Source organism: Bombus vosnesenskii, unplaced genomic scaffold (assembly GCF_011952255.1).
Source record: "Bombus vosnesenskii isolate JDL3184/JDL3185 unplaced genomic scaffold, Bvos_JDL3184-5_v1.1 scf7180000013302, whole genome shotgun sequence".
NCBI classification, from domain to species: Eukaryota; Metazoa; Arthropoda; class Insecta; order Hymenoptera; family Apidae; genus Bombus; species Bombus vosnesenskii.
Window position 1 is genome coordinate 89349 of NW_022882951.1, and position 494508 is coordinate 583856.

Sequence of the window (494508 nt, forward strand, 5' to 3'; positions counted from 1 at the left end):
CGTGCAAGAGAATCCTTGTGCAGCGATATGGTAGACAGTAATCTGGATGCATCGGCAAAGCGTGATGCGCGCGGCACAGTCGTAACGCGTCGAGGTGTGTTGGCCACGAACGGGCGCAGGCGTCGTGCCCAGGTACGTTCGTCAGTCGTCGGCCGAACTTGAAACGCACGGTTTCGTGTTCTCGTCGCGGAGCAATTACGACTGTCCTCGCGCCAAAACGTCGACACACCTACATACCTCTACCCTTTCACTATCTGGCGCTTCCGGGTGCATCGATCAATCGTTTACGATTCGCGTGTCATCGTACGGCATCCAAAGCGTCTTCGCTGAACTGTCTAATTTTCGCGTGTCTGTTACCTATCCGATCGGAAGTTCGTTTCTCGTTGGTCGTGATCGGTCTGTGTTTCGAATTTGCAGCAAATCTGTCGTACGTACGTACAAAGTTACCGTGCGCCACGACACGCGTAAATTAAAACAACGTGATTAGGGGTAACTCGTGTGAACTTCGGTATACGCTTGCAAATCGTGTCTGTGTCGTTATAATCTTTTATTTTTCTTTGTACACTTTTGTTCAATGTCCTTCGAGGACGACGCATACCATCCGATAATCTATTCAAGACCATCGGATTTCATCCTCGCATGCCCTTTTGCATACACGTATATCGTCACATAAATTTTTGTGCCCATTCGAAACTCAATCGAGAACAATGTCTGTAGGTCGAAAGAATTTCATTCCCTTTGCAATTTCATTGCTTTCACGATCCATTTGCCTCTTCCGATCCATCGACCAATCATTGCGTCAGAAAATATATGCGTTAAGCTATTTGACTGTTCGTGAAATAGTAGCATTTACGATGCTCGTATTTCAAAATTCCATTTCTAATCGTAGCAGATATACTGGAGCGAGGCTTTTCAAATGAATTTAGTTTACTACTACTGGATTCTATTCTCTTTACAATGGTCTTAAATACGACACGCGTTTCGTTGCTGCCTCGTAAATGCATTTATATCCGTAATCAGAGACTAATTGAATCTCTTGTACAGAGTGCAACCGAATCTGTATAGGCGTTGCTAGTTTCAGTGAAATTAATCGGATCATAACTATCGTACAACGCGCGGACACGCTTTCTCGTAGATAAGAAACGTTCTCGTTTTAATTCAATGCTGTTGCTTTCTTTTTGCTACATCTAAATTACTATACATCACAAACCTACGCTTATTTCTTTTCTTTCGTTCGTCCTGATTAATTTATTTGTGCATTCTTCTCTTCCCTTTCATGGTAGCGATAATTTTACGTTTCTAGAATCAAATGCAAGAAATATTCGATTATATTTGGAAAGCTAATAAGACGTTACATGTATAAAAGTTTCATACGGAATTTACTCCGACGAACGAAAAACACAAGTTGCAACACATGCGAAGAATGATGCTTGTTCGAAGTACGGCTCACGATTTCGTCGAACGATAAGTGGTAAGAACTTCTATCGGACATAGTCCAAAATTCATTGTATGTACAAACTTGCTTAACCGATTTTGCTCCATCGATTCCGTGTCTTTCGATTTCTGTTCTACGTCTCCTCTGTATACGCAGACTGACAAAATAAATCTACAATTTTCCCGTCAACGATCGAAAATTCGCCTTAGAAGATTATTACCAAGTCTAAAATCTTAAAGGATTGTTTTTAATCTAGAAAAAGGCGAATTTTTGGACCATAATTAGCTTCGAAATGCAGTCTCTCCAACACTCGAGTTACCGCATCGGCGGCTTTGCACCGCTAGTTACCTCCTTCGACATTATGACACCGCAATTACACGAACAGTAAACTTTATACCACAAATTACAACGACGCAGAGATAGACGAGACAACTTTGACGCCATAGCTGTGCAGCCGGAGATAACTAGGTACATAGAACGTTTATATCAATTTCTTCCCAAGGCGTACGTAATCCATAACGATTCGATCTCGCTGAATTGATCGTTTTCGCTGTAATCCATCGAACGATGCAATGGTAGTAATAATGGAATTTTAAACGATTTTAAATTATATTCGTTTTCGCAGTCTTGAATACACCAGTTTCAATTCACCTCGAATGAATCGAGATTTAAAATATAACTCGACGGATTTTACATTTTATCATTTTAACAGCGTTACACGGATAAATCGCAAATGACAAACAAAGGAAATATCACGTCCTACGATAACAAGCAACCGAACAATCCAACGCTCGAGAGAGCTCTACTAAAGAAAAATTAACGCGTGACTGTATTTTATTTTACTTAGTGTATAAAGCGAGCGTAAAATACGCCACATTTTCCGACACAAGAGTGTCGTATAATTTAATAACGCAGACCCAATGTTCCTTACGTGCCTGGATTTCTATTCTATATACATAAGTTCTCTCGACGACGAACGGTAAACTTCCGCCAGACAGCGAGTTCTACGACGAATAGTTCTACTCAACGTTTCATTATTTTAAAGACTGTTAAATTGATATACGTATATATATATAATTTGTGGTGGCGATGCAATCGCAATTCTTCGCGATGAAAAGTTTTCAATAGAGCTTTAGCGATGAAAAATCTATACAACGTGCGCCAAGTGGGATTCTTTTGTTAGAATGTATCGTTGAAATTCGGTTAAGATGTCATCGTTGCGTTTCGTGCATTATTTATTCCCTAATCCCATTGAATGTTTGACGTCCAAGATAAAAGCACGGGCAAAAACATCCAGCAAGCTCGACAGCTGCGTTTAGACCCGTGGCTTTGTTTCCTCCTGCTCGGAAAAAGAGGACGATCCTCTTCTAATCGCACCAAGCAAACCGTCCGTCATTCTCATGCTCGACTGAATTGCGGCCGGGGAAAAACTCAAAACCGAGGTTCGGCTCAAGAAAGGGAAACAAAACCGACCGTAATCTATGAAATCCCGAGGATCTTTGCCAACGTTGCGTTTTATTAGAATCGTTTACTTACGAGATCGCCAAGATTTAGTGGAAGAATACTTGCGATACTCGCAATCGCAATTGAATCGAAAAAGAGAAACGCTTTTCAATTCGCCTTTTAAATATTAAATAAAGAAAGCACGTGTTAATGTATAATAATGTCAAAAGGCAACCGTCCGAATAAGCAATCTTTTCCTCTTTTCCTTTAACGCACAATTCTTTCTTACTACATTTATTTATTTATTTATTTATTTAGTAGAAAATTTAAATAAATTGAAACTATTTGTCCGCGCTGTTCAACGAGCAAAGTACAATTATGTATTGTACTTTTCATATTGTTCTAACAGGGCTTTCCCTGAAAATGGAAGAATTGGAAATGAATCGTGCATTCGTGTTTCGTGCAACAATGCGTGATCGATTGTCGGAAAATAAGATAGCTTCGGATAGCGTCGAATTGAAACGCTCGACCGAACAGTTTCCGCGCGATTATCGTATCGCGTGGACCGTCAATTTCCCAAACTATACGAGACTACGTTCTCCGGTCGCGTTCAACAGAAAAATATGGAACGGATTCGATGTTTGGTTTCATTTCAGAGTGTTAATAAATCACCATGTAGAATCGCCTTTTCGCCATTTCTTTTCTCCAACGCAAGATGTAGGAACGAATAAAAGAAAATAAGGAATGATAAGAATTCGAAATAAAATACACGACTAAACCAAGACCGGTTTAAAACTTTATCGATCGTCCGTCATATCATTGAGTATTCGCGCTTCGATAGGCGCATATATAGCCTGATAATTGGCAGACCATAGGACGACAAAGCAACGCAAAGTCGGTGAACGAAACTCGCGGCGCGTTCTTTACGAGAGAAAGCAGAGGAAATTCGCGAAGAAACGAGAAAATGTTGAAATGAGCAGAAAACAAGTATACGTGACTGTAAAGGAACAAAAGCAGAGCACGATGCGACTGACTCCTCGTTGACGCCGCATTTTCGCCTGTATCGGCTAGCTAAAATGCAAAAGAGTGAACCTCGTAGAGAAAGAACAGGCAGGAAAAGCTCGAAGGAAGTGGATATTTCGCCTGGAGAAAATTTGAATAAAATCAGCGGGATAGTAGTTTCCTCTTTGGTCTTTCTCTTTCTTTCGTGCCTGTTCCGCCCACCACTACCGACTTCCTGTCTTCCTTCCACCTCCCTTTGCGCTCGCTAAAGAAATGCAAGTTTAGCGCTGAAAACTCGTAAAAAGCCTTGGCCAGGCCGAACTACCGCAAGCTCTTCGTTGTCACAGCACCTGCGGTCCGAATATCGACTCTCCTTCCCTTTTTCTTTGATATTCAACTGTTCACGCAGCCAGACTTTGCTTCTACTTTTTCTTCATTCCCACCATGGCAGCGCTTTGCAAATTCCGCTGATCATTCTGACCGCTGGACTGATCTAGAAACGGCTAAACAAAAACTTTTCGCAGTCGTGGTCGTGGTCGTCGTTTGCTGGAATCAGTGCCCAGTCCCTTGATTGAAATATTAATCACGATGCATTGTACGTACATGATACGTATGTATACGTCAACTTGATAATGAAATTGCAATTATCAAGTTCGTAACAACGTTTCCCAATTCAACTGTCAAAAGGAAGAAGAAGTTTCCTTATATAGTACTCGCTCGAATAGCCCAAGGGTTAGGTACATCGACTAACTGCGTAGGGCGAAATTCGCGTAGTTTCGGAGTACCCCTCCCCCTCCCCCTCCTCACTCCTCAAGCAACCAAAAACCTAAAGTAGATACTCACATACATATATACACAAGTTTATATTTTTCCAATGCATGTGCTTATGCCTGTATATTCACTCGTATTCTTCACTATACAATGGTACCGTATGTAAGACGATTTGATGCCAACTGTTTTTCTGAAATTGCTGCTGTATGCATCGAGCAGCAACGTCGAATTCAAACAATTGACAAACTATTTGAAAAAATAGAAGATTCGAATTCATTTGTTTTTACGCCTGCATACAATGAAACTGCGACTATGCAGCTCGCAGTGTCACCGTTTCTTGTACGCGCGGGCAATTTGCGAGGAATTAGTTCGCACGAAAGCATTTACATTCGTTCTTCTTAGTCTCTGCTATTCGCCATGGTAAAGTAAAGATATGTTAAATAAATTGATGCAAAATAAATGTAAAAAAAAAGAAATGAAATTTGTCAGCGAAAAGACCCGCATGTAATCGAAACCGCCTTGTTCTAGGGATCACTGTCTTTCCTATTTTAACCGAGAAACTGTAGTCGTAAGAGAAGAATTCGTGCGGAGCAAATATTTTCGCCTACTTCTAAAGCGAAGCCGTAGTCTCTGTTACGCACGTCCTCGCAAAATCAGTTTTTCCGCAATCGTTTCGTCTCATTTTTCCGGTATTCTTATTCCCTTTGATGTCAAACGTAGGACTTTCTTATCTATTTTCGATTTTCCGCTTTTTACTGTTTTCATGACATCCGATAGCGTTCTATGCACGAAACGAATCCTATTGTACAGGTGCATGTACATGAAAATGTTATCGTCTCCACGCGCGACTAAAAACACGACTAAACATGATGACACGAGGAAGGCAGGATATTAACAGCGAGCAAAGAGACAGAGATTGATTAACCTTCGAATTAAGCATTGTCGTTTAACAAGCTCGTACCACATTGCCAGTTTCGATTGTCGATTTTCTGGCTAATTCTGTACGGCACCGTACGAGAGTACATCGTACGAGGTAATTCCAGCCGAGGTGAGTAAAGACTTTTGGCCCTGCTCCTTCATTTGCGAAAACCTGCCAGAATTACGTAGTAGAACGACTACCTATCGTACAGTTTTCAACAGGCGCGTGCAACGATCATTTTCTCCGGAATATTCCTTATCTGTCCAATATCCAAGTGGAATATTTCATTTCCTTGGGTTTTGTACTTCCGTTCTCGATTCAGCTCAGCCATCGTTTAAGTCACCCTCTCGATAACCACGTATACGAGATCGTATTCTACACGCGGTCCGAATCATTCTCCAAGCACTTCTGTCCTCCGCACTCGCCATTCGGAGCAAGAAATCTGCAAAAAAATTGCTGCATTCTACCACGGATTTCGTTATTCGACCAAATGCACCTTACCAAAACGATCTTTGAAATAGGAAACTAGTTCTATCGAAAATCTTCTTCCCCCTACGATTTTTCTCTTCGCTGCGCAATCGCATTTACATATTTATCGCGAGCGACACGTTTCGAACCGATGTCAAAACATTTCAAAGGCACCGCTGTGTCTTCCATCGAAATCGCGACTGTAACACAATATCTGCGGGTGTAAACGCTATTCGACCATGTAACGCGATTAATTAAAACGAAATACAACACTGATATTAACAATAGTTCGAGCGATACGAAAGATCGGTCAACGTTATACGATCGCTTTAATTCTACTTGCTATAGTCAATACATTTTTCTACAACAAACATCGGGCGAGAATTAAAATATCTAAACGCTCGGTAGTTGTGCCGATCGATTCGATGGATCAGTCACAAGTAGAATAAAATCGAGTAGAGTCGAGTCGAGTCGAGTCGAGTCAATAGGTTCGCGTTTCCCCCTCGAACTCATCGATCTCGACTGCGAGATCCTTCCTTATCTCGCACGAACTCGTTAATAACGTCGGATCCGTATAAACGACATTAAAGCAAAGAATCCGTAGGAACGTATCAACCCCACCGATCTGGCGGTGCTGCCATTCCGAGGGATTGTACGTTCGGAGAGGGTCAGCTGGTATGCGTACGCAAAATTGCGCACAATCCGTTTTAACTCCGAGCAAGAGAGATCAGTATCTCGGTTCTATTATCGGAAATAGCATCTGCAATGGGAATCGGTGCTTCGATGGCCAGTCAGCTCACCTAAAACACGACAACGGAGCGGTGCATCGATAACAGGTAGTACATCGGTCTTAGGTGAAAAGATTTCATTTAAAGATAATGGCTATTGTTGACTGATATGTCTTATCAACCAGAAATCCTGCAGCTCGGAACAACGGACGTGTTTCGGAGCTTTTCAGAATTTTCACCAGCAAGGTGTTCACATGTTTCAAAAAAATCCCTGCTGGCTATAAACGGTACTCGCGAAAAAAAACAGATTTCTAAAATGGGTTTCGATGCAAGCGAAACGATCTAAATATTTCAGTTTCATTTTTCTCGACGATCCCGATCTTTAAAATCGTAAAACGCGTTACACGAAACTGACCATTACGTAAAGCCAAAGAGCACCGGCTGCTGCTACCAAAAAAAGGATTAGAAATAGAGAAAAATATTTTGTTTTATGATATCGATTTTCAGTTCGCGCGATGAGCTAAAAAAATAACAACTTGCAGCATCGCATTGCTTTCGCGTTTTTACGTCGACGGATGGTCTCGGCAAAGGGCGCTCAAACTCGCTCTACTGAAGTCCGATAAACGAGAAGTACCTTGTCGGCAGATGGTTGGACAGGGGAGCGCGATTCAGAGCGAAAAACAATAGACAAATTGAAACGTTTAATAAACCACGTGAAACCTCGGCCACTAACTTCGTTTACTGCAACCTGACACGAAACAATCTATGTATCTGTTACCTGTTACCAACAAGAATTTCACCACGATACTCCAACCAGTTTGAATCGTTCGTTTGAGTTCGTTCGATCGATTAAATTGATCATCCAGAAACTAAAACGTTTGATCAATTTCGTGGGCTTTTTGTCATTTGCAGAGTACGTATTAATAGCGTTAATGTTACCCTGTCAGAGAAAAACGGGAAATAAACATCTGCCAAATAGTAGCGTCATACCGATTATTCATAATTTGTTGTAACGAAAGCATGTTCGCGGTTTTTACAAAATTTCAAAAGAGGCCGAGCTATTAACGAGGCATTATCCGTCACACTGGAAATAATTTTGACGGGAATTAGACATTCTTGAACATCTCGTCGTTCGCATTTTACGTCACGTCGAATTTTCGTATAACAATGCTGCGCGAACATCGTCAGCCTGGTCCTCCGTTGCGGAAGTAACGTCAAAATGCAGATGACCGAATATCACGCCGCTAATTGCGCTCTTTTCACTGGCAAAATTCCGGTAGCGCATGGTTCGACGGAACGAAGGTGAAAATAACGATGGTCGAATGAAACGAACAACCGCGAATCCGGGCAATTATAATCGATGCATAGTGGTATGCCATAGCTCGCAACGATCGGTGAGTAGCGAACAGCTAGTAGTGGATTAATTGAATCGACCGTAAATTGCAATCGACGAAGTTGCAGGGAAATTTGCAGGGTGTGCGCGATATGTCACATATCCGCGTCTCGTAATACGCGCGCAACTACGTACGTGAAATACCACGACTCTATATTCGGAACTTATTCGAACGTAGACGTGGACAGATGCGTGCTTATCGAGTTGTCCACTGGATCATCGTATAATAACCAACCGCGTCAAGACAAATATGCGGTGAGCAAGTTTTGACGCGAGCTACTGCGCCCATATTTGTGTTCGATTTTACCTCCTGTTGTAACCGCAGACTTCCGCTTTTCACGTCGCACGTCCATATACCGATTGATCTATCAGCGTTACTATCCCATTACCGATGATCTATTTTTCTTTCCACTCCGAGAATCTGTTCCTTCTCGACTGCTATATACAATATACATATATATCTGATTGCAATAACGAGTTTAAAAGCCGATTTCTCATTCTCCTCGATTAAATACTGATCAGCCTAGCACCGAGAAATCATGATTTTCATTCAGCCTTCTCCTGTCCGGGTCGATTCGAACATACTTCTTTGAAGGCAGATAGCAGGCGAAGTCTGTTACTCATTGACAGTACCTGCTTCGAAGCTTTCTCTATTCGTTACGTCAAATGTGACGTCGTCCCTTAAATTATGTTCAATTGATCGTCTATTTCTAGTCGAACCATTGGTGTCGGCATAAAGTTTTCAGTAGCCAAAGACAAACAGGCAAAGCCCTGTGCAAGTCCAGTGGAACTCAACACCTGCCCCTAGCGACAAATTATCGTCCTCCGTTAGCGGAACGATTTAATACTCGATTTAGGGAAGGACCGTTACTTGGGCGCAACCCGCCATTAGCCCGACCGACCGTGGCCGAACTTTATGGTACCAACGACGATGAATAATGGCGCTGCAGAAAATCGTTAGCTTGCCATTAACGGACGTCTCGGTAGGAAATCCTGCTGGTAAACACTCGTAAACCAGACATTCGGGATCTTGATAATGGATATCGGATCGCGGACCCATCGAACATATGTAAAGTTCTCTGTCGAATCGTTTCGACGATCGTCTGATCTTATGGTCGATTACTACATATTCCGTTCGATTCGATAAATCGTGCGATCAAACACCAAGTTATACACATGCACATACATGCTACGTACCTACATTCATGGAGCATACGACGCTCTTAAATTATTCTGAATTCTGATACGAATACCCATTATATCAGCCATATATTTGATAGCGGCGAAAATAGCAACGATCACGAATACCGTACTGTCGACAAACTTTCATCAATAATCCGTAAACAACAGAAAAGGCAAAGTTCTGATAAAAAAGAAGAAGCTTTGAAAGAAAGCAACGATCACGTTCAACGGTGGAATTTTCGATATCGAAGGTAGAAAGTTTCGCACAGAGAGCAAACCGCAACAAGAAGGGGACAAAGCGAAGGCAAAAGGAAGAAAGGAATGAAAAAAACGGCAACGAAGAAAGCAATCGTCCCGTAAATCAGTTAGAAACGGTAGAAGAAAACGTCGGAACGCAGGTAGCTTCCTTCCGGCACGTGCGGCCGAGAAAAATTTTCAAGCGAGCTTTCGGCTTCGAACGATTCGTCGTAAGTTCAATCAAGAAAATTGCAACGAATCCAATTTGATGATTGGGGACCATTTTTATTGTTCTTATCTCGCTTACCTATATCACGTTCTAGCCAAGCGATTTCGCGATAAACCAAATTTATTCCTTTTGCCTTTCTCGACATACCTGAACGAATACGCAACGATAAAACTAACGTAAAGCAGAGAATTTAAACTATGTGGCTAGGGAAAACGAAATCTGAGGCGAGAGAAAATTCTAGTAAATACGAAACTTTCGAACAAACTAAGAATCATAGGTGCCGGTGAAACGCCAAAAAAAGAGTGTCGATTATCTTCTGAAATAAGAATAAACATTTTTTAATGGATTGGACTTTGCAATTTTTGAAAGAATAAGAAAATACAAATAAAAGAAGCGCAAGAGAAAGGAGATAACGAAACGAGATTAATCGATATACGTCGTAAACGATGTTTTTACTAACTTTATAATTTTAGAGAGATCAGTACGAATTTAACATTCTCATATTTTTAGCCATGTGCATCAAAATAAATATACGATTTATTATTCAACCTGTGCGCCGTACACGCAACTAGATCTCATTTTTCTGACTTTCATAAGAGACGGAAGCTTTATTCCTCGAAAATATGTTTAAACTGAAGCTTCGCAAAAATTTCACGACGTCATGCATACTTAAGAGCGATAATTTACCGAATGTACAAAAATATTGGCATTGTTGATATAATGCACGACAACCTAGTGTTTTTAATTTCGTATTAGACTCGCTACTACTGTAATAATTTTGCAGCGTGGTTTTACTTAATCATAATAAGCACGATGCGTTGCACTGCCAGCGGCAGAATTCCCGGGCCAATTTACGGCATGTTTCCTCCGAATAACCTGTATTTGTTGTGTCTTTTCTTCCTGTATGCCCTCCTCCCCCTCGCCCCTCTCTCTCTCTCGCTTTGTTTCGTTTTTCAAATCCGTTGTGCTTCCCGTGTTTTTTACTTTTTCGCAATAATTATGCTTCGCGAACCAACAATTTTTGCGTACTCCTAAACTCCGATACTTATCGAAAGATAAATACATCTTTCTTTCTTCCTCTTTCGATTTCAATTAAATTTCAATGATTATCAATCGCAGGTTGCGTTTTGAAGTTCAACAAATTCTGTCCACTCTTTGTACATTCACAAGTTCTCGTTCACAAGTATCGTTCCCTCGTTACGACAAGAATCACTAAAAATTCTCTTTTAAATAGGGTTCAAGATCTGAACAATCAACTTATCACTTTCTTGGCGTTATATGTTCACGTAACAGAATTACAGCGTATCTGCGAATACATACGAACCATTGAAAAATGAACGAAATGGTCGCGTGGTTTAAAGTTGAGAACAGCGCAACGACTATCGTCAGTACCATTATTGCGGCAAGAAAGAAACAGAGTTTAGCGGAGCATGCGTAAAAAGCGTAAAAATCAGTAGAAAACATTGGCAAATGATGGTAAGACTTGTCACGGAGGACTGGAACGCAAAGAGTCGTAGAGTTCAAGCGTTTACATGAGCGTTATCTTCATCGAGATTTATTGATCGATGCACTCTACTTCCGCGACCTATCCTACTCACATGGGATTTCAGCCATCTTTCTCCCTCTTCCTCTACTTTACTCTCTACCCTTATATCTACCCTCTTCGTATCTATTCGACTCTATCTCCTCTTCCTCCCTCGTACCTGTTTCTCTCGCGGGTCGGGTATTCGATTGGGGTCAGGCACTTGGATTTCACACGATCTATAATGCAGGCCTTTCGAATGGGATAGAGATAGAATACCGAAGAGGCTACAATGAGCACATGCTCGAAAAATGGCAATGGAATACGCGGCGTGAAGGAAACTACAGCCTGAAGTTCTAAAGCGTAGCATAAGGTCCGACGGGCACGAAAATCCAAGGGAAAGCGTCGGCGCGCCGCGCCACAGCCTATCAAACCGCTCGAAAGATTTCAAGTTCGCTTTCATACATAAATGTTTTACTTCGTCGTATAATCGAGAGACGACTCGTTAACTGAGAGTTTAGTTACCTGGTTAATGACTGCAAAAGCAACAAAAATGGATCGTCGTCGACAGAAGCTCGAAAAAGATATCGCGTAAAGAGCGTGTAGCAACGTGACTAAAGTCGAGCAATCGAGCCGATGATGTTTCACCTGTTTCGTTAACAAAATTAATACGATTCAATTTTGATTCCAGTTTCGATTCCAATCCAGCTATATATATGCAGATAGTTACGTTCTTACTTCCTTTTCAACGAATTCGACTTGCTTTTCTTTGGACCTGTTACGTCTACTATGAGCATTTTCTCCAAACTACGTGCTCAAGTATATACACTAATAGGAGGTTTTAATACGTTTAGGGGAGAGATACATCGTGCAATGTAACTTTGAAAATGTCGCACAGTTTAGAACGGGACCGAGTTTACCCCAGCTCCGTAATCCCAGCGGCCGTTCCCTAATACGTCGGTCGAAGCCGACCGCAACACCAGACGTCGAGTTTGGCATTACAAGCACTAAATCCCGTCAAACCTATCAGCTCTTGGTTCCACATTCTCCTCCATCCTCTAACTACGTTCCTATATCCGTGTCTTCTCTTTTGTTCATACGCACGTGAAATCCCTCCAATTCCAATATTTTTCGTGATCCTCTTTTTTTTATCCTCGACTCCAGCTAATATCCCTAATAGTAACCATCGCAAATATTTGACAGAAATATTAGAATTGCAAAGAAGTGATAAATAGTAAATCTGAATATTTCCATAGTTTCAAAATGGCTAACGTTCGACACCCATTAAAACCTAATAAATCGAATTGAATCGATTCGCGCGCACTAGGAGAACGTAGGAGTTTGATTAGCCAGTGGATAACGAACAAGGGGTTTCACGTCGGATTCTGTGCCATGATTCATCAGCCTTTCAAGAATGATGAAGAGAGGTACGCGCTCTACCCTACTCCCCTCTCTCGTTTCGAAGTCCCTTCTTCGATCGGACGAAAGAGCGGGCGAGAGAAAGGACACGGAAAAGGGAAAAGAGAATCAAGGAAAACACCGTACGCTCGGCTTAAGCCAAGAATTCGTCTCTTCTTTGGACGTCTTTCATTCTCTCGTCCATTCGTCGGTGCTGCAATCTCGAGAGCTCTCCTTACCACGTTTGACATTGATAGGGTACGCGTACAACCTTTCACTCTTCCATGTCCCAAGGAATTTCAGGAGAGAAAAAGTCGATGGAGCAGGGAAAAAGAATAGTAAGGAACGGCATCTTTCGCGTGGCATCGCTTGTCGAATAAAATGCTGCTTTTTTCCTAGGGCATATTGAAGCCCGACCAGATCTTACGCGAGTATGCAAGTGTTAAGAAACAAGTGGGAGGACTGGAAATAAATACGACTTTGCGAAAAGAAGAATAAATATGAGAGAAATGACGTATTTGGTAGCAAATTCGTCGATGGTTATGCTTCGCATATTTCTTCACACGCGTACAGATCGTTTGTTACTTTTTTAATCGTAGCATGTCCGATATTGGTATCGCCATATCATAATTTTTAATTAATCAACGTATATTTATATGTTCCGTAAATACGAAGTTGTGGATAAAAAATTGTGATAACGAGGAGTCCTTAGCGATGAAATAATTAACGATCGTAGCAAGGGCCGTATCCACGAAGCAATCCGGTTTCAATTGATCAGCATGTTCAATTCGATCGCCAAACTAATCTAGAACGTGCGCGATTCAAAAAATAAACGTCGATGATCAGGCATACGAAATGTCACTTGGTATACTTTACATACTACTTACAGATTGCATGGATGATCGTTGCAGTTCGTGAGTCCAATTAATTTCTTTTTCTTTTTTTTTTTTTTACAACTTTCGACCGAGTATACGAGCAAAAAAGCTCGCAGCATCGATTCTCCATGCGGAACTCGATTCTACCGACATCGGAAACGGTCAACGATTATTCGCCGATGTATTCAGCGATTTGAAAGTCGTCGAAGTTAAACTACTTCATTTTGTTACTTTTACTACATATTTCCCCAGTTCTCTGGTTTTGTTTTCATTTCACCATCTTCCTGTTTCGACAGTGTCTAATGCGTCCTTGCGCAAATGGAGGAGAACGAAGAGACAAAAAGAAACGATAAAACTTGAACGACCAAAGTTTTCTCAGTACAATACAATGCAATGCGATAGGATACGATACGGTACGATACGATACGATACGATACGGTATGATACGATACGATACGATACGATACGATACGGTACGGTACAATACGATAAGATGGAAAAATTAGAAGTGGAAGACTGCTCAAGTGGAAGTTAGCTCATATTGCTTTTCCAAAACGATACTGAACGAAAGTGAGTTATAAAAAATTTCAATCATTTCATAGCGTGATTACACTGGTATCGAAGGTAATGACAAATTATAGTGACCACGAATGAAGGATCAATAAAGTGCCTATGTACCAATTGTACATTTCGTCGAAATTGCTACGTGAATGCTGCTACTTGAATCATTCTATTCGTCAATACACCATGACGTACCGACCACAGTGCGCCTTCATAAGTACTATAAACTCAGTATTTGGGTCAAGAATCGAAGAAATGCTTGCACGTAGGAAAAAAGTCGATATCGACGAAAAAGATATCGAAACGATCGCTAAGTCGCGTACAAAGGAGTGAAGAAAACATGACAGAGGGAATAGAATCATCATTTTGAAACGATGGTCTGATAAAGATCCATTTACTATATACTTTTGCTATACAATATGGAGCACCACGTAACGGCAACGTCACGTACCGGTCGGTGGTGGATAGTGTGAACTGTCTCGTTTAAAACGCATGTTTCAATGTTCTGTTGGATATTTGGATAATTGGATATTTCTTCTTTGGCTGTGGGTATCTTGAGGTCGTGATGTATTGTTTCGTTGGTAATATATCAAGGTGCATCTATTAAGGATCTTAGACTTTTCGAATGGAAGACGTATTATGACCGTATACGTCATCGTGCCAGTTGTATTTCATTTATTGCATGATTGATTTCACAGACGTGGGAATCCACTTCAGTCAGATGGTCAGCATGTCTCCCCTGCTGCCCACGAACAAGACGGCATGGTTCGCCCTACTGGAGAAGCAATTCGAGGCATCGCAGATTTCGGACGACAACATAAGGTACGTGACGCTAGCCGAATGCCTCAATGATCAACAGCTACAGGACGTCGAAGACCTTAATATATGTTGTCGTCCGAAATCTACGCTGCCTAGAACTGTCTCGTCTAGAACCATGCCGTCTTGTTCGTGGGCAGCAGGGGAGACGTGCTGACCATCTGACTGGTTAAAGTTCCCTGATTGTTATTTTCCATTGCGAAACGCACTTACATTCGGTGATTGAAATGTCTATAGCACTATCACAGTCACCTCTTTTACTGTATATCACGTTAAATCACGTCGGGTGGTCACCAATTTGAGGCGTATGTGTTGTCCGTGATAATTGTAGCGCTGGCTGTAGATGTCGCTGATGGGGTACTGCTGATTTTCTTCCGTTTTTGATGCGTAGAAGAAAAATCGAACTCCGGTCGCCGGGATTTGAACCCGGGTCGCGAACGTTCGTAACCCAAAGCGCTAACCACTGCGCTGCCGTCGTCCGACAGTAGTTAGTGTCGAGTGGTGGTATTTGCTGTTGAGTGCCGCCACAGTACCCCCTTACCAATGATAACGTTTCTTCTATGTGTTGTAAAGCGTCAGCAGTTTTGTTGTCAAACCCGTGCAGATGATGCGCGAAGTCTTCGTGTGGCGGTGGATATCTGTCGCTACGGTCCGAGGCGTTCCGCGTACGGTCGTAGGCCTATGTTCCATTTTTTTAGTATGATGTGCTGGTGATAATACCCATGAACTTTGCAGTGGCTACATCACTCCTGGCTTGGTCGTCGTCTCGTATCCTGTCACCTGCTTTTGCGCGTCGATCGATGGTGAGGTGTCAAGGTTTGCTGAAGATGGAAGGGCCGTTCGCCGTAGCGGTAGGTCCGCATTGTCATAGTCTTAGATTCGCGATGATGGAAGTCTCGATAGCGCTATCAACGGTCACACCTCTTTTTGCTGTAGAGATCACGTCGGGGTCATCAATTTGAGGTGTATAGGTGTGATAGGTGCGGAAGCCTAGTGCTGGTGTGTGGAGGCCGAGATAGGTTCTGCTGCGGGTGTGCTGCCGTCGTCCAATCGTAGTTAGTGTCGAGTGGTGGTATTTGCTGTTGAGTGCTGCCACATATTATATTTGCATGACAGAGAAAGATGATGACTGTAACTTGATAGACAAATTATGTGGATGTATCGATTTGATTTATTTATGTTAAAAAATTACCTCTTGTACGTGAAATTGTCAGTTCCCTGCCATGTCACAGCTACAAAAACAATCATATTCCACAACCCATGCTCAGTGAATGAATCTGAACTTACTTTTGAGTATCCTATCTGTGAAATTATTTTTGAAAAATCAATACCTATGGCATTGAGAACGATATCACGCGAAATAAGTAAAAAGTAATCGAGCGAAGTTGGTGCACCTCTTACGTTTCGTAACAGGTGGTCATTTTTGGTTAACTAAAATTGTACATTTGTTGATAATCACTTATCGCAATCAATTAGCTTTTCAGTTCCCTAGTTCATATTATACTTCAAGTTTATTATTTTTACTAAGTTTCATTTAATGCAACGTAAATATGACATTGGCATTCAAGTTTCTTTTTACTAGCAGAATCGAATAGTAATTCGCTTGTGGATTTTTAACATTTAACCTGAGAATGCATACTTCACACAAAATGATACAGCACTGAGAAAAGTATCTTAGGGGCTTGATAAAAGTGTCTGTCGGTTGTATTTATGCTACATAGATACCTTGCATCTTTTAACTATTTCTTTGCGACAAAATATGTGAGAAAAAAGTTTGTTTTTTTTTTCAAGTAAAGTTTTAAATACAATAGATCGCATGAAACTTTTACTAAAATCTCAGTCTCCTGCAGATGGCCTTTGAAAAAATACCGATAAAATCATATATAGTTATTTATTTGTCCGTTTTTGTAAAAATGCCAACATGTCTTCTACCATACCCCAAACTTGTTACAATTCATAAATTAAGTAGAAAAGAGTGTGAACAGCAAAATCACTGGCAAATAATTCCCATTTCCATAGAATCGCTAATACGTAGAATCAAGGAAGCATTTAGTACGATTATATAATTGATTCGAGCGTCGTAACATTTAAATTGTTCAATCGCATAGTATATACATAATTCGTAAAGCGTATCTTGGTATTAACAAGGTTTACGTGGCATGAAATCATAGCAGAACCCTCCGTAACAACTCGTTGACACACGAAGGGTTCCGACCGACTAAATGAAGAGGTCTGAATCATGAATCGGAGGTGTGGCGAGGAAACATGGCGCGAACAAGCATCCTCTTTCGTTATGACGTGCCAATAAATTCTACGTGGCAAGGGTTGCCGTTCGTTCGTTGCCTTGACATCGACAGCTCGTTACACCGTCAAGACGGTTGGCTTACGGCGTTGTACGTATACATAATTCAGGTATCCCTATGTGCGGTTTCTCCGCCACGAGCAGACGTTTTCAGTCACAGGGGCTTCTCTCTGTGCAACTGCCACCCAAGAAAAGCCAATTTTCTCTTTACGTTTCTGCCTTGTTCATCTTGGGCCTTATCAACCTAACACCCTTATCCTTTTTAATTCTGAAATTGACTTTGTAGACTTTAACGATTATTTTTAGAGGAGCCCTGAGACATCGAACAAATCGCAGCAAAGCGAATGAAACGTCGTCGTTTTCGATCAGGTGCGTTATATGAAATTAAACGAGCGGTAAATGTGCTAAGATCGTTCGTAATCTGTCAAACTCTGATGGGTACGTATCTTCGACGCACGAGCGAAGGAAAGTTAAAAGAAGAAAAAAACCCTTCCACGCGTCAAGGTATGGCAACGAACGAAACGAAATAAAATGAAAAGGAGCGAAACGAAATGAAATTAAATGAAACGAAAGGAGAAGAAACGATGTCGAGTGTATGTGGAACATTATAGAATCCCGCATAGTACCAGCCATGGCTAGAACATATCGCCGTTAATATATCGATGGAAATTGCGATCGATAATTCGACTCGTTCGGTACAAATCACGATTCTACGTAAAGCCGCTTTTTTCACGAGAGAAATTGTGAAAGGTTAAATATTACATGGACGATACATCGTGTGCAACGAACCGAATCATAGTGTCTATCCGATTTACGCAAAGCCACGGGCTATGAACCTCCATTACACAGATTTTATTTGTCTTTGCTTTCCGTTAAGTTTATCGCGCAGCGAGGCAATTAAAAAGTCGATCACCGGTCTCCTCTGTTACTATTATGTTGTACTTGCAAGCAGACACAATTATTCGGACGAAAGAATTCAACTGGTTTCTCTATCTACATATTTCAACTCCTGGAAAATTTACATTACGTTTTCGACATCGGAGAAATGATATTGATTCGATATTCTGTACTTTCGCATGGAAAAACTGTAAACGTAAGCGTGCGATTAACTACAAAAAGGAAGATGGATCAATGAAATTCGCCAACAACTGTCCGACAAAGAATATTAATTACCCTAGCGTGATTGCTCCTTAGGGACCTTTACAACCACTTCAATCTTCTTCCTTACTTTATTCGTCCTTTACATTGGAGTTCTTCTCGTAGACGTAACGGCACGTTTCACCAAAAAGGCCACGTACCCCCTCGAACCTTTTTTTTTTTTGTCTCTACGCTAGCGACGAAAAGAGCGACAAACGCAAGAAAGAAAACTACGTGACCCGCGATGAAAGTGCCACATTTATATTTTCTTCTCTCGAGGATTTCGAGCTTCTGCTTTCTACGCTGACACTAATTTACCCGTTCCTCGTTTCTCTTGCTTCTTTCGAGCTCACCGTGAAACTCCCTCTTGTATAGCAATGCTGTTCAAAGAAACTGAGTGTTTCGCGTCCTCCCGTCTCTGACATTTTTCAAACCGATCAGGTATTCGATGAAATATAAAATATGATCCAAATCGAAGGAATTATGTCGTCATTAGCGTAACAAATAGCCGTAAATAATTAGAAAAATAGAAGACACGAATGTATCTCTGGTACAAAGCCCAAACTCTGTACAGTCTTGAATTGCTGTACACATCGTAGAAGGAGACGTTGATATAAGCGAGCCATCTTTGAAACTTACTTCTAACTTAAGTAAAGCTTATTTAAATGAAAGCGTGGCAGAGCCACTCTCGACCCATCTCCTCTTCCCCCTATTTATACCCGCAAACACCAACCGGTTGCTTTCATCTCGTAGATTACGCAATTGTATTCAACATAGCTGCAAGGTAAAGCACCGTCTAATTAAGTGGCAAAATTACGAGCTCGTGCGCGAACTTGCTAAACCAACTGGACGCACGTTGTACCGAGCCAGGTTCGATCGCGTGAAATCCGTACACATATTGCCATCACCTCGGAACGGTACGAAGAAAATTCATTTTACCTCTAGCATCGGAAACATCGAATCAATCATGTAGTAATGAACTCTTAATCGGTCGAAAACATCCATCCTGGACGTATCATCCGTATGCGTCTCGACACAGGCTGTCATCAGTATGAAACATTTTAATTACGCTCACCGTTCAAAGGGGCAGCGTACACGCGAACACAACATTACATCACGTTAATGTATGTATCTGTAGAAATAAATATTCATATGCGCGCGGGTCTACGCGAATTACAATCAGATCTCGTATGAAACGCGTAACGCAATTCTCATTGTCAGTTTTATTTTACGATTGTTTCGTTACCGATTTGCATCGAACACGGTTATGAATTCGTTAACCTGCAATTATCTGTACGCAATTGCTACTTCTGTAGATGAATTACAGATGAAACGTCCTAGAATCGATTCGCATTAGAGACACAATCTCCAGCCGTGATCGAAAAGCGGACAAAAAAAGAAGGCGGTCGATGGACGAACGTGGAGAAAACGAAGACGCATTGGCGTTCGATTAACAGTGCCACAGCGCGGCGGGAGGAAAGGGAAAATGATCGGTCGACTAGGTTCGCGATGTGTTTGGTACGTGGGCCATAGCGAAGCTTGGTCAAAACCTGTACACGTAGACGAGTAGCCAATGCTTCGTCCTTTACCTGGATTATTCGAGATACTCGATACATCGCCGCGAAATCCCGGACACATTTTCCGAACCAACGAGCTTTTGCCATGCTATAGGCTTCAACGATGAATGCGTGTATGGTAGATGTATGAGGATCGCAATCATCGATCGGCGTTAACAACGTACAGGTACTCTTGCCCGCGATAAGGCTTTACGATCCAGGCTACGCATATCGCGGATTAATTAGAAATTTCATTACAACATGTTCGTTCTATTGTTCTACTACAAAAACAGGCACTCATTACACCAAATACGTACACTTCGTTCGGCAATCTGAGAGACTGTTCTTTATTGTTAATTAACTGCCCGTCATCGTTGGAAAAGTCGAAAAGATGGATCGATGTCTCTCTTTTCTCGTTTTACCTATATATGCCTATTTACTCATTTTTCCATTGTAGGCGAACTCGTGGATGACCGCACGATGTACACATGAATGGAAACTATGATGGACGCGTTTCGATTGATCCTCCTGTTGCTAGCATCGTCGCGCTACTTCCTACATCCAATCGGTAAGTGAAGCTTTTGTTTGTACATTCGTCGATTCGAATGTTAAGCCGCACCGGTGTAGTATCGGTGTTGCTCTTTGGTCTGCTCTGGTCTAACTTAGTCACGACAATTCCTACAAGGAGAGGGTAAAAAAAGAGAAAAACGGTGACCATTACTAGCGGTTTCAACCGCGACGATTTTCCGTGTTTCCTTCCCTCTAGTTTCCCAGCGCTGCAACCCGTCTAAAGGAACAGGCCTTAATCACGAAGAAGAGGAACAGAGGAGCAGACTTGCCCTCAAAAGTGGTCGGCTATCTTCATCCAGAGGAAACACTGGCAGCGGTACCGGCGAACTTTCTCAATTAGTGCTCCAGCCCGATCGACCAGGACCTCATTCGTATTCACGATGAACCCGGGTCCACAGATATAGTAGACCGATAGCTTCGTTCTCTTCTACTCCTCCATCTTTCCGCCTCGACACTTTCTCTGTTTTTCTCTTCTTCGTTTTCCTCTACTTTCTCTTATCACGTATCTTTTTCGCTTAACGAAATTTCGAATTTTTAAACAGTCCTTTTCTCTGTGCCCACGTGCAGAATCTACAATTTCGAAACTTTTCACCGAAAAACCAAAATTCCAAGCTAACGAAGATTATCTCGTCGTTCTGTTAATTGGTCTCGTTCGCTGGCACATTGACAAACGAAATCCGTTAAACCTCCTTCGTGGAGGAGGATTCACTGAGCTTACACTTTTATCGCGCCATTACTCACACCTTTAATGTCTGTGAAAACTTTGATCAGTCTTGTCACGGATTTTTGATGTGCCACCGCTTACAAAGTGTCGCTTGCTTTGGTCGACGGCCGAAAGCAAGCATAAATGATAAAATATGTTTGTTCGACACCTTGAAACGTGTTTAACAAGAAATACGTTTAACGAAGATAAAGATATCGCTTGTGCCGAAACGAAAACGAGTTACTTCATCTCAGAAACGGGCTTATTCTTTGCCGTAATGATGTAGATAAATCTCACGAAATAATTTTGTGAGCACGACGTTAACGTGAAAACTTGTGTTCTTCTTTCGAAACGTGCGTCGTAAAACTAGGTGAAAGATAGGGTCGTGAGCCGTCAACGAATAATAAAGTAACAAAGCTTTTGGAAACACGCGAGAATCACCACGTTCTTGTACCGTCACGCAAACAAGGTAAAGTTTCTTTTTGACTTCGATTCTCATAGTTGGTGAGAAAAACTATATACCGTAAAATGGTCGCGAGCAATTCTACGGTTCGTAAGAAGAAAGAGCAGAGACTGAGGTAAAGTAAGCAACTGTCGGTTCTTTTAACCTGTTCGTACACAAAAAAAAAGCCAGCTGGAACTTTGCCTTAGCACGCTTTATTAAGCAACAAATTACAAAACCAAATTAAAGTACACACACATACTCGCATGAAAGAGAGAAAAAAGGAACGTCGAAACGAAAAACACATAAAAGGAGAGAGAACTCGACGAGCACATCTACCACGTGTTCGTACACTCGATCGACATCATGCTCGCACGCTACACGCTATTCAACTAACTCACTCGACAGTGTTGTCACACTAACATTACTCGGTGGAAACAATAGCACCACATTCAAACACCGTACCGTCACATAACGATAACGTAACCGGTAATCGTGAGCAAATTTAGTTTGCGAGTTCGCGAGACTAAATTACGTTCCTCTTATTGCGTTTCGCATTACTTCACTATCACTCGTCCTATGTACTTTGATATGTACCATGCAACAAAGAAGGTGCTTGAATCGCAGTTATTTTCGCCGAAGGAAAATTTTCATACGAGAAAAGGCTTGAAAAACGGAGAAAGAAATGTCGTTCCTCCTTGAAGATCTTCTTCGTAACACAGTGGCGAATTTTTTCGTTTCTCGAGGACCAAAAATTTCCTTTAATAAGAAACGACGAATCTACTTAGGAAAGAAAATATTCCTCTGCGCTCTTTACGACCTTATTCAATATGTGCAAGGCTAAAACTGAAACTAACCACGCCGACGGGTTTGCAAGGTCACGTAAAAATTGTACACCAGATAGAAATTTATTCAATCTGCCGATAATAAAGTTTCTCTCTGCTAAAAGTTACGCGACAGATAAACGTTTACGTCGGTTATATTTGAAAGAAGTAGATGATTGAAAAGAATCGAACGACTCTGTGCAAGGAATTCCTTGAGAAAAAATTAACGCTATGAAAAGTAAGCGATTACTCTTCTTTTATTCCTTATCGAAAAAAATAATTTCTTGTTTTTAGCCCCGAGGTCCACAAAAACTTGTTTGCATCGTTATTGGTTATTGGCTACTTTCTAGTACCAAAGCTAGAGATTTTTCCTCTACGTTGCAGAAATGACACAATTTTTCGTTATTTTCCTAAGACTCGAGTTTTTAGTCGGCTTCCAACCGATTCTTATATTAGCGACTATAAAAAAAAAATAATAGAAAAGATGGAACGTTTCGTTGCTTCAAAAATTTATTTAGAAACGTTTGATCCTCTCCTGAAAGCTGCCGTAAATTTGACGAACGTGGAAATCGATAAATGATCGAACAGATGAAATGAAACGCAAATTCGCGCTATTTGAAGCGAGTCAAAGGGGTCGACCAACAAACGTTCGATACCGGGATGTGGTGAAGAAAAATAGTCGTTTGCAACGTAGTATGTTTACCCGCGTCCATATTTGATCACCGGTTGTTGGTGTCGTTGACCGATCTCGTAAGCGTCGTGTCTTTCACGAAGTTCATGTAGATCTTTATCCCAAACTTTTTTTTACGCTACGCTACGAGAAAAACGATTGCTCGTCTCGATTTGTATTGATTCGTATATTAACGCGATCGACGAAAATAAAGAAAAGTAAACGGTTTCAACGATAGGTAAAAACGCTTTGCAGAAATATATAATTGATCGAACACTTCCATTCCTTCCAACTAAATACCACCGTTAATGTCGTTAGGAATTGTGTTAACCGGTTGACAAGTTTCACTACAATCGTCAACGATGACGTTGACGAGACGTGTCTGCAGGCGTTGTGGCTTCTTGATCCACAAGGTACATACATATGTATATCACACGTTAGCAAACTGCCTTGCGCAATGCAACCGTCAGAAAGAGCCGTACCTTCACGAATGCAAGACTCGCCATCGCGCCCGTCCCGTCACTTTAAGCTATTCCACCTATTATCAACGTTATTGCGCATGATACGTCGCTACGTGATGTTACGCTACATAATATTTTATTACGAAGATGCAAAGAATCGTAAAATTCAATGAGACGGAACACATCGATCGAGTAGTTGCGATCATAATTTTACGAAGATTTGAGACTGTGCAAAGGCATGAGATCTAAGACGGTCATCTTGAATCCATATTATTCGTCTGCGTGTTTATTCTCTTCGCAATAACTGTAAAGCAAGCCGTATTTTGCGGGATAGCGTAAAGAAATTACCTCGTTCGACCGACCATGCTACGCCGCATGGAATGATTTAAACGGTAGTTTCCTTGATTCTGCGCTGCGTGCTGCAGGAACAAACGTAGCTCGAATTTTGTTCGATATAGAATTTTACTCCGTTCTTCCAATCGTCCGATGATATAACGAAATTTCGGAGTCCCACGTTCTACGTTTGATTTGGTTGCGATTCACGAAATATGGAGACAAACTGTTGGACGTTCGCCATTTCAGATTCCTTCTTTCATGCAAGAAAGACTATATCGTAATTCCATCTTCTCGGAGTCAAAAAATCGTCGCTTTAATCAAGAGACAGAGGAGAAGAGTGGTTTGCAGCCCCTTTGCGAACGTTGCAGCTGAGCAGATAAGCCGAGCTAACCCCGAGTTACCAGCTTCCCTCTTTGCCGCTGCAAATTAGCAGGCACGGCCGAGACCGAGAGGAGCGTACAATTTTAAGGCACTCGCTCTAATAGGTAATGCAATTTAAGAAGCTCGTCAACCAGGATGGCAGCGGGATCGTAGGCAGATGGCCAGTGGGAGGGACGACCGAGATCTGGCCTTACACTGGTGTACGTAGAGTGAATCTTAAATTCTGTGGCTACTGCACCGCTTCGTTTCCGTCTGCATACCTGAGTGAATAACTTCGGTAATTACCATCGACCCAGTTGCAACTAACGCTCGAGTCAACGTTTCGAATTGCGTTTGATCGGGAAATTCGAAGCGACAACTTTTGATACCATCTCGCGTCAATTACAGCTTTCACCTTGGTGTTCGGCCTAACTCGAGCGTCAAGTCTTCGTATATGTTAGCGAAGAAATCTTGTGTACTCGTTCACAAGCCGTTGCATACCTTCTCTAAGCGTCGATCCGCACGGCAAAGGAGTAATTGAACGATAAAGGATAAACGATAGAGAGAAGTTTCTCGTAGAAGATCTCTAGTTTGGCACAGCTTTATGGCTCGTTCGATCAACATCCGGCGCAACGGCTTCCGCGGTCCTCGTGAACGCTGGACGATATTTTCAAGCAATGAAACGTCTTGAGTTTTCGGCTTGGCTCCAAGTCGTTATATGTACATTATTCGATAAGCAGACTTTCAACCCGTGAAAAATACCGTCGCTGCGAAAAAATAGCTGCGAAGGAGGTCGTGCGCTCAACGTGTAACTTTCGCAGCTATAATACGCTGCAACAGCATCGTTAGTCTTAAACCAGCGAGAAAGAAAAGAAGCTAGTGCGAATCGAGACATTATGATTTGAACAAAACTGTAAAAACGTGAAAAAATAAAGGGAAGATAAAAGTTTAACGACCAGAGTTTCACGTAGAGTGGAAGAAAAAGAGAAATATAGAAAGTTTTCGCTTCGATCTACGCAAAACTTTCTCAATATGACGTTACAAAATGTCGTTCCTTTGAAATTCATTTTCTCGATGAACGTTCGTTAAGCGTTGTTGAGTGTGCCGCTGGACGAGAGAGCGAGGGAAACGCGGCTTCTTTGTATTTGCGCGTCTTTCCATATCGACAAAACGTATCACACCAGTGTCCGTTGAAAAGGTAAAGTAGCTTCGACAAAGTAGTTATTTAGCTTGTACCTCGTCTCGGAATACGCAAAAGAGAAAACTTCCACAACTATACATATACGCAGATATACCTCTGCACGTATACGATATCGCTATGTTAATTTCCTCTGCCTGTTTTCCAGGCAACCCGGATCGAAATAACCGAGATATACGGTATAGAGTGATTTTCGATATTTCTAGATGGTGCTATACGGAGTGAGAAGCCAACCAACGAGGAAGAAAGGAATAACATCCCTTCTTCGGTACCTGTATCTGTCAAGGATGTCCTGGCGCAGACCGGCGGAAACGCTTTGCTTCCCTGTAGATTCACTAGTCCCGGAATAGTGAGTACACCACATATGTATACAAGCAAATATATGCGTTCTGGATGATGTATACAAGGAAGGTGGCTCGTGTAGGTACAAGTGGAATTGGCCGTGTATGCACAAGCTGCAAGCCGGCCTGTATGCAGGTATTATACATAGGTCGATGAACACCAAGGAAGTATGCGCAACGTACATAAGCATGCATGCCATTGTGTAAAGCGGGCACATCGATAAACAACGATGCTGCGGATTACACGCACGCTACACGAGACATTGCGCGTTCCGTGGAAACGTGCGACGCTTCGCGGTACCCGCTTACCAAAATATCGTACGCGTCTCCTTTCGTTTTGAACACCTTCGAATACCTCTTGCAACGAACCTACTACTACAAAAGGTATTAGCTAGCTTCGCGAAAGCACGAATAATGTTCGCTGTGATGTGGCCAAAAGACTTTCCCAGGGAAACTTTCAAACGCCGTTTGTTCGCGCCCTAAACATTTCACTCGTATAGAATTCGAAGTCGCGCGTAAACTCCGCCACCGAGTTTCACCGGTGAACATCAATTATTTATCGAAACACTGTGTAAAGCGACGAGCACGCTATTTTAAATTCGGTGCATTTCAGCACCGTAAACCCAATGCACGCGTACTCCTCTCGTTACACCGTCTTTCTCACGAGGTATGCTCGTTAATAAATGATCGGAGCAGCGTGCTGCCGTATGCAAGCCTCGGGCTGAGGTCACTCACTCACTCACTCGCTATAGTAAAGAGCGGAAAACGGGAAACGGGAAACGTCTCTCGAAGAGGAGGACAAAACCTGCTCGTTTGACGCAACGGGCAGAGCTGACTGCTCGTTGCGCGACCGAGCAACGCCGAAAGACCGGCAAACAGCCGGATGAAAAAGAGAACGTCCAACAGGATAGAAACCTGTCCCCTTCCACCTTGTAATTCTGCCGGTTTTAATGTTGCAAGGATCGACGCGCCAAGAACTACAGTTTCCTACCTATGCCCAGCTACGCTCCCTTGATTCGTACGCACTCACACGCGGACAAATTAGCCACGAAAATTTGTATTTCCCGCGAGTACCTACAACGAGAGCGTGATTAAAATTCATGTTGCATTATTCACGGTATAGATGCACGGCATCGCTCTACTGTGAAGTAATTTTCTTCTCGCTATAAAGAAATGCTTCATCAGCTCTTTGAGAAACTAGCTTTCAACAGAGGCAGCACTTTGAATAGCAACGTGTAACTTTCCTCCTTCCTTTCAAATTACGTACCAAACAATAGCCATTCGTCTATTTCCGCGTTTTTACATTTCCGAACCTATGTACAATACATGTGTTCGAAAAAAAAAAATACAGAAATATCTATAAATAAGTCGATGACAAGTTGAAAATGTTCAATGTTTTCATAATGCTTTCCTTCGCGCTTGAGAACACACTATGATTATCAGTGTTGGACTATTTCATTTCCGAGAGAAAATGTACCAGAAAATCGCATTTCCTTTGTCCTTTTAAGCTACCGGATGTCACGACTAAGCTTCGACCGTGTCGCGCGTGGACCATTACTATTTAGAAAAGACGGACAGGATTGATTCTCTGTTGTACGAGTAACGGAAGAGAATTCCTAAACTCACCAACGATATATTATCCTGAATACCGAGCTAGGAAATCGATACTCATTCCTAGCAAGTATTTGTTCTCCTTTTTCGATACGATTCTCGATTCCTCGTGGATAGCCGAGACACGCTCGAACGGGAATGGGACAAGCGACGAGAATGATCTAAAAGATAATAGATAGATAAGTGAATAGATAGAAAGGAAACGTACTAAATCCGCTTTTGACATAAGTTCTTATAAAGGTACGAGAGCAAAGACACAGACGTCAAAGAAACGGTATTACCTTTGGCATCGCGAGAAAGAAATATTGTTTTGGACATTTCTTAAAAAGTACCCTGTCGTGTTCGAATCCGGTCTGCACGAATCCAAGCTGTTGTAACTGGAAATGTATAGCGCGTGTTCGCCTACAAAAGGACACCTAACGTTGGCCAAAGATCGATTCGCACTCGACTAGAATTTCAATTCCAATCGCCAAGGAATGTCGTCGAATGCGAATACCGATGCGACACAAACAGCTAAAGAAACGCGATCGGGCGTGTCGCGCACAGTGCGGTGGATGCTACTGTGATTACGATTCAAAAACAAGATGTTACGAAATACTAAGTAATAAATAGATTTAACTTTTAGCCTACTGTACGATGGTATTCGAAATTTGCGATAAAGATAAAATCGTTGGGTCCCTTTTGATTCGGAAAGACAATAATGAAAATCGCTTGCAAAATAATAGCAATTAGTAGGTTGGTTTAAATTAAAAATTATTTTATTCGTCGACTAATCGATGATGCGATGTAAAATACTTTGGTTCGGGTATCGATACAGTCACATAAAAAGAACACTGTTGTTTGTGGTATCGACACGACTACTTACGCAGTGCGCGATAAGAAACATTAGTATATTCAACTACTGCGCCAAGTATAAATTCCACGATAGCCGAGAGCAATATGAATATTTAGGAAATCAGTACACGTGCGTTCGAAATCGAGAAGGAAATCCCACCGGGAGTCAGCAAGTTCTCCAATTTTCCGGTTCGAATATCGAATTGTCTCTAGAATGCAGTGGGAAGTTCGTCTTAGTAGTAGTGGCCACCGCATATTCCTTAAATTTTTTTTCTCCTCCGCATGCTAATCGATCGAGGGAGCAATTGGTAAATTTCTTCTGCGATTTCGCTAACGAAAAATCACCTGGGCAAGTATAATTTTCAATCGACTTGCGAGCGATAGACGATCAATTTAGGGGAGAGGAGGAAATATTAACGGGCATGGATTTGAATAATTACCAAGAAATTTATGAATTCCGCTCGACTGTGCGACGAACGATCGTTCGTTCAACGTGCTTCGTAATTATCTTTAATGGACGATAATTTTAGGTTGACGCGATGGGTGGGTCATTTCGAAATTTTTATCGCGTCATCTACCGGCGTATCGCGATTGAAGCTTACTTGTGACGGATATGAATTCTAACAACGATCTCGAATTGTAAAAAACAAACCGTTTTTACCATTTTCTCTTTTCACTTCAAAAAACAGACTTGTCGTAATATTTTTCGTAATACTAATCAACGTTAAAATGCAAATTAACGGAAACAAGATCGACCAACACACGGCCCTTGTATGATTCGATCACGGAAATAACGTCGGCGCGTTGATGGAAAGCGACGAATATATCCCGTTTGTCTTGTTATCCCGTGCTCGATACATGTGTACATGGTTTGATACGCAAATTAACGGATGATTCGAATATCAGCCTAATGTGCATAATTATTTCCTGAACAACAGCTCGTTATCCACGTTTCCAAATACGATGGATCGACACATACCGCGTATTTAACCTGCGTGTTATCGAGTCGACTTAAGAGGATTTCGTGTTAAAGAAGAAGAAAGAACAAACAATGAAAAGATACAATCGAATTTTTCGAAAAATGTCGGCAATATCGTTATCATCGAAGCATCCCGATAGAATTGTAAAGCATTTAAGTTCGATGAGAATATCGCGTATCGTGAAAATCCTGATTACGTGTATCGGGGAAAAAGGAAAAACGAGAGAAGAAGACAAGAACGATAGCTTCTACTTTCTCCAACCGATTCGAGACCGTACCAGATGGCGGCAATATGGTGGCGCACGGAATAGTACGGCTACCGATTTTCTCATAAACCGGCAAACTTTTGTACGAGTTTTTCGACGAAAGAAGAAAACAGATGCCGCTTCGTAAGGACCAAGCTGTCAAGGAAAAAGTTCGTAGGTTAAAAGTCCATTAAAAACGCAACTGTCTGGAGAAAGAGCGAAAAATTGCACTCGCCTTCGAAGTATCAAGCGTTGCAAAGACTTTTAATGAACAAAGGTAATGAAAGAACGACGAGCGTCCCTTTCGAGTATCGGCGACAAAAATTTTGTTTGTACAACTTTCGTTTTTACGTGTATTCTATCGACATTGTGCCAGACAAAATGAACCTTTCATTGTCTCGGTTTCTTGTTTTCTTTATGCCGTTGTTTACTCTTGTTTCATCGAAGAAAGCTCATTGAGAGAAATTACGTACACCTAGGTACGTTATGCGGCATAAATACAAAGAAATAAATGTATAATTAATTTGTTCCATTGCGATATAAATATTCGTTTACGAAGAAAAGGCGAACCGACAAAACGAATAGAAACACGGGAGAATATATAGATAGAAAATGCTGTATCGAATGTACACAATGCAATTAGGCGAAAGTCTATTTTTGTGGATTGTTTAACAATAAGCAATGCATTCGTATGTGTCGATTTTAACATCGTGTAGATATTAAGCGAAAAACGACTTGTTTTCCTCAGTGATTTCTTTTCTTATCTCGTATCTCAAGAAAAGCAACGTCTGTCCAAATAATCACTAAAATTGACGTATCAAAGAACATAAGTTACGGACGATCGTCACGACGGAATATTGCGAGAAATCATAAACTGGAAAAGCGGCAATCGATACGTCAACGAGTAAGCTGCTACCCAGCAGAAGCCCGATCCTTTCTTCAATCTTTTATTCATAACGCACAGGCGTCAAGCTACTTCATCTCTTGATACCCTTCTTTTTTCTTCCACGCTTCCAACTACGTATTTCCAAGCTTGTGTTTTTCTGCTCGGACGTGTTACTTTGCATGCACGAAGACCGGGCATGAAGATCGGCTAGCGTCCCTTATGCGGCATGACACGAATATCCTACATTTTATTCCATATAAACAGGCAGGTAAATTCCAGTAAATCTACTCGGTGCGAGATTAAACTACATACAATGAATAAGAAATCACGTAAAAATGCGTCTCACCTAAATTGTCCGTGCTATGCGCTCCACGTGTAATTCGTAAGAGGAATCTCAATACTTTTAATAATTTCTGAAATAACAAATCTTTTGATTTTAGTTAAAAGTTCCATTCGGTTTTCGCCAGTTGCAATAGGCAAATTATGGATGCTGTCGATCATCTACATGACAAATTGTAATTGCCTGCGATAAACGCACAAGTAATAGATGCATGTCCCGTATTAATTGCGTACAAATTATACTGTGCATAATCAGAGCTACTGATTCGTTCGACGAATAGGAAGAATTTATCACAAGTAGACGCTATCATGATGACCCGTAGTAAAGTTAATTCGTGGTTTTTGAAAAACTGAAATGCACTTGCAAGTTTCAACATCTTTGACCGCAAATCTTCGCTCACGTTTTAAGCATCTCGTTCCCAACAACTCTTAGAATTCCTTAAATCGCCGTTAAATTCTATGATCGTACAGGTTTACGAGACTTCTCGACTTTTACGATTTACGTAATACTTACGCGTGCTCGCCGCTTTACAACCCGGTTAATATGATACTTCGTATTAGTTAATTGCTATAGCCTAGACACGCTGGTTAATAATGTTCATGAGAAACGGGCAGCGTTCAGTTTATGTTTGGTGTACAAATATATCCTAAGGCTTTGCGACTGCTACGTTTCCTTTGTAACTAAAAGCAGCTACAACAGGAACTCTTGGCAAGCAGGTGGGTATTCATTTTAGTAGCAATAAACTTTCTCGAAACTCGAAAGCTGCTATATGTGTCTCATAAGATGAAATAGAATAGCGTCGTTCGGAACGGACGATACAATTACAAAACGATCCGCACGCTATCCTACATAAACGGAGCTTTCGCCTCTTTCGATTCATCTCATACGACTATTTCATTGTGTTGTAGGATCTTCTCTTTTTTAAAATCGTGGCAACGTAAGATGAATCGAGGATTTTGGTAAAGCAAGTAAACCGAGACGACAGCCGAAATTCAATAAATTTATCGCGATCACGAGACGTTCTTCCGAGGGGGACATTAATTAAACGACGCTGCCCGGCCCGGAGATGTTATCATACTACTGCGTCCACACGTGTGGAGAAAAGCCTGATTAATGGAACTTGGCTGACCGGAAAAATGATCGTTTCCTTTCTTTTTCTTTTTTTTTATCGCCAGCGTAAAACGAAGATTTGATTAAAACTGCGTTTCATATTTTATTGTCATACAGTCTATCTTTATCGACTGATCGAGAACCGATTACAATTATTATAAGGACGAGTACAAATGTAATCGAACAATGAATTTTTTCCAGAAATTTCTATGACAATTTTTAAGGAGCAAACTGTAGAATCATGGGACTAACGAGGAACGTAAAGACCAGACGTTGATTCGTAATACATCGCAGAAGTTCGTTATTCGACTCATTTATGCTCGAGTGTTCTTGTCGATCCTCACAGATTCGCATTAGAAAATCGTGAAATCTAGTTGCTGTGAACGTCGAGCATACTCGACGTAGGACAATTAAGGCACAAAACTGGCCAGCCTCTTCGCTGTCGGTTTACGTTGACTACGCAGTCAATTACGAGCTTCAGTAACTTCGAGAATTATCAGAAACCAATTTTGCTAAAATTCAATGGGAATTTGTCCGACTAACAGAATCCGCAACTCTATCGGCGAAACTATACGACTCTATCGTTCGAATCAACTCATCGTAATTACAATAACCCGTAAGGTCGTCGATTGGGCTTGCTTCGATCGTTGAATTACTCCAATAAGAGATGACACCTTAGCACGATAGCGTCTGTCGAACACATCGAGTGGAATATAAATGAATGTGAGATTGAAAATGCGCGACTTGGTGTACCGCAAATTGTATCGTTGGAATGAAATATTACGCTATTTTCTTACATTCGTCTACCATCCACTAGATTATTGTCAACGAAATTTCATACCCGACGTGCAATGCTCTCTCGGCGATATCTTCCTTTTTTATTTCACGTATTCCGCGACCTATTAAAAAATTCTCCACGGTATAACGAAATCGCAAAAGGGGTCGAATTTATACGTTCGTGGCGTCTTAGCAAATGACTTGACAAAAACACGATAAAATAAGAATTCGAAACCATGGTCAGTGGCGTATATCCTATTGTTAACCGTGATTCAGTCTCCGTTGAAAAAGATGGAATGTTACAGCGTACTGCAACTGTAACTGTTGAGGTGCATCGATCGGTGATTCTGTTTGATACTGTAATTTAAGACATCGCTATATCCTAAAGGCCATTGTATATTTCCGTAATATTCTTAGCACAGTTGCCGTTTGTGTGGAAGAACGACGTTCGTGCATTTTCTAAATCGTCTTTGCTATCAACGCAAGAATAACGGCTGTCACCAGACGAAAATAGCATTACGGATGGATAAGCTGGATGACGATGTTTCGTACTCACTGAGAAGAGGAAAGGATTTCTTATTAAAGCTACTTTTCTTCATTTTTGATGTGCCATTAATATCACAAAAGGAGCAGTCCCCTGAAATGAGTACTGTTATTTGTTAGCTGAAAAATGCAAAAGATCGAAAGCCCCATTAAAGATACAAAACTTTTTTTAACCGTTTGGAATCGTAAAAGAGTTAAACGCAGCACGATTGTTTATCTCCAACTTCCGAATATTTTTAACAAATATGCAAGTTATACAATGTGCTATAAAATTTATTTATTTATGCAAGTTATAAAATTGCACTTGCGAATTCGCAACTTGCGCATAATCGATTTGCATATTCGATTTGCATATTCGAAATTCAGGTGACTGGAAAATTTCTCATTTCAGGTAACTTGGATCAGGAGAAAAGACAGGCAATTATTGACGCTGGGTACAGACACTCATGTCATCGACACGCGATTCATGGTTATTTCAAACAGCCCAGACTGGACTCTGCTGATTAAAAACGTCCAACGCGAAGATGCTGGACTTTACGAGTGTCAGGTGGTAATTTAATATATAACGATATTTAAACGAATCGAAACAATTCGAAGCGTGTTTTATCGAGACAGATTCAAACGGAGCCGGTCCAACAACGATTCATTCGTCTAAGCATCACGGAGGCGTACTCCATGATTCCCGGAGGACCAGACCTTCACGTCAAACAAGGATCTAGTCTTCGACTGGAATGTCAGCTGATAGCATCGACGGAGGCGCCGAGTTTCATCTTTTGGTATCGCGAAGGTCGCATGATCAACTACGACGATGAACCAGGGGTTAAAGTGGAGGCTACGAAAAACGGTTCGATTCTCGTGGTTGACAAAGTGAAACTTTCTCATGGTGCTAATTACACTTGTTGGCCTAGCAATGCCAGGCCAGCATATATCATGATACACGTAATCGAAGGTTGGTTATCTATATTTTTTTCATTTCTCCATATTTCGTTTCTTTTCCTTTCGCGAATACAGGACTTATGTACCTATACATACGCATATAAGTCGTTTGCAAAATCTTTCGTTTCAAAAGTACTCCTCCTTCGGCTCGTTTAATTTTACTACGTTTAATTTTCGTCACAACTTATTCGCTTACTGTTTATTCTAGTCGAACAAGTGTTATTTTCTCATTCTTCCATTTCTGTTTATAGAAGAGGAAAAACCAGCAGCTATGCATGGCGGTGATCGGCGAAACGCTACATCGAAAGCGTCCATCAATGTCATGTTGATTTTTCTGACTTTCCTCGGTATACGCACCTCGAATCGACTTCATCCGCGGCAAACCTGTGTCACGTGACTAGCCTACCGTATCAACTTTGTCACCGAATTGATGCCTGCTGCGGAATTCCAAATAATTTCGATGCCATTTTCGTATATCTCTTCTTACTTTACACTTTACAACGTTACTCGTGCTTGACTTACATACATTTAACGTCGTCGGTAATTTGCTGAGCACGTGCAACGAAACTTGCTAATTTCATCTGACGCTCTCTAACATCCTAAAATGTTAACTTAAAATAACAATAACGCGATGCAGCAAATTCATCGTAAAATTTTGAAACAATACGAGCAAGTGCGCCGTCACTTGGCAAGATTTCCACTTGCATCGGTTAATCTACGGTTTAACTATAGTACAATACTCGAGACCGCTATGTCGACGGTTAAATTTTCGAAATTCGATATTCTTAAATCTCCGTTCCAATAAATGTTGAATGTTAAATGCGTAACGCATCTGCAACGCTGAGTATAAGATGCAACAATTTTCGTGAAATGTGTGACCAGACATAAACTCAAGCAATATTAAATCAAGTATTATATTCATTTGAATCACATCCTTTAAATATTTTTATCGTCATAAACGTACAAAGAATGATCTTCACCTCGACGCATTTACCATTTCTCTTTTCTTAAAACGAGCATGGACTTCTGTCCGAGTTTCTACTCGTACGCATAAAATAATAAACCATCGAGTCGAAAGAAATAGCTATCCTTTTTTTTCTTTTTTTAACTGCCTGCAAACAAACGAAGTTCGCCAGAAATTTCAGTAATGAAGAAAAAAACACGCGAAACGTTTTATCGATGTGAAATATGAATCCACAGATACAGGTATCGCATTTAACGCTCGTTTTCATTTCGCCGTATGTCGTGTGTTTTCTATCGTAATTAATGGTGAATAAAAATAAAAGCTATTTCGCGAATTGTCGTCGAATGGAAAAGTTCACATTCATTCGTGAAAGAGTCAATGTAATATGGCAGCGACACTCTGATAAACAGTTGAAAAGACATTTGCGAGTTCAGATAAATTTAATCCATTAAAAGTGTCGTGCAGTGTCGCTTTATACTGTTTGCCACTTGAACGCGCACAAAAGTGAACTTAATAAATTCTAAGGGCAAAGCCACGCTTTCACGTTTCACCAACAGTTTCGTGAATTAACAACGTTTAAACGAGCCAAATCACATACAGCTACGAATGTTCATCATGGTCTCAAATTCTTTTTAATGCTCTTTACGCTCGTGAATTCACAACGATTTTATCTTTTTTTCGAATAAACACGATCACACTGCGAAACCGCGTGAATAGTTCAATCTCGTTGCGTGTATAAAATTCCAATGAAACAGAAAGACATTTAAAGTTATTCAATACACGGTCAAACGAGGATTTCCTTGTCTTATTGTTGCCAATTTTATAGTCCGACACGATCTTCTTTAGAAAAGTATCGTTTGTCGGATGCTTCGTCGAAGGAAAAAGAGAAATCTATCCTATAGACATAGTCTAATACTCGTTATTATTTCCTGGTAACATTCGAAATAATCACTTGATGTATTAATATGTGATCAATGTACATACGCGTGTATGCCAACTACAATATCTACTCTAAATCGTGCACACACATGAGCCTGTGTATCAAGAACATTTTTCGCAAAATACAAGAATATTGCCATATCTTTTTACAGAGAACGAAGCATTACGCGTGTTTTATCGGATAGCAATGCCATGTACATTTTTATTCGCTGTTGTATGCTGAATGATTTATCAATGACTTCTCGTTGGAACGTTCAAGTTTTCCATTAGCTCCTTATACATAGGGTTATGGAACACGTTAATACCGTTTCCATGAGCGAAAACTTATTAATTAACGTTCATATACTTGATTCGTTTAACGATAGTAGATGATTTTAACATGGACGTTTGAGACTCTTTTTCGTCGACCTACCAGAGACATATGAATTGTAAAAGTAGACTCGCAAAATAAAACAAGACGTCAGATTTTCATCTCCACGATATTATAACATACAAAATAAATTGGACATTTTGATTCAATCGAGAAATGATTATTTTACGAAAGAAACGCACCTTTACCGATGGAGGTAAATTCAAACATAAATCGCTTTAATATCGTCACGAATTCCCCTTATCACTGTGATTCTATCTGCAGGAATTTTGCATCCAAGCCGTGGAATGTAATAATCCTCGTTGCACCCAGGGTAACGTATAGCAAAGATGTATGTATCTTCCGTCGAGAACACACTTAATCGGATATTACGAAGTAAGTACTTGCAAAATGTTTAATGGGGAAATTACCACCAATGAAAATATTAATCCTTCGAGACTGCCGATAGAAATTCGTACGTAACGTGGTTAGAGTTTCATTGTAACGATCCTTGCAACGATTATCTTCGTCGATCGCCAAATTGTCGAACATCGTGAAGCAAAGGTAAGTACTATGGCTTGGTACGTGTACAAAATTTGAAATTTCCAACGATCCGTTAGTCACGTTTCGAACATCTAATCGATTTGTGACTTTACCGAGCGAACGCCAATAACCGCAGCTGATTCCGTATAATATTAATCAAAACTCAACAGAGAATATGTACTCATATTATGTAATTTGGTAGTATTACGCAAGATATATAGAATGAATACGCATCACCAAATTGCACTATGAATGAACTCCGAGCAATAATATATTTCGAATATGTCAAACTTGTCCAAAATATATCGAGCGAATATGTATATGAACTCTCCGTTAGATTTTATTAAATTACGCTGCACTGACAAGAAATTTATTTCAATTCTAGGAAATGATATTCCTTTTATTTCTCGTTCTATGTTACCTTGAACTTCTTATATACAGGGTGGTTGGTAACTGGTGGTACAAGCGAAAAGGGGGTGATTCTACGCGAAAAAAGAAGTCGAAAATATAGAATAAAAATTTTTCGTTCGAGGCTTTGTTTTCGAGAAAATCGACTTTGAATTTTCGCTCGGTACGCCTGCACTTTATCGCGTCTCGTTATAACGGACCTCACTGTAGATCGTTGTCTCGATGGAAAAATTAAAAAAAAAAAAAATTTTTTATTCTATATTTTCGACTTTTTTTTTCGCGTAGAATCCCCCCTCCTTTCCGCTTGTACCACCAGTTACCAACCACCCTGTATATCTTATTGCTAAATTGAAGGTATCGGTTAGAACGTGTAAATTCACAACTGGAATAAAACAGACGAAATTTTCTGTATTTTTTCTTTCCAAGTTTTATACAGTGGGAAACTACCAAGTATTTTCATGATAATCAATATTTTCACTCGAATAAACCAAGAAACTGCGTCTGATCTTCATTTTGATCTGCACATGTTTTCGTGCGAAAAAAAGTTACAAAAAGATCAATATAGATGTAGGTCTCTCAATAGAGAAGATTCCTTTTCCTCTTCTATTTTCTACTGGGTTTTCTCATAATAGCATATTTGGCTTCCAAACTTCATTTCTAGTTTTCTTTATAGAAGAAAAGACAGAAAGAGTTTCCAGAATAACTTTAAATACACGTACAGAAAGAAACACGATAAGTTAACGCTTAGCTGCTGGTACGTTCGGTTACGTAGCATAGAAGTTTGAAGAACGGAAACGAAAAAACGGTGACGTTGAAGCATATTTTCTACCATGAAAAATACTGAAAGCGTAAGTAAAGTGAATGAATCGCGTACAGTTATTTTCTTCGTTGTCAGATTTCCAAGTTACTCGAATGGATCTTTTCATTTCACCAATTTCTTTGAAGATGAAAAATTACCTTTGATATAGTACGGAAAGAAAATGTGAAAATACATTTGTTTTACTTCAATTGCATCGTAATATCAATTCGGTTGCGATACATCTAAACAACAAGATGCTACGAAAAGACGTATTTATGACTTTGTTGGCTGCAGTTATTTGAACCGCAGAGTTTTAATTGAAACTACTATACGAATATAGTATAATGAAACGTACACGATCAAGCTAATTGAAAAGCCACACGATGACAAAATAGTTCGAAGCAACAAACCGTAATAAACGAACGCACGAGATTCGGGTTTTGCACTTGGCACAAGTGCACTTACAATGAAAACTAGATGAAATGTGGTGTTGCTATGAAGCAAATCTGCCACCGCCGTGCTTAATCCATTCTGCTTTCCATCGATCTCCTCTCCTCCCTTTTACATCGTCCATGACAATCGTGACCAAAACCAATTATATAACTAAAGAGAAAAAGAAAGTACGATGCTAGATAACCATAAAAACATGCTTAGTTGAAAATTTCCTCTGCTTTTGTAATATCCGAGTGGTCAAATTGATAGCTGTAAAAAAAAAGTAGATCCTATTAAAACCGTATCTATTAAGATAAAAGCAACCGACTTCGATAAATTAACGTTTTTCTCAAGATTTGATAAGAAACTCTAAAATTAATTACTGAAATGGAAGTATTTGAAAGTGTTGACGAAATATTGGTACGATAGGTCGATAGATGAAAATAAACTAATCGGTGAGCGACCTTTGGCAACGCTAGCATTGAATAAAGATACAAGAGAGAAGATACGGCTACGTACACGTTGGTACTCGAAGAGTAAGGGTCGTGAATATCGGTTTCCAATATAACGCCCGGGATGCCTATATTCGTAGGAGTTAATTCAAAATATCGTGAATAGTGTAGCATCTTGCAAGATTGGACATTCCATTCTATACATATACTTCAAGGGCATACGCCTAATCCATACGTCGTAGTGTTACGTTACCACCCGGTTGCCACAGTCGTCACCACAAATCCGTAAGATCCGTATAATCCTGCAAAAGCGAATGATAACGGCATCGCTACTATGTAAACCACCGATTGAATTCTGGATTATCGACAATTCGCAACACCTATCTTCCCGGCTTTTAACGTAATGCCAACCTTAAATAAAGATACGCACGATTGCAAAGAAAAACAAATTGAAACGTATAGCGAGGAGAATATACTTCTATCGACATCTGACATACTGAATCGACATACTAAATCATGTACATTCATATACTTTTATCGTGACAACTTTGAGAAGTCTCAAATATCAAAACCTTCCTATATCAATTACCAGCAAAATAAATATCTTAAAAACAGGAAAAAGTAAATTTCTACAGTAACCGACTGATAATCACTCATATCATTACATATGATGAAACACGCGAATCCAAGTTAGCTATCATAAATAAGTGATTCACTATAACGGTTGTAACTGATCAATGTGCACTAATAATATAATATTTCAATACGGTTAAAGGTGAATATAAAACATATGGCACGAGCCACACGTAACGACAACGTCACGATCAACGACCGATCGATAACGGATAAAATGTTGTAATTTGCAACAGGCGAAAAATTGTTGTCCAGTATCGATCAATTATTTAATTAGTAAAATTTTTGGTCTAAATGATTAATAATGTAAAAAAATATTTATTCAAATCCTATCTTTACATGTATCATAAATAAAATAATTAATATTTACTCGGTCTGTGCATCCAACGTGTGCCCAACCTTCACATTCGTCATTTTTGAAACATTGAAAACAACAACAGTCTGTCTTTGGACCATTTTATTTTTAAGAAGTAATTCCGGGCAATCACTTTTCTTCTAACTGTTTTGGAATTTCAGACCTTTCTGCGGCAAAACTTTGGAGAAAGATTACATAAATATCTCTTAATTAAATTTCAGTTCCCAACAGATTGAACTTAAAAAGATCAAAAATATTCTGCCTAGACTGGTCGATGGCGGATTGGATGGTAATGGACGACAGTTGGATGGCAGCAACAGGATAACAAATTATTAATTAATAACTAAATTTTTTATACCACAATTAAGTAAAGAAGTATTGAGAAATAATTGAATAGTAATTTGAAAGTTTTCTACCAAATCTAAACGTGCAAAATTAGGATGATTACATTGATAACTTGACTCAAATTAGACTAGACAAAACTTGATAAAATTAGATCGATAATTTTTCTCTTGAATTTTCATCTTGCTATTTGGAAATACCTACTTTACCATCGCATCCTAAGTTTTTAATATGCCGTGAGTAAAACAATGACACACATCAAAAGTATGAAGCTGCTCCAAAAGATGTTATTTCGGAACAGTAATATCGGTCAGACATCGCGCGACAAAAATGTATTATTTTCTAGGTATTATGGACATATGACACACAGAATAGAAGAGAATCTATAAAACTATAGACGAATCAAATAAAAATAATAGGAGAGATCTCATAAAATTATGAAACAAAAAGAAATTAAAAACAAGGGCTTTCCCATCTTACTTCGTACAATCGCGAACTGTGAAAATTTATTTTTACCGAAGTTCCAAACTTTCAATAAGAGGTGATTAAGACAATAAAAGTTAAAATAAATAAAAACTCAGACGTTGCAAAATACTGACAGCTAATAAACTGGGGAACACAAAATCGCAACCTTACCAGTGACACAAGTTTTGACAAGATTTTACCTATTCTACCTTATCCATAGAACGTGGAGTTTCATAACTGATCATCGGAAAGAACTTGGTCGCTCCGATGATACCAACCCTTACAATTTAATAAAGCTAACTACAATCGCGAGCCAATCAGCTCGTATTATTTCTTACATAATTAATAATTGTATTACGTACTGTAATGCGATTAGTAATCATATATGAAATAATACTGATTGCCCGAGTTTCACCGGCGTGGAGATTGCTGCGAGTGGAGACCCTCCCTTTACACGATCCCACCCACCCTCCTTTTACGCACAACAATTTATTCATTTAAAACACCAATTTATAAAAACAAAATTCTCCTCCTAGTGTACGTTTGTAAAACGACCAATCCCTTAATTGTTATGAGGAACAAACAACGAAAAGAGTTTTAAAGAAAACCGATGCGAAAAGCTAATCCTGAAAGTAAAAATAAATTAAATCTTAAAACAGCTGCGTAATTCAATATCAGACGCTATTTCTACCCATCTATTTTCTATTTATCCACCTTACTACATTTAATCCTCGATTGATATAATTGGATTGGAAGTGAATCAGAATAGATTAGAATAAAATTGTTTAATTTTGGAGAATTTTATTTCTATCTATATTCTGCATTTTACGTGATAAAGATGTTTTATTGTGTAAAATATGGTATACAAATAAGTGGTCAACATGTTAAATTGTTAGCGGTTAAATATGATTTTCACCAATTGAGGATTAATGATACATGCATTAAGTACTAGCACACTTATATAAATGAACACTAACAATACTTTTCTTTTTTACGTCGGGAAATCCTCATGGATACCCCACCGCTGTTCTGAGAGAATCGGCGAGGTAGTGTCGGACTCTTACCGACTAAAACCCTACGGTGGCCTACCTGACTACTAAGAGATGGTTATGTTCTAAACTTCGCCACTAAACAACAATGACCGCAAAGTTCAAAGGAGCTTCTGAGAAATCAGTAAACCTGAGAGCACAGAGATTCACCGAACGTGTGGTAACGGACAAGGTGATAGAGCGGCTTATGATGACAACATCCGAACTTGATCCGTGATTGACAAGGACATGCAAGATCGAAAACTGAAGAAAGAAATAGTCAACCTTGTCTGCGACGACAGCCTTCACATGTACACGAACGACGCGGAACTGACGTCCGCTTTCAATCCCAACATCATGATGATTTCTGAAACAAAATCAAAATATAAAAAATATAATAAAATTCTTGATATAAATAATCCCAGTAAACGAGGCTCAAAATGTAGATAAATATTTCGTAATACGTATTTACATCCTTCCATTTATTCATTTTATTTAATTAAGCCTCTGACGTACATGTATGAATTTTGACGATATTTCTTACAATCCAAGAACTCTGTAACAAACTTGTTTAATGAATTAGTACATAAAAAGTTGATGACAGGAAAAAAACACATTCTACACGAAAAGAGCAAATTATCAAAATATTGTTGTAAAAGTAAAACAATTTGAAGTTGGATTTAATCAGAAATTGAAATTTTGCTTTGGATACTAAGATGAAAGAAGAAGTGATTAAAATCACATAGCCCTTAAGAACTAAACAGTTATAGTGTCAAACTAAGCTTTTAATATATTCAATGACTCTACGTAATTTTAAGTATTCTCGGGTAATTTGAATGCCACTCAGACTAGTACTAAATATATATTAATACTATTATATTAATTATTATTTTATGTTATATATTAAATTATATATTGATACTACTATATTTTAATACTAGCAGAGGTATTTTAATACCTTAGAAGCAGATTTTTGTTAATCCTTTTGCTCTTTTCATTGGGCGTAATTTGTTTGTTTCAATTATTCATAGATTGCGTTGCAATTTTCTGAAGCAGAAGTATATAGAAGTATAAAATTCTATACTTCATTTGCGATTATAGAATATCTGTTCCTTATTCTATCTACATTTATTCTATATTTTATTAGTAATTTCATAGAAAACTTTAATTTTAATTCAAGCCGGTACTATATTGAATCGGTAACACCACATGTAACGTATTCCTATGTCCATGATTCATAGGTGATCTCCAAAAACATGGGATACGAAAAAGTATTGCATGTCACGTATATTTTGTATCTTGGCTAAGGTACGCATCACAGATGTGATATAGCCGTTTTTCGATATATTCGACCGAAAGACCGACGATACATCGTTGGGCCTGTCGGTGCTTCGACTTTCTCGCGACATTGTTTATAGTTCGCCCGATATCTCTTAGGCCTTTGTTCCACGATAATACATGTATGTAACACAAACGGACCTATACTTTCTCCGTGATGTAAGATTTATTCTGCACTACAGATTATGGTAAAGACGAGCTATATATTATACATATGTACATATTAATTATTTTTTTATTTATTTATTAAAATTTACAATCAATTCTCGCATTGAGAATTTTCAGTAATTTTTTCTAGCGTGGCGCAGTGACATGGCTAATTATTTATAATAAGTTACATATTAATTATGCTACACATTATAGACTTCCCTTACCACTTTAATGTCATTCCCAACATTACCGATGTAATATATAACTAATGTAATCAACCATTGATAACATATATTTTATAATCTTGCATTCATATCATGACGACAGATGGCACTTTAATAGTTTCGAACACCATTTCAGGCAGCAAGAAAATAATTTTGGCAAGTAGCTTTCATTGCTCAAACATACATTCGTCGTTTTTAAGATTTATATAACAAGCTTTTCTCAAAAAAGCATAGATTTTCTATATAAAAAAATAAATACAAATTATGTTTCTGTAAAATGTCAATTTTAAATCATATTTTGCATTTAAGGTATCTAACCCCTTTTTTGCCTATTTCAACAATTCAGCAACAATTTTTAAAAAATAGCTCACAACTAGTGACACAATTAAACATGAATGAAGCTATTTTACTTCACGAAGAGGGAAGCAAGAACTTTAAGATGTCGTTTCGTTACATCAATTCCGAGTTAAATGTCGATAGACAATTCAATTTCCAAAGACATGTGGACGAATCCATAAATAATTTTGTTCAAAGAATAAATAGGAATATTACTGTATACTTAAAGGAAAATATTTACCGAAGACTGAAAAAGCAGAACAAATGTGTAACACCCGTAGAAAGCTTAAAAAGTGACGTTGAAGATAATATAAAATTTTTAAGAAATGACTCTGTCCTGAATGGTGACCTCACATGTCAAACAATCTTAAACAATGTGTCGGATATAAAATTAGTCATTTTTGATAAGGAATATATATTAAGGCAAAATGTACCTTCCATTACTACACTAGAACTACCATCGAGCATTTTAATTGATTTTCCAGTTTATCCTTCTAAATTTGAAGGAACAAATATAGATAAATCAAAATCAATTTTTAACTGGTATAAAAATGAAAAAAATAAGTGGATACATGTAGGAGAAGGATTTTTATATGTTCCAAGATCTTCTGATTTAGGATGCAGATTGAAAATATCATGTATTCCAAAGAATAATGTAGAATCTGGACCTTTAACAGAAATTGCATCAAATAATATTGTAGAAATTGGACCTGGCTTATGTCTTTTTAATACCAGACATGCTTTTACTAAAGATAAATTGTCAGGTAAAAGGTAAGTTTTAAGTGGAAATATAATTTCCAATTTAGTTACATTCATTTAACATAATTGTTAAACTGAAATTTTAGTTTCAGAGTAACTTCGTACAATATATTAGCAAATGTATATTCAGAAACGTCTGTCTCTAAGGAAACTTTATATCCATATTGCCCATATTATGCCTTATCTATGGATTATAGAAAATTACTAATTCTTAAAGAATTAATAGGTATTTTTTTTTAACTGGATTATATCAATGTTTTAAATTGAAAATAAAAAAATATAAATGGTGTTGTTAAATTTCTACAGGATACAATAGTGACATAATATGTCTTCAAGAAGTAGATAGTTCAGTATATGAAAATGATTTGCAAATGTCTTTAAGTATACTAAACTATCGTAGTATATATAATTTAAAGAACGATTTACGGGAAGGTCTCGCAATATTTTATAATCAGGACAGGTTTGATCAATTGTCCTGTGATTATAAGGTTATTGCTCAAAACACAGATTTAGATGAATTTAATACTGTTTGGACGCAAATTCAGAACAGCCGTGTAAAGCAAACATTCTTAAACAGAAATACGATTATTCAGGTACTAGAATAATTATACTATTATTAAATATGATTTATTAATAATTATTTATGATATATATAATGCATTATAGACAATAACACTTCGATCTAAAGAAAATCCTGAAATTTTAATTGTTGGCAATACACATTTGTATTTCCGTGCAACAGCCGATCATATACGTTTGTTACAAGCATATTATGGTTTATCATATTTACGCACATTTGCCAAAAAAGTGAAAGAGGAGGTACTTGCAAAAACTTAATCGAATGAAAATTGAAATGTTTAATGTGATTAATGACGCATTATAAACTTACAGAATCCCGAATGCAACGTTAGTATTTTATACTGTGGTGACTTCAACAGTGTCCCAGAAAGTGGCGTTTATCAATTAATAACTCAAACTTACATACCAGAAGATCATGCTGATTGGAAATCTGGTTAGTTTTATGGTTTTTATATAATAATTTCTATAAACTTTGATTTATAACAGTCATATTCTATTATATCATAGATGCTGAAGAACATGTACAAAATGTGTCTATTAAACATGACATGAACTTGTCTAGTGCATGTGGTACTCCAGAATACACAAATTACACAGCTACCTTTTCTGGTTGTTTAGATTACATATTTTATCAAACGGATTATTTAACAGTTGAACAAGTTATACCATTGCCGAGTAAAGAAGAACTTAGTGCGTATACGGGTCTTCCATCTATAGTGTCACCAAGTGATCATATATCATTGTGTGTTGATTTAAAATGGTCAAAATAAAAATATATACATAGCACTCAATTGACATTCTTCAATTTATTTCAACAGTGTATCATTTTTTAATATTTTTGTTACTATCTCCTCTCAAGAGATCCAATCTGATTATATGTGATTCAAAATATAAAAATATGTAAATTTTCAGTTATTATTAATTTATTAAATAATTTCAACTTTTTGTAGAATTTTTATAAAACGTACACAATAAAATTACTTTTCAGTGTTTTTCAAAATAGTATTTGTAATTGAAGTTACGATACAGCGAATAGTTAAAAAATAATCTTTGTATTCTAATCTAAAATAAGAAATGAAAACCTTATGTATACTACAATCTACTTAAATTATTCCATATATAAATGAATAAAGTTAAAGAAATATTGTTTGCGCATTTACATTTGTATTCTAGAAGAGGATTTCACATCCATATGGTACTATCACATTAATTTTTTAATTTCTGATTACCAAAGTGTACATTCACATTTTAGTAATATGAAATAGCAGTAGTATCACTACATATATGAATGAACGGTGATAATTTACAAAATTTTTTACATAGATTATATTATAATGGATTTTTTAAACTAACAGAGGCCTGCAGGGTAAATAAAGTTTGTTTTTTTTATCGTCTATCTAATTACATATAACAGTTATCATAAACTTTGAAAAACAATTTTTTGATGCTCCATAAGTTTCACAATATTAAAATTCTATATCTAAATAGAACCTTTCATCTCATCTCATTGACTTAAAGTGATTTGACATAATATTAATTATTCATTCACAACGAAGAATACTAGTTTGTGATTTATTTCTTTAGATAGTACAACGTTAAAAATTCGGCTAACTATTAAGTTACTCTATGATTCGAAAGGTCATTATATATAATTAAATAGATATATGAAAAACTATTGTATAAATTAGTACCTCTATCTTTAATTTTGTGATCTTTTTATATTTTCAAAAATATTAGAAATAATGCTTATTGTACTATTGCTTTTAGTAACATATACCTGTTAAAGAAATTCATTACCTGCAGACTTCTGCCTAAAAAAACTTTTCTACTTGTTCCGTTAATATAACACCGCCTACTTGGTTTTGTATAAAGAACATGTGCTGTGCTCGTTTCAATGATCTTTTTAATGATCGGAAAATTTTAAAGAAAGGTGTGTGTGTGTGTATATATATATATATATATGTTTATATATGTATATATTACCACCTCCAACGCCTTTGCACTAAAATCACAATCTATTAATCTTTCCACTTTTTTCAAAATGTACTTAAAATTTAATTTTACTCTAACAGGTTAAGCGTCGAAAGTTGTTCAATTGTGTAGTTATTACAGGTAATAAAAAAGAATACTTAAATAAGGATCTATTACTTAACATATTTAACAAAGAAGGCAATGAAGTTTTTCGATATCTTGTTGCACTGAATTTGTTAAAATATAATTCGATACGTGAATGCACGTAAGTACTCATAAATCATTGTACACATATGATATTAATGAACTATTTAAAGGGTAATTTCACTCTCATACTCTAATAGAGTATCTAGAGATTTATTGAGAACAATTTTTCAGCGTGTACTAATTGGTCAAAATCCCTAATATCGAATGAGAGCTCTTTACAAAGGTAGTCATCTTTATGAACGTATGAAAGAGTCACGCAGGTGTGTTTTGTGATTGATAATAATACCTGTATGGCTTAAAACGACACTTAAACGGATCTGTTACAGTAACAAAAATTTCCTTTCGGTTACTAGTAAGAAAAGATGTAATACTAAAATTTACATATTTGTAATTAGCGTTTGCGCACTGCTTAAGATCACATTCCCCTTCGTGGAGCACTCGGAACTAGTAATTGCAAAGCCGTCATCGCGTCTGGGAACAGTGAGTGATAATTTACAACTGGCACGTAGGCAGCTGTAATTACTCGACCAGCAAACCATCTACCATGTAACGAATTGACAGCCGCAACTGCTGTCGCTATTGACGGGCACTTAACGTAAACGTTACCCTGAGGTGAGGCTTGGTCCACGTACACATGTAATACACCACCGTGTTTATTGCATTCCTCGATAACATCATCACGGATTTCTTTGGCCCAATTCGGATTTGTCTCACTGAAACGAAAAATCATTCTGTTTGAATTTAATCTTTGCATAATTATTAAACAATTTGTAGTTGTTTAATGTAGTGTTACGTTATCATTTCTGAACATACATATAATGATATGCATGGGAGATATTTTAAGATAACATAATTTATCTAGCATATACATTCCCCCAGTGAAAGAAGTAATCTAATACTAGGTCTACAGATATGCCTGTTACATGTTAAGAAAATTACGAGGACTTACTTTTGTGGGTCGAACATATTAGATAACATAAAGCACTGTGTCGCTATAGGAGGAGCAGCTTGTGGTGGTGGTTGTGGTGTTGACATAACTGGAGCCATATTTAGTGCATTTGCAGCTGCAGGGGGAATTTCAAGTCCAGTTCCCTCCGCTAATTTGAACATTAGCTGTAACCTAAATATTTTTAATATTAATTAGTAACTTATTAAAATACAAAAAGTGATCAATATAAGAATATTGTACCTTCCAGTAGCACCAAGATCTATACCACTTCGATCTAATTCGTCTGTGTCAAGAAGAGATGGACCCTGTATTAAGTCTGTACGTTCTGTAACATTACCCACTTTCATAGGTCTTCCAGCAAGTTCAAAGCCATTCAACTGTTCCAAAGCTTTTTTTGCATCATCAGCATTTCTAAACTGTAATAAAAATAAATATATTTTAAAGAAAATACTAATATTATGATTGAATAATCTATAATATATTTTAATATATATTTGATATATACAGTCAAGAATCCATAGCCTTTGCTTCGACCGGTTTCCGGATCCATGATCAGTTGAATGTTATCAATTTTTCCAAATGGTTCGAAAATACCACGAAGCATATCTTCTGTAATATTAAAATGTAGAGATCCAACATATAACCTCATAGGTCCGGTCTGACCTTTTGGCATTAGATTTGGCATGGAATTACCCATGCGATTCTTTTCAGCTTGAGTGTGCTGTACTACTATGGGAACACCGAGAAGCTTCTGACCCGACAAACCAAGTGCCTGCGAAAATAATGAAATAATTATAAGAATAAACATAATATCAAATATAAATTATATATTAACTCACCAATGTCACACTTTCAGGATCCTTGAACTCTACATATGCTATACCCTTAAATCTTCTTGTTTTGTTGCATGTGATAAGTCGGACATCTTGAACTTTGCCCACACTCGAGAAGAATTCTTCCAAATCTCGAGCACGTATACGCTGACTTAATTGCATACAGAACACCGTTCTGGCGTCCCGTTCCTCTGGTGTTAGCTCATCATTTCTGCTGAAATGAATATAAGATACAAAAAATTAAAAACATTGACATTTTAAAATTTATCACAAAAAATTATAGACGCAAAAGTGATGCAACCCTAAGTTTCATGCTTTAAAATATCTTGTGGAAAAGTTTTAAATTTTGAAATATGTTATTCTTATATTCTTAGGCTATTTGGCTATTTTGCATTTTCTACCAAATAATGAATTCATGCAAACTTACATGCCAAGGGGACTGACACCCTTTCCAAATGGTAGTCTTGCTCTGGGAAGTGTAATTGGTGTGAGGGATCGCTTCCTTCTTCTGTCTCGATCTCGGTCTCTATCCCGTCGATCCCTATCTCTATCGTTGTTATCCCTGTCTCTATCGCGGTCTCTCCGATCTCTTGATCTTGATCTACGTCGACGGTCACGATCACGATCACGTTCACGGTCTCTATCTCTGTCACGATCTCGATCTCTGTCTCGATCTCGGTCGCGGTCGCGACGATCTTTCTCCCGACGGTCCCGTGATCGAGAGCGGGAACGAGAACGATGCTTGCTCTTCCTGTAAAAAAACGAAACCAATAAAGTGTACTAAGAAGTTTTTTTAATAAAACCTATAAAACTAATTAGTATTCCATGATGTATGTACATGATATAGTAAATCTGAGTAAATAATAAACGGAACTTGATAATTTTAAGTTTAATTTGTACAATGTAATTTTTTAAATTGTAATATGTCCACTTATTAATCCGAACCCTTAGTGGTAAAAAAGTTTCTAAAATTAGCTTTTATTTCCACAGTACGACTTAACTGATATAAATAATCAAATAAGTAAATAATCCTAATATTAACCCTTTGCGGACTGCCGCCGCATATATGCGTTCTGCGTAAACCATCAATTTAGCCAAGGAACTAATATATGTATTTGGCCAAACAACTGATAGAACCGAAAGACTCATATATGTATCCCACGTAAATGTGTCGTTATGGTCGAGAAACTCATATATCTCATATATGCATATATATAAAAGACTCATATGTAGGTCATTTTATTTATCCTGTGGAGAATCTGTTCATGTACATATGTCTAGAATTTGACATCTTGGAGTGCTACGAACGAAAATCGCGTCTAAGCAAAAATGTGCGCTAGGGATTTTAAATGACTATCACGGCAGCAGCTCGGCCCCACGGTACGGTTGACTTCGAACCGCCCCGTCCGCAAAGGGTTAATAATTTTTCATTAAATTGTATAATTAAACACATGTGATAAAAATAACCCAATCAATATATTATAAAATATAACATCTGTACAAGTGTTATTGCATGTTTTAATCATCATATTCTATTTTGTTTAATGATCCTTTTTTTATTACATTTCAGATTTTTAACATAATCTGTAGCACAGATATTCTTCCTAAATACTTACCATCTTCAGGTCTAACCTTTGGAATTATGAAAATAACCAGCATTTACACTAATTGTATGGGGTCTATAACAAAGAGAATATAACTTCAAACAGTTATATGTATGTACCAAATGACTAATTTGAAATATTCACATACAATCGAATATGTATTTCAATCTATAAGGCTAAAGGTTCAGATAAAGTAGTTTATTTACAGACACATGTGTTTTATCATATTATAAATCATGCATTAAAATTCAATTTTAATGCTAATTTAAAAAATCTAATACTTCGATAAATTTTTTAACAACAGATATTTTTCTCGTAAAACAAGGATTTCAAAAAATTCAATCCATTTACTTCTTCATTCATGGTTTTTCACCAGATGTAATTTTTACTTAAATTTGTTCAATTAATAAAAACAACTATTATAATAGTACTATTTTAAAAAATGTATATAATAATATAACAAAAACGAAATAATTAAATTTATTTATTTTGCGCTCCTTACCATTTTTACTGAAATTATAATAATTTCTGGAGAAGTAATCAGGAAGCAAGACTTATTATTATCGGTTAACCAAGATAAACTACAATTTTTTATGAGATCCAAACGACGGATAGAACGATCAAATTACATTGGAAGATATGAAAAGATAACAAAACATTCAGGGTTTGCAACAAAAATCAGTGACAGTAATTATCACTTTCGTTTACCGCCATTCAGTAGCGTACGTTACTGGCACGTAGTCATTACCGTTACTTGTAGAAATAAAACATTTACTTATATATTTTAATAGATTTAATGGTTCAAATATTAATTCTAATAATAAGCACAAATTGTGTTTACAAATTGATTATAATAAGTGAAATATGCTTACCCAGATGATTTACGGCTAGACCCATTCTCCTTGGAGGATTTGTCTTTGGATGAGGAGTCCTGCTCCTACGAACAGCAAACAGTTGAATGCCATGCCAGCCAGCCGATGTGGCAGGGACGCGCGAACAAGGGGACAAAAAGCAAATCATAGAACGTTAGTAAATTTTATAAAGATAAACTATGTACATATTGTACAATTTAAATTTTGACAATAGTTTCAAAATAAAATATGTCTCAATAATGAAGTTCTGTCTTCTGTTAAAAAAAAATTTTTTGTAACCATGTAGATAACTCTCCTTTGAACACTGTTATCGAAGATCTATTGCTGCTGGATGGTGATGCACTCTCGTGCTCTTTCTCTTTTTCCAGGTAGATTATATTGGTCTGAGGGGGCTAAGATGAGGACACAGAGAAGAAAGAGAGAGAGAGACAGAGAGAAACGGGGCGAGCATAGTGTTGCGACGCCTCGCACACACCTGGCTCAAACTTACCAATCGTTTTATCGGGTTTTAGGAAAGCATTGCAATCTTGGGTTGAGCATGCCTTGGTCTTAAACTACCAATGGCCAACCACACATCCTTTTTCTTCTGCAAAAGAGAGCCCTCATCAAAGACAGTACGTTTTTAATGTAACACGAAATGTGAACCCTAATTGCTAACCTACAACCCCTGCATGTATAATTGATTTAACTATCTCATAATTAGGAACAAAACGATCAACGATCATTTGCAGCTTCCAGTAGATATACCACAAGATGATTTAGCTGTACAGAGAAAATGTTTCACATGATTAAAAGCGAACATACACATGGTATATGGCACTAATACAATGAAATGATGATAATGGTGTTACATGTATATGTTACGGATGTTATATCTTTTTATCTACCATGAATATAAAACTAATCCTGTAGTCAATTACCAATTCTTCAGTAATATTGATTGTACAATTTTAAAACATTTTCTCATTTGAACCATATAACTTATTTCCTGCTTGCCAATTTACCATGCATTTTGTTTGTGAAGTACTATATCAATGTACATTCAAATTTTAAATGAGACAAATAATGTTATGTTGATGGAAAATCTTAAATATTGCAAAAGATGAAAACACCATAAGCATCTTAGTGGACTACCATTAGTAATTGTAGTCATATAGTTAAAAACAAAGGTCTACCATATGATGAAAAAAGTAGACTTTAATAATATACATTTTTTGGAGTTTTGAATAACATACATAACACATTGAAAAAACATATTTAAATATTTAGCAATCTCAAATTGCTAAATAGATTAAATCTGATTATTACATCTGCCCTGTCTATAAAACATGTAGAACTTTCAATAAGAACTATTTTGTATCTCTTGTACTATACACATATACATTGTAATTTAATATCACAAATATTCACAAAATACAATTCTTCATTAATACCACTGTTCCCTTTAATTTTAGAGATCTTAAACAATTATAACAACATATGATTCCCTAAAAAAGGGAATCAATATATGATTATAAATAAGATGTATAAATAAAACTCCTATGAATTAAAAGAAAACACAGCCAATATGAAACTGCTTGAAATTTTAAAATCCGACAAATGCATTTCTTGTTCCTCCTAACAATGCCGAAGGTACATAGTAAAAATCAATAAATATTATGCCCTTCTACTGCAAAAAATACTACAGACAACAGTATTATTGATTCTACATATAAAAGCTATTCGATGCTTACACAAATAAGTTGATTCATTTTACCACATATAAATGTTATAAAGATAAATAGAATAGCATGGCACATGGCAGAACAGCACCTAACAAATCCATCTTTCATTTCTACATTTCTTTTTCTGTTTTGTTTTAAATAAATTAATATAAACAACCTTTATACTTTGCATGTGTATTTTCCTTTGTCTCTCTATAACCGTAAAATGGTGGCAGTAACAATTCTATCTACGTCGTAAAATAATAAACGTTACGATTTCTGAGAAAAAAATTAGAAAAAAAGATCAGAAATAGATAAAGAAAAAAGAATTAAGTAAAAATGATGTTAGTGATGGCTTTTCTTAATACCTCGTATTTCAAGTGCATTCTAGGAACTCGCTGCCGAACATCCTACGAGCGCGAGGGTACATGTTACGTACCATCTATAAGTACAGAAAACGGAGGTATTGATCAATAGTCGGTATGAGACAAGGGCGTACTTTGTTCTACATGTATATATGGGAAGGAAAGGACGATTCATATTTTTCTCGATCGCAACACGACAGAACATACCCGGAACGGTACGGCGCCGTATTTGTATTCTTGCGCGTCGAGATTAGGTAGACTTTATAGGACAAAAAAAGTCAGGATCTCGAAGGAGCAAACCGAGACAAACAAAGAAGTAGAGAAAAAAAAATTAAGCCTTACCCCCTTCTTGTATGGCGCCTCCAGCATTGCCTCGACATCCAAATCCTCCGCCATTGCGCGAGTTGGTGAGCTTTCTGAAATACCACGCATTAGCACTCGATAATCTAAAATACGGTGGTCGAATTGAAAACTCTATGAGGATATTGTGTATAACGTACAGACTAACGAATGCTCGCATACGATTTAAACGTTTAACAATTTACTGAAAACGCAAGATCGATAAAGAACGTTAAGGAACAAGAACGCAATCATATGCGACGATGACCAAAGAGAATGGAAGACCGGATGTGAATAAACGAACCAAGCGCCACCTTCACGGAAGTGTCGAATGCATTATTTTTGCAATTGAGTTTTCGAGTAACCATAACCGTACAACTATTTTTAAAATGTCCCTATAGATTCTTGATTGACTTTTTACTGATAGGTTTTATATTTTTTATTTGATAATTATATGTAGAGTATCGTCCGAAAATTGAGTCTTAACTAGTTACGAGAAATCAACATGGAAGACAAGAAGATCCTCGTTCTGCACATGCCTAACATGTTACAAATGTCTCAGACAGAGAGAAATATATTTTACTCATCTCTGTCTGTCTCGTAGGAACGAGGTCCTTGCTGACTTTCCATGTTGATTTTTCACAACCAGACACGACTCAATTTTCAGACGCTTGTCCCTAGCGAGTGTCGAGGACTGAATTATATGATCGTATTCCCGACATAACTTATTTAATAGAAAATAGATAAACTATAATAATTTAAAAAATTCACGAATAATTTTATATACGTATATATTTGTTATAAGTGTTTGTAAAATATTTATTTGAATTATTTATACTATTATATATTATATATGCATATAAATATATGAATTACATTTTTAATGTCAATTTGTATTTTATAGGTTATAAAAAAGAAAATGAGTCATATCATCAAACAGATTGACTATATTTTTTGTTAATAATAGAAAGATTTCTTGGTAAGAAATTCGATAGGCAAATTTTGAGCGAACTCTATCGGAGAAACATAGAAATATATTCTTCGCTCTAGAACACATAGCTCATCTCAGAATCAGTTTTAACGCTTTAACTGTCCTAGGTGTACATGACGTAACAGATTGGCGCAGTTTGCCTAGTGGCCATTTTGTTTTCAATTGCACGGCTGATTAAGGTATTTTATATAAAGATATTTCGTGTAATTGTAGGCTATTTAGGCGATTAAAGTAGTCAACGAAATATTTAAGAAAGTTTTAAAGGAATTTTACTTATATTCTCTACGACAACTATTTTATATGCTAATTGAAAATTCTATTTAGTTTTGGATAAGTTTTTTCTATCAAATTTCACGTTCTTTTATCTCTTTCTCTCTTTATCCCCTTTTATATTTTTGTTATTGCTGATCTTGGTAACCTTTATGAAATAATGATGTCGTACGACATATAGAATAAAGCTGTTTTCCATTTTGACCATTTCTTTTTCCAGAGTATCAGAAGAAAAATTTATATTTAAATTTATACATATTCGAGCATAATTTAACGTGATTAAATTTTTGGAAACTCTGATTAGCATCGGAAGTACACTGAACATTAATTTTTAAGACATCAGACGTTATCTCATACGTTATCTCATACGTTTACCTAAAAATGAGTATAAGTGTTGTATACTCTATAATATCGTACTATTTAGATTGATGATCATGTATAATGTAAATTATACTATTTTTAAAAGTATTATAATCATTTGTATTATAATATAACAAAGTATAAGAATTGTAGAATTATATAAGCACATAAAATTAAACTAATTTTAATCAATTGAAATAATTACTTATAATGAAATATAGAGATATAGATAAGGATACAATCAAAGCTGAATTTCTATAATATATATTGCATCGTAAAAAAAATAAATGGATGAAGTTCATATATATAAAAATTACTGAAGACAAAATCCTAGCTTTGATTGAATTTTGTTTATATTAATGGCAATTTAAATACATTTTGATCTCTCGCTATAAGTCTACTTGTCTCTTGCATACGCGTACATTTAAAACCAATCAGATAAAGGCTTGGTAAGACGAAATGAGCAGTGTACTCATAGAAGGCAGTTTCTATCCTTATAGGTGTCCATCTGTCCATTCAGCGTGGTGAGAGAGGCAACAATGGATTCAAAACGGCATGAACGCAGTTCCAAGTCCAATACAGATTCACCACCAGCTCCACCTTCGCCTCCTATGTATAGTGCAAGTTATACAACATATGATGGGTACAAAAACAGAATGTCGTCGCGCCGTTCACCTTCACCCTTGGAGTATAGAAGCAGTAGATCTTCCCGAAATGACTCGCCACAAGACAGACGTAGAAGAAGACGCAGTACTTCAAAATCTTCTCCAACTAGATCGTACAAACGATCTCGATCCCCCGATAGAGATAAAGATCGAGACAGAGATAGAGATCGATCGCGCAAATATTCCAGGAGAGATAGATCAAGGTCTAGGTCAAGAGGAAGATCGCGTTCCAGAGATAGGAGACGTAGTCGCAGTCGTAATAGGAGTAAAGATAGACATAGAGGTAGAGAAAGCCGCAGATACCATAGAGCACCATCGTACGAGTCAGATACAGCTGAAGATAATACAGAAACAACTGTATCTCATCCAGTTGTTCCTCCACAATCTAATGCTTTTAAGAATGATGGTAGTTTTATGGAAATGTTTAAAAAAATGCAGGAACAAATGCAACCTGCACAAAAACCGGCGACTTCTGTTTTGGAAGAAAAAACTGTTGTTCCTCCACCTTTGATGGTAGGAAAGAGGCGAGGAGGTAGAATTTTAAAAACTGGAATGGTTGCCAAACCAAAGACTGAACAAACTGTTGAACAACCCAAGGATGCTTGGTCACTCTATATGGCTGAAGTGAAAAAATACAGAGAAGTTTGCTGTCAGGAAGAAGATAACACAAGACCATTGGTTAAATAGCTGATTTTATTTTCAACCATTTTCCATTTTGTTACTTTGTTTTATCTACAATGAATGTGCTTTCAAAAGATGCTGTGTTCTCTTAATTACAACATGGTTGTATTTAAATATACAAGAATAGCTATTAACCAACTTTAAAAAAGAGCTCCATGTATACTAAAATTATTTAAAATTTATGAAAGCTTTGAATTAAAGCTTTTTATTATTTACCAAGAAAAACTTCTATAGAAATGTATGCAAATATGGGGAAGCTTTTTCTTTTCTCAATTACTAGATAGAATGTACAGTATATGTTATTAAAAAATTATAAATATATAGTATCCCAAATTCTTAAATATTTCGAGTTAAAGAACATTATTAATGTAATATGAGAGTAAAAACAAGGACTGCAGTGAGAAAGCAATTAATGTTTGTGATAGTGTACTATGTGATGCAAGAGACAAACTGACTAAAGCGAGAGACAAACATGTAAAGAGTTTGCCTTGTGGGAGAAAGGGAGGGTGACAGATTGTAGCACTTTTAATAAATATAATACATTGTAACTTGTTAAGCAGCATCAATATGGTTAAATATACAGAACTTGGAAATGCGGCAACATTAGAAACCCCCATCGATTTGAAACCAAACACAGCACCATATGACCCAAGATTCCCAAATCAAAACCAGACAAGGTAAACAAAACATAAATTGATGTATTTTAATTCTTATAAACTGTTAATGTATAAGATTGCTTATTCCTGTTTATTTTGAATACAGATATTGTTACACTAGTTTTGTGGATTTTCAACGTTGCAAAAAACGACATGGTGAGGATTATGATGCATGTAAATATTTCAAAAAAGTATACTCTGCAATGTGCCCAAATAGTTGGATAACAAATTGGAATGATCAAATTGAGAACGGAAATTTTCCAGGAAACTTATAATACATTAGAGGCATCACATTGTAACTGCCACTTTAGTAATGTTGTTTACACAGTAGCAGGAATTTACAGTTCTACCTTCCTGTTTGTAAAATAATATTGAATAAATTAATAATAGTTTAACTTCTATTGAATTCTGTTAATCAATATTGTTTTTATTTCATTATAATTACTGAATATAAATAAAAGTTATACAAAATTTAAGTATTTCACTATTTTATAATTTTTTGGATACAAATTAATATCTATAATAATACATAAACCTTTTTTATATTATTAAGCTCAAATCTAAAATTATTTACTATACATTGTTCACATATAATTTCAAGTACATAGGATATTGCATAAATTAGTATATGTATTTCACGTCTTACGCTAAATAGTTCACAAAAAATATTAAATTAAGTCTACCATAAAAAGTAATACATAATTTGTAAGAAGTTATGTAAAAGCTTTCCTTGATTATAACTGTATATGTAGATCAAACTTTACATCTATTTTATGTGCGTAATCACTTAATATTAAAGAAGTATTTATCATATATTTTCATAATCGTAAATCAAAACTTTCAGCTTAAAGGTTTCGGTTATAGTACTTGCCTATACTAGAAACATTCGATTTATTTGATTACATAGATGAATGTATAATAAAAATTTACTAACTCCTTCTATTGCTAATGTTTTCTCATTTATATAATAGAATTTCTCGTTCAAATAAGTGAATTCGATCAACAGCAATATACTTAATTGGACATTAACTAAAATTTTATTCAAATAAATGTAATTTCATTGTATAGATGAAAAACTTTCCAATCCCTAATCCCTACTATGGACAATAGTCTCGTAGAAATCATATATAGATTCGATAGAGTAATGAGGTAGGATTTTACTGTTTTAATGTTCTGTCCTATCCTGATATGCAAGTATATATCATCAGATATTATCATTATACAGAGAAGAAACTCTGCAAAAGTTCAATACATTCGATGTCAATTTTTCCTATTTCCTTAAATAAAAAGACGATATATACAAAAGTAATTATTGAAATTTGATCAGCACTTGAACGAATTTCTAATGATTTCATGTATAAAAATAGTATAACTAAGTAGAAATAAAATAAATTTTTATATATAAAAATGTTAAAAATTTTTCACTCATACTTTCTATTTTTAAAAGTTTCTTTGTTTAGTTTTTTCAGTACAGTACATACTGTTTACACCGAAGGATAGGATTTTTAAAAGTTTCATATTATTGAAATGAGAAGATCCTAAAGTACAAGAGTTTTATATAATGATTAATGCTAAATAAACATATTAAAATGTATAATCATAGAAAAAGAAAATACACTAAAACCATACATTTTAGCCATAGCAAAATATAGTACCTCTCTGAGTCATATTAGGTATCATTTTTCTAGGGAGATAGAGTTCTAGGGACCCCCAAATAATAAATGAAACAAATAACTGTCATAAAATATAGAGATCTTTATGTAGTAGGAATAGTGTTAGTTAATATTTAATTAATAATTAATATTACTGCATATGGATACTATTATAATTTCCTTAGTAGAAACGAATCTATGGTCAAATGATTCTAGTTGTTTCCGGACTAGTGCTACCCTTAGCGGCAAAGTGCTAAAGATGTTCCACGTTAGCCTATACAAGAACCCATTTAGTTCCATCGCAAATGAGGTATACTCACTGTGGCTTTACGTTACTACAGCATTTTATTGTACGGTTTTACGGAAAAATTCATATTTCTCTATCTGAGATAGACATGAGAATAACAAAAATCAAGCAATAATTAAGCTTAGTTGCCTGAGAAAGAGAAATTAATTGTTTATTACAATATTTTTTAGAGAAGAAAAGAAAATCTTTCGTTTTAAATGAATTATCAATTAGTGGTATGATGCAATAATTTTAATATATTCTTTATACACAATTTTTTAGATTTAATATTAAATTTACTTTTCTCGCGATAATATTTGTGTTATAATAAAACCTAAATTTCGTTTTAATGTAATTTCAATACTTGATAGAATCTGAATAATATTTCTGATGCATCTGCAGAAAAAGAATCTCTTGATATTTGTATGGTCGTCATCTCTATTACGGGGGGTTGAGATTCTCGGCGCACCGTAAAACTCGGTGGCTCACCGCGCTCAAACATTATAACATTTTTTTTTTATTATTTAGTTTGTATTTTACAATTTGTCCAGCTGGACATTCGGTAAATTTTTCTAGTTTGACTATTTTATTTCTTTAGTAAGGTCAGCGGGGTTTTTTCTTTTTAGTCTTCTTTCTATGAGAGTTTTGCTCGCTTCAGCAGCCAGCTGGTTTGGATGTGTTGCCGTCCTTTCCTTGTATTTTTTTGCGTACCCGCCGATTTTTTCTTTGACCGTTGGTAGTTTTAAGTCTTTGCGTATATCCTCGTAACAATTTAACATGATCCAATGTCAGACATCCTTGAGACAAAGTATGTAAATATAAATTCAAAAATAAAACTTCTTTATTTTTTACTTTTTCTAAATTAAACTTTTATTAACGTGTGTGTGAGATCTTCCTGAATAAAAGAAAACCAAATACGATATACTTTGAATTACATTTCCTGATTGATATGTATTTTTTTTTATTTATTTATTAAAATTACAATCAATTCTCGCGTTGAGAAAATGTATTCAATTTTTATTTATTAAGTAAGCAAATGTGCTCCAAATCATATGGTGTTTGGTTTTATTTTAATTAGAAAAATGTAACAAATATGGTGGTAAAAGTTTCATTCATCACTGTTTATTCCCTGTGGTTGATCGAATGTTGTGATTTTTCGAGGTTGGTTGGCGTTTGCACCGTTTTGTGTCGACTAATAAAACTAATTACTTACTGGGATAAAGAAACTGGTCGGTAGTAAACGGCGGCTTAATAACAGAGTGATTTTGCCAGCTCAAAATCTGGGATTACAAGAAAACGAAAACCGTTAGGCCCGTAGGCTAAGCCAATTAGGCTTTATAATATTTTGCTAGCAAGGAAATGAATAATGACCGATCCCTAACAAACGAATTTTCACTAAGTGACCCCTGTAAACTGTAGGCCGGCCTGCTAAGTAAATTAGCTGAATTGCGAACTAAACATAAAATGTTGTATCATAAATTTAGTCGCTTGCATTTCTTAACTATCACAAATAAGAAAAAGGAAAGATTGTTTAAGCTATGACTCAAAGATCTCAGTTTGTCTTTATATGTCTTTGGGCCTTTATATGTGTCGGAGAAGAGTGAGGAACAGGGTTGTGGGCGTTTGATAGACCTTTCTTGGAGTTGGCCAGTGTTGTGTTATAACGAAGATACGGCCTGATACAACGAGTATGAACACTACCGATTCGACAATCAACAGCGGCGATTAGGCACTCGCGACACTAGTGATAATGGTCTTAGGTTCGATAACGAATCCACGGTCAACGGGAGGGTAGGTATACTTGCTCTAACTCAAACGTGTACTACTCCCTTCGCCGATGAGATCTCGAGAAAGAATGAATTCTCGTCCCAATGACGCTACCGAGGCCAGCTATGGTAGGGTGTCTAAGTACAAGATCCTGGGATCGACGTCGCTGTCGATTGATCGATTTGAGACAAAAGCTGCCTGTCCGTTTGCACAAATCTTAATTGCCGAAAAACCCAGGTTTTATGACGGGTCCTCGGGCTAACCAGACTTGTGCTATGTACGTGCCTCAACATCAGGTATTCATTGTCCTAAGGAACCATTAGCATGTTTTACTGTCCGATACCTTTATGGGTAGATCCTTTAATGAGGGTCATAACACCGCTCCGCACCTTTGTTAGACGGAGCGCTCGTCCCGTTGACCGCGGCTACGTTCGGCGACTGATGGTCGCCTTGAGCCCAAGTTTATTATCACAAATCGCAAACAAGTACAATTGGGCAGAATGACAGCAAATTGTTTAGTTACAACTGTAAACTTTAATTACGATTTTACGGATTTTCCCGGAGTTCCAGGGGAAGGTCCGATGTCCTTCCATCTCCGACATATGTTTCCGAAAGTTTTGTCTTTCAACTCCCTCGGTCCCTCTATCTCTTTTATCCTCAATATCATTTTCTAAGTTCGGCATTTAAGATCTCAATTTTCAGAAATAGAGTCGTTTCTACATCTGTATAATTGCAAAACTTGTTTTTTTTTATTTTTAGTTTGTGTTTTACAATTTGTCCAGCTGGACATTCGGTAAACGTCCTCGAATATCAGAATTTGGCTGTTGATAGTTGTTGGCATGTTGGCCGTGTATAGTATATATAACATTGGTCCTAAGACGCTTCCTTGCGGCACCCCTTCCTTGAGGTCTTTAACTTCAGAGTAACCGTCCCTTATTTTTATTACCAAGGTTCCATTGCTTAGGTATGATTTGAATAAGTGGAAGATATGTTCCGGGAAATGTTTTTTGATTGTTTGTAAGAAGCTTTCATAGAAAAGTATTTCGTAGGAAAGTATTGAATTCTTAAAATTGCATTGAACGTTATTGTCATTAATCGTATTGCTTTTAGGGGAAGGTTTTTTAAGATTTTACCATTGATTAGGTCGATTCCTGGTGCTTGATTATGATTCTAATTTTTTGTGCTGTTGTACTAGGTATGGTGTAGTGCTTGTTAGTTGAGATGCTAGTATTTCCTGCGTCAACGTCTGTATGACACTTGGAGTTAGTGTTGTTAATATTATATGGAGTAAATGTGTCACAAAGGTGGCTGGACAATTTTTCAGCTCGCTCTTCGTTGCTTCCAGCCTGTGTGTTGTCTGTTTTTTTGATTGCTTTCCACAGGGAGTAGTTAGTATTCTCGTGCGCAAAACTTGTGTCCTGAAATTCTTGCAATTAATACAGTTTTCCGCATTCGTTATATATATAAGAATATGTTATTTGGAATCGTCACATATTAAAAAAAAATTACCATTGAAATCGAAGAGATTGAGTTCAATTTGTGCATTTGCTCAAACTTATTCTGTATCAACAGAATTACGAGTATAATACGTTTCCCAACTGAATGAAATAAAAAATACTGGGCAAATATGTAAGCGAATTCAAGGGAATATAATTTAGATATTATTATAAATGCATACCGATTTATTTGAAAAGCCACGTTTAACCAGGATGGTAGGATATGCGCAGGATAGTCTATTCCATTCACTCGCTTAATAATTCTACAAAGAATACCCGAATACGCTAGACATCGCAATTTCTAAATGTTGGGGTCTGTTTGCCTACGATGTCGTATGACCTCTGATATCCTTAGCAAGTTATACCGACCCAAGGACATTTGCTTCAATGTATTTATATCAATTCTATCAAATGTCTAAATCGGACAAATTGTGAATGTAAACAACTAAATAAAAAAAAAATGTATTTATATGTAACTGTTTTTATTGGCAGGCTAAACCGGCCCAGTCACGTGAAAAATGGTTCTATACAAATATCGTTACCTACATTTGTACCTGTACTTGTACCTACAAAAACCGTTCCCAATAAAACCCATTTGGGGAAAGCCCATTTGGCTCGAATTAGCAAGCAATTTACACTAGCACTTTACAAAGACCCGGCAAAACCTTTCCCTTTCCGTAATCCTAGTCCATAGCACCATCAGCTTATCGCCACGTTATTGTTTCTGCTTGTAAGTTGTCAGTTTATAAACTTATTCCAATTAGCAACCAAAATTTATTCGAATGACGAATAACAAAAAGAGAATAAACAATGAAAACATAATTAACATTAAACACTTAATATCATAATGATGAAAAAGTACACGTATTTAGTTGCTAATATTTGACAGAAATCCCAAATTTAATGATTTTATTTACGTGTTTCAACATTTCAAAAACAGTTTTTTTGTTTTTTGATTATTATTCAATCATCCGAAAAATAGGGGTGGTTACAATTGAATCAGTGATGCGAGTAATGTGACGAGGTAATGGTTTCTCTTTTAAGATTTATATTGCCTTCGTATCGGTGAGACAATATCAATACAATAATGTAATTTCTTTATCTTTGACTTTTTGTTAATAAAAATTCCATTAACATATTGGTAAGACTTCCTCGATTAAAATGAGACCAAACACGATATTGTTATAAAATTCGGCTATGTTGTGTTCATATTGTGTTTATGAATCTTTCTTGACTCTCTTAACTTGAAATAGACTCTTGTAACCTGGTATCACAGCGAGTGTACCTCATTTGTGGTAGGAGTAGATTCTAAGGGGGTAAGTAGGTTCTCGTATATGCTAGCATATACAACTTCAGCACTTGGCCGCATGGTGCAGCACCTGTACTGTGGAACAACTAGAACAATGGGCATGAGCAGATCACTGCCCCTCTACTATTTTTCATAAGGCATCCGTTCCTCAGTTTGTTTCCGTTTAGTTGGGAAGAGCTTCCTAAAGTTATAACATTTGGGGTAGAAAGTAGTTTAGTCAAGTTAAGTTGGAAATTAATTACAAACATTTAAGGTATGAAAAACATTATACTTTAAATATATTTTAATTTTTCATAATATACTGAATTTATTTGACTATAATTAAAGTGAATACGCGAAAAATAATTTATACAATTCTAAGGATTGTTTATACTTGTAGATAGGAAGAATATCTTAATAATGAACGTACAGCCGTATTGTAGCAGACCCAACGCAAGATACAATGAACGACCGAATAATTATCAACATAATACCTTTAGAAGAGGAGAGCGGTATCCAAATTTCCCTCGCAATAATTACAATGTACGATATGACCAATCTGTAATTCAAATCGGTACCGAAAAAGTTGGAAGACTTATTGGCAGAAGTGGAAGTAATATTAGAGATTTACAAGACAGAACAAATACGAGAATTCACGTAAGCATTTATTAAATATTATTTGATTTTCTCTAGTTTCATATAATATATAAATTTTAAATAATTTTGAAGCTCAAAATATAGTCTTATAAAAGATATCACTTAAATAATTTTTTATGTGAATTTTTAAAATATATTTTTTGTCTTCAATATTCAAAATAATATATATATTATATATATTAATAAATATATATATAAATATTAATAAATATATATATAATATGTATTTATAATAATTATAGTAATATGTATTTTGATATATATGTATATATCAGTAATACTTCATCAAAATACATATTATTGTTTGACATAATTAGTGATACTTTATGAACAACATTTTTATTTTGCAAGCTACATTGTAATTTTTTGACATGTACAGTTTCTAAGGAATAAAGTTTAATTCAATGTCAATAGGTTGAAAGATCAAGTACAAATGATACAACAGCTGTAACCATTATTGGAACTAAAGAAGCACAACAACAAGCAATATGCTTGATAGAAGAGTCATTAAGAGATATGAATGTTAGAACAACACAGCCAGTACGAATATTAGAAAATGGACAAAGAGAAAATGGACAAAGAGAAAATGGACAAAGAGAAAATGAGCAAAGGGAACATGCGCAAAGGGAATATGTGCAAAGGGGATATATGCAAAGGAAATATGTGCAAAGGGATTATGGGCAAAGGGATTATGAGCAAAAGGAAAACGAGCAAAAGGAAAATGAGCAAAAGGAAAATGAGCAAAAGGAAAATGAGCAAAAGGAAAATGAGCAAGGGGAAAATAAACAAGAGAAAGAGAATGAAAGATTTCTTGATCTTGATTGGCAACAAATAAGCAGGGATCATGTAAGTTTCTATGAAATTATAAAGTAAATTTAATTTCTTTGTATATGCATCATCTTTTTCTGATTAGGATGAATACCACAGACAAAAGTGGGCAAAGTGTACTCCTATTGTTAAAAATTTTTACAAAGAGGATCCAATAATTGCTAATTTGACATCAGAGCAAGTAGATGCCTTTCGAAAGGCAAACAATAATATAGAAGTGCACATTGTGCTTGATGATGAAGAAGATACTTCTGAAGTATTAAGTATACCCAACCCTATCGAAACATTTGAACAGGCCTTTCAAGTAAGTAAAAATATTTGAATAAATATTTATGAAAAATATAGACTACAATATAAATGTTATAGGATTACCCTGAAATACTTGAAGAAATTAGAAAACAAAAATTTGCTCAACCAAGCCCAATACAGTGTCAAGCATGGCCTATTCTTCTTAGTGGCAGAGACCTTATTGGCATTGCACAAACAGGGACAGGTATATTGTAATGTAGTTTTGTCTAATGAGTAGAATAAAGAAAAGAGTAGAAGGGAGAAAAAGAGTATAGAGGAAATTATTTTATTGATATTTAGGGAAAACTTTGGCATTTCTACTGCCTGCTTTGATCCATATCGAAGGCCAGATAACACCGAGATCAGAGCGGAAAGGACCAACTGTCCTTGTTCTAGCACCTACCAGAGAGTTAGCCTTGCAAATTGAGAAAGAAGTAAACAAATATTCCTATCATGGCATAAAGGCGTAAGTAAAATTTATTATATTTTCATTTTGAAACGTGCATGTACAAGGATATATTGATAAATAATTTATTATTAAAGGGTATGTATATATGGAGGCGGATGTCGTAAAAAACAAGTTACTGTGGTAACAGAAGGTGTAGAAATAGTTATTGCTACACCTGGTAGACTAAACGATCTTGTACGCACAGAGGTTTTAAATGTTTCTTCCGTTTCATACCTCGTCTTAGATGAAGCTGATCGTATGCTTGATATGGGATTTGAACCACAAATTAGAAAAGCTTTAATAGACGTAAGGCCAGATAGACAAACTGTTATGACGAGGTATATCAAATTTATTATTAATAAACAATTTTTTAAATATTTTCTATGTGATAACAAATAACAATAGAGCGCTTTTACATTTTAGCGCTACATGGCCGATGAGTGTCAGACGTTTGGCGAAATCGTATATGAAAAATCCAATCCAGGTATATGTTGGATCGTTGGACTTAGTTGCTGTACATACAGTGCTGCAGAAGATTTATATTATTGATGAAAATGATAAGACTGATATGGTTAATATAATGAAAAATTCTTTGAATCTTATTGAATCTTATACTAAAACACATATATTATCATTTTTTTTTTTTTTCAATAGATGCATCAATTCCTTCGCGACATGGCACCAAATGATAAAGTAATAATATTTTTTGCAAAGAAAGCTAAGGTAGATGATGTAGCGAGTGATTTAGCTTTGATGTCTGTTAATTGTTCAAGTATACATGGCGGAAGAGAACAAGCTGATAGAGAACAAGCATTAGAGGAATTAAAAACTGGAGAGGCTAGAATATTATTGGCGACAGATGTTGCCAGTAGAGGAATCGATATTGAAGATATTACGTACGTCTGATTTTATATTATTTAGAATCTGATCCAAACTTAAATTTTAGAAGAAACCTTTTAAAAAAACATTATTTTTAGGCATGTTTTAAATTTTGATTTTCCACGGGATATAGAAGAATATGTTCACCGTGTTGGACGTACCGGCCGCGCTGGTCGTACCGGTGAGAGTATTACTTACATGACCCGCAGCGACTGGTCTCATGCGAGGGAACTAATTAATATTTTAGAAGAGGCTAATCAAGTATATTTTAGTATATTTATATGTTTATATGAAAATTTGATTATATGTATATAAATTTACATATGTAAATCTTTGTCTTTGCAGGAAGTACCTGAAGAATTATATAACATGGCCGATAGATATGAAGCATGGAAGGAGAAGCGAGCTACCGAAAGACGCTCCGGCGGAAACAGAAGAGGAGGAGGAGGAGGAGGAGGTTGGAGAAGATGGTTTTAGTTTGAAAAGTTACCTGCATTTATAAAGTTCCTATTCACTCAGGTTAAGTTATACTTAAGTATATGTATGTAAGAAAAACAGAAATATATGCATTTTTTTTATGGAATGTAAATGTATTAAATCGATAATTATTATTTCAAGGTAATTTAAGGACACTTTTATAACATGCGTTATCGTATTGAAAAAGTGTATTAATATAATAATAAGTATATATATTTAACAAAAACGAATACAGAATGATATAAATTTTTTTTATTGAATGTAAATGTATTAAATCGATAATTATTTCGAAATTAAGGACACTTTTATAACATGCGGCTATTTTGCAGAAGTGTATTAATTGTTTATATTTTGGATATAAACTAAATAAAAATATAAATTACATACAAGATTATTATTATATTATATATGACAATAATGTTATATGTATGAAATATTGATATGTTATATTTTATTCTTTTCTTTTTACAAACGTGGAAGTGGTACTGGAAGTAAGAACTGTTACTTTAATAAAGTTATTATAGAGGTTAGATGTAAAACATAAAAATTTATGAACTTATTTTTCTGTTTGTCATGTTACACAGAAAATTACGTATTTAAATAAAAGAATTGTTACCTAATATTTATTTGCACATACATGCATATTTTAATTTTCACAGTAACAGAGTAGTAATCAATTCAAGCACACTAATGGCAATTCTAGAATAGCAATATTAAAATATTTAAAAATTTGTATACTTGGTCCAGAAATATTACGATTTGAATAAAAGAATTATTATTTAATATTTGCATATACATGCATATTTGAATTTTCACAGTAACAGAGTGGTAATCAATTCAAACACACTAGTAGCAATTCTAGAATAGCAATATCAAAATATTTAAAAACTTCGTTCAGAAATAATCAACATAAAAAGCAATTTTGTTAACAGAAAGATTTAAAAACAAAAGTGACAGGAATTTTGCAATTATTCATTTACTGAACGAAGAATAATTAAAATAATAAAAAAATAAATAAGTTCTCTGTAAATACCTATCAGTATAATAAGTTGTGTGACAACATTATTATTTGTACATAGACTTAGTAACAGATGAATGATAAATAGTACTATTACCATAAATTTTGATAGACTTTTTTTTTATCAAAAATAACATTTAACTATACACTTTGAAATTCCGTGTTTTGGTATATTTTTCAGCAAATATTTTTCCGCTCGGAGTTGGAATTGAAAACGCTATGTCATCTATAGGCATTACATAACCAAAATAAAAATGAGCTCTGAAATAGTTTATATTAAATATATTGATTAATTATGCAAATATTTTCGAAATTATTTATAAAAATAAAAATATTTACCTTAATATATCTATCAATTTTGTGGCTATCCCCTGTCTACGATGATTTAAATCCGTCCATACAACACTGATACCACATTTTGCAGGGCTACTTTCTGCTGTACAGCAGTCCAATTCTAGTAATTCAGGGATCATGCGATGTGCAGTCGTTATATGTTCCGCGACTAATACTCCTATAATAGCTTTGTCCCTAATGTATAAATACACCTAAAGAATAAATTGTATCAGAACAAAATCAAATTTATAGTACAAGGAAATTGCTTTCTGATATATTTTTCGACATTACTTTTTTCTCCTCGTAATCCGGTAATTTTGTGCAAGCTAATCCTAAATCTCTGTCAACATATTCTAAAACTTCTTTTACTTTCTTCCAACATATTTTCGAATCACTTGGTTCTACCAAGATTACTCGACTTAATGTAAATGGATCCTCCATAATTACACGTTCTGTTTTCCAACCCTAAAAATAATTTCTTAGGTGGAATGTCAAATACATTATTTACACAAACTACATGCATGTAATTTATACGTACGGAAAATTTTAAACTTTTTTTATTATTATGATAATTTAAATGAGCATTTTCATCTTCTGGATCCCCAATTTGATATACAATACCGCATTCAGCACATTGTGTTGCTCCAAAATTCTTTTGCCCTGCATCCAATTGATATTGATTGTCATCACCATTTAGTTTCATAGACAATTGCCAATTTGTAGTTTCTTTTGCATTAAATGTGGATTTTTTATTATTTCCACTAAAAGATCCATAATATTATGAAAGGTGATTCAGAAATTAATCCGTATTTTAAATATTTTACTTACCTCAAAATTTTATTGTGCGAGTAAGCTTTATTAAATAATGGATAATATTTCTCTTCTGATGTAACTTCATTATTGTCCAAAGAAATATTTTTGTGAACTGTTGGTGTACTAATGTCCTTAATATTCATAGTTGAAGTCATAGTACTAAGTTCACTTGCTGGTGACATAGTAACGTCATTCAATACTGCTACTGGCTTTAATGGTGAAATATGCTCATGCCTCTCATTAATTAGTACTTCCATAGTATCATAATCATCATTAGCCCAATCATTCTCCAAAATTTTTAATATATTACTTACTTTTTCTTTCTCTATGGCAGTTTCCAATTCTGGTTCATCTACTGACAAATCAGTTGCATCAAAAGAAGTATCTACATGTTTCAGTTGTCTATAAGCCTGTTTACTACTCTTTCGATTTAGTGCCATTTTACCATCTGATTGAATCTTTAATTTTACATTATTATTTATAGTTACTATAGCTGAAGAATTTCTCTTTGACGACCTTTTAATCTTGAAAAAGCGTTTATTAAGATCAATTTCTGGTGATAAAATTTCTTCTGGCGATGAGCTTACTAACTCTGTTCTTTGCTCTTCTTTTTTTGAAAAATGTTCTTGTATATTCGTATATTGTACATTAATCATCCCTGTACTATTATTATGTTTTATATCTAAATGTGTTTTCAGTTTTGGTTTCTTAATACCATGTGACACACCAGCATTAATTCCTGCTATTGTATGTTTTTTCATAGATCTTTTATAGTTGGATGCATGTTTTATAAAACTCACTCGTCGTTTTTGTTCTGCTAATTCAGAGATGATTTTACAGTCACGTTTGGTCTCAGAATTACTATAAAAATTTCTAGTACTGAGTGTTATATTCTTCAGTTTTGATTTATAATCTCTATCTTGAAATAAAGCTGCTCTAGCTTTTGGTATTAAATAATTTTCATCAGTTTTTAGCAATTTTGTAACTGTATTTTCTAATTCTTCAAATGCATGTCTCTTTAAGTTATTTTCTTTTTTCTCAGGTGAATTTTCAATGATACCAAGAATATTAAGTGATTTACGCCTATGAACTCTTGGTAAGGATATTTTACTATCTAAATTTAATGATGTTATTAATTTGTTTTTTGGACTTCTAGACTTATGTGGTGTTTCTATTATACTATTCTGCAGCTCTATGCCAAATTGTCTTTCTGATGTATCGAGTATTGTCTGATTCGGTGTCTGCTTATTAGAATTGTTGAATGGAGAGTTAGACAGAAATTTTGGTGAATCTAGTAATATTCCCTTTTGTGGAGAATGCTCCATAACATTCATAGGCCCCAAATCTGACTCTTCTCCAGATGAACTGTTTGAATAGTTCAAATCTCTTTGAATTCTACAGATCTTCTTTTTCTTTGAACTTTCACCTGATCCAAATAAACATTTTTGCACTCTACGTGGGGTGTATAATGATTCTTTTGGTAGATATACAGACATGTTCCAACAGCTTTTAATAAGTACTTCAAAAGCTGAAAGAGAGACAAGAATTATATAAAAATCATGAAAAAATAGAAACATTGTTTACTAATACAACTTTTTATAAAAGAACATGATTTTTTCAAACCGGTTATGATAATAATATAACAATGAATCTTTCCATTTATATTTATATTTTAATTAATATCAATAAAAGCTAGAGGAAAACAAATTCTGGAAAGTATAATAAATAAATAAACTAATCTCAATTAGCACGAAGAATAAATCATATGTTGTTAAAAATATTTTTATCTCTTCTCATTTTATTAATTTTCTAAATATCTCAAAACATATTTTATTACACGTCTATTAACATACCTATATATTTGTGTAATAACCTTAAATAATATTAATATCTGCTTTAAAACTAACCCATTCACATAACAACCGAAAATCTGAAACTGCTGTAAAGTTTCCGTTTTTGTACCATGTCTCCACACACATTCACTCTTCCTAAACTATATAGACGCTCCAGTCAAAAAATATGTCCGATGAGAATATATGATAACAGAGAGGAAATCAAAATGCCACGTGCATTGTTCTATTTGTCTCACAGTATAGGTGCTGCACCACGTAGCTAAATGTTGAAGATGTTCCATGATAGCATATACAAGAACCTATTTACAAGAGCCTATCCGAACTTCTATCCGAAATAGACAAGTATAAATAATATTATATTTTAAAATCATCAAATGTTTCAAAATAATAAAATTACACAATAATTAAACTTAGTTGTTTCAGAAAGAGAAATTAATTGTTTATTATAATCTTTTTAGAGAAGCAAAAAGATCTTTCCTTTCGAACGATGGTGGATCAGTGGAATGACGCAATAATTTTAATATATCTTTTATACACAAATCTACTTTCCTTGCGATAATGTTCTCGTTATAATGAAATCTGAATTTCGTTTTATTAATATAGAAATGATATAAAAATATTATTTGCAGCCAACTATTGAAATCAACTATTGAAATTACTGTTAAAATGAAATTTATATATTATTATAACAAAAACATTATCGAGAGAAAAATAAATTTAATGTTAAATCTAAAAAGTTATCGTAAATAAAGAGTATATTAGAATTATTGGGTCATTCGACTGATTCTTTATCGTTTGAAAGATTTTCTCTTCTTCAGTAAGAACAAATATAATAAACAATTAATTTTTCTTTTTGTCGTTTGTGATGGAACTAAATAGGTTTTTGTATATGCTAGCGTGGAATACCTTCAGCATTTATCCGCTATGGGCAGCACTGGTCTAGAAACAACCGAAAGCATAAACATGAGCACTCTCATTTCCTTGATAATAATAAAGGTGTGAAATATATCATGAAGAAATAGGTAATAAAAAATTAAAATCATAATTAAAATTGAAATTAAAATTAAAAGTTCCTGAATTACAATAATTTCAGTTAATGAGTATTTGATATATTTTAATTCGGTAACAAAGCAATAAAAAATAAAAAACTAATAAAAAGAACGTTGCTTTATTAGATACTTTTGATGTGCAGGTATTTAAATAATTTTAAATAATTTTATGCTCTAGAGATCTACTTCTCAGATAAAGAATAAATAAAATTTTATTATTATATTATTTTAAATTATATATTTATGCAACTGAAGATATTAAAAATATTAATGCATTAATGATAAATTTTTATTATCAATATTATTTCTTTCATTACATAAATATTACCAACAATAAGTTATTGATATTACATTACTTAAAAATGAGAACATTTTTATGTCTTTGTGAAATGCAGGACAAATGATATTTAGTTTTATATGAGAAGGGTAAGTTAAAAGGTAAATGCCATTTTATTAAAATGAATAACAAGTAATAGAGCTTAATTTGAATAGATCATGGCTAGATCATGAAGTACGACGTCTCCGGATATTTTAAGAGTATCGATGATAGTTGGTTGTAATCTATGTTTGAATTCACCAATCATTTTTTCGCCTAACCATATTGTATATGCTTCGATTTCGCACCGAATTCTATAAAAGGAAAATCATAAAAAATTGCAGTCAGAAAGTCAACAAGTTACTCGAATTTTTAAAAAGTAATTAGTAGTTATTTATAACAATATCTTCAATTAAACTTGACCTAGTTAGTTAAAGTTTCATGCATATCGTATTTTGTATTTTTTAAAGATGGAAAAACCTACGTTAGAAGAAAATCACGACCAGGCATCCAGGATAGATGACCTGAATGCCTTTCTTCGCGTCCCCAAGATCCATTTGACCAACAGTTCATAACGACATAGGGTGCGCTACTGCCATATAAAAAACGTGGATTTAAATGCAACGCAATTGTCGGATGTGGATAAACTGCTTTTCCCTTTTGTAAATTTACATAAAATCTGTTAGCAAATATAGAAACAAATTATTCTTTATTCTTTCTTTCCTCTTCTTTGCAAATTTATTTATTTCTCGAAAGATCATCAACACTCACGAATGAGGCAGAAGTTTCAGTCTTCCAGCAATGAAAAGCCTAGTTCCGGTTTTAAATTCATTTTCTATATCTACCGTAATTGGAATATCCTACATACAGAATATTTAATAATAATTGATATTTCAACTAGTAAAAAAAAAACAAGTTAGTAATTTAAAAAAGACTTACAAGAAATTCGACCAGTGGTCGATCAATTTTTAAACTTAAAACGTTACTTGGCCTGCATAACTTTGGATCAGGATAAACGAACAATTCAAATTGCCTAAACCGAGTGTCTTCCAATGATCCATTTATTTCAAGATACATTACATCTTCAAGAGGCGTTCTATACGCAAATGCGCAAAAATGTTCTGCATTGACAGCAATCTAGTAAAAGGAAAATTAATTTCGAATAAATATAAGTACTATAAAATTGATAGTTATGTTAAATAACTCTCATTTCTCACTTGATATTCATTGGCAGTACAAAATATCAAAATATGAACATAGGAGTTCCGGCGGAAGGCGGTATGCCCTGCAGGAGAACAGGTTTCCTCCTCTTCCCAACATCCCCTAAATTTCGAATTTCGAACCACATAACCCCTGTCTAATCGTGCGTTGAAATGTAATGCGATATTTCCGGTAGTTTTGCATAATAAGTTCACTGAAAATCTGTGGCAATTGTGTTTTAACGAATATTACAATTGTGATTTTACAACTTTATGATTGTAATTTTCCTGTTTAAAATTTTACTGTTTATTTTAATGACTTTTAAAATTAAAAAAATTTTGGTTATGAGATTTTTCTTACGATAAGATATCACCTCAAAGCATTGGGAGGAACATAGCCTGTAACCACTACAGCTGATGTTGGTTTCAAAGGTTGCAATGGAACTGGTTTTGAAGCATTCTGGAATAGAGTGCGTGCATACATTTATAGTTAAAGAAATATATATTACACAAAAAAGTATTTATATTAATACTTTATTACTATAAATTATATTTTCGAGATATCTTGTATATAAGACAAACTTTTAATGCAAATTAAATTAATCTACGCTTATGTATAATTATCAAAATATGACACGAATATGTTTTGTATTTCGAAATACCTTTGCGCTTTAAATTTGATAAGTTTAACTATATAATAACTTCTATATAACTTATATAACTTATATTATATAACTTATTAAGTTATTATATAGAACGCTTCAATTCTTTACTAGTCTTTGTTAGAATGTTCTGTAGTATAAACAAGACAAAAATGTTATATATTCACAAATCGTTTTAAACTTTATTAAAAGGTTATAATAAAAATAGGAAATATGGAGAGAACGTAACTTAGTTCTCCGGTATCATTTGATTTCATACTAGAACACTATATATGCTGGATATTCCAAGATAAAATATCGTAGTTAATAAAATAATCTTCGTTTATTAAGGACATGTAGTTTGAAAATAAAGATACAAGCGGAAAATTTAAAAAAGAATGGGATGGGATAAATGTTGGGAAACTATACATAAGCACAATATATATAAACTATTCGGAATCCGAATACGAATCTTCGACATTAGTCGCCATGAGAATCATTTTATTACATGTGCAAGTTTTCATCTTCATTTTCTTAGTACAAGATAATCATTCACAACTACTTGAATCTAAACAAGAAAAAAGATAAGATTAAAGAAACGCTTTTTTGAAATTTCTTAATACCTAATCTGAAGATATTTTCGTTTCATGATTTTAGTATAAATGCAATTCATTGTAAATTTACAGCATAACTTTTAAATGTATTTTTTCTGAAACAAAACTAGCGTTTTAATTAAAAGCTAAGACAGAAAATATTGAGTAAAAATTTACGTAGATGTTTGATTCAAACTTGTGTATATGTACTATACATACATATGTATGTACTGTATATATATGTAGTTTATTCAAGACTAACCATACTATAAATATGCAGTATTAATAGTATTATGTATACATTCATCAGTTATTGATCAATTTTATAGAATTTTTCGGTTGAAAATCTCGTCTTATAATTCTTTAGTGCTAAATATAATTGCCAAAGAGAGAGTAGATTATGATTAGACTGCAGATATTTGTGCGAATTCATATTATTACAGGTATAGATAAAGAATTGAAACTTAAATAAAACAGTTTTATTCTCTGCTTATTGTGACATATACTTTAGTCTTGATGTTTTATATATTTTTACATTCATGCATATGTATATTTTTGTATATATTTGTATATTTATACTTGTCACAAATGCATAAATGTCCGTAGTCAAGTCATATGTATCAGAATTATGTATATACAATGTTATATCATTATACTATCGTATATATATGTGTTCATTATGATTATGATGTATTTATATACCTCTAACCTAGTAAATCAAACTGATAAAGATCATTGACATATTAATCGAATAATTAGTTAATTATATTACTTAAAGCAATGCAAATTTAACTCGACTGAAGATTTAGTTATCAATGTAATAATCAAGTTCACATACTTAAGGTACTAAATAATGTAAATACATATAATATGTAGAATAGGTTAGATATTTGCAACTACATTTTAAATTGGAAAATCTACATTTATGTTATCTATGACTCAATTTTTTTATTACCGATCGATACTCACTAACGGCACTGTTTCTTCATCGACAAACGAAAATTCACGAAGAGCGTTTTCTTTTGTTTGCACGAAAATTTCAGTTTGATGTACAGACATGCTCTCTTTAATAAGTTCGAAAAATGATTTATTGGAACATTGCCATATTTCAAGCTGCGTTTTCGTGCACGCGATATCTTTCTTCTATTTACTTCTGATGCATTTACAAATATATTTGATTCGATTGAAGGCACATATTTAAAAAAACACTTTATACTTCATCGATTTCAATACAAAAAATTTAAGTTTCTTTAATATTTATTTTCTCTTAGAGTGTAATGTAACAATTGTTTTGATATAAAAAGTGGGCCCAAATATTTTTATAACACACGCTTTATTGAGTTAAATATATAGAGAAGAATTATTTTTCTTTCCCTTTTCAAATATAGTAATTCTCTCAAAACTTGACAATGAGCATTTTAAAATATTAGAAAACGGTAATTACTAGTAAATTTTCGCACGTTGTAAACATATAATTAAATATTAATAATAAGATCACATCACAAAGGAATCAAAATTTTAAATAAATAATGTATATTTTTCTTATCATCTTGTCTTAAAAATTTTTAATTATTTAACAGTTGATAGATTCATTATTATCTTTTATCTTTGTTGCAGGTATTTTATTTACAAGTAGAAAAATATGAATAAAATCATTTCTGATGCCACTATTATCTTTTTTGTAGACTAGATTGTATCTGTTGTGTTTGTTCAAGAGACATATCATAAAATATTTTGTGTTCGTCTAGAATATAAGACATGATAAATTTCTTTTTTATATCTTTGTTATGGTTGATCAATGATTAGTAGCTAATAAAATTTTTTAAGAAATTTCAGATATTACATACGTTTTCAAATAAAACGTAATTTACGTAATAAATAGTGATACTGCTCACGCTCGTTCGTGGAAGAATTTTATCCATTTGTTAAAAAGAAAAAGGATTAAAAAATGTTAATAATGTATGCAAGAAGTAACATCGTAAAATATCTAGGAAAGTTATAATTTAAATGTCCCGCGGCTCATGAGGCGCAGGAAGTCGTTGCCAAGATGGTTCAACGCCCCAAATTTCACGAGCATATTCGGCAATCGTTCTATCCGATGAAAATTTTCCCGAAGAAGCTATATTATTGATCGCCATCTCTACCCACTTACTTTCATCCTAAAACACAAAATGGAAATATATAAAACAATAATTAAAAAAATATATAAAAATTATCCTGAAAAAGATTCCGGTATGAACTTACCTGGTAAACTTTACTGACATGATCTTGCATCTTTATATAGCTCTCATAATCAGCAAACAAATAAAATCTGTCCCAGTTTAATAAAACATTGGTAATATCTTTAAATTCGTCTGGATTATTGGGGCTGAAGAAGCCACCCTGGATCTGATCAACACACTGTTTTAGTTCTGGGATTCTATTGTAATAATCATAAGCATTGTATCCCCTTTTCTTCAACTCTTCGACTTCATCAACAGTCATACCGAAAATGAATATATTATCTGTACCCATTTCTTCAGCCATCTCTACGTTAGCACCGTCTAATGTGCCAATTGTCAAGGCTCCATTTAACTAAAGTAATTTAAAACAGAATATTCATTTATTGTTATAAATCGCATATATAAATTGCATATTAAAGTATACTTACCATGAACTTCATATTTCCGGTACCCGAAGCTTCAGTACCTGCAGTAGAAATTTGTTCACTCAAATCTGCTGCTGGAATTATTTTCTCCGCTAACGTAACTCGATAATTCTCTAAGAAAATAAATTTCAATTTATCTCCAACAATAGGGTCGTTGTTTACAACGTTTCCTACACTGCAAATTAGCTTTATAATCTTTTTGGCTAAATGATAACCGGGAGCAGCTTTTCCTCCAATCATCACCGTTCGAGGAACGAATGGCGCGGTTGGATTTTTTTTTATTCTGTTGTATAATGTGATTACGTGTAAACAATTTAATAGTTGCCTCTTGTATTCATGTATTCGCTTCACCTATATTATGGTACCGCATATTAAATAATTATATAGAAATTAAATAATTTATTTGCATATAAACTTAATTACGTCAACTTAATACAGTTACCTGAATATCAAAGATAGAAGCAGGATTTATTTTAACTCCATAATCTTTCTCAAGCATTTGCGCTAATCTCAATTTATTTTCTTGTTTCACTTTCGTAATGCTGCGCTGGAAAACTGGATCCTTGGCCCATTGTTTCAGCTGAGCGAGCTGTTCTAAATGTACTGTCCAGTCGCTGCCAATTTTCTATAAGATAGTGAACAATAATTTTATATCAAAACGAAGATCGTAATTTATGAGTAATTTTTTAATAACACTTACTTCTTCGATTATATCTGAGAGATTTGGATTGCACAAAAGGAGCCATCTTCGTGGTGTAATACCATTAGTTTTATTCTGGAATTTCTCAGGCGTCATTTCATAGAAGTCTTTGAACCTAAAATATTGAGTAAATCGAAACTATAAAACTATCATTTATTACACAAGTTATCATTAATACAAACTTTAAGTTCTAAAAACACCCACACGCCACTTTTCAAAATTTCCGAATGAATTGCTGCGACACCGTTGATAGCGTGACTACCCACAATTGAAAGATGAGCCATGTTAACTCTCTTTTCACCTTCCTCCTCGATCAAAGACATACGACGAAGACGATCCATGTCTCCCGGATATTTAGCGGAAACTTCTTGCAAATGGAGGAAATTAATATGATAAATGATTTGTAAATGTCTAGGAAGAATGCTTTCTAACAGGCTTGTGGGCCATCTCTCTAAAGCTTCTGGAAGAACCGTGTGATTAGTATAAGCGCATGTTCTCTTTGTTATGTCCCAAGCTTTTTCCCAAGGAAGCCCTTCGACGTCGATAAGAATTCTCATAAGTTCAGGAATAGCCAAAGAAGGATGAGTATCGTTCAACTGAATGGCCACTTTGTCGGGGAATAAGTCAAAATCTGTTCTATGGTGTTCCTTTGAACCAAATTTGCTGGCTTTATACCTAGAAATATATATTGTAAGAATGTAATTTGTCAACGAAATATTATATCTACAACGCATTTGGATCTTGAAACTTTGTGAACAAAATAAATATGTAGCAACCTTCGTATGATATCTTGAAGAGTAGCCGCTACCATGAAGTATTCTTGCTTCAATCGCAATTCTTTACCCTCGAAGAAATTGTCGTTAGGATATAACACCCTAGTGATGTTCTCCGCCAAGGTGCGGTCAAACACAGCTTGGATATAATCACCGTCGTTGACTGAAAGAAAAACGATGATCTTCTACGATAATCTATTTTGATTGATGATATATAAAATGATATAGGTAATAAAAACTTGCTTACAAAATTTCAAATTAAATTCTATTGGCGACTTAGCAGACCATAATCTAAGAGTATTAACAAAGTTGTTTTTGTATCCAGGAACCGGATTATCATATGGCATCGCAAATACGACCTGATCAAAAGCAAGGTATGTAAATCCTTTATCAATAACTTTAACTTATTAACTGTACAGATTTATTTTATGTATACTAACTTGAGTATTAACCCATTTCTTCCCTTCAGGAGTATCAATCACCTGTCCATAGAAGTTTACAGGGAGCATGAATTCTGGCCTAGCCTTCTCCCACGGATTTCCATAACGTAACCAATCATCTGGTTCCTCCACCTGTTCTCCATTTTTTATTTTCTGCGCAAATATACCATATTCATATCGAATACCGTAACCATAAGCAGCCAGGCCAAGGGTAGCCATACTATCCAAGAAGCAAGCCGCTAATCTTCCTAAACCTCCATTTCCTAAACCTGCATCTTCTTCAAGTTCTTCGAGCTCTTCAATATCCAAGCCCATCTATAATACAATCCTTTCTTAATTTCTTTTTTTACGATTTTTATTATCGGTAGATGATTTGAGAAATTTTATTTGAAACAAACCTGATACATAGCTTCGTCACAAGCACCTTGGATGCCTAAGTTAATCATGGTGTTTTGAAGAGTCCTTCCCATGTAGTATTCCAGGGAAAGGTAGTAAACTCTCTAAAATAGTAGGATAAAAATATGTTACATAATACGGAAAATAAATTAGAACATTTCAGAAGGTACCAATTGTGTATTTATGTATTTTCAACGATAAAAGATTATTTGTTTAAAGATAAAAGGAAAAATATCAAGTTTTACAAATATCAAGTATTACAAGTATACTGTACATTTCCGTACGAACATTGAACCGTAGGAAACATTGAGCTTATGATTCTATGATGTAAAGGAGAAAAATAAAATTCAGTACTATTGTGTCTTCTGTGCTTCCGTTATGAAATCATAGTGTACATCTCGTATTACGCAGCGAATGGCCTAACTAATAAAAATAAATCGAGACGACAGTCTGAAACGAGAGAGCAAACGAAAGATAACGCTCAGTTAAAATTGATCTTTATTACGTTCAACGATTACTCCGAAATTTCGTTTAGTTCCTCCACGTGTTCGACGGTCGTTTATTTATAGCCGAGATGGCTGAAGATACTCCTCTAATAAAACTTGATATTATTTCTTCTCGTGAAAAAAATTGTACTATTTGTATAAACAAAAAAATTATAGGAAATAAAAAAGTGGAAAAGGTAATGAAAACAGATGTGTATTAATTTCTTTTATACGTATACGCAGAACAATGAAAATAATGCTTTCCTTTTCTCAAAAGTGTTACTACTTTTGCAAAAAGTTTGCAATATTTTTATTTTTGTATCTTTTCTTGGAAACAAATTTTTCAACTTTTTATTTCAACAATATGTAAGCATTATTATATAATATTTTCCTTTTTTAATGAAGCTTGTCATTATTGCCTAAAACCAACAACTCAATATCGTAATCGATATATCCTTGTACAATAGCTGTCAAAAGATTAAACAACAGAAACAGTATACATTTTCAGAACGTTTGCATAATGTAACGGGACCATATCCAAAAGTCTATCCGGTAGTAAATGTGTTAAACGTGACTTCTCGGCTTTTAATAGTTGTGTCACGTGATCTGTATTGTCCAACCAATTTCAGTAATTTGTTATGATTAACGTTCTCACAAAGGAAACCCTGCTTGTGACGACTTATTTTATGCTTATTCTCTTTTTATTTCTGTTACAAATGTACAAACTACATTACAAATTAATCATATACACATAAATATAGAATGTATATAGTAATTTGTAATTACTTTATTAACATACTGATTTGCTTTTTTATTCTCAATTTTCACAAGATTCTAATATTTATATTATGGTTACTAATGTGAGCAGAACGATAGCAATGCCCTTACCTAAAGATACTACCTACGCTTGTTTTATTCCTGTCTACCTATTCCTACAGCTTTATGGGTGAACACCACTTTCTACTTTTGTATTATCTCTTTTCTGTAATCCCTTTACCTGTTTCCTTTAATTCTCTTTACATACTTTCTCTTTCTTTCTCAACTGCTCTTTTCCTTTATGTTCGCATTTTCAACGCATGTCTTTGATTTATATACAACTATTCTAAATATACGGAAGGCGCAATTACCTAAAGAAATATTTCCAAGAAAATTTATATTTAATCAGATTTATGTTTCGTGGTCGTAAAAGTCAATCGTAAAAATTGGCCAATAATTCTTACTAACTATGCATAATATTTTTTTAAGTAAAATTTACGGGTGCGCTCTGGATAATTATTTTGCTTATATAAACGAAAAATGTATGACTAGTAATAGTTGATTATAGCTCAATGTTCAATATACATGATAATGTACTTTACAAACAATTCTTTGTAAACAATTATTATTAATCCATCGATATAGTTGGAATGTTTTCAGAGATTGACGACGGTCTTATCGCCATCATGACATTGCTTCGAAAAGAATGAAAACTGTTTGGCTTAAGACCTCAGGGTAAGGCGATTATAAGTCAAACTGAAAATAGACACTGCAACGTGTTGCATCTTACATTTCGAAGGTTCATTTCAATATAGCATCTGTTTATGTAAGTATAAATAGTATTCATACGTAAGTGGACGGATTATTTCATTACTAAATGCATAAAAATTTTACCGTTTCTTTTGTTTTGCTTAAGAATTTAAATACCTAACATTAGTGTATATTTTCTATTAGACAAAAACATTATTGTTTTACATTTGTTTATCTTGATCTAATTTTACTTAATATTAATGTTTACTTCAAAATAGTTTACTTATCAAACTAATTGCAGTTCCAACTAATCAAAATTATCTTTAATATGTTTTTACTTTGAAATTATTAACCGATGTGATCAACCCCTTAATCTACGATTTACATTCGAGAATTTTGGGCCAAAAACGTAAACAAGCTATTATATATTATATATTATATTTGGCCCGATCATCGTACTACGGACTATGCCCGTAGCTGTAGCTGTGTCATAGAAAATGCATACTTAAAGGCATCGTTAATCTGTTGTATTTTTTGAACCATTTTCAATTTAATTCTGTTTTTTCTTGCGTTAAAAAATTTAAATTTAAGGGAAACGTAGAAGAATCGTATTGATAACATGCTAATGTAGTTGTTTGTCGACTTAACTTTATGTTAAAATTTTTCTTATATTAAAAGTTGTATTAGAAAACTCTTCGCTTATTGGAATAAAAGTTTAACATGTATGTATTTCTACATGTATATATCACACAATCAAAACGATTATCAAAATACGCAATAAATTAATGTTTTAATAAATATTAGATATTATACTTACCGACAATCGTTAAACAAGAAATCAAATTTATTATAATCATAATTTTCATGCATGAAGGTTATGGAGTATACATAATAAGTTTAATAACTTGAAGAATTAAGTGATCAATGGTATACTTGCATACTTTTGGGTCTTTCTCGTAATAGTATTGTTGAGTGCGTATCCATCTAGAGACCAAGTTGTCCTTGACGCTGTGTGCCAAGGCCATGAAATAATCTCTACTCGTAGCCACATTACGATCTTTCACCAAAGTGTAATGAAGATGCCTATTGAATGTTTTCTTAAAATTTCCCACATTCTCCACATCAACAATTCCGCGCACAGAAATTTGTTTCCTCTTTTCGTGATCCATGTCTGATGCTGACATTTCTCTTTGTTTATTTTTCTTTTTCCTTACAATATAATGTTTATAAATGCAATACTATTTTACTTATAATTTGTATTTGCTTATTTTTGTTACACAAGATCAATTTCGTGCCCTAACACTATAGGTTTAATTCAACTTTCTCTCGTTTTTACGAGAATCAAATTCCCTTTATTCTATTAATTACTATTGTTACTACACAACGTTATATACAAATGTTGAATTAAATTCTGAAGTTGTACTCTCACAGATAAGGATACGTTACAAACGTAATACTTTTATTGATGATTCGGAAGATTGGCGAGAACAATGACCGGTTTTCACGACACATGAAAGAATACCGGTGGCACACAGATTCGCACTCGTATACTGCACACAGGCGAATGACATGAGTCCAAATCCTCGAAACGGTCACCTTGTATGAAGGTCGCGCAGGCGTATTGCAATGGATTACATCACATGATCTGCAATGATAATACCGACCAGGTTTGGAAAAATTAAGCATGCATTCCTGCCATCTATGATGATCTTCCGACACTGGTTTGAAAAATTCAGTAGCGTATCATTAACTGACCATGGCCCCGCTTTGTTAACTGGCTGTTGCTATCCCCACTACTTTTTGAAACTAAGAGATACATATGTACTGAAAATTTCCTAGTTCCTAGGTCCTAGAGCTGTTTCCTTCGGTAATTGGTCACATCCAAATCCACGATCAGTTAACGTGATCCTATTATGTTATCGGTCTAAATTCTACGACAAAAAAGAAAGGTCTATCCTATATTTCACGTACTAATAAACGAGATACGAATGTAATAGCTGCTTTATCGTATCGTCAAAAATATTATATAATAAAATGGCTACTTACTATTTTAGAATACTATATTAGTTGATTTGATCTAGATATTATGGAGGATATAAAGAAAGCAAATCGCGTAATTCAGTGTCTTATTTAATATAATTTATTTATAAATTAATCGTGCGGATGCAGATGCGATAATGAAAACGTCAATAAGCGATACGCGTATTACAATTTGCATTCTGATAAAGATTCTTCTTCCGTCTCTGTCTATTTTTCTCGCATTTCTTTCCCATCGTAGTTGTCTCATTTGCGGACGTTATATTTTGAAGTAAAGATTAACGGTGGTACCCGTTATTGAATTTCATCGAGACTCTGTCAAATCGTATCATCGTAAGGAATCATGCGAATGAACCTTTAATGCTTCACGATACATCGATCAACGATGCTACACGGTGAAAAAAAATTTGGATGAAATTTCCAGGTACCAGCGTCGATTTGCTTGGAACGATATTATAATAAAAATTCGCAATTCAGCCAACAATTTTCAATCGTAATGTTTAACTATATAATTACACTTAATAATGTGATAGCGATAATTGTATTGCTCGAAGAAAGGAATCTTCGAAAACGCCGAAGAAAAAACAGACGGCGCTATTTCTTTAAATCTCACATACTCACATACACACGCGCTCGTTCATCATTCTCACATGTGTGTGTTTTTCAAGAGTTATTAATGAATGATGACACAGAAATCGAGTGATATGCGGACCCACTAACGAGTATTAAAAAAATTGCTTTTTAAATTGTCTCTTGGTTAAAATAATATTACTGTAGAAAGAGTCACTATTTATGATGTCTTGCTATTGCAATAGTATTTCAATAATTTTAACAGTATTCAATCATCAAATACAAAAATAATCTCATTGAAAAAGCTGATTGTTTATCAGTATCGCAAAATAATTGAAAGATCATGATCGAAAAAGACGCATATTAAGTGCTATCTGTGTTGATAATATAGAATATTATAGCAACAAAAATTTCCGATTGGCCATTAATTGAAAACCATGGAACTATTGATTATATATTATCATTGATTATAAAACGATAGCGTATATTGTTGTATAAAGGCAAATTAATTACCAATTAACAATATAATTTACTAAAACAAACTGCTTTCTTAACAGCTCGTTGTAAAGTAATAAAAGTTACTTTATTTTTTAAAGAATAAATTTTCAAATATAATACAAATTATAATTAATCCTTCGTACAATTTAATTGAAAAGAACTGCTAAATTTCTACATGTAAACTTCATAGAAACTCGAAATCTTATGTATATTAAAAATCAATAGATTTTTAATTAAATAGTACCCATACATTATTTATAGTGTCATTTAAGAAACTAATTCAAGATATGCAACATTCGTAACACCATCAACAACAAATAACTTTCTAATTTATCTTTCTTTATTATCTCAGTCTATTTGTCCCTCTTTTTACATCCACTCATACATATGTAACGCATTCTTCCCCTGTATAAAAAAATGACTTTTTAAAGGCAATTAATTATATATAAAGTAGAAGTTTTAAGTTATTTTCTCAGGGTCATATTTGACTGTTACTGTTAACAATTATCCTTTCCTTTGTTTATTTTTTAAACGAAACATTTAACAATAGCAAAAAGAGCGAGAGGCTTTTGCTAAAACAATTGATAGAATTTTAAGATCTGTATTTACAATTATATAAACCTTATTTCTTGATGTATTAACTTATGCTGATGCGATATATCTGTAAATATGCGTATATATTGTAAGATATAAGTTGTAACGTGTTTTATACGCAGCTTAAAGAACATATTATAGACAACATAAATAAATCATTTTTGAAAATACCGGTTCACAGATGAAAACGGGAATAGTCGCCAATATATTTTATTAAAGAAACAAAATTAAAAACAGAAAAGTAGAATGTATATTTACATGCTTCTAAAAGCAAGTACGAATATTATGTTACAAATAAAAATCCAGGAAACTGATTTAAAGTCGCATACTGAAAAAAATAGTAGAAATCTTAGAAGGCTTTGTTTAAAATAAATATTAAAATGGATTTTAGATCAGTTTCTCATAACGAAATTATCTAGATCGTTGAAGATAAACAAAATTTATTGAAAACAAAAAGATTTTCCATATATCTTTAAGACACCTATATTATTTCATTCTTAACATTTGAATATAATCATGTAATATTAGTGTCATACGTTCCAATGCGTGCATTTATTATGTGATGTTAAAGAATAAAACAGCATTACATAAAATTTTCGTTATAAAATTCAAGTTTGTAAACAGTATTCGTTTGAATTTATTGTAAGACTACTAAAAATGAGAGACAGACCAATATTTTATTACAAAACAAATTACCAATTTCAGTCATCTTGATGAATATGTAATCAGAAAAAGAAAAAAGGTGAAAAGTACAAATTTCAAACGCTAATGGCTAAAAGAAGAAAAAGGAAAACACCCCTCTCGTCATCTTTGTGCCAAAGATATTTCTGAATAACTTCTATTATGAAATTAAAAAAATTTTTTCTAAGAACTAAATGATTAATCATGATTGATCTCAATGGGACCGCATATCATTCTATTTAAAGAAGAAAGGTCAGTTTAGACTGATGTGGGAGAGTGCGAGGAAAAAAACAAAAAAAAGGAAGAAAAACCGGGAACCCCCTAAGAGACACACGCATTGCACCGTTTATGGTTTTTGCATAGAGTACACCAAAGGGCTCTATTCGCCTCTCGCGTTGCAACAAATTAACATAATCGCTAAATGTTACTTCTTTCCATTTATTTCGATTAACAGGGACAGCTTGTATAGATCCAGAAAAGGAAAACTCGCATTACGACATCGTCGGACATTGAAATCCAGCTGCCGAACTTCCAAAACATTGAGAAAAGGCATTCTTTTCCTTATTACCTTGTAATCTTTTCTCGCTGTTCTTTTTTTCAAAGCAGTGTTTCTTTCATTGCGATTTTTCACATTTCCAACTCTTTGTTCTTCTGGAGATACCCATTCATTTTAGGTAATTTTATTTTTCCTTCTTCTTTTTTTTACATATACATATATTTTCAATAATCTTCCATTACAATTTCTTTGCAAGCCATGCTTCTATTGTAGCTACTTTTTTACGATTTTTTATTTTTTCATACATAGGAATTTCAGAATTTAAAAAAATTATCCAGTTACTTTAAATCTTACAATGCTAAGAACTTGATTTTTCTGTATCTTTCGTTTTCTTGGTATATTATTTATAATATATATATATATTATAATATAATATATAATATAATATAATATATAATATATATGTATTATATATATATATATATATATGTCTTCATTGTGCTCTTCTTTTTGACGCTGGTGTTACATTTCATCTTTTCTCCGTTGTTTAGTTTCTTTGAGTACTCTGCAATTTTTGTTAAATATTTCCCTTTCACCATTCTTCGTTCGATCTTCATATGTTTTGTTCTTTATTTCCTTTTTTAATTTCATTTTGTTCTTCTGCATTATCTTTTCGGTTCTCTCACGTGACCACTCTGTATTTCGTTCTTGCATGGATTCCGCAATTGTCCGACAAATTCGCTTAAGCTTCTTTTGCCCCCGCGTGATGATATATTCTCACATTTATTCTTCCTTCTTTGGCTCTTTCTTGCCAAACGGTATCGCAGCTTTCACTCTGAAACGACAATTAAAATATAGATGTTTTTAAAAAAATTTGAATTTATATTTGTATAAGAAATACCATTTTATTTTATTTTTTTAATGAAGATTAATATGCATCTTCTAATTTAGCAATATGAGTATATTTATACAAATTATATATGTAAATGTATAGCAAGTTAGAGAACAGAACTATTCCCATTTCCCTTTACACAGAGAACCAGTTCAAAATATCATTTTAACGAGTCCTGCACCGTGATGGACATCTACTATCAAAACGAAAATTGCCAGTTAGTAGTCGGAGGGAACCATCAGCAGCATTTCCACTCTATATTTGTCACGAAGCAACGTTAATATTTTATGCAACAAATGCTTGATTACAGGGAGAACATATGCTACTTTCAAAATATAATCTATTCGCAATGTAATACATCATCAGGTGATATTTTACTTTATTTACAATTATAGGAAAATACTTCCAAGAAAATATTGTTGTAATTAAATTATGTTATTGAAAGTGTTGAAATCAGATAATACGGGATAATACAGAATTATTTGAGAAAAAACTCTGTTTTGTTTTTATTTTAAAACGCGTGAAATACTGAAGATTATTTGATGAATTGTAACTTACTTAGTAGTGAGATCGTTGATTTTGCTTTGTACCAGTGCTAGATTCTGGTCAATTTGTGCCTTATTTGTCTCATAGACCTTCGGCAGTGTGAATAAGGCAACCACTCCTAAGAAAAGATCAATTGAATTGGTTATAGAACGCGCTAGATTTTTCAAAATTCATGCTTATATCGAACAATCACATAGTCTAGATAATATTAAGAGGGCTCTAACATTGCTCAACGAGAACAATGACCTCATTATACATTTCAGTGAGGGTGCGGATATGCCGTTAAACCGCAAATTTAGTCTCTTGACGCTGAATATTTCGTTAAGACGTCAGTTCTATTAATATTTCTAGATAAGTATACGTACAACTATTTCCTGACTGTAGAGACAGAGGAAAACTAAGAATGTCTCGATTAAACATATTTTCATAACATTCGATAAACCACAAACTCAGTGTGACTTGTATTAAAACAGAAAGTGGAATATTTGAGAAATTTACAAAATTTACCAATTATGACTAGAGTCATGCCATTGAACCAAGAACCCACGTAGGTGAGACACCAAAGAAGGACACCAAATTTTAAAGAGTCGACGAAATCCTCGACAAGGAAGAGCCTACGAAGTTCACTGACCGCTGCGTTTAAGTGTGCAACAGCCACGTCTGCCACTTCGTGCACCTTCTCCGCGGGCAATGTTAAATCCATTTCCAAAATGTTCCTAAAATTATAAGTAACTTGTCAGTATGTTATTGCTTAGATTTTAATCTTTTTCACAAATTTTTCTGAAATTACTTGATCTTCAAAAAGTTTCATATTTCTGGTGTTTTAAGGCAAATGAAAAATTCTTTCTTTAGGATAAGAAATTTCATTTTTACCGACTTTTATCTTTGAAATCAGGATACTTACTGGAAAGGATGCCCATCGGAAGTTTTCTGAATAGCTTGAAGAACGGTGTTGTGAATCCTAAAGGCAACGGTGCCTGTGAGGATAAGAAGTGACAAATAAGCAAGAACACTTATCAAGCTGAAGTAGGCCAGCGAGAGGAGCACGCCGAGTATACACCCGAACACGGGGCCTGATTTCTTTGGATCGCGCCAATAAATTAAAGCTGCCACTAAAACGAAACAAAAAATACACCGTTATTAGAATCTTCAAATTCGCAATTATTATACTTTCATTATACAATCTATTGCAATACATAGTGCTTTCACATTCTTATTAATTCACAAATATACGTAATAATAAAAAAAACATCATGTTTCGATATCCAGGAAATATGCAATAAGGATAGTATACAGAACAGATAGTGTACAGAAGGGGAGACCCTTATCGAAGTTGACCATTTTCTTAAAATCACAAATTCCACGTTCACATATCATCTTTCTCTTCTACATAAAATCTTTGAACGTCGAGACAAGTTCAATATAGGTATTATCCGAAACTGATCAAAATCATAACAGAAACATTATTAATATTACACCACTTATTAAGATTCTCAAGCTTATATTCAATACAGATCAAGTAAAATCCGTCCATCTCAATATTTTCGTACGAACACGTGCTCCTGAACCATATGTTAACAAATCTTGTCGAAGATCGATTTTTTCCTAGAGAAAAGACGAAGACTCACCGGTACCTCTGTTGGGAAGCTCCTCGATGGCTGTTCTTAAATTATTTTTTCGTACCATTTTCGACGAACGAGCAGAGGATATGGTATAAAAGAAGTCGAAAGCGAGGAAAGCTGAGCAAGAACTGCCAACTCTCTCCGCGGCTTCGTTTACACATGGAGCTCTCTATATGCCTCGTGATATTACAAAGATACGTGTGCATGAGGAGTAGGAGAGGGAAGCAGATACTAACGAGTTAGAATGGGAGAAAAACGAGGAAAGGGAACCGGTAGAGTAATCGCAAATAAAATAGTCACTGAAGTGGAAAGTGGGCAAGGAAAGGTAAATCGTTAGAAGAGTACTTCATTAATCACGATTGATGTACGAGTGTCATTAAGGAGGAAATGGCTGTAACTTTTACCTGACATTATCAAACTTCCTTAAAAATCGTGAGAATATCTTTGGTATCATTTGCTACATTTTTTCCTTAAACGGATCGTTCTGATATTCTATTCTTTTTATCTTGGTGTTATTTTAATGATATTTATATTTAATCTGATAGCTTTATAGATAAATTTTTTGGTAGTGGTACGTTCATTATATTACGCAATTGCTCGAGCTGTATCTAGAATTATAGAACTGTGTTTAATTAAATCACGAAGTTGTGAAACTGCCTTAAAAGTTATTTTTATAAATACGTTTAATTTTCATTCGACTGTAAGTCAGGATATGGATCAGTTTTCATGTTATGAAGCTCTCAATAGAGTACTCAATGATACTATTTTGGTATCATGAGAAGTATCTTACATTGCTTTTCTCTTGCTGTCTTCCTCGAGTCTTAATATACATATTTTGTATCTATTTGCGCTTCTGATTACATTGACAATAAAACTTAACGTACATTATAGATCTACAATCTAGAGTCAACACATCTTAGACAAACGATAAATATTGAAGTAATTAAACATACGAGGAATCATGATTAATGACAACAACCGATTGTCAACAGCCTTGAAGGTCCCCTAATAATAGAGACCTAGTGAATTCTTGAATTTTGCCATCGGCTTTGTCTCTAATCCAAAAAGGACGGTCTATTAAACTATTTCCAAGGCCTCTTCAACGTCGTGTAATTCTGCCAAATGAATTTATGTCATCTGTTCCAATTCCTGATCGAACAAGTTCTATTCCGTTGAAAATCCGATCCTCTTCAATCTAAAATTCACCAGCAATTTGAAGATTTAATCTTGTACTTTTATATTTAAAGCATTTGAAAGCTTTTAAAAGTGTCTTTGCTGTTATAGAATTTTTAAAGACAATATCAAGAGTGATTAGTCGCAATAGATACGCAGAAGAATGCGAAAATAAGCGAATATCATGATATTTTATCGTTTCTTTTGTGAATTTGATGCCTCCACGGCGACCGGTTGTAAAGAAACTATAACGGATGTGTAATATGTCAACTAGAAGACTCTGTATGGAAATCTATATGATATAATACGCCGTGGAAATATGCGTGCAAGCTCAGCCTGTCGTGTAACTGAGCATGAGCAGAATTAAATATTATATTCTGATCGTTTACTGCATTATAATCAAGCTGTTGCTTTAGTCAATTGGCATCAGTTTCTATTCGACATTTAGCAGGGTGGCTATGCTAAGATACTTAGAAAATGTTTAAAACAAAGATATTCGAGGGACAATATTTTTCAAAATTCTAAAGAACTATGAAAGTTTTAATTCTTTGTGAATTTAATTCTCTAGAATAATCCTCGACCATACTAAAATACGTATTAAATATTTAAAGGGCAATATTCTTTAAAACTGTAAAATATTCATATAGAAATTCTAGATATTATTATTTTAAAAGTGTTAAAAATATAGGCAAACGTATATTTTGAAATGTAATTCTCTAAACTCTAAGCTTTAATTTTCTAAATTAATCCCCTTTTATACTAAAATATCTATTAAATATTTCGAATATAATTTAGAACGTAGTCTGTGTCTTTTTCATTTCCACCCGTAGTATATATTTTAAACTATAAAAAATTATTATATAAAACTATTGAAATCATAAACTATAGAAAATCTTCGAATATCCTCTTCATGTTCTTTATCGAACAGTCCCTGTACGACCGATTCTAGAGGCTGCAACAATAAGATATTAACATTTATATAATTGTTTGCGTGATCCAGACGTATCGAACTCTTAAAGAGGTTTAATCAGAGTCGGAGTTGGGACAAATCCAGACGTGGACAGAATTTAATAGAGCGAGGAAGATAGAGATACGTCGTGCATAAGTATCACGTATCGAAGGAAAAGAGGGGAACGGTCGGGCGCGGTTTGGCGGTAGAAAATCAATAAGATGTCTCTGGTAGTGCGATGCCCGGCGTCGCAGTGTCGGCCGTTGCCTCGACGTCCCTTACTATCCCCAGAAATATTCCTTCCAACGGATATTTTACCCTCCACGAATTCACCCTTCATTTGCTTCTTTCCCCCATAGGAAATTATACACCATATACCTGACTCAGAATTACCATCTCTCTTTTCCTGCTATCATATTCCCGTTGTACACGCGAAGGTTTCTTAAATTACACATAAAACTAACGATCAACCCAGAAAAGTATTTCTGACGTAAAATTTTGTCAAAGTACGAAGAAAATATTTTTTACTATAATATGTGATGACTTGTGAGTTTCACTCTTGCAAGAAAATGAAGTCACTTTCTGCTATATTATTGGTTGCGTTAGAAAAATGAGAATCTCAGTTTTTTCCTATTTCCTATTCTTAAAATTTTGATACGCGAAGAAGAATATTATCCAGAGTATCGTGAAACGATTTGAGATTTTTTTAAAACGGTTTCGTATTCATCTTCCAGCGGAACTGTCGCAATGCGACAGTGGCTTCAGGCAGGATAAGTTTCACGAGACGGTATCGATTTTCTCGATGAGATTTGACAAAGAATTCGATTCTTTTGGCTGCTTTGGATCGCGTCCAAGCGCTAAAAGTAACAGTGTTTCAAAGCAAACAGTGCAATGCTCTGGTCTTTAAAAGTACTCAAAAAGAATTATTAACAAAAGATTCTCATAACAGCTACGCTTCTCTTTCTCCAATGTTTCGTCGAAATACCTTCAAATAAATATATCAATTATACTAGTCCTCTGAAAGGTTCCTTCCATTCACTAATCAAATTCACACATTCTCTCCAGACTATTTGATTCAGCCTTTAAATCATTTCATCCTTCATTAGAAGTCTAACTCTTGCAATTAGCACCAATTCAATCTTTAAACAATCGAAAAATTCGTGATCCTGATATTTTTGCTGAATTTCTAGTTTGATCCAAAGAACCCCGATTACCGGCATTATCAAAAGCTTTCGCTTTCGATCGACTTCAAACAATAAAATTCCTAGTTTTCTGATTGCAAACTCAATATCTAACCAACCAAACAATTACTACCTCCTATTCTTCTAAAATTCTTCGAAATTTCGATTTGTTATAGTTGAACCCTAAGATTTCAGTCCTGTTTTCAGCGGATCGCAAAAATCATTAACATTTCCAAAAAACCCCACCCCGAATCTCTGATGTAACCACGTCTGCGCAGTTTCTTTCTCAAACTGGCAACCTATCAACCTCCTCGGTGTATATACCTGCGTCTCTATCAATTCAGATTCGAACAACCCTTTGTGACACTCTTACTCACGTTCCTCCCTCGTGATTGCCATGTTTCCCTCCCTTGTCTCCGCTTCTTCCTCCCTCCTCTAGAGCTCGAGGGACACCTCGAAGAGAGAAGACACTGGCGGCGAGAGGATAAACGGATCGTACACGGCGATGAAGGAAACCTTGCTAGGAAAACCAACGTAGAAACGCGACACACACTCCGCGGTAGAGATAGACTGCGGGCTCGCCGAGCGGAAAGCGAGAGTTCCCTTCGAGATTTCTGGCAGAACACCAGCAGCCTCAAACCCGGCCGGATACTATATTTAAACCCGGCTACGGCCGCCAATCGTCTCCGGCTTTTTTGGATTCTAACCGCGACACGAATCTGTCCGACTGCATCGAAATTTCAATGAACGGGAACAAAAGGGACAGGATTCCTTTGTAAAAATGTAAAGGGCTCGTTTAAATGGTTTACAAGGCGACTGGAACATAGATCTTGCGTGTATATGTTTGATTAGGGGGATATCCGAGGAGATACGAGACAATATCAGTTGCTTGACCCAGACCTGAATTGGAAATACGATGGGCAATGTCTTGGTTGGTGATTGAAAAGGATGTTGTTTTGTTCCGAATAGATTAGAAGTGATACATTGATTGTATGTTTAGATATATGTTTTTGAATGTTCGATGTTTGATCGTTTTCATTTGAGGAAACTTCCTGAACGAGTACTTCTTTTTATATAATAAACATACCGTAACATACAGGATGTCCCACTTTTTCCCCGATAAAATGCGAAAGCTTAACCTATAGGCAAAACTAAGAAAAGGATGTTATATAAAGTTTGTGAGTAAACACTTTGTTACAGAGTTATAAACAAATATTGTATGCATGAAACAGGTAACAACGCATTTTCTATTCCAGCACACAAAAGTCAATCGTTTTATTTTGTCAGCGTAATTACATATTTTTTTATCGTGTAGTAACAATTCCATGTCGTAAAAATAGTTGTAGAATATAATAACAATAAGAAACGATTACCTTTACTGTATTTAATAGTTCAGTACTAACGGCTGGTAAAAATATTAGAATAAGCAAGGATGTTAGAGAGTCATAAAAAGCATGTAACTACGCAAATCAGATAAACACAGTTGACATTCTGTTTGCTATAATAGAAAATGCGTTGTTACCTGTTTCATGCATACCATATTTGTTTATAACACTGTAACAAAATATTTATTGACAAACTTTATATAACGCTTTTTACCTTATTTTTTCCTATAGGTTAAGTCATCACAGTTTGTAGGGAAAAGTCGCAACAGCCTGTATAATACATATTATAATAAGCAGAGCTATGTGAATAATCTCTAAATTATTTTGTACATTTTCAATTGAAGATTGAAAAAGAAAAACTGAAATTTAACGAAAATTAAAAAATAGCCTGCGTTGCTACGAGAATTAATATAGAAAATTTTGGGACAATATTCATCGGGTCTATCTAGTCTACTCAGATCACCTAGACCTAACATTGTCAAGTAACATTTGTGAATGACGCGATGGATAATTGGCAAGATCCTCTATTTCTCACGCGAGTTATCCAACACAAAATTTTCCAAGTCGCAAATCAAGACACGATAGTAACACAATCAACGGTTGTTATTAGCTTTATCCACAGTCGTTAAGGAAGTTAGCTGATCGTAACATAGAACTCAAGATTCGAGAAGCGGATCCAAACTGTCAGAGTAACATATTGCGCAATTACTAGATTGCAATCGACACTCTACGCGCTAGATTGAATTATCATGACGAAACACACAAACGATTGACGTCAGAGGAGTCTACAAAAATTCATAGCCAGGTCATCGAACCTCAGAGGATTAATATCATTCCAATATCATCCTAAATGCAAGCATCCAACAATAGTCACAACTCAGACTTCTTTGGTATGTACTCTTCACGAGGTACTTGACCCATACACACATACATAGATTGCTCTTGCCTCTGTAGTCTTCAAAGGGAAAATCAATACCACTGACACTCGAGGGAACAAAGGAACCAGATTCTAAGTACTATCCTCGTATATCTATAGAGCCACTGACGGAGTCGATTTTTCTGAAATTACAATAAGAAGTACGTCAATAATCACGTGCCATTTTGTGCTAATATCTTGAAGCAAAGATATGTTACCTATTATTAAATTGTGTAGTAAAAAGTAGTAATAGTTGATGATTTGTTAAAATATTTTTTTCAGCACTTTTTCCTTAGTCTGTTGTAGATTTAATTGGTAGATGTTTATACATTCATGGGAAATGTAAATTTGTATAAATATCCGCAGTCGAACTATTACGAACAATACATTCAAATGAGAAGTCATATTTATGTATAGACTTTCAAAGATTTGCCGAGGTTAATTAATTTCTTATTAATTCAAGAGAGATTTAATAAACAAATTTTGTGAATGCATGAAATTCCGTCCATCATTTTTATCAAGACAGAGATTAGATAGAAAGGTCATATAATGACCCCAAGCTTTCGAATGATAGTGCACTATGTTTAAAGTTACTCATAGAGATATATTGGAGTACAAAGAAACAAGAATCGTTAATGTCTTTAGAAGGAAGTTCGATAAAAGTAACCTATTGTACGACCAAAGTGGTGTCTTGATAACTCTTCTTGTACTTTGAATACTTATTACCAGACTTTGTAACGAAAATAACGTTTCACAAGTTGGCGACATGAATGACGTAGTGAATGTACAACTTTACTCGTGAAATAACGATTTCCAAGAGTCTTGCTGCATCTGCATTTTCATTGTCTGATGAATATGATTTACATGGTACAATTCTCTTGCATTCTTGTTTCCGTGGAATATATTGGAGTTATAGTGTTAAATTATCGGTCAACAATGAATTACACGTATGGAATAATACATACAGGAAAGAAAACACGATGCAGAAGTGTTTAGATAATAAATATGCAATCTCGTAGAGGGAATTATACAGCCAGTACAAAGGTCTTTCGTTCATATACATGGATATAAGTAATTGTTACAAGCTGTTTATTGTTCGATTTATCATTGAAAATTCTGCAATCTTTCGTATTTTAGCAAATTCGATGACAAATAAAATCTTTGCCTCAAAAGTGTATTATATGAATTATAGTATATTTCACCTAACAATGAACTTGTCTCAACGTGGCTTTACATCAATTTTCGGATAATTTCTCTGTATAAAAGTTATCTTAATCCTACTACGGTCTTTGAATTTGTAGGTACATTTCTCATTTCAATGTCACTATTGTTTCAACAAATACGAGCACAAAAATAACATTTTTCTTGTACTTTTCTCGAAGCTAGGACATTTTTAACGATAAAAGGGCATTGGACTGGTCGGGTTCATTATCAAAATCGAAAACGACACCAAAAGATACAACAGGATTAAACAATACCAAATGTAGAATATCATTTTTACTAAAAATTCTTTCTATTGAAACATTTATCAATTGTCCAGTTTCACTACATTAAAATTTGAACTGGATATAATCGACACGAAAATGATACCTTTTTTTCATTAAAGCTATATTTTATATTTATTATATTTATATATAGAAATACTTCTATAAGCTCCAAGTGGGTCATCCTATATACAATAAATAAATCACAAATAGCGTTCTCTCTCGCCTCCCCCCTTTTTTTGTCTTACGTCTACTCTACAGGTATTAGGAGCATAAAACACAAGTACACATTTAAAAAAAAAGACAAAAATTTGACAAAACATGTAACGATTATATAAATATACTGCTCAACACATAGAAGCGAACGAATGGACATCGACATCGAGTTTGGCGTCTTACCTTTTGGATTCAGTCTATCAGGATTAAACCATGCGTCTGTAAAGAACAGAATCGAATTATGTTAGTTTGTGTGATTGATATAGTTCTATATAATTACTTTACGATGATCTGTGAGAAATGGACGAATGGCAATAACAATAAAAAAAATATTCTCAATGCTGTATAATAATAATAAAGGTAGCGATGACATTTCTTTATAATGAACACTTTATCGTTATAATATTGGCTTGGCAATTAGGTGATCGCGGATTTTGTCATTAGGTGGTAACGAAAATAGTACGAAATTAGTCTTATCAGTAATAGTATTTTCTAAAAATGATGTGGGTTATAATAGGTGACTACAATTTGAGCTACATTTTCTGAGTTAAGTTACTTAATGTTACAGTAGCTATATAATTTCAATTTATCTCCTCTATCTTACACGATAAACACCGTTAATAGTATTTATCACGTAAAAAATAGAATATAAACTAAAATAGGTTACTCCAAAATTAATCTTTTTAAACTTATTAATTAGTTATGTGAGTAGTTATACATTTTAGTGAACTATGTCTTCCTTAAAGAAATATCAGTAGAAAGGCGTATTTCTATTGTACATAATAAATAAAAAATATTGTCCAAAGCTTATAAACAATTCTATTCTAAAAAGATTAATCAGCCGAATTCAAACAGTTATCATTTATTGTACAAAGAAACGATATCGATCGAGACGTAAATAATTCTGATCAATTTAATGAAAAATGTTATAAAAAAAGAAATTCGATAAATACGGGTATTTTATATCAATGATAAGTAAAAATATTTAGACTCATCTAAATCAATCTAGATCACCTATCAATCTAGATTCATTCAAGAACAGTTGCACGTGTTCACTCATTGTCGGTATCATTAGCATAAAATCAAACTCTCGTTCATTTCAATTTCCTAATGCTTTCCTACTATGTAATTTTTTCTCTCACAGTCGGTGATTTAACCCATCCCGTTAGTCAAATGTAACAATAAGAATTATTGATCGTACAATGGCTCGTTGCATAACGGAAATATGTATTATTATTATTATTATTATTCTTTTTTAAATTATTCTCTTAAAGATCTATCAACAATTTTAGTTTGTCATCTGAAAAAATTAAATTGGATTTTTTCTGCAAAGAAATTAGTACATATACATATATAAAAATATCAAAACTAATTATACAAATTTTCGTATAATTTTTGGAAATAATATATCAAAAGATTTCAGGAGTGGCAGTTAAATAGCACCTAATCGATTGGCAGCATTCATTGTCAGTGTAATTAGCACACTGCACGGTGTTGCGCAATCATTGACCTCGACTTCTATCTCGATATCTACGTACTTCGACCAAATGACTTGTCTTAAAATTTGCACATGTAATATCTAGTCCCTGGTAAATGATACAGTGAATTTGTCTAAATAAAATATTTCCTATCTTTTTTATAACTTTGTAATAAAAAATTAAAACGGTACGCCACCAGCGCAAGTCTCATAGATCCAGAAAACAAGATAAAGAAATAAAAAAAAGAAGAAAGAATTTTTTACTCCTCTATAATTTAAGACTAATTTATTTTAATTCTGTTTATTTCATTCGCTATTTGTATTTATTACTCATCATTAATCTATTTTATTTTAAAACACAAGGAAAAAGCCAACAGACCCTCTGAATTTTAGAGTTTGTTACGAGAGAATTTCTAATGAAAAGTCCTCTTTCAAAACCGTTATAAAAAAATGAACAAGGTTATTATTATTAATTTCACTGTAATTTATATAAAAATAGAATTTCGTATTTGTTTTTCGAATTAGAGATCCAACGAATTTTTTTTTTTTTATCAACGCGATTTTCGATAAACGAATACATAAATTAGATTTGTTAGCGTAAATATCCATTCCTTAATCTCATAACTGTTATCAAAAAACATTTCTAAAGACATGGAATATCTTGTATTATACATACGTAACGTTACTTCGAGTTATATATATGCTTATCTTATGTAACTCGTACTTTCAATAATCTAATCATGATCGTAGGTTGATTCCATGTAATTAGAGATAATTGCTGACCTGTTATATTTATTGATCATACCTGATGAAAAGTGATTTCTTTTTTAACGAAAAAACTCCTGAATATAGACACACAGACAAACACAATGACTATTTAAATTTCGAAGCAACATGAATTATCCCTAATTTCCACAATGTCAATTCAATTATACTTCCCGAGTGCCGATACTATTTTTGCATCCAACTACGACGATTATTGCTAATCAAATATGCAAACTTCAATTCATATGATAACGTAAAAAAATTCCATAATAATTTTGTGATAAGATATCGGGCACTTGAAAATCTCCAATTGTTTTTTTATATTATAACTATGCCCATCCGTTAATTACAAAATAATAATTAAAAGATATCTCTTAATAATATCTCTTAAACTAGAAGTATATCATTTCATGTATATCTTTTTTATATATGTATATGTCATGTATGAATGAAAATAAAAATTCGATCGATGTCCTTTTTTTATATTTTATTATCAAAAATTGCTATTTACAATATAAAGTGTGCAATATATTTATAAAAACCGATAGCCGACGATCAATAACCCACTTACAAATCGCGTTTCCACTGCGCATGTCAGACAGTCGATGCACCCGGAGCTATATAATTATCTAGTTTTTTCACTTTTCTCTTTTTCGCGCTTTCTCTTTGTTTTTATATTTAATAACGCATACGACATGCTATCTGAATGACTTACACGATAAACAACAAGTTCCCTGTGATAAACGCGGCTTTATCTCAGTATTAAAATTAGAGGACTTTGTCCTTTTTTATTATTTATTCCTCTATTGAGTAACATATCTTAAAAGAAATATAATTAGCAAAAGAATCATTATCTGACTAAAGTTGAGTTAAAAAAGAATTTTTTAATGAAACGATTGTAATAAGATACAAGACAAAGAAATTGTGCTGATTTTTCTGTACAAAGAAAGAAACAAATATTTGTTGAGAAATAAATGCATAATGATTTATGTAAGTTACTTTTGTAATTAATTAAGTTTCTAAGATCTCGAGGAAATTGCAACAATTGAAAATAGTAATAAACTAGATTGTATTAAATTACATATTTATATTGGAAAGCACAACGTGAATTTACGTTGGAAAGCACGATATGAATTTAGGATAAAAAAATATTTCAGTCTATGCATAAATATCAAACAATACTTGCGTGTTTCACTAATGAAAAACAGGTTATTAATAAATGATGGTGTAATTTCTGTAGCAATCAATATTTTCATAAAAAGAACAAAGAACTTTAACCATGTATCATGATAAATCAGCTCTTTAAAGAACATTAGGATCGCTTTTGCGTTAACTTCTCATGAAACCATACAACCCATTGGTAAACATTGCGGCCTTGAAAATTTATTATCTCCAATATCTCTCTAATATTTATCTCTAAGAACCACACATAGTATTGTATTTAAAAAAAACAGTAAACAATAAAAGAAATTTCAATATCTTAACAGTTTCAATAAAAAATCTCCTTCATCTAATGTACAAGTATTTAATCGCATTGTATAACGATGTCTATAATATTATACTACGACATAATTCTGTAACAGAATATTAAATAATATTAAATAAACGCAACTTTATATTTTCTTTATCTCTGTCATATACGTTCATTTTATATAATGTAGACGTAAAATAATTTATCAATTACATGATAAAGCTACTGTAACTAGTACGCGCCCTACTGCTGATAAATTGCACCTCGTTTCCGACGTCAAACCACTGAGCTACCTGTTTCGTATTATAGTATGAGCCAAGATGAAACGAGGCTATAGCGTAAAATCTGTTAGAAGTTAAAATGAACATATTTCTTTATCAAAACAAGCAAATTGAGAGAGATAGTAGCAAAAAAGTTCTGAGAGGTTCGTACAAAGAAATTGTAAACCTTTGGAAGCCGGACATTTCAGAAGCACGTCATAACAACACATAATATACATTATATGAGTTTTGTTATACGTATGCAATTATTTTCTCAAAACATTTTCAAGCAATACGTGATATATATCTACACGACACGATTGTTTATATCAGAACGATAAGAATACAAATATGTGTAGTACACTACAACACCAGGTCAAAATGATCTGGGTTCGGTATTTAGAGACAGTTACAGAAACAATCCATTTTACAAAGTATATCAAAATTAAATTTATACTACATATTACAATCTCTCTTTCTCAAATAAAACAGCGTTAATCATAAGATGTCGCTATTTTTTATTGTGCGGAACCCTAGAAATGCAATATACATTTGATTTTAAAATGAGCTGCGGCTATAAGGCCAGCCATAGGATCATCTATACCACTTCTCGATGGTTCAATTTGTGATCTCGCTATATATCTTGACTCATACTATACTTTGAATATGTTATATCTCCTAGTCGACGTCAAATGAGAAAAAAATGGAAAAATTAACATACATGGATGAAGAATATTCCAGAAGCAAGAATTGCCATTGGCGATGCATGATTCTTTGCAAACCACATCGGAATCTTCTTTCTCTTTTTCAGGAGACATAGGGCATGCTGGCTCCATTCTCATTATTCCCTAACCTTGTGTCTCAGTCGAACCAAGGACGACTCGCATTCGAGCACTACCCCAACAACCCACTCTGATAGTCGCAACGACGCACTTTCTGCTACTAGCTCTTTACTTTCCCCGTTTCTTCCACCCTTTTATTCTTTTTTCACTGACTCTACTCGCTTATTCGCATTCGAATAACTCGTTCCGACTTATTCTATCTGCCTTTGATACACGAAATGATTTTGGACAAATCTATCAGGGGAAAAATAATAGTTCGTGTAATATTGATGTTGCGATTCCCTAACGACACACTATGCTTTGAGGCGAGAACAGGACTGACGAGTATTATCGACCCGTGGACAGTTCCAGATATCCCCACCACCTCGACGCGCCATTGCTAGGTGCATAGGGAGACGATAAGGCTTCGGGTACGGTTCGGATGAAGTATAACTAGTTACTTTTGTTGATAGGAGATGGCGCCTTCAACACTGGTAGGGTCTAGTGAGTTTCAACGGAAAACATTAGATGACGCGGAATTCAAAATATAAATAGGCAATCCATTCGAGTAGAAACAGGTGTATCTACTAAAACAAATTGTTGCATGAAAATTTGAAATTTTTAGAAATGAATAAATCGATAATTTATGTTTGAAAGAAAATAAAAAATAAAGTATTATTATTTTTTTACGTTCCACAATTTCTTTTTAAGAACTTATAGTTCTTATTGACTACAGTAATCCTTATATTTTATAAAATTTATAAAATATCTGTGGTAACTATTAGTTTATGATCAGATATGGTGTTAAAATATTATTTTGTGGCGAGTATTCTGAAACAGTTGACAAGAAAAACGTGACATACTACAATAATGTACGGCGATCGGAAATAATTCATGAGTCAGGCGCCTGAAATTTTTCGTACTGAAATCATGAGTAAAAATATCTTCTTGAAGAACGAAAAAGCGGCTTCGGTTAAGAGCACGACGCATAAAGAATGATTTTCAATTAGTACTACAATTTTATCGATATAAATTTGAACAGCTTAATATTGAATATGTCGCCTATTATGTGCAAATTTTTAATTGTAAAATGCATCTTTATACAGACTATTTTCCCATGGGCTTGGCTGTTCCCATTGGTTCAATCAAAAGAGGTCGTAAGGTATCCCTGCTGCGGATCAATATGGTGAGAAGATACGGGTTACTTCGATCCAACGTAGAAACCATACACGCAAAATGAGTACATATCTCTTTTTTCATGGTGTAACCTAATATACTATACAAATACTAATATAAATAAAAAGATATAGAAACATGCTATTTCATTAAAGATATAAAACGTTTAATTCTCTCTTTTTCTAGTGATTTTTCAATGCGACATTGGAATTGTTTCATTTTTCAAATAAAAATTAAATGTCCAGATAAAAGTTATATTATTTGAAGAGTGCTATTGTTCGAAATGTTTAAGTGAAAGCAGTTGAAAATCGGTCACTCAAAGAATATCATACACTTACTCATTACATAGTTCCTTAATGGTACACACCTACATACGAATATATTTAAGAATCGATAATTTGTTACTTGGCTGTTGACATTTTATTCGAAACAAATCTATAGCACATATTATTAATAGCGAATCTATTGCACTATAATTTACTTAATACGCACTTAACCATTGCACGAGAGATTATAATCGTAAAATAAAGAATAATGTTAATCTAATAAGTTATTCGTAATAAGATGTTAATATAGGGAGAAGAACCATGAATATGCAAACTACATAGAAATTCAACCGCGAAATCTTTGGTTACCGTTATACTAAGTACATCATATATCATAAGTAACGGTATAAAGACGCCACTATCTTGGGGCACCACGATATGATTTGTATCATATTAAAATGATAAGCAAAATACCAATTATCTAAGTTTGCCGTAAATGGCGCAATCGTACACAATAAAGGGTATTAATAATGGCTAAGACTTCACGTAAAAGATTGACACATTCTCTCTTGTACAAAATGACGCAATACATGATTTCTTGTCTGGATTTTTACAATGCTTTTGTGAGTAGTCATTTCTCAGTATTGAATTGTTATGAAACATTTGTTTATTTTCTCGAGTATTTTATGAAACTGAGAAGAAATTTAACAATTAAAAAAAACTAATTATTAAAAATTCGGATTAAGATATTTCTTGCGGATTAATTTCTTATGAAGCTGATGAAAGAGTAAAGATGTCTTAAAGAGGTGTATGATGTGCTTGGAATAACTAATCACATCATTACAGCTCACAAACGCAATGACGCTGTAGCCAAGCGGAAGCATGGTTCACTTCGTGCAAAGATGCTAAATTAATTAACATTTCGTACTAATCGTTCATGCTTTCGAGACTTTGGAGGTCGTCATCTCAAGAACATTGACTATAAAATATTCTTCCTAGTAATATAAGATATTTTCATATATGATCGAAATAAAAGAAAGACTGTATATAAGACCTAACAAATTTTTACTTAACCTCATTAGATGACTTATACTATTTTATTCATATCGATATATATCACATAATATCAGTCTAATTATATTACTATTTCCTTTACAAACTATCGACTTAATTATTTATTAAAAATGTAAATGTACTCACCGATTCCCATGCTACTGAAAATCTCCTTTGGAGCAATTTCCACTTCTATCGGTTCTCGTCTTACTTCCTGCTTGATCGATTTGAAACTCTTTGCCGGTGATGCTTCGATTTCGGACTCAAATTCCGATTCCCCGGTTTCTGGTGCACTGATCCGTTCCTTTTTCTCTACATGCTCAACCACATACTCACTTACACTTTCTGCTTTTCTCTCTGGTTTCGAAATTGACTCCGAAACAGGTGGAGATTTTTCAATAACATTCCATGAATTATCCATTTTTTTCTCAGTAGAGGGAGGAATTTCTGGTTCGCGATCTGGAATTTTGGTTTCCTTAACTTCTTCCTTTTCGGCGATCTCTTGCTTCTCATCTGCCTGTTTAGTAACCGGATCGATTTTCATAACGTCCGATTGGTCCTCTATTTTGCCTGATAACAAGTCGAATTCCGGTTCCTTTGATCTAACCTCAAAATTACTTTCCTCAGCCGGTTTTCCTTTTTCTGACTCCAATAATAACATAGTCGCTTTTTTAGAATCTTCTGGTTCATTTAATGATTGATTCAAGGAAAAGTTGATCATATCTTGATCCATATCGAAATTATCCTTCGCACTTCTATCTACTTTCTCGGTATGAGTTTCAAGGTGGGTTGATTGCCCATCCTGGACGTGTTCGAGGTGCTCAAAATCGTCCATCGAATCGTGCTCTCTCCTGATTGGTTGCTCCTTCAACTCGGCCATCTTTGCTGCACGCGAGGAGTGTTATCCTGTCATAGAATTCAACTTTTCCTTTAGGACGTTACCGATATTTCTTCGTTAATTTTCTTTGTAATATCTCTTCGCGATATTTTTCTTTTTAAACTTAAAAATTCTCAAAATTATTAACAATTAGAACAGTCTCTAAAAACTGTTACCTGCAACGATAGTGTTGACGTTTCGTTACGTTTTGATCACCTTTCTTGTTACAATCTCACGTTCCTTGAATTTTTTAAAATCGAAGACTTTAACAGCTCTTATTTCGTTATAACTATTTTACTTATTATTAAGCGATGCACAATAATTTATTCAAACATTAACAATAAGCGGTAGACATTGAAAATGAAAAACTGTTTTAACGCTCACTCTTCCACGGGTGAATTCGATTCTGAAACATGTTCTCCGGCGGAGTATCTCACGGGGTGTGCGTAGTAAGAGGGTTTCCGCCCCACCTATTCCTGTCTGCATCAGGAATGTACACATATTGGGTGACGACTTTAATAAACTCAGAGAATGATTTTAAAATTTTTGAAAATTCTATACTCACTTATACATATCACACATTTCATTCATTTATGGTCCTTTAAATGATTCTTAGAATAAAAATATAAAATAATGTATCTTAATAACAAATTGCAAAACTATAGCGCTCTTTAATGCAAAATACATTACATATTGTCTGTTTTTATTAAATGTTAAGAAGATAACTTTTATGTATTAACAATCTTAAAAAGATAATATTGAGTCTGGGGTTCGATAAGTACCGTCCGTTCCTGACGTAGCCAATGAGAATTGATAGTTGTCCCCACCATATAGTTAGAAAGAAGGGACTGGAGGGGTCTTACAGTTTAGGACAATGGGTAATGAGTCACGTTGGAAGAATACATAAACGTGTATAATGATCCTAGATGTGTCATATTTGTAAAATATTAGTAAGAAATAACAAAAAATACTATAATTCATATAACACATTCGATCTCGAAAATTATTCAGAAGTTTATCTTTTTAATCGTTTAATTTAAATCTACTTTTAATATATAACGTTCCTTTTTTTATTTTTCATATCCTTTGATAGGGTAGGTCATCTTATTGTTTCAAGTATTTCTAATATCTACTAATAAAACAGAGTATATAAGCATATATGTCAAATGAAATTTTTTAGAATACACATTCAATATGATCTCAATATTTTTTATTGCAATAATATATGACAATTTAAGAATGAAGAAACTTATACTCTTTTATATGAGAGTTATTCTAACATTTCTATCCTTTATTAATATACGTCACATTTTTCAAATAGTAAAATACTAACAATTGTCCTACTCGTGTATAGACATTTCATTTATTACCTATAAGTTGTTGCAGGTTTAATCATATACATATGTGCATATGTATATATATATTGCATATGCGCGAAGCACTAGTACGCATGTGCACAACCGGTATTCTGCGTTAAAATCGCGGTTATACGTAAGTACATATAACGACGAATAATAATATTTTTAAACATATATTAAAGAGAAAATCAATTTTGTAAATATTTCATAAAAAATATTTTTCTTATAAAAGTCTAAACAACAAATATACATCATTGAAGTTTTAAATGCGGACATAAAACAGATAAGGAACTTTTTGCGATAATATTACAATAACCTTATATCAAATATTTATTTCTGTTTTCGCTGGAATTATACTCCCAATTCAGTATATGCGTCAGGTGCATCGTCTTTCCATAATTCTTGATTATAAATTAGAAACACATAAATATATATGTATGTTGTTTAGCTTTATGTTGTTTTAGTATATAGCTTTGCTCTTGACAACCGTGAAAAGAAGGTGAATTAATTTTAATCAACACGTACATTAGTTTAATTATTACTATTCTCAATTGTACTAATCTTAAAAGTAATTACCCTAATTCGTCCTGCCTGCGCATGCGCGTGTCCGTATATTTCTGCGTTATCTCTGTATTTCTGTATAAATCGCAGATATCGCGGTCACAGAGTCAGCCGACTCGGTACAATCAGTGCACATGCGCGATTAATATTGTGACGCATGGCTTGATCGTCAGTCTTTGCCTGTTCTCCGTACGGTGTTGACGTATTTACTCTCTCTGTTTTCCTCTTTTTCTCTTTCCTCTCACTCTGTACTCTTTCCGGTTTTACGACACTTAGTGAAAGATTCGCCCTTTGCAAAATGGCGACGGAGGCTATCACCAGGAGAAAGCTAAATGAACAGGAGCAGAAAATAAGCAGAAACGGCTTAACCTTTTACGAAGACATCTTATCCAACGGCCATGCTGGTTTACAAATCAATGGACGTGTACAGGTTAGATCTTCATCGAGACACGCGTATTAGTTTTACTTGATAATTCGGAGTATGCAACAAACTTTTCGACAATTAAAACTCGATTGGATATTAGTGCAATCTATGGAATAGTTGTTTTGTGCCAGGTATTTTAATTTTCAATCATTTGATTTGGTGCAATATAAATGAACTTTATGTTAAGGTTACTAGTCAATATTTGTCGATTGAATATTGAACATTATTATTAAAGTTAATAAAGAAAAGTACGTAAAAATTAAAACTGAGATTTGCTATAGAAACAAGCGAAACATGTTTTGATTGTGATTCGATTAGTTGCAATGTATATCAAGCAATTTTCAATTCAAGAAATTTCGATTTAAAACAGCCTCGTTTTTGTACGATATTAATACGTATTGTGGTTCACGTTGCAATTGTTATTGAACTCGCATTTGACTAATTTTCTTTATTTAAACTAAAAGACGTTTTACTTTTTTATTCAGATACATATCAAAATAATGTTTTCTTATGCTAGTGTTTATCCTCGACTACTCGCGTGATTCTTTTAGCATCGTAACTATAACATTAGGCGGGAATTGCATCAATTACATTCTAGGAAAACGAAACAACTTGACTGTTACTTTGTACCATTGCTTGGGTCAGCTATAATAAATTGCGATAAGAGAAGCTAGTTTTAACGCAAGATTAGTTTTTCGTTGAATAATAACTATTCATATGGTAAATTCTTTCTCACCTTTTTAAGATAGTAACTTTAACAATGCTATCTTATACCTTTCTTTTCGATCAGAAAGTAATAAATGAAATTTCATGAACTTTTGCAATATAATAATTTAAATTTTTTGTGCATTAGACACACTATATAGAATAATAAGCAAATCGCAGATGTTTTATATATTTTTGAGAAACATAAATGTACAAAAATGTACAGAGTACACAGTATATTACCACAGGATACGTAATAATGTTTAAAAAACGACAAATGTGTTCATAAAGATATGAATTAAAATAGAAATCCGCAATCTAGAGATAAATATTGTATGTAGATTACGACGATAATGATCGACAGGTTTCCTGAATATTTTGCTCCACATTTCCCAACGTAATTATTTCATTTAAAATATACATATAATTATTATTAACAATATAATTGACTTAACCATTGACGTGTTCGGCGTATTCCTAACCCAATTTTTGTTAAAAAATCGTAATATAGGAAACGAAATTACCAATACGAATTTCTCGCTGAATTGGAAATTTTCTACATTCCCGCAATGCTGGTAAAAGTTCATTTTGTTGCAGTGGTTACTCTCGAACGTTTGTAAATTATAATTATCGTGTAATGGCAATTGACATGGAAACATTTGCAATTATCAATTCGTGACCTTTAATTATACAAAACCTGAGTCATTGATAAATAAAGAAGTAGAAATATTAACTTTTTATCACATGTTTCATCGGTAAGCAAAATTTCTTCGAAACTAACCTCGAAATTCGAACGTTTAACAAGATAGCCTTTAAAAAATAACGATATTAATTGGTAAGATCAACAATTTGAAAATTTATGCCTATTTCATTAATTGAATTACTATTCTAGTAATTTTTAATGTTAATTGCTCCAATTCTTATAATTTTCCGAAAGAGATTTATATGCACGCATTATAAAAAATATATATTATGGAATGAGTAGACATGAAGCTCCATAAAATGCCAGATACAATCTAAAAGACTATATAACTGTCAAGTGTCATCTTAAATTTTCATTTCAATATGCACATGCGCAACTATTATGTACCTATTATCAGTGTCAATCTTTATAGCCTTGCAATTGAGGTGTTTTTCGAATTATGGGCGTTTCTCCAGATAGTTTCTTTTAGTAATTTTTATCTTAATATTTCTAAGTAAACATCTATTTTTTAAAATCTATCTTTTGCATTTTTAATAACATTGATAAGATTAATGTGTAATGCGTTGCGAATTCGTGTACAAAATCAATAACGCATTAGTTTTGTCTACATAACTTATAGATGTTTATGTGTACCAAGTTAACGCTATAAAGTTACAAAACATTATGGTAAATTAAATTTTAACACATAAAAAATAACTTTATAAATATCTTTCCCGTTATTGATGTAATTTGACATCAAATTAAGCTGCAAATGTAATCTTTTTTTCATATTTGTTTTCTATTTAATAAATGTATTGAAAAGCTTTTATATCTGTCTTTGTTGGTTTATATGTACTGAATTGTTCGTTTAATAAGATATCGTACACATATAGCATATACGTATATTTCAATGTAGCAATGTAGCGAAGAAACGTTATATTCGCAAAAAGAGCATACAGAAGCATTTCTTTTAATTTTTATCATTTTTTGCTGCAAGTAAAATAGTATTTAGTAAAATTTAAAATTTAAAATAGTAAAATTTAGTGTCATTTTATCGTACACTATGGATGAAGTTTACGTATTATTGATTTTATAGGTCCTCGTAAATATCGCAATTCTACATACAAAAGAAAGTTTCACCATTGAATATCATGATTGAAACATGATTTTAACGGATACACCCTTATCCCAAATAACTCCTCAATACTATTATTGAAAAGGAGTCATTAGTCCGAACATTAACGTAATTTTTAAGCCATCATTTCAAATTTCAATTCCAGCGTACACGATACTAATCTATATACATACGACTGTTCCTTAAACAGATTAATATAAGAAATTATTTTTTTTCAACTCTACAAGTGTTTTTCATTACGAAGAAAGCATGCTACTTATCCATCACCATTAATTATCTTACTTTTTTTCGGAATAGTTCAACTTGTCATGAAATCTCTCGAAATCATAAAATTTGCACTTTGCGGTTTGTATTTTCAAGTTCCTATTTCCAAGAATATAAAAAAAATAACGCAATCAGCGATATCTTTCCGAGAAATCGATTTATCTACCGCGACAACTTATCTGTAATAACCATGACAGCTTAAGGTTCGTTTATATTCTGTCTTTACTCGTCCATGTTACTTCCGAATGAATTTTACATAACACAAGATCGTTCGATATTGATAAACGATTAAACAGCAACACAATAAGTCAGCGTATAATGCTTAAAAAAGATATGAGAGTCGTTTTCTTTTTTGTAGAACGCAATTCAATCGTTACGCGTGTCAATTATAAATTAACGGACTGTTAATTGTAAATTGCGGATTTTTATGCATTTATGAGAATCAACATTTTCTTTTTATAGTATGATTAAATTTCTCCTTAATTTTGTTTTTAAAAGTACCGTGTATGCTTTCCATGTTTTTAATAATAGTCACAGTCTATATAATTTGTAGTACTTAGTGCTATTAATGCTTTAAAATACTTCATGATTGTTTCTCTTTCTCCCTTTCTCTCTCCCTCTCCCTCTCCCTCTCTCTCTCTCTAGTCATGCTCATAGAAACATGAATTTCCCATAAACATTCGCGGTCTAATTATCAATGAAAATGTATTGAAAACCGTATTTAGTTTCCAGAAAATAACACGAGGGCAGAGCCAGTGAAACCAAGATCAAAGGAGTCGTTCGAGAGGATACCGTTCATCACTGCTGTGTTAACGCACCTAGGGTTCTGTATCCTTATGTTTTTGGGTTTTATAAACCAATTGCTTTTCATCCCTAAAGTCGCACAAGAACACAATAGGAAGGTAAGACTACAATAACAAGTTTTAATAAAGTAAAAAATTTCCTCGCGTCATTAGGGATCACGCAGTGAAATAATTTATAAAAGTCGTGTAAGCGCAATGTTATTACAAAACATAAATGAAGTTGTTGTGTTGAATAAACAGTGTATTGGAATAATAGATATATTACAAAAATCCTTTAGAAAAATCGGAATCACAAAAACAATTTTTATAATACAAAAAAGAGAGTTTATTACAATTCAGTATATTCTTACATAATATAAAATACATTTTTTCTATAGTCCTGATCTACGACAATAATGATTACATATACAGGGTGGTTGGTAACTGGTAGTACAAACGGAAGGGGGGTGATTCTACGTGAAAAAAGAAGTCGAAAATATAGAATAAAAATTTTCTTTTTTTTTTTTAATTTTTCCATCGAGACAACGATCTACAGTGAGATCCGTTATAACGAGACGCGATAAAGTGCACGCGTACCGAGCGAAAATTCAAAGTCGATTTTCTCGAAAACAAAGCCTCGAACGAAAAATTTTTATTCTACATTTTCGACTTCTTTTTTCGCGTAGAATCGCCCCCTTTCCGCTTGTACCATCAGTTACCAACCACCCTGTATATGTGTGTGTGTATATATTTGACCTAGTTCGAGAGATGAAGTTAATGGACGAATGATTTTGTGATTTGAAAGTCTAAGATCAAGAAAAATGGATGCGAATAACCACATACAAGCAACAAGGACTCAATGGAAAAAAGAAGAAAAGAAACTAAAAAGTAATGATCGAGCCGAAAATGAAAGTAATCGAGAAAGAGGATCGCATGAAAGAGAAGTGGAATCGATTCCATTCGATTTGAATTACGATTGCTCGCTAAAGAGATTCGATTGATCGCAATGTAAAACAATCAGTAACCGCGGAACGTTCGTGCTCGTAATTTCTTTCAAATGGAACAGATAATCGAAATAATCATCCACGTTGTGTTACAGTTTCCTTTAAGCAATTTTTAATGCATGATATTCGTTTTATCACCGCAACATGAACGGGATTTTCGACGATGACAAAGTATTTTCTTAAAAGTAATCAAAAGCTTATAAAGCTTATATCTTAGTTGCGCGGCGCCAGTGAGGATTAACGAAAATAATTAATTAAAAACTCGATAAAAAGTATGAAAATTCTTTAATGTCATTAAAATTTTTTAAATAAACTATTTTATTTATCGAATCGAATTTTTCTGCGATATTTCAACAAATATTCGATAATCCTTTGATTAAGCTGAGGGGAGAGACTCGAAAATAAAATACAAGATTCGATATCTAATCTCGAGTTGAATCATAAATACACGTATATTTCATCGAAAGATCTGGGTCTAGTAAATTGATATTCTTCTATTTAGTATTAGATATTAATACAGCAGAAGATGGACAATTTGCTTTTTTTCTTTTTTACAGGAAAGATTTCTTCCTCTCTTTCCCTTATTATTTAAGAGAATTGTCGTAATTTATATATAAATCATAATTTCTAAATAGCATTCGAAGGATTATTTTTATTATTAAATATATTTATTAAGTATACTTTTACAAAGACTTGTATATTTTTATAAAGCCAAAGATCATTATACAACTTGTATAGGATGTTTCAAAAAAAAAAACGAAAAGAAAGAAAAGAAAAAGATAAGTGTGATCCATGGGAGACGTTTTAAATTGAAATTCATTCAAGTTACATTCATACAGATATGTTAAAATCTATTATTCTATTTTTCTCTGTTAAATCACTTATTTTGAGACATCCTGTAAATACTGTAGTGTACTACTTGCGAGAACAGTTCTGCGCAATGCTACACAGCCATATAAAGTATATTGTACAGCTGCCTGGCCAATAATGCATTGACCAGTCTTGAAATATTCAAAAGGATGAATTTGAAATTTCATCTCATGTTAGAAAGATTGTTTAAAACTATTATCACTTTGCACATTGTAATCTTTACGAAATAATTTATTTAATTCAGCTCGTAATTGAATCTTTGTACTTTACAGCTATAAATCTATTTTCTGTTTTAATAAAGATATTTTTTTATAGATGTATCTAAACCTTATAAAAAATTAGGCTGTCTCCACGTAAAATAAGTAATTCGTTTTACGTAAATATTCAAATCGTAGTAGCGTGCAATATGATTAAAAATAATATTTAAAAATTGTTCATTACATTAGAAGGTGTTATAATTTTCTTTCTGTTTCTTATTTTCTATTTTTTAATTTGCTTTTTTATAGAATTAATTTTTAAATAAGTCAGAGGTAAATAATTCTGATTTTCTCCGCAATTAAGATTATTCATTTGTCTATGGTGGATTAATTTCAATGAAGGAATAAGATTCCAAATGATTGAAAATCTTTTCTTTGTTTCAGGGTTATGCAGCACTGTACGAACATTTTGAAGAATTTTATCTTCGATATGTTTACAGAAGAGTGAGGGATTGTTGGAACAGGCCCATATGTTCTGTTCCAGGTGCGACCGTTACACTTAAGGATAGAATAACAAAAGATTATGGATGGACGTTTCAGTAAGTTAGCGAAAAGTCTAAAAATATTTCATCAGCTTTAATACAAAATTCTGTGATTGATATTTATTGAATCTGGCATTAAATGAGATTTCATTACGAATACAATCTGTAATTCGTACTGATATGAATCTTTTATGTATCAATTCTTATCTTAGTCATTTTTCTTGTTATTATACGTAAACTCTATTAATTTCAACGTGATTATTGTTAAATTTTGAAATGAATCTGAGGTAACATCAATGTGAAATGTACGGATTCGAAAATCGTAACTCGATTGGAGGTACAGGAAGGCAGACATTCGCCTTGATTAAATGTAATGAAGAACTCAAGGGGATTTGACGACTAGTGAGCGAGAAAGCAGATTTATAACTTGGAAATCAAATTCAATAGACTTTGATCAGCTTCATCGTTTTTTATTAATATCGTCTAATTTTCAAGATCATTTCCATTTCAGTCTTCTCCCATCTTTTATTTAGAAATTCTGTTTAATTCGATTCAATATAAATTTTTATCGAATGAATTCATTAAATATATGTATATATGTATATATATACGATATTTTCACGTTTTAGTTAAATAAAATAACAAAATGGCAAATAAAAAATTGTGGTTTCACTATATCTTAATATTGTATCTAGTATTAAGTCATATCATTATTTTATATTTGCCATTTTTTTTATTTAGGTTTACAGGAACGACATCAGAATGTATAAATTTAGGGTCGTATAATTACTTGGGCTTCGCGGAGGCAAATGGTAAATGTGCTGATCAAAGTATTGAAACTTTGAAGAAATTTGGCTGTGCTAGTTGCAGTAGTCGCCTCGAACTCGGTAATGAATTTTTCTCGGTTTAGTTATAAATTTTTACTATACAATAAAAATATATATATATTTTTGTATATTTAGGAAACATGCCAATCCACGAAGAATTAGAGCAACTGACGGCTAGATTTTTGGGCGTGGAGGACGCCATTGTTTTTGGAATGGGTTTTGCAACAAATGCTCTTAATTTGCCCTCGTTAGTAAGCAAAGGTTGTTTAGTACTAAGTGATGAAAAAAATCATGCTTCATTGATACTTGGGCTGAGACTGTCCGGTGCTATTGTAAGAGTGTTTAAGCATAATAGTAAGTTTGTAAAATAGTGAATAGACACCGGTGAAATCCGATATATTACTTGTCTAAAATGTTCAATTTTCATAGACATGAAGGATCTAGAAAAATGCTTAAAAACTGCAATAGTTTTTGGTCAACCAAATTCTGGAGAACCTTGGAAAAAAATAGTAATTGTAGTGGAAGGCGTTTATTCCATGGAAGGTTCTATTGTACATTTACCTGAGATTTTGCAACTCAAGAAGAAGTACAAAGTGCGTACATTTATTTATACATATGTAACTCCACTGCAATGTATCTAGAATATTAAAGTGTAATTGAATGTAACAGGCATATCTTTATTTGGACGAGGCTCATAGCACTGGTGCATTAGGTAAACGTGGAAGAGGAGTTTGCGATTATTATGAAATTGATCCAAGAGAGGTGGACATACTAATGGGTACTTTTACAAAAAGTTTTGGATCTGCTGGAGGTTATATTGCTGGAACAAAGGTGAACAGATTTTTGAGGAATATTCTCATAATTATGAATATAATGTCCTTTCTTGATATCAAAAATTGATGATAATAATGTTTCTATAATTCTAGTCATTAATAAACCATTTAAGGATATACAGTCACGCACATACTTACGCAGTAGCCATGTCACCGCCGATAGCACAGCAAATCATAACTTCGATGAAAATAATTACCGGTGAAGATGGTACAGACGATGGAAAGAGAAGAACGAAACAATTAGCAAGAAATACTAGGTACTTTAGGCGCAGACTTAATCAGATTGGAGTTATTATTTATGGGAACGAAGACTCGCCTGTTGTACCTATGTTAGTTTACCTGTTTTCTAAAATAGGGTATGTATCCAAGATTATAGTGTGAGGAGATGAAACAAATTGAAAATCAAATCGTAATTATGCTTCCAATTAACAGCGCAGTCGTGCGAACGTTAACTACGTATAACATAGCTGCAGTAGGTGTTGGATTTCCAGCAACTCCATTAATGGAAGGCAGAATACGATTTTGTCTTTCTGCTGCACACACTAAACAACAACTAGATTATGTAAGTATATACATTTTTTTGCTAGTCTATCTTCTCTTTTTACTCTTTCTTGAACACGAGTATTATTTCTAATTGAGATTTTCATTTTTCTTTTCTTCATCTAGGTATTGTCACATATTGAGAGTCTTGCAGATTCCTTGGGTTTAAGATATTCTCGTAAAGTTCGCGATCCAGCGCCTATTGAATATTATTCCGATGGAGAGACCGAATGACCTGCTATGTAGAAAATAGACTCTCTAGGATGTTCACTTTGCTCCAAAGAAGCCTCTCGTATTTCTATGGAGAAACACTGCCTTGAAAGAACTCTACACGCATTCTTTTATATGCTTTTCCATTGATGCCCACACTGTACCTCTTAATTGAATCGCAAATAACAAAAGAATACACACGTGTGTGTGTGTGCGCGCGCGCGCGCGCGTGTGTGTGTCTGTCTCTGTGTGTGTCTGTGTGTGTCGCGCTATCATTATGACATCATAAATTAATAATCCATTATTTTAGAAGAAACTGCTTCTTCTTCCTCTTTTTCGTATATCGTTGGAAATTTCACATGAACGAAGAAAGTGTCGAATATTTTTAAAGATTTTTCACACTATGTACAACGAATTACAAAATATTACGGAGAAGCCAAGAGTGCGTCAGAGTTCAATTGGCCCGTTATTTTACGTGCACGAAACTCGTAGAGGCATATGCACATATCGGTGGCTGTGATATGCCAGAAATCCTAGATTCACAAGGTAGTTCTAACAGAGGAAATTTACTCAAAGTAGTTCTTCCTTCCCGAGTAAAATAGAAAAGTTAGAAGTTCGATATTTTTCTAAAAGAAGGGAAAAGATCGAACCAAGATTTTACTGAAGATATTTGGAAGCTCTTTGATGAATTCTACACCGCACTACCGAAATTGCATTTACTTCATATCAAGCTTTTACATCAAAATTTAATCCCTATTGCTATGGCAAATACCTTAGTATTACGAGGTATGCAACAGCATAGAGCTTTGTAAATTTATTTACTTTCCATTATATGTTTAAGAAAGTTCACGCATACACGCAAATACATATATGCAACGAACAGTTAAGGTAAGTACTTGACATATTTAATGCAAAAGATACACATCTATGCGCAACAAATACCGGAAATAATACTTTGAATTTATCGCAAGTGATAAATTATCTCCGGTTATTACAGCAAGAGGGTTTAAATTTAAGATGACAAAATATAATGTTTTTTCTCACTTAAATATTATACAAATTTATACTACGATGCTACGATTAAAAATTTATTTTTTTTAATAACGTTTTAAATAGTTTTATAGCGTTCTTTCCAGTCTGCATTTCTTCTTTTAAGGCCAGCGTCATGTCCAAAAAAGAAAATAAAGCATTTTATACTTTATTTTCTGCAAAAGGCGCACGTTTTCAGAAGTGATAATTTCATATATTTTTTTTTATTTTTAGAACGATATAATATCATATGATTAAGCATTTGATTTTGTAAAGAATTGCACATTATCAGAATAGCTGCACAAACTTTTTAATATCATTTTTCTATTTAGATTATCAACTGAATTATATACGTTTTAAAAAGCAACAACATATATTTCGTTTCACCATAATTGCAAATAGTTTCTAAGAAATTGTCGTTTCGATCTAATTTATATTTAAAATCATGTTTTATATTTAAATTGAAAAGAATGCAACTTAATGATATAAATTTAAAATAACAGAAGAAATGAAATTAATATTATGTATGTATATTAAAATTGAATTCAATTGTAAATGAAACACTTTCATCTGCGATTGATTTATGTATATTAAGCGAAACTTTATTTTAGACGATATGATACGTGCGAAAAATAAAATATTTTATGGTAAAAAAAGAAATATAATTCAACTTAAAAAAAATAAAGCAATTTTTTAAATACAATTTGTATTATTCTTATTAATATAACACTATTATTTCATTAATTAATTAAAGAAGAGGTAAAATATTGTTAGGAGACGTTGGTACATCAAATTTGTATACGAGAAAGAAGATTTTGAATTCTTCCCAAGATAATGCTATTATCGCAAATGCAATCGGCGGGTTCATACGGTGGTTTTATTGAAAGTACATTTTCTATCGTTAAAATATCGTTCTGTTCTTTTACGGGGAATCTATTTTCTTGCAATAATTTTATTACAGCACTTTTTCGCTTCTCTACTGTTGATCGAAGAATACTTGTTGGCGCGTTCATAAACAATTGTGGTAATTCGCATAATTGGTTTGGAGAGATCTCTATATTTTTTATCGCATGGCCAAATACAATTTTTAAATTATTTTGTTGGCAGCCTTGTAGGAGTACAATACTGCAAAACAATTTGTAAATTATTTATAAAAATATATATGTAAATAATACCAAGGAGTTAAAATATTATATGAAAGATTTTCTAACCTTTCTGATACTGGATCAACCGTATAAACAATACCAGAAATCGTGTTATTATCTTCAGTTGAAATGTTCACTTCTTTACCAACGTAACTCTTAAATAATAAGGGATCATTTTTGTAAATTTTATGGGAAAAATGCGAATTCTCTTCCATGACTCAACGATTTGTCTTGCAAAGAGTAATGTATAATCTATTATACAAATTTAAAACTCGTTTAGATTTACAGACAATTGTGTATAACCACGTGTTCGTTGACACTATCTCTTATTTCTTATTGTCCATTTTATCACAAGACAAAAACTCAATATATATTGATTAATATAAAATTATAATTTGCGTACTAACTGTTATCAAATTATCTGTGATTAATATATGAGTTGTAAGCTATTTATGAACTGTCTAGTAATTTTCATGTGAAATCTAAGCTATTTACGAACGACTACTGGTTTTCATATGAAATCTAAGTAAAACATAACCTAGAAAGTACTTGATATTTGACAGTTGTATCATAAATAAACAGTTAATTGAAAACTATAAATAGATGAAGTTTAAAATTAGTAACTGAAAAGTGGGAATTAATTACATTGTAATTTGAAATAATATAATCATGGTTATTTATGGTGTTTATATCGTATCAAAATCGGGTGGACTAATATTTAATCACGATCACAACGTTCCACGAATTGAAAATGAAAGGACATTTAATTTTCCTCTTGATATAAAATTAAATTACGAAAATAAGAAGATTGTCGTCTCATTTGGGCAAAAAGATGGAATTAATGGTAAGACATCTCTCTCACTTCCAAAAAAATTTCTTTATATTTCACGATTGACTAATGTATTCGTTTCTTGCAGTGGGTCATGTTTTAACTGCAGTAAATGGTAGTCCCGTAATAGGTCGCGAATTGGAGAATGGGAAAGATGTGTTTGAATTGCTAGAACAACCAGAGAATTTTCCTATGTCGCTTAGATTTAGTCGAGCGAGGATGACAACCAATGAAAAAATTTTTTTAGCATCAATGTTTTATCCTCTATTTGCAATTGCTAGTCAATTAAGTCCAGAACCCCGCTGTTCTGGCATTGAAATTTTAGAAGCAGATACATTTAGATTACATTGCTACCAAACATTGACTGGAATTAAATTCATTGTGGTAGCAGAACCTACACAAAGTGGAATAGAAATTCTGTTGAAAAGAGTATATGAACTATATGCAGATTATGCTTTGAAAAATCCTTTTTATTCACTGGAAATGCCAATTAGATGTGAATTGTTTGAGACTAATTTACAAAGCTTATTAGAAAATGTTGAGAAGTCTGGTGCTAGCAACGTATAATCCATGATAAGGTAATTATCTTATAAATAATATTACACAAAACTTGTACAAAATCAATGTTGGTTAAGTCAGATGAAACTTGTTAACATTTTGTATGACTGGTATTGTAAAGTACAATGTATTAAACTGTAAATGATACTGAATGTAAATAATCAAGATTCTCGTTTATATTTAATATGAAACATGTACAATTTATTAAAGTAGTTTAAAAAATATATCATTACTTGTGCAAGAATGATTAAGAATTAAATTGAACTACAATTTATACAGATTTTGCCTTAAGTTCCTCAGTTTTTTTAACAAAACTGAAAATATCATCAGCTAGGAGTTTAGGTTCTTCAAAAGCTGCAAAGTGTCCACCACGTGGCATAATATTGTATTGAATTATGTTAGGATATCTTGATTTAAGCAAACTTTTAGGCTGAAGTAATAGTTCCTGTGGGAATGCTGCACAAGCTGTAGGTACATTTATGGGCAATCTGAAATAAAATGTATTTTTAAACATTCGGTATAGGTACAAAAAATTCATAAATTTATAGAATGAGATAAACTTACTGATCAACTTTTAAAGCTCTATATGCTGAATTAAAGTTCTCAGCATAAAGTCTAACACTTGTAGTAATGCTGTTACTGACCCAATATATCATTATATTGTCTAACAGCTCGTCTAATGTATATTTTTCTGTTAAACCACCATCATCTCGTTCTTTATATGCTTTATTTGTCCATGTGCTGAACTTTTCCAAAATATATGCCGCTAATGCATCAGGCGAGGCAGTTAATGCAGCGCCTGAGGAACAGTTTTATAAATTTTAAATCTTATAATTTATATATAATTTATATATGTACATTTAAACAATGTATATCATCAATAACTTTCAACAGAGGAAGCAAAAATACCTATAGTGTCTGGCTTTGTAGCCTGTATGTGTAAATAACCACTTTCTTCAACTAGGGCAGACAAAGCTGTACTGAAGGGATAATAGAGTGAATAATGTTCGTCTGCTCCTACTAAAGATGGGAAATAGCTACCAATAATTGACCAAGCGAAATTAGACGCTGACATCAGGACGACACACATGTTTGTGTGTAAGCCAGTTATTCTAAAAATCAAATGCATAACGTTTCATTTCTTTTAAAAATGTATATTACTATTATTACTAACTTTTCGGGGAATAGAGCAGCCATGTTAGCGGAAATAAGAGATCCCCAATCACCTCCTTGGACATAAAACTTTTCAAAGCCAAGTCTATGCATCAGATTCTTGAATACTACAGCCATCTGAGAAAAGAGTCAGTAGAAAATAACACGTACGTCAGTCATATTTTTGTGTAAATAAAAAAGAAAAGCGTTACCTGACTAGTGGCCATGCCCGGTCGTACCGCTCCTTCTGAGAAACCGTATCCCGGAAGTGACGGTGCAATAACTTCGAACACGAAGTTCTGATTAGGCCAAGGTTTTGTTAGTATGGGTATAATTTTTTGGAATTCCACAACTGATCCCGGCCATCCGTGTAGGATTAGCAGAGGCAGAACTTTTAAGTTCTTATCCTTTGGTAGATTTGTTGGTTTCACATGATAGAAATGTATATCCAAACCTAACATTTTTAAGTTCTTTACTTTTAACTTTGTTTAGGATTTTTTATTAATTAAAAAATATGCGAATTGTTCCATTACCTTGGATAGTTGTGATAAACTGAGGATATTTGTTTAGCAACGCCTGTCTTTCAGTCCAGTTATATTTATCTCTCCAATAATCAAGTACCGTATTGAGGTATTTAGTCGAAATACCGTAAGTCCACGCAACATCTTCCAATGGTTGAACGTACGTTCTTCTATGTGTCAAGCGATATTTTAAATCATCCAAGACCTTTGAACAGTTTAGGAATACTTTTTAAAATATAATCAGAAGATTAGAAGCAAAAAATAAATCTTATTTGGTTCTTTATTTACTTTTGCTGGTACATCGATCTTAAAGGGTCGTATTTCTGTAGACTCTTTTCCATTTTTCTTCGGTCCCCAGTTTGTCTCCGGTAACGTTGGAACCTTATGTTCTTCCGTGGAACTAAACGAATTATTGAATTTATTTATGTAATAAATGATAATTAGTCACAGGTAAAATAAGAGATCTTTGCGTTAAATAATTGTGAAAAAAGATTACAATATTTTAAATATTAAAATCTTATGTTGAAATGTAGTTAATTGATTGTATTTTTGGAAGTTTACACTCATGACCTCCGTAAATCGAAATCATGTTTTTTCAACTTGTAAGTAAGAGTGTTTTATCAAATATAACTTCGAAAACGATAAGATTTATTTTAAAAATATAATACCAATATCTTATAAATGACGAGTAATCAATCTTCGTTCTTAAGCTATGTACAGGCAGTACCAGGCATGCTTCGCGGTTCTGCTTTATAAAATATTCTATCGGTAAAAAATGTGCAATATAAAATTATTTTACAGTGTAATTTCATGATTTAATTCAAAACAATAATATTTTGATATTTTCTGATAATGGCGTTTTGTTAGAAAATCAATTTACATAGATAGAAGCGTAAGTATTTTGTGAATAATATTCAAGATGGATAGAAATGCAACAATAAGAACATTCCTACTAGCATTTTATTAGTATGCTCATTGTTAGAAATGTAGAAACAGATCTTGATTTTGTGATATTTGAAAGTCATGTAATTGTAACTGCTATGATGATTAGATAACACCACAGCTGGACATTCTATTCTTAAACTGTTGTAAGTAGCAACAGTAACTGGCAGTAATTCTACATCGTTATCAATGAATTTCGAATTATCTTATTACAAATAAGAAAATCTAATCTCAATAGATGTCAAAAGATGTTACGTTGCATAAATGGAAAATAATATTGTTTGCTTGTCTTATTTGATGTTTATGACTTTTTATATTGTAATGTAAACTACGTGTCGTATGTAGGTGATAGTTTAAAGTTAGTGATAAAGTACAAAAGTCAACATTATAATAGTATAGTGGTTTCTAATGAATCATAATTACTATTTTTGCTAGTCATCGCACGATATAGCGAATGCTATTAATAAAACAGTCATATATTAAATAATAGATTTATAACTTCTATCTCTTTTAATCAAATGAATTTTCTTTTCTTACTTTAATCTTACACCGAATTATAAATGATTTGAACGATGAATAAAATTAAGCATTTTATACCTCGATTAAACGACTACATTAGATTTGCAATTTTGTAAATATTACATTTATGCTTTAAAATATTAAGTATACGAAATAACGAAAGAAAAATACGTATATGATTCCATTTTATCAATGTCATTGTTCTTCTTATTCAGATGGATCAATTGTGAAAATATCTATACGCGATTAGATATACTTGATCGAGGGTTTTGTTGTATGGTAAAGACTGTACGCTATAATATATATGTACTTGAACATATAGAAGAGAATATATGTAAAATAAATGTGACCTTCATTCACCAATTAGTAATTCCTCCTAAATTCAACATGATGATATAATTCAATAGTAAATATTACTGATGCCAATATAGTTTAGTCAATTGATAGAAATGCTATTTTTAGTTTTATATATTTTTGTATTATTTATTTTCAAATGGAAAATCTAATTATATAAAAAATTACGCTAAAATTATAGATCAAATACTTGTTACTACGCTGTTACTAAATACTTGTTTATTCAATAACCGTCTATTATTATCGGTGTAACTAGCGTATAGTAATACGTTGTAAGTAGTAAGTTGTAACCGAATAATCGTAAGAATTAGTTGAATTTGTTTTTAAGCCATGGTATCTAAGAATTCAGAGACATTGATTTATTGATTTGTAGTACACTAATAAATGAACAAGGAAATTAATTTTACGGATGAATACGTATTACATAACATGTGACATAAAAAGTTTGTAACGGAAATGAAAAAAATCCTGTTTCCTCACAAAATATGCAAAACATACGTGCCGAAGTTTTTAATTTTCAATATTTTATAACTTAAAATACTCTGTTTGTTTTCTAAAATACTCATAAATATTCAAATATTCCTTTGTGATGAATATTAAGGTCTCCCTCTAAGTTTAAAATATGATGAATTATACAATTATTCACAAAATTATGTACAAATAAGATTTTCTTGTTTTAAAGCTAGTTTGTTTATAGATCAATCAGAGAATGAGAAGCCGACACAAACGGATCAAGCATAAACAATAACCGTTATGTACGGTTGTTGTTGTGGAGTATTGATGTTGTTAGTAATATAATTTACAATTTACTATCTTCTAATTATCTTATAACATCAATGAACTTACGATAAAAAGATAGCTATTCCAGTGGTGCAAAGCGCTATCACCGCTGCAATTTTCAACATTTTATACCGAACGTATTTTTCTCCAGTAATGGAATTATACAACTAGGTAACAAGACGTGCGATCGCGAGGCAAGCGAGACTTCAACAAACATTTATAGTAGAGATTTGTAGAGGAATATATTGTACATTGTACATCGTACATCATCAAAGTAAAAGAGAGGGAACTTGATTTTCAGCACCATCTGCTGGCTAATCGCAATCGTATATGTATGTACAACTGTATGTATGTAGTTATAGCTACATATTGGTACTAGAATAATTTGTTTCAAATCTTACGACAGACATTACGATTGAAATCGGTAAGAATATATCTAATTTTATACAAAATATAAGAATAACAGTATCATAATACCATCTACATTTTATTTTTCTGGATTATAAAAGAAATGATTGTAGTCAGAAAATAAAGAACTATGATTTTTTGATAAAAGGAGGAAACATTTGCGATGATTCAATAGATGTGTATCATGATTGCTATTTTTAATTTTAAATGAGTTCAATGCGTTGCATTGTTTTTGTAGTATTAAAAAATGCTTAAAATTACAATAGTGTTTTCAAATTAAACTCAACTCTTAACTAATTTTTACGTAAATTGATTTCAGTCTAAGGAATTTGAAATTTCAGCTGGAAATGATTACGTATGTATATCGTTATTTGAGCTTGTACGTAATATAATTTTACGATAAAATTGATTCGAATACAAGTATAATATTAAAACAAATAATTTTATTCAATAGATAATTAGGTCGAAAAATAATTACAGTTGCAATACATAAAGCTTATTAATAATTAAAGATCATATACCTAGTACTATCCTAATGAACATGAAAATTTATTTTTAAATATAACTATGATACTATTACAATTTAGTTCCTTGACAATCACTATTACATTTTCTTTGTATAATTATGCAAAAATCGCTTTTGTCTTTCCGAATCTAAATGTATCTAGAAACCACGTCTAAATAAAACTCAGTATGTATATTTCAATAAAAATCATTCAGAAGCAATCTTTGGCAACTCTGAAGAATTTGAACAAGTACTATTAGGAATATTTCTAATTGACTATTTAACATATAAATCTCATTACCATTTCATTTCCTATTATTTCGACCATTAATATTTAACATATTTAATTCATTTATACCTCAACCTTCCACAACGAGAGCGTTATTAAACATTTTCGAACACATTTTTTTACTTTTTGAATTGGATACAACAAAATAATACAAATTTTTTAAATAAATCTTTGTAAGATATATCGCTTTGTATAACGTCTACTGATGCATACAGTAATGATTATTTGCAAGAAAAAGCTAACATTTATTTTGATTTAAAAATCTTATTTTCAAAACAAATTATCTCGAGTTAAAACATGCCGCGTTATATTTTCGTATTCGAACACATTCATTTTGATTTATTGTATAAAACTCGCTAACGAACCAAGTTCCTAAAATTAGTTTAAGAGACGTGTTTTGGAAGTATTTTATGCGGATATTTTTTTCAATAATTATCATAAAGCACCATTAATACGCAAAGAACGTATCTTTAACGATTACTTACATAAGTAATTTACATATATGTTTATATAAAAACAATTTTTTATATTGAATTTAATGCACGTTTTTTTGGAAGAATAAACTTTTTGAGTCTTAGATAAGCGAAATTTTGTCTCAGTCAGATAAAAAAATTCATAAAAATGTAAAATCAAATATATAAAACTTTTTTTATCAACCAAAATTAAAACATTTTCATATGTAACAATAACAATGTTTGATTGTATATAGTATATTAGATATTAGATATCTAATTCTGTATAATCATAAGACAAAATTAGAGTGTTGCACTAGAAAACAGTAACAAAAAAATTGCTTCAACTGTACTACAATTTGGTACATTGTAAAAGATGATTCTCTAACTATAGCACACACCAAATATTCATAATTTCAAATATTTTTTATCACTTTAGTCATATGTTAATTATATGACATAATATATGTATAGTCTTAACAATATACATTTTTTTTTAAATATGCGCGCTAATTACCAGGTACTAGTTAATATTTGCAACAGAAGAGAATATTCTTTGAAATGAATATAATACAACTTTTTCTTTGAGGATAAACTGCGTACCTTTGGACAAAGTTTTTCACGAAATTTTGTAATATGCAAAGATCTATAAGTTACTGTATATATAAAGATGGTAATTATCATTGTATTCAATATGATATCACCCGTTTTTAGATCAGGGTTAAAAATACGAATTTTAATTATTTTATGTCATGTAACTCATTATTAAGCACGATAATAATTATATGCTTGTGTTTTTGATTTTTGGTAAATTATATATGGCATTTTTTAAAACTTCCACCAAAATTTGAGATATATATGCATTAAAGAAAAACACTGAAATAATTTCATTGCTTCAATGTTCTATGACACGTCTACCATTAAATTATGAATATACGCTAAAACATAAGTTTTTTTATGTAACTCTAGGATTTCATTTGTTATGTCCAAAGGTATGTGTACTTATATACATAGAATATACAAACAAAGATAATGTAAAAAGAGGATTTTAGAAGACATTTATACCTACAGTCTTTTTTAGACTACAACATTTACACTTTTTTCTTAAATGAACAGAGACAAAGGCCTGCATTTACCTGCTGCCATTATACGATTTGAGGAGAATAAAACAATAGCTGCTAATAAATTATAGAAATAACGAAGTCATCTCTTTTTACGTGCTGCGAGTAAATCGCTATAACTATAAAGCTTAAACTAAAAGCTAGTCACGCGTTATTAATAAGCGGAAAGTCAAAAGGCACCATGTTCCCAATATCTTAGAAATACTTGATTGCACTTTAAAACTGATTAAAACATATTTATGCTCGCTATAATAATAAAATAATATAAAATGAACTTTTCAGATCATTAAAGGAAAGTCTTCGATATTATGTTTGTGAATGAAATAAGATTCGATATTGTAGAAATTATAATCTCAATCGAAATGGTTCATAAATTGATTTGTATAAATCCCTCCTTCTATCTTAAACAATTCGAAGCGTTTCACGCTATGAGTAGAGGAATCTGAGAGCTTTCATATATTAAAACTTTAACACTTACTCTACAAAATCTCGATCAGTAGATAAAAAAGATCGAGGCTAGTTGGAACGATTAAAATTTTTAACAATCTACAGTTGATACTTGTAAATGAATAATAACAGATCCATGGCCTAATTTGTTATAGTTAAGACTAGAAAAAGTCCTTCATGGAGAGCGTTAAGACGATAGTGCGAGGCCCAAACGAGCAAATGCCATTTCCTTCCGTAATCGAGTAATTTCCCAATAAACATCGTGAACTATAACAATAATTAAATGTACCTACCAGAAATGTAAATCAGTATAATGAATATTTACCTGAGCTTTTAACAAGGCCACGTTCAATGTAACGTAAATAATTCAAAAAATCGCAGACCGCTATAATCTACAAAAATATATTTAACTTTATATTCAAATATTTAAAGATTCATAATAAATTATTTACGAAATTTAAAAACTTACTCGATTGCGACAAATTTGTGATATGCTGTACCACTGATTTTCTTGATCTCCGAATCTCATACGATAATAACATTGGCGTGGTGCTTCAAGCAATACACATTTTCTAAAGAAACAAAAAAAAAAGAAAAAACAAAAAAGAAAAGATGTTAATTTAGTATAATCAGAAAATTTCTAATATATCGCTATGGTATTAAAACACAAGATTTACTTTGGAAAAGTGAATTTAGTTTTGTCGCTGATCGCTTCGATAAAGATGATGCCATCGAGAACGGCTTGTTTAACTTTTGAACCCAATTCTTTGTTAGGGGAAATCAAGGCAAAGATCGATGTCTTCTGTAAAGATTCTACCAACAAAAGGATCACCTTTGTCTACACATGGATTAGCTTTCCATTTAAGAAACTCTGTATGTACTCTAGGATCAACTTCGAGGCCAAAATCTTTGCATTCTTTGTCTTTCTCCTTTTCTGAATCTTTTTTCCACTCTCTTTCTAGTGTCTCTCGATCCGAAGGTAAAGATGATCTTTGTTCTTTCAATGGGGAATCCGGTGGAGAACTCTCTCGACCGTATTTTAAATTGAAATGCGATGGTGATCTAGGTGCAAAAATATTTCGGATATAATTTAAATACCAACCTCCATTTATCGATATTCCTGATAACTAACAAAAGATATGATTAGAAGGCTTTTAATTGTAATGATAGTAAATGCAATTTTACCTTCGATGTTTCCTTAAAAGACCTTGCTGAGTATCTTCACTGTTTGGACGACTTTTCGTATCGATCTGCGGATGTAGATGGAAGTTTGGTTTAGCCGGCGTCGAAGTTAACACTAACGTTTTTAGAGCTGCTACTTCTGCAGCCAAAACTTCAGCTTTCATACGACTTTCCTCCAATAGGCGCTCTGCTGTAGCTTGACGTACATTTGCTTCTCGTACCATGTTATGTGCCTCCTATGTATACATAAAAATTTGCTCAATTTTTTATGCCTTTATGTTACATATTAACAATATAGTTCATGAGATTTACTTGAAAGAGGCTGGCAGTGAGTTCCTCCAATTCAGCTTCAACATCCTGTTTAATTCTTGAAAGTCTTGTGACTTCTTCATCTTTCAATTTTAATTCCTCATGTGCTCTCTTAAGTTCATCTTGTAATTTTGCTACAGCATGTTCCTTTACTTCTGCTATAGCTCTACCCCATTGTAGAGTGGTTGGTGAGGGTGGTTCTCTTTCCTGAGAGTTCTGAAAATAACACATAAGCAATATCATTACAGCAATATAAATAATTAATTGTAATATATATTGAATTACAAGAAATTACTTGAGAGTCCTTTATACATAATAATGGTTTTGAGGAGTTGTTACAATGGTTGAGTTTTGTTGAATCATTAATGGAATCTTTGTTGTTTATTATTTCGGCATCTTCTTCATTAAATGTAATAGGTAATGGCTTGATACAATGATTTTGATTTTCAAACAATTTATGTTCATTCTTGTTCAACCTTGCCAGAGTGTCACAGGATTTTGCAAGTTTTCTTTGTTCCATCGTTGGTGAATTTCAATATCGCAATTGAACATTGTGGAGCTTTCTGGTATACGTAAATACAGGAGTGATCTTGGTTGAACTGGAACTAAACAGATTATCTTGTAAAACACAGATGTTGCTTGGTTTAAAAATAAATTTCCTTAATGGCAACATTCTTTAAAAGTATAATCTCCTAAAATATTCTTGTAAGTGATGAGAAATGACCAAAATAAATATACAACTCTGTGTGTTACACAACTCTGTATGTATATATGTTGATTTCTAGATCTATAAAAAGAAATGCTGCATATGATTCTCTCCATACAAACTAAATTAAGACATTATTAGTTTTTAAATATTTATTTTAATACAATAATAAATTTATATATATAGATATTTATATATATGAAGAAAAGGAAAAAATAAACAAAGTACATTAATATTCCATATTTTATCAAATTAATAAAAAGGTTGAAATAAAAAAAAACAATGAATTTCTATTAATATATTTTATAATTATCATTCTAATCGCATAAAACACATAAGACAATTCTGTTGCGGATCTTTTATAACGGATACCTTAATTAATGGCAATTTATGTATCTCGGCAATTAAAAGGATGACGAGAGAATAATTCCGTTAGGCAAATGTCCTTTTTTATTTATATAAACAAGCTTTTTCGTTGTAATACGCAATAGAGTATTTGAAACATTATTTTAGCATGTCGTAACAAAGATTAGATTGAACAGCATCCAAAGATGAGAGTGAAAAACGGATTATCGATCCAATGCTTGGCAGCATTCTATAACTTACCCGTGAACCTTTCTTTACGCAACTCTCCTGCCATTAGTGGGTCTGGCGAAAATCATCAAACGATATCAGAGGGAAAAAAGCGGAACGGTATAAAGATTTTTTTCCGCAATATGTCAACTTGGTGTCAACGTGTAAAAAGAAACAGCACCCATCACCCTTACGCGACCCGCAACACGGCCCGACTGAAGTCACATAGACAAGAGTATAACAGTGAACTTTCAAGCGCCACAGGTTACCCACTGCTAAATGCTCGTACTACCTCGTACCAGGTCGTACTTATGCTCCGTAGATTATGAAGTCATTGAAGTTCACGCGCGTCTTGAATTAGGCGAAGAATTACGAAAGCGAACGTCGTAGCACGCGTACGAAAATTTTCACTGAAATAAAACTACGCTACGATAGGCTACGAGATTCGCTCATTGCCGCCTTTTTAACGTAATTAGAGTTAAAGCGATTTCAATTGTGCTCAATGCCGCTGGAATTTAATCTGTTATTGTTTTCTCACGGTTTCGTTTCACGTTATTTCAATTATACAGCTGCTGCTAGCTTTGGAAATACTTTAGAAATTTGTAAATATCATAGCTGATTGTATCAAATATTTTGGATGAAAATTTTTAGGTGCGACAGTACCTTATTTTTTTCAGCGATCGATGGTAATTTCGATGTCTAGTAACTTGATAATTTTGTCACGTTTCTCCATCAAAGGCACTTCATGCTCTATTCTTTACCGTTATGAGGCGTCTGCTGCAGTGTTTGATACTTTTCGTGCGTGACTATGCTTTCGGTTTGATGTTCCTCTTTGTGTTCGTGTGACGGCATAGTCGCATGAGGTCCGAATTCGAATCCACGAAGTTGAATATGAATCACTGATTACTGTGATAATTGATATTTGTAAATAATGGATATCGGAAGTGAGTGGTATTTTACTTGCTCTTTTCTATTTATTATTAATATTTATAAGAATATATTAATATTTATAAGAAGATTATAAATATGAATGTGATGTTACCGAAATTAATGTGTATAAAAAAATGTATGAAGACTAAGTTTCATTGTATAATGAGAGTTAGTAAATATGATTTCTCTAGTAAGTAACATAGTATGCTATGTATACAGAAATGTTGATTTGATAATAGGATTAATTAAAAAGAAGAAACGGGTCAAGCGTGATGGCAACCTTCAGCAATTGGCTGAAATTGTTAAAGAGCTTGGTGACGTATACTTTGAAAATGACAAGTATGAAGATGCTTTGCAGGAATATACAGAACAACTGGAAATTTGCAATATCTTAGGAGATAAATTAAATATAGCAGTTGCTCATAGAATGATTGGAGAAATACAAGCAAGTCTTGGCAACTACGAGGAAGCATTGAGCCATCAAAATCTTTATTTGGGTTTGTATTTAAAATATTCATTGTGTTAATATTTTTAATTTTTATAACACTATAATAAAAACATTTTTGTGTTAGGTAGAAGGGGCCAAGGAGATACAAAATTTATTAGAAGAACAACGAGCTTATGCAACATTAGGTAGAACATATTTTTGTTGGGCTGAAAGTCAGCCTGAAGAATCTGAAAGAAAACCTGATGCTCTTATAAGTGCAAGACAAGCGTACACGAAGAGTATACGTCTTTGCAATGAGTATTATATCTTATTTAATGTCAATAAATTTATATAATATAATATATATAAAATATATAATATAATATAATATAATATAATATAATATATAAAATATATATATATGATATTAATTTTCTAAGCGGTATGTTATAAAAAGTATATTTGTATTTTATTTAGATTGGGTGATACTAACATTGACCTAAAAGAATTAATGACAATGAGGGCACGATTGTTACTGAATTTGGGATTAGTACTAGAAGCTGAAAAAAAACACCAAGAGGCTGTTGATCTACTGGTAAAAGCTGCAGGTTTATGTAAGACACACAACTTACGGGAAGATTTCTATAGAACGCAAATTGCTCTCGGAGGAATTTACGAGCGGAATCGCGATTATGATCTGGCTTTAACACATTTCGAAACTGCCATTGAAGTTGATAATTCATCTTTGAAAGCGGAAGCACGATTTCTTCAAGCAGAATTGCTTTTAAAAATAGGAAAATGGACCGAATCACGAAAAATATTAGTGCTTCTTTACGTTACGGAAAACTTACCACAAAATCTGAAGCATCAAGTAGAAAAATGTCTCAGGATAGGTATGATTTAAGAGAATATAATTATTTTTATGGTTTTATTTGAAATATTTGTTTGAAAAATATTTTGTTTATAGTTGCAACATTACAAACAACTGAAGAAGCTTTAACTACAGAAAAAGATACCAGCATTAAGTTGAAATATTATGAGACATTAGGAGATGCGGCGGTGGCTGCACACTGTTTTGAGGAAGCTGTAGAATATTACAGAAAGATGCTCATGTGCGCTGAAGAAATACAAAGCGATCGCACAGGGGCAGCTTTATTAAGTTTAGCCCAAACATTGAAAGATGTCGGACGATATAACGAAGCATTGGACTTTGCTCGTAGAGAACTAGAACTATGCACAAATCCACGTGAAATATGTAGATCTGCTTTGTTCTTAGTAGATTTATTAATAACTATCAAAGCAAACAACAAAGAGATAGAAGAAATTTATAGTCTAGCCTTAAAAAATGCAAAAGCTTCCAATGATATTTCTTTAGAAACTAGTGTTTTAAGAGAACAATTGAATTATCTAACAAATACTAATAGAACAGAAGAGATAGAGCACTTTCGGAAAAGTTAGATACATTGGAAAAATTATGTAATGATACAGATAGCGAAAGCGAATCAGAAGAAAACAATATTGGCGCAAACATTTGCTTGGAAGATTTGTCGGATGTTGAAGCAGAATTAAAAGTTAGAGAAAATGTTAAAAATAGAAAACGAACGAGAAAGACGTCGGTTGCTATAAAAAGGAATGAAAAAGGAGAAACACAACTTCATGTAGCTTGTATACATGGGAATGTTGAAACTGTAGAAAAATTATTAGAATCTGGTCATTTAACGAATGTTAGAGACCATTTTGGCTGGACTCCTCTTCATGAAGCAGCTAATCATGGTCATGTTGAAATTGCAAAATTATTATTAGAATATGGTGCAGATGTAAATGATCCTGGAAGTTTGATGTGCCAAGGAGTTACTCCTCTTCATGATGCAGCTTCTTGCGGCAATTTTACCATGATGAGATTTTTAATCGAACATGGAGCAAATGTGGAACTTAAAACGAACGATGATGATACTGCACTAGATTGTCTAGAACAATGGAGGAATCGTGTTAATGTTTTATCTTCTGAAGATCAAATGGAGTATGATGAAATGCACAAATTATTGTCTGCTATGATACCAATGAGTAATAAGAGAATTTCGAAACGATCTCATACATCATCATGCAATTCAAAAACTCATATAGATGAAAATGTTGTTATAGAAAAGATCTCTGCAGGTGAAGATTATAAAAGAACTATAGCTAGCTTAAAACACAGGAATGATCCAATTGGAGCTTCTTTGTCCTCTATGAAACGAAATGTAAATCCACTTTTGAATAGTGAAGAGGTTCTTTTGGATGATTGGTTGGAAGATGATATCAATGAAAGTATAAATAATAGAAGGTGCTCTGATGAACATTCTTCCTCAATGACGAAGAGGAAATCAAGTAATGGAAATATCGATGTTGAGAAAAATTTAAAACGACAAAAATGAAATGATCAAGATCAAGTAATTGAAGATAATGAATGTGATGTAATAGAGGAGGATAGTAATGATAGTTGCAGTACTGAAATAAGACGGATTTCTACTGAACGTAAGATTCAGAAAAAAAAACAGCAAACGTCGTTGTTATCAATTGGATTTACTAAAGATTCTACTTCTCGAAGTTCCTCACCTGTAATTCCATTTAACACAGAATGTGAATTAACAGAAATCAATACTATAAGATCAGTTATTTTAAACATCCTTGTAGATGGAAAAATGTTTAAAACTCAAATAGAATTTTCGAATACAATAAGGCCATTAGTAAAAGAAATTGTAGCTGATATTGAAACTAAATTCTACAACGATACTGGATGTAAAGTAAAACTAGATCTAAAAACTATGGATGGTATTGCGATCAATTGCAATAATGTGTTCACGATATTAAATGAAGGGGATATTGTTAAAAATTTGGCATGCGAAATAATTGAGTTAGAAACTCCTTCTATTGTCGAGCGATATGGGGCGATTTGTAAAAATTACAATATAGGTAGATGTTTTATGAGTAAGTATACTTATTTCATAATTTTCAAAATAATCATTACTTTTAATATTTTTAGATGTTCGAGAATGCATATTAAAGTGTTTGAAGTCATGCGAGAACACGTTTACTTTCCGGTTAAAACAAGAAGATATTAGAAAAGAAGAATTTATATCTTTATTGAAAACTCTAGAATATCAAAAGAATGTTCAAATATTAGATTTATCCGGTGGTAACTTATATGAACTTGGAAAATCTTTAAATGATTGTATTTTAAGATTGTCAGCTTTGCAAGAATTGTGCCTTCAAGGATGTGATATAGATTGTAAGTGTTTAAGTAAATTAGAGAAACTACCTCCACAACTTAAGTTTCTTGATCTCAGCTATAATCCTCTTGGATCATCAAGTCAAGAAATCTTATTCAAACTTTTCACCCCTTTAACACAGCTACGGACATTGAATTTGCGATATTGTCAATTATGTAATTTTCGTTTTCTTTTAAACAACAATAGTCTAGTAAATTTAGATATTTCTTGGAACTGTTTCAGTGAAGATGAAGTCTGTGCCACTTTACAAAGACAATTACTTAATTTGAATTTATCGAATACTATTTGTTCTAGGGATTTTAATTTGGTTAAAAATATTTTTAATAAAACAGATTTTTCATTTGTTAATTTAGAATGTTTAGAGCTTGCTTCATGCGAATTATCGGATATTGATATTAGAAATATATTGTCACGTGTATCGAATCTTTCGAAGTTGGTGCTTAAAGGAAATAGAAAAGTGGGAGCACAATCGCTGAATTTATTATTGAAATACACACCAACACTAAGACATATCGATGTTAGTGGATGTGAGAATATTACTGAATTTCCTGATTCTGAAGTATTTATTGAAAAACCTGAGATTTGTACATTAATCGTGAGTATGTATCCAGAAGTGTGCGACTGTTGGGTTCATTTATGGCGAGGGAAGGGTGTAGTAAAGAAACTTCCGCATAATCTTACTATTTTTAAACCGGTACTTTAATATTTTTATACATATAATACTATGTGTGCATAGAATTGAAAAGAGTTACAAATTACAGAAAGCATTCATTTACTTTAAAACATATTTCATCATTTTCTCTCATTTGCAGTAGCTTAAAAAATATATTTTTATACAAATTTTGTAAATTGTAAATTATCTAAATATATCCATATTAGATCTCAATAGGTATTTCCTAAAAAGATAAATTTGAAATACCGGAAGTGTAGTAAATTTTACTGCACTTCCTGGCATCAAAGTGAATGGGAACATTTAATAAAGTCCAATTCAATGTATAACTGTTACCAAATTTTAGTTGTTTTATACTTTACAGTAACCTTTCCTTCAAACTGGTGTTCAATCGAATCACAAAAGCTATAAAAAATGCATATAGTTAAATAAAGGTAATATTTAAGTAACATGCTAAAAATGTTCTATAACAGAAAATATTGTAATATACATTGTAAATATTGTTAACAGGCAATAAACCTTTTGTTTACCTTTGCTCCGTTTTTTAATTACGAATGCTATCAACATTGCATAATAATGTAAGTGAACAATAATTCCAATCGTAACAATTTAAAATCGACTGAGTCATTATAGCATCAGTTTTCATATGCTGCAATCATTTCTTTCAGAAGCTGATTCAGTAAAGAATACAAAATAATTGACATTTATTAAATATTTACAAAATGTTTGTATACTTGAGTAAAAAAATAGCAATACCAAACAATTTTCGTCTGAATTGTATAGCATGGAACCAAAGGGAAGGTTATATAGCTGTTGGCGGAGGGATGGTCTTTTGAAAGTACTTAGAGTAGACTCCAATGTAAGTGGTTCTACCAGTGGTGGGAGGTCTAGAAACTTAACTGCTGCAAGTAATTTAAGTATGAATCAAACTCTAGAAGGTCACAATGGTCATGTGCAAGTAGTTACCTGGAACGAACAACACCAGAAACTAACTTCAAGTGATCAGAATGGTGTAATTATAGTTTGGATGTTGTATAAGGGCTCTTGGTACGATGAAATGATAAATAACTGCAATAAATCAATAGTTAAAGGGATGGCATGGAGTTTAGATGGTTTAAAAATTTGCATAGTTTATGAAGATGGAGCAGTTATTGTAGGTTCAGTTGATGGAAATAGAATCTGGGGCAAGGAATTAAAAAATACAGCTCTTGTTGCTGTACAATGGTCTCCAGATGGGAAACTATTATTGTTTGGCATAAAAATGGGAAGTTCATCTCTTTGATAATCAAGGCGTATTTTTAACAAAGTTAAATATGTACCACTTAATGGTGGTCAAGTTCAAACAATAGTTTCATTGCAATGGTATGATGGAAGGAATGGTTATATTGGCATAGATTGTCCAACTTTAGCTGTTTGCTACAGGAATGGTAAAATACAGCTCATGAAAGGCACTAATGACGATAATCCAGTTGTAATAGAAACTGGAATGACAGCAGCATGGTGTTGTTGGAATAGTTATGGGTCCATATTAGCTGTAACTGGGATGTTACCATTATTGGGCAATGGAGAAACAAAGGACACTAATGTCATTCAGTTTTATACTCCTTTTGGTAAACATATGAGGACCCTAAAAATACCTGGTAGAGAAGTCACCTGCTGTGCATGGGAAGGAGGATCTCTCAGAGTAGCTCTATCTGTTGATTCTCATATCTATTTTGCAAATATTCGTTTAGATTATAAATGGACTTACTTCAGTAATACAGTTGTGTATACAAATGAAAAGATTACCAAAGATGGCATTTGCATTATATTTTGGAATACAACGAATAATACATATTGTACTAAAAATGTAAGAGCATTGATCTCCATAGCTTCACATGGAGATCATTGTGCTTTGGCAATAAAAAATGACCTTGCTCAAGGATCAGAGCAATTTGCACTCTTAGTATGCAATACAATTGCTACTCCAATAGATACTAAGTTTATAGATTTAGAGCCACTATGGGTGACCATGACAAATAGCGTAATTGTTGCAGCATCCAAGAACAATTTCTTAGTTTGGAGTTATCGCACTCCTCGTAATTCCATGTTGCATGCAGGACGAATTAGAAGAGATAAAATTTACCATATTGACGAAACTCCGACCGGGGTGACGGAAGTTATTCAAGATTTAGACAAAGACAGATCTTTTGAGGCACCTATTAATACTAAAGCTACTATGGACCCAATTTGCTGTTTGTGCGCAACTGATAAGATTCTATTGATAGGCAGAGAGTCGGGAATGATTCAAAGATATTCTTTATCTCAGATAACTCTTACAAATAGATATAATACAACTTGTAAGCTTTACAAGATTGCAATCAATTGTGATTCATCTCGGGCGTCTATTATGGACACGAGTGGCGTTCTAACTATGTTAGATTTGGAGACTGATCTCAAGAAAAATACTTTGAAGGATGGAGAATCAGAGGGTGAAATAAATAAGTTCGAAAGAAAGGATGTGGGCCATGTGCTGGGCACAAGACAATCCCGCTCTATTAGCAATTATAGAAAAAACCAGAATGTACGTTTTAAGAGAATTCGATCCCGAAGAACCGATATCCTGTTCTGGATATATCTGTTCATTTCAAGATTTAGAAATACGTTGCGTTTTATTGGATGATCTCATGCAGAAACCAGAAGATACAAGAAATGACTTAATAGTGGATTTAGAAGTGAAATCACTGAGGGATACCAGGGAATTATTGATGAAAGTAGGGTTGAAAGAAGCAAACAATTTCATCCAGGACAATCCACATCCACGATTATGGCGCTTATTAGCAGAATCAGCTTTACAGAAACTAGATTTGGAGACTGCAGAAAATGCAAATGGTTCGTTGCACAGATTACTTAGGTATACAATTTATCAAACGTTTACAGAATGTGCACAACGATCACCTGAAGAAAGCCGAGGTGGCTGCGTTTCTTGGCAACTATGACGAAGCTGAAAAATTATATTTAAATATGGACAGAAGGGATCTTGCTATTTCCTTACGTCAAAAATTAGGAGATTATTTTCGGGTGGTACAGCTAATGAAAATGGGTATTGGCGGGTCTGATAAGCAAATGGAGTACGCTTACAATAAAATTGGCGAATATTATGCTGAAAGACAGAATTGGGAAGGTGCAAAAGAATATTATGGAAAGAGCAGGAATCTGGAGAAACTTATAGAATGCTATTATAAATTAGAAGATTTTGTTCAATTAGCAGGGACAGTGCAACAGTTACCAGATAAAAGTCCCCTTTTGAAGATGGTAGCAAGAATGTTAGGTTCTGTGGGTATGTGTTCCCAAGCAGTAGCAGCATATATAAAATATGGAGATGTGAAACTGGCCGTAGATACGTGCGTTCGTTTGAATCACTGGGACCAAGCAGTCGAATTAGCAAAGACCTATAAAATGGCCCAGATAGGCGAATTATTGAACAAGTATGCCAATCATCTTCTGTCTAATGGAAAGAGACTACAGGCTATAGAATTATACAAGAAGGCAAATCACAATTTAGGCAGCAAAGTTGCTGTTTCAATTAGCAGAAGAGCAAGCAAAAGACTAGGACGAATCCGCTACGCGTGAAGAAGATTTACGTTCTAGCAGCTCTGTTGGTCGAAGATCATATCAGTGCCGCACCAGCTGCTAAGGGTGGCCGTAGCAACGTTGTGATGGGCTTAACAGAAAACAACGAAGACACTCGGGTGATAGAGAACGCCTGGAAAGGGGCGGAGGCTTATCATTTTCTCTTATTAGCCAATAGGCAAATATATTCAGGGAATTTTGATGCAGCCATGAAAACAGCTCTGAGATTGAGAGAATACGAAGATATCTTGCAACCGGAAGATATTTACTGCTTGCTTGCTCTATCAAGCGCAGTCAATCACGCTTTTGCAGTCTGTTCCAAAGCGTTCATTAAATTAGAATCTCTAGAGATTATTTCAGAGGCGGTCAGAGAAGAATATGAGGATTTGGCTGTAGACATCTTCACCAAGCACAGTCCTCAAGATGTTCGTAATTCTAAGGCAGAATGTACAAATTGGTGAGAGTCTGGTACCCGACTGGTGTGTCGCCTGTCCTAACTGTATGACCAGGTTCCCTCCTTGTATTATCTCTGGCAAACCGTTGATGGATCTGAGCAATGCGTGGATCTGCACCGTTTGCAGACACCACGTGGCTACAGAACGAGATGTCGTTAATATTAATGCTTGTCCTTTGTGCCATAGCACGGTTACATATATGTAATTGGTGTGTGTGAGTATGTATTGGACATGCATTATCAGACAAATATGTTATGCTTGAGCTATAACAGACATGCCGGCGAGCTTTAAGCTTGCCATTGAAAAAGCATGTTTCATTTTTATAGTAGTATGCACCAGTTAGAATGTGCACTGCTTAAAAGTATTAATCCGTGTTACGATTTAGATAATGTGTTGATTATCTGGTTGATTTATTGAATTAATAAGATCAATCCGTAATTTTTTGACTATTTAGAATTTATGATTTAGAAACATGTGATAGTGTGATTAGTCAAATTTTCAATGTTACTTATCACCGAATAATTATATGGTTATTTTATTTTGAAAAATATTATTAGGGACACATGGATTAATAACAATTTTCGTAGTTTTAAAAATGAATAATTTCTGATCTCATTTATAAGTCTGGCATCATATTCTTGTGTAGTATTTTGTTATCTTTCTCAACTTAAATTATGAAGCTTCTCCGTTTTAAATATCTTTTTATATTCTACGCATTTAAGACAGTGTACTTATATAATTTAATTGCATAGTGATAATTTTTAATGCGAATTCCGTCCAATAACTGAAATATTAATACCGTCCATTATATATGTATAAATACATATGCTATATATTTATTAATTTTTACATTATCATAATCGCCTACATTAAACATATTTTAGACTATTTTATATGTTTTTTTAATGAATATTTCCTTAGAGCATGCTTTATTTAAAATTTAACTTATACAACAAAATTCAAAGGAATTACCGGTCTGCGCATGGCAACTGATTGGCGCGTAACTGGCCAAAAAATTTGAAATATTCTCTTCCACTCAGATGCCTTCGAGTATCGCGCATGCGTGTATCGTTGTCGGCACGCGTTCTTTCCACGAGTTGATCAGTGCGCGTCGAACCAGTAAGGAGGAGGTATTGCATCTGTTATCGTTTCTCTTCACGGATCACGGCGTTCTTTTCAAATTTTGTTTCCTCGATTACCGAAACCATCGTGGCGCTACCCATTTCGAATTGTCAAACGTGCTTGCCAAGCCCAGTCACGATTACGAAGTCATTTTCCCGCGAATGTACAGGCGTAAGTGTCGTATCCCGCGTATTTGTCGCGTCAGTTCGTGAGTGTATCGCGAGTGTCCGCCACGGGAATAATTATGAGTGGTATGCTGTCGATGTTATGTGTTATCCTGATCCTTAGCGTCACGACGACGACGGTACGCGCCGGATTGAAATGTGACGGCGTTAAACCTTACTTCGAGTCCCAAGGCTTTCCGGCCACTGACATTCCCAAGGAGGCGATTTCGTGTAAGTTTTTATTTTCATTTTTTTACTCTGAAATCGATTGAATTTACGTTTCGAGCATATTACATTGTAACTCGTTTCGAGCTAAGAATCGTTTGGATAAATGGCGCGAATTGCAGAAAATTTGAAATTTACGACGTGGTTTGAGACTCGTAACGGTTATGTCAGATTCCTTGAACGTTATTGGTGAAAATTAACAGTGAGGTTTTGATTCAAATTTTCCACTAATTAGAACCAAGAATTTCAACTTCGAACGTGTTACGTCGTAACGTGTTCTAATCCAACAATAATTTGTAAAAATGGCGCGAATTTCGGAAAATTTGTAAATTGTGACGTAATAATAATGTAAGATTATTACAATGTCATCGGTGGCATTAATAGTGAATTTTTATTTTACATTTTTATCAAGAATTTCATTTTGGAGCAGATTACGTCGTAACGCGTTTTAAACTAAAGAAATTTTGGGAACTTTGAAATTGTGACAGGTTAAATTTAAACATTCACAATGGTAATGTCAGACCTCTTGAATATTATGGGAGGAAATGGTTAAAGTTAAGATTCGTTCGATTATTTCGAACAGAATCGTGCATTCAGCAAGTTTTTATATTTCATTTCATACTTTTTTATCGCTTAATTAAATAGTGTCGTATATAGCGAAAAGGATAAAAAGTAGATTCTAAATGGAATTCCGATTTAGTTTGTGTTAACTTGTTGAAAAGTTTCCCAGAAGAGTGAGAAAGAAGAATATATGACGAACGGATGAAAAATAAACGCGGAGAAAATTAAAGCTCAGAATTAGAGTGGCCGGGCTCATAATTCACGGCCATTCATGATTTATCCTGCAGAATTTCGTTGAAGTGATTCGCAAAGAGGACACGTTCAACGAAATATTTATGGCCGATGAATTATGGGCTGTGTTTCCTCGCGAAGGGGCTGCACGTGGAGAAAAAACGAACGGAAGAAAAATTCCGAGAAGTTCTCACGTCTCGAAACTGGATACACAAATGTGCCTTAGCTTGCCTCGCCCGTATGTTTGCGTGATTAACTATCGAAGACTTAATGAACGAAATAAGCACTTTATATCGCAGTGCATTTGAACAACTCCCGAAACATTTACAAAGTGGAAATAAATTTTTGCAATACTGTGGCTAAAAATTTAATGAGAATAATTTAATGTTATTGTTAATAATTTACAGTGATTACGAAAGGTATTGCCACGCATCCTAATCTTTTTATCGCGTTCTATACGTTTCTTTTCCGATAGCATTAATTTTTTCTAGTCGTATGAAAGTAATATTAAATTTTGTAATATTAAAGTTTGATACACTTGGACCTATAATACCGATCGATCGAAAACAGCTCAAAGTCGTTTATAAAATAATGTAGTTGAAAATTTCATGTTTTATACGGATTATTCGTGTTGGTTCACACCCATATAGGGAGATACCTTGGTTTATCACTCGGCATGTACATACATCGTACGAGCACAAAGAACCTGTCTACTTTATCAGTTAGTGTAATCACAAATACGTTCAGCTTCGTATATTTACTTGCGCCGAATAGATAATAAAGGATCTTGCGTTCCGTTAGCGTGATCATACGGCTGACATTCTCTAGAAATGTTACTCTCGAAAATCATAAAATGGATATGGTCGTATCGAACTTTTAGGTTAAGTTTTTTTACTAGAAAATAAAAAACATATACAACTCTTGTATAGCACAAAGGATCGATTCCTAAATTACTTTCGTTACGGAGATTCAAACGGTGAACATCAGAAAGATAGAAAAAACGGGTATAGAAAGTATTATAGGGATAACGTTCTAAAACAATCTTCAGCCGCAATGATCGTTCATTTTAATAACGTATGAATCTAAAATTCGATGTCTTCGTCAAAATCGGAATAAAGGCAAGATTAACAAAAAGAAAACAGTTTCAAAACATATAGCTCGTTTCTCGCGTCACAGATTACTCAATCTGTGTGCACGAAGCATTAGACGCGCATTCCACTCAATCGCAGCCATTTCACCATCCACGAACACTTTTATTTCTGACTTGTTTTTGCATATAAACACAGTCGAGCTTATCGGTGAGATGAAAGGAGAGCCGTATGGGTTTCGCGGGGCAGATAAAGAACCGTGGAAGAGCGCCAAGTATTAACGGTATACGAAGTAGCGATACGCGAAGAACGAAATGGCAGAAGAAAAATAATTCGAGGCGTTTCGCGTTTTATCGCGTCGTTCGTGTCGAATGTGCACATTAACGCGTACGCGCATGCGCGACAGGAAGTTACAAGAGTTTTGACACGATTTACTTTCTATGGAGAGTAATTACGACCGATGATTGCTGGTTTGATTTTTCTGGAACAATCGCGACCGGAAGTAATGGCGATTCGGTGGAAGACAATGGGTGCGATAGGACGCGGTATTAGGGTGCGTTTAAAAGAATAATTAACGGTTTTGTGGCGTTACTTTTCACGGTTACTTACGTTTCACAATAATAATTTATTGGGTGGGAATAATTGATTATCGTGTATTAGCTAGAATTTAAAATAGATTTATTTTGTTCGTACATATTTGATATTTCACATTGATCGATTTAAACGTTTGATAATTTATCGAATGAAAGTAGCTACGATCCAGTTGTAGTTTAGGATAGATTTAGGTATAGATAGGATATTTCTTACAAATATAATTATCGTTATCATTACCAGATCGTTATCGTACATGGCTTAAATATTCTCGTACATCCCTATAGGTATATATATACATATTTCTTTTCGCCATTTATATTTTGTGTACTATATTGTGTACAGTCTATCTGATGATTTACTAGTTACTTTTTTTCAAGCGCCAAAATTTGTTACTCCATTATGTTTACATGTTAATTAATATTCCTTTACGTTATCCGGTCGAAGACCCTTCGCGAGGGCTGGTATCGATTCCTATCGTTAGATACTTGCTATTTGCCACAAACCTGATCGCGTTACTTCATCAAAACTCGAGACCAGCTACAAGAGGTTTCATCAGAAGCTAGAAACCGACTAAACTATGAACGTTGCTTAAACTGTAACGAGCATAATCTCTAATCAAAGGTGTTAATCGTCCGTCATTATCTTGCTTTTCGTTGAAGCCGACAAGCCGGTGGTGACATGTCCCAAACTGCGATCGGTTCGCTTCAACTGCACCACGAAAACTAATTTAAATCAATGAACACTTCCATTTAATCTGTCCCTCGATTTCATCGCGTTAACGCGATCGTAAAAACGCGTTTAACAAGTAGTTAGTAAGTGGACCGAGGATGGAAGCATCCGGGGACCATTACATCCTGGCCCTGAGTTTTTACTTTTACGATCTTCCTCTTTATCTCCTGTTCAAATTTCATTTTTCCTCTCGTGTCGTCTACCTGCTGCAAGATTCGACGAACAGCTGTCTCAGATCTCCGCTACCTGAATTTTCAGGCTTATTATCTCGACACGGGTACCATTTTAGCTTCTACGACGCTAGAAGCCGTCGCGATGCACGCCGACTAGCTTTTCTCTACTCGGTGCAATGTCGTATACGTTGATTCTTCGTCTTTAAAAGGTGAGTATTTTACCGATTGTTGGATCAAACGGACGGTAAATATTTGGTACATTTACTCTCACGTTAGTTACACTTGGCTGAATCTATATACGGGTGGCGTCATGAAAAGGATACATCGCAAATTAAATTTCGTAATTACGTAGTTGAAGGAGCTTGTCGTTCGTTGTATACTCGCGTCATTTTCCCTCTGAACGCAGGCGAATTACAAAATACCTTTGTCCATAATAATATTACAATGGTTACCGGATAGAGCTTTGTAATTTGTAATTTCAATGTACAGAGATAGTGGCCAGCAGGCTATCGATTGATAAAATATTACGATGATTCAAAATTTAACCGGATAAACGAAAAAGACATAGCGTTAATCTGCTTTTTCATAATTACAAAAGAGATATGAAGATTAATGACACGACGATTCGGTGTGTTTGATTAGAATTTTCGCCAGACAGGCGAAAAGAAGAAAAGAAGAAAATGTTTACTTCTTCAAAGTATAAAAGAAAATACAATCGAACGATACAAGAGACTTTAAAATTTCCTTGAACGAATTGTCAAAGAACGACGTATTTGATTTCATTTGGAAATTTTAGACGATTGAAATCAGTCAGTAGCTTGATGGTCGAGATGGACTTTGATAAGAATTTTGTCATAGGTGGATTAAGGATCAGATCTGTTCACGAAACGACGAGAGAATTAATCGCATCGAGTGCCTCGAGCAACAGTAGGATTTTGGATAATACCAAAGCCGGCTCGTACTCTCGTAGAATGCTCCTTCATAGCCTGTTCAACACGCCGGAACATTTGTTAGCGTCTACGGTGATCCTAAGTCCTGACAGAGCAGCCGGAGAAGCCGGTCGAATGGGATTTCTTGCCGGTCTTACGAACCGCGTCGATTCTATCCGGTGGATCCTTTACACTGTATGTACGACATACGTGAATAATGAAGAGGGAGCAGAAAAGGTTCCCAAGGAATATTTATATTGAAATGTTTTTTGTCCCGGTAATTCCCGTCTAATATTCTAACGCTTTTTCGCCTCTACTCAAACTTCATTCTACTTTCTCAGCAGCGATATCGTGTTCTTATAAAAAAATCTATTTACATCCAGCTTCCTTATCAGGCATCTATCATATTTCGACGTACAAATGTAAATAACAGCATCGTATATCACCGTACGATACGATATTTTCCTTTTAGGTGTGAAAATATAGCAGCGACGAATATTGATCCGAAATTTGCTGAAAATAAAAATGCCACGTCGCTAGCCACGAAAATACTTAATTGCTGCACTAACATCGAATATTTAATCGATCAATTAACACCGAATTAATGTCACAAAGAACAAAAATTACATTCTAGTGGAAGAATCAATAATTTTGTTCTAAATTGGCAAAGCGACGATGAAATAAAAAGTAGTACGATAAACCAGATATATCCGTTATAGCTGCCGAAGAACGGTTGCATGTAAGAACACTTCTTATGATAATCCATTTATAATCATCTATTCGACGACAAAATTTATTCCAGCTACCCTAACGTGAAAATACAACGTATCTTGAGCGACCTCCCACGGGTCTTCCGACTCGTTCATTATTCATTCAGTCGAATGTGAGAAAGAAGCGATCGAAGGAAGTTTTTATTCTTTGCTCAACTCGTTCTGGAGAAACAGAGGAACAATAGGACGAAATAGGTCAGAACTAGTCGTAAACGTGGTTGAAACAGGTGTTGTGAACCTATACTAAACGCTGTTTCCCCGAGGGTGTCCTCGAGAAGCATAGAATGGAGCTCGATGGTCGAGATCATCGAAGAAGCGAGCATTACGAGAGCTTTCTCAGGCTGTACGAAAAGTGGATTCTACCGATGAGTCGGCTGAAAATTTTCTACGATCATTCTTCTTTCTTTTCTTCAACCTGGCGAGAATTTTCTTCCTTGAAAGACCTACGGGATATAGCGACTTTAGTCGTACTTTGTATGTAAATTGTCCTTTGCGTCGTTCTGAAGCGAGCTAACGCTCTTTCTGCTTAATTATTCGTGGTTCTTTCGACGGGACTTTATTGTGTCGAGTTCTGCCTGTTTATCGCGAGGGTAATCGAGATTTTGAAGAAATGGTCGATCGGTCTGCTGTGTGGTTAAATTTCGAGAAATTTTGATTTCTTTTATTTGTTCGTGGAGACTGCAGGGGAAGAACGCGATGGCTCGTGTTTTCTATTTTTTACAGAGGAACAGTTTTAAAATTCAGTACGTTGCCGAAGCACCGCCACGTTACCAAAATTGTGTTCTATTTAGTTATAAAGCGGAACATCTGTTTTTTCACTCTTTTAAAAATATTTTTAAAATACTGTTCGCGTCATGATATTAAAATATCAAAGATATTAATTGCTCGTCCCATCAATTACATCTTCGGCTTTGGAATATTTTCGAAAGACTTACGCTTCTTTCGACCTACCAGGTTGTTCCCATTAACAGCTGTTTAAACATAACGTGACACTAAAATCAGAAAATCAACAAAAATATACTTATCGAGCTTTCCTCCTGTTATGTTCGTGCGAGTACAGCTGTTGCGTTGATATTTCACTTGCTTATTTACTTGCTTATTTATTTCACATTTGCTTATTCTATTCTTAATATTGCGTTAGGTCACGTTGAATATCCATCGTATCGTTCAGGTTTGAACAACCATTAATCATCGAAAATTTGATCGTCGACGATAGATTTCGCATTCGGTAGGCAAATAAAATTTCAGCACGGTTTATCTTTCGCTTTGCCGTGCTTTTCTGCTATCTTCAGTACATTGAAATAAACCGAAAACAAATTCTAGAATGAATCATCGTCAAAACTTCTTATTCCCAACGTTACAGTTTGCATTCGGAAAGACGAAGAAAATTTGATTCGAGTTATCTTTATTGACTTTTTCTGTTGATTTTCTTTCAAATCGAATCTTACTGTCGCCGATCTCGGAGATTAATTGGCGCTGTCCTTCGAAATCTGTTATTTTTTACTTTTTCCTGTTTGCAGAGCCACAAGAATATTTAGATCAGATTATAGATACATTGCAACTGTGAACAATCTTTTTCAGATCTGTCGTGGTTCTCGTCATTTTTACCGAATTTTACCAAATTTTCTATTCCAATTATTTTTAATCGCGCGTTACATACAAATTTCGTAGAATGCTTAGATAAAAGTGGAACAAGTTTTAGGAGAAAGAATTTCAACAGGTATCGATTAAAACACTTTCTCGATTACTTACAATGTAAAACGCGACGGTAGTCAGATTGTCAACTCAACTTGTTCGCGTACGTAAAGTGAAATTGATACTAGATGCTATTACGCTGTCCGAGCAATTGATTTATGGATCATGTTATACTGGATCGAGCCTGATAAACGATATGTTCCTTCATTAGAGGCGCAGGAACCGGCTACATTAATTGTTGTGCCTTTTAAGGACCAGGTAAGACAGCCACCTTCTACGATTCTTCTCTTCATATTTTCTTCTATCTCTTGATTGATCATCGATCGTTACGCGTATTGAATATCGTCGAGCCACGATAGTTTCTCCTATTTTAATTGCAGTACGTTTCAATAAAGCGTATTTGCATTCCGATTACGTTGTTACTTGCTTCGAGAGTTCTAAATCGAGATAACCTTCCCCGTGTTTCTTAATTTATAAACGCAGATAAACAACGTTGTATATATTTGCAAACGTTCGTTAAAAGCGTTCAATCTCCATTCGCTATATTTTGTAGAACTTTCGTTGGATTCGATCAGGGCCGGCGCAAGGCAGGTTCAGTTTGTTCGCCGGAACCCGGCCCCCTCGTTAATTAAAAAACTCGAATTTTGATTAACTTTTTACGGAATGACGATACCATTAACAGATGCAAGATATTATTTTAGTAAAGGAGTGAGAAAAATCACGAAAGTTCAGTGTAACTTCATAAAGTCCTCATATCCTGGAAACTACTTTAGATAAAAAAAGTCCAGGCGCTTTCAGAGAAATGTACTTTTTAGAGAAATTAAGTTACATCAATAGCTTTTTGCAAAGGTCATACATGATTACAGATTTTCTACTTTCATTGAATTTTTTGTCCCTTGAAAGCGAATTATGGACGCGAAAAAATATTACTTGGATCTGTTTAAAAAATTGCCTATAAAAAAGATATAATATGTAACAGCATTTGTAAATAAATAATTCTTCGTCGTAAAATTTAAGTGTAGGATTTGAACGTGTATTCGGGCTCCGTAGGAGGTCACGCCGGTCCTGGATTCGATATTCAAGTAGGAAACTGAATATCTTTATCGTAGATTCTTAACGAAAGACGAGATAAATGCGAGAAACGATGTATAAAATTGGTATTCACGATCAGAGGATGATGAATTTCAATGTTCTCTATATGATTACATACGAAGATTACAAAGAAAAGTCGCGTTGAATCCATCGCTGTTCGTTTTCCGATTTTTATGTCAAAGTGTAGCTAAAAGGGAATACTTTGATACGTCGTTGTTGAAAAGAAAGGCACAATGTATATTGTCTTTCGCTTTGCATGACAATACATACAAAGCAAACTGTACTCTTTACGTTTCACGAAAAGGAATAATCCTGCTACAGAGACGCAAGAGTCTCATTGACACACGCGTCGATAAGACGGATTCTTCGTCATCCTCTGTTCGTTACACGCTTTTGTATAAACATATGCAGATACTTTCTGGCGGCGAATCCTTTTCCAATGTCTTCTGGAATGGGAAAAGCATGAAAACACGGACCGAATGATTCCTTGGTTGTGAGAAATAGTTGCCTATAAAAGACTCTGTTACTCTTTCTTTAATTACCTTTCTTTATCTTTTTCCAAACCAAGTTCTCGCGCAAGGGTAAGAAAGTAGCCTGTAAATTTCCTAGCAATTCTGATAAATCGTACGAAACGGTACGATAGAAGGAGAAAGGAAGATGACGAAGGCAACAATGTAACGATCCTCGGTCGCACGAGTAAGTTGTGACAGTGAACAAGTTCTGGAAACTGGCTGAAACACGTCGTCAGCGACAGCAACAGGACCGACGTAGATGTAGAAGTAGCGACGAGACGCAGCGTGGAATGCAGAAAGGAGACTTTTCATAAAGAGATACGCAAGCCAGGCCTATGCTCGTCTATAGAGCCAGGCACCAGGCCACGCTTAATGGTCGCCGTTGTAACTTGTAATTTTTAAATAAGCAGTCCTCGCCGTGGTTCCGTCGGATATAGCCTGGAAAGCAGCTCACCTTGTTTGCGCTCGTGGTCGTGCGATCACTTTCCGCTCGATATGCGCTGGAACATCGTGCATGCATACACGACAACAATGCGTACACGAACTGGACATATTTGCACGATTCTCTATTATTTATGTTCCATTGCAACATATATACGTCCCCTCTCCTCTCGTTGTTAATGCAAGAATTTTGAAGCGTGGAACGTTTCATAGAAAGAATTTTAAATGGTTGACGACAGCAGGTCACGTCGATAATGAAACAGAATTATTTCATTAACGCATCGATCGCTGTCGATATAAACACGCGCGCTATGATACATTTTTAATATAAAAAGAATAAAAAGCAACCTGTCCTCTTCTATTATCAATTTCTCTTCTCTTTCGAGGATCAAAAATTTGAAAGACACGAAACTTGGCAAAAAGTTCTGCATCTTTGAATTAGAAATTCTGATATGGAGGGACGAGCACAGAGAGAGAGAGAGGGATGAAGGAAAATGCATATGCATCGATCGAAAAATGGGAAATGCGTTTTTTCCAAGTGGATATACACCGCCTGTGTGTGTCGGACGTTCTTTCATTTTGTATGCAAACTCGCCGTTAACAAAAGGGGACAATTTTTTTTCTCTTCCTTTGCTGAGCACGATGACGGAACGTAGAACTTCCTTGCCCGTTATTTTGGTCGGTGATCGGTGATACAGGCAGTAAAGTGTCGTCGCTCGACGTTCAAGGGTTTTCCACGTCGTGAACACGGCCTCGTGGCTCCCTGAAACCGCTACTTTCTCTCAAGGCCAGCCGCAGACCTCTCAGCGCGTTCCTTCTTTGTAGGTTTTCCGAAAAGCCAGTTTATTCGCGTTGGACAATCGGTTAACCTGAACGAATTGCCATTTTTCATTCGATTCTCGAGTTCGAAGGTCTTGAAGTTTCTTCCCTCTTTTTTTTTACAACACTTTGCAACGCCGTGCAACTTCAACCGTGGCTCATTGCAAATATAGCTTAGAGTTTAATCGAATAAGATGAAAACAAGAGGAGGACAACTTTGTATATTACACCGGAGTTGTCGCGATATCAATATCATATACACGCATGCACACAGCGATTAATAATTCCCAATTCCTAGGTCAAAACTGAGAAACTACGATCAATTAGGATTTCCTGTTTCACCAGTAGACTTGTTATAAATGGATATATGTACAGATATGTATTTTAATAAAAATAACGCGACAATTTCATACGTCTTCGACTCAGCTGCTACCTCGCGAATAACTTCTTGCTATCCACGATCGGTGCTGCACGCTAATTTTATCGAGACCAGCGAAATTCCACTGTAACAAGGAAAGAAAAAAAAGAAGAAGGAGAAAAGAAAAAAAGGAAAAGGAATATGCAGAGTTAACTCAGAAAATCCCCCAAAACGCGTCACTTCTGTTCGCGTGTAGAATACTTTATAATTTTGACCGAGTTTGTACCGTCTCTCCTCTCCCTGCCATAACTCTCTTTCTCTCTCTCTTTCTCTCTTTGGAGCATAAGCTTTCTCGAAGGGAAGCGATCCACGACGTGCTTCTGCTACTTTGCACACCGATATTACCTCGTTGTTAGAGCGTCGGTGTGCACCATAGTGCTGTGACGGGTATCGTCGCTTCCAGGCTACGCGACCGGGTGTCTTCCTCGACTAGACTATCGAGACTGCGTCATTATGCGACTTACATTTTACCCGAGATAGAGCTACGCGAGCACCGCGTTTATCCTCGATGCGTCCCTGTCTCTCCGTACTCGCTAAAAGCTGCTGGCCTAAGGACTCATTGTCGTTAGGGAGGACGTCATAGTAGGAAACACGCTTCTGTCCCTGGTGAAACGAAGTTTCGTCGCTGAAAGTTATCTATCTGGGCTATGGAGTGGAATTTCTGTCGGTTCCCGGATGGGGAAATTTCGTGGGGGGAAAGAATGGTGCAATTTGCATCGGGATTGCGTCCCAATTGCTTTCCGCCGGAAGCCCGAGTTTTACCGAGTACGATTTCGTTCTTTTATTTTCGAATTTGTTTTGCATCCCTTTGTATTTTTTCTTGCTTTTTTTCTTTCCCCTTTTAAATGTTTCACGAAACTAACTAATCTCCTTTGGGAAAGATTCGTTTGTCGAACAAGGAAACTTGAGATATATCGTAAAATGATAGAAAGAGCGGTGAAAATGTTAACAGGGTAAAGATCTGCATTGTAGGCTACAGTTCTTTAGGAAAACTGATCTCTCTTAATAAATGATCCGCTTGTTGTATGAGATTGACTGATAATTGAAATTAACCGGTCCTTTAATATCGTTCTCTATCTACTTATTTATTAATTCGTTCATTTTATCAATTTATTATTTCATAGAACGCGCTGATAAAGTTCGCCGGCGAAACGTACTGCGAATAATTTCTAACAAAAAGAAACTGGAACAAGAAACGAAGTATCGACGAAAGTAAAATGCTTAATCCTGTGCAATGATGCTATCAGTATTCTAATTGAGCAGTGTGTATAGCAAACGCGGAACCTAGAAATCCGTATCCCCTTGGGTTAATTAACTTTAATTAAGACGACAAGCCTCGGTATGCCAGTCATGTCAGGTAGCCGAGATGAAACCGGGCATAAATATGATATTCCGTTGCTCCTTTAAAGCTTCGGCTCTAATTAAATGGCGGATCAACCTGTGTTCGTTCGCGCGAAGCAGGTATAACGCGCGTTTAATCCACAGCCGACGACTGATCTCCGGTTATGGATTAGGATTCCTGCTGATCATTCATCGCTCTCTTTTTATGCCTCTTGACAGCTTCCTTTTTCAATTTATTCCTTTAAATCCTTTTTTCGGGTCCTTACGTCGCTACTGTTTGTACTACGTAAAGAGATTCTGAATTTCTACAGACTTTAGTTTTGCAAATCTTTGAATTTTCGAGTTTGTATATTTTCTCATTAGGAGGGTTCAGCGTTTACGAGATTCAAAAATTACCGCTGTTGCATTTTTCTTGCATTTAGTTGCACAACGATCGAATTCTAATCGTCGATTAACTTTCCTCTTTCCTTAACAGATTATTTTTCGAAGTTTCTTTGTCGAAGTAGAATCCTTCGCCGACATCTGGAAACTTTAATTCTTCGGATCTCTTTCTTGGCTATTTCTCAAGTCGATTTTCTCATCTCGAAGATTTCAGTCGATTTTACTTATTTTTATTTTCAGTCGCGCACACCATAAGCTTTTCAGTTTTATTATCTCGGTATCGAACGATCCATAAAACAGCGTATCGCAACGAAACGACAAAATTAATCGAAACGTAAATTTTCGAAGAAACAGTGTTCGAAACATATTTTTATTTACATCGATCGAGTTGATCGCTATGGCTTTTGAACGACTCCGTGTTCCATGGCAAACTGGACGACTAATCCTTCGCAGATTTACCCTTTACATATTCAGAACTTCTCTGAAAGTTTCCCATTGCAAACAGCAACCATGTGAATCTCGAAAATATTTTTAATCGATTAAAAAGAAGTTCGTCACGGTGTTTTGCCCGTGGAAACCCTCCTAACTGCGTTACTTTCCCAAAGCTTTCAATAACAATCGAGCTTTTACTCGAACGAATGAAATCCACAAACCCATTCGAATCGATCAAAAGCGCAAGATCTCGCTGAAAGCTCGCGGAAGGCAAAAAGGGAAAAAACGAGCGCGCGTCGCTCGAAATCGAGGAGTCAATCGTGGAACGTTGGCCCGGTGTGTAATGGAGCCGCGTGTGCAGGTGTAAAGAAGCGTATAGGGACGTATAATGGCGTCCTGTGGGGTGTACGGGAACGCGTAAAGAGAATTTTCCATGCGCGCTGATTAAAAGCCTGCACGACCACGCCGGCATTTACTACACGTTCCGTCTTCTTTCCGTTTTTTCCGCCGGGAAAAAAAAAGAATAAAAATGAAAAGGAAAAGGGTGGGGAAAAAAGAAAGGAGAAAGGAAAGCCTTTTTCGCGTCGCAGGTGGCGGCGCGGTCGATCGTCGATGCGAACTCGGAGCAGAAGGGCACACAAAACCGGAAAAGGTAGAAGGCTGCCGCGACTTTCGCGCCTCACCGCCGAGAAATAGAAATTGAACCTGACATTTCCATGCTAAACTCCCTCGAAGACAGAAAAATCAGCCTTTGTCCCACGACTCGATAGACCTGGCCGCGTGACCCTATTCTCTTTCTCTCTCTCTCTCTCTCTCTCTGTCTTTCTTTCTCTTGGTTCCACGCATTTCTAATCCGTTGGGACTGAAGATTTGTTTCCTTGCTGCAACTTCGAAGGCACATTTAAATTTCAGCCTTCACGTTCTTTTTCCTTGCGATCCTCGTGGAAGATTCGCGGTGGAATCTTCCTTTCATGAAGCGGAGAGAGGTTAGATGTTTGAATCGGAATGGATCATCAGGGATTTGAATGGAATTCCTAGGACTTTGTCGCGTCTCTCTTAAATTTCTGTAGACGATCGATGGTGTAGTTTTTCTTGTACCGTGCGTGCGGTTAGGTCGAAGGGTCGAATGGATCATCTGACGCGTGAATAGTCTAATTTCTAAAGGTTTCTTCTAAAACGTGTAATACGGGTCAACGTTGCGCTGGTTCTTCTAAATGGAATTTCTTTCGAACGAAAGTTGAAAAATTCTATTTTACGCATCTTATAGTCGGTTTTTTCATCTTACGACGAATTCGATTGTAAAACTTACAAACTAACTTCATGTTGCGGCGAAAGATCAAAAGTTGAAACCGGTCAATTTCCGATATGTCGTAAAGATGATTAAAGGAATTCGTACGAAGAAGACGATGGAAATGGCGATCGAAATGGAAGTGACGATCGATCGAATCGTGCCCGGTTCGCTTGCTGTTTCTCGCCGCGTTCAAATCACCGGATGGACGAGAGAGGTTCAGTTTTATAGTGGCTTCATCGTTCGAAGTCAATTACCGTAAACGTTCAGCCGTTCACCAAGTTTATCAGGGATATATCCGCCTTTACGACTTTCGTCGTACCAAGAATTTGCCTCGGGACGTATACACACCGGTTTCTACACGGCGTTATAAACATTTAATCGACCGGTAGAAACCTGAAACTTTTATAAATATTCATGTACGACACTGTTAATCAGTTTTCTATTTTTCCTACTTAGGCTCGATTCTGCTATTCCTCCTTATTTATAGGATTGTTACAGAACTGGTTGATAGAATTAACTCTTGTCACGATGTTACAGAATTACGCAGAAACGCTTTGCTACGGTGAAATTAGAAGTTCGTTCGTATTCGATTTTTCTTAGATTAACACTACGACTACCACACCAGTCAAATTGACTGGTTTTACAATTTCATTTGAAAATTCCTACTTCATGTTATATCTTTTTCCGCAATGATGTAATGACTTTCGCAACGATAATTGAAAGAATAATATAATGAATTTTATAATGTTTTTTGTGTATTCAAACTGAAAATAATTTTGTATCAAGGCTACTTATACCAATACCAGTGAAAATGACTGGTACTTGTCAAAGTGTAAAAAGGGTCCTGCAATCTGTTCATCGAACCCCAATTAACCAGTTTCCTCGATTTCTACAACTTGCCACGCGTTTTTCAAATTTTTACCGCGTATCATTCGATATGACGATATCAGTTATCAGGAAAATTCCAAATCGATCGCTAGATGCTAACACTAGAAATACCACAGCAGTCAAAATGACTAGTTCTACAATTTTATAAACGTGTCAACCCTCTTTTAGGGATCCCAGATGGATTAATAATGCCAAAAATCTACTACATAACATGGAATTGCTTCTGTAAGGAAGTAATAAATCAGTAAATATAAAAATATTCTATTATTACGTATTTTTTAAAGACCAGTCATTTTCGCTGGTTTTGGTAGAAATAGATTCGTGTTAACTATCGATAGTTCTAGTTCTAGTGTTCTGTGTAGTAAACCTGAGAAATAATCAGCGAGTTGTACAAATATCGAGGGACTATTAATAACATCTTCCAATTATTTAAATTCTAAATCAATTTCAATAGCTTGGACGCATAAATTCGAAATTTCTTCACGCGTTCGTTGGGGAATTTTCAAGCGGATTGACAGAACGGGCACGTCGAAGATCCGCTCGTCGCTGCCGTCACGAGTCTTTCGAGAAAATGAGTTTCTGCTCACCGATCCTTGCCGACTCTACAATTTCTTGCAGCTACGGGTGTCGGCAACTCTGTCTTCGCGTCGCAGATCTCCGTCCTTCTGAAAAGTCCTCTTATTTCTATATATAGGTATTCTTGCGTGGCCCTCATCGATTATCGATTTTCTAATTTTAAATCCTGTCTAGGCAATTATTCTTACGATATTTATCGGAAGAAAATAAAGCGAGAGTCGATAAAATGTCTATAAAATGCCGTCTTAAACAAAATGTCTGATAATCATATCGAAAAGCTGATTCTTTCCAACGTCGAATGCTTCTGATCGATTAGCGAAAATCTTTGTTTCTCAATTATTGAGAACACGATTTACATCTATATAGAGATTAAATTAATCGATATTTATTCTTCTAAATTAAACTAATCTAAAACGAGTGAAATAAAATTAACCGAACGAATGCCAGTATAGAAAACGAGAGATCTTCCGAAACTGTTTAGGACGTGTTAATGATAATTCTTGGCGAGTGTTTCACCGTTAGAATACCGCACCTTTAAGGGTACATTCCCTGCCACGTAATATGGCTTCCAGGGACCCTATCGTCATGCATCCAGTCTATTCTCGCACGCTTCTTTCCACCATTGTGTCTAGCCCTTGCGTTTGCCTTCCACGTTATTTTTCTCCTCTCGCTATCACACTCTCCGTGTGTCTATTTTAAACGCGAAAGAGTTAGAGACGGAACGGGTTGTCGATGGTTTTGTCAAGCTTTCGTTTAGTCGATACATTAATTTTTGTAAATTTCGTTTGTTCGAACAGTAAATCGTAAGAGTCTTTAGCCATTGGCTTGGCAACTAAGTGATTGCGGATTTTGTCATTAGGCGGTATTGACAAAAACCGCAATCACTTAGTTATCAACTCAATAGCATCGTAAAAGCTAATTTTACCTAAAAGATGTTTCTGTCTTCCGAAATCGAAGATTTCAAATGTGGAAAGAGCTTTAGCGATTGATTGCTGTTCCCGTCTATTCTCTAATTGTTCTCGCTAATGTCACGTAGAAGCGACCCACGATCTCCCAGAGGACTAGATTTCGTAGTTACAATCGGTTAATTAATTTCATTTCGTGGGATCCTGCGGCTTGAAGTGCGTGCCCTTGGTTTCGTGGCTCGAATAACAAGCGAACCAGAGCCACGATGAGAAACAGAAGGAAATCGCCTACTACCCCGCTGATTGATCCAGCTATTTTCAACGAAACTGGCTCTTCTAATTACGAAACTTTCTGTCGATTCCTAATAAACATTTATTTCGTTTCTAAGCTTTCTACCTTATCCTCTGTAACTCGCAATTCTCCTAGATATTTGAAATATCGTGGAGCTTGTGTTAATGGTTGTGTTTCTATTTTGTATTTTCGACCAATCGCGGGGAGACGCAATCGCGAGGGGAGACGTTCAACGGGAGTCGTAAATTTCCGTTACGATTATAATAATCGACGAGTTGATCGATCTCCTGATTTCTGTTAAGATAATAGGGGTATTTGAGAGGCTATAACTCTGCGATTATCAGGATTATAAAATTTATATTTTTAACAATTAAGTTACACCGTTGCTTGTGATATATATCGCCGACAATGATTTAGCGTATAGAGATGCGATACACTGGCACAATATTCGTTGGTGATCGAGCAAGGCTCTTAGAGTTTTGTTATAGTTGACGTCGCGATAAGGGAAAAGACAGAAAAAGACTCGGTACTGACATGTTGACTATTCTAACGTTGTAGAATCAGTAAGGTTGTTATAGTTGACTAACCCGTTACTCACATGTTGACTATTCTAGTCAACTAATTTGCTGTGTCGCCGGAAAGCTAGCGATGGGTGTGTCGATATTTAATTCGTATTAACAAACGTTACGTCGATTTTTATGCGAAAAACGTTCGCGTAATAAAAGCAAAAGTGTCGACGTTTGATTAAATAATCATCGTGCAATTGCAATTTTTCCGTAATTGAATAACGTGTGGTATTTTTCCATTTTCATGAGATATCGTCGGTGAAAGAAAATTATGAATTCGAGATCGATGGCGGAAAGAAAAAGAAGGTGGAAAATCAATGCAAATAATTAACAACAAGCAATGGAAGACCAGAGTGAAATATCATTTTGGGACAGTGTACGTGAAAGGGAAAAGGTGTCGAGCTCGTCTTGGGCGAGAAGGTCTGAACAAAAAACGACGTCGGTGCAATTTCGACGTAAAATGAAATCCGGTCCCTCTTCTCGAGCGGTAAATCTAATAATTCTTAATATGTCGAATCCTGTGGCGCAGAGGCGTGCTTTCGAGACGCAACGCGGGTGGTTTCCGCAAATGAAACATTACACGTGTCCAGCTCTCTACGTGTTTCAGCCTGAATTAATTAATAATCTCGAAAACTTGCGTGGACAAAACCACGATTCGGTTAAAATATAAAGATTTGAATATCGCTTTTGTAATTTTGAATTTTGTAATATCGTGCAAGAACGAAGAAACGCGCCAATAAAACGAAAAAAATCTCAAAATTTTGTAACTGGCAATATCTAGGAATTTGCGCCAACCAAATACATGTCCAGTCCCGTGTATCTTGTACGTTGAATCAATCGATAGATGAAAGAATATCTCGATTGGAATGAAAGAAATTTGTACATTGCTTGCATCTCTTAACACTTTACCGACCGCTAGCGGTTCAACAGTGTACGTACGTCCGATCGGCAGCTCAGGCACAGATTCTCCCTGACGCTCTGTTTCGGTTTAGACTCTCCAATATCATTCTTTTCGTTCATCGCGAGCGGTAAATTTTTCAAATTGGTATGAAACTGTGGGAGCTTACAAAGCAACGCAACTGATGCAACTAAGCAAGGTACGTTAGTACTAAATAACAAATTACTGTTCAAATAATGAGAAAGATTGTCGGCGACAAAAAACCGATTAATAATTAGTAAAGTGTTAATTACGAAAAGAAAAGACGTATGGATAATACGACAAAATCTCGGAAATATATATGTATATATACATACACGCATACTTCGTTTTACGGCTAAAGTAAAACCGATAAAAGCGAAGCGAAGACGGCTAGAATGTCGTAAAAGTTCAAATTATATTGCACGTGCATATGGAGAGGAAGATGATACTGTGTACTGGTGTAAATATCCGAGTTTTGTACCGTGTTCGCTCCAAGAACCGGAAAACTCGCCGAGGAATCCACTTAGCTCGGTAACAAGACGCTGCGAGATAGCGAGAGGGAAATTCGAAGGAACTGCGGGAACGCGAGAAGTAAGGAATATATAATACATATTCCTTTCCCTGTAAACGCGACATGCTTTTCAATATATTGAATGTCGGTAAATCTTGAAATTGATGTATTAAAAAATTGCATCTACCGTTTCGATAGCAATTGTTACCGCTATTAAAGTTCCCTGGACAAATATATTTTTCCGTGATCCTTGAAGAAAAATTGGGTAATCTAAATATTAGGAAAGCGTCTTTCTTTCGCCAACTTGTTTTTTCCAACAGTGCACCTTCATACAAACGTGAAACCAAGTCTGTGAAATGTCGCGGTGTTTATCTGAACACAATCAAATGGATCGTACGTAATTCGACAAAATAATATAAAACAAAAGAAGGTTGTGCGTCTATTATTTCCTTATAAAACGAAAGAAACTTTTTGGACCTAATATTATGCTTATTTCGCTGCTTTTACGCTTTTAAAAAATCTGAATAAATTCTAAAATGTGGATAAATAGTTAATTGAATTAGCAAGTTTGATCGAATTGCAGAGTTCGGGGTTAAATTTGAAAATGTCGAAGCTCAGGTAACTCGTTTAATACTTTGACTGCCACGGTGGTCATTGGTGACCGGGGCGTTTGAACTTCTTACAATTGTAAAAATTGAATGAAAATTGACAGTTAGGGCATTTTCAATATAACCGATAAATAGAAGATACTTTGAAATAAAAAGTGTCCCATTGAACGATTAAACATTTTTATTAGAACATCAATAATAAAAAAAGAGAACAAATCTTGCATCTAACGATGCACTGTGTTTGCATCCATATCTTTGAGGAGTAATCTACGAATATTATTATAAACACAGCTTAGAAAATAATCGTAAATGCTGCTTTATAATCGTATAATTGAAGTTAGAAGCGTGAACATACCTTACTATTATATATAGAACGAGCAAATACCGTTTACTAATATCCTCTACACGTTTCGACAATATATTCTGCACGTTTTGCTTACGACGAAACAACGAATGCGAATGGTTTGTTGAAATAAACGAAGCCTTGTTATAATATGTCGCTATCGACCGTTAGCAAGGCGCCACGGTGGTCACCCGTGACCACCAATAAGATAAACGGTCGATTGGGGAAGAACGTTGTCTTACATCGTCAATTTATTATTATTCTGCCATTATATGCTTTGAATAATAAAAATACTCCCGTGGCGTCCTCAGCGAAACGTGTGATTTCGGCGTGGCAGTCAAAGTGTTAACCTTACCATATCGGGAAAATCAATGTCTTGGGCTAATCTGTATCTTAGGATATCCTTTTACGAGAAGCTTTTACTTGGAGACAGAAGCGACGGGTTTGATCGCGAGGAATCTGCACGGATTCCGCTTCGCCATGGTCGTTTTTGTAGACGGGTTCGGAGGCGCGTGCATGCGTGCACTTTTGTCGTGACGCGTACAAAAACCGCACAGTAGAAGGAAATTCTCAGGGGACAATGCGTGCGTAGGGTGCCAACAGCGTCACCAGAGAGCCTCAGGAATATCCGGTTTCCTTCCAGAGGATGTGCATTCTGCGGCCAGTATTCACGCACACAATTGCGTGCACGCGTGAATTTCGCGAGACAGATTCGGAGGTAGACGTTGGTGAACTTCCATGGTTTCGGTTCCCATGCTTCGTCTTATCCTGGAATTGTGTCTATATTTTCGCAAGAAGTGGCTCCGATAAAAGCTCTTCCTCTTTTCAATTTCTTCTTCGATTTCATCTGGATTTTTAAAGGGGAAAATGTTTAACCGTTTGAGTCCGAGGGATCTTTGGAAAAACAGGGTCGGAAAATCTCGAACAGCGCTATAGCGCTTGTCTTAATCGATTGCGAAGAGAAACAAATGGCGCAATAGCGCTCGTTATATTTTCTATTTTTATGAAATACATCTATATTATTATATTTGCGTACTATTAGTGTATAAATAATTCAAGTTTTGTTCAGTAAAAATTATTGAGAAGATGACTCAAGAAAATGAATAAGAAGATGAATGAAGAAAAATTATTGACAATGAAATACAAAATACCGTCAGTTGTGTGTAGCGTTCAAATGTACTGGGACTTTTCGACACAAAATCTAAACAGCGCGATCGCGCTGCTTGCGACTCAAACGGTTAAGAGCGATAGGTATTAAGTTATATCATTTATGTTTCATAGGCAGCTATTCTCAAATATTTGTGTTTATAAAAGTGTTAAATATTGATAAAATATCCTAAAAAAATAATAACGTATTAATAATTCGTACATAGTCTTGTAACGAAAAATTTATAATATACCGCGAGCACCGTAAAATATTCAAAGATTTCAATTACTTTAATAAGAATAAATATCGGGTTGCTTATATTTTCCGACTTTATTTAGAACTTTATTTCTGTCTGTTATCGACAATGTGATAAGTACATAATTTACGAATTAAACAATTTCCTATCCTCTAAACATCGTGGTCTGAACACAGAAAAGGTTGAACTTTTGGGATCGCCATCAGGATCGTTTGTTCTTTCTTTTAACAGATTCGTACGCTTGTTTTTGTTGCTTACACGTAAGTACGGTTGCTTCTTAGCGATACAACGAGTTGATACACTCGAAGATCACAATTACCAAGTTGATCATCGACGAGTCGATCAAGCGGGTTTGTACCGATAATTACAAGCCAGGCCGGATGCGACGACCGATAGTTTGCATGCAGATCGCCAGTCGGAGCGTAATATTAATCAAGCAGTCTCGTTTCCCTGGTTGTCGTGAATGTTCTCTTTCCGAGACATTCACCGATTTATACTTTCTCGTTGCTTCATACGCGGCAGAAGCCACGATTCCAAGATCCCGAGGCCATGATAAACGTTTCGTTAAACCCTTTTGCTATTCGATTCTGCGTTTCCGTTATCCATCCTACCTTCGATACCACAAATCGTATCGAGATAACATTCCCGATTCTCAACAGTGTCTTAGTAATTGATCTAACCGGTCTTTGAATCATCTTCTCGCAACAACGGAGCTCATTGTGGATCGAGCTCCACGAATGGAATATCTTTGATTTCTCGAGCTTTTCATATATTCTTTCATTCGATATTACATTCTGTTTCTTAACCCTTTCGCTACGGGTGGCTTCTCCGCCGCGGCACTTCCGCTGAACGAGTCGCTGCGCCAAAAGAGTTGCACGGTACGCGAGAAAGATCGCCTCATTGCAAAGCGAGCTGCTTTGACGGTGTTTTTCGAAGAAAAAACTTTCCTCAAAACAGAGTATTTATAACTTTCTAACACACTCGCTTTTAATTACAATTTAGAAACAGATAACATTACTGTTGAAAATGGCAACGTGAGTTCGCGCTCGCTATCCATGCGCAGATGCGCTAGTTACAGTAAATAGTAACTAGAAGATAGTTCTAGATATAATCGATAGATTTATTCTTTTATTTTTATCCCTAGTCCATGTAAAAAAGCGCAATAAAGGTTTTCCGGCTCAGAACGATGTGATAGATTTATCCGAAGAATAAAATAATAGCTTTTGTGATCCTACCTCTAAATACAGAAATAACAACAATTACAAAATATAATAATACCATATAATATAATATAATTGTATGATACTAATAGCTTTTAATAATGGTATTGCGTGTGGTATTTTTCGAAATATGGTGTTACACATAGGCCAACATCGGAAATCTGGCACTGGTACCGCGATTCGCTTCACGGTTCTCGTTAATCGATTACGATCGACGACACACTTCGGTTTTTTAATTTAATTATGATTAATATTAATTTAAATTCTTCATTGTGGAAAGACGACAACCTATACACTGCCGTCTTGTTAAACCATTTTATTGTTAATAAAAGGCTTAAGGATGTACGATACTCGTCGTATGTACAGTACGCGGCATCTTACGCAGACCGACTGTAGTCGCCCGTAGTAGACTTGTAGAAGAGGATTCAGAATCTATGTTTTTCTATTTATTTCTTCAAGTATATGCTACAATCTTATAAAATCCAAAGAAATCGAAATATAAGTTCTGTTATTTCGATACGTTCTTTATCGTCGACGGAGCAACGCGTAAACCGATTCTTGCGCGTTTTTCAACAACGTAAACGTCTATTTTCCCCTGTTTACCCCTTAATGGGTTAATCGGCGGTAATTTTTCCAGCAACGTTCGCTCGACGTGGGTCCGCGGCAAAGTCTCGACCGCGTTTGTCGCGCTTCGATTAGAAATTGCCGGTCACGAACATCATTTGCAGAAGGCCGGTATTAATTAGACGTACGAGCGAAAACGAGTGGCGGCGTCATTAACGGAAACGATCGCGCGAAAATGAACGACCGTTGGCAAGAAAATCGATGTGACAGGGTGCAACGAACTTGATGGAAAGCTCACCGACATGACAGCGGGAGAAAGAGCGAGAATGAATGACGCGTTGTGGTCCGCTCTGACGTGTGCATGTGACACGCGTCAAACGCATTCCTCTTGCATTCTCTTTCTCCCTTTCTCTCCCTGTGGCTCACCGTTTCTATCGTCCCTGTGATCCTCCTTCCCTCGTGGCTTTGGTCACCGTCGCGTCAGCCTCCGGTTCATTTGCAAATCAAATAGAAGGTCATTACGCGGAAACTTTGATATATTCGCGAAACATCGCCTGGAGCACAGTGGTCTGGTTTCATTTCCTTATCATCCTTACGGACTGCTAGTTTCGACGCTATTAGGTACCGATGGACACGATAGGGATTTAACCGTTTCGCAACCACAGACCAGATATTTCACAACGCGATATTGTTGGTCGATGCCAGGAACGAATTATTCCACGGCATAATATCTCGTTTGTTAGGCAGTTTCCTATACAAGTTGTAATTTAAAAAAATATATGTAAAGATCGAAGACATATTGTTTTTGGGAAGAATTTTCTTTAGTTTTCCTGTACGTACAAGTAACACGTAAGTACATGCGAGTACTTCTAAATACAAAAAAATAGAGACTCGTCGGATGTCTTGCCTGTGGCATCGTGCTAACGATACTGCGTCACGAGATATCTCGTCTAAGTCTCATGCAGGTTGCGTAGCGGTTAACGTTTTTCTTATTCCGCGTACAGGACGCTGACAACCAGAGTTGATACGCGAGTTTGTTGCTTCTCTATTCGGTGTTGCATAACGATAGGAATTCAAGGAGTCGCAGAAAGAAGAGACTATCTTCGTTATTTAAATTGTACTTGTTAGAAGGAAAAGAAAGGTATAGGTTTTGTGTCGAAAAAGTTTATTACTACGAATATTAGTGCAAGAAGTGATAAAGCAGCGTGTACATGGTAGGGGTTTGTTAAGGTTTAAATTACCTTTGTAAAGCGAGATCGAATATTTTATCGAATTGTTCTCGTACATCTGGTACACTTGTAACTAACAGACTTGGCACAGCGTGACATGTGCGCGCATTCTTTCTGGGGGTTAGGTACTATATACATACTTTTCGAGTAGATTGGCCGCAATCTGTCAGAATCGTGCTTTTATTCGAGTTAATCGTTCCACACGGTCGGTTGGCTTAATCACGTCACTGGCTTCATTAACTTGCTCGTAGGAAACATCTTGCTGCGCCTATCCCCCTATATACATCGTTGCTCAAACTTCCATGGTATTTGCTGCGATCAGAAATTATAATTCGCTAACTCCGATCATTATCTCGGCTTTCATCGATATTTCTTATTGAGAACACAAAGCCGCTAATTTACCAAGAGTAGAGACTCTCGGCGATATTGAAAACAAGCGCCACGTAATCTGTCGTATCTATCGATAACGCGATATCCACGAAATCTAAAAAAAAACTTTTACAATCTAAAACAACTTTATACCAGGAACTTTGGAAAATGTTGAACTCAAAAATTCAAGAACTCAGGCACGAACAGCTACGCCCGTATACTTGCGCCTATACGATCTCCCTGCAATGCGTTGACCAACCTGTTTACAAGAGTACGACGTTCCTTAAAACCGACACTTAAAAACCACAACACGTTCGACAATCTCTATCCACGAGTGTTCTCCAGAAAAAAAAGAAACGTTGCAGCATGTGCATCACCAGAGCATAACATATATACAACGTGACTCACGAGCGTTCGACCCCTCGAAAAGCTAGCTAACCAATGCAGTGGTGACACCGAAGTCCTCTGCCGAGTGCCTGCCAGCTCGTTCCTTATCTATGCATCGCAAACGAACGCTAACTAGGCACTCGAGCGACACATGGTCGTGAAGGCATGAGCCACGAAGGTGTACAATACCATCGTTGGCCGAATAATGTCCCTAGAATGTGTCACAGTCGTAGCGTGCATCTAGTCGTCTTCTTATCCAGCCTCTCTCCTTCCTATCGTCTTCTAGATAAATACAGCAGCAGGCAGAAATAACATGGACGGCTGGCGATAGGGAAATACGAAGGGAGAGACTTGGCCCTTCATCGAACGCGTGTAAGTACACGCGTCACCCTTGCCCTTTTCCCGTGTACGCGTTCCAAGGCATAGGGAGCGATGTGTTGGAATCACGTGACGGCGCAACCGAGCAACGTCGTAGTGACCACGCTGTGACTCCGAGGCAGAGTTAATTTTCTTGGATTTCGAAGGTTCGGACGTGGTGCTGGAGACAATACATGGTCAGTTTTGGCGTGTAAGATACCCTGTAATTGGCGATGGAACCGGAAAGAGGCGATGTAACGTGGAAAGGAATTCAAAAATATGGAACGAAGTTGTTACGTGTGTTACACTTTGACTCGAAATATTTCTTAACTCTTTGCACTCGAGAAATTTTTCGGTCGGACGTACCAGCTAATCACCGGATGATTTAGCGTATTACGTGACGTGTGTCTTACAGCTAGCGTAAAATGATTTTATATACAAATTAACTTACAAAAACATATTTTAATAATTTATCTATGTTTATATCTTTGAAGATATGATTTTGTAATATTAATTTTTGTATTTTTTTGTATGATAATTTATAAAGCATTCACCAAGATGCATTCTTGAATATAATTGATCTTATTTTTCAGCAGTTCAAAATTAAGTTTATTTTCATTGCAGCTAATTTTACTTTCAAAAACCATTTTTTTAGGGTTTCTAAACTATAATACTTTCGTCATTATCGTCGAATCCGAACTAACGTTGCAGACGTTATTAGAACCATAGTTTCCGAGAGATATCAAATATCATAAATATTTTATATTCATTTTAAAGTATAACACTTTACACTTCCTAACAAAGAACATAAGGAGCTAAGAAACCAATTTACGAAACAATATTGCACTCACATCAATTGGAGATGTCGAAATCTAGCATAAACATGGACTGTCGCCTCTCGCTCATCACTGAAGCTGCAGTATGAAATGCCATGGCGACTGAGAGTCGCCTGTCGAGTGCAAAGGGTTAATACGCAGATACGTAGATTTTTTGACACTTCGAAAATGAATATTTTCGAACAGATCTCAGGCCTCTCAGTTACACGGGAATTCAATAGAAACAAATATTTTTCTTTGCTTCAAAGATTGGGAATAGAAAACTATTCTTTTAACTGTTTCGAAGATAAAAACAGGCAAAAGAATTTGAAAACATACCAGAGTCAAAAGTCGAATCGAGTTGGGAACTCTGATTGATCAATCGTTTGTCGAATACAACGGCGTGGGCTGTCGATCGAATCGTCATGTCAAAAGGTAGATAGAAAGGAGATCTAGATCTATACATCGATCAGCCAGTCTCATCCATCAAAAGATCCAGACGAATCGATCGATCGCTCGAATGCTCTATCTTTATCGTTCGTCTGCTCGAGACACCTCGACTCGTTTACCATAAACTCGGCATCTTGTTATATCGATGGACCTGTATCCTCTCACGCTATCTCAGACCGAGCAGATATAATTAGGATAATAGAGAACGATTTGAAAGGTTCGAAGACCTATTGGCTTTATTTTCTCAGGATACGACATTCTTCGACGATGAATCGACCTTCGAGACCACTTAGGATTCTGCACCGATGGTTTAGGCCAATTTGCCGATGATGAAGATGAAGATGCGATGTAAGAAAGAAGATACGAAGATGCCGAGGATCGATACTCGCGCTTGTTCGGATAACAGTCGCGTGTCGATTAATTAAAATAGTGACGAAAGAGTACAGCCAGTGGAATTAATTAATAGGGATGCTGGATGATTAATTTCTCATGTACAAGCGATCCAAAGGGACACGTGTCGCGAGTACGTTGGGCAAGCGTTCCACTTTTATTGACGATTGCCTAAGAGACTGATAATTGAAGAGCAAGGGAATGTTTTCGAACAGATAAATGGAATATTTTACAAAACTTCACGATCGTCTTTGTTTCCTTTTCGTTTCTAGAATAAAGAAAGAAAAAAGTCGGAAGATCCCTTTTGACACTCACCTTTGAAGAGCTTTACACGCGGAGCTTAGAAGAAACAAACGAAAGTTTCACAGTAGATCTATGAAAACATACTTCTTCCATTTTCCCAATATCATCTGGAAGGCCTTTGCTCCCAAAGGAATTTTGTATACAAAATATAAAAAAAGAAACTAACAAACAAATTTTCTAACGACCACTTTGAAGAACATAGTCCAAAAGTAGTATAACCAAAAGTTTTACAACAGATTCTTGAAGATGCGCTTCTCCCATTTTGTCCATATCACCCTCTTTACCGCAACCCTCTTTACTTTCGAAGGAATTTCGCACACAAAATATGACAAAAGTATGAGACAATCTTTTCTAACGTTCACCTTTAAAAACATGAAAAGCTTCGCTTAAAAGAAACTAAGCGGAAGCTCCGCCGCTTCCATAGCTAAACTCGCCTTCGCTGTCCGCTGGCCGACGACGTGTTCCGCTCTTTGCAACTAAACCACTTCGTCCGCCTGTGCTTTCCTGACGTTATCAGCCGCCTCTTTCCGTCCCTTCTCCCTTCGCCCTTTAAACGGCCGGACACTTTTCCGTCAGCCGACTAGCCTTTTCTCCCATCCCGTCGTTTTCAGGCCGACGTTCAGGCGAGCGTCGCGTTTTCATTATCTATAAACCGCGTTTCTGTTTAACCACGGCCCCTTTGGTAAACACTCGCGCGAGCTTTGCTTTTCTTCGCTGCCTCAGAGGCGGCCATCTTCCGAGCTGAACCACGCGAACTTGGAAAATTGGATAAAACGCTCGTTGCTTTCTCCCCTGTTCCTCCTCTCTAAATTGACGTTTCTTTCCGATTCGGAAACAAACGGCGGGTAAACTGTTGCGAACGTGTGACAAAGGCGAAATCCGCTGACAAGGTACAGGCTGTCGAGGCTGAGACTGAGGCGCGTTTCCGCTCGGGATTTACAGCCGTTTTGGGAGCTTTCTTCGAGAATGGTGAATCGCAATGAGTCTGGGGTTACGTTTAGACGTGACAAGATCCAATGGCAACTCTTTCGAGAGGTTGGCTTCAGGGATTTTTGTATTCTTCGTGTTATTCGAGGTTTCGATGCTTCTTGATGGAATACAACGATATTACACACATAGACACAAATAGTCTTAAACAGACACCTACACAGGCATTCGAACAGGACACTTACACAGGTCGTACTCACTACTGTATAGAGAGTGGGGTTCAAAATCTTTTAAGGGACCATGTGTCACTACGTACAGTCAGTCTGAGAGTAACTGGCCAACTGTCAACAATCCATGAATTCTTTACCTGCACACTTTGTTAATTATACCATATCACTGACTTATATTTTAAATGCATTTGGTTCTGTAATTCTGTTTAATAAATATCACCTAATATTATTTCAACATAAACATCGTGTCTTCCACAGATTATTTATCTTAACTCTAAGATTAAATTCTAACACTTCTTTTTTACTTTGACTCTTTTGGATAAAGTTTTATCGGAATTATACCTTATCTTAAATTTATCGTAATCTAGCAGCTTGATCGTAAATTTTTTCCTACTAGTTTTTTTTTAGTACTTGTCGCGTATCGTTAAAGTTATCAGCCGTTAACCCTTTCAGAATCGAATTCGTCTTTTAGTTCTTGAGAAAAATGCTTGTTATTCATCGTTTCTTCGGTTGATTTTGCAAAGAAGGCATAATTGACTAAAATTTGAAAACAGTTTTACGCGAAACAAATGCGTTTTCCGTCCAGTTAATCGACAACTCGTGAAAGTATAGTGTGACGCGAAAGAGTTAGCATGTACCTAAATGTATCCTGTATATATCACTACAAAATCGTATACCACGAACAAACAGGTTGTGCCTCGATAAAAATCAATATTATTTCTGACAGAAGTATTTCCATATTTATACGTCTGAGAATTTGAATGTTAAGCTAATTTACGAAGGATCGATACGTCAGATGTCTGAGAATCTGGTATATTCGATATACAATGTATCAAGTATTTTTATCGTGATGCTCGGTGGTGTAATTATGAAGTGATGTCCGAAGGAAGGACAAGTTTTTGCCTCGTCCATCGTAAAATAGCCTCATCCATCAGAAGAGAAACCCATTCGGATGGTTTTTCGATAGGAAGATCGTCATTCCCCCGATATTTCGAGAGCCACGCATCGATTGCAAGGAATCCGTGTAAAGGTCCGCTCGAATACGACCAGAGATTCGAAAACGCAACGCGTGTTCCATTTGTATTTCGAGCAAAAGCTCTCTTTTTCTCGTTTCCTCTTCTTCCTTTTATTTTCCGTCCTTGTTTTCCTTTTTTTTACATTTTCTTTTCTTTCTCTCGTTCCCTTGGTACGGACGATGGCTGGAACAAAATCCGGAGATCGAGATGGAATCGAAATTCACCGTTCGTTGCTGAAAATCGGAGGAACAGCGTCGATGTACGCGTTGTCTGTGACGAGTTTTGCGTGTTTGCTTTTCGCCGCCATTTTCCTACTGTTTTTCCATGGGGGACTTGGCCGATATTCCCCATCTGTCTCTATTTCGCAACATATCGGATCGTACTGCTTTTCAACATTTTTACGCGGTCGTTCGTTCTTTTTGCTTTTTTGCCATTTCGAATCGGACGGTACATCGAATTCGCCACTGTGATTTACGTAAACGTATGGTTCTAAGACCAAAAAAAGGCAGCTCCTATGAACGCTAATCACTGACGAGGCACACAAATTAGCGTTCTGTGTGATTTAATGCGTGCAATGATTAATCACACTGCGATGTGTAAACGTGACATACAAATATATCGAATAATACTAAATAAATAACGTAGAAACGATAATTAAAGCCTCCTTGATATATTCGCAAATTTTCACGTGAAGATCTTCATACGTAACGCAATTATTAACATTTATTTCCCGTCATCTTAAATCCTTCGTTCTGAATTCCTTGTCATTTTAATATACCGTCAAAGGATTAAAAAATTGACGCTTGTCGTACGAAATGTTCGTAAAATTAAATCTTTTTTTTTTTTTGGTACTAAAGAAGGTGCGAGAAACAGATAATATTTTTGTACGAAATAATCTTAATAAACTAGAACTTTTTATACTACTTTCCCTTTACTGTTTTATTCAATTTTTCGTTTATTCTTTATCGAACATCTTCCTCGATTCTGCCTTCTGAAGAGAACCTCGTTCTTTATACCATTCGTATGAAGTTCTTTCGAATCGCAATTTCTAATTTTATTCATTGCATCGTCGCGCCGTTTCCTTTGCATTAATTAAAACTGTCGCGTCGTTTCGTCTTTCCAGCTTCTTCTCGAAGGTTTCCGGTGGTAATCGGAAACGCGTATCACGAGGAATATTCTAGCAAGAAGTCTCGTCGATCGAACAGCACTCGAACGAGCAATAGATATTAGACGTTCGATCGTGCACTTAAATTCCGCTCTCGTGTTACGCGGAACTTTGAACGATCGTTGAACGCCTCGATTGGTTCGCAGATTAAAACGTTAAACGGCCGAACAGAATCTTGTTGAAAATACTCACTCAGATGTTATGTACAAGAAGAACCTTCCTTTGCTCGCATTCTTTTATACTTCATTCAAATCATTATCGTTTTGTACTTACGACTTCCTTTGCCTCGTTCCTTTATTGAATTTCCCTCATTTCATTTATCTTTGAAATCTGTTTAAGTCGTTCCTTTACGAGATCGCTGTGCATCTTACTTTTCGGTCTTTCATCGTTTCTCAGCTTTTCTTTCTCCCCTTACCGTATTCTTAATTTACCTTTCATTTATCAGTAGGTTATATTTATATTTAACTTGCAGATAAATTATAAACGATACGATACGAAAGAATTTTATTTTACACGGTATACCGTAAATATTTATGAAAAATGTCTATAATCATGCAATTAAAAGATCAAATCAATTTTAAACCTATCGACTTCGACATTTTTCAAATAAAAAGATATCCTAGAATTAATTTTCAGTCAGATTCAATCGATCCATTAAAACAAGCAAATTTCATATTTTGTCTAAGTTGATAGGAATCCACGTGAGACGAATTAACGGGTTCTCTCGGTTCAACGGGTTAAGTAGGATTTTACAGTGTAAAAAGGAAGTTTGTCTTCTTAATCGTGCAAATATACCGCGCAAATATACCGTCTCGATCTTCAATTAATCTCGTTTCAAACGATCTAAGCCTCGTAAGACTTCTCCACGGCCCTGTAACCGCGCTTCTCCCTTCCCCGGAATTCCTAGTACGTTCTACGAAACTCGACGGACCCTTTCACGCTCGAACTTAATTGCATTTTCGTGACGCACGCGTACATTCCTCGAACGAGGGTCGATCGACGGTCAGAACGCTACTTTTTTCGGCGGTATGCAGATTTTCATATTAACCGCGTACGTACGTGGGAACCGTTTCTCGAACATTTCCAAGAGAAGATCAAAGGTAATAGAATTAGGTTGTCCTAATTCTAGGAGTGTCTGTCTTTTACAACGACGCATCTTTCTACAAACACGAAACCTAATCTGTCGAACGTTGTGATCTTTATTTTGATAGAACAAAATGGATCGTACGTAATTCGATAAAATAATATTTTTTTTATTTTTATTTATTTGTTGAAATTACAATCAATTCTCGCGTTGAGAATTTTCAGTAATTTTTCTGGCGTGGCGCAGTGACATGGCTGATTATTTATAATAAGTTAATACTTATTATAGATAAGTATAATTTATAAGTAAGTATTATAAGTAAGTGAATATGCTTAATTTAGATAACTAAATGAATCTAGCGTTTAGGTCTAGCGGGTAGTGCCTCTTCAGCCTGCGAATCTGGTCCGTCGTATCAAGTAATCCAGTGATTAGGGGGTTTCGGTGTTTGTTCACTCTTTTGCTATATCTGTCGCTACGATAAAATAATATAAAACGGAAAATGTGCATTCATTATTTCCTTATGAAACGAAAGAAACTTTTCGGACGACCTAATACAAAGTGTTTCTAGAAAAGAGAGAGTACAACTGAAAAGATTCACGCTAGTTTCACATTTTAAAACCAATTAAGAATATAAGAAATAGAAAAATTACCTTTAGGGGAATTAAAGTGCAAAGTTTTTAACTCTGTTAAACTGTAATCACGTTTTACCGAACAGTTTTTATTATAATTCCGAAAACATAAGAAAAACGCGTAGATGGACGTATAGTCTTTCGACGAAATTAAATCAGGTGTCCAATTAAATATCTATGGACGACCATTTAAATAAAAGAATCGAGGGAAAAAATTGCTCTGCAAAAATCAACAGGCTAACGTAAAGGTATTAGACAAAATTTGTCCCGATATCTGCCAAAGGAACGAAAGCAAAAGCTTGCGAAAAGTAAGTAGAAAAATGTGAAAGTAAAAATCGACGGAATGACAATGGGCGGAAGTGAGCGAAAGGAGCGCTCGTTCCCTTCTTTCCAGGATATTCGTTCGCGTGAAACGCGTTCGGGTTCCGAAGTTGTTCGCGTACCTGCATGCTGACTCGGTGCCATGGCATTCCTGGAGTCTCGTTCGCTCGGTAATTATGAGATATTAGCCGGTAATTTATAGCCGTCTCAGGGTCCTTCTCAAAGGCAGCAGGCTCTCGTCGCGATCCTCTGCCTTCTTCCCTTTTTCTCGACTGCTCCCCTCCATATCGAAGAATGGCGTTCGAACCGGAGGAACGTTCCTCGCCTCCTTGAATCCTCCAGGGTCCAGAAGGTCACTCATTGCATTCATTCTTTTCCCTTCCCTTTCTTTTCTTCTTTTTTTTTTTTTTTTACTCCTCGTGTTCTTTCGTCTTTACCTTTCGCCTCTCGTTGCTCGTTTCTCTTTTTTGCACATCGTTGATTCGTGTCCCCGCGCGTCTCTGGTAATTATTTTTTTCTTTTTCTCGTTCGGGTCATCGTAGAGAATGAGAGTCGCGGAACAGACCACCTACGACCGGAAGTAACAAACGCAGGCACGCTTAGCATTCCTCGCGGATGAGTAATAAGGCTGGTAGATTAGTCGGGGAAGGTTTAGTCGAGAATCGATGATTAATCACGGGCTTCCGGACGATGATTTCGTATTCTGGTTGATTCGATGAGGCGGGTAAGGAAATGCGCGTACGACTTCGACGAATAACCCGGCGGAATTTCTATTTCGAAGAAGATATCGATTCTCAAATTAACAGACAGACCTACTTACGTTCCGTGCTTACGTTTCGTTTGATTTGGGTCTGCAGGAACGTGGAACGACGAAGGAAACTGACGAGATTGCAGAATCTTACGAAGCTTTCTTAATCTTCTTAACTGAGAAATTTTGAAGCCAGTTAGAATAAGGGCTGAATGTCTGAATGATTTGTTACATTTATAAAGAGATCATATGTCTCTTTAAACTTTAAACATCGGGAAAATTTTTGAATAAATGTTCTTTTTATAGAGCTTCTTGTTTTTCTCTCTCGAAATTAAGAAATAATTAATGACCTAAAGATGCTTGATTATTTAACATCGCTGCGATCCGTTACCAGATCTAAATTCTACCGCGACCGAGAACGTCGGAGCCTAGAAACAAGAATCGCACCATGATAATTCTTACGAATGTCGAATTCTTCGAATCGTAATAAACCTTCGCAAGATAATAGCGTTATCATCGCATGTTTCGAGATTCTAAAAGAATACACGCGAATTTCTAATGCGATTTTTCTGTTCGTTCTATAGCTACGTTAACACTACAACTACCACACCAGTCAAATTGACTGATTTTACAATTTCATTTGAAAATTCCTACTTCATGTTATATCTTTTTTCGCAATGATGTAATGACTTTCGCAACGATAACTGAAAGAATAATATAATGAATTTTATTTTGTTTTTTATGTATTCAAACTGAAAGTAATTTTGTATCAAGGCTACTTATACCAATACCTGTACCTGTCAAAGTGTAAAAGGGTCCTGCAATCTGTTTATCGAACCCCAATTAACCAGTTTCCTCGTTTTCTACAACTTGCCACGCGTTTTTCAAATTTTTATCGCGTATCATTCGATATGACGGTATCAGTTATCAGGAAAATTCCAAATCGATCGCTAGATGCTAACACTAGAAATACCACAGCAGTCAAAATGACTAGTTCTACAATTTTATAAACGTGTCAACCCTCTTTTAGGGATCCCAGATGGATTAATAATATCAAAAATCTACTACATAACGTGGAATTGCTTCTGTAAGAGAGTAATAAATAAATAAATATAAAAATATTCTATTATTACGTATTTTTTAAAAACCAGTCATTTTCATTGGGTTTGGTAGAAATAGCTTCGTGTTAACTGTCGGTAGTTCTACTGTTAATAATACGAATGTTTCTCTCTTTTCAGGTAAGTTTCCTAAGTAACTTTCTAAACTACGGGACATAATCGGCGATCTTTCCAGAAGGGAAGAAGATGGTCTCTGCGTAGGGTAAAAAGTTTGTATATTCTATGTTCTTTTCTATTTATCGAAGACTGTAGCTTTGAGAGGGAAAATAACGCCGATGATCACGGCAAACCGCAGGTAAGGATTCGCAAACATGATTTTCCATTCGCAAACAGGGAGATTCGTTCTTGTTGTCCCGCGTTACGCATTTACCGTAGTGTACCCCCTTTCGTTGTAGAAAGATTATCCGAGCTTATTTCTTTTGCTTTCGAACATTTCAGAGGAAGATCGTGGATTAGGAATACCTTATAGCTATAAGAAACAGGGGTTTAGTGTTCTGTTTTCAGAAAACAAAGAAGACCAAGCGAGTTAAATATTTGGGAATCGATGTTCAAAGATAGAAGTTTGCATTTGTACTTTGCGGTTTTCTGAACAGGACAGTGTAAAGGAACTCTGTTTGAAGTAATCATCCTTTCATCCAAAAAATTAATCTGCACTTTATGTCGTGTAGATAAAATCCTCACATAGGCACAGGCATCTTCAGGCAGATAATTATTCGAAGATAGAAGTTTGCATTTGTATTTTGTGGTTTTATGAACAGGACAGTGTAAAGGAACTCTGTTTGAAGTAATCGTCCTTTTATCCAAAAAATTAATCTGTAATTTACGTTGTGCAGATAAAATCCTCATATAGGCACAGGCATCTCCAGGCAGATACAATAAATGTTCGAAATATTCCGTGGTTTCGTGAACGAAAAAGATATTTGGAAGAAAAAATTGCATTCAAAAAGTTAGCTAGATATCTTTATGAAAAATTGAAATGTCTGTGGAATCTGGAAATTTTTCATAATTTTAGACTTAGAAACATTTTTAAATTGCTGAAATGGTTACTCGAGAAAACGTACTTATTTAAAGGACTCATAAGAAAGCCAATCAGTAACTCAGCGAATTATATAAGTCGAAGAAACGCTGAGATAAGCGACGAAACAACACGAAGGAACGATGAATCGAGAGATAGCGAGTCGTAGTGAACATTAAAAAGAAAAGAAAAGAAAGTGACTGTAATCTCCAGTTAATTACGTATATGCAAACTGTTCCGATTGAAAAGTGTCTCGGACCAATCAATCCGTAGAATTACGATTCTAAATATCATCGAATAGTTCATCGGGTCGAGAGGACAGACAAAAAGAATGATTCTGCACCCTCGACGCTCGAACGTATTCCTCCGAGCAATAAATCTGATAAGAGGCATCGAACTGGCGTGATTGTTTATCAGGCAGTTGTTTAAAGTATACGAGCCATTGTCCGATTAGGCTGCTAAGTGGACAAGGATTATTTGGAAGACAAACGCAATTTCGTAAAACGTACGTTTGGCGTATCGTGCGATATGTCTTTCGCGTTCGACCAAATATATATTTTCGCACTTTGGATGGATAATTCGAGTTCTTATCTTTTTTTTTAGGAAAATTCGAGAAGAAAGCGAGAATCGAAATAGGAAAAGAAGTTGAAGGAGAGACACGAAAAGAAGAGAAAAATTTTGCAAGCGTCACGCGAAATTGTTAGCTTGCTGTACGATTTGATTTATGTCGCGATGAAAGTATAAAATATAGCAATTGCATAACAGCTAATGTATACGCTGACTGGATTAACGCATTCACTTGCGAACTATACGTATACGAAGAGACACAAGGGAAATTTATAGGAATTTATATTTTTAGACTTTTACAACGTTGATTATTAGACAAGAGGTGTAATTGTTCGTAATTTAGAACTCTCACGAAATTCTATCCAGATTCACTGGAAATGCTATTAGCGTCAGAGTTAAAAGTGGAATGGTTTCCTGCTTCATGACATGACAGTTCGATCTTTTGGTCTTTTCGAATGAATATTACCCCTGCAATGACTTAGATGTTAATTGGACGTTAGATCGTTTTAAATTCTCTTGTATTCTCTACACTTCAACTTTGTCAATTTTAATTAATTTCAAGGATAACAACCCCAATCGTGCCTGGAGAATCCACGGATTTGAATGGTAAATCGGACAGAAGACACGTCTGAACGTTTCTGGATCATCGAAATGATTATTCACGTCCGGTTTTGCGATAAACAAGTTCGTCGAATCGAGACCGGAGACGGCGAATATCACGGATCGGAATTTTTGTCTCGATTACAGAGGATTTAATTATCGCGACAATAAATATCTCTCTCTCCCTCTCTCTCTCTCTCTCTCGATGCACGGCCGGTCGTGTAAATGCACGAAATACCCGGTTGCGTAAACGCTGTTAAATATTTACGGTGCGCGTATTTAATTAATTGCTACGCTCTCTGGCTCGTGATGGTTGCGTTTAAGCGCGCCGATTTAAATATCAACGATAAATTTTTTGTTTTTAATTCGTTCGAATGGATTTTCATCGCTCATAGGGACCACCGTGCCTGTCATATCTTTTTCAAATCAAAATATTTATTCGGATAATGACGGAAAAAGAAAATTCCCGGTTTATGTGGATGGGGAAAATTGATCGTGAAATAATGATACGATACTTTGGTTCGTGTCCGACGTATATACACTGCCGACCATATTACAACACCTACTCGTTATATTTATTGGGAAGCTCTAACAAATCTCACTTTATTTGGTATTTTATTACGAGATGCGTGTAATGCGAAAGCAGATTTATGATAAAACAGTTGGAAAGTAGAAGCGGCGAGAAACATTCAATTTATACCATAATTAAAGATTTAATTAATTATATAAAATATCGATAGATGCGATACTTATGGTTGCCAGTGCATACGACGATCTGTATCTTTGGGACGCGTGAATCGGCGAATTTAAGATTCCAATATTTCTGATGCATCGCCTTGTTTCGCGACACCCAGTCAATTTCATTTCGTTCAGTCACCGGTGCCACTCGTAAAAATATCCACCGATTAGGTTGTCCGGAAAGTATCTTTCTTTCGCAAACGTGTCTTTTCCAACAGTGTACCTTCATAGAAACGTGAAAGCAAGTCTGTGAAATGCCGCGGTGTTTATCTCAACGGAACAAAATGGATCGTACGTAATTCGACAAAATAATACAAAACGAAAAACCTTGTGCGTCTATTATTTCCTTATAAAACGAAAGAAGCTTTTCGGACAATCTAATACTATACTAAACTTCTTAACTTCGTCTATAACTTCATACGCATAAAATTAACGAACGTGGAACAGATATTCGCTGCTACTTCCGATTAAAGTGTCCTCCGTAATATTCGAGGAGAACGCGTTTCGTTTCGCGTTACTTTGCTACCGGTACGTAGGCTCCGCGACCTAATTAAAACATATCGAATTCACACGTGTAATTAAAACATAATACGACGCCGTGCGTGATGGTGGTCCTTGTTAATGAAAGAGCTTTGCCTGGTTGAACAAGGGTAATTAGCGAATTCGTTGCACCGGAGAGGGACAGGGTCTCGGGCAATAATATCGAGCCGAGGATCGAAACCGGCCGATGCATTGTAACGTTATCACTTAATTGAAGGGTTTTCGGAGACGTGCGAGGCCTCGTTAAATCAACGAGGGGGTTTATCGTGTACAGTGCCGCCGTCGAGCTGCTCCTTTTTCGTTACGTCTTTCGAGGCATCGGTAATTAGCCGATCTCCGGTTTCGATGGCGTAGACCCGAGAAATTTTCAAACTCCTTGTTTGTTGACGGACCCTTTGTCGAGATTAATTGCGCAAGTTAATCCATGGTTCTTATTATAATGAAATTAAAAGCTAACGTCTGACTGGAAAGAAGGGTGGTTAATTTAAAATTTTCGATCAAAGGTAAGTTCAAGCTGATAACCTATTGTTCTTTAATTCTCACTTGGATTATTTAATAATAGTAATGATAACTTCCTGTTCGTCGATCCACAATTTGTTCACACAGTTATCAGTCAGCGTTTTTCTCGTAAACGGTACGCGTACGAGAAATATGAAAGAACAAAAAAGTTTCATCTTTTCTTCTCACTAACGCAATACCGTTTATATAAACTTGCTGCGGTCGCAATATTTCCTGAGAAACGGGCAGGTACGCTTCTAATTCCTCGTTATCTGAGAAGAACGGATTATCTAAGGAGAACGGATTACCTGAGAATGCTGTGAAAATGGTGGCCGTATATTTGCTCGGCCAGAGTAGAAGCTTGATAGAAACGTTTACTGTATAAGCAATTGTATTTGCTTTCCTATCTTATATCTTTTCATTTCCGGTGTCAAATTGATCGAAATTAGATAAGATCGCGGCAGAGTCCTGTAAGTACTTTCTCGTATCTACTATGCCTGTTCTTCAATATCATTTTAATACGAGCAAGGGAACAATGGCCGAGAGTATCCCAAGTATTATGTAAATCCAGCGTCTTATAGCTTTTTTCTCTGGTCGGCTTTGCCCCGCAATTTTCGACCATTGTTCCAACTTCGGGCTATACCTTATTCGTCTTCCGCCTCCCTTCTCATCTCTTTATCCGGAATTTCTTACTCTCTTCTCTCTTTTTTTTTATTTTATTCTTCCTCTTCGTTTTCTTCCTCGTCTTCCGTATCTGTTTCAACGCGATCGTGCATCCGCTCAGGTCCCTTTCCTGCTTCGTTTCGTTTCCCGTTGATGCTCGTTTTTCTTTAATAACCATCGTCTACCAAGCAGCAAGGTAGCCGCGTTTCTTTATTTATTTCTTGCTAACGCTCCACCAGGGAAAGGTTTTCCTACTCTCGCCCACATTTCTAATTTATACATTCGCTTCCTGCGTTCCACCGACTGGATTATACTTTTATTCGAACGACTCGCGCCCTTTTCCATTTCCTTCCATCAATGTTTCATCGAAGAAGCTTCGACGATCATGTTGCTTCGCCTTTTTCACCGCATCTCTGTCCAGACGTATTATATTATACGTATAACGAAGAGAAAAGTAACAGACAAACGAATGAAAGGGTCAATTGCCACCGTCTTTCCATTGGACGCCGTGTGAGGATCGATGCGAGGCTCTCTGGCGGAAATAAAACATTTTGTCGGATCATCGAACAGATTCGGCTGGGAATCGAGTAGAAAACGAGAGTGGGACCGCTGAATGGCGGAAGTGGCGCTGCTTGTTTTTTCACGGAGCCAGCCGGCTGTCAGTTTTGTGGGGCCGAAATAACAATGAAACTAATGAATGGACTTCCTCCAACGCCGCAATTAATGTAACTCAGCCCTTCTGAATAGCCATTTAAATTGATCCGCCGGAGGTAGGTGCGAGGTGTATGCCGATGAAATTCGTTTCGTTTCATACGTATCTACTACGTGACGTTAAAAGCTTTGTCCGCCTTTCTAACTTGCCTTCTCTCCGTTCTTTTCCCGGGTCGATAAACGTTACCAGCTGATTCACGAGGGCGTAGGATTCCTCGCTGAAGATTATTCAAATTCTTTACGAACATTTTTATACCGTATCGAAATTTATTCCTCTGCGCATTGATGCTCTACTTCTTTAACAGGTTCGCCACGTCACCCATGTCTACGTGACGGGTATACTTCCGTGGGGCAACGTCACCCAAGTATGGATGACGTTCTTCTTGATCGAGTTAATTAAATATAGGATATTATATAAAGGATATACAACATATATCATACTTTTTATTGATTTATATTCTCGATAAAATATTACATTATGTTATATCGCATGGTAATTGTTAAAACATTCCAAACACACTTGGGCTGATTTTGGGCACTTCGACCAATAGTTGCAGACTTCGTCGTCACTACTCTCCTCACTTTCAAATATATTTTCACGCCGTTTACTGAACATTTTCAGCATGAAAAAATCACTGATGTACGCTTCACGAGTATGTTTCTCGACTAAATGAAAGATCTCAGATATCTGCCATGAGATCCCTCGGAATATTCTAGCTTATCGGTTTCTTCATTTCAGAACTAAATAATTTTTCCTTTGCAATGAATCGAAGGCGATAGACAATGAATTCCCGCTTGTCGCTTCATTTACGTTCTGCGAACCGGCGGTTGGATTTCGGCCCCGCAGGAAACTTAGCCGAATCACGCTGGGTGACGAACGTGTTAAGTTCGTTAAATTATTTATTATTACGCGGTTCATTTTTTCCGTATAAATAACGTTTCGAAAGCTTTCCAGCGATCGATTCGAAAGCGCGAAACGCAATGGGAAAGGAAGTGAAAAAAAAAAAGATGGAGAAAATTCCACATCTGGATCGAACGCATTTACAGATCGACGCGTCGCGACGCGGACGAAACTCGGCAAATCCGGGCCCCTGATTCGATTCGGAATTTCTTCCGGCTGTCGCACACGACGGCCGCATTTTCCCCGATTCGACGCTCGCATTCGTTTAGCACTCGAATTGTTCTCAATTAGTTTATGCACGCTCGCGATTCTGAGCAATTCCGCGCGCGTGCACGCGCTTTACGCTTACGATCGCTATCAGCGTTCCGTGCTTCGATTTTTTCCCTAGTTTCCTTTTTCAACGACCCAGCGGCAAACTGTTGAACTTTCAACATTCTTTTTCCTATCGTCAAAGGAATTAAGAATCTGCGCGCGTACGCACATAGGTGAAAATCAATACACGTTCCATGAAGAAATATTACGACTTGATTTAAGAATATCAAGAGTGGCGTTGATTTTTCCTTAATAAAGTTACGCGAATTATAACAAGTCGCTTTGTAATATTTTCACGTGGAACGTGTATCGATTTTCACCTGCGTACGTAAGCGCGAAAATTCTTAATTTCTTTGACGATATGAAAAAAAATGTGGGAAGTTCAACGGTTCTCCTTAGAATAGAAAGTACATTCTAGAGGATATCATAAATTTCCACGATTTATATTTCCACGATTAATCAAACGCGACGAAGATACTGATGCAAATTCATATTTCTATGCGTATCGTTAAAAAACTAGACGCATAATTGTTTCACTTGTTAAATATGGTAACGATATGGCTATTTTCTATATAATTACGTTCTGTGCATGTTTCCATTGAAAATTGCCCGCAAACGCATAAAAATCCGTGCTGTAATTACCATACTTATTCTCTTACTTACTCGCTAATCCACGATAATTCTCAATTGCAGATTCAAAATTTACTTGGAAACCTTATTCCGCCGACTTGTTCGTCGGAATCAATTTTCACAGACGTCTTAGCTGCCGGGACGTAGCTTCGTAGCCATGCTCGTGCAATTTAATGTATCGTTAGGCACGGTAATAAACGATAAACGTGGTAGAATATGCCGCCAGTTTACCAGCAGAGTGTTCCACCGGCATAGAATCGAGGTGATTATGTTCGGCTCCCGAGGGACGCGTCGCCTAAACGACCGCTTCGTGCCGCTATCGTTCTCTGCTATCCACGTCGTTTGCCTTTGATAACTCTTTTACAGTCTGACTTTATTATCCGAATAGGAAGCCGGTAAGATCGACGAGTAATTCGCGCGCATTTAGTTCGCCTCTTGTCACGGTGGGAAAAGAAGCGAATAAAAAAGAAAAGGAGGTACGAGACGACAAAAGGAGAGAAAGGGAGGAACAGAGGGGATTTATCGGAGATGGTAAAAACTAGGCTTCTCTGGTGGCGATGTTCAAATATTTGAGAGGAAAAATTTATGTCCCGGACCGCGGGTTTCCTTTTAAAGGCACCGCGACGACGAGAGTGGAAAGTTTAATTACACGGGAACACGTCTTCGTGGTGTTCCCTTTGCGGTGTTCGTGGCTTGAAAGTCGGCCGAGGACCAAGTTTAGGCTGTTCGCTGAACATTTTCTTTAAAAGTTACCGCTGGTAGCGATGCTTCAAGTTAGACGTAGCATTGGTCGATTGTTAGCGCATATCGTTGAAATCGTAGCTGTTTCTGCAAATCCATGTTATACAAGTAGATTATACCCATGTTGATCACAGACAAATTGAAACGTGAATTAAACATAAGTCTAGCGATCGTAGAATTAAGAAATGAATTTATTATTCAGATATCGGTCTCCTACGGCTGTCGTCTATACAATGGCATAATGTATAACGAACATGTGTAACGTTAGAGACGGTGAATAAATAATAAAAATATTATTAGATCATACAGATATGCTTATACGAGTACGTTTTAATATTCCAAAATTATAGATTCCACGGTAACTTTATTTGGATATTTTGAGGCTTTTGGAACGAGGAATTAATTCAAATATTTCATCTGCTAAGTTTCTCGTGTCTCTTACCTTTTAAATAAAGTTGTATTATATAGGCTGTTAGAAAATAGCGACTAAATATTTTCAATCGAATAAGAAGAAGCAAAGGTGGCGCAATGCAAATGATAAAACTTCGATTTTCTTCAATTTCGAGAAAATAAAACATTTGAATTGAAATGGTTAGAGAGATGGTAGAATTTAAGATGTAGAAACAGACAAATTTGCCATGTTAAATGTTATTTTCTGTTACCAACTCGTCGAATTAAACTATACTAAAACTTGAACAAAAGATTCATAGACGTCATTTGCTTCCTTTATCTTCATCTTGAGAACGAAACGGTACGATATTCTTCAGAAGAATTCAGAGACATCGTCCTACCAGAAACAAACGTCAGCAAGTTAAACGCAATGTTCAAGCGCCGCTTATTCACCGATGAATCCAACAGGAAGAGAATGGAGTGGAATTCACGAACGCTAACGTAGAAATAACCACGAGACGTTGGTCGACTTTAGCTTCGTAGCAAACTAGTTAGCGAACTTGAGGTTGTTCGACGATTGTTAAGGCGTACAAAACGTCTCGCACAACTTGAACGGTATAGCCTGACTGCTTCTCACTTGTTGAAATTCCAGAGGAACGCCAGTCGCCATAAACCTTCTCTCGAATACGTTATCCTTGATCCACGAAAGCGTTTTCACGATAAAACGTTTGATCTTCCGCCATGGAAGCTGTGGTATCACCTTTAACTGATCGATGCTGAAATTACCGCCGTGAATCCTTTTTTTCCACCATACTTCGCAACTTTGAAATCGCGTCGTGAAATTTAAATTTTGCTCCGTGTACTTGTTCGTCGAGTTGTTTGAATTGTGCAGATTTTTTCAATTATTTGTCCCGATTCGAGGAGCAACTGCGATAAATTTATCGACATTGTTGCGCTACAAAAATTTGTTACAAAGAAGAATGTATCGACTTTGGATTAATTTTTGTATTCTAAGAAGAACAATCGCTTAATTGGACATGGATTTTTACGAAACAATTGTCACCTGTATTTATGTTGTAAATAGTCGCTTGATTTATAACAGTCCGTGAAAACATATCTTTTGAATGAATTTTTTAGGCAGATGATTCTAAGGCAGTTTCATCGTACGACAGTGAAAAAGAGCAAACGAAAGATTTGTTAAACAACAGTTCGACGGTGACATTTTGCGTCGTTGAAGTTTTAAACGAAGACCAAAGATGAAACGTCTAACGAAACGCTTTAAAAGCCAACCATCCATTCATTCTGACGTTGAGGAAGAGGTATCTGGATGAAGAATAGGATCGTGGTGAGAGTAGAGCATTAAACGTGGCATTAAGCCAGCGATCGCTTCATCGGACAGAGCGAACAGGCTGCTACAGGCAGTATAATGAATCATTAATGTCCAGTTATCGCTGAAATCGATCGCGAGAACTGACGAATTCAACCAGCTAAAAACCAGCAATAAAGGTCAGTCTCCTTTCTCGAGTATGCAAATAAAAATAATAATTATAAAGATGATAGTACATTTTCTACTAACATAATATACCTATACTATAATAATTAATATCTCGAATAAATTACTTACGAGTATTCTTATAAAATCGTAGTTCTTCTTTTTCTTTCGTAAGATCTTTCGCCGGGAAAGTTTGTTATATTAAAAAAAAAATTTTATCGATACATTTAAATTATTGAAAATTGCTAAAGCATTATTTTAACACTAAACCAACAAATTTTGTCTTATTGCGAGGATAATTATACGAGGTAGTCGAAGTTTGTTAGATTAAACAAAATTTTTTACGGATACATTTAAATTATTGAAAATTGCTAAAGCGTTATTTTAATTAACTACTAAATTTAATTACTAAAACAACAAATTTTGTCCTATTGCGAGGATAATTATACGAGGTGGTCGAAGTTTGTTAGATTAAACAAAATTTTTTACGGATACATTTAAATTATTGAAAATTGTCAAAGCGTTATTTTAATACTAAACCAACAAATTTTGTCCTATTGCGAGGATAATTATAGGAGGTGGTCGAAGTTTGTCAATTAGCTAATGTTACTAGTTAGTGGCTAAATCATCGCGCAAGAGGATTCAAAAGTTTATTCTGCGCGGTATGTTTTGTTAATTAACAGCATAAGATTCCAAATCTCAGAGCAAACAACACGACGAAAAAATATCCCGAAAGAAGAAGTTGGAGTTTGTCATTCAACAGCAGTATCGTCGATGATTAATGCCCTTGAACATGTTCCCCCAAAACTAGACCAACCCTCCAGCCTTCGCTATGTCCTGGGTTCGAAAGTCAAAGCCGAAGGGAGACGTTGTGCCCAAGGAAACGAAGAAAAATGCGAGAAAAGCGAGGGACAGTGGGATATGTATGAGGTGGACGGTTAAAAGGAAGGGGAAAAGAAAGGGAGATCCATTATCGTCGTTGATGACGCGACTCGGTATGGAGGAGAAACGTAAAAGCTGGAAACGTTGGTTAAATTTGATTTAAAATAAAAATAAGGAATAACAGGTAGAAACGGTGAGCTGCGTAAGTTTCAATTAATTAATTATTTTTATTTGAAAAGTAATTTATGGAAGTAATTTCATTTTGTCGAGATCAATTCAATTTCTATTCTTAGGTGCAACGATTTTAAATAGAATAACGCAATTTAAAAATAGTTTAATTCGTTATAAACGCGTACGTCCCCTATGCTCCAATTATAAATAACAGAACAAGATCTTTATTCCTGGAACTAAACGGCATCTCCACTGTGGATTGTTATTTCAGTAAACATTTAAATATTAATAAACTCATTTTATAATTTTGTACGGCTCTGATATGGCTGACACGACGGTAAAAATAGAAATTATTATTTCATGAAACATGAATTTTAAATTAAAGAAACAGAATAAAAAGAGTTGTATCCAAATAATGAAACATCTCTAAGATAAACAACTCTCTTCTTAGAACAAACTACGTTGTAATTAATTTGAAATAATCACGAGCCAAATGACGTGTCATTTAAATAGTCATTTTCCAAATATTTTCTCTATTGACCACACAGGGATAACTGTGCGAGCTAGAGGGAGAAATGGGTAGAAGAACAGTGCGATTCGTCCCAGCAAAGCGGAAAAGAGAACGGTGGAAGAGGGTTGAGGGGTGAAAGGGAAGAAGGAAGGAAGGACAGAAAGACGCGGAGGAGACCGGATTCCTCTTTGGTCTCCGTTTTACCCTCCTCGTTGCCCCGGCTGCATTCCTCGGCCCGTTTCAACCTGCCTGCCGGCCGCCGCCAGTTTAACCTGCAGCCCAACACACTATTATGTCTGACCCGAGGCGCTCCCACATTTAACTACACGTTTCGTCTGACCGGGCTTCGCGTGTGGAGGCACGGAGGTGTTTGTGGAAGGGTGGCCAACGAAGGAACGCGGACCCCCGAAACGACGCGACGTAGGGCTGCCGACAATGACTCCGAGTCAATAGGAGCCCAGCTTTTGAACTCGCGACCGCGACTGCCTGGTTATGTTTTAATCGCCGACGTTTTTGCGATCAGACGATGGCCTCCTTTTCCTCTCTAGGGAGGCTTTGCTGCTGGGGTGGTTAGCTTTTATGGCTTTTTGATATACGTTCGTTTAGTGGTTTATTGCACCTTCGTTTAGGATTTCTTCCTTTTTTGTCTTTTTTCTTTTTTCGAAGAACGAAACTTAGGCTTTGAAAGTTTGGAAATTCTGAAGATTCTGGAGGTAATGACTTTTTTTTTTTTAAGAACGAAACTTAGGCTTTGAATGTTTGGAAATTTTGAAGGTCCTGGGCGTAATTAGCGGAATTGAATTTTTCTTCGCGATCTTTTACGAGCAAAGTTTAGGTAGATTTTTATTTGGTTCGAGGTTCGAGGATTTTAGATATTTTGCAGGTTCTGAAATGGTTTCTTCCAAGGTGGTAGATGTTAGCTCGAATACGTGTTTGGTTACGTGATACAAAAATAAAAATCAATCGGAGAAAAGATTTCGTTCTAATTTATCGTCGCAAGAGTAAACAGTTTAAGGCTCGCTTCTCGTTATTTTATTGGGTTAAGAAGCCCGGACTATCGTTATCTTATCCTTTACATACATATACATCCTCTTGATATCGCGAGTCCCGATTCACAATGGATCAGATTTCACCGACACTCAATACTCAACCACCTAATCGCCTAATTAGCTGGCTGCCTGTGGTCTAACTGGACCTAACGCGCTCAACCTTGCTTCTTTTCTTTTTATATCCAAATGCAGGGCATGGAACGTGTGAAACGGCGCCAAACACGTCCGCGACACTAATTACACGAGCAAGTCAACATACGCAGATAATAACTCGACGTGATTTTGCGCGAACGTGGCTCGATCGAGCAGATCGGTCGATGCAGATCGGATAAGCGATGGAAAAAGGGGGCCTTCGTGCGCGATTATGCGTAAACGATACGCGGTAGATATCGCTGTACGATAAATCTTACGCTCGCGATTTATACGTACAGTTGGCTCGAAAGCCCACCTCGTTTCTTCGTACAGGATTTCATTTGAAATTCAATGGGATACCAATATACCGGCGTGACAAGGTTTACGCGAGTTTGATGATGGAAAAATGAAAGGCTCATGAGTTCATTAGACGCGTAATATACTTGTAATCGAGGAGTTGAGACGGTAAACCATGTAAATGTACATTCTGCGCAGAGTAGAATTTGAAAGTACAGACGTTTAATAGTTACGAACTTCAGCTTTTCGAGATATCACAGGATGAAGCTGGAGTGGTCCACGAAAGTATTTTGGCTTGTGGAAACTTTTTCTGAATTTCTTTGCCAGTTTGATGAGGTGTTGAAAATTTCACACGAGTCTACATACGTATAGAAAAATTACGAAATATTTATTGCTGTCGTTCTCTTCGCAAAGATCTCCACAGTATTAGCACGCAATCGATTATACACTATACTAAGATATTTAACTATATACAGGGTGATTGGCAACCGGTGGTACAAGCGCAAAGGGGGTGATTCTACGCGAAAAAAGAAGTCGAAAATGTAGGATAAAAATTTTTTTTGTAATTTTTCCATCGAGACAACGATCTACAGTGAGATCCGTTATAACGGCACGCGATAAAGTGCACGCGTACCGAGCGAAAATTCAAAGTCGATTTTCTCGAATACAAAGCCTCGAACGAAAAATGTTTATTCTATATTTTCGACTTCTTTTTTCGCGTAGAATCACCCCCTTTCCGCTTGTACCACCAGTTACCAACCACCCTGTATAACTGATATATTTAAACGATCGACCGAACAAATTCCGTGTCGAGTATCTAAATAGTCTCCTTTAAAACGATAAAATGAAAGAACGAAAATAAGGAAGGCAAGAGAAGGAAATATTCATATTATCCAGTTATCGCGTCACATCCATTCTTCTCTTAATTATCCAAAAGGAATTCGCAAGAATCCGAGTCGTAGGGTCGCGCGAATCGGTTGGAGAGTTCGCCAGGGTCCCGAAACGTCCGCCTGAATTAATGCGTAACTTCGTGGGAGGGGTTGATAAAAAGAAAACAGAGAAATGGGGCGTAGGAAGGGTAGGGTGGAAACGGGCAGGGGGCAGCGATGGTAGAGGGGGCAGACGGTGCTGTCGACTCTGGAGAACGAAAGTAAAAGAACGGACAGAGGCCCCGAGGAACGTAGGTGTGCGTTAAATGAAAGAGACGGAGGAAGAGGAGCGTTTCAAGGCATGGGAGAGGAATGTGGTCAACGCATAAACTATACCACCGTGCATTCCTTGGGCCAAGGGTGCCTATAGTTCGCGAATCGTATAATATATACGTGCACTGCACACGCGTGCACCGTGGCCACCTGACCTGAGAACGGATCCAACAGAGAAGGATTCCTTACCTGTTCCACGCGTTCCTGTATGAACTTTAAGTAGTGTTCTTCACCGAATGGAACGTTTGTACATTGCCAAAAGTATGTTTTTGCGTTGCTCGTAAGTTAATTGCATATTTAGTTTATTCGTAAGTAGAAGATGAAGTTGATGTCTATTAATATTTTACGTGAAATCATTTGAACGAAACGAATTTACGCTGCTTTCAAGTATTTACAGACTTATATCGTGTGTAAATTGTCCAAAATTTGCTAGTGTTTGGCGATAAAATTTGTTGTTTCTTTTTACACTTTTTACGTCTTAAAACTATTTCACAGAATATACTTAGAAATCGTGAAAGTACGCAGAAACAGACTCTAAATTGAACTGAAATATTTATTAAAATTCCAAGAAAAATTATTTAAAAAAATTGACGCTACAACTTATATACAAGATACATAAAGTTGCGCAAATATACGTACATATTAATATTACGTCGTTTGTTGTTAACACAAACGTTTCTTACACGAATTTCATATTATCATCTTCCGTTATCTTCATATTTCTCTTTATCGTAAGAGATAAACTGGAACATTCGTGCAAGAATCCAACAAACATTCGAAACTTGAATGGAAATGGGAACTTTGATTGTTATTCGTTATGTATCTATATATATTAGACACATACGCATGTTTACGATATCTCGTTGGTCATTAACGCGAGAAATCAATTAGTCTCGCATCGGTCTCACATCCACCGGTCGTGAGAAAAAAACCTCCTTTCCCTTTAATGGCGTCTCTCGGTTGGACGCGGTATTTATGCTCGTATCCTCTCGTATATCGGTGATCACCTACGCGAACAATCCCTTCTCGATCGTCCATAACGCGGATCACAGATTTATTGGAGCCGTAATTTGCGTCGCGGAACGTTTGATCGGTCGAATGGCGAAATCATCGGGCCGCTTTGCAACGTATCATCCTCGTAATCTGTTAGAAATTTTTTTAAGGAACGTTCAAAAATTGCGTAACATGATGTCTGGCACAGCTTGTAGGAAGGAAGAAATAAAAACAGCGTAAAAAGGGTAAAAAGATGTTCTTTTTATCTTTTATTTTCTTTGTCCCTTCTCCTTTTTTTTCGTTTAATTCGATGTTAAAGGTGGTTGAGGAATTCCAGCCACGTAATAAAAATTCATCGAACTACCTCGTTCAGGAGTTTCGATATAGACGTCGATTAATTTTGCATGTGATTATGGATGCTATTATTCGAGAGCTATTAAGCAGATCGTTCAGTTGTACGGTGCCTCTATTCAATTTTTAACGCATTGTCGTCTAAGAATTTTCTATACGCTCGATCGACAATTTTAGTTCTTCTGTCCATGCGTAAAATGACTAAGCTGATCGAAGCTCGTCAAATTCTCAAATCCCTCGTTATTTTCCATTTTCATTTAGTTCTACGTTTATTTTTTGTCATTTCCATTTTTATTCGACACATCAATGGCGTATTCATTCTTTCGTTCCTTCTTCCATTTCCACTTCCTTCTTTCTCTTCCTCTCTCTCTCTCTCTTTCTCCCTCTCTCTCTCTCTGTTTTATTTTTCCTTTTTCCTTCCTCGAAAATGAACCGCAGTATACTTGTTCCGAGGCAACCGCGATCGCCAATACCGATACCAGTTTCTTCCCTTCCTCTCACCAAAGAAAAAGACACGGCAGGGCAAGTTCCTTTTTAAGGCCGGCCGCGGCTCGCAGTGTTCGATTAATCGACGCTTTCTTCATTCATCATCGGAGCAATTAACGTCAATGTCGTAGCGCGCGGGCCGCTTTGTGCGAATCGTTTACGCGAGATGCGTTTTGGCAGTGTGCCACGGCCACAACTCGTAGCCAACGCACACACGGCTGTACAAAGGATAGCGACGACGACGGTGCAGAAGGAAAGGAACGGCTCGATAATGAATTCGAGATGAGACACCGGCTAATTGAATACGGAATGTCGATGAAACTCGATTTATGTCGTGGCGGAGATCGATGGCCGAGTTGAATTACCCGGCAATTTTCTCTTGCGTTAAACCATTCTTTCTTGCATCTTTTACCTGCGCCGAAACTCGTGAATCAAACGAAAAGTTCGAATGAAATTTCATCTTCAATTAGAATTTCAGAATACGACAGATTTGATAAATATTTTAGAATGTGACGAATTTCGAAAGATCGATCGATGGGTACAGAAACGAGTGCGTTGCAAATGGGAGAGTCTTTTATTTGAACGAATCGTGGATAGAGTCGAAGCATGACGCGTAGCTTTAGCATAGAATTCGAACGGAATGCGAAATTGCGAAGATCGCAGCGTTCGAGTGCTTCGAGCAATTTTCGATAAATTTGTGGAAAGTTCGTTCATGAGATGCTGCAAAAACAATGGTAGGAAATAAGGAAATAAAGGAGGAAGTACGGTATCCAAAAATAGAGTAACGTCGGAATGAAAATCACAAAGAATAGCAGCCAAAGACTGTATACCAATATTAAATTCAGCGCATAGAAATTGCCGCGAGTTCGAAATTTAATATCCTGGAAAGGACAGTCCTCGAGGAAGTGAGCCACCGGTCGGCTAGAACAGTGGAAAACTCGAAGGCATTAACTCTCGCGACAAGCTGCATAATGAACCGCCGTGAGTCCTTCCTTTCCCGATCCTGCTTCCCGTCCATTGTCGAGACGAATCCAGAACGTTTTAACGTTATTGAAACTTTCAGATTTTCTCTTCGTCTCGGGCATTGTAGCTTCATGGAAAACGAGAACGCGAGACACGGGGCAAAAGCGGCCGACACAGACTCAGCCCCGCTCCTGTTCCCTTTTGCTCTCCGATTCTTTTCATAGCTGCAATCGAGGAGATCGTCGTTAATCTGGAGGAACGTAAGAGAAAAGAAGTTCGAGGAGTAATTAAAGCGCAGACGAGTGTCTGATACCGGCAGTTTCTCCGGTCAGACAGAGAGAAACAGGCAGAGGGAGGAGAGAAGAAGGAAAAGTCGAGGGAGAAGGCGGAAGAGAATACCGAGCCACGGGGCCGGTGAACATTTAGAGAAAAAGAGGATAATAAAGAGACGAGAAGCAGGATAACGAGGAAAGAGGAAAAAAGGCCACGCTGAAAAATAAAGGACGGCGAGTCTCGAGAATCCTTGGTTCCCCTTTCATCCTGGCAAATATTTTGTCTACGACCGCGACGATGTCCGCTCTTCTCTTTTCCCGACTGGCTGCGAATATGCCTGGATGCGAGTCAATGCCGAATTCATCGTTAATCGTCGGCAGGTTAAGTACCATAGATCGTCGAGTTGCAAATGGTACGTCATGTCGAGGAAGAGCAGCAAGAGGATTGCCTCGACCGAGTTGCGAGACGTCGCCTGTCTGATATTTTTGACGCTTTAGCGATATCTTTCTTTATTATATCGCCAGACTTTTTATGGTTCCATCGATGTGAAAGAGCGAACGTCGAAACGAAAGTTGGAGTAGTCCTAGAAACGTAGTGGCTGCGGTGAACACTTGTCGAGATATTTCAGAATTGAATGTTAATTCGTGCGCGACTTGTATCGTCGCTGGTAAGTTCGTATATAGTCGGCTTATGAAATCGGTCAGTCGAAGTTTCCACGTTTAATCAAAATTCTGTCGTTGCATTCGTAGCGAACGTACGGACAAATTGTTTCTTACGAAATATTCAATCCATGGGTACTTTTCATTTAGCGATCAGCAATATTCGAAGGTAGAAAAGTTTCCCTCGGTTTGTCAATCAAGTGTTTCACGGTTGTGCAAACACGTACGAGAGAACGTTAATGGTTCGAGTTGAAATAACACATCGCCTTCTTACCGACGCTGTCGTGTCTGAGAAAAAGCTTCGTACCAGCTTGAGAGCTGCCTTGTATGTTTTACATGTTAAGGCTACCCATCGGCCGTATGTTCTAGTACACGCTATATTATTAAGTTATTAACGAATATACCGTAACAAACGAGTATCGCGAACCTGTTTCTCATAAACGAGCACAGTGTCTGCGTCGTCGGAGTGTATGCGCAAAGAATTATGAAGCGGGCCTCGACAATGCTCGATTTTTCGACGAACAAGTAGAAATATGCGAATCGTCTTCTCGATTCTTCGTGTCTATTTCGTTATTCTTTTAATATCGTACGTGAAAAGACATTTATGATATCGTAAGAGAAATTTTTCTTTGGCGTAAAATTGGAAGGATTTAACAACGATCGGAAGCAACGGCGATTTTTCAAATATTTTTCAGAAGCGTAAAAAAGTTTTTAACGACAAAGAAAAACGGGATTAATTGGATCGAGGATCGAAGTGATGCTCAAATTGTTCGATAAAAAAATAGAAAGAGGACGGGATACAAATTGAACAACGTCGAAAGTTGTAAACTAAATTGGGAAAATAGAACGAAGGGTCGGGATGCGAATCGAACGTCGACGAATCGTCGTCGAGCAAATTGCGGACGAGGCTTTACGACGACGATCGAAAGGAAGACACGTGCTGTGGTTCACACCCATCAAGCTAAACACGTGTCAACGAGCGAGACGTCGACCAACGAACAAAGAGAGGATATGGAACGAACAGCGGTTAGCGTCGTTCGGTTAGCACAACCAGTTCCTCGTTAAGCGTGCGTAATTTCTAGCAGGGTTCCGGTGAACATTTCATGCGAACGCGCGTGTCAATGGCAAACAAATGCTGTTTGAGTTCCGTTTCTTGCTATACCATAGTGGGTGAGTATATCGTAGTCGGCGTTCTTTAAGAAGAACGTGTTTGCTTTTACAGGTGATCGTTGAGGAATTTCTATATCTTGGCAGAAATTTGAAAATTGGGAAACTGGAATCTCAGGAATATGTTACACGTACAAAGCTTGAGATATTTGAAATTTGAAAAGTTTACGGTCCAGCGTACAGGTATTTAAAGATTTGCAAGCTTAAAACATCCAATGTTTAGGGTATTCGAAAATTTGGATATAAAAAGCGTCAGTTTAAAAAAAGACACGTATATGTTGTAAATTTTATACCTACGCACGTTTCGTACATGCGTGTGAATAAAAAAAAAAAAAAAAAAAAAACCGATAAAAGAGTAACGTGGCAGGATGAGATTGAAATTTTTGGAATATACGACCAAGCTATCAAAATTGTATCTTTACCAGCTCGTCAAAGATTTATTGTTCTTCCTGTTGGATTTTTATATTTAGCCAGAGGAAATCTGTTTTCGATGGTGATTATTATGGTGTTTGGTCCAGAGCAATCTCGTACGGTGGGCGTGCGGTTCGCGAAAGGAGCGAGCTTTGGGATTCGGCTTTTCCCTTCCGTGAGGACGATTTGTTGTTTCAGGGTGTATCAACCCCCAGTTTTACGGCAGTCGTTAACTGAGAAAATTGTGTTAGCGGTGACGGTACACCGTTGTGGAACTATTTTCATCTTTTGGCTTCCCTTATCGTTTTCTTCTTTGTACGTGTTTAAAAGTAAATTTAAATATGGTTTTTCTTCAGGGACTTTTTCCTTCTATGCAACGAATTTTGTTATAAATGTAAAAAACGTTTGATTACTCGAAGTTTTTACTAAAAACGTGGTAATAATATTCGAAGTTACAAGAAGGTAATAGCAATCGATGGAGTCGAGGACGTTTTAATTGAAAAGCAAAACGACGCGACGAGGTAAAAAGGCAGAAGCCACACAATTACTGGCGAACACCTGGAGCCAGCCAGCAACACCGCGTAGAATTGCTGGTGCAACAATAACGACGAAGTTATTAGAAGCAATCAGGGCAAATCGAATCGGGGATTGTCGAGATTGCGAGCGCATTAAAACCCAATTCGATGAATAAACATGGAAACCCGAATTCTTTGAAATCCTTTAAAATACCATTTCACATCAGAATTTATCGTCGACGTAAAATTGTTACCTTTTTATATTTTCAACGTATTTTTCCTATACAGATACCAATTTCTATAGGTTTAATCAAATATTTATACACGGTAAAAAATATTTTGATTCATCTACCACTCTCTGCACCTACTACTTTATTCCCACAGATTTGAAAAAATAGAAGCTTAGATTGTCCAAAAGCTTTTCGTACGAAGCGAAAATTCGATGGAAAAAGATATCAATTCTTTCGTTACGCTACTCTTGAAACCGAAAGTACACGAATACACGTAACGCCGTAAAAATCAGCCTAAGAACATTAAAGTACTCTGTACGATCGATCAAAGCGGACGATTATTTATGGCAATACCGTGTAACGATATTATACCTTGAAACGAATATTGCCGTGTATAGAGTATTGACCTAATTGAAATCTGTGCCAAATCTGACGCAACATTGTCAGCCGAGATTTCGAAAAAGCTACTCTAACCAAATAAATTTCGTGAAATTTAGCGAAGAGTCGATAGAGACAATGCAAACGGACATCCTGCCACGTCCATCAAAAGTTATATCGTCGCGTTCGACAGGCTCGATAACCGTTTGATTCGATGTGTACGTCGCGACGGATACGCCTGAACCAGTTTGAAACGACGTGCATCGATTTGATGCGTTCATTGATCCGTCGACAGCGGAGCGTGCAGCTTTTAAAGCAAATTAATCGCTTTGAGAAAGCGTCGGACAAGTTAGCCGGTTATGAGGCCGCTATACGCGGCGTGACGCGAACGCTTCAACTAATTAACAGCGATCGGGACATTCCACGGTAGCTGATCTCCGTTTCAAATCGATGATCCTTGCCTCAAGATCGTATTGGCCGACAGTCGCGTTCCATTGCCTGTTTGTCGTTATCATTGCTCTCTGATCAAGTGGAATCCAGCTGCTTTTCCGCCAAAATCAGATCTCCTTGCGCATTTCTCTTTTTCATTGTTCACGACTGTTTTTGTCTGGCAGTTGTTCACAGAGAAATATTTGAGCTCTTCACAGACGGCTACGAATATTCGAACAGCTATTGGCTTCGTTTATTGGGAAACCTCGACAAGTTTTATTTTGTTTGAAATGACATTTATATTAATATAGCTGGAACATATATAGGCAATGGACGGAATTGGAAATCGGTGAGCCAGTTAATGAAGAAGAAGGTAAACTAATGAAAGAATAAATGTGAAACACGTTGATGCGATAAGAATCGTAGAACAGAGAAAACAATTTCTCCTCACTCTGTGATATTAATCGATCCATATAGGTTGTCACCCCCTGAATAAAATTGCGATTTTTGTTGGCTATTAAAAAAGCAAAAGTCAGCGACGTAAAAGTCGGTCGTCGATAAATTACTTTCCAAAATGTCTGGACCCTCCACTCGCGTAAATCTCGAGTATTTATATCGAGAGCCGGCTGCACGTGCGTTTCGTTCTCGAAACGTATGTCTCTGCCTGTTCCTAGATTCGCGATCCACCAAGATATCCGAATATGAAGAGAAATATAGAGTTCGAATTTGTGAAAATCCTTTCACGTTAAATTTCCTAACAAAGAGAAGATCGATCGCCAACTATTGTCGTCGAACGGTTCGAAAAGCTACTCTTTTGTCCATTTCAATTCCAAATTCCTTCGCTTTTGGACCATTTTTCGACCATCGAACGTGTGTTAGATCGTTCTTCCGGTGTTTCAGCCGCGTTATTTGGCGACGTTAACAGGATTAACGAGAAGAGGCAGCTACGTTGCAAGGATACGGAGAGCAAAAGCTTGTTAAAACGCGAAGTCGAGTCTGAAAGTGATACGGATGGCGCGTTTTTCCAAGTCGATGAGAATTAATGGTCTCTCTGCGTACCCGACGCACAGCGAAGAGGAAAGAAAAAAAAATCACCGGCACCCGAAATGTGTTTTTAGCCCAGTGAAACTTGCACTCGTCTCCTATTTAAAGTTGTAGCACCGCTAAATGCCTCGATTTTCGTGTTTTGTTCTTCGCGAGCCACGGATGAAATTGGCTTTTTGACGAAGCGACGACGCCGAATAAATCGGCAATGAACGAACGAGGGAAGCGAAGTGGCGCTACTCCAGAACACAGAGTAGTTTTGGGGGATTTATTAGCTTGTCCGGAAAGTGTCTTTCTTTTACAGACACGTCTTTTGCAACAACGCATCTTTATACAAACACGAAACCTAATCATACGTAATTCGATGAAATAATATAAAATGAGAAATTTTGTGCCTCTACTATTTCCTTATAAAACGAAAGAAACTTTTCGGACGACCTGATAGTTAGTTGACTGGTGGTTCACGATCTGGCTGTTGGTATTTCATAGATAAATCATAGTAAACGTTTACGGCGATACACGTTCGAATCATCGATCGAGGCTTTAAGCCGTGTTTGGAATACAAGCACAATTGGACGAGGTTTAAACTCGAGATACTCGATTAATAATTCCAGCAATGCAATTCCTGAAAGCCTCGAAACCCTCGGTGACATCTGACAAGAGAAATAATTATGTCAGCGATTTAAGCGATTTACGTTTGGTTGGTGCGAACTCTGGACGTTTTACTTAAATTAAGCGAAGGTTAGCAGATCGTAGTCGATAGAATGAACCGTATGGAATTGTTCTATTATCTGTATCTAATCACTTAGAGGTCGATAAGTAAAGTGGAAATCAGAGTTCTGCTGATTTCTTTAAGTTTGTAGTCAGATAGATATCGTTTTGTTAAACCTAACATTGAATCAGGGAAACGAGTAAGTGTGTGATTCAATCTGATTGAGTTCATCTTCGAATTCTAAGTTGTTAGTTCTACGGTTGAGAAAGTTCTATATGTATCAAAAATCATAACATTTAATTAATCACATCGTATCAAACTGTACGATCTTCGTGTCTACGTTGTATACTATCTCTGCTGCTACAAATCGAATGAAACACTTAGCCTGCCATAACACGGTGATACGCGTATACGGTACGCGTACGACGAGTAACGATTATACGTTGTTCATTACAGAATCATCGTACGAACGCTTCCATAATGAACAATGTTACCTCGGTATGCGTCGTACACGTATTATTTTTTTAAGCTTCCAATCAAAATAATTTCCTATTTTTATTATCGCGGCAAAGTATAGTCGAGCAGGCATTGTCCGTAATTGAAATTTATACGAAGAAATCACACTATTATTCTGACTATTCGTGATTACCAATAACGAGATTTTCGTACGTTTGTTTCATACGTATCTTTTTTTAACGTTGATTACACTTTAATTTAGAGGAAATCTCTTCTTCCTTAATGTGATTTGTAATATCGAGCGAATAAATTTAAACTTCGAAGAAACGATGCTTTACATGCAGGCAATCTAACGTTGCGTTAATTTCATTGATATCTCGTTCGAAGTATCTTTCAAAGAAAATGATATTCCGGATAAAGTAGCTGGAGCTTCGGATTCGTCGATTAAAATTTTCCAGCTTCTACGAAAAGATCAGAGTACAAGCTGTTCACCTTTCTTTATCGCCGGTTCGTGCGGTCGTGCCGAGGCGGATAGCAGATAAAAGATAGAGCTTAGGTACGCTCCGCGTTCCTTTCTCGGCGATCCCGTCACGTTAACTTCGCAGATACGACCTTAAAAGCGGAATCGCGCAAGCTCCGCAACACGTTGTCCGTTTTGCGGCGAATTATATCCTGCGGCTTGATCCTTATCAGTGGCTCGCTCCCAACCATGCAGTATCAACGTGAACAATGTTCTTAAATTTTCCTTTAAAATTCCATTTGCTCGTTTTTCGAAAGTTTAGAAATTGAATGCTGCTTCGATTCGAGACGAAAGAAACTTTTCTCTTAGAATCAGCCTGGTTTAGGAGAAATATATTTATGTTTATGAGTATGTATATATTTATGAGTTACACGCTCGTATATTTGAAGATAAATCTGAAACTATTGGCTTGACAACTAAGTGATTGCGGATTTTGTCATTGGATGGTATTGACAAAATCCGCGATCACATAGTTGCCAACCCAGTAATTTATCTTAAAGGTCGCCAATTAGAAAATAAGAATTTTATTTAGAAAATAAATCATTCATCAATCAACTCATTCTCGTTCATATCGAAGAGCATTTGTTTACTCGTACAGTACACGTTTAAACGATACAGTATCAGCTTGCTGAATGAAATGCCTAAAATGACGATAAAACGGAAATAAAATTAGATATCTTGTTATTCCTTGCATCTGATAGATTTTTGCACGTGGATCGTGGAATTCAATCGACTCTTCTTCGGTTTGGACGAAAAAAAAAGGAATTTCTTCCACAAAATATGGTGCGATTCAACGGTGCTTTAATTGAAGAAATACAGAAAGAAGAAGTATAGCGAACGGAGTGGTAATAATGTCAGGGAAGTACTCCTTAAAGAGTAGGCTCTCAAGATTAGTTCGTTTACTCGAGGAAAACGTGGCAGTGAACGTGAATCAGCAGCAACGTTCTCCGGCAGCGTTCGCACGGGACGTCAAGTGGCGTTGGCAAAAACGCGGCCCGCTGGAGTTAGGAGATTCTTATCGAGGTGCGGTCGGTTTTTGCGGCCCTTCCACCGGGGCAAATATAACGCCTGGCGTCACTGATTCACGATGCTCTTTTTCATCCACGGTTCACGCGATACGCAGACACAAAACGACATCCCCAGTTGCAAGTTGCAAGAGTGTCTCCAACGCGATGTGCAGCAGGGGATCTTGCTTTTTCAAGGTTTTTAAATCTTCGTCTTTGGTTGAAGAATATTTGATGGCGGCGTTACCTTCAGCTCAGTGTTTCCCAACTCTGTTCGAGTAGCGATTTTCTTGAATGATCTTTCGTGAATGAAGAATCGATTTGACGATTTCTCAGTGATTTTTTCTTATTATTTATTTTGTATTACTATTATCGCAGTGAACCTAGCGAATTTACCCTCGTTGAAATAAAAACTGATATCTTTGAACGGAGATTGTAAATATTTATACGATATAGAATGGAGATTGTTGGATTGATTTAGTATTTATCGCTGCACAGATATTCATGGAATGTTATACGAGCGTTCGAGAAATAACAAATTTGTTATGCCGGCGGTAATTTCCACAGACTCTAATCCAATTACGATCTGTATAAATTTAATATCTTGTTTTTATCTGGTGCTATCCGAATTTAGATTACAATAAATAATAACCTATTCCATGGTATCAGTACGATTATATGGAAATGAAATTTGCATAGAGCGTAATTTTATTCGTGATATTCGTTAAAGATTAACGGTAACTTCTCCTGTACTTTTATTTCTTCGACATCAGCCACTTTGCTTCTGCAGTTCATCCATTAAGATATATATCTATGTATTAAGAAAACAAGTTCGTTTACTTAAGCGTGGAAAATGTCTGCGAGAGACGCGGAACCGCGCTATCTGCAAACTTTTCGCCGGAGTTTCTCAGCTTCTCGTTCTCCGAGAACTATCTTTTGTAGTGAAAAGATTAGCAGACTCCGCCGTGACACGGGGTCAGAAAGATGCTCGACAATGGAAACGCATTAGTACCTCGAGACGTTGGCACAATGGACGCGTTTCCGCTCGACGACGCGTGCACGATTCTTCCAGTTGCACCATGACAGTCGCGTCGATCGTGTCCCCGTTCCGTGGACTATCGGCTGGAACTTTTTATTCGCCTTCTCGAGTCCATTGCTGGTCTTGGAGTGGCAACAAACCGTGTACCGGTGTGTCGAATGGCAGTGAAATAAAGTTGTTCTTTGAATTACGGAACCGCCGCGGCTATTAGAGTTCCATTCGTGCGCTCGTGTTTATGAGGTTAAAGCCCACTGCGTTGACCCATGTGGTAATCCAATCGCCTCGAACCATGGTGAACGGGAAATTAGATTAGAAAATGTTGAAGGGAAACGAAGAGGAGCTGGTTGCGGGGAATAGTAGAACATGTAGTAGAATGAAATCCACGTATGTTGGATGGAGGTTCGCTCGCGCGTACGTACTGTGAAAATTTCACGAATTCTTTCTCAAATTTGAGAATTTGACTGCCACGCCGAAATCACACGTTTCGCTGAGGACGCCACGGGAGTATTTTTATTATTCAAAGCATATAATGGCAAAATAATAATAAATTGACGATGTAAGACAACGTTCTTCCCCAATCGACCGTTTATCTTATTGGTGGTCACGGGTGACCACCGTGGCGCCTTGCTAACGGTCGATAGCGACATATTATAACAAGGCTTCGTTTATTTCAACAAACCATTCGCATTCGTTGTTTCGTCGTAAGCAAAACCTGCAGAATATATTGTCGAAACGTGTAGAAGATATTAGTAAACGGTATTTGCTCGTTCTATATATAATAGTAAGGTATGTTCACGCTTCTAACTTCAATTATACGATTATAAAGCAGCATTTACGATTATTTTCTAAGCTGTGTTTATAATAATATTCGTAGATTACTCCTCAAAGATATGGATGCAAACACAGTGCATCGTTAGATGCAAGATTTGTTCTCTTTTTTTATTATTGATGTTCTAATAAAAATGTTTAATCGTTCAATGGGACACTTTTTATTTCAAAGTATCTTCTATTTATCGGTTATATTGAAAATGCCCTAACTGTCAATTTTCATTCAATTTTTACAATCGTAAGAAGTCAAGCGCTCCGGTCACCAATGACCACGGTGACAGTCAAAGTGTTAAAAAGGGTGTACGAGTACCTTCTTACGGTGTGTTACTTGAACATTATGGAAACGTTTATCGACGAATTTGATGTTTAAACGATGTATCACGAATAACTGAAAGAAATAGAAGCTTGGTCCAGACCTTTGGAAACTGTTGATTCCTTGAATCTGCGACCATTTGCACATCGTAGAAAACATCTGCCAGAATGGCTATTATATCTCGCGGCTTACGATATAATAGCGAAAGAAACACTTTGAGGAAGAAAATACCAGAATAAAGACGGAAAATAAACGAATAATATTCGGAGATTCCTTTCACAGGTGCTTTTACTCCGTTCAAAATTCAGTTCGTTGCCAATTTCGAGGTTACGAAAACGAAACAGTCCCAAGACACGCAAAGTCAAACCTTAAGAAATCTTCGCTGTAATTTTCCGTAGTTTCGTGACATGCTCTATTCTTCCAATGCTAATTCTATTCTCTTGCATTTTCAAATTTATCCTAGATCGCATTTTTCGTGGAAAACAAGGTTCGAGAAGATGTCGGGTTGACCGCGAGCGAGCGGATACAATTGTTCGCTGGACATCGGATGAATTTTATTGCTTTCCAGTCGGTTAGACGCAGAAAATACATAAACGGTGTTGGATAGGTGTCTGAAAGTAAGCGGCCGTGAATGAACGACCATCTGGGCCGCGTGTTCGATACGATTCGTTGCCCTATTCGAACTTCGATTTCCATCCCATTGAGTCGTTCCTTCTCGGAGTCCTCTTTCCCCCTTCTTCGTTCCACGTAAATTCTTCTTTTCAGATATTTTTATCTCAGCTTGTTTTAATTAGCTGCTAGCTATCTTTATTAGACGCGTAAGTTGATTCAATATCCTTTCAGACTATAAACATTTTCTTGTCTTATGGCGAGGATTTAGAAGAATTTCCAGCACTCCTTGTTATTAACAGACTGATAAATTTAGCGAACGCATTTAACGATAATTTAAATTTCTTTGGCCACCTTTTCGTCATCTTTCAAATCCAATGTACAAATAGCTGTGTACCCCGCGGGGGGTAGCCACCCACATGATAATCTAACAGCTAAAAAATTCTACCAAATGTCCAAACTGGACAAATTGTGAATGTAAACAATTAAATAAAAAAAAATAAAAAAAAATAGCTGTGCGATGAGGATTAGATAATTAGGGGACTATTTGAAGTATAAATTACGTACCGCGATATTTCGTCTAAGAAAAGGGGCCAACCAGTTTAAATAAATAGACAAATGTAAAGAAATTTGATCTGTATTTATGTAATTTCGCGCAAATGTGATGAATAGCGAATATCATCGAGTTTATACTTGAAGATTATTTTATTCAAAAAGTTAAAGACAATTTCATTGAAAATAGACATCGGTATCTTCCATATACTAATATTATAACGAGCGATATTTTTAAGATTTCGTAAGAATAAAAAAGTCCTCTCGTATGAAAAATCACACGAATAGTTGTAAAACGAAATACGAGAACGATTATAATAATACGTGAATAGTCTTTGATCGTGATCGAATCAATTGCAATGAAATGGCTTGTGATGCCGTTGTAATCATTAAAACGATCAAAATTCCAATTAAAGCGAATAACTGTAATCAATTACCGATTCTCCCTATCACACAAAGAATTAACTTCGTCCCCTATCTCTTCACCGATCGCCTTTCTTTTTTTTTCCTTGCCAATCGACGAGACACACGCCGTGTTCTCCATCGCGCTTCAGTTAGCTCGAGCGAAGTTCGCGTTGATCGATCGCGAAACCAGCCGCGAAACGAACGAACGACGCGAGTAATCGGTCGAACAGATTGGTCGGGGCGAGCACGGCGAATCGCGGAGCGTTAAATCGCTTACTTATTCATACGGAGCCTGTGTTTCGCAGGCCATCGAGTGCGGATTACAGTACTTGAGACACGATACACCGCGGCCGTAGAAACGCCAGCAACTGATCGCAATCACTGACATTCAAATCCGACACCTTTCCACTTGGTTTCCCGCTTTTTGCCACGTCGATATGTATATTCATCTTGTTCATCGATTCGATAGACTATCCGTTTCATAAATATACATTGTCACTTAACCGTGCCACAATTGAACAATTGAGCAGTGTAGAAACTGTGTAGAAATATTGTCAGAGAAATGTGATCCTTTTAATTACGAAAGGATTAAATCATTTTCACCATTGAAAAAGTTTCAGAAAGCGAAAAGAAAAGTATTAGAAAGTTTATAGATCGAAGGATTAATAGATTCAGCGTTATTTTTATGATTACAGACTCTCTTTCGATCAGAGATTTTGGCAGTGGAAAATCACATTTCTCCGCGGCTAGAATAATCCAAATTCAATGCCGTATATTCAATGGAGTAAATTTAGTCATCTTTCTGATAAAAATTCCAATTAATCTCGCTTCGTTAATGTGGCGTCGATATTTCACGATTCCATCCAAAGTGAAAATAACTTAGATCTATCAAGGAGTCAGTTATTTTTCCATCCGGAGCGGATAATCCGTGCGTTTTACGAGGCTAAATACTATCGTGGGACGGCGCATACTTATGGAAACCTTTCTATCCCGTAACATATCCCTCCGAAGTGATCCACATTCCCGGCATGAAAAACACGGTATCACTTTCATCCTTGAAAGCTGATATTGTTCACGAACCCATCGACGAGCAAATGATGCAACGAACATGTTCAACCAGGAAGACCCTTCGCGCCGATCCACGTTCAAAGTACCGACGAAAATGTCGTCTTGCTTCCTCTTAGCGATTACCATATATAAAGAAAAAAAAAAAAAAGAAAGTAAAAAGAAAAAAGTCTTAAATACCTGTTTTAAAACTCCCAGCAAACTTTGTTCGACGAAATCAGCATCGAGGTCGAGAAGCAAACCATAACTCGCACGTGTTGTCCACGAACTAGCTTTCCTCCGTGGTTTCCCTTTCGTCCGACAATTTCTTCTTCTATCCAGCCTTCACGGAGATGGCCCAGGCCTGAAAAGCGGCGTAAAGTAAAGTACATAAGGTCAAGGAGTGGCAAGTGGCTCCGAGTTTCTCAAGTGTCGGTCGATTCAACCGTGCAGACCCCTTTTTCGCCTTTGCTTCTTTTTACAATTTCTTCGCTTCCTTCTCCCTCTCTCTCTCTCTCTCTCTCTCTTTCTTTCTTTTCACCGTGGTGTCCCGTTTCTCTTCTTCTCTTTCTCTCGAACATGACCTAAAACCTAACCTAAACCACGTGGACCAACTGCCCCTTTTCATCGTCGTTCCCATCCATCTTTCTCTGTCTTTCTTTCCACCTGGTGCCCCGTTACCAAGTTTACCTCTCTTTCATCCGGAAGGACATTCCGGTCCTTTTCACCGGCTAACTCCTTCGATTTTTATCTTTCCGAGGATTTTCTGGGTCAAGTGTGCCACGCTCCAGGGATTTTATAAATATTAAATCGCGCGAGGAGAGATTCGATGCCTGTGGCTCGTGTTCCTTGGGCTTGTTTTCTTCTTTGGGGTGGCTGCTTAGGCGAGACAGCTCTTTCATAGAGTTGTCAAGGTTTTGGGAACTAGAGTCGACTATTTTTACTCTTGATTTTAAATAGTTCTCCTTTTCGTTCGAGGAATACAGACGCATATGCTGGCGTTCACAAGCATAGAGACACCTCGGTTTTCTTACTTTATCCTTGTGTAGCGGCTTTTACAAATTATTCTAATTTTCGTCAGGATAAATTAGATTTATTCGTAATTTTGTTGTTAAAATATATCCTTTAGAAGATAAGTAAGTTCCCGTTTAATTAAAATACCATTCCATGAAGTGCTATTATAGCCATAGGCATTTGAAATTTATTTATTTTCTAACATTGTCTCGTTTTTAAAGTTTAAATGTATTTCTAAAAGAATGTAATTGTAAATTAGAAAATAACGATCATCCTCGATTTATTTGTAACTTTGTTGCTAAAATATATCCTTTAGAAAATAAGTAAGTTCCCATTGAATTAAAATACCATTCCATGAAGTGCCATTATAGCCATAGGCATTTGAAATTTATTTATTTTCTAACATTGTCTCGTTTTTAAAGTTTAAATGTATTTCTAAAAGAATGTAATTGTAAATTAGAAAATAACGATCATCCTCGATTTATTTGTAACTTTGTTGCTAAAATATATCCTTTAGAAAATAAGTAAGTTCCCATTGAATTAAAATACCATTCCATGAAGTGCCATTATAGCCATAGGCATTTGAAATTTATTTATTTTCTAACATTGTCTCGTTTTTAAAGTTTAAATGTATTTCTAAAAGAATGTAATCGTAAAGTAGAAAGTAACGATCATCCTCGAGTTTCAATAAATTCGTCATTGTCGAAAGAGGATATATATTTTATATATTTTGGGGGGAATGTCTGTTCATTTCAAGCGAATTGTAATATGCTCTTTTTTTTGTTTCAGGTGAGTACTTAGATGAAGTTACGGTATGAAGGATCTAAGTGCAAGTACTTGTAAGTTCCTTGGGTGGCGAGTGATTAAGGAACTTTCTTCCTATTCGAATTTTTCCTTTTGATAATAACGAAGTTAGAAAAAAGTTAATTAAAAATTTCATCGTAATCTTTTTATCAAACTGATATAAAATTATTACTTTGACGCAACGTTTAATATTTAAAAAACAGAGTGGAACAATGTAGAATATTAAATCGAAGCATATAACAAAAATTGGTAAAAACGGCCAGGAAAATTGGAAAAGCGACTAGCAAAGCTGTGAAATAACAATCTCTATAATTTAAAATTCTTCTCTACTTTCAAACATAATATGTCACGATTAAAATTTAATAATTTCCACCCAGGTTTATAGAATATTAACCATTCAAACTCTAGAATAATAATCTGCAAAAGCTCTAAAATTTTCCATTATTTCTAGATATTATAATTTCACGCGATTCAAAGAACTCTATCGCTCGAAACATTCGAAATTCTAAAGTAATAATTTCGAGAAACTAAAATTCTCTACTACTTTCAAATATAATTTTACACGATTTAAAGAAATCGAATAATTTTCCCAAAATCCCTTTCCCTCGCTATTTTCATTTTTCAATGGCCTCCATCTTCGAACAATCTTCGAACATTTCCAAACTTTCCAAGTATTCGATTCCAAGTACAAACTGGAATTTTTCTTCATTTCTGTAAAGTGTATCGAGGGAAAGATTTTATTATTCCGCCCGAACATTCCTCCTCGTTCGTGAACGTCGAAATCGGCGCATACCTTCTAATTTCAATTACTCGGGCCGATGGAAACCTCGTCTTGTCCCAAGTGTTTCCAACGCGATCCAACGTTGGATCGTGTCGACATTCTTGCATAATTTTGTCCAGAAGCCAGTTTCGATGGAACATCGAACGTCTGACGTCGCCAAAAGGGGATATCTTAATTCTTTTCTCGCTGGCTCGAGTACTTTGCATACCGATTTTTATGTGCTACCTCGAAATCACTTTCGTGTTCGTTCACCATACGCTTCGTTTGCTTTCTTTTTATGGCATCTTGGGTTGCAAACGTGTAAAGTGTTGGGTCTCGGCTATAGTTTTCTAAAATTACATACGTTGATTTACGTTCCCTTAGCCTGATGTCTGTTTATTTTTATTTTACGTTTCTGTATCATTTTAGCTTTCTACGTTACAAGCTTTCGATTAATATTTTCCAAAAATTATTTATCTTACTTAAGTTCCACGAACAATTTCCATTCGTTGATATTTTAAGTTTCTACATTATTTATCGTTGTAAACGCGAAAAGCGTTGGATCTCTTTCAATCTTTCCAAGATCGTTATTTATTATTATTTTCAGTTTACGTATCACATCGATAAAGAAAGATCGTAAGAGAAATTCTTAACTAAGAAAATTCGTATAAAAATTCTTGACGAGATTTACGAACAATCCATCGTTCTTTAATAATAAAAAATTTGAAGGTAAACCAACTGTACCATGGATGAAGCTTTCTTGGAAACCAAGATGAGAATATATTACTTCCTATTCCGAATAAAAGGATGGAACATGATGAACATGCTCAAACATTGGTTTAACTCGACCACTGGCATCGACCACGAAGATACACGCAAAAGTAGCAATAAAACAGATCTCGTGCGTTCGAAAGTAACCATCAATGGGAGGCTCCATCTTGTCAGACTTCCTTGCTTCCCTTTTCTTCCAAGGGCGAGCAAGTAATCATCCCGAACGAAACATTTCGCTCGACGTCTTTCTCAAAGTCTGCAGACCGAATGAAAAGAGGAAAGTAAAGAGTCTCTGGTAAGAGAATACCTGAGTCGAACACACAAGAGGGTAACTTTCCTCGAACCTGATTCACCATCATTCTTACTTCGTCCAGTTTTTATCGGTGCATCCGACAGAAATTAGCATCGTTAGGATAGAATTTTTCTTGAATTTTATTTGAATAGAACGTTTAAAAATTCCATTAAAATGGAACTTTTATTTTAGCGGAAAACTTAATAAAGCTTATTTATCGTAGAAGCTTCAAACTATGGTGTCTTAACTTGGAAATCCTTCGATCAGATTTTACTTAACTTAAGAAAGTTTTTGCTGATTCCTAGAATGGAAACGAAGTTTTGGAAATCGAATTAGAAAAAATAAACGCTCACTCTTGAAATCGTCAAAAAGATAGCGTTGGAATGTTAGAAATTTTCAAGTATTTTGTAGATAAATAGAAGCAAAATTCTAACTTTGGATATTTTAAGAGATAGGAGAAATTACGGAGAAATGGAATTCTAATTTCCGAGATTCTAAACGATAAGGTTTTAATTTTAGGAATTCCATTGTAGCGGAGCGTTCACTTCGTCGATACTTTTAATCGAATACGATATATCGATATTATTACCTCTGACGACTTGCTTGTTTCATTTTCCTTTACTTTGTACGGCGATGATATTGGAGATCCGGTTGAAAAATATGCAAAAGGCTCGTGGCCCAACGCGTGGAAATTTATTTGACGTTCCGACGTTCGTTGCATTCCGTACGGTCGAATTAACGGGCCTGGGCTGAAGTTTCACGGCGATTCGAATGAGAAAACCGGAGAGAGGTAGAGTCGCGCTAGCGTTAGAATTACCGCGGACAGTCTTGCCGCCAAATTTATTAGCAATAACTCAACGTACAGCGGTTCGTTGTTAATTGAGGAAAACAAACGGCTAAAGAAACACTTTGCTTTTACTCGTGTTTAATTCTCAGTTAAATTTCTAATCAAAACTGAAAAATACCTTTCTACATTTTCTTTCTACAACGCGTCAAACTATCAAACTATAAACTATAATAAGTCGCAGATCTTCTGGAACCTGATATTATCAATTTATGAATTTGTAAAACGTTACGAGCTATACATTTGCAACGGTCCTAATTTTATTCGGTTGTCCGAAAAGTGTCTTTCTTTTACAGACTCTTCTTTTACAACGATACGTCTCTATAGAAACGTGAAACCTAATCTGTCGACGGTTGTGATCTTTATTTTGATAGAACAAAATGGATCATACGTAATTCGATAAAACTATATAAAACGAAAAATCTTGTGCATCCATTATTTCCTTATAAAACGAAAGAAACTTTCCGGACGACCTAATAACTTGCCAGCTATAAGCTTTCCCCCAACGCTTTTATAGAAATTTCTATAGAATTCTTCGCAACGTTTCACCGCGTATGTTCCGTGAATCGAAATACGTTTCAGTGTCGTCTAAGAGAATTAAATATGGAAACGCGGCACCGAACAAATCACTGCTCTTCGTTCTCGTGTAAGAGATAAGGAAAGGAAACGGAAGAAGGTCTCTACGTGAAAATGCGAAGAGGGCAGAGTCCATTGGTAGGGTTAAAACTCGGAGACACCCGTTTCAACAGCGGCTAAATAGAAGAAAGGAACCGAGGTAGGAAAGGGAGAGACAACACGTTCTTTTCCAACGTGGTTCATGGATCTTTCAAACAGCTTTGTTTCTCGCGGAGGTGCTGCTTGCTGATTCGTTGGTTGCTTATCATTTTCACCTTTGACGCACGTAGATTGGTCTGGATGACGAGAGCCAGCCGACACCTTTCACCCTTTGCGTTCATCCTTTCTCCTTTTTCTTTTTTTTTTCTTTTTTTTTCGCTTCCTATTCCCGCCGCGTGTTCCCCCCTGCCCTCTATTTCCACTCTTTTCACGCACCCCCAGCCATTCAGAAAGTCGTCGCGGCTGTTTCTTCATGCTCGGAACCATCCATCGAGGCCCGCGACATCGATGTTTTAAACGAGATCGCGGGGATAGGGTGTCTTTGAATTGGCTCGTTTGCCTATCGACCTGGCCTCTGATTTCTGGTTACTTGTCTGACGAGTGAACCGAGGGTGGAAATGTTTGCGTGTGAAGTTTGAACTGTGGGATTGATCGTGTACTCTTGTAAATTGTAACCGAGCTTATAGCCTTTGAAATTATTTGTTCGGTAACGCGCAGTTTTCATGTTTGCCGATTATAGGATTGGAACTATAGCGTAGCTGTCGTTGGTTTCTGTATTTTGGCATTGCGACGTTTTCGTATCGTATCAGCAACGATTCAAATATTCCGAATAGAAATGTTTTTTCTATCTTAAAACATCCTCGTCCGCGTTGTATCGATCTTTCTGCCGATCGTTGTAATTTTTTATTAATTTCCAAAATTCCTTCGCTTATCTCTCACCGCAGGAGGGACAGTTACGTTCCATTTTTCACTGGCTAACAAGCGACAGCTTGGTCTTACTAATATCTCGAGCATGTCGTAAATTTAATGGGCGTAATCTCGCGTAAACCGAACTTACAACGTCTTTTCACCCCTCCTACCACTCATTCCATTTCAGAAGCTTCTCTTCTTACCCTGGCACCATTATTCTCCGGCGTTTAACGTATCAGAAAGTCAAACAAAGTCGCGCGTGTCCACAGTCGTAACTTTTTTTTCTTTTCTTCGAAACTACCACTGATAACTCGAGTCGTAAATACGGTGGCGCGCAAAGAAATGGCGCGCCAAGATTCAATTACGGCTCACCCCTTATCTTGTTCGACACGTTTATCGTCGCGATAGCAAGATTAGTTATCTGAGAATGAACAGCCAGTTATAATTTACCCTCTCCGATTATTCGCCTTTGGTTCTACTTCTTCTTTTTTTTTCTTTTTTTTTGGCTTCTACGAACAATCGGTATTTCGGTATTTCTTGGCTGGTACTCGAGACTTTATTTATCTTGTCATATAATCTTGTCATATATCTTGTTATCGATTTTTTTATATTCGCCAAGAGAATTTTGTTTTCCTTTTCTTTCGAGTCGCTTTAACGATCGATACTACTTTTTCGATATGGCTACGTATGTTTATGCAAATTCCTATTTTGATGGCCAAGACTAACGAAATGGAGCTTACAGGATTTGTTTCACCCACTAAATATGGATATTCATATATTTTTTCTTCTGTTTGTTTAATAATGGCACGTTGACTAACGCAGAATTGGCTAATGCAGAAACACGTGCATTTTAGTAACTCGTAGCAAGCTTATTATATACCTGGTTCACCGTTTAAAGAAAAAGACATTATTGATTGTAATCTTTTATAAAGTAAAGAAGATTGTAAAAGAATTTAAAGTTATTGATTCTAAATGTTCTATTATGTATTTTATTGCGATATGAAATTGTAGATTGGAATGAGAAAAAAGAATGTTACATCGTCGTTCTTCTTTCTTTTAACACCATCGTAGGATCTTTTTTTTGTTTATATAGAAGATAATCGAAGAGTACAAGGAAGGAACTCTATTTAATATAATTATCTCCTAACATAATTGCCATGATTAGATCGCCGTGTCACGAGGAAAATGCAAAAGCGATTGGAATTTCCTTCGTAAGTTCGTTGATGCTTCTCGTGGTATCGATGTGGAAAGGGGATGTAAAAGATTCGAGGTCTTTTCGCCAACGACAGACAGGGCAAAAAGGGTGAAAAAATATTGACAGACTGTGTAATAAACGCTAGGTGAACCTTTTGCTGCGCTTCGACGCGACTGCATCCATTGCATCGTTCGTATAGTCACCGATGCAACGATAGCCCTTTGTCTCTTTCTCTTATTCTCTATCTCCCTTCGAGTTGTTTCTTTTCGATTCTGCCGGTTCACAGGCCTGTTCTTCGTGGCAGGGCCAACTGCTAGCGATGGCTTTGAGACGCTTCGAATTTTTCCATCCTGTTACGAAGCGAGGTAAGCGAGGAGATTCTCGTAACGATCAGCACAAATCGACGTAATCTCCAAATTAAAATTACGTCTTTGTTTTTTCAACGAAGGCAAAAAAGTTAATTCTGCGTTAAAATTCATACTTACGCGTCTACGTTCGATTTCAAAGAATGAACTAATCGTATTCTTATCCGTATCGCAATAAAGATAAGGCGATAGAAGTACATCTTTCAAAATAGAAATTAGCGAACTTTTTTGAAAAACAACGTGTAATACGTAAGACGTGCCCTTACCTAGAGATTCTTTTAGGAACTTGTTACGAACCTACTTGTTGTCCACGAACGTATCTCGTACAGTGTTTTACTTGGACGTTTCTTCGGATCGTTTTATCGACGTATAATTTTACTCGCTGTTTTCTTCTATTGTTATTCGTCACTCGTGTCATTTATTCTTCTCAATCGTTGGCAACTAAGTGATTGCGGATTTTGTCATTAGGTGGTATTGACAAAATCCACAGTCGCTTAGTTGCCAATCCAATACAACAGACTCATCGAAGACGACGCCAAGACGAAGCGAATATTTCAAGTATTTTGCTATATTTTTCCATCATTATCCGTCTCGTTTAATGCAGCCAAGTAGATGTAAAATAAATACAACTATAAAACTTTTCCTGCTCGTAAATAAATTCATCGCAGAAGAAGTTAATACGAGGTAATCATCATTCTTACCGTCACGTTCCTACCGTTATTTCGACGATTATACCTTCAACTTTAAGCTCAACGGCTGATAATAAATCTCAGCAGGGGCAAGAGGAGAAGGATGGCCATCGCTAGCGGGGCCGCGCTCGTGGCGGTCAGGTATGCGAGGCTTGCAGACGAAAAAAATAAAGCGAGATGAAATAAGAAAAGACAAAAGAAACGCATGGACGCAAGTGGTGGTGCAACGAAGAGGATGTACGTTCACCTGAGCGTGGGATAGAGAAAGTATATGGCGAAAGGGTGGGTGGGCGGAGAAGGGTGGAAAAGGAGCGTGAGTTGCATCGAATGCGAGAATGAAAGGACGAAGAGGAAGAGACAGGGACGAACGACGGAGAATCAGGATGAAGGTAGCCTAACCTGACCAAGAGCCATCGAGTCTAAACAATCGGACGATCGTCCTTCGAAATATCTCTGGCTCCTGGGAACACGTTTATGCGTGTACGTGTTCTTTCTACCTGTTTCGGACTGTTTGCCGTAGCTTGCTCGTCAGGCTTTTGTGAAATTTCTGGCTGTGACGGTAGCCAGCAACAGTCGATGTCTCGTAAATACGATTTTAAAAAGGAACAGACGTCTATCAGGATTTTTACGTACGAGACTGTATTCGTGATAGAATTTCTTCTCGTTTACAATTAAATTCTCTGTTCGCGTAGGATTTTAGAAGGAGTAGACACCTCTTAGGAACTTTATATAGGAATAATCAATCGAAGAAAAATTTATGCGTTAAGGGGTTAATGTATTTTTATTATACGATATCATCATCGTCATTATCATCAAGTTTATATCGTTCGACCCTTTCGATCACGAGAGTTTCGTTCGTGTATCGCGCCACGCGTTCTCGAGCACTTGAAACGTCTACGTTGTTTTTCGAAAGAGCAATCGTCAGTTTCATTAAATAGTCACAGCCAGTAGTTAGTAGCGTTTCGTTTGTATCCCTCTCTTCCATAAGATCGAGCGATTCTATCGAGAGAATTCCGAGGATGCAGCAAAGATAAGTTAAATCTCGCTTCATCGACTCTCATCGATGCACAGACGTTCGGCGAAACGATCGTTTACATTTCCATGCAATTGTTTGAAGCAACGCAGATATTTTAGATGGTCCATTGCCTATGAAAATACCAGTGATCGTGTTTTAATCAAAATCGATAGTCGATCGATCATCTGCCATAATCGATGAATGCGCGTATCCTGCTCGATGGAAAAATCCAATTGAAACTACTCCAAATTAACTCTTTATTCAACAATAGCGTTCCACTTTTCAAAATTCCCCGATACAAATCCAATCTCTGGTAACAATTTCGGAAATCCCAGTTCTCGATTCTTTCACCGCCAAATCCCGGACCTGCGTTTTCATTTATTTCATATTCCTCGTCCCTTCTCGCAACGAGGTAAAATAAAAATTAAAAATATCCACGCGCGCACACACGCGCGCCTGTACAAAAGAGAAGATAAAAACAGCGGAAAAGAGGTAGAACGAGGTACGAATCGGATTATATTGTTCGAGGTGGAAGAAATATTTCTACGGGGGTGAGTAACGAGCGGAGGAAAGTTGGCGAGCAGGTCGCACGAAGGATTTTCGAGTATCCGGTGGATCAACCTGCGGTTTTCCGGCGAGTTTGCCCGCCGCTCGACCAGCTATTCGGCTCCAAATTAAACTCCCACCCGTGGCCGTGGCGGCGCGGCGTTTACGCCGAAGCCACGTGTAAACTCGAGTGCAATTCGCCCTCGTCGAGACCGACCACGGCCGCGAAAACCGCGACGTCGTCGTTGTTTTCCAGAGTGATTACCGACCGCCAGGCCGCTTTTATTCCGCGCAAACGTACCGTGCTCCTCGTCGTCGTCGGATTTCGATCGATTTACGCTGCGCGCTATAGACCGATCTTCTGCCTTTATTTTCTGCTTTCTTTTTATTTCTATCTTCTCTTCGTTTGTTCGTTTCGAACAGTGGATTATGCGTCCCGGTGATTATTCGCGAAGAGTAAATTGTAGGATTCGAGGATTAACGAAGATTGGAATTGGAAAGTTTAAGCATTAACCGAGAACAGTTTTTACAAGACTCGAGTATTTAAGGTACGTAGTCGCGGAATCTAGATATTACGGAGGAAAGATTGGAAAATTGTTATATTATTGAAGGATACGAGGATGAAGATTATATAGAAGAATGGAAAGAGAAAGGACGGGCGAAAAATCGAGAAACCTTTAATGGAAAGAGAATTTGGAAATTTTATTTTTTAGAATCTTTAAATGGTAGCCCGAAGTGGTCGAAACAGCTTGCGTTAGATTTCAGGTAAGTTCGGTTGTGTTTAATTTTGGCACATTTATATCGTAGAATGAAAGGAGATCTCGAATTTTTGAAATTAGAAATTGACGACGTTACGTAGACAGGTTTATGTGCCGCGTAATATTTTCAAAGTTGTTGGTCGAAATTGTGAATACAGTGGTTCATGTCGAAACTAAGTTAAGCGCACGTAGAGACTGATGCACGAGTAGGACGCGTTCTCGAGATAGTGGAAAGGTCGGTCCGAACGAAAGGTCAGTTTAATTCCATTAGATCGTGGAAGCCTTTAATGTTCCCCTGCGTGGGCAGAAACGGTGAAATTTGCGGCCAGATCGGTCGAACAATGTCGCGTATCGTTGCATCTCCGCCCCCGAGTGTTTCACAGTTTCTTTGTTCGTGTTGCGATAATAGCGTCGAAATATACCCTCGAATATTAAACGTTTCATCGAAACATAGTTTTCGAATAATTATTTCTTCCAACTGTCGATATTATTATTTTATTCGATATCGCAAAATGTTGCCTCTATCGTACCTTTCCTTCTCGTTCTTCTTTCTTCTTTTTGTTTCTCAGACATTCCTTTAAGTCCATAATTTGCAACCGGCATGCTGCAAGAATTTTTAAAACGTATATAATAGCCGACTACTTGGTCAAGGACACTGATCTTTCTTCCTTTAGATTGTCAAATAAAAACAACAATGACCGTCGGATGTGAATGCCGTGTCCCGAAGCAAATATTACATCTCTTTCGATGTGCCGTACAATTTTAGTAATCAGTTTATGCGTGCCGTGAGATGGAAAAAGGTTGAAAATCACTGCTTTAAGATAATGTATCAAGCGCAGAAGTAGGACGCGCCCATTAACGGAGCAGGATTTAGTGGTTTTTTTTGTTCAACTTCGTGATCATTATCGAGCTGAATCGCGATTATCCAATGTGAATCAGCCTGTAGAAACTCAGCAGCACAGAAGGTTGTCCGATGTTCGAAGATCGCCGAGCGTTTCTACTTATGGTGGACTAATGTATTTTGTAACTTGTAGATCTCGGATAAGGAGCAGTTGCGGCTTCTGGAAGTGACAGCGAAGCTTGTGGTGGTTCTCAACCATCGAACCCTCTTCCGATCCTATCCATTCGAAATTTTGAGCAACGTGTATTTTTTCATCAATATTTTTGCCCAATGGAAAAACAAGAATCTTAATTGTATCGATGGGAATCGGCGAACGATCGATTTCAATTCGTTAATAAAATATCTCTGTGAATATCGTTCTCGTTGGTTACCTTCGTATCTCGATAAATCAAGCTAAATGGGCTTTTTGTACGTGTAATTTTCCGAATGCTGCCAATTCCATCGATTAAACGATGGGAATATAATTGTTGCTAACGATTTGCTTTAATGATGCTCGTGCAAATATCGTTACGAACCGCCGATAAATCCAAGTTACTCCGCCAGACTTTGCCATAAGCTTTGTCATTTGCTGCGTTAATCGAGCAACAAGAATATTCGTCCCATTCCATGGTAACTGATCGACTCGATTCTTCCCTATTAACTTACTCTATTCTCTACGTTGTTGTAGGTGTAGCTATACTACCTATTCATTAAACTCTCATATTTTTATTCACACCGTGTGTACCACGTGTTCGTTTATTACGCTACCAAACACCTACACTTTGCCTGTACTTTCTTCGCTACTTTGTCACTCTACTCTCTACCGTACGACTAACACTATTATTGCATTACGCTATCGTTACGCTATTAATTACAATATCACGTCACTAACATCGTTACGCTACCAATTATACTACTCCTTAATCTACGATTAACCAGGCTGTTATACTTATCGCATTACTCTACCGATTACTCCATCGCGGCACTAACTATCCTGTCAACCAACCGTTATTACGCCAAAACCAGACCATTCGCTGTACCAACGCTACCGCTACTCGCTGTTCGCTACTCACCTCTACATCCACTCATCCGTCATCCCACGTCATCCCACGTACATTTACTCTCTTGCACCCTCCTCCAACCTATCCACGCCATCCTGCGTCTCCCTACGCTACACCCATCGTACACGTAATCACCTCTCGAAGCTGCAACCTGTTCTCGCGTTAATAAACGCTCGCGTCGATAGTCGAACGCACCAAGAGTTCGGGACAACATTAGCCGGCGCAGACACCGGGAAATTGTTCCATCGCGGCGGTCTTTATCGTCGCGGCGCAGAGGATATCGAGAAAACGGCCGAATATAGCGAGAAAGAGACGGATTTCGGGGTGGCTGACCCCTTTCGCGAATCAGCTGTTCGCGAACCAGGGTGGGAGACGGCACTGGCGGCGGATCTCAAAGCATACCACAGGAGAAGAGGAACGAAGAGGTAGGAGGAGACAGACGAGAGCGGGACGAGGATGGAGCAACGAGACGAACGAAGTATTAGCCGCGGGGTGGAGGAGGATAGAGGATCGAGGTAAAATGGTCCAGAGAGAGCACGTTGGAGAAAAGACGAGAGAGAAAGAGAGAGAGAGATCGGTGGACGCGTGGGAGAGTTTGGCTCCAGCGGGATGGTGCTCAACCTTGCACAGGTGAGCGGAAGTCGGGACGAACATCTTTGAAAGTTCCATTAGCTCGTGGGAAATTCGATCCTTCTTCGCTATGTAGTTTTCTCCTGCGGTAAATCTGTTCCGTGATGGACCCTGCGTTTCATCATGGATTTTTGTCTCCGTTTGTTTGCCTTGTGAGGGTCTCGCGGTATGTTTAAGATTTGGGATATTTAAGGGTCACGATGGTTGGTTTTGTTGGTGATGGATGGCTGAGTTGGTTAAACTAGAGTGACGTACGAGGTGCTTTGACTTTTAGCTTTGAATTAGTTTCTTCCGAGTACGCAAGGAGTAATAATTCATTTTTATCAGCAAAGGAGAATAGAAACGAGCGACGAAATTAATTTTTGTTAGATTAACTTCGCGCGGCTGTAATAAAGAGAAGGAGTTTTGTTCATAAATGTCCCATAACGTTTTTACTTGAAGCTAGTTTGTTACCATTTTGTTCTATTGGAACATCATTCGATGAAATAGTATGAAAAAATGTTGTGCATCTATTATTTCCTTAAAAAGCAAAACAAACTTTTGAGCCAGTCTAATTATACTTTTGGAATACTAGTATAACTTTACATTACCACCTCGAGTTCGGTGTATGAAATTGAATAAGAGATCTGGGTTGGCAACTAAGTGATTGCGGATTTTGTCAATACCATCTAATGACAAAATCCGCAATCACTTAGTTTGCCAACTCAATACAAAGCATAGCGACACGCGAATTACTAAAATCTTTCGATTATTGCCATTTTGTTCCTATAGTCGTCTCATAACCAACTTACTTCGATTCTTCGTAAAATTAATTCAGAAAGTCTATTTTATGAGGAGTAGAAGGATTATTTTAAGAATAGTTTCCACAGGCGTATTATTTTAGTAAAATTTGAAATTACGTTTGCGGTGGAAACACAGGAGCGGAGAATTCGGCTTCGTGCCGTGCGCAATGAACGTGTTAATCTTTAAAGAAAACACGTGTACATAATACCGGTCGAAGAGAACCACGGTGGGAACGGAGAAAAAAAAGGGTTCCGTCGATGAAGTGGCATAAATTGCGGCCGGTGTGTCGCGATTCGTCGTGGCACGAATATCAAAGCGCGATCGTTTGATGGCACTCGAGGTCCGCGGCTAGAGTGCCGCTTGACCCTGTCACTTGGTTTCCAGCCACGTCATGAAGGCCCTCCAGAATTAAATCAATTAAAGAGATCCGTCGCGTCGTCCCGTTCTGATATTCGCGCCGAGCGTGCTCGTAAATCGCGTGACGGATTGCGAATCTCTCCGTCGATTATTATTATGTCGTGTCAGTTTCATCTCTCGAAATCGTTCGGCGGACCGGGAAAAAAAAACCACGATGTCGACACGTGAATTTATGGATGATTAAACGCGCGGTTCGATCGAACGTGAAAGAATGATCGGAGTGGCGGGAATTGGAAGGAATTTTTCGAATTGAACGTAACATAATAAAATAATTAGAAATGGAAGAATACCTGTCGTCAAATAAATCTGAAAAAATCGTAGAATCAAATGTGTAGTAGATGGAAAAGAAATATCGAATTGAAAGTTTCGCTTCGAATTTCGAAGATTTCTGTTTCCCTTGGAATTTCGAGATCGAAACGTACAAACTCGAGATTCTACAAAATAATAGGGTCGATGTTAAAAAACCTAAATTGAAATTTGATTTGATGATTGATTGATTGATCATGATTTTTATTTTTATAATATCGATACGATAATCTGTAGGTTTATCGCGAGGGAAAAACTAATCATATTCATTGATTTTCGAAAGTATTTTCGTTTAACAATCATACGATATTTTATTGTTAAAAAGTACTCAACGCGAATAAGTACTCGTAACACGGCCTGAATGGTAATATTTATAAATAAGGGAAGAACAGAGAGGGGAAAGGTTCGAAACACCTGTATGAATTTCACGATGCGAAACGAGCAACCTGGAGTACCTTGTCAGACACGTTTGTTACACGTGTCTCTATGTATTGTTACCTCTGTGTATGTACCCATCTACGTATATGCTATCGTCGAGTGTGAGTTGAACAATAGTTAGCGTACGCTAACTACTTGGAGCGATCGCGGTGGAAACATCGGATGGGAGAATAATTAGCACAACCTCGAGGATTTTCAGCCTGTATACACGTGGTATCTTGGCTATCCAATTAAGTGTCAACGATAAACCAGACCGTGCAACAATATCTTACGCCATTGGTTATTACATATCAATTTCCTTTAAAATTTCAAATGGTGAATAGTTGTTATTTCAAGATCATTCCAACAAACGTACATAGTTTCCTGTTATAAAAATATTGGTATCCTGGCTATCCAATTAAGTGTCAACGATAAACCAGACTGTGCAACAATATTCTACGTCATTGATTGTTACATATGAATTTCCTTTAAAATTTCAGATGGTAAGTAGTTGTTATTTCATGATCATTTCAACAAACGTACACAGTTTCCTGTTATAAAAATATCGAAGTACTGATATTCTGCCTATCCAATTAAATGTCAACGATAAACCAGACTGTGCAACAATATCCTACGCCATTGGTTATTATATATCAATTTCCTTTAAAATTTCAAATGGTGAATAGTTGTTATTTCATGATCATTTCAACAAACGTACACAGTTTCCTGTTATAAAAATATCGAAGTACTGATATTCTGCCTATCCAATTAAATGTCAACGATAAACCAGACTGTGCAACAATATCCTACGCCATTGGTTATTATATATCAATTTCCTTTAAAATTTCAAATGGTGAATAGTTGTTATTTCATGATCATTTCAACAAACGTACACAGTTTCCTGTTATAAAAATATCGAAGTACTGATATTCTGCCTATCCAATTAAATGTCAACGATAAACCAGACTGTGCAACAATATTCTACGTCATTGATTGTAACATATGAATTTCCTTTAAAATTTCAGATGGTAAGTAGTTGTTATTTCATGATCATTTTAACAAACGTACACAATTTCCTGTTATAAAAATATTAAAGAGCTTGGAAGTTGCAAAAGTGTTGAGTTTGACAATTAAGTGATTGCGGATTTTATCATTACCACCTAATGAAAAAATCCGCAATCACTTAGTTGCCAACCCAATACGTTATATGGATCTTTGAACTAATTTCATTTGAATTTATTCGAACAAATTTTCATGCACTTCTGTCTATCTTTAATAGTTACGGATAAGCAGCGAAAACAGCATCGAAATCCCCGAAGGACTGTATTTTAAATGATACATCAATACCGTAGTAGCGTTTCCATATCGGACGCTTTGCTATGAAATATTTTACGATTCGCTGCTTATTAATTAGTATCCTATATCGATTCACGATTCATAGCGTTCGATTTCTATCTTTCGTAGACGACTACGAAATACGCGTTATTTTCGTTATCGATCTTCGTCGATTCGTCTATGCCACCCTGTTGTCACGCTTCGGCATTCCTTCGACTCGGTAACATCGCGTGCAAAAGTTTCAGCGGGCATAAAAAAGAATCGTGGGAGAGTGAATGCTTCGTAACGAAAGACACGAAAGGTAGACTTAGAGGGAAGAGAGAGGAGAGAAAGATTGAAAAAGGCGAGACGAAGCGAGCGTTCTTACGACATAAGGAAAAAAGGTAGCTGCTGGCTGGCGCCACTCTACCACCGTTTCACGCCACCGTTCCTGTTCTTCTTGCTATATCACCCTTTTCCTTTTTTTTTCTTCCTTTTCGCTCTTGTCCTTCTTCTTTCGACCAATGGTCACTTTCTTCCTTCGGCGAGAAGTCGCTTCGTACTTTATTTTCGATTTTATTTCGACGTATCACAGCTGTAGGAGAAAGAACGACGGTCATTGGGGAACGTCGAGAAATCCTTGTGAAATATCTTTGGAAAGTTGGTGTTTTAAGAAATTTTTCGGAATTTATGGAGAATATCGTTTAAAGGATGCTTTTGGCCGGACGTGTGATTTTTGTGAAATTTATTAAGAACACGCATTAATTCGTGCGTGAATCTGACATTTTAAAGACGCCCTTGTGTCGCTGTATCGTGGACAGATAATTATGTCAATTTGTAGACTTGATAATTAGGGGAATTGAATCGCTGTCGATCATGGTCGAGTTTGCGGACCCAGCCAATTAATTTGCGGTCGGGACAATAACTGCGGCTCAGATCGGCCATCAGCTAATCGCGTCTCGCTAATTACCGATCTGTCCGCTATTAACGAACATCGAAATTAGATTGTGAGTGGAACGCGATTAAAAGTATCATTCACAATCTCAAATATCTTGTAAATATCCGAGTAACTTTTTCCAGGAGTTTGTTAAACTAACGCGTATGGAATGTCGTTTTTTAAAATAAAATTTCCATGATCATTTTCCACGTCTCTATGTGAGTCTATGTAATCTGTGTAAATCTGTCAAAACTTTTGGCTCCCCATTTGTTCGTCGAGACCCTCTTCCTTTCTTTATAAATTCTACGTAATTTCATTTGATCGTTTACAATTCTCTATAATATCTGATATTAACCGATATGAATCACCTGGTAAAAGGCCAGTAATGGTTCCCATAGAAAATCGAATAACTTCACGAGCATGCTTCGGTCGTTTAGAATTACTAATCGATCTCGCTTCGTTAGTGAAGATATTAAAACGAAACGTTAATATTTATCCCAACAGAAAGACAGTTATTTCGTAACAGGTTTCCACGCTGTGTCTCTTAAAAATTCTTGTAAAACCATTCCACCAAATATACATCTCGTAAAATTCCAAGTCCTCGTTAACTAAACTCGGAAATCAAATTCCACCTGTTTCCCGCTATTCTCGTCTTTTTAATTTTCTTGTTCCTCCAGCTGAGTATCTATATACCTACCACGAAGCAATCGACATAAAAATCACTAACTAGTTTCATCCGTCTCTTCCAAGGTAAGATCAAAGTGAAAAGCGAAAAGAAAAAAGGGACGAGGAAACGGTGGATCAACAAAAAGTCTGTAATATTCATGCGTCGTTTCCTACTTTTTTTTTTTAAACGTCACAATTTCTGTTCTTTTCTCTTTTCTTTCTTTCTCATTCTTTTTTTCTTTCGATCGTGGTCGTCTTACGACGATGGGTCGATACGAAAAACGGGCAGCGTAGAGGCTGCCCTGCGGGATGGAGACGTAGCTCGGGACGTTGATCGATGAAAATTGAATTCGATCAATATTAATGAATCGCCGTGGATCGCGAAACGGCCGCGATCATTATCGTATTTCACGCGTACCGCATAGCGCATATTAATCGGTGGACCGTCGAGTTCTCGATTATGCCCGCCGATTGCCGTAGTTTGCCAGATAATTAACGAGGTAGCGAACAATTTTGCCGAATGGCCAGCGAGAAAATAAAACGAGCCAGTTTCTCCTTTCGTGAAACCAGTTTCGATTCTGATCGTAATTTGTCGCTTTGTTAACCCTTTGCCACTCGAAATATGTCCGCTGATCGCTACTATTTCACCTTGCCCGTGTTTTTGCAATTTCGTTAGCGTGCCAGTTGACATTTTATTGCTGCATCAATTTTTACGACGTTACCTTTCGTAAAAGGGGAAAAATTGTTGGCTACTAAAAATTGTTGGCTAAGTAACAGAATATTTTTATATTTATTGATTTATTATTTTCTTACAGAAGGAATTCCACGTTATGTAGTAGATATTTTGGTATTATTAATCCATCTGGAGCCATGATACCTAAACGAGGATTGACGCATTTATAAAATTGTAGAACCAGTCATTTTGTCTGGCGTGGTATTTCTAGTGTTAGCGTCTAACGATCTAGCGACCGATCCGGAATTTTCCTGATATCTGATATCATCATATCGAATGATACGCGGTAAAAATTTGGAAAACGCGTGGGAAGTTGTAGAAAACGAGGAAACTGGTTAATTGGAGTTCGATGAACAGATTGCAGAACCGTTTTACACTTTGACAAGTACCAGCTATTTTCACTGGTATTGGTATAAGTAGCCTTGATACAAAATTATTTTCAGTTTGAATACATAAAAAACGAAATAAAATTCAATATATTATTCTTTTAGTTATCGTTGCGAAAGGCATTACGTCATCGCGGAAAAAAGATAACACGAAGTAAGAATTTTAAGATAAAATTGTAAAACCAGTCAATTTGACTGGTATGGTAGTTCTAGTGTTAAATTACTCCGTTTCATCAATTTTAATATCGAATCGTTATCGTTGGGCTGAATATTTTTTCAATTCCAGGATAATAAATAAATAACTAGCATATTGAATATTTATTCTACAATGTAGTATATTGGGTTGACAACTAAGTGATTGCGGATTTTGTCATTAGGTAGTATTGGAAAAATCCGCAATCACTTATTTGCCAACCCAATAACTGGTTTTTTGACGGTGAGAATTTTTTATCAAAATAAAAATCGTCTACGTGGATACATTTATTTGTTCAAAATTCCGACAATTTTTTAAACTTGGCTAGTCGCTTTGTACAAGTTCGCCATTTCCATAAAGTTACTGATTCCGACTTTTCTATGAAACTTTAACTCTCTTAATTCCCCTTCCTCTCCCCTTCTTTTTCTACGTCGAAGTCTAAGAGTTCTCTGTCCATTCGAACGCGTGCACTACGTTTCACACGATTCGCTGATTGCCGATTGAAAGTGCATATTTGTACAGGTGCAAATATCAACGTGAACCGCGTGTCCGCGTTTATTCAGCGTGATACTTGCCGCACCGGGAAATTATTTACACGCCCTGATGCGGCTACCAATCGATCTTGCCGTCTACAAATCTGCGATTTAACTACGCTCGTCTAATCATACAATATTTCTACATTCTACGCTTGCAAGCTACGCTTTTTCCTGTCTTTCTTCGACAGTTTCAATCATCTGCCAATATAATTTCCAAAATTTCTCTTCCTCTATTTCTAATACAGTCGAAACTAGAACAGCAATTTCCCCCACGGATATAAATACCGATCCCATTAGCGGACAATGGTTCAAAGCGTCGCTGTTACGATCGATTCGAATTCGGATAGTCGATTCTCGGATTTTAAAACGTCGCCGAATTTAGATCGGCAATTACTTCTCGATTATTGCCGAATAATCGAGGAATTTCTCTCTGTGGACGTTGCAATCGAGCTTCAGCTATAATTGGCTGTATGTTAACGCTCGTCGATACTCAGCAAAGATATGCGAATGCGTGCTTGAAATTGCATCGTGGAAAACGAGGCTGGCGCGCTCCATCAATCGCGATCATACGCGCACTGTGCACGCACGCGTTTCAAATAATTTTCATCTTGTTACGAACGCATAGTCTCAGAACTTTTTATTCCACATTTTCCTAAGCAGGTTGCAGCTGGTCGGTTGCCACGACGCAGGCGTAAATATGTCGATAACGAGGATTTCGATCGGAGACTTTCTCGATAAAATCTACCGTTGTTAGTGACGAAAATATTCTGATCGTTCGTTCCAATAGAACTTTATGTAAATGTATGCGTCAATGTAAACGTTTATTTATAATCGTTCATAAATATCCAGATACTTCAGTTTAATTTGTGGTCGCTAGATTCAATTAGTTATCTAAATTAAGTAATATTTACTTATTTATAATACTTATAAATTATACTTATCTATGATAAGTATTAACTTATTATAAATAATTAGCCATCACTGCGCCACGTCAGAAAAAATTACTGAAAATTCTCAATGCGAGAATTGATTGTACATTTTAATAAATAAATAAAAAAAAAATTTGTGGTAATAGCAGTAAAAGTAGTATTTGAATATCGAACGAAGGCGTGCATTTATGACGAATTAATAATTCGATCGTCATCGTTTTATGGAATCAGCGAACTAAAGACTTAAATTTAAATTGGCTATTATAAAAAATTGCAATGACGTATATATTATTATTTTCACAATATGCGCTTCTATAGTTTTGCTATTTAAATATTATTGTTATTAAACAAACGTCGACTACGAAAATACATCGACTCACGAAAAAAGGAAGATCGATCGAAAAAGGGGAAAAAGTAGAAAGATACCACCGTGAGATATTTGACGACAGTGTAGACGCCGTGCAGACGCACGCAAGTCGCGTCGAAGGAAACACTCCGATGTTGGTGGGTGCACGTAAAACATCGGCCTCTTTGATATAGCAAACGAGGCGCGTGGGTAGCACTGGCCGAAGAATGCTACCTTGCTTGCTCAGGTAGGTCCTCGACCGAACCTTTTCAATCCGACTTTTGCCCGCGTATTGTCACGTTCTTGCGCGAAAAGCCATTTTTTCGCTTGGTCGGTTCGCCTGGTCTGATTTCAGATATCGTATCCGATAGACTGTTTTTCGCATTAATTCAACTACGCTCGTAGAATTGATAAAAAATTGCACTCGTTGCACGAACCACCGTTGAAATTAATATTTTCCACTTTTAACGTAATAGGTAAATTTCGTGAGGATGTAGAGTTGGCGTATTAACGAAAATGATTAGATTTGTAAGAACTCGAAAAATAAGCCGCAAGATGTTCGAAGATGTTCTACGTGTTTCTAGATACGTGTAAGGTTTCGTGGTTTTTGAATGTACGAGGATCAGTGGTTCGAATAATTACCAGCCACTAAAAATAAATTAGAGAAGAGAGATAGTTTATATACGATTTTTCCAAAAAGGAGAACAAACGAAAAGGTTTCATTTTATATTTTTGACTTATTTTCGCATATTGCGAGTTTTATGATGCGAGAATTATGCAGGAACATAATAATAGAAATAGAACGAAACGTAATTCGTAATTCAATAAAATAATATAAAACAGAAATTGTTGTTCATCTATTATCATCTTATAAAACGAAAGAAACGTTTCGGACGAACTAATATTTAGGAGTTTTCAACGAACAAATTTTATCGTAGATTTGCAACTTAGTTTTGCACGTATGTTTTGATCGTATTGTATTTTGAGCATTTCCTACATATTTATACCATCGAGTCTCCCATAAATAAACACTTTGTTTATAACAGTAACACACATCTGTTCGTATCTAATTTACCTAATTGAACTCAACAATTTCAAGCTTCTTCTAGGTCGCAGAACTTTTTCTCGCCCGTTTTTTCCATATCTGGAGGAACTCGAGTTGGAAGTTGAAATCTTTAGAGTCAGAGACGTTTTCTCGTTTCGGTAGATTCGCGGTAGATTAACCACCGTGCAGAAAAGAAGAAAGCTCGTTCTGGCGCACGATAATCTCGCTCGATTCTTTCGTCGGTTCCTCGTCTTCCTTTTTCCCTGGTTTCCCCTTGCATTCCGGTTACATACCGAAACCACGGCCGGATTCCTGGGCCTCTCTTTGTGCCCGTGTATCGTTGCACGCATGCAGCTGCAACTCGGTTGGCAACTGCAGGGCAGGTGATACGAACACATGCTACGCGGTCCATGCTCCTGTAGCTTCCTTTCGTGCCGCCATCCGGAGGACTGTGAACAGTACAGAACCAATTCGACCGAAAGGTAAAGTTCTCCTCCCGAGAGAACTTTTCTCTCTGATATACACAAGAAATTTTTCTACGTGTTTAGTATCAGTTCTCTACGATACAGAATTCAATTTTTCCACCATACAGTTCTGTCGTGTTCTGTCGTTTAGAATGTTCCTGCGATATATCAAATTATTTCCCTACGGTCTAATGGAGCTTTTCCATAACGCAAAATAGAAGAATTCTGCCGCGACGCGAAGAATATTTTTTTATCATTTAGAGCTTCTTTCTGTAACCAAAGAAAATTCATAGCGGTATAATAACCTTGCTTTAGTGCAGAATTACATTTTTCGTACAATACGATTCTTCTATCGTTTGAAACTTTTCCGCGAATCGAATGGTTTTGCAACATCGACCATATCGCTCGCCAATTATTATTATTTAATGTGTTACTATATAAAACGATGTAAACGATCAATCCGCTTTGCCGTCGTTTCTTCACATGGCTCATTTCCATCCTGTTTCACACGCGTGCCAAACCATCGCTGCGTTATTAACGTTTACCATTATCGTTTCACTCCGACTTTCTCGCCCTTTCTTTCCCTATTTTATTTTTATATCCGCTTGCTCGAGATACAACGCGTTCAATAAACGCGCCACTCTTCCTTCCTCCTTGTTTCATCTTTTTCTAACCCGATAAAGTGTCTATAACACGGTCTTCGTTCCGCTCGATGGAAGAATTCAAAGAGAGCCGGAATTACGCTGGTCCCCTTCTTTACTTGTTTTTCACCCCCGCAGCCACTTTCTGACTCGAACGACGTGATCGATACGGTTTCTCGCGCACGCATAATCTCCGTCTTTCTTTCTGCTCCTTCAGACAAGTCGCAGACCTTGGGTTTTTAAGGAGATCAGAGTGGAGTGACGAGCGAAGTTTGAAAGATCGATCGCTGTTTCAAAGAAAACTGGTACAGCTGAATTTCTAACTTACGTCGTTGTTTCAACTGCTCCGTTTAAATTCGTTTTTGGCGATGTGGACATTTTTGCAGATCGTGCCGCGTTTGTGAATATCCTCTTTATCAAAGAAAATTAATTCACAGAGCCAGTTATACATCGCCGAATTCATGAAATTCATGGCATATTGTGTTCGTGAAACCTGGCCACAGCAGCCAGTGGTCGTTGCCGGGCCAGACGATGATTCACTGGAGCAAACACGAATGATCTCATCGTTTTCACTATTTCGTCCCTCGAAAACTGGACGACAACGCGTGCCGGATGCCGGCGGATGTTGCGGTTTCCGGTCAAGCCGAAACTATGCATAAATATAAATTAAACTTTGATTCGTGCAACGCGAAAGCCATAATTGGACAGTAAAGGAAGAACATTCGAAATTCCTTCGTTTCTAAATGCTCGCCTTCCTCACCACTCCGCTTTACTTTTATTTCTAAGAACGGTTGCTGCATCGAGGCTTATTTTTCAACAAACGTCGCTTATTTTTGCGTTAACTGTTCGCTATTTTTTACTTATCACGCTATCGACGAAGATATCAATTTTACGAAAGGATTCTTTTCTTCCGTTTTTATTTATCCCAATGGATTTTCAGTGGATTTAATGGAAACACGTTTTTAGAAGTTGGAAGATTTCTATATCCGTCTTCGATCAAATGAAAAAGGAAATGTCCATGTGGAGGGAAATGGGAGTTGGAATTTTTATTTTTATTTTATACCAATAGATATCGCACCATCGTTCAGAATTATACGTAACTTTTAGTTTGAATTTTTAACGCCCATAAAACTTTCATTCGTATCACTGCGTCAAATGGAAAAAGTTTCTTTACCCGCGTAATCGAGTCCTTTACGTTTCTTAGCTTTTTTCCTTTGACGCAAGGAAATTAGACGTTGAGGTATATCTTTTCTCTGGTAAGATTAATATACTGCCACGTTAAGGAATTATAACTTTGACCAGCGATAAAACGTGGCAGCACGTTAAAAGCCTCTGGACCAGGTTCATAAGAAAACGCTTACTTCCTGCCTCGAAGATTTCCGCCTTTGGTTAATGAAAAGACTGGCTCAAAGGCCGCCACTTTTACATTATGGACGAACGAGGCGTTGCACCAAGGTTTTAGAAGTTTAAGAGAACGCGGTTGTTACGTTACCTCCCTACCATGAAAGTACTAATAGACAATTTTTGCGTGGGCCTGAATCCACCGTAACATTCCAGACTGCTGTGACTTCTTTAGATACGCGGTAATAAAGTCTTTAAATAGCTACAATAACATTTTGGTTGGAAGATTTCATTGTCGCTTCATTACGTAGAAAGTATAGCGCGAAAGTGATGGACAAATTCGTAAAGAAACAAAGAAAGGAGAAATTTATTTTATAAAATTTAGTCACGGCGCTTGCTCGGCCACGAATTTAAATAAAAAGTTAATAATCGTAGAGAGTCGTTGGAAGAATCTTTTACTTGATTTATTAAACTGATATAGGAAATGGAAGAAAGAGGATGGTAAAAGAAAAGAATTCCTTAAGTAGCTCTCATTACGAAAGTTGGGGTCGCTCTTCGATAATTCTGTTCCCTTGCTTTAAGTCGTTAAAGGTACCAGCGGATATGTAGCTACAATAACTTCCGTAGACCTTTGTAAATGCCACTAGATGTATCATAATGACTGGATCTTTCCTCAATTTTCCACACTGTTACTTCCCTTAATGAAGTTCATCGTGGTAGAAAGAAATAAATCGAGGGCAGCCAAATTAACGAATCCCTTGTGAGTGTATTCCTTACCAAGTTCAGCGATCGCAATACGATTAATAAATTTTTAAATCCTCTTGATCATGACTGTATACTTATACAAATATTTTTCTTTCTTTCTTAATGAAAATTATTTTTAAAAAATATCATTTTATTTACCAGTTTATTAAAAAAAAAAAAATTGGAAGAAATGTAGGTAAATACAGTAAAAGATATCCGTTTCTTTACTGTTTATAATTATTGGGTTGGCAACTAAATGATTTTGTCATTAAGTGGTATCGACAAAATCTGCGATCGCTTAGTTATCGACTCAATATCAGTATCCTGTGTGAGGAAATCTTCCATAGTATAATTAAACGTATCTTGCCTTTTCTCCTGTAGGTTTTTCTCTTCGTAAAAATGAATATAGAAAATATCCAATTTTCACGAAATTATCTTACGTTTGTAGCGACACATGAGCTAAAGGACAATTCGAATCATGTTGTTGATTGAGTTGTGTTTAAATAACAGCTCAATCAAACAATCCTCTACATATTCCTTCGAAGGAAAAATAATGTTTGAATTAACGCAAACTTAGTAGACACGGTAAACGATATATGATTTACACTTCGCGTAATAATTTCGTGGATCATCGACCGTCCAATTGCTTGTTTAATCGCAAATAAACGTAGACAAACGCGAAAGTGAAAGAGACGACGCGTGAAACGGTGGGTGGCTAAAGGACCAGGCCGAAACGATCCATTTGAAGTCATCGTAGCGTACGAGTATTTATAGGCAGACGCATTTTTACTTGCTCGACGTGTGGCAGATTTATAGGGCGCGGAGGCGAGTCCGGTTTTTACAGCTCAATCTCTGTCCGTCCCGGGGAAAAAGCGCGTCTGAAAAGTGAATAAAAATCGCATTGCTGACTCGCCGGGACCTTAGGAAGATCGTAAACGACGTTCAAACACGCGATATTATCTTTAGGATATAATGGAGAAGCTAAGTCATTGCTATCTTTCTTAATGGCTTATGGTCATTTTTATTAAGCAATAAAATATTGTAATATATAAGGCAATACAACGTAGTCAAATATTATTACATTGTACTATTTAGCGTAATTTTAAAAAGTATAGCCTCGGGGAAAGATGGAGAAAAGTCGAATAGTATTTTTATCGTTTTATTTATCTCTTTTATTTATTATCGTTTTCGTATGCAAAGATATTGGAAACAGTAGTCGAAGTAAAATATTTAAATATAACGCGTGCCATTGGAGGGGAAATTTTCGAGGCGAAATTTAGAAATTTATGGTTGTTTTCGTACGAAGAAATATTTCAATAAGATGATAGAATCGAAATAAGATATTCGAATTCGGAGAAGGAAGAGAAATTTTCAAAGCGCGTGAAGATTTCGAGGATCTTCTCCTCTAGGTCGCTGAACGTTATTTTTATAAAAATTATCCGATATCTCGAGTAAAAGTATTTTAATCTCATAATGACAAAGACAAAATGCTACTTAGATTTTGTTGTCGTTTGATAAAAAATACGATTTATACAAAATCCCAGCTGACGTTCAACGAAGATTATAAACGATAATTTAGCATACGTTTATCTGTATTTTTAACGAACGTATTTAAACTTGCAAAATACGTTACTTCCGAAATGCATCAACGAAAAGCGCTCTTGGCTGGTGTCATTTGGACATTCCAGCTTTCCACTGTTTATGACGCGGTAGCAACGTTTCAACGCCATAATCCACGGGACAAACGGGTTGCACGAGCGTGGGCAGAACGACGCGTTATTTGCATAATCCGAGTCGTTTAAGCAATTAAGTCGCTCCGCGACTAACTCGCAACTTCTTTTCGCTGAATCTCATTTTTCTTTTTTTTTTTTTTGCCACTGTGTCGCAGTATTTCTGGTTCGCGAGAATTTCGGTCCACGGTCTTTAGAATTCCAAGAATCTCTATAATTAGTCGTCGCACCTTGAAGAAATTGATTCAGTTTGAAAGATCAACGCTATGACATTGCCAAAGTGATCAAAACGATTTTAATTCAGACTTCTCCATAAATTTGAATTATTTTTAGACAAAGCGTTTGCTTTTTCTCTCTTTACATTATTTATCTGTTTATAAATTTGGAGGTCGAGGAGCGTTTATTTTACAAGATTTTTACCGACAGATAGGAGAAATTCGCAATATTTCATAGCAAAGTTCGGTCCAGTAAATATCGCTATTCTCTTTTGTGGATTTTTTTAATGCTACGAGCGCAATATCGAGGCTTGTGTTGTAAAAAAAAAAAAAGGAGGGAAGGGTGGAAAAGTCGTCGAGGTGTCGAGGTTACTAGACCATTAAGCCTTCCCTTTGTTCGCCAGCACGTCGATTTTCTAGCCTGGCGACGATAATATCTGCAGCCGGAGATGATATCTGCGCACGGGAGGCAATAGCATCGATGTCATCGTGTCTCAGATACGAAATCTCGCCAGATACCGTCGAACGAACGTCGTTGGGGCGTTCCTCAATAGAGTCGTATGAAATCGACAGAAATTCCTTGCAAATTATGGTTTAAGAAAATATGATTTTCAAGCTACCCAGCTAACACCACGTTTCTTCTCGTTTTAATATCAATATTAATCAATTTACTACAATTATTAGATATATTAATGTTACAGAACTACGAAGGATCATCGTATACATTGGAATTGAACAATTGTAGAATTATTAATATTAGAAAAGATAAACGTAGAAATGTAGAAAGAAGAAGAATTTGAGTTATTGACTGTGCCAGTGTCGAAAGAGATCGCACATCTGCAACATCTTTAAAGAAAAATTACCTGAAAGAATTTTTGTTCGGATTGTAATTTTATAATATTCAAAATAATATTCAAACTAAAAAATTCTCTAAGAATCACGTATCTGTATGAAGATATAATCAAAATGTATGTCCATTTGACCTAATCGTAATTGCACGATACCTCACGGAATTAAAGATTCGTTTTATCGAAGATATCATATACTGTTAATGCAACTAACAGGCAGAAAATCGAATTATCGCCGATTGTTCTTAGTATCTTCCTCCATTTCGCAACGATATATCGTGGTTTTATCAGAAGAGCGATGTTACCGAGGGTAGGAACGGTTAAAAGCGGGGTCGATGTTCATCGCGGACAACGCGACCAGAGATCGCGGAATTTTAGCGACAGCGTGCCTAATCTCCTCGTCACATCCGCCATTTATCCTTGCTTCATTGTAATTGCCCGATAACCTACTTCATTCATGCTGTTTCCGTCGATTACATGATTTCTTAAGTCTTTCCTCAATTTTCTGTCGGACATGGCAATCTTCTAAATTTTAAATAGCTCAATTATATTTTTATATAATAAAATATAACACTTCCTTTCCAGATCGTGTATTTTATAATTTTCCTTTGCGATCTATATCCTCGATTCTTATCAATCCACATCGGAGAATTCCACATTTGAAAACGTTTTATCTATCTTGGGAAGAAGAATAAACCAATTTTCTGTCGGACATGGCAGTCTTCTAAATCTTAAATAGCTCAATTATATTTTTATATAATAAAATATAACAGTTCCTTTCCAGTTCCTGTATTTTATAATTTTCCTTTGCGATCTATATCCTCGATTCTTATCAATCCACATCGAAGAATTCCACATTCGAAAACGTTTTATCTATCTTGGGAAGAGGAATAAATCAATTTTCTGTCGGATATGGCAGTCTTCTAAATTTTAAATAGCTCAATTATATTTTTATATAATAAAATATAACAGTTTCTTTCCAGATCGCGTATTTTATAATTTTCCTTTGCGATCTATATCCTCGATTCTTATCAATCCACACCGGAGAATTCCACATTCGAAAACGTTTTATCTATCTTGGGAAGAAGAATAAACCAATTTTCTGTCGGACATGGCAGTCTTCTAAATTTTAAATAGCTCAATTATATTTTTATATAATAAAATATAACAGTTCCTTTCCAGATCGTGTATTTTATAATTTTCCTTTGCGATCTATTGTCACGTCTCGCGCTGCACACGCGCCGTAACGTAGACTAAAACTACCAATAGCGCGAGTGAGCGTTCCAATTTGAAATTTAAATAAATTTTAACAATTTCTATAGAAACCAAATTCGAGCCTCACAATCTCCACGGTATAACCCGCCACATGACGACCCCTCCACGGTAGACCTAAATATAAATAAGCATAGCGACATAGAAGAGGGAGAAATAATTCCTTAGTTTTAGAGTAGTTAATTCCTCCGTTTTGTGTGATTAGTTCCCCAGTTCTTGGTGATTAACTCCTTGGTTCTTGGCGATCAGTTCCCCATTTCTTGGCAAGTAATTTCTTGTTCATAGCGATTAATTCTTAATTCCTCTAGCTCTTAATTTCTCAATTCCTTTGCTTTTTTTTATTCTTTAGTTTCTTAGTTTTTTCAGCTCTTAATTCCTTCAGCTCTTAGTTTTTGCTCTCAGCTTTTAGGTTCTTTAGTCCTTTAGTTCTTTAGCTTTTAGTTCTTTGTTTTATTAGTTCCCAATTCTTCTTAGTCTTGTTAATCGACGTGTTTGTATTTGTCAATTTGTAAGCTATCGAAAATCTATCAAAATTAAAATCTTGTAATTAATAAGAGCGAAAACGTATTGCGAACGATTGTAACTCCGAGTATTCGAAATTTCAACGACCATTCTGTCAATATCCAATTAGAATACGAATAAACATTTTTTTTTTTGTGAAGATTATTTGTCTAATAATATAATAGGATTAAGCGAACATTAATTTATTTTCACCAACTTTAATCCTCTCCCGTGCCAGTACTCCCGCGCGTAGCAGGTTAGCCGAAACGTGGAGTTTAATTGCCAATCGCATTAAATAACAGACAACACTACAATTTAATCTGAATTTAAAAATTAACGGCACCGCAACCAAAACGAGCCAAACAAAACGTAACACTGTATCCTCGATCCTTAAAAATCCACATCGAAGAATTCCACATTCGAAAACGTTTCATCTATTTTTGAAAGAAGAATAAATCAATTTTCTAGCTTCCAAGTAATTCAACCATTATATCTTATAATTAAACGATCCTCGCATATCTTAAGCTCTTCACCGAGTAATCCCTATATTTTCTAATTTCTTCGCAATTTTCCCTTACGATCTACATTTTATACTTTTCTTAATCAACGCCGAATAATTCCAATATTGACTGTCGATAATTCCATTATTCAGCAAAAATAGATACGTCAATTTTCCAAATTTTAAATAGTCGAATCATATTTTCAACTTTCTTAAAAATTCCCCCCTTATAGCGAGGATCCTAGAATTCACGGAATTCAATCGTTCCTCGAAAAAATAGTACAAACCTTAATGAATATTTAATTAGCTCTTCTAATACACTTTAACGAGATTGCTTCGAAGTAGCGCGACATTTAAAGAATCGGTTACAGTGCGCTATGTTACCTAAGAAACCTAACGATGCACTTTCCTCGGTGCAGATCTATTTTCACCCTTAAATGTTTAACGCCGAGAATAGCTTGTCTTCTTATAGATTCATTCACAAACAGCCGCGAAAAGCAAATATACCTAACGCGATCGAGCAAGCGGGGCTACTGTTGCAGGCGACAGAGTGCTCGTTACCGACGTATGAGGGCCGAATAAAATAAATACAGGCTGGCCACGTGCGTGTGCGTGTTTGCACGAAGCTGGACGAATACCCATGGGGCACAGGATGAAATATTAACACCCCGACCCCATCGGTTTCGACCGTGTGCTCGTTTCTGATCTGCCCGTATGTAACGTTGAATCGAGACTGATTCGCCGGCCAAATTAAGCTAACCAGATTGCACGAACTACGATAAGGGGTGCACGCACGATTCCATGTTTCGAGAGTCCCGTTTTTGAGGGGGTTGTTTCAGGGGTAGGTATCGATAATTCTCATAGTTCGGGGAATTAAAGGTCGTGGGGAAGAGTCCAGGTTCGATTTGTGGGAAGAGAATAGGGCGATGTAACGAGGTTTCATATATTTTTTTTTTTTGTTTTTTTTTTTTTTTTAGTGCTTATAGTGAGTTGTCGAAGTTGCGTAAAATTAGTAATGGAAAAAGTCAATGGATGTCGAGAAATTCTTAATCCGTATTTTATCTTTCTTAGATATTTCTTGGCTACGGGGGGTTAAAGCTAAAAGATGGTAGAAATTTGATTTATTTTAACGCGTATATGAAACACACGCGTTTAAGTTAACTGATAATCGCCACGGTGTTTGTACTCTGTAACAGTATAATAGAATCCATAGAAGCTTGAATTAACGTGGAGAAAAAAATTAGTAAAATTAAGAACACAGTATTGTACTCGTTACATTGTGTTGGTAACTAAGCGATTTTACCATTAGATGGTATCGAAAAAATCTGCAATCACTTAGTTGCCAACGCAATAGTTCTCACGTTATTTAAAAATTAACAAATTATCGACACATATAGCGTCTGTAGCGATAGGTATTCCTCAAATTTTCATACGAGTAAAAAGATGGAAATATTTTATAAACCACGCTTTAGCACTCGCGGGTTACAGGATAGTCAACCAGATAGAAATGAAATATCGTGCAAAGCTGCCATCCCTTCGACTGGATCTCTCGTATCAACAAGAAATCGTTTCAAATCGAGTAAACTGGAATTCGTTGGTCGTTTTACAAAGGATAAACGCGAATGCGTACTGTATTGTACCCGTTACAATCAACATCCTGTCGAAGAAGAAAGGGTTCACCGACCAACAAACGGCTTGCTATGTTTAGAAAACGTGCTGGACGTTGTTGTCCTTTGGTCAGTGCACTCGTGTCTCGGGGGTGGCGCCGATCTAAACTCGGCCACGATAAACAGAGGAATATTTTCCGGCGTATAAACGCTCGTCGTCGTAGCAGGCAGGTCGAGAAGCTTTTATTTAAAACGTAGACGGCGCGTGGAGACCCTATTGTTCCAGAGGTCGCGAAGTCGAGGCTTTTCGTCGACCAAGAGGAACCCTCTCTGCCAGCCAGTGACCGTAATTGTTCGAATTAAGCTGACGACTCGTCTCTCTGGAAACGTTACACCCTAATAATTATCCAGATCGTTGATGAAAAATTCTTCTTTAAGATCTTTCAAGGTGGCTGCTTCTTTTAATTAATGTTCTACTTCCTCAGAGACTTTTCTAATCGATTTAAAAGTGTACTTTAACTTGGCTTGTTTATAAAATTCGTATTTTGCTGGTATAGTCACGTGGCATTATCCCGAATAGAATAGAACTATCAAGAATAGAGTAATATTTAAAACAAAAATGATATAACAAGCAACCGTTTGAGTCGCAAGCATCGCGATCGCGCTGTTTAGATTTTCCGTCGAAACGTCCCAGCACGTTTGAACGCTACGGACGACTGACGGTATTTTGTATTTCATTGTTATCTTCTCGGTAATTTTTATCGAAGAAAATTTGAAATATTTATAAATCAATGGTATTTCATAAAAATAACAGATACGACTAGCGCTGTCGCGCTGTTCGGAATTTTTCGACCCTGTTTCTTCAAACATCCATGGCACTCGAACGGTTAAGAAATTAATACGCTTAATTTCTGAAGCATCCTGTAATTAAATGTACAGTAGCGTTTAGAGCGAAAGTGATCTAACAACGGCCCTAGAAATTCCCCGAACCGTCCCCGAATTCGACGTCTTCCATTCCCGAGCTTCTCCAATTTTAACACGATTCTCCCCTCAGATCTGGTCCCACTTGAAGAAACAAATCGTTTCTCCTCCCTTTCGTTTCATCGTGACCATTTACGAACCACGCACTCTCGATTACGCAAAAATATACGAGAAACCGCCAGAAGCTTTATATCACGAGCACACGAGAGAAGAGGAACGGTCCGCCCCGGCCTGTGTGAAATGTAAATACGGTGAATTTCGTGATGCGCTACGTTGTCGCTGCAAAGTTGACAGCCCGCGTGTCAGTGTCTATAAACCAGCCTCGAATTAGCATCGTGTCCCTTGGAAAAAGGGAACTGCGCGTCGTTGTTGCTGCGCTGAACGGAAATTGCTGTTACGACGCGGGGTTACGCGGTCGCAAACGAGGCTTTGCTAACGAAAGCGATTTACTAGGACACAGAATCTGGATATATCGTAATCCTGTTGGACTATAGTTTTCTTTCGTATGCGAGCTTTTATTTCACCGTGATCGTTGCTACGAATAAGAGTTTTAAATTTAGCAACGAGAGTTTTAAATCTGATTCTTTTTGCCAGTAGGAAAAACGCAGCCCCTAGAAATAGAAATAGGAATTTCGAATTTAGTCTTTCGTTTCTATTTTCCCGTGATCGACCTCGTGATGTAAGAATAGAGGGTTTAATTCTGCTCCGTGGTTTCTATTTTTTGTTGATTTTTCTGTTAATAGAAAAATATAATCTGTGGAGAGAATAAGTATTTCTAAATCCAGTTTTTCGTTCCTATTTTTCCTCGATTTTCTCGCTGATCGAAAGAAGAACTTTGAATATAATCTTTCCTATCTTCTTTCAATTCTCTCGTTGATTAAAAAAAGAAGAAAAAAGGTATTAAATGTAGTCTTGGGTTTTATATTCTCTTTCAATATTTCTTTTAGTGAAAATTGAAATTTTATACAGGGTGGTTGGTAACTGATGGTACAAGCGGTAAGGGGGGTGATTCTACGCGAAAAAGGAAGTCGAAAATATAGAATAAACATTTTTCGTTCGAGGCTTTGTTTTCGAGAAAATCGACTTTGAATTTTCGTTCGGTACGCGTGCACTTTATCGCGTCTCGTTATAACGGATCTCACTGTAGATCGTTGTCTCCATAGAAAAATTAAAAAAAAAAATTAAAAAAGAAATTTTTATTTTATATTTTCGACTTCTTTTTTCGCATAGAATCACCCCCTTTCCGCTTGTACCACCAGTTACCAACCACCCTGTATACAAATCCCTGTAGAAGAAGGAATTTCACACGTCTACATTCCTCTGGTATTTCTGTTATCAGAAAAAGAAGATTATAGGATTATAGGATTACAACTATCCTTTTGCTTTATGTCGCTAGTGAAAGGAATGTTGAACATGATCTTCATTCCCTACTTTCTGTTGACTTCCACGTCAATAGGGAAAGATTTTTACATAGACACGCGCAATTATTTCATTCGTTGGTACAACTAACATGTCTGAGACATTGGAAAATTTCGCGAAACTTTTGTACGTTTTAATACGAAAAAAATAGAAAATTTTTTAAAATTATAAAAAAACCTAAAGAGAAAATCACAAATTGAAGGGAGAAACTGACTATGTATCGTAATTGGTAGTCTTGAAGCGTAATAAGACACACGATGAAATTGATTCGTTATATTTTTGCAAATTTCATTGGATCTTCCCGCTTGAAAAAAGTTCACTGGAAGAAAATTACGTGGTGCAGTAAGGAATTATGCAAATGAGTGGAAGGTAGCTATTGACACCTACCCTACATAGTAGATGCTATCACTTTCCCATCGATGGTAGCGTAAAGATGTATTATTAGACGATCAAGTGTTTCCTATAATCCAGTTCGAGCTCAAATATTCAGGATATCAGGAAAGAAGAGACGATGATCGCCTGTTTTCTTTTAAGAAGACTTATCTTTATCGCCTTTTATGAATTTCATATTTTATGAAGTTGATATCGACGAATAAACATTACAGCGAAATTTACATAGAGGTTGCTATCGCCCCTTTTATTTTGACCTTAAAAATTAATGTGCTCGCTTTCTCAATTATTCACGATTTTTTTAACTTAAGGATCAGCTAGCGAAAATGGAAATTTTCTCTTGTTTAATAGAATTAATTTAAATTGAAATCGATTCGCTGTCTGTTAATTTAGCGAAAATTATCAAATTGGCAACTAAGCGATTGTGGATTTTGTCAATACCACCTAATGACAAAATTCATTTTCACTTAGTAATTAGCAACAATTCTCACGTAAACACGTAAAAATACATAAAATATAGAAATCTGGAAATTCCAGCAATTGTGTAATTACGAAACGCAACGTACTATGGCGGCACTTGACAGTAAACTTCCCAACAGTTTACGTCGCGTGACGCACCACACAAAGACCCTATACCTGCGGACAAGATGATTGCAAGATGTAGATAAATTTGTGCCGAATATTTCCAGCTAGTCTAAGGACCGCTATAAATCTTAGGATTTATTTTAGCTAAGGTCCTCCAAAGAGACAAACAGTCTTTGTTTATCAGTCTCGAAGTCGATCACCTACCACGGGGACACGCGAGAAATCTGCTATCTCTCGCGTACGATGCTTCCCGCTAGCAACACCCTCTCAAGGGCAGCTAGCATCCTTTTCCAACGACCAACACGAATTAGCCAATAAACATTAACGTACATTTCCCTCACTTTCCGAACCAAAGCTTTTCTCAACGAATCCGATGCCTTCGCATCCTTAGACACATCCCAACGCAGTCTTCCTTCGCAGCAGCATCGCGACAAAAAGGTCGGTCTATTACCGCGAGTCAACATATCACGATCGTTATACTTACACGGTTCGAGTCGAATAATTGTTTAAGCTCTCGACATCTCGTGCAATCATTGTCCGCACTCGCAGCGCATCGCGAATCGTAGCTATCCAAGCTGTATCTTATAACCGCGAATTCGCGAACCGAATATAATCGCGAATCCTGCGTCAAGTGTACTCATTGACATTAGAGTGAATAAACATTTATCGTTCGATAAATCTGAGTTTTTCTTCCGACCCTATCACGACATATCACCTCAGTACAAACTTCGTTCGGCTCTTGTATTTCAAGAATCCGATCTTTCGGATTATAATGCTGAAATATTACTTACAGTCTAATCATCATTAATAAATTTATTTCTCTGAGGCTACCGGTGATCCTCCATAACGGTAAAATGCAATTTCGCTCGTCTCACTTAGTAATTCACATTTCTTAAGTACCTTAAATTATCTGTTTGCGTTGGGAAATGTTTGTTCTGTTCTGTTAGGTACCGGGACCTGCCGTAAATCATAAGCCATCCCTTGTTGGTACTTATTCGAACCTGCAGTAATCGTAAAGGACCATTATAAGGTTTAACACTTTTTGCTTTACTGCGGAAGTCCTTAACTGCCACCAAATATTTGTCGGGTCAAAACTTTTCTTAAAATTATTGCTTGTTACAGCAAACATGGTAAAAGTGGGTTATCCCGCATTCTACAGCTATTGGTAATGGAATGCATATAATAAATTATTTAAATTCGAAGGTGGTATCCTAATGGGAGTAGGCATTTACATGTTATATTATTGTACTACTAAGCTATAATATTTTACAAAAAGACCTACTGGACAAATTGTAAAATATAAATAAAGAAATAAAAAGAAAATATACAGGATGGTTGGTAACTGGTGGTACAAACGGAAAGGGGGTGATTCTATGCGAAAAAAGAAGTCGAAAATATACAATAAAAATTTTTATTTTTAATTTTTCCATCGAGACAACGATCTACAGTGAGATCCGTTATAACGAGACGCGATAAAGTGCACGCGTACCGAGCGAAAATTCAAAGTCGATTTTCTCGAAAACAAAGCCTCGAACGAAAAATCTTTATTCTATATTTTCGACTTCTTTTTTCGCGTAGAATCACCCCCCTTTCGCTTGTACCACCAGTTACCAACCACCCTGTATAAATAAAACTATTTTTATATGTTTTATACTGCATTAATTTCGTCACACCATCGTATAATAGTAACGATGGTAATAATAACAAATGTATAATTATTAACATTTGTTCAAATTATGTATTTCTACTAATTTTGGTGCGTCGGTCACCGGTGAACTGTAGGGTGCCATGGTCAGTAGCGACCTCTACGGCATTCAACGTGTTAAAGACGAAAGGATCACGACCGCAGAGAATCTTAAAATCACGTCGATTATAGGACGTAATCTGTGGCCTCGTGTCATTTTTCTTTCGACCCCGGTTTCACGACACATTTGTATGCGCCAGGCTGGCGAAAAGACAACATTTTTTTCGGGAGATACGAGGTCGTGCGTGTGCGACTAACTAAATTGTAATGGTTCGTCGGCTGCTTTACGAGAACCGATTCCTCGTCTTTCTCTGCGTGTTCTCGAGTACGAGACGCGATGCGACGTGAATACAAATTAATCGTTTGAGAACTAGCACACGGGAGATATCTCGCGCGGTTTCTGCTTTTGAGGGAACTGTTACGGTGTTTGCAAGAGAAGTGGAACTTGAAAGTAGGGCTCAAACGTTTGAAACCGGAAATCCAGGCTCTTGGTATACAATTTTAGTAAAATATTCCTATTTAACGTTACTCGTCTCATTAAATTAGCATTAATTAGTTTAGTAAGTCTCATACGTATCAATTTATCGATATTTCCAATTTCACGATTAAAATTCATTTTCAAACATCGTGATACTATCAGCACCTTGTTCTTCGCTTATTCTCCTTTCGTATCGTACTTTTAACACTTAGCCAACCGAATAGGGAGATCCCTTTTTTTTTTTTGTTGTTATTATCAGTTATTATCTGCTTTTTTTAAAGTACAGTATATAATAAAATACACCGATTTAGTGGCGTTGAAATTAATTAGAAAGTTAGAGTATCAGTTATGGCTAAATAAAGTTATAATCGAACGATACCACACTGTAAAAAAATATTAAAATGCATTGTGAATTTTTCATTTCACGTTCAAGTCGTGTTATTTATTTTTGGTCATCTTTAATGTTTTTAATTTTTCCTATATCTTTTTGTACTTTTGATATATACTTTTAATTTGATGTTTTGTATAAACAATTTGCGAAATCGTTGAATAAAATTATTACCGCAAAATATATTTTATAAATAAGTGTAATTAACCATTTAAATAATTTTTAGACTTCTTTCTTTTTTAAGTAATGAATATTAGTCCTCGATACGTGGAAAAATACGCGGTGGAAAATTATAGCTCGCTGTGGTATCCGCCGTTGGCTAAGTGTTAAGAAATTGTAGCTTTTTGCTAGATGTATTCTTTTGACATTTTTCTAACAGAAAAGACCAACGCTATTTAACAATAAGATTATCGATGCTTTGACGGTCGACGATCCACGGTCAAAAAGAGAAAACATCAGAGTCAACTAGATTTTGTTTACGTTAAGGGTCCTTCGGAATTTTAAAAGTTGCCCGAAAGAAACGAAATTGAGACGCAATATGTGAGGTAGGTAAGTGTCTAGTCGTTTAATTAGCGCAGATATGCTTTCGAAAATTTCCCAGTTCCGGAGGGTTGCGTTCCTGAGAGGTTTATTGGAAGCTTAGCTATTTTTATGGGCCACCTGTTAGACCGACCATCGTTTCTCTTTCGTTACCTTTTATCTTCTTTTTCCCTTTGTTTCTCTACCCTTAGCATCGACGTGAGCTTTGAACACGTAACCCAGATATCGATGCGTTTGAAAACTCGAAAACAGAGCTCCAAGATTTTCTAAAATATTACATGTCTTATCCAGCACCAAGGTCTTATTTTCAAAAGACTAATACGAACGAACGATTACAATTTGTACGCATAAGAATACGTCCATTAAACGATAACGTTAATTTCCAAATATTCCGCAAATTACATCGTTGCATCGACAAATAACCATTAAAACTCAGTCAAAAAGAAGTAAAGTGTCAAAAGTATCCACAAAATTCGCTTAGCGATAAACCCATAAATTCTATAGAAAACCATCCCGAAAATAGGCAGAATGACTGAGTTGGTTAAAGCCGTTAAAATTTAACCGAAAATCAAACTTTCTCTCTACCGACCCTATTATTTTTGTTTCTCTCGCATCCTCGAGCACAAAAACCTTTTCACGCGTCGTCGACTGCAACCTATCCCTGATAACACCCTTTCGCAAAAGGTTAAACGGCCAGGTCTATATTTTAATAGCTGCTACGAACAGGTTGTCCAGGTCAAGGATCGCGACGACGTCCAGAAAAGAGAAATCTATAAAAGGAAATGTAAAGCGATTACATAGCTTTTTTTCTTTGTTTATTTATTTATTTACATTTTACAATTTGTCCAGTAGGACATTTGGTAAAATATTATATAACTTAGTGGTATAATAATATAACATGTGGATGGCTATCCCCAGTGGGATACCATCTTCGAATTTGATTAATTTATTTCTTTAGTGTGGTGAGTGCTTGTATCTTATGTCGTTTGTGAGATCGGTTGGGCACCGTTTCCGCTGCCAGCCGGTTCGGGTGCGTTGCTATTCTTTCTCTGTACCTTCTTGCACATTTGTTAATCTCCTCCTTGACCGTTGGTATTCCCAGGTCTTTCCGAATGTCTTCGTTTCTAACGTACCATGGCGCGTTTGCTATTGTTCTGAGTATTTTAGATTGCACTGCCTCTATTTTGGTTATATGACATTACATAGCTTAGCGCGTGGGACGCGTGTAGCCGCGAGAAAAGTGGAAAAGGTCAGGAAAGGAAATGCGTAATACTCAAGGATACCAGGCTCGACGATTTTCTACGCAGACACCCTCGAACCGACATCGGGGAAAACGAGACTCGTGCAACCAATTCACCGTCTACCCGGCGCACACGAGTCGCATAGGGTAATGCAATATAACATGTGGAAGAGGGTGTCTCCTAGCAACCCTATGTCTTCTCACCCCATTCTCTAAGCTTCGCCCTAAAACACCCTAAATCCGTCGGTTGCACGCCGACACCGCCGCGAAACTTTCTCTACGTGTTTTCGCAGGTGTCTCCTCTGGTGATGCTGATGCACTACCTTTTACAGTTTCTTCGAGTTTGTTTCGAGCATCGAGGGGGTAAGTTTTGCGGTGGCGAAGAATTTTACAAGTAGAATCTGAGACCAATCTTATGGCCAGGCATACGTTGGGTGTGGATATGGGTGGATAATTGTATTTTATGGCGTAGATATATCTTTGCCTTCGTACGAATAACAAATCTAGTATTAGGTTGTCCGAAAAGATTCTTTCGTTTCGTAAGGTGATAATAAATGAACAACGATTTCTGTTTTATATTATTTGATTGAATTACGTATGATCCATCTCGTTCTATTTCTATTATTACGTTCGTGCATAATTCAATAAACTAATATAAAACGAAAAACATTGTGCGTCTATTATTTCCTTATAAAAGAAACTTTGCGGACAACCTAATACTTTTAAGGCGTTCGATAGCGTATCGTGTTTACGATTAGCGTAGAATCATAATTCTCCGTAAACGAAAACCTTGTGGCTTTAATTTTGTACTTTACGTCAATTACAAATTTCCTCCCTGATATTTAATCTTCTTCTATTTCTTGCAATTCAAACAGCGATACATATATCGTCGAAAAATAAACTTTGGTCTAGTTCCCTAAATTCTAAATCATCGTACTCAGTCATTTTCGTCAGCATCGTTTCGATTGAAATCAAACAAACAACCGAAAGATTGTCACGGTCGAGTCTTCTTTTCTATTCTTATTCCTCTTTCTGTCTGTCTATCTGTCTGTCTGTCTCTCTCTCTCTTGCTGTTTTATTCACTCAGTCAGTCGAGGAGCTAACTTACGCGAGAAGATTGGAAAAGTGGAAGCGTGTCGACCCTAAGGGCTGCCGCGCTCGCGTCGATTGTTTCGCCCCCGGTTCGCCGAGGCTTTTCTTCGATTATCGAGCGCAAACGAGTTTCGATTTTCAGCTAGGGGAGCCGTGAAACTTCACAAATGCTTTTCTTTCAGTTCGACTAACGAACACAGTCACGCGAGTGTACACAAACGCTCGGTTATACGGGGTGTTCGCGTCTACTTGATGATTCCTCTCGTCTAGCAAGCAGCTTTCAACTCGCAGCGCAACGTCGTACGCCGCGAGATTTTATTTAATCTCTACTCGAAACAGCTTGCACTTCCTTTGACGCGAACCCTTTTCCCTACCTTTTCGCCCCTATCCTTCTTTCTCTTTTCGTTTTCATTTTCTACGTTGCTTGATTTTCGTCGCGCTGATCGATGTAGATCGATCGAGTCGTTGTTGCGTTTCTAGAGGAACGTAGGAAAAGGGTGAAGGTCGCGGAAGCCGTATAATTGCGATGGTAAATGGAGAAACAGGTTTTCGTGAAAAGGGGAAACCAATGGAAGCCAAATAATAGCAATTTGTAAGTCGAAAGATGAAAGAGTACCGATTGTATCGTGATTTTATCGCGAACTTCGATTAATTAATACTCGTATGTAATATTACCAATATCGACACCTGTCTCGTAAAACCAATCTTTATCGTAGTATGAATAACATGTCAATTTATCAAGCTTCCAGGATTTCCTCGCTTTTGCTTTTTTACCTGCTGCAATGAAATCGTTCGCATTAGCAAACCATATTTTTGATTCAAGACGATAATTGTCGCTTTCGATAATTACCTCGCGGCTTTTCAAGTTTGCTTGATTCTCCGTACATATCCTAATATTTATAAACTACGCGATTGCGCCTTATTTACTATCTTTCAATCGTTGATTCTGTAATAACAATTGAAAATGGCGTAGATTGTAAAAAGAGAGAGGCAATGAAATAGCACAAAGAAATCGTTAAGTCAACGAACGAACGAAATTCTTGAATCAATAAAACTTATCTAACTTCGCATTAAATAGAAAATATCTGAACAAGGGAATTTATCCTTTATCTTCCGACTCCTTCGATTCCTTTACTTCCATAAAGAACAGTCAATCGTCAGTCTCGTGGAACAGAACACCCCGTATATTGTCCACACACTGGTATTCATCGAGGCGTTTAGTGTTTGCACGCAGGGGGTTGAAGAACGAGAGAGAGAGAGAGAGAGAGAGGGAGAGAGAGAGAGACGGTCTCGCGAGCGTGTCAGGATTTCCCCTTTCTTCACGCTGGCACAATTATCATGATCGTTAATTTCGTGCGTTCTCTCTTTCTCTTTCATAGACGCACACACGCTTCTTCCACAAATCCGAAAATACACGCAGAAACATTTCACCGACGTGTTGCCAGTTGCAAACGAAAAGCAACGCGCCGGTTACATTGTTGCACGCCGGTAGTCCCACTTTAGGCGGTTCTGCCTTTGTCGCGTGGATACACGTTGCCTTCTGTATGAGCTGGAACGATCGATAAAATCGTACGTTTCGTTGTTGTGTCCTGCCTGTGCATCCGGCCACGTCGTCGTTCTCTTTGTTAAACAGGACAACAACGACAGAGAGCGACAAATAACGCCGAAACAATTCCGCTTCTCTTTTTCGAACGTTCGCTCGTTCGTCTGATCGGCGATTCGGTTTTAAGGGTTAAAGGAATAAGAAATGGGGATTGTCGCGTGTTACACAATTCTGGTTACAATTTCAACATCGTTTTCAATGCTTCTCGCAAATAATTAACGGTTGCCTTTCATACCGCTGCTACTACGCAAACAGATGCGGTTGACTCATGGTCAAACATACATTTCCGAATCATCCCGCGCCTAAAGGACCGCAGGTAGAAATCTTGACCTTTCCCCGTTGGGAGCACCGCAACTGAACCAATAACCGTCATCCGTATGCGTTTCGCAATCGATCGATCGGCATTATATCGATGCGACTTATCGCGTAGTATTATAATATTTATATTATGTATTATATTAGTATTATTATATTATATATTATATTGTATATAATAGTATTATGTAACAGAGATTCGCGAAGACTCGAAACTCTTTCACACATCTATCTCTTACTTTATAAATTTTATATATTATTTTATAAATGCAATCTCGAACGATATCAAACTTCCGAGAATCTCGTACAAGTTGAAAAAATCTCCGGCTACAATTCTCGACCAGATTCCGCAAAATCTAAGGAAACTGTCTATGTATCTGGAATATGTCCTTTTGAAAAACGAATTCCCAACGCAATCGACCTGAAACACATCGTATTCGTCCAATCGATCGTGAACCGGTATGTCCAGCCTGTAACTCGGCCTAGTGTAAGTGGATTGAAATCTCGGCGAGCGTTTCGTACTCGGCGACGCCAGACGCCGCGTGCACGACGACGACGACGACGACGACGACGCTCTTCGTCTGGACGCCAGTCGTCCCCTCTGTCTACCACATCGACGCGGGATTGATCGCGTACACGGTAACGCCGGCGAGAAAGAAGGAAGCCCACCACGTTTCCCAGCGCGCGGACAGAGGCCGATTCGGCATGCTCGTAAATATTTAATGGAGATTCGCCGCGGGAATCCTATGATGGTGGATGAATACAAGGCACGCGTAATACAAGAGAACACGTTGCACAAAGAGGAGCGGTTTCGATGCTCGAATTTTCTCTATCTTTTCGATTTACACCCCCTTCCTCGCTTTTTCTACTTTCTTTTTCCCTCTTTTTCCTGTTTATTCTTTTCCCCCATTATTCGTCCGCTGTTACTTCTTTTCTGTCTGGCAATATTTGGCAGTGGCGGTCGATGAATGAACGAAAACCGCTGGTCTTTCTTTCTTTGTGCGATTTAACCGTGATACCGTGAGCCAGTCGCGACTACCCACTCTGTTGCCTGTTTGGGTTTGTCTTCCTCTCTATCCTTTGGTACTCTGATGGACGCTGCGAATACACCGCGTCGACAGAATGGAAGAGACTGGCGGTTGAGTATGTTTGGGAGGAATTTCGAGAATAGACACGGTAGGTTGATTTTGTTTGGCAGATGGAAATAGGGATAGTTCGTGTTTGTATGGGAAAGCGAGTCAAATATTTGGCGATTAGAATAATAAAAGAGATGCGTGGAGATAAATCGAACGATGCAATGAAAATTTTGGTAGACTTTTTAATATTCCATATCCAGTACCTTTAAATATCGCACAGTAGACATGTAGTATCGTGGAAAAAGAAAGGCCTGTGGCGGCACTCGATAGCAAATACCACACTAACTAGTCTTGGACGACTGCAGCGCAGTGGTTAGCGCCTTAGGTTGCGAACGTTCGGAACCCGGGTTCGAATCCCGGCGAGTCAGATTTTTCTTCCACGATACGAAAAATGAGTGGAAAAGCGGCCGTACCCAGCAGCGAGTGACATCTACAGCGCTTAAACAGCTCAAGATAAGATACTACAGACATGATATCTCGTTTGAGGGCTGCGCTGAAATTTTTCTTTGCTGAAATATCTTGTTTGTATTATCGAAAGAACAGTAATATGGGAACATGAAAGTTTGAAAAGCGCAAAGTGTTAGTCATACGTATTTAGGAAGAAGTTAATGATGATATAGAAAGATTGGAACACTCTATAGATTGAATCGGTTTTAAAAAGTAAATTCGTCCGGTTCCATTTAATATCGATCTTTTTCTACGAGTCTATAGAATCCATGCATTAATCGAATCGCGATAAAAACGAACCCTTTGATTTAATAAATAAGAAAGCAAAGAAACGTCGAGGTAGACGATGCAGTACCAGCCGTGTCATAAATATCAAGGTACTTCTACGTGCAATTAAACTAACAGCCACGATAAACAACCATCGGGAGCAATAAAAATCGAGGTCACGCCATCGAGATTCGGATCTAATCGCGTCCTAACAAAACGATCACGCGACCAGAAGCGACCATTAAGCACACGCGTATCTCGAACGCACCTCCGCTATCCTGTACGTACTTCTTATATACAGGGTGGTTGGTAACTGGTGGTACAAGCGGATAGGGGGTGATTCTACGCGAAAAAGGAAGTCGAAAATGTGGAATAAAAATTCTTCGTTTGAGGCTTTGTTTTCGAGAAAATCGACTTTGAATTTCCGCTCGGTACGCGTGCACTTTATCGCGTCTCGTTATAACGGATCTCACTGCAGATCGTTGTCTCGATGGAAAAATTAAAAAAGAAAAAAAAAATTAAAAAAAATTTTTATTGTATATTTTCGACTTCTTTTTTCGCGTAGAATCACCCCCTTTCCGCTCGTACCACCAGTTACCAACCACCCTGTATAACAGGAATGTCGATAACGCGAGCGAAAATTCGATTGCTGCCTTCTCGATTACCTAAATCTTTCGCTGGTTTCACCTCCAAACTCCCCCGAGTTATCCGCGAAGAAAATTCCCTTTTCCAATCGAAGGGAAATGGATTCGTAGGGGAGCAAGCCTGGTCGGGATTCACCTTTATGGAAATGCCAAGCCCGGTAACTGCAAATATTTGGCAACCACGTCCGAACTCCCATTAATTTCCAGCCTGTTTTCAATTTCGTCAAGACGGAACATCAGCCACCGATCGCCTTCGTTTTCCACCCTCGAACAACTCTTCCTTTCCAACCAAGTGCAAACACTTTCAACTTACAAGCTTCCCCGGGGAGAAGTTGCAGCCGCTGTCCCTGGAAGGAACGATTTTCGACGTCATTTGTATTCCGTTGGAATCGTGGCGAATCTCACAGCGACGCATCGCTGCCAATATCTGTAATTTCCATCCTCTAAACAGGCACAGGGCACGCGGAAAATCGCACCACTCTACGAACTTTGAATTTTGAGTCTCGATCGGGTATATTACGGAGTTTCACTCGTAACTTTGGGTTTCCAGATAAGAGACGTCGAGAGATTTGCGTCTCGATTTTGTCAGCTGCTGCTCGAATTTCATTGAAACGACGCGTACGAATTTTAATTCGATCTTTAACGCTAGCTCGCTCTGTTAAGTAATAATGAAAATTTTCATTCTCTGATGACGTGATAGATGGGACGGGAATTGATCGACCACGAGCTTCTATAGAATTTCTATGGAAATGAGAATATCTCCAAATATCCAGAAATGTTTCTTGTATACCTTTTGCATTTACTGGCTTTTGTTGGACAGTACGTTGCAAATAAGTGCATATGATGTTTATACAAAGTGGGATACACAGCTTTGGGGTATTACGAAATAGAGAGCTGTTTTCCCAAACGTTAATTTTCCTGCTGATAGAAACGTATACAAAGCGGTAAATAAAACTGAAATATAATTTTTCAACAATTAAGGTGCTTTTTATTCTGATACAAACTCGCCCTTGAAAACTTGTTTCATTGTCGATTAGCGCTTATCAGCCAATGTAACGTGATTATGGCAATTTTCAGAGTTAAATAAATTGTTTGGAATTTCCGGCTAAATATACATATCTTTCGCTTGTTACGATTCTCTTGTTATTTAACCTTGCTATTTAAAGGTAGTATAATCTGTATATTGCTCTTGAATACAGTCAGCTGAAACATCTAGCCTGTTTGGTTTGCTTTAATCTGTTTGCACTTTTTTCTTACATCGTACACGTATTTCTCTTTCTGTACTTACACATCGTTTGAATAGACTTGTAAGCTTCCTCGCCGCGTTCCATTTCTCTTTTCTTCGAATTTTACCCTCCGTTCTAAAAACGTAAGAGGAGAAGAAAAGAAAAAGCGAAAAGGAAACATTTCCAAGAAAATAATAACTCTCTTTCTCTCTCTCTCTCTCTCTCTCTCTCTCTTCCTGCTCTCTGCGTTCCGTGCAATGGTAATTTATCTCGCGAGAAAAAAAAATATTTCCCAATAAATCGAAAACTAGTTTCTTACGATGCGAAAGGAGGAAACAAGAGAAAATCGATATCCGACGAATGTCATTCGCTCGTTAATCATATAAATGACAAATCCTCGTGGAAGAATCTCGCTGGAGGTACCATACCCTCAGGGCTGACTGCATTTTCCTACGGTTTTTCATGTTTGCGATAGCAGCGGCTCGAAATCCGCCCTTTGCCACGTGGAGATTGGCTCCAGCGACGCTATTCGCGGAAATCCACTTACAATGGAAATTTCCCAATTTCCGCGTGCAACGCCCTTTTAAATGCCGACCGAAAGACGTCGGCCGACTCTCTCTCTCTCTCTCTCTCTCTTTATCGTCGTTACGCTCGAATCGCCAGACTGTGCGTGATAATCGAAAAAAAGTTGTTGATTGGACAGAGGAGTTGGGGAAGGACGGGAATGATTCTCTGATTCAGCTTTAAGTCAGAAACGAACGGAAAAACTCGCGTGATTTGCGTTCGAGCACGTCGAAATAAAATACAAAGTAAGGTCTGTCTGCAGAGAAAAAATCAGAGGTTTCCCCGAGATTGTGAGATCGAGTGACGCGTACAGGGAAAGAACGTGGTTTGTTCAGCCAAACATCGGCCGACTCCACCTTTTTTCATCCCCGCGTTAAACGGAACGAAAGTAATTATTTTGAACGCGCGTGAATGGGCCGGCTGGATCGCGCGAACTTGCCATCATCGATTCGCTCGGAATAATAATGAATCGGCCAGGAACGAACCGCCTGGAGTTTCGTTAAAGGGTGAAAGCTCGTTGGAGCGTGAAGGTGGAAACGATGGAAAAAGGAAAAATAAAAGAAAGAAATAAAACGCGAATAAAAAAGACTCGCTCTGTTGCGTTTTTTGTGGTTTCCCCAATTGAATAGCTCTTTCCTTTTCCACAATTTTTTTCGTGATTTTTATCGTTTGGAATTGTTTAAAGACAACACGTTGTAACGTAAAATAAATATCAGAGCTGCAATAACGTGGAACAACGTTGCAGAGTACGTTCGGTTGATTTACTTCGCTCTTTCACAACTTGCGTACGAATAATCTCGTGCAAGACTTTTTAATCTTTCATGGTAACAGGTTTGTTAGAATGTTTCGTAATGAAGGGATTAAACTAGATTTACCGTGTGCTTTGTAATACTGTTGCAAGGATTTCTGTGATTCTCCTTGATTCCATGGGCTTTGCGCTTTGTAATGTAAGTGTTGCACCGCGCTGTAAATTACCTTGCACGGATAATATGCTTCCTAACAATTCTACAACGTTGCTCGCTATCCTAAGGTGTTGCTGACTTGCAACGATAATTCGAAGTTTTGTCGTAATGTCGCGAAACACCGCAATATGAATTTTAATCACTTCAACGGGAAAATCGCTCAATTTCTTGTTATCGCATTAAGCGATTCTACGTAACTGCTAAAAGATTAGAAATGAATGAAGAATTAAAATTAAGACGAAACAATATACAGGGTGGTTGGTAACTGGTGGTACAAGCGGAAAGGGGGTGATTCTACGCGAAAAAAGAAGTCGAAAATATAGTATAAAAATTTTTCGTTCGAGGCTTTGTTTTCGAGTTATCGCGTCTCGTTATAACGGATCTCACTGTCGTTGTCTCGATGGAAAAATTAAAAAAAAAAAAATGTTTATTCTATATTTTCGACTTCTTTTTTGGCGTAGAATCACCCCCTTTCCGCTTGTACCACCAGTTACCAACCACCCTGTAGAATTTCGCAAACGTTACATCTTCTTCCATTCGATAAATTCCAGGATACAGCTTTCTGTTCTTAATTACTCCTCGGTGATACTTAATTGTTCTTCTCGTCTGTGACAATGTTAAAAGAATTCTAAACGTTAAGGAAAACTACCACGCTTCATCGAAACAGAGTTTCGCGAAATCGATTATCCGAAAATACCCTGCCGTATCACGGGCTCGTCTTATTCCCAAAGATCAAAGACGTGTTTCAATTCTCGTTTGGCTCAGAAAATTGCTACATCTGCGTATCACTGGCAGCCATTCCGACGAAGGGCGATTTCTAATCGAATAGTAACCCTTCTATTCCTCTGCTGTATTCACCGCACAAAGCAGAATACACCCTCGTGTTCAAGATTCGAACGTACGCAACCCTTGCGACTTGTTTGACAAAGGTTGCATGAAATTTGCTTCTCATCGGTACCCATTCTACGTTCGATCTATATTTCATCGAATTGGACGTTGTTATATCCGACTAGAATTTCTGCTAATTCGCGACGATATCTGGTTGATTTATTACAAACGGAATTACCCCGTGACATCCGGTCGCGATGGAAATGAAATCCGAGCGTGACCAACATCGCGTCCCTTTAATCTCATTAGGTTCAGTTAGTCGGTCGTGGCCATTTTTCGATTAATAGATGATTGCATCTCAGTCTCAACCGATCTTCTCCGTTAAACGAGTATTCTGTTTTTGTAATTAACTAGCGTTTAAAAGGGATGGCGGAGTCGCAGGATGAAAGCTGACCTTTCGTTTATAAAAAGAGGAGATGAAAGTTGCTGTTCCCACGGCTCGATTAAACTGGAATCAATCGACTGTGTTAAGGTTGAACATTGGACGATGGTGACACGTGTACAGCGGATCGAATCGATCAGGGGTTGATCTATGTTTAGAGAGTTGCACGGTGACGAGCATCAAGTGTGGATTAGGTTTGGTGATATGTATAGTGGTGGAAGGTGATGTGTTTATTTGTTGAAGTATTTTCAGCTAGATTTTGTTGTTGAAACACACCTCGAGTCTAATCATTTTCTACGCGTTAATTAGCTAAATTCCAACAGGCAATCGCCAACCGTTGTTATTACAGCTTTCTTAAGAAATTGGAGAATTTTTTGATCATCTTGTATCGTTACAAGCTTCGTACCATTATACACACTAACTATTTTGCGAAATTACTTTTATTGTTAAAAAATACCAATTTCCTCCGGAGACTACAAAAATCTTCTTTTATGAATCAAGCTGATAGTAGTGCAATATAGAAGCATTGAATTAAAAAAAAAAATCTATGACTCTGCCTTCGAATTCTTTAAATTTTCCCAACTCCAAGTAGATATAAATTTACCCTGAGATTATCGGAAATTGCCCTAGAGCGATTTTAACAGCGGTATAATACAAAATACTTTCTGCCTTGAAGTTCCGTTAATTTCCAAGGATCTAAACAGAAATTAATTTCTCCTCAACCAGATCCAAACCGCCCGGGAAACAACTTAACAGAACCCCTCGACATCCAACTTCTTCTTCCCTGTCTATCATTCACAGTCGACAGATTCTACCCCTGTACCGTCCACTCCCTCCTATCGATTCTGTCTTGTTTCATAATTCCCCCTGGCTACAAGGTCCTCTGTCCCTTTCCTGGAAAAAGCAGCCGGTACCGTACAAAGTCGTTGGCTGCGACACGGAAGCGCGTCGCGACGGAAATCCCGGCGTCTTTGCGATGTCAGTACGCTAACAAACGGCGTACCGCGTAACTCTCCGGCCCTTTATGTACCATACACGCGTGTATATACGTACAAGCTTTACGCGATGCAAAAGCTGCGCGAGGGTCGTCTCGGTGTCTGCAACCAAGGGGCTTTTAACGGTAGTTCGTCAAATGCTTCTTGGAGCTTTCCAGATACGTCTTACTTTATCTATTTTATATCCTATTCCTTTCTCCATCTTCCTCTGTCTTATTCACTTTTTGTCATTGCTTTTTTATATGGGATCGTTCGAAGAAATTTATTGGACGATCTTCCGTTTTTGTGTCGCGCCAACGGGTATCTACGTCGTGAAATCGCGGCTCAGGGAAGGAGTTAGTACGGTTTTATGGCGCTTATTATTTCGGTGCTTATGGAACAATCGATGCAAATGTCGTCTGCTGTCTGCCAGGAAACTCCGAACAACGCGGTTTTGAGGATGGGTGCTAATTCGAATGACAGTTGGGTATGGAAGAATACGAGTGGGAAATATGGAAATAAAAACGTAGAGATAGGACAGAAATATCTTCCAATGCTTCTCTCGATCTGTATTGTTCAAGATTGTAAGAAACTGGAACGAAGGATGCGTTTTATCTAATATTTCACTAGGTTTTGTAGCATACGTCTGATGGTTTTACATTAAACTGAAGCTTTAAACTTTATGTATTAATTAATAGGATGAATCTATTGTATTTCCTATTTTATTTCAAAACTACCTGAAAATCTACTCTTCTACGTGTCCTACGTGTCGTCTCTTGCGATCGATATTCAAACGTTAAAAATATTCGGAAAGGAAGAAGGAAGGAAGAGAAAACTCGCATCGAACGAGGCAATGAAAATAGAATTATTAAATAAAATTTACAGCCGCGTAGATTGGGACAGAAATCGAAGGAACACAAGTCGTATTCGTTTCCTCCGTCGAAGATGGGAGGATCGTTCGAAGAGATTTAGGGGGCTGGTTGGTATCAAGCAGACTTTCATATCAAGGCTGGCGTAATCGTAACGCATTACATTGCTCGTTAACTGCACGCGTCGCGCGATCGAATCGAGTGGAAAAGCGCGGTCACGACGACCGATTCGCCGGAAATAATTCGGGATTACTTTTACGGGCGTGTTTGAAAGTTTGAAGCCGAAGCAGACAGAGGATGGGGCGAAGGAACACGACAAAACGATGGTTGGGGCAAAAGGGGGTGGAAGTTCGACTCGGAGTTCCGAGTGGCTGGAAATTAGCTTACTTAGACGGCAGACTGGAAATATTGGCAGATAAGCGATATAGCCTGGCGTCCGACCGATAAGGGAACAGCGTAGGGATGCTGCCCTGTTCTACGACCCTCGATGGAAACGCGGCTTATTGTCACGCCGCGCGATAGAGGGTGGATGCTGCTCGATCTCGGTGCCGTTGGATGGTTTATTGGGACGTTCCGAAGAATGGATGTATTCCTGGTCTTTGGAAAATTGTTATAGATTGAGCGGAATTACCGTTGATACGCTCTGTTGATACGTACTAATGTTTCAGGAATTATTTCGTCAAGTAATAAGAGTAATAATGAAACCACGAAACCATTCAGGATGTCTGTTAACACAGTTTTCGTTTCTGCAGTTGTTAGATACGTGCGAATGTTTCTGTTCACTTTTAACGAGACAGAAAATAATTCTCATTTTTCAAGATATGTCAAAATATTTGAAGCTTTCTAATTCTTTTCTTTTTTACCTTTTGGCTAATATTATATATTGCACAGATTATCGCGAAATAATGGCAGAATATTTTCAATTGAACGAAGGAAAGCAAATACGAAGGATAACAAGATAACGAAACTTATATTTTCTGATTTTTGAAATGATTGATAGAACGTCTTGTCCGTGGATGGTAGTATGTATTACCGTCCTTTGATCATTCTTTCAGGTATCCAAAATACGTATAACGCGAGTTACAAAGTTTTTTAGACAGAGTTTAGAAAGGATTTTACATTCAAATTTTACGTTCGTCGTTGATCGCGACTATTTCTTCTTCAAACACGTCCAGGACGATCGAACCGCCTTCGTCTGAAACTGCTTTTCATTTTCTGCTCGATTACCATATTGCTCTAATGACTCTTCTAAATTCAATCAACTTCGAATTTGTTTCAGATCGAATCGACTTTTCTCTTATAAACAGTAGAATTAGGAAATAGATAAAAATTTCATAGCTATTGTGACTCTGTTTGATGCAATTGAATTTATTTGATTAATTTGTGATTTGAAAACTTTAATCGATATAAGTAAGTTTAAAGTTAGGAAGTTTTAGAAATTGTCCGACTCTCTTATTTGAAAACAACTTTATTTAATTTACTTATTTAATTACTTCGATGCATCCATTTTCATTAATTTTCTCGCTGCGAACAACGTTTGCTATTGTAAGTACTTTGTGTAACTTCGTCCCGTTTAACAATATTGACAAGTAGTATCGCTCTTGTATCGGACGCGTATCTGTTCGGAAAAAATCAAACTAGCAGGGAATTAAAGCGAAAGGAAGGAGGTCGGACACGTTTAAAAGTCGAAAAATCCGAGACGAAAATGTAAATTTCTATCGACAAAGAAGAATGTGATTAGGCCGATCTAGGTGCAAAAGGTAAACGCGAACAAACTCGTGGAAATTCACGCGAGAACAGATCTTTCTTGCGTGATTCCTATGCCAGTAGCTACCCACAGCGTCTTCCGGAAAACGGAAAATTGGATTTCGACGAAGAGAAAAGTTTTTATCGTTTCCCTTACTTTTTGAACCTTTTTGATCTTTTTGTTGACTCTTCGCCTCCTTTCATTTTGAGGATATTATTTTTTTTAAACGTTCGAACGTCAATGGGATAAAACTCTTACAGAAAGGAACTCTTATTCAAGCGAGAAATTTTAAACGGAGAATTCTTTTATGAAAATGATATAATTTATGCAATTGTACGCAGAGAAGTTCTGGTCGCTGTTTAATTATTCCTGTTATTCGTGTATTCATAATTAGCGTAATCATCGTTGACTTCAAAATGACGGAAGGAGGGTAATTAGATTTATTAATTACATTTGCCTATTGAAAATCGCAAATGATTATTTCCAATCGCGCACTTGCATACGTATACCAATCAATTTCAAAGCGGACAGATATCAATCCGAATTATTAATTGCAACAGTTAACTAACGACAACGATGCTTTCTATAGAGGCATTCATAACTTGGACATTAATCACCAAAAGATATTACATATATCTTTCTGTTTCATCCATATTCGAAAAAGATGTCTAAATAGTCAAAGAAAAGACAAGTCAATCATTCTGTGTAGAAAAGCAAACTAGATATCAGTTGCGCTATAGAGGGGAACAAATAATTTTTAAAGGACTCGCGTCGAAAAATCATAGAATTTATCGCAGTGCTACAACGGAATACAAATATTTGAACGTTCAATATCACATTCCATTGTATCCAATACAAAAATCGTGAAGTTCGATACAATGTTATATCGTAACATACAAACATTTGTAACATTCGATTTCATCCCTTAAACCATATGAAACGATAAAAAAATAAATCTTATCGAAATCACAATCGATAACACAGAAATATCGTCGAATAATAGTCTCAAGAACAATAATATTCGATTCAGCTATCGAACAAAACAAACGTGAAAGAGAAGTAAGGAGAGAAAATAATAAAAGATTTGTCCGATGCTTGAACCAACTATGATAAACCCTCGAAAGCTCTCTTGTTAAAGACGTCTGTATAACGAGTTTCCTCCTCGAATCTCCGCGATGAAGGATGAGACGCGTATCCAGCCGGTGTATTAAACTCGTTTCCCGTTCGTTTTTCCAGCAAAGGAGCTGAAAGTATGCGGCAGCGTGAGAAGCGGCGGCGAGGTGTGCTGCTCCGCGGACATGGAGGTGAGACTGCAGGCGAGGGCACGCGACAAACATGAGAAAGCCACCAAAGAAACTCTTCAGCGGTTGCACCAGGTCCTGTCTACGAGAGGGACCAGGTTCCACAGTGAGTACCTTCATCCAACGTTTCACGATTTTAATCACTTCATCGTCGGCTCTTTTCGCGCTCTCTATGTTCGCGCGTTTATACGCGTGTGCGACAGGGGTGAAGTCCCACTCTACGAACATTCACACTGGCAAAACGGTTGAACGTTGCCTCTGATGATGAGAGGCAGGCGGTTGCAATTTCGTTTGATCAGTTACCTTTAAACTCGAATGTCGGCACGTTCGTGTGTGTCAGACGACGTTTTTCCTTGGAAAGGTTTTATTTCTCTCTTTTTTTTTTTTTTTTTTGGTTTCTAGGGATGCAGAGTCGCAAAGGGTTTCTTCAATTTCGTGTTTCTTGATCTTCGTGATAGATTTCGCGTTCTTTTGTGTATGGTAGACGGAAACACGAAACGTGAAATGCGTACTGTAACTAGAACTGCGAGTAATTTTTTATTTGATGTTTTCTTTTTTTTTTTTTTTATCTTTCGCGCGATGTAAAATGTTGTATGATCAGAAATGACAAATATCGTTGTAAGGTATTTCGACGTATAAATGGAATATTAGATCGACAAGATGATCGAATAGAATGTTTCAACTAGTCTTCGCTGGTTTATACTGCAAAAAAGTATGAGATCGATGGAGTTCAATAAACTCGATAAGAGTGTTCAGAGATCAGCGAGCGTGTTACAGCATAGTTCGAAGGAAAAGAAGTAGAAATGAAAATTCATCGCGACAGCTCATAGTCAGGAAAACGAAATACGATATCTCTCGTCAATTATACCACTTCTAAATCACAAAAGGACTTTTCAGACGGTTCGATCAGTCGAACATTCTCGACATTGGCAGGGCGAGTGGCGTTAATAGACGTGAATGAGGCTTGGAAGCGCAATACGTGGTCCGAAATGAGATTTCTCAGTTAATGGCGTCTGGATGGTTGACGCGATTCTTCGACAACCTTCATCTTCTTTTTTATTTCCGAGAGCGGGACAAAATACGAGAATATATGTATTGAAAACGATTTTCAAAAAATGTAAAACAAAGTTTACGATTGCATGATCGTTCGATAACATTGTTTTAAAAATTCTTGAAACTCGCCAGATGACTCAGGATTAGAATGTTTGCCAAGAATATTTGAAGGAAACACCCAACGGATCTCACAAAGGACATAACCTAACATACAAACACTTACCGCACTAAAGAAATGAATCACTCAAATTCGAAGATGGTATCCCAATGGCGTAGCCATTCACATGCTATAATATTTTACCAAATGTCCTACTGGACAAATTGTAAAATGTAAATAAATAAATAATAATAATAAAAAAAAAGAATATTTGATGTGGATCAATTCTATAGAGATTTGAAATTAACATAAATTGATAGACGATGAAAAATTTCGCTACGTGAATTACCAAAATTAATAGACTCGGTGAAACGAAGGAAAGATTATGTACCCTCGGGATTCAAGCAGAAAATATAACCACTTGTTCAAGTAAGCGGAACAGTAATTTTACTAATCTTTTAATCCCTGTTTCCGTTTTCCAACCACGTAATTCCCCGCTTGATGTCGACGCTTGCCTTGGAATTTCTTTATTTGCATTGCCACCTCAATTTATTGCAGAATTGTCTTTGGTACCATAGGTATCTGTCGTTAAGATCTTACAAACCTTTTATCATAGATCCTACTATCAATAAAAATCTACGATCGTCGAATGCACTTTTGTAAGTATTTGTTGAAACAAACATTAGTTTTATTACGTATTTTACGGTCTATAATTCGGGTACAAGAAAATCTTATAATCTTCTAATAAGATTTAGTTAGAGCTTCGAAATATTCTCAAGACTGCATTTTTCACACATGTAATATCTTTCTGACATATTTACACCAGGAAACACCCGTATTATAGGAAATTGAATACAAACGTATCGTCTGTTTGTTTACTCAGACCTACCAATACGCCCTTTCTTAAGGCTTTACAATGTACCATCCTTACTATCGAAAGACCAATTGCTATCGTTTCCTTTTGGAATGGAAATGAGTGGTTCGAAGAATCTCTAGATCGAACATCTCAGATATGCCAAACGATTCTCATTAACGAAATTAACGGTGGTAGCGTACGAGTTTGCATCACCATGGCCCGACTACCTCTTTGCTCTTCGAGCTTCAATCTTTCCCATGCTCTTTCCATCCGACCACAGCTTCTCTGAAGGCCGTCGTGCTTCCCTTTGAGCAGCTACTACACCTAGCCGCATCTAGCTACGTACCCACTTTGCCTGCCACTCGCCGCGACAGAAGTGCACTGGCAGAGAGAGAGAGAGAGAGAGAGAGGGTGAGTTAGGGGTGGAGAGACAAGGAGGAAGAGTACAGGAACTCCTATGCAGGATAGGGAGATAGTGTGAAATATAAGGGGGCGGGAGGTGGGAGGTGAAGGCAAGACAAAGGGTGGATATGATAGAAGAGAGCCTTGGAAATTTCGTATTGACTGCTGTACGTTTCATTCTTCAAGTTCCTTTTGTTTAAGAGGGACTTTTGTAAGGCTGCTGGTAAAACTTATAATGGCAGAGAAAATGCCATAACTGTATTGAAATAACTGTATTTCATTATAGTTTAGCAAACACTGTTACAGATATTAGGTTGCCCGAAAAGTTTCTTTTGCTTTGTGAGGAAACAATAGACGCACAAGGTTTTTTCTTTTATATTTGTCGAAATACGTATGGTCCATTTTGTTCTTAACACCGCGACATTTCACGTTTTTATGAACTGTTGTTAAAAACAGGTTTGCGAAAGAAAAACACTTTCCCTACAACCTAATACAAACTGCTGTCGTTGAATCAGAACTATAATCCATGCTCGACGTTACATGGCAAGGATTAAATACAATTTGTGATCTTTAAATTTAAAATTAAATTCAATTTATAGATCACAACGTAATGCACACAAGGCAAATATTTCTGCTAGAACTACGTCGTACGTAAGTTTCATTGGATACAGAGATTTACTCATCATCTTAATCCCTTATCTTGACCTTGTAATAGAAAAATCAAAATATTCATACGCATATGGAAGCGACACGGGAGATTTTCGGGAAAAACTGGGGGAATTAGTCGCGAACGTTGGAGCTTGTCGCGAATTAAAAGCTCCGACGAAGTTCCTAGCCAGTCGTCGCGGCGCTAAGTGCTTCCTTCCCTTTTACGCGGCTCGGAGCCCGAAGCTTTTTGCCGAGGCGACGCCGCCGTCGTCGCCGACGATTCGTTACGGAGCTCACCTACCTGTTCTCTCTCTCTCTCTCTCTATCTATCTATCTCTCTCTATCTTTTACTGGTTCCCAACGTCGTTAAAAGGAATTTTAATCACATTCTTCGCGACTGAAGTGACGATAAGAACTGGTTCAAGCTTCACTGGTTCGTGAGGTTACGCGTGTAGAGGATGGCACGGGCCACCCCTGTCTTTGTCGGTGTTCAGCGAACGGTCGATGCCACTGTTGCTTGAGAAATCAGGGACTTTATATTCTTTCATCAAAAGCTTTTGCTCTCTTCGTAGAATTTTTCGTACGAAAAGCTGTGGCTTGTGTCAGGGCGATAATGGCTATTTGATGACCAGTTATATTCGGCAGATTTGAAAGTATACTGAGAGAGATACATTCTGTCGATAGAATTTCATTTCAAGATAAAATTTCGAATTCTGGGTTGCTCTGCTTTTGGTTTAATTTTAGTTCTCATTTTTGGTGACCATTAATCATTTTGTGTTTATCTTTCATGTTGCACACAGACTTTGCTTCCTCTGGTATTGCAACTACAGAATACATAGATTTTATCGAAATGATTGTAATAAAACTATTATATAAAGATGCGATGTAAATAAATAGATAAATATATATTTCGCACGTTCCATACTGAATTTTAAAATTGCTTCTTTGTAGAAAATAAAAAATGTGATTTGTCGTGCTCTCGCGTAATCTTCGATCGCAAGCACAACGAATCCGCGAATCTTTCGTATTCTTAGAGTTAAACGTAGCTAAGAAGGAAAGAAATACCCTACAGTCTTCTTAAGATCAACTGCTTTACGTTTCACTTCCATTCCAAAACTTGCTAAAGCTTTGCTCTCTTTACTTTCTCAAACGTAACTAAAAGAAAGTTATATTTTAGCGTGTTAATTAGGAGAACTTTTTCTTGAAATCTTGTTTCGTAGTAGGCTGTTACATATAAAACCGATTTTGCAACACAACCATTTTCTGCATTTCTCTCTCGAAATGAATAGAGTATAAGGTGAAGATAAATGAGTGGCAGAAATCATTCTCAAAGTTCAGACAGAGTGCTACGCAAACTTCGTTAACACCTTATCCTGGCGAGAAGGAAGTAGTTAATTAACGGCTGCAAGTTAGGTACATAGCGAACAGAGTGTACAGACGCTATAATTCGACAAGAAACAAACATTGTTAACGCGTGATCAATCTAGAAAGTTGAAGTCGCGGCTGTAATTGATTTGCAAATCTCAAGTGATAGGCCCATCCTTGTCTCTAACAGGTAGATCGATTCGATTCGTTTCCTCTGCAATTACAAATTATTCCTATTACAACGAGGCCGGTGGAAAACGATGCAGAAGCATCGTGCAATTAAATAAATTACGTTCTCTGTTCGTCCTTTCGGCCAGATCAATTAATCGGCATTCGTATAAATTATTTATATGTCGATGGTTGGGCGAAGCCTCCGTGAATGTGTCCACCGATCTTGTCTTTTATATTTTCAGATTGCTTCAGTTTCAAACAGTTTTAATTAACACAGAGGCAAAACTGTTTGATAAACCGTTTCTCTTTCTTTTTCTTTTCACAGGTTTCTTCAAGGATCTTCTCGCTAATAGTAAAAAGGTTTTCCACGAGATGTTTAAGAAGACTTATGGAATTCTCTATGAACAGAATTCCTTTGTATTCACCGACCTATTCAAGGAACTGGAGAACTATTATGCCAAGGGAACGGTGAGTTTTCAATGGTTTTTACTCTGGCCTAGATCTTTACACTCGAGTCACCTTTCACAAACAATTTTAATTTCTTATGATACGTATAAATTGACACGACAACAAATAGGTCATAAATCAAATTTTTTGGCTATTTTCATCCAAACTGTGTCTTTTGTATTAGGTTATAAGGAAATAATAGACGCACAATGTTTTTCGTTTTATATTAGTTTATCGAATTATGCGCGAACGTAATAATAGAAATAGAACGAAATGGATCATACGTAATTCAATAAAATAATATAAAACAGAAATCGTTGTTCATCTATTATCACCTTATCAAACGAAGGAAACTTTTCGGACAACCTAATACAACCCATTTCTCTCGATGATCTCAACCTCGGACAGTTTTTTAGTGGTTTCACCCCGATATAGAATCTTAAATTCACGTTTCGAAAACAATTTCTATTTCTTATAATAAAAATTAATATAACAAAAAGTGGGCCGTGAATTCAATTTGCCGACTTTCTTTTTTACCCAAACTGTATCTCTTGTACAATCCATTTCGTTCAATGGTTTTGTTCTTGGTGTAGACCCCCCTAGATCATTGCTATCCGTTTCCCAACTTCTCCACTTGCTTCGAAGCTATTGCGGCAGACGACCATCCAATTTCGTTTGCGATGCGACAAATCAAATTCCAGGATAAAATCGATAGGGGGTCACGGTCTCGATTTTCAAAGGCGGAAGAATTTGTTCGTCCTCGCGGTCCTGGACTTTCCTCCCCTTTTAACGAAACCTGCACCCTTCTGAGTTGTTGCGGCTAAGGCTCGTGGAGGGTGAAACTTTCGAAATCGGCCTGAAACCTCGACCCTCGGCCAGCGGACGTTTAACCGCGAGCAACGAGACTTCGTGACAGGGTGGTGGAAAACTTCTCGTGCGAAGGCGAGTTTAATCAATGCTTTTGACGTTCAGGACTCGCGAGCGTTTGCCGATAAAAGGCCAGAAAATATCCTGGCTTTTAGATTTCTCTTTCTCTCTCTTTCATCTCCTCTTTCTCCTTTTATTTCTCCCATATTTCCCTAGATTCGTATCTTCCAACGAAGATCAAATGGGCTATTCCTGGACAGCTGCAATTACCCGACAGTTTCACTTTATCTGTCGGGGGTTGTCTCTTGTATTGGAATTAATGTCCTGGGGAAAGTAGAGGCGCCCATTCCATTTTGCTAAAGAAATATCTGGACCCTTCGCATGAACATCTCGTACATACAAAGAAGCACAGTTTATCTTCTCTTGGGATGCTGTATTTTCTATAAAATCTTTGCGTTATACGCTGGTTCTCTCTTTTTATCATCTTCTAAGCTTTTTCAATCCTTTTTCCCTTTTTTTTATTTCTCAAAGAATTTGTCTCTTTGCATTCTTTCGTTCGTTCGAGGATTTTTATTTCTTCCGATAGATTTTTTCACTTTTCGCTTTGTGAATTTTCAACATCGAAGCTCGCGTCTCCAGAACCTTTCTATCGCTACTGATAAAGAGGATGGCTTTGACGATAGTTTCTGCATCGTCGACGAAATTATCAGTCATTATAAATCGCGAACAAATCTCTTCCATATGCCGCGTTAACCCAAGATCTCCCCTTCAGCATTCTTCGCCGATTCTCAAAACACTCGCAAACTTACGTAAGTACGTTCTCGCGAAACCTGTCGCGTTCAGATGATCTAATGGCCATTTCCGTTCGCCATACGTGGCACGCGTTCAAGATCGCACCGATCGGCTCGTCACGTCGTATCGATCAGCCAAACAAGAGGGAAAGTTGGTGCGCGAATAAAACGTACACCGCGAAAAGAGACGGAATCGAGGGACTACACTGAGACGACGTATTTCGAGGGCGCGATTGTCATTCAAATCGGCTGGAATTATTCAGCGGCGCCACTTGGACCCGCTTTGGCTCTCGTGCACGCTCGAAAATGGCTCCGCATGAATATATTATTGTTGCAATCGCACGCGTCGCTGCCGGGTAACGAATTTATACGACGGTGATATATCGCGTCGCGGAGGATTCGAATTTATCGAGGACCTCTCGTTTCTACCTTTCTGTCTTTCCATATATATTTCCCCTTTTCGCCTTTTCTTTTTCCTTCCTTCTTTCTCCTTCCTTTATCTATGCTTTATTTTTTCCTCCATCTCCGCCGCTCCTCCCCGCCCGGCTCGATAATACGTTCCGTCGAGCCGCAGGATTATTCCTTCGATCGAGACAGTGCTGGAATATATCGGGGATGGATAGAAATTAAAAAGGAGCATCCCGTGAATAGCTGATCGACAAGCCGAATAGCCTCTCGTGGGGGTTGCTCTTTGTTTCATGGGCTCGTTCGATTAGCTGGCCTCTGAAATCAGGTATTTTTAGAAGGAAAAACTCTTGTTTATTCCCAGGCTAGATTATTAGTTTCCAGAGAGATCATTGTGTGTATTATTTGGCCAAAATTATTATTTATAATATATTTGTTTTTAATTGAACGCTTTCGTTCGAACATGTAAAAATGTATCATTTTTAATGGAAAAGAACGATTTAAGAGAAAGTTACGGAATGCTCGATCAATGTATCGATTACAGTTTAGTTTCGTTAATAGTTAGAGATTATAGACAAAAACATAGATCGATCGTTAATACCGGATATAATTTCTATTCTTCTAGGTCGATCTCGACGATACCATGGACAATTTTTTCAATACTCTTTATCAGAAAATGTTCACGGTGCTGAACAGTCAGTACAACTTTGACAATAAATACTTGGAGTGTGTGGGAGAACATATGAAGGAAATCAGACCGTTCGGCGATGTTCCTCAGAAATTAGGAGTGCAAATCAAAAGGTCTTTCGTCGCGACAAGAGCCTTTAGTCAGGCTTTAACGGTGGCTGCGGATGTCTTGAAGAACATGCAGTCGGTAAGAGAAATATCCATCTTCTTCGTTCGTTTTATGCATTTGTAAGAAACGTAAATTCTAGAAGGAAGAAATAACCATAACGCGATATAATGAGAATGCGTATAATACAATAAAAAAATTTTTTCTTTAATTATAAAAATTCCTTCCTTCGATTATGAAATTTACATTTCTTTAATTATAAAAATATACTTACGCTACCCTAAACCCTATTTTCGAACATCGGTAAAATTTTTTCAAACGCGCAAAAAACCCGAGAAAATCGATAAACTAAGACAAACGTAAGAACAGCTAGAAAATCGTCTGGCTTTCCACAGTTGAAACCATCAGCCGATTGTGCAGCTGCACTCACAAGAATGACGGTGTGTCCATCGTGCAGCGGGATCGCGGGCAACGTGTTAGCCTGTGGTGACATGTGTGCCAACGTGATGAAGGGCTGCCTTGCTCAGCATGCGGCTCTGGACGCTGAATGGAATCACTTCGTCGGTGAGTAATTTCCACGCGCATTGTTCTCTTGGTAAATATAGGCTCGAGAATATAATTCATCGACTTACCTTGAATCATGTACACAAAATATTATGCTTATTAGCAATCGCACGAGGAATAGAGAAGACTCGAGAAATAACGTTCGAGAAAGAGAATCGCCAAATTCCTTACTTTAAGATTTCAGGAATTCTTGGAATATCGTTAATCGTTGAAGGAATATTGTTGATAGGAAATGAATGAAAAGATTCTATTTATTTGTTTACTCGGGCAAGATCACAAATTGTAGGAAATTTTGTATCTTCTATTCAGAGTAGCTGCTGCAAAAATTCCTCGAAAAATGAGTATATCCCAGACTTCTGATCATACGATTCATTTTGCAACAATTTTTATAGTCGGCTCTCTTTCTGTAACTTGCATTTCTCCAATTTCAGAGGCCGTGGACAAGGTGGCTGACCGTCTGTTGGGTCCATTTAACATCGAAATGTTAGTACGACCAATCAACCTGAAAATCTCGGAGGCTATCATGAATTTCCAAGAGAACAGCAACGATGTTTCACAAAGGGTGTTCACTGGATGCGGACGACCTGTGTTGGGTAGACGCAGACGTCGAGACAATCGGGAGTTGGAACTCGAATCATTGAATTTTGATCAGGAAACACTAACAGACGATCGTGCTGCTATTTTGGATAAATTGGTGAAAGAGACACGACAGAGGGTGAGAGATTCCAGACAATTCTGGGTTTATCTGCCCTATAAGGTTTGCAACGATGGACTCGTCGTTCCTCCTAGCAATACGAAGGAATGTTGGAACGGCACACACGTAGATAAGTGAGTGTCTTACAAACATAAATTTTTTTTATTTTTTTTTTATTGTTTTTTCTTATAGAAATTACCAGCCGGTAGTCGTCTTAATTTTATTTAAATTGTAATATAATAGTAAATGAAATTGTATTATGAAATTAAATTATATAAAATTTAAATTTTGATATAATTATACAAGGTGTCTCAGAAGTAGAGCAATAGATACTCTTGCGTTTATATCTTGTTGTTTCTGGAATTCAATTTTAGTTTCTTAAAAAATCGTCAACTTTTCTTTTCAAACTGATCTATATTCCATATAATATCGATGTTCCAATTGAAATCTTGAGTTTATTTTTCACTTGCTCGTGTTTCAGATACATTTACCCAGTGTCGTCGAACGGAGAGGAACAAAAATTGAATCCAGAGGTACGAGTTACTGGAACAAGACCGACGATAGTCAGGGACCAGGTCTTCGCATTGACCACTATCACAAACAGACTAAAATCCGCGTACAATGGACAGGACGTCGATTGGATAGACACAGGTAAACCATCTGTTTCGCTAATATTTAATCTACCATATCATCGAACACAACTATCCTTATAAAATTGATACTATGTTAGAATATCCAAAAACAAAAAATTTCACCCAAATCGATCTGATACTAAATTTCGTGGAATAATAGTTTTAAGTAATTAGAGAAATTTTCGAATGAATATACTGGCAAAAGCATACTGGAACGTGTAAGCGGTAGATTTAATCGTAGAATCAATATCAGTTAATGCGGTAAGCTAGTTGATTTCGAATAATGAGTTGATTAAATTAGAATATCTCATTGAAACACAAACAATTTATCGTAGAATTCCGCGCATCTATCTTGTTAATTGTAGGTTCTATAAGACAGTTCTAATTATCATTTTTTTTATACAGTCATAATTTCCCAGGATTGTTATAAGAAATGAAGAAATAAACGAATTCTTAAATAGACAGATATGAATAGAAAAGATATGCTACTTTTATTGCGTTTTATCTTATTGAAGATTATGTTCTATTTTAATTTCTATTCTAATATCTATTATCTAATAATTATGTTCTAGATCTCCTCGAAAACATAATAAAAGAAACAAATTATCGGGCTACTGTAATGTGTACTTATCTTATCTCGAGACACTTTACTTCACGGTAAACGGCGATTAAAAAAATAATTTTCTTGGAATTTTCTTTTTGACCGTCGTGTCAATCAATTTCCAAATTTGCCAATTAAAGCGACTACAAGTTCACGAGTAATAGAATTACAAAAAGTATATAAAAAATATATGTAATATATAAAGAATATGTGCACCTGGTGCACTGTCAAGAAGCAAAATATATTTTCTTTTTTTTGTAACTTAGCTGAGATCTTTTGAAAGTGACACGTGCGAATCTATAGAATTAGTTTATCTTCATTCCTTAAAGAAGCGATCGTTTCTCTTTTCGATTTTATCGCATTTATTTTCAAATCTGATAACACGAATGGATCCTCGAAATTAAGAATCAGAGCGGCCTAAAAATACCTACTAAACGATATACACGAAACCTCAAAAACACCTGTATAACATGCTCATAAAAAATTCAAGTTCTTTATTAAATTCTTCGATTAATTTTGTCACATCTTTCTAATTCATCGATCCGAATCGATTTTCCATCATTGTGTATAAAAACCTAAAGATACCTGTTAACCCTCGGCGGACGGGACGGTTCAAAGTCGACCGACCGCACCGTGGGTCCGAGCTGCTGCCGCGATAATCCTTTAAAATTGCCAGGTCACTTTTATTTACATAGTCACGCTTTTCATTCATAGATGTCAAATTCTAGCCACGCGTACATGCACAGATTCTCCACAGGATAAACAAAATAACATACATATGAGTCTTTTGATCCTATCAGTTTTTTTTTTTTTTTTTGGACGAACGCGTATGAGTTTCTCGGCGAAATCGATGGCTTACGCAGAACGCATATATGCGGCGATAGTTCGCAAAGGGTTAAACAACATAATTGAAATCTCAAGAAAACCTGCACGACACCTCCGAGAAGAATTCCAAATCTCCTACTAATCTTTTTTATTTACTCCTTCAAATCTTCCAATTTCACGAATTAACAAATTTTCAATGAAGACCTAAAGGAACCTAAAAATACCTATCGAATAAGGCAATCGAAATCTCAAGAAAACCTGCGTAGGACGTGCTAGAAAAGCTTCGCCTTCTACTAAACTCTTCGACTAACTCCTCCGCATCTTTTAAATCCACCAATCGATCGATCACGACCATCATCCAAAAAGACTTGAAGAACGTTTCCTAAAAGAAATCCTCTCCTCTCCATCGCCACCATACCATATTCAGAATTTACTAATCAGCTCACCGTCACCTGGTGACAATCTAATTTTTAGAAGACACCGAGTGGAACGGTTCTGGAAGTGGATCCGGGGACGGTCCGGATCAAGATCCGATCACGGACGACGAGGATGGTTTCAAGGAAGGCTCTGGCTACGAACCGAAATCTTCACCGCCAGAAACACCGAAACAATCTCCTCCCGTCGATCATCCGGAAGTCGTGCCTCCCAGGAAAGACATAGAGCAGAAGACAAATATCAACAACAACAATGGCACGTCCAGCGTGGACAATGGCGCGAGCAGACAGAAAATATCTTTGTCTCGTGCTTTGACAACGTATCTCGTGCCCATAGTGGTGATGTGGTTCGGTGGCTGCCTCACCGAGTGGCTGTGATCATGTGGTTTCCGAGGAGAACGATGCAGGACGATGTAAATAAATATACCGTTTAACGTTACGTGACTCCACCTCGACTGGAACAGTGCTATAACACGCCAGCCAATCGAGAAAGAAAGGAGAAAGGACAGTGATAACTCGCTTTCCAACGACGCGTACTTTTCCATCCATTAGGAAAAGCATTCTTTTACTTTCTACAATGACGGGTACTCGGTTTTACCCTGCTTTATTGGGGTATTGTGCCCGAATGACCATTAATGAGATGAACAACTTGATGTTTTGCTGACGCCGGAATTCGAGAGGAAGACTGGTATCGTTGATGGAGGATTATATTTGCAACTGACCTACGGGCCTTTGTACGACTGACGAGCGTGCCTTTAGGAAGAGTGGCATGATCGACTGTAAAAGGATTAGAGTTAGGAATTTATTTTCCAGTTCCTATTTTCTCTTGCGCCATTGTACAATTTTTCGGATTGATCGATTTATGCTTCGATGTATGTTTTTCGGTTCGTTTGGTATAGTATGATCGAAAGTACGATTGAATATAAATTTGTAATTCAAATATCGCGGATTTTTACCTATTCATAAATATAAATTTTAATTAAATTGAAATTATCAATGAGATTATGTTGCAATTAACAAATTGCAAGATTTCCAAAATGGTCATACAATCCTAAATTGAACTATGCCAAATAAAACCGGACGTTAATTATTCTATTCTCGGAAACAATCGTAAACTTTTGAAATGTAGTGGCGTAGGAAGAACAGGAACTACATCGAGGACCTAAATGGCCTTGAACGTACAGGAAAGACACATGGAAGCAAGTATACGAGAAGCGCAAGGACTGACTATCGAGCGTCGTATTTCCTTTTCCAGCTGCCCTTTCCTGAAAACGTTTGAAATATTTATGGCTCGAAGGGCGAGACATTTTCGATCGCGTCAAGTTCGAAAGGATCGCTCAGAATCTTAGATTTCGGCGACAAACACGAAACATTGATGTTTGTGTTTAACAAAATAAAACGAAGGAGAAAAAATAATAAGAAGGACGATTAAACTATTTCGGTTTTCACGAGGAGATGATATCGATTATTTTTTAACTCGAGAACCGTCTCTTGTTGATCAGTGTTGTTTAAAGAGTTGTGAATAGAGAAGAAAGTTTGTGGCGAATGAAAAATTATGAATGTAGGACGATGGCTGACGTATGATAAACGATTCATATACTTTCATTATCTTTTACTGATTATCGTTAAATAACGCAAAATGTTCGACGAACTCGAGGGCCGATTTTTTAATCGTACAGATCGGTAAAAGAAATTTATTTGACGATATTCTTTTATCTACGGTTTTAGACTTTTCTTCGACAATTTTTTTCTTTTTTTTTTTTTATTTATTTAAAATAATATTTTATCATCCGCCATTCGAATGAAATCGTCCTAGCAATTGAAACTCGACGAAACGAGTCAAAGCGTAGAACGAGCGGTCGAGAATAGGCTCCTGTGATAAAATTAAACAAAAAAAGAGAAAAAATAAAAATGTAATAAAAAGGTAAAAAAAGTAAACGAGTGATGTTGGCCGCTATCACACGCTGGCATCGTCGAGCCTAAAACAAGAGGGCGAAAGGACATATTCTATACAAATCTAGTGAAAATATTCAAATAAATAATATGAATAATTATTTGTAATTATATTATTATATATATATTATTATAATTATTATAATTATTGCAAAGTGAAATTAATATAAAAATTATACGTTGCGTTCGGGATAAGTGGTAAGTTTAGAAATGGAAATTACACGGTTCTTTCCTTCTTTCCTGCTCGTCTGAGAAAATACGTGGCTTCGCGAGGCGAAGAAAGAAAGAGGAACCTTGTGCTTGTACAGTGACTCCTATCAATATTGGGGACACTATAATATTCTATCCATTACTACTCTGTACATTTGACCATAATTAAACTAACGTATATTTTGTTTTTTATGATAATAAAGCATATATTCTTCTTGACGATAACGCAAATTTTATTTATTTAAACTAAATAATTTGTGACATTACAAATAATATATTAAGAAATGTATTATTTATACGTCGCAAAAATATTCGAACATTTAATTTTCTACAATGATTTTACATAAAAAATACATATGTATATATCATATACATTTTTTAAATATCAATTTCCTGGATACCCGTTTTGTTTTATTACATGTCGTAATCGATTTGGCATGTTTGTCATAATTTTTTGTGAATAATTTTGCATGATACTCATTTTCGATTGGAATCAAATCCGATGATTACGGTGGTGGATGTAACGCGCGAAGGCAACTATATAACTGATATCCCTGAACTATACCACGATCAAATTTCAATGTGTTTTCAATGTCCATTGCAGTTACATTTTATTTTAGATTTCGTTTGAAAATGTCTAAATTTTTATCTCGTTAATCCCGTTCATCAAGTATTTTTGGCCATCTCTTTTGACGAAGTCAATCTATTCGATCCTCGCGATCGTATCTTTTCATAATATCTGTAAATTTAAAAGACTGTCTATCTCTCTCTTTCCTGTTTTCACGGTTGAGAATGACTAATCGTCGCGCGTCAGAAAAAGTATCTTCGCTTTTCCGTTTTATATTCAAAATTTCTGACCGATGACAATGATTTTTAAGTAATAACTGATATTTCGAAGTACGCTGTACATCTCGCTCAATATATGCTTGTGAAGTATAACAAAGCTGTAGAAGTATAATCAACAAATATGGATAAATATTAAGCGTCTGAAGATTTTTCCGACGTACGAACACCACATTTCCGAATATATTATTTGTTACGCCACAAATTATTTAGGAAGAATACATGCTTTATTATCAGAGAAAATAAAAGATACGTTAATTTAATTATGATCAAATGTACAGAATAAACATGGATAGAACGCTATAGTTTTCGAATATTAACGAAAGTCACTGTATATAGAATCGCGTAGAATTCTTGTTGGATAAAGGAAAGAACGTTTAACAAGTTGAACACCACAATCTCAACAGTGTGAATTTCGAATTTAACTTGACGTAAAGATAGTAAATTTTCAGCTGTAAGTTATAATAAAAATATTTTTTGCATTTAAAGCAGAGAAATAGGATCACAGTAATTATATGAAAATCCTGTAGAAATAAGAAAGAAGAGAATCTCAAAGTAGGTTAATTTTCATTAAAAATCGAATAGATTTCAGTTATAAATGTTACATCTCTGCTGAAAGAGAATCTTTTCGGCAGATATTCGTTCGATGATCCCCTTAAAAGTTGTATTAAAATTTTCTTAAGAATTATTTCCAAAATTCGAACGCGTACAAGACTAAACATTCGTTGTAGTGTTCAGTTTGTTAAAAAGAGAAGATTTAAGGATACGAAGACAGGGAACAGGGTTTTTTTACCGTGGAAGAATTATGGACCACTGAAACAACTTTCCTGAAACTATGGGAGTTCCTTACGTTCGATAAATAGGAGCAACCCTTGTGTTTTAACAGCTTTGTCGCATCGACGTGATTGCTAAATAGTATCTTATAGCATCGAGCATGATTCGTCTTTAACTCCCCTGATAATAAAATTTTAATTACGATAGTTTGTGAAACTATGAATTCAAATCTAAATTATCCATGTCTTCGGAATTAAATAAATATAAAAAAAATTACAAATTATAGGACTTTGAACTACTCTCAGGTGAAATAGAAATATATAATTCATAATTACTTACACGTTACGTTTACGTTAGAGTTACTGTAAAAGAACGAAAATTAAAAGATTTTAAAATTGTGTAGGAGTAAAGTTTGACTAAAAAGAAGATTATGTTTCTCGACAGATTCATTTCGTATCAAGGGAGTTAAATCAAGTAACGTTCGAATAAAATACATTTACGTTTTTTTTTACTATTAATCCTAGTACCGTATTATGTTGTTCGCCATTGTAAAGAGTAACGAGCAGCCTAGATTTCCGCGACGATCGTACTCGTCGAATCTCGATGCAGGATCGTTTTAAGATTACGTGATATTCCTTTCCCTTTTCTGTTTTAGACTAGCCCACTGTAACCAGCTAATCATACTTAATAATCTACCAATTTACACTAAGAATTTATACATGCGACCGTAAAAATGAAAGTGTAGATGCGAATGCACTTGGCCGAGCCGTTTATAACATTCAACGTGAATTTTCAATTTGATCATGAATCTGTTAAATGACGTTCCATCCGTACGATGTATTGGAAAACAACAAAAGAAGAGAAAGAAGAACTTTCCGAGTAGCAGATGTAATTTCACGTCTGTTGCATAAAAATATTGCAATGATCCAACGGAGGATAGTTTGCAGCAGAAAATCAATCACAGATTAAATTTAAACGTTGTATGTTCCATTCTTACTGATCATTGTTCTGTTATTAACGAGTGCAATGGTTTCCTGAAAATCGCGTAAAAGAATTACAAGAGAAAATGGATTGTGATTCGCTATAAAAATTTTGTGTGAAATTCCAATTGCGGGAACTTTAACGAATAAAAGGAATTTAAGTGGGCAGAGAAAATGGAACAGCGAGTATCCCTCATACAATTAATCGTAACGCAATAGTTACAAATTCGTAAAAAAGGCAATACAAAAACAGCGATACTGCCTGCTACATATTGTGACAAGCGACCACGCAACCTCCAGATCGTCGAAACTGTCCACATCGTAGACTTAAAACGATTTATCGTAAATTTTCTACCATGTGCAGATTCGTAAACCAAATCTCGTTCGATTTCTACTCAAATTCAGTCTTTAATTTTTTTCTTTTTTTTCTTTAAGTACAAAACTAGCAAAAATAAATTGGGTATCGTCGTGATAATTAGCAGCAGAATTTGAAAAATGCAAAAAAAAGAAAAACAAGGAAAAAGAATAACGCGTTAGAGTAACAGACTAATCGTAACTAAGAGAATAGAGGTGTTCCTCCACTTCCGCGGAACGAAGAACGGCGATGCGTCATCGTCGCAGCGAGCTTTCGTTGCCAGCCTGCACATTGTCTTAAATAATGGCTAACATCTTTGTCTCAAGCCCTTTCTAGTAAACGGCATGCTACTGGTCCGTTTTTTTTTTTTAAGTTTTAATTTATCATATATTCGTGTTTAATATCTCGTTCTTTTTTTTATTTTTTTTTTTTTTTAACTGATTAAAATATGTAACCTATCCCGCAATTGGAAAATTTTCTGTAAAAGAATTCTTATGTTATATGTGTAAGGATAAGGGTGGTATAAAAAGAAATACGAATATGCTGTTTATGACGCGTTTTATTAGTAGTAGGATGGTTACAATTGTGCAAATCCGCAAGGGGGCGAGTTTCGAACGCGAAAAAAGGAATGATTGTGTCATACTCTTTCATACAGAAACACATACACCCATACACTATATTCCAAACACGCGGCGCCTCGTCTCAAGAAAATCTCGCTGTTACATGCTTACAGTGTGCTAGCATCTAATTACAAAGGATTTCATTTAATGACACAGATCGTATGCAATAAAAGTGGAATATTTAAAAATGCAGTAGATTACTTTCGTCCTTTCATCGACAATTTATTAACCATCATATACTACAAACATGAATAAAAATTCTAACAATATCACACTCCAATGCTTACTGGCTGAAGTGTATTGCACGTCGAGAAAAATATCTAAATGAAAAAATATGCATACTAAGTTATAAGTACTAAATTATACAAAACATTCCTTAATTGTGGCAATAATGCACACCTATATAAATTATCTACTAAGGAACTGTCTTGTACTAACAGCAACTTCTTCAATTCTCAAAATATCCTAGTATTTCGCAAAATCCGTAAAAACTTATAATGATAATATGTTTCAATTATTTTGATCGTTTGTTGTGTCTTATAAAATGGCACAGAAGTTCATCAGATCTAATTGAAACTAACTATTTACATTGGCAATTGCAAATCACACTGATATACGCTCGAGTATTATTAAACAACGTGTTCTTCATTCTTCCCCGTTTCTTCCACCGCGGTATAATGGGTGCTGGGACGCACTTAATTTCCTCGGCTTCATCCGCAGATTTTTCATCGAAGTTAACGATTTTGCGTGGAATCGACAATTTCCTTTTAGCTCTTTGTTTTCCACAGCTATCAGAAATTTGCTTGTTTTTCATCGGAGACTTTTCCAAGATAGTAGATTCGGGTAATCCATTTTCTGTTTTTTGGACATGTTCCCTCGAAGAATCCGTGGACTCTGCTGTACTAGAAGTTTCTTCGTCCTTCTCCGATGGACTTGTCGATGTAGACGACTTACTGTCGTTATCTGTCCCCTCGCTATTTTGGAGAGCGAGTTTCGCAGCGGCAGTCGCGCTGCGCGTCATAATTCTGCCATTCGACAGATTACAAGGAGGTTTGTTATTCGACTGTTTCCTAAGACGTTCCTCCTCCATTTTACGTTTTTTGGCTTTAATTATCGCACGAGACTTTCTCCAAGCTTCTGCCATACTGCTTCGTTTCCATACGTAGTAGAAGAGACTAAAATCTTCCTGCGAACACAAAGTTAGAGATGTTTTCGTTTATTCTTTGAAATTAATTCTTGGAGACGAAATGAAAAGGGGTAGACAAAAAATACATTATGAAAAGCTATCGCAGTAGGAAAATAAACTTACTACTCGTTTATGCGGAAGCATCTTCCTCCTAATGACTGAAAAATTTTTGCCGTATTTCATAATGCCATCCGTGAAGAGTTGCTGTAACATCAAAACGCAACAACAAAAAGATTAGAATGTTTAATTCTTCGTCAAAAGATACTACAATGGCGTAGAAGAGTTTTTTTATATTCCAAGAGCGAATTCATTCTAATAGAGTTTCCACTATTAAATATAAGCACAGGTATAGTAACAAATAAAGAAAGACAACGCTACGAGTTATATGATATCAATTAAAATTCTTTAAAGAATCTACTTTGAAATATGAAACGTTGTACGCTAGTGTAAAAATTGGAAATTTTTATTGTATTGTCATAATCGATTCAATTTGATCGCCAAATTATCAATATTCTAATATTCGATTCCCGATATAAAATCAACTGTACGACACTTACCATATCCTCTGGCTTCCATCTGTCAACGATTTTCCGCGGTATATCTTGAGCACATATCATTTGCAGCGCATCGTGCGAATCATAGTTGGAGACGTGAAGAACATCCGATATGTATTGTTCCGCAACACCAGAACACGAGTTTTCCATTGCTTCCGCGTCTGGAATGCCCTCATGTTGCTGCTTCAATGTTAAAGCAGTTCGGGCTACCAGAGTATAGTGATAGAACCAACCCTCCACATTCACTTTCGGATCCCACATCTTCTCCTCCCGAGAAGTTGTATATTCTTTTTCAGAGTATGACCGATCCTGACATTCGGGGATGATAGCATATTCCTGCAATTTTAACAATTACATTTTTAATTCATCTCAATGAATTCCAAAATATCTGCCTTATAAAGGAAAAGTAACGAAGAATTAATGTTGATGGTCGAATGAATTTCACTTTAATCAAAATCTTTAAGAGAAAAAGGGGTACGTACCATAATCCGACCTTTGGTCTCCTTGCCCTGCATAGAGCTCACTCGCTTGGTGCTCACTCGCTTGGTGCTCACTCGTTTGGAGCTCACTCGTTTGGAGCTCACTCGTTTGGAGCTCACTCGTTTGGAGCTCACTCGTTTGGAGCTCACTCGTTTGGAGCTCACTTGCTTTCTCTTACGTGCAGCCGATTTTCTCGACATCTTTCTGTCTAGCTAGCAATGTTATTACTACGACTGCAAGTGCAGGACTAATAGGAAATTTTATTGCGGGTTTGGTACTTTGGACCCCCAGCCTTTCGAAGAAGGATGACCTGTAAGCCTCCCCACTACCACCTGATTGGCCAATACTCCTTTGCATGGTACGGTATAGGACAGTAATGCCTACCTGCCAAATTTCACCCATTGCTAGCGTTGTTGTACCGTTTGGCTAATTAAAAACATGAAATATCGAGTTGCTCCGCGTCTTTATCAATGATAAATCTTTGAATATGCTCGTTATTCGTACTACGAAACTTACCAATTGGTACAAGTAATTGAGCATACCAAAGAGAAATCAATTACGATGAATTTGAAGATATATCAATATTAATATTAACATGGTAATATTTAACACATTCGTCGCCCAGCGTGATTCGGCTGTTTCCTGCGGGGCCCAACTCCGACCGTCGGTACGCAAACGTAAATAGAGCGACAGCGGTAATTCAATGTTTATCGCCTTCGATTCGTTGCAAAAGAAAAGATTATTTAGTTCTGAAGATCTGAGAGATATCTGAGATCTTTCATTTTATCGAGGAGCATACTAGACGTACATCAGTGATTTTTTCATCCTCAAAATGTTCAGTAAACAGTGTGAAAATATACAGGGTGGTTGATAACTGGTGGTACAAGTGGAAAGGGGGTGATTCTACGCGAAAAAACGTTATAACGGATCTCACTGTAGATCGTTGTCTCGATGGAAAAATTAAAAAAAAAATTTTAAGAAATTTTTATTCTATATTTTCGACTTCTTATTTCGCGTAGAATCACCCCCTTTCCGCTTGTACCAGCAGTTATCAAACACCCTGTATTTGAAAGTGCGGGAAGTAGTAATGACGAAGTCTACAACTCTTGGTCGAAATGCCCAAAATCACCCCAAATGTGTTTGGAATGTTTTAACGAATATCATGCGATATAGAATAATATAATATATTATCCAGAATATAAATTAGTAAACAGTATGTGTTTCGAAATGTGTTTTCAATATTTTTACGTTGTATATGCTATATATAATATCGTATATTTAATTAACATACGTCGGTGACTGGGCGCCCACGAAAGTATACCCGTCGCACCGATATGATCGACGTGGCGACGAACGTGTTAATACAATAATATTTGATAATTAGAGAAAATAAAAGAATTTCATATTCGTTACGACTCGCACAAATTTCTATTCTTAATCTTGTACCACAGAATATTTATATTTCACTTCGTAGGCACTTGATTAATGGTATATTGCAATGGTGATTGAGGTACCATTTCTAATACAGATATCAATACACTAAGAATACGATCAAGCAATTCCAACGACAGTGAAGCAAATTTTAGTTTCTTGTACCATTGTAATTTGTATCTTCCTCCTCGTTTATCCCTGTGACTAATTAGAAAATTTTATGAATCTTCGTATTTACAGAATATATTCTAAGCCCATTCATTACTCATAGTAATGAGACATGGAACAAACTATTGTGAATCAAAATAATATTATTAGTTCCGTATCTACGGAATGGCACAAACATTTCATTACCGTGTTATCGTATTAGACAGGTTCTTTTTATAACAAACACCTGTCCGGTGGGGAAGAATTGGCCTACATGTAGAGAAGAAATTTGTACATCGTTTGTAATGTGGTACGACTCAATCTTGTCTGCGCCACGTGAACTTCGTCCTCTGACTAGACGCCTCCACAGCAACCGGCATCGGGTGAGAATATGGACACGCTGATTTGATGCAGAATGAATGATACTTGCACTGCCGTGCGGGATGAGAGAACGCGCATCCTAGTTTTGTGCAGGACAAGCCGAATTTACATTTGGGATGTCTGTAAGCAGACTTGTCTCCCAACTTACGCAAGAAATACACCATAATGCAGAAAAAGATAAGAAGCAGTTAAAAAACATTTGACTAACGTGAATGTTAATGAATGGAAAGAAGTAAATAAAATAGCAACCTGTACGTAATGAGGGGATGAAGATACGCGTACTTATTTCCTAATGTACAATTCGGTCAGTATCTACATGTTTCTTTCGATTTATCTATCATCGTTACCGTGCTTTCGTAAAAATTCGTAAGAAAGGATCGCGCAATTGAATCACGGAAAAGTCCAAGGCGAGCACACGTCTCTGTTTTTCCCTCACTTTGATGATACATGAGCAACTCCATGTACAACAATGTAAGCCAATGAATTTTGAGAACTTGTCGTGGTGAAAGAAAGAGACAAGAATTAAATATTGAACGGACGGAAGAATGCCGGCTTGATCTCTTTGCAAATTTTCTTGTATAGTTCTTTCGTGAAGCTCTTCTATTGCGGATGAATGAAATGGAAATGATACGAATTGTGACAGAAGAATTCATTGTAAAACGAGAAGGATTTCAAAGTGTCCCAGTTCGATGGCAAGCAAGATTTATATACATATAAGTGAAAATTAGTGAAATTCTCAATGATTGCGAGAACATAGAGCGCGCAATTGTAAATTTCCTATTTCCGGCAATTAGAGTATAAAACTTGTATTTGATACCCTTTGTTCTCGATTCTTTATATGTTTCCATTTTACGGATTTGTTATTTGATTTTTTTAGAAGTATACAACTTCAACATGCAATTTTCTATTTTCTACGTCTTTGGCTACCAAGAATTAGATCATTATTATTGGTCAACAAATAAACATTTACTTTCAACAAAGAGATACTGTGCAAAGATACAATTCTTTACGCGTAAATTTGAATTTTGTTTATTCTTATTTATGCGCAAGAAAGTAAAATTGAGGGAGCTGATTACAGATATTTCGAGGACAAAGATTGAACAGGATCATTGATTTTTACGAACACAACGTTCTTTCGATCATATTAACGTATAATGCACACAAATCTACAAATAACAACAACAATCAATCAACGATTATAACAATCTTCATAAGATCAAATACGAAATTACCATCCTAAAGTCCAAAGAAGTTAAAAAATTAGAAAGATTAAAATGTTGAATTTCCTTATTGAAACAATCGTATATTCTATACAAAAACAGCGATACTGCTTGCTACATATTGTGATAAGCATTCACGAACGATCCAGATCGTCCAAACTGTCCACATCGTAGACTTGAACAGATTTATCGTGAATTTTCTACCACGTACAGATTCTTAAACAAAATCTCGTTCGATTTCTACTCAAATTCAGTCTTTAATTTTTGTCTTTTCTTTTTAAGTACAAAACTAGCAAAAATAAATTGGGTATCGTCGTGATAATTAGCAGCAGAATTTGAAAAATGCAAAAAAAAGAAAAACAAGGAAAAAGAATAACGCGTTAGAGTAACAGACTAATGGTAACTAAGAGAATAGAGGTGTTCCTCCACTTCCGTGGAACGAAGAACGGCGATGCGTCATCGTCGCAGCGAGCTTTCGTTGCCAGCCTGCACATTGTCTTAAATAATGGCTAACATCTTTGTCTCAAGCCCTTTCTAGTAAACGGCATGCTACTGGTCCATTTTTTTTTTAAGTTTTAATTTATCACATATTCGTGTTTAATATTTCGTTCTTTTTTTTATTTTTTTTTTTTTTAACTGATTAAAATATGTAACCTATCCCGCAATTGGAAAATTCTCTGTAAAAGAATTCTTATGTTATATGTGTAAGGATAAGGGTGGTATAAAAAGAAATACGAATATGCTGTTTATTACGCGTTTTATTAGTAGTAGGATGGTTACAATTGTGCAAATCCGCAAGGGGGTGAGTTTCGAACGCGAAAAAAGGAATGATTGTGTCATACTCTTTCATACAGAAACACATACACCCATACACCATATTCCAAACACGCGGCGCCTCGTCTCAAGAAAATCTCGCTGTTACATGCTTACAGTGTGCTAGCATCTAATTACAAAGGATTTCATTTAATGACACAGATCGTATGCAATAAAAGTGGAATATTTAAAAATGCAGTAGATTACTTTCGTCCTTTCATCGACAATTTATTGACCATCATATACTACAAACATGAATAAAAATTCTAACAATATCACACTCCAATGCTTACTGGGTAAAGTGTATTGCACGTCGAGAAAAATATCTAAATGAAAAAATATACATACTAAGTTATAAGTACTAAATTATACAAAACATTCCTTAATTGTGGCAATAATGCACACCTATATAAATTATCTACTAAGGAACTGTCTTGTACTGACAGCAACTTCTTCAATTCTCAAAATATCCTAGTATTTCGCAAAATCCGTAAAAACTTATAATGATAATATGTTTCAATTATTTTGCTCGTTCCTTGTGTCTTATAAAATGGCACAAAAGTTCATCAGATCTAATTGAAACTAACTATTTACATTGGCAATTGCAAATCACACTGATATACGCTCGAGTATTATTAAACAACGTGTTCTTCATTCTTCCCCGTTTTTTCCACCGCGGTATAATGGGTGCTGGGACGCACTTAATTTCCTCGGCTTCATCCGCAGATTTTTCATCGAAGTTAACGATTTTGCGTGGAATTGACAATTTCCTTTTAGCTCTTTGTTTTCCACAGCTATCAGAAATTTGCTTGTTTTTCATCGGAGACTTTTCCAAGATAGCAGATTCGGGTAATCCATTTTCTGTTTTTTGGACATGTTCCCTCGAAGAATCCGTGGACTCTGCTGTACTAGAAGTTTCTTCGTCCTTCTCCGATGGACTTGTCGATGTAGACGACTTACTGTCGTTATCTGTCTCCTCGCTATTTTGGAGAGCGAGTTTCGCAGCGGCAGTCGCGCTGCGCGTCATAACTCTGCCATTCGACAGATTACAAGGAGGTTTGTTATTCGACTGTTTCCTAAGACGTTCCTCCTTCATTTTACGTTTTTTGGCTTTAATTATCGCACGAGACTTTCTCCAAGCTTCTGCCATACTGCTTCGTTTCCATACGTAGTAGAAGAGGCTAAAATCTTCCTGCGAACACAAAGTTGGAGATGTTTTCGTTTATTCTTTGAAATTAATTCTTGGAGACGAAATGAAAAGGGGTAGACAAAAAATACATTATGAAAAGCTATCGCAGTAGGAAAATAAACTTACTACTCGTTTATGCGGAAGCATCTTCCTCCTAATGACTGAAAAATTTTTGCCGTATTTCATGATGCCATCCGTGAAGAGTTGCTGTAACATCAAAACGCAACAACAAAAAGATTAGAATGTTTAATTCTTCGTCAAAAGATACTACAATGGCGTAGAAGAGTTCTTTTTATATTCCAAGAGCGAATTCATTCTAATAGAGTTTCCACTATTAAATATAAGCACAGGTATAGTAACAAATAAAGAAAGACAACGCTACGAGTTATATGATATCAATTAAAATTCTTTAAAGAATCTACTTTGAAATATGAAACGTTGTACGCTAGTGTAACAATTGGAAATTTTTATTGTATTGTCATAATCGATTCAATTTGATCGCCAAATTATCAATATTCTAATATTCGATTCCCGATATAAAATCAACTGTACGACACTTACCATATCCTCTGGCTTCCATTTGTCAACGATTTTCCGCGGTACATCTTGAGTACATATCATTTGCAGCGCTTCGTGCGAATCATAGTTGGAGACGTGAAGAACATCCGATATGTATTGTTCCGCAACACCAGAACACGAGTTTTCCATTGCTTCCGCGTCTGGAATGCCCTTATGTTGCTGCTTCAATGTTAAAGCAGTTCGGGCTACCAGAGTATAGTGATAGAACCAACCCTCCACATTCACATTCGGATCCCACATCTTCTCCTCCCGAGAAGTTGTATATTCTTTTTCAGAGTATGACCGATCCTGACATTCGGGGATGATAGCATATTCCTGCAATTTTAACAATTACATTTTTAATTCATCTCAATGAATTCCAAAATATCTGCCTTATAAAGGAAAAGTAACGAAGAATTAATGTTGATGGTCGAATGAATTTCACTTTAATCAAAATCTTTAAGAGAAAAAGGGGTACGTACCATAATCCGATCTTTCGTCTCCTTGCCCTGCATAGAGCTCACTCGTTTGGAGCTCACTCGCTTGGAGCTCACTTGCTTTCTCTTACGTGCAGCCGATTTTCTCGACATCTTTCTGTCTAGCTAGCAATGTTATTACTACGACAGCAAGTGCAGGGCTAATTAGAAATTTTATTGCGGTTTTGGTAGTTTGGACTCGTAGTCCGAAGAAGGATGAGCTGTAAGCCTCCCCACTACTTCTTGATTGGTCAATGGTCCTTTCGGCGGCAGGGTACTGGACAGTGATGTTTTCCTGCCAAATTTCTTCCATTGCTAGCGTTGTTTTACCGTTTGGCTAATTAAAGACATGAAAAAGCGAGTCGCTCCGCGTCTTTATCAATGATAAATCTTTGAATATGCTCGTTATTCGTGCTACGAAACTTACCAATTGGTACAAGTAATTGAGCATACCAAAGAGAAATCAATTACGATGAATTTGAAGATATATCAATATTAATATTAACATGGTAATATTAATATTATTTGAAAATATAGTATAATTATAGAAGAGAAGGATTGATGGATAAATGGAAATTATTTTAGTAATATTACTTATGATTTATTGAGAAATAGGCATAACATTGAGAGCTTCAGATAGACGAACAAACAGTCACGTACTCTTCTTAACGAAAAGTTATCGCGATGATGGAATTCGCGACTATATATTTGGAAATGAAGGCACAAATCGAAACACTGTTTGTGGTAGTGATGAATTATGCGAAATTGTAATTTGAAAGCATGTGCACGATTTGACGGGATGCGTTGGGCTGGCCACGAGTTTCGAAAGAAAACTGGACGGAACGGCAGAAAGCTCCGACTAGACACCGTGTCAATTCGTGAGATAAGATAAGGTCGGAGGAAATATTCACAACGACAGGGTATTTTCTGAAATTTTCTCGTGCAAAATATTATTGTTCTATTATAATTATTATCTTTATTTTACTCGGGACTGAATTAGACAAGTTATATACATGTTTCGAGCAACTATTCAGTGGTAATTTTGAAGACTTCGTAATTGCATTCGTGAATATTTAATACAATAATATTTGATAATTATAGACAATAAGAGAATTTCATATTCGTTATGACTCGCTCATATTTCTATTCTTAATCTTGTACCACAGAATATTTATATTTCATTTCATAGGCACTTGATTAATGGTATATTGCAATGGCGATTGAGGTACCATTTCTAATACAGATATCAATACACTAAGAATACGATCAAGCAATTCCAACGACAGTGAAGCAAATTTTAATTTCTTGTACCATTGTAATTTGTATCTTCCTCCGCGTTTATCCCTGTGACTAATTAGAAAATTTTATGAATCGTCGTATTTACAGAATATATTCTAAGCCCATTCATTACTCATAGTAATGAGACATGGAACAAACTATTGTGAATCAAAATAATATTATTAGTTCCGTATCTACGGAATGGCACAAACATTTCATTGTCGTGTTATCGTATTAGACAGGTTTTTTTTTATAACAAACACCTGTCCAGTGGGGAAGAATTGATCTACAAGTAGAGGAAAACATGCTCTTAGATTATAAAGCAGCAGTAGCAATTTATATATACGTATGCATATGTGTGTACAGGTTTATCGCGAGAATTTAATATATAAATATATAATATATAATAGGCGAATAAAATATAATACGAAGATATAACTAATTACGTAATTAATACAGATTAACTGCAAGATAATTTTTTAATATCTTTGATATTTAAAAAGTTCAATCTAGATTCTGAAAGAGTTAATGTTGAAGCATAATAATCAGAAGAAATTACTACTGGTGATACTGTTATATTTGTGATTTTTATTGAAATAAACTTATACTTTAACAGTATAATTACCCCGAAGATTTCAGATTTTCTTTTTGCGCTTACCAAAAATACGTGTGTATTATAACAAAATTGATCTTAACTTTTACTGAAATAGAAACATTATCTGATATTATTTTAATTATGATTATATATATATATATAGTATATCAAAGCACATTACGGTTCGGTAATTCTAGTATTGATTGGATGATGAAGGTAAAATGTAGGAATATTTAAGAAAATAGAATTGCTTAAAATTTATAGATATAACCGTGTATTTATAGTCCTTTATACAAGATTTATATTCTCGTAGTACCTAAACAGGTTGATTAATGAATTTAATTTCATTGGTTTAATAAACGGATAATAAAGTGCACAAAGCTGGCTTTCGCTTTCTTTTACGCTACATTCACGTATGATAATAAAAATTATAAATTACACAAAAAAGTTTATATCATTTGTAATTCTCGAACAAATATTTTCTATTGTTCGAGTGAAATTATGTTATGACAATTACATTGCACAGCCATTGATTAATAAATATAGTTCGTGTAAATTTCGAAGGTAGGATTCTGTCTGATATAACGTAGAAAAAGAATTGAATGCCTATGTTTAAAATAAGCAAGAAGAGTGAACAAAAAACTCATTGTTTACTACAATTATATATATTATTTGTTAAAGTCGCATTAATATCGAATTAATGTAATGTTTCACTGATGTTTTCTTAAAACTAGGAGAAAAACGAATAGACACTCCACGCAATCTATTTAAACAGATCGGCGAAATGGTAAAAGACAATGCCTGTAATTCGTAGACCGGGGAACGAATAAAACTAGAACGCCATTAAATGTATTACTGAACAAATGCAAACTGCTGCTCCGTGAATCGACATGATGTATGATACAGATTAAATGGGAGTCGAACGTCGAAATTCCATCCAAAGTTTGCGATCGAAACGTACACTCGTTCATTTGTACAAAGTAGAATGTTACTTTTTTTTCATTGAATCAGCAAGAATACTATCGCTAGCAATATGTGAAAGAACAAGGTACATTGTAATAAAAGATTTTTGACCGTAATCGATAAAAGTTATACTACTGTAACACTGTATTCGTAAAGTGCAATACATGTACATTAACTGAATATATCTACGAATGTATAAGATCTCTGAGTAAAAAGGAAAGATCCTTAATACTTTTCAATCATTAATTAGTCTCTTAGTTATCAACAACGCACCTAACATAATATAATTGGACAACATTGATCTATTGCTATTATTATTGCTACTCTCGTTACATGTATCGAGTTTTGTTACTGAAAATCAAGTAGTCGTGATAGTATCCTTGCTAATATACATGTCAATCTATCACTAGAGGAAAGGAAAATTTGTACATCGTTTGTACAACGGTGTGACTCAATCTTGTCTGCGCCATGTGAATTTCGCCCTTTGACTAGACGCCTCCACAGCGACTGGCATCGGGTGAGAATATGGACACGCTGGTTTAGTGCAGAATGGGTGATACTTGCACTGCTGGGCGGGATGAGAGAACACGCATCCTAGTTTTGTGCAGGACAAGCCGAATTTACATTTGGGATGTCTGTAAGCACACTTGTCTCCAAACTTACACGCAGGAAATGCACTATAATGTAGGAAAAGATAAGAAGCAGTTAAAAAATACTTAACTAATGTGAATGATAATGAATGGAAAGAATTAAATAAAATAGTAACCTGCACATAATGAGGGGATGAAGATACGCGCACTTATTTCCTAATGTACAATTGGGCCAGTATCTACATTTCTCTTTCGATTTATCTATCACCGCTACCGTGTTTTCTGTTAGTGGTTTTTTATCTAGACCTGGATGCAAAAGACAACGTTATATTTGTAAAATTTGTATTATAGAATTTATGTAAGAAGTAAATTAGTGAAATTGTATTATTTACGTTTAGCTAATAATGGATTCGTTAATAATGTGCTGGATTTTAAATCTGTGGGACTTGGTAAACGAGATCTATTATAAATAATTGGGCTTAATTTTCTCCTTTTTTTTGATATCTCTTCTATTTTCTCTACATTCTCCGTATTGCAATTTTCATTGTTCTCCTCCGTTCTTTCTTTTACACTTATATCACCTTCAGTTTCAATTTCCGTTGCTTGAAAGACAGAAGTTTCTGATTCATTCTGAATATATATATCGTTTTGAATTGTTGATAATGCAAGTTCGTCATCCTCATTCACCTATAAGTTAATGTCAATTGATAAAATGAATAAGCAGAATCAAAGAAAATTTACGGTTCAGACAATTACAAAGTACGTACCTCCATTTCCAGTCGTTCATCGTCGTCAGACGTCACTTTATCTTTCATTAAATTAGTGTTATATCCATTGAGCGTAACTAAAAATTTTTGGTTGTCGTCACTCCTTTGGAATAAAGACATTACGACACCCATATGTTCCTCGGTAACTGGTTGCGGTACATCTACAGACCGTATAATACTAAATATTAGAGAAACAATTTTAAGTATTATATATATCTCCAAAAAAAAAAAGAAAAAGTAGAGTAAAAATACACTTACAAGGCTTTGATTTCGATTCTGAAACATCTGTATTTAATTCTACTTGTATTTTTTCCATAACCAATCTTTTATTGGAATTCAAATGTACTGATAAATTTTGACCCACGTCTCGCACAGCGGGTGGTTTAAGATGTTTCAATGTTTGCTTTTTTTCCTGTGAAAGTTTCTTAATGAAAAAATATTCATCGATTAAAATATGTATCAAATTGTTTTTAATCAGTACTATTAATATCTATTACATTTTATACATACCAATAAGGATGGCTCCGGATTCTTTTGTGTAACAACAGATTGATTTGCCTCGGCAACAGCTCTTAATAAAAGTGATTGCGTAGCACGTTTTTGCGTTGGTTGCAATGGTTTTAGAGGTCTTGGTGTCACAATTACTTTACTGGGTATTTTAGTTTCCTCAACTTCTTCCTCTGCATCGCTGCATTCTTTGTTATTCTTTGCTAATAATTTCAGTCGTTTTCTATCAGTCTTAACTGGTACAGGTTTATTTACAGCTATTATATGGGATTTAATAGGTCCACTTGTACCCACAGATTGTGGGTCATCATCTAATTCCTCTTCTGCACCTAGATTGAGGTAGTCCTCATCCTCGCTACTTTGAGAACGTCTGATTGACGAATTAAAGCCAGACTTAACGCTAACTGGCTTAAAATTATTCTTTAATGGTCCCAATCTATTCTTTATATTTTTATTGTTGGACAAGGTATCGCGATCTTGTTCCAAAGGTTTGCTTTTAAATTCTATAGGTTCTTTATTCCCTAATTGTTTAGGTGATTTATTAACAGTCGCGATCCCTAAGCGATCTTTAATCGTACCCGTTGTTTTTTCTGCAGATTTCGATTTTAGATTAGAATTTACTTTCTCCCTTAACTCTAAATTTTTGGATGCTTTTTCGACCTTGGAATTACCCAGTCGAGTTTTTATACTACTAACTTTATCAGATTCATGTTTCAATTCGATCTCACGGTTCCTCTTCGTACGATCCTCCGTATCAAAAGGTCTTCCCCTCGGAAAATTATTATTGCGATTATCCAACCGACGCTTTTCAGTCTGCCTATACCGACTTTCGATATCCATTTTCTCTCTGTGAACTTCAAACTTTTTTCTTGGTGATACCACACCTAAACGATTTTTTACAGATACAACAGATGTAACTTTCGGTTTATTGACGCAAGACTTCAATTTCTTCGTGTTATCATCTGTTCTGCTCTCTCCATCCTCCTCGACTTTTGACCTTTTCACTTCACTTTGCTTTTTCTCCAAACTATCCTTATAACTATTTGTCGTGTCTAGTGGTCTTTTTAAATTTCTAGATGGTATATCGTCCATTTTTGTCTCAACATAGGAGTCTCTAGATTTATTATTAGAAGACTCAAAAGTTGAAGCTTCTTTATTTGTATTCATACTTTGACTATCATTTGTCTGTATTCTTTTTGGTACTGATTGCTGGGGAACAATATGATTTGCTGTTCCATCTGATTTAGTCTCGTTATTGGCAACTTTTACAAGTTTATCTACACTTTTATTTTGTGTTGTCTCCAATTTTTGACTAGATAAGAATGTTTTTGTATTTTGTTTATGGAATGATTTATCATCTTTCACACTTTTATTGGAAGACTTATCAATGGTCTGATTAGCAGCTTGATCTTCCAAAAAGGAAGTTGTTGATGTCTTCCTCTTTTTCCTTTCTTCCTCTTGTTTTACAACGACTGTAGGCACAAATTCCCTCAATGATCTTTTCTTAGCTACAGTAACCTTCTGCAATTTTTTCAATACTTGGTCATGCAACCAATCGACAAATGGAGTTGTGCAATTTTCCAGAAATAAATATAGATCCTCGTGCATCTGTTGACGAGACTTTTTATTTACAACCATTACTAAAATATAATCTGGTAGTTCTTCATCATATCTTATCCCTAATTCCAATAATTTAGCACGAATAGCACTCTGAAAAGAAAGAATTATAAGTCATTTTTATTGTGAAGTTTCTGATATAGAGATTGATGTGTTTCCCTTATAATTTATATAATTCCTTATTATTTTTGGCCATTTACAAAATTTCAACATCTTTATCGTTTCCAAATATTTTATTTTCAATGCATTTCCACTTTTTCTTGACTTTTAAATATATATATATGAAATTTCTATGCAAATTAATCACTAAATTAATCGAGCGTCGTATCGAAAGTGTAACTCCCATATAAAACTGCAATAATTGTAATGTGTAAATTGTCAAAACCTAACGACAAAACTATCATACAACAAGAAAGACATTAAACAGAGACTTGTCGATAATCCGCCAAAGTTCTGCATCGGAAATTATTGAACACAACAAGGCGAATAGAACAATGCAAGTATAATCAGGTAAAAGCGTAAATCTTTCACTTACCCGCAATTGATTCGTAACTTCTATCCCGCGTATATCCATGATGTTGATCACATTTAATAAATTGAACACGCGGGGAAAGAAAACTATTGTCGAGTCACAAAATCGACGATATTATCACGGATATTGAAGAGTAAAAACATTCTCCGCCACGAAGGATCAGAATCAGAATGCTTCCTTCTAGTAAGTAAGCAACCTAGGCAGGAAACTCTGTACGTATTCCAAGTATATAGACCTATATTGTATAAATAACAATTACTTCTCCTTAATACTTTTATAAACAGGGCGTTTATAAATCTCTTATTACCAAACTAAAAATAATATTCATACCGAAATTACATCGTTCATAATTTAAAATTATACAAGCGCAATGTGGATATAATAAATGCTCAATTCGCTTTTCATCAACTTTATATATACAGTTTCCCCTCTATTAGAATGAGCATACCGTGGACGGAAATAGTTTTGCCGTTGGTACGAGCAGGTAGGTCGGTCTATACTTTACTATCTTCATGACGTAGCAAAGGCGGCAATATATAAATTGAACATATATTTAAATGAAAAGAAAAGATGTGATCATGAATTTGACTAACTTCAAAAATATGTCTTTTCTGAATTGTTTTCTTGGCAAGTTCAAACAAGGAAAAATATATAGGTATTTTAATGTAATTCTCGAAATAAATAGTCCCTAAAGGTTTTACGTAACAGAAAACAGAAGCATTTCTACAACTGTCATTAACCATTGAATATTAATCAAAGCATTCAACGATTAATCGAGCAACTTCAAACAGGAAAATCGAGATGTCCTGTATGAAAAGTATCTTCACATTTTCTCATTTACTGTATGATCTTTTTGTCTTTTCTATGAGGATTACTTTCGCCATGACTGTAGCTGCTTTTAAAATGATCGTACCCTCTCGATCAAAGAATTTGCTAGGCGAAACGGTGTTGGTAAATAAATTTCATATTTATAGTTTCCACATTCCATTTCTCATCTCCTAAATATGTACATTCATTAGATAACCGGCGCTGGTCATGGAATTGGTCGCGAATTGGCTATACAATTAGCTTCTTTGGGTTGCATAATCGTTTGTTGGGACGTAGATACCGAAGCAAATCGGTCGACGATGAGTCTGGTATCAAAAAATGGTGGAGAAGTAAGGAAAAAGAAATAAAAGGCGGTTTGAAATAAGAGATTGCGTTAAAAGTTTTAAGTATAAGTATTCAGGTGGTATAATAGCAAATCGTAAGCTCCATCAAATACAAATTTATTTCTATAATATAATTTATTTCTAATAATCGCAACTTTGTTATTGTACCAACAAGCCCTATACTTTAATTAATATATCTATCTATCATATAGGATAGAAATCATTGGAAACCCTAATTTCTAATATTTCTGAATAAATAAAAATCTTATAATATTTTTATTTGATCTTCGATAGGCATTTCCATTGAAAAAGATATATACATATATGTATATTTAGGCTTACGGTTTCGTAGTCGATGTATCGAAAAGATTAGAAGTCCGAGAGGCAGCGAGGTTAATGAGAAAAGTCGGCGTACCAGAAGTGTCTATCCTGATTAATAACGCCGCTGTATTATATCATTGCCCTTTTTTGAATCAAGACACGGATATCATAGAAAAGACGTTCAACGTTAATGTTTTATCAAATTTTTGGGTTCGTTCATCAAATGTTCACTAATAATTTATAAAATGAAAAAGTTACTTAAAATTACAAGCAACATTAAAAATTGTAAATACCAATGAAACTCTCAGTTAAACCTCGAATTTTTTCAACAGACGATAGAAACTTTTTTGCCCACCATGATGCAAAATGGAAAAGGTCATGTAGTTTGCGTGTGTAGCATGTGCGGTATATATGGTGTGTCCGAAAAAGTAGCCTACTGTTCTTCCAAATTTGCTGTGAGAGGTAGAGGAATTTTTAATTGAAATATAATAATTTTTTAAATAGTTTGCCCATCGTTAAAAATGTGTTCAACATAACATTAATGCTGTAAATGCATCATAAATGGTATTGCCGTATTTTATTCCTTCTTTTAAATGAATATGACGCATTTCATGAAAAAGTATGAAATTACTAATAGTTGAATTTTAATAGGTTTGATGGAGGCTCTTTATGAGGAACTGCGATTGGACCACAAGAATACTAACATACGATTTACAACCATTTATCCATTTTATGTGGATACTGGGCTAGCCAGAGATCCAAAATATAGGTAACATATGGATAAAAAGTGTCTTGATTCAATCTTTCATTCCAAGTGTATGATTTTTATAGGTTTCCTTATATATTCGGTGTAGTATCACCTGGATATGCAGCAGGAGAAATAATCAAAGCAGTTAGAAGAAATTATACTGAATACTCTATTCCTAGATGTCTTCTTACCCTAAATTCCATTAACAGGTACTTTATATAGGATGATTCAGCTTTTTCCAGCCAAACGTTGTCAATATGTTCTATAGATCAAGGTAAAGAAAACACGTCGTATAAATATATGTCACTGGAAGAATTGTTCTGAAGAGGAGTTCTAAGAACTATATGCGAAATGAACGGTGACGAACGTGCGTTATTATGATACGAAGTATAAGTAGGTGCGGAGTATTTACATAAGGTATCGTAATACTTCTATAATTCTAGCTGCATTTAATAAAAATGTTTACAACGTTCGTTACCGCTCATTTGATATACCGTTTTCTTGCTATAACTCTTCCTCTCCTACTAATGTATATTTATTTAACATATTTTTTTATCTTTTTCTGTAAAATATACTGATAACGTTTGGCCGGAAGAAAACTGGGATACAGTCGATCTTCATAAATTTTATTACTCTAATTCAGGCTCAAATTCAATCAAGTTCTACTTCTACAAATTCTACAAATTCCAACACTTGAATATTAAATACTTATATTCAACATATTCATTTTCTAATTTATACTCTCGCAAGCATAACATTTTTTTTGAACGTTTATGGCCCACAGATTGATTCCCGAAAGTGCGATGAGGTTGATCCTTGATTTCTTGGCGAATGTGGATCGTAAACGCCGAGAAAAACTTGCAGCCCGTGAAACTGTCGCTTCGTAAAACATAATAATATTCATACATATATAAATTTATATTTATAGAATGCGTCACAAGATAATGTCACGTAATGTCCAATTTAAAAATTACATTGTATTACATACAAACTCGATAACAAGACAATTTTTTGTTAGTACATACGTCATTAGGTATCTTACAGAATAATTACAATAATTATTTTAATTTTATTTATCTCATAGTAAAATATTTTAATAAAGGATTAAAGATAATAGATAAATCAATTCTATGCAATTAAAGTTGGATGCAAATCACATATTTATTGATGTTAGAAATAATTTGCAATTTAAATTAGTTTCGTTACTCAGAAAAAAAAGTTTCCCTATAAATATTCAAAATGTAGAAAACAGGCAAAACAAACAAGTTCTTTAATTTTTCGTACGTACAAAGTAGATACAATCCTACTTTCTTCTTCTACAAGATTTTTCAAAATATTTATGACCTTAAATTTTGAATCAGTTGATAGACCATTGCGCGTACTCTGTATGTTACATCCTTTCACTTCCATAAAAAACTTATAGAACTAGATAAAGATAGTATAATGATCGTGCACTTAGGTGGGTACATGTCATTTTGGTTGACAACGTATCGCGACGACGAAAATCGTTATCGAACTGTTACCGCATCATTGGCGAAAAAAATAGGAAAGAATCTTGATCAGCTTAAATGACAATTGATACGATTATGATATGAAGCCGAGATATGACGATGAAAACACAATTATCTTTCTCGACGTATCTGACTCTACTATAATAGTAGTAATAATAAGTATCGCAGACTTCGTTAAGAATCACGCTGTGATTAATAATTTGCTTTATAAAATCCAAGCATTGTATCTGCATCATACATTTCGTGAAATTTAAGAGAACGATTTCAATCGAATTCAATGGGAATCGATTGGTTTTCCTTTTGATCTACCTGAACAAACGTTATCGCAGATTAAAAAGATATTTTCTAAATAGAAGGTGAAGGTGAGTGTGCTATCGGTGATGTACAGCGAATTCCTACAAGGAGTCCCTTTTCAAGAGACTGGAATGAACTATCTTAATTGATCGTACGAACACTTGTTTTGGCGAAATCTTAGATTTCATTGCGGGAATATAAACTCACTGACTGTGATGTGGTTTTCTCAGCATGTCTCGCGAAACTATATGATCAGCAAAGTCATCTGAACAGAAATTGAAAATATATATACAGGAAAAAAAATATAAATATATATATATATAAAATTGCCATTTATTTTCATAAAACGGCAATTTTAGAGCGTAGACGTCTTGGAAAACTGCATTGTTTATTTAAATCGTTAGCGAAAGGAATGACAGCAGTCGTAAAAAATAAAGAGAACTATACGAACACGGCAATATCTTTTGTAAATGTGAGTAACTTTTCATTTTTCTGCAGACTGTCCTATCATTTTGTTCGACGTTATATTTCTAATCTTGCAAGAAAAAATATTTATTTTCGCTTTATGAGTATGTCGGAGATGAAATTTGAAATTTTGGGAAAATCCTCTAATACTTTAGCCTAGATTCTAGCATAGCCGTAATTAAGCAATTGTTGTCATTCAATCTGATTGTAATTGTTGGAGATTTGTGATAGTGAGATTGGGCTCGAGGCGACGCAACCGGTCGCCAAACGCAGCCACGGTCATGGGATGGACGTTTTGCTTGACGGAGATATGGAGTAGTTGTATGGTTCTCCCTAGAAATGTGGTTGTGGCGACATATGGCCTCAAGGATCGGCCTGGCTACGTGTGATTTTATCTCGAAGGTGTCAATATAATGGGACACGCGTTGTATTAATAATCAAACTCCAGGCAGAAACTGCCTAGCAACGGCGATTGGAACTTTCTCGATGCTCCTAACGAATATTTAACAAACGAACACAATTGTAAGAGAGAAAGATTTTCATCAGTTTGTTATTCGTGCGATCGCCTTGGAAAGTTACACATCGAGCAGTTTATACCGAGCGTCTCAACAATCGTATTTCATGCTTAAAAAGTATTCTACGCTTAATAAAGAGTTATCCCGTTGACCGTGGATTCGCTATCGAACCCAAGAACATCGTCAATTGCATCTTGCGTGTCTAAACACCACGGTTGTTCGTTAAACTTTGTAAAAGTCATCTTTTTGTAACTGTAAATATAATCTCTATTGTACAAAACTAATGGCTAATTCAAACGAAGAATTGTTACGCGCCTTAAATTCTAACGATAACCCGACAAGTGTATAGCGATATGTTAAAAACTAGTTGTTAATGAAATATGTTTCTGTATCTTCGTTTGTTATTCAATAAAATTCTTCGAATTTGTGGCACGCGGTATTTTCCTGTACGGGAGTGCGGTACTGCTTAGCCAAGTTAAACCAGTTGCAGATCTGTCACGTGGAGCCGCATCTTCTGCTAGTGCTTCCATAAAATTCTTCGAAGATCACTCAGTCTTTATGAAATAACGCTTCAGTTACTTCTGGTAAGTCATCTATTCCAACTTTCGATATAGTTCCGCTATAATCGTTATAAAAAAATCCTGCTATAAAGTTTGTGAGTTTCAAGCAGTGTGTTTCATTTTATGGTGTCTGTCGTTAGCTAAATAAATCTCCTTACAGTGACTTTGATGTGATTAATAAGTGTAATTAAAAAGAAGTGAAAGAGATCGTGTGATATACATATGTTTTAATCTAATAACGAAATATAAAAAGTGACTCATACGTATCTTTTACTTGGTTTCTTTCTCGGTACACGTCTCGCTAAACAAGTTTACCTTGAAACAAACTGAAAAATTGAAAGGCAAGTTCATGATAAACCTTTCCATACAAGGGCGTAACGTTAAAAGTCAATGACGCCAACATCATAGGGTTATCGTACGATTATTCTTCCTTTTTGAAACTCTATCGTATTTAGATTTGAAGATACAGAAATGGAATTTCTGTTATATTTACTTTTAGAGTTACTCATAAGACAACAATACCGTGCACGTGAAGCTTCGAAAAGTAAAATTTCGTTAAATCTGAAAATGTTTATACGTAGAATTGTGGAATTCGAAAGACTCGGAAATAAAATTTTCTTACATGTTCTCCTTCATACACGTATACAGTATACAGTAACTCGCACAGGACATAGACACCAATGTGTTCGAGAAATTATTGCTCTATAAGTATATTTATCTATAATAATATTATTGCATTAATTGTTTTTAAATATGTTAGAACACTTATTGTGATTGGCAGAAATATAAATTTTGCTTCTTTAATACACATAGCTTTTCTGTATAATATGTATATATTAACACATCATTGTCACAAGTCATAAAAATATGGTTTTTGTTGACTGCTTGTAAAATGCCGGAGACACATAAATAGGGCGTTCAAGCACTGCGGTTATACCCAATCTGTAATCATACTCAACGTATAATTTTATTCATGAAAAAACATATGGTTGAAAAAATTGAAGGTAATAGGAAAATATATGCTCAAGATGCCAATGCAGTAAACACAATAAACGATTTACATTTGCTTACATTGTAATCTACGCAGTTCTTCGGAGAGACACGTGCATGGAAAAATGTCAAAGAGTAAAAATTGATTAGTATCGAAATGGAATATATGTATTTTGTTTAAAATAAAAAATTCGATCGTTCGATCATTTATTTGCGTAATTGAATTTGAATAAGATCTTCCTCGAATGGAGCAGGTATCTTATAAATTAATTGTAAAATAATTACTATGCAAGGAGTCTCGATTTCAAATTTCATAAAAAAATGTCCGATGTTTTAAAAGTTACAAACATTGTTGTAATATTATACGATATAAATGAAAACTTCAAAATAAACCGCGCAGCAGTTCCCTCGCGGATTTATACGCGGAAGATAACACGAGTCATTGTATCTCAGATTCTTTTGGTGTATTTTTCAAGAATACTTTCTAAAGGCCAACTGTCACAACTTTCAAAGTTCAAACATAAAATGTCAAAGTAAAAGATTCAATTTCTAATTTAATGGGTTCAAAAGTTTAAACATTTAAATCTGAAGCTGCACGGTCGCGATGTACTTTCTTATTAAAATGCGCTCTTACTATTTTTTTACGCAAATATTTCCGATTTCTTTCACATCTTAAAGTGTCCCATTTTTTTTTCAAAACGCCGAATCACGTTTTCTCCGGTCTCTCATTTTAATTTATCGAACACAACCAACACTGAACAAGGATCTGGTTTCAGTTCACCTTTACCGCTTCCTTCTTTCTCGACCGCTGACTTTTAACACAAAAAGAAAAAGAGAAATAACAATAATTCGTAACGGACTAGCTGTTTCATGAATAAAGAGAGAAAATCAGTCGCGGGACACCCGGAAGAAATTTAACTAGACATGCAATTATTCTGGTACGTGGGCTATGGTTAGTTAAATTCTGTATCTATATGCGATCATTCAGACCCAGTACACTCTTTCACGTAATAGCTGTTACATAATGTGTGCAGACTTTTCCTGTTTTTGATTTACAATTCTATATGTATATCATGATAGCTGTCTACTACGTAGCTTAGCAGTTATCGATGCAGGCTGTTACTATTACAATCAAAAGAGAGCGACGGAGAACTGTTGTTCTATGCAATATCTTGCACGCTTTATGCGCTTTTATATTTCATAAAAGGCCATTGTTTTCCCCTGTTTAATAAACATGACGACGTACGTATATAAATTGCTGGAAAAAATAAAATAAAGGGACTTGGAATTTAATTTAGTATTTAATTTGTATTTATAAAAATTGATTTGCTAATATATAGTATCTAAACTATATTAGTATGTAAATATATTAACAACACCATTTGTTTAAAAATAGTAATACAATTTATTATGATATTATTAACAATACTACAAAATAATGTTGTAAACAAGTACATGTATGCAAATGTAAAAATGTACGTAAATGATGCCTATTTTAATGAAATTCGTAATTTTCTCGATGACGAAAGATTGAAGTATTGATAAGCGAGAAATAACATGCATATGGATTTATTACGTAAGTCTGCTCGTAAAACGTGATAATATTTGTACCATATTTTTACTTTATAATATTTTTACCATTCCTATCTCAATTAACAGGCCAAGATTAGTTCCAGATAGATAGAATTGATACGAGATAACAAATAGTTCCAGAATGATAGAATTCTAAAGAAGATAATAAAAGGCGGATTATCACAAATAATCCAGTCGCTTTTCTGCGACTGGATTCGAGGTTTTCTTTCCCTTTTCAAAGAATTATGCTCCTAGGCAAAACGTATCAGCATTATCATATATCAAACGAAACTACACTATTACGATTTAACACTCCGGTTTGCATGTTCGATTATGCGGATAAAATGATTTGAAAAAGAAAAGTGTAGAAGCCGGCACGATAGTGTTCAAGCGATCTACAAGCTCAACAAGGGGGGATAAGAGGTTCATAAGGAGCTCGAGTTGGTAGGCTGGCCAGTGATATTAAGCTACACATCAAACTTCAACCATAAAATCGGCCATACGGCGATGGGGTTTCGACGTCATTTCACCAGTTACTAATTGCCCCATTACGCAATGTTGATACACTTTCGCTATATTACTGGATACCAATACTTCCGGATATAATTAGTATACTACGGTACACGAGGCTCCCGTACGATAGCGCGTCATTTGTAGAATATTCTGGAATTGACGCGGAGCTCTCTGGCGTTTCCTCTTTCGTCATGAAATTTGTTCATATACCTATCTTTCTAATTTTTCGATACCGAATCCCCTGACTTTAACATTCTTCTTTTATCGTATCGTATCTTTCAGAATTTATTTCGTTGATTAAATTATCATAAATTTTCAATTTTAAATTAGCATAAATTTGAAATACTCGATTGTATCACTAGTTAATGATTAGGTGAACGGTTAATCGTTAAAATAAAAAGGAAATGTTTCTTATGAAATAATTTGGTACACAATTTGCATTGAACGAAAAGTATTGGCATTTCCTACATTTTCATGCTGATCTCTACTAATTTTAATTTCTTTTCCCTTTCAGTGCAATGCATCCCATAAAAGACGAGATGGCGATCGTGGGCTCAAGAATACCATACTCTTCGTTCACCATTTGGCTCTTTCTCAGCATTGAATTCGTAATTACCATGTTGTTATCTATCTTTCTGAGAATCCTTAAGATATTCAAATCACTGCTGCCGGAACCACCGAGAGATTTGACTGGAGACGTAGTTTTGGTAAGAATACAAAGCATCTTTCATGATCTTTCAGAATACACGCTTGAAATTAAACGTTTCGAAAGTTGAACTTTTCAACGAAAGATCGCAAACCTCAAATTTTGAAGCTCAACGCGAAATTCGAAAGTTGAGATTTACCGAACGATCGTGCTCTGATGGAAAATAAATTTTTTAATAGTCTTATGTATGACTTTATGTTCTTCAGGTGGCCGGTGCTACTTCCTCTTTAGGCAGATCTCTCGCGGCTGAATTCGTGAAAAGCGGGTGCTCCGTTATCTGCGTGGATAACGATCACAAGTTAATCGAGGAAACAGCATCGAGATTGAAACAACAGCATCTCACCACCGACGAGACCAAGCCGAGGCACACAGAGAACGATTCTTCACGTATATCTGCTTACGAGTGCGATTTCTCAAATAGAGATGCCATTAAGAGAACAGCTCAAAAAGTGAAAGACGATATCGGAAAGATCAACACTTTAGTGACCTGCATTGACAATTCGAGCGGGGACGTCTTCGACACGACCAGCAAGACTTTAATGACTCATTTTTGGGTATATAAACTTGTCTTTCTGATTGTTTCTCTTTGTTTCTCTTTGTTGGAACCTTTTAAAGAATACGACCAATGGACACATTAATCTTCGTTCACAATTTTAATTTTCACCTCACAATTAATTTTTTTCAGGCAATTAAGAATCGTTAAAAGGAAGGATTGAAATCAATTTATAATTTTATTTATTATTGCTGGGTAGAGTTGTTTATTAATTATCGTTGAATTTGTTAGCGATTATTATAAGAAACTTTAATGACCTTGTGGATGATGAGTACAATTTTATTTATAGGATAGAAAGACAGAATTATGTAAAATATCGAAGAAGATGATGGAATTAGCAGGGTATTATAAATTTATAAATTTTTTTAAATAGCCTCTTAGTTTGATTTCGTTAAAAAATGACACGATCGTTCAAATAGTAAAAACGTTTATATTCGGTTCTAACGTGGATCTAAGGAATATATGTTAAGGTATTTCTTCCATTGCATTTACAGACAGTCCTCGCGTTTCTTCCAATGATATTGGATCAAAAACGAGCCTATATAATTGGAGTGACCCCAATCGCATCGAATAACGACGCTTATCATGGTTCCAAGGCAGCTGTAATGAGTAAGCATCTTTGAATATTATTCACACTACTAATTTACTAATAATTAATAATTTAATAATTAATAATTCGTTAATAATTAATCTAATTATTGATGTAGGTTTCATGGAATGCATGTGTCAAGAATTGAGCCACCATAGTAACGATTTAACATTTTTGGCATTCTCTCCAATTAGAGAATGCAGGTAATGGTACTTCAAACATTTAGATAAAAATAATAATCGGAATATTCAGCGTCTTTCATAGAAAGACTGCTTCTTCGAGTTACTTGGGCAAATATTTCTTCAATTGAAAAAATGTAGACCGTCTACAAGACTTCTCCACGTACAGTGATTCCTATTAATATTCGAACAGTGTTTATAGTATGCGAATATTAATAAGAGTCGCTGTATGTAAATTCCTTTTTTTTTTTTTTGGGTTTCTTAATTTAATTACGTCAAATTAATTGGATTTCTGTGACTGTCACAGTACGTTGAAAGAGAATGAAGAACGAGTGGCCAAGAACATTGTGAAAGCAGTACAGACCAATCAGTATAATATGAGCGTCAGCTGGATATCCAAATCGCTGTATCACATAAGGTATTAAAAGATAAATACAGAGTAAAAAGTAATTTTTATCATTCTAGAAAAAAGGTGGACAATTTTTAAGTAATTTCAATCTATTAATTTTCTCAAATCTTTCTTCTGCGATCTATTTGATAAATAAATATTGACATGAAATTTGAAGATCTCCTACATAAAACAAACTCGGTTCCTTATTTGCATGTTTTATTTTCCAGTTGTATGATCTACAACGGAATAACCTTGCTCACAGAGTGGACCCACTTTCATGGATGCGATTATCACGCGTAAATATGAGCCCTCTCTCGTTTCACGCTCGACAGAATCATTAAAAGAAGGATGTCTAGAAATCGCAATACCACGATCTACGATGTTCCAAGGACAGCCTCGGAATAATAATTAAGCCTTCTCTTAATAATTAAAAGAAAAGCAAAGCGCATCCGTACAAAATGATATTTTATTTTAGTCGCTCACGTATCGTCCGACAATTGAAAAGTCTACACAATAGAAGGAAGAGAACATCCAAATAGCGACGCAAAGTTTAAAGAATAATCAACGATAATTACAAAGTTTCCATATACGAGAGATATAGTACAAATTATATACGCATTAGAAAAGAAAAAAATAACGTGTTTATTATTTTTAAGTATACGGTTGTTTTTGCTTGAAAATTCGTTCGTCAATCAGGAACTAGCACGTCGTAATGACCGCTGTCCGAATTACCGGTGAACAACAGTCTAGCTGTAGGGTACTGCGAGCTCACATGATTGTGAAATACTCGTTTAAGTTCGGGTCTGTCTTTGATCTCGCGATAGATCGACAGATTCATGTTATACATCTTGGTGGCGACCGTGCATTCGAGTTCACTGGCGAACGTGCCCACCATGTCCATGTAATTTTCGTAAGTTTGCCGATCCGATATGTTCCACTCGGCCATCACGAAAGGCCCGTACTCGTGCCAATTTTCCTTGATGTGTTGCACAACCTGTCGAACAAGAATTCTATCGTTCGTAGAAATAAGAGGCGCGAAGGGCATGCGATGAAAGGACTTAATTCTTCTTTGAAATCGAACGAAAAATTCTTTCGCTTAATTACAATTCTTCTTATAAGATGAAAAGGAAGCATTAAAGCGATTTAGAGATTCATAAGATTCTATGGGATAGTTTCTAAATTAGAAATTTTGTTAAGATAAGAAGATATATAGTAACTGATAGATATAAGATATAGATTGCTTGAAATAAATGGAGGATCTATTGTTCGTCCAAAGAGTTTCCATCGTTTTATCAAATACGGATCAAATTTGATTTTCCTTCGATGCGTTAAATATTAAACTTTAGTTCCTCTGTAGAACATTTTTATACATTTTCTAATATTCTTTCTATACAGTCTTTGATTATTTCAAGCAATTTATTTTGCCGTACTATAGATCTTTTTCGTAGTTTGCCCGAAAGAATCGCATAAACGGAAACGAAGCGCACCATTGATCGCAGATATCGATGTTCGTCCTCGTTTTGCCATAAAATGTAGCTAATCGCCCGAAACATGCAATTACCATCTCCGTAAATGTTTTGCACGCGAAACGTGCCTTCAGCGCACCTTAAACGAGCCGTATCTGTAACATAAAGATCGTCATTTATATTTTATTACCACTAAGTGCAACGTTAAATCTCGCACGCACATCGATTTACGTTTTAAATCCTCTTAAAACAATAGTAAGTTCTATGACAAACATAAATCGGACGAAGGTGTACCTCTTTTAAAAAAGATAGAACGCCTGTTTTTATCTCTTTTAACACGTGTATGTGAACAAAATTGTTCACAGGGGATCCAATTAGTTTGTCGATTCCAAACAGAGTTCGTTCGTCGAATATCGGAAGCGTGGATGTAGAAGTCTCCGCGGTCCAGGTGCTGTTCGTGTCCGAATCGATTATATCTTTTCGCATTCTTAAGCAGCGACGAGCGATGTACGCACTTGTCTATTAATAAAACGTGCAAACAGATAATCGATGGCTGTTTTTATAAATAGGGTACTAAAAGTATCAAACGAAAATATAGCCTATTTCGAATATAGCTTCTGTAAAGTTGCTTATATCGACTCTCTGTCCGTGCTAATATTTTACATTAATTATTTTTGAATATTAGAAATGTCGCATAAATTATCGATCGTTATTTGTGAAAGGTTACTCTGCGTGTTTTCCCATCTTCTTCGAGTTTCATCGATACCTTTTTTTTTTGTTTTCTTTAACGAGGTAAAAGGAATTCTTCGTTTGAAAAAAATTGTAAAGATCGGCGCGTGCTGTTGAAAGCAGAATTATTATCAGTATTTTATCCTTCTTCTACTTTTACCTTCTTCAAAGATGTGGCTACAGAAAAGGAAACACCAGAGGCAAGGCAAGAGGAACGCCTTTAAAAATTTTAATACGTGGACTTTAGTGACATCCAGTTTAGGTATCCTTCTACAACGACAGTATTCGTAAGCCACATTTTTAGCTAATTTAATAGTTTAAATCAGGAACAGGTTTGATATTTCGCCTTTTTCCCCTCTTTTTCTCTCCTTTCTTTTTCTTTTTTCTTTTTTTTTTTTTTTTTTACTTAATATCGAATTTATTCATATGCAGATTAATTTATACAAACATAATTTCGTTTATCGACATTAGCATTTTAAAAGATTTGACGGGAAGTTCGATCTTCTAATGTCTTTCTTATTTTGTAATGGAATTACGTTCGCTCGTAACGTTTTATACATTGGAAAATCAATTTTTAACATATATAAATCAAGAGTACGATAATATCAAGTTCTGTAAAGGTATCTTCGTTTTAATTATTTCTATAAATTAATGATTTAGAATTTTTATTAGCCTATTCTTTATTACTACAGTTCTTTTTCTATTATTTCGCGATCAACAAGATTACTTAATTAAAATTGATAAATTGATAAATGTGAAAGAATTATATAAAGTATTATATGATATTTAAGATTGTAAATTAAAGATTATGTCTTTTGAAATAATTTGTAATGATCGTTGAACAGATTATTTCAATAGTTTATTAAATATTACAAATTTTTTAAATTCCCGCGTTTCATGGGTCACGAAAAACTACCGCCACATAGCGATGAAAAGGTGGAACTAATTATCAGGTGGTAAAATTAAAAAATTTAAATTTCTCGGCTACTGGGTTCAATGATTTAATTTTTGAGGACATACCTGTAGATTTAGAACCTAACGATGTAATTGAAATCAGTTTCTTCTAAATATTCCCCTTCATAGTTATAAGCAATTTTAAAAAATCGTTTATTTTATGGACCATGGAACGCCATAACCATCTAGCCTCCTGTCGATTAGTTTCATCTATTCCCTGTTAGATGACAGTAGTGCTACATTGTCTATCGACAAAATGATTTTCTAAAATTGCTTATAATTGGGAAACTAGACATACTTAAAAAAAACTAATTTTAAACAAAAACATTCGTTTGAAACGTCAACAGTTAAAAAATTCTGTCTCGGAACTGAGAAGTTGGATTTCTTAATTTTACCTCCTGTCGATAAGTTTCACCTATTCACCGCTAGATGGCTGTAGTGTTTCGGGGTCCATGAAACGAGCAAATTTCAAAAATTTTTAACGTTTTTACGTTCTTATGCTTTTTCTCTAATAGCTTCACGATTTCTGTATGTACGTTCTTAATAAAAAAAAACTTTTAATATCGGATGCGTATAATAAAATTGATATTAAATTTCTATTGTATATTATATTTCCTTTCATTTCTTTCAGTGGCCATTCAATTATGATTCTGTGCTCCTGTTATCTTGAAAGCTTTTTAATAAAAATTTATAATCTAAGCTGAGTAAACAAGAGACTATCCAGGAATAATATATAAATATGTGAAGTTATTTAATATTTGATAAAAAACTTTATTTATTCATTTGGTACAAAATAAATTGTGTTACAATTTATAATAATACATTTTAATATTATTTATGAACATAATGAACTATTTACGTTTATAAAGATAATTAAGAGAATTTTACAAGACTTTTACATATCTAAAACTTTCCATTGCCTTTATTCAGATATGTGTTTAAAGAAGATATACATACAAGATAGGAAATGAATGTAAAAAAGGGATCAAAAACTGACCCAGAACGCAATGTATGTAAAGAAGCGGTAGGTAGAGAGGAATACAAAGAGCGGAAAACAGGGGAAATAAAGGAGAATGACCTGACAAGACGAAAAAGGATCGAACCCGTTGCAGGCAACAAAAATGTGGCACTAAGCTTTTAAATAAGCAAGTAAATGCAACACTACTTCGTTGCTCATCCGTTTCAAATAGAATTTCATCCTCTAAAAATTATTAATTGTAAAACTATATAAATTATATATCTACTTATAAGGACAAAAATCCCGCTTGCTGCAAATATTTTATTAAAATTAAAAATGCGTCATTTTTATTTCACCTATCAGCATAATGTATACTATATAAACACGTAATACATATTGCGCGTGTCACCATTCACAAACACCGAAATTCACAATGCATTCCGTAGATGGTAGAACAAAAACACAATACACTCTTCTATACGCTATAGTCTACTCAATTAAATCGTTCCATTCTAAGGAGAACTTTTAAATACATACATACATAGCTTCTTCCGCCTTTAATGCGTAGCACTTCCGCAATTAGAATTCTTGATTTACCCGTGAACTATGTAAAAAGAAAACTCATGTTCGCTAACTTCGAGTAACATCTAAAAATAAGTGAATTAATTCTTTATTAATTCCTCTGTTAATTCCTATCAAGCAGATTTCTGATTAAACTTTTTCATAGAGCGTAGAAGTCCCGCTAATTATAATCAGGATATATATATTTGCAACGTAATACATACATATTTACAATTTGTTGTTTCAGAAGAACCGTTTGACAGAGATTTTGTGTGCCACCTCCTTCCACATCATATTCTACTAATACAAATCCCCAATTTGGGGCCAAAAATTCCTGTCGATTCCTAAAGAAGGATTCATAATTTGTAAAGAATTGCTTAGTTCTACATAACAGCTTAAAATTAAACAAAACTGTATGTATTTGTACTTACGTACTGCCACTACCAATTGTACTGGCAGAGAGTAACAAAGTAGGAAAAGCGTAGCGATATCGTCGTTCCAATAGAACGGAACTAGCTCGAGTAGACCGTAGTCAAGTTGCTTGGCTACAAAATCGTGTTCGTATATACGTCGGTGCATGTCACTTGCACCAGTCGGTCGCAAGAAAGGGACGGAACAAGTGCCAAGGAAACATGGCGACGCATTGGAACGTGCCACAGTAATGCAGCTAACGTGCAACGAGATCGTTTCTATCGAGTGATCAAAGATACCCGTGGCCTCGCACGCGAAAACATCTATCTGGCCAAATGACATGGGAATTTGTAATCGAAGGCACTTCCTGCTGACAATATGCACCTTGCAACTCGTGAGTTTCTTCGATGGAAAAATGTTTTTGTCCTCTCATAGAGAAAATTATCGTCATCCTGTGACACACGTAATTCGTATTTCTCTAGCACTGAGTCACTGCGTGGTATTTTTATGAGAAGACTCTGATTATTGGACAGATATTATTCATCGAGTATTTTTTAAATAAAAATAAAGAGTTTAAAGAGTTTGGTCTATGGATTGTTGCATTGATATAAACTGTAAACGATTCGAAATGTTTTATCGACGATATCATGGCTCGATGAAACATAGGCACATGCTTGATTATCGCATCGCTTTATCGACCTATAGATCGCATGGTTTATCTCCGCGGAATAAAGATCTCCGTGTAGAAACTGACCGATCCATTTAACATCGCTTTTACTACTTTCTAAGCGCTTTCTTGTCGACTCGCATCGATACCGATACATAGTTCTACATTGCACTACAGAGATGTTTTTGCTAATTGAAAAATGCAGTAAGTGCATATAAAATAGGATAACTTAACAAAATTGGTTAATTCAATATCGTGTTAATTGATGCAATATCAATTAATTGAGCTTTAAAGGATTTAAAATGGAATTTGATAAAAGTAAAAATACAATGGGATGTTATTTAAAGCAAGTATCTTAGTTGAAAGCAAAAAATATGTTAAATGGTTCATGAACACTGGCTCGCATTTGATCCATCGGATTAATTGGGTATTTAGAACACAGAGCAATTGGTGCAAATTAAGATTGTAGACAAAAAGGAGTTGGTAGAAATGAAAGAAATTAATCTTTTAAGATTCAGACATATTCTACTCAGACTCTTTGTTGATTTATTGAATTTAATTGGAATTATTTCATTTTTGCTTGTAGATCACTACGGTAGAGCGCCAGGTCTTCGACTTCCTGGGCTTTATGTGGGCCCCGATACTGGTCAATTTTTTCAACATTATATTTGTAATCTTAGGGTTTTTCGGAGCTTTTCAATATAGACCTAAATATATCATATCGGTAAGTACAATCTCTTCATTTTACTTTAATATATTTTTATATACATATTTATTATAAACAGAAATAATTGTTTGTATACTAAATTTATTTTAGTATTGTATATGGAATACACTATGGTTAGGGTGGAATATATTCATGATATGTTTCTACCTCGATGTTGGTGTACTTGACAAAGTAAGTATTCCTTTTTAAGTAATTTTTTTTCATAATTTTAATTGATTTTTAATCACAATTAATTTTTTAGAATAGTGATATTTTAAATCTCGGTACTGGTAGTTTTTCCTGGTGGCATGTCAATGGACCGGGTTGTAAAGCTATTTATGATGTTACTGAACCAGAATTATTCAGACCTGCCCGACCTACAAACGTGACAGATTGTGTGCTAGATTATGAAGTAGTTGAAATTTTACATGCATCTACTCAATGTATCTTAGGTGTAAGTACCATTAAGTTTCACTATTTAGTAAAAGTGTACTAATTACAATATTTAAAGTAATATTTCTTTTGTTTTAGTTTATTGCAATAGTAGGTGGTATTTGTCTAAGTAAGGTTTTCCTGGAGGAAGATGATAGCTGTAAGTATAAAACTCAAGAATTTTTGTTTTGATTAATGCCAGTGTCAGATTAGCATAAGAATTAGTTTGCAGAGTGAAATTATTTTCTATTTTATCCTGGGATATTATTTGGTGGTAAATTTAGGTAATATTTTTTCCTGATATCGGTAAACAAGATCAAGGAAAAATTTTCAAAATTTAATTTTTTATTTTTATACAGTCAAAAAACTAAAACGTGCAATGATAAATCTTTTTATAATACAGAATAACATGTTTCGCTACAGAAAAAGATTGTGCCAGCCATTCTGGATATTTCTTTTTTAATGATATAAATTTAAGATTTATTATTGCTTGAAAAGAGGGTTGTCGGTTACAGTTGATTTCATTGGTGGATTTGATCCTCCACTTTGGTAAGTGCTTTGCCTGATTCATGGTTTGCACGCATTTGCTCCTTTTGTAAAGCACGAAGTAAAATGGTTTCTCTCATGCACATCATTACTCATCGATTCTCTTGCGAATGTTCAATGTACTGTGAAATAACATCTTTGAAGCTTGAATATTATTTTTCGATCTCTGATACAACATGTATTGCAAACGTATAAACTGTTGTGAAATTGGCTATATTCGAATGAGTCTCATATACCATCTAATTTAATTTTAATCAAAAAGAATCACTACCTTCACGTCACAAACACAATAAAATTCGATCTAATGCAATCGATTCTACGTCATATTTCAGTTGACTTTGTGGGAGGTGATGACTTTGGGTTGGCAGGCCACACGCCGTTACATCCTATGTACGTTAGCTACTCGGCTCTTCCATCACCTGCCCACCCTCACAAAAATTCCGCTCAAAATTACCCCGCAGGCACAGCTAGCTCTCATCAATCAGTTTGTCACGATACCAGCTTCCCAAAACATAACGATAAAACATTTAACAGCTCCGGACGAAGTAAATGTAGCTTCAGAAATGACACGATCAGAACTGAACGAAGCAATCTATCCAGTCGCGACTTAAAGTATGTTGATTACTCTAACGACTATTCGAATCCGTTGGATCATTTACAGAGGCCTGTATCCCCATACGACGAATACGATTCATTGGACAGTGCCGCTAAATTGAAGTATCAAAAGAACAAATTGTACCATCCGCACTCGTCCAAATATAGTCCCGTTGCATCTCCGCGTGTCAAATGTCGACCTGTTGCAACAAAGCAAAATAAAGCCCCCAACAAGCCTAGAGTCTTTACCGACCACGTTCGCGAACAGTCAATGCGGTCGTTTTACTCAGATCCAAGATTGGCAATTGAGAATCAACAGAACGTGACTGACCAAGAGAAACAGAATAAGTCTAAAAGAGATAGTAGACCTCTGTCGTTGTATGCCAGTAATTTTTAAATTGTTAGAAATTAGAAAAATATATATAGAGTTTATTTCTTTCTAACTTAATCCATTCGAGGTCGGGGTCTCATTTGAAGAGGATCCTGAGAAATCTAATACTATTTTTAATATTTCAGCAGAACAGTGAACCACTTTTTTATTTAAACCGATAATGATGTAAATGTTTCACCCATTTCTTTTTATACTATTTGATTTTTGTATAGTGTTTCCTGAAGATTTCTAAATTATTGATTTGCTTAAAATTCTTTTTAAGAGAGTTTGCGTTGGATTAATAGTATAGGGTGCATACAGTGCATCGTCGACCTCGAATTGATTAAAACAGCATATGGACTGAAATGAAATGTATTTTAATGCTATTTTGTAGAGAATTCGAAGGTGTTACATAGAATTCCTATCCTTGCCAAATAGATAGAACGATTAGAGAGTAGCTAGCTTAGGGTGCCTTCTCCGATTGATTTCTTCTTGTTAGTCTAGAAAGAATATCTTTTTCTTTCCTAAATCAATTTTTTAACATCACAGTAACAGGTTAATAATTTCTACTACGTCTTTAAAGTATTTCGACTGATAACGCAGAATAGACAATGTGTGTTCAGTAGCATCGTTTGCTTTTTTTACGAAGATTTTTATTTACATTTGCTCATAGATATTTTCATATATACGATTCATGTTGGATTAGACAACATGCATTATTATATTAATGCATACACTGTGATACGTATAGAACTATGAATCATGTTGGTTGAAAATGTTTATTCGATCTTTTTATTATCGAACTTGTAACTTTAAGAAGCTATGCTTGATAGATGAGCTTTCATAATATACGAGACAAAATAACGTTGCATCTGAAAGGGAACGAAGAGTACAGCATGAATGGAAGAAACGCTATATGTAAACATTCACTAATGTATAGGATTATTTATATTTTTTTTTCCTTTTTGTTATACGAATAGTACTTATTAAGAATTCCCTTGATGACACGCGTGGCCTGGCTTACAACATAGCATTATGATAGAGACCTTTAGACTGCATTGAAATTAGCTTATTGTATCATGATGGTGAAGAACTTGTGTTTATAAGGTGCTGCGAAACACTTTTTCATTTTAATGAAACGTGTATGAGTATTTGGTAGTGCATGCTAATACTTGTTTACGGTTCTTAAGTTCGATAGAATATTTTATTTTATATTCTTCTTTTTTAAACAACGATGAAGCTACATTTTGCATATCTATGTAGATGAAAGTATACAGATAATCGAAATTTGTAAGATATCATATATACAGACTCCCTCATAAATTTTTACTAAATTAGTACTTTTGACATTCCATGGATCAATCAATCAAAGAATGTCTAACAATATGTCGAAGCTAAAAAGAAAAATCTGAAGTGACGAAGATGCTGTTCTTATTATAGACTTCTGTGCATCTTAATTACACAGAATGTTCTGTGAGTTGCAGATCAAGGCTCGTTGAAATATTAGTCCAATCATAAGTGTGATGAGTAAACAACATTCAAAGAATCATCAGGTATTTAACAACTAAACTTATATTCTAGAGTCGAAGATTGATTTAATTAAGATATAAAATTTCATTAAAGAAAAAAGAAAGATACACAAATTGCTTACTCACCAAGAATTGGTTTCTTCAGGTGGCACGAATATAAATCATGAATAGGCACGAAGATATCACTGTTTCCACTGTTCTGATAAACAGTTGGTTAATTTGCCAACAATCAAAATCGCACAATAATCGATCAATGAACATTTAATACAATCCGATAATAGACAATACTTATAATGCAATGCTTATTGAGCTATGCATATACAAATGCACTGAAGAAACGGTAGAGTTACGTTTTGCAGTGATTAATTGATGCTGATAGTTATATAATTTTCAATGTTAAGTATCTACATTCAGGTATACACCTATTCTAAACATCTGTCACAGTCACAATGAAATAGCTCTATACAATAATGAGTTGTTTTTCTCATCACATCTCATTGGACCTAAAGCTGACCTTGTTCACGACTCACGATACTGCCTGTGCGTTACTTAAGATATATTACTTTAAGTTTAATTCTTATTGAATAACTTTGCAAACATTGCATACAATATTATTCGCACAGTTATATGATTAATCATCTATTATATTTTAAGTCAGACATACTTAACTTAATGAATTTTGCAAGTAAATTGCTCACTAAATGTATACTGTACATATATATAATTACGTTTACGTATTTTACGTAATTTATTTATAAGAGTAATAAAACGTTTCACATTATGTACTGGAGGATTTAGCCGAATATTTAATATTAACGAGTCACTTCAGATTCAACGTTGAAACGTTTGTTCGTAGTACAATCGAAGATTCTTTTATCTTTCCCTTCTTTTGTCGAAAGCTTGTACAGTAGTGTCGTTGTGTACTCCGTTTAAGGCCGTAGATTTTAATTTTATAGTATAATTTATTTTACTGTATCATATAATTTACTTTTGGTGCAGTTTACTGGCGACAATAAACGTGCAATGCCTACTACTTGCTTGCTTTTTTATTTATTAACCCCCATTCTTTTCTTTCACTCCTTCTCTAACATTCTCCTATTCTTCTGTGGGTTTTCGGGGAACTATTTTATTTTATTGTATTTTTTTTCATTCTTGATGTTTTCGTCTCTCAGTCAGTACTTTCCTACTAGATTACTGCAATCTAAAATCTTTACGCGATAATTTACCATTTGGTTAGACGAATAAATGACAATTTTAGACTAGGTCTGACTGATCCTTTAAAAAAGAGTCTAACTAATTCAATTACTCAAGATCACGTGAAAGTCGCATCGTCGTTTGAAAATTTAGAAAAGAAATGAACATGTGCATGTAATAATTCAACCACTTCGATTGTTTTTCTCATTCATACAGTTGAAGATTTGTATTGATACTTCGATAACACGCAACTACATTTGTCACTTGACTCAAAAGTGTGTGTTTAACTTTGCAGTTTGTGCTTGGTATACAAATCCAAATATAAAAATCTTAGAAAATATTACTACTTTCTAATCTTCGTTCCAAAAATGAAGATCCGACGTGATCTATAAGAAATTTCGTTCAAATGTGGAGTAAGAATCGTAAAAAATTTAATACCTAAACTTTATAGTAATTTTTTAATCACTTATTACTTCGAGATTCACCTATCTATTTAATATTCCATTTTTAGATTTCAAATTTCATCCAAAATCACCGCAACTATCTACATTCAGAATTATTGCAGAACCAATCTGCGATATTAATTCGTCAGTATCCAAGCGCAAACTGAATAATTACCTTAACAGAACACCTACTGACAAGATTTTTGTTTGTTTCCAACGCAGCCCAAGCTAAGCGGAAGAAAAAGCAACCGCGGCCTCTGTACAGCATCGAGTACTCTCAGCCAGAGCCCACGGTTCACGACGACAGCGTGTCTCCAAAGCCAATGACTCCACGCAGAGTGAAAAGAAGATCTGTGATCTCTCGTGACGGGACAAGAAGATCCAGCAGAAGGAGTTCTATAAGGCAGTCACGCAGAAAGAATCCCGTGAACAGAATCATGGATCATCAGGAAAGTCTATACGCTAATACAACGCCCAGCAATCTTACCAATCAAAATGTGAATTCATTGTCTCAAGGCACGCTCAACTATGATAGAATCTCGATGAGTTGGGACAGAGATAGGAACTCCAACTGGCAGCCGGAAGCTGTGAATATGGCTGTGTCTTCTCCTACCTTATGGAACCAAGATTCTTCTAACAATTACTCTAACACTAGCAATTATACGAATCAAAGTTACCCTAATTGGGATGCTAGCAACTCTACCAGAAATCTTACTGATAATTGGCAACCAAACGAATTGAGTCCAATGCAGTGGCAAGGTCAGAGTAATCCAACTTTTCAACAAACTAGTACGCAAAGCTTAAACGGGGAAGATTTGGATGAGATCTATAATAATCGACCAGCTAGTGCTAGGTCGAGTTATAGCAATTATCATGGAGTGAGAGCTACACCTCAGGTTCCCAACAGAACAGATATTGTTAGGCAGAGCCAGAGGCAATTTGTTCTCAGTGGACCTCCTGCTTATCAGGATACGGTAATCTGAAAAGTCTGGGGGGAGGTGGTTGGAAACCTGCGTTTGGTGGATGTTTAGTCGTTTAAGAGAATAGTTTGATGGTAATATCGTTTAATGTGTAATTTTTCGAATTGTGATAGTTTTAATGTAATTATGGAATTCTGTAATTCTCTATTGAGAAACTAAAGTATTTTTAATCGTATAGATCTGTTTAGAGGAACTTGTAGAGGATCGAGATCTAGAACCATTGTACTTAATTTTATTAATTTTTATTTTAATTTCAATTTTAAAGGGAATTGATACTAAACGTCCAATACGAACATAGGTTTATTTTTTGATAAGTTATAGTTACTATATTCTTACATTGTAATTGTTACTATTAAGGAACAGGAAGTATTTGTTACTTCTCTGATCGATCAAGCTTTACTCGATAACAATGGATGCAATTGTCTGCATCTTGTTATACTTTGCGATAGATATCTTTAAAGTTTATTAACTTTCAGAAAGATTTCGCGATACTTCGATCTCGTAGCGATCTTGTATGATTTTTAAGCTCCGCCTTTTTATCTCAGGACAGTAACTCACGTTTTTAACAAATATTTAAAAGTCATGTTTCATACAATTCGCGATATATACGTATACTCGTACATATCAGCCCTTGATAAGACTTTATCACAGTTGCAATGTGAGACGATAAAAAATTATATCCTTCATACGAGAAATAGAATTCACGCGTTAGATGAAACTATACGAATTCGCTGTTGTACAATTTTTAGAAATCTCTTTGCTCCACAACATTTTCAGTTATCTATCCATTATTAACACGATTATTTATAACACTGAATTGTTTTTCATCGGAGAAGTCATCTGTAAATATCGATCTATGATCACACAATCATCCTTATTTATACCCTTTTTCACCTCGAGCCTTCGAAATGAAACGTTTACGCGATATTTTAGAGAAACATTAATTTTTCTACGCTCTATTTTCTGAAAATGAGATTTTACAATGTATATTGGACGCCATTCGTGTTATAGTCTTCCAGGTATCGAGAAAAGATTGTTATAAAATCGTGAATTTCACGGTGACCAATCTAATGAAAAATTTGGAAAACGAAAAAAATGATTACGTGTTGTAATCATATATATAATAAAATATAATAAAAAAATAAAAAATGGTCACTGGTTGAATTCATAAACGTGTTTAAACGCTCTATGCATGATAAGTGCAATGAGAGATATTTTTTCATGCGAAAAATCAAAATAGACTACGTCGATGATGATAGGACGTGTGAAATGAAAACCAAAGTATTAAACATCGGTGTAAGTTAATGATAATACTTGTAATATTCTGTATGAATGTAAAACTGCCTCAACTCTTTCGCTGACTGTCGTACAACATAGGTTTAATTAATTAGGCGGTCAACTTACACGATCCAAGTACTTAATTTTTATTATTCTTCGAGAATCTCTAGACGCTTGGTTCATCGATCACGTAGTTATATGTTACTTAAAAATATCATTATACTCTTATTCAACGAATGTGTTGTCTTATTCTTTTCTTATTACATGTTCAAATACTGCGCCGATGAACAAGGTGTTGATTTTTAGAAATTTTAACATTAAGTTTTTAATAGGTTTCTGTTGCCACACGATTGTCTTTTAATAAAATTTTTTAATCGAGGCAATATTAAATACAAATATTCGTTATTTTTGAAAATCTTTTCGGTAGGTCGATCTACTGTGATACTGTGCAGTGGAAAATATAAAACAATAAGAGATTTTTATCATAAAAGGAATGAAAGGACCAAGTGTAATAAGTGAAAATAAATTTTGAAAAATCGAAGTTTCGACTTCGAAAAAAGTAAAGTATTAGTGCCGTGTTATATAAGTATTAAATATTAAAAATGCAAGATTAATTCTCAAAATTATTTGCAATTTTTGCTTATGCGAATCACTTTTTCGTTTTTCCTTCGCACGGTATTGCAATTGTATAATTGTACTCTCTGTATTTTATAGAATTTATCGTATAAGTATGTTAAGTTTATTTAAAGGGCAGCTACCTTTAATTAATTACGAAATCACGTAAGACTCAACCGTCACCAGCTTATACTTATTATATTGTTTCTGATTCTTCACGCTCAGGATTGTACACGATTCGTCATCGTTTACTATTACCATTCACCAATGTACAATTATAACACGAAGCAATAATAGCAAGACAATAATAAACGAAGAATAATTTTGATTCAATGAATAGTTTTATTCTCAAACATAAATTTAATAGCCAAATTCTTTCAAAGATCTTGTCTTATTTTTATCGAGTCTGCGTGGTATGTTTTTTGAAGCGATAAATGGAAGAGCGATATATAAACGCTGTACATATACGTATATGATTTTTAAATGGATTTAAAGCTTTATCTAGATAAAATACGAACTGTTGTTGATAACGAATAAAGGATTAAATTTAATAAATATTAAAATAGGTATTAATACAAAAGCAAACATTTTTTCGTGTATAATGTAATCGAAGAATAAAAATTGGTGAATTAAATGAAAATTCTAGCTTACAACAAGGAAAAGGTTGCGTTGTCTGGTACTTCATGCAAGTGTTAATTGTACAGAGAACTTTCAAATTAGAGAAAAGCGTTCGTTAAGATGTAGAATCAAGATTGTAGATAAGTACCATTCTTTAAGCTCTTCATTTTAACGGAATATTTCCTTTTAATGACGTAGTAACACAAAAACATACTTAGTAGTAACTAAAAAACACCCTCGTTAATATACAAATCTATAAAAATGTATAAAAAATGTCAAACCTTAACTATGCTTATCTGACCAACACATTTTATATCACAGACGAATCAATGATCATCCAACATTTACCAAGCACCGTTCTCATATTCCACGAACCTTCCTATGCAAATCAGCTTTCACAGAAGGAAGGGATTCGAACCCTCCACGTCGAACCCACAAAAAGATCCAATTCGCATCAACCCGTTCAGCAATCACTTCCATTCACTCACCAGCCAGCAGATGAACGTTTATACTCTGGTGAATTTCACAATGCCGCGTCGAAGTCGCGCATGTGCCCTATTCGCCGGCTTCTTTCCCTCCTGGCAAAAGACCCTTTCTTGCCTCAGTACCACGTTATTGTCGGGACGTCGAGGGTCTCTCGTGTCATCGTTTCTGAGAACTTACGTGTGTCTAGAAGAGGAAGATCGAAGGAGGAAGTGTCAGCCAACGTGAATCTTCGTGCCAGTTAATCCACGTCGAGTTACTTCTTCGCAGTCGCGCTTTGCTTTGGCGAACAGCTCGAATGAACTGCGAGGCGATCGTCAGGGGCGTGAGAATGCTGAAGATCGTCAAGGTCGGCTCGAACGGACTCAGAAGGCTGCACACAAGCAATAAGGTGCGAAGAATTGCAAGGTCAAGTAGATTCCGAGAGATTCTACTTCGTAGATTTATTGATTGGAGGATTGCCAAGAGCTCGGGCTTTTTGGCACGGCGTGAGAATGTCTCATCGATTGCTTCGTGGACTTGGTGTTCAATACAGAGTTAGACTAGAGGATATTTAATAATTTATTTCGAACGATTTCGCTGACTTTGGAATTAAGAGGTGTTGTAGAATTTCATATTTATTGGATAGAGAATGAAAGAATGTTCAGTCGCTGATAATTGAATTTGGAGAACAAGAGCAGTATTCAAGGCTGATTATTTCCTATTTAAAATTTTATAGAGAGCTGGACCTAGAAATATTTAAAGGATTATAAACTTTGCAGCTGACTATGAAATATGTGTTGGATAGAGGATGAAAGAACGTTCTATTGCTGATAATTGATTTTGGAGAACAACAGAAGCATTCAACATTGATTATTTTCTGATTATTTTGTGGAGAGTTAGACTAGATAAACTCTATAACTATTTGTCTTCGAAGGTACTAAAGGATGTTGGAATATTTGGTTACGCTAATTGAATTTGGAAAGTACAAGTATTCAGAAGACACGAGCAGAATCTTCTAGAGGATTAGAGGATTCGTTGATTAGACAGTGTTGAGGTGCTTCTGACCTCGAGGGAGAATCGTCGCTGATTGATCAATCACTAAAAGAACTCAGACGTTGTTAAATAAGACGAAAGTCTAAATGAAAGAGCGCAATAAATTGAATATTCTTTTATCGAAATATTCGACATATATCGATGAAAATACATTTACTTTTATTTTAATCTTAACATTCTGTGAATATTTGCGTAAAAAATAATACTATTGTATAAATGTGTACACAAATCATACAGTGTATACAGTTCGAGGGAAAAAGGTATCTGACATAACGGAGGAGACGTGTTAAAATTGTTCGTTCGCGGTGTGTCCACGTGGGCGACAGCAATATCCCATTTCAGCGACAGAAATACGCGGCTACTTGGAGTGCACGCGTCTGGATTGGACCGTGTTAACATTTCTGCGCGATAAATTGATGTCAATGTTCATCAACGAGCTATCATACGTCTCATGTTATTTATCATTTATAGTATTTGATCTAGTACGACTAAAAGTCATGTGGAATTTATAGAATTGGTTTTCCAATATCGTGGAAAAAATGAGGGGTCTCAGAGGGGTTGAAAACAGAAGAAATTGCGAATAATTATTCTTCCGCAATTCAAATTCGAAATTTGTTCTTGTATTTGTATTTGAACTTTTCCTTAGAAAACCTGGAAGATTAAAAAGCTTAACTTTCGATTCGACTTAAAGAAGATTTAAGATTTAATAATATATTTAATAAAATCCATTGTGACTTGTAAACTCTATGAAACTATGTATGAAATTTTGGAGACAAGGTAGATTTTAGTGCAAGAGAAACCACTTCCCAATTATTTGAATCGTCTTTCGATCATTCAACTAAAAGTTGGATTAAAAGTTACAGAGAATAGATCAGAATTCAGATGAAAAATATGAGTGAAGCATCTATAGAAACAATTGTGCGTTTCCTTTATTGTTTTCGTTCTCGTTCATGCAGATCCTGCTGATCTGAATTAAGGGTACACGTGGCAGGTTTCGGCTTAGGGCTATGGTAGTTGATTCATCGAAGAATCAATACAGAATTGCTTGGCAACCACCACTTTTCACCCCTCCTACGTTTTACCGACCCGAAATTTGTTTATCGATCGTTGGGCCGGTTTCTAAAAAGCGGAATTGTGCCTCCTTCTCTTTTTATTTTCACCGCTTTTATAATGGAAAAGCGGATTTGACGTTGAAATGGAAAAATGGACACAGAATAGAATAGCAAACGCACAGAATAGAATTTTATACGTTTAATTTTACTATTCTGAAATAATGAATGAATGTAGTAAATCATACTAATTTTTAAGAACAATTCTATATTACGTTAAATGAATTTAAATTCAGATTACAATACATTTTTCTAAAGGCACTTAAATCAAATATCGATAGACGATAATTTGAACTATATAATGAAAACATTCAACAAAAAGAACAAGTTTCAAAATAAATTTGAGCAAGTTTGAAATAAAATCGAAACGTTCTCCAACAAATCGCGACAAATTAGAAAATAAAATAAAGCGAAATATTCTTCGAACATGCTTGTTCTAACTAGTTTCTACATTATTTCAGAGACGAGCGGCGGTACCAGCGTCGAAGAAACTGGGACGTGCAAAATACTTGGATGCCGCTTTTGGAAGTGCCTTAGAATTAGAACGAGCACAGACACGGTAATTAATTCATTATCTTACTTCTACCTCTGTTTTATTCTAAATTCTTACAACAAGTCACTCGATTATTTTTAAATTTGTAATTATAGCGTGATCTAAAAGATATCTATTTACAAAGTTAGTTTTAAACAACTCGATTATGTTTTGTAGTTATAGTTTCGTTTCAAAGAACGCGCGTTCTCGTTATTTATTCTCTGTCACGAAGCTACTAATATTAACAATAAGCGATACGACTCGAATGGTGTTACATTTAATCGCGCAAAATGATCCGTAATTACGTGACATTCTCGAATTTCGCATAGCTCCGACCGTGAGAGGAAAACTACGACGTTAGACTAAGTTCTCCAGAGAATATGAGATTTCGCAAGGTATAACGATGAAAATCTATACAAAATCTATACGAGATATGTACATTATGGAACATCACTTCATATAGGCAATGTTAAATCTCAAAAGTTGATTCTTCTTTTTAATTCGCAATTTTATCACTTTTGCAATTAGACAATCTCACGAAGAGAGTATCGACACTTAGGTAAAAAAGAAACGCAGAAAGTCTTTACGAAAAAGAAGCAACTATTCCTAATATGTATTGTTCATTCCGAGTTCTTTGATTCTTTTTTCACCGTCAAAGGTTTAATCGCTGGTTTCTTTTTATTAATCATTAGTTTCGAAATCATCGGTTGTGATACGTAAGAGAGAATGCCTCTGCAAATAGTGTAATGAAACTATTTCGATTGCATAATTCAAACAACGAACGAAGTCAGAGCAGTTGAACCACGCCAATGAGTACAATAGTCTTCGCAGATGTTTAATCATTTCGTTCATTTAGATAAAAAAAGAAGGATCGTTTCTCGTAACAATGAAGAAATAGATCCGTACTACTAAGTGGAACACAATGGAGTATCAATAAATCCGAAGTAATCGATACTGGTGGTTCTCAATCGCTTCTATTTGTAGGATTGTTAATTATCATGATACAAAAAGGAAGAAAATGCAATTGTTCCTCCATTGATTCTGCCATTTCCATTTAAATCCCCCTGTAACACTAATCATTTGTGTATTCTTATCTTTCAAGCAATTGCAATATCTTTTTTAAATTAATCTCTTTAATGTCACCTTCCAGTTATCTCTCCGTTCTTCCTTTTGTAATTAATTCGATTATAGATCATCCTTCAAAATTCCTTCTCTTTCGATTCGTAAATTGATGACATCGAAAAGATGATATTGATTATTAATTGAGAACCATTGAACGACAGAGAACTCGACCCCATAGGTTGTAATTTATTGTCTGAACGTCATTGCTGGCCATTTAAATACTCCAAAGGATGTCCCTTTGTTGTCTCTCAGAACTTTGCTCGACTTTCGAGAAACTCGATCTTTCGCAGAAGAGTGTCTTGTGTTTGAAATAGACGTATTTAGATAATAGAGCTTCTCATTCAACAATGGACGATTAGTATTCGACCGATTGCTTTTCGCGTTAAAGACAGAAGATAATGGACAGTTTCGACTTCTGTGAACCATTTCTAGACGATTTTCCTCATTTTCGAAAAACGTACTTACGGTAAGAATTGTTACAAAAATCAATACCATACGTATAATATTTCCATATCGTATCATTTTCATTAGTCACAAAAATTGTCCCGAGATGATTTATTTTTAAAGGATTTCTGCGATTTGTGGTTGATTTATATTATAATATACACTGTATAAATGCGAAAATATGATTTTTCCTTCGATGGAAATTAAAATATAATGTCTCCAATAATGTAAAAAGAGATCTGAGATTTATGAAAGTCTCAATGAATTTGTTGAAGCAGGAAGCATATTTTATTTACCTTCAACTTTGCATAAGATTTTTCGCATTGTCGGCTTTAAATTGAACTAAAAAGCTTTTGTCACTATTGACCACACGATCGTCACTGTCGACGGTCCAGTGGTTCTAATTAAGCCTAATCAACTGTTTACCGCAGGTGTGATTTATTGTGTAGTATTCAACGTTTGCTTGCGTAAATCACGTGTTCATATCGTGCTATAATGCAACCAATGCGTCGAACATAAAATTTGAACAAGCTCTTTGATATGAAATATTCCCTTAGGAAATAACCTTGCACAATTTCTTTAGATATTTACCTCAAATTCTGCTTTTTTTCATTTAAATTCCATTTATTATTATATATATTATGACTACTCTATACATTATAAATCCATGTTTAATTATTTAATTTATTATCATTTTGTTCATTATAATATTTTGTTAAAGAAAATAAATAAATAGAATATGTAGGAATTGAAATTAAAATGGAAGGATCTTATTAAATCTGCTCGATAGATGTGGAAATGGTGTGGAAAATATTGAGATACTGCGCAAATATGAAAACATGAAGTACAGTAATAGATGAGTAAAGAGACGGAGCAGAACAACTAAATAGTAGGCAATCTTTGTTTGCAGTTATGCAATTCTTCGGAATCTCGATGTACCGAACCTATTTGCTCCAGAATATACATACTCGAACCGCTCTCATGGAGATTGCTACCTGTTAGCATCTTCCGCTATTTTTGGATCGTGTTTTCCTTTGTTCGAGTGGGGTCGTTTTTCTCAGCTAATATAAGACCGCGTTTCCGGTTATCTCGTACAAACCAACCTGATAAGAATTGTGGAGGAATTGTCCGTGACTCTTCTGAAAGATCTTCCGTTTGGAGAACGTCCATCAAGATCGTAGAATTCGATATTATCAATCAAAACTGTGACTGTCGTGTGGAGCGATGTGCCAATTAATTCGAAATATCGATTTTTTTAATTAATACTTGAATCGTTTATTGATCAGTGCTTAAACAAAAATTGGTAGATAATTCTCCAATCAAGTATTTTGGATTGCAAGAAATAGTAAATTAATTTCAAGTTACATACAAAGTTTTTTTAATTTTGATATTAAAATATGAAGGACATGGATCAGAGCAGCATCGTTATGCCTTGTATAGAATTGAACGATAAATGTTCAATGGAAAATTCGGAGTTAGTGCCGATGAGTAGCTTCGTCGACCCTGAATACTATTCAATGAGAACGAAAATTACGTGTTCAATGTGGTTAGAAAAGAAGAGTGAAAATTCGAGGAGGATGCTGGCGCGTTTTCTTAGGTAAAATACACGATTCTCTTTTTAATCTCTTGTCCTTATTCTGTTTTTGCAGCGAGTACAGCTTCATTCATGACAGTCATTACATGTAGTGAGTACTATGCAACTATGTTGCTGTCAACTATTGCATGGTGCAACATGTGGAATGTTTCAAATCATTTTTTATAAATTGTAGCTATTGAATTCTCCTTTGGTGAAGTGATAATAGGTCTTCCCGTTTCTTGAATACTATGACTATGTATACAGACCGTTGTCAAGTTTTTTCGAATTGATATAATTTGCCATAAACTTCGAGATTTGTAGTTTTAATATAATTCAAATTGCAGAGTGAATTTAAGTTTTCTGAGGAACTTTACAACAAATCTCTCGAATTTTTGTATTATATAACAATATTCTCCCTAAAAGCAATTAACTTACTTACAATGAACATTTACCATAGAGAACATTTATATACAGGTATGTATACGTGGTGTGTTATTTAAATCATTTTAAGATTTTACCATCACTGTCACTCATTACAGTACTGATGCAATTTTAAAATATTTTGTGTAATATATTCATAGAAGATTTCTATAAGTGTTCAAATATTTTTGTGGGTCACTATATAAGTTCTATCATCTATCATAAATATCGTCTAGTAAATGTACTATCATCTTGTTTTTCTAACTTTGTTTTTTTATAAATAGTGTCATTCATCTAATCAATTTCTAATAAAAACTAGTGTTAACAAATTACGTCATTCAATAAACGTCAACTTCGTTAGTCAAGGTATTGATGACGATGCAGCCACAACTAAATTTAGCTTCCCTCGATAGAAACTTTTCAGACAGAGATCCAAGTTTCAAATGTCTCTGTGGTCTATGTTTTGTTACGTTTACAAATAACGAATATTGGCATAGATCCTAGCTTATGCGTACAATACCCACTATACTGTATCAACTATATGATTAGTAATAGTTATGCATGACAGTGGTGAAGTATGTCTTCCCCAAACTTGTTATTATTGTATATCGATAAAAGCAAAGATATATGTTATAAAGTCAAGTAAATTCGTCACTTTGCCAAGATAATAAGTTGCATGCCATGTGGCAAGAATATAAGTAGAATGATGCACAATAGTAAGCGTGTTATATCCTCCCTCTAGTAAATTGCACCAACGTAGACTGAGAAGATGGTAGTTTGAATTTTTATTGCTATTTTCCGCCTTGTTACTCCTATTTTACAAATTCCATCTATACTCGGCGATCTAATTAAAATTACACAAATATGAAACGAATAATCGTCCAATTTCTCTACTTATTTCAGCACTAGAGATCAAGATCAAGCGACGAACGCGGAAGATGTCCTCTTCGACATGTTTAAAAACGAGGATACCGGCCTCCTAGCGGTGGGAAAGTTTTTGGCCGTAAGTATATCCATCAATTTCATTTTCATGTAATTGATCATTTATTATTTCATTCTCATATAATTGTAGGCTTTGAGGACCACCGGTTTGCGAAACGAAGACCCTAGACTTCAAGAATTTACGGATAATTTACGAAAGGAACACTTGAAGTGCGGAGGTCACGAGGGTGTATCTCACGAGACTCAAAAATTGAATAGAGAACAATTTAGACGGTAATTTCCTCGCGGCGAATTAACATAACTCTCGTTTAATGTTATTTAAAAAATAAAAATTCGCGATACTTAAATTGCTAACAAAAATTCTACCAATTTCTTTTGTTTCTGCTAACAACTGTCCATGATTTAAAAAAGATCTACCGAAACGGAAGATTTAGATTTCTTAGATTCGTTCATAAATTCGTAGATCTAGATCGGTTCAAGATTAAATGATTCGAAATGAGTAGCTTTAATTAATATTAAAATTTCAACTGTATTTCAGAATTATAAATCCGAACATAGTGCTGATCTCGCGGGCGTTTAGGCATCAATTCATTATCCCCGACTGGTCGGGCTTCACCAAGCACATAGAGGACTTCTACTGGAAATGCAAATCGAACTCGGAGGGCAAGGTCGCCTCGTACATACCGCAATTAGCGAGGATGAATCCAGATTACTGGGGCGTTTCCGTTTGCACGATCGATGGACAGAGATTCAGCATCGGCGACACCTCGATCCCGTTTACTTTGCAAAGTTGTAGCAAGCCCTTGACTTATGCGATCGCTTTAGATAGGCTGGGACAGGAAGTGGTCCATCAATACGTTGGCCAGGAACCATCCGGACGAAACTTCAACGAGTTGGTACTAGATTACAACAGTAAGTTTTAGATTATTATTCGTAGATTGCAGATTTTATATTTTTATGAACGCAATTAAAAAATAAAATCTAAATAAAAAATTAGTTTTACCTATTAAAAATTATAACGAATGCTATAGTTTGAATATTTCCTTCTTAGCTTTATAAATACTCTTTATTACTTTTTTTAAGATTTCTTGTTTCTTTGCCATCGTTTTATGTATTTGATATTTTTATGTTTTATTATTTTTATATTATCAAATGTCACACATATGTATAAATATTTAATTCCTTACAGAGAAACCTCATAATCCTATGATCAACGCTGGGGCAATCTTAATCTGTTCTCTCCTAAAGTCTCTAATCAAGCCTGAAATGACTTTAGCCGAAAAATTCGATTTTACAATAAACTACTTCAAGAGGCTAGCTGGTGAAGAGAATCTAGGCTTCAACAACGCTGTGTTTTTATCGGAACGGGAAGCTGCTGACAGAAATTACGCACTTGGATTCTACATGAGGGAGCACAATTGTTATCCCGATAAATCGAATCTAAAAGAAATCTTGGATTTCTATTTCCAGGTAAATTCTCTTGGTTTGTCTTTCGTTGTAACTTGTTACAGAAAATACGAGAAAAATGATGTTGAGAAAATATTTAAATAATGTTTGTTGTAAAGTGTTGCTCCATGGAGGCGAATTGTGACACAATGTCAGTGATGGCAGCCACTTTGGCCAACGGTGGTATTTGTCCCATCACCGAAGAAAAAGTTTTAAAGCCTGACAGCGTTCGAGATGTTCTGAGTTTAATGCACAGCTGTGGAATGTACGACTACAGTGGCCAATTTGCGTTCAAGGTAATTTTTTTACCTTTTTAAGGAAGGATATTAAGCTAGAAAGAAATATTCTTGTCATCAAAAGCAGCTTAATAAAGATAAGTCGCGAGAAGAAATCAAGTCAAAATGAAAATCTTGCGAAAATGCAATTTTTTACTGAAATGTTTATCTTTCCTCTGAACTGTTCTATCAATTTATCCTTCGCAACTTATTATTGATAGATATTGAAAATAAATTATGTAACTGAGTATAGGTTGGCATACCAGCGAAGTCCGGAGTGTCAGGATGTCTCTTGGTAGTGATACCAAACGTGATGGGTATTTGCACGTGGTCTCCACCATTGGATCCCCTTGGGAACTCCTGCAGAGGCGTCCAATTCTGCCAGGAACTCGTCTCTGAGTTCAACTTTCATAGGTACGCATGTTATTGACTTTCGTTTAGCGTGCTTGCATAGATTTCAACTTACGTTTAGTTACATTTTGCACACCAACGATCACAATAGAAACAACGTATTAGCTTTTGTAAAAATAAAAAAGAAGTGAAAGAAAAAGAGAAACAATAGTAGCTGCAAACACACGGAACTTAGGAAACATCTAAACGATTAGATGTCCACTTTTAGATGTAACAAATTTCTTGATTGTTTATGCTATAAAAAGACCACCGAGATCAGTGATAACACACATTAATCAAACTGTTTGTTCTCCTTCCTTTGCTTTTCTCACAACCCCTGGTACACGCAAACCCTGCACGAACCCGAACAAACACGTTCTGCCTATTACTCTCTTCTTTACATCGTCTGTGTTCATTGATGTCCCGTCGTTTTCCATCCCGTCCCGATTAGTGTAGCACCTACTATGATCACAGGTACGACAATCTGAAGCACGCGACTAACAAGAAAGATCCGAGGAGGCACAAATACGAAACCAAAGGGCTGTCGATCGTTAATCTTCTGTTCAGCGCAGCCAGTGGCGATGTTACGGCGATGAGAAGGTTATTATCATTAATTATTTGATTATTAATATGCTTCAGTTTTGCTATTATTGAGACGTATTTTATTTAACTCTGCCGCGCTCATTGCGACATTTTCGGTGCAATCATATTTTTCTATTATTAAAATTATTGATCATTTATAACAGTTATTTGCGATCAGAACACTTACAAATTAAGAATTTTTAGATATTCAATTGCCTAAAAAATTTCTTTGAGATTGCAGATTTAGTGTTCCATAAACAGCCGTAGAGATACGGATATAAATTATAATCTATATTTATATTTAATTTCAGGCATCGATTGAGCGGAATGGACATGACCCTGTCGGATTATGATGGTCGAACAGCTCTGCATTTAGCTGCTAGCGAAGGACATCTGGATTGTGTCGAATTTTTAATCGAACAGTGTGGAGTTCCTCACAATCCTAAGGACAGGTAAGTGCCACCTTAGTCTTTCTATCTTTTAGCTTTGTATCCCCTAATATCCATAAAGAAGATAAATTTTACAATAAATTCCCAGTCAATTCATCTCTCGATTAGAGTCCTTCGATTAATTTTCAAATTTATTCCAAAATACAAAATAACAATATCTCATGGAAATATCGGGTTTTAAGATGGGGAAAAAGGCCGATCGATGAAGCAGAAACATTCGGACATATGCAAGTGGTGGAATACTTAAACAACTACGCTATAGCCTTAAAGACGGAACAGAAAAACGAAGAAAAGGAGAATAATACGGAGGAAGGGGATCAAATAAAAGTAGCTGAATCAACGACGCAAACACCGATACCATAAGATCATAGCAGCTTTAGATAGGATATTTTTCATAGAAAGTGCGCGGCGTGATTGACTTACAATAAGAAAATGACGGAAGGATCTCGAGATCACAGTGAATCGATTATTTTCCTACAAAAACACACGTTACGGCTGATTTAGTTTATTTTTACGATTAATTGAATTTGCAGCCTAGAATCAAAATCATTATAATCTTGTTCTTACCACCAAATAGTGTAAATTATATTTATAGCCGTTTCTTTTCTTGTGTCTTAATTATTTGATCTTTTTGTATGAATGTGTGCGTATGTGTATAGATTTTAAGAAACGTATGAATGTTTTTTTGAACTATGTTAATTATTTTTGTTTCTTTTTAACAGGATACGATTCGTATGGCATTTTTAGTATTAAAGATTTATCGTTCATGAAATAGCAGCAGTTTGGATGACAGAAGGCTAGCACGTTCATGGTAATTTTACAGTATTATTTACGTGATTTAGTTCTTATTTATGATAAGGGAATGTCGTCTGTTTAAGTATTAATTTATATTTCGAATGATTGTGCAAGAGAACTGACGTATACCGATGATAATTTCTATAATAGTATAAAGAACATTTCGTTCATTTACTACGATACTCGTTCCTACGTGTTCATCGGTGTATGCTTTGAATATCAGGAAGGAAAAGTTCCAAATTTAGGTACAACTAAGAATCATTTTCTATCAATTTGCAATTGACACTTTCCTAATTTTAATATTTCCTGTTCCATTTCGTTTAACCTTCCATTTTATTGCTATGTTATATTATATTTCATCAGCGTAGTATTATATTGAAATAAAACGATTTATTTATGACAATTGTTAATAACGACATTTTAAATTGAAAAAACCAGAACTGTGATTGTCTGTATCCTATATATAAAATTATTAGTCAAAGGAATAAGGGTCGTGGATCTCTACATTAGTAGAGGAAGAGAGCAGCAAAAAGTGGCTATCGGAAGCGTCTTCTGCTTCCTGTATAGGTGGTACATTTTACCACTGTCTGTTTATTCAATCAAATGTTCAACCCTTTATTTGGCAAAATGGAAGTGCAGAAAATTGATATTGTTTAACTTCCAAAGAAACTCACTTTTCTGTGAATCATTTGCTTTATAAAATTATTGAAATCCGAATTGCCGAATAAGGGGTTCGTGTTAGTGTCACGTTTCGTCAATTACCTCGAAATCTGCCTTAAAGTCGACGAAAGAATGGTAATTATACAAAGGGGAGTAAAAAACTTATCAAATTTCGCTTTGTGCGATTCTTCATTGTCTCGTGAGCAAGAACATGTAAAAATCGAAGACGCGAAGTGGAATGAACTGCATGGATAACATGGATATTGTCCGTTTGGAATCTCTTACCTGAAAAGAGAATTTTCGTGTCAGGAAAGATTCGTTCGAAAGAAACATATCGTTCTGAATACGTGTTTAAATTGAAAATTTCTTTGTGATTCTTGCAAAATGCATCTAAATCTAATTTTTTATTTAAACAAAAATTTCAGTTTATGTAGCATTCTATTGTTTCGCACCTAATTTGAAATAAAAGTAATTAAAGGCACGAATGTTAACACTTCTCGCATTTTTTTGTATAATGCTACCTAAACTTGGAAATTTCTAAACGATTGTATCTAAAAACTGCTGAAAAAGAAAGATCTATACATATACGAAAACGAAAAAGTTTGCCTCTTAAATTCATTCAGGAGATTTGTTAGAAATTCGAGCAGTTATCCTTGCTTAATAAGTGTAAAGAAAAATCACGTTCAACGGGTGGATTAGCAAAGACACGTACAATGAGCGTCAATTATTTCCTCTTAAGTTAACCAGGACTGTCGGAAAAAACGGAATAAGCTTGATTAACGTAAAAAGCAAAACAAAAAAATTAATACTTCAAAGTATCGTATCAAATAAATCTTCCAAAAATGTTACCTTCGCAAATATATAAATTTTCAAGGTCTGAATTCTCCGTCATTTGAATGTTTCGAAACGTCCAATTAATGCTACTTCAAATGTATACATAATGTATAGCAAAATATTCTTCCAATGGACAAAAGACAATACCGATATCTAATATTGGGAAAGGTATCTATGCAAAGGCGACTTTTACTTTCGATTGAACGATGTTATAATTTTACTACGCTAAAGCAAAAATATTTTATATAAATTTATATAATGTTGTCATCGAATATTTTATTTTAATTTCATTCGCGTGAATACTATGAATTAAATTTACGATTATTATTTTATTCCAAAAGTTGAAAGTTGGAAATTACCATAAAAAATATTTTGAATCTTTAACATGACATTAACAATATATACAGATAATAATATTGTCGGTTGAAAGTAAAAACAGCAAAAATAAAATACCTTTTTCTGCCTACATATTATACGATCCTCCAACTGATTTAAGTTCAGATTTTCACTTACAAGTGGACAATAACTTTCATCGATACAATCATTATTCCGTTCATTAACACTCGATCCGATCATGTTTTATTCTTTTATCTTATTGCTACAATAATAGGATGGATTATTTGTGTTAATATTTTGTAAGAATGTTATAAATTGCGTTTAAAGAAGAAGAGTTGGAGAAATTATTTTAGAAATATGTAACTCGTACATCTCCACGATTGTACTTAAATTGCTTGTGAAATAAATATTTCAAGTACACGTCTTTTGTTTTCATTCTTTGACTATTCGAACAAATCTAAATAAGTTTATAGCTCTATAGTGAACCTAAATTGTAAAATTTATATAAATTAAAAATTATAAAAAAAATAAACCCAATTATATAAATATTTCCACAATATTATTTATATGTATCAAATTAATTACAAGAGAAAAATTCTTGACGAAATCTTATTAAAAATAAAAATATAACAAATATAATTAATACAAATATAAAATATAACATAAACAAGAAACTCGCTCGGTAAATTTCATAAATTAATGTTTCGTTCATCACGATCACGATACCAATGAAACATCGAATCTTTCATCTTTATAAATCGATATCGCAAATCGATTTTTGATTTGCTACGATCACTCGGAGTTAAATCTTGAGCGATATTAGAATGTGTTTGAAACATGTATTCGAAATACGCAAAACACCTATTTTCAAAATAAAGAATTATATGTAGTCGATTTTTTTATGTAACAAGAGAGAAAGATAAAAAATGTTTCAATTTATTATCTTATTAGTTTATTATTTTGTTCAATTACCTTATACAAAAATTTGTTTCACTTTCTGAAATAATAAAACTTCTTTTCCTACATAGCACGTGGTAAATGTCACGGTATATGTCATTCGTATAAAGTTTAATAAACTTCCATAATATCGAGGCATTTAAGACTGACAATACACTACTGTCAAGCACATATCCAATCAGCTGTTTCTGTTTCGTTTCTCGTAGTTATCCGTCAGATCGTTGTTGATCTTGTGCCTGTTTTCGTTCTCGTTCAAAAATTAACTTCGACATAGAAGTTGATTAGAACAACGAATTTTAATCAACATATATATAACGATAGTGCTGAATAAGAAAATCGTTTCAATGGAAGGATCGCCGAAATGAACGACTAACCTCACTTTTCAGCCGCTAGGTTCCTCGAGCAACCATGTAAATCATTGAAAACATTCCAATGTATCATTTAAGTCGATCGTACGGCGCGGATAGTTCATCCACGTTCTTTTCTGCGACATATCGGAACGATTTGAATTGTTCTCCTCGAAGTATTATCCTCAATGAGATTTCTCGTGGAATCAAGTTGCTGCAGTGCTCTCGAAAACTTGTAGTACGGGTGCTCGGTGTCGACGTTTGCACTAATTATAATATACTATGATGACCGAGAAATCCAGGAAAATAGTGACTAGATTTCACCCGACTCACGGGGAAAATATTATGTTGAGAGAGGACAACACTGTGGCATATCGTACTGCTAGTTTTGCAAACTCTCTGGCCTTCAGCGAAAAGCCACTACAACCAGGTGAAATATTCTTGGTGGAAATTGAGAAGACTGAAAGAGGATGGAGTGGACACATGAGACTGGGACTGACTCTTATAGATCCTGCTTCCATAAACAATAGTCTGCCACAGTTCGCTATGCCTAATCTTGCTAAGCTTGGTAATACATGGATATTTGCCATTACTAAAAGTCATACTATATGGGACAGTATTGAAGGATATGGTAGGGATTTGTAACTTGGTTTCATGTAGTTTAAATCTTTATTAACTAAGTTTTATGTTTATACATATTTAAGGTGAAGGAATACCATCTGGAGAGAAGAAATTAATCACAGATGGAGTAAATGTGCAAACTTCTCGAGGAGTTATCCCATTTAATTCCCTTAGACCAAATACAGTTGATTCTTCTCAGTATATTCTACCTACAGATGCTGGTAGTCGTATTGGAATTATGTATGTGCCACAAGCTGGTTCAGATAAAGCAGAAATGCATTTTATAATTAATGGTGAAGACCAAGGTGTATGTGGAAAAGACATACCATATAAGGCAGGTCCTTTACGTGCTGTAGTAGATGTATATGGTACCACAAAACAAGTCAGAATAGTTCAGCTATATGGTGGTATGTCCCTTTTGTTTCTTAGGTATATTATCTTTAGAGGAATTTCGTTTTCCTTAATAATTATATGTTTCAGCAGTATCTACTCTACAAAGTGCCTGCCGTGATGCTATACTACAGTATACTAAAAGGAATGCAGTTGATTTACTTCCACTTCCACGAGTTCTAAAAGATTATCTGTTGTACCAATCACAATGAAATTTCATCTTATCTCTCGACTGTATTTCCTCTACTCGTTTGTATAGCCATTTCAATACCCATATAATTTCTTTGACAATTCATTTTTTCTACAATTTGCAATGCATTTGTTGCATAAATCATACTTTCATTTATTCTAATTATTTTATCCTAGGACGGATGAATGAAACTTTGTAAAACAAATCTAGAATTGCTTTCATTCTTCTAATTAGCTGTTCTTTCACTTTTTTAAAGTGTATAATTTAACATCTATGTAATACGTGTACTTTGCGTGAATGCTAGGATGTAATATGTACATAATGTAAGAAGTTGTTGACAGAACACTGAATAAGTTCTGATAAGCGACGGAGTATCGCCTTTTCTAATTCTTGCATTTAGCACTTATTAGCGATTAAACTTTTACAAGTTTATGACTCTGCCATTCGCTAAAATTCACACATTTCATGCCGCATGTAAATCTATATAAAATATCATCTAAAGCAAATTTCACTCAGATTCATCGAGGTATATCATTCTTTTTCTATTGTTACAATTCATCGTACGTAAAAAGAACATTGTAAAATGAATTTGATCGCACTGTTAAGATTCGCAAAAATGGATCCGATGTTTTTCAAAATAAATGTATTTATTAAAAAAAAAAGAAAGGAAAAATCAAAGATTTTTTGTAACATCCAACCTTTTTCAATCTAGGGACTTGTGATCAAATAATTCAACGAACATTGTAATTGTATCAAGAATGCTTTACATTTTTTTAAACTGCTTTTAATGTACGTTATAATAAAAACGTCTGTTCACAAATTAAATTTTTAAAAGGAACTTGCGAATCTGCTTGTTGGTAAGAAAATAATTAGCAATATCACGTAAGTGAATAAAACGGTTAAGAAGGCAAGCCATCCAATCACAACCGAAGTGTACCTCCATGTCGATTCTTTTTTATTGGAAGATACTAAATTCGTATTGTCATCCACGTTCATTTCGATTGTAGCCGATACTTTCGGATCCAAAATGCTTAATAAAAATATCTGGCCTATTCTGCTTTTTAAAACCTTAACGGTGGTGACGGATATCCACGCAGGTGCTTCAGCGTTTATTTCATGCATATATCGCAGAATGCTGGTCAATATGAGTGAAAACGTGGCAAGTGCAAGAGATTTCTCATAGAATAGAACTAAAAAAAGAAAAAAATGCAATAATAATCTCCATCGATCAGAAGGATTCGTAAAATAAAAAAAATTTTAATTTTCTCTCATTTAAGATTTTTTCATTCCTAATCATCCCATCTATATTTCATTCGTTATTTTAAAAACAAAATAATTAAAGACTTACTTAATCGTGGAGGATGGGTCCCATTGAATGGAAGCTTCCACTGAAGATCCAACAAGCAGAATAAATGCAAAATGAAATTTAAATTCGATATTATCATACGTTCCGTGGACCTTGGCTCTAGCCACAGTACCATCAGTGTCATCATCATCAAGACTATACGTAAATGTAAAATAACTTTTTTTATCATATTGCACATCCATTTATCATAAAATGTTCATTATATTTTACAAACCTATAGCCGACGTCATATACGTTGTAGTATTCATAGAGGAATGTCTTCTTAAAAGAACGTGGTAAGATAATTGATCGGTTGTAAAACCTAAACCGTACTTGGATACTATTACACGTTCACTTTTAAAAAGATCCACCACTTCCCATTCCAAATTATCCTCGGTCGAATTCTCTGAAAACTGAGAATAATATAGAGCGTAAGAATTCTTAAATTTTCTTTAAAAAATTCGAATAATTGATCCATTAATTTACCAATGACATTAATATCTCATATTATCAATAAATTAAACAATCTAAAATTGGTCGTCTATAGTTTATAAAGAATTAGATTATTAACGAGAATTAACGATAATTAACGAGATCTTCGAGACATTGAAGTTTCATACATACATCGTTTAATGTGAAGGAACGTAAACTAATCTCGTTGCTCCCATGAGACCACGAGGCAATATGAATAGTACAATTCATCATATCATAAGGCCACCAAGTGTGATCAGATTCGCAAAATGTTGCGTATGTTGTCATTGGTACACAAAGTATCACACCATCGTGTTGTACTATGCACTCAGCTTGTGGCATCTCAACATCAACGCCCGTATCTGTTCTAAATGTCAAGATTAATGATAATAGTTAAATACTTAAATCTGATAAGCGAAAGTTTGAATGAATTGAAATGGGTTTAACAGGTGGACTCTCGAAATTCAGAAGCTAAAAATGATCGTTACAAAGATTGTTAATAAACGTTGAATTATGCGACGTGTATTTTTATTGATAATTAGACCGTAGATATTTGCATTTACATCTTTATCAATAACTAGACTGCGGGATGTTTTAACAACAATTAGACTGCGAATATGAATGTAATTAAAAAGATGACACTTAAGTAGAAAATTGCATTAGTTATTAAATATTGTAACAAGGGGTGCATACCTTGGATATCTTTCCACATTACGTACATTCTGTGCATTTTTGCATCTTGAAATTTCGCATAAATATATAAAAATTCTCAGTCTATTGATAACTTACGTGCTGTGCGTTACGATATCCGGAACCCAGATCTCGTAGCTTTTTACGTGAAGTGAAGTGATAGAATCAAATTGCGATTCGTCCCAAGTGAAATGAGAGTCTTTCCAAACCTATTATTCATTAGAAATATGAAAAATTTAAATTCCTTACATCTGTTATCTAATAAAAATCAAAAATACATCAGAATGATATTATTACTCACCAATCTTAGCCAAACATCGAATATAACGCTGTTGGTTATATCATTCTAACAAATAAAAACAAAGAAGGTAATATATCTAAATCTATAAATGTATTATACGTTGTTATTATAGTTATAAAGATTAAAATCCTTTCAGTTTTATTTATCCATAATTATGTAATTAATGTACATCTTATAAAAAATAAGCGTATAAGAAGAGTTGCTGTAACAATTATAAGAAATATTCAAGGAAATATGTACAAAGATCCTTATTGTGAAATTTTCCAGAGAAATAGGAAATCTCTTTATCTTCACATCAGAAAAATTACTTACAACTTCAAATTGTTGTATGTTTAATCCCAAGTTAATAATAGTGGCGTTGTTATAATGTTTTGTGGGCCTGATTTCCCTATCATAATCGCAAAATAAATAATCTTTCAGCCGCGTTAACGCAGAAGTGGTGGTGATGTCTTTGCACTGCATCGCGCAAATTCCCTGTTTATATGACAGAACGTTGAAGATCACAAATAAAACAGAAAACAAATTCTTCATGTTTAAACCGTGAGGGCACGAAACGAAATGACAGATCCACAACTGTACATCGATAGATCGAGAAGAGCAGTCGCACGCCCAGTGAAACGTTAAACCGAGAAGGTTGAAAACCGCCCCCTTTTCTTCCTTATCATTTAAACTTTTATCAATTTTAGAATTTTCAGTTGTAATATCAAATAAAATAGAACTAGATGATTTTTTATTCGAAAGATCGTTTCAATGAGACAATCGAGACTGAATATAAAATTGTTAGAAAAATCGTGACGTCTTACTGGCAGTGTGAAAAATATTGATCTTGAATTATACTTTTTGAAGTTTAAGGTGAAATTAGATTCATCTACAGTATGGTCAAGTATAAGCAGCTTCTTTTATAGTTGTAATTAATTATAAAATCTCGTTCGTATTCTATAATTATGCTTAACTATTTGTCACGGTGATATATTTAAAGATCTATATTTATACATTTCTATCAAAAGGCAATAAAAAGTATCAGTATCATTTATTATAAAGGCATCTATTAATAGTATCAGTCTGTGGCGATATCGATAAATAAAAATAGATTTATTAGAGGTCACTCAGATTAAAATTCAAAAAAATTTATGTACATAATTTATTTGATAGCTCTACACATTTACTACAGGTTACTCAGATTAAAATTCAAAAAAATCTATGTACGTAATTTATTTGATAGCTCTACAAATCTTCAATCGATTGTTGGAAAACACCATCCGTCAATAATTTAACATACTGAATAGAATGCGCACAAGGAGTAACCGAAACTCCCACAAATATAATAAGAAAAAGAGGCATCTCCATAAATGATCGTTTATTGACAATGAGAATCTACAATTGACTTTTGATGAAACGTAGAACAAGAAACGGTTTTTCATGTGGATGGTACAAGAGTGATCAGAATGATAATGTAGGTGAAAATGGTCACGAAGAAAGACAGCCATTCAATGATGGCAGCGAAATGTCTCCACGACGATTCCTTCGGTTCTCTTCCAGATTTTGGTAAGTCTGAATTATCCTCGCCTTCTCCGCCCAATATTCCCGTGGTAGACAATTTGGAATCGTCGTCGGTAAGAATAAGAAAACGCCCAGCTCTGTTACTCAAGATGAACGATGTGGTCGTAGAGATCCAATAGGGCATCTCGATACTCATTTCTTGCATTTTACGGAGTGCAGCGGTTAAAACTAAGGCGAACACGGCTAAAGCTAATGAATCTCGGTAGTACAGTACTGAAAGAACAAGTATTTGATCTGTTACGATTATTACGTTGATTACAAGATGAGTTGCCGGCAAGCAAAGAGCAGGATATCTACTTTGGCAGTCTAATAGAATATTTCAATGTGACGGACGTGGTAGAATGGTTGGATAAGATATTTGCATGAGTTATGCGAATGTAGAATGGAATTATGTTTCAGTAGTATTATATTTAGCTAGCATTATGTAACAAATACTTACATATATTTGGAGGATTGATACCATTGTGAGGTAGCTGCCAATGCAAATCGAACATACAAAGTATATGGCAGATTAAGTTCACACCGGCCACAGCCATTCTTTCCGTTGATCTCGAATCCAACCAAAGTACAGTTAACGTAAGTAACATCATCGCTATAGCAGGTGTGATATACGTAGTATGCATTACACCATAATGCCGACTTATAGCGAACTCATAAACGATCATCGGATAAGTATCGTTTGGACAGCATTTATATTTCCTTAATACTTTGTACGCGTTTAATACTTTGAAATCCCACTCGGTATTATTCGCGAACCCATCCATTTGGAACTATCAAATCACGTAAGATTAAATATTAACGTCATAGATATTAACCCTTCATAGACATAGAACAAACTGGGACGTCTGCGTCCCACGTCCAATTCTTTTATTATTCTAAGCTTTTAAAAATTCTGGAATATTTATTGAAGCTTGTACTATGTTACACAATCGGTTTTCAAGTAAAATAATTAAAATGTTTCCCGGGACAATTAAAGATTCGCTTGGAAGAAATTCACAAATGAAATTTCACTCGGTGTACGAGCGACTTAGGTTGCCTACGAAGAATTAATATCAATTATTTAAGATATCATAAATTTTCTCGAATTTCACTCAAGGAGTCTATCAAAATTCTATTGCCTTATTTCGCTAGCTTTAGAATTTCGAAAATATTTATGAAAATTGGAACTATTTCAACTCAATACCAATTACCGCTTTCTTGTCTAGATTAAAATTCACTTCCTCCCCCGAATGAGACCACGAACCAAAATTAATTCGACACCGATGCGTGTCGTAGGGCCATGAAGCAAAGTCTGTGGCGCATTTAGCAACGTGCATCACCGATGGTACACAGCTAACCGATCCTGTGTTGAAGACCAAACATGTCGTCGGTGGTATACCGGTCTGGTCGAACATCATATCACCACTGTATAAAAGAAATGAAATATTTAATGATTAACAGACCGGTACAGATAGATACCTACAAACGATAACCTTACATATATTTATATCTTTTATTTCGATCAAAAGGAAATTAAGTTCAAGAAAAATTAATATTCTAGCGCTTCTAATGCTTATAATTGAAATATCGATGATTTTTCAAAATCGGAGAGCACAAGATGAGTGGAAGATTCTATTTTAATAAAAGGACCAATCTTGATTTCGTATTCCAATTAAAATTCATATTTTCGATGTCAATTCCTATTATTCTAAGATTTTTGAGAATGCTTGAGAATATTTTTTGAGAAATGTAATGACGATCATTCTGTTGCTTACGAATTATAAACGGAAATATCAGGAATCCAAATGCTATCGCTTCGTACGTGAATAAAATTGATTCCATCAAAGTCACTGGGCTTCCAAGACAGATGAGCGTCGTTCCAAACCTACAAAGAAAAGTGCTTGAATTCTTCTATGAGAAATACAATAAATAAGTAAGTAAATTAAAGAATAAACGTCACTTACGAGCGTCATCCAACTGTGCAGTGTCATTCTGCCATTCCAATCATCCTAAAGACCGATTCCAGCAAATAATAACACAGACGTACAATAAGATCGAGATCTTTAGATTGTGAACAATTTAAATAATTTTGAAAAAATATATTTTGTATTTTAATCGACGCTTACGAAATCCAGGATTTTTGGTAGTAGTTGCATGGTGACGTTGTTGGCAACTTGATGAGACAGAGTCGGTCGAATACTGCTATCATATTCACAGAATAGGAACCTCTTCAACCTCAACATTGGCGGGACGGTGTCATGACTTTTGCAATTGTATGCAAGTTCGACATCCTCGATGAAAGCAATTGCTGAGACAGTATTTGGAATCGAAATGAAACTTTTTGAATGGCAGAACTCTGAAGTAGTAGAGTTGTAATAATAAGATCCTCATAAACCTCACGGACAATAAAAAAAGTAACAAGGAGTAATTATAATATTAAAATAATAATTTGACGAATTTTGTTAATATCAACAGAGAACGAAAATTAAATTTACAAATTACTTAATAGTGGATCTTTCGACGATTTAGTTACCACTAAAAACATCCATACATTACGTAAAACTGAATTTTTAAAATGATCGTGGCTGTTATTATTAAAGCATGAAGCTTATTATCATCTTAAACGATGGGCTTTTGTATCTTTTTGAAAGATTTAGAATTCGAACTAAATATAATATGTTCCTTCATAGCACTAAAGTTGTTAACATTTATTTTTAAACAGAATGATAGTAAAACACCGGATAGAAAAATTCTGACTATTATTCTAGAATAATATCAAGAAAAATCATAGACAGAACACAATTTTTATAATTTTTTATTTCCTGTCTTAAGTTAAAAGAGAGAGGTGACAGCGATAATCGATGACACTTTACCCGAATTATAGCCAAGAAGAAGGAAGCATCCAAGCACCGTTTGTATTCTCATTTTGATTGAAATGAGCCAACAGCCATCAGTCGACTGAACGATTTCTCGTTCGTGGCAGAACGATTATCAGACGCCCCGTGAAATTCGAAGCTACAGATACGCGAGACGCCCCCAGGGTGGTTCAATACTTTTCAAATATTTTCAGATAGAGTAATAATAACGAGAGAATTCACTATACACAAGCAGTCTGACTAGCCGACAGAATTTTCGATGAGTTTATTCAACCGTGTTCCAGAAGAGTTATCGTTTTCATTGTGCGATGATTCGAAGCATAATTTCTAAAATACTTTCGCCATCAATCACATCACACTCGCATTGTATAGGATTAAATTCACTTCTCCTGATCATATTATCCATTAAACAAATAATAACTCCTCTTATCAAATCAAATATTTCGAAAGTCTTTCTATTTCAAAAAGACAAAATTCCATTTAACAAACGATAAAGTAACACATTCTATTAAAACAAAGACTCGGTTCATCCATGTACATGTAGTCTGTTAACTATGCATCATATCCATTCAATGTACAAAATTGTACAACATATAATATACCTTTATTTGAAAGATAAAGAGAAAAACACGAGCAACTTCGTATATTTCAATATATTTTAAAGAGTACAAATGTACTATATAGAGAACATTTTAACCATGGAAAACAGTATAACAAACATATTAATACTACGGTAGAAATCTCTATAATAGCCTTCATAACAAAAAGGTTAATATCCTAGTCGCGATATCCGGCGGAACAAGTTCCCTCATTGTTGGAATGAGTTCATCGCTACAGTTTCTCCCGTACGTGCTTACAATACCGATAAAGTAGCTATTTGGACATGCGTAGTACTACGTTTTCTTTTATATACAACCTACACGCGCTGAACACCAGTCTGCCGCGCGTCTTCGTGCGACCGGACAGTAGTTGTGTAAATATATTTTTCCTCTGGCCATCGAAATCAATTGGAACAATACGTGAACGAATCGAGTGAAGGATCAGAATCGAATTGCTGGGAAAAATATGAAATACATCGGGGCACTCGACGTGGGCACTACTACCGTGCGTTTTCATATAATCGACGAAGAAGCGAACACGATTGCTTCCTCAGCGGAGAAGGTTCGTTATGTTTATTATCAGCTTTCGCTTAAGATCAACGAAGAGATATAGATCTGCTGACAACGTTCATAGTTTTCGATTTCTAACAAGCGAAATTTATAACAGTTTGTTAGAAGATTTATTTCAGAGCGTGATAAATAATCAAGCGAGTATGGTAGATTTTGATGATTGGAAGAATTATTTGGAGGATCTTAGACTTTTTTGAACCTCTTCGTTCGATTCACGTAATTCAGTGTCGTTGCTTATCTTGTATTAGCAAGTTTCTTATTTTCTAACTGGGACAGGTATTCTAGAGCGAACCTTAAGTCTTAAATTACAAATTCAAGTTGAAAAGTCAGAAATACACAGAAATGTTGAACTAACTTTCAGGTCAATATGCAACTATATGGATGAATCGATAGCGGTAGATTATACAGGAGTGTCTTATTCTCACACATGTAAGAAACTGTTTAAAATATTAATAATTCGTGTACACGTGTACATGCTTGCAATAAGCATTCATACATTGATAATATGTGCATAAACGGAGCATACATTTTTTACTGTTGGTGTTACGATGTGTTATCACGTAACAGCTTCTTTTACATAAGATAAAGCATTTTATATCTAAAGACTGTTTCTTGACTATCCAAGCTAATGGAAGAGGTAATAACCTTATCAATCTCTCGATTACGTATCACTGACAAAAAAAAAAAAAAAAAAAGCTATTGAGTGATATAACCGAATCGATTAATTAAAATTTTAAAATATTTCCAGAATACACAATATATTAGTTACACGTAACAGCGATTCGGAAGAACAATGTCTCAATCATAGCAACAACTGTATAATTATATCCTCCGTTGGAAAGAAACACTTGTCATAATAACACGAATAATTCTATTTATATCATAGTATGTTATAATTACTTATCTATCATCTTTAAATCGCTATCATCAATACGAAAGAAGATATTCAACTAAAAATAGTCCATCGCATTTAAATAGCAGATAGAATATTATAATATTGAGATATGAATGGTAATTGTAAAGGAACGATTTAAACATTTTAAATAAACAAATAAAGAAAAAAAATGTATAAAAATATGTGAAAGTAATATGTTACAAATAGAGAAATTCTTCTAGCTTAGAAGATTACAAATCGGAAGATGTTACATAAATAATACAAAGAATTACTAATGACCTTCTCACTTTGATCTCTGCTTACGTAGTAATATAAATCGAATAAATTTTCCCATGTTATTTTTCTATTCAGAATTTATCATGACGGTAATTCTCTCTTACTTTTAACGAAATTGTCGTTCATCGTTTAAATGGATGAAACGGTTTTGACGGTATTACATTCTGTCTACATTTGCTTTCTTGTCGCAGACGAGTCGTGACAATGTGATATCAACAATGGAAGATCCTGATGATTTAACGATATCACACGTCCTTAGATGCGTTATTAATTACATTATGACAATATTGTATTTGTCGCTGGCAACTGCTTTTTGAAAAGATAACGTGTCAGTAAATGTGTGTTGGCATTACTTTGTCGTTATTTACCAGCTTTTACCCGCGACAAAATATATTAAATTATAAAAAGATTCGATTTCAGAACAAACACGACGTAAACAATAACCATCGTTGCTTGATCTCTACAAATAATCTGCATATAACATTTTTATTCAAAATATTCAAATTTCTATTATCCGAGCTAGTATAGGGTACAGTTTCAGTTATATAAACACATATTCTTATAAGGGACATATTAATATATGAAAGTCACAGGTGGAAAATATGCTAATTCAGTCGTGAATAAAATTTACAAGATTCATTTAATTAGTGACATACAAAGGCGAACGAACTTATTACGCGATCCAACGCAACTAAAACGTCTCATTTCTTTATTCTTTTAAATACCAGGTACAACTTTTATATCCAAAGCCAGGCTTCGTAGAAATAGATCCAGACAAGCTATGGACGATCATCGTGGACGTAATAAAGAACACTTTAAAAGGTAAGCTCTAGTGATCGAATAGAACATTGTAGTATCGAAGAATCGAAATTATTTTTTTCTTTTATTGCTCTAGAGGCCAAAGTGGACCCGGAATCGATCGTTGGTATCGGTATTTCCACGCAACGAGGTAGCTTTACGACATGGAACTCGAAAGATGGAAAACATTATCACAAGCCAGTATAACCAACCATTCATTATGCATTTCTGTAGTTTTTTTTTTATAAATGTTCGAACGTTTTATTTTACGTTTCAGCTTTATCACGTGGAAAGATTTACGTGCTGACAGCATAGTGAAGCAATGGAACTCGTCGTTGACGATAAGAGGATTGCGAATAGGATCGTACATTTTGCACAAGATTCTGGGCGAAGAACGATTCTTGTTGATGAGTGTTTTTAAATTCCTGAATACACAGGTTCTTGTCTCCTTTAAATTTTCACAAAATTACGTGCCTTCTTTGCATCTTGACATTATTCTTTTCATAATAGTTTAGAAAAAGAAAATTTTGTCTGCTTCCGAATGGAACCTGAAGTACGAATTCTGAATGAAAGATGAAAAATGAGAATTGTAATCACTTCGTTTTCAACGATTGATCTACTATTTTCATTTTCGGTAATTATGCTCAAAAGCGAGCCTCATCTCCGATGATCTTGACCTTGAGATATATTGTAAAAGGGAAAGATTCTGAGCAACGTGCACTCCCCATCTCCCATGAAATCTAATCCAACTTACCACTATTATCGCAATACTACACAAATGCAATTTCATCTTTAACCGCCATATAGTTTGAAGTAAATTTAATCTAACAATACAATCTAACCGTTTTCTTTTTCTCGTAATTTTTAAAACAAGATCGTCCCACACCTGGGACAAAGTGCATGTTGCTCAGGACCCTCCCCTTTACGATATATTCGAAATTCAACACAATGGGAGTTGAAGCCTCTTCTTATGCATAATTGTCTCATTTTCAATCGATTTTGAATCCTGCTGATCACTTAAATCTGAGTTAGTCTTCTGTAATCGAAATTTTGTTTGCTTATTGAAAAGAAATGTTATAACTGTGTATGTACATTGCTATTTTTCACTCTGTTATGAATGAAAGATTATCCTAATATAATGATAGAATACAATAGTATAGAGTGATAGGAAATAAAATAATATTCAGAACACGTAGACGGTTATGAAATTTTGATTTACATATCGTTTATTTTTTGCTACTTGTTTTGCGATGCAACTTAGATAACTCTAAGGTTATTGTGGGCTCTGCAAAACGTGCCAGGTTTGCAGGAGGCGGCGAACGACGGAAACGCCTTATTTGGAAGCATTGATTGTTGGCTTTTGTATAAACTTACGGGTATTCATTTCAACATTATATTTTAAAAGCATATATTTATTTTAAACGAGTAAAAACAGTTCATTTTATTATTTATTTAGAACGTCCAAGACAATTCAGTTTACCAAGACTTTGTTTCAATTTAATTATTAACTATACTTGTTTCAACTTTTAATATCGTCACACCAAGACGTATTATCTTAAAATGATGAAATAAAAAGAGAATCGATGAGAATAAGTAACTTTCTTATTTATATGTAGTAGCATCTTTGAAATAATGTATTTTTTCTATAGGAAAACACGTGACAGACGTTTCGAGCGCAGCAGCAACTGGACTTTTCGATCCATTTCTTATGACTTGGTCTGACCTAATGATGAGACTTCTGGGAATCCCATGTAATATGTTTCCGGAAGTAGTTGATACCAGTAGGAATTTTGGCGTTATCCCAAAGGACATATTTGGTGTTGAAATTCCTATATTTTGCTCAGTAAGTTGTACAACTTTATTTTAAAACTTGAAACGGCCGAACAATTCTCAATATCAGATATTTTGTTTATAATAATGTAATTTTTTAACAATGTAATTTGAAACAGATGGCAGATCAATCGGCCTCGCTGTTTGGTACCGGATGCATGCAGCCTGGAGATTTGAAAATTACTCTGGGAACTGGGACCTTTATGAATGTGAACTCAGGAAGAAAATTACATGCTTCGGTCGCAGGTGATTTTTCCATTAGAATAAATAATTGTTTTATTTATTTCTAGCGGAATAATATCGTTAAAAGTCGCAGAACACAAACAGAGATTATCCTGCAGTCATGTTTCTAGAAAAAGAATAGACAATTTAAGTATTAGTAAATTTAAAAGACAAATGGAATCATGATTTTTAATCTTTTTCTCAATAGGTTTGTATCCTGTGGTCGGATGGCAGATAGGCGATGAATTAGTATACATGATAGAAGGTGCATGGAACGACACTGGAACTATTGTCGAATGGGCCAAAAATATAGGTAATTTCTCTTAACGAAATTTTCGAGTACATCCACACTGTCATTCGCAAGTAATATGATTTGAAGTAATACGATCTAAATTGTTTAACAAATCGTTGGAATTTTAAAGAATTTAGTTCGTTTCAGGTATAATCGACGATCTTGCTGAAACAGCGAAAATTGCAAACTCAGTAAACGACTCCGATGGAGTATATTTTATTCCCGCATTTAGCGGTTTACACGTAAGTTCGATGCTTTAAAAATCATGTTCATAAAAATTAACAAGTTTTAATTCGATGAAATCGATTGGATTAAGAAAATTCCTTACAATTTATTTACAGATTCCAATAAATGATTACACAGCAGCAGCAGGTTTTATAGGCATAAAACCTACTACAAATAAAAGTCACATTATTCGATCGTTGTTAGAAAGCATCGTTTTCGGAATAATGCAACTTTTCTACGTACTAGGCGAAGAAACTAACTTCACTCATCAGAAAATACGGTTAGCAACGAATTCCTTATGAAAATCACGTTAGACATCAAAAGAATATCCAAAAAATTTGAAATATACACTAACAATACTTCCTATTATTGTGTTAATTTTAATTCTGCTTTGCTATTCTTGTCATAGGATCGATGGTGGAGTGTCAGCAAACGATTTTGTGTTGCAATTATTAGCCGACCTAACAGGTCTTGACGTGGAACGAGGGACAACCACGGAGATGTCTATTTTAGGAGTGGCATTTCTCGCTGGTTTACAATGCGGTATGTAAATTGCTAGACCGCATTGAACTCTCTACAACTAGAATCCTTGTATCATAAATAGCCACAACAATAACTTGAAATGGTCTACCATGTTCGACTTGTATTTTTCATTATTCTGTTCCTCATTCTTACACAAATTTAACCCAAACTATTGTGATCACATATGTTAGTATCGTGGTCACATCGGTTAGAAACTGAGCCATAAATTAAATTGTATCTGTTTGAAAGGGACATTATAAACGTAGTATTATACGATGCAAAATCTAGCACAACATGCCTTTTATTCTACTTTCGCACCGTACAATAATGGAGAAAGTTCGAAACAGTGCGCTTATTTAATCGCACTTTCTCGCGTAATACAAAATGTAGAGAGGCTAATAACGTGAAACTATATTATTTCTTTCCTCTCCTACGTTCTCTGATAACCCTTCTGCTTTCCATTTTAATTATATTAACTTTAATTATACTTTAATTATTCGCTTATTTAGGCGTATGGAAGAACAGAGAGGATGTAGAAAAACTTCGAAAAACAGCAAGGATATTCCATCCAAATAAAGAGAACATGATTCGTTATCAACCGATAATTGCTCAATGGAAACAAGCTCTCGAAAGATTCGGCCGATGGTATTCTCGAGATTCGTAATTGATATTAAGTACATAACAAACGAAAAAGAAAACGTTGTACGAGTGAAGAATACATTAAGAAATGCGATATCCTGTGAGAGCAAAAATTTATTAATAATATACTTGCATATTGATATTTGTGTACTGTTGTAATAAAACTTGTATTTTTATTAAAAAAAAGCAATATAATATTCCTTTAAATCCACAAGAAAATAATCACGGTTCTAAAAAATAAATATATCCCTGTTCGATTACACATTCTATTCGTAACAAATATTTTAGTGAAACAATTCATTATTATTTAAAAAATTAAAAATTTCCTATATATCCATACCTAATTGGAAATAGTATTGAATTGTCATATCTACATATATACTTAACAAAAATTGCAGTTACGCGCTTGATGAAAATGGTACGAAAATTCTCGGCATACTTCTATATTTTACTTCTGTGCGCCTTTATTTTAAAATTAGTAGATACACGTTCGACAAAAGTTGCTCGTATCGTATTAACAAAAAAGACAGGAGAAACGTTTAAATCATTAATTTGGTTCGAGAAAAGTCGGGCCGATCGAACGAAGGTCAAAGGTAATATGCCTGACATTGAGGATGGGTGGTCCTGAACGCATAAGAAAATTATATATTAGTCTGCGAAGCGAAGACATTTTGTACTGATATTTGTGTGATTTTTCATGGAAACTTCACCTGTGATATTAAAGATTTCCATTGCGTTAAATACACTTTCACATTCTGGTTAAATTTTTATTTTTCTGACACGACCCACTTGTCCATGTGTTTCATGAAAATACGAAATTACCAAATTGAAGATTCGTAAGAGTTTCAAATAAGATATAACTTGATCTGAAAATTAATGCTGATTCAAAATCTAATTCGAGTAGTCGAGGAATAAGAATTTATCTTACAGAAATATGCCCGAATCATTTTTAAAGATATACTTTTTCCTCTACATTTTGATCGATTCGATAGTTTTTATCGTAAAGCAGCTTGAAATAAATCAACATTGATGTTTTTAGAAAGTTGAATAAACCAGTTTTCTAATATTATTATACAATTATGGCGGAGATTGCGTGATAGACTTTCCCGATTACGTTTACCTCATACAAGTTTGTCCGCACAGGATACATCTGCATCCGTAGAGAAAGTGCCAAAGAAAGTGAACCGAGAAGTCACATTTCACGAACGATCTAGGAAAGTAGGAAATAAAAGCGTGCAACTCAGTGGAAGAAAGACAATCTCTAATTTAAAGATTGAGCTGGAGAAATTGCGTCGCATTAATTTATTTACATTTCTTAATTTTGCAGCTTAAAATGTCGGCAAGAGCATCTTAAAGTATTTTCTTATTCGAATAATGTCAAATAACTCACACCTGAATACTATTAATGCAAATTCATTCGCATATTATTTAGTTTAAATATTATTCTACTCCAAGAATTCACAAATTTTACTTCATTGTTATCTTACTATTATCTATTATCGAAACCGAATGAAGCTTGTTAACGTTTAACGATGAAAATATCGATCCAAATACTCGGACGATAATCGCCGATACGGCGTTTGTATGCAAATAAGCACGACCTCGACTTTTTAAATTCAGCGTAATGTTTCTAATGAAGTTCCAGTTCCCACCAGTCGTTCTATCATTATAGAAATCGACATTCAGTCCTTGATTTTCATCGATTACGTTTGAACGATCGATCGCGCGACGATTTTCCCCACAGTACCTCAGCAATAATCATCGCATGTTTGTTGGAAAAGTGTACTGGAAAATTACTTGCAACGCGTAAGCTTCCCGTAATAAACCGTGAAATATGACTGATCAACAAAAATCAGCTATGGTGAGTACAATATTCGCATAGTATGGATTCAAACCTTATGATATTTTCTTCTTTCGTTCAGGAATTCGCTAACAATCCACCTTATCAGTTAATTTTTAATAAATATGATAAAGTCGATCGATCACGCTACCTTTTTCTTTATAAGACAAATCTGAATAATTGAAAACGACGATTTATCATCATCGTCACGTTACATAAACAATAAAAAAAAATGTGGCGATATTGGTAAATAAGGAAAAAGTCGTGTTATTCAAAATAAAATATTGAGTGCAAATATAATCTATATCTATGATTAAAAAAGAGAAGCTTCTTGAATTTTTATGAAAAACGCGGCAAGAAAATTTGTTCAGGGTCAAATCGAAAAGAATTAATAACACGATATTCTGATTTAACGAAACCGGCAAGTCATCGCATTTGAAAAGGTAAAGTTAAAATAGAATGAGTTGTTCTGGTCATTATATTCTTCAAAACTCGTGTATGTTTCGATCACAAGAGATCGCTTTGTCAAGAAAAAAAGGACCTTCGTTCAATGACATTTACTTAGATAGTTTGCATATGTTAATTCGTTTCTCTACCAATGAATCTCATATTCCTAACAAAATTAGTGGCATTGTCAATTGCATCTTCCGTTCGCATAATGTCGTATAACTTCGATTTAGATGAGAAGGACAGTTATTAATAACAAAATTGAAAATAGTTGATAATCGGAGAATACAAGGAAATAATAAAACGTTTAAATTGAAGTGTTGTGACAAGGAAAGGGAATTTGTCGAGAAAGCAAAAATAACTTGGTGTGATAAACATATCGAAGGAAATAATTTAAAGAAGAAACAGTGATGAACTGCGGAAGATAAAAGATTTTTATGAAAATGAGAGAAAAATCTGAAATGAAACGGAAACGTTTCAGATTCTTTTAAAATTAAGAATAAAATATCTTCATGAATTTAATTATTTTTGCTACAAAATTACAAACAACGTTTTAATAATAGCGTTTAAGTCAGAGGAATATAAATTATAAATGATGAATGTTGAATATTAAATTTTGACTCTATTAATAAATTATATTATTTCAGCAATAACTTAATTGGCTATTGTAAGTTGGCATAGTAAGTTGGTAAGGAAGTCATTAAGCTTGAATGAAATATAATGGATAGAATATTATTAGAACAAAATATTAAAATAACATATAGTTCAATTCCCGTCTGCTATTTATTATAATTAAATACATGTATATACAATATATTGAAATGTATGGAATTTGTATTTTAACAGCACTGTTTTATTTGTGCTTAAATTTCTACGATACGGCAAATCAATATACCTGCTTTTGAGCAAAGCATTCGTTTCAGAGAAAGGAAAAGTAAAAGTAGGCTGGTCACGTGGGTATTTCTTAGCACTTTCGTACAAATTATTTATATCGAATTGTTTATATCGGTTATTTTAAGACGTTTCGTATCTGGAACTGTTCCACATTTCTTCGTTTTCTTTATTTTTCTTTATTTTTTATTTCCATGTATCTTCACCTTTTTAATACAAAGTAGAAAAAAAGAACAAATTACTCTTAAAACTATATATAATTGCATGCTTAACAAATATTGTAGTACCCTAAAAACAATGCGAAACTTCGAGAAGAAGAAAAACACTCAATGCGATACAAAACGATCAAAGACAAACAAAAATTTAGATAGCAATTATCGTAAATTCCTCGTCTTCGACCTCTCATGTTCGTATAGCTAATTCTTTCCTTATGTTCCGAACATCATTCTCAAATGGAATTGCCATCGTGAAAATTTCACCGTTAGAACCACTAATCCTTTTACGTTATTTTCTATCGCGGTAACCGTTCGAAAAGGATACTTCTCCATTCAGTCGTGATACAGCTGTATGAAAGGCAACCTCGTCTTTTCGACATTCGTAACATGACTAGTTAAAGATCTTGGAGGCGCGATTATTTCGTAAGTGCTTTTGCAATTAATTACGTCTGTGTTACGCTTTAAGAAGTATTTCCTACTACTGATAACCACTTGATTTCATCGTTGGAAAAATTTCGCGTTAATTTAACTGACAATAAAGATCAGTTACATAAACTTGAATTTAGTTTGAAGCAATTAATGTTTCGAACAATTATTGAGTCGTGTGTTTATGTACATATGAACAAGAATCATATATGTATACATAGTGATTTATAAAAGTGTTTGAACGTTTACAGAAACCTTTTATGTGAATATACCATGTGTGTTAATAGGAAACATTTTTCAATTTCATTAACACTGTAATGACTATTCTGATCAGATTGGTGAGATCGAAAATAAAACTGAAAATTTGCAACTTCAAAAAATTCGTTCACGAGATAAAAGAAAACGACCGTTAAAACGATCAAAATTACCGTGCGTATTAATAACGATGGATTAACTACATTTCCTACGCACCAGATGACGAAATTGTAATACTTCGTGCCGTTCTTAAGCCTCAGATAAAATATTTTTCTTCTATGAGATATTAATCACTTGGGATTATCTCGAGTGACTATATAATTTGAATACTCTGATTCATACATTCATACATTCTGATACAAAATAAACAGTACGCAACTAAGTTCTCAATTATTGTTAACAATAAGATTTATCGATCGTTAGGTCTCTTATTTACGATAATGTTACGAACCTTAAATAATATAAAAATATCGAAACTTATCAATTTAAATAATAGATGTTTGGTTCTGTGATATGTAAACTTCGCTGATATGCTAATTGATACGGTTATTTTCAGGGAGAAGTGGTGCTTGAAATGAGTGATACAAATGGAGAACCAATTCGTCCCAAGTCACAGAATATAACGCCAGTCGTAGAAGAGCACCGGATCGATATAGAGTCAGAATTACCAGACGACGACAAGTCCAGTGAGTAATCTCGATTAACATTATTATTATTAATCTTTCATTCCTCGTTCTTCGTATCTTCATCCATATAATATATAATAATATATAGTAATAAATAAATATAATAATCGAGATGATTAATGATATGGTTTTACGAAGGCTTTAAAAAGATCCAACGATGATAAATCGATAAACTTGAAAGTGATTATTTTTGAGACCACGAAGTGAAATTTAATAAATGTGAATATATAATTCATTGTCTTTGGTTCCACGTTGCATTAAATTATAAGAAAATTCTTCATTGTATTATTTAATGAATAATTATTACGATGTTTCGACTTTTGGACGTCGATCGAGTAAGATTAATCTGTCTATGACGAATAAAATATAGTTAATGAAAATAAACTTGTTTAACAGTATTTCTTACGCGGAGCAATTTAATTGTAGTTATAATTATCATATACTGGAGGCCAGTATAAAATTACTTCTTATATATATTATATAATGGGAATACTTATTCCTTTATCTCTTTTATTTAATGGGCCCTAGAGAAAAATGGTGTAAGCAACAAAATCTTTAATTTTGCATTAGACAAAACTGTGAATAAAGCTAAATTTCAATATTTCTATAAGGAAAAACAATCGGTATGCTTCCAACATTGAAACATTTAGACTTTTCTATAATTATTATTTCTTTTAGTATAAGAAAGAGAAATCTCAAAGAAATATTAATTCCAATTTTTATTCTATTATAATTTCGATTCATACCTGTAATAGTTAAAAAATAAATTCGCAACAGAATTGTCAAAATAATATAAATAAGCTCAGAATAAATAGGAATCTTCGTGCATCGTTTTTCTTTCTGCTTTCTTCAATGAAGTTTGCTTACGTGTCAATCCAATACATTTGTGCAAGAGACGACAGGAGCGATGTCATTTCTATAAAACACGGTGCTGAGTTTCAACAGTTCCAACACTTCGAGGACGTATAAATTATTCTGTAAATCACTGATCCACGCTAAACACATATCTATCTTTAAACTTTCTTGACTGTCCATCTGTATGATTTTCGAACCAGCTGAAACTTGCCACAGCTCTCTTATTAAGCAACGCATCATTACGTAGTAACGTAAAGCCGTAATACGTGAAGCTATGAAATGCAGAACTTGTTTCGATTTTTATAATATACTGTACTAAATTGTGCTAGTGGTTTTAGATATCGGTAATGGGATAAATTTTGCAGAAAAGAGCTACCTACACAGAGCCAAAAAAAAAAAAAAAAAAAAAACGAAACTTAAATATAAATGTATTTCGTCTACTAAATATTATAACAAATACTCTACTATGGGTATCTTACAAATTTTTTAATATTCTACGCATTCTGTGCACCTTTGAACTTTTAACTTTCTCATAAATGTCCAACTCCAAGAGTCCTATACCATCCATTAAGATCCTAACATATTAAGTGCAGTAGATAAGGAGGGAAATTTAAGTAAGGATAACGTAATTAAAAAATATAACGTCGATCTCAGAAATTTGTTTACTTCGTCTCTAAGCAGCGGTAAACGCCAAGCTTTGTTATTATTAACTACAAACTCTAGATCTTTGATCGAATTTTTATCATAAATCTCCTCTATTATATATCTTTTAACAATTTCAAAAATTCGATCAAAAATCTAGTCTTATCGAAAGTTAAGAATTGCTACTCCCGCGAATTCATTAAAAATCGTCATGTTTCAAAATTTTACTTGGCATTTTGAATTTTAAGAATCGACGAATATATATTCAGAATATTTTATCTCCGAATACCATCGGGCTTTTTCGCAGGCGCGAGTATCAAGGCGCTATGAGAAGGTATAAAAGCGCTTGAAAACTTGTTCCAGTAGATTTGTTGCACAATTACGTTCATAGATCTGTCAGCGATAGAACCTAATCATTTGTGCGCGGTCACTCCAGTGATCATCTAAACATTGAAGAAAATATATAAGATAAGAGAAGTTCTATTAAAGTTAGTTCTATTAAAGTGCGTATACCTAACGATAGTACACAAGTAACAGTGTTTCATAAATATATTTGCAACTGAAAGGTGAGCGGCAGAGAACCATTTTTTAAACTTTAGAACAATAGGAATTCTATCATAGATATAAAATGATTAAGCAATGAATAAATATTGCAAATTTGTTTATTCGAATTCCTTGTTCAAATAATTGAACGTTGAAAGTAATCACCTTCTTCACATTTTTATGCTATTTGAAAAATTATCTGTCTTACATATATTCATACTAAGAGTGTATTATGAGTTTTTAAAGACTAGTTATCTTGCATGAGTTGGAAATACGTTGACGTTTTATTTATTTTCTTCCTGTACGTAGCGTATTACGCAAGAACTTTTAACAAATCAAACACTTGTAGTATTGCTCTATTATCTCAATATATGAAAATGCTAGTAAGCTAGACGTATCTGCTTATTTATGTATACAGTATTGAACATAAGTATTGGCACGCCTACAGGCGGAATAATCTTTTTTAAATTCTACCAAGCAACTTGGGTTTCTTTGAGAAGTTAGAGTTAAAAGGATTAGTTTATTAAATGATATGCAACGAAAAATGCGTAGAAAAAATTACAATTGGTTGAAACCATGATGGAAATAATAAAGGTCCTTTTCTATAATTTTTTTATCTGAACTTAGAACGAACATTTGAAAAATACTATATTTATATAATATTTATATTGTATATATATAATACAAATACTATATTTATATAATTGTTATAAATTACAAACGGTTTTCATCAATGGAAAATCTCAGTTTCCCACGATTTTCTGCCTGTAACTATAATAAATCTAAAGATTTGTACATTTTTTGATGCCTGTAACTTGTTATTGCATCAACCGAATTCAATAATATTTTCATTATAGGTTCAGATAAAAAAGTTGTAAAAAACAACCTTTATTTTACCGATCAATTACAATTGTCTTAAAATTTAAGAATAAAACTTTTCCTTCTCTCTACTTTTTCTCAACTCTTTAATAAACTAATTTTTCTAATTTCTCAAAAAGATTCAAATCGTTTAGTCCAATCTTAAAAAAGTTTTAAAAGTTGTACCGACACTTATGCTTGGTATTGTATATGCATTAAATGATAATTGTGTTAAAATTTCATATTCCTGCGTAATTATCGGACTTTTTGTGCCTTCAAGGAAAAAAGCGATACAGATCGTCGCAGATCGAAGAATAGGATAGCAATAAAATATGAGCTGTGTAAAAATTACGGTGGAACCGTCAGTAAAGTTTTACAATAATGTTAATGGTATGAATTTTATGAAAAAATATGATGCACCGTAGTATGTTCTGGCGCACATCTTTCTTTTTGTTGTTTTATGTTTTTTTACTGACCTGTCACAAAATTTGAATTTCGCGCGCGAGCGATCGCAAGAAAACGCGCTTATAATTCTGTTCAGCTATATACTTCGATAATTCTGTCGTAACTACTTAAATTTATCGTACAATAGCATAAAACAATATATTTGCTATATTCATCGCTCACGTATATTGAAAACAAATTGGCGATGACTAAAATTAAGATCTACCTTCGATTAACAGAAATCTGAAAGTAAAGTTAGGAAATTCTTATTTATTCATTCATTCAAAGAGTGAAAATTGCATTTTTAGTCAGCTTAATAATAAAGTCAAATTCCTAAGTTTTCGATAAAACAAATATCAATTGAGATTGGGTTAATAAACATACAGTAAAATTAACCTTTACTCAGAATTTCAAGATTAAAATTTGTTACATCATATTATATTTATCGTAATGTCCAAGCTTATGAAAGTAATCATAAATCTCAATTAAACCGTTCTTTTAAAACATGATGCTGACATTCCATTGACTCTCAGATTGACTTTATTTACAACGTAAAAAATAGAAAATTATTTTTTACATGAAATACAAGACAAGGCATCTAACTTCATAATTTCGAATTACTCGAAAATTACTTACTGTACGAAGAAATGTTTCAAATAAAAGTTCAGTAACGAAAGTACATGATTTGATACTGTAATTTATTTTTCGACAAATGGACGCGGAAAATTATTCTTCGAAATATAATTTCATTTAAAAGACAACCTCACTTTGACACCATTCAGCTTTTGAAAGATTTCTTCATACAGTAAGTAATGTTTTACTTGCTTTTTATCTGATTGCAAAGTGTAAATTAATTTTTATTTGTATTCTATTGTAAATTAAATCACTACAAAAGATAATAATTAGTTTTCAAAAGAACTGTCCTTAATAAACAGAACATTTCTCCAAGCAAAATTTATCTTTTCTGAATCGGTAAAACAGTAACAATAATGTGATAAAAGTGCGACAAATATGACTGTATTCCTAGAATGTATTCTGACAACTATGGACCTTCCTCAGAAAATCTCAAATCTACTTCCGTTAACTTCTTTTGCGTTTATCATTCCACGCGATAACAAAGACGATCATATTACACATTCATAAAAATAAAAATAATTTTAATAATACTGTATTTAAACAAACTCTTTTGTTTAAAAAATTATAATAAATGTATTTATGTAGAAATTATACTAAAAGATAGGAGAATAATTTTTACTTAATAAAATCCCATATTTTAAAATGTTCTAGAACGTAATGTAATATGTAAATGAATATTTATATGAGAATGTAATAAAAGAGGTAGATATTTTTATTTCTGATGACTACCAATTTCGGTGACTGAATCGAATTTCTGCATTCACTGCTAAAAACTGTAGAGGGCATACCAAAGCAATCCCAGAACCTCTGCTTCACACGATCGGTATTTCAGAATATATAACATAAAATGAGATAAAAGCACTCCTACAGTATTAAATCTATCCTGTATTTCGTCCATGATTATTCTTTCCTCATTGCTTCACACAAAAACAAACGTGCTTGTTCAAAATTAAGTTTATTTTTATTCATCAGAGGACAAGTATATATGTACGTATATCTACATATATGATAAAAATAATTTTAAATTCTTTCAATTTTAATTTTTTACTATTTTTAAAACATGTTCAGTTCTAATTATATTAGTAATTTTTTATTGTATTAATTTTTAATTAATAATAAGTATTTATACGGAGATTCGGCACAATCAAATAACATTAATTATATTAGAAATATTTGTTCTGTACTTTATTGTTGAAGATTTTTATCTATGCAATATGACGTTTTATTGTAAATCCACGTGTCTAAAATGTGTACAGAAAGATAGATATCATTACTTCCAAGAATTGATTCATGGTTTCACTTGCATAATTTAACATTTTATGATTCAATAAACTACGACTGTTGAAGCATAAACATACTTCCATCCTCACCTTCTATATAGTAATATGCAATAAATATTTTTGATAATATTGAGATTTATTATAATTTTTTATCATAGATATTAAATAGCATAAGAACTAAAAATATTATACACAAGTTAAGAATATTAAATAAGTCTATTAGCGTATATGACGAATATTTTTTATTTCCGTACAAGTGTGTAATGCGCTATACGTATCTAAGTTTTATTTGTCGACGCTGATATCTTAATATGTATTCAAAGATGGAATTGCTTCTATCCTGTATTATTATAATACAGACATATCTGATTTATAGTCAAACTATAATCTCGAACCATTTATTATTCGAATGAATACGTTCTGTTTCACGTATTTTAAAATTTTTTAATTATACTGTTTCTTTAACTGTTTTTTAATTTAACTGTTTCACATAATCATATTTTTAAGCTGGTTTTATGTACATCAAATTTTGGATGTTATAAATAATAATAATAATATGGAATTGTGTTGCAGTATATATGAGAAATATTCAAATAATAATTCTTTTAATATATTACTGTACTATAATATACTTACAGAAATAAAATAATTTAAATATATCCTTCATTATTTACATTTATGAAAATATAAAAGTTTATTTTATATTTATGCATCATAATTTCTGCTATATTATAAATAATATTATATCATATATATTACAATATTTATTATTATATTATAATAAGAGATGTACATAGTAACTATTATTATTATAAATATTATATATTATATAGTCATTTATTTCTTCTGATTCTAGCACAAACTAAGAGGAAAATGACGGATTATGCAAATGTAAGTACACTGATTTGTTATTCTATTTCACAGAATAAAAAATTTATGTATCAAATTTTCCAGAAAAATATAAAAATAAAAAATTTCTTATTATGTACTTAAATCTACAATTTTTTTGTAGCTTGTTGAACGCACACGAAATGTATTTCTTAGTGGGAAAACAAGACCACTAGAATGGAGATTAAAACAATTAAAACAAGCACAACTTATGATGAAAGAATGCGAACAAGAAATTGCATCTGCTCTTGCTAGTGATCTGCACAAAGTTTGTATAATAACTATCCATTATATTTTACGTTCTGGTTCATAAATAATGGATTTCTTCCTTTGTAGTCTAAATTTGAATCTCTTACAACAGAAGTAATATTTACAGAAGGAGAAATCAAAGATTTGCTTACACATCTCAAGGAATGGTCAGCTGATGAAAAAGTATCTTCGATATTTTGTAACTTTTTATGCGAATCTAACTATCTTATTTAAATGGATAAATATATAATTCAACTATTTGTATCTTTTAGCCTCCAAAGGCAATAGTCAACATATTGGACAAGGTTGAAATTAAAAAAGATCCGTTTGGTGTGGTTCTTGTTATAGGACCATGGAATTATCCTTTCCAGCTATGTGTAGTTCCTTTAATGGGTGCAATAGCTGCTGGTAACTGTGTTATTCTTAAACCATCAGAAATATCCTCTGCCACATCAAAAGTTCTTGCAAAAATTATTCCAAAATATTTAGATCAAGTATGTACTCCAAATGAATTCTAATAGGAAAATGATTCTGAAATAATCAAAAAAAGATATAAGCATTTCTCACTATGTCGTAAAATAATATTGCACGTTCTAGGAATGTATTCATGTAGTGCTAGGAGGTGTTCCTGAAACAACAGAACTACTTAAACACAGATTCGATTACATCTTTTATACAGGTTCAACTACAGTTGGAAAAATTATTCGCGATGCGGCGAATAAATTCTTAACGCCAGTGACATTAGAACTAGGTGGTAAAAGGTATATTCATTAATATACTCTCAGTATACTATAGCATAGTACAGTATATAATTAATTAATGTATATTTATTACTTTTATTTTCTACACTTCATAATATAAAAGTGATAAATAAATGCATTAATTTACAGCCCTGTATATATAGATAATACGGCGAATTTAGAGGTAAGCGTGAAAAGAATACTTTGGGGCAAGTGTGTTAATGGTGGACAAACATGTATTGCACCTGATTACGTACTGTGTACTGAGGAAATTCAAAATAAATTCATAAAAAAGGCAAAGGAGGTTCTCAAAGAATGGTATGGTGATAATCCCAAAGAAAGTCCAGATTTAACACGTATAATTAACGAACAACATTATAAGTAAGATTTTTATTATTTTATATATATATATATATATCTCCTATAATTTCACATTATATTGCATTCTATGAAATCTCATATTTTTACAGACGTCTCGTAAAATACTTAAATAATGGCAAAGTAGCACTTGGAGGTGATTGTGATTCTAATGAAAAATATATCTCGCCAACTATACTCGTTGATGTCAAGCCTACAGATCCTGTCATGCAAGATGAAATATTCGGTCCAATATTACCATTTGTAAACATAAATAACGCTTACGAAGCAATTAACTTCATAAATAGTCGGTGAGTTCTTTACAAATAAATCTTTTCAATAATAAACATGCACAAAAATGTTCTACTAATAAAAATGCACAGAAATATTTTTTAATGTTTATAAACTTCTAAAATTATATGCACACTGAAGATTTATTCAATTTCATAAATTTCGTTAAAATATTTTATAAAGCAAATAACAAGAAATAATATATGGCAATTAATTCTTTACGTCTAGAGAAACCCCACTCGTACTATATATTTTTTCCAAGGACAGGAAAGTTCAAGATTTATTAATAACTCAAACTCGTAGTGGAAATGTAGGAGTAAATGACACGATAATGCAATATTGTGGTGAGTTAGGATATTAAGTGAAGAATGGTAGACTTTTTGCTAGTATATGGAATGAAGCTGTAAAATTTGTTTCAGTCCTTACAAATCTTTATTTTATCTAATATGTATTTATATTGGGGTTTTCTGTTGTGGTTATCGTCAAACATTGGTAATCGTCAAATATTAGGGATGGTATAGGTATATTTTTACGCATATTGGAGCCTTTTTAGATATTAATAGAATACCTGTTGAATAGAATACCTAGTATATATTGTTCATTGTATATGTTCCATCCATACCGCTTTTCAAAATGGTGAAGGCATAAGATCCATAATCCCATATGAATATTTCATATTACCTAGTAAACCAAGGTGAAAGTTTCTTTGTCCTAATTTTATAAATATTAATTGCATTAAAAACGATTATCCACTCATATATTTCTCCTATGTTATTTGTTAAATTCTAATTAAATTACACTTAGATTCTCTGTATATTTGAAATTTTTTGTAAATAACATCTTTGAAATTGCATTCCATGATAGTACACATATAATATTGGTAATAGTAATTGTGAAATTCTTACTATACTTTAATCTTTATAATTCTTTGTAATTCGCTACAACCACTTGTAGTAAACTTGCACTTGTAAATATAATACAAGGATTCAAATAGTTTGAATTCCCTACAGATCTTCAATTACAATTTCACTTGCTAATTCGTAAATTGTGACATATTCTATACAGGGAGAAGCCATTATCATTATACATATTTAGTACTGAAGAGAAGACTGTATCGATATTTCTTGAAAATACAAGCAGCGGTAGTGTTTGTGTTAATGATGTAATAATGCATGTCGCAGGTATCTTGATACAAATATACATCTAGATATTTTTGTGTAATGTTTACACTTATGCATGTTTGCATGTATTGTTTTATGTTTGCGTATATTCGATAATTCCACAAAAATCGGGACTCAGGTGTTGCAATTATGCATTGGTAAAAACGACTCCATTCGTCGAAATTGAAAGCTCAGATGTCTCCGATATAGAAAAGGACAACACAAGTGAAAGAGAAAGAGGGACTGAGAGTCAAAACGTTCGGCAATATATAAAACATAAAAGATCCGTGATAAGCTAAGACCTTTTTTAACCAAAAAAATCAAACTTTCTGGAGAAAAATCAAAGATCTGGAAAATATGATAGTAAATGTTTAATTTAAAAAAGATTAAAAATAAAAAAGTTTTACTTCTGGATTGGATTCTAAATATATTGTCTCAGTGATATTTGACATTCAATCATTACACTACTCGACCGCCACGGGCCGTCGACTTCTCAGTGCATCAAGGGACCTCGCTCCCGTAGTAGGAATGACGACTGTGCAATTATGTAAAAAATCTTTTTATGCAATTATCGAATATTTCCTGTATATATATATACATATATATACATATATACATACACACACAATAATTTTATATTGTACATATGTTTGTACTTTGTGTATATAATATCATAATATATTATGATATATTTTATATTTAATATTTAATGTATGAACATTAAATATCTGTCTTTCAGTTGACACTTTACCGTTTGGTGGTGTTGGTAATTCTGGTATGGGAGCCTACCATGGAAGATATACATATGATACTTTCGTGCACAAAAAAGGCTGCCTTATTAAAAATTTTAATAAGTTAGGAGAAACATTGGCATCGTAAGCAGCATTCTATAAAATTATATTGTACATAATCTAGCATAGGAATAAATTTGTAGAGAAATAACTATTGCTTGTAATTTATTGCAGATGCCGTTATCCGCCATATTCCGACAAGAAGTTGACTTTCATAGAATTTTTATTGGCAAAACGCCCTGATATACCGGGAATTAAATACGTTCCACATCTTTTAGCATTCGGTTTGGGAATTCTTGTCACATATGGTATTTCAACTGCTTTAAAGGTATATAAACCGAAGCGTATTTAGTGCACATATTAATCTATATTCGTAACAATTTGAACTATTATACAACACCGCACGAAATATTCGCCGCACAATGTATGCAAACTTTATAGTCGTAGAATTAATTTGTGGAAACTTAAATGTTGTAAATGGCTGAATGTTCCATTTTCATTCTAACTCAAGTGATTTACTATTGAAAACTTATGACCTTAAAGAATAGTTTATGTTTGAAATGATTTATGATAGTTAAATTTCAAAATCACATTTCGTTAAATTTTTATACATGTTTTTTTTATATGCTTCCATATAAAAATGTTTATTATGATCTATAATTAAAACGCCGCGAAACAACACGCACATTTAACGAATATTATCATTTATTATGTTAACACAACTACTGACGGCTCAATAAAGGCAATAAGTGTTGCTATATAAATCACCATTATTTTGTTCTTTCCTAATAATTAACTAACATACGAAAATACTTTTTCAGGTTCAAGAAGAAAATTATTAATGGACTTCTCACAATACTGTTACAAAAACTTGTTGTCAATTACAAATTTCAGAACGTTATTTACGTATAATTTTTACCTATTCGTATTCTAAATTCGTACGTGTTTGCAACGAGTAAGAGAACTTTTAAATATTAAAATAAAAATCAAATACATTTCTGCAAAAATTTAGCTTTAGAGCTTATATACTTACACACGTATAAAATTTTAATAATTGCTATTTTAATATTATTAATACTGTACAAGTTACTAGAAGATAAATTAGCACAAAAATTGTTCTTAAAGAAATCGTGTTTTTATGACATAATTCTTTCTTAAATATTTTATAGATAACTTGAGCTTCCACAATAACACATTGTATTTTTTAAAGATTACAGTAAGGTTTATCAGTATATAAATTTGCCATAGTGTATATAGAATGTATAATGTGCAAAAATGTTGCCATAATGTTAAATAAATATATAAAAACCCCTACCATTTCACTATTTTTATTAGAATTATATATAATCCGATAAATAATAAATGTACTGTTTATAACATAACAATACATATGAATATATATTGCAAATAAAGTACACATAAAATAGTTAGCATGTAATAAGTATTTAATACGTATCGAGATAATATAAAAAATTTAATCTTTTTTTAAGAAAAAATACTTTTTACTAATTTCTTTGAATTACTTCTTTATGTGATAGTTAATATAAGAAAATAAATATGTATACTATATAAGACAAACGCGGACAATACAGAAAATAAAACGTTTGTGCATGAAAAAAGGTATTCATATATTTATTGATAATAAAGTCTTTAGTGTACATTATATATTATCAAAGATTTGTTCATACGTGTAATTAACACATTTTTGAAAATACTAGCTTTGTTTTTGCTTATAGTGTAATGTATTATATACACATTCCGTAACATCTATCGAAGATTCAAATTCAGTATCAGCATCTCAAATATTTATTAATAATATATCCAATATGGTATCGAAGTACTTTTTCAAATCTTACTGACCATGGCAGTTCATCTGCATAAATATATTTATAAACCAAAAGGTTAACATAAATCACAGTTCAAATTCTTACCACTGAACTATTGCTTCCAAGTAACTGACATTTCTCCCCCTTGAGTATTATCACGCTGTGGACTCTGTAACAGTATTAAAAAATATTAACACTTTTTAATTTTTATCCTACCATAAAATTTAAATACAATGAATATAATTACTTTAACTTGAATCTGTTGCTTCAACATCGCAGCCCTTAAGATTAACATGCGTGTACGTCTCTGATATTCTTTTCCGACGCTCATAGATTTCTCGAAAGTTGTACTACGTTGATCGACATCCTTTGCATATAGAATCTAAGTATACATAACAAATCAAATGAAAAAATGATTTTTCATAAAAATATTAACTAGCGATAGCAATAATTACCTTATTATGAGAATCTATACGAGCTTGTATCTGACCATCGAGAATTAATTGCATAAGCTCATCTTCCAATTCTGAAACTGTTCTGTTAAAAGCAGTTGCCATACGTCTCATATCTGCACTTAAGTATGGACTAAAATATTGTATTAATGCCCTATTCCGAATTTGTGTATATAAAACATTAACGTGTGGTGCTATGTACATATCCAGAAGTATATTATCCTTAATTTCATCTAGCAATTTTAAGCAGGATGCATATTTCGACTCGTAAAATTTGAAAATGATATCTCTTAACTGTGGTTCCAATTCTAGAAACAACTTAAAGGAACTGCTAAAAATGACTTGTTTTTGTAATTCATGCCTGTCAAACGTTGCCAAAGCACAGAGTCCTCCATACAAAGCAACATTTCCAGGAGACAACAATTCAAGGCAATCGCAATGATCCAATGATGCTTGTAAAAAGTGTCTTGCAGCCATTTTGTATTTTCTGGTTGCTAGTTCTGCTAGACCAGCTGCAACTTTTAATTTTGTAACTATAGACTGATTGTTATCTTTGCCATGAACATCAGAAAAATCTGGTGTACTTTCTGCCTTTGTTACATAGCTCAGTACATGAGCCCAATTTTGCAAATAAACGGAAACTTTAATAACATTTAGACACATATTAACAATATGTTTCCCACTAGTGCAATAATCCCTTGCTCTAGAATAACATTTTAAGGCATGGACGAGGTCCCCACAATCTAGATAATGATCTCCTAAATCGTCATGACCTCTTCTGATACTTTCTTTAATTGAATTACTTCTATAATTTTTAAGATCTGTATCAAATTTCTCTAGTTTTAAAGCAGCCTTTTTTGAACGTGTTTCAACCCAAGCCTGGTCTAAAGTTAACATATCTTGAGATGTTGACTGTGCTGCAACATCTGGCAATCCAGGTGTACCTACAGCTTGCACTAATTTTTTGTGTAATATGACATACAAAGAAACATTATATGTTGTCATCACATACGATATAGCCATCTTAAGTGCTTCTATTCTTAACATTGGACAATGGTCAGCTATGTATATAAGCCTGTATAGTTTAGCAAGTCCATTGTAGCTATTGGCATAAACTTCCAAGTCCTGAAAAGAAGTAAAACCAAAAATTTTCATATTTACTTTGTAACATCAAAACTATATATACAAATTTCTAAAGATCATTAACAACTATCAAAGACAAGAGATTCAAAAGAGAATTATATTTACCAATGTTGGATTTTCCACAATATATGGTTCTTCTTCTGCATTATCATTATCTTCTGCAGGAGCATCAACTTGCATAGGCTCCACAACATTTTGCTACATATAAAAAGCATCAACATATATTTTATACAAAAATAAGTTCGTAGTTCGCAGTATCCCAAACGATAGAAATATAAAATACAAAGATAATAAAATTAAAAATAGATTTTAACGAACTGACATAATAATTGTAATATAGAAAAAAACATAACACGAAAACGAACAACATTTGAATTTGTCACGATTTTGCTGCCCCTGAATATTCTATTTACATGAACATTTACACTGTACATTGTTCTAAAATAATTACCTGAACATCGTGAACTTGTAACGGCATGACAAACGTTTTCTTTTATGTAAAATAGCCGAGAAACTCTGAAGCAAAACAAAACTTTATAACAGCAATGTAATGTGCAATAGAGAACCAAGTTATACACACATGTATCATGTATAGTTGATGCAGTGCAGGCAACTTGGAGCGATTAAACATTTTCCACTGTCATAATTTTATTTCGACAGATTTTGATTTGCATAAAATTCTAAAATTCGCTGATGTATGTTACTTTAAATAAATCAATAACAGTTAATTATCCTCCTACTTAAAATTGATGTATTTTAATAAATTTTAATTAACCTAAATACTTTGCTCTGATTTTGAAACAGTGAAATAGTTATTTGAAATAGTTACTATTATTTTACATCGCATTAATAATTCTTTACAACTACCATAACTCGTTTTTTGACATGACTGTGCAACGAACGAGCAACAAAAACTTATGTTCATTAGAAAAAATTTTTTTGGAGCATAGATAAAATGTTTTCATATAACGAAATACCTATTCGCGGTCTAAACTTTTAAATACTTATTACGTATTGATTAATCGTAAACACGAAACTCTATCTTTCACTGGATCAGATCGAATACTGTATAGATAGAAAATATAAAATAACGAAAGAAGATTCTTGATAACTCGTCGGGAGCACATACATAATTAGTTTTATGACAGTATTTCCAGCGACAATAATAACGCTTTAATGTTTCATTAAAATATATAATGTAATATTTTTTTATACTAAATACATTAATTGATGCTGTACATTATAAAACTTATGTATATTTGATTATATATTTAGTATTGTAATTTATATATTTTACATTAAATTAAATAATATACATTATTTTTTGTATGATTGTTCATTTCCTCCTATTTCATGGAACGTATCTTTCATCGACAAAAACAAAAGCTTGTATTGCGTTTACGCAATGCTAATCACGCGTATTATTTTCCGTGTAGATTATATATGAGCCCGTGAAAAATAAGAACCGTTGCTGATAAATATATTATTTCCATTCAGTATGGAAAATACACGTTCACGTGTGTCCAATATTTTGGTAATGGTGAAAATACACCTTTGAACGTTCCAAATATTTTACAGGGAATGCAAAAAGTATGGTGTGTGTGGTCGATACGATCGAACGGTAACGATTAAAATGAAACGTAGCTAAGCTACCTGGTTTCAGAAGACGCGTGATGTCTGTCTAGTAGTCGTGTCCAATATGGCGTATATACTGTGAATTGCATTAACGTGCAGGTAAGATTTGATTGAATTTTTCTTGATATACATCAGGCAAATAAATTAAAAAGTGAAAATTCGTACATTTTACAATGTTAATTTTTCAAGTTTCTGCATATTTTCATTAGCACACGATCAAACGGAGTATTAACGAAACATTTTTCTTAAAATATGTGAACCTTGTCAACCTTTGCACGTTCAAGGTCCGTTCGTTGAAGTATATTTATGATGACAGGTGTGTTATGTGGAAAAGGTGTCCTTTCTATCAAATCGCTTTGTGAGAAAGTACGATTTTGAAACAGAAAATTGATTTACTGCGCGATAACGTCCGCCGTTGGCAACTGCCAGTCGGGTCTGAATAGATCGCCTCTATAATTGAGAAAATTGGAGCAAAAGTTACCAAAACGAATTTATAAATCGTATCGGCCGATTTTTCTTACCGATTATTTACGTTAGTTATAAAACTTGAGATTTTAAATAACATTCAAACTGTTTTTGTAATAGCACATGACAAGTATTTTGACATATTGGTGTACATACCACGAAAATGGAGCAAGTCCGATAAAACTTTTATTTTCAACAGATATAGAAATATGATTTTACTTATCTTTTAATAAGGATAAAATAGATTTAAAAAGTTATATAGATGTATATAAATATAATATAACAAATAAACACAGCACTGTACCAAAACATGCGAGTGCCCTTAATTGATTGATAATTTAATCACTCCTGAAAGTGCATCTTTGTTATTATTACCTTATATAAATACCTTTTTAATTTTTTTAACAAACAATGTTTAAAGTAACTTACGGTAAACTGACAATTCTATAAATAAATAGATATAACTACAAAAAATTAAAAAAGTATAATTTTGTTTCTATAGGTTCTGGTCCTGCCTCTAGTGCAATTATTTTTTGTGGATAAAGGGAATGAGATAAATACTATAAATTTGTAGTAAAACAATGTACAATGAACTACGGTGGGAATATGCCAGATTGGCACCAATATAATGCTTCACAGACAAATGAAGTCACACCTTCTGCACAAAATGTGAATTCTGGCCATCTTTCATACATTCCTGGTGCCAGTCCACCAACACTAAATGCAATTAGCCTTAGTTCAGAGGGTCTGAACAAGCATCAGAATGATGCAAATTACAATCCAAGAAACTATCAATCTTTTAACAATGTTTCAAATGGCTCAACCATTCCAAATAACAGCCCTCTTGTATCTATGGTGCAAATGCAGAATTGCATTGGCCATTATGGTTCTCCAAATACAAGGAATACCATGTTAGATAACATAAATGCTTCTGTGGATCCTAGGAACACTAATATCGGAACTATAAATGATGACATAGGATATAGAAGCAACCAAGGACCTTTTAATGGACCTATTGGTCATCTAAATGGAACAAGCTGCAATTTAAATACATCATCTGGACCTAGAACAGGGCCTGGACCTATCCCTGGACCTAGGACAGGACCTGGACCTGTCCATGGACCTCGAACCAATTCTGGACCAGGAATTGGAACCAATCCTAATACTGGAACTGGTCCTATGTTTGGACCTGGTTCTAGGCATGGACCTGCATCAGTATCTGTTTCAAACTCTGGCGCTGGAAATATGGGACCAAGAAACACTAATGTTGGTCCACTACCACCTTCTGGGAAACCTGTACCACCTTCTTCATTTATCCCTTGTAAAGGAATGTGTTGCAATTCAGATCCAAACATTAATTACCAGCAGTGGGAAAAATATGGATCGTATCAAAATAATGGTTCATACAGAGATAATGTACATCCATCGAATTATCAGATCGAAAATAGGCAGTTTGGAAATAATTGTAATTTTAGAAAAGATAATCTAGAAAGTAAAGAAGTAATGAGCCCCGTGTTGCCCAATGCGTCCACTGTAGATCATAGAAGAAACTTTGCAGATTATAAGTATCACAAGGATCACATAATGCATAGAAATTACTCAACATCTTCGGGAATATTTCACAATTACTCCATGCAAGGTTACAATTATTCTACAGAGCAACAGAAATACCCTTATCCTGTGAAAGAACATACGAAAACAAATAGCATGAATATGCCGAATTCAGGAATGCTTAAGCAGCAAGAACAAAATTTCATAGCCCAACAAAGATTCAACAATAAACAATGCCAATATCAAAATGGCAATATGATACCCAAAGGAATGCCTACTGTAAATGTAAATGCAAATATGGTATCCTCTTCTCAAAACTCATACTTCAATTCGCAATATCCGAGAAACATTCCCGCAGAAATCTCTCACGAATGCCAAGAAACCACCAATAATACTGCAATGATGAATAAAATGCAGAATACCTTTATGCATAACTCTCCTCCACAGCATCAAGTGTATCAACATAAAATAGCAATGCAAAAATTTTCAATAGAAAATCATCTTAGGGAACTGAGTAGGATACCTGGCTATCAGTCTCATCCCAAATACAAAGAATGTATTCTTAGATATAGAGAAGTATTAAAATTGCAACAATCGTCTGGCTATCAAAATCCAGTTCAACAAACTCCACGTGTAACAACACCAGTAAATACTACAGTGCCGCCTATTAATTTGCAGTTCGATCAAAATGGTATGTTAATAAATTCCAGTTATCTACCGGATAATTTCTCTAAGGTGCAGCATGCACCACCAACTATAGAGCAAGCACCAGAAAATATGGATAAGCAAAATAAAGACCAAGATATTGCCATGGTTAACGAGAAGTGCCAGCAATCGCAACAACGAGAGCAGTTAATAATTCCCCAACAAAATGAACATGTTCCTTCCTCTTGTGCAGAAACGTTTCAGAAACAGAATCAGTTCTCTATACATAAGGACTTTAATCAAAATCAACTAAAAGTACAAACAAGCGAGAGTCACACCTTTAATACTTTAAGTACTAATACTAGTAACGAAACGATGATGCAGCAAAAAGCCTCGAAAGAATTTGCTAATAAACCGGATCTGGACGTAAGACAGTTTTTGGCTAATTGGGACGAAACTGACGACGAAGAGGGAACGACCAATATACCAGACACAATTCTAAGTGAAACAACCCCTGTTGTTGTAGTAAGCTATGAAAATATAGATCTTTCATCGAAAACACCACAAGCCTCGGAAGTTCCAAGAAAAAATGGTTTCTGCTCGAACGAAACCTTAGAAAGTAACAAACAAAGTGAAACGAATGTAATAGCAGCCCAAGACTGTTTGACAATATCGTATTCCGCATCTGATAATTCTGAGATTGCTAAAACTTCCAAAAGAACGATTGGAGAAGGTGTGGTGAAACCTGGGAGTATCATACATTGTATTAGCAATGGTCCTGACGAAATACCCACAATTCACATAGTGGACAATTTAGAAATAGCAAACATTCTGGGAGCACCTAATGGTCAAGTTATACAAGCTTTGGAGAAGCAAAAGACAATACCATTTTTCAGGGGGCCGAGTAATAATGAAATTGCCGAAAATACAGAGCAGCAGAGTAAGAGTAATACTCATATACTGTCTGTTGATTATCCCACATCTTTGGGTGACATGGATAAGAATACAAATATGGAAAATTCTAGTATTTCTGAAACGACTACAATTCCAATAAACAACCAAGGATTAAGAGTTTTGTCGACATCAGAAAAAGATAATCTGGATGTTAGTGATAACATCGAACTAAAGAAACAGCATAGTTTTGAAGAATCCCATAATCCCGATGATATTAGTTTACCAGATTTACCAACCTCAGAGTGTACACCAATATCTACTACTCTGAACACTCCTATTCATTCTGACACTGAAGAATCTTCGCAGAACATGGAAGACTTATCAATATCCACAAATATGATAGAAGTAATGCAGAACAGTCCAGTAATTAGTTTTACACAGCTAAACAGCGAGGATAAAGTAAAGAATAGATCCCTTGGTACTTTGGAGTTGGAATTTCAAAAGGAGAACCGTTACAAAAATAACGAAACCAAGACTGGACATGCGCAAGAGGAAACTTTGAATAATTTTGAGTTGTCTAACAACTCTAAAGTGAAATCAAATGAAATAATTAAAAATAAGCAGATGAAAAATCTCGGGACCACTACTGTGAGAAAGAAAGTATGCTTAGTAGATAGCAAGGAAAATGATGCTAGAGTTTCTGATACATGTGGTGTTTTAACATCCATGGAATATGAACTGGAGGAAGTTGTTGAAGGGGAGAAGAGATCAGATCTCGACTCTCCCGATTATTCGTACGAAAGAGGACACAAAAACATTAGAAGATCGACGGAAACGGTAAGAAAACCGGGAGTAGAGAAAAGTAAGTCGAACGATAATGTTGATTCTAATGCAAATTTAAGCCCAAAAATATCTGATGATGAGTCACAAGCATTGAAAAATGATAAAGAGCTTAGGAGGAGGAAGATAAAGACTTCGATTGTATCTACAAATGCTAGCTACTCAACGCCTTCTGAACTTGATCTAGATGTCAGAAAAAGAGCAAGAGAAGCAATAACCTGGGAAGAAAAATGTATAGATAAATACTTAGATAGAAATCTAAGTCAAAAGAAAGATGCTGATCATTTGAAACAATCGAAGGTTTCTGATACGAGGAAGTTAGAAGATTCAAGCTCATCCCAAGGTGGAGAGCATTCTGTGTGCCATATGACTTCTCAATACAAACACTATTCCGCTGCTGTGATAAAGGATAATGTTACTTTAAATAATAAGAAGACGCACGGCATCACAGACAGGATCATGAGTGAGAAATCATCCGAGTTCTCAACCAAGATAAACAATATTAATACCAAAGAACTCTCCGAAGAGGCAGAAATTAGGAAATGTGTATCAAGTAAAATAGTTTCAACATTGCAGGAAGACATTCAATCTCAAACTTCTAAGTTACTGCAAAAAGATTTGAAAAGTGTTGATGGAGACGTTACATACACTGCGGAGGAGATGCGTGTGCTAAAAGAGTATAGAAAGAAGAAAGAAAAGTCGTATCAGGCTCACGATACATATAATGATAATAATAAAGATGAAAAATCGAAATCTAAAAGTTATAAACTGGGACACAAGGTATGTTTGGAACAAAATTCTGTATCTTCAATTAGTTTAAATTCAGAGAATCTGATGACACAGGAAGAATCAAAAAGCCACTCATGTTCGAAAAATTTAATAAAAAATGCTGACTTTGATATTCAAGTTGCTAATGTAAACTTGAAAATTAAAGACAATGATATTGGTAAAGAGTTACTTCTTGGAGACAAAAGCCAAGAACACACAAAAGACCCTCTGGAGGGAATTAAAATTGAAATCAACGTGTCATGTACAGACAGAAACTCGAAGGGACAGGAGCAGAACAAGCGAATATTTTACGACGATCGCAGCCTGTATGAAATTGACGATTCACTTTCCTATTCGAATACGTTGGACTGTCAACGTAGATTACACGCTAAGGATCAAGAAGGCAACCCAAAATTACCCGAAAGAGCTCACAGAGTGTTTGAGAAATCCGATGCGGTTGTAGATGTTACAGAAACGAATCAGGGTAAAAGCGAAACGGAGAAAAATTTAAGAATAACGCTTAAGAAAGATAGGAGAGCTTCGCTAGAGACAAGCGAGGAAATTAATTCTATCATTTCTAAGGAAACATGCAATTTAATTTCAGATAATCAGTCTTTTAGTAAATCTTCGCGCAACAATGTATTCTGTAAAGATATATCGAAAGCCGAAATAATCGAGGATACTAGTTATGCTGTTGATCACGTGGATATAATTAAGTCAAAAAGTGCAATATCAAATACTGCCACAATCGATGCAAATAATAAAATTAAGGGAAAGAATAAGCTCGAAAACGATAAGGAAGATAATTTTATATGTGAAGATGATGATCAATTGGCAAGGATACAAAAGCAAGGTTCTACGAATTTCGTGAATGTTTCAAACATAATAGAAAAAGAGATAGCAAGTGTATCTCACTCAAAAACTTCTATAAAACTACCAGAAAGCAACTTTATCGAACTCAAAGCCAAGTCATTAAATAATTTGAGCAATTTGGATTTCAAGTTTGGCAAATATTCTGGGATAGAGTTAGATCGCGGTAAACGCATGGATGAGGAATTGGACGAAGAAGAAGATAATACGGGCAAATGGAAGAAGCCAAAGATAGATGATATTTTTGAAGACTGCGACATGTTCCAAAGTAGCAGCGGTTATGTAAATCCGATATTCTCGAGCATAGATAAACTAGAGGAGCTCCATACTGTTCCTGTATACACTACCAAAGACGGAAAGATATCCTATAGTCCTAATCGAAGATTCACTTATCACGAATTAATGATGGAGGCTCGTAAACGAGAATCTTACTCCTCTGTGAAAAAGTCCCACTACACGGATACCTGGAACAACTATTACAACTCAAAATTTCGGAAAATGTACAAGAAAAAGCGGCATCATAGTCTTAATGATAAGAAAAAGTATGAATATAAGAATACCAAGTATCTTTATGATAGGAAACGAAATTATTCGGATGAATTCTATGGTAAAAGTCATGTTAAATATAAAAATTATGTTCACAGCATTAGGAACAATAATGCTATTTGGTCTGATCATTATAAAATGGATAAAATGTATAGCAGCAGCGATTCTGATGAACAAATCATAGATCGCAGTAAAAATCGCGTTGCTGAGGGGAATAATTGTAAGAAAGATCAGATTACAGAGAATAAAAGCATAGCTATCCCTAAACCACAAAAAGATGAGATGTTTATTGATGAATTAGATCTGGAATGTAAAAGTAAAGAGAATGTAACAGATGATCTTTCACATAAAGATAATTGTATGGATTTAGAGGAGGCGCAAGTGGTTCAATTTCAAATTCTTGATATTGATAAAAAGAGTGAAAATTGTGTAAGCGCTAATAATAATTGTATAGATAATTGCATATCTCATATGGATTCGGATATTCTGTCAACTTCTGTACAGTCGAAACAGAAAGAACAAAATGTTGAAAATAATGTAAATGAATATTTAATGCTAGATAATTCGGAAATCACGTCAGAAAACTTTCAGACAAATAAAGATAAAAATTCGGGCAATGAATGTACGGATCAAATTATTGATAAAGTTGAAATTATAACTACTCTTGAAAATGAAGAGAAAAATGTAGTTGCAAAAAATGAATCACCGACTTCAAAATTGCTTATCAAAGAATCTTTATTGGATAAAGATAAGCAAGTTAGTTTACACGATCTTGAAAAGAAAAAAGATGATGAAAAAATTACTTCAGAAGGAACAGATACTAAAGAACAGAAAGAAGAAATTGACATAAACTTGTCTGATAGTCAAATTTCCCTAGAATCAAAAAATAATCTTGAAAATATAGAAAATACAGAAAGTAATAACAAATCAGAAACTAATCACGTTAGCGTACCAATATTTGAAACAGACATAATAAAAGAAGTTTCTGAGCTTCAAATAGATTCGAATAATGCATCTAATCAGGTTTCACAAGAATTTTCGTTTTCAAAACGTCCGAAAGTCGCGTTTAATGAAATAATTGAAGAATCTGAGCAGAATATTAGTCAAGAAAATATCTCAAAATGTGAAGAAGAAACTGTGCAATTTAATAAAGAAGTTGAAATTTCAAGTGAAGATCAAGAATACGAAAAGGATATAAACAAAATAGAAGAAGAAAATAATGAGGATTTAGAAGGTCCAAACAATGATACTCTGTTGAAAGACACTTCTGCAATGAATCAAAAGGAATCTGAATCTCAGGCAGTACTGGCAAACAAAACAATTGATCAAGAAGATAATACAAAACACATTTCTATTGAATGTATTGAACATGAAGACAATATTGGCGTGAATTCTGACCAAATAAATAACGTAATTACCGAAAAAAAAAGTTCTATTGATTCCTCAAAAGATGAAATTCATACTGAGGATGAACATATTACAGAAATTGGATTAAACAGAAGTGGAATAGAAACTATTTTATCAAATGACCATATAGAAGAAACTTCAGTGGAGCAAGATGTAATAACTGACGATTTAAAGGATGAAGGTGGATCAGATGATCTGCTAGTTGCCTCTAAACATGAAACGAATTCCAATCAAGATACTTTTGAAGATAAAGGAATACCTGTTCTTAATACATGTTGCTTTATTAAAACCTCTCCAACTGTGGATGCTGAAAACAGCAAAGATAAAGCTGAAATAGATAGACAGAAAGAAGAGCAAATTCCTGTCGATCAAGCCTTTTCCAAAAGCTCGACTCATTCTTCAGATATAGACATGATAGCAATACCCAAGCTGGTTATAAAGAAAACTGACACTTCAAATTCGAAACCAGTGTGCTCACTAGATTACATAGATTCTTCTGAAACCTGCGATAGATATGATGCAAAATTATTGTCCGAAGTACGTCCAAAAATACCAAAAGTGATCATAATGAAAAATAGATCACGCTCTGTAACTCCAACAGTTGAAATTTTAGAGAAAACTAAGTCTGATAAAACGCAATCTTTTCTTCCAGAACAAAATGAAGAAAGTATGGATATGGATAACAGTGATTTTGAATCATATACTTTAAAATATGATAATTATGAAAATAAGGTACCTAAGGTGAGGATAAAGTTGGAGGATATATCATCCAAGGACTTAAAAGTATACTTAAAACGTAAGACCATTAAGAAGAGCATTCCAAAAGTGAAGATTAAAAAGCTTAAAATGCAAGAAAGTAAAAGAATCAAAATGAAGGAGAGTTCAGAATCAGAAGGTACTGATTCTGATGAAGATACAAATTTTCATGAGTCAATGTCCAGCGACATAGAAGTTGAAAAAACATCAAAATCAAAGTTAAAAAAACAAGAAGAAAGTAGATCTTTGTCACCAGAAAAAGATAGAGGGAATGATTCGAATATTCCTAGAGTTTCTTCAAAAAAAACTAAAAGAATAAAGGAAGAGGACTCAAAACACACTGCCAAGTATGATAACAACATAGCAATTAATGATGAGTTAAAGAAGAAATTTCCTCAGTGCATTATGGAAAAGATTCCTAAGGTTATAATAAAAAGAACTCAAATTGGCACAGAATTTAAATGCGAAATTAGCAAAAGTAAAAAGACTTCAATCACTGAAACGTCCAAATGGCAACCAAAAGTAAAATTACAAAGATTAGATGTTCTAGATCATATGGTGAAAGATTGGAAGCAATCAAAAATCACATTAAGTGATAAGTTTGATTTGTCTGCACAAATAAAGGATATTAGCAATGAAGATGTGATTGATGACAATAAAGTAAAATTACCTAGATCTAATTCAGTGTCTAGTTTGTCTCCTGCTAAATGCAAACAGAGAAGATTATCAGACTCTGATTACATGAAAATTAACTCAAAATCAACTACTGGGTTCGATGCTAATTTAAGTAAAATTGATAATGTGGCTATTTTAAAATCAGATGATAGTGAACATAGAAATATTAAGAGGAAAGGAAAGAGAAAATTACTTTCCCAGAGTAGACAAATACATCATAGTCAGAACGATGAAAGTGAGAGTGAAATGGGAGAAACTGCAACAAAACATTCCTTTAAAGACATTCTGACAAATGAAGACAATGATATGATGGTTGTGAAAAAGGAGTACTCAACTTTTGGGACCAAGGAGACACCCCTTATAGAAGACAAATTTCTAGACTCTGTCACTTGTTCACATAATTATAATGATAACAATAGTTCGATAATTAAAGTCGATTCCTCAGATGAAAGTCAAACTACAATAGAAATTTTGCCGGCATCACCAGATAATAGCGATAATGAAGTGAAGAACTCTGAATTTGAGAACATTAGTAGAATAGATATGGTGGATGCAATGCCGACTCAATTGGAATTAGAATTGGAACTTATTGACAATAAAAATATATGTTCTGAGGTATTTACATCGAAAATCGACTATGCATCGCATTCCAAGAGTAAGTACATTGAAGGGTCAACTAAGGCATTCTTCAATGAATTTCAACGTGCTTCACAAAATAGTTCTGATCAAAATGAATATACCTTCTTAATGAATAAACAGCAATTACAAAATCTAGAGAGAAGATCAAATGATAATTTTTATTGTAATGACTTATTAATTAAAGAAGTACTAGCTGCTAAAGAAACACTGAAAAAATGTTTGACAAAATCTGAAAATGAAGATGCAGAAAGAAAAAAATCACGACATAGGACTGTAGCTGAAAAGAAGCAAGGCTCAAGTTTCACTTTCAAGGATATTGGAAAATCATTAGACAAGTCCGAAAAAGCATGTTCTAATAATTCTCAGAATGATAGAGTGGAAGTAAGTGGAAAGTCTAGAAGTTCAGAAAAAACAGCATGCATATCTTCTAGTAAGATGGATATAAAGGAAGTTAAAGAAAGCTGTTCAAAACAAAATGAAATTTATTCCATGGATTGCCCTACAGCTTCTACATACGAAGATAACAATGTACTAGAGCCAACTACCATTTCTTTGAAGGCTTCTAAGAAATTTGATGAAATAACAGCAAACACAACATCAGTAAGAAACTCTGGTCATATATCAAACAGATATAACAATACAAAAGACTTGCAGAAGGAAAAATCTGCAAAGAAAACTAGCAGTAGCAATGAGAATCAGAAAGATAATGATAATTCAAATGACACAAAAATAAAAGAAGACAACATGCCATTATTAGTGCCAGAGTTTGTTTTAAATTTTGATTCCAGCTCAGATAGAGATAGTTCCAGATCTCCACCTGTTATAACAAATCAAGAAGAGGTTGAACATGTAGTAGAAGATGCAAAATTGATGAAGAACAAAGCGATTAATCAAATGGAGAATATAGAAGAGAATAAAAAACATTCCTATAAAGACTGTGGAATGACTATTGCTGATATTATAATGCAATTAGCTTATCATGAAAAGGTGAAAATATTTGCATTTCCCTTGATTGCAAAGTTTTTATATAAGCACAAATGAAGCTAATTTTAATAGTTTATTCCAGGCAACAATAAAGCATAAAAGATATTGTAATTTATGCGAAAGATGGTTTCCTACAACTTCACGACATCGTCGACATTTAGCTGGATACCAACATCGTTATATGGAATCAACACAGCGTAAAAGCATCCATACACTTTTTATTCTGTTCACTGGCAAACCTTGTCCAAGACTTTTGCCAGCAAATGTGATTCGTAATGACTGTTCCATTGGGGAATTGACACCTTTACAAATTGCCGTTCAGGTACAATTATGCTTCATGTACTATTCGTCTACTGTGAATTTCATATACTTAATCTTGTCAATTACGTTTCATAGGATGTTGCAAAATGTGTTGAATATATAGAACAGGATCATAAAACGAAAGAATGATAGCAACAAGTTACTATAAATCACTTTGGCTGCATAGATGCATTTCCTGTGATTAACTATACTGGAACAAATAATGTGAGTACCTTTAAAAAACGTACTATAATGCTAAACACAAAGTTTATTCTGTAATTCTTTTAATCTTAAAGGAATTGTACATTTTTAGTATGATTACTACTGTTGGTAATCATACTATGTACTATTATGAATATATGTATACAAAGACAATGAAATTAACATCTATGAACTTTGCAACAAAAGAGAGCTTTGTTGATTGATGTTAATTGTTAAGAGTTACTTGAGAAAAAAAAATTATTTTAAGTAGTTAGATATTTAGCCAAAGATCATAGTAAAAAAAAAGATACATGTGTACGTTAGATTATTTATAGTTTTTGAGGACTACACAGTCTCTTGTTTGTACAAATGAAAATATGAGTAATATGATAAGTGAATGTGCTCGTTATAAATCTTTATTTATATCGTGAAAAGACTTATATATACGATGTATAAATACATATATATATATACACAGACACATATATATATATTTATTATTCTTGTTTAAAAAGAATATGAATCCTTGCAATGTTACACAGACCTAAATCTATATATAGTTACATTTATATAAAATTATATATCTGAAACAGGGGCAGTCAAAGTAAAAAATGTCTATACTATATGTTACAAGATTAAATGAACTATGAAATGTTAAAGTGTCCACAATTCGTACATTTCGTACATTCGTAGACAATGTTAGTGAATGTTAAACAATTTAATTTAAAAAAGAAAGTTAAACAATATGTAAATTCTCCAAAATATTAATTATACTTATTACTGTGATTCTAAATCAAATTTTTCTATTCTACTTATCTTTAATAAGTATAAACTAACTCTTTATACAATTCTTTCAAAAATAATTACTTACTTAATTGACATAAGCAGTAACATCTCATAGTTCAGTAGAAAATCTACATATAATATAAATAATGTTCACTCCCCTGTCACGTGTTTATGTCTGATTCAAACCATTTAGGTGTGCCTAATGAGTTATTGTTTATACAAATAACAAAGCTTTTAATTGTTTTTAAATGTTATAAATGTTTTTCTTATTATTCTATTGATATATGTATATTGGAAGTGGGAAAGATCCTTAAAGAATAAGTTCCTGGTTATAAAGTGGGATGGAATAAATATATTCCTTGTTAAGAGGCTAAAAAACAACTATTATGCTAATACAGGGTTAACAGACTATATCTACAATTGTCTTATAATTTTATTCTTTCTGGTTTACGTTCCAAAGAATGAAAATACATTAAAAGTCACTTTATTGAAAAATCTAGTTTAATCATTGAATGCAACCAAATAAAAGAAATATATAATATATATATATCTATATATATAAGTCTATCGATTGTTATTCCACTTAATGTTTTGTTTCTCATAAGTTTGTTTTAACTGTTTCATATTTTATTTGCACGAGTGCCTTAAAATACACCTAACAGTATTTGTCGTATCGTGTTATGTATATTATGTAAGATTAAATGAAGCTATATATTTCTAATATTCTTGTATAAAATATGCATTATATATGCTGCAATTATGAGAACATTAAAATAAATATACCACTGCATAATAACTATAAATGACATTTCTATAAATATGTACATCATATTTGTTTTATAACTCTTTTTCTATAATTGTAATAAAAAGGTATCTAAACAGTGGTATCCCTTGAACATCTTCACAGGTATATAAAATAAGTATAATATAGTGGTATAAATTAAGAAAAATGTTCTCATGATTGAAGTTTTGTTATGCAAATATTTTATGATATCATTGTGTGTTCTATGTGCCTAAATTTTAAGAAATTTATATCCATCTAAAATTCAAATATGCATAATATTACTTATACATATACATTTAATATAATATAAATATGCATCACTTGTATATTATATGAAGAAAAAAGGTTTCAAAGTTTTTATAAATAAAGAAAAATTGTATCAGTTTGATGTATGTTGTACTTCACAAAAATTGTTTTGAGTGTTTAATTGTCGCTACAAGATATCCAAGTAAATTATGTACATCCAAAATATAAATATGTATAACAACTTGTATCGTATGATATCGTAATTCATTAGATTTGAATCTTATAGTTTCTCCCTCTAATTTGACTACGTTATATTAATTAAAGAAACAGGATATTCTTAAAAAATAAAATTACATCTAATATATGCTTCATTTAGATGAGCAGTGGTTTTTTAGAAAAATTCTATTATTGACTTCCAATAATGTAAATTATTATAAGATTGCACCGACTCAAATATTTTCAGTTAGAGAAATTTATATTACAAAAAACCTTCTTTTATTTTCTAATTTAGGTTATTCAATTTAAGAATTGAAAATTTTTATGTAAACACACAAATTAAGAATCAGTTTGTAAATCAAATTACTTAATAGAGATGGGTCCATACAAACATTTATTAACTAATAAAAAATATTTTCGTAAGTCAATATTATTAACACCCATCTACTTATGATTTATAATTCTTTTATATTTTTAAACATTTAAATCATCACATATAATAACATCATTCAAATGAGGCAGATCTGTATAGAAAAATAAGTGCAATTGTATATTTTTACAAAGCTTACAACTGATTATTCCATACAAAAATACTAACTTTTAAAATGGTTGTTAACTGTGCAATTCTAAATCAGATAAATCATTTATACAGTTCTGCTAATTTTATACATAATGTGTGATTAACATAGAATAATTGTGTGGCATAAATTACAATAATTGTAAGCGTGTTTTAGATTTGTAGCACTTTTTTCAATTTTAATATTTCAAAAAAGTGATAATTTAATATTTCTATAAATTTTGAAGAAATCTGAAGAGATGAAATTTATTGAAAAGTTTTAAATGTTACGTAAATATTTTGAAAAGTACTATAGAAATGTTACATATCTAAACACTAAAACCATTCCATAGTTAAAATAAGAGGTTTAGTTAATAGAAATAAGAACTGTATGAATCAATAGATTATTTTCTGTTAATGTACTTAGGCTACAGAAGTGTATGCAAAACTCTAGTTAATATATTAAAGAAACAATAAATGATAAGAATTACCATGTATGGTGTCCGTTCCTTAATCACGTGTATATCCTTTAACTTCTCTTTATCCTTACATATGTATATATATATATCTATTTTTCACATATATAGATGGTACAACTGTACGATTATCGCAATGTATTATTTATAGAAATTAAAATTTATAAGGTTACGCTACTCACAATTCTTTTTCTCACATTTGAACCGTTTTGATTATACTTACAAAAAATTTAAAAATGAATTCAGTAAATTTATATAGTAGGGACATCTATAATTTTTTACTAAATTTATAATATAAATTATTGTCTATAGTTGGTTTCGTAGGAATTGTTGGCGAATTTAATTTTGTCATTTAATGTAAATAAATAAAACGAATAAAATTTATATATATATTTGACTGATCGAATTCATTTATTTTTTCAATGAGCAATCTAGTTGTTTATTGTAGATTAAAATATTTGATTCTTACAGTTTGAAAAATGATTTTAAATTTTATAAAAAGATATTAATATAGTTCATAATATCTAAATTATATTTTTAATTTCTATTAGATATTTTTAAATATTTCTATTACGTATTTAATTAATAATTTCGATGTTATCCTTGGGCAGTTGATTATTTTAATCGGATAATATATAAAGTTATTGATCAAATTCGAAAGGTGAATAAGCATGCGCGTTTTTCTTACTATGTAAATGGCAAGAGGATGATGTTTTACAAAGATTTGCAAGTGTTTTTCCATTTTTTTACGGTTTTGTTATACGTTTCCGGTGAAACATTAATGAGGAAAAATGAAAAACGTACCAGCCTCAGAAACAATTATCAGATGTGCCTCGACACTTTTAAGATTCAAGAAGATAAAATTATTCGAACGCAGGAATCCTTAGACATGGGTGCTAAATATTTGAAGGAATTTGAGTTTAATTCTAGAGAAGAATGTTTAAAATTCTGCTGTGATACAGAAAGTTGTGACGTGTTTATTTTTGAAGAGAAGGTATAGATAATTTCATACAAAATAAATAAGCAAATAATAAAAATATGATTTCTTTTTATTTCAACAAATAAATGATTTATTTTCCACTAATAATAAAATAAATTGAATACCATATAGAATCCTGGAAGTTGTTATCTTTTCCAATGTGGCCCATTGCATGACTTCAAATGTAAATTTACAAGTCATGCTAACTATAGTAGTGCAGTTCGTAGTAGCTATAGTACACAAAGCAATTCACAACTGGAGAAGGAAAGTACGATTTCTCAACAAGAACATGAATTGAAATCTCTTAGGTATGCAACCATCATTTTGATATTCATAATATTTTGATGATAAAAGAATAATATACATATTTTTTATTTATATGAAGGAAATTAGCAGACCCAGCACCAGCAGAATATTCTTTCACAGAATCCCCCATGAAATTAATTGTAACATTGGCACCAAAATTATCATTAACAACATCCCCACCTATCAAACAGGGTATATACAAATTAAAGTTTTGCGTTTCTAATTCAACAAGACAAATGTATAATAATATATGTTTGTAGTTTGTACTAAAAACCAATATGAATGCAGCTTATCTGGAGATTGTATAGCAATATATAATGTATGTGATGGTATACCACAATGTACTGATGGATCTGATGAAGCAACAGATGTATGTCCCATAGAAAAACCAACAAGTTTTCCTTCTATAGCCCAAGGAGTTCAACCTCCACTACCATACCAACAAATGGTTGATCGACATAAACCCTATGCTCCACTGTATCCTCATGTTTCAGAAGTTAATTCTTGGAAATTGCCTAATTTAGCTCAGCAAATGATACCACCTCAGCTACTTCTATATCCAGCTCGTCAGATGGAAGGTGCTCCAGGGTATCAATGGGATTATCAACCCATATATGATCGAAATAAAGCCATTTATAATTCTTATCCTGAACAAAGCAATCTAAATCCTTCTGAACGTAAGTAGTATAATTGTAAAAGATTATTTTATGAATGAAGTGGAAGTGCTTTAAACTGTATCATTTTTAGAAGATCAGTCACATATTTTCAATCATAAGGGATTGGGTGTAATAGGAGAAAAAGAATCAGATGGGTAAGGCATCAAATTTTAATTTTAAAGAAGGTATTAAGCAATAAAAATATTAAAGTAGTTATATTTAATCTTGAATTATTTTAAATTGTTTAGTAGTACATATATGGATGCAAAACATCCATACAAAACGTCGTATTTCCTATCAGCAAATAGGCAAAACAATCAGGTTTATCTGTCTCCATCTCCAATATCGAATGTGCAACAGAAGCAAATAATGGAAACAGAAAAGGATGTTATTATTACAACAACACCTGCTTGTGATGTATGTGTATTCTATGATTTCTAATTTCATTGCAATATTAACATTATATTATTTTTTCTCTTTCAGACATCACATGAACAAAAAGATGTTTCATTAAAAAGTCAAGAAATCGGAAAAATCGATCAACAAGGGGAGAAACATATAGTACACGGAAAAGAAATTAGTCAGAATATATTAAAAAATGAAACTCTGAAATTTAGTCATATTCAAACAAAGGAAACAAAAGGTGCGTTATTAAATAATGTTATTTTTGTCCAATGTTTTATTGTAATTTAAATATATCATTTTAGAACATAAAAGTGTAATAGTTATAAAACATCATAGCAGAGAGCATGGAAGAAATACCTTAATGGCAGAGCACTTGAAACAAGCAAATGAAAATGAAGTTTTGAGACCCAGGGGAGCAGTCATATCGTTGGCTTTAGGACTTACAATAACAGCTATTACAGCTACATTAATTGCTTGCCGATTACGAGTCGTCCGAAGACGTGGAAGAAGGCATGGACTATATGCTCATGATGCGGATTATTTAGTAAATGGAATGTATCTCTAAGTGAGTATACGAATTTCTTTAGTCAAAGGAATGTAGTGATTTTCATACTATTTTAAGTAACAACACAATAAAAAGTGTTTTGTCTTAGTAGTCTGATTTTAAAACTAATTAAAAAACGAAAATGTTTTGATTCATATTTATTTTATATTTGTGAAATTTGTTTCATCATCTTATGTGCAATAGATATTGTGTGAAAGTAATTGTATTAAATTTGTGAAAATTTGCTATAAAATTATAATTTTTACAACGAATATTTAAAGTATTTTATAAAATAAATTTTTGCTCGAGTAACTTACATTTATCAAATTAGTATCTTAATTTGTATAATAATATTTGATTTTTAAAAAATATTGACAATATAAAAAGAAATCAAGAATTTTCGAATAGAATGAATTCTATGATAAAGCGCAACACGAAAATTTACTGTATAATTTGAAAAGGCTTTAATAGATTTAACGGTGAAACTGTACACAAGCGAATGTAATACACATGTATCTTTAATTCAGTGCAGCTGTGTTTGAAAAAAGAGAAAACTACCAGCTTATAACAAAATTATATTTATATATAACTTTTACAATCATACAATACAAAGGTATATACGATTCTTAATAATAGAATCACTGTTTTCAAGATTATAGTAACTAGCTATTCTAAAAAAAATTGTTACTATGTCGTTTTTATACCTCAATTGTATCAAAAAAGGAGCTAGGTACCAAAGTATTTCTTCAAAGTACTTACATATCTCTAAAAAGGATTGTTCTTATTTCACATGAATGTTTCTAAATAAAGAATACATGTAGTATATACATAAATTCGATTAATTTGTCCTGTTGGATACAATGGAAATATATAAAAATTGCTATATCATTACAATTGTGTTATATGTGAATTTTCCATACTTAGTAATTTTATTTGTATAAATACTACAACATTATTAGTTTAACCAAACCCAATAATTTATATAAAATATGAACAAAATAATGGAAGCATTTAAATTATCAATACTTCTGCTACTTAACTAACTATATGATAGCTAGAAATTTGATAAAGAATCTATATTAAAGAAAATTGTTCTTATATCTTTTTACATTAGAATTTTATGGATTAGAATTAATCTTTAATATAATTTTCATGTAAAAAGAATAATTACATTTTATTTAAAAAACCAATTTCTAATGTATAACAAGGGCATATACTAAATTCTGTTACAGCAAATAGAATTGTATTTGATTAAATTATACATAATGTTTCTCTCCAATATATATTTCATCAGTTGTATTTCTGATACTCCAATCACTTTGTATATAAAAAGAGATGGTATTATTCGGTTCAAATATGAATATTATATAATTGAAACAAATTTATATTTTCGTTAAAATAAAAAATCTGTATATATTTAAAAAAATTATTTTAATTATTTTTTATTCAAAAAAATATTAACAGAATAGAAATAATTTCAATTATATGCAAAGTAGTGGTCTGTACCATTATTGCAATGACAACAAGTGAACATTATGATGATATTTATAAATGGGACTGTACGTATGTTCAAAATGAAATAAAAATACCATTTAATAACATTGAACATTGTATTGTACGCAACTATTGTCTACCAGTAGCTGCTGCATATTGCTGTGCTCGTATAAATTCAGGGTAATCGATATACCCATCATTATTACTGTCATCTAAAGAAAGTATTGGATCTATTAAAGTTACCAATTCCTCATCCTTAAATAATTTCTGTCCAGTGTTGACTCCAGCTACCTCTTTATTCTCTTGTTCTGAATATAAAGAGTTTATTATATTCTTCATGCAGAAAGTTAGTAACTTAGTAATTAACTGATTCATACATACCATGCCAATGAATTAAGGACTTTATAAGCTCACAACCATCTAACTTATTATTATTGTCTGCATCATGCATTTTGAAATAATGAAATTGCAATTCTTGTTCTGACATTTTACTAGTATCTATTGGAACTTCCATGTGCTCTGCGATATGACTGCAAAAAATTTGTTAATAACTATAAGCTTAAGATTATAAATTGATGATTTTACATCTATGTAACATACGCTTTTTCATTAACTATGTTGGCAGCATTAAGTATTTGTTGTGAATGATCATGCCCATGCCCATGCCCATGTCCTTGTTGAACCGGTACTTGATGAGTTGGCATATGTTGCTGTACAGGTACTTGTTGAACTGGAACTTGTACAGGTACTTGCTGGAACTTCATAAAAATTTTATTTGTAACGATGCATGATTTCTTTCTAAATTATTTAAACTTGATTCAAATATGCATTACACATAATATGATAAAATACATTAAATGTGTTTTAAATTATATTTATAATTATGATTATAAGAGGTACTAGATCTTTGGTATTTTTATGTAAACCTACCTGTTGTTGAGGAATTTGTTGTGGTACTTGATGTACTTGTTGAACAGGCTAAAACAAATTGAATATAAACTGACCTATGAATGAAACAATGATTAAAAATGCTATCCATGCAATTTATAGGTACTGTTTTAATATTCCCTAGTAATAAGAAATAATAGAATTGAATTTTGACTTAGACTTCAACATAACAGCAACCATATGTTTGATTATCTTAGGAGGAAAACTTACTTGTTGATAATGTTGAGGTGATACACCTGGTGGAACTCTTTGTTGTTGAGCGTGTGTATATTTACAAGCTAAAGATCCGATTATAAAAAGCCACAAAGTCCAATTCATATTGTAATGTTCTGCAACAAATGCATGCGTTTAATTACATATTTATTATATACCACAGAAATAATACGCACATATTACATCTAATAATACTGCGTTAAACATTCAATTACGAAAATAGTAGGAAATAAACAAAATTTTTGGAAATACCTTATGTTATTCAATGTATACAAAAATTGACATGAACGCAAATATCTTGTTCATTGGCAAGACTGTATACCGGATTACGAATTTCGAGGTTATGTTACAGAAGTCATAGACTGACGTGGACAGATACCGCAAGTGTTACTTTATGATATACATACATATTTGGAAACCAGAGGCTCAAAGTATGATAAAAGCAGAGATAAAGGATATCAACAAGATAATTTGTTATTAAACATTTTTTATTAAAATAACCATTCTAATTTGAAATAAACATCATAATAGAAATGAATGGAATAGTTTTAATTTTTAATTCTATAATATTTTCATATGGATTAAAATAGGATTGATAAATCAAATGTTATAAACAAAATTCTTCTGTTAAAAGAATGTAATAAAAGGCATCACTTAATTTTAATTTAGAGAAATTAGTTAAATAATTATAATATGAGAATCACTGCATTACTAGACATTATTTTACAGTCAATAAGAATGAAGTAAGAATGAAATCTTTAAATTATAACTTCGAAATCTGTTGATCAATCATTTCATGTTAAATGTTGATGTACTTGTGAATTAAAATTTATTTCATCCTTAAAATAGCAACATTTGGTAAAAAAAATATGGTTTTGGTGCTTAGGTAGTGAATATCTGGGGAATATTTAAATATCTACAAATGGGCGTTGAAATATTTTTTTATTTATGGCGTATCAATTTAAATTTGAATGGACATGAGCAATAATTATTCAAATATGTACGAAAAATTGAAACCAATCTTTATAACATACTCTTTATTTTTGTTCAAAATTTAAAATGAGTTACATTCTGCTTCTAATCAATGAGTTTATCCCGCCGTTTTGAGATCCGCGAGTACTTTCACAATGGCGGAAAAGTATTGCTCTACACGATATCAAATTTGTGATGTGACTGTAATACCTCTGGTAATACATTAAAAAATAACTAAATAATTTATGATTGTTGAGAAGAAATCATATTACTACACAAACTATCCATAAATTGGAAAATTTAAAAAGATTTAATCGTATTAGCAGGTATGTACCAAAACTACACTTCGTTAATTTTAGCACTAATTTTTGTTTTATACAATTTCAGAATTCAAAACTTTATTCCCCCATATTTTTAATTCGTTATTACTTGTATTGAAATAAATATATTAGTATATAAAATATTGTGTGTTTAATAACCCATAATTTAAGATACACATTTAATATCTTTCTTTTATTTTAAATCCTTATCTTTAAAATATTTTGTATGCATTTAATTTTAAGTAATTAGGACATATATATTGTGATGCTTTTACATTCTTTAGTAATTGAATTTAATAAATAAACCGTAAAGAATATGTACGATAGCTTGATAGTTTCATAATGTAAAATTTCTGTTAGTTATCATTGCTTTTTTGTGAGTTTTGTATTTTTTCGGTATTTTTGTCATATTTTAGAAGCTCAAATAATAAATGGAAAATGCCCCAGATACTAAACCACAGGAAGGTTAAAAAATCACAGAAGAGAGTATTGGTTAAAAGGAAACATTTTTTAACGAATTACCATGAAGCTAAGTCTTATAAACCATGTGAGTTTCAAAAAGAATATATGTCTATTCAATTATACAATATTTTTAATATATTTAAGACTAATATCAAAATTTGATTGTTACAGTATGTAAACAGCTACAAAGTAACAACAATTCATTAGCAAGAGCATTATCTAAAGAAAAGCATGAAGGTCAGTTATTATTTTCCCAAAATGTTGCTTTAATTGCTGAAGTACAAGATTTAGGTTTAGCTTGTAATAAACGTGATGTAAGTAAAGTATGTTAAATACAATAATATTTTGACAATTTATTAAAATCAGATTTATAAAAATATATTTTTTAGGCCATTATATCAAATATCCTAAAGAATGCTAAAGAAATGCTTAAAATGTTAGTGACGTTGACTGGTTACTTAACAAATACAATTTCATCTTGTCAAGAATTTGTAGAATCTGTTGCCACGAATATGCAGATGTCTTATAATTCTGCTGGAAGTAAGCTCTTTTACATATTATTTCTTTTTATATTATGTAGATTTAAAGATAGGTTCCTAGAAAAAAAAATTCTTCCAGAAAGGGAATCACTGAAAAGACTGTCAATAAAATCTCCAACTAGAGGAGTAGTGAAGCCTATGGTGAGCGGTTACACCATTACAAAACCCACCATTAATTTAAGTAGATTAAATATGCAGCATATTAATAATTCATCAAACTTAAGTATAATACCAGAGGTAAGAACACCCCCCAGAAATCAAGAGTTAAACAACTCAATGTCTCCTAATGGAGTCTCTGTAAGACGTACATGCGTAAGTATTTTGTAGAATGTTTTAAGTTTAACAAAGTTGTTTGAAAAATTGAGTTATCGAACGAATTAAATATTGCAGAAAAATGGTCGCACATACAGAATGCCTGAAAGATTGTCTCCTCTAACAGTTGCTTCACAAAGAGACAGTGGTATGTTCCGTTAATGACTCATATTGGCATATTTTGAAGTTAATATAACTTCAGTATTCATTTTTAGATGAGAGCGAACAAAGATTAAGCGAGAGAAGTAGCAGAAATTCTACTGAACGGATGTCAGGAAGAATATCGGAAAGAATGTCAGAAAGAATATCCGGAAGAATGTCAGAAAGACTGTCAGGAAGGCTTTCAGAAAGAATATCAGGAAGGATGTCGCAAAGAATATCAGAAAGAATTCCAAAGTCGAAGTCGAGATCGCCGAAGAATCGCAGTTCTCGATGTAATATTGAAAATTTGGAACGTATAGGAAGTCCCAGAGTGAAGCTTAACGACGTATCTAAATTATTGCAAAATTCTCATACTATTAACATTCGAATGGTTTGTGTTGCCAGTAAACATATTTTTGCATAAAGTTAATTTCCACGTTAATTAAATCTTTAATTGCTATCTACAGTTAACAGAGAATCAAAATAGTCAAGAAACTGATAGGTCAAGATGTAGTAATGAAGAAGATGAAGATTCTCAGACTAAGATTATAGCAGAGACATCAACTCCCGATGATTCTGGAAACAATAATGATGGAACCACTGGGGATGAAAATGTAGAAAGCAACAATGAATTAGATACTACAGATGAACAAAAGAAAGAAAAAGTAAATGAAACAAAAAGTATTACATCAAACTGGGAGGATCCTCTTGAAGGACCAAGTTGGTTATTTGATAATTCCCAAGTCGTGCCTTCTTTTACAAATAACGACAAAAAGACTGATGATGTAGATGTTTCTAATGATGATAGTATAAGTTTCGTATTAGCAGAAAAAGAATCGAAGAATCTATTCGAAGAAACTATGCAAGAAATGTCGCCACTATCAATGTCAAGTAGATGTGCAAATCATGTGAATAATTCCAAGAATAGTATACAAACAAATAATGAAGATGAATCTGATATACCTCAACAAAATGAAAACAACTATTATAACGGAGCTATAGTGAGAGATGCAAATGAAAACGAATGTAAAACAAACAATGCCTCTACAACGAATTTGCAAAATTACATTACACAAAGACGAGGCTATTTTGAAAGTGACGATGAAGATGATTTCACGCTGATATACACACGACAACCACGTAATATGCATTTTGACATAAATGATTTAAAGCTGCCAGTACTAGAAGAGTCTGCTTTGAAACCAATAATTCCAGCTGAACCAGAACCAGAAATAACAACTACCCTTCGAAAGATATCCCAAATTTGTCCAATTCCATCTGTTTCGCATGATACTTTGAACGAATCAACGTTTAACCAGTCTACCGTAAATCTGCCACTGCTTGTGAATAATGATAATGAGACTATAGAGTTGGCGCCAGTAAAAAAAGAATCAAAACTATCGCAGCAGAAGAATAAAAGGCAGAAGGTAACTACGACGCACTTCAGTGATTTTGTTGAAAATACACCACCACTCAAGAAAAATAATTCTTACAAAAAGAAGAAAGGCAAACCGATGAAAGACCCAAGTGCTGCTAAAGTAGTGCTGCAAAAATTGAACGAATCCGATGTTAAATCTAGGACACCTTCTCCGACTGAAACAATTTCTCGTCATTGTAATCAATCTTTGTAAGTATATTTAGATAAATGATGATGTATATTAACTGTATATGATTATAACTTATACTTATATACAGAAGTCCTGTATCTTCACGTGCGGACAATTCAAGCGATTCAGAAAGTAGTACAAGTACCAATAACACATTTACTTGTAATCGCCCTAGACGAAAACGTGCTCAGATTTCATATCATGAACCTAATTTGATAAAGTAAGTAATTCTATTTTAATTCGTACTAAATTGTTTACATATTTTTTTATTTATATTAAGTTATCATAATTTCTTATTATCTTATTGTCTCAGGAAATTACGGAGGAATCGATAATTACAACGCAATATTTGTCGATATTGGAGAAGCGATTAATAAAATACTGTCATGTGTTTTGTAAGACACATTGATATTCCCTTTGATGTAAATAAGTTACTAATGCGTGTGGTGAATTTTATTGGACGGACTTCTAAATAAAGGGAAAAAAATGAAGACAAAAATAGAAACTAAATTAATTCCTTCAAACATCTATAATATACTATACAGCAAGTTCACACTTTGAACTGTTCTGCTTCCATCGCTGCGCACACTTTTATTAAATCAGCAATTGTTAATTATTTACAGGAAATCGGCTTGCTTTGACATAGTCATAGCTTCGATGATTTTGGCTTCCTCTCGTAGTAGTGTTCGTATGATGTACTTTTTGTATCCTTAAGTATGTTTCATTGAATAAACCAACATTTTAGAACATTGCGTTTTCTATTATTTTATCAATAATGATAATGACATAAAACTAGCAGATTTTTGTAATATTTCCAATCTGTTGTGGAATTATGACAAACGCAAATGATCCAATCACACATAATTACGAAAAATAAAAAAAATGCTTATTGAAGCATTCGACGATGGATGAAACAATTTTAAAAGACCGATTTTATTGGCAGTATTCAAAGAGACATCGGTGCATAAATAAAAAAGAAGTATTATGTATAATGGATTTAACTATTTATTCCTTATCCTATGCTGACAGGTTTATAGAGCGGCCAGCATAGAGGCGAGAATTAAACATGTTTGTTTAATTTCAAGATGAAATAAGCAACCAGTGTTACCTTCTCTACATAAACTTTTTTATCAAGTAAATATTTTTTACAAATCATTAGCACTTTGACTTTACTAAAATCTAATTTAATAATTGATATACTAATTATCGTGATGAGAACTAAAAGTTTACAACTTGAAAAACTGGATAATTCGTTATGACATAATTGTCACTAACATAATTGATTTGCAACTTAGTAGCAATCGTGGGTGTACGCACGCGGAACTTTCTGTTGCTAAAAGTCTAAGCTTGAGGTCAACACTTAATTTGCATAGTCGATATAGCAATGTGTTATAAAGCTGTTTTCATATTCATAGTTTCGTGTTTGTGATATCGCAAAGTGCCAAGAAAAACAGAAAGAAAATAGCTAGATATTCATACGATAAAATTTATCATGCGTATTAAACAAAATAATTATATTATACAATGCAACAATATTTTACATTTTACTGAAACGTTTATTTTGTCTACAAAATAAATAATTGAGGTCAATAAATAACAAACAGACTATACTGAAATATTCTTGGATTTCAGCCAATTTGTTAATTGATAAGCAGATTATATTTGAGAATCAATGGATAATCAAGCTTTATGGGATTAAACAATTTATCTACTCTGATGCTTGAATGCTACTGAGATAATCAGACAGATGCGGCTGTTTTCACGTTTTGTAATCGAATGATTTTGAAGGGTTTAAAACGATAGGAATACCTTTCTCAGGTAAATTAAAACGGTAGTTTCTAGCGATGAGTAAATTATTCAGGCTGAAAGTATATTTAATGCAATATGTCGTTCAATCTACGATCTTGTTTAAGAAGATAGATGTTATATGTCACGTATATTATTTTGCAAAAATAACAATATATATATATTCGAGGGCTACATATTTGCAAAAGAAAGCGTATGAAAATCGAACTCGAGTTCGAGTGTTCTGTAAGAGTTATAGAATTCTAATGAATTACATATGTAGTATCAATTGATTGCGGAACATTTTGCTCAATATACGAATAGTCGGTTACAAGCGTTATGTGGTGAATGCAAGATAGCGTGAAACAATCGTGATTGGTGTATTGACTTGTAGCTCGCTTGATACGGGTTTATGCAATGGATGCATTAACGCGATTCCATGTAAGTGTAATTATGCGCAGCTGACACATTAAAGAGCAGAACAACAAGGTTACCAATTTTCTCATGAATCTTGACCCAGTAATCCTTTTTAAATCTTTCCGCTTTTGTTCTAAATAAATGTTCATCGTTTAAAAAACAAGGAGACATTAAATATGCGAGTATAACGCTTGGACGTTCTTAGAGTCGAAACATGAAACAAGTTGGTCTCACAACACGCGCAGCGAGAATGTGAAAAACACCCACTCGGGTAAGAGTGGAATAGTAAAGTTCAAAGAAAGAAACAAAACATGTACTAGCGTAACAGCGCGAGATTCAGTACGCACAGTAAATTCTCTCGTGAAGTACATAAGTGCGATATTTTTGCAGTTCAATAGTGCTCGCATTATTTATGCACCATCATAGAGCACCGCTATTATCGAGCCTCGAAAATAACGCGAATTCGCAACGAGTAAAAGTCGCGTCTTTAACGCGCGTACCGGCGTTCAAACTCTCCCTCCACAGGAATAGCAATGCACGACTGCGCATGCGCCAGCCATTTCTTAGTAGCGCCGATTGTTCAGCCAATGGCAAACGGCGAATGACGTCAGAAGTAGCCAATCAGCGCTCGTTCTGGTGACGAACGAGCTATTTTTAGTGGACGTGAGTCACGGGATATAAGGCTGTACGTTTAGTTGGGTGTTCACAAGTTGTCGAGACATCGTGTTGTGCACCTGAGTGACATCCGCATTCTATCACCGATCATGTTAAAACTAGGCTCTCCGGAGTTGGAAAAGTTAATCATCGGTCAGCAGGATAGTTTAGTGACGAATCTACCAACACCTACGCAGATTCTGTTTCCAAAGGCAGTGACCGAGGCCCAAGAATTATACGCTCGAGGTTTCATCGACGCTCTGAACGAGTTGCATCATTCGGACAGCTCGCAAGAACCTGGTAGCATTTATGGAGCTACGTATACGACGTTGGAACCACCTAACAGCGTGCAGAGTACAGAATCTTCGGTGAGTCAAGGTCTGCTACAGATCAAAGATGAACCTCAAACGGTACCTAGCGTGTCCAGTTCACCCCCGATGTCTCCTATCGATATGGAGAATCAGGAAAGAATCAAGCTGGAAAGGAAACGTCAGAGGAACCGCGTGGCTGCGTCTAAATGCCGCAGGCGCAAGCTCGAGCGCATCTCCAGGCTGGAGGACAAGGTTAAGCTGTTGAAGGGCGAGAACAGTGAATTGAGCGCGGTGGTGCATAGGCTGAAAGAGCACGTGTGCCGGTTGAAGGAGCAGGTGATGGACCACGTGCACTCTGGCTGCCAGATTATGGCGGTCTCGGGTCAATTCTGAGCCGATTATATCGGACGGGACTCTCCGACGTGTATTGTTTCGTCTGACGGTGGCTCTTGCCACTTTTATAAACGTGGCAATGTTGTTCCCCTTTGTTGGAGTCAGAAGCTTCTACCATGGAACATCGATGTCGTCGTTGATACTTGTTTACATTTGACTACGATCTCTCGTTTGCTTTGTTGTTTTCGGGAAAAGGGGACACGGTGATGATCGTGCGCGACGGCGTGAGGAGAGCTAAGCAAGACGAAGAAAAAGAAGAAGAAGGGAGTGCCTTGGTGTGCTGGGCGTGAAATAGAGACTCTTTTTTTTTTTTAAAAAAAGGAGAGCGAAACAAAAAGAATAAGGAGATAATAATCACCCCTATACGCGTGTCTCTTCTTTGTGTGTGCCTGTTTTTCATGCATACATGTGCACGAGAAACGCATTACGTGCATGTGTATAGGAGAATGGTGCGGAGGGGAAAGACGGATGGAGAAAGAGAGAGATAAACAGCTCCGAGAAGTACGTCGATGGGAAGCAGAAGTGGGGAGTGAAGAGGGAAGGAAAGGATGGAGAAAAAGGAGAGTGGGTGGGACTTCGCGGAGAAGAGTGGGACCTTGCAATGCGGCCATTTTGGAGAACTTGGCGAGTACTGGCGGGAGATTCGAATCTCTCAGCTGTTCTTTCTAAAAATTTACCGATCGTATTATGTACATTCGTCCGGGGGAAAACGATCAAATCGATGTTAATAATCTATCGAAGATCTTTCGAGATTCTCGTTTGTCGGATTTTTTCACGCTCATTCATCATCTTCCTATCGATTTTTTAACGTTGTACTATCCTCGGATTTTCCCCCTGTCGGAAGATAATAATACTTCTTTGCATTCTTTGTAATCAATCCACGGGGCATTTTTCTTTTTGCGATCGTCTGCGTCCTTTCTGCCCTTTTTCTTCTTTTTTCGTTTTGTAATGAATGCGTGAAAGTCTGGTGAGCTAATATCGGCGTTACATTATTCAATACAGGTGGTAAAGGTCCAAGTTGCGGCCTTTTCGCCTAAGGTGCCCGTCGCTGACGTCCGTTTAACGTAAGGTTACGCTTCAACTGGCTCACGTTGTTCTCGCGATTCACGGCGTCGTAGACACTCTAGTATCCTTGTACGTTTGCTTTATCATCGAAAACTTCGCACCATCGATGCCGAATTTGTCTCCGTGTCAATTGAAAGTTCATAGCTCTGGCGACGAACCGTGCACATTGGAACACACTCACCGACGCTTGGAAAAGTGCGATCGATCGCCTATTCGTCTTACCTGCTCGTTTCTGTTTTATTCATTAACCCTTTGCCCTATAATTTAAGTCCCAACAGCGCGTGCCGTAACCATCGGCAGGGTCGCGCCATTTCACGGTCTGGCTGAGCGTTCGAAGTTGTGCAAGGTACAATTAATTTTATGTTGCCAGATGTTTGATAAATAATTATTACCGATTGATAATTGGACAGGATTTTTAAGGGTATCTTGCTAATATTTATCAAGAAAATATATTTGCACGTCCGAACGCGGCCAAGAAAAAAAAATGTTTGTCGCATGTACTACGAGTCTAACTCGACGTTGTAGGTTAAAGGGCTAAACGCGGTGATTTCAACGCCAAAAATTGGTTCCAGGCGCTACTCTATTTTATACAGTCTTTAGAAACAATGGTGGTACTTGAACGGCCGTTCCCGGCCACAAGGTCGATCGCAGTCAAAAAGATGAAATTATCGAAGAATTCCACAAGCTCGCATTTAATGAAAAAGAGAAAAAAAGATATGAACTCGATGTAGCACAAAATATTTCTCTACAGCATCTTCAAACGACGAAAGTTCGTCGATTCCCGTGAATACGCACCAGTAACGATTAACATTACTAGAAAGCTCTTGTTTCTTAATTTCTCGCCTCTTGTTAGACGCATTCGACACATTTGTCCGTTCCGAAAGATAAGTTTTTCTTAGTCTTCTTGCATTTTATTTTCTCAGATGTTATATACACCTTACGAGTTCTTCAAACAAACCGCGCTTTTTATTATCATTCGAATAAGAGAAAAAGCAAAAAATTGTTCTGCGTCGAAGGCTGGACGTAGGTAGTGTTATCGCGAAGCGATAATTCGCGACCGCAACGATTGCCACGAAATGCCGGGCCACGCGAGAATTCCCTAGATTCTCGATAAATCAGGGGAAAACTGTTGACAAAAAGAAAGAAGGAGGAAAAAGAAAGCGATTCCTTCGGAAGATTTCGTGGTAACGATAAATCCTTACTATACAATAGCACACGCATTCGTACTATTTGCAGCCTGTTCTAGAGGCGCACACGCGCAGAACATCACGTGTAGTGAGTCATTGTTGTGTTGACAGTTGAACCAAATCGTGTCGCTGTCCGCATCCGAAACCGAGACGGACAAACACAAGTTTGAACTGTGCGCGACACATTAGCCACTACACGGACACACGCACTTTTTGCGTCCCAGCTTCGACTTGATTACGTAACGACGAGTAAAAAATCAGGCACACTAGAAAGGAGTGCTCGGACAGAAAACGCGTTAGCGACGCATTGACCCTTTAACCTATAACATCGAGTTAGACTCGTGGTACGTCCTTCGAGACAAACGTAAAAAACACGAATTAGACTCGTGGTACGATCTTCTGGCCAAACATAAGAAACACGAGTATATAGTAACATAAAATTAGTTGTACCTTGCACAACTTCGAACGCTCAGCCAGACCGTTAAGTCAGCGCGACTGTTGGAACTTAAATGGCGTAGGGCAAGGGGTTAACATTAGAACTACCGAACTCATTAAAATAAAACGAACTTCGTATTATGTGTACAATTAAGGTAAAGTTACCTTATCTGACAAAATTAATATCGGTTGTCATTGAGACAGAATATATAATTATATTTATTTTTTTATTCTACCGTTTCAATTCTAATTACTTTTTATTGATTAGTAGTTCTATCGTTAAAGGCATTCGTTTCTCGCGTATCGATACGATTCAGCCACGTGTTTTTCGTTGAAAAATTCGCTCGAATTTCATTTCGTTTCTACGTATGTGGCGCAATCGTGTCCACGATACTCTCCGTGAAAAAGCTCTGAATCTTTCTCTCTGTTTCATTTATTTTCCCGTAGCTTTAAGCCGATACTGCGTGTTCCCCCTCGGTTTCAAAGACATTGATACTTTCGCCACTGCTCACGTGATTTCGCTATATTTTTTGCATCATCCTATCAAGCCATGTAACATCGGAAATTTTGGATTTCTCGGTTTAACGTAACATAACGATTCCAAGGGTCAAACAGAATCGAGTATATGCAGTAGAAGTGACGAGAGTATTAATTTTTGTGTCTATGGAACTGTCGTTTCGTCATATGTGCATCTAGTCTTGTCCAGTATGCCCTCGTAACTTATCGTACGCTGCGTGATACACTCGCAGATTCGTATAAAACACGAGCAACAGACACATGTAACACGTTCGTAGGTTTCGATTGTGTTACCACGTGCGACGACGACTTGCATTTAGAAGAAACGCGCTTGGGAAGAAGTTTCTTTTTTATTTCTGTACGGTCAGATGGATATTGAAAAGTTAGACTTGCATCTTTCCTTCTTTCTTTCTTTCTTTCTTTTTTATTTTTCGAATCGAAGAAGCAAGTGGTAACAGAATCGTACGGCGTTACCGTTGTGCCATTACGCAAGGAATCGCTGTAAAGAAGTTTTCTCCCGGAGTGTCGCAACACTTTTGCGAATAGTACAAGGATGATCATGATCGACGAGTTACGGAGATTTTTGAACGACTTTTCGAGCAATATAATCGAGCAATCGTGCGTTGATTCGTTCTTTATACGAGGAAGCGTATTCTGTTAAGTTTTTTTGCCAACTGATTATACGTTATTGCTTATATTTTGCATTGCGCAAAATTTTAGAAATTTGGAACATTGAATTATTGAAATTTGGACATTGAAAGATATGAACGTTCAGATATATATTTAGAAATTCGATTCTTAGGTTATTGATGACTGAAACATCGTATCTTAATAGCGTAACTTTTATGAATTTGTTTTGCGATTAGCTATGAACGTATTCTGCACAATTGTTTGTTTTTAAGTCGTAGATAGAAAGATATAGAAATGATTAAAAAAAGGAGAAGAAGAAACGTGTTGTGATTCTCCGTGGTTGCGAGCTCGTTTAATTACGAGACGTAGGCTTAATCGTAGTGTAAAGGACGAACTCGAAGCGATTCGTCGTTGGGAGATTGCAATTCGATGAAAGAACAGAAATTTATCCGATATTTTTAGATACACGTACATTGTAATAATATACATATACATATATATATATACACGTGGGATAATTGGAGCAATCGATTCAAACGAAGGGAAGGAATTCTTCATTCATTGTAGATAATCATTGTTTTAATTTCAATTTCAAACATATCTTACGACTAATTATTTTTTAAATCATTCATTTCTTTCTTTTTGTTTTTTCTTTTTTTTTTTTTTTTTTTATAAATCGAAGAAAATTCCAAAAGAGCTTGTGTGCGCCGATACTTTTCGCACTTTTCTTCCCCTCCTTTGACGCGCGACTTTCGGCACATAACTTGACAATTTTTTTAACGCATATTATATTTATTTCTCTCTTAAAATACATTAGAATAAGCGTGCTCTGTTTTCTCTTCGCTTGAAAATCTCGTTCGTTTCTTTCTTTTTTCCCCCCGTTCTTTCTTTTTTCCTTTTCGATTTATTTCACGAGAGATCAGCCTCGCTCTGAAAACTCCCGGCGTACTTTCCACGATTAAAAAAATGATCTTTCTCATTAAGGACACAAGGAAAACGCAAGATGGTAGAGGCGATTGTTTAGAAGCCTTCGTTTCTATCCTCTTTTTCTTTCTTTCACGAGCCATGCAATTAAAATTAGTCGGCCATCACTTACGGCGTGCCTTTTTCTCCAAGTGATTTATAAATAGAGAAGAGAAACAAAAAGGAGGACATAATTATGACAACGACCATCAAGGATTCCAAAGATACTTTTTATCGCGCGATGTTTTCATTCTTTCTTCGCGTACACAATTTCTTCTATTACTTTCTCTTCGCATATGAAAAATGTGAATTGGATTAAAAAAAAAAAAATCATGTGATACGGAAGACGATCTGAAAGGTATATGATATTTGTCTTGTTGGAAATTTTCGATCTGTCTTAGCATGGCCAAACAGAGAATAAAGGGACGATTGGTACGATGGAACTCTTTGTAGTGAGATAAAGAGGAAAAGAAAGGAAAAAAGAAATGTTTGGAAAATGAGTAATGTTAGGCTGAGATAATGTGGGAATCTTTTTAGAGTTTAAAGAGTATAAGCGAGCGGAGAAAAAAGCGGTGGCACAAAGAAAAACGTATGAAAGTAAAGATGAAACAACCACAATGTGATTTAGTATGTAAGCGAGAATAACCCCGTTAAAGAAGAGTGTGTGTGTATGTGTGTATATATATACATATAAAAACGATGATTGTTATATGTGTATATATATATATGCGTGATATATAAATAAATAAATATAGTATATAGTACGGTGATGACGACGCGAAGATTTAAAAGCACCGCATATATAGAGTTATGTATAACCCTATACATGAGAGTAAATATTGCTATTGTAATATGTAATAATTATTATAAAGATATATATACGTATATATGTATAAATATATAGACGTATCTGTATATATTTATATATATATATCGACGCGCATACGTATATGTTACATATATTGTCTACCGATCGAGAAAGCGGAGAAACCTTTTTTTACAAATAATTTTATTTTTGAATGAAATACGACGAAAAAGAATAAAATTTCATTATATTAAAACGTAACGTGCGTGTCTTTTTCCTCTCCCCCCCCCCCCCCCGGAAACCGTGACCCCCACCCTTCTTTCTTACCGATCGATTCCATGCTCGAATATTTTTCTACTTTCTCTTTATCTTTCTTTGACTCGTTGTCCAAATTGTATTTTACATTTTTTCTATTAACGATCATGAAATTGAATCTCGATGGAAAACAACGATCGAGGAGCAACGAATTTTTGTTGATCCGAGAAATTTGAATGTCTCGTTCTATTCGCGATCGACGATCTTCTGCAAAGAAGAAACCGGAATTCCAACTTGCGTCCCATCGCTCGCCGTGTTAATTATCGCAATTGTTTAATTGGCTCAATTGGGAAAGTTCTCGGTACGAATTAAGATGGTGAATTTTTGCGGCCTAACCGCAAATTCCAACGTTCGTTTCCCGGAAGCGTGTTGGTAAATCCTGGTTTCCAGTAAAACCGAGTTATCGAGCTGGAAAATAAAAGATCGTTCGTCAGAAATTGGAAACGTTAAATCGATTCTATTAGCTAAGGATATTTACACTTATGTCGTATCTATGTTTCGTACGCGTATACATAATTCGATATATTTATTACTCCGATGATTCTGCAATAGATAATCTCGAAGAGGTATCGTGGAAAACTTTCACTCGCGTTCTGTGTTTTAATGCGTTGAAAATCAACTGTTTCGTTATTAACAGACGTAAACGGGCGTTTATGATGCCAGCGATAAACGAGCATTGTGTGAAAGCGAGACGTGGGCGGAATTGGGTGTAATTGAATTCGAACCGAAGTAGTTTCTATATTTGCAAAAATACACGGGTTAAAGTGGTTAAAAATAAACGAATATTTTAGAGAAATCCGATGGACAAACTGCTCTCTAATCGTCTTACGCGATGCTTGAATAATTATTTACGGAATCGTGTAGGATGTTGCGAATAAATGTATTTAAATAGCGGCTAATAATTTTACATGTTCTGCTTACGTATAAGAGAAAGCGAGCAGGCAATGGAAATTACTCTTTGATTTATTTAAAGTTTCGTTAAATTCATTTGATTTTCTTAATTATTTCACCTTTCATTCGTCTCTTATCTTCCCTTAGTTTCATTTTTTTTATCTTTTACGATTTTCCAACTTTTCCATCGCAAACTTTCTCTTTTCTAATTTGTTGTTTAACGTTCTAACTCAACTTTGTATTAGATCGCCTGAAAAGTTTCTTTCGTTTTATAAGGAAATGATGGATGCACGATATTTTCCGTTTTATATCATTTTATCGAATTACGTACGATCCATTTTGTTCTATCAAAATAAAGATCACCCACAGGCTGAAGACTATCCGCTAGACCTAAACGCTAGATTCAATTAGTTATTTAAATTAAGTAATATTTACTTACTTATAATACTTACAAATCATACTTATCTATAATAAGTATTAACTTATTATAAATAATTAGCCTTGTCACTGCGCCACGCCAGAGAAATTACTGAAAATTCTCAATACGAGAATTGATTGTAAATTTTAATAAATATAAAAAAAAAAAATAAAGATCACAACGTTCAACAGATTAGGTTTCGTGTTTGTATAAAGATACGTCGTTGTAAAAGACGTGTCTGTAAAAGAAAGACGCTTTAAAAATCTAATTTTCGAGAACCGATATTCGGTGAAACTCGATCTCACAAATACAAAGTTGGAAAAATCTGAGTTTTCTAAACACGAGTTGCAATCGAAGAATTTGTCGTGTTTACGCGATCTTGCAGCTCCTTCTAATTTTTCCCAATTGTTTTCCAATTTCTTTATCGTGACTTTTAATTTAGCCGTATCTTATTTACTTAATTTGTTACAAACGTTCATTGCTATGTGGCGATAAATTTTATCACACGGTCACGTTTTCACGATCGCTTATATGGAATTGAAATTATTATTTCAAGCCTTTATCGCGATAAAATTCCTGTCGAATTTTACAAGATCGATCAGCAACTTTATCGTGATCTTTGCTCGATAATATTTCGAAACGAAAGTTTGACATCGCGATGATTGGTCAGGGTCATAATTGCTCTTCCTACAATCTCTATCCCCTACGCTTCTTACGCGAAGCCTTGCGTTATCCAGATTCGAACGGCTTTGTTTCGCGCGCTCGACGTCCTCGCCGCGTAAAAATAACTCGATAGTTTTCATGTAAACGCCACGATACATCGTACACGGGCATCCGAATTGTTTTTGCTCTCTGACGAAAGATATTTCTTCATTTTATACACCGTAAAGGAATCGCAAACGAGCGTGACTGAATATCGATTTTTCAAAGTCTCGTAAATTTAACGGGACTGGCGATCTTCTAATAAAAATACAGATAATTTCACGTAAAATGGATAATTTTGATTCTGGAAATTAAATTATGAGATAATTATTAATATTTTCATTTATTCTGATTTATTTTTTCAAAAAATCTTTTCGCGATAACGAGTGACAATTAATAACTTGTCGAACACGTATATTCAAATTATGATTCAGTATAGCGTACGATATTGAATTTCCTTATCTCGTTGATCGTATTTTTATCGTATTAATCGCGATTATGAGGGAACAGCTCGATAAAAGAAGAAACTTCAAGAAGATATTTCTTGACTAGTCGATTTTTCTTACTTTCTTCGCTGATCGTTTCTATGTAATTAATAATCTTCTGAAACAAATTCACCATCGTATTCATCCTTATCGATTAGGAATCAATCGTAACGTTGTCTACCCTCGTGTCTCAAACGAAACGTTCGTCTCCGTAGGCCTCCGCGAAATAACGTAGCTCATAAATAAACGCTTAGAATATGAAAAACGATCATGTAGCTGTCTGTGGCTCATGAATAATTCACGGCAATCGGTCTTGCGTTCGTATCTTTCGCTGGTGGTTGCCTTGATTGAAGTTAAATTCCCATTTAACTGGGACTACGTTCTACGCACGCATAAGTTTTATTTATCTTCGGTCTTTTTCTTTTTCGTGTTTATATTGGTTGAAGAGGGAGTACGATGATTAAAATCGTTTTATCAGAACGGTCGAAGCAACATGTATCACGTTCTTGGTGAAAATAAAAATTACTTTACGTGGCTAAATCAGGGCCACGGCTCTCCTGCGTAATTCAATTAATATTTTATTATTGTAATATTATTGGTAAAATTGTACAAATTATTAACAGCGCTAACATCCTTCGTTTTTCTTAATCGCAGAAACTTACGCGTATCTGTGCTTTAAGATTTTTCATAAAACATGTTTCGTAAGGTATCGCGAGAAAACATCAAATACGTTGCCATAAATTACATATCTTAAACGTTATTATACGTGATGCAACTGTTAAACTCGATTGCTCATGAAAAGTTAACAATTCGTGTTCTTTATATCTGGTATCGGAATCTTGACGATAAAGAAGCAATAATCTTCCAAGTCGTTAATTTTTTATTTCTTATGACTTTATTACGCTTTGAAAGGGTCGCGCTCAGATCGAATTTCGGAACGCTATATTGCAATTGAAAGACGGATATGGACGCGTTATCGATATTATCGCAGCATTATCTCGTAAAACATGTTCATATCGGTTGCGGCTTATCAATCGAAGAAAGGCAAACAACCGTGTTGATCCTTCCAGCTTGCAACGTTAATAAACGAATTTACTAAACACTCCTTATGTTTAATCTAAATTGATACGAGTAATCTGGAATCATTTGTTATTTTTTATTTAGCCGAGGAACATACAGATACAATTACCAGAACGCAATGATATTTTCTACATTTTTGTAATTTCTATATGCAATAGAATAAAATATACGTTTTACGCGTATCACGTTTCCATATGTTTAAAGAGAAGAAAATATTTAATAACACGCTATACATTCTGTATAAATTACAGAAATACCTAGAACATTGTACCATTGTCAGTTGAATTGTTCGTATTTCAATATGAAATTTCATAGTTAGATGAAATTCAATTCATATTCAGGGGAGAACGAATATTTCATATATTTCATATTGCGGCAATTGTTCTCTGAAAAATTAATACAAAATTATTAGTCATACGCGTATTCGAGTCAAGAAATTTTGCAGAAAATCAAATTGATATTATATATTATCTCCGATATTATATAGTATCTTCGAAGTATTTTTATTTCTATTATTTAATTTGTACTTTACTATTTGAATAAATATCTTTAAAATGACTAAATACCGTAAAAAATGACGCTAAATAACTATCATTCTCGTAAAACATTATCCGATAGAACATTTTTGTTTCATTCAATGGATATATTATTATTAAAATGGGAATTATAATTGTAATATTAATTGACGAACAGGAACGATTGACCGTAAGGCGAAGTGGTTTTTCAAAATGTCAGATTAAAAAATCAGCATCGTTAATTCATACGTGATGCTTTCGGTTAACCGTGATGAAATATTACGGAGCCTGTCCAATAAATCTTCGAGGTCTTCTTTCAAGGTTCTGAATCACTGGGGCTCCTTAATCTTCGCTATCTTTTCGAACATGTAATTCGCGTATTGACGATGCAACGACATCTCGAACGATACTTTTGATCGACGCAACTGGACCATCCACGTTTCCAAGTTTTATATCCCATGTTATTCATGAGCTCCACTTTCAATTTCTTTTCTTCTTTTTTTTTTTTTTTTTTTCTTCCCTAATGAACGTTCGAGTTGAATGGAATCGTAGAGAATCGGAATGAAATAGATTAGAAAGGCCGTATCACGATGGCGTCCTCGCATTTTTATTTAACCAGCCAGCAGGCAAATGAAATCGCGATGCTTGCCAGCGGGCATAATTTCCACGAACTCACTGGCTCGACCCCGTTCTCTAATCTAATTGATCGATCTCTAATTAACTCGCCGATCACGGTATATCGCGATTTATCCTGACGGATCGAGAGGAAAACACGGACCATCAAGGGGAACAGGTTCTTCTTCTTCTTCTTCTTCTTCTTCGTCCTGTTCTATCGATCTCAGCTTTGGAAAATTTACGATTCAGCTGTTTATATCGAAATGCGATTCTGCGGTATTTCGCAGTGGATTTAACAAATTTGCATTTAACAAATATCGCGCGTTTAGGTAGCGAAAGTTGAATAAAATGTTTTCGTGAACAACGAATTCTGATACATTTTGATAATCTCTGTTTTCATCGATAAATTTTGAGTAAAAATGAAGATTACATTTCTTTTCTTCTTATATTTTAGACAATTACGTTAGTTAATTGAATTAGTTGAATATTCTATATTGCATCTACATTTCGATTTCTTCGCTCTAATTACATCGTTTATCAGATTTACTTCATTAGCGTTACAAAATTACGCTATCAAATTTTTCACTCTCTAAGAGATCATGTACATCCAACGATAAACTATGCCAGTTTCGTACTCTAAAGAAATACATTGCACCACTGAAATTCCGCTAGAAACGAATCCACAAAAGTCGGTCAAAAGGCAGCAACAGGATTAATTATTTTCAGATCTGATCTTCTCTTAATTGCTTCCTTCGCTTAATGAATCTTTTACCGACCAACCGGGTTCTATCGTTAGTATCATCGCGACCGATTAGAACGATTAGAGAACAGGAAACAGAAGCTGTAGTCGCTTTCCAAGAATGTGCAATAGAGGAACAACGTTCTTCTTCCTGCCTCCTTTTTTTTTCTATTTTTTTTTTCTTTTTTTTTGCCTCCCTATTTACCTTGGCTCTGGTGGAATGTAAAAGATACGTAAGTCGAACGTAGACAACAGAGGCAAGAAGTTTCTTTTTTAATGGATTTGTCGTGTAGAAACGTGGTCAACAGACGCATGCAGGTGCTGGAAAGAGCTAGCAGAAGGAAACGTTGAGTGATTATACGCCACGTTCGCCGATGTGTATTGAAAACGACCGACGTATGCAAAGTTGGCCACTGCTTCGACTACGAATGCCTGCCAATCTACGTACGATAGCCATACAAACTACGATCATGCAAATGTATGAGATTATTATACTTGTGAACGAGTTTAGGTATGTTCCAATAATCATAAATTAAGGTTACGTCCGGTTATTGTTTTTGGAATATTTCTAAGTTTTCGCGTTAAAATAACGAACTCCCGGTGAGCAACATTTTCCTTCGAAATTAACGAAGATATTTCGATATTTAGGAACATACAGGCTTTCGTATATCGCAATACAATTTCATCCGCAGCTCTCTCTAATTAAAGATTTTGTTACCAAGTACAATGTAATATTTGCAAATACACGCGAACCAGGTCTATTTCTTGACCGCGAGGTCGAAATTAAACAAATACCTATATACATATACCTATATACATATATATATTTAGAAATACATCGAATTATACGTTGAACTCTAATTTTATCCGCATTAAAGATTTTACCGCAAATTATTTATCATTTGGAAACTTGCAAACTCGTAGATTCTGTCCAAAGATTCCTCGAGTTAAAGATTTTCATACAAAGTATTTGTCGTTATTCGAGAAGACGCGATTTTTACGCGTCGATATTTCATTATTTTTCCAACTTATCCAGAATTTGTTAAAACATAGAAATCTTATCAAATTAAACTGACACGTGTTTTACTTCGTTTACTTTCCTCGCAGCAATGTTCGAGGAGCACACGTTTGCTTTTTACGTGACCTATTTCCTGCGAAACTTGCGGCAATACCACTCGAAAATAGCGCGAAATCATCGTGTAACCACATCGGGGGGCTAGAAACGAGGAAAAATAATCGATTAGAACGGCGAAGGAAAATTCAGAGGCTGGTTATTGTTTTTCTGCGACGGCCACCGTTCTCCCGCAAGGCTATTTCTGCCTCCTCGTATTTCAACTCGAAACCGGACTCGTGGCACTAATGAATCGCGGTTCTCCTGGTATTGCATAAGGCTGTCTTTTTCTTGCCTTTCGTACGCTATCAATTCGTGTTCATGCGTGCACTCATCTCACGCCGTTTCGATTTATTGCACAGGTTTTATGGGAGATTTTTATCTTCTTTAATACTTCATCGGAAACTCGCTAAATCTTTTCAATCTTCTCAACGTTACTCTCGTTATCTTTGCAAATCTTCTTTCTAAATATCTTCCCGAAAGATAATTAAATTTAACTGGCTATCCGATCTTCTTTCGTTTTCTTCTCCACGGATTATTCCCATCGTCTCTTTTCCAATATCTTCTTTTCTCGTGGTTTCCAGCAGTTACGAGGAAACTGTTGATACAGTAATCGCGTAAATTGAACCATCGCTTTCGACTAGGAATGCGGCGAGAATTGACTCGACCTACAGTCCGCTGTTTCATATTTATCGCCAATGTTCACGGCAACGTACGTACCATAAAATAGCGTCGAGAAACGCATGCTATTTAGCTCGTTGAATTAATACTGGCTACGCGGTAAAAATATATTCAGTTTCCCTTGAAATTTGTGGCACGAGTTAATACTGCGAATCTTCGACATTTCCTTTCCTCCTTAAATGTAATATTAATCACGATTGGACCAAGTGGAAACCTGTAACCTAACGTTTGAAAATTATTCCGTGTCGTAAAAGTATTAAATCGTAAATCATCTTTCAAAATTTATAAATGACGAGAAACACCGCTATCTCTCAGAGGAGATACCGTGGTGTGGCAAAATTACAAACGAAAGGTAAACTCGATTGGAACGCCGAAGACATGCACGTGTCTACCGATACCGACGTGTCTATAGAATACCGATCGACATTTCTCAGCTGATTTGTATTTACCGTACCGAAGCTTTGATTAGTCCACAGCGAGTTCGATTACGCTGCAAACAGCTTCGAATGGATAATTCGACGCGAAGGTCGCTCGTGGCCTGCAAGGTTGCGCGTTTAGATCTCCTTAACTGATGCAACACACTTCTCCAAGATGGTGAAAAATGCGAGGACGATCGCAGGCACCCGTATACGCTGTATGGAGTGTGGAACAAACGCTATTATCGCGAATTCCGTTCCCCGTGTCACGTTATTCAACGTCTTGCGCTCTCCCTCTATCCTTGAAACCGTCGCTCAGTTTATCTGCTTCCGACGAAATCATTGGGATCTTCTTTGTTCTACACGCTTTCGACTGTTTAATCCGTTTCGACTGAAAATTATAACGCCTCCTAAAAAAACTTCTTTGTGTTTTCTTTATATTAAAAAAAAAAAAAAATAATATACATAAAAAGACATGGCAATTTCTTAGTCGTCGAATTGCATATTTGCTATAAGACTCTTTGCAGGCACTTTATTCAGCAAGCTTGTCAACAATGTTCAACGGGAAATCACGAAGAATATTTCTCGTTTTCTCTGCATATTTTACAACGTCGAAAACTCGCCGATCATCGTAAATACAAACACTCCGCACCTGTGCTTGAAAAATCGGTCTGGTTTTAATATTTGCTTCAACCCATGTCTTAAGATTAGACAGTTAAACATCCAGCTCGTGCAAATACTTTCCTTCTCTAAACGTGATTGTTTGAACGCGAGCACGTGTGCGAGTCCATATGTGTGCTCCTTAGTTGAAATCGTACGTTTAACGTTGCACGTATGTCGGCTAGTGGATTCCAGTTCTGTGTCGAATGATCTTTCTATCGAACTGTGTATGAAAGAATATATATTCGTACGTCGTTTGGAATTGGAGAGATAACCTTTCCCACGCGATAAGAAGATGAATAATCGTACAACGATTACCGATTTCCGAGGTCGTAGAAAAATATCGTTATCTATGCGCGATGAATATCATAATGGGATTCTGTGTTCGATGGAAGTAATTGGTGATACGGTCGGGATAAAAGGAAGATAATTCGATAAATCGAGGTTAATTGTTCGATACTTGGTAATTAATCACGAATTAATCACGATTGCGTTGTACGAAAATTAATAATTCGATAGTTAGAGATACAGAAATTTATAATCTGGAACGGTGGTAGTTTGAGATTAGGTTGAGGTTAGGTGTCAACGACTTAAAACTGAATAACCTAAAAATCGATTAATCGCAAATCGCAGATAAAGTCGATGATTCGACGCTGATTTAACGTTCTTGCGTATGTTTTTAACATTTCGTTGAAGTTTGCTGCTACGTGAGATACTTTGCACGCGAGATGAGGAAAACGAGATTTCTTAAGGAGAATTCAGCGGATTTCGTTTGAAAGAGCAACACAAGCCTTCAGTTCGGTACACGGAGCTCCAGATCTGCTTTAATCAGGAAGGAACTGCAGATTAGGCTACTCCACTTTCATCTCGTGAAACGGCGAAACCGTGCCACTTGCTACGGCGTGAAAAATTAGTATAAAATCTGCAGTGAAGCGATGCGTACTCTACAGCTTCGTACGTATTTCTATAAATCGTTAAAATTTATCCGGTGCTGATATATTTTTCCTACAACGGTCGTAAGCCATCCTTCTTCTTTTTCTTTTTTTTTTTTTTTTTTTTTTTGAACGTTACATTGCTTTCCCTATCAGAAAAGATTTGTTCGTGATTTAAGATCTCGTCGCAAATAACGTACGACATTTTTAAACATGAAACTTCCATTCAGAGTTCCCTCGCTCGCATTAGTCACGCATACAGTGGATCTGTTGATTAATCTCAAGAGGCGATTAGATCGTACTTGATGTTTTCCTTAGAAAAAAAGAGAGAAAGAACCATGTACGGTGCTTATAAGCTAAGTATATAAATTTTCTTCCTAGCATACTTCGTTGTATCGCGTAATTTCGTTTCTTCGTTTTTCCAAATCGAAATGACAGAAGAAAGAAACTGATCGAAACGATCGAACGATCGGATGAGTGGATTAAAGTGGAAGAAAAAGTCTGGCGGATGGTCGTGTCCGGATGGTCGCGAGGCGTGACGCGTTATCTGGACGCTCCCCAGAGTTATTAAGCGTCGAGGCGCGGGATAAGTAGGCCAACTAAGCGGCGACGCTTTGTGATGTAGATAACTCGCGGCTAATGCAAATGCATTCGTACGCATGCACGCCTATACACGCACGCACGCGATGCCCCTGTATGCGTATGCACGCGTGTTGCGAGCTACGATGGAATGCGCGGGTAAACAAAGAGCACGCGCGAGTACAGTATGTTCCACGAGCGGCGAATATCTTTTATCGTCGAGTCGGTGCACGCTATGGAAACCTAACAAATTTGTACTTGTTAAACGTAGAAGGACGAGCCATAAATTATAGAACCGCGAATTGCGTATTTCAAATGACATACATATGACAATTATTGAGACTTAAGAAAACAAGAGTATATCAAAGGCAATAACGTTTATAAATTATCGAATTACGCAAAATGGTTGTAATATTTATAGCGTGAAACGATCCTCTCGCTAAGTTCTGTTCCTCTACTTGTGTTCGTAAAAAATACGAATATGAATAAATATCCGCGGACTGTTTAATTATTAGTAAAACTACACCGCGCCATAAGTTATAAATTACAAAGCTTAATAAATTTTACTGACAGGCGTGATAACGAAACAACTGGAATTTTCCAAATAAATGCTTCGTATTATCATTTACAATTATACAAATATAAATTTGCAGAAATATCTATGGATTAATTGATTATCGGTACAACTTTACGAGTCGTAAGTTACAAATTTGCAATACAATTTATACAAATAAATTTTCCGTACTGTCGTTTATAAAAATCTGAATTTGCAGGAATTGAAATCTGAATTTACACCGAACAACGAAATAGAAAACCAAGCCTTCGTTTCTTTCGCCCATCGATCTATGAAACAGCCTCTAGCCACGATCTCACGGGACAAAGGAAATCTACATTGAATCGCGGCGCGGCGCGACGTGGCGTTGGTGGAAAGCGGGCTTAAAGGCCGCAGATTAGTCGTTAAACCGAGCACCGGTTACATGTGTAAGTCGCGATAATAATACCATAATTCCTTTCAGGAATAATGGAATACGTACACCAGTGACCTAGTGCCGTAATGGCGGCGAGCAAAACGACATCTTCGATAGCGCAGCTGCGTTATTTCATGCATGTTATTAACGTTCCAGCTCTATCCTCCTTCGACGCGAATTCTTTTCACTTTGTCGCGCTGGCATAAATTTATTCCTTCGTCTTGAAATATCGTTTATTGCAGGCGGCCGCTTCTCAGAATCGAAGAATCGAAAACTTTTGCATAGTTTCACGTCATTGCCGCTTCCGAACGAGAATGTTAATGCGTAGCTTCAGCTGGTCCCAGTGCAATTCCAAGACTCGTTTCGTCTCGATTCCAAGAAACGTGGGCAGCGCGATATTTAATCGTCGATTTCCTCGTGTCGCATTTTTCTATGGTGTTCAGCGATATAACGTCACCACTCCTAACAGTCGTCACTATAAATCTATCATCAAGATAATGAGTGAAATTTCACGAATAAACGCAACCACGTGTCACATTGTTGTTGAACGTTCGACAGAAAGTGGTTTTCCAACGAACGAGATTCTGTTGAGCGCGAATTATCGAAATGTGTAAAGACGTCGAAGTGTAAACGAAACTGAAGGTAAAAAGGTTGTTTGAGACGTGAGAGACGAGAACGAGATTATCAAAATCTCTCGAGAGAAAGTAACGGAACGGAACTGGAATAAGATGATCTTTACGACGTTTCGACTACCAGACGCGTATTTACGATCAAATTTATTTACCTTTACTGTTCTTAATTCGACTACAAACTCTCTATGCTCCTTTTAAAATCGAGTCTCGATTGATTCAATTGTTTGTTCGAAATTCCGTTGCGTTTAAATTACCGGAATTTCCAACCACATGAACGCGTAGATGAAAACCGAGCGTAGAAAGATTCCTTATCGTCGTAAATAGAAAGAAGCAAGAAAAAAAGCTACATGAACATACACGTTATCGATGGTCAAATGGTCGGAATTGCAGAGAAAGCAAACGAAACGAAAGGGAACAATGTTATCTTTGCGTTCCGAAGGAACAGTTTACCGTGACATTAAAGTCACATTTTTTAATCTGTGTATCAATAAGGATATTGTTGATAGTAACAATGAAACGAGGTCTCTTATCGATGAAAATATGACATCCGGGCACGTGAAACGCGTTTCGAAACGACCAATTCGAATGTAAATAGCCGATTGATGCGCATAATCACGCCGGTGCCTCTTGTATGCTGATCCATGCACGATGCTCCGAAATACACAATACGAAAGTGTGCCTCCAATTTTCTTATGCTAATACCCCGCTGTCCTCCATTCGATGGAATCCTTTTCCAAAGTGCGAGATGCGTTTAATTCGTTTCACGCGCGCTCGCAACGGGCAGCATCGTGTTTCTCTTGAAAACCGAGTCACGGATTCCGCGGGTTGCAAAATACTCGATGCATCGGTGGTATTTGCGCGTGACAAGCGTGTCATTCGAACAGCGATACACCGATGCGATGGACGATGTTTTTGGAGTTGAACGAATGACGCTTTGCTCCGAAATTGAGTTACGTACGTTTTCGGAAATTACGATTTTCCGTAGCTTCGTTGACTTTCAAATGATATTCCGCGTTCGAGGTAGAAACAAACCGTTGGATACTTTTATTTATTTATTTACTTAAAAGGGTCTTGACAAAATTCTGTCTACGCGGAATATTATCTTCTTAATTAAGATTCCGAGTGTAATTTTGCTTATATCTGATATGTTCTCGCGTAAGGCTGTGCCAAAATTTTTCTTACGTTCAATCATTTCGATGTTTACGTCGAGTACAATGTCGTGGCGAAAAAGTATACTCGCCATCGAGGAAAACAATTCCTTTTTGTTACTTAAAGTAAAATTTAGGTAGAACAATACATATATTCGTAATTTTAACACATTTCACAGTAATAACGAACTAAAGATTAATAACGACCGAGATCGAGAAACTGTGGATTAAACTATCGAGTGGTCAATGTTTTCTTAATCTAGGATCCAAGTTCCGGATTTTAGCATACGTGGATTGTGCGTTGGAAAAGTTCATAGGATTCGAAAGCCATCTTTCCGTACTATACTACAAGTAAAAGATATTCGGTCAATAAATAAATAGTCGATCGTGATGTTAATGCGAAATAAAATAAACTGTTACGAAAGTAATTTTAGAAATGAAGTTGTAACGAAGAAGAAGTCACGTCGCATAGGTGAGACAATTTTTTTCTGTTACCGATACCGTTACATACGAGATTATAATATCGGAATAAATTTCTCTTGACATCCAGAGGCGTGCAATTTGTCAATCGAAAAGTGAAAGCGTGAAAAATCGTGTCAGAACGGATGGAACAGGTTTTCAAAGAAGTTGATCGATGGGATGATTTTATCGAAACAAAGAAAAAAAAAAAAAAAAGCATAAAGAGAAGTGGCGAATTGAAAAGAGGTCAATCACGGTATAAGCGGCGAGTCGTATTAAATCAGAAATTGATATTAAGTCGTTCAAACGTTCGGTAAACAAATGGCACGTTGCCAGACTCGAAGCAATACGGCAATATACCGATTGGCAATGCACCAATTTATCACGTGATGAACTAACGAGCCAATGGATTTTATAGAACGTCACCGGTGTATTTAACCCGGGCGAATAGCGACGAATTTTAAAACTGGTTCGTCAGTGATTTGTCGCTACTTTTTTCCCTCGCGAGTAATAGCTCGATTAATTGGAGCAATTAATTCTTCAGAGGCAAATACAAAGGTATCTAGGCTCGATGAAATTTATTTTCGATGATCGATGTTTGCACAGATATTCACAGTACTACTATTTAAATATTCTGTTTATTACTATGTAAATATTCTTTAAATATACCCTCGACCTTTCCAATTCTCTCATTTTCTAATCTTTTCCCTAATTCTCTAATAATTTCCTAATCCTCGAACGAATCTTCAACTTTCGAAATGTTGACATACTCGTAAATCTTTTACTTATAGTAAATTATCAAACTTCGTTTAGGAGCCTCGTTTTCGCTTCGTCGATTCTTTTTTTCTCCTATTCTGGCCGTGAGGAAAAAGGAAGGAATAGCAACGTTCTGTCCCCTCTCCCCGTTCTGCCTCCTGTGTCCACAAAGAAAGGCAAAGTTTACGTTAGATAAGGAATTGCGTGCTGGTCGACCAAACACAGATTTCGAGCCGCTTTGTTTGGAATCGCTGACAAAGATCCAGATTATGCGGAGCCAGCATCGAGCTCGCGATAAAGGAATACATAGTTCGAAGGCCGCGGCTAGATATACCGGCTGTCCATGAAACAAAGAAACTCAAACAAAATGCAAGAATTTTTTTTGTTCTTTAATTTATCGCGTGTCGAACACGGTGCCAACTATTGGAAACGGCGTTAAAGAAGGAACAAAGGAACGATTGCAGGTAAATGGCACGTTGTACCTTTTTCGAGTTATTTTTCAAATAATTGTAAGTAGCTGAAGCAGTTGAAGTTGTTTCCTGTATTTAAAATTTAGTTTCGAATCTGTTGGTATAGAATTCTAAAGACAGGATAATAACGAGCAATTGGAATTTTTACATTGTGTAACTCGACGTGAAACAAGGAATCCGTCCCTCGGTCAAGAAGGTTGCCATCTGGGAAAGAATACTTAGCCGAGTATGTAAATAATCTTAAGGAACCGTCATAAATGTGGCATTTTTCGATCATGGCCTTTAAGTTCGTTAACTTGCAATTCGAGAGGTTCCGCAGTATTATTACCTAGCCCTGTACATTAGTTAATGAACCAGGTAATACCACAAACAGCACTCGAGGGCCGTTTTTTGTCTGTTAGCGACCTTCAATAGAGGGCGATCAGCATTAATCCTCATCCGTTAGTTTCTATCCAATTAATAGCGTTGACCGTTACTCACTTCCTTTACGAAAATCACAATCAACGAATCCGCTTGTTTTGTGCGCTGTACACACTCATCAGTAGTTTTTTCTTCGTGACGTGACTGTCGCCAAATCTTACTTGCTAGTTACAATTCTCGCGGAACATATGGTGACTTGCTAACAACGCTTTATACTGAAAACATCTTACAAAGCTAGTTACAATTCTCGCGGAATACATGGTGACTTGCTAACAACGCTTTATACTGAAAACATCTTACAAAGCTAGTTACAATTCTAGCAGAACATATGGTGATTTGCTAACAACGCTTTGTACTGAAAACATCTTACAAAGCTATTGGGTTGGCAACTAAGTGATTGCGGATTTTGCCATTAGGCGGTATTGATAAAATCCGCAATCACTTAGTTTCCAACCCAATAGTTACAATTATCGTTGAATACATTCTAACTTGCAATCAAATCTTTGCATTTTCGCAATTTGACGCATTTGTCATATAGGAAGTTGTTAAGAATTAAGTGTTATTTCAATTGTTAACCAAATTAATATTAATCAACCACCTCTATTCTCTTAACCGAAATAGGGGATCGACTGAATTCGTGGCGTCGATTGTTTAATCGTAACGGGAATTTACGCTTCTCGTTGACGCGTTATCTCGCGAACGGTCGAACAGGAGTAATTTGAAAAAAATTGTGAAGGAAGTTTGAAGTTCTTTTTTTCTTCGATCCAAAGATCTCCAAGCATTCTATTTTAAACGTTCCTCTGAAAGGATCAATTTCATCGAATCTCCGCCGTAACGTTACAAACGAGTTTCTCGGAAATCAAACTGATCAACTCCATTTGTTTCGTTTCTTAATTTCATTACGCGATACAATTAACATTACGATTAACAGTCGATTATCGAGAAACAAAGGATTTATTAGGTTGTCGGAAAAGTTTCTTTCGTTTCATAAGGAAATAATAGACGCACAATGTTTTTTGTTTTATATTAGTTTATTGAATTATGCACGAACGTAATAATAGAAATAGAACAAAATGGATCATACTTAATTCAATAAAATAATATAAAACAGAAATCGTTGTTCATCTATTATCATCTTATCAAACCAAAGAAACTTTTCGGACAAACTAATACTTCCACACATTCATATGGCATAAATAATGGCCGATTCTAAAGTAAATTTAAAAACCAACGCTCGTAACATCTCAATACTTTTTTACAATCTCAATTTACGGAGTCGTGAGCAATGCGAGTTCTTAATATCATAATTATTATACTACGACCATATTGGGGACGAACGTCGCTCAATGTATGTTTTTTCTCGGTCAGTAGCACGGTACAGCTCGAATTACTTAAATAAATAGGGAGCACACCAGGGTGCTGATTATGGTCTCGTCTAATCCTAATGGATAGAACCCTCGAAAATGCGTGGCACGAGGCTTTTTCATGGAACCAAGCAAGGTCACGCGAACCCTCTTGGACCCGTTGTTAGCTAAAGAATGCAAGATAAGATACAAAACCACTGAATATCCTCCGTGAACCACTTCCTCGTTCTAGAATTTCGTGCGGCTACTGCGTCGAACGCTCTCGATTCTTTCTTTCTTCCCTTCTTCTGATCCAAGAGATTTTAACATACAACGACATTCGAGTCCTTTCGAAGTACGACCTGCAGCGTTCGACGGTTCCACAGTTTTACGATTTTTATCTATTTACCGAATGTCCAGCTGGACAAATTGTAAGGTATAAATTAAGTAATAAAAAAGAAAAAAAGAACGATTTTTATCTCGTTTCGTGTCATTTAACGCTAGAACTACCGATAGTTAACACGAAGCTATTTCGATAATAGAATATTTGTATATCTCTTGATTTATTACTTCCTTACAGAAGCAATTCCAAGTTATGTTGTACATTTTTGGTATTATTAATCCATCTGGAATCCCTAAACGAGGGTTGACACATTTATAAAATTGTAGAACCAGTCATTTTGACTGCTGTGGTACTGTTAGTGTTAGCATCTAGCGATCTAGCGATCGATCCGGAATTTTCCTGATAACTGATATCGTTATGTGGAATGATACGCGGTAAAAATTTTACAAACTTGTGGGAAGTTGTAGAAAACGAGGAAACTGGTTAATTGGGGCTCGATAAACAGATTGCAGGACCCTTTTACGCTTTAGGACAAGTACCAGTAATTTTCACTGGTATTGGTATAAGTAGCCTTGCTACAAAATTATTTTGAGTTCGAATGCATAAAAAACAAAATAAAATTCATTATATTATTCTTTTAGTTATCGTTGCTAAAGTCATTACATCATTGCTACTGCGACCTTTAGGAATTTCGTCTATTTGACTCCAGTCTCCTTTAGTTATTTACCACACTTTCGCATCTCTTTTAAATCTCGCGAAAACGTAAGCAAATATCCGTAGCAAGTTAATTTCGATATTTAACCAACGGTAGTGAAATCGGGTCAACTATAACGATCCAAATGAAATTTCATCCCTTAGAATTTTGTATCTTTATCCAAATAAAATTTCTAACCGAGACTAATCTAACAGCAAAGATATCGATCGATCCTAGAATTTCTACTAATCTGTAGGAAGCTTAATCAGTAGCTTAATTTACCACTGTAGGATCAATCACGCGATATCGAACCGTCTAATACGATCTCTGTTCATAAACACATCATGTCGAACAGTAGAAAACAAGGCTATCCGCATGGAAGACTTCTTTTTAAAACTAATCGTTTTTATATCTCGCAAAAATTATCTATGTATTCCGAGAAACTTATCTAATCCCGTAGAAACGTGATCGTTTAATCGTTTTCAGTAACGCGAAAACGAATTCTTCGGCCTCGTTACCCCCTTCCCTCCTCCCTCCCTCGCTTACTCGTACGTCGTTCAAATAAAATTCGAACGATGCCAAAGTCCAAGAAATAAAAGCCGATAAAATATCTTCAGATTGAACCGAAAGCCACCCTTCGAGGAATAACGGAGATTCGCAAGAAACCGCGTGTCTTATCGTTGCGAAAGGTGTTGGCCATTTAAATGGCGGCTAAGGTTCGCTGGCAATTTCTCCGCAATAAATACGCACGTGACATTCTACGCAGTAGCTTCTGTCGTGCTTAACCCAGAATCGCTCGATTATATGCGCAGCAAGTATTACGGGGCAAGTTCGTTGTCCTCTCTTTCGTGTTGCTGCCCTCTCGTTCGTTATATTAGCGTTATCCCACGCCGCTTTGTTTTCAGTTTATCTTGGGGATGCAGTAGAGAAGTAGCGATGGCGTCGATTCTTGCTTGATCCTGGATTAATCCAGGACGCCGAATCGCGTACGTTTAACAGACAACGAGACGAGCTTTCATCGACTACTCGTTGTTGCAAGAATCGGACAAAGTCGCCAGATGCTTTCGAAAGGATTAAATGACTTATCGACTAAATGGACATTCTGAAAATCTTGATGAACACCACTGTGTGATCTTTAGTCAGTCGTATTTTTCTGTATTGTACAGGGTATGACAGAACACGTGGCACCGTGTCGTACATCTAAAAACAATGGAGAATAAAGGATTCGTATAAACGTTTTCTTTTTTTTTTAATGATTTAATTTCTACTTTACAATTTACATTTGGTAAATTTTTCTAACTTGATCGTATAAACGTATGCTCTATGTGTGGTGGTTGGTGCGAGATATAACGAACGTTGTTAAATGCAACGTCTATGGAAAATGTTGAAATACCGAGGTTCGGAATAGAACAGGCTCTGCAACAAATTCAGGAAATACCAGCGACTATTCAGAGTGTAACTGGATCCATGATAACAAGTCTACAGACTTGCCTTGAAATTCCACATCATTTAATAATAGAGAATAACATCATTAAATAAAATAGACAAACTCGAAGATGGTATCCCGCTGGGGGTAACCATGCATATGTTATTTAGCAATTAAGCTAGAAAAATTTAAAATTCTAAAGTACAAGTTAGATAATAAAAAGAAAAAGAAAAATTTTGAACATTTTCTAGTAGGTAATTAATTAAAAAAATAGGTAATTTAGTAGGCAAAGTCAAAACAGAAAATAAGTTGTATCTCATACACGAAGACAGACGCAACGTGTGTGTCTACATGAACTTTTTTCCTTGTTTTTAAGTGCACAAACATCCCACGTATTCTGTTACATCCTGTATTTTACTCAGGTTGGGTACCTGAATATCATCTCGCGTTAATGTACATCGATATTACAATTCTGCAAAAGACGTTTGAGATTGAAATTGAAAGTTGAATTGGATTTAAAGATAACAGTGTTTTTGTATGGAAATTTTGTGTCGAATTAAAATTCTAATTTGAAATTAGCACACGAAAGCAGCAATTGGCAGATTTAAAAGCGTTCTGTTACATCCTGTATTTTACTCAGGTTGGGTATCTGAATATCATCTCGCGTTAATGTACATCGATATTACAATTCTGCAAAAGACGTTTGAGATTGAAATTGAAAGTTGAATTGGATTCAAAGATAACAGTGTTTTTGTATGGAAATTTTGTGTCGAATTAAAATTCTAATTTGAAATTAGCATGCGAAAGCAGCAATTAGCAGATTTAAAAGCGTTCTGTTACATCCTGTATTTTACTCAGGTTGGGTACCTGAATATCATCTCGCGTTAATGTACATCGATATTACAATTCTGCAAAAGACGTTTGAGATTGAAATTGAAAGTTGAATTGGATTTAAAGATAACAGTGTTTTTGTATGGAAATTTTGTGTCGAATTAAAATTCTAATTTGAAATTAGCATGCGAAAGCAGCAATTGGCAGATTTAAAAGCGTTCTGTTACATCCTGTATTTTACTCAGGTTGGGTATCTGAATATCATCTCGCGTTAATGTACATCGATATTACAATTCTGCAAAAGACGTTTGAGATTGAAATTGAAAGTTGAATTGGATTCAAAGATAACAGTGTTTTTGTATGGAAATTTTGTGTCGAATTAAAATTCTAATTTGAAATTAGCATGCGAAAGCAGCAATTAGCAGATTTAAAAGCGTTCTGTTACATCCTGTATTTTACTCAGGTTGGGTACCTGAATATCATCTCGCGTTAATGTACATCGATATTACAATTCTGCAAAAGACGTTTGAGATTGAAACTGAAAGTTGAATTGAATTCAAAGATAACAGTGTTTTTGTATGGAAATTTTGTGTCGAATTAAAATTCTAATTTGAAATTAGCACACGAAAGCAGCAATTGGCAGATTTAAAAGCGTTCTGTTACATCCTGTATTTTACTCAGGATAGGTACCTGAACATCATCTCGCGTTAATGTACATCGATATTACAATTCTGCAAAAGACGTTTGAGATTGAAATTGAAAGTTGAATTGGATTTAAAGATAACAGTGTTTTTGTATGGAAATTTTGTGTCGAATTAAAATTCTAATTTGAAATTAGCATGCGAAAGCAGCAATTGGCAGATTTAAAAGCAGTCACGAGGGTACCGGCGCCATCGCTAGGGAAAAGCAAGCACACAACCACCTTGTGTCACTCGTCTGTCTTCCCTTTCTGCCCGGGTTCTGGCACTGTTCTTCTTGTTTCTGTTGCCCTCTCACGCGCCTCCCTCTCGCGTTTCTCCTTTTTTCTCTCTTCGACCTGCCTTTTTGCTCCCTTTCCCTTCACGTCCGCTGCGGGAGTCGTGCTTAATTCGAGCCACTCCCGCTGTTTATTTGCACGTTTTAACTGCAAAGTCCTCCATTGCTGCGCACAATGCTGCGAACGACCCTCGAACGCTGTGTATACTCGTTCTCTTATCCAACGATCAGCTCGTTCCGTTGGAACATTCGACTCACCTCGAAACTTTCCAGTCGAAACGCAGTTCGATCGTTCCGATCTGACGTTCCTGATCGCGAATGAAGTCGTTCGGAGAACTGCAGAGAAACGGAGTTCCCATCGGGGATGAAAGATGTTTCCGATACGTTGTATTGCGACGTATTGTTTCGAGTTAGAGAAGAACATCTTTATTTTTTTTTTATTATTTAATTTGTACTTTACAATTCGCCCAGCTGGATATTTGGTAAATTTTTCGAAGCTAATATTCGTTCATCGTACTCGAAATGAAACCGAATTGCTTTATTTAATTACGAATACGTTTGTCGATTTATTGTCATATTTATTTCATCGTTATTTTATTATTCAATTGTGTCAGGGCCTTCTTGCACAATTCCGCGTTGTTATATTCATTGTTAGGAAAGAAATTCGTTTCGAACGTATGAAAACAGGTGTGTCGAAGTAATTATTCTGCATCCCAATTTTACAATTCGTATATTTCCGAATTATTATTATTACGTCAATTAAGAATAGATATCTTCTCTATCTTTATTTTTGGTATCTTCGTGTTATTTTATCTCATTCGAAGTAGCGTACATTTCCTATAAATGCGGCAAACGTAGTAGTAGCACGTAACACGATCTTCGTAGGGAGATTTTTCTAGCGACCAAGAACTGTAAAAGCAAAGTAGTAGAATTTTTTGAAAGGAAGGAAAACGCAAGAAACTTATCGCGCCGGCCAAGGCGATAAATGGCCGCTTCGATAACGTGGAATACCAGCGGTCGTTTAACACAGAAGCCAGCACTTTCCTAGAAAGTCCCCGACCGATAGCGGTAGTTTCTTGAACTGTCGGATTTCGTGTAACAACCATTTCTACGTGGTAAAGGGATTACGTGAGACCACCCATGGGAACGCGTATGGAAGGGATTTCCATGGCTCCTCGTTTTACACGCGGCATAACTCAACCGCTCTTCAAAAATGCGCATAAACGTCCCCACGTTTTTATCTCGATCGTTAAAAATTAATAATCGCGTGAGGATAAAAGTCAAAGGGAATCGACAAATACCTTCGAAAGCGTGAAAAATTCATTTCTCTCGTTATTAATCGTGTACCATTCTTACGGTGTTTTGCCTTTTTTATTCGATCGATTTAGACTCGTTTCTTTTTTTCTTTTTTTTTAATTATTTCAAACGAAGAATTCTACCAAAACGAGTATAAAACAGTAAGTCGTTGAATGAGTTTCGAGTTAAGGAGATGCGAAAAAGAAGATTGATACTAGATAGTTCCAAAAGTTCCTTGCGTTTGATAAGGAAATAACAGATGCGTAACATTTGTCGTTTTATATTTATTTCACCGAATCACGTATGATCCATTTCGTTCTATTGCTACAAAATGTATAATTCAACAAAACAGTATAAATCTTTCAGCGTTGGAATAGAAGAATATTTTTCTGCACTGTTAATCCTTCGCTTCTTACCATAACCGAGATCAAATGCTCTGTTAAACGTAAACTGAAACAGGGAATACGTATACCTTCGTCACTGAAAAATTTCATGTACAATTTGCAACGAATAATTCGCATTTCGTAAGATCTGTGTAAACTTTTGGAATGTAGCTGGAAGCGTAAGATCGCTGTAAGATCCGAGCGTTAACATATTAAAAGTCTGTCAAATCACAGGTCCCTGTGGACTAATCTTCGTTCACCTGCAATTATTATCAATCTCGTTTATATCGACCAACGCTATACCGACTTCGTCAATACGTAGTTTCCCAAGATAAAGTCAGACGCTAGATTAGATTAAATACTTCCATTTAGACTACATTACGTTTTCTATATTTTCAATAATAATCAGCGAGTGTCCGAATACTTGACGTACAGTAGCGTAGCTTTGAAGCACATCAAACGCTCCGACAAATATTTCAACTTCAGCTGCGAGTCCGCAAACCAAAGCTCAATAGAACAAAATATTACAGCTACGTGACAACGTTGGGGTTCGCGAAAGAACGAAACAGATGGGAAGAGAAGAGAAGAAAGAGAAGAGAAGAGAGAAGAGAAGAGAAGTAAGAGAAGAGAAGAAGAGAAGAGAAGAGAGGAGAACACGCTGGATTCTAGCATCGTGCACGCCTCGTCGCAGTGGCACGTTTGTCAGTTCGGAATTACCCAATGTATTTTCCACGCTGGCTCGGCTGTCGCCTCTCGGTTTCGGGCATTGTGCGCGTTTGACCTAGCCATCGAGCCACGTGCTCCGCCTCTTCCGTCTCCTCTGCCTCCCTCGATTCTCCTTCCCTGCCTTTAACTCGACCGCCTCACGCCCCCGCGATTCTCTTATCTTTTCCCCGAGATTAGCTCGCTGCGCAGTTTGCACGTCGATGCACCGTGTTGTGCTGGCGCGAGCAACAGGGAACAAAGGACACAACGTGGAAAACGCCTTCTTCTTCGTATCCTTCCTCGTCTTATTCTTTGTCTCGCCTCTCTTCCATCGACTCTCGCGAAGAATTCCGACCAGGGGTTGTGCTTTTCGACGATGCTCCACGACGAATTTAATTAATATTTCCACGTGTTGCTTTTTTCTTCTTCGAAACGCTCGACGTTCGTCAAATTGTGTTTGAGTTTATGGGTGGAGCGTGTTTGCTAAGGTCTGTTTGCTTTAGTCTTGTTGTCTGGCGGATTAAGGACCCACTAAATTGCCGAGTTTCTAACTATGTGACGATCTAAATACGTACTTATTTGGGATATCCGCTTGGTGAGTTGGTTTACAAGGTCTCCGGATGATCGATTATCGTCGCTATACAGCGTCGCGTTTGCTAGTAAGGTTTAGCAGTACGGAGAAGAAGAAGTGTTTCTGTCGTCTGTAAAACTTAGTTTCGACACCGATGGTCGCATTTGTACGCGAAGTTTAAGCGTAAGACAGATCGCTGTTTGGCATCGATAGTGGTGCAACTTAAATTAAAAACTTAAATTAAAATTAAAAAATGTACGTTTTCGAGAAGGAGATGCTTCTTAAAATTTTTTTTCTTTTTTTTTTTTTTATTTATCTGTTGAAATTACAATCAATTCTCGCGTTGAGAATTTTCAGTAATTTTTCTGCCGTGGCGCAGTGACATGGCTGTTTATTTATAATAAGTTAATGCTTATTATAGATAAGTATAATTTATAAGTATTATAAGTAAGTGCATATGCTTAATTTGGATAACTAAATGAATCTAGCGTTTAGGTCTAGCGGGTAGTGCCTCTTCAGCCTGCGAATCTGGTCCGTCGTATCAAGTGATTAGGGAGTTTCGGTGTTTGTTCACTCTTTTGCTATATCTGTCGCTATATGCTTCTTAAAATTGACGAAGAGACGTTGGCGACTCGTTTCAACGATTTAGAGCGTAAGGCTGACTTAACGCAGCATACGACACTGTTCGCGAAAGCGGTACGATGTTCCGCTTGTAGCGTGACAAAACAACGGAAGATGAGCCAGTGTTGCGAAACTAACGCGAAATTGATAGCGGCGTAAATACGTAATCAGTTTGCCGTCTGACGCGAAACTCATGGAATTATAAATATACCGTTTCACGGGATGAAAATAGGAACATAACGTAGGCCTTCTGCTCGATAAAAGCAAATTTCAAATGTTCTAGACTACGCGATGCCGCTATCGCTGCCAAGCGTGCAACCATACTCTCTCATCGAAGATTCGAAATCTAATAAAATTGCTTTCCCATCAGCGTTTTCAAATAAACGAATCTTCTTCAACGATACGAAGATGCGACCGTGTCTTCTTCGTCGGCACACAGCTCAGGCTTTCTTTTTCTTCCTCTTGGACGAAGCGACGTGCGCGAAACGGTATACGTGGAAAGCAGCCAGACACGAAGGTAAAACGTGACTTGGGTATAATATCGTTCCCTTTCTCGACTTTGTTCGATACCCCGAGTGCTCGAACACTTGGTTTCCTCCGGGTCTGACGGACGTCTGATGTTCAAGGCCGAAGAAAACGTGCCGCGTGGCGATCCGGAATCGAACGGCGAATTCTAGTAGACCGTTCTCTGAATGGCGATACGCGATCAAGGTTGCACGATGGCTCCTGCCGGTCTCCGAGAAACGATCCAGATATCTAACGGCTTTCCATAGCGTGACGTGGTCGCGATCAAGGTTCAAGAACCGATTATCTCGCGGTTTGATACTCCACGTATCGTGATTCAGCAGGTTTTTAATAATAATTAATAATAATTCTTACACGTGTATTTATATATTTGCATAGAGGATGAGTCGATACGCAGAGTACCGCTCGAGGTAACTATCGTAGCGATTTTAATTTCTATCTTGTGTTTTCCGAGGTATCAAGGTGACTTGGGATTTTCTAAATGGCACGGTATATTTTTGGTAACACAGAGTATATTTTAGTCGATCCGGCTGGACATTCTGTGAAAAACATGTTAATTTATTTATACAGGAATATCATTAACTTAGAGTTATTAAGATAGTTTAATTTAATAATTCGTTGAATTTAACTTACGAAAGATAAGGAGAGACGCGAGACGATATTCTTGCGTTTGCGTTGTCTTCGTCCTCCATACGTTCAATTTGACAGGCTAAGATTAAAATCATCCGCTAAATTAATGGCTTCTCGGTATAAATAGGTTAATACTTTTTTGTAGAGAATGTCCAGTAGCATCGACTGATCTTACGAAAGATACACCGTGCCATTTAGTATACTCAATGTCACCTTGGTACGTCAGAAAAGTAAGATATTAGAAGTTAAAATTGCGTTCGTCCGATAAGCCGCAGCGAAGTGCAACGTAATTCATTTAACACGTTTTTTTAATAAATTCAATAGATAGCCAGCTATTTTAGATAGTACGTCTTATTGACTCACCTTGTATACATTATGTCGAATCAACCGCAAAGTTCTGTCACGTTTTTCTTATCTTATTCTATTCTCGTTTTTGACGAAGAAATTAATCGAAGATTAAGGAGGAAGAAGACGAGAATTTTTACAGAATTTTCACGTTCGATGTTTCGTGGGCAAATAGATTTTCGTACTCTCCGTAACGAAGCTGTATCCTTCGCGTACACGTGTCTATTTTTTTTTTTTTTTTTATACTCTTCCAGATCTTTAAAAATTCTGAAGAACATTCCAAGATGCTTATCGAGGTCTTTAGCACGTTTTATATACAATCGGTATATCGAAATTGCACGGAATTAAGTTTACGAGATCTTAAAACAGCGCTTCTCGAACGGTCTCTATGTTTTGTAATTTTTCACCTTGAGGTTGCACGCTTTCAACACGAATCTTTATTTTCACGTTCGTACAATGTTCAAACAAACGGTCCAGGCCGTGTCTCCTAACCTTGTCCTCCTTTCTTAAATCCTCGCTCTCCAAAAAATCTCGTCCTTCTCTAAACAAACTCTTGCAAAACCCGAGCCCATCATCCTCCGCTTCCTGCAGCTCGCAGCAAAAAGCAGATCCACCGGTTGTCACTTACGTAACTGCGATCCAGGTCCGCACGATACGTCACTCCGCAACAGCCCTCTCGCTTATCAAAATGATTACGTTTCATCGTTTTTCCTCTTTCTCACAGCTTGTTCGCGAGAATTTATTTCAAGATAATTCGTTAAAGAATACGAGAAGCAGGAACTTCGTATTCGAGATAGTACTGTTCTTCGAGAGATTTCCTACATATCGAAACAATTATGTATGACGTATCGTGTTTTTTCTTCTCAGTTTTTCAACGACAATTTATTTACGTACACATATTGTTTCCTGTTAAAGTTTCTTGCGATCGATCACGCATTGGCGATTACAGGTAAGTTTGACGACCTTGTTTAACGACTTGAATGCAATTTAACGTTTACATATTCGTTGATTAAAATCGATCGAGGATTTTACGCGAATCAGGAAGCTTCGAGTGAACGTAACGCTACTGTTCCAGAGATTTCCTGGTTATCGTAATAACAACGATGTTTCTGTATTCTTTTGATTGAGGTCACGCGGACCAGGAATTTTAGATTCGACGTATTTTCTTCGACAGATTCTTCGATTGTAAAAATAATTACGATGTTTCACGTTTTTTCTCTGCTCGGTTCTTCAACGAGGTTTTATATATTCCTCGATTAAGATCACACGGATCAGCAACTCTGCATTCAATTTATTCTTCCAGAGAATTCCCAGTTATCGAATTAATTACAGTGTTTCGTGTTTTTCCCTTGCTCAGTTTTTCAATGAGAATTTATGGATTCCCTGATTAAGATTACGTGAACTAGCAACTCTTTGTTTTACAGTCGGGGACAAAAATAAACGGACAGATAGCAAAAGTAATATCAGTGAAGTTTAATTGATCTAATACCAGTTTTATATACTCGAGTTTTATCTATTATGCGAAATACGTGGCACTCGTTTCTGTTGCTCGTTGCACGGAACGATATCTAATGAAATTTTTTTTTCTTTATTATTTATTAAAATTACAATCAATTCTCGCGTTGAGAATTTTCAGTAATTTTTCTGGCGTGGCGCAACGACATGGCTAATTATTTATAATAAGTTAATACTTATTATAGATAAGTGTAATTTATAAGTAAGTATTATAAACAAGTAAATATTACTTAATTTAGATAACTAATTGAATCTAGCGATCTAATGAAATGACACGCAAAACTAACGAAAAGATTCGTTCTATCCGGCTTCGATTATCAGATATGACGAATTTTCTGTCTCGATTTCCTGTCGTTTATTAAGTTGTCCGAAATGTTTCTTTCGTTTTATAGGGAAATAATAGGCGCACAATGTTTTTCGTTTTATATTATCGAATTATGCGCAAACGCAATAATAGAAATATAAGGAAATGGATCATACCTAATTCGATAAAATAATATAAAACAGAAATTGTTGTTCGTCTATCAATCGAAAGAAACTTTTCGGACAACCTAATAATTACCTTTTAGAAAATGTTGCGAATAATCTGGGATTTCAAGGCGAGTCCGTAGACGCATTATCGTCGCTTCACTTACGCTTTCAATAGTTTCCGGTGTTTGCCGAATTTGTTGAAAAACTCGTTCTATTCCGAACCCTGGTATTTCAACATTTTCAATATACAACGTTTACAACGTTCGTTGTATCTCGTAAACGAACATTCGCACCAACTTCTTTCGTTATATTTTCGTAATATTTTACCGATTACTAAAATATTCATTAATATTATTACGAGTCGTATTTTCCACCACCTATCCCATTTATTTTCGTAATACAAATACGCAATACTAATTAAGAGGGTATTCCGGTCCAGAGGGATGAATTTCGGGCGATTTTTGAAGCTCTGTACAAGCGAAACAAAAAATATTTTTACTATCCTTCTTTTTAGCATTTATTTATTGATATTTCGGGATTAAAAATTCACTGAAAAAAGCTGAATATTTAAAAAATTATGAGCTGGCAAAGTGGATGCTGCCAAAAAAATGGGGTGCCGTGGCGTGCACGATATCAACCCTTCTGGTCATCCGAAACAAAAAATGCGAACGGATTCTTAATTAGTATGGATGCCGCTATCGTCCGAACCTTGGAAAAGTCAATACAACATTTTTTCACAAAATGACGGCCGTTTGAAAAAGAATGTCTCATTTCGCACGTTTTTTTGACAATTCCGAACGTTTAAAAAATAGTAATATTAAAGATTTCGAGCTGAGCGTGGTCCGGACGATACAGGAGTATATAAGGAATATTCGGACCAAATTTAAAATAAATCGGTTCGTTAGAACTCGAGATATCGCGCACGCCAACTCGAAAAAAGTAGTTTCGAGAAAAACGCGTTTAAAGTTTTGAGACAAGTTTACTCGGACAAAGTTTATCGCGTCACAGAAATGGTTGTAACTCATAAAATAATTGAAATTTTGAAAAATCCTTTTAAGACCATATTCTTGAATGTCTTAACTTTGGAAATATGAAAAAAAAACAATTTTTCGATTTTTTCAAATTTCTAGACTAGAATATCCCCTTAACTCAATTGGAAGAACGTGGATCGGTAAAGTTTCCGGGTTAATTCCACGAAAGGTTTCTCGAGGCGTCGCAAGAACTCGCGTACCAGATCCACGTGGAGGCTGAACCGGAAAGTATTCGGTATTCTTTCGTCCCTTCGTTCTTGCGCGGATAGTTAGCCTCGCGGAAGGATCCAGAATACGTAGTGCGCTTGTGTGAGCCATTATATGTATATGTAACGGACGACTTCTCGGGGTCAAATAGCTGGCTCGTCGAGCTTCGACAGCCTCCTCTAGACCGCCTCCGACTTCTTCTTTACTCGGTTCTGGGTGTGTCGTTAATCAGACCGAAACCTCTCGTCCCCGAAGAGGATGTTGAGAACGTTCACAGTCGTTGGATGATGTTTGGAATCGCGTCGAGGCGATTAGACGATTAGACGCCGCGTCTATTTCGATAACTCGAGATTAAACGAGAGAATTTGCCAATTTTATTTACCGAGACTTTTCTATTTTCCAGAACTTTCGTGTCTCGTTTTTTTTTTTATTTGTTAAAATTTACAATCAATTCTCGCATTGAGAATTCTCAGTAATTTTTTCTGACGTGGCGCAGTGACATGACTAATTATTTATAATAAGTTAATACTCATTATAGATAAGTATAATTTATAAGTAAGCGTTGTAGATAAGTAAATATTACTTAATTTACATAACTAATTGAATCCAGCGTTCGTGTCTCGTTTAAACATTTAGAGGCTCTCTTCCTTTTTTTATTTTTCTGGATTTATTAGTTGGAAATGTTTGTTATCGTTAGTTAGAGGCTTTTGATCTTTTTTTTTTTTTTTTTTGTCGAGTTGGATACGTTTCTAGGTTTAAATAAAACGATATACACGTCGTAAGGCGAATATAAAATGGCAAGCGAAAGACCGAGTCGAGCCAATATCTGCACAGGGTCCAGGATCGTAAAGTTTGCAAGGATATCGCGGGTGCCGCTTTATTTTCGTCGCCCCGAAAGCCAGCGTCGTTTTCGTGGAAGGAGAACCGGTCGTTTCGAAATCTGCTCGCGGTGTAACCGCCGGCCGGATAAAGAAACTGGTCCAGCGGACGTAGAGAGGAGCCGGTGGTGTTTGGCCATGGGCCAAGTTTCGCGAGGCCCACGGATTCGTCGCGAGCAAACTCTAACTTCGTAGCTCGTTACTTTCCTCCGTTCAGCAACTCGTCGATTAATCGTTTCACGATAGTCTCGTGACACAGTGTTAATGAACTTTCAAAACCTTGCGTATATAATACGCGTGATACATTGTTACAAATTATTCCAATTCCTTCACGCGACCTATATACACGCTCTTTCTACGATGTACGACGTAACAGTAGATACCTGTAAGACGTAATTCTTTTCTACAGCAGTCGTGTGAGAGCGTGAATTAGATGTAAAGAGAAAGTAATAAACTACGCGTACTAACACGTTCTATTACTATTATTGTAAATTGATACGTATCGTATTTTATTGGTAGTTGTATCGGTATGAAAAAGTACGGATATTGATAAAACGAGTCTATAAGCGTTGGAGTAATTAAACTCCAGTAGTTGGAGGTAAACTCGTGTAAGTAGTTCTGGAAACAATAATTCAAGCGACACGCTACATGAATCTATTTTTTTCCTGGTGTTTGCGAATCGGTTGCGTCGTGTCGTCGTAAAAAATTTACGAGTATCGAAGCTGGTGCGTGCCCCTTCGAGAAGAGAACGTCTCTCTCGCCGGTTCTCCCTCGTTTTCCACGGACTGTTCGTCGACCAGTCGTTAATCTTAACAAGCGTAGATCCGAAGAGGCGGTGCCGGCCGTCGTCGGATCTCGATCATCCGAATATCGCTCGCTCGAATTGCCCAATTACTCGGATAAAATATGTTTGCGTAATCGTCGGCGGGGTAATTTTAAGGGTTGTAAAATTCGCATCCGTTTCGCTTTGATGAAAAGGCCACGGATAATTTAGATATTTTGAATCGTTCGAGAATAAAAGCGCGTGAAATAAAAACGCGTGTAATAAGTCGCAAACGAGAGAGTGAAAGATAGAAGGATACTTTATTTTTGTTTCTTTCTGTGTACAAATATTCGATATCGTGTAGCGAGGCAACGAACATTTCGCACGTTCTTACTTTCACGGTGACCTAATTGAACTCGCCAAGTTTTAACGATCGTCCGATGTCGTACAAACGTATTTACGTAAAAGATTGTCAATGGAGAAAATGTAAATTTCCGGCACTGACAATAAGACGATTTCGATATCGCTATCAAGGCTGGTTATTTATTTGGCTTGCGGAAGAATAAACGGTGAAAGCTGTTCCGTGAAAACGTATTGAAGCGTGGGTGGCGTCAATAAAACACTCGTTCGCATAATTTCGTGTAACACGATAAGTGTTACAAGAATTGGAAATGGTTCGCGAAAGATGAAAGATTATTGGCGTAAATGGATCCACGGTGAGAACCGAACGAGGAAAATGAAAATAAAAAGGAAGAAAAAAAAAAAAAAAGAAATGGGAACAAAATAAGGAATCGTAAAAACGAAATGAGAATAACTGACGTAATATGACGCAACAACGGTCGCTAAAGAACATCTGGCCGTGTTTTTGTAGAAACTTTTTATACGTAATCGTAGATAGTTGGGGGGGGGGGGGAAACTGATTATTTTAGCTTAGCTCGTATCCGGCAATTAGTCCGAATAATCGAGGTTTCGCTCGAGTCGTTGGATAAAAAAACAAAGAAGATTCATTTCGCTCGCGAAACTCGATTATTAAGAGTAATTGCGCCGACGTATTTCTATGGAAGAAAATTATCATGTCGGTAAACGCGATTGCGCAACCGGAAGCCTTTTTTTAGAATACTCCTCGCGGCTGTCGCTGTCACGGCTCTCGTATGTAACACCTTTGATAATTTATGATTTATATTCAACTTTTGAATTGCCACTCTTACTCGTTAAGTTTTATATTAAAATCGACGATACTCGCGATATTGATTATTAATCGATGAAATCAAGCATTGCTATTAATGATGTTTCACACGCGTGTCGATTCTATTTCATTCGTTGATATCAAGCAACTTAAATTAAAATTACAAAATTTCTAAATTCTACCGGCTCATTGGCAGACGTTCCAACTTAAGCGTGCAGAGTAAAATAATGCTATATAAAGACATATTAAAACCTGTTTGGACTTATGGGATTCGACTATGGGGAGCAGCGAGTAATTCCAACATAGAAATTCTCCAACGATTCCACTTAAAAATTCTAAGATCCTTAAAAGATACACCTTGGTATGTTACCAACAAAACAATACATAATGACCTTGAGATAGCCACAATTAAAGAAGAAACATTCAAATTCAGTAACAGATATAACGTAAGAATTGACGATCACCAAAACCCACTAGTTACTCGATTAATTGACACGATGGATAAGATTCGCAGGCTAAAAAGACATTAGCCTCTAGATTTAAGCATTAGATTCAGTTAGAATTCACGTTATTCGCGTTATAGTAGCACGCCAGAATAATTTACTTATAATTCTCAATGAGAATTGATCGTAAAATTCTTCCAGATAAAAAAAAATATGAAGCCATATTAAAACCTGTTTGGATCTATGGGATCTAACTATAGGGAACAGCGAGTAATTCCAACATAGAAATTCTTCAACGATTGCAATCAAAAACTCTGAGATCCTTAAAAGATGCACCTTGGTATGTTACCAACGAAACAATACATAGCGACCTTGAGATAGCCACAGTTAAAGAAGAAACATTCAAATTTAGTAACAGATATGACATAAGAATTGACGATCACCAAAACCCACTAGTTACTCGATTAATTGACACGATGGATAAGATTCGCAGGCTAAAAAGACATTAGCCTCTAGATTTAAGCATTAGATTCAGTTAGAATTCACGTTATTCGCGTTATAGTAGCACGCCAGAATAATTTACTTATAATTCTCAATGAGAATTGATCGTAAAATTCTTCCAGATAAAAAAAAATATGAAGCCATATTAAAACCTGTTTGGATCTATGGGATCTAACTATAGGGAACAGCGAGTAATTCCAACATAGAAATTCTTCAACGATTGCAATCAAAAACTCTGAGATCCTTAAAAGATGCACCTTGGTATGTTACCAACGAAACAATACATAGCGACCTTGAGATAGCCACAGTTAAAGAAGAAACATTCAAATTTAGTAACAGATATGACATAAGAATTGACGATCACCAAAACCCACTAGTTACTCGATTAATTGACACGATGGATAAGATTCGCAGGCTAAAAAGACATTAGCCTCTAGATTTAAGCATTAGATTCAGCTAGAATTCACGTTATTCGCGTTATAGTAGCACGCCAGAATAATTTACTTGTAATTCTCAATGAGAATTGATTATAAAATTCTTCCAAATGAAAAAAAATTCGTTGATATCGCTAATAATTTGTATTCTGCGCGTAACTCAACTTGCATAGTGAAATCTAACAACGTTTTATCCTCCGGTGGGTGACGTTCTCAAATAATTCGGGTTCTCCAAGGCAGCAAGTTTCGTAATCACGCGACGAACAGTTCCCTTGGTCGCGAATATCGTCTGCGAAGATTTTCGCCAGTCGTCTCCATGTCGCTCAACGAACGATCTTCCGCCGAGAGAGAAAAAGAGAAGCGAGAAAGCAACTGCGAATGAATTACGACGATTGCGCAATCGTCGTCGTTATCGAGGGACTTTACGCGTGAAAATTTATTCGCCGCGGAGGCCAATTAAACTTAACGACCGAAATTCCTGCCCAGAATCGGACGAAACCTTTCCTTTCCACTGTGATCTTGCGACGTAGGATCTTTCACGAACCGCGCGCTTTCTACGCTTCAACTTTGATCGGTTTTCATTAATTTTTGAAATTCAATGAAACGAACGACGATAGCAAAGTTAGGGGCAAAGCGACGAGGAAATTGATTAAAATGATATAAGCGAAGATTGGGTTAAATAAATTGCAAACTAGTTTGATGCATAAATTGTTGTAAATGCGAAAGTATGGAGGCAAAGGTCGAGTGCAAGGAATTGCATGTCAAATCTACTTCTACCTATGGGATCCAACTATGGGGAACAGCGAGTAATTCCAACATAGAAGCTCTTCGACGATTCCAATCAAAAACTCTGAGATCCTTAATAGATGCACCTTGGTATGTTACCAACGAAACAATACATAGCGACCTTGAGATAGCCACAGCTAAAGAAGAAATATCCAAATACGGTAACAGATATAACATAAGAATTGGCAATCACCAAAACCCACTAGTTACTCGATTACTTGACACGATGGATAAGATCCGCGGGCTAAAAAGACAGTACTCTCTAGATTTAAACATTAGATTCAGCTAGAACTCACGTTATGCACGTTGTAGTAGCACGCCAGAATAATTTACTTATAATTCTCAATGAGAATTGATTATAAAATTCTTCCAAATGAAAAAAAAATATATAAAGCCATATTAAAACCTGTTTGGATCTATGGGATCTAACTATGGAGAGCAGCGAGTAATTAAAACATAGAAATTCTTCAACGATTCCACTAAAAAATTCTAAGATCCTTAAAAGATGCACCTTGGTATGTTACCAACGAAACAATACATAGTGACCTTGAGATAGCCACAATTAAAGAAGAAACATTCAAATTCTGTAACAGATATAACATAAGAGTTAACAATCACTAAAACTTGCTAGTTACTCGATTACTTGACACGATGGATTAGATCCGCGGGCTAAAAAGGCGGTATCCTCTAGATTTAAACGTTAGATGCAGTTAGAACCAAACATACGATAAACACTTATTATACATGGCTGGCAGCGGAAACGATAAACACAACCATAGAAAGAAGACTAAAAAGGAAACACCCAGCAGATCTCACAAAGGATATATCTTAACAAACACGAAGATGGTACCCCATTGGTGGTAGCCACCCACATGATAATCGATCAGATAAAAAATTCTACCAAATGTCCAAATTGGACAAATTGTGAATGTGAAATTTTAAATAAAAAAAAACTTATTATACACATTATAGTACCACGTTGGAATAATTTACTTATAATTCTCAATGAGAATTGATTGCAAAATTCTTCCAAATAAAAAAACAATATATATATAATATATATATATATATATACCAAAGAGACCGTAATAAATAAATAAATAATTATTCTTATTGATAAAATTAATGGAAACGAAGAGAATTAAGGTGATATCGTGCTTTAGAAATTACTATCAGTGTATTATAAAATACAATGTGTTTCGTTTCATTTATCAAAAATTGCTTAAAAAAATTCTAATAGGATACTATGTCAGGACAATTGTTGGTTCAGAAAATGAAAGATTTTTCTCTTCTTCTTCCGCGCAAGCTGTGACCTATTTTCTCTCGACGATATCACGCACGATTAGGACGTTGTAACCACCTCCGATCGGTTTTCCACTGACACTATACATACGTCTCGCGATTTATTCTCGCAATTCGCGAGTTAGCGTGGTTGCAAATACACCAAATATCCACAGTTATCCATCTTTTTCGTTTCGCACTCGCAAACGATCACGTTTCCGTATATATAAAAACATCTGCTTTCTTGCCAAATCGCATTTTGCATCTCGTTGTGTCAAGTACGTAAGATGATAAAAGATATATTATATTACATAGCCAAGGTAGAATTCCGCCGAAAATAAAATGCTGCATTTTCCACCGGTTAATCAGGTCGGAAAATATTATACGCCAAGAGATTAAGGGGGTGTCTTGAATTAGAATGTTTTAAAACAGCGTTTTCTTGTGATTTTTGTTAGAGAGGAAAGAAAGAAACGAAGTTATTGAATTTTGAGCTACGGTTCTATATATATTTAACGAATGCAAACAAATTTTTTTTAAATAAAAAAAGAATTTTAACAGATTTCTAAGCCTATTTTATGATCCACCTCGTAATTCTTGACTGAAACAAACGATCAAAAAAGGATTAAATTATCATATATTTTGCTTCTGGGTGAATTAAAAAGAGGCAGAAAAAAATGTGAAATTAAAAATTTTGCCGGGTTTAAAAAGAATGTCTTTTGAAAAAAAAATTTAAGGTGCTACAACAATTATTTAAATAAATTTTTTGACGAACTTTTTTAGTTCACCCAGAAGAAAAATATATAATAATTTAATCCATTTTTGGTTTTTTGTTTCCGTCAAGAATTACGAGGTGGATCTTTCCCGCCGATCGAACACTGCAGCGACAATACGCCCATGAAATAGAAATCTGTTAAAATTTATTTTTTACTTTAAACAAATTTTTTTGTATTCGTTAAATATATATAAAACCATACCTCAAAATTCAATAACTTCGTTTCTTTCTTTCTTTCTCCTCTAAAAAAAAAAAAATCACAAAAAAACGTTATTTTAGAACATTTTAATTCAGGACAGCCCTTTAACGTTTTTCAAGGGACGGAAGAACGAGCAACGCTCTAAACGCATCATTGCAGAACGACAAGAGGAAATCCCTGGTACGTCAGCGCGACGTACTGTCGGTCGCTTCCTGTTGATCCAAGCGGTCAGAGCACGGTGCCAAGTAGCCCCGCGTGAAATCGTTGACCGCCTTTACTCGTCCGCGATATCGCTCTGCCAAACGCGTGACTAATCGCCGACGAAAGTCTCGTCGTCTGTTCCTCGGACGCGTTTCTCGATTCCCTTCGTCGCTGTGCCACAACGACGCCGCTAACTTTGACATTTTACCGTGCGATCGAGGCAACCGAGTCACCAGCGATCGCATGAATTATTAATGCGGCGAGAAGAACGCGATGCGCGAAAGTGCGCTGTGATTTACGAGGAGCCGCGTGGGATTTTGCGAGTATTCGTACGGGACAGGGGGATGACGAAGGAGAGACGTTGGAAAATGAAACGAGGCGATCGAGGTTTGCGGAGAAAGAATCGGATTAAGTCGATTTTGAACGTGCCACGGAGAACGACGGATGGGTAGAAGGAGGATTTCAAGTTATTTTGGAAGCAACGCTTCAGAAAATTGAGGAAAAACGAATATACCGGGAGTTTATCGCAGGAAAAATTGAATAGATGGGGTACGCGATTGGATTGGCTTTCGGATAACGGAATGGATATATACGGGAAATATTGTTTTCGAAAAAATAGCGAGAGAACGGTCGAGCGTAATATGTCTGGTGGAGCATAAATTGGCAAAAATTCGCTCGTTTATTCGTTCAGCTAAAATTCTCTAGTCTAACCAATTCACGCTATTTACCACGTTCGAGCGTAAACAAACCGATCTACACTACGTACGGTCGTGCAATCAGCAAGTAATTAACCCATCAACGTCCACGGTAAATCAATGCAAAGTAAGCAAACAGACTGACGATGGAATCAAAGGCGGGCTGCCAATAGAGTACAAAAGAGCCAAGAACAATTGCAAAAAATCAGCGCCGATCCCTGACAAACTACCAACGTTACGCTCGCATCGAACGAAAACATACACACAGAGAGAGAGAGAGAGAGAGAGAGAGAAGCCGCAGAAAATCCAACGTGAGAATAAAAGAGAAAGGTAATGGTGGAAAAGAGCCGGCGATCGGTTTTCGGGTAAAGGCAAGACTAATAAAAGAAGGAAAAGCATGGAACGCGTGAAAATCGACTTCGAGGCACAGGTAAAACGAGTGAAAAAGAAAAGGCAAAGGCGTAAAGACAAGAGAAGAGAGAAAGTCGACTTTGAAGCAAACGCAAAATCGATGAAAGGGAAGGAAAACGACGAAATAGAAAAGCGAAGAAAAGAACGGACAGCGTCTTTGAAGCAACCGTGAAATCGATAAAAGAAAGAAGCGCGGGGTAACGTCGAGCGAGAAACAAAGCTAATAAAAAAGGAAACGCGACAAAAGAGGAAAAAGAATTTGGAAGCAAAGGCCGTAGGTAGAAAGGCAAAGTCGAGGGGAAGGTTACTCGAAGATCTAAACGCGGAGATCTCTCTCTATTCGCGGTCTCTATCCGCAACGTCTCCGGTTGGCACAGACCGTAGTCTGTTTTCTTTGGAACCCGAGCGAGCGATCCGGTTCGGTTGGAAACGCGATTCGCGCTTTTCGCCACTAAGATCTTCGGGCCGCAGGTGGTCAGGCTGCTTGCGGCGAGGCGGTGCACGTGGTCGCTGCATGTGCACAACCGTTGCGCTGGGTGGAATTAGACTCGCGTAAGCTCGATTTCTCTGCGGACCTAGAACCATATCGCGATAAGGATGGTCCACGGGAAGATACCGGACTTTCAAATAGTAGCAGGGTGATCTGTTTGAGTTAGCGTTTAAACGTATACCGGCTGCGGGTTTGCATACGGTTTAAATTGTGAAATTCTTCAAATTGATTATAATATTTTATATATATTTTATATATATTTATCGGATATAATATTTTACGTGATTGATGGAGGAAGTTGGAAAAACAAGAATCACACATCTAACGCGTAAACAGTGACGTTGAAAATTTGAAAATCGCCCGTTTCGTTTCGTAGTAAATCGCGGGATTATTAGTTTTGTTAGACGCGATGGGTTTGCTTCTCGCGAGAATTTCAAAATTCTCGAATGCTCGAATCTCTAAATTCTTTAATTCTCCGGTTTCCGGAGACTCTTAAACGTCGAAATGGCCGATTCTTCGCGCGAGGTCCGAGATTCTTCAAATTTCCAAATTTTAAATTACCAAAATTTCTAAACTCTCGAATAGATCGCTGACACGCTAAATTCTTCATAGTTTCGTTATATCCGTTTACGTGGCCGCGTTCGAGATCTTTCAAGCGTCGTTAATATATTTATATCTTTACGCCGTTAGATAGCGTATACACGGCGATTCCGTAAAATTATTGCACGCACGCGTACTACATTGTGGACACGATGATCTTTGTTTCGTGTTGCACGCAAATATCCACGACGCTTGCCAAATTTCGCGTACGCCCCTGCCAGATCGAATAAAACACCGTGTATCAACATACCGCGGCCAGAAGATATAAAAGCTCGTTTTTCACCTCGCTGATCGATAAAATTATAGGTATGCAGCGAACGGTGGTTATTTCAAGGAAATGTTTAAATTACTTTTTAATGTTGCTTTCGTTGCGCTTGGAAATAAAAGACAACGTCTATTGTATTTAAATATCTTCATGGTGATTAAGATTAAGGTACGCTCCAAGACTCTATACCCTGCTATGACGTAAATCGTAAGCCTGATAGATATTCATTATTCTCTTTGATTATTTTCCACCTGTTTCTTTGAATATCCGTAGATTCCTGGCAATCGATCAATTAGTCCTTGCGTCAACTTTCCGACCAACAATGTATACGCGCGAGTATAAATCGTATTATTTAACGAACGTTTCGCTGATTGCCAACGTACACGACTCTGCGATTTTAATATTCGATGATTTTTAACACCAGGTTTACGGGCGTGTCTTATATACCTATTTCTACGAGCACCCGTTATATTGACGGGCAAACGAAAATACGCATTTTCTTTAAAAAATCGATTTACTCGAATTTAGTCTGAATCGAGCAATATTAAGCTTCGCGTTTAAATAAATTCTTAATAAATAAAAAGTCTTTTTTTTTTTATTAACGATAATATTAACGGTATAGGGTAATCATATTTATTGAGCAGATTTTTTACAAATATACTGAATTTTTGAACGAAATCAGCTGGTCAATTCGACGGGTTTCGTAAAGATAAGTATACTACATACAGGTTTCAAAAGTTATTATATAAATTCTTTAGACGAAATGATTAATTTACGACGCAAAATGGTTAAAATTAATGCTATGGTTTTTGGGATATTTCATTTCGAACTTTAAAATCCGCCAAATCGACTCGTAAACCTGATGTTAATATCGAAGCTTCTCTGTTCGTTTCTCTGAAAAATTACAAACCATAAGTCTCCCGTTTTACTCCAAATGCTAATTTCTCGATTTCCCAAATTCCCATCTCCATGTCGTCTAGTCACTGTCCACCTCGCTAAAACAAAGTTGATCCTCGAAGGGAACAATGCGTCATTCTTCCATGCAAAACAGACTTTACCTTCCTCAATTTCTCCTTCGACGATGCCAAAATTATCGAACAATGGAATTACATAAATCGGCCATAAATCTTCATGACACGTGCGTTCGTTGGCGTGGCTCGATCGTTATGTAAAGTAGTAGACGCTCGGACTGCGAAGAGGAGCTCGAGTCAAAAAGTGCACGCTCGGGCGAGATCGTCGATCATCGAGGATTCGTCAAGGATTCGTGATAGGCTGATTGCGCAAGGTAAAGAAGATCCAAAGAAGGTTGGCTGACCGTGAGGCGCGACAACGTACCGAAACGCGGGAATTTCAACGTCTCCGTCGTGGTTCAGCCGCGTTTCCAACACGTCGCAGGACCTTCGAACGCCCACGCGTTCTCACGCCCACCTACGCCGCTCTTGCCTTTTTATTCCCAGCCCTGGCACTATTAATAGGATCAGCCGTTTCTCCGTTTGAAACTTTGTTTCGTTTCGCTTCACGCTCAAAAGGGAAAAAGAAATTCGCCGAGCTTCCATGCGACGGATCGCCCGTTGTCCTCGAGGTCTGTTCTCATCGATCAGGCAGCTGAGATTAATTTCCCAACGAAAAGGATAAAAGCTACGAGCAACGACAAGTTGCTTCGAGCGATACAGCGAGAAATATACGAGCCCATTAACGTAATAACATCGACCTAAATCGAGATGGTAATGTCAAGTGTCTCGCTCTGTATATTTACATGTATTCGTACGAGTTTGAACAATTTTTAGCGTGTTGCACGATTCGAGATCGAAGTTTTAACACAAGACACGATGGAACGCAGCGGCGAATTACGATCGTGGTTGAAAATTAAAAGCGAAATTAAAGAGAACAAGGAGATTGGTCGATCGTAAAGCTACTCTTTTCACGAATCAACGATTAGAAGCAGGTAAAAAGCGTCGAATCTCGATCGTTCTAGGTTTTATAACATTCTTCTAATTATGCCAGTACTTTGACAATTTCAATAAATTCAAACAAAATCTACGTATACGAATTTATTCCTGGAAAGGGTAAAAAGTTTCTCGGAGAAACAATCATCGAAAGGCACACTGTATACAGGGTGGTTGGTAACTGATGGTACAAGCGGAAAGGGGGTGATTCTAGGCGAAAAAAGAAGTCGAAAATATAGAATCAAAATTTTTCGTTCGAGGCTTTGTTTTCGAGGAAATCGACTTTGAATTTTCGCTCGGTACGCGTGCACTTTATCGCGTCTCGTTGTAACGGATCTCACTGTAGATCGTTGTCTCGATGGAAAAATTAAGAAAACAAAATTTTTATTCTATATTTTCGACTTCTTTTTTCGCGTTACCAACCAGTTACCAACCACCCTGTATATCGTTTACCTACTTTTCCAACAGTTCAACATTTTCGTACGCTGGTATTTATCAAATTACTTGGCAAAAAGAAAACAATTAAAAAGAGTAGAGAACACGTAAGAAACGTTGATCGGACATTTTTCGCCAACTTTCCAAACTTTCAACCGAATTATCATCGTACACGGGACGAGACCGATGTACGTGATATTTGGTAACAATTTCAATGATATCCGTAGAATTTACAGGGTGTAACATACGTATTCCGCGTGGCCGGTACGAGCATGAAATGTACACATGGATGAAATTGCTTTCACGTAGGATACGTCAGGGCTTATCCCATTTGGACAGTTGCCAATGAACCAATAGGCCAACTTGTAGAATGCGCCGAAAATAACGGAGCCTAGCTACGAAAAATTTCAATGTACAAGAGTTGTCAATTAAATGACAGCCGACTAGAGTCTCCTGGTCGGACCAACCGCACTCTCCGAACCCTTTGCCTTTCGATACAAAAATTTTCGTTTTTCGTCGCCGGAAATCTTCTAAATATCGCGGATATTTACGCGATCGTAGGAGATTCGAAAGCGAAGAAATACGTATAACACGCAGACGATCTTTTTCATACGAGAATATTATTCCTCTTTCTTTCATATTTCCTCTATACTTCGTTCGTCGAATCGCCTCTTCTAAGAATTCCATCCATAAAATTCAGCTTCTCTTATTTTCTCGTCTACGAGATAAGAGCGCAATATGAAAGCGAAGCATCGGCTTCGTACTTTTCTAAATTGACTTGGTTTTTTTCAAACTTCCGATATACACGAAGACGATGAAGTTGGTGTTCTGGGGTTTCGGCAAATGGGACGTCAGGCTGTTTTCCTCGGCAGTAGATGTAAATGTTTATCGGTCGATCGCCAATAAAAACAACGGCACCGTTGCGAGCTTTCAGCAACTTCCTGCTGCCCACCAGTTCTACATCGAAAGACAAACTGGTTCTAACGTTATCGGGGATTAGGGGCTCGCTCGTCTACTATCCGTTTCCTCTTTATCTTCTTAATCCTCTTTAATTTGCAACAGAAGTCGTTTCTATTTCGAACGTTTCCAATCGACGCGCGTCTTTACCAGCGTAATCCATCGCTTTTCCGTTTCAAAAGTTTACGCACGCGTTACCTGCATTACGCGTGTACGATAAACGACAGATCACGTAAGAATCAGTTTGTAACGCAAACAGCCAGCGTTTCTCGTTTCTGCGACCTCGATTTATCAGCCTCCTCTCGTCCGGATGAGAGAGACATCGGCCGATAACGATTCGCGAGGCCTGGATACCGAGAGGAATTCGAACGAAGCGGCAGGAAAAGGACGGATAAAAGGAAGGGAAGTGACGAAAATGAGATAAGAATGGAACGTTCGGCGGCGCCAAGTGAATCACGGCTCGCGAAATAAATCTAAAAGCGTGCAAGTTCGCCGGATCACGGCGACAACGAAAATATTGCCGGATCAATTCGTTCTCTCTTCGCGGACGTGTTTTCGAAACACGCGTGATTTATGCGACAGTTTTATTTACGCCACCTCTTCCTGCATACGTGATTTAGACCGTTTCTTCGTGATTAGATCGAAAGTTTTTCAAATTGGCAAAACACAGTCGCATGGTATAAGCAGGTTGAACAAGAAGTTTCTTTCTCATCGATGACGCAGTTATTTCGGTAGAATTGAAGTTTCCTAACGTCGTTAAGACTTTGCTCCGCTTCGCTTTCTTTCTTTCTTCTCTACGCGTGTATACTTCTGCTTTTATACGTTTCGCGGAATTTCCTCGCATCTCTGCTACTATTTTGCTCAACTCGCGTATATTATTATCCTCGAAGATAGCAAAATATAGCGGCAGATATAGCAAAAGAGTGAACCAACATCGAAACCCCCTAATTACTGGACTACTTGATACGTCGGACCAGATCCGCAGGCTGAACAGACACTATCCGCTAGACCTAAACACTAGATTTAATTAGATATTAAGTAATATTTACTTATCTACGACACTTACTTATAAATTATACTTATCCATAATAAGTATTAACTTATTATAAATAACTGCGCCACGCCAGAAAAAATTACTGAAAATTCCCAATGCGAGAACTGATTGTGAATTTTAATAAATAAAAAAAAAAATTATTATCCTCGAAGATTGGCATTGGAAATAGAAAGCCGATTTTTCCAGAAATACCAACACGCGTCGTACAAACACATCTATCGGTAATTCGAAGCTCACGGTGTCACGTCGCCAAAATTCGTGAGATCGCCAAAACTTTCACTTTCTAAATTTCTAAAATTCTCTTTAGCCTGTAAAAAGAACAAGAAAATATTTTGTACCCCATTTTACCGAACTACATAGCCAAACGGGAAGAAGGGAAGACACACCCGTTGCGACTTACCAGCGTAATTTCCATTCGATTTCCATTTACAGCCGGTGTTGCAGCGAGGGTGACACGCTCGTACAAGCAGAGCGAGCTTAAATCGAGCTTACCGGCGCAACGTCGTCCGCTTCGCGCCTTTTACCACGCTCGTGTACGTGCTCGTGTTTCGGAGGGGGTGAAAGTCCAGACGGCGCCTGCAAGACTAGCCTCCCTTCGTTCGCAGTCTGACAACCACCTTTCGGTTAATCCGCTGACATACGAGACCTGTTTTTTATCCTTTTCGGGTTTCTCCACGCTTCGAAGAGTTTGTCGCGCCGGGACAAGATAAGAAAGGAAGAAAAAAAAAAAAGAAAAAAGAACGGAAGTATCGCACGGGAGGAAATTAAGTCGACGCTGGAAGGTCTTCGTTTTTTATGAAAATCGAGCAATTTTAATTTTCACACGAAGATGGTATCGATGATAATCAAACAGCTAAAAGATTCTACCAAATGTCCAAACTGGACAAATTGTGAATGCAAAGAATTAAAAAAAAAAAAATTTAATTTTCGAGATGTTTGATCAGGAAGATTTGTCGATCGATATCTTGGGAGCGCGTAAACGTATTTCATTTTAGTATTAGGTTGTCCGGAAAGTTTCTTTCGTTTAATGAGGAAATAATAGACGTATAGGGTTTTCTGTTTTATATTATTTTGTCCAATTCATTTTGTTTCGTTGAGATAAACACCGCGACATTTCACAGACTTGCTTTCACGTTTGTACGACAGACCTCACAAAGGATATAACCTAACAAACACGTATTATCTGAGATTTTTCTTTTTTTTTCATTTATTTGTTGAAATTACAATCAATTCTCGCGTTGAGAATTTTCTGTAATTATCTGAGATGATTAAAGAAATAAATCAATCAAATTCGAAGATGGTATTCCACTGGGGGTAGCCATCCACATGTTATATTACTATATCACTAAGCTATAATATTTTACCAAATGTCCTACTGGACAAATTGTAAAATGTAAATAAATAAATTAAAAAAAAAAAAGAAGTTTGTACGAACGTGCACTGTTGTGAAAAACACGTTTGCGAAAGGACACTTTCCGAGCAATCTAATATTTCGTTGCTTTTGTTATTCGTTTCTTTATCACAGTCGTTATTGTTTATGACTTTTTATCCGACGACGAAGACAGCAGAAATGGTTTAGATACGAAGATTATCGGCGATAATTATTTAACGATGGAGACAGCAATCCGATGCGTATCAAATATAGGACTGTCGCAATTAAATCGAAGTTTTTCTCGAAGCAAAGTTACGTCTACTTTTATCTACACTGTGAATTTTTGAATTTTCAAGCGAAAATTGAACGAAATTGCGAACATCGTGCCTGCGAATATATTTCGTAATGATCAAACGAATCTAAAATTTACAAAGTCGCAGAATCTCTCTTCTTCAAAGAATTCTTCTTATTTTCCATGGACATTTGAAAGTCGTAGAATAGAAAACGTAAGAAATTTAAAATCGCTCACCTCGATCGTCGACCATCTCGACACCCTTTCGCAAACTCATTCCCTCCCACAAAAACCTACAAAAACAATCTCCACCGCTTTCAACCCTTGAAACTCCTGTTTCCAAACACACACGCCCCTTCTTCCGTCCCTATACGACTCGCTAATTTATCGTCGACACACTTGGAATAAAAGTGATATCGTCGCGTGCGATGGCGAGGGTTGAAATTTTCATCGTCGTTCACGCTGTCGAGCCGATTCTTTCGTTGACCCCCCGCAGACACCATAGGGCGAACTAAAGGGGAAGCCATGGAATAAATATCCCCCTGTATCTGCCGAAATAAAGCTGGGTATCCATCGACGTTTGCTAAGGTCCGTTAAGGTTCGCCAATGTGAATTTACTTCGGTGGAGATGCATATACGTGTATATGTGCATCCGTGTGTACGCGATACATATGTATATGTATTAGGTTGTCCGAAAAGTTTCTTGCGTTTGATAAAGTGACAATAGACGAACAACAATTTCTGTTTTATATTATTTTATTACCGCGACCTCAAGATACCCACAGTCAAAGAGGAAATAGCAAAATATAGCGACAGATATAGCAAAAGAGTGAACAAACACCGAAAGATTCGCAGGCTGAAGAAACACTAACCGCTAGACCTAAACGCTAGATTCAATTAGTTATCTAAATTAAGTAATATTTACTTATTTATAATACTTACTTATAAATTATACTTATCTATAATAAGTATTAACTTATTATAAATAATTAGCCATGTCACTGCGCCACGCCAGAAAAATTACTGAAAATTCTCAACGCGAGGATTGATTGTAATTTTAATAAATAATAATAAAAATATTATTTTATTGAATTAAGTATGATCCATTTCGTTCTATTTCTATTATCATGTTTGTGCATAATTCAATAAACTAATATAAAACAAAAAACATTGCGCGTCTGTTATCTCCTTATAAAACGAAAGAAACTTTTCGGGCAACCTAATACGTACACGGATAGCAAACAATTTTTTTTTTTTTATTTTATTGATTACATTCGCAATTTATCCAGTTTGGACATTTGGTAGAATTTTGTAGCTGTTAGATTATCATGTGGGTGGTTACCCCCAGTGGGATACCATCTTCGTGTGGATAACAAACAATTAAAAAATATTTGAGAAAGTTTGCAGTTATGTCGGTATATATAAAAGAAAAATTGGTTGTTTCTTTCTATTCCTCGTGAATGTTTGGTGAAAATCATGCGTACAGTGCACGCGGTTTATCTCGAACTACTCGAATATTTTGAAACACACGCACGATACGAAAAAGTCGAAAGAATTTTAAAGTTGATATCCCGATAGCGCGGATAGTGCGCAGGAGATTGTAGCGTTTCGAAAACGTTCGAGTGTCAACCGCAAGAGTATGAAATAGTAAGTTTTTTTTTTTTTTTTGTTTATTTATTTACATTTTACAATTTGTCCAGTAGGATATTTGATAAAATATTATAGCTTAGTGATATAATAATATAACACGTGGATGGCTACCCCCATCCCATGGATGGGATACCATCTTCGAATTTGATTGATTTATTTCTTTAGTGTGGTGAGTGTGAAATAGTAAGTTGATAGTATTCGTTCGAAAGTTTTAACGCGTCCCTCGCAGGAAGTTGCAAAGCGATCGGAAATTCAAACAATAGTGAACGCCCCATGGTATGTCAGAAACGAGGACATACGCAAAAACTTGAAAATACTAACGGTCTTCTCAATGCCAGAATTGTTTGTAAATATTAATAAATAAAAAAAAAAAGAAACTAACGGTCAAAGAAAAAATTGGCAGGTACGCGGAAAAATACAAGGAAAGAACGGCAACACATCCAAGTCAGCTGGCTGCTGAAGCGAGCAAAACTCTCATAGAAAGAAGACTAAAAAGAAAACACTCTATTGACCTCGCTAAAGAAATAGAATAGTCAAACTCGGAGATGGTATCCCGCTGGGGGTAGCCATCCACGTGTTATTTAGCAATTAAGTTAGAAACATTTACCAGATGTTCAGCTGGACAAATTGTAACGAACAAATTAAATAATAATAATAACAAAAAAAGATAAACTTTTCGAATAATCCGATACTATGGGTTTGGCTCCTATGGAGGTGGTGTCGCTGAGGCCCAGGTCAGAGATGGCCATGCTGTTGCTGTTTTCTGACACTGGAACACTCTCTACGTTGTTGTTTCGATGGCCTGCGGTATGTTCGATAAACCACTTTGGTTTTTCTATCTCTAATTTATGGCCCCTGTTTGGACCTATGGGATCCAACTATGGGGAGCAGCGAGTAATTCCAACATGGAAATTCTCCAACGATTTCAATCAAAAACTCTAAGATCCTTAATAGATGCATCTTGGTATGTTACCAACGAAACAATACATCACGACCTTGAGATAGCCACAGTTAAAGAAGAAATATCCAAATACCGTAACAGATATTTTTTTTTATTTAGTTGTTTACATTCACAATTTGTCCGATTTGTCCACATTTGGTAGAATTTTTTGGCTGCGTAACAGATATAACGTAAGAATTAACCGCCACCAAAACTCACTAATTACTCAATTACTTTTTTTTTATTTATTTATTAAAATTACAATCAATTCTCGCGTTGAGAATCTTCAGTAATTTTTCTGGCGTGGCGCAGTGACATGGCTGATTATTTATAATAGATAAGTATAATTTATAAGTAAGTATTATAAATAAGTGAATATTACTTAATTTAGATAATTGACTCAATTACTTGATACGACGGATCAGATCCGCAGGCTAAAAAGACATTACCCTTTAGATTTAAACATTAGATGCAGCTAGAACCAAACACACGATAAACACTTATTATACACGTTATAGTACTCAGAATAATTTACTTATAATTCTCAATGAGAATCGATTGTAAAGAGTCTACCAAATAGAAAGAAAAAAGAAAATTTATGGCTCTGTGTCAATTACGACGCGTGATTGCAAGAATTGCGTATACGCAATGTCATGTTTCAGAAAAAAGACACAAAATTAAACACGCGTTTAAGCAGATATAGTTCGATAAAAATAGATATAAGAGATTTTTGAAATATCTACTGAATAGAAAAGAGATATGACGAAAAATGCAGCTTCGTTCGATGCCAAATTGTATCGATAATGGAAGGAATATCTATAAATTCAGTTTCTCTGTATCAGAATGTAACGTTCAATAATTTTTCGTGATTTTACGCCATTAATTTCTGAAGAGTTACGCATCGAAGTTATTGATATTGTCAAAGATTTCAAAATAATCGATGTTTATTGAAATGTATCAGGACGAAAATCGACAAAAATTTTCCATCGACATTTCCTATTATAAATAATTAGCCATGTCACTGCGCCAGAGAAACTTACTCAAAATTTACAATGCGAGAATTGATTGTAAAGTACTTGTAAATAAAAAAAAATATTTCGTAAGAGTTCAAATTTCTTTACAAATATCTTCTTTCGCGGTTTAGGAAATACCAAGTAGAAAGCGTTTCTCGAGAAACGTTTAATCTTCTCGCGAACCTAAGTGAATTATTGCACTACAACGTGGATAATTTACACCAACGTATAGTAAAGTCTTTAGATTTAATTTAGATTTAGAAAGACGGGGAATGTCTCGTGAAACGCCCGTGATCCGACGAGCTGCTCAATTGCATCGAATCGCGATATCATCAAGTTGCAATGAATTGTATCGAATTGCAATATTGCTAAGTTGCACCGGATTGCACCTAATTGCGCTCAATTGCAACTAATCGCACCAAATCGCACCGAGTCGCGCCAAATTGCACCCAATTGCACTGAATCGTCCTGAATCGCAATATGTAGTTCACGCATCGTTATCTACGAAAATTAAAAAAGAAATGGTATGACATCACGAACTATACGGAAAAGATGTTCCGCAGAAAAATTTCCACGACGTACTCTTCTCTGTTAAAACACACTGAACCGTCACTCTGTTCGATTCGTATAATAAATTTTACTGTCAAATATATCTAAAGTTCAATTCTTCGCCTTATTTGTGAAACGTTCCGGTGATCTGTCAATTCCGGTGATTTCTCGTGTCTCCGACGTGACACAATCGTTGTAACGTAACGAGGAAACGCGAATTTGGAAACAGGGCGTGCAAAATCATTCTTCTAAAACCTTGTCGTTTCTCGTCGCAAGCAAAGTAATCGTCTTTCTCCGTGTTATTTTATCCTACGTAAAAAATGCAATTTTTATAAATATCGCGATTCGATAAACGAAAGAAAATGTCAATTTTGAATATCTCGAAACACAGTTTTGCCATGTACGCGGTGTTCCAAACTCGTCGATTCGGTGATATTACCATTCGGTACATTTGATTCAATTCGCTACTATCGCGATTCGTTTCGATTCGGTGCTATCGGCTATTGCGATTTAACGCGATACCACTGCACGATACTCGTATGGCGCGATTGAAAAATTGCTTTGAGAAAAATTCAAAGATACAACGTGGTATCGAAAAATAACCGAATCGAGGAGATAACGGGAGAAGGAACTTTTGCGAACGAGGAAGACGGAAATTTCGAACCGCCGACCGAATACCCGGCTTAAGGATTCGTAATCCTGGGTTCGAAGTCGCAAGGAGAACGCGGCGGAACCCTCGAAACTTTATCGATCTTTCAATCACTGCGCGACAAAGGCGGAGAGAGTACGGAAATCGAGCGACCCCAACTCATCGCGGTGAACCCCCTTGGTTGCTCGCCCCTTTTGTTTTCAAACGAGTCGCCTCTTCAACGAGAATTTTTGCGGAGACAGTGACGATTCCTCGGGAACTTTAGGTATCTTTGTGTACTTGGACAAAGTTATTGCTTTCCTCTTTAGGGGAATCTGGGGAGGTGTTTTGGTGGCTGAAAGTGGACGAGCGAGGATTTCCAATTGAATTGTCGTTCGATCGAGAAACAGGGAAATTTTACGTTTGATCGAGTAAAATCTTCGTATTAAGCTTCGTATTAGGCTGCGTTTGTTTTGAAAGATAAATAATTTAATAATAATAATATTAGCGGTACGAAATAACCGACTGTTTCTTTTTAATCGAACGAACAGAAACGAAGATGGTAAATTGCTTCGGTTTCGAAACTGTAGATACGACGTTTGGATCGAAGAGACTATTCTTCGTATCCTACGGATAGGCCGTAGTTAAAATTATTAGGTTGTCCGAAAAGTTTCCTTCGTTCCATAAGCTGATAATAGATGAACAACAATTTCCGTTTTTTTATTTTTTTAAACAACAATTCTATTGAATTAGCTATCATCGATTTCGTTCTATTTCTATTATTATGTTCGTGCATAATTTAATAAACTAACGTTGCGCGTCTATTATTCCCTTTTAAATTGAAAGAATCTTTCCGAACAACCTAATAATTTCAACTACGACCTATCCGTAGAATACGAAGAATAGTCTCTTCGATGCAAACGTCGTATGTACAGTTTCGAAACCGAAGCAATTTACCATCTTCGTTTCTGTTCGTTCGATTAAAAAGAAACAGTCGGTTATTTCCATACCATTGTACCGTACAGTTGTACTTGAAAGAATCAAAGCACGGGGAACTTGAAATATTTCTACGCGCAATCTTGAAAAACCAGGATGATAGACGCTAGATAGAACGTTTTAATTGAGAAGATGAGAATACGCCGAGAGCGAAGTTCAAAGACCCGAGAAAGCTGCGAGAATAATCCGGCGAGAGGTTACCCGACTATCAGCAGAGTGCGATCGAAGCGGCGTTGACGAAAAAGTAAAATAAAGACGAAAGAACTGGGAAATTATATCGCTGACGATCCCTGAACACCGATAAGGCGAGAGAAACGGGGGAGGCAGCAACGCGATCCGCTCCTGAATTTACGAGGCTCCGCGGGTGCCGAGGGTGCAGGGGCGTACAGACGTGGCGCCGGGCGTCCCGACGCCTAGACTGGCAGGGGCCGCACGCACGTTGACCGTGAAACGCGCGCGACATCGTGTTAAACTCTGCTCCTCCACAGCTTTGCTTATCGATGTTTCCTTCTTTCTATTCGACTAGTTCTCTGCACTTCTCTGGTTAGTAGCTTACAAGTTGCCATTTACAAGAGGCGCTACGACGAATAATATTCTAATGGATTTGTTTGTTTATTGTAAAAGTCATTGGTAATAGAAGATATAGGAACGATGCGCGAGAAAGTGAGTAATTAAGATAATTAGGATAATTATCAGCAATTTAATAGGTAAGACTAGTTCCGGTTGATACGTAATTGACGAAGAGCAATTAATTATTTAAACAGAAAGTTAAGTGGCAAGAATTATTTACTAATAAGATAAGAAGAACGAGACGAACAAGATGAGAGATGGCTGGAGTTTAAGTAAGCGAGCTACAGAAGAAAGACGAGTGGAAGTACGCGCGCTATTGGCGTGTAGTATCATACGGTTGAAGCAGCTAAAATAACCATACAATGTACGATGATGCTCAACTCGCAGTAGTTCCGGATGACGTAAGTTTCTGGACGCAACATTCTAATTTGTCAGTTACATGGCCAATACAGTTTGATAACGATGTTGTTTCTTTTCTTTTAAATATCGTTTACAGTGATCCGTCTCGATCTTTGTCAGGCTACTATTAATTATTGTCCGTTTCGTTGCTACTGACGTATACACTGCGTCAATTCAATTATCTAAATAATGCTGTTGACGTAACGTTCGCAACTTATGCACCTGGAAAACAGGAATTCAGGGGAAAAATGAGCCGCTCGTTTGCTAACTGGGTTAACTCGATGAGACAAAAAGTAGAGGAAATTAGTGGAATTACATAAACATCGATCGAGTGTTTTGACATTAGAATTTCGAGAAGTGTGAAAAAATCGAGATTAGACTGTGAATGGTTCGAGTAAGACAGCGAGCAACGCGTTACAGCGATTGGATACGAATCGAGATGAAAATCCTTGTCTGATTTTTTTTTTTTATCTCGAAGTACTTTACGATCGATTGTCATTGAGAATTATCAAATAAATTATTCTGGCGTGGTACCGTAACGTGAATAATAAACGATCATCGCATGTTTGATTCTAGCTGAATCTAATGCTTGTCTGATTTGAGGAAGAAAAGGAATGGCCAGGTGTGTTTTAAGTTCTAAGAAATTACACCTTCGCCTGTTTTCATCGATGCAAGTGATAAAACTGTTCTTTACAATTCTTTCTTATTTCCAGATTAGATAGATCGGTTAGATTCGTGGGAGAAAAATTGACGTTACACGGTGTACTCGAAGGACATTGGAAAGATGAAATATGCGAATCGCTGTCGTCGTTCCGCGACAGGATGGACGTGTCCTCTCGTTGGAAAGCCAGGACCTTCGAGCGCGCAACGCACGTATCACTCACACAACCGTGTGTCAGTGAAAATCGCGTCTCGCAATTTAACTCGAGATCACGAAGTCTTGGCGTGTACGCCTGTAAAAATATTTCGCACTTTCTTTAGAAGCGATTAGCGCGAATTAACTTCAAAACTGAGAACACGAGTAAACTCGTCCATTTAAATTGACCAATCCCACGAATACAATAATATCCTCGCTCGAACATTTCTTATATCTCGTGTTTCTTCGTTTTTCTCAGAGCTAAATTACATCGCTAGACTGTGTTTATGTAGATATTTATGTGTTCATGGCACGTATAGATATTTCGGAATATACAAACATTAAGATGACGTACTTGTGACTCTTCGGATTTCGATCGTGTCTTGAACATTAGGACTAACTAGTCAAATCGACTGGTTTTACAATTTTATTTTAAAATTCCTACTTCGTGTTATATTTTTTTCCGCAATGATATAATGACTTTTGCAACGATAACTAAAAGAATAATATAATGAACTTTATTTTGTTTTTTATACAGGGTGGTTGGTAACTGGTGGTACAAACGGGCAGGGGGTGATTCTACGCGAAAAAAGAAGTCGAAAATATAGAATAACAATTTTTCGTTCGAGGCTTTGTTTTCGAGAAAATCGACTTTGAATTTTCGCTCGGTACGCCTGCACTTTATCGCGTCTCGTTACAACGTATCTCACTGTAGATCGTTGTCTCGATGGAAAAATTAAAAAAAAATTTGTATTCTATATTTTCGACTTCTTTTTTCGCGTAGAATTACCCCCTTTCCGCTTGTACCACCAGTTACCAACCACCCTGTATATTTTTTTTTTATTATTTATTAAAATTATAATCAATTCTCGCGTTGAGAATTTTCAGTAATTTTTCTGGCGTAGCGTAGAACGGTCAAAACGACTGGTTCTACAATTTGCTAAATGTGTCGTTTAGGGATCGTGGTCCCAGATGGATTAATAATACCCAGGGCCGGCGTGACCATTTGGGGAGCCGGGTTCAAAAATTTTGCGGCTCCTAAATACACATTGAAATCCTACACTGAAATTTTACAACGAGAAATTATTTATTTACATATGCTCTTACATATTATATATTTTTATAAGCAGTTTTTTTAAACAAATCCAAGTAATATTTTTTCGCGTGCATAATTCGCTTTGAAGGGGATAAAAAATTCAATGAAAGTAGAAAATCTGTAATCATGTATGATTTTTGCAAAAAACTATTAATGTAGTTTAATCTCTCTAAAAAGTACATTTCTCTGAAAACGGCTGGATTTTTTTTATTTTTTTATCTAAAGTAGTTTCCAGGATATGACGACTTTATGGTGTTACACTGAACTTTCATGATTTTTCTCGCTCCTTTAAACCGAATCATCGCTACTAAAAAAAAATGTCTTGCATCTGTTAATGGTATCATCATTCTGTAAAAAGTTAATCAAAATCGGTGTTTTTTAATCGGGTAATTTTCGTAGACCGCGGGGCCTCTCAAAACGCGTCGAACTTGCCTTACGCCGGCCCTGATAATACCAAAAATGTACTACGTAACATGGAATTCCTTTTGTAAGAATAAATATAAAAATATTCTATTATTACGTATTTTCTAAAGACCAGTCGTTTTCACTGGTTTTGGTAGAAGTAGCTTCGTGTTAACTATCGTTAGTTCCAGTGTTAATAGCGCTTTGTTTCGACAAATTCCGTGAACTGCAAGCTCCGCGAAACGTTTAACGAATATCGAAATTAATAATAAATATCGAGTTGAAAAAAATCGAGTGTAATGGTTCGTTTTTTTTAACCACCCGGTAGATTACACGGCCGGTTTAACGCAGGAAAGCTACTTATTCCCCGTCGGGCCGGAGCCTCGCCGGCAATCATACGGCATTAACACTTTAACCTACTCGCTCTCAAAGCTCTTACCATTTCAGCCGTGGCACTCTCTTTTGAACGGTCAATATGGTAGGCGTATTTGAATATTCGTGTGTATACAAGAGTCTTCAAAATAATTATCGATCACGAGCAATAAAAAACGAAACAGAATAATAAAGTGTACATAGTGGTATTGTAATAAGAATAACGAAACGGTTTTGTCTTCATTTTTAGAATTATTGTACTTATTTATAATAAGTATTAACTTATTATAAATAATTAGCCATGTCACTGCGCCACGCCAGAAAAAATTACTGAAAATTCTCAATGCGAGAATTGATTGTAAATATTAATAAAAAAAAAAAAAAAATTTTAGAATTTACATTCAACTAGAATCAAACATACGATAATCACTTGTTATTCACGTTATAGTACCACGACAGAATAATTTACCTACAATTTTCAATGAGAATTGATTGTAAACTACTTCCAAATAAAAATTTTTTTTTAGAATAGCATTTGGTAGGAAAACATCGATTGGAGAAGCGGTATGTATATACGCAGTCGACAACAAACGATCGAGAGCACGAAGAACAAAGGGTGCTATGTAAATTTGCGTATAATCATTGATATTAGGTTGTCCGAAAAGTGTCTTTCTTTTACAAACCCGTCTTTTACAACGATACATTTTTATACAAACATGAAACCTAATCCGTCGAACTTTGTGATCTTTATTTTGATAGAACGAAATGGATCATACGTAATTCGATAAAATAATATAAAACGGAAAATATCGTGCGTCCATTATTTTCCCTATAAAACGAAAGAAACTTTTCGGACCACCTAATTTCGAATTTCTTCCTCCGTAGATATTTCTACGACGTGAATGATAGCTAACACGAAGATTAGAGAGAGAGAGCAAGAATTATCAAAATCGCGTTTCTATTTGCTATTAAATATTAACAAACGCGTGTTTTCTCATTCGCTCAAAGATTCTCAAAATATCGTCCGCCGTGATACGAAGATATTGAGAATATTGAAATATTGCCTGGCTCGATAATTACGCCATCAAGTTCATGGGAAAAAAAATCAAGATTAAATTTTGTTTTTATGACACCGTATATAACTGCGATTGCCGTGACGGCGAACCGCAAGAGAGCAACGCAGCTACCGTGGAAACTGAAAACCCGGCTTAATGGACCTTCCTGAAGGGTACTTAACCCTCATCAACGTTGGTCACCTGGTTAAAAGTTACGCAGATGTGGCCTTAATCCGGCTGAATGCAAGAAAGCGTTGCATTAACCACTAAAGCGATCGGTCGTTGAGCGTTCCCCTTAATGGATCCTTCCAGGGAACCGTTTAGCGCCGATTAGCCCAGATCGTTCGCGTTCTTATCATTGTTTTCGGTCGTCACTCGTGTGAACGAACCTTCGAGAGCCTGCCTCTCGGTTCTTAAACGTCGTGCATTTTTATGTTTACGTCACCATTAACAACACAATAATTCCTAGCAAGGATTCAGTGAAATACCTGGGCATGACCCTGGACAGGAGGCTAACTTGGAAAAATCACATCACAGACAAAACAAAGCAACTGAAGGACAAACTCAAGAAATTCTATTGGCTCACTGGCCGACGCTCCAATCTAAGCACATAGAACAAAATTAGCTTCTACAAAACCGTAATAAAACCTGTCTGGACCTACGGAATCCAACTATGGGGAACAGCAAGTAACTGCAACATTGAAATACTTCAACGCTTCCAATCGAAAACGCTAAGATCCCTGATTGATGCACCTTGGTATGTAACCAATGAAACAATGCACCGCGATCTCAAGATACCCACAGTCAAAGAGGAAATAGCAAAATATAGCGACAGATATTGCAAAAGAGTGAACAAACACCGAAAGCCCCTAATCACTGGACTACTTGATACGACGGACTAGATCCGCAGGCTGAAGAGGCACTACCCGCTAGATCTAAACGCTAGATTCAATTAGCTATCTAAATTAAGTAATATTTACTTATTTATAATACTTACTTATAAATTATACTTATCTATAATAAGTATTAACTTATTATAAATAATCAGCCATGTCACTGCGCCACGCCAGAAAAATTACTGAAAATTCTCAACGCGAGAATTGATTGTAATTTTAATAAATAAATAAAAAAAAATTGTTTATGTTTACGGACAAAATGTAACACCGCAGGAAGATCGAGTGACGCGAGGAAAAGAACGAATAGGAATATTTTTTTTTATTATTATTATTTAATTTGTACTTTGGAATTTGTTCAGCTGGACATTCGGTAAATTACGAATACGAATGACGATTATTTAACCATTTGTACTCCCATGTGGAGTGTGATTTTTATCTCAGGAGCTTCCTTGTCGAGTCCCACTCGACATTCTTTCAGTCGCACCTTTTTTTGTAGAACGTGCGAAAGAAAAGCAGGATTGCATCCTGGAAATTGTTTCAAGATCCTGGAGATTGTTTCAATCGTACGTTTAAAAATTAGAAAATTCAACAATAGTGAGGATAAAATTGGTATTTAAGTGAATTTCTTTCTTCCTTTATTTATTTAAATTGTCTTACTTTTTGGTTAAAGTAAATTTCAAATAAAACATTTAAAAGTGTTGGGAGCTAACGAAATTGAAATAAAATTCAGAGTGCGAAGGGTTAAGCGTTCGGAGAAAGGAAGAAGTTGGAAAGGAGAGCCGATTAACAGAAGTCACGAAATCGAGGACTGTTTTGTAATCGCCGAGTTTTGTAGAATTAATTGGCAATAATAAGCTAAATTTCGTAGGTGAAACGAAGATATTAAATGTTAAATATCAAACGTTGAACATTAAGTATTAAATGTTAAATACTAGTCGCTCATTATCACAAACATTCGATCGATAAAAATCTACCACGTGTATATCGCGAAGCAAGATATTCGTACGCGTGAAATTTCGAAATTTCCAAATATTTTCGTGGAAATAAATAAAAATGGTAAGTTTGTTCGATCGATAAATCGATAACGATTACATGGAAGTTACGATCGTATAGCAAAATTCGTAGCCTTTCGCCAAGTCTACCTAATCGTTACAACGTCGTTACGCTGTAGCTGTAGCATCTCGTTTAGAAGGATTTATGGGCGAACAGGTAAATGATACTTATTTCCTAACTAATGACGAAACGAATCTTTCGAAGCTGTTGAGTAAAGATACAGGCGGACGGTAGAATTATGGAGCACGTTAATTCCACGTATTTATCATTTCCATACCTACTATTGTATTTATTATTAATTATTACACTATGCAGTCTGTTTATAGCAAATATTAATAATTTCCCGGTCAGCGTATAAAATTGATCTATTCCAATCTACTTTCGCACACGTGCGCAAGAAAGATTTTCTAACTACAAAAAAACGGACACGCAACTCTCAAACATTTTCGTCAAACTACCGTGTAATTTTCTCTTAACGTATCTAGTAATACCCAAGACGTAATAAAAGATACTTTAGAAAATCAATATTTTTTCGAAAGACTGCCATAATGTTTAACAAACAGATAGTTTTGGTAATATGTGATTCGTTGATAACGTTTTGCATTTCGAAATTGCCGCTAAATGAAAAACAACAAAACGTGTCTTATCGCGTCTCTGCTCTGTGGTCTTCGATCGATTTCATCGTACAATTTCATCGTCGATCGAACACAGCGCAAATTGCGAATCGCGCGCTGCACTCTGAAAAACGTTCGTCAGAAATGGCACGTCAACGAAGTGGCGCTCTTAATTAACGAAAGGATCGTGCATCCACGTGCACTCAAGCTCACTAACACGAGTTCAAACGCGTTCTACGTACGTATGTACGTGCGTATGCCAGTGCAATTAACATAGTGCGGGGGCAGACTCCCCTGACAAAGGATAATCGCTTTCACCCTATTCTCCCGTGGCGGCCTTACAACTTCTGAATGTTATTAAACGTAATTTAATATCTGGCCGTGCCCAACGTGGATCCCTCGCTGGAATTTACAACCGAGGACAGGACGATGTCCTATTAAATTGTGCGGCCTGTGGCAGTTAACCGTGTGCCGTTTCGACAGCAGGCGATTCCTATGGCCTCGTCGCGCCACGTGGGCGGCATCCGTTTCACTTTCTTCGAAGCAGGAAGAGCTTACAGAGCGTTGCGTAACTTCAATCAACTTTTGTATACGGTGTATTCGTGATTTTACGCTTCCATATTTTTTTTCCTTTTCCCTGTTACTTGGTTTTATTGCGTAAGCGTTATTCATACAGGATGATTACGAGTGCTGACAGATACCATCGAGCCAAGTTACGCGGAAACCTATCAACCCTGGACATGTGAAAGGATTAGTCAGCGCAGTACGGATTCCATGATTTTGTGATCTTCGTTTGGCGAGAAATGGAACAATCCGTGGAACGATGTTCACGTTATGCGTTTGTCGAAACTACCACAGCATAGTTTTAATTTAGGCTTGTAATTATTTTGCAGGAAACTTCCGAACCACGTATTAATTATGCTACTCACTGTGGCGTAAAGATAATGTATATATTACAGTCCATGGATCCAAGTCCAATTTCTAGGCTAATAGGCTGAAACGGGTAAGCCGTTGCTACTACTGCTCGTTATTAAATAAGCCATTAAAAAGAACATCGTAAAACAACAGGTTTGTTAGTTTCTTTTAAAAAATCGCTCGTTCAAAATTCGTAAGATCGCTTTGCCAACATACGCAAAAAGAAGAATTTCTTTGAAATGAGTTGAAACGAGCGAGTAAAAGGAGGCTGGCAACTTTCACGTGGTGTGACCTGGACATTCATTAATCGATATACAATTACCAATTATATCCAATTAATAGCAATTAATTCATCAAACTGTTACCAACGTTCTCGTTGATCTCTCAAATTATAAATTGAGATTTTTCGCTGGCGCGTGACAAAGTAATTCTCCAACCGAATAATTCGATTCTTCGAAGTAACTTCCATTACGTTAGACAATCTTCTTCTGTGATATTTCTGTACTTGAAAAATATGAAAAATAAAAGAATCATTGATGAAGTCAGTATCGTAATGTCAAGTATGCGGGCGCTCCTTATGCCGTAACATTTCAGACGACGTAGCAATTCGTAAAGGTTCCTACAATTTCCTAACGATTATAGGGGTCTACCTGATCTTCTGTAAACTGCTTCGAAGTTGATCTTCCGTTTACACGAGCCTAATACCTTGCATCTTTCTTAACGAGAAAAACCACAATCTCGATATATCTTTGGCAGAAGGGCGGCGCCTGCTCTTCTTAGGCTCGCGATAAATATCGTTGACCGGTTAGGGTAAATAATTGATCGGGATAAGGACGAGCAATTAACGAGGCTATCGGTGGATTCGTGGAAAGAAATGGAGGACAATCACGCAACGGGCAACCGTGAGATTTCTTAGTCACGATAAATCTCCCGTTTTCTCCCCTCTATACCATTCTTCTGCTCTCTTCTGGCATCAGTTTCTCTTTCACGAGTACCGTTAGGGGCATGTAAGTGCGGCTAAGTTTATTAGAGCAATTTCCAACACCGACGACAACAATGGTCTCAACGACGAACGATAAGGGGAGAGAAATGCATCGAGAAAGTTGCCTACTATCCAAGAGGGTTTCCATGACGACCGATTATCCGAGAGACCATAATTGCCGCGGTCCCTCGTTGCGGCTCTGGTAATTATTGCCTTTCGTTTTCACTTTGTAATCGCGGCGTTCTTCTTTAAAACTTTGGAATTCTTCCCGGTTCTTTTATATCGCCGCGAAAGTTTGATTGGATGGGTTATTAACCTTGGTATTCCCCTTGGGCAATTTTTAATACCGTCCTGTTGGTCCAACTTTTTCCTAGAACTTTGTTCTAGAGCGCACCGATTTTACGACGCAGTTTTATAATATTTCCCATACGCGCGTATTTTATAATATCTTACGGCATAACTTTCAGTTTCGTAACGATCCGACGAGCCTTGAAATTAGTATTTGTGGAATTAGTACTGGTGAAAAATGATCGTAAAAGTAGCACAACTCGAATAAGTTTCTCGATGTTTGCGAGCTTCTAAGCAAATCACGTAGACGCGTAACGTTGACGAGAGCAATAGAATCTACGAAACAATGGTTGCTGCGTGTCCCTTACTTTTCTCTTATCTTTACCGTTTACCGAGTAAAAGCAGGTAACAGCGCGGTATCCTTTGTTACTGGCAACGGAGACGAGAGGAAACAGGGAGAAAAATTGGAGGAACGAGACTTTCTATCGAGTCAACGGCTTATCGTCTCTCCTGTTTCGTATCATTCGTACGCGCGAAAAACTCCGTTTACTCGGACGTATTCCTTTATCACGATTTTTTGGTAATTTTAACAGAGAACTCGTTGAATACGTTTCTTTCTTCCGTCGAGATTAAGCACTCGATATAATTGAGTTTCAAGGTTGCGACGCTCTTCTCACGCTTGTTCGAGCAACGTGCAACATCAACGAAACTCGTAGTTGCTTCTCAGCGGGCACCTAATTTAACGCTTAACCCGAAGAATAAGTGCGTAAACTGTCGCGATAAATCCTGCAAACAATCGAACAACCTCGAAAACGCGCTCTTCAACGTTCAAACATCCTGAACGTTGCCTAGTTCCCTGGAAGCACAACGAGCAACGTTTCAACAAAGAGTACATAGGCGTAAGCCTGGCACCTCGTAATTGGCGCTCAGTCGTACGATCTACGATCGCGATGTTCGCACGCGATAACGATAAATCTCGAGGAAATAAGGTAGAATTGGAGGCAGGGTTAACCGAGAGAGAGAGAGAGAGAGAGAGAGAGAGAGAGAGAAAGAATGTCATGGCACGCATGAGTCTTATGAATTCTTTCACGAAACGAACAGGCCTGTCGCGCGCAGCCCGCAGGAGCGTAACAACGGTCTGCTCTTTCGTAAATTATTTTCTGTAGCTCTGTGGATGTAGCGAAAAGAGAGAAAGAGACGGAGGTGGAGGACAGTTAAAAAGAAGGCGAAAATCGGAGTACAAACAGAATCGGATGAGAGGTGGACTAAGGGAATCGAGGGGCAAGGGTTTCCACGAGTGTTTAGCCTTGACATTCGCCTCCCACATCCTGTCAGCCGAACAGTGGTTCTCATATCAAGTCGATAATCGCGCCCAATTGCTTCTCCTGCGAGCAAATTTTGTCGACGTTGGGATTTTCTAGCGAATTGCAAGAATTATCGTCTCGTGCTATTGTTATATCGTTCTTCGAAATGTCCCTGTCGCGTTCGATGGCTTGGCATGGCTTCCCTTTTCCAATTCCTGTGTCGTTTTATGGCATGGAATAAAGAGCACGTTATTTTTTATGGAATCGATTGTTCGAGGTATGTATTTTGGTAGAAGTGGTGTTTCCCTGGGTGGAGAGAACGTAGGTACGAAATAATTCAACCATGAAACTCCGTCGTCGCATTGTAAATTGTTATGGCGATGCTGTTTGGTTAGTTTACGAAGAATCTGAACATTTTGTTTGTTTTAAACGCGTAAATGTACGTAAATGAGAACTGATGGCAATAAAATAGAATAAAAAGCAATTTTTCTGCTTGCATCTAGTCGGCTCATCTTCCTCGACAATTTCTTCATTTGCATATTTTTTCTTCTGCGTTTCAGCGTTTCACCTTGACTTCCACCGGACGTTTTCCTCTTTAAAACGCCAGCAAACATTTATTCTCGGACGGCAGTTCTTTTCTTTCCAAAAATGTTAATAGAAAGAAGAGGAATTTGCATTACAACGATAACATTTTAAGAGAACGTCCTGTTTATGAAATAGTAAACCGCGGAGGCAAGAAAAGATCTTGGCTGGAACAAAGTTCAGTCTCGGACTTAGTATCGAGTCTGAAAACATTCGCGCGCAAACTATCGGATAACCTCAAACATTTCGTTTTGAAATATCAACCCTGTCGATTGGTATCGTCGATAGTCAACGTTATTGCACTTCATTTCCAATTATTATTTACATATAATATTATTATTAGAAAATATGATACACGATATGTAACACGGATTAAGACCAACAAATCTTAGCTAGAAATAACATTTCCAAAACGAATCATTCGATTCTCCGGTTCGTTGTCTCCACGTTTTTTCGATCCTCTCGATCTTTATTTCGAAAATACTGAAAATTTGATTGCCTTTGCAGGATAAATTCCACGTTTCTAAAACGCTGAAAACTCGCTCTTTCTCCTTACGTAAGCCGTTAAAACGTTAAAACCAAACCTTTCTCCTTACATAAACCGTTAAACGTAAAAATAAAGAATCCTAACGCGATAAAAACAACCTTACGAATATACGAGGCAAACAACCGGCAAGTAGCAAGAAAAACAAAAAAAAAAGAAAAAGAAAAAAAGAAGCTGGTTGAATAATTACGAGGATAGAAACGAGCAAGATCCTCTCGAGAAACGACAAATAAAAAATCTCGATTTAGAAAACATCCGGCAACGAGAGCGAATTAAGAACGAATCGCGCAACGAAACACGATCGCGATTTCGTGGAAGAACGGTACTTTTCAGCTTGAACGTGGCCGGTCCTTAAAAGAAAACGTGCCAAGGACAGCAGCGATCAACGACGATTCTCTCTCTCTCTCTCTCTCTCTCCTTCTCTTCTCGTCTCTCGGTGGTCGAGATCGGTCGTTTATTAATTTACATGCGGACTCGGCCGAAGGCGCCAGCCGGATGGAGAACCGGAGGAGGATCGACGACGATGACGCGTTTAGTCGTTGCACTACCACGCTTCTGCTCTTCCGAGTTGCTCGCCTATAAACGTATGTATAATTAATATAGCTGGTAGCCACGGTTGCATCGGCGATTCGTTTTCACGGTCTTTGCACGTTTCAGTACGCGCATTATGCATTCGATATTGCGCAATACTTTGTCGTCGTTTGTTTTCTACTTAACCCACAATTAGCGTCGAGATACGTCGTTGTTTATCTGTTGAAACTTTGTTCTTCCCTTTTTACCATATACAGTTTCTTTCCGTCGTAGCGAGCTGCTCGCTTGTACTTTTTGCTGAATTATGCGGTTTAATGACTTTTCCCGACTTTTAACCATTCTAGGCCAGTCTCTTTCTCTTTTAAAAGTCACGCCTTATCGCCAAAACGAGAGCTCTTAAGAGCTCGGGACGTTAAAAGGTATCTTTTATTTTTTTCCTTTTTTTTTTTTTTTTTTGACGAAGCTACAAACTTAGAAATTTTTCACGGAGAATGAACTATTTTTCGATACTGCGAAGAATGATTTTCCTTGTTTCTTAAGACGAGAAACGAAGACGAGAACGATAAATTAAATTTGAGAGGAGTTATTTTTCAGATTGGAATTGGTAGGAGGAGCTGGTTTTCTAGATGGATAACGCGTCTCTCGGTTTCCTTAGGAATTACAAAATATTTTGCTTCTTCGGTTTGTTTTCGCCACTACTATTTCACGCTATTTTTTACGTCTCAATTATCCTGTTACACGTCCGCTTCCTATTGTTGGTTGAATATAAAACAGGCGATTTTCTATTAACTATATCACGACATATCGCCTATGCTAATTAACGAATACATATTTATACTGTCTGTGCCTAGATCTATTAATTTAATCTATCAACCGATAATTAGATCCTATAATAAATTACTGCAACTTGCTTTTCCATTTTTCTTCGCTTCTCGGAAATTAATTGAAATTAATTGAATGAATTAAATATGGGAAAAATAGTCTCTGGTATCTTCTATCTTCGCACGATTAATATCGTATTTTATGAGTCAGTTACACGATCTATGTCTTCTAGATCCAACAGCGATCGTTATCTCGCGTTTTTCTTTTTGGAATAAGGGAAGAAGAAAGGATACCTATGATTCAGTAAGAAAGAATGTTCGCAAATGATCGGTACGCGAAAGAGAATGCAATTGTGTCAGGTAATTTGCATGAGGTGCGTGCAGGTACCGCTCAGAAATTGAAGCTGACGAGATTTCTAATCGTGGATTCGTACCGCCACTTGTCACAGCCATTAATCCTTTCCCAGCTGGGCTGATTCCAAACGACTATAATTTTGTTTGCAACTTGTGTTCCTAATTTCACGTTATTCTGTATACTTCGTATTTGACGTTAATATCAATTTTATGACTAACGTTGCGGAAAATAATACCAAGAAGAGCTACAGATCACTTTATACATAGCGCGCCTCATCTAACCAATACACGTAACTTTTCCTTCGTGTAAAGTACGCGATTAGATTGTTTAAAATATCCTTTGTGAGGAATATTTTACGATAAATATCAACTCCGCTGTGATCTTCCAATATTTATATCTCAATCTTGCTCTCGTTCTTGAACAAATAAAACACGCTATTTGACACTTTAACGAAATGTCGAAGTAAAATTGACAGAGGAAATCACGTGTATGTATGAGTAGGAAATCGTCTACCAACGATAATTTTCTCATACTTGCTCGAGCTTGAGATATTTTTTAATATTACGAGAATGTATAATCGGATGAAAAATGAGACTGTTAGACTGGATTATAGTAACGCAAAGACGAAATATACCAGATCAACGAAGCAAATAAAATTCTTGAAATATAGGTATACACGTAGTTTACGTCTTTCATAGAAAGAAGACTAAAGAGAAAACACCTCACTGACCTCATTAAAGAAATAAAATAGTCAAACTGGAAGATGGTATCCCACTGTGGGTAGCCATCCACGCGTTATTTAGCAATTAAGTTAGGAAAATTTACCAAATGTCCAGCTTGACAAATTGTAAAGTACAAATTCTTCAAATATAGACATACACGTAGTTTACGTCTTTCATAGAAAGAAGACTAAAGAGAAAACACCTTACTGACCTCATTAAAGAAATAAAATAGTCAAACTGGAAGATGGTATCCCACTGTGGGTAGCCATCCACGTGTTATTTAGCAATTAAGTTAGGAAAATTTACCAAATGTCCAATTGACAAATTGTAAAGTACAAATTCTTCAAATGTAGGTATACACGTAGTTTACGTCTTTCATAGAAAGAAGACTAAAGAGAAAACACCTCACTGACCTCACTAAAGAAATAAAATAGTCAAACTGAAAGATGGTATCCCACTGTGGGTAGCCATCCACGCGTTATTTAGCAATTAAGTTAGGAAAATTTACCAAATGTGCAGCTTGACAAATTGTAAAGTACAAATGAAATAATAATAAAAAAAAACATAGTTTGCGCGACTTCTGAGTCACGTGATATTGCGAAGGATTAATCTCACTGCATCAACCTCGCCACATTTTCAGACCTTTACTCCAATTCCGTCATTCGTAAATTCTCCTCATCCATCATTCGTCACCGTATTTTCAAGGAATTATACCACAAGATTCCTATTTTAATTTCAGTTACAAGGTTTCGCTAGTATTCCTCTATTTTTCACGCGTTTGTGTAAGCCAGTCGGTGCACCTTGCACGAGTAGTCATTCGTCGTTAGATCATGCGGATACCGATCGTAAGCGATACAAAATCTTCGAAGTTCGTGGCGGGATCTGGGCGGATCCGATGCAAATCGCACGACGGTCGACCAAAGCGTTCACTTGCCAGTCGATCTTAAGCATTCCAGTCGATTGACTCATCGACGATCGTTTCAAGATAAAGATCGACATCTCCAGGATCAAGATCGAGGAGGTGATCGATGTCGCGTGTACGCGTCGATCGACGTTTGACACCGTTTCATCGCTGTCATATCTTTTCTTTTGATATTGTTATTTATTTGTACCATCCACGTCTTGTAACTTAGAACGACTTGCGATTTACATTCTTCTTGGTCACATCGTAGATAAATCCGAGCAACTTAAATTAAAACTAACAAAATTTTACTGGCTCATTGGCAGACGTTCAAACTTAATCGTGCAGAGTAAAATAATGCTATATAAAATCATATTAAAATCTGTATGGACCTATGGGATCCAACTATGGGGAGCAGCGAGTAATTCCAACATAGAAATTCTTCAACGATTCCAATCAAAAACTCTGAGATCCTTAATAGATGTACCTTGGTATGTTACCAACGAAACAATACATAGTGACCTTGAGATAGCCACAATTAAAGAAGAAACATTCAAATTTAGTAACAGATATAACATAAGAATTGGCAATCACCAAAACCCACTAGTTACTCGATTACTTGACACAATGGATAAGATCCGCGGGCTAAAAAGACAGTACTCTCTAGATTTAAACATTAGATTTAGCTACAATTCACGTTATTCACGTTATAGTAGCACGCCAGAATAATTTACTTATAATTCTCAATGAGAATTGATTTAGTTATTTAAATTAAGTAATATTTACTTATTTATAATACTTACTTACAAATTATACTTATCTATATATAATTAGCCATGTCACTGCGCCACGCTAGAAAAATTACTGAAAATTCTCAATGCGAGAATTGATTGCAAATTTTAATAAAAAAAAAAAAAAGAGAATTAATTGTAAAATTCTTCCAAATAAAAAAAAAGAAGAACATTCTCCTACGAACGATATGCATTTAGAACATACTTACGCTATAGTTGCAACGTAATTACATTACTTACCATTATCTTCCTTATTCTATCAACCCCCTTGCCAAACTATCTTCCGTTCTAATAAACGTTTTCACTCGAGGAAGTAAATTTATTTTGCTATTTGGTAGCTGTCTGTTTTCTTTCTTAGCTACATTTATTTTAGGATTTAAGAGAATTCTAACTGTTCCATTTAAATTCGATTAGATCTATTATGGAATTATATGGGACATATTATGGAATATATAAAATTAGTGAAATATAAAAAGAATAGAGAAAAAATAACAACAGCTATGAAAAATTAAATCGTCGGTTTTGAGAAATAAATTTTCTACACTCTCAAATATCGTATTTCTACTAATATTAAATTTCTCTAAAATTTTCAATTCTCCAGTTTTCAGACTTTTAGATTTTTAAACTTGCATTGGAAATTCCTAAATATTAAATCACGGACGCATAGATCTTGAAATTTTCAAATATCAACATTTCCCAAATACTCAAATCTCCCAACTTTTTAATTGCTAATTGTATATTCGGGCTTTTAAATTCTCGACTTTTTACATTTGCACGTCGTTTTCGTTCCTCGACCTTCGGTCGGTTAAGTTAATTAAATTTATCGACTATAATTGGAACGATAGGATTCCCACGAAGGATTCTTTCCTCAAGATTGGAAGACAATTCCAAGGCTGAATCAATTCGACAAATTTCTGACGTAAATTCGTACGATAAACCGTGCTAATTGAAAACGGATCATTGAAACGCAGAATTTTTTACGTGCCCGATACCATAAACTATTCGTCTGTGATTTATCTTATTGAGTCGCTAAATCACGTTTTAGAATCTTGTTTTTCTCAGCTGTGATAGGCGTTTGTTGCCAATTACGAGAATCATGTTTACCGAGCGATACACATGAATGCAACTTGTAGTTTCCATCTCATCTGGGTTACGTAAGCGGGTTAACATCGCAGTGAATTGGTTCGGTGTTAGGCAAGTTGCTATTACGCTTTGTTACATTCATATACTGGACGATATTACACATTGTATTTGATTCTTCAAATAGGAAGAATAGATATGCTTGCTGTTTATACAGATGCAAGTGAAAATATTCGAACACTTGTAGGAGCTTTTTACGAATAAATTATGTGTGTTATACGAAACATTGCGAAATGTCATTAATACTTCAATGAGACCCGATTATCATTACCTTGGCAAAGTTGGAGACGAATTTGAAACTACGTAGAAACTACAAGATGCATAGCAACAGCATACGAATGCTGGTAAAGTGTATAAATCAAAGAAAAATCAAAGATCAAAAGCGATATTGTTGTGAGTAGAATATTATTGGCTTTCGTGTCTTGGAGACTCTGTAGCTAGTCTATGAATGTCCTATTAGATTCTTCAAATAGGAAGATAAATATGTTTACTGTTTATACAGAAGTAGGTAAAAACATTCGAACACTTACAAGAACTTTTTACGAATAAATTATGTGTGTTATACGAAACATTGCGAAATGTCATTAATACTTCAATGAGACCCGATTATCATTACCTTGGCAAAGTTGAAGACAAATTTGAAAATACGTAGAAACTACACGATGTATAGCAACAGCATACGAATGCTAGTAAAGTGTATAAATCAAAGAAAAATCAAAGATCAAAAGGGATATTATTGTGACTAGACTGGTTTGAAATATTATTGCCTATTTGACTCGCGTTTTAGAGACTCTGTAGGTAGTCTATGAATAAGTAATTTTCGTTATAAATTGTCCCATAACTCTGGCTAAAAAGTTTGTAAAATCAGGATACATTGTTAGAAATTTCGTGGAAAAATCGCGCTATAATCTGTTTCGCTCTCGCAAATGTCGATATATTTCGCGTGGAATTTTCACTCTGGCTTGGAAAAATGATCGGAGTAACGAAAGCATCTTCTAAATGCGCGATCGTACTCGATATCGGCGATCGATGGAAAGAAAGCCGCGAGTGGTGAACGTTCAATTCGCAATGATGTCAGCGGACCTCGCCTAAGTACCTACAATCGTGAAAATAGACATGAAATAACGCCGATTAAACCGTGAATGATCGCAACCACGATGATCGTCGTTTTGCTCGGAGTAATTGATGCGTTGTCGTTTCGCGGTGATTCTCTTTCTCTCGTCCCGCCGAGATTGCGCAACGCGATCATTGCGTACGTTTGCGTAACGAGCCTCGATTTTTCGTAACTTATCCGGTTCGCCACATGGAACACGGAACACATTGTTCATCTTGAATAGTCACGGAATAATTGTGGATAATAGTAGAAACGGCATAACGATATTCGTCTGCAATTATTATCGCATCTACGAATAAACAAATCGACTAATGACACGTGAATCCTCTCACGCCTACGTTTACAATACTGTCGTTACCTATGCTATTACATTGACAAAAGTTATCAACTAATTAGACAGATACTATAGGTCGAGATAAGAAAAACAGAAAAAGGTCAGATAAACGTGTGTCAGTGGAAGCATTGTTAGAATTATAGCAAAGAAAAATAAAAAAAAAAAAAGAAAAAGAAAAACGACATATGGGAAGAGCGGTAACGAACGTGCGTTACTACGATGCAAAATGTCAATAGATCGGGAATATTTAAATTCAATAGCAGTCAGACGATATCGTAATAATTTTACGACTTCAACTTCGCCAATAATAAATGAGAACTTCAGAGAGTAATAAATTCAATTTCATGCCGTTGGAAATCTCGCATTGACACAAATGCTGAATATTTTGAAATGGAGTCGTAGTTAGAGTCGTAGAAGTATTACGATAACTTCTGTCCGCGTTTCATACGATCTTTTTTCTTGCTGTAAATTTTTTCCTTTAACAATGCTTCCAGCGACATACGTCTGTACATGACATTTTTTCCTTATCTTAACTTCTCGAATATAGCGACAGCGTTTGGTCGAAAGAAACTGCGACAATTCTCGCGTGTATTTGTTTTCGGCAAAACTAATCTTAAGTTTCAACGCGTTATGTTTTCCTTGCAGAAACATCATTCTTTGGAAGAAACTATCGAACGAACGCAAAAGTCGTAGGACCTCTTTTACAATTTTCTTCCATTCGTACGTAATATATTCATCGCGAATTAACAAATTAATCAATTCGAAATATTTGCCCCGTTTCGTATTCGAATTTCTGTCAAGTTTCGCGCCGCGAAAGAACCACATTCGCACATTTTCGTATCTCAGCGACATTCCGAAACCGCTGTCCGACTAAAACGTGCTGCATCGACCTGAATGAGCGATGATCTGTCGGTGTGAGATCTGAAGAGTACGCCGCGTGCGCACGAACTTCCCGCTCCAAGTTAACGTTAATAATTCGTGCTCGCTATTATTTCGTGAGATCTGGCTATGATCTATCGTCACCGATGCATCATAAAGTTGGCGTTTCAAATAGAACAGCATCAACCAAGCGGTTGGAGGAAAACCTGGGAAATTACGTCGACCGAAAGTAATTATATACAGAGTGGTTGGTACAAGCGGAAAGGGGGTGATTCTAGGCGAAAAAAGAAGCCGAAAATATAGAATAACAATTTTTCGTTCGAGGCTTTGTTTTCGAGAAAATCGACTTTGAATTTTCGCTCGGTACGCGTGCACTTTATCGCGTCTCGTTATAACGGATCTCACTGCAGATCGTTGTCTCGATGAAAAAATTAAAAAAAATTTTTTATTGTATATTTTAGACTTTTTTTTCGCGTAGAATCACCTTTTCGCTTGTATCACCAATTACCAACCACCCTGTATATATGAACGCTTGAGAAAAAGACTAAAACTATTGCGCGCATCTTTAGGACTAATAATTGATAAAAACAAGATTCGCATCTGAGAAGCTCAACGACCAACAAAGGACGTTCGTCGAACAGAAGGGACCAATCGTTTAAGAAAAAAAGAAACTGTTCCCTTCGACAATGGAAATATGCAGAAGCAAGTTGACGACTTATACGGTAGACGATAGAAAAGGAATTGCACGGTACACGGTAAAAGAGGAACCGAGCTGAAATATCCAAATTCAGTAACAGATATAACACAAGAATTAACAAAACCCATTAATTAGCCAATTTCACTTGACACGACGAATCAGATCCGCAGGCTAAAAAGACATTAGCCTCTAGATTTGAACATTAGATTCAGCTAGAATCAAACATACGATAATTATTTGTTATTTACGTTATAGTACCACGCCAGAATAATTCTCAATGAGAATTGATTGTAAACTACTTTCATAATAAAAAAAAAAAAAAAAAAAAAATAAAGGAACCGAGCAGTTCCCCTTGACCGGCTAAAGCAGGCGAACAATAGTTTACGAAAAGTGCACGTGAGGATGGCGAAGGAAGCGAAACGGAGTCACGAACACGTGCAGCGGTGTTAATTTTCTCCTGGTGGTGACCGTGACACCAGGCCGCGATTTTGCCTCGAATCTCCTCGACTGTGCATATTTCTGCCCATCCGCAGCTTGCCACTGACTCACTTCCTCCATTCTGCATAGACAATTCGCGTGTTTTGTCATCGATCAAAGTGAGAACTCGCCGTTAACGTTCATTTATTCGGATAACCAAGCGATAACCAAGAGTAGAAGCAAAGGAAGAACGGAAGTAATCGCTATCGATGATGACACGATAATTATTTTGCCTTCGAGTTCTACCGTACGATTCGTTGATACACGATCGAGAAATTGTTTTATCGTCTGAGATAGTACCGTTAGACAAACTTGCATGTTCGTTGCGAGGAATAAGGAAATTTATACGATTCAGTGATCGTTCAATTTTTGTTATTGGAATGTTGGAACATTTGGACCTTGTTGCTACGTGTCTTTCTACAGAGAAATTGTTTCCACGCTACGAGCTTTTTGGAAATCTCAGCGCCTCTTTTTTTTTTTATTTATTTATTAAAATTAGAATCAATTCTCGCGTTGAGAATTTTCAGTAATAACTCAGCGCCTCTCAAACAGATCTTAATCCGTTCTCAGATAAAACAGATAAACAGATCTTTGACGTTCTCGAAATATTTATAAAAACGACTATATTAATTTCCAATAGAATTCTCCGCGATTTTAAGAATAAAATCGGTCACGAATTGCGAGTAAAACTAGTTTCCAAAAGCATCGTTGCAGTCGTTCGTTCGCAAAAGGCAGAAATAACGAGGGGCACGAGGAGAGAAGGTTACTGCACGCACCCACCTCAAACCCAGGTGTTCAAGATTAATAGAAACAGTTCGATCAGCTGCTGCCGGTAAAGATAAAATCGGTCATTCTTTCACCTCTGTCTTTGTTGTCCGTTGGTTAATTCGAAGAGAATGCTCTACGCGTACTGGAGCACGAACGTTTACATTTCAATGATTCCCTTTTCCAGCAATATACGGATGTCCTTTTTCGGATAGATAGCCCATCTATCTGGTAATTGTAGCGTTCGATGCAACGTATATCGCTTTACACGCTGAATTCAACACCGTACTATCGCTCGGTATTTAAACACTTACTACAGAAAGCATTTATGTATACATAGTGTGTTTTATGTAAGTAAATTGAAATTTCATTATCATCGTAACGAAACAAGACTGTCACGACCATATTGGTAGCATTTGGAAACGATTTGGAAATTTTTTTTTTTATTATTTAATTTGTACTTTACAATCTGTCCAGCTGGATATTTGGTAAATAATTTGGAAACAATTTGGGAATTTTTTGTTTATTATTTAGTTTGTACTTTGCAATCTGTCCAGCTGGACATTTGGTAAATAATTTGGAAATTTTTTGTTTATTATTTAATTTGTACTTTACAATCTGTCCAGCTGGACATTTGGTAAATAATTTGGAAATTTTTTGTTTATTATTTAATTTGTATTTTACAATCTGTCCAGCTGGACACTTGGTAAATAATTTGGAAATGTATGGAGATGTTTCAAGATATTTATTGTAAATATATATTGGGTAAAAAGTTAGTTTACAGAGTGAACAATCTTCTTAAATATATATAACAAATATCGAAGATAGTGAAATATCGAGGCATATGAATACAATGGATAATCGACCTTTTAAATTTCCTTTTTTATCTCTGTATTTTTACTTCTTTAAAAATCAATAGCAGGGCCGTGATTGGCGTTTAACTTTTCCGTCAATCGTTCTAAAAATATTTGTATCTATACCGTCCTCTTAGCCGTCACGTCGGCTGTACCAAATGGAAACATCAAATTCCAAATTCTTAACATCGCTTATCGCGGAAATTGGATCTATTTGCTACGAATACGATCGAATAGAATCTCTTGAAATAGCCGTGTGACGAACAGATGTTCCGATCTCGTTCGTCGATCCGTCGTCGAAATCGGTTTATTTGCCGAGGGAATCGTGGAAATAAAACATTGCTGCCTGGACAGCCTAAATATTTACGCGACCCGCCTATCTTCTCTCTCATTCTTTCTTTATCCTCCTTCACCGAAAGATACTCTCGAAGCAACGAGACCAGAGTAAAAACGTTTAAGTTTAAGGGCCTTGCATGCCTTAATCGAAGACACTTCGTCGTCGTTGTCGTCGTTGTCGAATGTTCAGACTGTTGCCTCTTTGTTTCGTGGCTTTTAACTCTTCTCTCTCTCTCTCTTTTTCTTCCTTCCTCTCATGAAAGTTTCCTTTTAAATCAATATATTAGGTTGTCCGGAAAGTGTCTTTCCTTTACAGACACGTCTTTTACAACGATGCATCTTTATACAAACATGGAACCTAATCTGTCGAACGTTGTGATCTTTATCTTGATAGAACAGAATGGATCATACGTAATTCGATAAAATAATATTTTTTTTTATTTGGAAGTAGTTTACAATCAATTCTTATTGAGAATCATAAGTAAATTATTCTGGCGTGGTACTATAACGTGAATAATAACTGATTATCGTATGTTTGATTCTAGCTGAATCTAATAATAAAATAATATAAAATGAAAAATGTTGTTCATCCATTATTTCCTTATAAAACGAAAGAAACTTTTCGGACGACCTAATAGAAGAATTGTTTGTTTCTTAACGCGTACGATCTCGTTGTTTCTTAACGTGTACAGTTCTTCATCTTTTTTCGAACACGGTACAATATTAATATTATTTGCATTTTTAATTGTTGCGAACAATTACATGGTCGCAGAGCGCGGTGTTTGAGCAAGGATTCGTGACAAGGATAAAAAAAATGTACATAACGCGCAAAATTTGCTTATCAAATCTTTGTTAGCATTTTTCTTAGTTCTTGCCACGGTTGAAATATTTCGAATATTTTCGATGTAACAGAACACAGCGATGTTTGGGTAAACAATCTTCTAATTTCTCGTGTCACGCTGAAATCATTCGCCAAATCCTCGGATACGGTACATTAAGCAGAGAACGGAGTTTTCGCGTAATATTTAAAATTCTCTCAAAACGAGTGCGATTTACTTGTAACTTTCAATGAGAATTGATTGTAAATAGTCTACCAAATAAAAAAAAAGAAAAAAGAACGAGTGCGATCAGAAACTCACTGTTGAATCTGTTGGAATCCACTGTTGGATCTCGCTAAAAAAAATCGTAACATCCGGTTTGTAGAAGAAAAAGATTATACAACGACGTAGTTTGATTCGTTTCCTTTTTTTTAATTCAAATAAAACAGAGAGAAACATTCGGAAACTAAAATTATACGTATTTTTGCTCCAATTCCTCGTACTCTTAAGGAGTAAAAAACGCTATTTGGCAAAAATTGACGAACAAGAATTCCAATTGCAACGAACGAGCGAGCTAGTTTTCAAGCGATTCGATTTCCATGTACAAACGACTCTCACCGATCCTCTATCGATTTTTTACGCATCTATTAGGTCGTCGAAAAAGTTTCTTTCGTTTTATAAGGAAATAATGGATACACAATATTTTCCCTTTTATATTATTTTATCGAATTACGTTTGATCCATTTTGTTCTATCAAACTAAAGATCACAACGTTCGACAGATTAGGTCTCACGTTTGTACGAAGATGCGTCGTTGTAAAAGACGTGTCTGTAACAGAAAGACACTTTCCGGACAACCTAAAACATTCGTATCGTTTAATCACAGACCGACGTTATCGTCGAACAATAAAATCAAAATCGAACAAGGATTATTTCGTCCTTTTGTCCACTGCATGTGCGCTCTGCATTGGTATAAGACAGCGGACTTCAAAACGAACCAACATCTTCTCGCCTGACTGCGATACAATTTCGGTCGTGGAAAATAGCCAGCCATTGGAAAACTGTTTTTTAAAAGCATTGTTTATCCGACAACGCGGCGAGTTCGTGGAATCGAGCGTTTTCTATGGAAAATCTCGACTCGCGGTGTCTCCGGCGCAACACATGCTCCGAGTCGTTTATTTCCTGGCAGCTTCTGAAATTTATTCATTCACCTAACGAACGTCTTGGTACGAGCTATGAATAGGTAAGGGCCGGTGCTTAAGAGGCCAGAAACAAATCGTCCCTGCCACCTCTTGCCTCCTCTTCGCCCTCTCGAGTCCTTCCACGGAAGATGGAGAGAAAAAAGAAAGGAAGCCGAAGAAGAAAAGAAAAAAACAAAAGATAGAAGTGGCCACGATTCATATTGTAATTTCGAAAGCAGGATCCATTTATCTTGCAGGGGCGAGGGAATTTTTACAGGAGATTCGTTATCCTCCGCCGTCCGGGAATAGCAGTGGCGCGGAGGAAGAGGCAGGAGAGAAGAAATAAAATGGAAAAAAGAAGAGAAGAGAGAACGAAGAGACGGGGAGGGAGGAGATCGGCGATGAAGAAAGAAAGAAACGGCGGTGCTGCTCATCGACTCGTGACCACAATGAACCGTTTCCGTGATAATAAAACTAAACGTTGTTTAATTTGTATGGAGAGGCCTTGCAGCTCTTTTGTCCCGGTTGTTCCGTGGCTTTTGTGAAACGCTCGAATACCTCGCGCTACGTTACGGTATAAAAATAGTGGATAAATCAAAAGGACAGGCAGAAATAGATACGACATTGTTAAAGCCATGTACAAAACCTATAAAACGTAAATTGTACGATGGTGCGCTGTTTTTTTTTTTTTCCCCAATTCCATTGTACCGTTCTGTGGCCTTCCTTTCCTTTCGTACGTCAAGTTCTGCAAAATTAAATTGAACGCGCTCTTTAAATCGAAGCAAACGTGGAAGTATCTCACTGTTCCTTTGCAAAGAACGAAAAATCTATTGATCGATGTATCAAGAGACGTAGAGTTTCACACAAGAAGAAAAAATATTGGCGAGTTTGAACTTGAACGCTGGAAAATACGAGAGTCGGTGACGTCGATCCACTTTATCTTGACACAATTTTGTCCAGATTTAACCGAGACATTCACGAGTCCAAGATGTATTTCCGTCATTGACAGTACCGAATTCGACGCTGATAATACCGAGACGCTCTGTGCAACAGGACGAAGGTGAAATCCAAAATGAAACCGAAATGAAACCGGACAGTCCTTCGTCGAACACCTTCGATACGCGTCTCTGTGTATCCTCCGCTTCATCCGGTTGATCTTCAAAGGTCAACCAGATTGCGTAACCCCTTGATGGTCAGTGGATCGCGAGAAAGATCTCTGAGACGATTGCCTCGATGTACGATCGAGTGATCCGTAAACAAGCGATAGAGGCGAGTAGGTACATGGATGGCAAAATGCGGACCGAGGTCTGGCTGGCGATCAGCAAAGAGAAAGAAGGACACGAGGTAACAAGGTGAACAAGAGAAAAAGAGAAGGTGGTTGTTGTTGACACTCGGGGTGGCGATTCTCGAACCAGGTGGCGGCCGATTGGCGGTGCTAAAATTGAGCGGAGGCGCGATTGGCCGAGCTTGCCTCGACCTCTTAGTCATCGTTCCGGATTTGGAAAATTGGCCAGTTGCCGAATTTCCTATGCCCTGCCGAAGGGTTTTCTTCTACTGTTCCTTAAGGAGATGCATCGGTCTACAGAATCGAAAGAAATCACATTCTTTTTCTAGAAAAATCGTTGAAAATAGGACAATCTTGGCCAGACAATTCGTCCGTTTATTTTCATTAGCCATTTATTTTATTTAGTATCGTCGAAGTATTAGAGCGTGCTAACGTTATTATCATTTACACGATTAAAATTCGATTAACACTGGAACTATCACATTGATTTTACAATTTTATTTTAAAATTCCTACTTCGTGTTATATCTTTTCCCCCAATGATACAATAATTTTCGCAACGATAACTAAAAGAATAATATAATGAATTTTATTCCGTTTTTTACGTATTCAAACTGAAAATAATTTTGTATCAAGGCTACTTATACCAATACCAGTGAGAATGACTGGTACTTGTCAAAGCGTAAAAGGGTCCTGCAATCTGTTTATCGAACCCCAATCAACCAGTTTCCTCGTGTTCTACAACTTGTCACGCGTTTTTCAAATTTTTACCGCGTATCATCCGATACGACGATATCGGTCATCAGGAAAATTCCGAATCGATCGCTAGATCGTTAGATACTAACACTACCACACCAGTCAAAATGACTGGTTCTACAATTTTATAAACGTGTCAATCCTCGTTTAGGGATCCCAGATGGATTAATAATAACAAAAATGTACTACGTAACATTGAATTCCTTCTGTAAGAAAATAATAAATCAATAAATATAAAAATATTCTATTATCACGTATTTTTTAAAGACTAGTCATTTTGGCTGGTTTTGATAAAAACAGCTTCGTGTTAACTATCGGTAGTTCTAGTGTTAAAATCGTTCCTTAAAATGTGTGTTAGTGACGCGAGTTGAAACTTTCCCACAGGAACAAGGCTACGTTATGGGTTACATCGACTTCCTTCTTTTCTATTTTACCTTCACTTCTTCGTTTTTGCTACGTCGGACCAGATCCACAGGCTGAAGAGACACTACCCGCTAGACCTAAACACTAGATTTAATTAGATATTAAGTAATATTTACTTATCTACGACACTTACTTATAAATTATACTTATCTATAATAAGTATTAACTTACTATAAATAATTAGCCATGTCACTGCGCCACGCCAGAAAAAATTACTGAAAATTCTCAATGCGAGAATTGATTGTAAATTTTAATAAATAAAAAAAAAACTCCTTCGTTTCGCGGAGAAAATTAGTTATTCCTTTCGTTACAGGACAATTTTAAGGACGTGTCGGTTTATTTATTATATCGCGAGTACAGGATTTCCCATTAAAAGAGAATTTAACAAAGCAAGGATTAAGCTTGATTACCAGGATTACGAATGATTAGTAGCTGAAAGGTTTATGGCTGTATCGTTGTTAGAAAATGGTCAACGATTAAGATTACCGAGCTAATTGATACATGTAGGTATATTATTTAAGTGAAATTTAAACCGCGGATCTTATCGACAATTATCTAAATGACATTTGAAATTAGTCGCTTAAATTGGTTACTTAAGATTTCCGTGGATCGTATATCAGTACGATCTTTTTTCTTTTATACTTCGTAACGATAAGTCGAAGCTCGTTGTCGAACATTACACGATACAACTAATTCATCTTCGATACTAAGAAGCCTCAGTTAAAATTACCCAACGATTATTATTTTACACCTAATCTAAACTACATTCTACTCCGTTTCGTTTACTCCACGTTCGTCTTATACATTCTCCTAAATCAAAATTTCTATTACATTCGATGAATGAAAATCCCCTACTGTGTATGTTTTGATCTTACAAAAGAATATTACAATGGACCACTGCTCCATTCGTTTTCGTCTTAGTTGGCGCTTCATTGTATACTCGCAGTGACTCACAAAAGTACAGGTTCTCTTCATTTCCAATTTCCAATTTCCAGTCATATTAAAATACTATTGCTCAGTCGCATATTGATATTAAAATGAGTAAAAAGGAATAAGTAAAATGTACTTATCCTGCCTTCTGTTCTGTGCTCTTCGATCGATTCTACTTACGTTGAATGTATTAACAACCACCAAAACGCATTAATTACCCAATTACTAATCCGGAGACTAAAGAAACAATACTCTTTAGATTTAAGCATTAGATTCAACTAAAATCGAACATACTATAAACTCTCATAATCCAAGTGACAGTACCACGCCAGAATAATTTACTTATAATTCTCAATGAGAATTGATTGTAAAAAGTCTGCCAAATAAAAAAAAGAAAAGAAAAACTTTATTAACAACCACCAAAATTTATTAATTACTTAATTACTTGACACGACGGATCAGATCCGAAGAAACAATCCTCTTTAGATTTAAGTATTAGATTCAACTAAAATCAAACATACTATAAACTCTCATAATCCAAGTCACAGCACCACGCCAGAATAATTTACTTATAATTCTCAATGAGAATTGATTGTAAAAAGTCTGCCAAATAAAAAAAAGAAAAGAAAAACTTTATTAACAACCACCAAAATTTATTAATTACTTAATTACTTGACACGACGGATCAGATCCGCAGACTAAAGAAGCAATACTCTTTAGATTTAAGTATTAGATTCAACTAAGATCAAACATACTATAAATTCTCATAATCCAAGTGACAGTACCACGCCAGAACAATTTACTTATAATTCTCAATGAGAATTGATTGTAAAAAGTCTGCCAGATAAAAAAGAAAGAGAAAAAGAAAAACTTACGCGAGTAATCGTCTCTCTATTTATAGAGAACGTTGCTACTTGTTTCTGTTAAAAAAATCACCCGACATTCACAGCTTACTCCCAAAGGCGGAGAGTAAAAGAAAAACGCGTAGAAACGACACCGCGTTAGACCCAGAAAAAGAGGAAAGAAGAAATAAGAAGACGAGGAAAAGTAAGAACGATGAAATGTGAACGTGCAGGGAGGAAACGAATACTCGATAATTATCGTCGAGTTTTATTACACGCCAGCCACGTTCCTCGGATCGTTTAATTTCTCGGAAAAACGCATTCACCCCATTCCATCGCGGCTTGAAACCGCGGCGCGTTGGCCTTCGGATTATGCGGTAGGCAGAAAGCCGCGTTTACGCGACAGAACACTCGTCGGAGATGGATTCGAAACGGTGACCCTGGCTCACTGACCCTTTTTAACCAGGGAACCTTCGCTCTGTCTCGTAAACAGTGCAGACAGAGAGGCTCGAATGTCGCAATCGTTATGGCGAAGCGCGGCCGACTGGCTGCAGCATCCTTCGAGTTTCAACTTTTCTTTTTCTCATCAACGAGATCCGACCAAGAGCAAAAGAAAAGGAATTAACGCGTTTCCCACCGACAAACGCAGCCTTACCGTGCCTCGTGTTCGGTTTCTCCTCTCGGATGGCTCGTTCCTTCGAGAATTTTCATCTACAGAGGATACATTGTTGCGAAATGTTTGGCCACGTCGATGGTTACTGTTTTACGATCCAATTTTCTCGTTAAAATGAATAATCTCGCCAGATATAAACTCTGCTCGAATCTACGAAGTATGAGCCGTAGCAACGATTTTCTTCTCTCGGTACTTTCGGATATTGACGCAATCCATCGACCGAATATTGCTTTCCAATTATAATTAGTTTAACTCATTTTGCACAAGCATACGATACCGCAAATGACTTTAGAAGATTTATTCGTAATTTTACGATCAAAATATACCTTTCATACGATGATCACTTATCATTCGCGTTATAGTACCACGTCTGAATTATTTACTTATAATTCTCAATGAGAATTGATTGTAAAATACTTCCAAATTAAAAGAAAAAAAAAAAAAAAAAAAAAAATAAAGGAAATGGGTCGAGGATAGAAAAGCGTGTCTGGGAAAGTGTTAGGCAGCTAGCCGTTGCGAACTCTTGTAATTAAAATGTTCTCTTTTTTATTATTATTTAATTTGTACTTTACAATTTATCCAGCTGGATATTCGGTAAATACTTAAAATGTATGGCAGAAAGTATGCGATATACTCGTGAAACACATAGTATGTATGACTGCTGTATAATATGGAATTAAGTTGTAACGAAATGACTGTTTTATTTTCTAATTTCATTAGCGACAAGGCACGTCGTAATACAAAATATTACCGTTTCTTCGTGACGAGTATGTTCGTCGAAGGCAGTTAACTCGTTAAGCGACAGCGTTGTAAATGTTCGCGTTTCAACAAGTTAGATCCTATCGATGAGATTTTATTTAATCGAGTATTAACTGGAATTTCGTGGCGTTAAATGGAACTTCCATAAATGGAATTCTATCGTACTGTAGGTTCTTTAGAACGAGCTTTTCATTTCAGCTCGCGGTGAACGAACAGTGCAGGAAGTCGTAAATTCCACGGCTTATCAGCTGGTTATTATCATTCGTAACGCGACAGGATCTACAAACGGCTTTATCATCGGCAAAGTTATGGATCTGTCAACGCTCTACATTCTCGACACAGTATTTCCATTACGAACAATCTTCTCGGAGATCGTCGTCTCGAGGAAAAGATCGACAAGATGGCCATGGCAACAGCACTTCTTGCTATTTAAAATTCTCTTTAAGAGCTCTTTACTCCCACTCTTCCTTCGTATTTGTTGAAATTTTGTTACACGAGTTGGAGGAAACGTAAGTTATCACGACAATCTCGAATCTCTTTTTTCGTCCAATTTCCTCGGATATAATTTTTTTTATTATTTAATTTGTACTTTACAATTTGCCCAGCTGGACATTTGGTAAACTTTTCTAATTTAAAGATACAACTGTTCGATTTAATCATTGTGATATTTAAAAATTCGAATATTCAAAGCTTTTACAGACTATAATATACAGGGTGGTTGGTAACTGGTGGTACAAGCGGAAAGGGGGTGATTCTACGCGAAAAAAGAAGTCGAAAATATAGAATACCAATTTTTCGTTCGAGGCTTTGTTTTCGAGAAAATCGACTTTGAATTTTCGCTCGGTACGCGTGCACTTTATCGCGTCTCGTTATAACGGATCTCGCTGTAGATCGTTGTCTCGATGGAAGAATTAAAAAAAAAATTTTTATTCTATATTTTCGACTTCTTTTCTCGCGTAGAATCACCCCCTTTCCGCTTGTACCGCCAATTACCAACCACCCTGTATATAGCAATCGTCGCTTCTTTCCATATTACAAAATATCTGATTTCTAAGAAATCCTTCTTCTAGTACGTTAAAATACTCTTCTACGTCGTTTATTTTGTATTTTCTGCAACGATGATTGGTCTTCCTTTGTCAGCTGATCAATTTAATTTTAACCAGCGTGTAATTAAAATTCCATCAGGATAACGATATTCCTTCGTGGATGACAATCCAGCGACTCGAAAATAGGAAGCCTTTCAACGTTTATCGGAAATCTATCGAGGCACGGTCTGTTGGACCAAGAATAAATGCGCAGTTGTATGCAAATGTTTTTAACGCCATTGATTCGAACAACGATCATGATGCCTGATCAGAGGAGAGTCAACGCGAGTCAGTCATTCTTAATTCCGTATATGTGCGATAATTGCCACGCTCGAGGGAACCGTCGACTAACGCAAGAATTTTAAATAGATCTTATCCCTTCGTAGCTGGCTGACGCCACTTTGCTGGACAAAAACAGCTTCCTTTTCCTGCTTCTTCGCTGATCGTCGGATCAAAAATACGCAGTCTAATCACGACCATTTGTTATTTACCTTTTCCTAAGTACGTTGCCCAAAGCTAATTTCTTAGAAAGTGCGTACTTTGCTGGAAGAAGCGTATAACCCTGTCGACCCTACAGCCAGATCCGTTAATTACACCAGGAAACATAATCCATGAAAAACCATAATGCAAAGCCTTCTTCCTCGCGCCTGCTCGTTAATCATTCGTCGCCAACAATTTCAGAAACACTTTATCATTGCACTTGGTTGCAAAGTTGCAACGAAACTTACCGTTTTGTTACTTGCATTCTTACGTGCTACTTGCTACTTGCATGGTGTGATTCAAATTATCGACTGGAATTTCCCTGGCGATATCACTTTGATTTTGATACTTGGAAATTAGATTAGAAGCAAATAACGATGCGAAAGATTGGAAAGCGTGGCTGATTCTTCCGAATCCCATGTCACTATAAACGTTTCTCTGTTTGAGTTTGTCGTCCGATTCCTAGTTTCTCGTTGCGCAATCGCGTTAAACGATCGCGAAATATCGCTACTGATAGAAAGAAGACCAAAAAGAAAACACCCCACTGATCTCGCTGAAGAAAGAAAATAGTCAAACTCGAAGATGGTATCCCGTTGAGGATAGCCATTCACGTGTTATTTAGCGATTAAGTTAGAAAAATTTATCAAATGTCCAGGTGGACAAATTATAAAGTACAAATTAAATAATAATAAAAAAAAAATATCGCTACCATCGTACCAAGTATTTTAATTCTCTCCGGATATATTTTTACCTGAGATGGAATAGCCAGGGCAATGGCACGCAACCACGAAATTTGATGCTTCGTGTTATTTTCGTGGTTCGAAATTCGCGAAATCTAGATAAGCGGTAGTTCGTCCAATTTACGAGAATACAGCTGCATAAATTTTTAGATCACTGTAAATTTACTTTTATTCAAATATACATCGACGATCCGATTTTGTATCTATGCTTCGAAATTGCTTTGAATCGTCACCGTTTGATCATCGATCCGTTGACCGACGCAGGTCCCTGAAAATCCTGTCGGTTCCAGGAAAAAAAAAAACAAAGAAAATGTATTTTTGCATGATATTCAAGGAATATTTCAACAATGGGAAAATACGATTCGGCCGAAAATGACTCAAAGAATGCGATAGGGTTAAAATTGGTTAAAATCGATCGGTTTTTTTGATCGGTTCGTTGAAGGTTCGCCTTGCAGTTATCTTATCGTTGATACGACGACTTGTACTAATAACATTGGTTCCTCGAACGATAATATCGACCTATTTACCCTGAATTATCGATACATCGATACACAATTTCAGGAAATGGACGAAAATTAAACAACATCTTCAATTTGCTTTCCGATAAAAACATTACGATAATTATTTTCGGGGTTTAAGCGTACAAAGCGTTTACTACCAATCGTAAACAATATTTAAAGATTTTTCCATTCTACGATACGTTCTTTATCCCGTCAAACTCGAATCGACCCTTGGAACCACTCAAATCAAAATTTACTACGAATAATTCCGAATATTAATTATATTTTTCTTCCATCTTCAAACCTCTTACTCTAACAGCCATCAAACTCGAGACAGAAGATTCAAAACGAGCAAAGGATTTTTTCATTTGAAAATCCAAGTACCTGGCTTTGGCACCAACCGTCGAATAGTCCAAACGATCGTTCTCGATATCAATCGTATCTGTCTTGTATTCTTTCCTCTTTTCTAAGAAACGCTTCGAACAACTCAGAAACTCGGGTCGAGCCTCGTAAACGTTTCAAAAAGACTAGGAATCGCTCAACGCGAAGCAACAACAAAATATTTCCATCGTACTTGCTGAATAGACTAAAACTGTCAAACAACCTAAACTACAACCGTGAAGTATCGTTCGTACTTTCTTCGAGCCTTTGCCTTTCTTCCACGACCACCTCAAACCACCAAACTCGCAGTAAATCCTGTCGAGCATCTAACCTGTGACAATCTACCAAAATAAATTTCTCGTATGTCTCTAGCAGCCAAGTCTTTGAATTATTCCTAAAAACACGGTAATTATTGAATCACGTTCTGGCAGAGGAACGCGCGTACAGCCAATCGCTTTATCACGTCGCGGTTGACCTCTTTAGAGGCGTTGCAACGCGAAACTGGTTGCATAACGTTGTGTCATTAGACTTTCCTCGAAAAGCAACGCGTCCATAAATCCCTTGTAGCTGTTGACACCGCGTAACCGTACAGCGGGTCTTATTCACCGGTTTATTTTTAAGCGTATTCCCCTCTGTGTCGGTCCGAATTACGTAAGGAGCACGTTTGAAGGGTGAAACGTCGCCGAGAGTTCGGGGTGTGTTCCTCGCGACGAGATGGAACCAGGCCAGTTGTCTTCGTAACAGATTGTATTTCAACCCTGAGACGAAATTTATTCCACGTCTCTTCCCTTTCGACCAATTAATTTTCCTCTCCCACTCTTTATATTTCTGTTTCTTGTCGCGAACCAGTCGACGATTATTTATCGCTGGTGCTTTGCTTTCGCGATCGATCCTCGTTCAAGTTTAATCATCGCGTGCAAGTTATACGACAGCCGAAACTTCAAACAAGTTATTCGACAGCTGTCTTAATCTTTTTACGAGGCTTTCGATTTTTCATCTACTTAATTTTTTACTTTAAGCTTCTTTTCTGCGAATATCTTGCGTAAACGTAACCAGGAATATTTAATAAACTAATCGAATTAGTTTTTCTCGGTATAAACGACGCACAATTTGATTTTTTTCAAACGTCGCGAGTGAAACGCTGAAAGTCATGGTACAAGAGACAAATCTATCAATTAACAAATTTTCTATTAGTCGATAATCATCGATAATGGTTGCTGATAGCCGCAAGAGAAACGTTGATCATTCATAAAGATTATTCGTATAATCGGAGCAATTAAAAATGAATATTTTCTTATCATCTCATCTTTTCAGAAATTTCTTGATAATCGACTTCTACTCGAATAAACGTTAACTTTTGCCGGATGATTTTATTCCAAAAAATGTTATTTTGAATCTCTTATTTTACTTATTCGTCCATTACTCTCCACGCTGTATTCTTTGTTCGCTTTTACTCCAACGAAATGCTCTCTAACCGCAATTAATAATAATAACAATTATCACGAATCGCGGATTTGCGTAGATTCTCGCGAGCTGTTCCAGTACGAGATTCGTCGGCTAGCGTAGTCACCGGATTCCTCGTTTAACTATGATAAAAGCGCAAGGTCGTGATCGGTAAGGGTCAACCTTGTCACCAAGCTGTGCCAATTATCTCTCCTTGGATCGAGGTTCGCGAGACAGCACGAGCATCGCTGCAAATTCTACGTGCAAATCCAACAAACCTCCGCTGTAATCCTCTTTCGAATTTATTCTCAAAAATTATCTTCACAGGCAACAAAATATGAAAATCGATTTCGATGTAAACGATATTTTAAAGCGCTAATAAAGCTTTGAATTTACGCGAGAAAAAATGTATTTACAGCGGTTATCTATGAAATTATTCGAAGCTATCTACATTAGTATTTAAATGTATGGTACGAGCCCCATGGGCGAGACAGCTGGTCGCCTGCTGACCCCCATGACGCTACAAACGCTCGCTTCTCTTTTTTGTATCTACAGGGTGTCCAACGTGAATTGTATACATCTAGCGAATGCGGACCTCAGGTTACAGGATTCCGAGCTTTCGCGGGACAAATTAATCTTTCCGACTAAAGAAACGTACAGAAATCCGAAGAATTCCAACGTGGAACGCGTACAGTTAATCGAAGGAGAAATTTCCTTAAAGAGGAAAGTAAGAAGAAGGAATGCGCGCTTTCTAAATATAAAAATACGATTTTCAGGCTGTGGAAGTAGAGATTAAAGAAGAAGAGATCGAATATAGTCCTCGTCGTTTTCCGTGTAGATCGATAGAGGCGGACTTATGTGGGCGATTGATCGTCAAATTAAGATTGATTATCGGACAATCGTCGTGGGATGAGTAGGAGACGAAGGAAACGCTGGATGGAAAGTCAGCCATTGAAATTCTAAAGCGTGTTTCCAGCACGTGGCTGTTTGTCGGGAAGCCCGAAATTGATGTACATTAACGATGCTCGTAGCGTGGGACTAAATCTTCTACCAGTCAGTTAGATCCTTTTGTGGCTTACAATTTAAGCTAGTTTCTTTTTTTTTTTATGAATCGAGCGACACAGTAAATGCTAAGGTCAATGAACGACGAATACAACGAAGAATCGTGCAACTCGATCTTGTAAATTGATTTATATCGCGTGGTTTGCTTGGTATTGGTAATATGCTAAAACTAATTAGAAAACTAAAATGAAACTAAAATAATTAGAAAACGCGTGGACAAATTTTCATTTGTATTCGCCAGTTTCATAAGGATATTTACGTATTTGTTTCTGTCGAGACAAAATTCTTCGCCGACATATCGTAAAGTAATTTTTTTGCTGAAAAATCTTGTCCTTTGGAAAAATTCGAAAGGAATAATCCTTTACTGGAAGAAAGGGGTGGATGGTTCGCGCGTTACGAGCCTGAAGTGTACTTTGGGGTGCGATCGGTGATCGCGTGCGTCAAGGGGATGGTGGAACGAACAGCCGGCGCGGCGCAACAAAATCGTCGGTTGAAGAGAATTCGAAGCGGCGCGGCACGTTCTAGGCGATCCATAGATCGCGATTGATATTCCACGCGTGCGCCACGGTGCCGCATTATTCCGAGGCGTGCACGCCGTCTGAATAAAACGTTCATGCACCTTACAATCGGCTCTCGACGCCGATTTGTCGGCAAATTTGTCGATACCGATTGCTGTACTCGCGCGTCTAGGTCACGGACGATTTGCAAATTTATTCTACATATTCTCCTTGTAATTTTCCTTCGCAAATTGTACGGTACTTTAGGTCGTTCGTGATCAGTTTTGCGGAATCGTTGATATTCTATCTTGGGTTTTAGAATGTACGAACGTGTGTAGATTTGTACAGATACACATAGAGAAAGTAATATCTTGGAATTTTTTCATTTTCGTAATAGAAGAGTACCGCGTACTACGATTTTTCGACGGAGTCGAGAAAGGAAAAAAGATCGTTGTGTCGGTGGATAGATCGTTTCAGCCGGGACACTTAAGCCTTGTAATCTCGTAATGCAATTCTTTCGAACGACTAATTCGACGAAGTGAGCAAATGGCCCCTTCCGTTCGGTTTTCTGAGGGGAACCAGACGAAAATCAATACCGGCTGTACAAGCAGGCCCCCTATTCGTGCCTGGAAACCGCGAGGTTCCTGGGGTTTCGTGCAGAAACCAGGTTCCCTGTGTTATTTCGCCAATCAATAAATAATCTAGTAATTTTCTGAAGTTTTAGTTGTCGGTCGTTAAAGCGAAATATGAAATTTTCCGCAACGTACAATGAATAAATACGATATATATTTTGTCAAGTAAAAAGACGTTGTTTCGCAAAGGAAGCAGCAAGGGTATTGGCAAGTTGTAAAAACGTGAAAATTATTACTTGCCTAATCGATTACGCGATCTAAATAAATTAAATTTAAATGATCTTCAAACTGTCCCATTTCGTTATTTCTTCGATTACTATTTTTTTAATTTAACCCAAACATTCAAATAATTCTCGATCCACTATTTCACGTTTTATCCTCTTCAATCCTTTTAATTTCTCCTATCATCGAAATATATTTTACAAAGGTATTCGATATTTTGCAAACAAGTTACATCCAAATATTTGGATAATTTTCAAAGATCTTATCCCTTAAAAATTTATACGATTCTCGATCCAAGATTTAAATAGCTTTTCGGTCGTTAAAGCGAAATATGAACTTTTCCACAACGTACAATGAATAAATACGATATATATTTTGTCAAGTAAAAAGACGTTGTTTCGCAAAGGAAGCAGCAAGGGTATTGGCAAGTTGTAAAAACGTGAAAATTATTACTTGCCTAATCGATTACGCGATCTAAATAAATTAAATTTAAATGATCTTCAAACTGTCCCATTTCGTTATTTCTTCGATTACTATCTTTTAATTTAACCCAAACATTCAAATAATCCACTATTTCACGTTCTATTCTCTTCAATCCTTTTAATTTCTCCTATCATCGAAATATATTTTACAAAGGTATTCGATATTTTTCAAACAAGTTACATCCAAATATTTGGATAATTTTCAAAGATCTTATCCCTTAAAAATTTATACGATTCTCGATCCAAGATTTAAATACCTTTTCGCTCGATTTCTTTATTCTCTTCTCTCCTTTCACTATTACCTTCAAAAATAAGGTTGAAGCAATTTCCAAGGCACCGTTTCACTGCCCCTTTGCTAACAAGAGTGTCTGTAGCCGTTCTTTCAGCTCGCTCGAACAACAATACGATTCTTTCATTGACCGTTCCGTTGCACGAGCGCAATATTCGTGGCGAGAGCCGGTATCAGCCGGCTGACAATCGTTAATTCTTCACGCGGGGCAACAATTGTCAGTGGTTCTCCGGTCTGGCCACGATAAACGCGCGTGTTCCTTGTAATTGCTTCCTGGTCCCCCTTTGTGTTCGCCTTTTCTTTGCTTTCGTTGCCCGAGGATCCGAGTCGTACTGCACCGCCATTAAACATACATGCTGTCGGCCATTTACGTAACGCACATCCGGTTCGATAGATTTACCGATAGACCAAGCTCGATTTTACCGTTTGTCCTGCGAACGTTTCGTTTTCCTTTTAAAAAGTTCCTTTTCGTTGTCTCGAAAAACCGCGTTTCGCAATAGTCGTCGAGTCGGCTTATCGAAAGAGAAAAATACAAAACGTTCTAGAACATCCTTTATGCCGTGTAATTAATTTCTTTGAATATCTTCTCACACGTACGTAGATCTCGTTGGAGAAAATGAAACGTATCATTGCCAATTGTTCGTGTATTTTTCGCCTTACCGATACGGACGCGCCATACAGCGAAATTCAAAAGTAGAATAATAATAACAAGCACCCTTTTCGACGACCCAATTGACCCTTCGTCCTATGAAGGCGAGATATCTTGGCACGTCGTGTAAGTATGTAGGTCGAGATTTAGCGCCAGCGCCTCTGAGAAAACGACTGGTTCGCCTGCCAAACAGATCGAATTCTACGAACGCTATAAATCGATTCATACGTATCTACTGCGAACGTATAGACGAGAGCGTAGATCTCGTTCTTCTCCGACACGTTCCGCGAACGCGAACTCTGTTTCGGCCGCTCGTCTCATCCGTTATTGCTCAACAATCGTGATTCGACTAGCGACGAAAGATCGGGAACCTTCCGGCTCCAATTTGGACGGAACGTTGTTCGTAGGCTCGAACAATAGCCAAAAATATACCACTCTGTACACGTGCGTATATTTTCTAGCAACTTGAGTTTAGCGAATGAAACAACGTTAAACACGTTCGACACGTTAGAATATAACGCGCGACCCGTTATAAATAGAAAACAATTTTGTTAACAATTATTTTGTTCCCGAGCTACGCTACATACCCTATAGCGTTTTAAAAATGAAACAACCGGCTATTTTGTTTTCCTGTCGCGACAGGTAATTTTAGAGACTCTCGATTATAGCCCGCTTTGATTATTTAACACGTTGTATTTAATTATTCGCAGGTTAGTTAGCTAATATTGTACAATTGGATTTAATTTATATAAAATTTCTATACAACTTCACTATACCACTACGAGTTTTCCAACGCGATATTTATCTTCGTTTTCCATCCTTTCGTATCGTGGCTCTTCTGTTTAATCGTAAACCGACGTTAAATTCAGAATATCCATAGAAATTTATTCGTCAAATTTATTTTTCTCTCGCGATCTTCGCAAGATACGTAAAATTTCCTGTAAAGCTGTCGCTTGTTCGCGTCGCAAAATTATCTACGAAACCTATGTTTTCCCCTATTGACCGGTACAAGCGATGGGAAGGTGGACAGAGAAGTTGGACGATGGGTACCAGTTCGCCCACGGCAGCCCAAGACACGACCCAACTGTTCTCTCGTGACCAAATCGAGCACGGTGTCCTCTCTCCTGGCCCGCTATCACTGCGAAAATTTACGCCTCGTCGTTTTTACCGTTCAATTTATTCGATCGTCGCCCCTCTATACAGCTACTTCTATCCTGTTCCTCTCTCGAATAGCGTTTGGTTTGGTCCGTTATCGAGTCGTTAAATTTATATTTTAAGACCACTGCGCGATAGAATTTTATTTCCATCGGGAAAACATGGTGCGCGCTTATTCGCGTATGGATATGGGAACGTAGGAAAGGAAGAAGACGGACGAAATTCGATAGAAGAGAGAAACGAAGCGAGAGACGAGTGGAGAGGACGAGAAACGGAGATGGGAAAGAAATAAAATGGAAAGCGAGGAGAAAGCAGGAAAAGAGGCAGGGCCAGATGGAAGAAAAGAGATGGCGGAACGAGAAATAAAACTGTGTTTCGCCGAGATTTCGTTCGAACCGAAACCAATCGAAGTGGTTAATTGCACGGATAATGTTCGCTTCGATGATTGTGCAAAGAGCTTACGCAACGTTCAACGTTCTCGGTGATATATTTCTTTCTTTTTAATTTCCAGTGTGCTATTACCAACGGTAGCGCGTATGTTGTTAAAATCAAATATTACATCGCTCTACGAAGTATAATCAGCGAACTGATCAATTTAGAACGCTAATAAAATATACAGGGTTGTTGGTAACTGGTGGTACAAGCGGAAAGGGGGTGATTCTACGCGAAAAGAGAAGTCGAAAATATAGAATAAAAATTTTTTTTTAATTTTTCCATCGAGACAACGATCTACAGTGAGATTCGTTACAACGAGACGCGATAAAGTGCACGCGTACCGAGCGAAAATTCAAAGTCGATTTTCTCGAAAACAAAGCCTCGAACGAAAAATTGTTATTCTATATTTTCGACTTCTTTTTTCGCGTAGCGAAATCACCCCCTTTCCGCTTGTACCATCAGTTACCAACCACCCTGTATAGAAATTAAACGGATCAATTTAAACCATACTAAATATTAATTCAACTCTGACTGATAGATTTGGAGCAGATTATTCTCGAGTATATACACACACACACGCACATACATATTTTTTCTTCGCGTAGATCCGATGCTGCAAGAAACAAAGTTCTATCATCGATCGCTATCGTAATTCGTGTAACGTACCATCGTACGATAAAAACCGTGGAAATTTTCACGACAAGCTGATCAATCCCATTACCCCACTCGTGCAAGTATTACGAAAAGCGAATAAAAACTGTTTATCCGCTGGAATTATCAAAGGCGACCCTCTAAACTCTAAACCGTGGCAACCTTTTCACGGTCTCGTTCTTGCCGAGCGTGTTGCATGCTCGTTGCAATTACGCCAGGTCTCGGCGTGTATTGCGAGTATCGTGGCTCTGACTCAGCGAACGATGACGTAGTTCGATACGAGCTACGTAGCCGGCGATGTTGGTTAGAGAGAATACAAATACACGTGCGAGAGTAGACGTAGAAAAGGAGCAAAACGCGGGAACGAAAGCACGGTTGATGCGGTTGCAGGGTGCACGATGACGCGGTTAGTCTGTTTACCGCGATGACGTAGGTCAGTTATCCACCTCGATAGAACTCCACGTCCCCGTTGCGTAATCGCCACGTGGGGATTTATTCGTGACGTTTGTTTTCGTCGTAGTACGTTGGCCCCTGTCGTCTTTTTCTTTCCTTCTTCTCTTTTTTCCAATGCGGCACGAAATTTGTTCGCGATAATTTGCCGATTAGTTAAACTGTTCTTTCTTTTTTTCTTCTTTTTTCAAATATTAAAAGACTTTCCTCGAAACGAAAGTATTCGAACGAGTTTCGATCGATCGGTTTATTCGATTCGCTGGAAATTTGTAGTCGCGAGAATACAAATTTGCATAATCGCCGGCTAAATAGGACGAACCCTGCGATTTCTCCAGCAGATTCTTGCAACTTCGGTATCTTCGCTTTTGCGTTAATTATACGCTGCCCAACGATAACACGATGTTTCACGATCGTCTCATACGAGCAACAACCGTGACGTAAGGATTTATGGGCTCGGTGTCGTAATTATTACGCGATAGAAACGCGATGGATTTTCAAGTCGAGGCCGGCCTTGTTAGCGCGAAACAAGTACGTACTAACTTGCTTGCTTCCTTTCTTTCTGCTCGGTGAATGGCGAAAGCGAATCCTATCGATCGATAATTAACCTGCTAATTATTTCGTGTACGCGAAATAAAAAGTGATTTTATGGAAGAACGTTTCGTGTCTTTCACGCGAGTTATTTAATCGTATCGTATCGCGTTCTATCGTTTGTCGTATTGAGGCTTACGTCTATCGAAATCCTTTTGTATGCGCACGCTCGATACATTTTCGCACGAATTAATCGAACACGGAAAAAGAAAATAGAAAGAGTAAGAATGGAAAGAAAAACGCATATGTTGCATCGATGTAATATCGATAATTGTCCTCTTTCTTTTTTTTTTTTTTTAATATATAGATCGTTGCAATTGAGCGCTGCATTTGTGGCTTATTTGTATTTGATATCGTATTTCTCGAAACGAATCTCCGTTTTAATTTCCAGTATGAACTTGGTTTTATCGGGCTGATATTTGCTGTACGAAAATCGAAAATATGCGAGCGACGTATTTTGCTTCTAAACGAGTTTACTGCTGAACCATCTTTCTGTGCAAATAAATAACGCAATTCATCAACTTGCGGAAGAATCTAGTCGTTTTCTTCCTCAGCCTCTCGCATAAACACATTGGCGATCGAAAGAAGCAGAGAATAAGAGAATAAGAATAAGAGAAGAGAGAATTTTGCTATAACAACAGATCTAAAAAAAAGTAGACCTCTTTCTATTATTCTAACAAATCTCCTTAAATTCCAACGCGTTATATCTTTTTCTGAAATTTTAAGTCGGTTTCATCGACTGAAATACTTCGCAATCGTTTCTAATTAATCTGCCGATCTTCCACGA

At 35.7% G+C, this 494508-nt stretch overlaps 35 protein-coding genes, 6 long non-coding RNA genes and 1 pseudogene across 95 annotated transcripts; 25 read left to right on the forward strand and 17 right to left on the reverse strand.

Moving 5' to 3' along the window:
* The first annotated feature begins 1320 nt into the window (after positions 1 to 1320).
* Positions 1321 to 35067, forward strand: LOC117234048 (zwei Ig domain protein zig-8-like). Of its 4 annotated transcripts, none has more exons than XM_033494882.1 (6): positions 1321 to 1471; positions 20432 to 20542; positions 25745 to 25887; positions 33596 to 33751; positions 33820 to 34153; positions 34392 to 35067. In XM_033494882.1, the coding sequence occupies exons 2-6, from the start codon at positions 20467 to 20469 to the stop codon at positions 34535 to 34537; spliced, it is 855 nt and encodes a 284-aa protein (XP_033350773.1). In that variant the 5' UTR covers positions 1321 to 1471; positions 20432 to 20466; the 3' UTR covers positions 34538 to 35067. The 4 variants fall into 4 exon arrangements, with proteins under 4 accessions (XP_033350773.1, XP_033350777.1, XP_033350774.1 ...); XM_033494886.1 differs by lacking the exon at positions 1321 to 1471 and adding an exon at positions 12738 to 12756; XM_033494883.1 differs by lacking the exon at positions 1321 to 1471 and adding an exon at positions 19317 to 19335.
* An 8598-nt stretch (positions 35068 to 43665) lies between these two features.
* LOC117233987 (2',5'-phosphodiesterase 12) lies at positions 43666 to 46144 on the forward strand. The gene is made up of 6 exons (XM_033494757.1): positions 43666 to 44668; positions 44743 to 44882; positions 44963 to 45249; positions 45323 to 45475; positions 45548 to 45668; positions 45743 to 46144. Exons 1-6 carry the CDS (start codon positions 43839 to 43841, stop codon positions 46003 to 46005), a joined length of 1794 nt encoding a protein of 597 aa, XP_033350648.1. The 5' UTR covers positions 43666 to 43838; the 3' UTR covers positions 46006 to 46144.
* A 1054-nt stretch (positions 46145 to 47198) lies between these two features.
* On the reverse strand, positions 47199 to 54397 carry LOC117233988 (RNA-binding protein 39). 5 transcript variants are annotated; one of them, XM_033494762.1, is made up of 10 exons: positions 54240 to 54369; positions 54082 to 54155; positions 53743 to 53816; positions 51672 to 51736; positions 49623 to 49946; positions 49202 to 49409; positions 48868 to 49134; positions 48603 to 48778; positions 48363 to 48533; positions 47199 to 48126 (listed from the first exon to the last, which is right to left on the reverse strand). In XM_033494762.1, exons 3-10 carry the CDS (start codon positions 53758 to 53760, stop codon positions 47829 to 47831), a joined length of 1527 nt encoding a protein of 508 aa, XP_033350653.1. In that variant the 5' UTR covers positions 53761 to 53816; positions 54082 to 54155; positions 54240 to 54369; the 3' UTR covers positions 47199 to 47828. The 5 variants fall into 5 exon arrangements, with proteins under 5 accessions (XP_033350653.1, XP_033350651.1, XP_033350652.1 ...); XM_033494760.1 differs by lacking the exon at positions 53743 to 53816 and having other exon boundaries at positions 54240 to 54397; XM_033494761.1 differs by having other exon boundaries at positions 54082 to 54370.
* Positions 54398 to 55088: 691 nt separating this feature from the next.
* Positions 55089 to 58102, forward strand: LOC117233989 (cytochrome c oxidase subunit 6b-3-like). 3 transcript variants are annotated; one of them, XM_033494764.1, is made up of 3 exons: positions 55089 to 55248; positions 57606 to 57722; positions 57808 to 58102. In XM_033494764.1, exons 2-3 carry the CDS (start codon positions 57613 to 57615, stop codon positions 57974 to 57976), a joined length of 279 nt encoding a protein of 92 aa, XP_033350655.1. In that variant the 5' UTR covers positions 55089 to 55248; positions 57606 to 57612; the 3' UTR covers positions 57977 to 58102. The 3 variants fall into 3 exon arrangements, with proteins under 3 accessions (XP_033350655.1, XP_033350654.1, XP_033350657.1); XM_033494766.1 differs by having other exon boundaries at positions 55129 to 55248; positions 57603 to 57722; XM_033494763.1 differs by lacking the exons at positions 57606 to 57722; positions 57808 to 58102 and adding an exon at positions 56200 to 57589 and having other exon boundaries at positions 55116 to 55248.
* A 6267-nt stretch (positions 58103 to 64369) lies between these two features.
* LOC117234122 (probable ATP-dependent RNA helicase DDX43) lies at positions 64370 to 67883 on the forward strand. Its single transcript, XM_033495041.1, has 11 exons — positions 64370 to 64464; positions 64591 to 64847; positions 65262 to 65693; positions 65761 to 65979; positions 66042 to 66168; positions 66264 to 66429; positions 66507 to 66749; positions 66835 to 66982; positions 67066 to 67307; positions 67389 to 67551; positions 67636 to 67883. The coding sequence occupies exons 2-11, from the start codon at positions 64611 to 64613 to the stop codon at positions 67765 to 67767; spliced, it is 2109 nt and encodes a 702-aa protein (XP_033350932.1). The 5' UTR covers positions 64370 to 64464; positions 64591 to 64610; the 3' UTR covers positions 67768 to 67883.
* Positions 67884 to 68803: 920 nt separating this feature from the next.
* LOC117234121 (N-acetyltransferase ESCO2) lies at positions 68804 to 71907 on the reverse strand. 3 transcript variants are annotated; one of them, XM_033495037.1, is made up of 6 exons: positions 71839 to 71907; positions 69947 to 71459; positions 69657 to 69879; positions 69410 to 69583; positions 69125 to 69330; positions 68804 to 69046 (listed from the first exon to the last, which is right to left on the reverse strand). In XM_033495037.1, the coding sequence occupies exons 1-6, from the start codon at positions 71840 to 71842 to the stop codon at positions 68923 to 68925; spliced, it is 2244 nt and encodes a 747-aa protein (XP_033350928.1). In that variant the 5' UTR covers positions 71843 to 71907; the 3' UTR covers positions 68804 to 68922. The 3 variants fall into 3 exon arrangements, with proteins under 3 accessions (XP_033350928.1, XP_033350931.1, XP_033350930.1); XM_033495040.1 differs by having other exon boundaries at positions 71785 to 71907; XM_033495039.1 differs by lacking the exon at positions 71839 to 71907 and adding an exon at positions 71671 to 71754.
* A 148-nt stretch (positions 71908 to 72055) lies between these two features.
* On the forward strand, positions 72056 to 73861 carry LOC117234125. Of its 3 annotated transcripts, XR_004493477.1 has the most exons (3): positions 72056 to 72126; positions 72681 to 72806; positions 73620 to 73861. It is a non-coding gene; the product is annotated as an uncharacterized LOC117234125 (long non-coding RNA). The 3 variants fall into 3 exon arrangements; XR_004493476.1 differs by having other exon boundaries at positions 72105 to 72806; XR_004493478.1 differs by lacking the exons at positions 72056 to 72126; positions 72681 to 72806 and adding an exon at positions 73392 to 73528.
* On the reverse strand, positions 73264 to 77116 carry LOC117234124 (galectin-6-like). The gene is made up of 7 exons (XM_033495050.1): positions 76552 to 77116; positions 74723 to 74808; positions 74367 to 74571; positions 74089 to 74286; positions 73921 to 74009; positions 73634 to 73828; positions 73264 to 73463 (listed from the first exon to the last, which is right to left on the reverse strand). The coding sequence occupies exons 1-7, from the start codon at positions 76639 to 76641 to the stop codon at positions 73313 to 73315; spliced, it is 1014 nt and encodes a 337-aa protein (XP_033350941.1). The 5' UTR covers positions 76642 to 77116; the 3' UTR covers positions 73264 to 73312.
* Positions 77117 to 77166: 50 nt separating this feature from the next.
* On the reverse strand, positions 77167 to 84102 carry LOC117234120 (glycogen phosphorylase). Of its 2 annotated transcripts, none has more exons than XM_033495035.1 (11): positions 83471 to 84102; positions 80541 to 80642; positions 80143 to 80457; positions 79950 to 80061; positions 79706 to 79865; positions 79134 to 79604; positions 78930 to 79044; positions 78672 to 78854; positions 78233 to 78580; positions 77827 to 78156; positions 77167 to 77741 (listed from the first exon to the last, which is right to left on the reverse strand). In XM_033495035.1, the coding sequence occupies exons 1-11, from the start codon at positions 83711 to 83713 to the stop codon at positions 77586 to 77588; spliced, it is 2535 nt and encodes an 844-aa protein (XP_033350926.1). In that variant the 5' UTR covers positions 83714 to 84102; the 3' UTR covers positions 77167 to 77585. The 2 variants fall into 2 exon arrangements, with proteins under 2 accessions (XP_033350926.1, XP_033350927.1); XM_033495036.1 differs by lacking the exon at positions 83471 to 84102 and adding an exon at positions 80813 to 80860.
* A 1850-nt stretch (positions 84103 to 85952) lies between these two features.
* LOC117234123 (reticulon-1-A) lies at positions 85953 to 106359 on the reverse strand. Of its 7 annotated transcripts, XM_033495043.1 has the most exons (7): positions 106112 to 106357; positions 105206 to 105964; positions 97953 to 97988; positions 89748 to 89955; positions 89351 to 89559; positions 88856 to 88961; positions 85953 to 88240 (listed from the first exon to the last, which is right to left on the reverse strand). In XM_033495043.1, the coding sequence occupies exons 2-7, from the start codon at positions 105936 to 105938 to the stop codon at positions 88189 to 88191; spliced, it is 1344 nt and encodes a 447-aa protein (XP_033350934.1). In that variant the 5' UTR covers positions 105939 to 105964; positions 106112 to 106357; the 3' UTR covers positions 85953 to 88188. The 7 variants fall into 7 exon arrangements, with proteins under 7 accessions (XP_033350934.1, XP_033350933.1, XP_033350936.1 ...); XM_033495042.1 differs by having other exon boundaries at positions 105206 to 106357; XM_033495045.1 differs by lacking the exons at positions 105206 to 105964; positions 106112 to 106357 and adding an exon at positions 102464 to 102921.
* Positions 106360 to 107977: 1618 nt separating this feature from the next.
* Positions 107978 to 116982, forward strand: LOC117234151 (serine palmitoyltransferase 2). The gene is made up of 10 exons (XM_033495083.1): positions 107978 to 108284; positions 111790 to 111966; positions 114362 to 114516; positions 115201 to 115346; positions 115422 to 115640; positions 115716 to 115879; positions 115956 to 116117; positions 116213 to 116475; positions 116552 to 116681; positions 116786 to 116982. The coding sequence occupies exons 1-10, from the start codon at positions 108153 to 108155 to the stop codon at positions 116891 to 116893; spliced, it is 1656 nt and encodes a 551-aa protein (XP_033350974.1). The 5' UTR covers positions 107978 to 108152; the 3' UTR covers positions 116894 to 116982.
* A 1492-nt stretch (positions 116983 to 118474) lies between these two features.
* LOC117234157 (gem-associated protein 6-like) lies at positions 118475 to 119548 on the reverse strand. The gene is made up of 2 exons (XM_033495091.1): positions 119110 to 119548; positions 118475 to 119023 (listed from the first exon to the last, which is right to left on the reverse strand). Exons 1-2 carry the CDS (start codon positions 119256 to 119258, stop codon positions 118687 to 118689), a joined length of 486 nt encoding a protein of 161 aa, XP_033350982.1. The 5' UTR covers positions 119259 to 119548; the 3' UTR covers positions 118475 to 118686.
* On the forward strand, positions 119543 to 120614 carry LOC117234156 (trafficking protein particle complex subunit 4). Its single transcript, XM_033495088.1, has 2 exons — positions 119543 to 119887; positions 119961 to 120614. The coding sequence occupies exons 1-2, from the start codon at positions 119713 to 119715 to the stop codon at positions 120437 to 120439; spliced, it is 654 nt and encodes a 217-aa protein (XP_033350979.1). The 5' UTR covers positions 119543 to 119712; the 3' UTR covers positions 120440 to 120614.
* On the reverse strand, positions 120325 to 124917 carry LOC117234154 (juvenile hormone epoxide hydrolase 1-like). The gene is made up of 8 exons (XM_033495086.1): positions 124765 to 124917; positions 122392 to 122503; positions 122116 to 122308; positions 121795 to 122036; positions 121605 to 121720; positions 121340 to 121542; positions 120995 to 121229; positions 120325 to 120918 (listed from the first exon to the last, which is right to left on the reverse strand). Exons 1-8 carry the CDS (start codon positions 124821 to 124823, stop codon positions 120702 to 120704), a joined length of 1377 nt encoding a protein of 458 aa, XP_033350977.1. The 5' UTR covers positions 124824 to 124917; the 3' UTR covers positions 120325 to 120701.
* A 711-nt stretch (positions 124918 to 125628) lies between these two features.
* Positions 125629 to 131262, reverse strand: LOC117234155 (guanine nucleotide exchange factor for Rab-3A-like). Its single transcript, XM_033495087.1, is given in 9 exon segments — positions 125629 to 128187; positions 128246 to 128312; positions 128390 to 128492; positions 128598 to 128695; positions 128697 to 128982; positions 129106 to 129338; positions 129415 to 129627; positions 129707 to 130016; positions 130724 to 131262. Coding segments are annotated over 8 exon segments (1305 nt in total). The 5' UTR covers positions 129932 to 130016; positions 130724 to 131262; the 3' UTR covers positions 125629 to 128107.
* A 76-nt stretch (positions 131263 to 131338) lies between these two features.
* LOC117234152 (tonsoku-like protein) lies at positions 131339 to 136152 on the forward strand. The gene is given in 7 exon segments (XM_033495084.1): positions 131339 to 131634; positions 131860 to 132117; positions 132197 to 132365; positions 132525 to 132940; positions 133015 to 133485; positions 133488 to 134999; positions 135070 to 136152. Coding segments are annotated over 7 exon segments (3789 nt in total). The 5' UTR covers positions 131339 to 131621; the 3' UTR covers positions 136020 to 136152.
* LOC117234153 (WD repeat-containing protein 35) lies at positions 136152 to 140862 on the forward strand. Its single transcript, XM_033495085.1, is given in 10 exon segments — positions 136152 to 136564; positions 136655 to 136805; positions 136808 to 137252; positions 137254 to 137297; positions 137300 to 138485; positions 138487 to 138853; positions 138855 to 139528; positions 139530 to 139569; positions 139571 to 140056; positions 140058 to 140862. Coding segments are annotated over 9 exon segments (3540 nt in total). The 5' UTR covers positions 136152 to 136564; positions 136655 to 136708; the 3' UTR covers positions 140259 to 140862.
* Positions 140863 to 141189: 327 nt separating this feature from the next.
* LOC117234036 (glypican-4) lies at positions 141190 to 273047 on the forward strand. 4 transcript variants are annotated; one of them, XM_033494863.1, is made up of 8 exons: positions 141190 to 141570; positions 258953 to 259123; positions 263935 to 264077; positions 266745 to 266993; positions 267308 to 267476; positions 267908 to 268304; positions 268652 to 268821; positions 270703 to 273047. In XM_033494863.1, the coding sequence occupies exons 1-8, from the start codon at positions 141420 to 141422 to the stop codon at positions 271038 to 271040; spliced, it is 1788 nt and encodes a 595-aa protein (XP_033350754.1). In that variant the 5' UTR covers positions 141190 to 141419; the 3' UTR covers positions 271041 to 273047. The 4 variants fall into 4 exon arrangements, with proteins under 4 accessions (XP_033350754.1, XP_033350756.1, XP_033350757.1 ...); XM_033494865.1 differs by lacking the exon at positions 141190 to 141570 and adding an exon at positions 217943 to 217965; XM_033494866.1 differs by lacking the exon at positions 141190 to 141570 and adding an exon at positions 244723 to 244747.
* On the forward strand, positions 184109 to 186524 carry LOC117234037. Its single transcript, XR_004493466.1, has 4 exons — positions 184109 to 184315; positions 184838 to 185224; positions 185876 to 186276; positions 186368 to 186524. It is a non-coding gene; the product is annotated as an uncharacterized LOC117234037 (long non-coding RNA).
* On the forward strand, positions 217764 to 244133 carry LOC117234038. The gene is made up of 2 exons (XR_004493467.1): positions 217764 to 217850; positions 244074 to 244133. It is a non-coding gene; the product is annotated as an uncharacterized LOC117234038 (long non-coding RNA).
* Positions 273048 to 276981: 3934 nt separating the features above from the next.
* On the reverse strand, positions 276982 to 279019 carry LOC117234199 (annotated as a pseudogene).
* A 3353-nt stretch (positions 279020 to 282372) lies between these two features.
* On the reverse strand, positions 282373 to 285346 carry LOC117234044 (mesoderm induction early response protein 1-like). The gene is made up of 7 exons (XM_033494878.1): positions 284990 to 285346; positions 284896 to 284958; positions 284839 to 284865; positions 284360 to 284692; positions 283925 to 284005; positions 283233 to 283801; positions 282373 to 282471 (listed from the first exon to the last, which is right to left on the reverse strand). Exons 1-7 carry the CDS (start codon positions 285143 to 285145, stop codon positions 282429 to 282431), a joined length of 1272 nt encoding a protein of 423 aa, XP_033350769.1. The 5' UTR covers positions 285146 to 285346; the 3' UTR covers positions 282373 to 282428.
* A 1610-nt stretch (positions 285347 to 286956) lies between these two features.
* On the reverse strand, positions 286957 to 291868 carry LOC117234043 (zinc finger CCCH domain-containing protein 14). Of its 2 annotated transcripts, none has more exons than XM_033494875.1 (7): positions 291685 to 291868; positions 289536 to 291242; positions 289284 to 289437; positions 289026 to 289186; positions 288651 to 288945; positions 288435 to 288564; positions 286957 to 288345 (listed from the first exon to the last, which is right to left on the reverse strand). In XM_033494875.1, the coding sequence occupies exons 1-7, from the start codon at positions 291721 to 291723 to the stop codon at positions 288120 to 288122; spliced, it is 2712 nt and encodes a 903-aa protein (XP_033350766.1). In that variant the 5' UTR covers positions 291724 to 291868; the 3' UTR covers positions 286957 to 288119. The 2 variants fall into 2 exon arrangements, with proteins under 2 accessions (XP_033350766.1, XP_033350765.1); XM_033494874.1 differs by having other exon boundaries at positions 289284 to 289449; positions 291685 to 291867.
* A 404-nt stretch (positions 291869 to 292272) lies between these two features.
* On the forward strand, positions 292273 to 294960 carry LOC117234052 (short-chain dehydrogenase/reductase family 16C member 6-like). Its single transcript, XM_033494890.1, has 7 exons — positions 292273 to 292632; positions 292701 to 292838; positions 293169 to 293363; positions 293486 to 293615; positions 293805 to 293922; positions 293985 to 294110; positions 294686 to 294960. The coding sequence occupies exons 1-7, from the start codon at positions 292483 to 292485 to the stop codon at positions 294786 to 294788; spliced, it is 960 nt and encodes a 319-aa protein (XP_033350781.1). The 5' UTR covers positions 292273 to 292482; the 3' UTR covers positions 294789 to 294960.
* A 2025-nt stretch (positions 294961 to 296985) lies between these two features.
* LOC117234169 (short-chain dehydrogenase/reductase family 16C member 6-like) lies at positions 296986 to 304751 on the forward strand. Of its 5 annotated transcripts, none has more exons than XM_033495132.1 (7): positions 296986 to 297270; positions 300836 to 301028; positions 301234 to 301581; positions 302075 to 302189; positions 302288 to 302372; positions 302656 to 302766; positions 302967 to 304751. In XM_033495132.1, exons 2-7 carry the CDS (start codon positions 300840 to 300842, stop codon positions 303037 to 303039), a joined length of 921 nt encoding a protein of 306 aa, XP_033351023.1. In that variant the 5' UTR covers positions 296986 to 297270; positions 300836 to 300839; the 3' UTR covers positions 303040 to 304751. The 5 variants fall into 5 exon arrangements, with proteins under 5 accessions (XP_033351023.1, XP_033351020.1, XP_033351021.1 ...); XM_033495129.1 differs by lacking the exon at positions 296986 to 297270 and adding an exon at positions 299024 to 299174; XM_033495130.1 differs by lacking the exon at positions 296986 to 297270 and adding an exon at positions 300122 to 300320.
* Positions 303419 to 304349, reverse strand: LOC117234170. The gene is made up of 2 exons (XM_033495134.1): positions 304227 to 304349; positions 303419 to 303733 (listed from the first exon to the last, which is right to left on the reverse strand). The coding sequence occupies exons 1-2, from the start codon at positions 304290 to 304292 to the stop codon at positions 303428 to 303430; spliced, it is 372 nt and encodes a 123-aa protein (XP_033351025.1). The 5' UTR covers positions 304293 to 304349; the 3' UTR covers positions 303419 to 303427.
* A 2425-nt stretch (positions 304752 to 307176) lies between the features above and the next one.
* LOC117234171 lies at positions 307177 to 318541 on the reverse strand. Of its 2 annotated transcripts, none has more exons than XR_004493483.1 (5): positions 318454 to 318541; positions 318166 to 318368; positions 307839 to 308270; positions 307632 to 307751; positions 307177 to 307493 (listed from the first exon to the last, which is right to left on the reverse strand). It is a non-coding gene; the product is annotated as an uncharacterized LOC117234171 (long non-coding RNA). The 2 variants fall into 2 exon arrangements; XR_004493482.1 differs by having other exon boundaries at positions 318072 to 318368.
* On the forward strand, positions 308073 to 330805 carry LOC117234168 (sodium/potassium-transporting ATPase subunit beta-1-interacting protein). 10 transcript variants are annotated; one of them, XR_004493481.1, is made up of 8 exons: positions 308073 to 308212; positions 309072 to 309209; positions 309303 to 309383; positions 309454 to 309645; positions 309723 to 309783; positions 310139 to 310172; positions 312618 to 312686; positions 312808 to 313695. XR_004493481.1 is itself a non-coding variant. In XM_033495120.1 (8 exons), the coding sequence occupies exons 1-8, from the start codon at positions 308159 to 308161 to the stop codon at positions 330391 to 330393; spliced, it is 753 nt and encodes a 250-aa protein (XP_033351011.1). In that variant the 5' UTR covers positions 308073 to 308158; the 3' UTR covers positions 330394 to 330805. The 10 variants fall into 10 exon arrangements, 9 of the variants coding, with proteins under 9 accessions (XP_033351011.1, XP_033351019.1, XP_033351012.1 ...); XM_033495120.1 differs by lacking the exons at positions 310139 to 310172; positions 312618 to 312686; positions 312808 to 313695 and adding exons at positions 314522 to 314724; positions 318286 to 318291; positions 330376 to 330805; XM_033495128.1 differs by lacking the exons at positions 310139 to 310172; positions 312618 to 312686; positions 312808 to 313695 and adding exons at positions 310502 to 311149; positions 314522 to 316529.
* Positions 318391 to 329800, forward strand: LOC117234166 (glutaminase kidney isoform, mitochondrial). Of its 8 annotated transcripts, XM_033495111.1 has the most exons (13): positions 318450 to 318664; positions 320879 to 320976; positions 324165 to 324200; positions 325415 to 325514; positions 325584 to 325726; positions 325992 to 326365; positions 326643 to 326923; positions 327019 to 327195; positions 327428 to 327588; positions 328021 to 328164; positions 328458 to 328598; positions 328778 to 329003; positions 329318 to 329669. In XM_033495111.1, exons 1-12 carry the CDS (start codon positions 318572 to 318574, stop codon positions 328956 to 328958), a joined length of 1929 nt encoding a protein of 642 aa, XP_033351002.1. In that variant the 5' UTR covers positions 318450 to 318571; the 3' UTR covers positions 328959 to 329003; positions 329318 to 329669. The 8 variants fall into 8 exon arrangements, with proteins under 8 accessions (XP_033351001.1, XP_033351003.1, XP_033351005.1 ...); XM_033495110.1 differs by having other exon boundaries at positions 318391 to 318664; positions 328778 to 329800; XM_033495112.1 differs by having other exon boundaries at positions 318392 to 318664; positions 328039 to 328164; positions 328778 to 329800.
* Positions 330806 to 332328: 1523 nt separating the features above from the next.
* On the forward strand, positions 332329 to 333764 carry LOC117234053 (neuralized-like protein 2). Its single transcript, XM_033494891.1, has 3 exons — positions 332329 to 333155; positions 333229 to 333552; positions 333629 to 333764. The coding sequence occupies exons 1-3, from the start codon at positions 332807 to 332809 to the stop codon at positions 333745 to 333747; spliced, it is 792 nt and encodes a 263-aa protein (XP_033350782.1). The 5' UTR covers positions 332329 to 332806; the 3' UTR covers positions 333748 to 333764.
* A 536-nt stretch (positions 333765 to 334300) lies between these two features.
* LOC117234200 (neuronal acetylcholine receptor subunit alpha-5-like) lies at positions 334301 to 337279 on the reverse strand (the record flags this gene model as incomplete). The annotated part of the gene is made up of 7 exons (XM_033495187.1): positions 334301 to 334915; positions 335074 to 335226; positions 335306 to 335483; positions 335695 to 335908; positions 336331 to 336440; positions 336533 to 336577; positions 336845 to 337279. Coding segments are annotated over 7 exons (1497 nt in total), but the record flags the coding sequence as incomplete, so codon positions are not given.
* A 595-nt stretch (positions 337280 to 337874) lies between these two features.
* Positions 337875 to 341171, reverse strand: LOC117234076 (neuronal acetylcholine receptor subunit alpha-3-like). Its single transcript, XM_033494945.1, has 7 exons — positions 340945 to 341171; positions 340198 to 340379; positions 340036 to 340080; positions 339847 to 339956; positions 339283 to 339496; positions 338532 to 338862; positions 337875 to 338305 (listed from the first exon to the last, which is right to left on the reverse strand). Exons 1-7 carry the CDS (start codon positions 340994 to 340996, stop codon positions 337950 to 337952), a joined length of 1290 nt encoding a protein of 429 aa, XP_033350836.1. The 5' UTR covers positions 340997 to 341171; the 3' UTR covers positions 337875 to 337949.
* An 841-nt stretch (positions 341172 to 342012) lies between these two features.
* On the forward strand, positions 342013 to 347876 carry LOC117234074 (putative glycerol kinase 5). 2 transcript variants are annotated; one of them, XM_033494942.1, is made up of 13 exons: positions 342017 to 342108; positions 342478 to 342545; positions 344016 to 344109; positions 344183 to 344286; positions 344363 to 344522; positions 345347 to 345461; positions 345735 to 345928; positions 346035 to 346161; positions 346346 to 346450; positions 346577 to 346671; positions 346771 to 346934; positions 347064 to 347197; positions 347686 to 347876. In XM_033494942.1, the coding sequence occupies exons 4-13, from the start codon at positions 344264 to 344266 to the stop codon at positions 347838 to 347840; spliced, it is 1272 nt and encodes a 423-aa protein (XP_033350833.1). In that variant the 5' UTR covers positions 342017 to 342108; positions 342478 to 342545; positions 344016 to 344109; positions 344183 to 344263; the 3' UTR covers positions 347841 to 347876. The 2 variants fall into 2 exon arrangements, with proteins under 2 accessions (XP_033350832.1, XP_033350833.1); XM_033494941.1 differs by lacking the exon at positions 342478 to 342545 and having other exon boundaries at positions 342013 to 342108; positions 344183 to 344282.
* A 1719-nt stretch (positions 347877 to 349595) lies between these two features.
* LOC117234072 (aldehyde dehydrogenase, dimeric NADP-preferring) lies at positions 349596 to 363626 on the forward strand. Of its 7 annotated transcripts, none has more exons than XM_033494935.1 (13): positions 349601 to 349676; positions 352446 to 352575; positions 358690 to 358724; positions 358846 to 358989; positions 359058 to 359153; positions 359243 to 359464; positions 359568 to 359731; positions 359861 to 360091; positions 360181 to 360378; positions 361424 to 361539; positions 362258 to 362393; positions 362484 to 362637; positions 363131 to 363626. In XM_033494935.1, the coding sequence occupies exons 1-13, from the start codon at positions 349650 to 349652 to the stop codon at positions 363149 to 363151; spliced, it is 1674 nt and encodes a 557-aa protein (XP_033350826.1). In that variant the 5' UTR covers positions 349601 to 349649; the 3' UTR covers positions 363152 to 363626. The 7 variants fall into 7 exon arrangements, with proteins under 7 accessions (XP_033350829.1, XP_033350824.1, XP_033350826.1 ...); XM_033494934.1 differs by lacking the exon at positions 361424 to 361539 and adding an exon at positions 360587 to 360702 and having other exon boundaries at positions 349612 to 349676; XM_033494938.1 differs by lacking the exons at positions 362484 to 362637; positions 363131 to 363626 and adding an exon at positions 360587 to 360702 and having other exon boundaries at positions 349596 to 349676; positions 362258 to 362339.
* Positions 363627 to 363916: 290 nt separating this feature from the next.
* On the reverse strand, positions 363917 to 367434 carry LOC117234075 (COP9 signalosome complex subunit 1). 2 transcript variants are annotated; one of them, XM_033494943.1, is made up of 7 exons: positions 367384 to 367434; positions 366182 to 366246; positions 365836 to 365928; positions 364591 to 365712; positions 364383 to 364517; positions 364241 to 364304; positions 363917 to 364182 (listed from the first exon to the last, which is right to left on the reverse strand). In XM_033494943.1, exons 2-6 carry the CDS (start codon positions 366206 to 366208, stop codon positions 364248 to 364250), a joined length of 1434 nt encoding a protein of 477 aa, XP_033350834.1. In that variant the 5' UTR covers positions 366209 to 366246; positions 367384 to 367434; the 3' UTR covers positions 363917 to 364182; positions 364241 to 364247. The 2 variants fall into 2 exon arrangements, with proteins under 2 accessions (XP_033350834.1, XP_033350835.1); XM_033494944.1 differs by lacking the exon at positions 367384 to 367434 and adding an exon at positions 366311 to 366400.
* On the forward strand, positions 367340 to 381989 carry LOC117234070. Its single transcript, XM_033494930.1, has 4 exons — positions 367340 to 367464; positions 368333 to 378408; positions 378488 to 378727; positions 378802 to 381989. The coding sequence occupies exons 2-4, from the start codon at positions 368419 to 368421 to the stop codon at positions 378853 to 378855; spliced, it is 10284 nt and encodes a 3427-aa protein (XP_033350821.1). The 5' UTR covers positions 367340 to 367464; positions 368333 to 368418; the 3' UTR covers positions 378856 to 381989.
* Positions 381990 to 382630: 641 nt separating this feature from the next.
* On the forward strand, positions 382631 to 385564 carry LOC117234073. Its single transcript, XM_033494940.1, has 8 exons — positions 382631 to 382964; positions 383082 to 383257; positions 383335 to 383447; positions 383516 to 383932; positions 384006 to 384066; positions 384160 to 384328; positions 384395 to 384554; positions 384619 to 385564. The coding sequence occupies exons 1-8, from the start codon at positions 382677 to 382679 to the stop codon at positions 384879 to 384881; spliced, it is 1647 nt and encodes a 548-aa protein (XP_033350831.1). The 5' UTR covers positions 382631 to 382676; the 3' UTR covers positions 384882 to 385564.
* Positions 385565 to 386274: 710 nt separating this feature from the next.
* LOC117234077 (multiple coagulation factor deficiency protein 2 homolog) lies at positions 386275 to 388569 on the reverse strand. Of its 2 annotated transcripts, none has more exons than XM_033494947.1 (6): positions 388550 to 388569; positions 387513 to 387631; positions 387285 to 387332; positions 386955 to 387112; positions 386736 to 386884; positions 386275 to 386662 (listed from the first exon to the last, which is right to left on the reverse strand). In XM_033494947.1, exons 2-6 carry the CDS (start codon positions 387618 to 387620, stop codon positions 386484 to 386486), a joined length of 642 nt encoding a protein of 213 aa, XP_033350838.1. In that variant the 5' UTR covers positions 387621 to 387631; positions 388550 to 388569; the 3' UTR covers positions 386275 to 386483. The 2 variants fall into 2 exon arrangements, with proteins under 2 accessions (XP_033350838.1, XP_033350837.1); XM_033494946.1 differs by lacking the exon at positions 388550 to 388569 and adding an exon at positions 387768 to 387928.
* Positions 388570 to 388628: 59 nt separating this feature from the next.
* Positions 388629 to 392617, forward strand: LOC117234071 (general transcriptional corepressor trfA-like). The gene is made up of 10 exons (XM_033494931.1): positions 388629 to 388813; positions 389224 to 389354; positions 389441 to 389583; positions 389659 to 389809; positions 389888 to 390120; positions 390199 to 390268; positions 390336 to 390652; positions 390729 to 391888; positions 391957 to 392088; positions 392182 to 392617. The coding sequence occupies exons 2-10, from the start codon at positions 389246 to 389248 to the stop codon at positions 392201 to 392203; spliced, it is 2337 nt and encodes a 778-aa protein (XP_033350822.1). The 5' UTR covers positions 388629 to 388813; positions 389224 to 389245; the 3' UTR covers positions 392204 to 392617.
* Positions 392618 to 394773: 2156 nt separating this feature from the next.
* On the forward strand, positions 394774 to 400554 carry LOC117234017 (transcription factor AP-1). Its single transcript, XM_033494827.1, has one exon. It carries the CDS (start codon positions 394835 to 394837, stop codon positions 395426 to 395428), a length of 594 nt encoding a protein of 197 aa, XP_033350718.1. The 5' UTR covers positions 394774 to 394834; the 3' UTR covers positions 395429 to 400554.
* A 12410-nt stretch (positions 400555 to 412964) lies between these two features.
* On the forward strand, positions 412965 to 414574 carry LOC117234127. The gene is made up of 2 exons (XR_004493479.1): positions 412965 to 414388; positions 414467 to 414574. It is a non-coding gene; the product is annotated as an uncharacterized LOC117234127 (long non-coding RNA).
* A 49170-nt stretch (positions 414575 to 463744) lies between these two features.
* Positions 463745 to 476982, forward strand: LOC117234079. Its single transcript, XR_004493470.1, has 2 exons — positions 463745 to 464182; positions 476019 to 476982. It is a non-coding gene; the product is annotated as an uncharacterized LOC117234079 (long non-coding RNA).
* Positions 476983 to 494508: the final 17526 nt, after the last annotated feature.

Bases quoted from the DNA above. Each gene is read 5' to 3' on its own strand.
- LOC117234048 (XM_033494882.1), top strand. From the start codon at position 20,467: ATGGAAACTATGATGGACGCGTTTCGATTGATCCTCCTGTTGCTAGCA. The intron at 20,543-25,744 runs GTAAGTGAAGCT...CGATATTTCTAG, and splicing joins CTACTTCCTACATCCAATCG to ATGGTGCTATACGGAGTGAG. The intron at 34,154-34,391 runs GTTGGTTATCTA...TTCTGTTTATAG, and splicing joins CATGATACACGTAATCGAAG to AAGAGGAAAAACCAGCAGCT.
- LOC117233987 (XM_033494757.1), top strand. From the start codon at position 43,839: ATGTCAATTTTAAATCATATTTTGCATTTAAGGTATCTAACCCCTTTT. The intron at 44,883-44,962 runs GTATTTTTTTTT...AAATTTCTACAG, and splicing joins AATTCTTAAAGAATTAATAG to GATACAATAGTGACATAATA. The intron at 45,669-45,742 runs GTTAGTTTTATG...ATTATATCATAG, and splicing joins TCATGCTGATTGGAAATCTG to ATGCTGAAGAACATGTACAA.
- LOC117233988 (XM_033494758.1), bottom strand. From the start codon at position 54,171: ATGCGTGGTATTTCAGAAAGCTCACCAACTCGCGCAATGGCGGAGGAT. The intron at 48,779-48,867 runs GTATATATCAAA...TTTTTATTACAG, and splicing joins AAGGCTATGGATTCTTGACT to TTTAGAAATGCTGATGATGC. The intron at 48,534-48,602 runs GTACAATATTCT...AAAAATATTTAG, and splicing joins GATCTTGGTGCTACTGGAAG to GTTACAGCTAATGTTCAAAT.
- LOC117233989 (XM_033494763.1), top strand. From the start codon at position 56,239: ATGGATTCAAAACGGCATGAACGCAGTTCCAAGTCCAATACAGATTCA.
- LOC117234122 (XM_033495041.1), top strand. From the start codon at position 64,611: ATGAACGTACAGCCGTATTGTAGCAGACCCAACGCAAGATACAATGAA. The intron at 66,750-66,834 runs GTATATCAAATT...TTTACATTTTAG, and splicing joins AGACAAACTGTTATGACGAG to CGCTACATGGCCGATGAGTG. The intron at 67,552-67,635 runs GTATATTTTAGT...TTGTCTTTGCAG, and splicing joins TTTTAGAAGAGGCTAATCAA to GAAGTACCTGAAGAATTATA.
- LOC117234121 (XM_033495037.1), bottom strand. The intron at 69,880-69,946 runs GTAAGTAAAATA...TGGATCTTTTAG, and splicing joins TCGCACAATAAAATTTTGAG to TGGAAATAATAAAAAATCCA. The intron at 69,584-69,656 runs GTACGTATAAAT...AATTATTTTTAG, and splicing joins AAAAAAGTTTAAAATTTTCC to GGTTGGAAAACAGAACGTGT.
- LOC117234124 (XM_033495050.1), bottom strand. From the start codon at position 76,641: ATGTCTGTACATCAAACTGAAATTTTCGTGCAAACAAAAGAAAACGCT. The intron at 74,809-76,551 runs GTGAGTATCGAT...ACTCTATTCCAG, and splicing joins ATGAAGAAACAGTGCCGTTA to AATGCTTCAAAACCAGTTCC. The intron at 74,287-74,366 runs GTGAGAAATGAG...TCCTTTTACTAG, and splicing joins GTACTGCCAATGAATATCAA to ATTGCTGTCAATGCAGAACA.
- LOC117234120 (XM_033495035.1), bottom strand. From the start codon at position 83,713: ATGTCAGCATCAGACATGGATCACGAAAAGAGGAAACAAATTTCTGTG. The intron at 78,855-78,929 runs GTAAGTGTTATT...ACTATCTTATAG, and splicing joins TCTCAGATATAATCGAAGAA to AAAATTGGCAGCGACTGGAC. The intron at 78,581-78,671 runs GTAACTGTATTA...ACCATAATATAG, and splicing joins CTTCTATCTTTGATATTCAG to GTGAAGCGAATACATGAATA.
- LOC117234123 (XM_033495043.1), bottom strand. From the start codon at position 105,938: ATGGCCGAGTTGAAGGAGCAACCAATCAGGAGAGAGCACGATTCGATG. The intron at 88,962-89,350 runs GTAAATTTTGTA...ATCTTTTCTTAG, and splicing joins CATGACTCTAGTCATAATTG to GAGTGGTTGCCTTATTCACA. The intron at 88,241-88,855 runs GTAAGTTACAAT...TTGTCGTTTCAG, and splicing joins ATCAACGATCTCACTACTAA to AGTGAAAGCTGCGATACCGT.
- LOC117234151 (XM_033495083.1), top strand. From the start codon at position 108,153: ATGGCGACGGAGGCTATCACCAGGAGAAAGCTAAATGAACAGGAGCAG. The intron at 115,641-115,715 runs GTAAGTTTGTAA...CAATTTTCATAG, and splicing joins AAGAGTGTTTAAGCATAATA to ACATGAAGGATCTAGAAAAA. The intron at 116,682-116,785 runs GTAAGTATATAC...TTCTTCATCTAG, and splicing joins CTAAACAACAACTAGATTAT to GTATTGTCACATATTGAGAG.
- LOC117234157 (XM_033495091.1), bottom strand. From the start codon at position 119,258: ATGGAAGAGAATTCGCATTTTTCCCATAAAATTTACAAAAATGATCCC. The intron at 119,024-119,109 runs GTTAGAAAATCT...ATTGTTTTGCAG, and splicing joins GTTGATCCAGTATCAGAAAG to TATTGTACTCCTACAAGGCT.
- LOC117234156 (XM_033495088.1), top strand. From the start codon at position 119,713: ATGGTTATTTATGGTGTTTATATCGTATCAAAATCGGGTGGACTAATA. The intron at 119,888-119,960 runs GTAAGACATCTC...CGTTTCTTGCAG, and splicing joins GCAAAAAGATGGAATTAATG to TGGGTCATGTTTTAACTGCA.
- LOC117234154 (XM_033495086.1), bottom strand. From the start codon at position 124,823: ATGTTGAAAATTGCAGCGGTGATAGCGCTTTGCACCACTGGAATAGCT. The intron at 122,504-124,764 runs GTAAGTTCATTG...TAATTCGTTTAG, and splicing joins GGAATAGCTATCTTTTTATC to TTCCACGGAAGAACATAAGG. The intron at 120,919-120,994 runs GTAAGTTTATCT...ATTTTATTTCAG, and splicing joins AGAGCTTTAAAAGTTGATCA to ATTGCCCATAAATGTACCTA.
- LOC117234036 (XM_033494863.1), top strand. From the start codon at position 141,420: ATGAGTGGTATGCTGTCGATGTTATGTGTTATCCTGATCCTTAGCGTC. The intron at 264,078-266,744 runs GTGAGTTTTCAA...CTATTCTTCTAG, and splicing joins ACTATTATGCCAAGGGAACG to GTCGATCTCGACGATACCAT. The intron at 268,822-270,702 runs GTAAACCATCTG...TCTAATTTTTAG, and splicing joins CGTCGATTGGATAGACACAG to AAGACACCGAGTGGAACGGT.
- LOC117234044 (XM_033494878.1), bottom strand. From the start codon at position 285,145: ATGGAAGAAATTTGGCAGGAAAACATCACTGTCCAGTACCCTGCCGCC. The intron at 283,802-283,924 runs GTAAGTTTATTT...TTGTGTTCGCAG, and splicing joins TGCTTCCGCATAAACGAGTA to GAAGATTTTAGCCTCTTCTA. The intron at 282,472-283,232 runs GTATATCAGTGT...TCTTTTACAGAG, and splicing joins TTGTTTAATAATACTCGAGC to AATTTTCCAATTGCGGGATA.
- LOC117234043 (XM_033494874.1), bottom strand. From the start codon at position 291,723: ATGGATATACGCGGGATAGAAGTTACGAATCAATTGCGG. The intron at 289,187-289,283 runs GTAAGTGTATTT...TACGGTCTGTAG, and splicing joins AGAATCGAAATCAAAGCCTT to ATGTACCGCAACCAGTTACC. The intron at 288,565-288,650 runs GTAAATAATACA...TTTTGCATCCAG, and splicing joins GAATCCATTATTAGCTAAAC to GTCTAGATAAAAAACCACTA.
- LOC117234052 (XM_033494890.1), top strand. From the start codon at position 292,483: ATGTCCTGTATGAAAAGTATCTTCACATTTTCTCATTTACTGTATGAT. The intron at 292,839-293,168 runs GTAAGGAAAAAG...ATGTATATTTAG, and splicing joins TATCAAAAAATGGTGGAGAA to GCTTACGGTTTCGTAGTCGA. The intron at 293,364-293,485 runs GTTCGTTCATCA...TTTTTTCAACAG, and splicing joins ATGTTTTATCAAATTTTTGG to ACGATAGAAACTTTTTTGCC.
- LOC117234169 (XM_033495129.1), top strand. The intron at 301,029-301,233 runs GTAAGAATACAA...TATGTTCTTCAG, and splicing joins TGACTGGAGACGTAGTTTTG to GTGGCCGGTGCTACTTCCTC. The intron at 302,190-302,287 runs GTAAGCATCTTT...TTATTGATGTAG, and splicing joins TTCCAAGGCAGCTGTAATGA to GTTTCATGGAATGCATGTGT.
- LOC117234170 (XM_033495134.1), bottom strand. From the start codon at position 304,292: ATGTTTCGGGCGATTAGCTACATTTTATGGCAAAACGAGGACGAACAT. The intron at 303,734-304,226 runs GTGCGCTTCGTT...CTTGTTCGACAG, and splicing joins ATCGATATCTGCGATCAATG to GTTGTGCAACACATCAAGGA.
- LOC117234168 (XM_033495128.1), top strand. From the start codon at position 308,159: ATGGGAATTTGTAATCGAAGGCACTTCCTGCTGACAATATGCACCTTG. The intron at 309,646-309,722 runs GTAAGTACCATT...CTTTTGTTTTAG, and splicing joins CTACTCAATGTATCTTAGGT to TTTATTGCAATAGTAGGTGG. The intron at 311,150-314,521 runs GTAATTTTTAAA...TTTCCAACGCAG, and splicing joins ACCTCTGTCGTTGTATGCCA to CCCAAGCTAAGCGGAAGAAA.
- LOC117234166 (XM_033495110.1), top strand. From the start codon at position 318,572: ATGAACTGCGAGGCGATCGTCAGGGGCGTGAGAATGCTGAAGATCGTC. The intron at 326,366-326,642 runs GTAAGTTTTAGA...AATTCCTTACAG, and splicing joins GTTGGTACTAGATTACAACA to AGAAACCTCATAATCCTATG. The intron at 327,589-328,020 runs GTACGCATGTTA...CGATTAGTGTAG, and splicing joins TCTGAGTTCAACTTTCATAG to CACCTACTATGATCACAGGT.
- LOC117234053 (XM_033494891.1), top strand. From the start codon at position 332,807: ATGATGACCGAGAAATCCAGGAAAATAGTGACTAGATTTCACCCGACT. The intron at 333,156-333,228 runs GTAGGGATTTGT...TACATATTTAAG, and splicing joins GGACAGTATTGAAGGATATG to GTGAAGGAATACCATCTGGA. The intron at 333,553-333,628 runs GTATGTCCCTTT...ATGTTTCAGCAG, and splicing joins AATAGTTCAGCTATATGGTG to TATCTACTCTACAAAGTGCC.
- LOC117234076 (XM_033494945.1), bottom strand. From the start codon at position 340,996: ATGAGAATACAAACGGTGCTTGGATGCTTCCTTCTTCTTGGCTATAAT. The intron at 340,081-340,197 runs GTAAGCGTCGAT...ATCGGTCTTTAG, and splicing joins TACCAAAAATCCTGGATTTC to GATGATTGGAATGGCAGAAT. The intron at 339,497-339,846 runs GTAAGCAACAGA...TCTTTTATACAG, and splicing joins GATATTTCCGTTTATAATTC to TGGTGATATGATGTTCGACC.
- LOC117234074 (XM_033494941.1), top strand. From the start codon at position 342,013: ATGAAATACATCGGGGCACTCGACGTGGGCACTACTACCGTGCGTTTT. The intron at 345,462-345,734 runs GTATTCATTTCA...TTTTTTCTATAG, and splicing joins GCTTTTGTATAAACTTACGG to GAAAACACGTGACAGACGTT. The intron at 346,162-346,345 runs GTGATTTTTCCA...TTTTCTCAATAG, and splicing joins ATTACATGCTTCGGTCGCAG to GTTTGTATCCTGTGGTCGGA.
- LOC117234072 (XM_033494933.1), top strand. From the start codon at position 349,650: ATGACTGATCAACAAAAATCAGCTATG. The intron at 359,732-359,860 runs GTATATTCATTA...ATTAATTTACAG, and splicing joins TTAGAACTAGGTGGTAAAAG to CCCTGTATATATAGATAATA. The intron at 360,379-361,423 runs GTGAGTTCTTTA...TATTCTATACAG, and splicing joins ATTAACTTCATAAATAGTCG to GGAGAAGCCATTATCATTAT.
- LOC117234075 (XM_033494943.1), bottom strand. From the start codon at position 366,208: ATGCCGTTACAAGTTCACGATGTTCAG. The intron at 364,518-364,590 runs GTAATTATTGCT...ATGTATACTTAG, and splicing joins GTATAGATTCTCATAATAAG to ATTCTATATGCAAAGGATGT. The intron at 364,305-364,382 runs GTAATTATATTC...ATACTGTTACAG, and splicing joins AGCAACAGATTCAAGTTAAA to AGTCCACAGCGTGATAATAC.
- LOC117234070 (XM_033494930.1), top strand. From the start codon at position 368,419: ATGAACTACGGTGGGAATATGCCAGATTGGCACCAATATAATGCTTCA. The intron at 378,409-378,487 runs GTGAAAATATTT...AGTTTATTCCAG, and splicing joins AATTAGCTTATCATGAAAAG to GCAACAATAAAGCATAAAAG. The intron at 378,728-378,801 runs GTACAATTATGC...TACGTTTCATAG, and splicing joins CTTTACAAATTGCCGTTCAG to GATGTTGCAAAATGTGTTGA.
- LOC117234073 (XM_033494940.1), top strand. From the start codon at position 382,677: ATGATGTTTTACAAAGATTTGCAAGTGTTTTTCCATTTTTTTACGGTT. The intron at 383,258-383,334 runs GTATGCAACCAT...ATTTATATGAAG, and splicing joins CATGAATTGAAATCTCTTAG to GAAATTAGCAGACCCAGCAC. The intron at 383,933-384,005 runs GTAAGTAGTATA...CATTTTTAGAAG, and splicing joins CAATCTAAATCCTTCTGAAC to ATCAGTCACATATTTTCAAT.
- LOC117234077 (XM_033494947.1), bottom strand. From the start codon at position 387,620: ATGAATTGGACTTTGTGGCTTTTTATAATCGGATCTTTAGCTTGTAAA. The intron at 386,885-386,954 runs GTATGTTACATA...AATTTTTTGCAG, and splicing joins AACATAGTTAATGAAAAAGC to TCATATCGCAGAGCACATGG. The intron at 386,663-386,735 runs GTATGTATGAAT...CTTTATATTCAG, and splicing joins GTCCTTAATTCATTGGCATG to AACAAGAGAATAAAGAGGTA.
- LOC117234071 (XM_033494931.1), top strand. From the start codon at position 389,246: ATGCCCCAGATACTAAACCACAGGAAGGTTAAAAAATCACAGAAGAGA. The intron at 389,810-389,887 runs GTAAGCTCTTTT...AAATTCTTCCAG, and splicing joins GTCTTATAATTCTGCTGGAA to AAAGGGAATCACTGAAAAGA. The intron at 392,089-392,181 runs GTAAGTAATTCT...TTATTGTCTCAG, and splicing joins CATGAACCTAATTTGATAAA to GAAATTACGGAGGAATCGAT.
- LOC117234017 (XM_033494827.1), top strand. From the start codon at position 394,835: ATGTTAAAACTAGGCTCTCCGGAGTTGGAAAAGTTAATCATCGGTCAG.